Here is a 571,539-nt window from a genome sequence, read left to right on the forward strand (position 1 = left end):
TGCCTGTGGTCATAAATTTCTCAGAGTGATATGCTGTGTTTTTTATTATTATTGTAAAAGAATATCTGTTACTTTTTACTGCCTTTTTATAGCATGAAACAGAATAAATCGGCACATCCCAATCTTGCTTCACAGTTATTAATTCATTGCTTCACTTGTGGTCTGCAATCAATCATCTCTTCTTCTTTGCTTCCATCTTTTTCCAGCTAAATATTCCTCTAGTCTTTTCCTGTAACTTCAATGTATGTTTGCCTCTTGAGCGTTAATTTGACTCAGCTGTCTAATTTTTTGAGGTCCCTCAGTATTATTTTGTTATACATTTGTTAGCGAGTCAGATTTTTTGGCTGGCTGCTCCAAAAGTCTGCCTGGTCCTCCTGCTGCTCTCTCCTGAAGCACTGTGAATCCCAGCCCAGGTAGGGATATGATCCCAGCTCTTCAACATGTTCCTTGTAGCTGCTCCAGACTTTGCTGTAGTGAACCTGATCTTCCATTTCTCACAGTTTGTGCTTGTGTCAAACAGAAATTATCTTAAAGCTTGTTTGTGGGGCAGCAGGGAGCTCCATAGTGCAGCAGCAATCACAGTGTCACTGAGACTTCTTCATTATCCCCTGCAGTATGTTGGATCTGCAGCTCAGCATGCTCTGGCCAAAAAGTGATCCTATGAGAGCTGCTCTGCAGTCTCCTTTTAGGCTTCTTGAGAGGCATTCTCAGCAGGAAGTGTTTCTTAGTGAGTTGTTATCACCCATTCTGAGGATGCCTTACTGTCACTCACACCTGGTGTAACCTTGCCATCCACTTTGTCACTTGCAGTGTACAAGCAGAAGGTGCAGAGTTGACAAGGAATCTCCTGAGAATTTTTCTCATAATGATTACAATCAATTTTCCCCTGTTCTGTATAAAAACATCTAAACAACATGGGGCTTAAAGAAATATGAAATGTGAACCTTTTCCTTAGAGCAGGAAGCACTTTCTTGTTTCTTGTAGTCCTGATGTAGTCTCTTAGCATTTACCCTTCGTTTTGCCAGGAGTAGATCATGTTTCTCAGGGTCTAATTTCTCAATTAGGAGAACAAATTGAAAAATAACCCTATTTATTAAGTCTTGGTGCAAAAAAAACCCAAAAAAAAAACGTGTACAAACAAAGGTAAATAAGAGTGTGTGAGCACATGCCCAGGTGGAATGGAAGCAAGGAGTGAGTCTTATTGCCGTAAGATATGCTTGCAATTTCATCGCAACATGTAACTCATGTACAGAGGGAGCAGAGGAGCATTTCCTATACGTACACAGCTCGTGCATAGTGTATTTGTGCTAGCTTTTCTGAGTCACCTCATGGAGTGCACTGTTTCTTTTCCCATCTCCATCATTTCAGACTCTCAAATCACTGGAAGCATGCTATTGATTTTGAGATGTGTTCTCCGTTTGCTGTGTATTTCATGCAGCGACCTCATACTGCCAGGAAAAAAAAAACAAACAACTATTTCAGGACCTTCAATCTACCTTTAAAGAAAAGAAGGATGTCTGCAAACCATTGCAATTTATTTATAATCCTCTGGGAATGCTGGAGCTGAAAGAGATTCACCACTGCCATAGTGGGTATTGATCTCTGCAGAGCAGATCCTTGCCTTCTTGGGATAATTCAGCCACTTCACACTGAAATACAGACAGTAAAAGATATGTTCATCCATTTCTTAGTATATGCACAAGAGCACCAAATTATAACAGTTGTCTGTCTAGCATGTTATGATTTCATTTGTAGGCAATGCAGTCACTGAATTAGATCTGACAGATTCTGCACTGGCAACTGTACATCTGCCTGCCATGCCCCATTGCTCCAGCAATCCACAACAGAGCCCTCCTGTGTCATTCCACAGCTCTATTTCTTATTTCCATCTGTTTGTCATTCCGTAGTTTTTTGAATCACGAAGAGACTGCTATTGCTTCTGAGCTGTGTCATAAGCTTGTCGTGGCCGTTTTCTTTCCTTTAATAGCTCCCTTAGCCAGGCAGTGTAGTTGGAAGATACAGTAAGAAGAATTGACAACTTATTCCAGCTGTTGTGCTGAAGCAAATGCCAGTAGCTCTCCTGCGTGTCTCCCTGCTCTCGGTTCGCATTGATTTTCTGTTATTCTTGGCAGAAATACTGAGGCCTATTATTACAGCCACTTAAAATTAAGGGGGCCTCTTCTCTTGAAGTGTTAGAACAAGAGAGGTTTTACCATTATGGGAATGAGGAAAATAAGTGCTTGTACTTTAAAGGACTTTTGATATAAAAGCAAAGGCCAAAAACCTTATTCCCGTTCTGAGTTTTGTATGCTTCATCCTTTCTGTGCTTGTTGAGGTGAAATTCACTGCCATCGTTGTTAGCTATGAAGAATTATATTCACTGTGAAGTTAACTCATGTGGCTGGAGTTAAAGTCCCAGCTTAATGTACAGCCTCTCAGTGTCTGTCTCAAGCAGCAACGAAAGTTCTTATGCCCTAGGCCTGCAAATGTTTTGTGGGGCAGTCAGCTAGATACATAAACACAGTCTGTCTTGCACAGTCCTGTCAAGATGGAAAGGAGGGTTGTGTGCAAGCAGTTCTCTTCCCCGTTCCCTGCTACTCTCTCCCAGCAATTTTATGGCTCACAGCTTTTTTGAACCAAGAGTGGTGAGCATGACCTTAGTGAGATTTTTTTTTTTTCTTTTTTTTTTCCCTCCCCTCCCTGGTATGAGGGGCAATTATTTCCTCCTAGAGAAATGCAATCAATGCCATGTCCAGAGGCCAAGTCACAGTGTGTTCAACCCTTTGCCTTGGTCACCGACCTACATTTCATTCAAACACTTTGGTAAATAGTGGCACTTCTTGTGTTTTTGAGATATTTATATAACAGATGGGGGAAGATTAGTACTGGAGGTATCTCCTACTATTTTGGGGCCTGGGCTGCCTGCCAGTTTTACTTCTTGAGAAGCAAGTGTTTAGTTTGAGTATGAAGAGAGTGACTCATTCTCCTCCTTGACATGCTTTAGTATGTGTAATGAGTGGTGATTTACACAGGGATGCACTGAGGCTCTGCTTGAGCTGACTGCGCTTGGGACACTAATCTCACGTGCAAAGAGGAAATGAGTTAATCTGCAGTTAAATATAGAAGTGCTGAAAGAGGTGAGGGTGGGAGGGGGTGATTCTAATCTCACGTAGGTTGGGGTCAGGAAAGAGTAATGTCTGTATCTAAATGGTATTACCCTGCAGTAAGTCATATGTCGCCTCTGTGGACCTGACAACGTTAGTTAATGGAAAATGGAGACAAAATGAGAATGTGCCTTAAGCTCTGGCATCACTGCAGTGTTGTTCTTTGTTTCCCCTCTTCATGATGCTGACACTTCTTCCCTTTCAAAGGAGAACCACTGGATTATGGAAATAGGCAGTTGAGCATCGCTGAGGACTAAACTTGAATCAGTACTGATAGTGTCTTGGATGCAGGCACAGGAGTTTATTTTCTTAATTATTTTCTCAATGAAAACTTCCTTGAAAAGCAGTGTTAAGTCTGCTCCATTGATATCCCCTTCTCTTCTCCCTTTGTGTGCAGACGTATTCTTAAACTCTGCATTGGACTAGAAGCTGCCACTGACCATCTGCGACCTGTGTGCCTATGCTCTTGTTGGGAAGGCTGCATTATGGGATGCTGCCTCTGAGCAATTTCTATCTGTGAGGCTCACCTACTGGTTTACCCAACCAAAAAGACTGTCACACCTGAACAGGGAGGGTCCTTTTGTGCTGGGCTGACACTGCTGACTAGAAACTGTGCTGACCACACTGTTGGGGAAGAGCTGAAGGTAGATGTTGCTGGCTTCTTTAGGCAGGCAAAAGCAAGCTGTCAGACATTGGACTCAACAAACCTGGAAGAGGAATTACAGCAGCAGCCAAGAGGAGCTTCTTCTCAGAAGACTTGAGCTCATGTGTTATGTGCTATGTTTTTTCAATACAGTTGAATCCTGAGTAGCCCGTGTAAGGAATTTCTGTTTGGAGATCACATACCATATAGGTCATGTTTGTTGAGCAGTGGGTGAGCAAAGCCAGTGCTTTAAGTAAACTCACTGAGATAAAAGAGTCATCCGTTAGAGGAATTCAGTCTTATAATGGAGAAGAGCTAAGACAGCTTTTTAGAATGAGATCAAGTTGGGAATGCGTTTGTTCCTCTCTTGTTGAATTCAGTGGTATACTTTTACAGGGTTTGGACCTGCATGCAGGCTCTTAGTAGTATCACTGATCCCTCTTCTCACTGTCCCAAAGCAGTTTTTATGAGTTGTTCACTCCATAGACACAAACTGAACACTGGCCATCTGTCCATAAGCAGTCCATATACATCACATATGAATAGTTTGTTAAAATCTAGTAAACGATCAAAAAGTTAAGCCATCTGCAATGTTACTATTATCAGTAACAGACTGATTCACAATATTGTTATTAATTGTAATGAGCTAAAGGGTTTTCAGAATCTCGTCTTTGCTGCTCTGGCTGAGGATGGTGGTGTTGTGTGTGATACTGAAATAGAATGGTCAGGATGGAATGGTTCAGATAAGACATTTTTATAAGATTAATTGATAGCTTTTCTTATCTGAACAACTAGTCTTATGACTTCCAGGATTCAGGAATATTGCCATATCTCAGACCAAGGATAAGAAGCAGTTGCTGTTGTTCAAGACATTGCTCTCATGTTCCCTACCTGCTCATGCTTCTTGCTGGATTTGCTCACAGCTTTCCCATTTGCACAGTGTGCTGAAATACTCTGATAGCCTCCAGCTGATGGGATGGTGACTGACAGTTTGCAATGGCAACACCCTCAGTCCCTCTAGATTAATATGTCTGCTTCCAGACTTAGAAGAAGTACGGACTAGTGAAAAGAGCATTGTGCCAGGAGTGGAACCATGGTTTCTTCCTGGCCCTGATCCTGGTGTTATGTGATCCAGGGTCAAGTCACTCCTCATCTCTATGCGTTCCTCCTTCATTCATCTTTTCCGTTTAGATTCCTTGAAAAATGGACTCCCCGTTCTTATGTGGACTCTTATGTGAACAATAATATTGTTATCCTGCTAATCTTAACAATTTAAAGTGGCTCTTTTCTAAATGGCTGCAGAACTGACCTTCAGATCTGAGTATTGTTTAGAGTTTTTGTTTTTTGTTCCCAATCTTTTGCTTTTCCACACCAAAGCTGGCCCCACACTGATGTATTTGATTATGATTTCATTGTCATTGCAGTTGCTTTAATTTTGCAGCTCAGTGCACAAAGCACAGGGTCCTGTACACACAACATGATGAAGTCAGGTCAGGTCAAGCAGGTCAGCTCCTTTCTCTTTTTATCTCGAAAACAATGTGAAACTCCTGTGTTTCTTTTGCGTGGCACCTCCAATTCTAGAGCTGGAGGCTGTGTGGCTCTGCTGCTGTCCCACCACCTTCAGGTGGGAGCTCACTTACACAGTTTTCCACTGCTGCCAATGGGGGCACAGGAGCTGTGCTGTCTGCTGGATCATTGGGTGGAATTGCACTGTGAAGTGTCAAAAATCAATGCACAAACTGCAGTGTACTGAGCAGGTGTCTATGCCTGCATTAGGCGTTGCCTGTGCTCTCAGGTGTACACATAGACTTGTCTTGCTCGATCATGCTTGGCCACTGTCTGTGAGAAAAAGTTTTTTCCTGTTTTCTGCCTCTCCTTTTTGCTTTTGGCAGTGTTGCTTTCTCCACTGGGATGTGGTTTGAGTGAACATGGCCTGTGTCCAGTCTTTTAAAGAAGTGCCAGGTTACTGGTTGTTGATATGAGAAAGGGAAAAGGAGCTGGGTACCTTGTTGTAGTGTGCTACTGTGATGTTGTCAGGCATTGTATCAGCATTCAGAATAAAGAGAAACACCAGGAAACACTCAGTCTTAATAAACACCAGGAAAAATGTGGACCTTGTGATTTTTGTAATTCGCACCTTGTTCCTAATATTCCCTTCCCCTGGCACTCTAAAATGCTCCTTAATCAGATCTGGGTGCCTGAACAGACTGAGGTTGAGGCTTGATGCATCAAAGCAATGCAAACCACAGCTTGTCATGTGCAACAATGCCTTACTGGACAGAGAATCTGAATTTTGGGAAGCTCAAGGAATGTTTACACCTTACCATTGGTGTTGGAATTTTATTTATTTTTATTTTTTATTTATAGTTTTTCCTCAGTTTGCTCGATTTCAACACTCACTCTGAACAGATGCTGTTAAGAAATAAGTGCTGGAGCAGGAGCACAGGTTATCTGCTCCCATATGCTGCTAATTGTGGCCAGCTGAGCACAGGCCTGGCAAGCTGCCCAGTTGTGCAGGATATGCCCAGGTTCTTTCTGCACTACTTGGTGGAACGTCTTCCTGAAGAGCATCTTATAATCATAGAAGCATAAAGGTTGAAAAAGACTGCTAGAATCATTTAGTCCAATTGTCATCCTACTAACTCCTTCAAGTGGACTTTTCTGTTACAATGGAAATCAAGCTGTAACAGCAGATAAAACAAGAACACAGCTGAAGGCTAATAAAATAAGAATTTAAATGTTGAAAACCTTTTCAGCAATATTCTTCATCTCTGGCACTATCAGATTCCTTAGTTTTGCTGCCACTGGCAGGAAGGGAAGTTCTGTCACTAACAGTAGTGGGTGTAAAGTTTGTTAAAGCTGAATCCTTTTGTTACTCCTGCATTGCTTTTTACCAAAAGTAACTTCCTCTGGTTCTTCAGGGATGTATTTGTAAGAGGAAAGGCTGAATGATTAGCTGTCTCTTCTGGATAGGAATACAGCCAGCCATGGTCTGCATGTTTTCCCACATCCTTCTGTGCTCCCTGGCCAGGGGCCAGATGAGAACCTTCTCCAGAGCAAGGTCACCACCAGGGCTCCTTGCATCCATTTGTTCTATCCTTCCCCTTTCAGCCTAGCTGTTAGTCCTTGCGATGAGCAACATGTTCTCTTCTTTGAGGTGCTTTTGGTAGCTGTGGCTGTGGCCAGCTTCAGTCTTTTGCTTGAAGGTTGGGAGAGCAAACAAACCATGGATAATGCCAACATGTCAGCTTCTTGTCCAGCTGCAAAACCAGGGCTTGGCCTGCAACTGGAATCTTAACATCATCTTGACACATGCTGCAGACAACCTGCTATAAGATTTGTCTTCCCATAACTGGCAAATGATCCTTTCAAGTGTACTGTCTAACATACAAGGCTATTTGTGTGCTTCCATCTATTCATTTCTACCTGTTGGAGATGAGGAAACTACTAGACTATACTAGACAGAAAACTGATTTTTTTCATCTTGTGTCTTCCAAGGACTATTTCACTTCTATTAAAAATCCGTACTGGTTCATTTAAGCTCATTGTTCATGACATCAATGAGTCCTGAAAGAAAACTTGAGGCTTTAAAAAACAGAAAGGAACCTGCTATTACAGGTGGTCTGTGGGCATGTTCTGAGATGGCTCACAGGCAAGGTCTCTGATGTTGTCTGAGAGTTTTACCCCTGATCATCACCTTTCCGCCATGCCGTGTTTACAACCTGTACTTCCTCAGCACATCCAACCTCTGAGACACATTGGCTGCCCCACTGGTGTTGTACTGCGCCCTTGGAGGTTCTGGACTGACATTGCTTGTCAGAAGAGGTAACCTCATTCCTCTCAGAGCCCAAATAAAGCACAGTTGGGGTTTGTTAGTCATCCAGTGTAGGTGTGTACTACCTCTTGAACCGCTGATCTCCTCAGGGTCTTTCTGATGTTATTACATACAGGCAAATGCCAGGTGGGCAGATTGCCCTCCAGAGAATCCACTCTTCCACTCAGTGCAGAAGAAGCCTAGGAAAGCTATCTGACTAATTCAGCCCATCAAATGACATCTAGTTAAGCCTGATAAACGACATGATTAAATTTGAGTGGTATCAATACTTACCTTATTCTTTGACATGAAAAGATGGCTTGCTAAAGCCAGGATGCTGTGTTATTGAGTAAAACAGTAAAGCCGTCTATTGAATCAATGTCAAATATAACTATTTAGATTTAATGCTGGACTGGAGTTAAATAGTCACACTTAGTAACCATCAACACTCAGAGTTTGCACAGAATTTGCAACACTTTGCAAATTCAGCCTCTGTGGCTGTCTAGCTGCGTATTCTAACCAAAGAATTTGTCCAAAGAGAAACTGATATATATCTTAGGGGAACTCCTGGCAGTGGGGAGTTCCCATCATGTGATGGTTACTACTCTTAGCTCCCAGACCAGGCTTTGTGTCAGACAAGTCTATTCATGCATTAGCGATAGCTGAATAAGATGTGCGTTCACTTATTTCTCTGCATTTTGCAAACCAGTATTTTAAATTAAGCTGAAATCAGCAGCGATTTACATTAGCAAACAGGCTGTAGGTTGGGTGGAGGCGTGAGTATTTGTGCTATTCAGCTGTCCTTGCTGCTTGGGGGGATCTCTAGCAGAAAGGCATGAAAACGGATGTGCTTCAGCCTTCACTGGAGACAACCCTAAGGATTGGCTCTTACATAGGGGATGCTTTGATGTGGATCTGCACAGCCTGATGTTTGTACTAACTCTGTTTCCTGCATGGTAAGCAAAGGGAATTAGTTCTTCTATATGTAACAGTACTTTTGTGAACAGCTGATGGCTTTGGGACAGATCTCTCTGTAGATGTATTGGACAGCAGGACCAGTGGCACTAAAAGTGTTTTCTCCCCATTTGCCTTTTGTAGGTATGTGCTGTGACAGAACAGTTGTATGTGAAGAAAAGCTGGAGTGGAAGTCACTGGCAGAGGATCTTGCACTTTTCAGCTGCGCCTGAAGAGTTCAGCTGACTGCGGTGAGCAACCTGCAGGAGGGTAAGGATCATGTCACAGTCAAAATATCTAGTGCTTGGAAAAGCATCGAGCTCCAAGTGCTACTTTGTGGTAACTCATGGATGCATTTGATCCTTGCTGGGGCAAAAATATTTTTTTTTTTTAATCTTTGGATATCTTTCTCATTTCCTGTCTGCATTTGTGATGTCCTTTGCTGTTGGTTTTGATGTTGATACCAGTAAGTACTTTGTGCCTTAGTCTATGTCAGGAACACATGGTACAAGTTAAATTTTGGAACTGCATTGAGACTTAGGGCTTAGGGTAAGGTCCAGAGTTTAGTAATTGGCCTTGAATGGGTTATTAATCTAAATTTAGTAGCAGTGCATGTGTGCAAGCTTTAGACTTGGTCATGGCTACCATGCATTGAATTAGAGGATAGCTTTGGGTTATGGCAATATTGGGCTGGATTAATTGCTTCATCTGTAAGACACTGGGCTAGGCTTAAGAGAATATCAAGATTCATAACACGGCTTTGTGTTGATTTGGAGCAGACATAAGCTGTTGGGCTGGGATCAGGGATCAGGACAAATTATTGTGTTGGTGACATAAGATGAGGTCCCCCAGGGGCTACTGGGCTAGATTTGGGGTTATTACCGACAGGACAGCTACAAATACCGGTGAAGATGATCTTGCTTTTCTTAGAAGAGATAGTTTGATTACTGTTTTCTCTAAGATAATGTGCAGGATTGGTTGAGACTTGACAGTGCTGAGATACGGTTTTGAATTTTTTATTTGCTCAAGGCTAAAGCAACTCAGTCTTTGAAAGCTCTGTATTGAAGTAGAAGTTCCAGATGCAGTTAAGGCTGAGGCTCACATGTCAAGCATAAGACCATTGGTCTCATTCCACTTAGTTATTTCCCCTCAGTTATTCTGATATGGATCCTGTTTGTGGTCAGAAAGGCAAAGGTCAAAGCAGCAGTTTCAGAAGGCAGAATCTCTTGTATCCAAGAAGTGGCAAATACAATTATTTGAGGCTGTTTTCTTTTTCTTTTTTTTCTTTTCTAAAAAGACTAAGAGCATCGGAGGGCAGTCTCTTCTGTCTCTGTCCTTCTCTTTTTGTCTACATGGGTGCTGCAGGCATCTCAAATTTCAGCTCTGTATGACATCTCAATTCCTTCCCACATAACGCTGTACTGTCTCTTTCCTTCAGTGATACAGAGCCCCTCCAGTTACAGGGGAGGAAAGGAGTTTGCATAAGCCTCTACTGAACATGCAGAGGCTGTTGTCAGCCTGACTGTGCTATTTCTTTTAAGACCTAGTGCTCTCTGAGGGATGAAAGCCTGTGCTATTGAAAAGAAAGCTAGAGAACCTTTTAGAATGTATCAAACTGAGTTTTCTGTAATTTTCCTCCTACTGCCTCAAAGCAAAATTGCAGCACCCTGCTGTTGAACTGACACAATTACTTGCAACAAGAATATATGTTATTCTTGTAGAGCTGAGCCATTTTACACCAAATCTGAATTTGATCCTGTCCTTTGGCTGCCAAAGGGCTGTCTCCTCTTTATGTTTTTGCTTTAAGAGAAGGGAACTCCGTACTGAGTTTTCCTCCAGGTGGAAATATGCACTATGTTGTCAGGCATTTGTCTGGAAAAAAGCATCTCTAAGAAGCCTGGATTGTCACAGATATCCCGGGGAGCCACGGAGCTTCCCTCTATGCTCAGTCCTATGGCCATTAAGTGATATTTAAGGCATAGCACACCTGTGCTTCAATGAGCACCACAGCATTCAGTACTTATACTTGGTTAATCCACATAGAGATTTGGAGGAGGATGGTTTAATCTAACCTCAGTTCCTGGTTACATGGAGCTTTTAATAGCTTTTTTTCTTATCCTTTTATGTGAGAGAAAATACTTGCTTTTTTGTAGTCTGAGTCTTCCTTTTGCCAGAAGCTTACGGGAATGAAGAGAAGTACTTGTACACCATGCTATGTTGTGTTTGTTTTTTAGGATCTAATTAGGACACCATGTTATTTTTTAACTGCTATGTACTATGCACATCAACTGTTCAGTTGAGACCTTTAGCTTAGACATCTGGCTGAGACACAATTGCAGCCCTGACGAGTTGGACCAAAGGCAGAAAGAGGAAAAAGTACATATATAAATGATGTGAATAGTTTATGAGGGTGTTGGATGCTACTGGGTGAGAGATCTCTACCTCAGCACAGCTGTATGAAAATATTTATCTAGCCAGGCCATCAGGAAGCAAAGTAAGTCTAAGGGAACAGTGAGGAAATCCTGACTATATCTTTTGCTTTCTTAGTGGAGGACCTAGGTATGGAAAATGCTACTGAGTCCAAGGCTGTCTAGCTGATCCATTCGTTTCTCTCTAAAAGGAGAGAAATAACCCATACTGCATGCAGAGAAGTGCTGTAGAGATTGCTAAAGATTCCTGTGCTCGCTAGCGGCTGTGTTTCCCAGGGCTTGTGGGTCAGTAGTTGCTGTCCTCCCAGTTCTCTAATTCACTGCTTCAAGTGAAAGGTGAAGGTTACCCAGATGGGCTGCTGTAAGGTGCATCTAGTCCTTTCACTCCTTTGCCTGGAGACAGAGCAGGGTGACTCCTAGAGGAAGGTGTTGCACAAAACATTGTTTTGGCTCCAGCTGGTCACACCACCTGCCCATTGTGGACTATAAAATAGGTTGAAACAGTGTAGTACTGCACCATAAACCAGAACAGTGAGAATGAGTTTGTAGAAAGCAGGAAAACAGTTTTATTTTTTTTCTGTTGAACTTTTGGAAACAGATGGAGAGTTGATGAGGCAGAGATGCTGGAAGGGACAGTGTGTTTCAAATTTTTTCCTTAATTTCTTCCCAATCTGTTCGTAGATTCATAGCTCTTGCTTATTTGCTACAGGGGAGTTAGTGTTAGACACGAAAACTTCAGTTCCCCCAGGTCTCCAGAGGTAGGTGCTCACTAGAGGCTGTTGGGTTGTTGTTTTTCACCTAAGAGACTTCTGACATACAGGATTGTGGGAGCAGCTCATGGCCTGATGGGCAAGATCTTTTCTTACTTCGTTCCAAGTTATTACAGTGAAGGGTCTAAACTTCCTGGAGAATGATGACAACTCTAGAGTGTCTTGACAGAGTCCTGTACTGACACTAACAGGCCAGTCCTGCCTCTCTAAATAACCAATGGTTGTTGTTTTTTTGTTTTTTTGTTTTTGTTTTTTTAATTTATTCAGAAGCCAAGAGGAATCAGAGCCGGGCAGTGCACCTACCAGCAGTCATTATCATTCCTTAGTCATCCAGTTACTGTTTCTCTCTCTGACAAGAGATATTGGTGTGGTGGAGGGGATGTGAGGAAAGATTGGCTTTTCTTCTCGTCTCCTTGGAGATGTTTAAGTAAATTTCCTTGCATTGAACATATATTCGGGTGTTGCCCATAGAGGACATATGTAACTTCAGTGATGCCTTCAAATCATTGTGGAAGCCAGAGCTGGTGGGAGAGGAATGGGTGAGATGGGATTGTTAAACCTTTCTTCACTCCCAAATGCAATGACTTGCTGTGAGATCTGATTACCTTTTCATTAGCTTTCATAGTTACAAATGTATCTGGTTGATAATCCCAGACAGCTGGCTGAGTTAGTCAAATCCACATTTCTCCTCTGCCTGATGTTTCGAGTCTGGATATTTATTAATTGCATACACAGTAAGTGCTGCAAGCAGGACTGCTGGGACTTTATTTCTGTGAATGCACAAACTTCTCTGCTGGAAAACACGTTACCTCTTGGCTTATAGCTTGTTCCTGGAGGACAGAGGACCAGAGAGCAGTCTGATTTTATATTAGATCCTTTTAGTATTTAAAAGGGAGATACAGGAAAGAGGGAACAGACTCTTTAGGAGGATCTGTGGTGATAGAATAAGGGGAAATGGTTTCAGGCTTAAAGGGGGTAGATTTAGGTTGGATGTAAGGAAAAAGTCTTTTACAGTGAGAGTGGTGATACACTGGAACAGGTTGCCCAGAGATGTGGTGGAAGCTTCGTACCTGTAGTCATTGAAGACCAGGCTGGACCACACTGTGAGTAACCTGATCAAGCTGCAGGTGTCCCTCTTCACTGCAGGAGATTTGGGCTAGATGGCCATTAAAGGTCCCTTCTAACTCTAAGGATTCTGTGATTCTATATTGGCTTGTCTTTAGCAAGGGTGCAGAGAGGTGCATTGCAGGAAAATACTGAGATGAATAGACAGCACAGTCCGAATTTTCTTTGTGGCTGCTTCTCCTAATTCCCTTCTTTACTGCTCTCTTATCTCTTATCTCTTCTTAAGCCACTGTTATTGGAATAGCTAATAAGCTCAACTGCTTGCCCAGAGACTGACAAATATTTAGTATTTTGAGCGTTTAAAAAAGTGAATTTTACCAAAAACCAGCTTATTTGCATGATTTTCTCCTGATTGTACCTTAAGGTTAATTCAAGCCTCTACAGCACAAAAGTTGGTAACTGTTGATAATAGTTGGTAAAACGCTGGTAAACAGCTAATGCCATTACAAAGCTTTTAATATTGATTAGGTTGTATTCAGTTACTTTCACTGCCAGGAGTGCCTTTCACTGAATTACAGACTGATTGGATCACTAAGGATCAGATATTGGTAAGCTAAGCTTGTTTTAAGAATTGTCATCTGTTGTTTTCTGTATTAGTAGAGCAGATCGTGCAGTTGCTAAACAGTGTGCACCAGGAGATTGATGAACCTAATCCAGGAATCACACTGTGCAGGCTTTACTTCTGTTTTACCTGAGTATAAGTGGCAATGCTGGGTGCAAAGGGGTAGAGTTGCTGGTGTGCAGGTGAGGATGTATGTTTCCTTGACTGCATGGTGTAACTACCAGTAGTTTCGTTAGGACTTGGATAAGCATGACAGTCCTAAGTTTTTCCTCCTGCAGTATTATTTAGCAGGCCCTTAATTTTACAGAATTTCCTGGACCATAGACAGCAACTGTTCAAGGTAGGGCAAGGCTATACTTTTTGTTATGTGTGAGAGTGTAAATGGGCTAACAGCTCAAGTCTGAGAGTTTAGATGAGTTAGCAGCTCGGGAGAACTGCTGCTCAGGAGGCTGCTGAACAGCTGATCGCTCCCAGCCTCTGTCAGCATGAGGCACTGCTTCCCAGTTCCTGCTCACTTGTTAGTTCAATGGAAACCTCTGTCTCTGGCTGAAGTCTCTGAAGATGTTGACCTCAGATACTGATCAATTATAACCCTACCAGGTAGTAATTTTGGTTGTTTTAAATGATAGATCAACAGCCTACAGAGTATCTCTTATTTCCAGAAGGGACACTGGGAAAGTTCCTCAATTCAATAAGGAAGCCAAATCATGCATTTGCTTTTCTCAGCAGTTTAAGAACAATTTCTAGCTGTTTGTCTTGTAGCCTACACTTCTCTCTTTCTCTCTCCCCACTTAACAGGCTGTCTGCTTGTTACAAGGGTCTCTTGCTAGCCCTTAATTAGTCCTATGGATTTGCTCCTACTATGAGATTATGTGCTTATCCAGAGTTGTTAAAAGGCTTGTATGCATCTTTAAATTGAGTCTTCCTCAGTCTCTGGTGACAGTTTGAGCCCTTTCACACCACAGGGATCAGTGTGAGCACTTCTTGAGTCCTTGTGCAGTTGCACTGCACTGCCTGGCAAGCAGCAGGGGCTAGCTGCAGTGCTGCACCCTGCAGTGACACTGGTTCCTGTAGCTCTCAGCTGTGGAGAACTGTGCTGTGGGGTTTGTGCTGAAGTCTCAAACATCCCAGAGAATCAGGGAGTTGGAGGTTTGTGGCAAGCTAGGGCTCATCTCTGAGCAGAAGTGTGCTGTAGAAGTATCCCAACCAGAACTGGGGTGGCTGTTTTGTAACAAAGCAGACGCTCCAGCCCAGCAGGACCAGGATCCTGGGTGAGTGAGTTTTCTCAATCATGGTGTTGGGTGTAACTCTAGCAGCAGCATGTTATTTTGGCTGAGTTTTGTTTTGTGAGTCAAACCCCAGTACTCAGAGGAAACTGAGGTAAAAACACAAGCATGATGCAAGTACGCTTGCCACCTTCCTCATTCTGCAGAAACTTCATAGCTTTTACTTAGAATCTCCCAGATCTTCCAGAAGAACCTTATTTTTTTAGGCTGCATTTCACTGTCCTGTGGCATATTGGAGAGGCATAAAAGAACTTGTGTGGCAGTGTGATATTTATTAAAACAAACAAACACCCCTGTTGATTGTGCAGCATGATTTGTGGAGTAGCTTATAGTGAAAGTAGCCTGCTCCCTCCTGTGAGAGAGTCTGTGTATGGATTTGACAGCAAAACAGATATGATGAGGGTAGGTTTTCCAAGGGCTAGGGCAGTGGTCTGGAATGTCCTAGAGCTGGATCTGTCACAGTTATCCCAAATGCTTCCTTTGTTGTGCAAATTATTTTGGATCCTTCCCTACTTTGTCTCTGCATAGGTGCTATTCTCTCATTCATTAGCTGCTATTTTTGTAGTATGGTTTCTGCCCAAAAAACAGGCTCCAGAGCACACTTGAGAAGGAGATAAAGGAGGTTTTCTTTGGGTGGTGAGAGAGTTCTCCTGTTTTGTACTGTTGTCTAAACGAGTGTGTTTCAAGTAATTGAAGGTGATGATTGTACAGTTTACATTGGACAGTGTTGTGTGGGATTTTTTTTTGGTTTCTTTATTTTTCCTTATCTTTCCTGGTTTGCTGTTTTATTAGGAGTTTTGTACACCTGACTTTTCAGGGGCTAGAACCTGAATCCTAACCTGAATGTTGTGAGTACCTCTGATACTTACTGGGGTAGAAGAATCCAAAACTCCAAATCTGAGCCCTCTGCGGAATAGTCTTTAATTGTGGGCATGGGAACCCTTTGTTTAGTGTAATCAGATACTGCAAAGTACATGTTTAGGAATGGGGATTGGTCTTTTTGAAGCAGAATTTTCCAGCCACTTCTGGCCCCTTTAGTCAGTGTGCCAAGTCAGAATTGTGCCTTTATTGGCCAAGAGTTAAACACTTGATGAGAGATAAATATCGGGGTGCTGAATGTCTATTTGGCAGGAAATAAAATGGGGGCATGCTGTAAATCGGAATTTCACAGTGCATTGGTGTGTATTTACATGTGTAGCATTTGGAGTTGTTTGTTCTGTCCTTTGCTAATGTTTTATGGCGAGTAGGACGTTAGCATAAGTGTTGACCCACTTAGTAACCTTCGCTCTGTGCCCTCTGCAATCAGCAGCTCAGGACACCTGTGTTGCTTTCTGGGCCTCACTTGCTAGGAGATGCTTGCCTTGCAATAATTATCAGTACATTTTTTCAGTCCCCTGGTTTGACAGCAGATCAGTGCCCATATGTGCATATTTGAGGCATCACAATCCAGAATCAGGCTGCGGGCAAACAACACCCCTTGCCATCCTGAATGCACCACTTCCACCCCAGTGCAAGCCTGTGGAGTGGTGGAAGTGCTAAGGTGTGGGACACTGTAGTATGTCTTGTGACTTAAAACATCCCTTCACGCGAGCTATGAAACCCATGGCGTGCGCATCATATAACATCTAGTAATCATTAAAGTGGTTTGTTTCCCTGTGTGACACATGAGGATTTATGTGAGGAATCTCAGCTGCCAAGTGCAGAAACTTTAGCTGTGACCCTTCAGCTCCTACCCATTGAAATAGGATCTACCATGTCTACTGCTAATGAAAACATTCCTCCCTTGATAGGCAGATACTCTCCGGTTATGAAAAAGAAAGAGGAAAAAGCTCTTTTTCAAGTACTTCCTGTATGCTTTAATCAAGTATTTCTACAAGGCTTGCTTGTTGCTTCCCTTCTGTAGTGCGTCTCATCTCCCTGCTACCACAGAGTCATCTCCCAACTTTCCCTCTCTTCCCCAGCTCCAGAGCTGCAGGAAGAGCCAGCATCGGGCCTGATGACAGTGGCAGGCGAGTGACAAGCAGGCTGGGTGGGGGTGGCTGATGATGAGCAAGCCTAGTGACAGCATGGTGTGACTAAGAACCCGCTGGCTAATAAAAGCACAGGAGGAGGAGGAGCAAAGTATTTAAGGGTGCCAGGGAGAGAGAGAAAGGTTTCCACAATTTTTTTGGTACACTTCAGCAGCCAAGTGACTAGGCAACACAGTGAAAGGCTTCCTTAACTCTTATGTTCATATGGGATGAAATTAAGGGGCTAAGAAAATGGCACCATTAACTGAAAAGTCTGAATCAAGGTAAGAACACTGCTGTGTTTTTTTCCTAGTTAGTCAAAGCTAGCCTTCCTGGAGCTGTTATAAAGCCCTGGGAGATCAGTTCACATGGCACTGGCACCTGCTAATGTGCAATGAGTGGGTAGGTCTGCTGGGCTACGCTCACTGACTTTGAAATTGTTTGATTCACATGGGTGGGTATTTCCAGTTGCTGCTTGAAAAGAGAGGAGATATCTAGAATAGTCATTTTGTGAGCTTGTGTCCTGGATAAGGGAACTGAGCAGGTCCTAGCATCTGTACCCAAATTACTGCATCATTCTTCTGACTAACTTTATGTGAAGGAGTGGTTGAGACTTATTCCTGAGAGCTGAGTCCAAATCTATTGCTAAAATGAAAGTGAGGAGAGTGGATGTGGAGTTCTCAGCAATATGCCACTTGATTCTTGAGGAGTCAGAGGGAAGCGAAGATGAGATTTGATTTCTGAAATTTGGCATTCTGCAATTTCTGGAGATGTTTCAAATGTCAAACCATTATTAACCCAGAAGTTCAGTTTTCTCAGAATGTTTTCAGTACCAAGCAGAGGAGCAATTGCTGTGTTCTTCATTCCAGCATGTAAGTAGCTTTAGAGGCAGCAAGGTGAGCGGCCAGGACTTTAGCCTGAATTCCTGGCAGGTGTGGCTTTGCTGTCTGGCCTTGGACGTATTACGGGAGCCAGCCTTCTGGGTTTTGCAGGGGCCTTTTTGTGCCTATATTCAGGCAGATGAATTGGTTCCAGGGAGGTTTCTTTAGAGTAGTGCCAAAGGCTAAGGAGAACAACCCTGTCCAACTTCCCTGTACATCCTCAGCCTTGTCAGAGGTGTGTTGGAAGAAGGGGTATGGCTTACTTCCTTCATACACGGGCTAGATTTACCTTGTTCTGTGATCTCCTGGAGATCATTGCAGTTGTGTTTATAATGAGAACAACTTTCAAAATGGCTTAGATTATTCTGAAGGCATCATAAAACACTCAAAGCCTGACATACACGCCTTGTTTACCCTGTTCTGGCTTAGTTAATTTCAGACAATACATAGAGCAGAGGCTTGAATCTTCCATCTCTATGCCAAATGTTGCTTACTGAGTGTTTGTGAAGAGGTTGAAACGGCGCTAACAGAGGTCATGATTAACAGCTGTCTGATACAATTGCCAGAGTGATGATTCAATACCAGAGCAACTCCTCTGCCTTGCAAAGCTAGGAGTCTCAGGATGTGTCTGAGATGGTAGAAGGTGATCTGTAGTATTAAGGTATTTATTTATGGTGTTAGAGGTGCACAAGAATCTTTCCTCTACAAATATTTCACAAAAATTAGGTTATTTGGAATCTGAACTTTGTGACACTAGTCAATTGCTAATTGGTATTTCTACTTAATAAAACTTCCACTTATTTACTGCTTTGCTATTTGAGAGCGTATGACAGCAGTGAAGGCAGCCGTTATAGTCTGTGCTGTACAAAATCATGCAAGAGAAGCTGCTGGATGTTGTTTAGATGATCTAATTGATTGTATTTACAGAATGCCATTCACTGTATTAAATGCAGTGTAGTGTTTGTGCGTGTCCCTCTGTCCTGTCAGCTGAACGGATCCATTGTTATATGTAATTAGGGCTTCTGGAATTTGGGTCTGTTAATTTACAGCAATTCTTCTGCAGACACAAGTGTCAGAGGTGTATGCAGCTGAGTGCAACACACAGAGCACCCCAGCTGCGCGGATGGTACAGATAGTCCCAAAACAGCTTGAACTAAATGAATCTTCTGCTTGTTCCAGTTGAAGTATAAAACCAGCATGCTCTAGGCTAGGTGCGATTGCTACTGTTTGGCCCCAAAAAGGTAAATCTGCAAAAAGGTAAATTTGACAGTGTTGAATTCATTGCCCCTTATTCACTGTACGTAAATGGCAATTTCAGTAGTTGTGTGAGTCCTGCTTGAATTCTTATGTAAGTCTCAGTTAAGCATCCTGAATTGTCCCAGGTGGTGGTGGGCTGCTAAATTGTTTACTGCTTTCCTTTAGAGCTACAGTCTGAGAGCTGTGCTCTGGGAATTGCCTTGCATGGGCTGCACTGCCACTTGTCTGTAGAGTGCTTCTGTCTGTGAGGTGTTAGCATACGTATTGCAGATAAAGCTGAGAAGAAATTGTCACCTCCCCCCTCTAATGCTCTCAGGTGCTGCGACTGAATATAGGATTTTATTCAAAATACTCTAGAAGTTTCTGAACCTTTACAACGTGAGCTGCTTGGGTGTATAGGTGTCGCACAAAGGCAATTGTTTCTCTAGCAGACACATGATACATGGGGCACAGCCAATGTCACCATGATCTCAGCCATCAAATACAAAAACAGAAGGCAGTAACAACGGACTCAGGAGGAAGTCAAAGCCCAGTTACAGTGCATTTAAAATCTATCATCTATTTTTTGACTGGAAAGTTACTGATAACAGTAGTTAACTCATCCCATGGGAAGCAGGGAGCCACAACATGTGTAGTCACTTTCCTTCCTGCCCTGTGCCAAGCTGTTGCTTTCCCAGCCCTGAGCCTGCGGCAGAGCAGGGTGCTGATGGCTTGAGCAGGAGACACCTCCAGCACCACAACCCTACATGTCTGAGTCATCATCACGAGAGCTTAGTGGTTGATGACAGTATTCCAGTCTATTTCTTTGCATGGGAGATCCCTGTGGACATCAAATCATTTTCTGAAGTTCCACTGACCATGGAATTGTTTCTCAAAGACAGGCCAGTGTTAGAACAGGCCAGAGAAGCTGCTTTGCCTTTTGAACCTTGCTTTTCAGCTCTTGGGCATCTCACCTTCAGGCTTTGCTCTCTGGTTCTGTGATGCTGACCAGAGTTAAAGCTTTGTATGTCCAGCCTTAAAGATATGCTGTTTGCTTGCTGGATTTCAGAGATGGATGACAGCACGTAGACCAATGGCTTTGGAAACGTTTGTTTACAGGTTTGCAAACAGGTCCTTTCCACATTCAGAGTTGTAATTGCTTTCTGAAAATGAATGGTGCCTATGTAAACAGAAAAACGATGTTGGTACAAAACAGTTTGGTGCTAGCTGTTCACCAGTTAAATTTAGGTCAGAAACAATGCAAGTTGCAAGTCAGAAACAATGTTCTACTCATAAGAAGGAAGGAGTTAGCTTCAAGGAGGAGCTGTAGAGGCAAGAAACCTTACGGGTTTCAAGCTGGGACTTGAAGAGTTCCTGCCCAGGATTGTATGACACAGCTGCCTGCAATAGCATGGGAGTAAGCTTGATGACCCCACAGATCCTTCTTGGCAGTGTTCGAAAGTGGTGACCTTGAACTGAGTTAACTCAGGTTGCTGGTAAGAGTTGTTTGCTCTGAAGTTGGTGACTGAAGGATAACTTCATTCTGAAGGCATCTCTGAGCTCTTAAAGTCACATCTCCTGGTTTACATTTCTTGTTTGATGGGCTGGCATGTTACTGTTAAATTATACCCAGACTGGCACACATACCCCAGATAAGCTCATTAGAAAGGAAGCAAACATGCACCATATTTAAAAAATAAAAAAGACAACAGTACTGTATATGCAGTGTGCTATGTTTGTTTGTTCCAACAGCTGTAAGCTCAATTATTTAAAAGGACATGCTATTCCAGCTTGTGTGCAGCGCTGTCATTTGTCGAATTTAGCTGAGCCCTCATTGCTCAGTGCTGTCTGAACCTTTGCTGAAGTGTGTGCGGGGAGGAGGCTGCTTGGAGCTGGTAGGACTCCAGGCTGGATGTGGCTCTGGGCAGCCTGGTCTGGTGGTTGGCAACCCTGCCCATGGCAGGAGGTCTGAAACTAGATGATCATTATGGTCCTTTTCAATCCAGGCCATTCTATGATTTTTCACAGTCCTTTCCTGACATTTATTCCTAGGAGCATCATGTCTTCTGATGGAATAACAGGACGTTCTTTAACCCTTAAAATAAAACTGACAGGCAACATATTTCCGTCAGTATTTCAGGACAAGAGAGTAATGATACTTGGAGAAGAGAGCTGATTGACTGGATTAACCCAGAGCTGTGCCTCTTATATTCCCAAGTTACTTTCTCTTGCTCCCTTTTATGTGGTACAGCATGAGAAGTACAGCTGTGTTCTCCAGTGGCTTGCTTTAAGCAGAGGAACCTCTTAGTAGCAGACGCTGGCAGCAGTGCAGCCCTTTGCCCCCTGTCCAGCTCTGGGATCACTGGGATCACATGGTGGTGGCCCTGCTGGCTGAGTGGAGCATCTGGGGCAGGAACACTGGTGGCATTGAGAGAGGGGCTGAGCCAAGGGCTACACAAGTGGGTGCCAGAGTAATGTTCAAGGGCTGATCAAGTGAAAAATAGCATTTGTGAATGCTCATCATCTCTTAGATCTAAAAATCTCCAATTTTCTTCTAAAAGCCTTAATAGCTAGACTATTATATAAACAAGACTTTGATTTTTCATTTGCATGCTACAAAACACTCAACGTTCTTGTGTGTGAAGAAACACTTTTGCAAATGTGAAAGCTCAGAACTGAGGAGCTAAAGCGGGGAATCTGAGTAATGAATTTAAGGCCTGCCTGATGAGTTTTGAATGCTTATCATTAGCAACAGCTCTTAAATTCTAAGTAAGTCATCGGGGCTATCGGTAACAGCAAGAGAAGAAACCAGAGGAAATGACTTTTCCCCACACGTACATTAGACCACCAAAAATAACCACCACCCACGACTCCCGGCAGAGATACCGGTGACTGCAGAGCGTGCGTCCTTACTCGGGACAATTAATGAGCTGTTTGTTACCCTGACCGTTGCAGGGGGAGCACTTGAATGTTTAGAGCATGTGAGATAATCCAGAGACATGCTGCGCAGTAGTAGTCACTACTTATCTGCATTCCTCCTAAATAGGGCTCTAAATCCACTGTGCTCCGTTTCCACACCAAGTAGGGAAGGAGCTGCGGCCCTGGGAGAGATGTGCTGGGGGTGAGAGGGAGGAAGGAGTGCTGAACACCCGTCTAGAGGTACAGAGCTGGCAAGGAGCTGCTGGACGTTACATACAGGCGTTGGCATCTTCAGCATTACAACTGCTGGCTTATGCCCTTAGGAATTCATCACCTTTCATTGTGTTTTGAATGTCTGCAGCTTTGTTGCTATGTCTGTCATATTTCAGGAAAGGCATAAATTCAGACCTTGGAAGGAGACAGTGATCTGCTCCTTTCAGCAGGGACCTAGGAGACACTGTGGTGGTTTTGTGTGGGAGATCGGTTTTTGTTTTGCCTGATTTGGTGGTACTGTTTTTCAGTTTCTAAGACTGGCACAAGGGATCCAACCTTTGATTTCCTTCAAAAGATTCAGTCCTGAAGTATGACTGTGCGTTCTGCACATGTCTGTGGGGTCTGTGTGATCATTTCTACAGGAAGGAGGAACTGAGAGCAGCAGATGTTCCCAGATCCACCTGCCTCTGCAGCCCATGTGCAGCCTGTCCAACCAATCTGGCAGGGCTGCTCTGCCTGAGGATGCTCTCACAAACACAGTGTGCTGACTTATAGCACATATCTTCCCAAATGTTACAGAGGGCAATGCAGGGGGCACCAGGCCAGGTGTGCTGTTGGACTAAACAGAATCTGGCCCTGAGAACAGCCTTAGACTACACAAAATACAAGCGTAACAGGACTTCAGTGAATGGTTTAGGTGAAGCCTATGGGAAACAGGGTGCAAAAGGCACCGAGGCACATTCTCAACTTCAAACATGCTCTGTAATTTTCTCAATCTAAGCAGCAGATTGTTTTTGTACCAGGCTGCAGTGAGTCTGCACACAGACCCTCAAATGACCTAAATCAACTTTAAAATGGAACCTCCAGAGTTACAGTAGTTGAAGTGCTCTAGATTGCATACATTAACCCTCAGCACTCCAAACCCATTCTTTTTATGGGAACCTATATTAAGTGTATGTTCATGAGTGCTTGAATAATACTGGTTAGTTTCACGGTTAATGAACGCTGAATGGTTGTTGTTTTAATTGGATTCTGTAATTGCAACTAAGTGTGAGTATATGGGTGTAGTTGTTTTTCTAGATCTAGTTCTAATGAGTTTGTACACCACCTTCATTTAATTTAGGAAACTTATTCCTTTAATTACAACTGAGTTTCTGATCTCAAATCGCTTCTTGTGGAAAAGTAATTTGTTCTTTTAAGGCCAAATAATTGAGCTTTTTTTGTGTGTGAGTTCTTTGCTGAATGCCTTTCTTAGCACGGTGAAGCAAGTGCTTTATTCTGTAAGCAGTGTCATGACTCTCAAATACAAAAGAAACCATTGAAATCAGTTTCCTGGCAGTTGTGATGTCACGTTCTAAGTGGAGAAGAGACGCTTCAAAATGAGTAAGGCACGGGGTCAGAGAAGTACTTGCTCAGATACTGCTACTGAGAAATGTGCTCTACCACCATATTGCTGAGAACCTGGCCTTTGCCAGGTGTGTGAGCTTAGTGTATCCTGCCAGAAGGGTAGCATGCTGGAGTTTGTTGGGCCTTTTAAAAATCTTAAATAGCAGAGGAAGACATGCAACCTTTTGGGCATACTCAGTGTAGAGGAAACGTCCTATTGACCTGTACATATCCCAAGGAGAGGGCCAGTGTTGTGCTAGTACTTCTGGGTACTAGCAGCCTCCCTCAGTTTCACAATGTTTTTATTTCTAAAGCTGAATTGAGACTTAACTGCAGTGGTTTTCTCCCTGCTCTATGAAGGAACTTGTATTTTTCCAGTAAGTTTAACTGATAATAGTTTTCCATAGCTAGACGAATGTGATATTGCTTCTTCCTTTGCCTTGATAATCTGTAATTTTAGCTCATTTATTTATTCTTTACCTCAACTAAGGTAATTACTTTCTGTAGTTGAAGCTTACAGAGATCAGAAAGATCATTATTAATAAATACATTTGGCCAAATTCTCAGGCTGTCAACCATTACTATTTCAGGGCTCTTGCTTCTAATACGAAATGGTAGGAACAAAAAGCGGGTGCTGTGTTGGCAGGCCTTTTGGTTGTGTTTGGCTTTTGTTGAGTTGCTTTATTTTGTGCCTGCTGCTCCTTTTCTGGGATCAGTTTGGAGTTAGGCTGTGCCCTGCCGAGCCTTCTCCGGCCCATAATGAAGTACCTTTTTTGGGCATTTTAATGAATAAAATAACTAAGTGTTGGCAGCTGTTGCTGGTGTGACATGCCTGAAAGCTCAGATATCAGCTAGTTTTACAGGTGAATCCATTATTTTATTTGCCAGCTTAATTTTCTTTACTTTCCTTTTGACTGTCTATCAAATGTGCTCATTATATTCTGATTGGTATGGAATGAATGCTGCTTGAGAATGGGGATGCTTCAGGCAAGGAGGCAAACTGAACTCCCTGAAGACAATTTCCACCTCTTAGATGATCCCACTACTGCCTCTGCTTCTTCTAACAGGAAAACAAGAAAACAAAAAATGTCTCCTCTGCCACCTTGTTTCTCCAAGCAGCCTGGAAGTAAGGGAAGGGGTTGTATTCCTTCAGATTAGGGTGTTTGTTTATGCACAATTGCACAATTTGTGATACTTACTCCTATTTGTGCCCTGAAAAGCATTTAATTAGCTGGAATCACTCATGCTCTATTTAGTGCTAATTTTTGGGGGGGAAGTGGGAGGGAGAATGAGACGTGAAATTAAAGAGTTTTTATCAACCTAGACCTCAGGAGAGTTAAGAAGTCCTGGCAAACATAGACTGTTTTGTAGAAATGCTGCTCTTTTTCTTTTCAGACCAACATCTGCAGTGACATTGAAAACTGTTTGTAGTACCAAGTCTTGACCAGGAATAGGCACTGCAGTTGTCCTACATAGTTTCTCATGACTGAAAATTTATTTTTTTCATCTCTGTTCACAATCGGAGATTTTTTATCGCAGATTGGTAACTTCATTGCCTTTGATCCCAGGAGCATTAAAGCTTCTAATTTGAAGTTTCACCTGTTGCAGCCTGTTCCTGATGATACCAGGAACAGGACTGGAAATGGTTGGTGCAGAAGTTAATAAACATTTCTACAAATACTTATTCTTCATTCTAACATCTTCCACCAGGGAGGCTGGTGTTAGTAGGAGTAGCAGATAACCTTGAAATGTGGCAGTGATCTAAGCTTGAGAGTTTTAGCTTAAAAATGGATGGTCTCACTAAGATTTTTTCTTTTTTTTTAATCAAAGATGATGGGCTTTTCATATATTAGAAGCTTATCCAGATTTGTAGTGTGCTGTATAGAAACTCTCATGCTTTATTTGGTATGATCCTTAGGTTGGAAGTATGTATATTATGTGAAAATTTAATTTCTGATAATTACCAACAAAAATGGTAACTGCTGACATAAATATATCTTGATTTTGAAACTCAGTTTCTTGAGAAAATTCTTGCAGTTCTTACCTTGGTTTTTTTGATGATTGTTCAGCATTAGATACGCTGCTGTCTAAGCAGATTTTAAACAAAATAACCAGTCTACCTTTCACTTTAAACAGAGATAAACAAAATCCAGAAGTGAAAAAGGCAATTCCTTCTGCCACAATGAGCTCTGGTAAGTCTGTGTTATTTTCTGCTTGTCCTCATTAACCTACCTTTCTATTGCTGGACTTATTCCTAATAGTTTTTGATCCAATTACTTTTTTTTTTTTTTCTGACTCTTTTACATCCTGGTTCTCAGGCAAAGCCCTGGCATTGCAGAATGGTTTGGGTTGGAAGGGACCTAAAAATCCCTCGAATACCCCTGCCATTGGCAGGGATACCTCTCACTACACTAGGTTGCTCAAAGCCCTATCCAACCTGGCCTTGAACACCTCCAGAGACTGAACATCACAGTTTCTCTGGGCAACCTGGTCCAGTGCCTCACCACCCTCATAGGGAAGAATTTCTTTAATAATACCTAGTCTAAACCTACCCCCTTCCAGTTTAAAATCACTATTCCCTGTCCTATCGCTATACTTCCTGATAAGGTGTCCTTCCATAGATTTCCTCCTGGCTCCCCTTAAGTGTTATAAGATCTCCCTGGAGCCATCTCTTCTCCAGACTGAATGACCCCAACTCCCTTATCTCCTCTTCACAGTTGCTCCAGTCCTCTGAGGAAAGGCTCAGGGATGCTAACTTTTGGAGAAAGAGTGGAATGACTTTGTAGTAGTGTCCTGGCTAGACTTCTGTTCTTTCAAATTGGTCTATAAAGCTCTGACATCTTGAGCCAAAGTTGGTCACTTTAGCTTGTTGTAGTCTGGAATGAGTTCTGAAAGACTTAGATCTGTTGTAACGGAGGTGAGTGCAAAGTTTGACATCTGGATAGGAAAAATTAGCTCTTCAAAGAAAAGTGAGGGTAAAAGAAATGGAGATAGTTGGGGAAAGGACAAGTGTTGGGTTTGTCTGGGTAATAAGGCAAGACTGAAAAAATTAAAGTAGATACCATGCTAAAGTACCATATGTAGAACCCATGGAATAACATTCCCACTTGATTTTAGCACTTTATCATGTCTCAGCTGGAGTATTGTGTCCAGTTTTTAGCACCGCATTTTGAGAAAAAACAGAACCATTTGGAGATCGTACAGAGAAATACCAGAAGAATAACCAGAAGCATGAGCTGGGAATTTGACTTAAAAGTTGCAAAAACTTCGATGTTTTAAAGCACTGTAATAAACTACTCTAGGGTGATACTGTAAAAACCAGTTAGGCAAACATATGTCAGTAATTACAAAGATAGATACGTATGTCCCCGTTGTGGGTCAGGAACATGGCTTCAGATGACCATTGGAGATCCTTTCCAGTGCTGTCTTGTTTCTTTAAACTCACAAAACTCAATTTGATTCATGCCAACACAGCAGATAGCTGAAAAAATAGGGAGTGTGGGCCAGCTCTCTTATCTTTGAGTTTGTACTCACATCTGGCTAACATGGTAGCAAAGAGCATTTATTTTTCCCAAACTAGGGTATTCATGTCCCTCCAAAAATGAAAACAGCATTGAGCTGAGTGCCATCTATACGTATAGAGACAGTCCCTGCTTTTAAAGTGGCTGCAATCCACAAAGGACAAAGAGAGACCTAGGTGTCATCCAAGGGAGATTTATGTCTCCAAGCAACGTTTCTAGAGATGGTAGGAATACTTCCGATCTCCAGAATCAAGTAGCTCAGACCCATAGCACACCCTCATATTCAGATGTGAAATTCAGTTGCAAATACTTGTAAAGTAATCTGCTTCTTGGTTTTCTTGCAGAACGTGAAGAAGTTGATGTTGCAAAAACTGTTGTCAATGGGCTGAGCAGCAATGGACAAGAAAAAGGTGGGTTGAGAGCTTCAGAGCCACCTCTGCAGCTCCCCCTGTGTGTCAGCTGAGTAATGTGGTTGGTTTCCCTGGGCACCACAGCAGTGTTTCCAAATTTAGTTTGCCTGGCGACTGATACAAGAAAGGCCTTGTGCTGCGGCATGCCAGCAGCAGCATTTTTTAGCTGAACAAGCGCTCTTTGTCTTTTAAGCAACAAAAGGTGGCAGGCTGGATTTGCATTTTTGCATATTTTTTGTGCTGTTTTGAAGAAAGCAGTACACTACTTCTAGTACTTGTGAGCACCTGTGTATCAGTATCTTGATGTGTTTAAGCAGCATGGACTTTTGGATGCCTGTGTGTGAACCCTGTTAACTTCAGTGAGAGGTGAAGTTCTGAGCCAGAATTAAAGAGCTGGAACTGATTATGTAATAAAGAAATGTGTCATTAGCAACCAGGGTTTTAAGCCCCAATTTATCTGAACAAACCAGCCTTCATGTTAACATCAACAGATTTGAAGCATTAAATAGCATTCAGTATTATATAGTGATGGTGTGTATTTTGGCAGGGTGAAAGTATGTGCTTGTATGGGTTGGTTGTCTGCAGGGTTCATTTCCTTTCTTTTCTTTCAATGCCTTTTTACAGTGGTTAGTATTTTGACTGCATTGTGGGTGGCTGAATTCAGTCGGTTGCAAAGCAGAACAGCCTTAGAGTTGTTTCCTAAACCGAAGACTCTTTGGAGTTGAGAGATCTGTTGAATTCAGGATGCTCAGGGAGATGCGTGGAGAACAGAGTTTGATTTGGTTTGCTCTAAGGAAATGGCTTTCAATCCATTCAATCATATCCAAAAAATCAACAGCTATCTGTGGTTTGAAAAAATTTGTTGAGCTCTTCCTCTAGCCTCTTGCTTGAGAGCCCTTTGCCAGATGGAAGTCTTTGCTTCCCAGTTCTGCCAGGGGCCAGAAGGATCTGCCACCAGGTGATGTGCACGGTGCTCTGAGGTCAGTACCTCTCTCACTCTCACCCAGTGCTCAGAGGTGGTGTGAAAAGTGTTAGGGATGTGGTTCCTCTTACTCCTGATTTTTCAGGCCTGAAGGAGGTGGAGTGTAGAGGACACCTGCCACTTTCTGGCTAATATTTCCATGCAGAAATCTAATAGATTCTAAAGGAGAAAATCTTGGCTCTGCAGAAATCAACAGCACAACTCACTATGTTGTGTTATTACTGTGTCATTACTCTAGTGGAGCTTTGACTGCATGGTGTTAATCTTGGCAGATCCTATTGAGTATCACCTATATGTAGTTTCACCTTTTTTATTTTCATCTGTAATAGAGTTCCCCATTAGCAGCAATAAAGAAATGGAAAGGAAGTAGCAACAGTTTTGGAGAGTTTTGTAACCACTGGTAGAATTTTGCACTGTGCTACCTATGATTTTTCCCTATATTATTTTAATATGTAATTTTATTACGTTTATATGTATATGTATGTATATGTATATATATGTATATATATATATATAATTATATGAAACATTATATTTTATATGTATACTGTAAGTACTATGCTAAGTAATGGTGTGCAGGAGAAATCTTTAATTTACTGCTTTGATAGGTGTATTTTTCTGGACCAGATGTTTGATGCTACACTTCAGCATGGAACTGCTTTTCAGGAGTGTTTAATATTTCTGTACTGTTTTATTGCTGAACTTATGTGCCCTAAAATGCAGAATTCCTGTAGTATGGGTAGTTCTTGGTGTTTCTCTCTGAACCTCTGCCTGTTTTTTCACTTTAACTGAGCCACTGTAAAATTGACTTAACATTTTTATTTTTGCATGTAGTGTATCGCATCTGAATGGTCACACTAAAAAAAAATTATGGCTTGTAAAAACTAATGTTTCCAGGTTTGTTACCCCTGCAGCATAGTGGTGGTCAGCAGTTAGTTGACTCAGTAAGCAGTTCTGTGCGTGCTCTAAAGCAGACGTATCCTGGATTAGGACAAGCACAGGGATATTTTTAGTGGTTGCATCACTGCTCTCTGGACTGCTTTTGTGTTTGAAATTTCCTGCTATTGTGTCTCTGAGTACATTAGAAAATTTAGTGGCATGATTCCAAACTCTGTTCTTCCCTTTTGGATGTGCCATTTACACTTTTGTGTTTGCAGCTGTTGACGTCCCTTTATACACACGCTCTATTTCTGCCGTTACAATAATCCCTGTGAAGAAAGTGAAAAGTTCTCCTCACCTAGTGCTGCCTACAGGTATCTTTTTCTTACTCCCCCTGCTGTGCATTAGTTGCCATCATTCTCCCTCTTTCTCTCTTTCTTTCTCTCTGCTTCACCCACGTGCTTTGGCTGGCTTTCAGCTTCATCATTCTCACTGTTTCCAGAGCCGTAGATTTCATCAGTAAGTAATAAAGTTAGGTCCTGATGGCACAGTGCACTGTTCTCAATTATGCTGTTTCTCTGCAGACATAATTGTGTCTGCTTGAATCTGGAATCATTGCAAGCTCTTCTAGTGCTTGGTTATGAACGTTGCTGTTATTACAGCCTCATTTTGAACCAAACTCCTGATGAACCAGAGAATGCTTCCTGCGTATCTTTAGTCTTTATGAAAGTAAATAGACATCAGAGGTGCTATTTTACAGGTTCAAGCATAGTTCAGCATCCATGGGGTGGTTTTGTTATTCAGTGCATATGCTGACACTAGAGAAACTTTATGTAGATAAATAAGGATGTCAGGCTCTCTGTTACCCTCTCCCACTAACGTGTTTTCCTGCTAGACTTAAAAGATTATTTTTGTTCTTTGCTGGATTTGGGCAGTCGTACCAGGCTAGCTGATACTGCTCGTCTCTTCTAATCTGTCACACACGGGCACTAAGTAAGGAACTTATGACATTGTGTTTGGTACCAATCTGCTGGATTCCTCTAATGAGAAATTTGGATCTTTGTTTTCTCTCTTTTGACTAAATTTATGAGGGCATTTGTCATTGTCAGTTTTATTTTCAACCCTTTTCTAAGTGTTCTGATTTTATTGAGTTCAAAACATTTTTTCAGTGAGTTTTGATTTGGCTTATGTTTGGAATAAGTTGTATGAAAATAAACTGCTTTGGTAAGGAAAGTTCTCTGTTTCTTGGCGTACATCTCTGCAGAGGTGTCAGTCCCAAGACTTTCCTGTATCATTAAGGGTTCTGCCACCCAAACCTGTGCGTCTAAAATGGAGCACACGAGCAGTCAGGCACAGAGCACTTACAGTTTTTTTCCTCTTATTATTTCATGTATCCCTAATTCGGAAGTGAGTTATGTCAGTGTGCAATGCAAGGTGTCTGCTTTGCTGTATTGCAGCATTTAGAGCCATCTCTGTTAATTCTGGGCCTTATACTTCCAGGCTGCATGCTCTCACTCTATTCCAGGTGCACTGTTTATTTTTGCCAAAATGATTAGGAAAGACTTTTTCACTTGCTCATCTGCTTAATGACCAAGAATCAAAATGTTAACTGGAAGGAAGAGGAGGGAAAAGAATGAACAGAAGTGTTTAGTAAGGAGAACGTTAGCAGAAAGTGCTGAAGTTTTCTCCACTTGCCCACTTTGCCTGGGAGCAAGAAGAGGCTGTGGAGTAAAAAAGAACTAGCTGTATTGCAATCTCTAGAGCCTTCATTCACGAAGAGGCTGATATGCTTTTCCTAAGCTTCAAAAATGTTATTAAGATCCGGCCTCTGTGAAGGACTTTAATGTCTCTTGAACCTTAGCCTAAGACTTAGCATAAGATTTGTCTCGAAAAACTACTTTTAATCTGGATGTTGGACTCCAACAGTCCATGGAGAGCGATGAACAGTTCCAGGACCTTCCTCCTCTTGTATAATAGAAGCATTTCTGCTGGATGTTTTTGTGAGTGTAGAAGAATGGCAACCGTTCACTCGGTCCTGATAACTCCCAACAAGATGTCTATGCTTCATAGTTACAGTACTCTTGAAACTGGAGTCTCAAAATGTAAACTTTGTTGGTTTGCACATGAATCTGTAGAGTCCTGAGGCTGCGTGTTGTGTAGTGTGGATGTAAGTGGCAGCCAGTAATAGCCCTGGACAAGATAATCTAACCCTACTCTGCATCAAGTGCTTTAGGGCTTTCTCACAAAGAGTAGCTTCAGGTAGCAGATCCACCCTTAGTATTGGAGAAGAGGTGGAATACATAGGGAGTCAGATGTTTTTTTCCATCAATTCTGTCTTTACTTAATTTGCGGCATTGAAGCAACCTCTAGGAGGGGAAGGACCATCACACAGACATACCAAATGCTTCTCAGTCAGAGAAATCAGCTTCTATTTCAGGAGCCGCATGGGTGACTCTAAGGCATGATCTGCTGTGTGATGTGATTGTGAAGTTAGTATGTTTAAGTTTAAGCAGCATTTGATACGTGTGGATGTGCTACCTGAAACAATCTTTTTTGGGAATGTCTTAAAGTTTTGTAAGCCCAAGTAAAAGTGTGAACCATGGAGATTCAGCATTGAGGGTTTCCAGTATGAACCAAATGCTTGACATGCAGTGAGTCTTCCTGCTTACTGCCCTTATCCATCTGCCACTCTTGATGCTTCGTTATGTTGTGGCAGTGTTTTGCAACCTTGGCTGAGGCATTGTCGTGGTCTGTAGGCACTGTCTGGGTGTGGATGTAATGAATGGTGTCTTACTGGAATTAGGCAGTGGATGCTGATCTGCACAAACACAAGCTGTTATCTGGGCAGTGAGCAGCAGCTTCTACCCCTTGCTTTCTGCCTGGAGGCGTAACTGTCATTATGATAACAGGTCTCAAAGAGGAGCTCCATCCCTCTGGTACAGAGGGAACTTGATCCTTACCTGTAAATATAAAAAATAATCATGTTGTCACTTGTGCAACATGGCACATCCTCAGATCCCCTTCAGGCTCCCTGTGCATTGTCGTGGAAGGACTAGCACTTCTCCTGAGGTAGGTCAAAGTGAAAAGGCTGATGGCAGCTGCAGGGCAGTAATAGGTAGTGCGTAAGAAAGGGAGGTGATATGTTTTCCTGTGGAAGTAGGTTGGATAAGTAAGAGTCTCTTTAGGCATATTGTTTCTACGTGTATCTTAGAGGAAACAACTCTCCGGAAAGATTTTAAATAAGGGCAGGAAGATGGCCTTGAAGTTCTGTTTTGTAATTGCTGAATAAGGGAACAGGAGGAAAGAACCCAAATCCACAGACTGAAGTGCACAAGGGTAAACCTGGACAGAAGTTGTCCTGAATGAGCCTTAGCAAGGAAGCTGACGTGACCTGGTGTTTGGCTCGCAGAGTCATCTGTTAAATTTCTTTATACTTTATGGCATTTGGGTTCCTACATTGAAAAGATACAACACCATCATGGAATGGGGGAACCTGGCAAGGAGGCAGATCATATTCACAGTTACAAGGTTTCGTGCTCCAGTAAACATAAGACCTTTTTTTTGCCTGCACAAAAGGCATTTTTAAGCACACAAATCATGCTGCTGTATACCACTGGGATATCCAACAGAAGAGACACAGGTGTAATGCTGTCCTGCTGATACAATATTTACACGCAGAGCAGGCCAAATGAAGCAAATGGACCCATGAAATTTGGTTTAACCAATCATCCTTTTTTCCTGCTTTCTTAGCTCTATTACATTGGCACGGAACTTGTTTCTACATTCATCAGTTACTTGAATACAAAACTGCTTTGAATTCTCAATGCTTTAAATCCAGAGCTAATCTTCATCAACATAAACATTACTAGATCGATTCACTCAGAGACAGCCATGCTAAAGTTACTCCACAGAGCTCTGATGGTTCCTAATAGCTTTGTATCATCTCGTTCAATGTGTCTTTTCTGTGCATGTACATTTCCTGTAGAAACAGATCCCACTAAAGTCTGCAGTGGAAAAGGAGCTGTGACCCTCTGGGTATCTTCAACCTCTGAAGAGAATCAGAAAATCTCTTCGCCATGTCCTCAGGATGCTGAGAAACCTGAAAGTAAGTGAAGTGGCTGCAAAGTTATCTGGAAAATGTTGCCTTGTAGTAACATTGCGTGAGGTCAGTTCAGGGTCTTGGGCTGTGTTTTTTGTTGTTATTTGATTTTTAAACTAAAATTTAAAGCCTGAGGTCCTATAGCTGCTGGAAATCTCTTTTTAAAAGCCAGACCAGTTCTACATCTCCAAGGGGAGAAATGGACTCCTATTCTCTTCCAGTGCATGACAGCTCTCTCATCGACTTAAATTTGTTTACAGCTCCCTTTTGCTACCATCAGCACCAAGAATTCTCATCTAGTTGTTATTGTGGTGATTGGTTGGTTGTTTTGTTTTGTCTGTTCTGGCAGACTTTTATCCCAGCCAAGATGAACCAGAAAAAGGCCTGACAGTGCTGCTTGCTACCACAGCATTCACTTGGGTTGTCAAGGGAGCAGGAGTGGCATCCCAGACATACACTGTCGCCACAGAGCTTTGCCATCATTCAATAGCAGAAGTGTAATTACTTAATTGTAGGAGACAGGCAAAGCATAATAAACCTGGCCAGTGTAATGGGTCTGGCAGAGAGGATGAACTCCCACAGGCAAGATGCTGTTAAGGGGAATGAGGGGTCAAACTTGCTCCTGAAAGCAAAGTACACATCATTTCTGGATGTATTGTTATAAGAAGGGTGATTCCATTAATTCCAGCCCCAATGTGCCACTTTCTGCTCCATCTTCTCCTCCCTTTCTGCTTTACCCTTGACCTTCCCTCTTTTCATGTTCCTGCCCCCCATCATTGCCTCTCACTGCTGATGGCTTCATAAATTTCCAGCAGCCTGAATGGCAGTGAGCCCATTACTATGGAAATGAGGTTGTTAATACTTCCTTTGCTTATTCTCTCAATCACTTCATGAAATGTACTTTGGAGCTGGAAAAGCTTTTTGTATCTAAAAGCAACATGACTAGCAGGGGAGAGGTAGTGGGGAGGAGCCCAGTGGAAGGTGGGTAAAGAGATGATGAAACCAATGTATCTATATGCAGGGACTTGATTGTAAAGTGACATTGTTTTGTTTTTAAATTCCTTTCACGTGCATGAACTTAGTGTGCCAAACCTGATCTGTTTGTTGACAGTCCTCTGTCCCAGTTAATCATATGTAGTAGCAGTGACAAGGGTAGAAATGTCTTCATCAGCTTTATCAGAGCTGAATATGGAGTCCCTGTGTTCCCAATAGTGTATGGTGTTCGGACATGAAGCTGCAGCTTTAGAAAGTAGCTAGCTGGGCTGCCTTTTTGCCTCTGAAATAAGAATGTCAATGAACAATTGTTTCTTCATTGCTCTGAATGAATTGCCTTGTGTTTACAAAGGTCAGAAAGGAGGAGGGCATCGTGTTTGGGGCTGGTCTCTATGGTAATTAGGCAGCCCAGTCAGAGAGCATTTTATGTTTGAAGTGAAGTAACTCAACTCTTTACTCCAATAGGTACATGTTGTCTGTAAATGTAACCGTTTATTTTTATTTTTTCCCTTCCTTTTCCTTTATGCCTGCCCTCTACTCCCATCCCTTCTGTCCCTCTTTTCTGTGAAATGCTTAGGTCTGGAGCCAGAAAACACAGAAACAGGTACAAACATTGACTACTTACATTGTTACTTCTGCTGCTTTCTTGGAAGTATTTCTTTTTGTCTGGAGGAAGAAAAATCCCTTCCCTTCACTAATTCTGTAGCTGGAGGGAATCCTCTGTCATCTGAATTGCTTTTCTTCTTTCCCTTCTAGATGATTGGAGATCATCACCCAACACTGATGCCAACGGGGATGCCCAACCATCTTCTCTGGCTGCCAAGGGTTATAGGAGTGTGCGTCCGAACCTTTCCTCGGACAGCAAGCCACAGGTAAGCCTTTCTTCTGCTACTCTCAGGGTGATCTTCTGGGTTCAAGCACTGGATTCATGGGCAGAAGTCCCGGGTTGAACTCCAGATTTTGCTGCAGACTTGGGTAAGTTACTGTGCATCAGCTTTTCCTTCCTGTGAAATGGGAACAACACTGATGTCAGCAGAATGCTGTGGAGCTTTTGTGTTCAGAGGGACCACAGTGTTTCCTTGGTGGACGAAGAAGGACAACAATGCTATTTGCTTGCAACAAAAAGGTGAAGTAGCCATCCATTAGTTTGTCTTCTGTGTTGGTGTATTTTCTAGAGGTTGAGCAGGCTGAAATAAGTTGTTTAGGATGGGCCTGACTTTACTGGGGAAATGCCTTTTAGTTTTAATACTGTAACTGATACAAGCCTTTTAAGGCTGTCAAGGGAAAGATTATATTTGTACCTTGGGATAAATTGTGAAATGAATCAATTAAAAGAAGGTGTAACTTCATCGTTTTGAGTGACTGGTCTGCACAGAGGTGGTCTGAATGCTCATAAGTAAGCCCTTTGTTAGATAATGTGTTCTTATGTGAAATGGAGAGCCCCTGAAAACCCTGTCCCCTGTCGAGGTGACTGCTCCTATCATCAGCAACCTGTAGTAATGCCACAGAGCAGACACTGTTCCTAAAATTTTTAAGTGGAAGATGGCACAGCTCAGATGAAGACTTGGGAAGGAGCAGCATCCTAAAGGAGAGACCTATTTTCTGCCTGACATTTCCAGTTGGTCCTGTAGTCACTTGCTGATCTTATTGATGAACAGAGAGAAGACTTAGGCATGTAGTAGTCCTTACAGAAGTAGCCAGGGCTACTGTCCAAACTAAGGTGAAATGAACAAAATGAGAAAAGGCAATTGCGAGTAGATAGTTTGTATTTTCTCATAATTTTCTCATTTTTCACCGTATAGCAATACAGTGATAAAGTGAGCCTAATACAGGAAAGTTCTGTGGAGCTGACTTCTTTGCATTAAAACTACTTTCTATAAGGAACCAAAAGAGGATGATCCTGTTCCAAAACCAGAAGCCCTTCAGAAGAAGCACTTTCCAATGCACTTCTGCAATCTTCCCTCATTGGGGATGAAGGTGAAAGAGGAGCACTACAAGGACAGGAGTAGCTGTAATTTTATGAAAATAGTTTAGATATGTATCCATCTAACAAGACTAGGTGCTGACCCCAACCTGTCATGTGTGGATGTATTTTACAGGTGGTACTTTTTCATGTTTGATTGTTGTGAGCTGTTAGGGAATATTCTGATTTTGACTATTTCAGAAGTGATTTAGCCACTCTTTGCCCATAAAGATACAGCAGTGGTATATATGTATGAAACATACTGCTATAGTTTCCAGAGGGTTAATTAGCAAGAATGCAGGGAGCTGCTGTTCGGTAGGCTGGTGTTTTATTCTTTTCAGCAGCTTATCATTTTTGGCAACTGGCAACCAAGTAAAAAGCAAAATCTCTCCACTGCAGTTATTTTTCTTCAAAACAATCTGACTTTCAGCAGAAATTGACTGTGATTGGAATTGGAGCTGCAATTAGTTGCAAAGTACCAAAACCAGTAATGCTGTCTGCTGCTTATTTTTGTTTCCAGCTCTCCCACTCCTTTAAAATTCACTGGAAAGAGAACTTCTCTGTAGCGATCTTAATTTTGAAGGCAAAATCTTATTAACTCAATTCCTCAGGAAACTTCAATTATTCTGATTTTGTCAAAAGCATTTTTAGGACTGAAAAAATCATGAAAAAAATTCAAGGACCAGCTTTTCAGTAGCAATAAATGCTGACTTCTTACTTGGTCAACTGCAACCTATTGTATTCACATCTGTTTTCATTAGCACTGGCAAAACTTCTTCATGTTCATCTTTTGGCAGTGCACTTTATGTGCAGTGGAGGTGGCCCAGAGCTCTGAATTTGGCTTTGCAATTCAGATGAACCCTGTGCTGGGAAGTATTTGGTTACACTGACATATGCCTGGGTTTAGTTAGGCAGGATATTAAATCTTAATATGGAAATGTGTAGGCAGGGACTTAGAGCTGGGTAATGTTTGTGTGCTGCAGTGAGGAGTGCTGGGAGAGACTCTGTGAGATGATGTGAGTGAGTTCTATACTGGCCTTCCAGATACTGTATTTACTTTTTGTTCTTGCTGTATTAAAACCTGCTTAACCCTAATCTAATGACCAAATTCATTCTTCCAATTTATTTTTCCCTTCTTTTTCCTTTCATTTTGTAATGCTTCCTCTCTCCCTCTCTTGCTTCTTGACTCTGCCTGGGCAGGCCCTTCCTCCTCCCCGTCCTCCTCTCCCCAAGGAGGAAAGCTTTGCATGGCGTCCTCGCACTGACACTAAAGCAACCAACCTGCTGCCAGTGCCCATCATGGATTGTGTGTACCTGAATGCACCCAAGCCTTCTGCTCAGCGTGCATCACTAAATGCCAGCGCACGGTCTTACTTCTCATCACCCACCCCCTATGGGGCAGTCCCCAGCGGGAAGCAAGGCTTGCCAGCAGGGCATTTTCCTTCTTCAGGTCCCAGAGATATGGTGCATGTTGGGCAGCCACTCTTGGAAAGTAGCTCCTCATCAAATGCATCATCCTTACAACGCAACCCTGACAGGGCAGATCCCAGTAGTAAGGCTGGAATGAATTCCAGTCATGAGACGAAGGCGGATAAAAAGGTCAGCAAACTATATGTAGCTTGTTTATCTAACAACACTTGCTCAGCCACGTCTGAAAATTCCACTGGCACCACACATGACCCATCAGCCAGCACCAGTTTGGGAGCTGAGGTCACTCAGGCACCAGCCACCGATATTGTTTTCTCTGCAACGGGAAAAGCTCTTCCTGCTCCTCCTCCTCCTCCTATTCCTCCCAGGCCGTACTTTTACATTGTCCTCAATAAAGACGCAGTTAGTTCTGATGCGGGCCAGCCCTCTTGGACACAGTCATCACCTCCGCAAGCTTTGAGGGACAGAGTGCTAGAGCCCCAGAGCACAGCTGCCACAGAGGACAGAATGAGAAAAGAGCCTTATGTTACCCAGCAGCGGCAGCCGCCGTACAAGGCAGTGGGACGCAGCATGGTACATGTTTTCTACGTAACCTTGTTTTCTTTCAGCCATTTGAATGGTTCTTTAATTCATTATAATATTTCTTTAATGCTTTGTCTCCATCCTTCCTAATTTCTGAGCATCTGATACACCACCTGAGCCTTTGTGGTCTTCTACTCCATGATGTTTAACACCTCATGTCTCCCCAACGTTGATCTGTGTGTTTGTGTGTGCATGTTGTTTGTAGGGGGCTGGGTTGGACCGGCTAAGACCTTGCTATTTTAGGGAGGTATAAAAGAAGCAAACTCTGTTACGTGCTGGTTAGTGCTTCTCAAGTAATGGGTGAGTGCAGCACTGTTCTGTGGTTTGATTTAGCCTCTCTGCAAATGACAGGAGAGAGGGGTGGTGAGGGGATGGAAGATGCTATTTTATTCTTTTTTTTTTTTTTTTTTTTTTTTTTTTGGTAAAAAGTTGTGTGTGCTTACAGAGGCCATTGCTGAAAGACTGAAGAAAGATATTTCTCTAGCGAAGGAAAGTCTTTTGGGGCTTTGTACTATTTGGGGTGCATCCTTGCATGACACTATGTGGCTGCGTTAGACTAAAGTTCCGATCTTCCCCTTTGCATAACAACACCTTGTTTCCTACAGGATGTCACTGCCACCACAACTCAGCCTGGGGTTATAGTAGTCCCCCTTGTCCAGATTAATCCAGACAGACAACAAGAAGGCAGCTCCAGCACTCCTCCACCGCCTCTGGTTCCTTTTGGGCAAGGCTCCGTATTCCCTGAGACTCTTCCTCCTGGCACACCCTTGACTTTTCCGACTCTAGATGATTTCATTCCCCCACATCTCCAGAGGGGTTCCCACCATAACCAAGCACCCTCTGCGTCTGGCACATCACCCTCTGTTTACCCGAAACTTCCATTCTTCTCAACACCACCTTCACTTGTACCTCCGGTTACGGGGGCTTTGCACAGGGGCTTGAAGCCTGAAATCACTGGAGTCATCTCACGTACAGTAAGCTTGCCAAGTACCCTTCTCACTCTTGTCCTAAATTTGTATTCCCAGATTAAAATTACTTTCTTCTTGGCATACTAAACTTGAGAGGAGTGATGACTCACTCCCTGCTAGCAGCATGACAACTGAAACCTTGTTTACATCCTATGCTAGTGCATGCATATTGCTTGCCCTGTGCAGCTCTGGACTTTTTATTGACTTCTCTTGTGCAACATTTGACTGTCTACTTCTGTATCCATTCTGCTAGGTGCTACACATTTTAGGAGCCTTCACCAGGCTTTGCTAATAATTAATTCTGTGTAAACAGAATAGCTGCAACTAACTAATCTCCTCAGGCTCTTTTAATAACATCGTTAATTGTGTTTGAACAACACTGGAAGTATAATAGCAGACCAGTTAAAGCTTAGGGCTGGCTTTCTGTTCCACTTGGAGTAAGACTGTATGATATCTACAGAAATTCCTATTGAAGCCAATGTAAGATTGCTGCTGATATCCAATGACCTACAAGCAATACTATCAGTTACTGAGCTGAGACTTTTCCAACTTCGTAGGCACTACGGGATAGGTTAGGATCAGAGTGTCTCTTCAGTACCAAGTTGCCTGTCTTTGAATTGTTCAAATTTTTAAAAAAGTACTGCAATAATTGTAACTTGAACTTTACTGTGTTCGTCCTGGCTTAGATATTTTCTTTTTAAACTCATGACCTTCTATTAAAAAGTCCTTCCAAACAAGGAGGAGAAATAGACTTCAGTTGAAGTTTCAGAAAAAGCAAAAAGTACAAGGAGGGTCAGATACTGGAAGTCTTGAAACCACCAGCTTTTTTATATGCTTGCTCATGGGGGTAAGCAAGAAGCTCAGCAGAACCATCTCTTATGATGGCACTTCCTTTGTCCTTCAACTCTATAGAGGTCAAACAGGTGCCCCAAACAGGCATATGGGGCTTGGGGGGAAAGGAAAAAAACAACTGAGGATGATACTTCAAAAAGTTCTCGGCATTGGCCTTTCTGTTTCTATTGGAATTGGGATTTTACTGCTGAGAACAGTGTGTGAAAAGTGAAAGTATTTTTATGGAGCCTATCTACAGGCACTAGGAAAATTCAGCAGGCATCCAAATACTGAGGTAGTAGTAGAAATTTTGATCTACACAATTTTTATGAGATGAGAGTTTTGAAACTTTATTTTTGTGTATACTCTGTTCACGTGATTGCAGAGCAGTTTTCTTCAGTAATTTTAGTGCTCTTTGCTCACCCAGTTTGATGACTTATCTGGGACTCCTAAGCCTGACTTGACCTGACACCCTCCTTCTTTCAGGGGTTCTTCATACATTAGTTATCAAAATTAAGCTTAAATGCATCTCTCCTACTTCTTTCCAACTCCCTCCACCCTTCTCCCAAATTGCATTGCTTGGAATACTATCCCAAGCCAGCAAAATGAGGTTAGGTCTCTGTCTTAGAGACCTTTGGTCTGAAGAACCTTCTGTTCTGTCCTTATGAGTTGTCCATGGCCTGATCAGAATGATTCTTGGAGGAAGAACACCTTCATCCAGCAGAACTGGATTGTTTTGCCCTACCTCCCCTCCAGGTTAGATTAACTGTAGATGCTACTTCTGTTGATGGCCAGTTCTCACTATAACTTCTTTGAGCTCTGGCCCTTCCTCAGCCCCTTACCTTATCCTGTAAGGCCTTTCCATTGACACTGGTGGGTGTGAGGTGTAATAGTCTGTGTATTTATTTATTTTCAGTACTGACTTAAACTCTCTTGTTTGAATGCTCAGCTCTGTTTCACAGATCAGTGGCCTGCAGCATTCCAGTATGACAGTGGAGCAGCAAGAATGCAGAAATTCCACATTCACTTTGTTTAGATGCTTATTCCCCATTAACTTTAATTGTGCATCTAAATTCCATGAGAAGTTTTGAAAAATCTCAGCCTAAACTGCTGCACACATTCTTAGGCCATCACCCCTTTGTTTTTGTTGGCAGTAAGATAAAGAGAGAGCCTGATATCCTTAGACTGAGGATTTTCAAAGATGAACTAATTTTTAAGTTTCCCTGTGGGCCCAGCCTGTGTTTCTACAGAACAAGCACAGTTGTGGTGATACAAAAGGTGGGTTTGAAATTCATAAACAATGGAGCTTGCTACTTTAGGAAGGCAAGAGTAGCCTGCTATCTGTGGTCCAGCAACAAAGTTATGTTGAGTATCTTCCTTAGTAGAGTCCTACTGTTTGTCATTTCTCTGTTTTTCATGATTTTTTACCATGTAGACGTCACACGGTCTCCTGAGTGATGGTGCTAACCTTATTTCTTGGACCTTCCTTACCAAACCAGCTACAGTAATGTTTCATTCTAGAACTGCATGAGTTTTGCATGCCTGATTCTTGCTGTGAAAGGAATTGTTTTAAAACAACAACCCCCCCCCCCCTCCAAAAAAAAAAAATTGTGTGTGTATGTATCAGGGAAGGATGTCTGCCTCTTTTCTTACAACTAGAGCTGCTTGTTTCTGGCACCCTGTGTTTGCTCTAGAGAGCCTGCCGGGTTAATTTAGTGCCTCCTTTTGGGGTTGGAGTCATGAAACCCAACACCAAAGAATTATACAACTGCCTTAGCAAACTAATTGCATTAACAAGAAGCAGAGTACATACATGGAGCAAGGTCATGCTCATGCTTATGCCTTTTTACTAAAAATTGCTATGATTATGCTTCTCATTCAGTCTTAAATGGTGTTTTTTATTCCCAGATTTTCCCAGTGCTGCAGCTTTCCTTCATGCTGATGATAATGTATTGCTCTCCTTTTCAGGACCCAGGTCCTGCACTAAATGACGTGACCCAGCCTAGCAGTGGCACTGACTATCCAACTTCCTTCACATCAATCAACAAGTCATCTTCTGCCTATCCCTCTACCACAATCGTCAATCCCACTATTGTCCTCTTGCAGCACAATCGAGGTAAGGAGACTTCCAGATAGGTATTTAGGTTCGAACTGAGTAACCTGTTAAAATTGCAAGGAACTTAGAAATGTCTGTGCCATGGACAATGAAGTCCATACTACTAAGGGATAATAAAGATGTTTCCAGGAAGTGTTGGGACTGCAGCATACTCCAGGTGACAGGTTACAGGTTAGAAGTGTGGCACAATGCCTACTGAAGAGACAAACTGAACTAGGTCCTCCTGTACTGGAAAAAGGATGAGCTACTTCTCGGCTACTTCAGTGTGGAAGCAGCCATATCTACCCAGTAGTAAATCAACCGATTGCCAGTATGTTTGAATTTGGCAGTCTGTTCCTCCCTCCACAACTTACTAAACTCAGACCCTCATTGCAGTATACCCTAGGTTTGTGTATGAACAAAACAACTTAATAAACGCAAGACAGCTCATACAAATCTTTCTCTACCTCACCACAGCTTCTTCTGAATGGATAGTAATATCTCTTTATCTCTGTGTTAGAGGAAAACTTTTCCTTCTCCTTTTTAGTTCTTGTGATGATTGACATTACCTCAGCCTGACAGTTGGTTTTACATCACCAAAGACCAGTTTGTAAAGGTTCACACAGATGCAGTCCCAATTTGCTTTGGTTTCTAGTGAACTTGGGAAACTCCAAGACAGGAGAAGTTTCATCTGCATTGCTGAAACCTGTGTTTTGTGAAGAAAGAAAATCAGGAAATGGCAGCAAGACTTGCACTCATTTAAATCAGTCTTGCTTACCAGCATTTGTTGTTCTGTTCCCTTGCAGACAACATGTACATTCTTTTCTTCAGTGCCTCTGTTAAACTGACTACTGTCTTTAGCTCCAGAGTTAGTTATTCTGCTGTAGCCCAGCTGATGATATCTCTCATGAGAGCGGGTTGTATCTCTTCCTTTTTTCCAGCATCTGAAGAAACTTTTTGTCCTCCTGAATGAGGATGTCTGGATTCCCAAACATTTTATCTGAGACAACCTTTTTATCTCAAAGCTTTTTGTTGCCTTATTATAAATCTGGAGCATTTTAGAGTGTGTACCTCCCAAGGATATTTTCTCTATGTAGATTTTAAGAGCATGACAAATTTGTATAATACGATGGTCCGCACACTCTGGCTTTCAGACAAGGGATGTCAGATTGTTCACTTGATTAATCACCTTTGCAGACAACAATTCTATTCAGTCTTGAAGATCTCTTGCCTCTGCCTATCAGGCCTCATAATACTGTAGGCTGATGTATTAAAGAGCTTTATAATCACATCTTTGTTGACTGTGTTATAGATTGCAACTTGTTAAGCAGCATAATTGAGTCTGTACAATATCCCATTCAAACATGTTTTCCAGTCCTTAGAAACCAAACCTATAATTTGTAAGGATCATATTGAACTAGTTTGAGAACACATCATCATCATCATCATCAGTCTGTACCAACTGATGCTACTTGCTGCACTGCTTTTTATAATAAGATCTCATATCAGTCATTACAATATTTTTTCTGGGGTTACTGTCAACTTGATGGGCAGATGTTCCAGCCATCACATTTATGCTTTTCAAATGTTGTCACAGCATCTTTCTTCCTATCCTGTAGCGTTTCCTTCGTATTGCAGGGCATACTGAGGATGACTGTCAACAGACCAGCAAGCTGCTCTTCCTGAAACTTCTTTCTTTAGAGCAAAAAAAGCTGGTCTAAAATTCTTCAGTGCATTTCATATGAGCACAGTGATTATCAAGTCTCTGACTTCAGTTTCTGTCATTCAGCATGGTCCTTTGTTACTGTTGAAGTGGAAAGTATTTCTCCATCAGACAGTAGGACGTCAGGCTTTTTTATTTAACGAGGGGTGAAAAAAAAAAAAAAAGAATGGAAATAGTGATTAGATTTGTCATATTTTTTGCCCTCTTAATAATAGTTTCAATGTGCCTATTTGGTAAAATATGAAGTCCTCTGTTAGGTCTGTTTATTCTGAACCTCTCTTTGAATCTCTGGGACATTCTGTAAATTCTTTTTCTTCCATCATAGTTTTCTTCTACTTCCTGGCATATATTATCTGCTCGTAGGTATGTTTTCTTTCTTTTCTATCTGCTTTGTATGTTGGGGATTTCTTACAGTTCCTTATGTTTTTGCCCACATCTAGACTCCCAGCATAGTATTAGGGATTTTTGGTAGTGTTTTGTAATATTTCTGTAATGTAGCTGATATGGTATTTTTAAATGATTCTCACATCTTAGCAATATTCTGTGTTTCTGTCCTGGCTGATATGATTCATATTTGATTTCATCTTTCTGGACCGTATCCATTCAAAGCCGGTTTAGTCTCATGGCAGATAACATTGTTATTGGATTATGGCCCACCTTCCCTTAAAATAGTTAATTATATTTTGTTCTGAAATCAATTCCTTCATGTCAAGATGAGGTTTAATATAAATTCCTCTTGTGTGCTGTGAATATCCTTTGAGGAAGAAATTTCAAGGTCGTTTTAATGCTGGCAATCTGAAATCTCCTGTAGTTCAGTTAGTCTTCCAGATGGATAATGTGGCTTTTTTTCTCTTCAGTGGTTTATTGATTGCTCTTTAAGGAGCTAGTTATCTTACTCTCTGGAGTGACTGTTGTAGCAGACATCACCTACTGTCCTATTTTATACTTTACTTGCTGGTTCATTAATCTGCAAACATTTAAGATCTTTTGCTGTGTAGCTGCTAAACTTAGAAACAGGTCATGACATTTGAAATATAGTAAATACAATTGCTCAGTCATGAGGAGAGATTTTTTTTTTTTAAACCAGATTTCAGTATCACCAACTGAATAACATTTATGCCTATAAGCATAGATCATTTCAGATCCTCTAGTTCATTCCTAGTATTAGAGTAAGAACTAATTCCCTTCACATTTGTTGGTGTCCAGATTGATACGTTCTATTTTGGACATCTTAATTTTGCAGTAAACATACTGAAATATTTGTTTCCTCTTCCCCTTCTGTTATTGGTTTCAAGCCTTCATTTATTCTGTCGCTCCTCTGGGAATTCTGAAGGCATCTTTAATCATTCCTTCCCTTTTGCCAGCAGTTGTGTTCCCCTGCTCAGCCCTTTCTCTGAGACTCTGACAAGTCTTTGGCCTTTGCTTACAGTCCCAGAACGCAAGATCAAAGATCAAATCCTCATTTGCCTAGTGTGTGCCTGGGGCTGCAAGCTGATTCTGGTCAGGTGGGAGAGTGAGATAGCAGTTAGGTCCCCAGCTTCTGTCCATCAGCAGCTCTTTCCTAGTCTGAGACACAAGTAGAAAGAAAACATCGCCTTCATGTAAAAAACAAACCAAAACAACAACAACAAAAAGAAAAACAAACAGCACTTCTGCTCTGCTAGTGAGGGAGCTTTTTTTAGCAAAGAAAACTGGTCTCCCTTGCAGAGTTAGTACATTTAGTACAAACATCCATTGAAGACAGATTCTGCTAACAAACATGCAGATGGAGAATTTTTACCTACTGCAGTGTTGCTTGGCAAGTGTCCCATGCCACCACAAAGCACGGTTATTTCCCGGGCAGGCAGTGCATGGCATGATTTATTATGAATATTTAACAGGTGTAATTAATATATATAAAGTTTTGTAGTCTTTGCATTAACCACATGAGCTTTCAAGAGTGTCTGCGTTTTGTATGTCAGTAAAATGTTTATTCAAATTGCTTTCATGCATTAAATAACCAGATTAACTGCAAAGCAGTGGATAGAGCAAAGAACACAGCTAAGAATCCTTGGTTTATTCCCAGCCACAACTCAGGCACGTTGTTTGGACATCTCTTTAGAAAGCAGCTCTATCAACTTATAAGGACAGTGAAACATCCCAGAAGATACCACAGATGTCCCAGTCTGTGTAATGTAACTCAGTAATGAAAGGCTCTAAAACAAAATGTCTCTGAAACTCATTGCCTTACCCAACCTGTGCCTGTGGGCTGATCACTCAATCTGTGACTCAGTAGTATGTGCTGAGACTCAGCACGGCGTAAGCTCAACACTTTCTTATATTGCTATGAAATTATTGTATTATTGTTTTAAAACGCACTTTGTGGTAATGATAGCAGTTATTGAGCAAGTTGGTTGACTCTGAGTCCTTAGTGTTTTTAAAAGTGTCTGCTGTCCAGCTTTTTTCATTCTCTCTGGTATTTAAAAAATAAAAAATACTCCTTACAAATGTATTGAGCACTGCATCACGAGATGTGTGTAATCCACATGGGTGCTGTGTGGAGAAGGGGCTGTGGATTGTCACTTTAGCAGTGATCTGAAAACAGACTCTCTCCAGCAGCTGCTGCCATTCTGTCTGCAGCGTATTTCTTGCCTGTCAGAAATGCAGCACTAGAGCACTTGCTGTTTGTCTCACCCATTTGTTCTGTATTTCTCTTTATTTTGTTTCTTTCTTTACCACAGAACAGCAAAAAAGGCTTAGTAGCCTGGCAGGTATGATGTGAAAGGTCTGCTCCCTCGCGCCCACTGCCTCTGCTGGAACAAACTGCTGCTTTGTTAGCTGTGAAGTGCCTTGAGCAAACACACTTCCCAGGAACCACAAAAGAAAGACTTTAAATGTTTGTCCTGGCTTAGTCCAGGTCACCAAATGTTTGATTTCAGTCTCTCCTCCATGTGCTGCCGGTGTGGCTGTGTTAATATATCTGCCTAACTCCTAGAACTGGTAGTCTATTCCTCCTAAATTGTAACTTGTTGATCGGTTTGGTTGCCTTTAGAGCCGTTAGGTTTACTGACATGGGATGTATTCTCAAGTTTCCCTGCATAGCCGTTAGAGTCCATCTTGCATAGGATGGGGAGAGAGAAATCAGTGTTGACTTATAGAGCAGAAATATTGCCAATAATAGTGCAGAATATAGTGCCAATTCCTCAGAAGTATATGATAAAATTGTAGCAGACAAGTGTGCAGGTGTGCTGCCAGCCTTCTTTCCCCTTGCAGCTGTATCTGCCCCTGCAACAGGTCCGTGAGCATCTCCTTGACAGGGAAGAGAAGTTATTTTCCTGTTCCCACTCCCAGGGTCCAACTGCCTCCAGCCAGCTCCTCTGGTGCCACACCAGTTGCTGCTCTCTGTTGTGCCCTGCTCAGGTGGCAGGCTGCACGTTTCTCCCTGCTCTTTCCCTTGGTGGTGCCTCAGCGCACTCAGCTCAGCTGTGTCCTGCAGACAGAAGCTTCCTTCCTATTGGTTTTCCCTTCCACAAGGTGTTTCCCTTCACGATCAGGAACCCTTTTGTTTTCCAAACTAGAGACAGCACACAGTGTGGCTTGTTTGGACCCAAATGGCCCACGGCCTGCCAGTGAATCCCATTTTACACAGCTGGGCCTGCACCTGTTCTTATTGAGTCAGAACAACCACAGAGATGCAGGTGGCCACCTCATCCCTTGTCTCTTGCATCCTCTTCCTCACAACAGTGGAACTCTTGCTGTGCAGCTTTATGTTGCTGCTGACATCGAAGGTGCCATGGGGTATGCAGTGTGGTTATCAATGTGGCCAGGCACCGGCTTTGGCTGTTTGATGTTTTTGAGTACCTTGGCCTGGTTTGTACCTCCAGCAGTCTTTCTAAAGTCTTTAAAGTCTTTAAGACTTTAGAAATCTTTGGAGCTGTGTAGCAAATATTCCACTATGGAATTTGGGTGTTAATTCTCCCAGATGTAGGAGAATGAGCCAACCCTTTGCACCAGAAACACAAAAAAGACCGGAAGACAGTGTACATGCATTGCCATGGAGAGAAAACAAAGTGGGATAAGGTAGATGACAAATTAATTGATGCTTTGCTACATGATGACTGTTTTTATAAACATTTCATTATTTTTTTTTAGAGGAGAAACCACTCAAACACAAATTCTTCGTGTACTAATTTTTGCAGGCCAGACTGTGTTTGCTCAGGGTACCAGTGCTTTGTTGTGCATGAGCCCCTCCTCTGCTAACTGTCCCTCTCAGATTTCTTCACATTTAATGGCTTTGGGCAGCATGTTGATATGCATGTGAATAAACCTCTCTCTATCTTCAATGCATGCAGTGATATAAAGTGAACAGGCTTCAGCAGATCCTTGATGAGACAGACTGTAAAATCACTGATGTTTTCTCTCCAGAAAATCCATGTAGGAGTTCTTAGCAGAGCCTAAATGTTGTCATGTTGCAGCTCTCTACAACATAGTAGATCTTCAGAGCAGTTCAAGCTCCCAGGTTCCTTGCTCATTGGTGCTGCATATGGATGTCAGCCAGGCAGCATCAAGGAATGCCAGGTAGAATCAAGGCAGTCTGGAGCAAGTATTTGTTTTCCCTACTTAGAGAGGAATGATACATAATGCTAACAACTGTAGTGGGATTTGTTGTTTACAAATTCTAGTTAGGATGCAGAAATGATCCTGTTGATTATAACAAAGGAGATTAAGAATGAAATTGCAGAGTCACTGATTAGACCCCAAAAAATCTCCAAAACCAAAAATCTTGTCTTTTGTAACAGCTGAGCCTGTCACGAGATGTGTGAAGAAATACTAGCCTGCTTTTGCTGGTATCAAACATATTCTTGCTAGATTCCTTCAGCCTATGTGCTAGCCACAGCTGGCAGGGTCACAGTCTGTCTCATCAACTATTTGCCAGGGTTCTTGTCTTAAAAGAGTGGGATATGGTGAAGTGATGGAACACTGCGATGAAGTAAGAATGCCTTGTTTTTGTTTCCAGATTCTGTGCCAGACAGAATAATTTCAGATAAAGTAGATTTGGCACTCACACAAGTCAAGCCAGTCCAGGAGCCAGTGCTGAGTGAGAGGAGAGTTTTGGAGGAGAAGAGAATTGTCAAGAGCCCTCAGCATATGGTTGATACTTCTGTTGATGATATTGGCATTCCACTGAGGGTAAGGCAACAATGGAAACGTGACCATTTTGCAAAAACCTGGTTCTGCCTGTCTTGAAACTTGGGGAATTTGCTGAAGATACAGAGGCTGCAGAGATATAAGAGAAAATAGAATTTTAGTTCCAGTGCATTTTGTTATCAACTTTTCTATCAATTACCCAATTTCAGCATCAGGTGAAAAAAAAAAGTAAATATGAGTCTCTCTTTTCATCATATTGGAGAACATTGTTCATTCACTGCTAGCGGTGAAGGAGGATATTAATTTTGCATTATTTTAGCGATCTTAATGGCAGTTATCTCTTCTAAACATTGTGTTTAATTTCACTCAGCTATCAAGTGAAATTACAGTGAAAAGAATAACGCACCCATTACAACTAGTGTCTGGAGTGACTTGAACACTGCATGTGTCCATTGGACACAGAGCATGAATGACTAAATTACACACTGTGTCTACCTTTTGGTGAATATGATAAAAGAAAGAAAAACTTTGAAAGGCTGATAGAATTCATGTTTGTGATTATTTGTGTGCTGTTTCTTCCAATAGAACACAGACAGATCGAAGGACTGGTACAAGACAATGTTCAAACAGATACACAAGCTAAACAGAGGTACTGTACGATGGGTCATTTTACTAACTTTACGAGACCACCTTTACAACATTTTTAATACATATGAAAAATTGTACTATGGGTATTCAGTAGAACGGTTTTACATTAACTAGTTTTTACTCTGCACCACAGAATTCAACCAATGTATTTAAAATCTCTAAAAACAAAGGTAAGAAAGCAGTGAAGTCCAAAGCAAAGTCTGATTGTTCTGAGAGGTTTACCTCAGTGCCTTCATGAAATCAAATGTACTATTGAGTGTACAGAAGGCTGCCACTAAGTCTATACTTAAGAAACAGATCCCTGAACTCCAGTATTAGCAGCTGTCCCACACAACACTTTTGAATTATATTATCACTGAAACAACTTTGCTTTAGTACCTGCTTAATAGAACATGGTTTGAGGCTCACAGATATCATGGGAACGATTTCCACTGATTCTGAGCAGTTCAGAATCTGAATTCTGCTCTTCAAAACTTCAAATTTTTCTTCATTCATAATTCAAAACTGTAATAAGCTCTTGCAAATATGACATTTCATGTTGCTATTGAAGTTTCATCGTGGTGAGGGACTCTACTACTTTGAGGCACTTCAGTGCCTGGCTGCTGATACATCCGTGTTCTTTCTTCTGTGTGAGAAATGGCTGCAGCAGTGTTTGCAGTGTCTGAACAGGCTCATGTGCAGGCAAATGCAATCCAGAACTGCGCTTACATAACACTGCTCCAGTTTTGCATGCCACTGCAGGTGCTGTCATGATGAGCTTTATGCATATTTAGGCACCGTGTTGTATTGGATAGAGTGAGAAGGAGTTGAACCATTTCTTCACCCCAGTGCTCCTAACAGAGGTTCTTCAGCTCAGTCAGAGTCAGTACTTCTGAATATGAAGAATAAATTTAGTCCTTTCTGCTTCCAGGATCTCCCTTAGGGCCCAAGAAGGCATCTGGGTAGTGTCATGCTGTGTCATCAGCACGAGGAGCGGTTCTGCAGCCTGTGTGGATTCTTGTCTTGCCATTCTTCCCCTTTAAATCTTTACTCTCTATTCTTTTTTCAAATCATGTTCCTCTCCTTAGACACTCCTGAAGAAAATCCTTATTGCCCTACCTACATATTTCCTGAACTTCCTGAAATCCAGCAAAAACCTGAAGGTACCAGAAGCATAGTCAGAGTATGTGTTGTCTCGTGCTTTGAGTTAACTGTACTGTAGCACCATAGTAGTAACTAGATTCAGGTCTAGTCATGCCCAGTATACCTTCTTGTGTAATGTATAAAGTAATTAAAACTTTGCTAATCCATTTTTAAGTTTTTAAAGAGTGATGATGTTTACTCAAGTGTTATTAAAATAAGCAATAAAGCCAAATGGTGGTAGGAAGCTGGGGGATGAAGCAGAACCTCCACTTCACTGTGGATAGCCTCAAAATCCACTGCTTTTCTCTGCTGCAGAAGACAATCCTTATTCTCCTACATACCAGTTTCCTGCGTCTACTCCTAGCCCTATCTCTGAAGGTAATAATGAAGGACCATCTATATTTTTCTGCACAAATGCTGCCTTGTCCATTTATTTTCTTCCTGGAGTTTTTTCTAGTTGCTGAACATTATGCTGCCTCGTAATTATTTGCTGCACTGTAAGCATTGCCTTGACTGTATGATGCCTTTTTGGCTTTGCAGTGCTCCTCTGGCTTTCTAACTAGTAGTTGACTAATGCTACAGACCTGAGGTTTGCTTGGTTTTGTGCGCTTACCAATTATACTTAGCCATATGCGTGCAGTGATTACTTAACATGCCTAAAATGCTGATATACATGTAAAGATGTGATCTAACTGTGATTTCTCTTGCCTTTCTTTTGGATCAACACATTTATTTGTTTATTTCTTATTTTTAATATTAACGCAGTATTAGGACCAGACCAAAATGTCACTGAAGTCTATTGGTGAAATGGCTGCTCGCTTCAGTGGGTTTTGGATCAGTCCCTCAATGCGGTCCTTTAAAATAAATATAACCTGGTAACGTGGGTTCAGGGCTGGCCTTAGGTGCACTCGCTTATCTGGGCAAGGGCAGAATGTGATGGTCATCAGCACATGTTGTAACTTACATCACTGTCTTTATATTAGCCTCTTCGTGTGCTCAGGAGATTCCTTTAAATTTCAGGTATAAACTAGATTTGTCTGTCATGTTTCAGGGATGGCTAAATTGTATTTATAGCAGTAATAATCCTACAACCGTCTGCATATATATATGAAAACACTTACACATTAGAAACATTGGAATCCACTGCAGACATTGGGCATATGCAGATGTTTAGTAATCAGGGAGGCGGTGGTGGTGACAGCCTTGTTTGCTTCATGTTTTGGTACTGCTTAAGATCCTGCCATTTAGGAACTTGCCTACATAGCCTGTGCCTCAAGGCAGCCCTGATGAGATTATTAATTAACCATTTCATTCAGTGTTTTTATTAAGGATTTGGTGGGTATTTTATAAAAAGAAAAGTGTATGATCTGGGTTCCAGCTGAAACGATCAAAGAAGATGAGATGTGAAGTGCATTTCACTGTGAAAACGAATATGGATTAGTGTCAAACAGATATCTCAGATACTTAATTTTTGGTGAAACCCGCAGGTGAAAAGTCTTGTCTTGCATATTACAAGGTAGTATAAATTATTTTATGTTGGCAGGATGGTATATTGATACAAATGAGAGAGAAACAGAACCTCAGTAACTGGTCACTAAAGAAATTTTGCAATTAATTTTCTGGTTCGTAATGAAGTTTGAAAATCCATCTTACTCTTTATCTTAACAAAAACAGTTTGTAAAGCTAATGAACTTACTGCAGTAAGAGTCTGTTTTCCCATAAATTTCCCCTGTGCACTTCAGATGTGCAGATGAGAGTAATTTGCTGGTTTAGGTGGTTGATATTTGCTCATTATTTACAGTATATTGAGAAATGTTTCTCAAATACCTGCTTGGATTCTTTTATTGATGAGGAATCCAGAATATATGATGGTGTAGCTGTGTTAGAGTCCATGCTTCACATTCAGAATATATTTCAAAATGTTCTGTTCTCCTGCAAAGGGCTTATACAGAGATGGGTTGAAACCTCAAGCTTTAGATTGCATACGCTCTGAGTGTTAGTCTGTTTGCTCTGGGTTGTTGTGTAAGATCTCCTAAAAACATTAAGATTGGGTTCTTCTCTAAAATTCTTTTGAAGTGTAAGAATATTGAAATCTAGAGATTTTAGCCAGCCTTAAAAACAGATAACAGCAACAACAGAACACTCTGTAGATTCTCTAGGAGCTGCCAGGGGACTGCCACTTTTTGCAAAAAGAATCAGATTTTAAAGGGATGATTTGGCTGTGCCCAGCTCCACTAAGTGTTGCATAGATAGGATGTTGCTCAGGAGATCCTGTTCAAATTGCTCATCTCTGATTTAAACTTTATGGGGTCATTCCAGATTTCTGTGTTTTACTGTTCATTGCTATAAAATAGAAGAATGCCTGTGTTTTCTCCCTCAGAAATGTTCTCTTAGAACAGTATCATTTTCTTCCTCACTACTTTAGCTATTAAAATCTTCGCAATTGGAAACTTAGCATTTATCTGAAATTATTTTTTCCTGCCTGAACAACAATACTTAATGAGTATTGACAATTATTTTTGAGTGAGTAGATCAATTTTTTAATTGCTCACTAGCATTAAATAATACTGAGAGCTTGAATGGATGTGAAGATGGTATTAGATGTATCTGTTTGTATGTGCAGATGGTGATTTACCAAGTATTTTGGTATTTGTATGCACCCACTTTTTGTATAGCAATAGCGGTCAACTTTTTCAACAATTCCCTGTTATTAAATAGATCAACAGTTGTTCTCTGTCATTTTAGTCTGAAACATGAAAATTGGCCTGATTTTATTTTTATTTCTTATTTTTTTTTCCTGAAGGCTATAATAAGCATACCAGAAATCAGTAACTGTATTTAGAACTTAAACCTTCTAATTCGTTCACCAAGAGAAATTCAGCAGCAGGGCTAAGAGTTAAGACCTCTCTGAGCCTTTCTGAAAAGCTCAGTTAAGCGATGAGTGCAAGTTCAGGTCAGCTGTATTAGCCAAATTGTTTTTCCAGCAGATGAGGCTGGATATAGCAGCTACTCTTTGAGAGAGAGAAGCTACAAATTGTTTTAGTCTGTTGATTGACATCACTAAGTTAATGCGACAAAAGTACAGTATGTTCTTTACTTCATCTATTTCTGCTTTTCTCTATTTTTATCTGGCTATTTCAGTGGTTTATTCACAGAGCTGTTAGCAGTATCTTTACTCATGATTTTCTTTGCAGGCATTGCATTTTATCTTCTTGTGTTTTGCCTTGAAGTCTTACAGGTATCCCAAGTACACTTCCCTGATAGTTGGAACCCTCATTGGTAGAGAAAGATGATGGGTCTGTGGATCCAGTTTCCAGTTCTGATCCTAGTTCCTCATGCTATTAGATACAGTTCATTGAGGATTTATTCCAAAGCATGATGAATATGGTGAAAAAGATACCTGTAGGTTTTTGATAATCAAAGCTAGTCTCTGGACATCACCTGTAGAGTGTGGGCAGTAATGCTACCATCCTCCCCGCCTCTTTTAGGTGTGCACGTGCCCTGGGCACTACAGTCATGACTGTCATTGCTAGCTCTTGTAGAGCTGCTTGAACCCCCCTCTATTGCATTCTGTAGACATATCTTTTCTATTCGAAAGGTAAGCTCTTTAGAGCAAGGACAATCTCTTAGTGCAATTATACATGCATGTATTGTGCCAGGAATGTTATCAATGTTTAAAGATAATCTGAGTCAGTGAACATACTTCAATTTGGTGTGCTACTTAATACTAGCAAGATGGCCCAGTGATTACTGTGTGTGATTGAGAACAGGACTCCTCAGCTCTATTACTGTGTCTAGCACCTAATGAGTTATTTTAGGCATACGGTTCAGCATTTAGATTCTCGATTTATCTTTCAGCTTTTGATAAAGTGGATCTAATAACACTTGCTCTGGAGGCGTTTTGTGACAAAAAGTGATTGTTTTTTAAAGTGCTTTGAGAGGCTGGAGAAAGGTATAAGTACTACATTAATATTTATATCTAATCTAGGAAGCATTTTTAAAATGCAATTTAAATCTCATTGGCATTTTCTTTTTTAGGATCCTCTCTGTGGTAGGTATTGAGTGTATTACTCTCTAGTTATGGCCAATTAAGAGTGGAAATGAAAAGGATTTCTGATGCTTCATTTGGAGGGCTTTTTCAGCTCACTTGCAAAATGCTTTTGTCTTTCAGATGAAGATTCTGATTCATACTCTCCTCGTTATTCCTATTGTGAGGACAGTAAGTAATTCCCTTTTCTTGTATGATATTTCAAACATAAGGCGATATATAAAGTATGTATTTGTTGGCCTCTTATCCATTTCACCAACATCTCTGTATTTGATTTATTCCACAGCCAGAAGCCAGCCTTCAGTTCCTCGCTCCAAGAGTGAGATGGACCATATTGACTCAGAGAAGGTGTTTAAGAGGTCTGCCACTTTGCCCCTACCAAACCGTACTTCATTGCTGAAATCCAGCCCTGAAAGGTGACCCGAACTAAGATATGTTTGGATCAATAGTGGAAGAGTGTCTGAAAGTTGTGAATAGGAAGAGAACAAATATGGAAGTTTAGGTTCATGACTCCAGTTGTTTTTGGGGAGGTGGAGGTGTACTTTTAACTCTGACTTGTCTGCAGGACACTAATTAACTCCTTTGTTGCCGCGGCTTCCTCTGCCATTGCATCATTTACTGAGCAGGCATCACACTCACTGTTACATAGGTAGTTTTCTGCTGGGGTGAGCAGTGTTTCCTAGAGTATTGTCTATACACATAAGCACAGTGGAAGCTCTCTGTTCAGTGTGATGCTGTAAAGATGCCTCAGAATACAGTGAACAGCAGTAATTGCAGAGGGGCAAGAAGTGAATTTATGCTGAACCTTGGTAAAAGTTTTTTACACTGCCCTTCTCTGAGTCGTCTCACTCATAATGGACTTTACTGGAAGTAGAGTCGAGTTAGCTTTCATGATTACTAGTAAGCTTTCAAGATGATTTCCGTCCTGATCTTTTGCTTTGTTTGTTACCAAGCATTTAAAAACTCTTTATAAGAATAATGAATGCATTTACCAAATGAAGGGAAAGCAGAAAGGGCAATGAATATTGTATGTCCTGTGGAATTCTCCCAGCTTTTGAATTCCTCCTTCCTTCACTAATTTCCGCATGCTTTTAATGTTTTTCACTTAATGCCTCAAATATGTAATGCTGTGATTTGAGAGTGCTATTTCGGTAAACATCTCAGGCCATAGAACTGATGGAACATCTCTTCCTTACACAGAAGTTGAAGGCAGAGTACATTGGCCCTTTGCAAAAATTCTTGCAAATGAAAGAGTTATGATAAGTAGTGCTTCCTGTTATCTAGTAACGAAACAATGTTTCACCAGGGCAAAGTTTCTCTGGGACTGGAATCTTAAGCCATCAAGTTAATTCCAAGCAGTAATGATTAACACTGTGGAAGTTTGCACAGTGTTGATGGTCTAGTCATTTTGATTATCATCTTGCCTTACTTTAAAAGAGAACTTACTTGCCTGTGTCTTCCAAAATCAGTGAAGAGACAAGGGTATCTCAGTGGGTGGTTCCTACTGTCAACCGGATCAATAGGGTAAGTGGGAGCAAACCTGGAGCAGCAGTAGTTCTGGTTAGGCTGCTGCACTTCTGTGTGAAGAGGTGAGAACTCAGTGGCATGGCAAAAATGGAGTGGTTTAGCAGGAGAGAGTTAGTCTGAATTTTCCTCCATGTTTGGACACGCTGGTATTTGTGAGCTTAATTTGTACTCCATCATTACATTATTTTCAATCAGGAAAGACATGAAACTCTGAAATTTCATTGAAGTATGAAAAAGACACCCAACCCATCGTATTCCAGTGGTTTCAGCATCTGAGCTGTGTCAAATTCTTCTTGTTGTAGAAAAACAAATATACAATCATGAGTCCTATCTGACCTGCTTCTCTTGCAGGACATTTCTTTCCAGAATGAAGGAAGTACTCTAATGAAACCAGGATTAGCAGGAGAAGGTGCCTGTCAAAAGAAGTACTTGCTTCCATGGAAACCACAGTGATTTGCATTAACTGATCTTTCTTTCCCCAGGACGGACTGGGAGCCTCCAGACAAGAAGGTGGACACTAGAAAATACCGTGCAGAGCCCAGGAGCATTTATGACTATCAGCCAGGAAAGTCCTCAGTTCTGAACAGTGAAAAAATGGTAATGTTTATCTTTTCCTAGATTGTGCCTTAATCCTGTGAATGTGATATATACATGATATACATGATATACATGATACTGAGTTCTTGTCCAGTTCCATTCCGATAGGATTCCTTATGTTTACATTGCAGTGATCGTGTGATGTATTCTGTTGTATTTTGTTTTGAAAATCGTTTTGCATAATATTGTCTCTCTTTATAAAGCAAAATCCATGAGGACTGAGAGGCTGCTTTACTTTGGGATATGTTGTTTTCTGTGTTAAGTATGGATCACTAACCCTAGTTTTTAATCCGTGTTTGACACTGACCTCTGCAGCAGCTGTGTCGCCAGCTGTACTTTTTCTAGGGCACAGAAGTAGGGTTGAAAGCATTATGAAACAAAGCTGCCTGGTTCAGTTTCTGTGTTCTTTTGATGCCATTAGCTTTAAACACTGAACAACTTCTTAGAGTGCTAGTAATGTACTTCAGCGGATGCTTCTGAGATGCTTTAGGACACAGCCCCTTGGCTACTTTCTTCCTCCGCTGGATCTCACTCCTTCCATGGCAGAGGTGGCAGAACTGAATGTGAGCTGACCCCCCAGCTACACTAGTGTGTGGCCTGGAATATTAAGTGAACTGTTACCAATTTTAGTTCGAATTAGTAGCTGTGAGTTGTGACAAATAGGGCAAATACAAAAATCTCACTCTGCAGGCTTCGATGAGAAGACCTCATGGGAAGCAACAGGGAGGAAAGGTGATGTTAACCTCTGTCAGGCCTGCATAAATCAGCTCTACCTACTTAAGGTCCTTCAGTTTACAACTCTGCACAACTCTGAAAGCGCTAGGAAACACTGAGTGAGGTTATTAGTGAATAACCAGTTTGGTACATAAACATGTAATTGTTCTGTATAGGCATTAATCTGAAGGATTTGGTTGAAATTGCTAATTCCAGGTGAGATTCCAAATGTAAACTGCACTCCGTGCATTAACAGTTCAAAAGTTGATCCAAACAGTCCCTCACTGACTTCAGGACAGTCACCCCTGACCAGCGTATGATCTGGGGCCTTTTGGACTACTAGGCAATGGGTGGCTCTCAATTGTACTGGGAGTTGGCTCAACCCAATAGAGAAAGTGCCGGGGAGGAGTAGTTTGAGCTTGGTATGACAGTGCCATTTCTTCAGTCCATCGTGGATTAAGATTTCTGCTGAGCTCAGCGGCAATTTTGTCTCTTGATAAATAGCCAAGATTAAACCTTGTGGCAAAAGTCCTGCATCGTCTGTATACTTAAGCCTTAAGAAAGGTCTGACATAACCAGTGGTACTATTCATGCATTCAGACTTCTTGAGTCACTTAATGGAGCTGTTTAATCAGAATCTAAAAGCCAAAAGCAGGACCATCATTCAGTGCAATTGAGAAAAACTGTACTGAGATCACCAAAGACAAGAAGAATGCTATAGCTGTGTTACTTTTGATGATTTTTTTTTTTTTTGAGCTTTAATTTCAAACCACAGATCACAGGAAAAAGAACATCTTGAAATAGTAACTTCATAATCTACATCAGTCTCATTAAGTACAACAGTAACTAGTCACTGTTTAGTAACTAGGTCTATCTTTGTGTTTCTGAGGAAGCAGCAGATTTGTGAATATCTCCTGGTGATCACACCAGGAGCTGTGGCTATCAGAATCCCAATCCAAGACCATTGCAGGGCAATGAAGAGCCTTCCACTGATGTCAGTGGTTTTTTTATTATCTTCAGTAACTGCAGTTACATAATGAGATGAGTACTTGAGCTAGAGTGCAATAAAGGGAAAAAATGGAGGCATTGTCCAGGTGACAAGAGATCAGACACAACATAACCATTTATCTTTCAGATAGAAGTGTTGCCCCTCTTTCAGAATCAGTTGTATGCTCTTTCCATAGAGCCTTTTTTGTTGTTGTTGTTTTTGGTTTGTTTTTTTTTGTTGTGATGCCTGATGGCTGTGGCCATCTGAAACGTCCAGCAGTGCCAAGCAATGCTGGGAACTGCCCCCACCTCAGTAACCCCATCACACGAAGATTTGCATCAGGACACACTTCGTGTTGTATGAATAAAAAGAAATTTTCTTTTCAACTGTAGTATTTTCTGTCCTGTCTGATTTTCCTTCATTTTAGTTCAGCCTGATTCTCTTAACATTTATTTGTGAAGAAACAAGTAATACTGTCTCTCTGTATCCATCTTATCAGAGAATATTCAGAAATGTGCTTTCTCTGACCTGTGTCCGCTTTGTTTTAGAAAACCACCTTTCACCCTGTTTGCAATGTATAGAACAGGGTTTCTCACATTTTCATGTGCTGTTAAAGATGCAGTATTTTGCTATGTTTGATTCAAGTCTCACTGAATCTCACTTGTTTTGTTTGTTTTAACCAAATGATGGTTTAAAGAGATTCAACCAGTACCTGTGCTTTGGTCTCAGTGGAAATGCCTGACAATAGAACTGGGGGACTGAGTGACTCCCAGCCCTTCCAGTGAGCCTCCAGTGAATCTGGGCAAGCTGCATAATCTCTTTCTGTGTGAGTCTCCTGATCTGTAAAATGCAATTCATTCATATTCATGTATCTCACAATGATGCTTAACTGATGTTCGCAAAGCAGTTCATAGCTTTCATGAGAGATGCTATAGAAATTCCAAATTATGAGGCTAAATATCGACATTTTAGAATGGAAACTATGGAATCTGCATCTTTAACAGTCTTTTTCTGTGTATTCTTTGCATAATGTTATCCTTCTCTTTCTTCCATTCCCCTATCACCAATTCCTTTAGACTCGGGATATAAGCCCAGAAGAGATAGATTTAAAGAATGAACCTTGGTATAAATTCTTTTCGGAATTGGAGTTTGGGAAACCGGTAAGTTTGATAGTTGCAGTGACCAATAAAATCAACCTGCCTTTTTTTTTTCCCCCTTTTTTTTTTTTTTTTAAATTATTGTCACATCTCTTTGCTAGGCTCTAAACCTGGAGCAGCTGCCTTACTCATTTAAAAATGACTGTTCATAATACCACCCTGGTGTTGATGCAAAATAGTCCTTTTATGATTGCTTAGAGTATTTTGAGGCCATTTACAAACACTACCCACCTTCCAGCTGTATTTACCAACAAGACAATATTTTTGTTTTTGCATACCACAATTCAAACTGCATTATTACTCTTAATGGTAGAAGTAATGCCCTGTTCTCACTGAGAGTCCTCTTTCAATTTCCCATCTTCTAAAAAGATTTAGGATTGCTGATAGGTAGCTTTAAATCTAGGTAAATGAGTTACTTATTTCTGGCCTCACCTTGTAAACTATGGATCAGTAATTTGCAGTTATCCATGACTGATTATGACCCTGTTTCCTGATTCTTTCCTTATTCATGTACCTGCCTGTTGCCCAAATGATGTGCATCAGGCTGCATTGAATAGCCCTGGCCATTCCCTGAAAGCGAAGGAATCTGACAGAGTGCTTTCTTTTCAAGCGGAGCTGTGTTGTTTTCTGTATGGGGAAAAAAAAAGAAAGAAAGAGAAAGCCTTGATCTCTCACTCTGGAAGAGGATGAAGCAAAGCTTAATTATTAGATAGGACAAAGGACATTTTGATGGAAGAGCACATCAGTGATTAGGGCTGCCAGCAAAAAAAAAAAAAAACAAAAAAAAACCACACAAAAACAGGTTCTGTATAATTTTCTCACCAACTAAACTGATTCTTACTGATTAAACACAATGAACCTCATCATTAAATGCTGTTTAATAAGCTACTCTTACTGCACCAGAGGGTCAGCATCAACCTCTCACATTTATCCAAGTACAGTGGCTGTTTCCTCTTTTTCTTTGAAATTGTCGAATGCCCACACACGCCACTTTTGAACACTGCTGAGATTTCCATGCACATATAATAAAACAAATGTGTTTTAGAGTTCAGCACTGGTTTCAAAGCCTATTGCATATGGACGCCAGAGGGCAGGTTTTCTTTAAACCTAAGCATTGCTCACAGTTCTCAAGGATATGATTAAATCCCTCTGCAGTTTATAGATGTCTGAATTTGGGTGCGTGCCTATTCTGATTGCATATAGTAATAGTATAATTTCTGCTGGAAAACAGGCACGATCAGTGGCTGGGCTGTCCATTCTGTCACTGGCAACTGTGTTTTGTAGCAAAGAGCCTTCCGACATATGCTACGTAGGCCTCAGAAGTGTTTGAGATGTCCATGACTTTTGTTAAGGCCTGGTTTCTTACAGTTTGCTTTTAAGTGACTGCCCATGTCAACTTCCTCTGTCTCCAAAACCATATGTGTTCATCCTGGTACATTATACCAGACAGTGAATGTGGCGCTATGTGCATAGTGCTTCAGCATTACATTGGGCATTTTAACTGAGGATGCTATTTCAGACTTCTACTGATAGCTGCTCTTGAACAAGACAAATTCAACAAAGCTCTCACTGAGCCCTGCAACTACAGCCAAATAGTAGTCTTCATGTATCATTGCTCACTTTAGCCACGATAAGATCTGATTTTTGTGACTAGTTGTGGCTAAGCCCCATTTAGATTGGTCAGGCTTTCCCTGCCTAGTGCTGCAGATAATGTATACTTGTAAAAGCATATTTTCCCATTTTTATGGCTTTAATATGGCGGCTATGGGACATGGACAGTAAACACCCTTGGTAGAAGGAAGCACAGGATTCTTGCAAGGCTGTGGTGTCTCCAAACATACCAGAATGACCAGGATAGGGGTTTGCATTGAGGAAAGCCTATGCACTTCCTAAGGACAGCTGAAGCAGTGCTCTGCTGGTTGAATATCCCAGATATGTTTCTAGGGAGATACGTTGATGTGTGCCTGCAGAGCATCCAGGAAGATTGCTCTGTGCAGCATGGATGCTTTTCCAGGGTGTTGTGGAGACTGAATCCCCACATTCTCCTTCTTTCTTCCCAACCTCTGATCTTGCACTCCATGGTACACCTCCCCTCTCCCCCCACCAGCCAAATTTGATGGCCAGCCAGTCTAGAGCTTCACAGTCTTCTGTTGGGACTGTGGGGTCACACATGTGGACACTGGACACTTCTCCCAGCCCCTGAATCTGCTCTTTGCTATGAACAGAGGGCTGGAAAAAGGGTTCATGCATACCCTGCCTTCTTACCTGCTTTCCTCCGCTTCCTCTCTCCACGTTTCAAACCTGAATCTTTATAGCACCATCTTGTCTACTGGCTGCTGACCCCATGCCCTAGTGTCGCAGTCCAAGTTTAGAAGTGAGCCTGATTCAAACTATAGACCCAGACTGTCTGGAAACCTGATGGAATTTGGACCAAGACTCAAATGTTGTAGCTCAATCATGCTTTCATGATTCCCTGTCAGATACTTTGATAATATAGTTCTGTCAGTCAGTACAGACTCCTAGGATGATGCTAAGCTTGTCAACCAACAGAGATTACTTTGTTTGCAGAAGAGCAGAAGTATTTTGATTTTACAAAGAACGAAGTGTTTGAACATGTCAGTGAGGTGCACGTCTGGTAAGAGAAGGATATTGGTACGGCATTATTCGGGTAGGACAAAGGTCTTTCACTCTGAATAATCTTCCCTGATATTTACACATACATAAAATAGGAAAAATTGTATTTTGAAATAGCCTTTATTTGTAGGATCAATTATAAGTAAGTATTTCCCAAACTTGCCTGTGCCCCACTCTCTCCACCAAAAAAAAAACCACCACAAACCATCTCCCCAGAAGAGAATAATAGCAAATAACAACTCTGCATTCTCATTGCCCCACAATGCCAACACTGGAAATTCAGCCATTTGTTCACATGGTATGTATTCAGAGTCTGGTGTGGGTGGGAAAGATATCTCCCTTTTCTTTACCAAAGGCCCTTATTTTACCCTTTCCTTTTGAAAAGAAGAATGAGCAAAAAAATGCTTTTTATGACTGTGATTTTTTTTCCCCATTTTGTTTTGTGATTTTTTTTTTGTGTCTATATTAAGAATGCTTTAACCACAGCTGCAGGCTCCTCCTAGAGAGCCCTAAATCCCTTCGAGCGCCTCACAGTAATAAAGCTGTCCCCAAATACTACTGAAAGCAGCCCCTCCCAGACTGCATGTGTGCTTCCTTTTACCTCCTGTGATCTCTCGATGTTCGTGCTAGAACGGATTTATCCCTCTTTCTATCTCTCTTTCTCTGTTTTGTTGTTTGTTTTTAATTTCTTTTCAGTGTTGATGCAAATCCCCTATTGTATTCCCGCTCTGTTCTAATCCAGTTTCCATATTCTCTGTGATGTCTTCCTTATCTTCATTTCCTCATTTCCTTCCTCTGCTTTCCATCAGCCTCCAAAAAAGATTTGGGATTATACTCCTGGAGATTGCTCTATCCTTACTAGAGAGGATAGAAAGGTAATTGTGTCTCACGTACGTTGTACTACAGCATCTGCTGCGTGTGTGTGTGTGTATGTGGATTTCTTTTGTAACATTGCTTGGGTTTTGTGTGCCTGTGAGTGATTTTATTTTTTAAATGGGCTTGAGCTCATTTGCCTAACAAGTAGTTAGTAATTTGATTTAATAAGCAATTCTTAAACCATAATCAGCAGTAGTTTAGAATGGTGGTTTTGCTATCTTGACTTGCAGTGATAATTATACTAACAGCCTATTGTCACAGTATCTTTTTTTGTTTTTTTTTTTACAGGTGGGTTTTATAATTTTATTGTTGGTAGAATTAGATCCTAGCAGGCCTGCGTGTCTTTTAATTTTGAATGTTAAATGCCTAAATCAATTTCCTCTGTAACCATTGAAACGCAATTAATTACTAGTGGATTTCTGTTTATTGTCCATACCATCTTTGACTTTTTCAATTAAAAAGGCTCGCTTATTTATTTTTCAGAATTAACATTCCTTTGATATCCCCTAACCCTAAGCATCATTTTCCCATTCTTCTTCTCCTTCTTTAACCAGACTGATCTAGAAAAAGACCTCTACCTCTACCAGACTGAGTTAGAGGCAGATTTAGAAAAAATGGAGAAGCTTTATAAAGCGCCACATAAAAAGCCACAGAAGGTATTTCCTATTCTTTTCATGCTGCCAATCCCTGTTTCCAAACTCTCTGCTCTAATCTATTCGCTGCTGGATGATTATTAAATGAGGTTGGGATAAATAATGGTTCTGACCATTCTGACTGCATGGCTTGCTGTGTCGCTGTCAGAAATAATAGAATGTGATGCTGAGAATCCGGCTTGAAATCCATTTTCAGAAACAGCAATTTCCTCTCCCCCCATTCCTTTTCAGCTACCCGTCCCCCACCTCTGTCCCCCTTTAGGGTTTTGAGTTCGGTGTCTGCAAAAAAAAAAAAAAAAAAACAAACAACAAACCCTCTCTATTTTTCACATGAATAGGCAGCAGCAATCAGCTTAAAATTCTTGCTTAGCCTCACGTCATCATCTCGTGCCTTTCAAGCGTGTTGCCATCAACCCTCCCTTCGCACAAGCCTTGCTGCTCCCTGCTAGCAGCGTGTGCTGCCCAACATTTGGATATTCCCCAGAGATTTTACACCATTTTCCCTACCCTGCACCTTGCCGTGGCCTTCCAGGGCAGGTCAGCTGCTGCCACTCCGAGGCTCCGCAGGACCCGAACCATGAAATGATAGATTAAATTGGTAACATGCTATTTTTTTCTTTTGTTGGGCTTTTTTTTTTTTTTCTCTCTCTCTCTTTGAAACTGCGGCATTTCAACAGAACGTGAACAAGCTGCTTTTTCAAACCCAAGATTTGCTTTTTCTTCCATTGTACGAATCCTCAGGTAGATGAGGGGAGACCAAATGCAGCATTTCTTTTAAAATTGCCTTCCATTTTTTCAATAATGTGCCTAGGTAGCATTAGATGGATTTAAAGCAAGTGGATAAGATCTGGCTTTTGCTCTTGAACTTGTGCAGCTCGCATTGCTTCTCTTAAGTAAGGAAATGGAACTGAAATGTTGCTTTTCTTGTTAGCGCTTTGTTGTTTTTTTTGAATGCTTAAGAACGTATTGTGCTGCAGTAACGTAATGTACCTTTAAAGCAGCATCGGGCAGTGACTGGTTGGGGGGAAAGCTTGGGGAAATAATGATGAGCATGTGTCTCCTGGTCCTGGCCCAGCTGATTATCTCTTCTTGCTTTTGGCTTTATGCACAATGACTCATTGGCAGACAAAAGAATAGGCGCTGCAAAAAGGCATTGGCTGTGCTAAAAACCTGTCACTGCCCTAAAGGAACTCAGGAAAATCGTTGCTTTTCTGCAAAGATATCGGCAGCTTAAATTGCATTTTGCCTTAAACTTCCATGTCTCATAAATGCTAATATTTGGGCGATGGAAAATGACTTAAGCAAGCCTTTTTCTTACTCCTGGCATGTAAGTGTGTATCAATTACTCCTTTGTTTGGACTTTTGCAGAATACAGCAGGTGTTACTCCTCTGGAAACTTCCACAGACCATTCTTCCTTGTAAGTTTTCAAGTTGTTTTTTGATGTCTCTTTTATAGTCTGGCAGCATGTAGGACACGATATAGGGTACTGGAAATGGGCTGGCTCTGTTTTTTGGTGATGGATATAGGCAGATGCATGTCCCAGGAAAATTCTACATGTACTTTAGATGAGTTCAGATATGATGTCTGCTCCTTGGTCTTGAATGAATTTTGTAGTGATTACAGGAGCGGTGGCACTGCTTAGATATGAATTGCTATTGTGCTAGGTAAAAACTTTTTAAAAAACAAGCAGAATTGTAACTCCATCTTGACGCAACTTACACTAAGATATAACGTATTTGCCAACAATTTTGTTGCCTGGTAACAAAAAAGAAATTCATTTCCGTTATTCTTGTGAGATTGTCTCCCATTACATGTTCCCAGGTAGGCATGCCAGAGGAAAAGGATGATGTTTTTCAAAGGCAGTGATTTTTAGCTTCTAGGAAGGGAAAACAAGTAGTGGTAGCGATATTTCTCAGAGATTGAATGTGGCACTGGTTTTCTGGAAGAATACTTAATATTAACTCTGGCTAATTGACTGGTACATGGAGCTGGTTTGCTTCGAAAGAGAAAGAAAAAAAATCCCTGGGTGAAATGCTGAGCTGTGCTGAGTTCCTCCTCCTGTGGAGCTGCTGCTTCCTGTAACCAGACTGCTTCTTGGCATTTCCCAAAGGTCCAAGGATCTCCTCGGTGTGCGTGGGTTGTTGGGAAAGGCATGCTCTCCTTCAGGCATCCAACTGACATTATGTCGTTCGTTTTCCCATGACTTTTTAGTTTTCTTTTGGTAGAGAGAGAGAAGTAAAGCAAATGGAAATCTCCAAGATTAGCATGAATGAATAGCTTACTTTTGACAGATGCTGATAAGAATCTTGAGTTCCTGACTGTCCCAGAAATGTTACCAAAGCTGTGAAACCTCTGTTTTTGGTAGGCAGGACAAGTTTGCTCTCCTGCAATCATGTCATCTGCTGGAGCCTGTCTCAGTTCCCCCTGAAGTCTGGTAGCACAAGCTGCGCTGGTGGTTGTAGGAGTTGTTCTAGGCCTTGAAAACTTGAAAAGTAATTTATGGGAATGCATGTGACCTAGTTTTCCTTGTCCAGAAACAAAAAACTTCTTTTTGTTCTAGACATTGTGTAATTCCACTCTCACAGGCAGTCCTCTGATGCTTATGAAAGCTTTCTCTTTGCCCTGTAACTACAGCATCCATCCAAAATAACCAGATGTGTGTACAGATTTACCCACAAGCAGGCATAACTACAAGCATTTCCACACTTGCATACATTTGAATCACTCCTTGGATATCATGATGCAAACCAGCCATCAGAACATTTCTGTGAATTGGCAAAAGGCTATTATTATTATTATTATTTTAACTTTCTGGCAACCAAGCTTTGGGCTAGGAATAGCTTTATGTGTGAGACTGCATCTTATTCTTAAGAGCTTGGTTGAGAATGCAAAGACTGGTATCAGATGAACTCAGCTCAGCTTTTAGGAAAAAAATCTGCCTGATTGCTTAGCAGATGTTTTGCACCTGGAATGGCCCTTTATATCATGAAAAGTTTTTTGTTGTTTGGGTTTTTTTTGGCTTGTCTTCTTCAAAGAGAGAGCAGTGAAATCTAGATATCAGATGTGGGGGTGTACTGGCTGTCAGATTCATGATCAAGGAAAGGAATTTGTAATAAACTGTCAATACTTAAGGGCCTAAGAAATTACGATTGTGCTTGTTTTTTACATCTGTCTCAGAATTCAGCATTTTGTTTTTGTGTCAGTGAGAGTCTGGGACATGATGTTTCCTGTAGTGCAAGTCTGAGGGAAAGCTGAACAGAACTGTGCACATCTGGGAAATTTCTCTTCAAACAGTAGCGTCTGTAGCCCAAAGCTGTTCCTTCTCTGCATAGTCCCTCATTGAATGACTTGAAAAATCTGTGAATCTTGGCCTGTAATGCTGGCTGGGAGGCTGACGTAGTTCTGATGGATTCCTGAGCAGCTGTTCTTTGCAGCAGGGAAGAGAAAGTGCTAGTGTTTGAGGAGAGAGGACTGGAGCTGGAAGATAAACATGCCACTTCCAGCTAGCCACTGAATTTCTGTTCATCTGCAAGGGAACCATGCATCTCCTCTGTGAGCCTGTTGTCTCATCTGTAAAATAAAGGAGGAGTGCTTTCCTGCCACCTGCTTTCTGGGAGTCTGAGCTAGGAGAGCTCCCTCAGGCTGAGCATACTGTGGGAGCACAAAACTTGCAGTATTTTTGCAGTATATTCATAACCTCTTCATTCAGCGTCAGTTCTTTATGTACAGTCTATTCTGGGGTTTACAGGTATGGTTTGCTCTTTCACTGCATGAAGCTTTCAACAAATGCAAGTGACTCCCCCCTTTTTTTTTCCAAACTGTTTTTCAGCTCCACATATTCACCCAACTACCACGCAGCGAAGAGGGATTCAGAACCAGCACTGGGGGACCTTGCTGGCTTGGAGAATGAGAGACAGATTTACAAGAGTGTGCTGGAAGGTGGAGATATCCCGTTCCAGGGGCTGAGTGGTCTCAAGCGTCCTTCTAGCTCTGCTTCCACAAAAGGTGGGTTGTCAGGGTGTGGACCTGACCTCCATTCTGTACAATGTATCAAAAGTATGGTAATATGGAGCAAAGCACTGCAGGGTTTACAGTCCTGCTCAAGCCAATTGAGGGTTCCTCTGTCCTTCCTCTTTGCCATCTCTAGTTTTCTTTCTTTTCTCCCTCAGCCCACACCAACCAGTGTTTTTCATGATGCCTTTACCTGATCCAGGTTCCTCACCACAGCAGGGACCAGCTCCCTCTGTCCCACACCTTCACACTCCTCCAGGCTGCTTGATCTGGCCTTGCTGTCCATCTGCACCATGCATTGTCATGCTACAGCCCTTCCCTGCCTTTTCTGCTCTTTCTATTGGATCTCTCAGCAGGCCACAGCATGTCTGCTGGCCCAGATGCCCTGGGGTAGCTGGCACCATGTGCTCCACAGCCTCCTGCCTGAGGGGTGTGCAGAGAATGCACAGGACATTGAGACAGCAGTGCCCTGCAATCTGTGAGGCAGCAAGGCAGCAGAGACTGTTGTGTTCATCTCCCCATTGCTCCCCCCATTGTGGGCTCTCTAGAAGATTAAGTCAAGGAAGAGCTGGCTCCAGTCAGGGAGTTGTGTTAGGGAATGTATCTCTGAGCCAACTTCAACCTAAAAATGGCTTCAGATGAGGAGAGGACTGGGGAAAGAATGCATTGGGTTTCTGAACTGCTCTTCCTAAAAATAGTGCGTTCACACCAAAAAGGTCTCTGTCTCCATTTTCCAGCTATTTTTTTCAGCACTATGTCCAGCCTTTGGGGCAGGGAGTTAAACTGGAGCTGAACAGAAAAAATCTGTTCAATTTATTGTTCTCCAAACAGCAATTGAGCCTGAATGGCTATTTTGACATCTTAATATGTACTCAAATCAGAAACAGATCTAAGAAACTGCAGTCACAGCTGAACCCAGACTGGATCTGATGTTAGAAAATGTCCTCATTTGACTCCTTGATTTTTAAAGGAAACATGGCTCACACCATTCTGAAGCATACTCAGTTTGCTCCTAGCACGGGGAATCTCTAATCTGGCTCTTGGGTAAGGCCAGCTGATGCAGCCTGCTTGTGCTTGCACAGTCAGCCCTTGATTTTTCTTCTCCCTCAGTAGTTAACTTTTTGGAAAGCACTATGGTGAGAACATAGTAGGTGTGATTACAGGCTTAATATTAAGCCACTTTTGCAATGTTAGTGCCTGTGCATTCGTGCTGACACCTTAATCCCGCCCAGAGTTCAGCTGTCCTTTTCCGTGATGCCACCGCTTCCCTGGAAGCTGATGATGCTCAGAACTTTTTAGGATAATACCTTCAAAGTGCAGCAGGCACTTCTGGCTGAGCCTCTCATCTTAGAACTATTAGCAGCATTTCACCTACTTCTGTGAGCGCGGCTTGTTGTGCAGTGTCTTCCTGCTTTTCTTTATGTTTTGGAACATTGTTTCTTTAAAGTGCATTTTATGAAATCCAAGCATGTTTTCTCTCCTTTCTCAATAGCTTTCTAGCACTTAAGCTAACAGGTTGTATTTATTTTATTCTGCATGCTTACCAGTGGATCGTAAAGGTGGGAATGCTCATATGACTGCACCCTCTTCAGTTAATAGCCGAACCTTTAACGCTAGTCATACCGGTATGTTAGGTCACGCATGTAAACATAAGAAGCCCTTATCAGCTGCAAAAGCCTGCATTACTGAAATCCTCCCTTCTAAATTCAAACCCAAGCTAGCAGCTCCAGCTGCTCTTGGGCAGGACAAGAAGGGTATCTTGCTGTCTCATGAGAAAGCTCAAAGCTGTGAAAACCTTCGTAGCTCCGTTGCGTTGTTTGATAATAAAAAGTCTTTTATGGTAGACATAGGGGAAAGCATAGAAAACATGTTGATGAAGTCAAAGCAGGAATATGTCATCAAGTCTGGCAGTACCATGAGCCTACAGGAGTATGGCACCAACTCTAGAAAAGGCTGCCTATTCCCTGCCTCCAGGAAGAGCGGAATGGAGTTTACAATGCTGTATAAAGACATGCACCAGATCAACCGGTCCAGGATCCAGTTGGGCACAGTCTCTTCCTGCAGTGTGAGGGACATTGCATCTCAATTTGAGAACGAAGCAAAGGACAGGATGGAACACAGCCTTAGTCGAGAGGATTCAGAGCAGATCCCCAAAGACACTGTTTCCTCCCGTATCAGTGCCTTTGAACAGCTGATCCAGAGATCCCGATCGATGCCCGCACTTGACTTTTCCACTGGACAAAGCAAATTCACTACTTCTCTCCAGTCTCAAGCTTGTCTAGGTTCTGCCTACTCCGCAGAGATTCTTCTGGATTTGCCAAAAATAAACCAAGAAGAGAAGGATGCTGCCAGCTTGGCAGACAAATCCTCCCATTCCTGCAGCAATGTGGAGGACACAGCTTCAGATGTCAGTGATGCTATCCCTATGGACACACTTTCAGCTTGCACAGACGAGATAGATCTCCTCTCAAATGCATCCAATGACAGTGGCAGCAGCAACAGCAACATCAATGGGCCTCAGAAGCATAAAGTCAACAGATGCAAAGGCACATGCCCAGCTTCCTACACCAGGTTCACTACCATCCGAAGGCATGAGCAGCAGCAAGCCATCAGGAACACTGATTCCAAAGGAATCTATGGGGACAGACACACGCTCCCCAGAAATGTCTACCTAATGAGCCCACTTCCCTTCCGAGTGAAAAAGCCCTTCCAGCACAAGTCCAGCAGGACTCCACCCCCAGACTGCCCTGGAGCCCTGGCAGTGCCCAGCCCCCAGAACCGGGATGACCCCATACAGCTGCAGGGGAGTGTAGGAGACAAGAGTCATCACTTCCAGCATGAGCTGTGCTCCAGAAGCAGGCCTCTAGCCCCCAGGCGCCTGTCTTCCTTTGATGTTGTGGAGAGGCTTAGCTACTTCCCCAGCATGGGATCTAGCCGAGATAGCTCCATGGGCCGCTCTGACACTCCTGACTCCTTACACAATGGGAACCCAATTCCATATGCCCTCTATCACAGCTTGGACACAAACAACAACCCGCAAAGTGAACTTGGGACGTACCTAGGAGGTGGCTTTTTGTGTTCTTTACCACTGTCCCTTCATCTGTATTGCTTTCCCTCTCCTTCCTTTCACAACCCTTGCATTTTTACTCCCCACCCTTGCATCTCCTGACTCTCCCAATTTTTTTTTTTAATGGTGTGTCTTACGTCCTTTGCGTGTCTTGCTGAGCATTTTTGTTCAGGACATGTAAACAGCTGCACTTCTGAGAAACGGTTACCGCTGCCTTTCTAATCACACCGGGTTCAGCTGGTCTCTCAAGCAACTCCTGGGATACAAGAATCTCAACATGAGATATTTCTAGTCCTGTATCATTTGCACACATGGGAGTATAAAACAAACCCATATGATTTGCTTTAAGGAGCAGTTTCTCAAGGTCTGGTTGTGTGTGTGTGTGTGTGTGTGTGTGTGTGTATGTTAAACTTTCCTCTGCAGTTAAATGCCAAATCATATTTTGATGGCAGCAAATCTTTTCTTCACAAAGTCCTTCTATGTTTTTACTCTTTCCCGTGCCTTTATTTTCTCCCTGTTTTTAGATCTTTGTTAACAAGTACAGCCCAAAAGGGAAAAAAATGAAAATAGATAAATTATCGACATCTGATTGGCAATTTAGTTAGTGGCAATTGAGAATCTTTACTATTTTAATGGAAGCAAATTGTTTAAAAATATTTATTTTTTTCCTTTCTGGTTATGCTAGGTAAATCCATTTGTATTTTAACTTCCTTATGTTGTTTCGAAGTAGATTCAGAATCACCAAGGCATTTTGCACCAGTTGATTACATGGAAACTCCAGAAGAAATTGTCCGCAGACGTTATGATGATAAAGAGGTAATGCCTTCTTCTATGGCCTAATAACAGCTACTGCAGCTCCACACACAAGAAATACAGCTGTAACCCTTTTTAAAGGACAAATTATATGGTGACTGATATGTATATAAGTTAGAACAAGAAACGGGAGCTAGAAAGTTTTAGTTTTAATACTGCCTCTAGTGCTGATTTATTGTGTGATGCATAGTTCCCTTTACCTTTTGTTTAAAATGAACCTTACAGTTTGTGTCAGTTGCACAGAATGGTGTAGAGGGGTTATAAAGAATGTAAAAAGGTTGGATAAGTATGTGAGATGTAGTGCAGCACCTCAGGACTTGCAGATAAAGATGAAATGTTTATTCTACAAGTGACTTAATTTTTTACTGTTCTCCAAGCAAGCCACCTGAGTCAGTATTAATCAGACTGGTCAGAATGTTCATTTCCTGTGGGAGCCCTCAGGTTTTGAGTAGAAAATGTAAGACATTCCAAGCCATCAGTAAGTGGGAAGCTTTTCCCTGGTGCAAACTAGAATTCTTTGATGTGTCATATTGTCAACAGAATGTGTCAGTCCTTTTCAAAATGGTTAGATAATGTATGGGCAAACTGAATAATAAGAAAGCAATACAGAATTTTCAGCACAGGGAGTATTCAAACAGAGCTAAAGAAGTTAAAAAGTGTTTGATTTCCAGAAAGCTGTTTGCAAAAGTAATTAATAATTGTAAAATGAAATAAAACCAAGGAGTATTTTTAATGAAGAATTGTACTACCGTTCTGAGCTCAAGTGTTTGTGTATCTTTTGAAATATGGGTAAAAGGTTCTTAATTCCGATGTAAACAATATTTTTTTGCAGTCTTCTCCCATTAGTAATGCTCCCAGTGTCAAAATCCAGCAAGAAAACTCACCTAAGAGCAGGGCTCTGAGTTCCACCTGCTGATTTCAAATTATAGAGCAGTACAGAAATATATTAATTGACCCCAGAGGAAGAATGGGGGAATCTGGCACCTGGGTGTGGGTAGACACTCTCCCAAGCTCCTTTCAGAGCTCAGGGGAGTTTGGTGCCTCAGCTTATGTGTGCAGCTGATTCAGGTCTCTTGGATGTCAATGAGAGAAACTCCTTGTTAGCCATCTGCATTATCTGCAGCCTCCCCTTATCTAATAAGCTCTCAGAGCCAGGCCCAAGCTTAGACAAACTCCCATTGACTTCCATCAGCTTTGGATCAGATCCACTCTATGAGCTGGATTTCCATTATGCCATTACTGCGATGTACTTTTGTGCCTGCTAAATCTAATGGTATTGTGTTCATTGAATCAGTATTCTATGTTAAACTGTAAAGTCCCAGCTATTTTATTAAAGTCACATTTGTGGCAGCTTTCAAATGGCCTTAACTAGATGATTTACTGCCCATTTTATGCAATTTTATGGCAGAAACTTTTAGAGGACCAGAGACGGCTTAAACGTGAGCAAGAAGAAGCTGATATTGCAGCTAGAAGGCACACAGGGGTCATTCCAACGCACCATCAGTTTATCACTAATGAGCGATTTGGGGACCTCCTAAATGTAGACGATACAGCAAAGAGGAAATCTGGGTCAGAGGTCTGTTTTAGTTACCTCAGTCTGCTGCTTGACCCAAAGCAATATTTGCCTCTCACAACGTTGTGCTTTAGGCCGACATTAGCTCTTCAGAGAATGTTGTTTGTTTTTTTTACCCCTTCCCTTTTCCCATTCTGGCTTCATTTAGAACTGCTTTGACTCTCGTGCCTGGTAAATGAATAGGTATCTCTATACCAAGCTGCATATGTTAAAGCATGCCTGCTGAGAATTGCTGGTGCACACATGTGATGCATGCCTTTAAATATCAGCTACTTTTAGTGAATCAAAGGCATTCTACATCCTTTGCATCATATTGCTACATTGCCTTCTGTCTGTGCCTTATGCTTAGAAACTTCATGCCTTGTTGACCTTGGCCATGTGACTGTCTCATAGTTTTTGTTAGAAATAGATTGCCTCATCTCCTATCAAAAGTTGCTTCATGTCCTTGGGAAACAACTGGAAAAAAGGCTCAGCATGTTTCACTGAGTGCGACCTGATTGGTCTTTTGAAAGAGACAAAGGAGGAGATGGATGGTTTTTCTGTGAGGCTGAGCCACTTCTCCCTGGGGCTGGGTGCTGGGCCAGGTGTGCTGGCCAGGTGCTACGTCCTGCCTTAGGGGATGCTCCTGTGGCTCTTACAGCTGCTTTGTTTCCCCAGAGGTGCAGTGTGGCGGTGGGCGAGGAGATTACCATTTGGATAGGTTATATATTTCTGCCTTTTGCTTATGTCATTTCAAACACTCCATAAATGCAACTAGTACTTATTTTATGCTTCATTACCAGAATGACTTGAAAATTGTCCAAATGTTCTGTGGCAATTAGAAAATGAGCCAGATAAATGAAATTTTAAAGCCTGGGCCTGCTCTCAGCATGTCCTCTTTGGCTTTATAGCTACTGAAGATATTTTTAATGAACACATTTTATTTATTTATACTTCCTTCTCACCTTTGTCTCTTTCCTACCAATTCTACTTGGATCACATTGCAGGATTCAGCAGGGCCAGATAATAATCAGTAAGGAGCCACATCAAATAAAATCCTACCTTTTTCTTTTGCCAGCTGGTGAATTTTGCACACCGATCCTCTCCATGAGGGGAATTTAGTCCCAGAGCCTCTGTAACTGTAGTTACTGAAGCAGCTTTTATTCGCCAGCATTGGTCACGTTTTAAGATTTGCTGCTGTTAAGTCCTATTTAAGTGCTGTTATACCACAAGTTGGCACTTTTTGCCCTGGTAAGAGGCCCAGTGACCCATCCAACATATTTACAGTGTAGCACCAGTTGCACTAAGCTTGTAGCAGAACACCTGTGTTCATTTCCATCCCTAGACTAATGCTATCTGTAGAAGAGTTTGGCGTGTTGTTCCTCAGAAGAGGATGGAAAACCTGATTATTATCTTTATGTTGATTTTTTTTTTCCTGATCTCTAGATGAGACCTGCTAGAGCCAAGTTTGACTTCAAAGCACAGACTCTGAAGTGAGTATAACTTTTTCCTATTTCTCTTACTGTTCTTCTGTCTTTTCCTCAAGGATGCTGCATTTATGAAGTTTCATAGAATTAGAATTCACATTTCAGTACTCAGCCCAGGCAAGGTGTCTGCAGCAGGGCAGGGAAAAATAATATGAATCTTGCACAAGCCTTGAGAGGGTCTCATTTTAACATTGCTAGGAAAGGAAGAAAGAACAGAATTCAGTGAATGAGTGACTGATTTTCTGCTCAGGTGCTGCCCTGGGATGGTTTTGTTATATGTCTATAGGTGATGATTTATAATGATTTACAAAGCATTGGACCCCAGGACCTGCAGAAAAACTGAAGCAAATGCAAGGGCTAACTATTATGTCCCTTGAGGAGAACATGCGAGGTATCAGACAAAAGTGAAGCAGAGCTTGTGAAAATTGTGATAGGAAAGTCTGGGTTGCTTGTTTTTCCATCGGGAACCACACAGTGGGCTTATGAGCCTAGTACAAGCTGACTACAATATGAGTACCTTCTTCACAATTCTAGCACTGAAGACTCTGGATTCAAATCCCAACTGTTATCCCACATGAGGTCAGTGGTTGCACAGCCACTGGCTGACCCAAGTGTAATATTCACAGAATCAACTTCTGTGTGTTTGAGGGTTCATCTAATCACTAAACAACCTTCCATTAAAATCATGTGTCATTTTGGAAGCTCTTGTGTCATGACCAGTTTTGAAGCAGGAACTGAGCACAGCTTCCAGTCCTCCCACCATATCCAACATGGAGAGCAGCCAGTGGCACCTTTTGCTTGAGTTTGACCCCACTGCTGCTGGAAGGATGTGTAGTCAGTAGGGCCCTCATAAGTCTGGTTGTTTCTTTTTTTTTTTTTTTTTTTTAACAGAATACACAAAGAGCAAGAGAGTTCTTTGCACATGATGGTGTGAACAGGGTAATTCTCAACATATAGCCTTCACTTTGATTGGAGCATGATGTGTATCTATAGGGATGTTGCAGATCTTGTTACTTAGGAGTTGCTGAACAGAAAAAGAACCCATCTGATCTCCAGTGGAATTCTGATGGAGTACTTGTGTTGTTAACAGGGAACTTCCTCTGCAAAAAGGAGATATTGTTTACATTTACAAGCAGATTGACCAGAATTGGTATGAAGGTGAACACCATGGCAGAGTTGGCATCTTCCCACGATCCTATATAGAGGTAGCTGCTTAACCTGGAGGTGTTCTCTTTGCCCATTCCCTTTTTGCTAGTGATGATTTCATGAGCTTTTTTCATGCAACTCTCTTGATTTTGTTTGTTCATTCTAGCTTCTCCCACCAGCTGAGAAAGCTCAGCCCAAAAAGCCATTACCATTGCAAGTATTGGAATATGGAGATGCTATTGCTAAGTTCAACTTCAATGGTGATACTCAAGTAGAAATGTCTTTCAGAAAGGTAAGACCTAAGTTGCACTGATGAATTGAGTCCAGACAAAAGTTTTGTAATGCCAGTAACTTTCCAAATGGATGGAATACTGTCCAAATGACAGTAAGATCAACCTTTTTGTCAAGGATTCACCCTCATCACCCATGTTTTTACCCTATTGTTGTGTATTGTGATGAGAGTGTTGCAGATCAGCTGAATCAAGAAGTGCCAATTGCTTTCTTAGGTTTAGCTGAGAAGATACTTGGAGTGCAAATGCTGTAAGCTGGGCTGTGCAAAGAAAATTAAATATTTGATGACATGTCTGCAGTATGATCCTTTCCAGTGGAGATGCACATAGTCTTGTGAGAATGGTGATTCAATAAGAGGAAAGCCAGATTCCCCTTCCCTCGCACTACAAACCAAGTCATTAAACGAGGCAAGGCAGGCGACATTCTGTCATGCTGAAGTGACTTCCTAGATCTGATTGCAGTCAGAGAATAGGAATTAGTTCTGTAATGACTGTTCAGTGCAGTCAAACACATTTAAACAGCAGAATTTCTCTTTCTCAACCAGCATCCTGCTTTCATGATGCTCAAATTAGATCTTGTCAGCTGTCTTTTAATTATGTATGAAGGCGGGGCTTATAGTTCGTATTAAGGATCTGAAAGTCACTTCATTTGTCAGTAAAACAAGAGAGAGAGCATAGAGAGATCTGGTTTAAACTGCAGACCTGTGCATATTCCACATACCTCTCATACCCCTAAAGGATGTCACAGTCAGACTACAGCCTCTGTTTTCCATTTTTAAGCTAACTTTAGTATGTATAGTCTTGAAAATGTGAGATGAACATAACCTGTAGGCAGTCTAAAAAGTGCACCAAAGGGTCTATGTTTCTTTCTTCTCTGAACTGAAGAGTATCATTCCCACCCAGAGGTTAGGGTAAGGACTACATAACTGGGAAATAAGGAAGGCTGAGAGCCACAGATTGTTTTAAGTTGATTGCAGCAAGATTAAAAATGTAATCTGTTTTGACTTCATTGCCGCTCTTTCAACAGGGTGAAAGGATCACGTTGATTCGACGAGTGGATGAGAACTGGTATGAAGGAAGAATCTCTGGCACCAGTCGCCAAGGCATCTTCCCTGTAACTTATGTGGAAGTGCTCAAACGGCCAGTGGTCAAGAATGCCATTGAATATCCAGACCCACCTGTGTCACTCTCCCCTAACCGCAGCGTGACAGCTTCACCACAGGTATTTGGACTAGACACAGCCAGTAAATGCACCTTGCACAACAGGGGCATGTTGCCATTACTACGCTAGAAATAGTAGCTGGAAAAAGCTCTAGCTAACACTGGTATTCTCTGCAGTAAAGCCTAAGTGCTCCCTGAAAGAGAAGGTGATGTTTCATTTACCAGAAAGGTTAATTAATGGGTCAGTTAGAGATTTAGAGATTGAGCTTTTCCTCACTTATCCATAGTTTTAATTCAGGCCAGGGTGAAATGGCTATGATTTCACTGCCGGAAACGGAATGAGTATATAGGTGATCCAGCTTCTCCTCTGGGGTGTTTACAGACCTCCAGGGCATCATGGACTGTTATGGTCCAGTCACTATGGTTGATTGCAAACAGCTTGAATCAAGCTGGACCCTTACTCCAAAATGTTCCAGGTCAGGACCAAGGTTTTAGGAGACAGAGTCACAAGAGTGTTCTGTATTATTTGTGACTGGTACTAAGTGAACTCAAGTTCAGAGAGCAAGCTAACCTGGGATTTTTCATGACTACTGGATTAACTGCAAGCTCTGCTACAGTTCAAACCAGAAATCAAAATGGCAACAGATAAATGCATGGGGAATCTAAGAGTCCCAGAATGTTTGCCGTGGAATATGTATTGGGGAGGCAGTGAATCTCTAAATCTGTATGTTTTGCTCTCATTCTGCAAATACTCATGCTTAAATGTCAGCATATGTGTCTGGAGTGGGGCCATGAGGTTCTGATGTGTCACAGGACCATGGAAGGCCATTCTGAGGTCAAGACTGCAAGGAATTAAAGTGGAGAATTGAGATCAGGAGGAGAGGATATACAGTACAGGATGCCATGGCTTTTGCATGGTGTCTATCTGGATCTTCCCTTAAGGAGTGCTTTTGTTATTAGCCACTGTGTAAAGAGGAGAGGCTTGCTGCATGTTTGGGGTTTGCTGTTGAAGTGGTCTACAGCCATGTTTTTCTGTTTGAGCTTGGCTGTCACTGTGTAGCTGTGGCCTGTCTGCCACTAGCTCTCTGCAAGCTTCTCTCTTTGATGGAAGGGATTATATCCAACCTCTTTTGGTTTCCTTAACTATCCTTTTGATTCCCTCGGAATAGAGCAGTTCTCTTCCTTACTTTTTTTGTCTGACATGGCAGAGGACTGAGAAACAGTGATCAGTTCTGTACACGTAGCTGGTCTCACTGATGGCCAAGGGCAGACTTTGGACCTGTGTTCTGCCTTTATAAACACAGGACTTTAATCAGCCAAAGGCCAAATAGCTATAGCTGTTTTTTTTGTTTGGTTGTTTTGTTTGTTTGCTTTTAATTTGTTTCTCCTCCACAGCTTCAGCAATGCAAATTTCTTGAGGGGTAGGTGTTATTCAATGTAAAGTTGGATAAACTCAAAATTAATTGCAGCTATGAATTCTGACTGATTCCATGATGTGAGCTGCCAAAGTCCCCTGTGTTACTGCCAGGCCAGTCAGATGCTGCATGCTGCCATCATGGATGGTGATTTTAGCTACTCCCTAAGGTACTTAGGATTAACAGTAAGAAGTATAAGGTCTTCCACAAGACATCTGGAATCCTGGCAAAGGCTGGAGAAAGGTATTACCAATACAGATATGGACAGGACTCCATGGTTGGAGCAGCTGTGGACAGCAGATTCTCCAGCTGTCTCCAGGGTACACTTGTCCATGGAGAACTTAGGCATGTGCTTGGTTGTAGATCTGCTCCTCTCCATGCTTGCTCACTTTCTTTTGCTTTTTTTCAATAGTTTTTTTTATTTTCCTTTCTTATTTTTGTTCATTTCTTTCTTTTTCTCTTCTGCTTTTGTCTCCTTCAAGTCTCCCAGCTCTGAGCTGCTCCATACACCAACTCCTCCGCCTTTGCCTTTCTCACGCCATGCCTTGTCTCCAGAGGTGCAGGCAGTCACATCCGAGTGGATTGCTCTGACTGTGGGAGTGTCTCCTAGCACCACTCCTGCCTTAACTGCTCCATTGCCTTCTCTGCCTGAAGCCTCCCTCTCCCACGCTGACTCTCTCTCACCTCCTACTGTAGCCAGCCCTTCCCCCTCGTTCAGCCTCCCCCATTCTCATCTCTCTGGCTCCTCAACTCCGAGGTCCATTAAATCCCCCTTGCCCTTTTACTCATCTGGGCCTCAGCCCTCCGCTCGCAGTTACTACCAGGCTGCTCCGCAAAGCAAAGAGAAGGTTGGTGGCTCCTCTTCTCCCTGCCCTCGCTGGGCAGGCGGGAGCCCTGAGAGCATCCTCACAGAGCAGCACGGCACCCCTGGCAGCCAGGCCTGGCTCCAGAAGACTAGAGAGGGCAGCAGCAACCCTGAGCAGGGTTCCCATGCTGCTCCCAACATCTCTGTGGAGCGCTGTCTGAAACCATCCCAGCTAGACATGCGTGCAAGCCCAGAAAGGAGACCTGTGAGTTCCTCTGAGGACAACCAGTTGTGTCAGGAGCTAATGGCTATTGTGCAGGGAGGTAAAGCAGAGAAAAGAGGCACGAGGAGAGGTGATCTGGGAAAGTTTCAAGGCGGGGAAAAGAAGGTACTTCTCCTGCATGTGTGTGCACTACTCTGAATGCCTGACTTTACCAGTGTGTTGAGGTTTGTGCTACTCTGCCATTCAGGCAGAGCCAGTGGCTGCCACTTGTCCTTTTAATGATCCTAAGACCTTCTTCCAAGGTTCACCAGTGGCATTCCCTGGGCAGTAGATCAGAAACCTTCAGAAGAGTGCTCAGGAGTAGTGTAGCACAGAACTGACTCAATTGGCCATATCTAACAAGGTGACCATGCCAGACAACAGCTATTACTAGATAAAAGAGTCAGATAAAAGGGTCATACAGGCCTCTTGCTCATGTACTTCACCATCTAGAATACAAGCAATTATTTGCTATTTAAAGATTTTCCAGTGTGCAATGGACCATCTTTGGTGGTGGGATTTATTCCTTCCCCTTAAAGCCAAGCACTGAAATATCTTATAATAGTCAGCCTGGCTTCTGGAACCACAAAAGCTATGCCTTGTTGAGGAAATACAGAATGGATGGTCCTGGAGACTGTGGATTAGTGATTCCCAGTCTGGGATGTGCATGGCTAAGTCAGGGAGGCTTGTTTGCTATCTGTGCTTTGAGTGAAATTTATTAAATTTGCATTTTGAAAATTGCATGAAAAGGTTCCATGTGTAATACTCCCAAGAGTATTTAGGTATATGTAGGCATATGTTACAGGAAGGAAGATAAGGGAACCTTCTTGTAGCTTCTGCAACATTTTCTGTCCTCAGTCTTGGTTTATGGAGATCTGCCTTACTTTGAAGCTCTTGCTTGTCTTAGTGTCCATTATGGGCTACAGCCATCCAAACTACATTACAACACTTCCGTGCTAACTTGTACAGGAGTGGGAATTTGGGGAGCTCAAAATCGTAGTGTTACAAACAGCTTCTCAATGGAATATGATTGCCTCCATGACGTATCCCATCTAGCCAGTGTTAAATAGTGAGGGACTGTGATTTCTATGATGACACATTTCACACTGGGAAATCTTGTTTGATTTCAAACAACTTGTTTGATTTCTGCTTGAATCATAACCAGAAGCATATTGAAAGCTGTATTAAGACTATGCTGTTTACCGACTGCATATATTTTTAGCAGTGCTTTCTACGGGCATAACCTGCATGTTTTAAGCAGAATGAAGTGGTAAGGTCTAACGAACCAACTAGGAAACTGCATCTGCCCTTGCATGGAGTTATGTTTGCTGTGTGTGCATCAAATCTTACAGCATAGCAGGTGTTCTTATCACTACCAATGACTGTGATAAGAGTGTGTATGTCAAGCTGATGAACTTTTCTTTTCTTCAAAAGACTGCAGACTCAAAAGCTTTCTCTTCACCTGCTCCTCTCTCTTCCTCTGCCCTCTCTTCCTCTACTGTCACAACACAGCCACCTCCCAGACTTACACGTAGAGTCAATAAGCCACAGGTAATCATCTTTGCTGATTACTCTTCCATTGCTTACAGTTGTTTCCATGCCATGCCATTGTTTTATCATATGCTTGTCTATCCATTCAACGATTCTACACACTATATCTCTCCTGTCATTTAATTAAGCATTTTTATTTTAAAAAAATAGAAAAAGGCAAGCAATTTAAACAGTTTACAGGCTGTGCAGAAGGGCAGGTATGGACAAAATCCTCTGGTGCAAATCCACCTAACTGCAGGTCAGTGAGCTTCTGCCAGTTTGTACCAGCTGGAGATCTGATTTTCTGTTCCTCTGAAGGATTAGCTCAGAACTTTTAGTACTTCAGCTGCTGATTATTTCTGACGTTGTGTTTCTACAGCTTAATTTCATTCTAAGGCAATATCAGTGCCTTCCTTGTTAGCAGGAACAATATCACCTGTGGTACTTTCATTCAGGCATAGTTCAATTTCCTGAGATCGGGATTCAGGGCCAGAGTGTCTCAGAACTGCGATAGGACAACTCAGGTTGATGTCCACAATGTTGGGGACCTGTCTCAGCCTTCCCAGGTGGTTCAGTTTGGATATTTGGAAAAAGTTCTCAGAAAGAGTGGCACATTGGAACAGGCTGCCCAGGGAGGTGCTGGAATCAGTGTTCAAGCAAAGGGTGGATGCGGCACGAGGCACATGGTTAGTGGGCATGGTGGGGATGGGTTGTCGTTTGGACAAGGTGATTCTAGAGATCTTTTCCAACTGTAATGACTCTGTGATTCTGTGACACCTGCAGTCATCTTTAGAGAGCGACAGAGTTGTGTCTGTGCAGCATTGCCGGCTCAGGGGGGAGCAGCACTCGCTGCTGGAGGCTGTCAGTCCTTCCCCGCAGCCCCACACGATGGCAGTGTGTGAAGCAGAAAGTTCACAGTTAGCAAAAGCCAGGCAGAGTTCTAGTGATGGTTTTGGGGGTAGCAGTCTTGGCTTCATCAGTGAACCGTATTCATGCTGAGTGAGTGTGGGAAGTAGATGCCAGTGTTCTTACTTTCATGGACGTTTTGTGAGACTGAGATCTGGCTTTAACTCTGAAATTTTTGTTACCTTTACTCTCCTCATGTCCCATGCTGTCTCTCATGCGCTTCTATTTCGGGTGCTGCACCTGGTCGCAATGGGACACTGTAGCACTTCTTTGGAGTTAAAGTCAAGGCACATTTTATATGTTGTGTGCGTTGACAATCAGCCCATTGTCAGTGTCAAGTTAACGCTGAGTTTGACAGCTGCCGGCCTTGACCTCCTTTCCAGCTCTGGGCCTGCAGTTATTTGGGGAGCAGTAGTGGTGTGTGTATATACATATATACATATATAATGACTTCCCATTACCTGCATGACCCATACAGGGGCCAATTGCTTCAGCAGACCCAGGGGCATTTTCAAAATCTATCTTCTTTCCATTGAATTTAATTAAATGAGAAGAGCATTTAGTAGACGTGCAAGCGAGCCGTTGCATTTGGCTTCGTTTTCAATACTGTCTGTCCCTGAGGTTTGAGGTATTGTACTGTTTTAAATGTCATATTTTGCTCGTAAAAGATAATCTCTCAGGTTATGAAATTCAAACCCAGGTTTTTTGTCGTTTTAAGACCGCTTAGATGCAGAGCTGGGTTAAAGGCTGTGTTCTTGCCTGTTCCACTAAGCAGTAATGTAAAGAGCACGGGCTCTTCTAAATATTATAAAATTATTCCCTTTTCTTAGTTTCACAGTTCAAACTGATCAGAAAAAAAAGATAAAAGAGCAAGCCCATAGCATGTGAAAAGTATGGCAAGTGTAATTAACAGATGTTTTTTCAGTATTCCAGTGAAACTTGATATTAAATGTCAAATGAATTTTCAGTGGTGCTAGCACATGTGTGAGCCTTTAGCTCCCAATCCAGTGGCCAAGGAGTCTCTCCATGGTTTCTGCCAGCCTTTACAGCTGGCTGCAGTGCACAGCGAGCTTTTCAGTGCCCTTTGTGAGAGCTCTTGGGCCAGCTTTTCCCTCACTCCCACCAGAGCTGGGGTCTGATATATGCAGTGGTTTTCCTTCACTCTGGAGGACTGGCAGTCTTTCCTGCTCATGGCTCTCCATCCATGTGCAGGAGCAGCCCTACTGCATGCCCATCTCTGAAGGGATGCCTGTGTCTCTGCCTCTTTCTGTGTGTCATGTCAGTCTGTTCTGCTTAGCTTTCTCTTTGCTCATGTAGTCCTTTTGACTCGCACCAGAAATGTATTGGAAGAAGACCTACAAACAAGTGCTGCTGTGGTTGGACACGCTGATGACTCTGCTAGGAACAGGAGAAGTGCTGCTGAGTTGTCCCAGGATCTTTCTTCCTAAGAGTACAAAACCTATCTCAGGACCTTTCTAGGCTCTTTACATAGAACATCTTTCTGGTATTTCTACAAACCTGTGATGCTCTTTAGATCCATCCTCAAATTCTGTACAAGGTGGAAACAGTGGCCAGCTGTGCTTTGGAACTGGCTATACCATGTTTGTGTAGGATGGAGGCAGAAACACTTAAGTGTTAGCAAAGTACTTAGTGTGACCCAGAGGGTGGGAGCTGAGTGGTCCTGATGGATTGTTAATGCATTCTGAGGTAGTGCTAATTTCTTTAGCTCTCAAGTAAGTAATTTAATTCAGAATTGTTAATGCTTTTTAGAGAAAAGCTCATCTGAGAGGTCGCAAATAATCAGTGAGAAATGGACCGCATGGTCTTAAGCTCATGGAGCAATTGCAGCAGTCAATTTATTAGTGAGGAACAAAGAAGCACTTTCTTGAATTAAAAAGAAGTCGTTCTTACAGCTACCTTTCACCTCATGATGGAAATTGTTTTTTCCAGATACTTCACCGCCTGGGTTAACTCTGATCTTATCAGATTTGATGCACTATATCCTGTTGCTCTGTAAAATATTAATTTTAAACTTCTAATTATGCTATTAGCCCTTCAGAACTGATGATAGGCAGACAGGAATGACTTCTGTATGTTCTGCTGTGATTTCAGGCTTCACAGTAAATGCTTTGAAGGCAAGTTCCTCCCCATTTAGCCTATCCAAATTACATTTTATTTTCTCTCTTATTTTATTTTTCACACTATGCACATGGTTATAGAGCATTGTGTTTTAAGGCACCAAACCCAGATTCCAGCCCAAGACAGCAAGACTTATGAAGGAGAAGGAGTTGTGGGGTTGGATTGGCGTAGAGTGGATCACAGTCTTTGAGAAGAGAGTCAATTATCTTTAGTACAGTGATGAACACAGTCCTAGAGATCCAAGAGGTGGTTCATAGGAGCTTTGAGAATGGGAAATACCGCTCATCACCCTATGCTTCTCCAGACTCCTTGTGCATGCTTGGGCTGAAGGTGTCAGTCGTCTTTCTCCTCAGCTTCTGTGCTGCCTCAGGATGCTGTGAGCTCACAAGCCTTTTCCTAAGCCAGTGGTGCAGCCACGTCTTTGAGCAGAATGAATGGCACTGATGAAATAAATGAAGAGTATAAAAGCATAAAAATGGAGGCACGTGGAGTTTGGGATGAATATTGTATTGGATTATCAGAGAGGATGGTATTACTCTGTATCTTACCTGTTCTAATCAGTACTGCTTGAATTCCAGAACTGCACTCATTCAGGCATCTCATTTGCTAGAGCATGCACACAGCATTCTTCTTGTGTTTGAATATGCAGAAACATGCTAAAAAAAATCAAGTTCTGGATATCTGTGACCTGGGATATGGGAGTTCCTGTGAAGAGGATTGACTGGGGAGAAAAGGAGTCCAGAAGCTTCTTGGATGGTGTTTGGAGCTAGGCTTTCAGTCAGCCTCCTCTGACCTGAAACTCTGCTTTGTTTTGGGAATTAATGTTGCAGCTCAGATCCTTGTGGGGTACAAACTAGAGTGATTTTGATGGGGCTACACTGCGTCGTGCCTCCTGAGGACCTGAGCTGGTCTTTATTTAAGGAGCAAGCAAATTACTGTTCTTTCCTGTGTCAGAGTCACCGAGGACTTAGCTAAAAACAGCAGCAGATTCTTCTCAGTGGGTTATGTGCCCTCAAGTATGTATTTCTGTCCTTGTCCGCCCCACTCCCCCCACCCCCAACCACAGGAATGCAATGTGACACTATGTATCAGTTCTGGTTGTAGCCCTGTCCGTGATCTTCTAGCTCATCCTTTTGGCTCTGTGCTCTAAGCTTCTGTTTTGCTGTCCTTCTCTTTGCAATATTCTGTGCGCTGCAGTGTAATTGCATTACTGTAGCCCTAATGTCTTGTTTAAATGAAAGATCTTGTCCAAAAAGAGTGGTATTGGGATGGGGAGGGGAAGAGTTGTTCATTTTCTTTTGTTGTCTGCACACCATTTATTTTTTTAAATTCTGACCAGTATCACATCTGCTAAAATGTCTTCCTTATCATCTGCTTGGTGATCACACAGCCTTCCCTCCATTCATTGAGAGCTGGACCAGATCTCACAGAGTCTGAAAAGAGCTATGTGGTAAGGCTACTGTTTCAATTAGATGTGTAGTCCTAGCCTTTCTTCACCAAGACAGGGACATCTCAATAGATTATAAAATATCAGCACCATTTTTAGCTGTGAAATAGGTATTTATTTACCTATTAATACATTGTTTTGTTTGCAATAGAAGAAGGGAATGTAGCACTTAGAAAAACTGCCATAATCAATGAGAAGTTGGGCTAATTGTGCTGCCGGTCCCTGGGTATAAGCTAAATGAAGCCAAATGCATGAATGGAGCAGCCCACCTTGCATTCTTGAACTGACTTCATTGCATTTGTAATAGTACCACTGCAGATCTAATTGCAACCTCTTATGCTGCTGCTTTTTAAAATATATGTCTATGTATTTGTTACAAATCTTCAAACTAAATGCCAAATTCTTCTATATCTCACCTGTTTTTCCATGCTTACACCTGGATCCCTTCTGCACTCCACTACCTGGATGTTTACCTGGATCTACAACTCTTTTTTTTTTTTTACTGGACTTATGTACTGCATCTGGAATGTCCCATCTCTTCCTGTCTATATTTTCCCTTCCCTCCCCCCTTGTTGACTGTTCTTTGGGTGTTTTTGGATGTCAATGCTGCCTACCACGCAGGAAGCTGTTTGCAATGAGATCATAAACATTGCAGAAAAGTCTGTGCATTACTGCAGTACTATTTCTCAGCCTCTTGACTCTCGCAACAAGGTGACCTCTAATGACCATAAACCATCTCTCATCATTTCTCAGCAACCTCAAGCACAGCAGCAAGGAGCCAGCCCTGACAGAAGTCAAACACCACGAGACATGTAAGTCCTTTTGGATCCCCTCTCTTCCAGGGGCCTTGACTTATACTTACGGTGAGGATGGGGATGTGTGAAAGCTTCAGCATCTCAGGTGTTAAATTCAGATTATGGAAGAGCAACTGCTTAGTGCTTTTCTTTGCAGAGCAAAAATAGCCTCATAATAGCGAGAAGTCTATCTAAGTGGGACCTTTGTGTCTGTATAGCATGTGGAACACTGGCCTTATGCTCCAAGACTGGGTCTCCTTTGGGCATTTCAGTTATGCTGTTTACGAAGACTGTTTCAGTGTCTTAGTATCTGAAGCTGGAGGTGAATTAACATGCACTAATCTGGCTCATATGCCATGGGTCAGCATGTTCACCCCTGTTCTTAGCTTCTCATGGCATAGTGAGAAGTCCCAAGGTTGGTCATTTTGTGCCAGGTCCAGGAAAGAATTAGTGGCTGAATGATATGAGAGAGCCAGGCTAAGATCTTCAAAGCTCTGTGTTGAGTTTAAACCTGGAGCTGCCATTAACCTCGCTAGGGCATTTCACTGTTGGTTTTGAGAATAGGAGCCTGCACTGTACTGGGTTTCAGTGACAGTTGGCTCCTAAAAGGAGCCTTTGCTTTTCCCTATCTTTATGCAGAGTGGAAACTCTTGCATCCGCTCTGTTTTCACTCCCCACAGCCAGGGGATCTGGACTTGCCCAGAGATTTCTTCCACTTCATAAGATTCCTTTCAGATAATTACAGAGTGCTTCTGGAGCAATAATTACCTCAGAGCAGGATTCAATCTTAAACTTTCTGCCTCCTTAACCAGGATTTATCCAACCTTAGTGCAGTAAACAAGGCAGTATATTTTTCTCAAGACCCTCACTCTGCCATTTAGCAGTTCATGGCCCTGCCTGTGTGCCTGACAAGGGAACTAAAGTCTCATTTAGACAAGTAATGAGTGTATTCAGGTTTTGGCTTGTATTTGTAGGGTGTCTGGTCTCTAGGTGTAGCATGTTAGGAAGGCTGCAGCCATTATAGTCTATGGTCTACAAGGGAAACAAAAGTGCTCTGCGCATCCTATGCAGTGCAGGTGTGACACTGATTCCTGCTATAGCTTTGTGGTAACAGCCAATCTAATGTGAGTGGCTTTCACCTTTTAAATGGGGAATACAGGTCCAGATTGTATTGAACAAAATCCAGTGACTAACGTGTGGTATTTTTCTATTCTAGAGTTAGCTACCAAGCTCTGTACAGCTACACTCCTCAGAACGATGATGAGCTGGAACTGAGGGATGGTGATATTGTTGATGTTATGGAGAAATGTGATGATGGCTGGTTTGTGGGTAAGTGTGATGCTTGCCAGGCAGCAGGAGCCTTTGAGATGCAGATGAGTATTTTTGCAGAGCATCTAGAAGCTGCTTTCATTTGCAGGATTGAAACAGAATGGAAAAAAATCAACTTAACTTTTTTGATGATTTCTCATCTTCTCCTACTGAGAATGTTAAAATTAGGGTGCAGGGAAGTGGAACTTTGTTTTTCTTTCTATATGTCCAGGTTTTCAATTTTTTTTTTCTTTTAATTTCCATATTCCCTTCTTCCTCCTGATCCTCCTTGCTCACACAGTTTGCAGAGCAGCAGAGAGAATCAAGGAAAAGTGGGTTTCTGTGCCTTTTCAAAGGAGTCATGACAAGTTACAGAAGGTGGCAAGTAGGGGGCAGAAGGAGCACTTGTATTGGAGTTGCAGTCTCTAGAAATCCAGCCTCAACTAAACATGGTAGTCTAAACTAAATGAAGTCTTGCAGCTTCAAGTAACTAAGTCTGGACAGCGTTCTCCATCTCAACAGTGCAAATCTAGGCTTGTCCTCAGTTCTTAAGGAAGCTGAGATCATTTGAATAGATCAAAGTTTGGCTCCTTGCATACAGGCCCAGGAGCTATCACCACCACCTTCTTCATTGTTAGAACCAAAGACCAAAGATGGTTATTAGCAGACTAGTTCTGATCTCTTCTATACCAAAAGGCTCTCTGACCAGGACTCTTATATATTTTCATAAAACAATGAATGCAAGCAGCAGGGGCTGCCATCTTGACCTTTTAAACCCCTAAGCCTTCCTTGGATGGCTCCATCTCACTCTGGCTTCCTTGTCTTTTATTTTGCTATAGGTACATCCAGGAGAACAAGGCAATTCGGCACCTTCCCGGGCAACTATGTGAAGCTTCTGTACCTGTAAAGTAACAGTAATCCCACAGTGACAGAGATGGAGCTGTTTTTCAGATGGTGTTTTTAAACAATGAAGAAAGAGACAATTTATGAATGTAATAGACAAGAGATGAAAAGTGTTAGGAGGATGTGGTTATGTGATACAGTATTGAGTTGAATGTGTAGCCCTGCTTCTACTAATTCAGGGTATGATTTGTTTGCTGAAGGAGAGACAGTTTCTAGTTTACAGTGCTGCCTTTGTGTATTCCTCTCCCCTCCCCAACAAGAGTTCTGGTGATAACCTTAATTCGTATGGAGTACTTTACTTCTGAGAAGGCTTCAGGGAAGCAAAAGGTATAGGTTTTGTTTGTGTGTTAAGATATGACAGTACTTTCAGAAAGTACGTGACCTTGCAGCTTCTCCATTCACTGGTGAGGTCAGGGAGGCCAGGCTTCCTGCCTTGCTGAAGGCTTACTGTGCTCTGCCTTCCACTCCCATAGAACTCCCTTCCTTCATGCCATGCACCTTAAGACCCCGTATGGGCAGAGGACAGCCAGTGTGGTTAAACTGCAGAACTCTGTTGAGAAGGAGTTTGGGACTGGAAGTTTAATCCAGAGGTGTCAGCCAAAGTGTACTGCAGACACTCAAAAAGCCCAAACCCTTTCCTAACACATTACCCACTTCTGCAAGGTTTTTTTCTTTTGTGCAGGGTGTGTGTGTGTGTGTGAGTGTACTGTGTGCAGCAAAACGAACGGAGTAATGTTTTTTTAAAGAGAAAACAACCTGGCTTTGACATTTATCTGCACAAAGAATAAAACCAATAAACAGAACATCCATGAGAGCAAATCCTGTTTATGAGTCCTACGGCTGTTTGCTTTCTCTGCTCCCCCTTGTTGGCCCAAAAAGAGTTGAAGCATGCTCTTTGGGAAGAAGGCTTTGCTTCTCTAGCATTAAATGTCAGAGGTTCTGATAACTCTGAGAAACATGCCTTTGAAGGTGCCTTTTTCTGTTGTTCTTGCAGTGTAGATGGTAGATCCAATAAACACCTGCATTTCGACTGGCCCTTAGATCAACAAAAAAGTCTGCTCAGTTTGGAAAGCCGTGTTCACAGCGGTTGTTACCAGTCATAGAGATTTGTATTTCTTTGAGGAAAAAAACGTGGCTTGCCTGTAAATCCACTACGAATACTCTTTTGATAGACACTTTGTTATTAAGAAGTATAAACAAAACCGGTTCTATCAGACTTTGCTTCCTACAGTTACCATACAAATAGCAAAAGGTTAGATTGCTATTTTGTCATAAGCCGTATTTAATAATATAAAATGCCTATTTTTATGCTGATGCTTTTATACAGATTTATTAAGAGTAACTACAACTAACTGTTAGCACGACTTGCAATATGTTTTGATAAACTAGCCATGCTCCTGGGTTTGAAATCAAGTAGGCTTGTCTTCCGTCTCAGTCTGCGGAGGAGAAGACTCAGTGTCTCAGAAGTTTGACTGTAAATATGTATATTTAACTTTGTACAGACAATGTACTTACCTTGTATAGAAAAATAATTTAAACGCATTGAGCGAAGGGAGAAAAAGAAAGGCAGTTGTCAGAGGTTGGGATTTTATTCCACTTTTATTTAAATGATGGAATTCTGTGTGTGTTCATATAAAGAGTTTTAGCACAAAATATCCACTATGAAAGAGTTTCAGATATGACACTGACCACTGACAGCACCACTGTCTCTTTTCAATAGGAGATATCATTAATTCTGCATCTTATTTATGTATTTTTCTGCTTTGGTTTTTTCTTCCATTTATTCGTAGCAAGACATAGGCTGTTGCTAAGATTGGATAGCACCAAATTAATCTATCCAGCAAAGTAACACAATAATACTGACTGTATATAACCTACTCATTTAAAGGTTTATTTTCTGTTCTCGCTCTTGCCATTTTAAGTTACACACACACACACACACACACACATCACAACTTATTTTTGTGTTGATTTTTGTTCCTTATTGCAGTGGATTACTATTTGGCAATTAATAAATGGAAGTATTGAATTACTATTGTGTTTGTTGTACAAATTATTAAATAAAGCCTGTTCCCGCTATTCCTCTAGCAATGCACGTTTGTACCAGTGCTGTCTGTGGCTCTCAGTGGCTGTGGCCATTCTGAGCTGTAGACATCTGCCATCCCGTGCTTCCAGATCCTGCTCTCACCTTGGCTTTACCTCACCAGGGCTCTCTTATGAGCCAGGCAGGCTGTGGCTCATTCTTGAAGAAAACAAGGTGTAAAAGCAGAGGAAAAAAACATTTTACACCCGATCCCTCAGTAACATGTGCAGAGCTGGCAGCTCAGGAGCACACCTGATCCCAGTGTTTTGCAAAGGTGAAAAGATGCAGAAACTTCATAGTGTTCAGATCCTTCTCTGCCCTTGTGCCTATGGAAGTTATAGGTGCCTTTGCCAGTAGTTTTACCCCCTGGCCCTCTCTTAGGGTGGCAGGCGGCAGCTGCGTCCTCTACATTCAGTTATTGACCTCTGGTGCCCATTGCTGCTTTTGTGGTAGTTCTGTAGTTTGAAGAGGACTTGAAGCCCAAGAGTCAATAAGTGGCATCTTCAATGGGGTGATTGCTCTCCAGGATATTAACTCCCTGCTAATGCCTCTCCTCCAGCCTCATCCTACTGCCCTGGTTTTGTGTGCAGCCTAAACCTGATGTGTGCTGTACTTGGTCATTCTCAGGGAAGCAGGGCTGGGAGACTCAGGTCCACACAGACCCCACCAAGAGATGGTGTCGCATTGCAGCCCCTCAGGTTGCCAAATAGTTGCACTCTACCCAGGCAGCTCTTACCACAGCGCTGACTGAAGGCAAAGTCTGTGGGGTGCATGCCACAGCTCCCAGCCCTCTGGCAGAACAGCTGGCTGGGACTTCTGGATTGTGTCTCACAGAAACAACTCATCCCTGCAGAGCAGAGTGAAGGAAGGCTGTTCCAAGCAGGGCTGGGAACATTTTTCAGTTTTGCAGGCTACCATGCAGAAAAAGCAGAAGAGCAGCTGCCATCACTGTGCTACAGCACCCACTATCCCAACCCTTGCTTTGTTGTGCCTGGAGTGGGTGAGGAACCTGGCTGTAGCATCTTACCCTCCTCAGTGGACTTCCCTGAGGGCATGACTGGGGCTCTGTGTGGGGAAACCACTGCCCCAGAGTGAGAGAAAGGGCACCAAGTCGCCAGCTCCCGTTGTGACCTGTGCAAGGGGCTTATTCCTTAGAGCACCCCACCATGCTCTGTGGTATTAAGCAGGCCCCAGTGAGGAGAGAAGGCAGAAATCATCTGCTGAGAGGGATGTGGTACCCTGGTTTGTCTGCAGCAGCTGTCTTCAGCAAGAGCCAAAAGACATAGGGGGAAGTACATGTGTGTTCCTGTGCACAAGGAGACATCTACCTCCACTGAAGACTTCTGTTGTGTCCCTCTCCATACCAGTCTACTTACCCAGTACAAAAGAGACACAAAATCACTGGAAAGAGCTCAGCAGAGACTACAGAGGTGATTAGGGCCTGGTGCGCATCTTGTGAGGAGAGGCTGAGAGGGTGTAAGTGATTAACGTTGCTGAAGGGCGGATGTGTGCAGAAAGGGGGCAGATCCTTCTCACCTGTGCCCAGCAGCGAGATAAGCAGCACCTGTGTGATCTACCTCAGCTGCTGCTGGCTGGTAGGAAGAATGCTTTCTTTGCCTTTTGGTTGTGCCCCTAAGGGCACCAGGAAAAAAAAAGAGAAACAAAAAAAAAAAAAAAAAAAAAAAAAGGAAAATTTTGCCTACAGCGACAACGAATCAGAGATAAATGAAAGAGAAGGTGCTCTTCTCCCCAAGGTCCCCTTGGAGCCTCTTCTTAGTTCTACCGTTGGGTTCTGCGTTAACAGCCGCGCTGCCCGAAGTTGTACCCCGGCGGTGCCGCTCCCCGCATGGAACCGTCTGTGTTGCGCTCGGGCCGGCAGGCAGCGCTTCTACAGCCCGAGACTGCCTCGCGACGTGCTCAGCCTTGCAAACTGCGGTAAGAAGAATCTCACTTTAAATTGTGGCGGGACTGTTTTTTGTTTTTTGTTTTTTTTTTTTTTTTTTTTTTTCCCTTCCCCAAACTTTTACCGCCGGTGAAGCCCAGCCGGCGATGCTGCCCCGCCTCCAGGGCAGAGCAGGGCTCAGTCCTCCTCCTGGAGCCGCGCAGGCAGCCCCGTGGGGCGAGCAGCCAGGGGAGGGGCCGGAGGCGGGCCGTGCCGAGCGGAGAAGAGCCGTGCCGAGCGGAGCCGGTGCTGCCGGGCGTGCCGCGAGGTGTAGCCGTGCACATGGGAACCCACCGCATCGTGCTGACGGGCCCCGGGCCATGGGGCTTCCGCCTGGTGGGCGGCCGGGACTTCGAGCAGCCCCTCACCATCTCACGGGTAGGGCTGCGCGGGGCCGGGGCGGGCGGTGCTGGGCGCCGGGGCTGCCCGGGGGCCGTGCGCTCTGCCGGCAGGCACGGCTCGGCGCGGAGCGAAGCGGCGGGTGTGTCCGTGGGAGCTGAGCTGGGGTCGGCAGGTGGCTGCTGGCACAGGGCGGAGTTGTTTCCGCGGCCAGGTGTGTTCGCCTGGTGCCACGTTCTCCCCGAGGGGTCGGGGCGCCGCAGCCTACGTCGCGGGACCGAACGTGCTGCTGCGGGACGCGTGTCTGCTTCTACTTGCCATGTATAGATAGAAAATCCTTTGTTTACCGAAGCCATATTAACCTCTGTTAAGTGCCTCTCCCTGCTTCTGTTTTAAGCCCTTTACCCCCTACTTAAGGAAAAATGAGTTAGGAAATGACGGCTAAAGCCTCGCATCAAAGCGATTACGTTGGCGTAACTTAATTTGCCTATCTCTACTCGAGTGTTTGCCTGCTAAGCACCAGGGCTGGGCTGTGGCCTTGCTCTCTCTGTCCCGGTACCCACCTGCATACAGACGTCACCGTTCTCTGCCCCGCACTGCCCGTCAGGCACCTCCAAGAAGCAGGGGATGAGGAGCTCCTGGCTGCCTATCACTTGGTGAGAGGTGTGCTGCTCAGCATCTATCTGGGCTGCCCGCTGGTCTCCATCCAATGCTGTGTTCATCTCAAGTACATCTGATATCCCATGGCCCTTCCTCAGCTGGGGCCCATGAGATTTCGTAGAATCACAGAATGTTTTGGGTTGGAAGGTACCTCAAAGACCACCCACTTCCAAATGCCTGCCAGGGTGGGGTTGCCAACCTTTAGATCAAGCACTAGCTCAGTTTGCCCGGGGCCTGTCCAACCTTGAAGACAGTGGGACCAGGCTGCTGTGTTCTGTGAGTCCTTCCTGGAGAAACGAGGTGGCAAAGTGTATTATTTTTTTCTAAATGCCCCCCATCCTGGGCTCTTTGCTGTTGGTGGTCCCTGCATGCCACAAGGCTCTAGGGACAGCAGTGCTGTCAGATTCACAGGAGGGGGGCTGTTGTTAATTTTGTCTCTAATCTCTTTCAGTTGCAGTAATAATGCCACATTCTTGTAAAGCTTTTTTTTCTGGACATGAAAGTAGCTTTAGCGTAAGGGAAGTGATATTTACTGCATTGTTTTGGTAATTGTTGCTGTTTCCTTCCAGTGAGACTGTCAGGCAGAAGTATGCCTGCAGCCCTACCTCGCTGCTCCCACCTCTTCTCCTTGGCTGTCTTTGTCAGTGCTTGTGGTTGCATACCAAGGGATGTAGATCAGCGAAGTGGCCGAAATAACTGTCTTGTGAGAAACCAGTTGTGACCCTGGAGGCTGAAATGTAATAGAACAAGCCTCTCTGCTTTTGGCAATTGGCAGTTCCTCTGGTGCTTTTAATTCATCCTCCAGACTTTCAAGCTATCAATCTTTCTACTGGTCCTTCGGTCACAGACCTGGGTTGGGTGCCCTGCACCTCTCTTTGAAGCAAAATGTGTATGTTCAGACTGTGTTGCCTGTCAGGAGTTCAGATTTTGCCTTGGACAGTGTCATGCCCAGGGTGAGCTACTCCGCTTGTCTTGGTTTTTATGGCCCCCATCTCCATTATAGCTCAGTGCCTCCTGCTGTCTTGTCTTCCCCACCACTGGCTGCCATCAGCAGGACTTCTCTCAGTCCTGCTGGTGGGAGAGAGGTGGGACTGTTTGGGGTGTAAAAGCAAGCTCGATGACTCATTTCTAGGGCCAAGGAGGATGAGAAGCAGTGGTGTGGTGGGCACAGAGCCAACGGAGCAACCTACTCTCCCCCTCAGCTCCTGGCCAGCAGTGGCCATGTGGTACTGATGTCTGATTATGTATGATGACAGTAGCAGATGAAACACAACACTATTTCTGCAGCTGCTTTTTTCTTGTCTCCTGCTGCTCTAACTCCCCTTCAACTTGAGCCACATGTTCAGAACTGCTTCAGGCTCAGATGCATTGCAGCATCTTCTTGTGTGCACGCTCCTGATTCTGGGGTTGTGCTGGACCTGTGAGGGCAAGCATGAGAATTTCACAAGTATTCTGCATGAGACTTGCTCGTAGAGCTCCCATCCTTTCCAAAGAGATGCCTTACAGATGTCTCTCTTCCTTTTAAGCACTGTATGCTTTTGGTGGATATTTTGTTACTGTCTTTGTTCAGAAAAAACACAGTGTGCTTTTCTGACCCCTAGGACAGTGCTTGCTGTAATGCCCTTACAGGAGTAGGGAAGACCTCTGTCTATATGTGCCTTTTGATATCATGCAGTGAGTCAGTGGTGCAGAGCTTTTCCCAAATCCCATCTGAGCCATGGATGGACACACTGCAGAGTGATGGTAGAGCTGTACAGGGTGGTTCCCAGTTAAATTCCTGTGAGACCAGCAAGGCTGGTGGAGGAAGCAAGGAATGTGCTGTATGGGGAGACGTGCAATAAAGCAACATGGTTAACAGAGCCCATCCCCCTCTGTCCTTCAGGTAATACAAGCTTTTTCCTGTTTATTTGCATTTTATTTTGATAAACACAGTGGATTTCTGTTTCCAGTTGAATATATACATGGCACTGTCCCATAAATCCTGCTCTTGAGCTGAATTTATGTTTTGTACTAGTGTTGTGTAGATCTGAAATGCCTGACCCAAAATAAAGCTGAAGGGGAGTTGTGTTAGGATTTCCGTTAGGCCAGGAAGCCCCCAGCTCCATTATGGAGAGGTGTCTGTCATAACCTCTGAATACTGGCCAAAGCCAGGTCACTTCTATGTCTACGTTTTCATATGAAACCCATCATTTTCCCACTTAAAAGTGGTTTGAAGACAGTTTTACTTCTAAAGACAGTGCCAAAACTAGTCTGGGTGATCCAAACGGAGGGCTGAATGTCCTGCAGTGAGGAGCTGCCGGGTTAGTTTGATGCTGGCTAACATTCTTCCTCCAAGAGGACCTGGCCTGGCTGAGGTGTGATGGAGCAGCCCTGGGGGTGCCCACCTACTGAGCCACCTGTGGGGCAAGCTGGGGTGAGACAGGCATGGAGACAGTACATCTCAGCTGTCACACTCTGAGGGAGCAGTGCTGGCCCAAAACCTTGGTGAAGAGATGCAGGTAGGCCTAATTCATGATGCCAAGTGTTGGCCTGGGTGGTGCCTAGAGCACCTTGCTACAGCAGATGCGTGACTGACTGAGTAGCATTTTCAGGAATGCTAAGGGCTTTTGAAGCAAAACTACGGCAAAAGCTGGGCTGCTGTGGTACATGTGTGTGTGATCTGCCCAGCGCACACCTTGGTGTGTTCCCTGAGCTGCCTTTTGCACTGCTGCTGGGAGGCAGAGACAGTAATGGAAATGTTGCCTTCCCCTTTTTTGCTACTCAGGGCCCAACAGTCACCAGCCAGAAGTTGCGAGGACACAGAGCATCTGGCAGGAATGCCTAGAGCCTGATGCTATGCATTGCAGAAAGAGCTGTCTCCCTGTCTGTTCACCAATCTGCCCTGTGTCTGCTGGCCTGCCTGGGTGGAGGTGGCCCAGGTGACTTCAGGCACAGCTGCTGTGGATGCAGCTTTTACCCACCAGCCTGGGCTGGAGCAGCTATATCAAGCTTAGCCCTACAGAACTGCCTGCACACCTCTCAGTGCTGGGAGCTGCTTCTATTTTAATTCATATATAGCACAGAAACGGAGATCTGTTGGTTCCTGAACTGTTTTCCTGCCCTGTGGGACCAGGGCAGGGATGTCCCTCGGGCCATGTGGGTACCCTGGGCAGAGTTTGTAAAATGCTTTGGGTTTGAAGGGTGCTACGTCAAAAGCACTGTAGCAAATGGATTTATTTTTCTCCTAGTATAAACAGGGAAGGTTTTTTTTTTTTCTTGCGATATAAACAGGGAAATGAAGAGGGGCCTTAACTGCATAAACAATTGATGCTGTTCTGGACCGTGACACAGTATCTGAGATGGTTGCTGATTTCACCACATGTTGTTTTATTTAGAGGATGAAATAAACCATCAGGGGATGCTCAGCTGATGAGCAATTTATGTAATGTTTTTGAGGCCTTGTAAGAGAATTCTACTTCTGTGCATTTGTATTTTGATGTGAGGCAGGTTACAAAGTGAACTATGAGAATGCAGCCTCCAGCATTATTCCTATCCACTGTTGGGAGTCTGACCAGCATCTTGCATTGCCTTGCTGAGGTCAGCCCTCTCCACACAGTGTCCTGCTTTTCATCCTCTGGGTGAGCTCCAGGCTGGGCAGCATCTGACTGCAGCAGTGCATGCAGCAGTTGCAGCCTGGAGGGGGATTCTCCCAGATCTGCTTGTAAAGAACTTGCCTCCACTCCCCAGTGAGCAGCGGTGGGGAACGTGCCTGTTTGCATTTTCTCATAGCCTCTGATGTCTGCTGACCCAGCTACATGCTTTCGCTGGGAGAAGCCGTGGCTGCTTAGCATAGTACTCTGTGCTGAGTGCATTACTCATGGTAAGACAGCAGTGTGTGGGTGGGGAGGATTAAACCGATCATCAGGGATGTTTCGTTGTTGCTGGTGGCCTTATAAGTATGTTGCTGCATGTCTGTAAGGTCCGGCAGAGGCCCAGCAGGGTTTTCCTCTCTAGCTCAGATAGGTATAGGTGCTGTTTATCCAGATCTCTTCCCACACTGTTCTTCTTAATTTTCTTGTTTTCTTATCTCTTCATCGCTTCTCGAGATGTGTGTCTAGGTGTAGAATGCCAGGTGGTGCCAGAGGCTGTGGGGTCTGTGAGGAACTGCAGAGAGCTGAGGGAGCTCCTGAATGGATAGGGAGTGGGGCAGAGAGAGGGCCCTGCACCTTTACCTGCCTGTGTCTTGACTCATAAGGAGCTCTATTATGCTGCTCTTCATTTAAATGCTTCCCACCTTTTCCCTCCCTCGTTTGCTGTGGGTAGCAGCTTTCCTTATTGTTCCCATTGGTGCTTCTTGGATCCTCATCTGCAGAGGAGATGCCATATGTCCCTGCAGAGGAATAACAAAGCTTGCTTGAGAGCATGTGTGGAATTAATTGCAGCAGATGTAAAGTGTAGTTCTGTTTGGCTAGCACGGGGGCAGATAGAGGTTTTATAAAGAAGGCTTGGAGCTGGGTAAGCAGCCAGATACATCTCATTCTCTGCTAAATGAAAGCTTTTCCTAGTGTGTAAATGCACTTGCCCAAACACACAAGCTTGGAGCTTAACGTGTCACAAACAAGTCTGCTGTTGGGCTCCAGTGCAGGGGAATGACAGCAGGCAAACCACCTGTGGTGAGAAACCTGGAACTTGGCAAACTCCTGATTGTACTGGCAAGGCAGAGTCCAAAGTGTGTGTGCAGGGAAGGCAGAGCGGGGCCAGGTGGTGCACACAACCATTAATCTTTACCTTGTGGTATGACCAAATTATGTAGGTTTTTCTTCTAGCCACACCAACCCTGAGTCTGCAGGATCTTTGCCAAAAAAAAAGAGGTCCATGTGAACATCCATCACGTAACCTTAGATGTTGTCTACCACACTGAGCTTTGCATTAGTATAATTGTAGATTGTGGAGTTCATTTACTTCTTCCCTAAGCTGACAAATGTATCTGAGCTCATTCTTACTTTTATTGAGCTCGTGGCAGGGGCTTGGGTTGGTGCTCTGGCTGTGTCTAGATATCTGTGCCACCACAGACAACATGGGGCAGGCAGATCCTTTGCAATCTCCCACCTTTCCCACCTGTTCAGGTGGCTATGTGGAAGCTGCAGATGCCTCCTGGCCCAGCTGCTAAGGCTCTGCTCCTGCACACAGGGCACATCCATGAATCTGAGCTTGTGTTTCCTAGTGGCAGCTGCTCAACACAGACAGCTCTGCTGTCGGTGCAGATTAATACCATGCCTGCACTAGCCAGACAGAGCATCCTTGTTGACTCTGTGGGCAACACCTACAACAGCTCTGGGAGCTGTTTTGGATACAGTATCAAACAGTTCTGCTCAACATGCCTCAGCATTGTGTGTTCAGCAGTGAGATGACCTAATGGCAAAGTCTCACACAATTGCCTTGGAGCAAATGCCAGGAGGTAGGGCACGGCTTGTTTCCAGAGGGAGCCTAAGGGTGTGATGTTAGAGGATGTGCAGTGCTGTTTGTTCAGCTATAGTGTCCTGATGCCATGCAGTCCCTCTGCCAGAGGCTGCTTGATGCAGTGTGGGAAGCACAAGCTGTTTGGGAGCTGCCTTGAATGAAGCAGGAGGCTCTACCTTTGCACAAGATAAAACTTGTGCTTGCAGGTTGTGATCCTCACAGCCCCTTCCAGCTCTCTTCACCCTCCCATGAACCAGTGCAGCTGTATCCAGCTGTGTGCCAGCTGCTGCCTCCCAGCCCCTAGGTTCCCCAGGTGGTCTGCAATCTGTGGGCTGCTTGTGAACCTGTAGGCTATTCGTTTTTGGAGTCCTTCTCATTGGATCATGTAAGCTAGCCAGTATCTTCCAGTGCTCTGAGCACCCCTCCCTGCTGTCACAGAGTGGGGAGGGATGCCACACAAACAGAAGCAGAAAACAGGAATGCTTTCTGTTTTCCTGACTTAACTGGTAGGTGAATGTATCTCAAAAGCAACACTGATGGCACTGAGATGAGCCCAGACTGTACAGTGAGAGGGAAGACAGCATCATTAGTAGCATTAATCATCCTAAAGGGCTGGGGGATGGGTTCTGTGCAGTGCTGGGCTCTGTGCAAACATGTTTGCTATGAGTGATGCTGGCAGAGTGGCAGATGGATGTTGCAGGAGAATGCTTTCTGGAAGGTTACAATTCAGGGCAAGTTATGTCAAGAACTAAAGGAGCTGGCTTTTAAAGCAAGTTTTCTTATGGCAGATTTGCTTATCTTCTTCATTACTGTGCATCCTTTAGGCTTTCCCTTAGGGGAGAGGTCTGCACAGTACCTGCTGGGCATAATTGCCCTTGTGCTGCCGGTGGCTCTTATCTGGTCGAGAACAGCACTCATATTTCAAATTCCTCCAGAGTGGACACAGGAGGGGAATGTGACTCCACAAGCACAGTGGGCAAAGTGCTGAGATGTCCCTGCGGACACCACGCTCTCATGTCAGTGGCTTCTGGGGTTTCTCTGGGAGATTTTGTGCATCTTAGTGTCTGGCTGCTTGGGCTCAGCTGCTGCCTGTGGTACAGGATCATTTCTAGCAGCCTGCCAAAAGCTGCATAGGCTGTCAGCCTTTAAATGCAAACCATACAGCTGAACTCCGGCAGAGTTCCAGTGCTGGTGTTAGTCCACTGTAATTCTTGACCACTTGGCAATCCTGTCTGATCAAAAATGAATCGCTGATTGTGTTCTGCGCTCAGTGCTCCTCACAGGGCTGAGTAATGTGCCCTCATCCCATCTCTAGAGGAGATAAAAGGCATTGACAAACCCAGGCTTAGGGTTAAGGCCCAGCACCCAGGGTGGTACCCACAGTATGTCTCCTGTGCATTCCCTCAGGTGTAATGCTGTCCCCAGGGGTCTGTCTTATGGTTTGTCAAACAGCAGCTCCCAAATCCTGGGAGAACTGTAGAACTGTGAGCCCCTTCTGGTGCTCAAGATTTCTTCCTGTCTGCTGGCTATCCCTGTCACAAGTTTTACATGAAAATATTGTAGAGGCAATGGCTATGAAGGAGTGGCAGCAGGCTTGGCTGATCCTATGGGCCACTGATGAGCTGAGGGCTGCAGCTTGGCAGACAGTAATCTTCATGTTTAAAGCAGATTTTCTGTGTCCACCTGGTGCCTCGTCTGGTCTTTTCATCAGTGCTTTCCTGTTGGCTGAGCATTTTTAGCCCAGGGAAAGCAGTGATTGCAGCTAATGCGTGACACCTCTGGGAGGAGAATATTTCCCTAGGGGGAATGATTTGCCATCCAGTCCTGTGTTAGGAGCACTCTAAATCTTGTGAACAATGTTTGTTTATGTCTGACAGCTCTGTAGGGTTTGCTCAGCTGCTTTCCAGCATGCTGAAACCTAGCATGAATGTGTAGAATGAATACCAGTTGCAACAAACTCATAAATGAGGTGTGTCCCAGCTGCAAGGCATGTTTTAATCTGTACTCCTGCTTGAGAGCAGTCCACCCTTCTCATTTCCTCTGCCTGTTAAATAATTGAGGAAAGGTCATGATACAGCTCCCACAGAAGTCATTAAAGCTGCACAAAATCTTACATACTGATTGCAAAGCTGCAAGTAGATTTGCCACTCTTCCCCCTCTGTCCAGGCAATAGTTTTGGTCCAGAGAGGTTGTGTTGTTAAAAGGACATCTTTTTAGCAGAAGTAGGGGAAAAATGAGCAAGCTTTTCAGTTTGTTAGCTTGAAAATGCCAAGTTTTAGCTGGGAGCTCTTTTTTCACAAGGAGCACCATACCGGGGGCATTACTGCATAGTGTCTACTACCTGGGGGTCACAGTGAGATCACCCTGAGCTCCTTCTCATCCATCACTTCTCAAACAGCACTTCAGCAGTGCTAGAGCGTATCTGGGAAACAAAGCATCATGCATGAAGAGAAAAGGGAGATTTAATATATCAGGATATATCAATGTGAGGTCAGGATAGGAGGCCGGGGATGTTGCTAATGATTTTTTGGAAAGTATAGCCAAATTGCATTTTAAAAATGAGTTTTCTGATGCCTTTCTGCCTCTCTATCCACTTGTTAGAACAAGCACTTTAGGATTAATCATACTGAAATCAGTGAGGCTGTTGCACCTGTTCCTGGGTGCCAGCTTGTTAAAGGCACAATTCAAAATCTTGTGCCCAAATCTTTCTCACAAAGGAGGAAGCAAATGAGATCATGATGCAGACAAATGTGTTCATGATTTCAATTAACTCTGATTCTCTCTCCCTTTTCTGGTATATCTGTTCCAGAACTTCCTGTCTGTTCTCAGCACCTTCTGCCCTGGAGAGAACCTCTCTATCCAGTGAAGTGTGGAACTGTGTTCTCAGGGTTTTGCTCTCTACTACTGTATGGCAACTGCTGAGTCACAGCCTGAGCAACTGATTGAGCACCTGGGGAAAGGAATAGCTCAACAGCTCAGCCCTGGGAGCACAGGTGAAGGCAATTCATCTGTGTAACCGAAAGGGGTGGAGCCTGGCAGTACCTCCCTTAGACCCCATTTAAGGGCTGACTTAAAAAACTTCCTCCTAATATCTAATCTAAACCTTTCTGTCTTAGTTTAAAACTATTCCCCCTTGTCTTATTTTGTCACTTACTCATCTCCCCCCATAAAATCTTTTCCTGTGGGTGCCAGAACAGAATCCTGATCCTCATGTTCACAGAGGAGCTCTAAGAGATGTCTATCCAGATAGATTTCTGCTAACGGTTTGCTTTGATTAGTTTTTATTTCCTTGCTTTCAGGCACCAGCAAGAGAAGCCCGGTTTGCTCCAGCTGTCTTTCAAATGTTACTTGAAAAGCTGCTCCCTGGGAGGCACACTCACTTGTTTCGTTTTCTTGTAGGTGACTCCAGGTAGCAAAGCTGCAATAGCCAACCTGTGTACAGGAGACCAGATCATAGCCATTGATGGAGTGAACACAGATAACATGACGCACCTCGAGGCGCAGAACAAAATCAAGGGCTGTGCGGATGAACTCACCCTGACGGTTAGCAGGTATGTCACCAGTGGTGGGTGGGGAGACGGGGGGGGGACGTGGAGTGAGCAGTAGCTGTGTTTTGGTTTGGCAGCATTGGTTTGTTTAAGCTGACCTCTTACTGCTTTGTAAGGCCAGGCGCTGGGTTGCAAGAGGGTGTTGCCTTTCAGCCTTTAATCCTAACGCTGCTTGCGTTTGCTGCACTTTGACCTTATGAAAACAATATTCTCAGTGAGAAATTGGCTGATAAGTTGTCAAAGTCTGTCAGCCTATTCTGTTGCCTCTGACAGCAAGAAATCCAAGACAGGTCTCATGAAAACTTTACTCATAGCAGAGGAGGTATGACCAGAGATTACTTTTCTTCCTGTTGCAGTAATTTAGCAGTTAACACGTGTGGTTATGTGCTGTCCAAACTATTATCTAGTTTTTGCCACATGCAGACTCAAAGATTGTTCGTTTTGAAGTTTAAAAGTACTAGAGCCTGCTGGGGTGCTGGGGATTTACCCTTGTTTAAACTGCGGCTGTGGGTACCAACTTCACAGTGGATTCAGGAGAGGTGCAAAAGCATATCTCAAGTAACATAGTAGTTCAGTTGTTTGGGACCTTTCCATGATAATGGGAAGTCTTCTACTGTAACTTGCATAATGCTAGTAATTCAACATTATTTCCCAGGTCAGGAAAAAATGATGGGCCTTGGCCAAAAAAAGCCTGGTAATTCATTGAGGGGAATTCACAGAGAGAAGAGCAAAGAGCAAAGAGCAAAGCAAAGGTGGTGTGAATGGCATGGCAGACTGCTAGCCCTGACGTTTTTTGTGCTGACCCTTAACGTGGAAGCTTTCCTGCAGAGGAGTGCTCCTTGGCTGCCCCAAAATGTCTGACTTCTTGGTTTGCAAGCCAGTGCTGTGTGGTTGTGGCTGGGAGAGAGGAGAGGAGGCCAGGGTTCTTTTAGCTGCTGAGCAGGCTTAGTCTTACAGGTCATTGAGTCTGTAAAATGTGTTTGCTAATGTTAATTACAAAGCTGTTAACTTTATGGCTACCCCATGCCCTTATCAGCCTTGGGTGTGGAAGCTGAAGCTGCCTGGAGGCAGGTTTCTAGCTGTGTGTGCAGCTGAGTGGAATCATGGAGGGCTTTGAGCTGAAACTGCCCAACTCTTTCTCAAAGCCATCTTTAAATGAGACACCATGAAGTGTGTGACAGGCACTGCTGCTGCTGTACTGACTGACAAGTAAGTGGCCAAAGAGAGTGTCAATAGTGCAAGGAAGTGAAAAGCAATGATCTAACTACTCTTCCACCCCAGGGTTTAATAGTGTAGCCCATTGCTCTGTATAAAACCCATTTTAGATGTCTCTAAGGGCCTTCAAGTCTTTGGTCCTCTTTATTCTTTGGGATTAAGATTCTGCTTAGGGAAGAACTGCTTGCTTGTTTAGAGGTTTGGTAGCTGCTAGAGATGTTTGTATTTGGGGGTATGATACCACAGGATGATTTCTCAGAGAGAAAAAAGCACTGTTTTAATGCCAGAAGGCAGTCGTGCATCACACAACATCATTCCTGGCCATTCTTTCATCAGGATATTTTATCCCTAGCCCTCAGCTGTCTTCTCTTGGGCCTCTGTAACTACATCTTTTGTGAATGTGGCTCTCTAAGCAGCTGCCTGGATACAAAGAGGGAAGGATATCGCCTGTGCTTCACCACCACCAGCTCCTGGGTAGGCTGTCCGTGCTCCACAGTCATAGCTCATGAGCTGGATCCACATACAAAGCAGCTGTGCTGGCAAGGGCTGCTGGCAAAGGCTCCTGAGCTGACAGGGCAGCAGCTCTGTAACCGGAGCTGTTGCTGTGGGTCTTTAGTGTTTTTTAAGCTAATACCTGATTAATTTTAAATGATTGCTCATGGAGCTATGTGTGCAAAATGCTATCAGATCAGTGTTCAGAGTAGCATCAGGGTTATGCCAGGTGGGATTTTTACAGACATTTGTTAGAGCTCATGCCAAAGGTTTCAGTTCCATGAGGGGACACTGCTGTTGTGACAGTGGGGACATCATTTGTGATTTGTGACTATACTGTGAATGCTGTAAGTACACGAGTTCAAGAGGAGACTGGATGTATTTATGGAAGTAAAATCGGTAAAGGGCAGTATGGACCATCATAGTATCACTGCTGCAGGAAGCCCCTGGGCTGCAAAAAGCTGGATGCTGGTGTGTTCTAGGGGAAGCATGGTGCTATGCTCATCTTGTCCTTCTTCCTCACACCTAAACAAATATTATGTGTGTTCATCTGCATCTATGTAACCCTCTTCTCTTTTAGTGGTAGCTGAGTGGTTAAAATGTCCCTGTCTTTGGCTGCATTAGTGATTATTTAAGAGAAGTGTAAATATAGAGAACCAGAGAGACTTAAACACTTCTGGTAAAGGAAATGCTGTTTGTACTGTGTACTTGATTGTGAATATCAACAGCATTCCAATGTTTCCTGTTTCGATATTTTTCCTAAATGATGGTAATAGTCCAGAAATATTTCAGATCAGATTGTAGGCAGGAAATCTTGTCTAACACGTCGCTGTTTAAAAAAAGGATCAAGTGCTAACAGGAGAGACTGTGCCTCAACTGCTTCTTTCGCCTAAAGGGGCAGATTTTGCTTGAGTGTAAAGTCAGTCACAAACTGTTTTCTCTGAATGTGCTTTTCTAGTTGGCACTGTATGATGTGTGAGCAGAGCTGGAGAGGTCTGCCTTCAGCCTTGAAAGTGGTTCTTCTGCAGCGTTGGAACACACACCAAATTCCTGCTGGACTTAGCAAGCCTAGCAGGTCCCCCCTCTCTTCTCATTTGTTTTGCTTTTTTTTTTTTCCAGAGTAGAGAGTCTTCTTAGAAACATAGCTCCCAATAAATGAAGGAAAAGCTTCTGATGTTGTCTTCAGTGGTGTACCCTCAAGCTCTGCACCACGGTTTTCTTTGATATGCATAGAAAGACCAACTTACAGTGGAGTCTGCACTTCGGTCAACTCAAAGCCACCTGGTTGCCAAACTGAGAAATTTCACAGGTGGAGTTTTAAGCCTCTTGCATTCATCAGAGGAAGGAAGTTTGGGATCTTGATTCTTTGAGAAGAGTTTTGTTGTTGTTGTTGTTGTTGTTTTTTGCAGTGGATGTCTGTACCTCTTAGCACTGACTTTTGAGGGTCAAGCAAAGCCTTGTCCCTGGCTGCCCCTCTACTAAGTGCACCTCCAATTTGCCTTTTAATGGAGGTGAGCAGCTAGATGTGTCCAGTCTGGAGAGCACTGTCACCTTGCTCTGGAAAATTGGTGTGTTTTGGGAAAGAAACACACTTGGATGAGAAAGCGTTCAAAGATAGGAAGGCTCAAGAAACAAAAACTCACCCAATGGCCACGAAGTCCAGGGCATCACTGATGTCAGTGGTAATACTTGTAGTGAATTTGGTATGCAGCTTTGTGTAGTAGTAGCTACAGATGGGCAGAAGAGGGCAAATACTCATTCCAGTTGCAGTACAGGTGAAAGTTATCTCTGAAAGAAGTAGCTGTAGTCACCTAGTGGGTAGCAAAGCTGTGCTCATGTGCAGCCATGAGCAACTCCAAGGTAAACTATGGGTATTTATGTTTTTTTAACAAAAGAAGAAATATTCTTAAAGCCATTCCTTTGTGTTTGGAGACAGATTGGGGTGGTAATAGGAGAAGAAGATTTGTGGAAAAGAGTGCAAGCATATAATCTTGTTTTCTGCTCCTACTGTCCTTTTCTTCAAATTCCAATCTCCTACTCAGCAGCCCTGCTGCCAGTGTATGATATATTAATACATTTTTTTGTTTGCAAAACAGTCTGTTACTCTGCTAAAATGATGCCAAGGAATGAAGCTATGCATTTTTTTTGAAAACTGCTAAGATCAGGAAAGTCAGACTTGCTACCAGCAGATGTTAAATGCATCGTCAAAAAGGATCATGTGTAATGCTTATGGAGAAGGAGTGAGGAGAGACAGACAATGTCCTTTGTGCCATACTTGGTAGGTTCAGCTGCACCCTCTCTGTGGGAAGCTCCCCATCCTTGTTCCACGTGTTGCCAGTGTTCAGCTGTGGCTGCATAAAGCCACAATAGGCTTGGGTTTGTGTTCTAGGAAGTCTGCAGAGTTTGTTGACTCATTTAAGCTTGCTTTTTGCTTCCCTGCCAGCAAGAGTTTTCCAGGTCTGTCATTGTGCTAATAATGCCTGTGGCCTGGGAAGCCTGGAGCTGTGCACAGCTATATAAGGAGATGTAGAGCGGCCATCTCCAGCAGCTCAAGGCTCTCCTGGCTGCCTTCGTGCTCCCCAGCTCTCTCAGCACTTTTTACCAGTGATAAGTGCTTTCAAAGGCATTTTGGCAAGTCAAACCTGGTGTTTGCTATACTGTTACACCCTCTTTGGCAAGGCAGAAGCTGTGAACTCTGTAGGTGACTAGTTCAGAAAACAGTAGGTGTGCCTTATCCTTTGCCACTTATCTAAAACCCTGGGAGCTTCTGAGAGAGGACTTGTTTAGGTCTTTCCTCATTTTTCACCTCACGAACCTTCTACCTTAGAAGAAACTTTTCTGCTTTTAGGAGTTCAATTGCTACTCTGGTAAATTAGACTTGCCTCTCTCAGTGTTTGAAATAAGAATGTAAATGTGCCTTTTTTACTGAACTTATTTACGCAATTCTTGGCAACAGAATTAGATCCTCATTTTTCAGCACTGAATTTTCCCTTGAAGCTATGGCCTAGCACTGCACACAGAGCGTTGATAACAAAATCTAGCCTCTTGTGATTGCTTATATTATACTGTATTCAAGCCAAGCTTCATGAAGAATGGTGAATTTCACAAATACTTCTCCAGATTCTTGCCTTGACTTGCATGCAGTTTCCTTCTTATCCTTCCTACCAGTACCTCTGCATCCAAGCTAGTATCTGTTCTTATCTCAGGTTTTGGTTTCTGCCTGGATGGAAAAGCAAATGCACTGCTCATTCCCTGGCATAGTCTTAGTTGCCCTCTCTCCAGTGGTAAAGGGAACAGCATGGAAATGTAAACTACAAATGTGATGAAGTTTGTATATTTGCATGCCTGCTATTAGTTTTCCAGGCAGGTGTTCCTGTGTTTGTCTGACAGTCATGTTTCTGTCCTCTCTTTCTGTACTGTGTGTCACTCCCTTTGCTGGAGTATATAGGAGAAAATATATTCTAACTTAAATTTGAGTTTGAGCTAGCTGCCCATTCCCTGCTTCCCATAAGTGATATGAACATATGCAGATATGGTGAAGATGTGATCAGTCTAACCAATCCAGCTGACCTGTGCCTCGTATCCCTACTTCCCAGCTTTCCAAAAGATAAGTCCTGGGCCAGCAGTTGGACAAAGGTGAACATTTGGGTGCTATTTCTCTCTCTCTCACTTCAGAGCAAGTGCAGGCACTGGTGGCAGGAACCCTTTACTGAGAGCAGGTGTTGCTGCAGTCCTACTGATTACCCACAGATTGCAGCTTCTGTGGCAGTGGTGGGATGCAATGGGACGTGTGCTGTGCTGGGCCCACTAGCAATGCATCCCAAGCAAAGCTGTCTCATCTTCAGCTTTGCTGGGGCCATAAATGGGCCGTTGTGAGAGCAAGTGAAGGGCTCTGTGGCAGCTGTTGTGAAGACAAGGGAAGCTTTGTTCTCCTGGCCTTAGAGGGACAACTGTGCAGGCTGTTTAACCTTTCTGTTTGGATAGCATCTAAACTGGATTGGAAGTAAAGCCTGGAGTGACCTTGCTGCTTCCATTTATAAGCAGTGACAGATTGGAATGGCAGCAGGCTGGGCAACAAACTGGCATTTTTTGCGTTGCTATCAAAAAAGGGAGCAAAATCTGTACAGAAACATGTTGGCTACAGTAGCTGGCCATAGGTATCTCCCAGACACTGGAGACCAATGTGCTGTGCCACCTCATGTACCAAGCCAGGGGCAGTAGGATGGAGGTAACCCATTGGGGCCCTGGGAAGAGGTTTCTGCTTTGTGTACATACGTTGACTTGTTCCAAGCTTAAATCTGCAGATTGTGAAAGGCCTTCTGCTGATTCTGAAACTTGGCATTATTAAACTGCTGCAAAAGAAAATACTACTTGGAAAGTGCTTCAGTCAGGACCAGTGAGAATTGGCACCAGGGATGCCTCATGCTAGAAATCCACTGAAGTGTTTAATGCTTTCTGAACTGCTCTTTCATCTCCAGCCAGTGTCTACTTGCTTATAGCCTGGCTGGCAGGTGTTTGTTTCCATGAGCTCTGCTGTGCCCCCATGTTTTCCAGAGGTCACACGTGATCTTCCAAAGAGGAAGGCTTTGTGCTGGTCAGTGGGCTGTTCCCCTCTGTGCAAATATGATTTTCATGTGCAAAATGCAGCCACCCTAGAGGTGGCTGTGACTTTGTTATGCTCCATGGCTGTGATGTGGGTAAAAATCACTGGTTCCTCAGGCACTCCTAAAATGCTGGTGACCAGAAGTGAGGAGGAAATAATTGTTTTACACTCACCTGGGGTATGTTGCATATCCACAGTAACATCAGCTGTTGGGGCAAGATGATTATTAGATTGTTGTAGAGCTGATCCCATGCAGCTGTTATATTTGTGCTCCTCAGTCTGTGTGTGCCCTAGTGCATCATATGCCAGAGGTCAGATGGGCAGGCTGTTGGCTCTTGGCACTGCAGCTGCTGCCACAGAATGAAATAACCCCAAGCCAAAGATCTGCTGTACCTGACTCAAAGTGTGCAGAGGATGCTGTCTGTGACCCATGCCTGTATACTTTCTTGCAAAAGGATGTACTTCAGAAAGCAGGCTTCAGGCAGGATTTCTTTTGTGTGAAGTCCAGAGCACAGTAGATGAAGTAGCAGGTGAATGAATTCCCTATAGAAACTCTTCTCTTCCCAGAGTGAGTGGGTTGCCTGTCACTTCCTCCCACTGAGCTGCTATCTGGGTGTAAGTATTATTTATGCAGTAAGTGTCTGCGCAGCACAGGTAGGGTTTTTTCATTGTTTTTGTTTAAAAATGTACTGAAAATGGTGGGCCTTTGGAATAATAGGGTAGACCAGATTGAATTTTTATTGTGGGTAGCTCTATATCCTGTTTCTCTACCCTTGTCAGCTTTATAAGCCTTTTCTGTTTAAAGTCTCTTTCCAGCTATCCAGTTAATTCTCAGTGGAAACAATCTTGTTTTGCTAACTAAGAACTTAAACTGTAGCTGGCCCTGACCCCACAGATATCTGGGAAGAACATCTGCCTGCAATTGCAGAATTTAGAGAGTTTCAGGATCTCCTGTCAAAACAGGACATGGATTTCAAAACTCATCCAAAGAGTTTATCAGCTGTCTAGTTGTTGCGTTGTGTAATATTTAACACTGAATGATGGTTTTCATTCAGTGATACTGCCGCCACTTTATTCCCTACTATTACAAATTTTGGCAGAAGCAGCAGTGTTTGGTCCCTCCTTAAAGCTAACTGCTCTCTGTACACGTGAGAATCCTAGATGGCATGTGTTTCCCACAAAGAATCTCAAGCAAATCTAAGTTTAATTCCTGTTTCTCCCTCACTACTTTTTCTGTTGTTCTTTGGGGCACAACAAAACTCCAGAATGATTCTTGGTAGAAGCAGCTGGTTTTGGTCACAGATTTGTGTTTCAGGCTGCTGCAATTGGGTCAGACTAGCAAAGGTTATGCAGACTTTCTCTTGGACACACTGTCATCTCAGTTTTTAGTCCCATTGCTGACTTTGACCCATTTCTTTTTTTTTCTCCATGATTCCCAAAAGCCTCTGTTCTACATGGATTCTACTGTATGAATAAGAAAATTCTGGAGACCCAAAGCAAGAAATATTTCCAGCAGCCCAAGTTCAAGAACACAGTGTTCTATATATATTTAATACAGACACGACTCATTTCATTTCCATGCGACTCATAGGAGCTGGAAAACAGTAATTTGAATTGTCTCAGTTAAAGGGTATGCATCTCGGGGACGTTTCCATCTTCTGCTCTTGGTTGACCCCTAAATATATTGCCTGGGTTGGAGCCTATATCTCTTGTGTCATCAGTGGAGTCCCAAAGGATGAGTTGTGTGGATTCCTACTTTAACCATACTCAAACTATGCAGAAGTTTGGTGGAGATGAAGTTCATGAGCTGAAAACAAGTCCTCTAATAGCAACAGTGATGTGCAGCAATGAAAGTAGATTAACTGTTTGGAATTCATGTGTTGCAGAACGGAGTCAAAAGTCTGGTCACCGCTTGTAAATGAAGAGGGAAAGGCGCATCCTTACAAGATGAATCTAGCCTCCCAGCCCCAGGTAAGGAACAGACTATCTGCATGCTTGTGCCCACTTACTCCTGTCTGACTTTGGAGTGGTTTCTGGCCTGGTACCCGAAGATGCTGAGCATGTGTCACTCTGTCACACTGGGTAGTGTGTGTGCCCCATGTTTGCCTTCAGAGATGGTCATTCTTCCTCATGCTCAGATGCCTGCTGCCATGGAGAGCTGGTTGGAAAACTTGCTCAAACCTGTCATAAAGCACGCATGAAGGCACTGTGGAAGTGTGGCTTGATTAAACATCGCTACTCTTGCTAAGCCTGATGATTTTCATAGATAAGAAAGATCTTAAGGAAGGAAAATGATTTAGTGTCTTCTGTTTTTTTTTTTCTTTTTGTTATGCAGTTGTTTTTTCCCCTCTTCCCAACAGACTGTTATTAGCAGCTGTGGAGAAAGCAGAAGAGAAACATATCAGCCTTTTATATTTTTATCTGCGTGGCAGATCTTGCAAGTTTTGTCGAGGAGGTTGATCTTATAACTTGTTGGTAGCCTTCCCTTATCAGTCTGCTGCTTCTATCGAGTAAACGTAGCAATATCAGTGAGCTGTGCAAGGATGTTGGCTAGGCTAGGTTCAGAGGACTATTCTGCGCAAATCTACAGCTATGCTAAAATTAAAGGGGTTTTCTGGGTTTTCACCAGGATAGTGGATTTTTGTCCTAGTACATCTCCCGTATGAATCTGCCTAGCAAAATGAGAGGAGAGAAAAATAGCTTGACTTGGCAATTAAATAAGTGCTGATATGGCTTTTTGGGATGGAAAGGGCCTGAACCTGAAGCAGTGTGTGCAGCAATGCCCTGCCTAGACTCAATTTGGGATCAATCCATGCTCCCTTTTATGCCAAGTTGCCATGTGTTGCTTGGCTCAGAGCATGGTGCTGTGTTCTCCAAGTATTTCATAGCTTAGCCAAAGTATAATGTGAAGCCATTTGGTCTTAGGCTGGAGCCATGCAGTGACACTGCCTATGACACCACTGAGCTGGGATCTGCTCTGTGCCTTCTGCCCTGGAGGTGTTCTGCTGCAAACCTTGGGACTGGGGAAATGAGAAGTGCAGAATCAGCTCTGAGACTCCCCTGCAAGGCTTCAGGGGGCTGGTATCTAAAAAGCGTGTTTCTGGAAAGGTGGATAATGCATGGTCTTTGAAATAAACCTCATCTTATGCTCTCACAAAGGTAACTTTGTTCCTTCCTAGCACTGCATCTCAGAACAAAATAGACCTTGTGGTGCTTTGTAAAACCTAGTGGTGGCTGGTCAGTCTGTCTGTGCAGTTGTTTTACGGCATGATTTCACTGCTCAGTAATTCTCACTGAAACATTTTATTTTTAATAGTCAGTTGTGGGGTTTCTTCTGCAGTGAGTGTTGAAAGGTTGTGAACTCCAACATGCAGGTTAAATTTGTGCTTCTGAAGTGCAAGCTGGCAGCGCTGCATGGTAAAGAGAGAGCTGGTCCAGCCACAACATCTGTACCTAATGTGTGAGCTGAAGCATAAAATTCACTTTGTCCAGTTGAAACTGAAGTGAGAGACTTCACTGGCTTTAACTATATACATACCTGCAGCCCTGCTTCTCCTAGGTGATCCTTAGGTCAACGCTGGCAAAAGAAAATCAGGAAGTACCAGCTGTAGAAATCTTCTGGTATCTGTGTCTGGACAGAGATATGAGTTGTGGCTCAAAAACTAAACCTTATGTAACCAATCTGATAAGCTTTCCATTAATTTCAGTGTGCCAGCAGAAATGAGTGAGGAAAAAGCATCTTCTGCAGTCCTGCACGGGTCCCTACTGCAGTGCGGAACTAGAAGGGACATGAGTAATGGGTGAGGCAATGGAAGTCTCTGCTTTCCTTCCTGAAATTCAGATAAAGGGCATCACAGAGACCAGGTGGGATTCATCAGGGCTGTGGAGTGCACCTAATAGCCTAGTCTTAGCCCTGTTTCTGATTCTAGCTCTGGCCCTTCTGCAAGTACTCTGATGCTGCCATCTCAAAGTTTGAGATTTATGATACCAATCCTTAACTGACTTCAGCAGGAGAATTTGTCAAAAAAAAAAAAAAAAAAAAAACAAAACCAAGCAAACAAAAAAATGACTACAGCAAGATTCCTGGTTTCCCTATTTCTGGTCAGTGACTCTTGTTTTAATTTAGCACTAGAAGCCAACACTGGAGCCAATGCTCCCGTGACTGGCTCCAAAAGAGTTTTTTCCTGGTGTAAGGAGTGACATTCAAGCTCCCACAGAAGTCTTGCCTTTCTTCTTTCCGTTTTTAAAATGGAGCCAATTAAATCGTTTTCAGTGGCTTAGCAATTGATGGTGCTTGCTGGTGTTCTGAGCACAGGGCTTTTCTTCACATGGGTTAGTCCAGCCATGGGCTGGAGCAGGGAAATTTAGCAGTGTGAGATGTGTGGCTCGTGTCTCCAAACCACACGCTCCTATTTACCCTTTCTGTTTCACAGTGCCAAAGGCTAGTGTCATGAACACCATCAGCTTTTGAGCTGTGTTCTTTTCTTTATATTTTAATCCTTTTTAAATACCCATTGCCTTTTTCAGTAGCTGACTGCAGCTAGTAGAGATCTGTGGTGAGGGCTGTCTGCTTGCAGTATGATGTCAGTGTAGCATGTTGACTTCTGCCAGATCTGCGGTGAGAACTCAGCAAGTTTATCTGGGGCTGTGTATTTACAGTATCACCAGAGCCAGCAGCAGCATGCAGAAGATGCTGTGCGTGTACCAGTGTGGCAAACTGGTAGGAATTTTCTTGCAAAGATGCTGAGCTCGTTTTCAGACAGCACTGGTAGAAGCCATAAGCAGAGCTGACTCTTTGAAGGCAGTGCTGTCTGAATTGTTTAGGTTTATCTAACTGCCTTACCAGTGAAAGCAGTACACGTGCTGCCCTTGGCTGCAGGCTTACGCAGAGCACTTAAGTCCCTTACCAAAGAAAATAAGGCATGCTGAGTCCAAGTAGTTCATTAGGGCCAGATCCACTGTTTTCTGAAGATGTTTCTCACTGTATTTGATCACAGCCTTTTGAATGCAGCAATACCATAATATATGTGAATAGAGTTAATTCAGACTCAAAAGAAATGCTTTAAAGCCTTTGCAGTAGAGATTGGAGAGCAATTATTCAAATAATTTCTCCCTTTCTTAAAATGAGGTACTATTTGACATTGATCCCCAACTTCACTATCTGCATTGAAACTTCTCAGCATCTGGCCACCTTCTTTGCCTGTTCCCATTTCACTTCTACAGTTAAATCTTTGAGAGTGATCTTGCAAAATACTTTTTGGTTTATGTCATAAGTGGCTAATTAGACACTAAGATCACTGCTTGTACTCTTTTTACCATTTGCAATAAGCTTTTTGTTTATGTCTGTAGTCTTTTTGGAGGCTGACACTTGGTGAAATGCTGCATCTGTCTGTGTGAGTATTTTCCCTTACTTGGAATGCAAGCTCAAGATGCTTTTGAGTGCCTTTGGAGGGGAGAGAAAAAAAAAAAAAAAAAAAAAAAGGCATTCCACAACCTCCCATGCATTCCCCAAAGTCCTAAATACCAAGACTGACTTCATTGTCTGTGCTAGTCTTTTCAAACGAGAAAGCCATGGCCTTATTATTTCATTATTCCTATCTTTATCCTCTTAAATTCATTCAAGCCAAGGCAAGAGTGATGACAAAATCGCATTTTATCAAAAGGTGTAGCAGCCTATTGGTGGTGATGGCTCTGCTGCTGTGCTGGCTTTGTTTTGGGTGTGACCATGGCAACGTGATGGGAAGGAAATGACGGAGACTTCTTCGTATATTTACTCAATTATTTCACTTGCACTTCTCACCCGGATCATGAGGGCATTCACTCAATGTCATTTTCCCATCAAGAGCTTTTCCGCACTGCAGTGGGAAAGATTAAAATAACACGTCCGCCTGTCCCTTCTGCTTAACTTTTTTAGTAAAAGGGATCGCAAGCAAGAGAACAACTTATTTTGGTAACTGAGCTAATATTGATGCTTGTGGTATGACCGGAGGACAGGATGATTACAAGCTACCATGCTCTCTGGTAGCCTGGGCCAGGCAGTAAGCTTCAGAGCCATGTGTGCTGTGCTGTTGTGTTGCTTGTCAGTAAAATGAACTGAAAATCTTGTTATCTCTGTGTCTGTGCCTTGCCTTGCTAAACCCGGGCTTTCTGGGAGAAGGTTTGGCTTTTTCCTGTGTTTGTGTGACAGTGAGGTCAGTGGGCCAAGGTCTCTGTGCTTAGTGAGATCATGTTCATGTAGGAAGTGACCGGGAGAGACTGGCTTTGAGGGTGGTCAGTGCCAGGACTGTCTCCAAGAAAAGCTGAAAGCCCTCACTTTGACATCACATCTTTCTCAACCATAGAAGATAAGGGCTTTCAAACTCAAGAATGCTCTTTACAAGAGGAAAAAGAAAAAAAAAAAAAATATATATATATATAGAAAAAGAAACAAGGTCCAGACTTGCAGATGAGGGAGCGAGGGAGTTCTGGAGGTGAATCATGGTACTTGTGGGATGGCAAGAGCAGACAGCTGCTTCTGTCCTCCCAGGCTCCTTGTGAGAGTGCTTGCCCTATCCCCATCCCCGTCCTCGCTGGGTGATGTCATTGTTTCCATCTTGTGTACTTTATCTCCTTGGATACCAGGAAGGCCAGGGCTATAGAAACTGGGTGTGTGGTAGGCCTGGTCTTTGATAAGGCCAAGCGTGCGTGGGCAATGCATGAAGCAATAGGTACATAAAATAACAATATATGGTGACCTGCTGGTTTTGGTTAAAAGGCGTTACTGCATGGATGTGGAATGCTTTAAGGACTTGGAGGGAGAGGATGTGGGAAGCCAGCCGTGTTGTTTTACCCCCCTACAATAACAAAGCCCCAAACCCTTTCTAATTTCTAATCAGATTTCAAAGCATTGCAAAAGATTTTTCCATAGCTGAAAAACCCCAAACAATAACAGAGGGAGAGGTGAAAGCGGAGGCACCGCTCCTTGTGCCTGCAGCTGGTGAAGCATTCCCTCAGCTGGAGCTGGCTGTGAGGACAGGCTCTGCAGAGGTACTGGTGCTCCTAGGCACGAGCATGGCCTTCACTTCGCATGTGGCCTCACGGGGATGGGGCCAGGCATGCTGGCTGTGGGTTTGTGCTTTCCTCTGCATGCACGGCACTCTCCTTTGCTGAGGTTTGGTCAGGGGCCCATTTTCTTCGAGCTGAGTAAACATTTGTGCCGAGAAAATTTTAATCGTGTTTCCTCTTGGCATGGCTCTTGAGGTGTGTGCTCCAGCATCCAAGCCTCCATCTCTGCAGGCTGGTAGGGTGCGGTTTGGCTGGGTTGTGAGGCTGGCTCTGGGGCCTGCGGGGGTGCTGGAGAACATCTCCCTGCAGCTGCAGTGCCTGGGTGCTGATAGTTTAAATTTGCAGCATCAAGTAGGAGATCCTTGAGCTCCCTGGACTCCATAACGTGGAGCCTCGAGCTGTACCTGAGGTGGACTTTGCTTGCAATTCAGCTGTGGGGTAGGCAGCCAGCCATGCTGCATGCTGCAGGGGATGGCACAGCCATGGCGATTTCACAGACCTGGCATCCCCAAGCATGGCCTGATGTGAGCAGGAAGAAGGGGCCATTGTTCTCCCAGAGAATTCCCCGTCATGCTGGTGTGGTCGGAAATGCTGAGCCACTTCCTGCTCTGGTGTGGGGATGTTTTCCCTGTACCACAGCTAGTGCTGTGGCTGCTCCCTGCCTGGAAGAGGCTGCAGCACTGTGATACGTTTTTTGCTTGATGGTGACCAGGTGTGGGACCGCTTCATTTCTGATATTTTTCCAGTGCTAAATCACAGACTCTGACATAAACATACAATTCCTGGAGCTGGGGCTTTCACAAAGCAAATGCCCAACCCAGAGCCTGGTGGGCAGGTCTGGCAAATCCCTAGGTAAATGCATTTAACAGGGAAAACAGGTTATCTTTTGATCTTGGTTTTGCTACGTGAAAGTACTTGTTCTTCACAAATTCCTTCCACTGCTTGAGCAGAAAAAGCAGCATGGTGTGACAAAGTGATGGAGAATTCGGGTTATCCAAATGCTCTTTATAATTTTATTGCTTTTGCTATATTGTCTGACTTTTAGGTTACTGATCTTCTGTGTTCTTCTTGAGATGGGATTTTTCTGACCTAATCTTCAGACATCCTCTTCAGGATTCTCTATGCTCTATTTGGTCTGTTATAAACTCCCTTACAGTCTCTCATGGATTTTAGCTTTGTGAGCACTGCTACAGATGTCCTGGTGCTTCTGGAAGCTTAGACTTGAACATTATTAAACAGCAGAAAACTTACCTGGTGGCAAGTAGTCAAAAACTTCCAACGTGGCTTCAGTGCCTGAGCACAATTTGCAGTTGAGTCCAGGCACTAATGTGATTTCCATCTTTTTCCTCCATCCAGCTCCCTGTTTTCTCAATGTTTGTGGATGCTTAATGGTCCTTCAGGCTTCTGTCATGCTGTCAGACTGATTGGAGCTTGGTTGACAGATTCGAAGGCCTTGGTCGGGATGTGAACGTGTCCACGTGCATGTAGAGCATGTAATTGAGATGTCTTAAGAAACTGCTTGACTTTCCTAAGGAAACCTTCCTTAGGAAGCTAGAAATTAAAAACAAACAAAAAACTAAATTACTTCCTTTTCTCTAATTCTTGGTTAATACTAAAGTGTTTGCACCATACAGATTGTGACATGATTTAATCTTTGAGCCTATGTGACCTAAGAGTATAATTCCTTTAGCCTAAAACTTCTGCCTCTGTCTTTCATTAAACTGACTACTTATATGTATGTCTGCATATACTCTCTCCCACTTGCTGCCTCAGAATGGTGTTCTAACATATGCATTTAATGCTGATAAAAAGAGCACTGATACTTTTCCCCATGGTGTGATTTACAGGCTGAAGTAATTATTATTTTTTGCTAATATCCACAGTTTCTGCCATGGGAAAGACTATTTTTATGAGCACTTTGAATGAGATTGTAACAAAGGAGATTAGCTAATTACTCCAGGGTCTGTCTTCCTTTGGTGTGTGGGAAAGTTTCATGGCTGATTTCCATTTGTGTTGGCCAGAAAGCTGTGGGAGCGCAATCCCATCATCCCACACCTGAACTTCTTGAGCTACCCCACTGATTACATATGACTCGTATCTCATGAGTGTGTTTGGACCTGTACTCCTCTTCTATAAGGGTTCCTGTGTGTGTCTTGTGTGTGCCATTGAACAAGGTGACTCCCATTTGTCAGTTCAGGGACATTAGCCAGCTGCGTAAGGAAATCTTGGGGCATAAAAGCAATTTTAAGAAAGCTCTATAGGGGAATTTAGTCATGCTTGTTTCTAATGAGTGTTTATTCTGTAACTATAGCTCTATCGAACGAGAGCCATGAGACACTGAAAGGACAGTGAAAGCTCACTTCCTTGCTATAGAAGTCAGCATGTGTATGGAGTGGGAAGCAAACTGGTGGTGCCAATTATGACAACGAAATGTGGGCCCAGCATGTTTGAGAAGGGCCCTGTTTGATCCTGTGCCAGTGGGTGCAAGCCCTGTAACGAAGCCGTTCCCTGCCTCTGGCCCAGACTTCTCAAAATGCATATTTAATGCCATCTTTCAGCACTGAATATTTCAGTCACCTCTGTGGACTTTCTTCTGCCTTCTCTGTTGAGGCCTCATTGTGTTCACTCCTTGCTTTTGCTAAGCACTTTCTCCAGGAGGAACAAGCCTTGGGTGCTGTTAGCTTTGCCCTAGGGCTGTGGTTCCCAGCCTGCTGAGCTGAAGATGGGGCTACCAATTTCCCCATTTTTGTTAGAGCTGCATGTGATTCAGAATTTTTTTTTTTTTTTTTTAAACATCATATTTGTCTGGGATTTTCTCCTAAGTTATCCACTAATGCCTCTGGAAGCTCCAATTTGCAGCAAGCCCAGAATGTCTGGGCGATTCTTCTGATGTTAAGGAGGTCTCTGATCTTGTCGAGGCATTTAGCCACCACTGCCTGTGGGCAGTCCTTTGTGTTAACAACGGTCATCTTCCCACCTCTTCTGGGGCAGTGTTTTTTGTTCAGATAGTTCTAAGATGTTCATGAAAGAATGCTGTGAGACCAATCTTTGCTGAAGGAGCAGATGTAGTTTAGTACATTTATAGTTATGTCAGATTCCTTCTTTTTGGTGTGCCCTTGTCTTGGGAAAATCAGCCTTTCAGCTGCTGTTGAAGAGTGCTCTTCTGTCTGCCCATCAATCTTCACTTTCCGTTGAAATTAACCCTACTTTCAGGATTTGCAGGGAATACTTAAAATCTGTAGTCTTACGTGAAAAGGTGGGCCCTGTGCCTCACCATAGCTTTGCAGAGCTTCCAGGTGTGCAGCAGCTGATCTCGTACTGTCACTGTGTTTTGGAGATCTTGCATTCCTGGCGCATCACCTGCATGACCTCCTGAGTGCCAGCCTGAAGAGGCCATGTTGGCCATCCAGGATGGAGACGGGCTCTGCCAACATGTTGAGGACACTCATCTTCTTTGGGGCAGTGAGCTCCCAGGTGCCACCACATTTCAGCGTGACCCTTGCAGCAGCTGCATGCTCTGGGCTGCCTGCCACATCCCCCTGCACGCCTGAGCACCTCTGACTTGTGCCTTTGCTCCTTTGCATGCAGGAAATAAAGCACATAGGAAGCGCACACAACCGGAGCGCGGTCCCCTTCACTGCTGCCACGGCTTCTGCCCCCAAGGTGATCACTGCTCAGTACAACAGCCCGGCGGGCCTCTACTCCTCAGAAAATCTCCAGACCTTCAACAATGCTGTGGAGTCAAAGACATCGCCTGGGCCCCCTGAGCCCAGCAAGCTGTAAGTATCGTCCATGCCTCTGAGCTCTGCCCAGCTGGGGAAATGTAACAGCTCTCTTTCAGGACAGGGGACGGAGCAGACGGGCAAGAGTGGATGCAGCACCCAGGGACAGATCTCCTGGGAGTGGGGAACGTCTTACACGATGCAGAGATAAAATTAACGCTCTTGTGTTTCTTTGTTTAGCAGAGACCGACGCAGTTTCCATGTGCATTCAGCATGACGTGCAAGCCTGCTGGTCTGAACAGGTGCCTGACAGCTCACTGTGAGCTCTTTGTACAGCGGGTATCTCATTGTGACTGTGCTGAGCAGGAAGGGTGCAGCTAGAGCAGGAAGAACATCCATCCTGGCTCCCAACTGGCCTGGTGCTCACAGACAGGCTTTGACCTTCCTATTTTTATTATCAGACTCAGTTTTTCTCACGAGCTTTAATATCTAGATGAAACTTTTCGTAGTGGTGTGAATAGTTTTAGGAATGAGACTTAAAATGATCTCAATCTTGAAAGCTTTGTGGTTCTACTTGAGTAACAACCATAACTTCACCATGGGAACTTTTTGTTCCTGAATGTCCAAGGGTTTTTTTTTGTTGTGTTTTTTTTTTGTTTTTTTTTTTTTTTAGTTGGAAGCCATAAAACAGGAGCTTTCTGAAAGCTGCATATGTTGCAGCTGGTGGGCAAGGTGCTGGGTGTTTGCTTCTCACCCCACATTCAGTGACTGAGTTAGGGATGGCAGGGAGAAATCTGGCTTTATGTTAACATGTTGGGACCATTTGGCAGTCAAATTCCATCTGGTGTAGTCTGAAGTCCCCTCCAGGAGAGAGCGCTCCCTGGAAGCCTGGGCTGTTTGATGCAATTTGTAAATGAGGCAAATAAATAGTATTGCAGAGTTTGGTCTTGCAAAGGAGGCAAGAAGAACAGGGAGAAGCCATGCCACTGAACATGGCTCTTTTGGAATTGGAGGTGCAGTGGCTGCTCAGCAGGGTGCCCAGACCAAATTGGGAGGGGCAGCAGTGAGGGTGGACAGCAAGGCTGTGGCTGAATGCTCAGTCCTGCTGCCATGTCTTCATTGCTGTTGTGAGTGGAGTGGCTGTGGTTTGCTTAGTGTGTGGACACACCTGGAGCAAGGAGGCTGGAGCTAAAGCATCAGCTGAAAGCCTTTAATGTAAAGTGATGTATGCAGTGGTGTGTCCCTCCGGCAGAAGCAACAGACAGTATTCTGTTTATTTCACTTGGAGTATTGGTTTAGCTCTCCATTAACTTCTGAATTCTTTCCTTTCTTCCTCCTCTGCATCTTTCCTTCAATTCCACCACATAAAATACAAACGCATCCCAAACAAACACAACCCGTGCTGCTCATTGCACATGGGTGTGTGCCTACAGCCGCCGCTCGCCGATGGGTGCACAGCAGGCTCCCTTTGCCTCTGTCTATAACCCGCTGCAGTCACCCAGTGTGGAGGCACGGGGCAGGCACAGCCCTGGTGCCCTGTCCAGCCAGGTTCGTGTGGGGCCGGAGCAGCTGAAGCACGCGGCCCAGGCCTGCCCTAAAAGCCCTGTGGAGGTGGAGGTGCCAGGACTGAAGGTGCTGCATGTGCAGTTCAATTCTCCCCTGCAGCTCTATTCGCAGAGCAACATCATGGATTCCCTGCAGGGGCAGATCTCTTCCATCAGCCCTGATTTCCCCAGGTAACCTGCCTGCCACTTCCATAGCCAGCACAGAACATCCACTCATCTGCGTCTCAGTGTCCACAAGTGCCTTGTCTCTGTCTGTGGCTCCCAGTGCTGGTTGGTCATGAGGGAGCACTTACATTTCACCTTCCCAAGGGCAGTGCATGACTTCACAGGAGCTTTCTCTGCATTGTGTTTGTGTCAAGCACCAAAACATCGTTTCAGCCTGCCCGTGTGTCTGGTACTGCATACAGCAAGGAGTTAAGGGATATTCCTGGAGGATCCACTTGCAATGGATGGATTTTCTGTGGGAGGGTTTTTATCCCAACAGCTGCTTTTTTTTTTTTTCTCCCAAACCAAAATGACTGTTGTTTGCAGCTGGGTGCTGCTACATGTGTCTGTATGTGGTCATCTGTGGTTTAGTTTGCCTGGCTGGGCCATGGCTGTGTGTGAGGAGCTTAATTTCCAGGTGAAACAGGTCCTGCGTGTTTCCCTCTTTGTCTGGCAAAGCTTATGGGTTTGGAGTAGCCCGGGTGGGTGGCACGTGTGCAGAGAACACCTCCAACTGAGGTAGAGCTCTTCAGAGGTGCTTAGGAGCTGGCCCCATGGATCTCATGGTTCCTTAGCCCTTATGTTCCCCTCCTTGGCTGAGCACCACATGCTTAGAAACAAGCAGGTTGGTGTCCTGGTCCACAGGCTCCCATGGGCAGGCTTTGCTGTGTGACAGCTGCCAAGTGATGGCAGGATGCAATGGATTCACAGCTGTATTATTGCTCAGAGCAGTTACTTGCTATGAGTCACCAGTTGGGCTGTAGGTGATCCTGTGTTCCCCAGGAGCAGGCACATTGGCTGGGCAGCTTTGCTGGGTGGCTGATGCTGCTAACAAAGGAGACAACAAAAGCGAGTACAAGATCTCCCTGTAGCCCAGCTTTAAGACTTTTATAAGCTTGACAAAATGTGTTCACGTGTAATAATGGAATCACATTAGTAATGAAAAGACTGTGCTTTTCTGAAGATGCTGTGCGAGACAGCCTTTATGTTGTCTTAATATAATCATCTTGCTAGTTTTAAAGCTCTGTTTTAAAGCAGTGTTATTCCATCAGTATTGCGAGTTTCCTGCACTAGAAGCATTGAAATCTAGTCATAATTGTTGGGGTTGGAGGTGCCAGTAGAGAGGGGTGCTGGAGCTGTGTGTTACAAAGCTGTTTTGGGCAAGGGCACCATTTAGTGGTGTTTGCAGCAGATGAAGTGCCTTTGTGACAGCAGATAGCATAAATCTGCTGGTGTGGAGACCTGTTACTGCAGGCATTACAGCGCTGTGTCCTTGGCCCTTCAAAAGATGCGTGTGCTGTTTGTTGGGTTCTGTTTTGTTCTTGTGTGAGTACTGTAGTTTTTCCCTGCTCTGACAATTGGAGGTATCTCACTCTTCAGAATATAAATTTGAGCAATTGGGTTTTTTTTTTTTAATATTTTTTCTGAAATTTTGTATATGTAAGCGTATCTATGTGGTACATCTCTGGAAGAGCTGATCTGTATGTTTTGCATACCATCAAAATGCATGGTTGAAATGCAGTGGCTTTGTTTGACTCTCCTGCTCGTTCAGATGATAGAGCCTTTGCTTTTGAATGCATGTTTGTGAGACATTGTTAGTGTGCACACTCCAAGGACTGCCTTCCTCTCCAATGATTTTGGAGGTGGACAGTGAAGGGAGTACATCAGTTTATATAAGGTGAATGTAATGTGGAGCATGGATTCATTTGGGATAATCTAGAACATTGTCTATGTAATTGAAGGGATCTTGTTTTATTCAGGGTGAAAATCTTCAGTAAGTGGGATTTAGTCTTCCAGGATTCAGATGCTTGCAAGTCTAGTGTGCTTCCTGCTCCAGTGAGAATTAGCAAAGTCCTCGGGTTGGGAGTGGACATAATGCCCACTTGAAACACTATTTCCAACTATTTCCAAACAGAGGATCCTTTATCTGGATCCTGCAGCTGTTACTGAGTGAAGGTGGCTTTCACTACCACTTCATAACGTGCTTGCAAAGATGCATATTTTTCTAAGAAATAAACTTTATTGAATTTGAGAGTCACGGCAGTGTAAGGTAGCAGTCTCAGGTGGTTTAGGTGTGTGGGGACTGCACAGTGGTGGCAAAGCTACTATGTGGGACTCCTGTCCCAGCATGTGTTATTTCCTGGTTCCTGGACAGTAAGACAGTTTCTGGAGTAAGCAGCATTTGGGAAGCAGAGGGAATGCGCTGGGGCTGGCCAGGGGTGGTGAGTGAGAACCTGATGACAGCAGAGTGCATGGGTGGCCCAGCACCTCAGTCCTGGGGGCTGCAGCTGTCTTCTGTGAGCACATCCAGCACCTCTGTGTCTCATGGCATCCTGTTCTGCCTTTGTTTGCACGTTCGTCTCTCAGTCACATGATGCATTGCGATGGTTTTGCTAGAGGGACTGGCTGTAGTGTTTAGCCATTGAACAAGTGTGTTTTCTCTTCCTTCCTCAGTTTAGATCAGCACAGCCATCCCCCAGGCAGCATTGCCATAGACAGAGACTCTGAGGTTTACAAGATGCTCCAGGAGAACCAAGAATCGCATGAGCCACCCAGGCAGTCTGCTTCCTTCCTAGTGCTGCAGGAGATTTTGGAGTCAGAGGAGAAAGGTAAGCCCTCCTGAGCACCCAGCCTGGGTGCACCCTTCCTTTCAGCCATTTCTTGGGCTGTGTATGGTGGCTCAGAGTAATGTCTCAAACTTTCTTCTCCTTCCTTAGCTGTTGTTTCTTCAAAGTAGTATGTACAGGTGATTTCCACAAAAACTGTGGTCCCTTTCACTGACGTTACTCTTAAATTTCTTCTCTGCAGCTAGTTTCAATGTCTATGGGCACATATTGTTACTCATTCATTGACTGAATGCTCAAGAAATAAAACCCTACTGCATTTAGTTCTTAAGGAATTCTAGAAGTTGCAAAAGCCTTCCAGACTGTCCCAAGTTTTGCCCCTATTGGAAAATATTCACCAATTTAAGGACCATCTTAGATTTATGACAACAGATAATACAAGATAGTATTCTTTAGTGAATCTTAATGTTTCTGGGTGCCATCCTTTGACAGGAGAAAAAAGGATCTTCTGCAACTGAATATAAAAAAATTGGAAGCAAGGTTACAGCAATCAGTTTGCAGTTTTAGACCTGTGAAAATCTTGTGCTGCTTGGCACTCTTAATCTGACATCTGGACAGCATGTAGTTCAAGGCTATAGGCTTCTAGATAAAAACTCTGATTAACTTAGGTGGGAGCCAAATCATACTCCCTTCTCCCTTTAAATAGAGTAAAATAAACAAATAATTAGGGAAAGAATTCCAGGAATGAGGGTTTTTTTTTCCCCTCTTAAACCAGTTGAGACTTCATCTGTTGTGTTATTGGCTTGCAGTAGAGTATTCAATTTCATCCAACAAAAGCGTGGTGCTGAGATATCAGAAAGGAAAACAGCTCAGCCAGATGCTGTTAGACCTAAGTGATCTGTAAGGGAACAGTAAAATGAAGGAAGTAAGGAAACAATAGGAAAAGAGAAAATAGGATTTTTGAGTCTTTACTGTTAAAATTTCTATCTGAAAGGATCTTAATAATGAGTGTTTGCAGCTTACCTCCCAGGGTTCAACTCCTGCGTGGAAGGGACTGGAGGAGCCAGGACTTCTCACACATCCAAGGTCCCCCTCTGTGCTTAGTAGTGCTGAAGAAGATAAGCAAAAGCCTCTCTAGTTTATCAGTCTTTGAAGATTTGCAGCATTACTGGGATTCTCTGGCATGAGGTTTGCCTGCTTGATCACAGGCCAGGATAGGCTTGGGTATTGCTCTGCTGTGAGCTGTAATCACCCATGCAGAGCAAGGTTATGCAGCCCCAGAGGAGATGGTGCCCTGGCTCACACACTACTGTTCCTGGCTGAGATAGCATCCTTGGCAATAAGTGACACCTTTTGTGGGATGCTTTGTGCATTGGCTTGTGAGCAGCAGCAGGGAGCTGTCATCTCCCAGCCAGGACCAGTCCCTGGGGTGTTGCCAGAGGCATGGACTATGCTGCTCCACGCCAGCTGAAAGGATGGGGTCTGTGTGTGGCTGCTGGTGTGGGGAAGCATCATGGCTGCTCTCTGTTTAGACTTGAGCCTGCATGCTGAGGCTTAGGGTGTTTCAGAGTGGAACAAGTTATGTTTCCTCAGGCATTTTGTTAAGCCGATTCCTTTAGAGATTGAAAAATGTGCCATCAGTGTTACTAATGTGGACAAAGTGCTGTTCAAAGCAGAAGGAGCAAGCAGGGGGGATAGGGTAGAACCTGAAAATGTGGTTGCTTCTTCCTTCTCAGCAAGGATCACTGCCAGCGATGGGGGTAGCAGCCAGGTGCCTCCTGGTGTGATTGAAGGGTCCACGGGCTTCTGTCCCCATTAGGGCACCTCACACTCAGCACTGAGCTAGTGCAAGCCCCTGAGCCAAATGCTGCTGTGTAGGAGAAACAGCTGTAAGCGCAACCTGGGGTGCACTGTTTGTGGCTGTTAAGGCAGTGCGGTGGCACTTAGGCTGGGTGACAGTGAGGTGGGGTGGGCAGTGCCCCAGCTTTTTCCCTTGATTCTCTGCCAGTGGTGCTGCCCTGGGTTGTGAAATGTCTCAGACCTTGCTGTTCACTGGGGTGAGCCTCTCCAGGATTCTTCTTCCACTCCAAAAGGATCGGTGGGTGTACTTTGGCTTGGCAATAGTCAGAAGGGTTTTGCGCCACTTCACTGGGGGAGGCTGACATGTCTGCTCAACAGCCTCCTCTGTCCTTTTGTGACATCATGGGAATCTGCATCCCTTCTTCCGTTCTTGCCTGGTACAGGTGAAAGTCACGTAGATAATGCTGGTTGTATCAATGGTATCGTTTTGTTAGAGGCTTCCTTTTGACTGCAGATATTTAAAGGCTTGCCTCCTATCCAGCATCTAGGATCCGCTACTTTTGTAGGCATCCAGATGTCTCCTTTGAAAGTCCTGCAATTGGGAGGTACTTTCACCCCTGGAGTGTGCCATGTGCTCCATATCCCTGCAACAAGGAGTTAACCAAGGAGCTGTGAGGGGAGCACAACACTCTACACCAGACAGCGGAGAGGAAAAGGCTTTGAAGGCCTTATTGACTGCTGGGACACCCACTTCCTCTTTCTGAACCCAAATCTAGCCATCGGCTTGAGTGTGTGCTCAGAACACGGCAAGCAGGCTCTGATGCTTCTGAGGCTGAGACTTTGCTTTTGCTTTGAATCTCTGTGCATGCGAGATGTGTTAGCCAATATCTGATGGGCTTTTAAGATGAGAAAGGGCAGTATCTCATCTTAGGGCCCACTGTCTCAGGCCCTGGGTTTCCAGAGCCAGGATCAGCTGTGTCCCTTCTCACACTCCTCCCTGCACACCCTAAGTCCCTTCCTCCTTCCCATGCATGAATTTTTGCCTCAAAGCTGATGTTGAAGGACATCACCCCTCCCTAGCAGAGCATCTGCTTGGGAGAAGCCTGGAGTCACGCATCTCACATGCTCTGAAGCACTCTCCTTCCACCCCCAGGAGATCCCAGCAAACCATCTGGATTTAGGAGCGTCAAGGCTCCCACCACAAAGGTGGCCTCATCGATTGGGAATGCCCAGAAGCTGCCCATGTGTGACAAGTGTGGATCTGGCATTGTGTAAGTAAGCCTGTCCCCAGGGCAAGCAACCTGTGCCTGTGCACCCAAGGTCCAGCCCAGCATGTGTGTTCTCACCAGCTTTGGTAGTGCTCACCCTTGTAAATTCAGCAGCGAGGCAGGAATTGGGTTTCCCTCTACTGTTCCATGTCAAAGCAAATCCCTTTGAGACAGCCTCAGTGGTGTTGTTTTGCTTCCTACTAGGAATCTGTTAATAGCACTTAGAGGTAAAGTGAACTTTCCATTTGAGGCCAATGTGTTTAATGATTTTCATGTCCTATTGCTCCCAGCCATGGAGCGGTGTCCTGCCCTGGCAGCTGGGTGCAGTGAGCTCGGAGAGCTGCCTTCTGCTCCTGTGCCAACGCAGTACCACACATCTCCCAGTGGATCTATGCAGTTAATTTTTGTTGGTTTTGTGGGGTATGTCTGACTTCTAGCACAGCAAGAGCTAGATACAGAGCTGCTGTGACAGCACAACCAACCTCTATCTCTGATATACTCTCTAGGTTTTCAGCCACATTTTCCTCTGCTCTCATTTCCTACTTAGCCTTCACTTACTGCAACCTACTTAGCTCCAGGGGGTGAATGCTGGATGCCCACCTGCATTGTTATGGAGGAGTTCAGCTTTGTCAGGTGCAGTGTTGTGCTACTGTGAGACGGAGCACACTGCAGTTGCATGGGCCTGGCATGCCTCCATCTCCAAGGACTATCAGAGTTGTTGCAGAAGCAATCCATAGGCTATAAATGTGAATCAGAGACAAATCATACAATTACTGTGCCAGCCATGTACAGCTGGAGTGAAAGCACAGGACTATGACTAGCTTTAAAAAGTAAAGAATGATGAAAAACATAAATGATGGAACAAATGCTGCTGGCAACTTGTGCTGCTGTTGCTGGTAGTTTGCAAGTTGCTGTGTAGTTCTTCTTAGATTTGTTGGATCAGTCTGGGAAGCCAGAGCTTGTCCGTGCTGTCAGTGAGTCTGAGACCAGTCAGGATATGGTTGGCTTGTGCCCCTGCTCTGAGCAGGCAGCCCTTAGCAGAGGGCAGTGGCTGGCTGTGCCTCACTGGTGGTGGTGGCAGTCACTTCCACATGTGGTCTAAAACCTGGTTGTTTGGGACGTACCTGGAGCTTGCACCCCACCTGATGGTCAAGCTGATCCTGTTTTTTCTCCCTGGGTGTTTGAAGGCTGTTACCTGCCTTCTGCTTTTGCCTATTGCTGCTATTGCAGTGCTTCTTGCCAGCACAAGCACTGGGACCTGTCCCTCTGGAATTGAGGTCCTTGCTAGAACATGCTTTCCAGAGGAGGCTTCCCATTGCTCTTCTGTGCTGTCAGCACCTGGGCACAGGTGAGACCTACGTTGAGGGGAAATGGTCCACCAGGGGGAGACTGAGGTGGAGGGGGGATGGTGAGATGGCAGACAGCTGGTGCTGAGTGCTGGTTCCTTCCCCAGAGGGGTGTTTGTGAAGATTCGGGACAAGCAGCGTCACCCTGAGTGCTACGTGTGCAGTGACTGCGGCACCAACCTCAAGCAGAAAGGACATTTCTTCGTGGAAGATCAAATCTACTGTGAGAAGCACGCACGGGAGCGAGTGGTGCCCCCAGAGGGCTATGAGGTGGTCACTGTCTTCCCTAAGTAGCCTGTGCTGCAGTGGGGTCAGCGTGGATCGTTCCTCTTCTGCTGCTCTTCTGGGAAAGTGTTGCCCTGCCCCTTGCTGACTCTCCTTTGCAATAAGGAATGCTAGACACGGCTTTGAATTTCCTTGCCACGTGAAAGTTCCGTCTGTACACACAAGGTGTCACTAATCATTCAACATTCTTTTGTCTTTCACTGTTGTTTCTCTCTCTTTTTTTTTTTTTTAATACACAGATTATTATTTTTTCCCTTCCTTGTGCTGCCAAGTGCACAGGCATGGCAGAGGCCAAAGTCAGATCACAGCTCACCTGTATCCCAGTTGTTTGCTTTCTGTTCACATTCAATAAATAGGGTGACTCCAACAGGCAAGTGTCCACTTTCTCCTTGACTGGGGCTTCTGGGTCCCCTGTGTGTGGTGGTGCTGCCCTGGAGAGCAGCAGGACGGAATCACCAAGTAGCACACAATGGTCTCAGGCAACAAGCAGTGATTGCAGGCTGGGATGGGGCAAAGGCCATATCCCATGGGACCCCACAGCTATATTGCTTCCCTCTGCAGGCATCGTGGCTGCTGCCTTTCCAGAAATGAATAAACAATCCCTTAAAACATCCCAAATCTCACTGGGAGTAAGGCTGAGCTAATGCTTAAGTCTGTCTCCCACTGTACAGCTTTTAGGTGGGCTGGAATAAGAACAGGAATAATGCACAAACCTAACTGTATTTAGCCCCTCTTCTCAGCTCCTTCTATGAACAAGAGAGTGCTATTACAGTAGCTCAGCTGGCATTCTTGTCTAGCTCTTCCCTACGGAAAGCCAAGCTTGCTAAGGCCACTCACATGCACACATACATACACCTTCCAGCTCCTGCTGCAGGTAGTTTTATTTTTAAAGTGAGAGTGTAGTTTTTGGTTTTTTTTTTTTCCTGGCCTGCTTGTATGATACCCCCCTTCTCACTGATGCTACTACCCTCCCCTCAACATGTTTTCCCAGGGTGATAAACTCCCTGCTGCAGCACTATCCAGCACCTGCAGGCTGGGCTGGAGCCTGGTCAGTCATAGCATCGCCCTCCTAGATGCTGTTGGCAGGTAAGAGCAGGGCATCACCCTCATGTTCACTAAGAATATGCTGGTCACGGGTTTGGTAAGAACACAGGAGTTTGGCTCAGGTCCCACGGAAGGCTTTGGGCAACAGGTTTCAGTGGGTCAGGAAGGGTTTGTCATACAGACGGTTGTTTTGGGGTTATAAAAAAAAGGCAATCACAAACCTTTCATCTCTCTGTGAAATACATGTTACTTTTCAAGGCCATTTGAGTGTTCAATTAACTTCTGCCAGTGCAGGGAGGAGCCTCTGATCCACTAACCCTGCAGTACCTGGCAGCAATTCCCCATCCCTGTAGTAACTGGGGCTGTCCAGCTGCAGTTGCCCCAGACACTGCACACTCCCTACTTTCTCAGTGGGCTCCTGGCCCCTCACCACCTGTGGTTGTAGAGCAGGGAGGAAATGCTGGCCCCAATGCTCTGCGTTGCAGTGACACCAAGAACTGGGGCCTGGTGCAATCACGAAAACTTTCCACATTGTAGAACTCCCACCAACAAAATGTAGCCAACTTCAGCTCTTGCAGCAATGGGCCAGGACAGAAGAGCCTGAGCCACGCTTGGTATTTCCCCAGCCCCAACTCCTCGCTGTAAACAGACAAGTTTCACTTTGTCTCGGCCCCTTTATCACCCACTCAAGCTCCTGCAGTGGGGGCTGGCAGTACTGCTGGGAAAACACTGATTGTGGGGGGCTTGACGCAGTAGCCGGGAACTACAAAAGGTTTGTGGCCCAGTGCTGGAAGTGGAGGCTTCCAATGCAGATACCAGTGTTGATCCAATTTATTACTATGGGAACAGGCGCGCCAAGGCAATTTGCATTCATTGCTCAGGGAGGACTTTGCTCTGGCTGTTGCAGCTTACTGAAAAAAAAGGAACACATTAGCTTTTCACAAAGCAAAAAGTATTTGGCAACTGCAGTTTTGACTGTAATTGACAAATTCCCCTTGAGTTTAGCAATTGGCATCTGAGGCTTGTTAACAATGAGAAACGAGGAAAAGTGGGGTCAAGTCCACAACAATGCTCAACTGCCTACTCAGGAAAGATAAAAAAACTAAGTTTGAAATAAGAAACTTTCCCTCAGCCAGTTGAAGAGAGTGAGGGCAGTTTCAGCAAGCATCCTCCCAAAGAGGGCCTGGCTCACATGGGTGTGCAGCTTGGCTCAAAGCAGACTCACTTTTAACACAGACTTACTTGGGATTTTGGTTATGTCCTCTCCCTGCCACTGCAACGTCTGCCCTTTCTCCTGGTGCAGCAGGTGGTGCTTGTGCCCTGCTGCTCCTCATGGACACGGCCTAAATTCTGCATATGGACACACCATACTAAGAAGTGTACTGAGGTCCCAGCCCTCTGCCCCTGCATTTGGTCTTAACAACTCCAGCATTCCCCCACCACTTCAGTGGAGGAACAATAGCTGAGTGTGTTTAGGCACAGCATGTGACAAGGAGCACAGCTTCCAAGTCTGTGTTTCAAGCATTTGTCCATCAAGCTGAAGCAGTTTTCCTACTGGTGGTCAATAAAGGGGTCATTACTTCCTCCAAAACAATTTAAAACTGTTAGCCTTAATCAGCCCCCACCCTTGCCTAAGAATCCTTACATTCCCGGTCCCAAATTTACTTCTGCACCTGTGAAAAATGAGGCCACTTTCCAAAACACCAGAAAAGGCCTCCAACTTTGCTTTTAGACATTAAGTGCACAAACTCTGGCCTTCTCTGAAGTTCATGGAGGACTGTCCTTTCATAGTTCAGAGGGATAACAAGAAAACTATCCTTCACTGGAGGATTAAGAAATGCAAGGTCATGACAAGAAGATACTGTTTGCTTTAACCAACAAGCATTACATTCAACTATAGCAGTAAGTGCAAAACTTGCACTGTTTTCACCTTCTGAAAGTGGGCTGATTTTTTTGAACCATAGCTCTACAAAGCAAATCTCTCTCACTAACACATTACTGAACAGCAACTCTCATTCACTTACGCTACCCTCAGCATTAATGCTAGTCTATGCATTTTTAGGAAGAATTAGAAGCAAGACAAGGCTTTCAATAGGCAAAGGTCAAAGTCAGTCTACTCATTAACAGAGTTTTGTTTACCCATACTTCCATAAGGATCTGCCACTAATATAAAATGACTTTCTCCAACTCAAGGTAACAGACTGCTCTAAGGACAGCAAGAATTTCATACCTGCAAGAATGTAACACTCCTTTGACACTGAACCTGTTTTTATATAGAAGACTTCTTCTACAAATGTTCACAAAGTGACTAAATTAAATACTTTGCCTGCTTTGTTATCTACTTCCACTCCTGTCACCTGTGGAATAAAACCAAGCTTCCAAGTGATTTGGATTTTGCATAATGTATCTATTTACCTGCACTCACTGAAGTTTCAAACTCTCCCCAGAAAGTACTCCCTAGACAGAAATCTCCATTTTCCCTTTCCAGTCCCCATAGCTCCCCCTATGTGCTTCTGAAGGAGCATGCTGGCTGTGCAAGCTGACAAGCCAGACACTAGAGAACTGACCTCTACACCAGAAAAGGCTGCAGCTTGGGATTTCTTTTATAGGCGTGAAGTTGGGTTACACGAGTGCAGAAAGAATAATGGACATCATGCGAGCTGTGCTTATTTATAAACCTCAGCCAGGAAACCCTTAAGACAATCCAAACATTTATTTATCAAAATAATTTGCAGAAATTACAAAAAACGACAAGAACCAAGAGCTAACAGTTCTTTGCAACATGTTCTTTCCCTTCCCAATAAAATCATATTCAACACCATATAAAAAAGTGTTTTAGGACTTCCACAGGAAGATTTTACACAACTTGGCCAGTTTTTACCACTGAACACAAAAGCTAACTGAAAACGTGAAATGCTCATCTTTCCAATTCTTTATCATAGGCTAACAAAACTACAAACATGAACCTATCAAATGTTACACCTTAGAACGCAGGAATTTCACTGAAAGAACAGAGGGGTTTGAAAAATGGCCATAAAGAATTAGCGTGAAGGATCAGTCCATGTAATGACTGAAACTGGTCTCTTAGAGATGTCACATGTTTGTCCTATAAGACTACAGGCCACCTGCACTTTTAAAAGACACATTCTGCATTGGAACCTGGTGATTCTTCTAGGACCTTGAAGACACCCATTTTTTCCTTTGTATTTGTTTCAGAAGTTTTCATTTGATCTAGAATAAAAAAAAACCCACAACAGTGATAGGTGAATTGTTTGCAACCTTTCTTTACAGTACAGTAATGCAGAGTAAAAAGTTCAATGCACTCTTTCATCTGGATTTCTTTCATCTGCATTTGGAAAACAAGTCTATCATCAGGAACATCATTCTGCTATTTCCTAAACAGTCAGCAACTGAAGTTTGTGCTTGAAAATATTTTCCATTTGTGTGCTTTAAGAAAAAACTCCACTGTATGTCTAAAAACAGTGGGAAATGAGCAGTTTTAGAATCTTTCTCTGAAGTCCTATCTTCTGTAGAAGAAAACAGAATTCAAGAAACTATATAGCTTCTCTCAGTAGCTTCACTGAATTCTTTTCTAAAATGCAATGGTCTAGGCTTTCCTAATGTTTGCATTCACAGGTATCCACTGGAAGTGCAACATAATTTTAAAAAGCACTGTCAGACTATATTTTCAGTTATGATTTCCCAGTTGATTTGCTGAAATCCTTTTCTGAGGATGATTTACGTTTTGACCGATTTCAGCAACTTGCAGGAAAAGTTGCTTTGCAGAGCATCTGGTTTTCCTTCACACTATGCTCAGGGAATACTACGCATGAATTAATTTCTCTGGAATACTTCTGCTTAAATCATCTTCAGCAGATCCTACTGGCAATGTCAGCAAAGGACTAAAAGCATGTCTTCACATATACAACACAATCATAGGGAAGTGAAGCTGCAACAGTTTTCTAGATATAAAGTTCATTAAAAAAAAACAACACAAAACCAGGAATTCATTGTCTAACATAGATGAGAATTCTGACTTACCAATAAGATCGCTTCTATCCAAGAGTAACTCAAGATCTTTATCACTGATTACTTTTTCTTTAGATCCCTTAACCTCTCTGTTGAGGAAGAAATACAAAAAAAAGAAAGCATGTAAGTGTGGCACAGAACTCAGTGCTCAACACAGCAGAACCCCTACAACATTCTTTTCACTCTTTAGATCAACATAACGCTTTGTAAGACAAGAGAACTACTGACAGCTGCTCACAAGCTGTAACTTATAGAATTATGGTTAACAAAAAAAATTTAAATCTGCATACCTCTCATAATCTCTGGATTTCAGCAATTCTATTAATTCCTGAGGGTCCAGGCAGCTCTTTGATTGTGCTAAACCAGATTTGCCACCTTTAAACTGATCTGTAGAAAGGAAAAATTTTAAGTAGAGACTTTAAGAGACAGAAACAATAAATCCTTTGAGTTGTTACACCAATGCTGGATGCACAGATGGAATAAATCTCTTGCAAAGTTAACGGTATATTCAGTTGTTTCAGCCCTCAGGTAAAGCACACCATAAGCTGATAGGCTAACCAGTCAAAAGAAATTAATGGTGCGTGCGAAGTTTACATGCAGGTCTTCCACTTTCTACCTACACTATGCAGAAAGACTGATTGAAACACCAATTCAACATGCACACACGCACACACAGAGCAGAAAAGCCATTAGTTCTACTTACAGTAAAGAGATTGCAAATAAAGTTAGATGGTGGATGCTGAAGTTTGTTCCCTTTGTAATGTAAGCTAGTTGAAACAAAGTAAGCAGCATTAACCACTATAAGACAGGAAATATATGAAAGATAAGTGGCTTCATTGTAGAAAAATCCTTCAGTTATAGGGATAGACAACAAAATAATACACCAGACAAGAGCTGAATTCTTGAAGAGATTAAGATTACACCAAATGAGTGGATGTCAGCAAAAACATCCTGAAATTATACAAGATTGTTACCTAACTAAGTCCAAGCATGGATGAAGCCAAATTCAGTCTGTACACTGCAAGAAAACGTACAGCCCCTACCATTCTGTGCTAAGCCTCCTCAGTTTTTATTAATGCGTGTACCCATTTAATTAGCAAGTCCTCATCATACCCTTTCATCACCCACACTGATGTTCTTTCCTGTGTCTCAGTTTCAGAACTCCTCCCTACACATTTCCACATCCCTCTCTCTCCCCATTCTCCTGTCTGTTTCTCTCTGAAGTGCAAATCAGATTGCAAGCGCCAGTAAGGTCTGGGCTGTAGGATTCTCTTCCCCATCAACACCCCCTCTGATTCAAAAGACCCAGGTCAGGTCATGCATCATTAGCAATACATCCTCTCCCTTTTAATCATTTGGAGTTTTCAGAGTTTCACAAACTACGTGGCTTTGAATTTGCACTGTAGAGTCCTTGGGCTGTAATAGTAAGAGAAAAACAAGGCACTCTTGTTTACATCACGTGTTTGATAAGAGTTTATGCACACCATATTAGTCTGACATCAAATAATTTAAAGTTGTGCTGTTTCTTGTACAATTTCCAACAAAAAGCAGAAAGAAAAGACTGCAATGTGGTGCTAAGCTCAACAAAAAGCACGGCTTTGCAAGATACTACACTTCTTAAGGTTCTGCATTTGTATTGTACACATTCTTTAACAGACACTACCTAAGGGCCTGACTTCAGCATGTCTGCTTTATGATATCCCTTCCTTACCCACTCACCAACTTTTCTGCTACTTTAATATATCACCTTTATAATTACAGAAAACACCCACGGCTCCTGCTAGGGATACCCCAACTTAAGCTGCAGGATTTAGATAAGCTTCACTTACTTATAATCAACAAGATAAATATTCAGCTTACTGCAAAACTGAAGACATGCCTTTGCCAGTCAGCTTCTTTCCTGTACACTGCCTAGTCCTAGTTCCCACTGCTAATTCAATACATGGCAGTCATCTAAATGTGTTTTGTGGGCTGGCCTTGCCACTTCAGACTCATCTTCAGGCTAGATAACAATCAAATAATTATAAAACATTTTTCTCTTATCTAAAAGAGCTCCTCTGGAAAATGTCAGATGGCAGCTCTGGTAATAACCCCAAACCCGCAGCAACTAAAGGACTAAAGCTAGGGCTATGGAACTATCAAATGAAGATTAGCCAATGTCATCCAAACCCAAAGGCAATCCACAGCTTAGGCGTGACAAGCAGTGTGCTGTGCAGTGTGCAGTTACAGATGTGCTTTTTCAGGGCCTTTACATCTTCTCAGAAGTGCATTCATTCTGTTCTTTTGTTTTGTCCTTAGTATACTATGAGAAGTTCTTAAATTCAACAGTTCAATATATGGCCAATTATTGTCAGAAGTTGCAAGAATTATATTTTTTTCAAATGAGCTTAGCATTTGGAAAATGCTACACTGAGTTAGCATCCAAATACGGCACACAGAAAAAGCTACTGAAAGATTCCTATAGCACCTAAGAAATAGGAATTTATTGCAAAAGAGAAAATTCATCTCAATCATTTTCTAAAAATATTAGAGCACAAACAGCTAGATGAGGACATCACAAAAATCACCACTGTGATTACACACAATAAATAAAAAATTTAAAAAGAAATCAAGGACTGCTGTTCCATTCAGCACTGGCTAATTTCTCCAAAAAGAGGACTTATTCTATTGTCATAATGACAGATTATTCTTAAATTAAGGACGACAGATGCAGACAGCAGCCACCATCATTTCACAGCTTTAAGATTTGCAATTTCTACAAAGTTCAGCAGGAATTTCCACATTTCTATAGACTCTGCTCATTTTACCAGATTTAACTGAAGGCTTGCTATTCAAGCAAGTTCGCCAGCATAGCTGGAAAACCTACTGATAAGCTCCATACAATGAAAGGTAGGTTCAAATGAAGAACACTATCATAAGCTAAACTGCAAGCAATACGATAATTTTGTCTACTTTTCCATGTATAATCTGGATCATTTGATTTAATACAACAGTCAATACATACTTGTCATTTACCACCAGCCTAAACGTTTTCTATCTTGACAGTCCAAAACATTTGGGTTGAACAAACGACCATCTTGCCAATAAGCTCCAAATTAGCCCCATACTTGTACTCCCTTATCTGCTTTTACTTCCAGTTATTCCAGGTAGGCTCACTGTCCCATCTCCCCTATTTTTTCCTTACCTATCAGTTGTAAGACAGTAACGTCAGAAACAGCAGAAGCAAAAGTGCTTTCCCTTCACTTGTTATCTACAATGCATCTAAGAACATTCTAAAGAATGATATTATATGGCCACTTATTGGAAGGATAAAACTATTCACACAAGAAAAAATACTGTTGAGTATCAAAACACAGCAGAGATCTGTTGAGGTTTAAGAAACGTGATCACACGAAGGCAGAAGAGACAGATACTAACTTTTGTGGATAATCAGCTTCTCTAGCTTCCTTTTGGCAGCAGCTCTCTCCACAATCTTCTGGTCAATTGTATTTGCTGTCACCAGGCGATAAACAACCACTGGTTTTGTCTGGCCAATTCTGTGACACCTGTCTTGGGCCTGCAAGTCTGACTGGGGATTCTGAGTAGACAAGTAAGTAATATTAGATGCATTAACTTTCTTTTTTAATGTGCATTTAAAAGCAGCATTTCTAACCAGTGAGCTCAGTCATATTAGAAGCAAACAGTGCAGGGCAGTTATGATATAATGGAACTCCACATCTACTTGTTCTTAAACTTGTCCATGTCAAGTCCTGCTGTTGTAGCTGCACAGCCAGAGTAACTCAATTAGCTTGACTGCCTGTGATCTACATCATGCCCTTTCAGACGGACATTCCGTATCCAAAGTTTAGTTGAGATTGTTGCTACATTCCAGCAATCAATAAATTGAAAGACCAGTGCATCTACAAGTAAAAAAGAAAAAAAAAAAATCCTACTTTTGGTATAACCCAGGGACAAACATGCTGGTTTTGCAAACCTGCTCTAACATTTGTGCTCAGAAAGCTAAGACATTTTCAAATTAGGTAGTATATTTAATATATAACATATTTACATAGACAGATGATGCTGTCATCATGTAAAAACACTTTACTAAAACAACAGAAGTGGTCTACACCATAACAGCATACTAAACGTTTACCAAAAGCTGCAGTAAAGAAAGCATTTTATGACGTTGTGAAGTAAACAGTCCATCCACGTACCCAGTCGCTATCGTATATGATAACTGTATCTGCTGCAGTTAAGTTAATGCCCAGGCCTCCAGCTCTCGTACTCACTAAGAACAGGAATACTTCAGGGTCGTTATTAAATTGATGCATCTGGAAGAGAATTCAGCTACTGAAAACAGCAGGGGGATCAAACACAACATAGCCAATATTTTACTTTAAGATCAACCTATGTCTGGAATTTAAAAAGATGAACGAAGAGAGATGTAACATGTAGTGTCAGAGTCCAAAATAAAGCTTATCTAAAAACTGCATCCAGGGCAGGATGAGACCAAGAAGTAAAGCAATTATTTTCTTACCTGCCGATTCTATCAAGCGAGCTATCCAACACAGAACAGATATGACTGTAGTGTCACAGTCCCAATCATCATCCCAATCCCAATTTATCTTTGCATATTCTACCATTCAGAGATACTTTATTCCCCAAGGCAAGCATAGTCAAAAGCTGGTAGAGCTTAAAAATATTTCCACTTCCTGACAAAAGCAGCAATCTGAAATTCTGATGCCTCCTTGACTGTTACTTCCAGCTCCTATGTTTACCTCCTCCTCTTTCAAAACTAAGAATAACTTTCTCACCTCCTACTTGGCATCTAGACTGCTTTCAAGTAAAGATGATCCTAAGTGTCAGCACAGCTCCTGTCAGGTCTTATAAGAGCAGTTAAACTTGTTCTCTCGTTTTGCACCCACAACACACTGTGGTAGGCACTGAGACCAGGAATGGCGAGGAAGAGAAGCAAACTGGACACCCTTGAAAGTTTGATGCATTTATCCTTTGCTTCCACAGTTCTCTTGAGTCATATGCACAAAATCATAGAAATTGGAAGAGACCTCTATCACCTATTTCAGGCCCCCCTCCCCCCATCCCCCGAAAAGCAGGTTCCCTAGCATAGGTTTGCAGGAAAACATCACAGTGGATCTTGAGTATCTTCAGGGACAGCCCCCCTGGGCAGCCTGTCCAGTGCCATGCCACCTTCAGTCATTGCTGTTCATGCAGCTTAAATGCTTTGGGAAGCTAATCAAGCCAAGATGTTTGCCTGTTCTACTGAAGAATCAACCTACAGTCAAGTTTCCTTCTACACGGAGATTCCTCTTAGCTTTCCAATCACTTTGAATAACGCAGAAGCTGACTTCCGAGTGCCTCCAAAGAGAGCATTGCTTTCTTCCTTTAAAGGCATCCTTTCTGGATACATGTTACTAAATGCAGCAACATGCTAACTCACCTCCTTATTCCCAGAGGTTATTCATTCTTAGCTGAGCTATACATAACATACTGGCAGTTTTGACTAGAGAGAAATAAGCTTCAACTTGCTTAAGCAGCAGCAAGAATGTTAGATGTCATTTGCCCATTAGAGACTAAATTCTGGTTCAAGTTTTATCCCAATGTCACATTAACAGGCAGAATACAGTATTAAATTAAGGGACATGTCCAGGTACTTACATTTTCTTCTCTGTCTGCATAGGACATGGATCCATCCAATCGGCTAAACTTAAAGCCCCTCAAATAGCAGTAATCCATCAAAATGTCAAGCATCAGAGTCATTTGTGAGAACATCAAGACCTGCATAACGAGGAAGACTCCTTAGTAACATTTTTGGTCACGAGGAGACAACTACATTAAAAAAAAAAAAAAAAAAAAAAAAAGAATAGGTTTTACCTTATGTCCTCTCTTTTTCAATTCTGGAAGCATTCGGTCCAAGAGAAGAAACTTGCCTGAGTTTTTCACTAGATCTTCATCAACCTTAAAAAAAAAAAAAAAAAAGCAGAAGAGGGGGTTGCATATTAGAAGAAAGGAGATCAAGATTTTTATCACACAGAAACACCAACAGAAGCTAACTGGAAGTTTTTAACTGAAAATCTTGAGCATCTTTTTAAGTAAAAACTGTAAAACTGGAAGCAACACTAATTTTTGCAAAGTTGAATAATTTAAATCATGATCAAATTAAATCAAACCCCAGCATTTCATACGTCCAAATATTTTTGGGAAAAAATGAATTTGCTTCCATCCCATTTCCAGAAGGAGAAACCTTCATCGTTCCTGTACTTCTCACATGGAAAAGCACTGCTGTTTCTTTCCCAGCTTCTATCATTGGTAATCAGTGCACAAGGCTTCCACATGCTGGAAGCACCAGCTGAACAAGTTGCAGGTGCTAAGGTCCCACAAGCAAGCATAAAGCCACCTGCATTTTTTATTTTATTTAATTCCTACAGGTTAGCATTAGGTTGTTTGCTTTTATGCACTGCCTTTGCACTGATAGACTTCAGCAGGTTTTTTTCAGATGGTGCAGCCAAATCTGTTATCACACATGGGCACAAACCTACACTGAGAGCATGCAAGCAACTTCTGGCTGATCAAGATTCTTTCAACCCAAATTACTTAACGCTTTCCTGTATTATCAATTGCTTTGTCTAGATTATGAATTAGATTAGAATTGCTTTGTCTAGATACCAAATGGCCTCTATTTACCTTTTAATTTTCTCCCTTTTGAGAGGCAGACAGGATGTCGTATTCTAAGCAGACAATCCAGTTGAAATTGCCAGTTCTATAGCACCTCACACTTATAAACTACCACCACACCTTTTGTAACATGTACAGTTTACATTATGAATAAACAGTTCATCAGCACGAGCATGTTTAGTTCTGAAAATAAGCCTTTTCAAGGAGATCCTAAAACAGCTCAACTTAACAGAAGGCAGTATCATTTCAATTCTGTCTTCTGGGAGCCAGGTTACTAATGCCTCCATAATGTAAATTAAACACTACAGAAGACTAAAAGGGGACAGAGTTGCTTTGCAATTACAGCTGCATGAAGCAGCAAATGATTATTCTCTCACACTGCTGAAATTCAGTGGGGAGGCACACATAAATACATTGAAAAGGTTGTTCTGCACTGCTGGCTGTACAGAATCCATCACTTCTGGATGCCTACAATATTTTCCTTCTTAATCTTTTTAAAATACATACCTTGAATTGTTGTGTAGCAGGGTCCAATGGGTATTCTATAAGATAGGGGTGATTACAGCATTTCCTCAATAACATCATAATATTCTGTAGTTTAAGGTTCACTTCTGAATCCATGGGCATGCTCACTTCTATCACCGGCCTTGAAAAGATGTCATCTTATTAGTACAGAAAATGTCACTGTGTCTTATAGATGTTGCAAAAAAAAAAAAAAAAAAAAAAAAAAAAAAAAAAAAAAGAATATCAAGCAATAGGCTCACATGTTGCTTCAAACTTCCTCTAAATCTCTGAGTTAGATCTCTCACAGTTAATAAAAGTATTATCAGACAAAGCCTCTTTTAGCACCACATTTGGCACTGAAGGCATAAGTTTTGTCATTACTGGCTTAAAATATTAAAGGGTGATAAGCAGGAATCAGAAATGAGAAAACAACAGCTTGTGCAAGTTATCCAGCAGAAAAGGAAATAGAAACAAGCCCCTTTTGGGAACATGCAGTTAGATTTCCTGCATAACAAAAGAAACTTCCAGATATCATCTCCCAGCCTATCCCATATCAGCCCCCATCTACACATTGCAGGATTCTACCACAAATGCAGCTATTTAGCTCTTCCACATCTATGAGCTATATCCAACGTAAGGGATCCAAGTGTGACAAAACTAACAAAAGCATACATTTAAATCAGTTACATCAGCGTACATTGGACTAAAATCTAGCAAAATAAATATGATTCACTGCCCAAATTTAAGCTCAATCCTAGCTTTCCTTGTACTCAAAAGGACTTCAACTAATTTCAAGCTATTAACAGCTGACAAGTCCTGAGTTTGACAAGGTCTATCTCAAATCCCAGCCCTTGACTCTCATCATAATCACCAGTAAGCTTTCATGACAATATATATCACCATAAGAGTAAGAACCACGCTAGTCATTTGAGTTTCAGATCTCAGCTTAAGCCTATTTATTTTTGAAAAATCAAACAAGGAAACCACTTCCCTCTTTACTCCAGTCTAAGTCTGAACTTTGCTCTAAGTATTCCTGAGAAACTCTGCAAAAAACACAGGAGTTAATTGTGATTAGCACACAAAGACTATTGCACGTCCTCTGCCTTTGAGCCAATGAAAGCTACAAACATAACTGAACATTGTGGTCAAAAGGTTCACTGTAACACTGCAAAGCTTGTAAAACCTAGAAAAAAAAAATGTATAAGCAAAGCTCTGGAGGCAAATTGAGAGAGAGATATTCAGTGTAACAAAAATATATTGTTTTATAGCAGGCACCTCTCTTTTACTACTTCCTCTTGCATTCTGTTGATCAACTTCTCCAAGTCATCAGGTGAACCATTGTGTTCCTCACAATAATCCACCAGTTTTCGACTACGGCGCTTTGGTCGGCCTGTTGGACTCAATTCAACTACTTCTTCCTGTAGGAAATAACATCATCATCAACAGCAGCAGACAGGCCTCTGAATTTTAAACCATGCTCATCCAAGAATTCTCAATCCTGAACAGAGTTCTCACCAATATGCCCCATCAAAACACACTTAGAATTCAGGGCTGTAAATTTTACTCAGTAGAAAGAGAAGCCCAAATTTAAGTTGTAGGTTTCAAGAGCTTGTGCTGGGGTTTTTAAAAACTGCATTTATACTTCGCTGACTTGACAGCAGAACCTATCAGTTCAAGGAAAACTTTTTTTGTTGCTGCTAAGCTACAAGTAACCAAGAACATACCAACATTCATATTAGCAGTTCTGAGGCTAACAGCAACAAAAGAATCAGACCCAAAAAGGCAAAAAAAGGTTTTTAGTTATGCTAGTAATGAAGCAATGTCAATGTGGTTTTGCTCACCAACTATAAACAGGTAAGCACGTTCCCAAATCAACAGATACCTCATTATTTCCAAGCAGATTCCGAATGGTGCGATTTACAATGGCAGTATAGAACGTTTCTTGCTTCTTTGCTAGGGGTGCATACACCACAACTTCTCGTTTAGGAGGAACCTCAAGAGCAACATCAGATTTCAGTCTTCTCAATAGAAAAGGTGTCAGAATCTGAAATGTTGAAAGGTTGTGCTATTACTAGAGCTCTTAACAGGGCTGGTTAAAAAAAAACAAAAACAAAACGAACACATCTAGCAATAAAACATTATTTTCACAATTTAAACTAAGGGACTTAATACGTAGAGATTTATATTTCATTTTTTCATAGTGACAGCTACTGGTCCTCCCACCATCAGCTTACAAGGGGAAAATAACAGTTCTGTAAAGCACTTAGTTTTCTTCCTCTTAAAAAGAGAGTTTGAGTGTTACTTTAGTTTTGCCTTTGAAGACAGGCAAATCATAAAACTAATTTGTCAAAAGGTTTTCTGTTCAGTACCTTGGAGTTGCATAAATTGCCTCAAGGTTACCTTTCCACGAGATCAATAAACCAACCAAATCTTTAGGCAAACCAAAGCAAGCAACTGCAATTAATTTTAACTAAATTCAGTTCGGTTCCAAAAGCTAAAACTAAGCATTACCAACAGTATGTTGTTCCTTTCAGCAGTTATAAATGCTGTAAATATAGGAGGGGAAAAAAAAAAGTCAACGAAAGACCAGAGGTGCCACAATAAGAATCTTACACCCATAAGTTGCCTTCACTAACAAGATTTTGGCCAACATCTGAAATAAATCATGAAAAAACAATATAAAGAATAAAAGTGAAAACCTGATGCAGCATATGCAAGATGTTTTGCTCCTTTTCTTTAGCAATAATATCTTCAGCAGTTTCTGTAATACTGGTGATATCAAACCACGATTCAAAGCTACAAAAACAAAGCAAAAGAAAAAAAAAGGAATAGTTTTCTTCATAGCTATTACTCTTCTTCATTGTGTACTTTGAAGTTTTCCAAACTTTGATGACTTAAGAAAAACAAGGCACTAGTACCCATCACACACACAGGATGAACAGGTAATAATGTTTCTGATACATACCTGTCAGTTTGGATGCTAAAGTTTTTAAAACTGACAAGTAAAAAAGTTGTCTAAGCTAGAATTTCACTATGTTGTTATTCTCACTATAGTCTATAGTATTTTCCAAGTTCAGTCAGATTCAAGACTGTTTTGGCATTGTTCCTGACCTCCCCACGCTGCTCCAGAAAAGCATCAGTCTCCCGTGGGTTTCATGTCTGCCTGTCTCACACAGCCATCTCCAACAGCTCACACAATCTCAAGCAGTACCAAAACCTTATGATTAGAAGCCATCTCTCTGTTTCCCCCAAAGCTCAGGATTTAGTTCAGAATTGAGTTTCTACTATCAATGGGAATTGACGATTACTTCTTTCCTTTCCAAAACTACAACCATGAAAGCAATACACATTTCAAAGCCTCTACCATCAGATAATTATATCAAATTACAACCACAGCACCAAAGAGCTCTTTAAATGCTGATACAAGGTTAATAATTAAAGAGTCAGATTAATGCCCAAACAGAACAAAAGGAAGAAGTTTTTACTACCAAATTGCAACCTACCTTTTCAAATCATCAAAAACATCCGGCAACAAGAAGTTAAGCAATGACCAAAGCTCTGCCAAGTTGTTCTGTAAGGGGGTACCAGTCAACAGCAGTTTGTTGTCTGCATTAAACCGTTTCAGTTCTCTGATAAGACGACAGTTCATATTTTTAATCCTATGACCTTCATCTACTATCAGATACTTCCAGAAGCAGCTCTACACAAGAAGAAAGGACATTTCAGTAAATCTTAGCTTACTCCATCAAAATGTGCCAATGATCAGCATTTGGTGTTGTTTCAATTTTGCCAGACTTAGAACAGCAGAATCCAAACAATTAATGCTTCACAGTGGACACATACAGGAAGCTTTGGTGATTACATTGAAATTACAAGCTCTCATCACCAAACTAATCATTCCAATATTAAAATCATAACATTTCTACATCCAAGTCTCTACTCTCCGTCATCTACACAGAGGTAATAAAAGGAAGTTGCAATACATAAACTGCAGCTGTAAATGCTGTAATTATCAGCTTACTTCATGTTTTGGATAGCATTCTATTTGAAGTACTTCTTAAGTATAAAAAAAATCCAGTCAGCAATGAAACAGATGATGGCAGAACTGAATGCCAACATAGCTGCTATAGTATTACACAGTACAGGCAGCACACAGGAGGTTTTTTTGTTCTGTTAGATGTATATTCAAAAGCACTGCCATTATTGATGAGACATTCCACCTGTCATCAGATTTCTGTGAGAAAAGAAGTACCTGCAAGGCATTTCTGTCCCGCATTGCAATTTCAAAAGAAGTAATGACCACAGGATGGATTTTCAGCGATCCTTGTCGCCCGTGAATTTTACGAACCAGTTTACGACGTTCCTGCTGAGCTCCATGATACAGCATGAGTGGAATCTGAAGAAATAAAGACTTAGAAATCAGGTGAATTAAGCTCATTTAAAGCTGTAAGCCCAAACAGAGATAGTAACGATAATTAATTTGCTTATAAGGTGGCTGTAAATACATAGCAAGCCACAGCATAGTACACAGTTACATAGCAGTAACCATGTAAACAACCACAATTCAACTGATGTTCTGTATGAAGTTTCATGGCTAAGAATCACAGTAAGGATTCAGAAGTTTGCTCTTTCAAATCCAAATTTAAAAAAAAAAATAATAAAAAAATGGAAGAGAAACCTTCATTTCTTTTACCTCTGGAGTAAATCTCTTGAATTCAGACATCCAATTTGGAAGCGTGGACAAAGGACCACATACTAAGAAGGGACCAGGGACTCCTCTCTCCACCATGAGAGCTATTGTTGCAATGCACTGGATTGTCTTTCCCAACCCCATCTCATCAGCTAAAATACCATTGATACCATTTTCCCAAAGCATCTGCACACACAAAGAAAGACATATAAGCACAGAATAACCATCAAGTCTTAGGAACAACAGACATTTGTAGGCATTTGGAAATTCTTAGTGGAAATTCTCTACTAAGCACATCAGATGAGTAAAATTTCTCCGTGGTAAGAATAGCATCCTGTAAACCTATATATTAAAGTCTGGCATTTATGTGCTTTGCGTCTATTAAATGTCTGACTAGGAGGCAAAAGAAAACAAAAAAACAAAAAAACAAAAAACAAAACAATCCCACAACAAAACAGTTTTATCTTTTAAAGTAGCTTCTACAGGAAGACTTTCAGCATAGTAGAGTACCTGACCAATGCAGCTTTTGCAGAAGTTTCATGCAAACACTGTCTATCTTAAAAACTGAAAGAGAACCTCTCACAACAGAATAGAAAGGAAGACACAGAAGTGCCTTTTAACTGTTCTATCTACTATTCATGAAGAAAGTTATAAGTGAGGGTCCAACAATGGAAGCTGTTTATTCCTCCAGACAAGTTAGTCTAGAGGCAATCACTTGAGAGATGAGTCAAAGCCTACTAGAACAGGATACACGTTTGTTGGAAGAATTGAAGAAAACCCAGGAGAAAACTGAGATCAGCAGCAGAAAGTTCTATTTTGATCTGATAATGAGAAAGCAAAGTTATCCTCATTTGGCTTGCAACGAAAACCTGGGAGAAAATAAATACAGGGGCATTTTTTGCTTATAGCACGTTTCTCCCACTTTTGATTTCAAATGTTAAAGACAAAACATTTTTAAAACACTATGTTAATGCTACTAGTAAAGTGTTCAGAATGCAGAGAGAATTGAAAACTGTCACCTGTGTCAGGCCTGCAAGGCAGTTGAGTCTAAAGACCTGGGCTACTCATGTCCTTGAGAGAGGAAAACCAGCAAGATTGCCCCTCAAGTTAAGTATGAATATACTGTCATAAAGCACTTTGAAGGGGAGGCCGAAAAAGCAGTTGAACAACAACATAGATGGAGAACACCAAAAAATAAAGCCTAATGAAATCTTAACAAATCCACATATCATCCCCACCCTTTAAATTCATATCAACAGTATGAACAACTTAATAACACCAGATTCTTGTATCATCAAAAAAAAAAAACCAAAACCAAAAAACAAGGAATTCTCCTTATCTTCCCCGTATTGACTATAATCAGACTTGTTTCTCCTTCCCTCTGTTTCAGTCCCCAGTCAGCAAGAGATGCACTTTTGTAAACAGTTGCTCCATACCCTTAGCCACTCCATGCCTTCCACTTGATACCACCTCATTACACCTCCAGTAAAAATCTTTGGCTGCTGAAAAGGCACTGGTTGTCCATTAAATTTCCGCACTGGATCAAGGAATTGCTTGGCACTGTGTCGTACAGCTTGACACAACCTATCCTTAATGACACTATTTGAGTCCCCATTTTTCTGCAGGTCTTCTGGACACAGGTTGCCAGCAGAGCTTTCATCCTATAAAGGAATGTTCAAGGAACATGTGACAAATGGAATGTGCTAATAAAGCCCAGCTAAGACATATTTCTATCGAAACTCTGGTAAATGTACACCAGTCTGTTACAGCGTACTGAAGCAAAACAGCGCCTGACACAGATTTATTTTGAGTAACTGTCAACTGAAGAGTAGAATTTATTTTGAGGATTAATGCCATAAAAACAGATGTATTCATGCAAAATTTCAATACCTTATAGGCAGTATTTTTTACTGCTTTGGAGCAGTGATAGCTCAGGTCTTCAACAGTTAGCAGATTTATTTACAGGAAAAATTTAGAAAGCCCTCCCTCTTTCCTTTTGGGCTCTAAATGTTTAAACTGTTCTAACATCTGCCAACGTACCTGATTTTCCACTTTACTTTTTTTTGCCACTGATAAGATTTCCTGGAAAAGAAGAAAAAAACCTTATACTTTTGTAGCCTTTCAGATTCAAAAGCACATAAATTTGTATTCCCGAAGATCTTTTGAGAATCTGGACATACTTGAAACAAATTTTCATACATCGTAATTGACTCTAAAGAAGGCCATGCATCAGCAAACATATTTCAATTACAAGAGGTAACTGGAAATTCAATAGGAAGATGTATTCCCTTCTCATCTCACCTCTCCAAAGGTGTTAAGAAAAGTATTTTGATTCTATAGGTTTGCTTGTTAAGTAGATCTTTGCTAAAATAAAGAAATATCTTACAGACTACTGTTGTCTGTTAGTCAGTCTGATGACAATGCATAAGGATGCACTGCAACAAAATACTGATGTCATACAGTGATTGTGACATTACTTAAAATTTGTGCTACAAGAGTTCAAACAAGTCCATTTACAGATGTGGCCTACCTCTTTGGACATGATTTCTGAAATGTTGTATGTTCCGTCATCTCTCCCTCTCTTCTTTTTTGTAGCTATAACATAAGATTTGAGTTTATACAGAGTAAATGTTGAAGGAACTAAAAACACTGGTACTGACAAAAAACAAAGTGTAATACATTACCTGATTTCTCTTCTTTTCCATCAGCTGGACTTTGAGTCTAGAAAACAAACACAGGAAGAGTTTCATGATCTATCTCAACACAAATGAAGAATATGTCATCAGACTCAAACCATTATTTTTGAAAGCTTTTTGAAGCACGTTTACTATAAAAAAAAGTAGCAAAGGCACTTAAGCACCAGTCTTTTTCATCCTTGCTTTCGTGTGCCAGCACTTAGGCTCTCGGTTGACTAAGAAAAGTAATCATTGAATCACTGCTTAAAAAAATACCAGCTTTCAAGGCAAATCCATACCATTGCCTTTAATAAAAATTAGTCAAAATGTCTCCTTAGTAAGACAGTCTATACTATGTGATTTTTTTAAGCATGGTTTAGAACAGTTTTACCCCCAAAAAAAAAAAAAAGCTAAAAACCATGGTATAATAGAATCATGGAATCACCAGGTTTGGTAAAGTCCTCTAAGGTCACGTACTCCAACTGTCCACCCGTCATCAATATTTTCCACTAAACCATGTCCCTCAGTACAACATCTAAATGTTTCTTGAACACTTCCAGGAATGGCAATTCCATCCCTGGGCAGCCCATTCCAGTGCCTTACTACTTGTGGAGAATTATTTCCCTATGTCCTACCTGAATCTCCCCTGGCACAACTTGAGGCCATTCCTTCTTGTCCTATCGTAAGTGATGCAGGAGAAGAGGCTGACCCATGGGCCTTAGCCCAGCCATCCAGCCTGTCCAGGTCCCCCTGTAGGGCCTTCCATCCCCCAAGCAGATGGACACTTTCTGCCACTTTGGTGTCATCTGCAAACTTACTGAGGGTACATTCAATGCCTTCATCCAGGTCATCAATAAAGACAATGAACAGGACAGGGCCCAGCAAAATCATTCATTAAATGTTTTCTCTTCAAAAGTTTCTATAAATAGACATATCTTCAAGTTAAATACTGGGCAAGTCTAACTTCTTTACCTTGACTAGAAGATCAGAATTGATATTGCAGTTTGACAGACTTCAAATACAGGACAGTTACATAAAATAGCTAGTCTTACCTTGGCAGATTTTAACATCATCTCCCTCTTTTTTTCTAACTTCTCTTTCCTTTTTTGTTCCTGAAAAAGACAGAGATACATCTTAAATAACACCTACAAGAGACCTATCCATTGTAGAAATAACAGATGCAAATTCCATTGGTAATCCAGATTTCTGTGTACCGTACAGACTTGTCTTTGCAGTCTCACTACAAGCTTCTATTCTGACAGTGACATTGTTTAAAAAAAAAAAAAAGTCATGAAATAAAACTTAGGTGAGAAAGTGCAACTGCTCTGAGTGGTCTGTTAGTCACTACTCTAAACAATTTCAAATACAGTAATTTAACAAGACTCCAAAGATATTCCCAATTACAAACTCCTTCAAGAGATTCCATTTCCTACATTAAGTATTCAATATACACAGCTCCACTTCAACTTTTACATGTTACTACTCGTGCTCATTGTGGAACAGAAAGCAACCTAAGTATCCTAAAATGCCTTTAAAGAATAATTGCATTCATATCTTGATGAATCTAAGATTTTTTTTACATCATCTACTATTTTTACTTGCTGAAAGCAAAAGGACCCTGGGAAAAAAAAAAAAATAATAGAACCTTGGTAATTATAAAACGAAGTAACAAAAGATTAATATTGAAAAAGGCACTCTATCAATGCTGTAAACATGAATCCAAACTGACAGGAAAAGTTAGAGAATTATTTTAGAAAGGAGCTTTCAGCAGCTTGCCAGTGCCACTTCTCTGAGCAGTCATTAACCTGCATCCTCTCCTGAGATTTCTCCTTTCTCTAAAGCTCAAACTCCCACAAGTTTGTACATACAGGGTCAGTTAATAGAGTCAAGACAAGGCCAAGTATGAACTTAGCAGCCCATAGATTAAAAAAAAAACAAAAGCATCAAATAATTTTATGGAAGTTTGATTGGTAACAGCTTGGTCTCAGATCACTGTAATTTATACATTTGTCTCACATTAGCATCCTGAAAACAGGCCTCATCCTCAGCCATCAGTAAACAACACAAATAGGCCACACAATTCCTATTGGTTGAGTCTTTGTTGTTGTTGTTTTGTTTGTTTGTTTTTAAATCCTCCTTCCAGGTTTTCTAGCTTCCTTAAAACTTTGTTTCTTATTTGAAATACTGACTTCCTCTTCCTAACAGAAGGATTTTAAAGACATCAGTGCTACCCTTTACACTGTGTCTGACCACTTTTCAGCCCGATTTATTTCTACATTTTAAGGACAAACTCAGAATACAGTGTAAAGCACCACCTCATCCTTGAGCGATACCTTCTGTAGATTTATACATTATTTTCACCTTAGTTCAAAATGCTAGATGGCAGGAAAACCAAACAGATGGCAGCTCATCTTAGGAATCCCATTTGTAGACAAGAATACACCTACCTCCAGTTGCTGCTGTTCCATTTTAGTTAGCAAGAACTTGGAATAAATGTTGCTTTTTTCAAGCAGGTGTTGAAGCCTCTTGTAGCGCATTTCACTTGACTCCCTGTCCCAAGTACTGCGAGCCTGGCCAACACAGAGACATCATCACCTATTTATACATGCTTCAGATGCAATGCTTTTAAGATAATGAAGGACTCTCTTACAGGTTAATTGCATTTGTCTCATAAACACACAAGCATTCTCTTTCAGTCATAACACATCCACAATTTGTGGGTGTGCCAATCCACATTTCTCTCTCTCTACAAAGTGCTCACAGATTAATGTAATTGAGGGTTGGATTTGCTCCCATATGTAAACAGAGCTCTGAGTCTATCTGCTTTCAGAGCAGCAGGACAAAGCATTCAAGGCCTCAAAGGTGTCTAATTTCCAGTTTACAGATTTAGAGCAAGAAGGTCATTTAAGTTTATTCACAGCTCACAAAACCTGGCAGAAAAAAATAACTTCGCAAAATTCAGCAAACTGTTTCCCAAGCCATAGGCACAAAAGTACATCAGCAAGCTATTTAAACAGCTTAATTATTAATGCCTAAACCATTAATGCTTAATTTAGAGTGGCCAAGTGAATCTGCAGTATGAAAGCAGTAACTTATTTTGCTTTGCTTTTAAAATACATGCGCTTGAACTGCCACTCTCTTTTGAAAGTGACACTTGTTGAATTTATTCCATACTGCAATTAGAAGCCTGTAAGACATCTTTAAAACCGAGGTCAAGACCTCCTCCAAAAAGTAAAAAAAGCATTCACCCTAAACTGCTTGTTACATTGAGATGTCAAACACACGAAAATGTCTCAATTAGCATCTCCAAGAGAAACCAAAGGGAAGGCAAGTAGCAGAGCTTCGGGAGATCCTTATCTATGCCACAGCCTTCAAAAGGAACACGGGGGGGGGGGGGGGGGGGGGGGAAGGGCACACTAGGACACCAAAACAAGGGAATTTTCTGGAACTAAATGGACTAACAAGCAGTCTATTTACAGATATTAGCTGACTGATAGGGCAAACTGCAAGACAAAAAAGCTCTGGTAGAAATGTTGCCTTTAATTTTCCAAAAAAAACGATACTCCAAATCACAAAGCAGCTATCACTCTGCTCTTTAACGAGAGGAAGATCCATTTCCACGTGTCATTTGGAGGTTAGATGGCTTTCCTGTGATTCTCCATAAAGTTTTTATTTGCATCTGCTCTCCTTCAAATGGAAGTACCTGAGCGCAGGAGGACCGACCCTTGATGGCTAGGCCAAGAGATAACGCAAGTAAAATTAAGCTATTTCGTTCAGTGAATTGCTAATACTTTTTTTTTCTTTTTTTTTTTTTTCAGGAGTTGAATTGTTTATTCCCACTAATTGCTTCTTTTGACGAACGTTTCCCTTGACCAACTTCAAGGGAAAAACAGAAAATCCAAAGACGACAAACAATAACAAACGCTTATGATTTCTCCAGAACAGGCATCGCTTTGTCCTTTGACTCCATCCAAACCAACAACAAAGCTGGGCTTTATACCCGTTATACTGACTAGGCCAAATGCACGATGCTCGCTTTTCATCACGCTACATTCTCACATACTTACATAGCAGTATTTTACCATCAGCCCATAGAAAGAACAAGTGCCTCCTTTGCTGCGCAACTCACCTGGCAAGGGGTCCACAGAAGTGACAAAGAAACCTCCAAAAACCCAGAAACCGAAGAACATCAGCTGCCCCCCAAGACGCGCGCATGCCAGGGATTAACAATGCGAGCCATCTCCTCTGCTCCAACATGCCCCGAGCAGCCCTAATATCAGCACTTGAAAACATACATAGCAAGGGGGAAACGAAGCACAGGAACGGCTATGCCTCGAGAGGTGGGGATGCAAAGCTCTTTAGGACGCGTCTCCCGAAGGCAAGAGCCAAGCGGAGCACTCAGACCAGTGCCACGACCAATACCGGTGCCAGCAGCACGAACCCCCCGTGCCCGGCAGCCGCCCAGCCCCCCCTCACCTTCTCCAGCATCTGCCGCTCCTTCTCCAGCCCCGCCGCCTCCAGTTGCTCCTCTTCGGCCACCATGGCCGGCGTGATCACCACCTCCTGTTCCCCCATCTCGGCTCCCGGCGGCTCTGCAACGACCGCGCGCGCGCGGTTACCCCCGGGCTCGGCCCTCCGATCGCTCCCGTCCGCGGCCCGACGCTCACCGCTGCCGCTCGCCACGTTCTGGGCCGGCATGGCGCCGAGCAGCACCGCGGTACGCAGCGCAGCCGCCACACGCCTACCACCTTCCCGCGCGCAGCCAACACCGAGCTCCCGCGCGGGCCGCCCGCCGCCACACGCCACCCGCCTCGCGAGACCAAAAACCGCGCGCTGCCTGAGTCTCGCGAGAAAAGGCGTCTGTCTCGCGAGACGGCTCAGCCCACCTCTGGCGGGCCCGAATGGAAGTCCTGTTGGGACCTGTCAGGTGATGCCCGTTTCCCCGCCCCGTTCCGGGGACCTCGCGGTCTGCGGTCAGCGGGCTTCGTCTTCTTGTTTCCGTCTGTCTCGAGAGGTGCGGCCCTGGCACCCGGTGTTGTGGATCTGCACCTGCATAGTGAGGGCACCGCCATCAGTATAAGAGCCTTGAGTGCTTCTGTGCCACCAGAGGGCAGAGGAACGCTTAAAAGATGAAACAGGGCTGGAATCACTCGAGTGAAGGAAAACTGCCTTTCCCAAAACATTGCCTGTGTTAAAGTAAATATTTCTGGAGCTGAGAACACAAACACTTCAGCGTGACCCCAATAGCACCAGCTGTCAAAATAACCCTGGGCTTACACCATCCTCTCAGGTCCATACAAACAGCCACACTAGTAATTGCTCCCGTCTGCCTGTCCAGTAGGTCACTGCTTTGAACTCCACATCATAGGGACACGGAATCCTGGCTTTAAAAAGAGTTGGGGCAAGGGAGAGATGGGGGAGTAGCAGAAGGACAACCAAGTCTGGTAACAGCCGGGGTGGATGGCATTCCTCTCATTCCCAAAGCCTTAGAGGCTGGTTCTGGATGTTGTAATGTGGTTTATGGAAAAGCAATTCTGTTTTGCAACACTCAGTTTGGAGGCTGGCACAGAGTGGTTCTGCATTCACTTGAGGGAACATTAGCAGGGAAGAATGTTACTGACCCCTAGTAAAGTTATTTTATTGACACTGTGGTAACAGAATGCAGCCTTGAGGAGCTTCTTAACACCAATGTAGCATTAAGAGGCAGGCACTCCTTCACTGCACTGCCAGATGCACTGGGGGCAGCTCTACCTATAGAATTGCAGAATCATAGAATCACTGAGGTTGGAAAAGATCTTAAATATCATCAGGTCCAACCACAACCTAACCATACTACCCTCACTCCAACCACAACCTAACCATACTACCCTAACTCTAACAACCCTCTGCTAAATCACATCCCTGAGCACCACATCCAAATGGTTTTTAAACACATCTAGGGATGGTGACTCAACCACCTCCCTGGGGAGCCTATTCCAGTGCTCTTGCTATAAAGAAGTGTTTCCTGAGATCCAACCTGAACTTACCCTGGTACAACTTGCAGCCATTTCCCCTCGTCCTCTCCCCTGTCACCAGTGAGAAGAGACCAACCCCACTCGCTGTAAGCACCTTTCACATATTGGAAGAGAGCAATAAGGTCTCCTCTCAGCCTCCTTTTCTGCAGACTGAACAGCCCCAGTTCCTTCAGTCTCTCCTCGTAGGGCATATTCTCCAAGCCCTTCACATGCCTTGCTATCAGATTGTAGCTATATATACATGCTTAAGCTGTACATATGCATCATACTTCTGAAAACAATCATATTGTTTCCGACAAGTTCTTTGCATACTTCTCCACCCCTCTGTGCACGTGTATTGGGTGTTCTGAGTCTCTCTTGGTGGTCCCAAGGACTCCTTTCAATAGTCCTCCTCAGCTGCCCTTTGGTAACCTCTTCCCTCAGGCACATGCATTGCAGAGTTGGCAGAGATTACTTGTTTTTGTCTTACTTCTGCCTCATAGCTCTTGACCACAACGTTCTTGTATCTTAATGACATGTCTGTATCTACATCCTGGATGTCCTACCTGCAGCTGAGGCAGCACTATCAAAGGCTGCCTTATAAAGTTCACTGGTTTTGGCTTTGCGGTTACAATTCTTTTTCACTTTCAATCAGTCTCAAGACATCAAAATAAATAATCAGAAAAAACTTTTATTTTTTAAGGCACCTTTAACTGTATGAGACTCTAAGCAGTTTCCAAAGTACTTAGTGCTGACCTAGATGCCAGCATCAGTTCCAGGTGGGAAGCAAAGGTGAAGGTGTCACTAAGCTTCAGAAGCACTTGAGAAAATGAAACTGCACAAATTTTTGTTGGGATATATATGTTAATAACTCTGCTTCTTTAAATAATAATAATAATAATAACAACAACAACAACAATAATAATAAAGATCTGTTCTGTCAGCACATCTTGAATCAGACAGTGTTGTTTCAAGCATTTTCTGCTCTGCTCAGCACCATGCCTGCAAGCTGTTTGGGGCAGGTGAATATGCTGCTGCGTAGTGGTGCCATGGCCATTCCTTTTTGCAGGGAGAGATTGCATTGTCCTGTCAAATCGTCATCCTCCCTCCCACCATTGCCGTGTCTGCATCCGTCCCTAGCCCAAGAATCCTGCCTGTGGAATGTAGCAGGAGAATGCTCTTTTAGCTTCTAGAATAGTATTTTCCTTTGTATGTGAGATGTTTGTATGTTCAACTAGTCATCACGTAGGGCTGGAATACTGTTTTCCCTGTTGGTCAGCAGGAATAAATGACAAAATGGTAGTTAATCAGACTTCTCTTGGGTGACATTCCAATATCCTATAATCACAAAACTTTATGCAATAAAGGAGTCTTTGTAAAGTATATCTTTCAAAAACCTATCCCAGGCAAATGGTACAAGATCAGACAATTGGGCCTGGAGCATGCTGGACACACACCGTGGCCTGCTTTTAGCATCCCAGAGACAGACACTTACCAGGGAGTATGCAGAAGATTCATGTCCAGCCTTGCAGATGCAGGTACTTATTTTGGTTTAGCACACATGAGTGGGATGATGCCAACAAACACATGCAGCTATCATCATGGAATGAGTTAGTGCTGCTGATCACTGCTCCTCTTCAACCACTTTTGAGACTGAGACTTTAATATTTGATTTTAATGGTCTGACCTCACAAGGTGAATAAGGGAATGCTTATGTAAAATACTCATGGGGCAGATTCTTAGGGGTGGGAATAGGGCCACTTCAGTCAGCAAATAATGTTAAATGGGCAGACTTGGTAGCATCTTCCCTAAGTGCAGCAGGATCCAGAAGATGGTGCAACTTCATGGCATATATTTAGTTTCACTGTTCAGCCAGAGCAAACAGCTTATAACACATAACTTCTATCTAGAAGAAATGTCTTTTGTCTCACTAGGCAGTGACTTGTTACTGCAGTGCAGACAGTCCCTGGTCCATCACCTTTTGTTTTGGAAGATGAAAGTCCCTTGTAACACCTGGACATTTGTACAGTGTAATGCAAGGTGCAGAGAAAGCTGAACCTAGAGGCACAGAAGGGGGCTCGGGGAAATTACAGTGCAAGAGAGTAGATAAGAGTTAGAAAAAATGCAGATTGTAAACAAAGACAGTTCTGTTTTCAGGTCAGCCAAGTGATTGCTGTGAAGTCACAGGAACTCTGGACTGTCACCTTTGAAATTTACTTGTCACTCTGGTATGCAACACAAGAATGTGTGTTGTTTCATCATGCTCTGTGCCTACACAGTTTTCCTAATGAGTTTATTCCAAGCAGTAAGAGCAGTGCCTTGTACTAATTGCCCTGACTGCTGAAGTTGGAATCTGGGACTTTAAATAAGCTGATTTTCTCTAGGGGAGAGAAGTGAGAAATACAGTCAGGATATTTGTCTCACTCATTTACAATATACGTACAAGGCTTCCTACTCCTGAACACATGTGAAAGTCTTCAATTCAAAGCACTGTGGAGCTCACATAGAGGCAGATAACAGCAGCTTCCCTGAAGTTCGCTCAATAATCTTCAATATTTTTTTTTCTTCTCTTGAGAACTAGTGCTGCTAAAATGCAGCAGCAGCCAAAACATCTTGCTTTTGCTCTTCCTGACAGAAGCAACCTGCACAATCTGTCTAAAAGAAATACTGTAGCAGAAGTCTCTCTTCCATCCATATGCACAGCTTTTAGGCGGCCAAAAATTTCAGAGGTCATCAGGATTAGTGGATTAGGAAGTTTAACTAAATCTCCTTTAACTTAGAGTTAAACATTCAGCTGGGAGACGTGCAGGAAGAAAGCTCTACAGTGAGCCAGGGCTCAGATGTTAACCGGTGTACTATACATACAATAACACTAGATGGCTGCATAGACTCTGAAAAGCTACTCTTTCCTTCAGGCTCAATTCTGTAGCTTATGGGCCTGAAGCATACGAGGCAAAATGTGTTGATCAGTGAAGCAGGAGCATGTTTGTGTGCCAGTCCCTCTGTATAAGCAAGCAGTCAAATCCTCCTGAGCTGGCAGCCAGGGCTGCAAGGTATGGCATGCAGCTGATGGTTGAACTGAAACGTCCCACCAAATACCATGTTGGCATGAAGTGTCCTTCCTCCAGATTTGCTCCATTTCCATCAGGAGGAGCTGAACTACATGTGAAACAGCTCCTGAGCCCATTTCCAGTGTAGCTTTTCAAGTAACCTGAAATTGAAATCCCTGTAACTGATGATAAAAGAGTGGGGTGTGCAGACGGAGGCAGAAACCTATTTGGGCAGCCAGCTTTAATCACCTGCATTTGTTGGTATACAAAGACACCTAAAAACACTACCCACCATTCTGTACAGCAACATCCCAAGTTTTCTAGCTCCTGCTGCAGCACACAGCTCAGACAAGAGAGAGCAGGATTGAGGTTGTTAGGGTTAAGGACTGATAGTGTAATACAGCAGGTAAGCAGCTTTCTTGGAGGCCAGGAAATGTATTCAATAAGTTTCTGCAAAACTGGCCAAAAAATCACTACATTCGTCTAATCATCACAGTCAGCAATTAACCTGGCATTTGGATATAGACCTATTCATACATTGCTTAAAAGATTGCTTGTGTTCACTGTGGTTAGTTTTGGGTATTACAGCACTTTCATTTGTAACTGAGAATATGACATCAGCTAAGAAATGGTGTTTTTATCCAGTCCATCACCTGGTCCAAATCTTTTAAGTGTAAGCTCTGCCAGCAATGCATTTCCTGACTTATCTTCAGGTAACTAACAAATTCCTCTCTGGTTTCCCTGACCATAGCTGCTTGCCTCTGCAATGATTTGTGGGTGTACATCCAGACAGGCACCAACTTCATTCACAATGGTATGAGAAGCAGACCTCATCCTGATAACCTACTGCTCCAAAACTCCAGGCTGCTCTGACTTGATGTGAACATAAATGGAGGTCAGAACTTATGGCTGGCTCCAAATCCTGGAATGCATCCAACTCAGTTGGTCCCTAAACCACTTCATTGCTTTTAACTATCAGAAATGAAAACATTACAGATGAGGGAGAGCAAAGAAGAGCTGCTGTGCTGCAGCGTGCTGCTAGTGAAGCCTTGGGGTCACTGCATGGCTGACTGCAGCCTGTGATCCACAGGGATTTTACTGTTTCTAAGGGATTAGGATAAGAGATCAAAGGGTACAACTTTGCCCTTGCACACAGAAACCTACAAAGAGCGTCCTCACCTACATTCATACATGCCAGTCTTCTGCTTCTCTTTTCAGTCCAAGTCAACTCCGATCAGGAATGATTACATTTTTGAGCTGTCATATGAGACAATGACCTCTAATTCTCAGTAAAGTACACCTCTTGTGAAATGTTTGCTGTCAAAGGAGGAACACAAACATCTGTAAGCAAAATGTATCAAACGTGCAGGTCAAGAACTTACTACAGATTGAGAGCACAGAAAGGAGGCACACATGTACAGGCAAAAACCAGCACATAAAGCATATGAGAATGTGTTCCAAGCATCATCCATCCGTGGGAAGTAATCAGTTCCTCCTTTCGTGGCTTTTGATCACTGTAATTCAGCCCCAGTGCAAGACAGCTGGTTTGCGTGAGATGATCAGTCTTATTCTTTTGCAATTCCTTCAGAAGTGGGCTAGCTTACAAGATTTATCATCAGGAACATGTTCTCTACCCATTTAATTGTCATTAGAAATACCAGGAAATGCTGCATTAGCAAGACCATGGTTTAACACTGCAGTAAGGAGGGTCAGATTCCTTTTCACATCACCCCTTGAACGCCACAACTACGGTGGAAAGGGATCTTTCCACTATTGAGATCCTCTTCCTAAGGCATAGAAAACACCTTATTTACCAGTGTTACACTGTCGTTGGGGGAATCTCCACTATAGATGATTTGCCTGCAATTGTACTTATAATGTAATTAAGTACCATAAACAAGACCCAAAATTCTGTTGGCTCACAGAATGCAGATGGTAAAGGAAAGCTGCTACTCAATTGAAATCCCATTCCATCTGATTCCTCTCTGCTCAGTTTTTCAGTGAGTCAGAAGGGACTTGTACCCTGCAAGAGCATACTGATCTCCTAGAGAAAGCAGAGAAACATGCAGACCCAGAGCCTCCAGCCTGCTTAGTTCACCAGGTGCCAGAGCTGTGGGATCAGAGAGCCACAAATGGCTCCCTGCAACCTGGGTGGGGTGCAGAGCCCTACCTATAATGTATACTTTTAGCATATCTTTAGAGAAGTGAAACTCCCTTCCCTCACACTCACCAGAGCACAAAGGAATTTTGAATCCTACAGAAGGCATGCCAAAAATCAAATTTCTTGCCAGCAATGAAGAAAATGAGGAATGTGATGTAGCTGGTCTGTTGGGCTCAAAGGGGGAGATGACTAATTACCACTGAGGGAGGATGACTGTAGAGGACAAGTCAGCATCTCTGGGTATTTATTTTGACCTCCCTTCATCTATTTCTCATTTTAAAATGAATTTTAAGGGATTGTTTACAGTAGAGTACCCTCTGCATGCTTTGGCATCTCGTCTGAAGTCGGTAAGTTCCATCCTCTCTGCCAGCATTCAGAAACCAGTCTAGAAGACAGAATCTTCCTCAAAGACAAGCCAAGGCATGAGGCGGTACAGGAGTAGCTGTAGGTGAGGACTCAGTAAATGATTTACCCTCAGTAAATTCGCAGATGACATCAAATTGGCTGGAAGTGTGGATCTGCCTGGGGGTAGCGAGGCCATACAGAGGGATCTGGACAGGCTGGAGAGCTGGGCTGAAGCCAATGGGATGAGTTTCAACAAGGCCAAATGCCGGGTCCTGCACTTCGGCTACAACAACCCCAGGCGACACTACAGGCTTGGGGCGGTGTGGCTGGAGGACGGCATAGAGGAAATGGACCTGGGGGTATTGATTGATGCTTGGCTGAACATGAGCCGACAGTGTGCCAAGAAGGCCAATGGCATCCTGGCTTGCATCAGGAACAGTGTTGCAAGCAGGAGCAGAGAGGTGATTGTTCCCCTGTACTCAGCACTAGTGAGGCCGCACCTCGAGTACTGTGTCCAGTTTTGGGCCCCTCACTGCCAGAAAGATATTGAGGCCCTGGAACGTGTTCAAAGGAGGGCAACAAAGCTGGTGAGGGGTCTGGAACACAGGCCATATGAGGAGAGGCTGAAGGAGCTGGGAATGTTCAGCCTGGAGAAGAGGAGGCTCAGGGGAGACCTCATTGCTCTCTATAACTTCCTGAAGGGAGGTTGTAGTGAGCTGGGGGTCGGCCTCTTCTCTCGTGTCATTAGTGATAGGACCAGAGGGAATGGCTTCAAGCTACGGCAGGGGAGATTCAGGCTGGACATGAGGAAGTATTACTTTTCAGAAAGGGTGGTCAGGCACTGGAATGGACTGCCCAGGGAGGTGGTGGAATCACCGACCCTGGGGGTGTTCAAGGAAAGACTGGATGTTGTGTTGAGGGACATGGTTTAGTAGGAGCTATTGGGAATAGGTGAACGGTTGGACTGGATGATCTTTTAGGTCTTTTCCAACCTTGGTGATTCTATGATTCTATGATTCATACTGGGGCTCACATGGCCACCAAAACATGGTGGTCCCAAACTTCTGGCAAAATTCTCAGGATTACACCCTGGAGATTTTCTGTACCTCTAGAGTCCACTCTTTGTGCAAGCTTCTGCTTTGATCCAGTTGGACTGCACAGCCCAAGAATGCTTGACTCAACATAAGAGGATGAGCAAAGGACGAGCCATGATAAGCAGCAGCCCAATGAGACCCCTCTTTTGTAACACCCACATCTCAGAGTGCACTGCAGCACAGCGCAGCCCATACATGCGAACAACACAGGATAAGCTACAGGCCCTACAATGATGGAGATAACGCCCTTTGGTTTGAATGGAAATCTGGAGTTTTCAGGCAATTACAATAATAAGGATCATATAGTATTCACTGAATAATGTTAATGTTTGCATCCAGATCAAATTCCACCTCCGACCACCTCCTGCCCTATATTTCCAGCTGGATACATTGCTCTTCATTTTGTCTCAAACTCCTGACTCAGAGTAAGGCATTTTCTTTAATGATGATAAGACAAGAAATACATAATCTACAAAGCATTCCATATAGGAAATGGGAAGCACTATACAGATGTGAAAGTGAATGTTTTCACACTTTCTTATAGGAAAGAGAAGAGACAGAACCCACTGAGCTTCTCTCTATGGGATTTATGCTATGGTCTTGATCCCAAGAAGATGGAAAAATAGTGGTTTTCCTCTGAGGGAAGTTTTTTAGGTGGTTTTGATAAATTTATCTACAGCTGTCTCTCTTTTATAAATCGAACGCTCTCTTTAACCTCTGTGCTGGCTACATAAGCAGAGTACCCACAAGGACTTATAGATGCATCTAGAAGAAGAGCATGATGCTTGTTAGGTAAGAGATGGTCCACTATAGATGAACTTACTCTTCTGTGGCATCCTAAGGTGCTGTGCCGTGTAATATGGGTACTCAGGGCTAGCACTGACCCATAGCTCTTTTTCTCAAGCAAAAATATTAAACCTAGGGCCTAAGAAGGAATCAACAGGAGCTGAAAACAATGGAGATGCTACCTTGCAAGTCATATAGGTACGGATCAGCTTTTTTTCAGTGCTTTGCACATGTAGAAACAACCTAGAATCAGTAAATCTGGTTTGCAGCAAAAAGCCAAAGAAATTTGGGAATTGTGGACCAAAATATTTAGGTGCCAGACAGGAGAGCTCAGGACATATTGTACAGACTATTTGTAAAGACACGTTCTCAGTGTTCTGAGTCCATAAATAATGTTTGCTAAAAGGTATTAGGTGCCTTCCCAAGGGCTGTCAGAAAAAAAGAAAGAACCAGACCAGAAGGAGCTTAGGCACATTCCAGTTTGGGGAGGAGAAAGAGGTTGCAGAGACATCTCTAGCAGACTTATCATAGTACCTGGATGATATGTTTGCCTTTTCTTACCCAGAGGGCAGGCGCTGGGGAAATATGATTCCTTGCTCTGACAACAGTGGGGTTTGAATGCTGTATGGATACAAACAGCGCTCTCTTCTGTTTGAGCCACTCCTGACAAGGTGTCTTGAGCTGGACTGATGGCAGCCAGAGGCGTTTCTGGCAGCTGCTCATATCCCAAGGATGTGACAAGTATGTGAACTCGTCACATCAAACTCTGGAGAAAAGCAGAAAGAACAAGTAAAGTCTGTGGATCTGTGCAAACAAATCTTGTTCCATCCTTATTTACGAAGTTGATCCAGGCCAAAGCATCACCTCTCCAACCCAAACAAAAAAAATCACTACACAGAGAGCACAGAGAGTCTGCCAGTGTCCCTGTTGTGTTCCTGTATGGGTCTTGAAGCACTCAGAAACAAATGGATCGTTATAATAAAGGAGAGTCATTTTTGCCTTATCATCGTATGCTCAGTAACTCCCATGAAAACTTAAGAAACTCCCCCTGCTGCTTCCCCAAATGCCTATGCCTCAGCCCCAGGCTCAGTTACCCCTTTAATCCTGCGCAGAAGATCCAAGATCAAAGTTGGTGAGACATGGTTTCATTGCAGCTGTTCTCAGCACCATTCCTGGAATTTGGACAGTTTTCATTCCTCAGCCGTGGGATAGCCAGTTCTGACACTTCAGTGTCAGCTCTTGGGTTTGGCACAGAATAGGAACTGGAGGCTGTCTCCTGAAAACTCCTGTGCTCTGTGGAAGCACCCTGGGGGGCTACATGGTTAAATGGTTCTTGCCCCATGGGTAGCAATATTTCAGTGCCAAAGGGAGCAATTCTTATGCAAGTGTGGGTCCTCTGAGATGGAAGGTGATTTGTAAATATCTGCTATATTTTCCCTACAAAATGGGGAAGAGAACTGAAAACATCTAACATTTACTGGAAAAAAACAAAAAACAAAACAAAACAAAAAAAACCAACAAAAAAAAAACAAAAACAAGACCAGCCCTGTATTTAATCAAAACATTTTGTTTTGTTCCATTTGTAATCATTTCCATCCAATGAACAAATATTTTAGCAATGAAAACGACAGTTCCCTTCCATGGACAAAAACATAAGAATTCACGTCAACTGCCCTACAATGCCACAGTGAAGGTGACATATTTTTAATGATGTGTTGAAATTTTCTTTACTTCGATTCCAGTATTTCTTTACTAAAGGCATCAATTTAGGATTAACAATCCATTGTACTCAGTGCTGGAGGGTTTTGTTAGGGTGGTGCTGGGAAAACTAACCACTTGTGGGAAAGAAAGCTGAAGTAACACTTCATCTTACCCTGAAGTCCATGAGAACATGACTGAAAATGCCCACAGCATTTGATTGGAGCAGAACGCCAACCTGAATGTCTGCGGGAGTTATTTATGTTGCCAGCTATGCTGATACCATGCAGTTTTATTGGAAACACTACTTTTCAACTACTGAAAAGAAGGAACCAGGAAAAAAATCCCCATTCCTGTACGGGACTTGCTCACACTTGAAAAACAATCACAACGTTGGGGCAGTAAAGCATAGCTATCTCTGTTTTAGTTTACAGTAGTTCTTCATAGCAGCCAGAGGCTCTATGCACATTTTCTGTTACTATCACATGTCCCTAAATTGTTAGGAACAGTTAATTGAGACTCCTACAGCATCTGACTCTGCCCTATAACTGTCCCTCTGCCTTCAATACCTGAGTTCTGTATTTTCACAGAAAAAAAAGAAAAAAGAAAAAAAAAAAAGAAATAACCACAGAGATATCCTCTGCAAAACTACTGGTGAAACAAGGCTTGGCATTTTCATACACTGGGATATCCTCTTCAGCCCCCAGCTCTAAAGCCAGCCATTTTCTCTCTCATATCAGCCAATTTCCAAGTGAAAAAGGAGATGCAACAAATGGGCATCACCTCATGCTTTTGTTGATTCTTTACCCAAGACCATCACATGGGTTCCTGCACCATCTCAGTGTAAATACATCTTCCCAGTGCTCTCTGCAACTCACCCAACCACCCAAAGAGGCACATTTTTGTGCCCTCCAGCAACAGGTATCCAGCGGAGGAGTCCGCCTCTGCCAACTGTGGCTAATACTAATGTATGCAGACTCCTTGCCATGTTCTCCTCCAGCTCACAAGATCAGCACTCCAATCACACACCTCTCTTTCATTGGCACATCATATTACCTAAGATCAAAATAGCTCAGTGAAATCCAGCTGCACTACAGAGTTCATTGCCTTTTGTGGAGTGATGTGGCAGCGTCGGCACTCCTGGAAGAGCAGGAGTTTCTGCTGAAGCTGTGGGACAGACCCAGGTGCCTAACCAGCAATTCAGCAATTTGTACTGCCTCTCAGAAAAGTGCGGCATCTGGGGACCCCGCATTACATTGACTTACACCCTTATTAGTACATTCTGTAGCATCGCTGGTGTGTGTGGTGGTGGGAAAACACAACTGATCTGAAGAAAGGGAGGAGGATTTTGAAGAACTATAGGCTCTTTGAAGAGCCAGAGGCTTTCCAAACCACCTGGAACACCACCTAGGAAGAAATACTGCAAAGATCAGGAGGTCTGTTTGCTGGTTGGGTGGAGTAAAAACAGCTCTGTAATGCTCTGCTTTGCAGTTGGCAGCACCCCAAGGGAGGAGAAGTTACTCCCTTTTGTGAGGAGAAACTAAGGTGGCCACAGCACACTTAGTAGGGCAGATCTTCATCCAAATATCAGGATGAAATCACAACTTTTTTTCTGAGATATCCAGACCTGCTGGTACCAAAGTTCTCATTACTCATCAAGCTCCACCTCGTTCTCCCTTTGGGTACTGCTGACATTGTGAAATCTTTCCTCACCACAATTCTTTCCACTCAGTATTTTCTGTGCCAGCAGTGAAGACTGGTCAGGGAGGCCAGGAAATTTATAGACCATAATCCTTCTAGTTCTTACAGCTACATGTGTGATTGGCTTGCATGAAAGTGAAAGTTAAAACCAAATAGTTGATCCAAAATATTTAGGATGTACACCAAAGCATCCCCTAAGAACTCAGGAGAATCACAACCAGGTCCTAACTACAACTACCTAGCCTGTCATACATCCCTCTGTTTTGCTCCCCACGGCTTTAAGGATCACTCTTTTCTCCTAGAGCTTTCTCAAAGTGTTTCTGAGCTTCAAAATCCTAATTTGATTTAAATCACTGTAAAATTCCAGTTGTTCAGATAGAGAGCTTTGGTTATGTTCATGTCTCAGAACCATCTGATTGTTAGCTTGCATGCATGGGGGATAATAATTGAGTTACAGACTCACTTGTACAATTGAATCATGATAGATTTCCTCTAATTATCTTTTTTTTCTGAATTTTGAAGGTTGTGAACTATTGCAGGCAGGAATTTATACAGCCATAAAGGTTAAGGCCAGGATATATTAGCATATATATATAATTAACATAAAATCTATATTATATTACAATAATATTAAATTAAAATTATAATTAGTATATATAATTAATATAAAATCTATATTATATTAAAATAATATTAAATTAAAATTATATTAATATAATTAGTATAGATATATAATCTGTACATTAGTCTGTAGAGTATACTGACCACCAAGAGAGGCCAGGGAGGCGCAGAGTTAAGGAATATTTCTATTACAAGTGAACAAACAAGTAATTCTACCTGTAAGTCTTACTGATAAGAATGTGCAGACGCTCGGGCTAATGCTGGTGCCAGAAATGTTACACCAGCTCTGACAGGGCCTTGGCCTCCGGCAGCACTGTAATGCTCAGCACAGTTCAGCCTGTTTCCCTGCTGCTGCAGTGTAACCACGTGCCATGCCCTGAGCTTTCCTGTGCCATGGCATCACGCTGCTCCACCTGTATGACTCAAGTAACATCACTGAAAGAGGTACCAAACCTCTCCTTAAAATACCCATTGCCCAAAGCAGCACAATGACAGCAACTCTAGCTTGAGTTACTGCAGATGTGAGAACAACACAGGAAAAGTAAACAGCCTTGAAGACCTCTCCAAAAACAAGCACTCTCTCTTCACAAAAAAGTGCCTGAGGCACAGTCCCACAGACCTGTACTGCCTGCACAGGAACTTCCACAGCACCTTGTGTATGTCTACCAGCTTTCATTATTTGGGCCACAACACCTGCAAACACAGAGACAATGGCAACACCGCTTATTATTTCTGAGGCTGCTGGTGCCAGGGTAAATGGCTTCTAGCAGCACACTGTCCTCTGCCTGCCGCTGGGGCCTTGCAGCATCCGTGAAAGGAACTGGGACATTCTCAGTAGAGCAGCTCCTTGTTGACTCAGCTGTGAGCTGCCTGTAGGACAGGGGCACTGAGAGGTAGTAGAAAGGGGCACTCCTGGCCTCCTGCACTCTATTCTTTTCCCACATTGCTCCTTTCCCCTCCTTCACCCAGCCCTTCCTCATCCTTGCCACATCCCCGTTCCTCACACTGCACTCCTCTCAGCCTACCCCAAAGCATGCAGCCCACACTGGCCCTGTCCCAGAGCTTCCAGGCCCCTTGCTCACACCTCTCACACAGGGAACAGGGTGTGGAAGCTCTACCCTCCCTCTCATCTCCCACAGCTCTGAAGACTGCCTACACTCTCTATCCATCTTTGCTATGCAAAGCACTACAAAACCCTCCCTGCTTCTTGATGCTATCTATTTACCATAATTTTGTTTCCATAAACTCTCCTTCATTTATCCCTCACCGAAGCACCCTTATCTTATCTTGCAAACCTGACTTGACACCAGACAGTTTGGTGTTTATACGAAAAAGGATTCAGCTTTCACAACAGTTCAACGTCCACAAGCAGAGCTAGATCTTCAGAACTGCCTCAGCCTGCACTTTGGGGCAGTAAAATGAGCAGCCAACTCCTTCTAGAGGGCTCTTTGTGTGCTTGAAAACACAACTTTAAATATCCCCAAAACACTTAGATGTGGAGCCTTTGTTGAAAAATTGGGCAGGTGCCTGCTGCAGCCAAGTGTACCTGAGGTCTGCTCTGCAGCCCTTTGCAGCACGCCCTTGTTTCCTGCTGCCTTCTGAGCCTGTACAAATATGGGATATCAGGACAAATGCAAGTCTGTCCCCTCACTTACTTCTGATTTTGGCAGACCAGAATGTGACTGATGCAGTTTGCAATACCATATTGCATCTTTGCCAGTTTCTTTATACTAAGACTAACTCTGGAGGAAGAAAACTGTGCTCTGGGACTGCAACTCACTGACATTCAAAGCTAGGTCACCTGGAGGTCAGTATTCACTCTCTTTTTTTTTTCTCTTCTGTTAAGAGAACTGCCAACAACTCTTTGGAAGGCACTAAAGAAAGCAAGCTGTCCTTATGCAAATACAAAAATACATATGCCAATTATTTGTACCTGGCATGGAAGCGTACAAGTCTTATTAACTCCTCAGTTCGGTTGTATTGACTTTAAATGAAGGATTGTTGCGCAGTGACTGTTCTGTTGTACAACAATGTGGTGACATCAGTCCTCCATCCTTTGAGTTGTGGAGCACTGCAAGGTCATGAAGTGATGCATCACAAGTCTCCTGTTATTTCAGGATATGGAAATATCTCTCAAGAGCTGCATATAGACTAGGGATTCATCATGAGCCAACTTGGAAATTTCAGTCTGAACAGCAATCTTAAATTAGTAGCACAAGGAGGTCTGCAGTGGAATATCTGGCTGTCTCCGTTCATCCCACACTAAACAGGAATACAAAGAGAAGCAGAGTTTTATAAACAGAAGCACAGGTAGTACCGTTAAGATAAAAATCACAAAAGCCATGGTCCCAGATTCCTGAAAGTCCTTGATTACGTTTCATTTCTTTCACAGGGTTTAGTTCAGATCTGAACAGAAAAGATAGCTCCAGCATTCCCCATTTGGAGAAGAGCCCTGCTTTGGGGTTTGCTTGAAAAAAAAATGAAAAAACAAACTTTCTGTTGTAGCTCTCGACAGCAGTGGTCACTCAGCAGATGAAAGGGTAGATGAAAAGCAGAGCAATGGACTGCCATGCTCAGGAGGCAAAGCACCTCAGCACTGGTACCAAACTTGAGTTCCTCTGCTCTTTCCACAGCATGAAAGAGATGCCAGATGTGGGGCCACATAACAGCACACACCTGCTGCTTGCACACAGTCATGTACGCAGACCATGGCGTAAGGTCCACAGTCACGTTACTGACTTGATTTCACAAACAGTGGAGCCAGAGATATCCTCCGGGATGTCCAGAGGAAATACACACCCAAGAACTGGATATCAGGGCTGTACACAAACGAAAGAGCACTGATTTGGCTTCAGCAATAGATTTTTTAAATAGCAGGTTTGCAGAAGCAGATGCTATTTGCAAAATATGTCCTGGGGTTATCCAGACAGGTCCTTGGCTACCAAACACCATCCTCCCCTCAAGGACAGTTGTTTTCAATCTTTCTCCATCTGGGAAGCCCTGTAAAATTTTCCAGTGGAGATCATAGAATCATAGAATCCTAAGAGTTGGAAGGGACCTTTAAAGGTCATCTAGTCCAACTCCCCTTCAATGAATGGGGACAAGCACAGTTCGACCAGAAGAGATGAAGGCTTGCGTAGCATATTCAAACCCACTCAAGGTTGGCCTGCTCTCGTCATTTACGTCTGAATAGCCAGAGTAGCCAGGTCTGCAGAAGTAGCACTCACTGCTCCAGAGTCTTCTTCTCATACCTTTTTCAGTGGAAGAGTCTGTGGGGCAACTCCATGCTCATGGGTCAGGAGCTCCATCACTTCCCTGAGCAGAGCCAAAGGCCTCATTCCAGGTTCACACACTGCAGATCAGCAGTGTCTGGCTCCCAGTTTTCTTTTGGACAACAATGTATACCCCCTCCAAGTGGGAAACAGTCCATTCCGTAATCAGGCTGTGAAAGTGTAATTATGAGCACAATTAAGGTGAAATATAGCTCTATTGAAGTTGGTGGGAGTTTTATTATTAACCAAAGTTTCACCCTTGTGTTTTGGTTAGTTATCCAGCTCAAGGGAAAAAAGTCATTATTTAATCAAAATGGCATTTATACTGCAATGCCTCTGTCATATTCAAGCCTTCAGGACATGTTTACTTTAATCAGTTCTAATTAAATTGCTACATGAGAAAAATATTTAGTTCTACTGAGGTGTGTACATGTATCCAAGGGAATGCAATGCAAATTGCCCAGGATCTCATGGATTTTACTGCTGTGTTTAGCAAGTCACACCTAACTCTTCTCTTGCACTCCACTGAAACAGATTGCTCTAAATGAGAAGAAACACTTCCAAATGAAAACATTTTAAACAATGCAGCATTTACAACAAGGCCATGGCTTTGCTCCTGAGTTCTGCAGCAGTGGATGGATCTAGACTGAGCAAGTGGCTGGAGCAAGGCCCAGGCTGGCAGGGGTTAACATGTCACTGTCGAGGGAGCTGAGGGCCAATCTGGCCCAGCAGGCTATTTTTTGCACCATAAGGGCATTGCAGTAAAAAAAACTTCCTCTCTTCTGACCCCTTCACCTGGGCAGGCTGTACATGTGCAGGCCATTGCCAAGTTAGCAGGGACCCGTTTCACAGGAAGCTGGGGTCCTCAGGAAACTCCTGCCTGCAGGAACACAAGTGTCATGCGTTTCCACCTCAAACACCTCTTCTTTTTTTTTTTTTTTTGATCATTCACGGTGCCCTCAACCCAGCCCTTGTGTGAAGGGCTGCTGTCCGAGGCAGCAGAGGCTGCAACAAGCTGCGCATGGCAAAGGCAACTGAAATCTAAGGCCAAGAGCAGCCCCTGATGGTTTCCATGTGGGACAGGTCCCAGCAAATCCCAACAGCCGCGGGCAGGTCACCCCCTCCTCGCCCTTCCTCTGCTGATAGGGAACCCCTCTTCAGTGTCTCCTCCTTCTCCTCAGCTTGTCACAAGGATCCAGCGTCCTGCTGCCAGCTACATCCAAACTTGTTGCACCAAAAGGAAAGGCAATGCATTCCATTGAGGAGCTTATGGCATTCCAAATTGTCCCTTCGTATCACACCACAGTGCACAAACCCAAGCAGCACACAATTGAGCAACCTGTCCACATCCAGCTTTTAACTAACAGGGTCAGGAAACGGAGGAAAATGAGCTGTGAGATACACGTATGCTGAAAGCGCGACAGTTATCACATTGTGTCCTTCAGTGTGAAAACCGCTGCAACCCTGTTACTGGAATGTGTTTGTCTTCACAGTAAACAACTCAGGCCAGGTGGAGAGGTCCTTCATACACCCGAGAAATCCTTTTATTTGGGGGCTGCACACCTTTCAGAAGACGAGTCCTGAAACTACCTACAAAAATCCTGTTCTGCGAGACAAGCTGCAGCAGCAGGAGATGAAGTTATTTGCACAAGGGACTCGCCTAAAGCAAAACAGCAGAACAACACCTGTCCCAGTCAGGAGGGCTCTCCCCTGCAAAGCTGCACATGCTCGGGGCTCTGTCCTGATACTGCTTAATTTGGCTCTCGGGGAGTATTTCAAAGCAGGGATCACACCTGACAGGCATCCTCCTTTGTGTCTACAGAGCCTCTCAAAGGACGCTAGTGTTTGCTTATAGTGGCAGAACTGGGGCTGATTTCCATCCCGTAGTACACTGCTTCTCTGCAGAAGAGAAGTGCTCTATGCTCTCTGCTCTCGAAGTGCTTCCTACCAGACTGAAGTCTCACAAAGCTGACCAGGGAGATAGGATGCAGCTGTATGCCCAGGGGAACCAGAGACACAGCAGCTTTCCACACATGGGGACTTGCCTGGGTGGAGAGTTTTCTTAAGGCTGAGGAAACTGATGCATCAATCAGAAATGAAGCTGATGCTGACTAAGAGGTTTTTCCTCTTCCCGTTACATCCCCTACAGCTCGAGAGGGAATTTCCTGCCTGGATGCAATCCGGAGAACCCATCCCACAACACGGATGAGTGGGAAGGAGTGAGCCCTGGCACAAGGCCTGCACCCATGCTGGCAGCATGCTTCCTCACCTGGCAGCACAGCCTCACATCTCAGAGCCAGCTGTCCCAGCAGCTGCTTCCATCTTAATTCAAACAGAGCCAATGACCTGTATTTTTTCAACACATAAAATACATAGCTTAAATATATATATATATGAGAAAAAAAAAAAAAAGGTAAAAAGAAAAAAAGATGCCAATAATCAAAAAACCATGTGTAGTTATGCTACTAAAACTTTCCAATGCAGACAAAAATAACCATGCACAACAGCCAACAACAGCTCGTCAGGGCCCTCCAGACAGTGAACACTGTCACATGTTGTGTCAACACAGGGCACTTCCAGTATTCATTATCAGTTGCACACATGCAAACACACCCTCTTGTAAGAACACCTAGAGCATTAAAATCTTGTGCTCATTTCCAGTAATTTTCATCCAAGATTTACCCTAGCCTAGGGCTGCAATACTTGGCTGGTGTGCACTCCAGGGGTTGTTCTATTCCTGTTCAAAAGCTCACAGTCACTGGATTCATTTATTTATTATATTTTGGTAACAGAGTCACTTCTGTTGGCCCCAAGCACTTGCTGAACACAAAGGGGTAAACCGAGCTTTGAAACAGACAGCTTAAAACTCTCTCCTTAGTAACGTGGTTTTCTGAGAACCTTTTGCTCACTGCCAACGAGCGACAATTATCTGGTGAATAAAATACATAACTGCAGCTTCAAAATCACGAGACATTTCTGAAAATATTGGATATAATCTTCAATGTCTCTTGGGTTTGGTCTAAACTGACAGTGACTTAAAGCGATGTCTCCTGAAGAAGGCCTGGGCAGGAGAAGACTCACTGAGATGAAAAAGTAGTCTATATGCCTATGAAAAAGGGAAAGTCCTATGCAATAATTATTCTCGGCATTTAATCCTGCCACAATACTTTGAGTTGTGACTGCTTAGACAGCAGAACAGTAGTTTTTGGGGGTTTTTTTTGTTTGTTTTCTGTCTCCAAACTAGTTTACAAAAAACAACAAAAAAAGCCCCTAGGTAGAACAGAAGTATGCTCAGCAGCATATAAGGGAATGAAGCCCTTTGGCAAGCAGAAAGATTGTGCAAACTGGACCAGGGAAGGTCTACTGTACATGGGCAGTGAGGAGGACAAGGTAATGCTTTGCCTTCCAAATCCTTCTGGCTGCTAAGAGCGCTACTGCATATGTCCTAAGGCACCTGGGAGTTACCCTACCACTGCTGTAATAATTCAGCACACTGACACCATCTCTTCATCCTGGAAAACATATTATGTGAGTGGGTGCTGAACACCTACAATCATTTGAAACCTGGCACCATTTGCAACAGGAGGCCAAAGAGTGGGAAACTTGCTTTAAATACCATAAAGGAAAAGGCACATTACCAGCTAGCGTAGCTATCAAGGCTATCTTTAGCCAAAGTTTAAATTCATTCACATCTCCTCAGTAGCAATACTCTGCCTTCACTCGTTTCTGTAAAACAGTCTCTGACCTAGGAACACCCCATGGCAGGATGGAGGGGAGGCCATCACAAACAGTCTCTCCAGAAAGCCACTGGGGCTGAGGCCTTCCAGTCAATTTCACCCAAACATTCCACACCCACCCATAGCAGAGGGGCTCAGAGAGCAAAAACCCTACAGTGTCCAGGCTATAAAGGGGTCTTACAGCTTTTCCTTCTTGCCAGCCCTAAGCATAACCCTCTTTGGCACTGTCACAGAACCAGAAGCAGGCACTGAATGCTCACTGAGTGCCCAGAGTGCCATAAAGGCACTTAGGAGGAGGGATGCTCTTTGCCAGATGACAAGATCTTCAGAGCTATAAAATAATAACTAAATACAAGAGCCGTGTGGTGGGGGAAAAGGGCCAGTTAACACTCTGCCTTTAAATTGCAGCTGGCACAAATCAGCAAACTTCAGTGACTGCTACAGCAAAGAGTCAGTTCTCTTCTTCCCAGTTGTGTTTGTTTCAGAAGCACAGTGGGAGGACTGCTGGGAGAGAAGAGCAAGGGGCAGCTGGATTGGATCTCCCCTGACAGCTCCTCTCCTGCTGCCTTCCTTACAGCAGGCACTTGTAGCAAGGCTGGTTTGATCTAGGGCCTGCGCGTAGCTGACCCAGCCCTAGATAGCACCACTGGCTCTCTGTGGGCTCCTTGAGGCCGCTGATCCCTTCCACAGCATCAGGCTGGTTTAACCGGTGGAGCAGCACATCTCCTCCTGACAGTGCTGGAGTCAGCAGAAGCCTGGATGGGAGCGTAATGCAGGGATGGGCACTCTCAAAGCAGACAGAGACTCTGTAAAGGTTGTGCAGCTGTTGGCTGTGCGGAGATTGCACTGTCCAAATTTCGCCCAGAGGTAACTTCTTATGTGTGCACACAGACTACAGGAACAGCATCTGGTGCGTGCAGCCATGCTCAGGGTGTGCAACAGCACTGCGTGCTCAGCCTGAGCACTCGAAGTGCACTGCTGCAGTGGGGTGGCATCACCAACCTGTCTGTGGGAAAAGGAGCTGGGAACAGCCCTGCCACATCCCCTCAGCCCACACTGTAGCCAAGGCAGAGGTATTCACTGTGAATACAAAACCTGGGATTTAAGTGGGGGAAAGGGAAAAGGAAGAAAAGAGAAAAGGAGGGAGGAAAAGGAGAAGAAAGAAAAAGAGAGAAAAAGGTAAAAGGAAAAAATAAATAAAAAGGAAAAGAAATTAAAAAAAAAATGAAAGGTTTAAAAACGGAAGATAAAAAGACGGAAAAAGAAAAGAACAGAAAATGAAAAAGAAAGGAAAAATGAAAAGAAAAAGACCCACTCTGCTCTCTTCCCCACCCAAAGCATTCCAGCCTTTCCTTTCCTGCCACTTGAGAGGGGGGTTGTTTATTGACATTATGCAAGTGCTGAAATATTTTTCTTTTTCTGCTCTCCCGTCTTTTCTTTTGTAAAAAAAGTTCTTCCCCCTCCCTCCTCTGGGGGTTGCGAAGGTAGTTCAAACCCCTCCAGCCATCTCGGCTTATCAGTCGAGGGAGATGCATTCCTCAGGGCTGCTCCCTTTATAAGCCGCCGCCGGCCGCCCGCGCGCCGCTCCGCAGCCCGCGCAGTTCCGCGCCCTGCCATGCCCTAACCCGGCCCAAAGGACGCGCGGCAGCGCTGGGAGAGCCCGGCGGCGATGCCCCCCCGGCGCTGAGTCGCGCTGCCGCCGGGATGTTCGCCTGGCACCGGAGCTTTCCCCTGGGAGCGCCCTGGAAGAGAGGTGAGCCCGGCCGCCCCGCGGCACACCCCCGGCCCCGCTCCTCCTTCCCTAAGGGTACTTAGGGCTGCCCGGCCCGGCCCGCCCCGCTCCCGGCCCGATGCTGCGCTCGCTGTTCTCCGGCTGCCTCTGTCCCCACGCAGGTAAGGCGGCAGCGAGCGGCCCGGGCTGCGGAACCCGCTTCGCTGCCCCTCTGAAAGAGGCTCGGCTCGTAAGCGCGGATGGGCTCGGGAGGGAGCGGGAGAGACGGGAGAGCCCTGACTCGAGCGGGCTGCGGGGCCAAGGGGGCACGGTGAAAGAGGGGATTAGCATCTGTAGAGGCTGTGCGCGCTTTTATCTTCGCGGGCATTGTTGTGGCTTTGCACGGACGTGAGGCAGAGCAGGTCTGCGTGCCTGCCGCCGTGCCGGCGATGGGCACCTCCTCGCTGTCGGGGCTGGCGCATCCCAGCTGGCGCAACGCGGATTATCGCGGCTCTGAGAGGTTTTGCTCGTTCCCTTCTGCTCAGTATAGACGAGGTGAGGCTGGCAGAGAGGCTGTAAGCTGGTATGCTCTTAGTCTGCTTGTTTCAGGCACGCGTGGTTGGGTACGTTATATCCCTGCAGCAATTCAGCAGGCTTTGAGACTGCGAGCCCAGGCATTGGTATCCCCTTTGCACCTCAGGGTGCCCCTCAGCTGGAAGCACGGTCTGTGACTTTCATCTACTCTAACATCACTGCACGGGTTCCATTTGCTTGGCACAGAGGTGGCTGCAAACACTCTTCCAGAATTTAAGCATATTGTGCTGCACAACAGCAGGATGGTAAAGGCGTGTGAGATGATGTACTGGAGTGATTCTGCTTCCAGGGGTCTTCACCTCCTACCTGCACACTAAGCTGTGGGGCCAGTAGGCATCACCTCGATGCAAAGGGCTGGCTTTAGCAGCAAGCTAATCAGTGCTGCTGCTGGAGCACACCAGCATCACCACAAGATGAGGAGAATGCTTGAAAACGTACATTTTTACAGAATAGTGGAAACTGCTTTTTTTCCTCCTCTGTGCATTATTTGGCCACAAACTTGTTTCCTCAAAGCAGTATAGAGCAACTCTACAGGTGAAGGTCCTGGTGGTGGCAACAGACTTACCACACAGGGCACAGAAGAATTAAAAGAGGCTCAGCTAGGAACAGTGAGGGCACTCGCTAGTCACATCATCTGGAAAGAAGCATCAAGTATGACTTGCATCCTGGTTTGGGCCCCAGCTCCATGCAGAAAGAGCCAAGAATTTGCTGTTCCTTGCAAGCTCTGTAGCAGGGACTATAAAGTTGCATTCCAAATGCAGCTCCCAAGGCAGAATACAAACTAAACAATGATTTTAGAGATGCTGCTCAGTAGCAGAGGTATAGGCTGGATCTGACTCCCTTTTTTGAAAAACTGTTGTAACAGGTGGAAGAACCTCATATCAGCAAGTTCAGTCTAATGCAGTTGCAGAAGTCTTCACATCTCCTCATCATCATTTCAGGGGAGGTTCAGGATGGAGATTAGGAAAGATTTCTTCTCAGAAGTAGCAGTGTACTGGCACAGGCTGCCCAGAGAGGTGGTGGAGGGTCACAGTCCATGGAGGTGTTCAAGAAACGTGGAGGTGTTGCACTGAGGGACATGGTTAGTGGGCATGGTCAAGGTGGGTTGATGATTGGACTAGATGAACTTAGTGGTCTTTCCCAACTTTAATGAGTCTATGATCTCTAGCCCCAAGGAGAGCAATAAAATAAGGAGTCCTCGCCATCCACATTGTCCCTATGTAAGATTTCTGATGTACTCTTCAGTACATTTATGCTTGTCTGCTGCTTCGTTGTTTGAGCTGAAGCAGCTCTCCAAGGTTTTGTCTGGGGACAGAAATGACTGCCCAGGAAGAACAGGTTAATAGCCCCAGCAACCTTTCTGACATAATTCATGAGTTCTTTTGACTTTAGCAGAAGCATTGGGGTCTTAATGGCTTCAGTCCATAGAGCTATTGAACAACTGTTTATCCAAGCTTATTATAGGCAATAAAACCTGAATTACTGCATACCTGTCATCCCTGGGGGGCAAGTTCCATCCCTGCAAAGGGCCTCCTGTCTCCCTGCACATTTCTGGCTGAATATATCTTATGACATGAGGTAGCCTGCAAATCAGATGAGCAAGGGAAGTAGCTTCTAGATTAAGCAGTTTTGCCCAGGTGTTTTCATTTTCTGCTTAGACACATTAGCATGCTGCATGTTAGATAACCAGTTTGATTGCTGTTATACTCAGCTGTTCACGAAATATGAAGTTAAAAAAATAATTACACAAAATGTTGCTGTAAAGGATTCTGGCCTGCGCTCCCTCCATTGCACTCCTACATGAAGGGACACAGGACGTATTGGTGGTTGTCACAGCTCTAAGGATGCAAAAGTCAGTGATGAGGGGGTGATGCTCTTTAGCTGGTGCTATGAGTAAGGTCAGGTGCCAGCCCCTACAAGCACTCAGTGAACCAGGTGGTCTATGGGGACCTGCCATGCCGCAGGACTTTCTGCCAAAGGTCACTCAGTTATCAGACCTGTCGCTCTGTTTCAAAAGAAACTTCACTGGTCACTCAGAATGAATAGAAGCAAGCAATAGAAGTGTCAAGTGGCCTCTCTACTTGGGTAAACTAAAGAGGAAATGGTTTTCCATCTATATCCATCAGTAAACAATCCATCTCCCTCTCATTGCACCTCAAATGCCTGAAAACAACTATAATTATGTCCTTTTCTACTAAAACATACATATTGAAGTGCTGATGCCTCCTCAGAGTCCTTGAACTGTTATCTTTCTCTCAGCATTTATTCTATATGGAATTATCATCACCTGCTGCAGCTCTGGGGTTATCCATAACCTTTTAGGTCATACAAGATTACCAAACCACCATCCAGAGGAATTATCACATTGTATTAGCAAACTACAATCCAGAGGGACTTCAGACACAAATGACAGCGAGACTGGGGAGCACCGCGGATCAATCCAAGAACTTTCTGTTCAAAGACTGTCCAAGATCTCAGCTTTGTTATGCTTTTTCCTTTGCATCCAGCATTTCAAATGAATCAGCTGTATATATACATACATGCATTTAAGTTCTCTAATGAATATAAATGCAAACTCTAAGAAATAGGTCTATCACGCAAACATCCAGTTACCACATGGGAACGCATTCCTCTGCAAATATGAGTTTTCCTCTCACAATCCCTCCCTTCCCCACTCCCTCTCTACTCCTTCCACAAAAAAAGCTGCCCTTGCAGGTGGAGGCTGTAACTGGTACACTGAGACCCGAAGACCTCCATAAGCTTCCCCAGAATTTCTCATGCTCAGAATTGTCTTAACTGCATAGGAAACCACAGGGGGCTCATCTGTGCGACAGCCCTCTGTACCCATGAGACTGTGCAAGGTACAGGACAACCACTGCCCAGCTACAAAAGTAATAGCCCCTGTGCACCCTGCAGCAGGGCCAGCACTGAGAAGTAGGTGACAACCCAACCTAACCCCTAGAACACATGGTGGAAGAGTCAGCAGCAAAAAATGCCTATTGTTTCAGAAAGGAAGTGACCCTTCTCTCTTAAATGCTGGGAAATTGAGACCTCATCATCGGCAAGGAAAAAAATCTCTTTGCAGTGAAAGGGAAATGCCACCTGAGCTGTGCAGCCAGCAGTGTTAGGGAACACAGAGGCAACAGAACTAGAGGGAGGTTTTTTTTTTTTTTTAAAGGAAGGAAGGAAAATGAGGGAATGCAAGGGCTGAGTGGGAGAGGCAGCCTTTTGCTTCTAGGTCATGAGAGTGACTCCAGCTCACTAGTCACTGCTGCCTTGTGACTCTTTACAAGTCTGTATAGGGTGATCACTTTTTACTGTACTTGGAGACCCAACTCCATCACAGAACTGAACCTTTGGCACAATTGGAGACAGAGATGGGTCACCAAGCAAGCTGCACAGTTCCAAAAAACCTTTCTATGGGGTTTCACAGGCACATCTTTGTCCTGTGCTCAGGGCACAGTGGTGCGATTTGACTTCAGCCTCCCTTGGAAGGGTGGCTGTGCAAAATTCTTGATGTTCCAATAACCCAAGCCACTGATGATGCTATTTCCTATGCTCTGTTCCTGTGGCACACTACAGCTGGGGACTACCAGCCTTCTGGGCACAAGTCCAGAAAGTGCCAAGGGTCACGTAGTAAGAACAGGCACCTGAGCATCTCAGGACTGCTCACCTCATGCTTCTGCCTGGGATTGCCACCCCAATAACCCTGCCAGCACCACATGGAGCAGACAGGTTCACTGTGTACGTGAATCTTGCAGCACTTCTGGGGCCAAACAGAGGGCTCTGGTGGCTCTCACGCTGCTATCACTTGCAACACAATGGCCAATTGAGATAAAGAAAGCTTGGCTCCGGCTAGATCAGTCACTGTGAACATTTAAAACCGATTCTCCCCTTGCCAAGCAATCCACAAATCAGAACGAACGTTTTGAGAAGATGGATGGGCACAGACCATAAGGGAGGAGAGCAGCACAGGGCAACACCATATCAAGTAGTTCATTTGCATGACACCAGCTCCTCAGGAAGCTCCGTGCTGCCATCGGCAGCACTCTAATGTCTCTTCCACCTCCAGTCCTTTTATTAACCAGATAACGCTGTGATGCAATACTCGAGTCAGTACATCAGAGACCAATACACAGATCATAAGAGAAAAGACGTGACCTGGACTTCAAATGCTTTGGAGTATGGGGATTTAAATAAAGCCTGTTTAGTAGAAGGGTGGGGGCTTTTGCAGGAGTTCAGTCTGGGCAGGGCTGAGATTGCCCTTGTTTTGGATTATTGTGCAAGTGTTTCTCTTGCACAAAACTTACTTGGGTTAAAGAAAATGCTCGAAAGCACTTTCATGCTTACACACTCATCCTCCTTCCTTAGGTCAGAATTGTCTGTATTAATGTACTAGGCTGTGCCCTGGCAGCTGCTGGTTATTATGAAACAGGAAAAATGCACTTGGACTTAAACTTCCAAGGAAAGGAAAACCTCAGAACAGCAGCAGATGTGAGGATTTAAACTTCTCTGCCAGGCTTTGCTATCTGCCAGAGGAGTATCCTAGAAAGCAGTTTGGAAATATAGAAAAATAACATTCAAGGGATTCAGCTGAGATACACCGGTTCCTTTCTCTCCCTACCAATTACCTGCAAATATCAGGTAGTGCACTGTTACCACCTCCTCATTAGGTGGGAAGCAGCCTTATCCTCCAGCTCTTCCATTGCAGGAAACCCAGCAACTTGCCCAAGGTTATACTTCATCAGTCACTGTCAGCTACTGGCTTACATTACAACCCAGGGAATCCTGTTTATCTCTGGTGCAATTACAGAGCCATATAACCCCTCGAGAGGGCTACTAAGAAAACAGCACAAGTTCACCCAAGACAACATTTGACCTGGGTGCTGCTTTGGCAATGTTGCCAAAGGTGCTGCAGGAAGCCATATCATTTCTAAGCACACACGCAGCTCTATTCCCCATAGCGTTACCACACCAGTACCTCAGCCACGTGTCTGAAAGCAGCATCTTCTGGTACCTTACACACACCACTTCTGGGGTGTGGAAAACCAACCCAGGGCAAGGGAAACAAAACAAAAAGAAGCCTTGGCTGTTTTCCCAGAGAGCAGTCAGCATCAAACCTGGCCAGCCTCCAGCACAAGTAAATTTCATCTTACCAGCCTTAATGCTGCCCTTCTGTTCTCTGAAGTGCTTCACACCTTCTTTCAAAGCGCTGCACAGCTCTGTAACTCTAGCCCTGCAGCACGCTCCACCAGCACCCAACAGGAGGCCAGCTTCCCAGCTTTGTATTGCTTGTTGATTGCTATTGTATAAATACTTACACTTACAATCTAGACCCCCTCAGCTCAAAGCACCTGACACAACCTTACTAAGGCCCTTGCTAATGGGTTAATTTATAGCATCTGAAGGCTTGGGTTTTTTTTTTCAGTTGCACAGGTGAACATTAATTACACCCTTCTGGTGTTTATTGGCAAAGCGTTTGAAAGAGCTGAATATTTCTGTATGCTTCTTTCAGGATCTGTAGCAGAAACAATCTACACTTTGGGAGGCCCGTGGTGTAGACTCTATGACCCATTTACATAAAGGAAACTATTCCTTAAGAGAGGTGAAGCAAGAACTTGAGTTTCAGGTTGCTGCCTTAATCATGGATGATGTCTTTGCTGTTGCACAGCTGACCTCACTGACCACAGGAAAGTATCACTGAATGAATGAGGATTGGCTGCTTAGATGTCTTGCAGAATCCAGCCATCCTTTACATCCATTCTGAGCACATGGTGCAAGATAACATTTTGCATCATTATCATAAGGGGCTGGGAGCATAACTCAGCAATGTTCTAACACTGTGGTTACTGAGACCTGTCAGTGCCAGGACCGACAGTTTGCAACCTACACCAGATAAACAAGAAACCATGGTGAAACTGGTTTGTATTATACGGGCTACAGGATGGGAAAAGCAAGGCACCGTGTTGTCCGCAGAACTTTCTCAGCTTTGGAGCTGGTGGTACTGAGGGGACCTTCTCATTGAGTGTCAGGAGTTTAATTTCTTTTTAGTTTCTTTATGCTCTCATCAAACTTGGTGGTACCGCATGGTAGTCATAGATGATACCGATTATAGCATCTAACATCTTCTGTAAGCAGCAAGACCTCATGTTAATGTGCTGCTTCCTGATATCAGACAAAGAAATATTTGTGCAGGCCACAGTGAACCGGTTAAGCAAGGAAAAAAAGGCAGATTGAAAGACAGTGAGAGGATCTCCAATCAAATGAAAGCATGGCATGATTAGTAAGTGAAGGCAGTCAGCATCTCTGGGAATGGTCTGTTACTGCATACAGTGATTCCTGGCAGGAATGACAGCTGCATTATTTCTTCTTAAAAAGAAAACACTGCACAGCAAATGCTTTACTCCTGACTCTTAGTGAATGTTGTGCCACAAGGGGCAATGATGGCATCCGAAGGGCCTGCAAGCCTTTTATTTTTCGAGCAAATTCTGCACCCTGCCTCTGGCTGCAGAGAGGTGCTGGCAGCTGAGCAAGCGGTTGCTTTTCACTCTGAAGCAGTAACGGCTCAACTCCAGCACCTCCCTCCAGGACCTGGCACCAAGGTCCTCCTTACTGCTGTTGTTTTTGCTCACTCCTTGTCCTCAGCTCAGGGTCCACTATGCTCATCCCAAAAGGAGGTGTCCTGTTACCCAGCCCAGTGCAGCAGCTCCTGATGAGCTTTCTGTGGCTTTTCCATGGGCAATGTCTTTTTCTGGCTGCCCATCACAGCAGTGTGCTGGTGTAGTGTAGCTGGCAGGCTGGTGCTGTCTCAGATGCAGCTCTCTGCAGTGGAGAGATGCGTGAGAATGCTTCCAAGGGAGGCGAGTACAAGTCTGTATTGGATAAACAAGGTCTTTTGTATGGGCTTAAAAGCACTACACACCCATAGAAAGTCCCAAAGAAACCCCATCAGATATGATCCTTCATCACTCTCAGCCCTTTTGAAAATCCAGTGTAAAATATTAAATGTATGGCTGCATATGAGCAGTGAAGGGCATGTTTCAATTGTGTCCTGAGAAATTCTTAAGATCAAATAAAAGGAGTATTTAAATAAAGTAGAAATTGACTCACGTAATTGCTAGCCTGGCATTAATGAGTAAAATTCTCCCTTGTCTGCAGAAAGCAAGCTGGAGGAGGGAAGGCTGGAAAACGGGTTATTTTGGAAACAGGGATTTTTCTGGGTTACAATGAAGGAAGGCTGCACAGCAGAGCTCTCTTCACTGCCTCCAGCTGGGGGTCCTCACCTCTTCTACCTGCTTACAGACTGCCATGCTGCCAGGCATGAGTTTCTGAAGCAGCTGTGGGCTTGGTGAAAAGGAAGGAAAGCAACAGAGGCGAATTACAGGAAATGAAGGAGGAAGTAAGACATCCTCATGAGTGTGTGCATGGTAGCCCTCCGAGGTGCCCTGGGTCACAAAATAATAAATGAGAAACTACCAAAGAAACTGAAGTTTTGTGCTTCAGCGTTCGTGCTACCTCTTGTAGCAGACACCAGAGTGAAGCAAAACTGCACTCTGAAATGTGAGATCCAGAAAAGCAGTAAGAAAACCTGGGGAAAATCTCCAGCTTGTGCAGATCAGCCTTTCACCCAGAGACTGTTCTACACTTCATCCGCATCACTGCGTGAGATAATCACAACGTGAAAATAAGTCCTCTTTGTTCACGTGCAAAAACTAATGAACAAAGCTACTCCCACATCCTTTCTCTTTATAAGGAAGGAAAGAGTTCATTTAGAAATGACTTCAGAGCTAACACCACACAGAGAGTGAGAAAGTCCTATAGTGCCTCATTTACTTTTCCTATCACTACTTGCTTATCATCATCTGTACGAGTGCAGAGCACTGCTAATCAGTTTGCAAATTACTTGTTGCAACCAGGAATTCACTCAAATCTGCAGAAATAGATTTGGTTTTGTCCTTTTTTTTTTTCTTTTTTCTTACTGCTGCTTCAGAATACATTTAATCAGGAAATTGTCTATCTTGTGTTCCCCTGCGTCTGTTTGCAATTAATGACCAAAAAAAAAAAAAAAAAATCATCTGACTACATGCATTGTTTTCTACCTACCTACTAACTCAGAACTCTGTGTGCATTTATGACCCCCATGAAGGACTTCAGGTCTATGAAACACAATACTTTTGTTGTAGCAAAGTCTACAAGAAAGCTGTATATAGCTCAAGAAAAACAAACCAGACCAGGGCTGCCCCCTTCTACAATATTACTGCAGACAGCTTTCCATTCACATTCCTCAGGCGATGGGCTGTAGATTAGATTGAGTTTGCAGTCTCTTGTGACCTTCTGCTTGTTTTCCTTTACACAGGTAAGAAGAGTCCACCTGCTGAGGACAAAGTAGTGCTAACACATATGAAGATATTGAGCAATGAAGGAATTCAGAACCCAGGGCTAGTACCAGAGGCTCCTGCTGATGCAGCCTGTACTGAGGAACCCCATCTTCCCAGCACAAATTTCCCACAGGACTGCCAGGGATGTCCAAATGCCACAGCCATAACAGCAGACACAGACTATGCAGAAGCCCCAGCAGGCACAGATTATGTAGCCACACTGCCTGACCTCAGCAGCTTTGAGTCCAAGTGCCGCCTTCACAGATTCTCCAAATTTGAATCTGAGGACTCGGGAGTTGAGCTGCCAAGCGGAGCTAACTCTCCATCAACGCCAACGGGCTCAGAGAAGAGCTTTGTTCTTCACAGCAGAGACTCATTTTGTGACTCAGGTGTGCTTAGCACCTCATCTTCTCCAGAAATTGACCACCTGATAATGAGAGCATGTAAAGAGCGTGCCAGGAAGGTTGGCCAGCAAGGTGTGGAGAGTGAAAAGAAAGATGAGCTCTATAGCCAGGAGTCAGACGTGGTGGAGGTTCCCACACCTTCCCTTGAAGACTTCGGTGTTCCTCAGGAAGGAGAAAATCCTGATGAGCATTTTGACCAGAGTGAAAGGCAATCTCTGGAAAAAGAACCATCCCCAGAGACGAACTCCCCCACAGAGAGCACTCTTCCCACCCCGATTCCCATAGAGGAGCCAAAAACAATTGCTGACAATTACACAGAGACCTTTGGCAGTACACAAGACCTTCAGCTCCATGGACATCAGCTGAAGAAGTACCCCACAAGTGACAGCCTGGACGAATACATGAATGAATGCTGTAGACTGAGTGAGGTAAGAAAGGCACCTAAACTGTATCTTATAGCTAGGCTTATCTAAATATCACAGAATCACAGAATTGTAGGGGTTGGAAGGGATCTCCAGAGATCATCGAGTCCAACCCCCCTGCCAAAGCAGGTTCCCTACACCAGGTCGCACAGGTAGGCATCCAGGCAGGTCTTGAACATCTCCAGAGAAGGAGACTCCACAACCTCCCTGGGCAGCCTGTTCCAGTGCTCCGTCACCCTCACTGTAAAGAAGTTCTTGCGCACATTTGTGCAGAACTTCCTATGCTGCAGTTTCCAGCCGTTTCCCCTTGTCCTGTCTCCACTCACCACTGAAAACAGTCCGGCCTCGCCATTCTGCCCCCCACACCTTAGATATTTATAGACCTGGATCAGGTCCCCTCTCAGTCTTCTTTTCTCAAGGCTGAACAGACCCAGTTCACTCAGCCTTTCTTCATAGGAGAGATGTTCCAGGCCCCTCACCATTTTTGTGGCCCTCAGTTCTGCTGTCCATAACAAATTATGAGACATTTGAACTAACAGTAAATTCCATTTCATAAAGCTTTAGATTAGAGGATGTGCTTATGTCTGTTCTTAAAATGAAAACTGTGAAGTAATCCTGCAGAGCCACACCGCTCTGTTAGCTGGGGGGGGAGCAGAACACGGTTTCAAAGTCAGGTTATTCCTGTTTCTGGGAACAACTGGCTGGCTGTTGAGGCTCCAAAGTTTGGAGAAAACTTGTCTGAGGGGCAGTTCATTCTGCCCAGGCCTGGATCTGGCTCAAGAGTCAGTTCTCAAGTAGTGAGTGAACAGCAAATTAATGCACAAATCCAAATCTTTGCTGGGAGTTTCCATTTTACTTTACTGGAACAGCTGTGATGGAAATTCTTGTGTTCAGAGACCGACTTAATTACAAAGAAGTAATTTTTTCAGTAACTTGTGCTACTTCAAACTCACTCCTTTCCCATTGCTGGGTACACTGTGCAATGAATAGGAGAATAAAAAGCCGCCTGAGTACCTGCTCCACACTAAATGCTGGCAAGTGCTCAGGCCAGATCTTTGCCTGGAGTGCACACAGACATGCTGACAGATTGTGAACCTGCCTGCCATTGTGGCTTCCAGGGGCTAGTGACAAAAAGTTAACTCTCACTGCAAGTTAATACCTGAGTGAGAGCCAGAACAGAGAGCTCAGTAGGCAGAAGGAAAGGAGAGGGCAGGCTAAGTACCAGCGGTCACCAAACAGTGCATAGTGGGGGCTTTTCAGAACGTACAAGGTGCTTGGACCCCTCTAAAAAGTAATTCCCAAGAGCAGTACCTGTTGGAGGCTCCAGAGAGTCAGTCATCCCATGTCACACACCAGGCCTGGGGATGCTGCCTATATCATCAGAATGTGGGGCTGTGTTACCATGGTGAGTCCACGCGTGGCTTCCCATCTGGGTAACAGGATGAATTGGAAAAGGGAGGCAGGAGGGAGCCAAGAGACATGTGCTGTGCATGTAACAAGCATATTTCATCATGACCTCCCTGGCCAGGCACAGACTCATCAGTCGGCCAGACCTCCCAAAGCAGTGAGGAAGGTCAGAGATGGCCCCATAGCTCAGGACCACTGCCCTTAATATTCACATCTGGGCAGCACAAGCAGATCAGATTCAAATGGAGTGTCCTTTTTCTCACCAGAGCCACCTTGCACATTCTTGTGAAGTGAGTGACTTTGATGGTTCCCAGACAGTGGCCTGGCCTTTTGGCTGGGAGCTCAGAGAGGATTGGAGCAGCAGACTTCGAATACAAGGAAACTTTTTATAAAGTTACCTAAATTCTCTGTCGCTCTGGAGGGTTTGCAGCTAGCTTGATCTTGTCTGACAGCTTTGGCTGCCCATGAAATTCCTTTAAATCCTTTGTGAAGCCAAGCCTCAGTTTCCCAAAGCAGACCATTTAAATAAACAAGAGAATAAATTAGAAAGAGGCTGAAGAGGAAATGAAGCTCTTCGTGGCTTATCTCCTCTCCTTTTTAATATCCTCACTGGCTGAGTGCTAAAGCTCTGTGCCCCAGAGCACTTCTCTGTGTTTGTTTTTGGAGCAGTACAAATACAGCTGTGACCTGGACACTGGGGAAGCGTGCCCCCCCGTCACAGAGCACCTCCGGGCTGCTCTATCTCAGGAGCAGCACTCTGCTAACTGCTGGGATGTCAGCAGTGCCCAGGCTATCTGGGGCAACAACAGACCAGGGCTGCTGCTGTATTTGAGCCTCAGAGCATGAGGACAGCAACGACAGAGCTTTGTGCCCTCGCTAAACCTGCACAATGTTGTCCCGTCCTCACTGTCATGCAGTGCAGGCAGGACACTGTGTGATCCAGAGTGATCTATCTGTACAACTGATGGATGCATCTTGGTTTGCCCCAGCTGAGGCCCTGCTCTGTGCTCACTGGAGTTTTCACATGCTCCTGTCACCTGTCTGAAATGTGACTTAGAAGCCAACTCTTGTCTGTGTCCCTAAGACCACTCCAGGCTTGACATCTCTGGAAACACAGTCAGTGTCATCTGAAAGACAACAGGCCAGTACATGGAATTCCCACTCTGCTTGGCAAAAAAACATGCCCCTTCCAATTAATTCCTAATGCATTAATTCACTTGGAGTTTCCCCAGCCCAGTTGGCTGTGGTATTGCCAGTGGCTCTGAGCTTACCATCAAGCAAGGATGCAGCCCTGGATGAGGACTTGATATCCTCCAACCTTGCTGCTGAGGCTGCTTCACAGAAACATGAGGGAAAGTGCTGGAAAAGAGGGACTGGAAAAGACAAATGTTTTGATGCTTTGGATTCATTTGGTGAATGGTTTTGGTTGAAAATATACATCACATCATTTCAGTCTGGCATTTCTTAAACAAAGTGTTCTGATCTTCTGTTTTGAACTGGCGTTATTTTGAAATTTGCCTACATTTAAAAAGATGAAAGAGTGTGGAAGCTGTTAAACAACAAGAGAACTTTGAAGGCCAAATAAAAGCATTTCCTTTTAAGCCAAATTAAATGTTTTGGGTCAGTTTGAAGATACTTAGCTTTTGATGCTTTTGCTTTGCAAACACTTCCTCACACTCCATAAAGTTTACATTTAAAGTCAGCCCAGGCCCCTACAAGAAGAGAGAGGGAGGGAACGTTGTCGTCATTAAATGAAAAAAAAAGCCCATTAATCACACAGCACTAATTATCCTTGTCCAAAGAAGTCAAACTACTTGTCAGTGGAGAGGAGAAGGGTTGAGGGGAAGGATAGGGCAAGCTGTGATGCTCTGCCCATAGCCTGTGCGTGCCGCGCGCAGGAAACCAGAAGCTATCAGCAGTGCAACCACTCGTGGACATCAGGGTGGAGTGATCAGAAATATACAGCATGATCCCTCACTTTCCTGTTATTCACAAGCCTCAGGGTGCTGTCAGCTCCCACTGACAAATGCTTCCCGCTCTGCCTATGGCGTCACCAATCAGTCGCTCCAAGCCCATGATGTGCAGCATGTGATTACATTCCTTTGCCTTTGTACAGGCCCCATGCTCCATCCTTGCTCGCCATGCTGATGGGGTGGAGGAAAGTGGATGGGGATTTCTGGAAGGACAGAGCAACTGTTCTACTCAAAATTGTTCATGGGAGAAAGCAAAGAGTCTGGTAAACAACCGTCTGTCTTGCAGCTCCCACTGGCCTTCATACCTCAGTAGTGCAATAAGATAGAGCAACTCCAGTGACTTTGGAGGAAAAGCATGATTTTACACCAGCCAAAATATTGACCAGAAAGCTCCAGATAAGAGCTGCAGCTCCCAGTACAGGCACTGATCCTGTATTTTTAGGCTTCCCAAGGAATTTGTGAGCTAGCAGAACTGTGAGGATTTATTGCTGAGGAGGGCTACACCTGCTGAAAACCCATCCCCAAAACCTAGTCAGGTGAGCACTCCCAAGGGCAGAGATCTCACTCGTTTCCCTTCAATCCACATGGTCAAATTGTTAGTGAGAGCAACTCAGCACAGTGGGGCTGAGACCTTGCCATCCTTTTCTTCTTTCTGAGAGTGTCTTTCAGTTTGACGTGCCTGAAAGAAAAAGCTGGCACAACTTATACATTATATACTTACTTCCCTATTCTAACTTTAACCTTCTGATTTGTAAGCTCTACCTGATCCTCTGCATCTTTATATTAAGAAACACAGGTTTTATGCACCCAAAAATAGGTACATGGCTTTTGTTCGAGTACTATTTAGCAATCCCCAGTGGGGAATGGGAAACATTTCAGCCCCGTGAGATGAATGTTTTGGGAAGCTTCATCTGAGAGGACAGACAGAAAGGGACTCCTCCTGGAAAATGTTTGCAGTTTTCCTGTGGTTGCTCCCCCACAACTTCAAGCATAAAACTCTGATAGGTGCTGAGAGGAAAATATTTATACCAATACGTGACAGAGCAGGTTCTGTACGCAGCACAGCCAGAAGATAGTGAGGGATGTGTAGGCGTTTCCAGTCCATGGAAAAAAAGTCCTGGAAGGGGCCCTGGAGAGGCCGTCTCTGGGCAAACATTTTTGGGGGCAACCTGCCAAGTTACACAAACTTTCTGTATTGAATGCCCACCACATCTGAGCAATCCTACCGCAAATGGGCCTCGTGGGAGGGCACAAAAACTGAAGCTCTCCCTTCAAAGCTCTTACTCTTGTGTGTTACCTACTGAGATGGTTGGCCCTGCAGGGGTGGGCAAGCACTGCAGGCTCTGCCTGGTTGGTTGCCTTCTCACTCCTTTGCACCTGCTGGAATCATGGCAACAAAACACAAATTAATTTGCTGTTCAATAGCCTGAAGTTCCTGATCTGGGTACTCTGAGGGATGGCTGTAGAATGGGATCCTCCAGTATATTATACACAATGTGGTTTAGTTCCTCCACAAGGGTGAATCCCCCTTGCTACAAGCCTGGAACAAGTACTCTACCCCTTTTCCCTCTTTTCTTTTGGGATGGGTGACCTCTGTCCTGCCACTTCTCCTCCGGGTGCTGCTGAGAGGGACACAGAGCTCAGGAAGGCAAATGGCCAATGGAGACTTGGAGTCACAGTGGATTTTCATACCATTTCATGTGACCTCTGTCCCAGCTTCAGACACAAAAACATCTGGACATAATAACGCCTATTTATAAACAACATTGTATCATCATTTGTTTAAAAAGAAGTAAATCCTAATGCTGATTATTTTTGAACACACCATGAGCTTTCTGACATAATGAAAAGACAGGAAGAGTCCTAAGGCTGGCATTTCCCCAAAAACGTAGATTGTTGTGGGAAAGGAGACAGAGTAGGCTTCCTGCTTTTGTAGAGGGAACTTTTTTTTTTTTTTTTGAAGGTAAACTTACAGCACCGCTTTTGTAAAGATTGAGGCTTATTTTACTTACTGACATCAGATGCACAGCAGCAGGCAGCGCCAAGGTGGAAGAGAGCCTCTGCGTGCATTTGTGAGCGCTGCATCCAGCGGCGCCCTGCCCGCGTGTGGGGAAGCCCTGGGGCAGAGGCTACAGGCTGGGCATGGGGACATGCTGCAGGTCCTGGGTGGGCAGAGAGCAGCAGTACAGCCTACTCGTGGCTCATGCTTTTCTGCTGACGCACCAACACTGCGAAAATCTGCTCACGGACAGCAACACAGGCAATCCTTTTCATCAAAAATCACACCACCTCCTAGCGCCCAGTCCCAGGCAGCTGCTGTGCCTTGAGCTCAGCTCCAAAGAGACCAAGCTGAAAGCACACATTTCCAAATGGGCGACTCGTCATTCTGAAAGAACTACAGCACAGTAAAACTCACAGCATTGCAATGTTTCTCTCCAGTACTGATCATTTTTGCCCGTGCTCTGATAAAAGCATTTTAAGACCAGTTGATGCCACACTTACAGAACATCCTGACAAAGCTGTATTGCAAACTTGGGCCAGCAGACTTCCTTAATATCTGAGAAAATGGCATCTGGGTTCTACTAAACTGGGAAGATGTTGTTCACAAGATGCAGATCAATTCAGGTACATGTGTCTGCAAAGAGCAGGCTGGGCTCCCAGATGCCAGTAAGGGTTGCTCTGCCATCTGTGGCTCAGGCTGTTTTGTCATTGCAGGTGAACCAAGGGAACAGCAAAGCCCTGGGATCTGGCCTGGGATACCTGGAACACATTTGCCAACTGATTGAGAAGATTGGGCAGCTGCAGGAACACAACCTGCGGCTCCAAAAGCAAGTCTGCAGCTTACAGAAAGAGCAGAAGATGAGCCAGATAAAAGAGGTAAGCAGACAGCGTAGAATCTTTCATTAAATGATATACTCAAGGCCCATATGGGAAGTCTCCAGCCCATCTGAGGGATGATGCTGATTTTACTTGACCACCTGGGCTGGGTGCTCTGCTCTTTAGGTCTTTCTCTTGTCCTCCACGGTGAGCTCAGTTTCTCTTGGGGTGGTCTTAGATTTCTCTTCTCCTCCAGTTTTGTTTCTCAGATGCCCTAACTGCCATTTACTTGCTTCTGTTGAGTTAAAAAAGGCCCCCTCACCTCATGCCATGGCCAACTCTGTTGGTAGCTTTCATTTCTCTGCAGTCAAAAATGCCCCAAGAATGCATCCCCCTCTGACAGTGTTACCAAAACAAAACACTTTCATGGACTTCGGTAGCAATCATATGTTTTGAATTGCAAGTTCTTTCTTTCCCTTCTATTTTCATGTGGTCGAAATGCCAGAATTTCCCACAAAATAGACACAGTGGAAGAGAGAATTGGTGGTACCACTGCTCAACATCCATGCTTGTTTTTTGTGTTTTCCCTTTCTGCTCTGCTGAGCTGCCAAAGGAAGAATCACAGAATCACAGAATGGCCAATGTTGGAAGGGACCTCAAGGATCATGAATCCCAACCTCCCTGCCACATGCAGGGCCACCAACCTCCCCATTTAATACTTGACTAAGCTGCCCAGGGCCCCATCCAGTCTGGCCTTCAACACCTCTAGGAACAGGGCATCTGCAGTCTTTCTGGGCAGCCTGTTCCAGCACTTCACCACTCTCTGTAAAGAACTCAGAATTTATGACTTGAAACATCTTAGTGCTCCCATCTGTCTTTTCTTTCATTAATTTTTTTTTTTTAAATCAGCCAGAGCTAGCTGTGGAATTTGATTTAAATTTTCAAGTCATTTCAGCTTCCTCCCACACAGCAAGTTCTCAGACCCTGAACACTTTGTTCAGCTCTGCGCCACCTCTTTTTCTCAGTTCCTTTTCTTTGGCCACCATACCAGCTTTCCACCTTTTCACCTCCCTTCCCTTTCTCCCCTTTCATTTATTATATCACCCCCAAAGGAACACAAGGGGTCTGTCACACTCAGCTATTTCTTCCCACCATGCTGTGATGAGTCTTTCATTCCTCCGACACCGTCATTCCTCCCCTGGTACTGCTCTCCCACCTGCTGGGACTGGATCTGCAGTAGGTGACCAGCTCCTTCTCAGAGCTGAAGCCAAGTTGTGAGTCAGGTTGCAGAGCAGGGAGGCTCGTCATTTCCATGTACTCATCTCTCACACTCAGAGGAATGCAACCTCCTGCATAGAGCCTGGGAATTGTTAGCACGTTTCCTGAAGCTCTCCAACTGAGTCATTGCCCAAAGCAACCCTTACAAGCTGCAAATTCAGGGTCAAATCATCATCTGGTGTATGTGCACCATCCTCTAGCTCCCATTAAAATGAAAGGCACCGTGCATTTATGTAAATATTCGAAACTGGTCTTCACAGTATTTTCCAAGGTCTCTCAACACAGCCTTCTTGCCTGCATATGTCCCGTGATATGCTGGGGGGAACTGCACTCCCAGTTGTAACACTCAGCACTTGCAACATGATCTACAAAACTGAATGCTCTCCTGGTATTACTGTGGTGCCTGCATCTTCTGCATCCAAGTAATTCTCCATTATTTTCCTCCTCAGTCCCACAAGCCCTCTATACATATATATATAGAAGAATATAGAAGAGAAACATTACTACCACTATTTGCCATAGGACATAACAGCTGATGTCCACATGACTTTTTCCTGGGAGGGGGGGCATCTTAAGGCTACTTGCCAAACCACAATAAAGAGGAGGTATCCTTCTCTGCCTTTACTGCGATCCCATTAGATCTCACCAGCTTAATGACCTCCATACTTACCAAAAGACCTCCCAGACACACCTGTGGCAGGGGCTGTGTACAGAGTTGATACTGAGGAGCACAGGGAACACAGTTACTTCATGTCCTTCGCTTTACAAATGATCCTCAATGCCCTGGGTAAAAAGCAACATATTTTATCAGCTTTTCAAAGAACCCCCCCAAAAGCCCAGATACTGCAAAGTGCTATGTGAAACATATCCAAATGAGATGTTACATTAAGATTGTCAATCACAAGGTTGAAAGGCTCCCTCTCTCACTGTACCAGCTACAGCAAAGCACCACATATGGTGAGTGTTTGGTAACACGTTAGCAAGTTATGGCCTCCCATCAATAAAAATACAAGATATTGTTGTCTGTGCATGGTCCAAAACAAATAATATTATCATAAAATGTGAGTCTGTTATAATGGATGTTTATTTACACAACTGCTTTGGCTGAGCAGCTCTGTGTTTAGAAACTGTCTTCAACTCCTTCTGGCAAACAACCCCAAAAGCTGCTGAACACCAAGCAGTTCAAGTCAAGCACTAATGAATCCATGAAAAAATCTGCATTGCTTACTCTAGATTGCTCAGCCTTACAGAGAGGTAAATCCCTTATCTGGGTCCTGTCAGGTCTCAGGACAAGGCTGAGCATCCCAGGGCTGGAATGCTTGCAATCTGTCTGTGCCTTCACACTGATCCGCTACCTTGAGCTGCTGCAGCCTCACAGTCTGCTTACCTTCTCTTGTCTGGTGTAGGAGTACCTCATGCAGCATTGCTCCTGTGGAGCTGCCAGCGTGTTCCTCAACTCGTACCAAGACATGAAGACATTTTTGGCAGGGAGAAGCAGACCTCATAGCCTCTTGGTTCAGACTGGAAACCCTTCTGATCTTTCAATCATCCCAGAAATAGGAGCAAACACCGACAAGCTCAGCGACTACTGTGGTGAGTTTGGCTGCCCCAAAACTGCCCTCCCATTTGTCACCACTTGGTGAGACAAGCTGACCGGCAACTCCCTTTTCCCTAGGACAGGCAGATAGGAAGGTGCCAGCTTCCCAACTAAGGTTTTGTCCCATTAAAAGATGCATTCTGAAATACCTTGAACACTTGCTCCTTCACATGTGCGAAGTCAGATTTCTTGCCCACTGTAACTGTGGCTACAGAGGTTGGGCCAAATATATTATCAAAATATCTTTCTCTTTTGGAAACCTGAACAAGTCTATTAGTATAGCTCCTCCATGTGGCTTTAAAATCCTCCCAGCCAAGATACAGTTTTATCTAAGGTGGGAAGCCTCATGCCTATTAGTCTCCTGCCCTCTCATGCAGGCACAGAACACATTCCTGGAGGATGACATACTCAGTAGACCAAGAGGAAATAAACCCCAGCAGCAAAGCTTGGTCCAGAGATCAACTTTTCCAGAAGGCTGAGAATGACTGGGCTCAGCCTACTCATGTAAAGCCAGCTGAAAAGCCTAGATAAAATGTTACATGTCAACTACCACAGTAAATGAGCCTGATTAGTTTATTTCAAACCTTCAAGTTCAGCCTGCTGTTATACCCTCTGAAACACAAAACTTCAACACAGCTTCTAGCAGAACTGGGTCACTGTGTAAACGGCCTTTGGGCCCTCTAGTGCCAAAACTCAGCAGCTCTCTTTATTGGCAATTTCAGTGCAGGGTTGAGAGGAAAATAAGACCATGAGGAAGCCAACAGAAAGTCTGCCCCGATCATGCACGAGCTTGGATCATTTACCTTCCTTGCACCAAATTGTGGCATGAAGACAAAAAGTTTTCTGTCAGTCATTAAGCCCTAAGAGGACTCATCCTGTTGCTGACAGCACTGTCCACCAGGACATTACTTAGAAATGTGAGTACAAATATAAGTCCTTGCATTTCATTGCAGGAAGTGAGAGATACCCAGAATCAGGAAACAGCCATCCAACAGCAGGGCTCAGGAAGTTGTCGAACAATAGGAACAAGGAAAATGAGTTCAGAGAAGGTGGTGGCATGGCCGAAAGACAGGCTTTTCCACCAAAGGATTCTGCAGCCAGAAAGGTGAGTGATAAACCTGGCGCCAGGCTCTGGGTGAGATCTGTGCGGGAAGTAGGGAGTTCTGCTCAGGCAAATGCAAAGTCAGGCACTGGGAGAACAAGCCCACACTGCCTGCTTTCCACCAGGGCTGGGGCATGCAGGAAAATGTGCTCTGTATGCTTCTGGTCCCAGCCTCAAACAAAGATCGTATGCCAACATGGCTAGAAGGGCACAGAGCAGGTACCCAGTGTGTACCAACCCCAAAGAGTTTGATGCATGAAGTCAGTTCTAAGCACCTTCACTAATACTGCCAGCGAGATTAAAGCAAGCACATGTTCATTACTGCAAATAACAATTTCAGTGGGTCAGCCTGTAGCTTATTGCCAGACTGGCAGCATATCAGTGTAATAATCAGACCTCAAAGCTTGTTTTAGGGAAGCCCTATCACTGAATTCCAAGGAAGCTGCAACGAATGGTTTTCCTCTCTCTCTCTCTCCCATTGTTTGTGGCTGCCTCAGCACTTTACTGTTCCAAGGGGGATCAGAAGTGCTGAAATACCAGTGCAGAGGCTCTAATCAGAGTATTCCCAGCCCCACAGGAAGGAGGAAGGAGTAAGTCTCTCACGGGAAAGACTTTCTCATGAAATTTCCACGTAAAGTTGCAAATTGGTTGCAAACATTTGCATGAACTCCACAAACACTGTCAAGAACATATCCTGAAAGATGCTCAGTGCTGCAGCTCGTGTCTAGCAAAGTTCTGGCTATGAACATTATTTAAGTGCATGGGAAGTCCTGATTACTTATTTCACAGCACAGCAGAACTGAGATCCACACTTCCTAAACTGAATCCTAGCGCAGTCTTCCTACACCGCATCTTAGTATAGTCACTCCTATATTTGGTACTGCGGACCTTTACCTTCTACAGCTGCAGGAGCTGTATGGGAATCCTGCCACACCATTCCAGATGCAAGAGGTATGTGAACTGGCAGTCTGAATAAAAAAGAGAGGCAAAAAGAAAAGGAAAGAAGGGATTACCATCCATATGTAAAAGGCAGAACCACAGAGAGATTAAGGGGTATGAGTGAAGTCAGGGCAGAGATGAGAAGACAGTCCAGCTTGTTCCCACCTCTCTGAGATGGTCTCACTGTCACAGTACTTACAAGTCTATTTTTCTTTGCTTTTAGGGTCTGGAGACCAGCAAGAACTGTTCGGTAAGTACTGCTTTGTGGAATATATTTTGCTTGTATCTGCCCTGCCATGGACCTAGCTCCCAAAGCACACAGCATTTTACATAGAAAAAGAGATTCGCTGACCCCCGAGGATTTTTGCCAAAGTAACAGACCACATATGCTATTTTTATGACTTACTGCATTTGTTCCATTGTTCTCCCACTCCCACAATAGGCAGTAGCTAGCTAGCTAGGAACAGGCAACTGCTCAGCCTTTGTGGCATTAACAGTGCTGGCTCTTCTGGGACACCTCGGGCACAGCCAGGGACTGCCTTCCCACAGTGCAGAGCTGCCGAGGCCTTCAGAAGTCTGCTGCAGCACACATTAATCCTAGTAAGAAACACAAAGGTTTGATATTTCCATGAGTAAACAGTTTCTTATGGGCAATTAATTCAATAGCACAGAAAACGCTGCAGTTTTCAGCTGAGCCCATGACCTCATCTGAAGTTTTGAAGTGGAAATTTAGCTGAGCTTCAAGAATTACTGCAATAGGTTCTGCTTTGGCAGCTGCCAGGTCATGCTGCCAAGATGGCCCGGGTTCACGGAGCTGTGCTGGAGCATGTGCTCCGCTGGTGGCACTGTGGGATGGCAGCTCAGGACAAGGCCCAAAACATGGCAGTGGTTCTGAGAATTTCACCAAAATAGGCATCAGCAACATTTCTACCCCTGGACATGATTTTTTGCCTCTGCTCCCAAGGTTTTCCAGCCTTTATTTTAGGAAATTTAAAACAACATAGGAAAAAAAAATATTGAACATTTTTTATACCTTTTTCTTCCAAGTTAGTAAGTCCATCCTAAGACAGCAAACATTAGGGAGGACCTCATGAGACTCCATGACCTGATAATCACCATTAGCATTTCAAATGAAAGCACTCAACAGCTGCAGCCTGTGAATGTGACAGAGAGACAAAGGCTTGGTGCCTTCTAATTCATGGGCCCCAAAAAATGACACCTTGAGAAGGGCTGATACCAATGCACCTGGCCTAATAAAAAGGCAAAGAGAGTCAAGCTGCTTTTTTGGGTAGTTTGCTGTGTAAAGTCCCCCTCTGCACCCCTGCAATGGGTGCAGGTAAGTCGTAGAAAAAACAAACCACTTCTCTTTTCCTTTAGTACAGTGTAACAATAGTGCAACGCGGCTTTAGGCAGCTGCTCAGCACTCACCAGGGAAGTGCTAGGTTTAACTAAAACCAAGGCTTTTCCTATGTGTCCAAAATAAAGCAGCACAAAACAGTTAGCACTGTATGCACTGGTGAACTGCGCAGCTGTGGCGGAGTCACAGACCTATATGAGTTCCTTACCCCTTCATCTTGGGATGTATTATGAGTGGGAAGCTCCCTTCTTCCCACCAACCTAGAGTACACCAAAGTATCATATGCTGGCCAGATGAGGTCTGCCAGCAATCAACCGCTGGTCCCAGTTACAGCTTCTTTTTCTCCCTAGGGTGAGAGCCATGCGTGGGGGAGAATGAGAGATCTTATGAGGAAGACAAGGCTGAGAAACCAAAGCAAGCTGGGGCTGTCCTCTGCTGCTCTGAAGAGGTCCTGCCCACAGTTGTACAGGTAGGGCAGAGCTGCGGGAGGGTTTCACTCAGTGCTGGTGCAGCTGGTGGTGACAAGAACATTTTTCTGAGTGAAGACCCTCCTTACCTTCTTTCTTGTATAAGAGCGTCCTGGCCAGCACAGCCCTTTGCCCAGGTGCTCTAAGATCCCCACTGGACAATGTTACCTATGTGAAAATAACAAAAATATTGGGGTCCCTAAGGAGGTGCCTACCACTTGCCATCACTAGCAAGGGTCACTCCAGTGACTAACTACTACATCTATTAAGAGATCTGTGCTGGTCCCTCAGGTCAGTTTGCTGTCTGAGCTGCAGCACTCTCTATGCAAGGTGATAACAGCATCCATTGCACAAATCCTCTCTGCATGCCTGTCAAGTACTCCCAGTTGGTCTGGTGGATTTGTGATGTTTGCATCTATAAGCAGGTAACAGGAAGAGCCTGAGTATCTTACCAAAGCAGGAGAATTACATGGAACTGGGCACCTCCCTGTGTTTTTTCAGCTGAGGTCTTGGTAACCTCGAGGGGAACAGCTTGGATGTGCTTAAGCCCTCCTTGGGTTTTCAGAGGGGCAAAGATAGGGAAACAGCAGTTGTTTAACCACTCAGGAACATCCCATTGTTCCCTCTGATAGCCTGCACCTACCTTACAAGATGCACAAGGGAACTGGAAATCTTGTAATTACAGCTGGAGAAAACCCTCTGTAGTTCATGGACTGATTTTTCCAGCTGGGAGAAGCTTAGCTGGGGCCCAAACACATGGTAACAGGCAAGCTTCCTCCTATTGTTTGTGAAACTGAAAGGACTACAAACAGAAAGAGATCAAACAGCTCCATCTAAAATAGATGGCGAACCAGCTGGGGAAAACATACAAACTCTTGTGAACCTGCCCTCTAAAACTGAAAAAAATGAGACCCCATGTGGGCTTCAGAAAAATGCTGTCTCTGCCACCCCCCACAGCCTTTTCTATGCGGCATTGAGGATGCTGCCAGCACTCCCTGGGTGAGAATTACAGCCTAAGTAAATTCATTTTCTTCTACTGAAAGGCCATCCCAACTGTTCCTAGAAGAGCTACTTTGGCATACATATAGGACAACTAAAACACATAGAAAGGCTGCAGAATGAGATGCCAAAGGGATGACTTTTACCTGACTGAAAATGGGCAGCTCCAGAAACCTGGCATGCTGATTTTCCCAGGATGCTTCCCGTAGCTGGTAAATAAACAGCTTTCTCTAACATATGGGCATAGACACTTCGCACATGTCCCATGCCCCTGAAGTCTCTCCATTCCCTCTTCTCCTGCTTTCCAACTTTGTTCACTTGCCCTATCCCTATTTGCTCTCACCCTCTCTAGCGCACATCCTGCAATAGCAATGCATTGACGTTTGTTTTTTGCTGAGGCTTAGAAAGCTGGGAACATTGCTCTTAGGGCATTTTAAGTACCTACTACCCTCAGGCTCATTTAAAATAAGGCACTGAGCCTCAGTAAATCAGCGACAGCTCTGCAAATGCTGCTGGACAGAAAGTCGGGCCCATCCTGCAGCAGTACCATGATAACAAAGCAAAGCAACGTAAGCACTGAAGCCCTGATAGTCTCAGCATTTAAAGCCACTGCCTTTGTCACGATTTATGAAACATGTTTGTCCTGGCACTTGATCCTGTTTGTGCGTGCAGGCACACAGAATTGGCTGTCTTTTGCTTACCCAGGCTTCCTTGGGCTCAGAGGCATCTCCCAAGGTCTTGAACTGGAACAGGCTGTAGCCTGGTATCCCACAGTTAACATACAGCTCTGAAGGAAGCACAGATTTGTTGCCTTTGACACTCAGGCCCACTTGAGTCATTCAGGCAATTAGGGAAAGCCTATTTGTTTTTGTTTTTGTAACTAGGTCAAAGCAAGTCGCCTTTCATGCTCCCACTGTTTATGATGAATGATCTGCTTCAGGGCGGTGGCTCTGTTTTTCTTTTGTCTGTTTTTTCTTTTTTTCTTTTTTCTTTTTTTTTTTTTAAAGTCCACAAAAGAATTCTCACAGTAGTGAGAGAACTTGGTTCTTCCAGCAGGAGAGACAGAGCCTGCCAAGGTAAACACACTGGCACAAGACTTGGTGGTTTGTCATATATTGTTCCAGCCAGGCTTAGGTTTTCGTTTCATTTTCTGTTTCCTAGTAGCACTTTCACTCCTGCAAAGTCTGTTTTTCTTAGAGGGCCAGAAGAAGCTGATAGACGACTTGGTCATGGCGTTGTGAATTTAACAGCATATGGACCTGAGCCTGACACATAGCAGAAAAGTAGATTTCTCCCTCAAATCCTTGCAGAAAGTACTCTCCACAAAGAGCAAGGAACTTCCTTCCAGCTCAAATGATCCCTAAGACAAGAACTCTGTCTTTGCACTGTGAACTGGTTTCAGTGACAGAAGACTGTTCTCAAGTGACAGTCTGGCATCAGAAGGTCAAATATTTGCCCTGAATAAATAATTGCAGACTGACACTGACTGGAGAGAATCCAGCTGGGCTGTAAGTTCCGCAGGAGCCCACCTTGAAAAATTTATTGCCACTCCATCTGACATTATAAAGTACATGTGGAACTGCCTCCAGCTAGATTGACATTCCTACCAGTCCCCAGAAACCCAGGAACAAGTAGGAGCACATAAGTGCCTCTGAGATATTTTTCCCTTATTTTCCCCAGCACCATTTTTGTACACGGGAGACTTGTAATCCCTTGCTTCTCGCCCTGACTGCAGCTGAGAAGTAGTCCCAGCCATTTCCACAAAAGCCATTCAGCTCAGGAGCTTTACTGATGCTATCTGAAATCCCTTCCTAGGGCAGGCTCTAATATGGGAAACTTCAGATAATCCCAGCCTGGTACTCCTGTTGAGACACATCCACCTATTTATCTACAGGCGTTGCAGCTCTAAGGTAGCTATGTGGGCTTGAGCTAACCTCAAGTTATGGTATCTTTTGTGGGCAAGGACATTAGTTTCGATCTGACAGCCGCTGAAAGCCTACATCTGTATGACAGCTACTTGGTGGTTAGGGTGAAGTAAGCTAGGAAGTACAGTACCACACCAATATGCCAAAGCCCCTGTCCAGAACAGCCTTGTGCAATGACTGAAATCCCATGACCCAGATCTTGCAGGCCTGGGTCTGAGTTGCACTCTTAGGGAAAGTTACTCCCATGGGAGCAGAGGCAGCCAAAAAAACTAAAGCAGCAAGGCTTAAATTCAGCCATTTCACTGCAGAATACTTAAGAATTAATGAAAAAGAAATCCTACAACATTTAGGAAGAAAAAAAATCAGTAGCTAGAAAATAGAAATCAGCGTCATATCAGTTGTGGTTTGATTTGAACAGTTCTTCAAACCAAATATAGCAATAAGCTATTTGCTAAACATTTGAATTGCTTCAAAATTTTGCATTTAATAAAAAAAAAAACACCAGAAAACACAACATACATCTTCACTTTCTCAAACAGCAACTATTTTTAGAAAGTGTTCCAAAAGATTTTTCTTTCCCAAGTCCTGGAGGCCTGTGCCATTACAACCAAACAGAATGCACGGCACTTACTGCATTGGGAAGCAATAAGGAACAACTGCAAAGCTGGAGACAGCCTAAGCAGTGAGCTTAGTCTTGTTCTTTCCAATTCTTCACCTCCTACTGAAGACCAGAAGCGTTTAAGCCTGTGACAGGGAGCCGCCAATCTCTCCCTCTTTGCAACATCACACCAAATTATGCATTTTGTAGTGTTTTGGGTTTCTCTTGGATGCTCCCACAAGTATTTAGCCAGCACGTGGATTGGAATTCTGGACTGGCAAGGGGAAGAGCATTGGGTGCTGTTTGGATGGTGGGTACATATGCACAGCACGTTAGTGCTAAAAAAACACCGTGTGTGCTGACTGCTGTCAACTTTAATTGTATTTTTCTTTTTATTTAGGCCTGACATTATGTCTTCAGAGCTGAGGAAAGCTGAGAGAACTGAGAGGAACTCCATGATTGTTTTGGGGCAAAATACAAAGAATGAAAACATATGGCCTTTCTGATAACTCAAGTTAAAGGGGACAAGGTAAAGTAAGTAAAACTTTTCCACTCAGCACAGAAATTATGCAATTCTGTTCCCTCGTCCAGACACGCTCCAACAGGCACAGAGCAGATTCTTGAAGTCCAAATTGTATGGATTTATGCCAGCTGAAGACCAGCCCATATGCCTTTGAATTAGTTGACACGTTCTGCCCCCTCCTCTTATAAGAAGAAAAAAAAAGAACAGTTAATTTTAGGCAATTATAGCCATTTAGCCTGCATTACACAGGCATTCTGCATTCAGTGCAGAAAGAAATGCAGCAGCAAGTTCAGTTATCTGCAGTCTTAGTCAAATACTCCCAAATAACAAAGCAAACATATATTGGGAAACAATCTGCTCATGATAAAAGCTAAAAGTGAAGCAGACTCAGCCCACTGGGTAAATGCAGAACAACCCTTTCTAGTCCCTCACATTCACCACATGTTTTTGTTTCAGGAAGAAGTGGGAACAATTGCGGACACAAAATGGAAGAGCCCAGGGGTGCTTTGTGTACCCAGCATCCTCCAGCTGTTGGCAAAGCAACTCTGATTTGAATGTTGGAAGGGAAAGAAGGAAAGGGGACGAGGATAATGGTCTGTGGACAGATGCATACTCAGCTACCTATGGCTTTGCTCCTGAACCTACCACATACTCACAAGCCAAAGAAGAAGAAACTTGCAGCTAACACCTTGGTACCATAACCAGGAGAGGCTTTTAAATGAGACTTGATAATTAATTCTTCCTCCTACCTGTGCTAGGAACAGTACTACCTGAATCACCAAAGCAATTATCACTGCTTCCTGGGGACCTCTTACAGCTGAAATGAACTTCAGCCTCACAGTGGCCAGAGGAGCACTATATGCAGAGATGGCCATTGCCTGCACTCCTCCCTCAGGCCAGGGGCTGCAGGCTGCTTGCCCTCAGCACACTCCTCCCTTCCCAGCAGCACCTCACCAGCTATGCAGTTTTAATCAAATGCAACAGGAACAAAAGTCCATAAAGCCAAACTCTCCCCCAAGGCCGTTCAGAAACCCACCACCAGCTGCACCTTTTGCAAACACTCCTTGATTTCAGTGCCATCCTAACACAGAAGTCAACATGGTGAATGGCACTGCAAGAATTGACCATTAGAGAGTTGGGAGGGTACATCCATGGCAGCATCTCAGCCATCCAGCAGCCCAGCTCTCTGTCAGGCTGTGCTGTCCAACTTCTGGAAGAGCAGGGCTGCAAGGATGAGTTACTCACACACATCCTCTATATTCTGTATCTAGGACTGTTCTTTTAGATCTCTTAGGTTTTGAGGTTTATTTTTTTTTAATGCTGGTGCCTTATTGCCACATCTCTACAGAGCTCAGAGAATTGACAGCATCTGCTTCTGAAGGTGCTGCAGCTGCCACAGTGATCTCTGCTCTTTTGCTGGTAGGAGCTGGTGCTTTTATACCTATGGAGTAAAAATTCAAGCAAGCCAACTTCGTCTCTTGTTACAGGAGCATGCTACTCCCCTGAATTACAATATAACTGTCAATCAGGCACTTGCTATTTAAAATCCTTTCTGGTCTACCCTTAGGAACTGAGATTTCAGAAGATGACAGTAACATGCCAACTTCAGCAGGTTTAGCCTTTCAGCAGCAGGTTTAGCCTTGCAGCAGCAGGTGCTTCCCTTTTGCTCATGAACAGCAGTTGGAGCCCTCCAAGGCAGAGCAGGATCTCTTCTTCTGAGATTCTCCGAGCCCAGTTCTAGCAGCAACACAAAGCAAAGAGTTGTTGCTCACTAGAACAACAGATCATGTTTACTCAGTGCAAGTATAATTTGCAGGTGAAGTTCAGTGTAGCTGCTGTTATTTAGCATCTAAAAAAAAAGTTTATGCTGACTCACAGTTAGTACCCTGAAGTAGGTGCTGTGTTTAATATTTCAGTTGTCATTAATTACAGCTGCTGTTGTAACACTTGGTTATTCACTGTATATTTTGCTAGCTTCATCCAAAGCTAGAGATATTTATGACTTGATTATTCTGTGAATAGTCTGTATATCTCCATAAATCCCAGGGGCTAAAAATCCTGCCTCAACTTACACCCTCCACCCATACAGACACTATGAGGAATATGAATCAGTGTAGAACTGGACTTGCAGTGTTTCAGGAAAGTCATGAACTGGTGTTTTCCCATCCCTTACTCTCCTCACATTATAGGTGTTATGGTTTTTAAAATTAAGATGAACTAGCACTCTTTTTATTACTGCATTATATGAAATATATTCATGTATTTTCAAAACTGTATTTATAACCTGTAACATACTGTATAGTTTGCCACTTTTAGATATGCTTGTACTACAGCTTAATAAGTTTAATAATAAAATCATCACTTATGAAATAACTGGTTTCAGATCTCTTACTAATGAAAACCAGGGGTGGAGTACAGTTACTGGTGGCACATTTTTCAGGTAAACACAGCTCATCAAGAAAGGAAGTGTTACCCTCTGGGCTTCCAATACCTGCAGCTCCTATAAAGGACCAACTGCTGCTTTGGAGAGTCTGTTGCTTTTTTCCTACAGGCACAGCTGGCAGAGGTTGGTTTGAGCAGCTCTATAGCAGAGAGCTGCACTGGGCTTCATGCCCACAGCTATAGGCAGGCACAGCAGAGCAGCACTCAGCACTGCCACGGGGAAGAGGAAAGACACCCAGGACAAGGAACACAGATGCTCAGGACCAGCGTTTCTGGAAATCCAGATTTAGCAGCAGTGCTGCTCAATTGCCCTGTCTCCTTGACTGACTGGAGTTTGGCGTTTTAGGGGTGTTGGTACCCCACAGAATACCCCCGAGCCCGGCACTGGCCCTGGAGCTGCTTGCAGACAGCCGGGCACCGGCAGAGCACGGCCATAGCACGCGTCAATGCCCCTCCAGCCCCTGGGCTTGCTTCCAAAGAGCTTCCAGTCTCGTACAGCCCCTAAGCACCTTCTCACCCAGAGCCCCCAGCCTCATCAAGCTGATTGTTGGCTTCAGTACGCACGCACCAACCCGCGGAGGGCAGCATCGAGCCCCTGGCCGGGCCCCGACGGCCGCACCCCCGCCCGCACGGGACGCTCCCGCAGCCTTCAGCTATCAGCCTGCACGCACGATTAAGAGCGGAGCTGGAGGACAGCTTCTGATCTACTGAGGTGTGGTTAGCACTAATCCTCTCGTTGCCCTATAATAACGCAGGCTGCTAAAGACAGGTCAGAAGGCAGACAAATTCATGCCCTGCATTCCCAGATAAGCTGCACGAATACCATTTAGCTGCAACAGGCACTCCCTTAAGGGAGGCGTTAGACTTACTCTCAGCTGATAATGGCTCCAGCCAGAGAAGTCTTTGCATGATAGGGCAGAGGGCATCACCTGCTCCTGTCCTGAACACGAGACGACTAAGTACTGCTTATCCTGTCCTGGAGGTAGCAGGAAAGAGCAGCACAGCCTCAACTGAGCTGGTGTCCTCGGGGGCAATGGGAGATTCCCAGCTCCTCTTTATAGCCACATGCTATCCTACATATCCCAAAGAGACAGCAGATGAAAAAAATACCTTAATTGGTTTTGCTGCTCTTGAGCTTAGTGTTTGAGAGAAGCCAAGATCAGGTTTTTTTTTTTTTTTTAAAAGATATCTGAAAGAAATGCAGACCCCACCCAGCATCACTCCTAGCTCAGCCTGCAGATTCCCAAGACAGGGCAGAGGCTCCTTCTTGACATCAGCATAGTTGCACCAATCCCATGGCAGAACAGACAGACAGCAAGATAAGTTTAGATAAATGGCATTTGGAGAACAGCCACCAGGATCATTTGTCTTGCAAAAAAACAAAAAAAAAAGCAAAAAACAAAACAGTGCCAAGGCTTACTCCTGTTCCACTCCTCCTGCTCTGGATTAGGGAGAAGGCATCCCAGAGACTTAATGTGTTTGGGAACCACTTTATTGCAAAACAGGTGCCGGTAATGAGATCACTTTCTCCACCACAGCACAGCAGCCACCAACACCATGCTCAGCACTGCCCCAGCAGCCACAGCAGCAAAACCCAGAGCCCAAGGGGCTGCAGCTGCTCCTGGAGAGGAGAGAAGCCCCAGTTAGAACCAGGCTGGGAAAGGACTGGTCCATACTCCTACTGAGTTGCACACTTACTGAAGTCATCCACATCAGCTACTTGTCTTAGCTCATCCTGCAGGAAAATAACAGGGCCTTTGCTGGAAACACGGGAGGCACTGTCCTTAAGGGTATACTCAGCACTTCTTTTACCTCCTGTGGAACAGCAAGAGAGTTGTAGGTTACAGAGATGCCTAGTCCTCAAGGTCAGGAGGCTTTGGCCACCTTCTCAACCCTCAGACGAGCCTGCCATGGATCAGAACAGAGAGAGGAGCCTACAGTGACCCTTGCATTTCTGTCAGGGAGGCAAGAGCCTTGCCTTAGAGGAAAGGAGCAGGAAATGCCTGCTAGTCTGTACTAAGGAACAGCATGTGCACCTGCCCACTGGCTGGGAGACCAGCCCTGCTGCCCCTTGAGATGCAGCAAGGCAAAGACACTTACTGGCTCTAGCAGGACAAGTGTTGGTGCAGGACTCCTGCACAGACCGGTGGCACACTGAGGCACTGCAGTGCAGGTACACCTAAAGAGAAGGCAACACAGAACTGAATTGCTCACTATCTACAGACAAATTATATCCTGCTGTGGTACATTGAACTTGTCCAACATAGCAGCTTTGATACTTTATCCACATGGACTTCGAACTACATCAGATCTGGCATTACAGCACATCTCCCAGACTCCTAGAATTAGGTCAGTTGAGTAAGCACTGCCAAAGTACACAGCTGGGACTAGTTTGGAGTATTGGTTGATTCAGGAGCACTGAACAGACAGCACGGGAAATAATAAAGTTCATCACTGAAGTGCTCAGTAATTCACAAGATTCATAGTCCAGAAAGCTACTTCCAAGTCATTTTAGCCATGAAGTTTACAAATTTGATCTATATAGTTGGACCACATGCACTAAACTATTTCAACACATCCTGGGCAGCAAGCTAGCACTTACGTAATCTGCCATTTCAGTAATCTCATTTTCCATCACGTTCCTCCACTGATACATCGCCTATACTCAAAATCATCTCAGGGAAGACATGAGACCACTTCATGTGTGAGCAATAAGAACCAATTCAAGAGGAACCCAGGGAACAAGAAAGACTGCTTACCAGCCCAGAAAGCAGCTCTTGGGATGCAGAGTCCACAAAGGTAAATGTGTAGAGGGTGAAGCGCTGATAATGTGATGGAAAGAGTAATCCTGAGGCAGTACTAAGAGGTACCAGCTGTGTCTGATAGTTGTCTCCTGAATAAGGGCACCTGAGAAAGAGGCCAGAAGTTAATGAGTGCAAGTCATTCCCCCACATCCAAAGTTGTTTACAAGCCACTTACCCATTCACCAGGACAGGCCACTGTGTCTGTTGATGAGGATTTATACTTGGTGTGGCCCAGCAGTGGTGCAGTAATAGAACCAGGTCAGGGTCTGTCCTCTGAAGGATCCTAACTTCTATGTAAATAGGGTCTCTTAGAGCCTTCACAATGGGATAGTCAGTGTCAGTGTAGTAGGAACTATATCGTTCATCTGGGTGAGAAAAAAGGGCTAGTTTAGAGCAGGAATAAACAGGTAGAGAAACTGAGAGCATCCTTCATAGCTGTGACATCAAGTCTTGAGAGTGGCAGAGAAGCAGTAATAGAATTCACTCCCTTATTACCCAGCAGAGCACAGAGCCCCACACCAAGAAGCCAGACCAAGTCCTGTAGACCTCCCACACCTGAGGCAATACGCAGCTCCAAGGACAGAGGACCAGGCTGGGAGACAGCAGGGAGCGGTGGCAGTGTGAAGACCTGAACACTCAAGGGGACAAAACTCCCAGTGATGGCATAACTACAGCGGACATGTAACCTGGTGGGACAAGAACACTGGGTCAGGCAGATAGGTACTCTGGCATTGCCTAGCTTTTCCCCAAGATCACAAACTGGTATTTGCCTTAATTATATCTCCAGAGTATCCTCCAGTGCTTCTTCATAATTAGTCAAAATTCTCTTCAGAGTTTAAATTAGAGTCCACAGGGTGGCATTGATCAGCACCAGTTTTATTCCCTTTAATTGGAGGCATGCCAGTCCCTAGCCTACTCAGGTGACTGCTGTACATTCCAAACTTGTGTGCATGTTCTCTGGACAAGTTCCTGCTTGTTACAGCAGTGCCTGCCCCAGGGTATTACCTGAAAGTGCTGTCCCTAGTGATAGAACCAAGGTTCCCCATATTCACATCCCTGGATGCCACCAACTCATTCTCATATATGGCATGGTCTCCAGTCACCTGCAATAACAGGACAGACATTTTTGCTGCACTGGAGTCAGGCTGGAGAACAATGGTTAGCTTCTGGAAATCCATAAGGTGCCCAATGCATAGTCAAAGCCACATCAGGTTGTTCCAGATCAGCATGCTTCAGTTAGTTCAGCTGCAACTCTCACCTGAAAAGTAGTGCCACAGGCAGAGAGTGGGAACTGGTACACAACAAAGGCATTGTTTTTCATTACAGGGATGCAGCCAGCACTGCGCCCACTGGCTAGATGCACAGAGTCCAGGATAACAGGTGGCAGGGTCACATCTCGAGAGACAGCAATGGAAAACTGACCATCTGGTGTGCAGTGTGCTGTCACTGGGGGAGAGAAAAAGAGTCAGTTGTAGGTCCAAGGAGAAACAGCCTCAAACACAGTACAGAGAAGAGCAGCAAGACCTTCTTGCAACTCCCACAGCATATGCTGAGTAAAGCAAGGTAGAAATGCTGGTACAAGTGCTACCAGCACTGGATACTCTCAGCAATACTGATTCTAGCCATAAACCCAAGCCTGTTGCAATACTTATTATTGGTTGAATACATTAATGAGTTTCCTTGACAACCAGAACCACAGCCCTAAGCCATCTGCATGACTGGTACACCAATCCTCTGCCAGGGAAAGCAGGTACTCCAGCCAGCTGTTGCATCAGAGGGGAGGATGGCCATTCACACTCACCTGTGTTACCATAGTAGCAAGTCTTGACTTTGTCTCTAGGGTTGTAACAACAGCCTCGCACTTCACAGTCTCCCTGGCTGATGGGTAAAGAGGCACAGGGCAGCCGGTCCTGGCTGTGGACAGCAGAACAGACACCACTGCTAGGAGCATCCAGTGCTGCAAGGAACAGGAGAATCTTGCAGCAAGAGCACAGTAGCAGAGGATCAAGGGCACAAGGAACACTAGTTTGATTTTGCATACAAGTCAAGGGAAGTTTTATGGACTCAGGTGAGGGTCAAACATGCCTCAGAGCACACATAGAAGCCTGCTGACAAGCAAGTACCCAGAAAACCAGGGCTCTCTGCACTGACATTCTCCAAGATGTCACCTGTGCAGATACAAGCTACCTCTCCAAACCTACAGGAGGTCTAGCAACAGGCACCTGCAAGAAAAGGTATTCATGGCAACAAGCAGCATACTTCTTCAGGAGCGGTCAGTCTTACCAGGAAGGTCTGCAGGGCACATAAACAGCTTCTCTTCATGAAGAACCTTTTGTCCAGCAGCATCTGTCCCTTCCAGCCCAACAATTATAAAGTAATTGCCATCCTGGGAGAGAACCATACATAATCAGTGCAGCCAGAGTAGCAGTCATTGCAGCCCCAGGAGAGTCCCCAAGTCACTCACCCATCCAAAGACATAGCAGCTGGTGTAGGAAACTGACACTACCATGGAGCCATCCGGAGATTCAGATACCCAGAGACCACAGCCAGAATCATTCTGCAGAGCATGTGCCCTCCCTTCAGTATCTAGGAGGAGATGAGACAGCAGCAGGGTATTCAGCAGCCCATGCTAAAGACATGAGTGTACTACAAATGTAAATTTGTACAATGTACAAAAATGTACAAATCGGTTTAAAAAAAAAAAAAAGGCATCTCAGCCCACAAAAGGGCCTGCACAGGCAGAGAGTTGTGAGGAAACCTAGCAGCCAAGGACATGTAGATCCTGGCACAGCACTCTACTCAAATCTATGAAGGCCGGGTCAGGTAAACAGCTCCCAGATTACACAAGCAGCACTAAAACTACTAGCATACCACATAAGAGCCAGCACCCTTCACATTTCAGCCATACCTCACTACTGCATAGAGATATCAGCAGCAGCCAGAACACCTCTTGACATCACCCTCACTTACCCCAAGCAGTCAGCACAAAAGAAGCATTCCCTTCCCAGCCTGGGGGAAACTTGAGCTGCAAGCTCCCTTGGCCACAAAACAACAAGTCGGGGTCAACAAAAGGCCTACTCCAAGTCCCCACAACCAAAGCAAGGGGACCAAGCAACCCCAAGAAAGACAAAGCTCCAAACACAGCCATGGCCTGCCCTACAACACCCATCCTGCTCTCCTGCCAAGCACCATGAAGCACCTGCCCTTAGCCTGGAGCTTTTAAGCTGTGGAGACAGCTGGGAAGAACGAGTCCTGACGCTTCCAGGTGGACCCAACCCAGCAGTTTAACATCTTCTACTGCTCCCAGCTGCCTCCAAAGCCATCACTGTGTGCTTTGCACCCATTCCAGCAAACAGCCACAGGCCACCAGCTCAGCTTCTGTCACGAGATGGCTCTGTATTCATAACACAGAGCTGAGAACAGCTCATTTGTGCACTCCACTCTGGAGCCCCAGAAGGGCCTTCCAGCTTTCCAGCTCTTCCTCTCACCCTGAGTTCTTCCCCTCACTGGCCAGTCCCGCAGTTCTGCCTTTTCTCCATGTTTTCCCCTCTTGATGCACTGATTGCTCATTCCATGGCATAAGTGCAAAAAGCTCAGTGACAATGCTCTCTGTTAAAGGTGTCACTGCTTCAAATCCTACACACAGGGTCTTAACATGGAAGCCTGGAAACAGTCTCCTGCTTGCAACTGATGGATAAGTAGGCAGCTGTGCACGCATGAAAAGAGGTGGTTTCCCTTATATACTCCTGGCTCTGGTCTGCTGCACTGTTTGCATGAAGTGTGACCACAACCATTGGTGTCAGGAAGACAGTAACAGTAACAAGCACAGATGGTTTCCCCTAATGAGCACTAGTAGAAACTGTGCTGAATAGTAGAAAACACAGCAACGATGCTATACAGAATATACAACAGAACAGTTCTGGGAGCACCTCAAGTGGAACACCACATTTATAGTATGAACTCTGTAACAATAAACTGGGAGTGAAATAAGTGGCCCTATGAGCAGACATGACATTTCATAAACCTGATGGCCTCTGCAGTTCTTTGACACGAGGTGTGTCTTTAATCAACAAAGCATATCCATATTGATGGATAAGTAGGGAGCTGTGCACGCATGAAAAGAGGTGATTTCCCTTATATACTTCTGGCTCTGGACTGCAGCACTGTTTACAGTGCAGGGTGTGTGGGGATAGCAGGGACAGGTTGCTGGGCAGCAGGACCATCTGTTCTGTGGGACCCACACCCCAGCAGCTGACCGGTTTTCTTGGGAAGCCATCGGTGGGCCTGAAGAATAGGTAACACTGATTCCTTCGTGATCCCAGAGAAAGTTTATCCTGTCAGTACCCTTTGCCTGACTGTAACTGCAAGATTTCTCCTCCTCTCACACAGACATCCCTGTCCTTGCCAAACATCATCCATACAGCTCTCAGATGCTAGTAGCATTTACTGTTGATAATTGGCTAAATAATAGTAAATAAATGAAGTACTTTGGAGCTACAGAAACAGCTCACTGTAATTTATCAGTAGTTTGTTCATGCTGACAGGAAAAAAATTAAAGAATAGCTCTATTTGAAACAAACAAACAAAGAAACAAACAAACCCAGACTAACAGTGGGAGTGCTGTAGTTCCACCACAGCAATACCTGTGCTGAGAGTGGTTTCACTTGTTGCTCTTTCTAATTTCTCTGTACATACACATGACTGCCATGTTGGTTGCTGTGGAGATGGGAGGTAAGTAAAATGCACCTGAGATCTGTGAAAGCAAACTACTTTGTTTGGGAGTTGTTATAAGCAGTGGAAAGCAATTTTGGTGAGAGGAAAAATGTAGATCTGTCTTGTTCCCAAAACTCTTCCTTAAGCATTTGCTTGTTTTCTCACACCTTGTAATATGAGTGTCCAACCTTTCGGCTTGAAGAGAATTGTCTTGGGCCACACCTATGTAGGACACTCCAAAAGTAATGCCTCCTATTTATTTCCTTGGAAACTACAACAGATGCAAAGAGCACAATAATACTATTTGAGCAAATTCTCAGCTACAAAACAATATTTTTCAAGACAGTCACCACAATTAGCTGTGCAATTTCACCAGCAATGAACGAGTCCTGCATGCCATACTCATAAACATCTGTACCAGTGGAGGTGATACACAATCACTTCTGCTGAAATGCACCACCGCTGCTTCACTATACTCACATCCACTGTCTGGTCTCCATAAATGCTCAGCAAGCATTGGTGAATATCAGTAGGTGCCATTTTTTCTGCACAGAAGAATTCAGTGACATGCCTTTGCTCCATATGCACTTCCATGTCAGATGCCATTTGGTCAGACTTCCCCTCTGCTGCTGTCTGTCACACAGCAACAAAATGTAATGGGATATTGGTAGGAAGGTTCAGCCTCTACTGCCATCCCACCAACATCCACACCTGATGTCATGAGCCAACATAATAATATAGGAGGCATTACTTTTGGAGCAGCCCTTGTGAAATACATTATGTAGTTAATGCATGTTAGTAACGAAACTTTTACATTAGTGGGATATGTGAAACTATCTTTTATGAAACTTGTTTTTGTGAAACTACCACCGTGTTAGTCTGGTTTGATGGGAGTAATTGGGATTCCTAGGGAGTTCTCAGGTGAGTCATCAGAGATTTTGGGTGAAATTTCACTCTTCCTGTGCCTCACCCTTGAAAACATTTGTTCACAAATGTATGCACTGCCAAAAATCAATTACACAAATAAGGTGTGATTGTGGAGCAAGGGATATTTTCTCAGGTAAGAGAGCATATGGAAGCCTGGTAGAGACGTGCTCAGATTTTTCTTTGAGTTTAGTGTCTGATTGCAATTCTACATTCCATATGAAAATTCACAGATAATGCATTTATGTTGACTGAAAACAGAGTCACAAATATACCAAAAGAACTGATGTTTTTTTAGGCTATTTCATTTATTGAAAGGAAATAAATCCAATTCCATTATTGAAAGGTAAAGCACAGCTGCTTGTTTATCGCAGTTCAAAGGATTGTATCTAGCCACTGTATAACAACACACAAAAATACATGCCATTAAAAGAAACAGAACTGCACTGCACCCTCTCTGTACCCTAGTTACAGCCCAGACAGTGTAAATATCACACCAATGTTCTCTTATGAGAAATGGGTGTGCACCCAGATCTGGGTCAGGGCCACACGGTGGGGCAGAGTCGCTGCCATGATGGCACTGGGCAGGGAGAGGCTGCAGGGCTGGCAGGGCTGGGCTGTGTGTTGGCTGTGCCAGCCTTAAAGAAATGTTGCGGGTATAACTATAACTTCAGCAGCTCAAGTGGAACACCGCTCCCACTGCATGAACTCTGTAACAATGACCTTTGAGGGAAATATGTAGTCTTACGAGTGCACTTCAAATTTTTTAAACATGTAGGTCTCTGCCATGTTTGACACGAGGTGAGTCTTTAATTAACACTTCATAACTGCAAATACCTGGTTTAAAACACAGGGCAAAATCAAATGACTGACGGTTAGAACAGATTAACTCAGCCATGTGATAAAAAACGTAGATTATGTAACAAAGCAGAACCCTTCAGTATATAAAGGGGCACAGGCAGCCACAACAGCACAATCAGAAGCTCCTGTCCACCTGGGAAATGTTGCTCCTGGGAGCAGCAAGCGTTGTCCTCCTGATCTGTGTGGCTTGCCTGCTCTCCATCGCACAATGGAGAAAAAGGTCTGGAAAGGGGAAGATGCCTGAGGGACCAGCTCCCCTTCCCATCGTAGGGAACATGCTTCAGGTGAAACCAAAGGATTTAGCCAAAACTCTTGAGAAGGTAAGGACTCCCTTCTTTCCTCTCAGTTTCTGCTGAGGGTGAGGAATGTGTGGGCTGTGTGCATGGGGACGATGTGTGGCTGTAGCTTGCTGAGTGGCAGTGGGCAAGGAGCAGAAAAGCCCTGGGGATCTCAGCTGCCCCCTCGCTGCTTCCGCCCTTGTTATGGGGCTGATGGCTCACTGATGTTTGTCTGGAGAGGACCAGGCCTCACTTAACACTGCAGGTCTGTGAGGCTGCCCAGCTTGCAGCAGGAGGCAGCAGCAGCCTGATCACTTTTCAACCCCTCCTCTCTACCTGCTCCACAGCCACGCTCTCTCTTGCATTTTGGCAGCTCTCTGAAAAATACGGGCCGGTCTTCTCAGTGCAACTGGGTTCAACTCCAGTAGTGGTGCTGTCTGGATATGAGGTGGTGAAAGAAGCCTTGATTGATCGTGCGGATGAGTTTGCCGCCAGGGGACACATGCCTATTGGAGACCGGGCTAACAAAGGATTAGGTATGTTCACTGACTGAGCTTCCCCTGAGGAAAAGGGAAGCGCTGAGGACAAGTATGGCAGATGAGGGCTGGAGCAAATGATGCATGTATGAGGGCAGTCAGAGAGAAGAGGGTGGGTGCCACTGCGACAAGGGAAGGCAGGGCAGCCCTCAATCTCTGGCTTCCACCACGTGAAGTGTGTAAGAGAGACATGGAGCCAGACTGGGCTCATGTGTGCACAGCAAAGAGCAAGAAGCAACGGAGCCACGTTGCAGTAGGGGAAGTTCTGTGTGGATGCAAGGGATCAGCTGTTCACAAGGAGGTTGGTTATGTCTTGGAGAAGGCCAAAAGCAGGCTGCTGGACTACAGCACCTCTGCAGGTTGCCTCCAAACCACAGTGCTACACAGTGCTGTGTCAGTGCTCCCCCAGAGACAGCACTCGCTCTCATTGCTAGCCTCCACTCGTCACAGGTCCAGCACACCCAAGGCAGGTCTTTCCCCTTTCTTCTTCCTCCACAGGCATTATTTTCAGCAACAACGAGGGATGGTTACAAGTTCGGCGGTTTGCTCTCACCACTCTGCGCAACTTTGGGATGGGGAAGAGGAGCATAGAAGAGAGGATCCAGGAGGAAGCTGAGCACTTGCTTGAAGAGATCACAAAAACAAATAGTACGATCCGCTTTTAATATCGCCTACGTTTGCAAAAAAAGGAATGTGCCAAGGGAGCCCATGTCCTTAGCAGAAGCTGTGGGGTCTCCATTCTTGGAGATGCTCAAAAGATGTTGGTATGTGCTCCTGCGGCAGCGGCTCTAAGTGGCCCTGCTTGAACAGTGGGCAAGGTGGCCTCTTAGAAGACTCTGAACCATTCTGTGAGTCTGCTAGGGCACCTTCCTGCACATTTGATTCCCAAGCTGTTAAGCTGTTAACAATGCCAGGATCACATATAGTTCCTTTTGGAGAACCACTCTGCTTCATTCAGAGACTGTGAAATTCCACTGTCCACTGCAGCTCATGTTACCCACAGTGGCCGTAGGTTTTATGTAATTATTTCATTACTTATTCATAGATTGTAACTTTTCTGAACTCACAGGAATGCCCTTCGACCCAACGTACAAGCTGAGCTGCGCTGTCTCCAATGTCATATGTTCCATCGTCTTTGGGAAACGATATGACTATAAAGACAAAAAGTTCCTGTCCCTGATGAACAACACGAACAAAATATTTGAATTGATGAATTCCCGCTGGGGACAGGTATGTTCAGCAGATATTTCATAGTGGGGACATTTTGCCAGGGGAGCAGGAGGCCTCCCTCACAGGGAAGTTGGTCTCAATGATCCTTGTGGGTCCCTTCCAACTCAGGAAGATATTTTGTGATTCTGTGATATTTCACAGTAGGACCTGTCAGCACTCTATTGCAGAAAAGTGAATACCTTCCAGACAGAGAAGGTTTAATGCTGTTACCACCCCACGGCATTGTCATTGGATCTAGATGACCTTGAATGCCCTTTCCAACCCAAACCATTTAAAATCTCTAAGAATTCATGCTGTGACCAAGCAGGTCTCCACTGCTGTATAGAACCGGCCAGCCAAACAGCCCATCTCCTTCGCTTAGCTGAGGGGGTTGAACCTGCCTGCTTTCGGCTAATCACAAAGACTAGGGCAATGGTCACTCTGGAGACCTTCCTGTTTCTTTCCTTCCAGTTTTACCAAATGTTCTCCTACATCCTGGATTATTTGCCCGGCCCACACAACAAGATATTCAAAGAAATTGATGCTTTAAAAGCCTTTGTGGCAGAGGAGATAAAGCTGCACCAAGTCTCCCTGGATCCCAGCGCCCCCCAGGATTTCATTGACTGTTTCCTCAGCAAAATGCAGGAGGTAAGGAGACACCAAAGCACAGCTCATCCCCAAATACACCTGTGCTGATAACTTCTCCCAGTTGGCTGCTGCACTTAGCAGAGAAACTCAATAGCTCAGGGTGGAAAAAAAAAATAAAATGGGGTGACACAAGAAAGGGGCACGGTTCTCCTTTCAACTGAAGAAACAGCACAGTTTTATTTCTCTAGGAAAAAGACAATCCCAAATCACACTTCCACATCACAAACCTGATAACCTCAACCTTTGACTTGTTCATTGCTGGAACAGAGACAACAAGCACCACTCTACGATACGGACTTCTGCTTCTCCTCAAATATCCAAAGATACAAGGTACTGGTCGACCGTATTTTTTCCTCTCTACTGTTGCCCAGGTTGTGACACATCTAACAGTTTTTCTGTTTCATGTTCTACATCTGTGGGCAATGTCCTTGCACCCTCATAAGGGTTGCTGCCTGTGCTGTGCAACCCCCTCCACGGGCAGGGATTTTGCTGTGTCCACAACTTTATCTCTCGGTACTCCAGTGTAACTCAGTTGTTATAAGGCATTCTTGGAATAGGCTGCAGAGAAGATGCATTCCAGACAACACCTAAATCAACATAAATGTTCCCAACATCACTAATTTGCTACTGAACCCACAGGATTTGAGGACTGCTTAGGACAACCTGCTTGGGTGGGGTTTGCCTTATTTGCTCATCTTATTGGCTGTGCTTCTCACAACAGAGAAAGTTCAAGAAGAGATTGATCGGGTAGTAGGACGATCACGAAGACCTTGCGTGGCTGACCGGACCCAGATGCCCTACACAGATGCAGTGGTCCATGAAATCCAGCGCTTCATCACCCTCATCCCTACGAGCCTCCCTCATGCTGTCACTAAAGACATCCACTTGAGAGACTACATCATTCCCAAGGTTAGCAGGCAAGCTCCCTCCGGTTTGGCAACAGAGCGGCAGCACCACTGCTGTCAGGCTGTCAGATAGAGGCCAGGAGCAAGAAATGCTGGGGCCAGACCTTGTCCACATTCAGGCCTTCATAAACGTTCTATCCTCACATCCCTGGGGTTTTGCTAGCTTCCGTGCACTGCCTTGTTGCTGCTCCCTGGGCCCAGACTGGAACACTAGCTCTGTCCAACTCCTCTACTCCCTTGCTCTGTACACTGGCCAGTAAGGGGAAACACGCAAAGCTCACAACAAAACATAGCTGTGTCACCTCGCACAGGCACAAAGCTCACCACAATCCACTAGAGCCTGGGCCACTGTGCTCACATTTCTTCATGTCTTCTGACACGATCGTACCACTAAGTCCAGCCGTAGCTTGGCAGGCAGCAGGATTAAGTGGCCCAACGCCGCTCCCCTTCATGGTCTGCTCTTCTCGTGTCACTGCAGGGTACCACCATCTATCCCCTCCTCAGTACCGCACTGTATGACAGCAAGGAGTTTCCAAACCCAACTGAGTTTAATCCTGGACATTTCTTGAACCAGAATGGCACCTTTAGGAAGAGCGAGTTCTTCATTCCCTTCTCAGCAGGTAAGGCACAGCCTTCCTCCCTCAGGAGCTGTGGTCCTCCTGCTCAGGTGACCACACATGCTCCCAGCCCAGTCCTGCCAGCGCTTCCTCAGGGATCACTGCTCTCTGTTTAGTTCCTCTCAGCTGATCTCTTCCCCAACCACATTGGACACCTTGGTTAGGGCCTGACAGCTTTTCAAAACCCCCGCTGGGCGATGCTGATGGAATGACACGCAGCGGACCCGTTCTCATTTTCTAAAGTAGCTGTCACCTTCATACGCAACCATCAAAGCCAGCCTGAACCAACCTGTCTTTCCACGGCAGCTCCACTTTTCCCACGCTCCTCTTAAGTAGGCCACGGGCAGACACCCGCTGTCCAAAAGCCCCAACCCTCCACTCTCAGCCACCCTCTGCATCACCTCACTCTCCCATCCCCTCCGTGCCTCCTCCTGTGTTCAACGCTTCTCCTGCTCCTGTTCTGCCATCACACACCCAGCCTAACTTCCACTCACCTCGCTGCTGCGGCTGCATCTAGTCAACGTGTGCTTTAGCTGCATACATAACACGTGGGCTTAGTACAAACACTGAGCCGCTCAACATCAGCTGCTCAGTGCTATTGGTTGTGTTTGCTTCCAGGGAAACGAATTTGCCCTGGAGAGGGCCTGGCACGCATGGAGATATTCTTAGTCTTGACCGCCATCCTGCAGAACTTCACCGTGAAGCCTGTTGTCAGCCCTGACGAACTCAGCATCACCCCAACACTGAGTGGGACAGGAAATGTTCCTCCCTACTACCAGCTCTGTGCTATCCCCCGCTGATGGGCACAAAACGTCACTGCTGTGCTCCTCAGCCAGTCTGCTCCTTTACACCTCCCCGACTCAAACCAGTGGCAGGAACTTTGCCCCACCACCTCAAAGCCACCACGAGGACAGCCCACAGACAAAGTCTGTGGTAGATCAAACACAATGCTTTGAACACGTCCCAGAACGGCTCCTCCTCACACAGCACAGAAGGTGATGTTGCACCCCACTGCAATGACACTATGTCACATCACAGGCTGCATGAGCACAGCAGACCCACTGAACAGCTGATTTGCTCACAGCTGTGACTCTGTGGCTATCCATCACCCACTTCTCTGGCCTTGTGTGTCCCAACAGCAGCAGCAGCAGACTTTGCAGAGGGACCGAGTTGCTATGCTGTATGTTTATGCTAATGACCCAATAAAGAACAATCTGTTCATGAGGACCTGAGCTGCTCCTTTCTTTGGGTTAGGACTGTGCCCGCAGACACTGCTCCACACAACACAGTAGGTCAGAGTGCACGTGGGCAGTGCTGTGCAGGCAAGACTGTCCTTCCCAGGGTGAGGCCCTGCCTGCTTCACCAGTGGGCTCACTGCTGCTGCTGCAGCCTGCAAGGACCCCTGCCAGTATGCTGCTCACAGGGCGTTGAGAGAAAGGTGCCTGCTGCTGGGGGTCCTTCAGAAGTACTGGGCACACTATGGCCCAGCCACTGCACAGGCTGGAAGGGCTGGCAGCACCTTCTCACTGTGGCAGGAAGACTTCTGTCTCCCTGAAGCATTACATGGGACAAAACTGACTGACAACGTGGCCCCTCAGCACCTCCCTTGAATAAAGATGGAGTGCAGTGATCATTTCCCGCATGGCGTCTCCTGCTGAAATCATAGGAGAATAAACACTTCCACTCCACATGTCAGCTGAAATACCTTTGCTGGGAGCACCAAGGAAGGAATAGAGAGTGAGAAATCACTCTGAGTAAGGAGTTACATCGCACAGAGGAAAAATGCCAGCCCAGGGCAAAGTATCATTCCTAGGATGACTGTCACATAGCACAGTCTTATGCTGGCAGCTGCAGGAGAGTACACCAAAGAAGGTTCTGAACAGCCACCGTCACATCAGAGCTGCTCCTTCTGTTCCAAAACCATCTTCCCAGGCTCCCAGGCTCACCCTGGCACCCAGACAGCTGTTGACCTTCATCCTGTGCAGGCTCTCCCTGATTTTATGGGTCTCATGAAAAAGGGCATGAAAGATGTGGTCACCTGCAGAAAAGTTCTATGGAGACCTCTGACAGGAAAAGAGGAATTAAATACCACCATCAATAACCGCTATGAACTGCAGACCAGATGGCCCCATGCACTCTGGGACTGCCTCCAGTGAGAATGCCCCATACCATGCAAGGGATAGGGCATGCTGTGCAAAACAACTGTGCACAGAGATGCAACACTTGACACACTGCCCAGCCCCAAGCCCAAATGGCATTTACACACAGCAGGGATACACTCTCCAAGCATCCCATGGAAGGGGGGTGCTGGCTGCCCTGAGGGCAGGAGTGGCACTTGCCACTGACACCTGCTGAACTGAGGTCCAAAAAGAGAAGGAATAGACAGCAAGCCTACTGGAGATTCTACACAGAGGTGACATTTCCTCCAAGCTTGAGTTTTACTTCAGAAGAAAAGAGACCAAGCTACAACACTGCTGGCCTGTTATTTGAAAATCCCAAACATATGCCTCAAGTGGTCTTCCTCCAATGGAACTGGGAAAGGTGGAAAGAGGGTCTTTGAGCCTTGCTTCCCTAGACTTTCACACGGATGGAGAGGAGCAACCAGGCTTGTCAGCTCGTGGCTTGTGCAAGCACAAGTGAATGCTCAGAAAAGCCATGGGTTGTGACATGAAAGGGCCTAGGGCTTCTGGCAGGAAAAGGACAGAGTGACTGCACTTGTGAGTTTTCCCCTCTGGTAAATAAATTCCTGTGTGCCCGCCAGGGTGGTGGGAATACTTGGAACACACTGAGATCGTCCTGGTAGAAGCGAGAAACCTTGGGAGTACTCCTAGTTCCAGGGTTTTTCTAGAATTAGGGCACAAAGAGTGAGGTAGTACTGAGAAGAGAACCCGACACCCCAGGAACAGGGGAAATTTACAGAAAAGCTGGCAGGGATTTGAACCCACGGCAGAGAGATTCCGTGTAGCAATGCAAACTCCCATGAACTCCTGTACAAAGCAAACATCCATGAACTCCACTTCCACCAACTAGAAGTTACTAGGCACACACGAGCTTCCATGAACTGCCCTGGCAATATCAGAACCAAAAGGGACGTAGAAAGTCCAGGGCCTTCCAGAGCAGGAGTTCCTCATTCTATAGCATCATAGAATGGTTGGGCTGGAAGGACCCTCAAAGACCATCCAGATCCAATACCGCTGCCCGGGGAAGGGACACCATCCAATAAACCTGGTTGTTCTAAGCCCCATCCAGACAGGCCTTAAACACCTCCAAGGAAAGGCCATCCACAGTTTCTGCAGACAGACTGTTGCTGCACTGAACCACTCTCAATGTGACTATCTTGTTCCTTACGACTAACCTAAACCTACCCCCTTTCAGTTTAAAACCATTACGCCTTCTCCTATCAATACACACCTTCCACTTCTTTCCTGCAAACCCCCTTCAAGTATCAGAAGGCTACTGCAAGAGCACCTTGGAGCCTTCCATTCTCCAGGCTGAACAAACACAGCTCTCAGCCTAACTTCCCAGGAGAGGTGCTCCAGCCATGGCCTTTCACGACCCTCCTCTGGACCTGCTACAAGTCCACCTCTCTCTTATCCTGGGAGCCGCTGAGCTCCCAGACACAGAACTGCAGGTTGGGTCTCAGAATCACAAAGTAGAGGAGGACAATTACCTCCCTTGACCTATGGGCCACATCTCCTTTAATGCAGTGAAGGATACAATTGGATTTTTAGGACACAGGGGGGCTTTTGGAGCAGACCACCTACTCTGATCTGGTGCTTGGAATCACCCCAGACAGGTACAGGACCTTCGAGGAAACTTCCTCCAGCATCCTGAGCCTCTGATGCATTCACATCTCGAGCCCATCAAGGTCCATCCGATCAACATCTTAGCCCCAGAGAGTATCAGCTGCACCACTCCGCTCAGAAGCACGCTCAAATTTGATGAGGGAGCACTCAGAACGCCTCTTGACATCACCCTCACTTACCCCAAGCAGTCAGCACAAAGGAAGCATTCCCTTCCCAGCCTGGGGGAAACGTGAGCTGCAAGCTCCCTTGGCCACAAAACAACAAGTCGGGGTCAACAAAAGGCCTACTCCAAGTCCCCACAACCAAAGCAAGGGGACCAAGCAACCCCAAGAAAGACAAAGCTCCAAACACAGCCATGGCCTGCCCTACAACACCCATCCTGCTCTCCTGCCAAGCACCATGAAGCACCTGCCCTTAGCCTGGAGCTTTTACACTGTGGAGACAGCTGGGAAGAACGAGTCCTGATGCTTCCAGGTGGACCCAACCAGTTCTGCCTTTTCTCCATGTTTTCCCCTCTTGATGCACTGATTGCTCATTCCATGGCGTAAGTGCAAAAAGCTCAGTGACAGTGCTCTCTGTTAAAGGTGTCACTGCTTCAAATCCTACACACGGGGTCTTAACATGGAAGCCTGGAAACAGTCTCCTGCTTGCAACTGATGGATAAGTAGGCAGCTGTGCACGCATGAAAAGAGGTGGTTTCCCTTATATACTCCTGGCTCTGGTCTGCTGCACTGTTTGCAATCCAGGGTTTGTAGGGACAGCTACAGGATTGTTCCTTGGGTTCTTTTTTGTTTTGTTTTGTTTTTGTTTTTGTAATCAAATCAGCATGAAGTGCTGAGAAAATTCCACCACTGTGCTCAGCACATGCTGCTCTACCAAAGTGGGCCTCTGGAAACTCTCGTACCAGATGAAGAAAAGGTACCCAGATATGCCCTATCCTTTCTGCACGAGATGCCACATAGATGATCTCCTCACCTTCACACTGAATGAGAGACTCTCCACCTACTACTGAAAAGACCAGAGCCAAGGTTGTTCTATGCAGCACTGGCAGCATCGTATAGTCCAGCCCAGAGAGTACCCTGCTGGGGCTCTACACAGTTGCTGGTTTGTCTCCAAGAGTTTTTCATGCCCTTGCCTCTGTTTTGTTGCAGTAAGATACAGTCTCGCTTTCACAAGTTCAGATCTTTCTCAGCTTGGAGAGCCATTTCCCAGAGACTGTCACAGTTTCTACTGTTCTCTCTTTACCTGCTTCCCTATCTCCTCCTGTCCTCTAAAAGTGCTTGAAGATATCAGAGTCCAAAGGCCAAGTTCACCTTTTTTATGTCCCGCTCATGTCATCCAGTAGGTCCTTTCTAGTATACTGCCATCTCTGCAGACATTTCTGATCATGTGAGATTGTTACTCTTTCCCCTCCAGTGAGGCCATACTTCACTTACAGAGAGAGACTTGGGTTGGTTGTTATGCACACAAGACCATACATGACCATGTTCTTCAGAATGTTGCATGCAGAGTGGCCGCAACCAGTGGTGTTAGGAAGATGTCAAGAACAAGTACAAATGGCTCCTCCCTGTGAGAGCAGATAAAGTATTGAATAGAATATCCACATGGCACTGAGCTACTGGGAACATGCTCTACATTTCAGGGAGCACCTCAAGTGGAACACCACACCCACAGCAGGTACTCCGTAACAATGAACTTTGAGGGAAATAAGAAGCCCTATGAGGACATATTAAGTTACTTAAACATTGTTGGCCTCTGCAGTTGTTTGACACGAGGTGAGTCTTTAATAAACAGTCCGATAAGCCCTAATTTCGCAATACAGAGCAGTCTCAGAAATTTGACTAGGAGTATTGGGTAACTCAGACAGGTGATTGAAAACATGTAGTTTACGTAACAAAGCAGAACCCTTCAGTATATAAAGGGGCACAGGCAGCCACAACAGCACAATCAGAAGCTCCTGTCCACCTGGGAAATGTGGCTCCTGGGAGCAGCAAGCGTTGTCCTCCTGATCTGTGTGGCTTGCCTGCTCTCCATCGCGCAATGGAGAAAAAGGTCTGGAAAGGGGAAGATGCCTGAGGGACCAGCTCCCCTTCCCATCGTAGGGAACATACTGCAGGTGAAACCAAAGGATTTAGCCAAAACTCTTGAGAAGGTAAGGACTCCCTTCTTTCCTCTCAGTTTCTGCTGAAGGTGAGGAATGTGTGGGCTGTGTGCATGGGGACGATGTGTGGCTGTAGCTTGCTGAGTGGCAGTGGGCAAGGAGCAGAAAAGCCCTGGGGATCTCAGCTGCCCCCTCGCTGCTTCCGCCCTTGTTATGGGGCTGATGGCTCACTGATGTTTGTCTGGAGAGGACCAGGCCTCACTTAACACTGCAGGTCTGTGAGGCTGCCCAGCTTGCAGCAGGAGGCAGCAGCAGCCTGATCACTTTTCAACCCCTCCTCTCTACCTGCTCCACAGCCACGCTCTCTCTTGCATTTTGGCAGCTCTCTGAAAAATACGGGCCGGTCTTCTCAGTGCAACTGGGTTCAACTCCAGTAGTGGTGCTGTCTGGATATGAGGTGGTGAAAGAAGCCTTGATTGATCGTGCGGATGAGTTTGCCGCCAGGGGACACATGCCTATTGGAGACCGGGCTAACAAAGGATTAGGTATGTTCACTGACTGAGCTTCCCCTGAGGAAAAGGGAAGCGCTGAGGACAAGTATGGCAGATGAGGGCTGGAGCAAATGATGCATGTATGAGGGTAGTCAGAGAGAAGAGGGTGGGTGCCACTGCGACAAGGGAAGGCAGGGCAGCCCTCAATCTCTGGCTTCCACCACGTGAAGTGTGTAAGAGAGACATGGAGCCAGACTGGGCTCATGTGTGCACAGCAAAGAGCAAGAAGCAACGGAGCCACGTTGCAGTAGGGGAAGTTCTGTGTGGATGCAAGGGATCAGCTGTTCACAAGGAGGTTGGTTATGTCTTGGAGAAGGCCAAAAGCAGGCTGCTGGACTACAGCACCTCTGCAGGTTGCCTCCAAACCACAGTGCTACACAGTGCTGTGTCAGTGCTCCCCCAGAGACAGCACTCGCTCTCATTGCTAGCCTCCACTCGTCACAGGTCCAGCACACCCAAGGCAGGTCTTTCCCCTTTCTTCTTCCTCCACAGGCATTATTTTCAGCAACAACGAGGGATGGTTACAAGTTCGGCGGTTTGCTCTCACCACTCTGCGCAACTTTGGGATGGGGAAGAGGAGCATAGAAGAGAGGATCCAGGAGGAAGCTGAGCACTTGCTTGAAGAGATCACAAAAACAAATAGTACGATCCGCTTTTAATATCGCCTACGTTTGCAAAAAAAGGAATGTGCCAAGGGAGCCCATGTCCTTAGCAGAAGCTGTGGGGTCTCCATTCTTGGAGATGCTCAAAAGATGTTGGTATGTGCTCCTGCGGCAGCGGCTCTAAGTGGCCCTGCTTGAACAGTGGGCAAGGTGGCCTCTTAGAAGACTCTGAACCATTCTGTGAGTCTGCTAGGGCACCTTCCTGCACATTTGATTCCCAAGCTGTTAAGCTGTTAACAATGCCAGGATCACATATAGTTCCTTTTGGAGAACCACTCTGCTTCATTCAGAGACTGTGAAATTCCACTGTCCACTGCAGCTCATGTTACCCACAGTGGCCGTAGGTTTTATGTAATTATTTCATTACTTATTCATAGATTGTAACTTTTCTGAACTCACAGGAATGCCCTTCGACCCAACGTACAAGCTGAGCTGCGCTGTCTCCAATGTCATATGTTCCATCGTCTTTGGGAAACGATATGACTATAAAGACAAAAAGTTCCTGTCCCTGATGAACAACACGAACAAAATATTTGAATTGATGAATTCCCGCTGGGGACAGGTATGTTCAGCAGATATTTCATAGTGGGGACATTTTGCCAGGGGAGCAGGAGGCCTCCCTCACAGGGAAGTTGGTCTCAATGATCCTTGTGGGTCCCTTCCAACTCAGGAAGATATTTTGTGATTCTGTGATATTTCACAGTAGGACCTGTCAGCACTCTATTGCAGAAAAGTGAATACCTTCCAGACAGAGAAGGTTTAATGCTGTTACCACCCCACGGCATTGTCATTGGATCTAGATGACCTTGAATGCCCTTTCCAACCCAAACCATTTAAAATCTCTAAGAATTCATGCTGTGACCAAGCAGGTCTCCACTGCTGTATAGAACCGGCCAGCCAAACAGCCCATCTCCTTCGCTTAGCTGAGGGGGTTGAACCTGCCTGCTTTCGGCTAATCACAAAGACTAGGGCAATGGTCACTCTGGAGACCTTCCTGTTTCTTTCCTTCCAGTTTTACCAAATGTTCTCCTACATCCTGGATTATTTGCCCGGCCCACACAACAAGATATTCAAAGAAATTGATGCTTTAAAAGCCTTTGCGGCAGAGGAGATAAAGCTGCACCAAGTCTCCCTGGATCCCAGCGCCCCCCAGGATTTCATTGACTGTTTCCTCAGCAAAATGCAGGAGGTAAGGAGACACCAAAGCACAGCTCATCCCCAAATACACCTGTGCTGATAACTTCTCCCAGTTGGCTGCTGCACTTAGCAGAGAAACTCAATAGCTCAGGGTGGAAAAAAAAAATAAAATGGGGTGACACAAGAAAGGGGCACGGTTCTCCTTTCAACTGAAGAAACAGCACAGTTTTATTTCTCTAGGAAAAAGACAATCCCAAATCACACTTCCACATCACAAACCTGATAACCTCAACCTTTGACTTGTTCATTGCTGGAACAGAGACAACAAGCACCACTCTACGATACGGACTTCTGCTTCTCCTCAAATATCCAAAGATACAAGGTACTGGTCGACCGTATTTTTTCCTCTCTACTGTTGCCCAGGTTGTGACACATCTAACAGTTTTTCTGTTTCATGTTCTACATCTGTGGGCAATGTCCTTGCACCCTCATAAGGGTTGCTGCCTGTGCTGTGCAACCCCCTCCACGGGCAGGGATTTTGCTGTGTCCACAACTTTATCTCTCGGTACTCCAGTGTAACTCAGTTGTTATAAGGCATTCTTGGAATAGGCTGCAGAGAAGATGCATTCCAGACAACACCTAAATCAACATAAATGTTCCCAACATCACTAATTTGCTACTGAACCCACAGGATTTGAGGACTGCTTAGGACAACCTGCTTGGGTGGGGTTTGCCTTATTTGCTCATCTTATTGGCTGTGCTTCTCACAACAGAGAAAGTTCAAGAAGAGATTGATCGGGTAGTAGGACGATCACGAAGACCTTGCGTGGCTGACCGGACCCAGATGCCCTACACAGATGCAGTGGTCCATGAAATCCAGCGCTTCATCACCCTCATCCCTACGAGCCTCCCTCATGCTGTCACTAAAGACATCCACTTGAGAGACTACATCATTCCCAAGGTTAGCAGGCAAGCTCCCTCCGGTTTGGCAACAGAGCGGCAGCACCACTGCTGTCAGGCTGTCAGATAGAGGCCAGGAGCAAGAAATGCTGGGGCCAGACCTTGTCCACATTCAGGCCTTCATAAACGTTCTATCCTCACATCCCTGGGGTTTTGCTAGCTTCCGTGCACTGCCTTGTTGCTGCTCCCTGGGCCCAGACTGGAACACTAGCTCTGTCCAACTCCTCTACTCCCTTGCTCTGTACACTGGCCAGTAAGGGGAAACACGCAAAGCTCACAACAAAACATAGCTGTGTCACCTCGCACAGGCACAAAGCTCACCACAATCCACTAGAGCCTGGGCCACTGTGCTCACATTTCTTCATGTCTTCTGACACAATCGTACCACTAAGTCCAGCCGTAGCTTGGCAGGCAGCAGGATTAAGTGGCCCAACGCCGCTCCCCTTCATGGTCTGCTCTTCTCGTGTCACTGCAGGGTACCACCATCTATCCCCTCCTCAGTACCGCACTGTATGACAGCAAGGAGTTTCCAAACCCAACTGAGTTTAATCCTGGACATTTCTTGAACCAGAATGGCACCTTTAGGAAGAGCGAGTTCTTCATTCCCTTCTCAGCAGGTAAGGCACAGCCTTCCTCCCTCAGGAGCTGTGGTCCTCCTGCTCAGGTGACCACACATGCTCCCAGCCCAGTCCTGCCAGCGCTTCCTCAGGGATCACTGCTCTCTGTTTAATTCCTCTCAGCTGATCTCTTCCCCAGCCACATTGGACACCTTGGTTAGGGCCTGACAGCTTTTCAAAACCCCCGCTGGGAGATGCTGATGGAATGACACGCAGCGGACCCGTTCTCATTTTCTAAAGTAGCTGTCACCTTCATACGCAACCATCAAAGCCAGCCTGAACCAACCTGTCTTTCCACGGCAGCTCCACTTTTCCCACGCTCCTCTTAAGTAGGCCACGGGCAGACACCCGCTGTCCAAAAGCCCCAACCCTCCACTCTCAGCCACCCTCTGCATCACCTCACTCTCCCATCCCCTCCGCGCCTCCTCCTGTGTTCAACACTTCTCCTGCTCCTGTTCTGCCATCACACACCCAGCCTAACTTCCACTCACCTCGCTGCTGCGGCTGCATCTAGTCAACGCGTGCTTTAGCTGCATACATAACACAAGGGCTTAGAACAAACACTGAGCCGCTCAACATCAGCTGCTCAGTGCTATTGGTTGTGTTTGCTTCCAGGGAAACGAATTTGCCCTGGAGAGGGCCTGGCACGCATGGAGATATTCTTAGTCTTGACCGCCATCCTGCAGAACTTCACCGTGAAGCCTGTTGTCAGCCCTGACGAACTCAGCATCACCCCAACACTGAGTGGGACAGGAAATGTTCCTCCCTACTACCAGCTCTGTGCTATCCCCCGCTGAGAGGCACAAAACCTCACTGCTGTGCTCCTCAGCCAGTCTGCTCCTTTACACCTCCCCGACTCAAACCAGTGGCAGGAACTTTGCCCCACCACCTCAAAGCCACCACGAGGACAGCCCACAGACAAAGTCTGTGGTACATCAAACAGAATGCTTTGAACACGTCCCAGAACGGCTCCTCCTCACACAGCACAGAAGGTGATGTTGCACCCCACTGCAATGACACTATGTCACATCACAGGCTGCATGCGCACAGCAGACCCACTGAACAGCTGATTTGCTCACAGCTGTGACTCTGTGGCTATCCATCACCCGCTTCTCTGGCCTTGTGTTTCCCAACAGCAGCAGACTTTGCAGAGGGACCGAGTTGCTATGCTGTATGTTTATGCTAATGACCCAATAAAGAACAATCTGTTCATGAGGACCTGAGCTGCTCCTTTCTTTGGGTTAGGACTGTGCCCGCAGACACTGCTCCACACAACACAGTAGGTCAGAGTGCACGTGGGCAGTGCTGTGCAGGCAAGACTGTCCTTCCCAGGGTGAGGCCCTGCCTGCTTCACCAGTGGACTCACTGCTGCTGCTGCAGCCTGCAAGGACCCCTGCCAGTATGCTGCTCACAGGGCGTTGAGAGAAAGGTGCCTGCTGCTGGGGGTCCTTCAGAAGTACTGGGCACACTATGGCCCAGCCACTGCACAGGCTGGAAGGGCTGGCAGCACCTTCTCACTGTGGCACCTCTGTCTCCCTGAAGCATTACATGGGACAAAACTGACTGACAACGTGGCCCCTCAGCACCTCCCTTGAATAAAGATGGAGTGCAGTGATCATTTCCCGCATGGCGTCTCCTGCTGAAATCATAGGAGAATAAACACTTCCACTCCACATGTCAGCTGAAATACCTTTGCTGGGAGCACCAAGGAAGGAATAGAGAGTGAGAAATCACTCTGAGTAAGGAGTTACATCGCACAGAGGAAAAATGCCAGCCCAGGGCAAAGTATCATTCCTAGGATGACTGTCACATAGCACAGTCTTATGCTGGCAGCTGCAGGAGAGTACACCAAAGAAGGTTCTGAACAGCCACCGTCACATCAGAGCTGCTCCTTCTGTTCCAAAACCATCTTCCCAGGCTCCCAGGCTCACCCTGGCACCCAGACAGCTGTTGACCTTCATCCTGTGCAGGCTCTCCCTGATTTTATGGGTCTCATGAAAAAGGGCATGAAAGATGTGGTCACCTGCAGAAAAGTTCTATGGAGACCTCTGACAGGAAAAGAGGAATTAAATACCACCATCAATAACCGCTATGAACTGCAGACCAGATGGCCCCATGCACTCTGGGACTGCCTCCAGTGAGAATGCCCCATACCATGCAAGGGATAGGGCATGCTGTGCAAAACAACTGTGCACAGAGATGCAACACTTGACACACTGCCCAGCCCCAAGCCCAAATGGCATTTACACACAGCAGGGATACACTCTCCAAGCATCCCATGGAAGGGGGGTGCTGGCTGCCCTGAGGGCAGGAGTGGCACTTGCCACTGACACCTGCTGAACTGAGGTCCAAAAAGAGAAGGAATAGACAGCAAGCCTACTGGAGATTCTACACAGAGGTGACATTTCCTCCAAGCTTGAGTTTTACTTCAGAAGAAAAGAGACCAAGCTACAACACTGCTGGCCTGTTATTTGAAAATCCCAAACATATGCCTCAAGTGGTCTTCCTCCAATGGAACTGGGAAAGGTGGAAAGAGGGTCTTTGAGCCTTGCTTCCCTAGACTTTCACACGGATGGAGAGGAACAACCAGGCTTGTCAGCTCGTGGCTTGTGCAAGCACAAGTGAATGCTCAGAAAAGGTTGTGACATGAAAGGACCTAGGGCTTCTAGCAGGAAAAGGACAGAGTGACTGCACTTGTGAGTTTTCCCCTCTGGTAAATAAATTCCTGTGTGCCCGCCAGGGTGGTGGGAATACTTGGAACACACTGAGATCGTCCTGGTAGAAGCGAGAAACCTTGGGAGTACTCCTAGTTCCAGGGCTTTTTCTAGAATTAGGGCACAAAGAGTGAGGTAGCACTGAGAAGAAAACCCGACTCCCCAGGAACAGGGGAAATTTAGGGTTGTGATCTACGGTTCTGCATCAAGGTGGAAGGTGGTCACAAGCAGTGTTCCTCAGGGGACAGTCTTGGGACTGGTGCTGCTCTTCAACAACTTCATCAACCACACAGATGATGGCATTGAGTGCACCCTCAGCAAATTTGCAGATGACACCAAGCTGAGCAGTGAGGTTAATACATTGGAAGGAAGCGAAGCCATCCAGAGGGATCTGGACGGGCTGGAGAAGTGGGCCCGTGAAAACCTAATGAGGTTCAATAAGGCCAAAAGCAGGGTGCTGCACTTAGGTCGGGGGCAATCCCAGGTGCTTATACAAACTGGGGGAAGATCTCCTTGAGAACAGCTCTGCAGAGAAGGACTTGGGGGTCCAGGTAGATGAGAAGCTGGACATGAGCCAGCAGTGTGCGCTTGCAGCCCAGAAGGCCAACTGGGTTCTGGGCTGCATTAAAAGAGAGGTGACCAGCAGGGAGAGGGAAGTGATTACATCCCCCTTTACCTGGCTCTTGTGAGGCCCCATCTGCAGTACTTCATCCAAGCCTGGGACCCCCAGTACAGGACGGACTTGTAGCTCTTGGAGAGGGTCCAGAGGAGGGCCACTAAGATGATCAGAGGGCAGGAGCACCTGTCCTGTGAGGAAAGCTGAGAGGAAAGGTTGAGGGAACTGGGATTATTTAGCATGGAGAAGAGAAGCTCTTGGGAGACTGCATTATGGCCTTCCAGTACCTGAAGGGAGCAAATAAACAAGAACGGGAACGGCTGTGATAGGACAATGGGGAAATGGTCTTAAACAGAGACAGGGGTGGTTCAGGTTAGGTATTAGGAGGAAGTTTTTCCACACAGAGGACACATTGCAACAGGTTGCCCAAGGAGGTTGTGGATGCCCCATCCCTGGAGGCATTCAAGGCCAGGCTGGATGTGGTCCTGGGCAGTCTGGTCTGGTGGTAGGCAACTGCACATAGCAGGGTGGTTGAAACTAGGTGATCTTTGAGGTCCTTTTTAACCCAGGCCATTCTATGGTTCCAGGTAATTTACAGAAAAACTGGTGGGGATTTGAATCGGTGGCAGAGAGACTCTGTAGCAATGCAAACTCCCATGAGTTAGTCCTCTACAAAGCAAACATCCATGAACTCCACTTTCACCAACTAGAAGTTACTAGGCATGCAAGAACTTTCATAAGCCGCTATGGTAATGTTGGCACTTATGCAGCAGTTAAGATAAGCACATCAAAACTTGCCTGAACATGCTGGCAACATAATTATTAAACAAAATAGATAGTACTGGGCCTTCCAGAGCAGGAGTTCCTCATTCTATAGCATCATAGAATGGTTGGGCTGGAAGGACCCTCAAAGACCATCCAGATCCAATACCGCTGCCCGGGGAAGGGACACCATCCAATAAACCTGGTTGTTCTAAGCCCCATCCAGACAGGCCTTAAACACCTCCAAGGAAAGGCCATCCACAGTTTCTGCAGACAGACTGTTGCTGCACTGAACCACTCTCAATGTGACTATCTTGTTCCTTACGACTAACCTAAACCTACCCCCTTTCAGTTTAAAACCATTACGCCTTCTCCTATCAATACACACCTTCCACTTCTTTCCTGCAAACCCCCTTCAAGTATCAGAAGGCTACTGCAAGAGCTCCTTGGAGCCTTCCATACTCCAGGCTGAACAAACACAGCTCTCAGCCTAACTTCCCAGGAGAGGTGCTCCAGCCATGGCCTTTCACGACCCTCCTCTGGACCTGCTACAAGTCCACCTCTCTCTTATCCTGGGAGCCGCTGAGCTCCCAGACACAGAACTGCAGGTTGGGTCTCAGAATCACAAAGTAGAGCAGGAGAATTACCTCCCTTGACCTATGGGCCACATCTCCTTTAATGCAGTGAAGGATACAATTGGATTTTTAGGACACAGGGGGGCTTTTGGAGCAGACCACCTAGTCTGATCTGGTGCTTGGGATCACCCCAGACAGGTACAGGACCTTCGAGGAAACTTCCTCCAGCATCCTGAGCCTCTGATGCATTCACATCTCGAGCCCATCAAGGTCCATCCGATCAACATCCTAGCCCCAGAGAGTATCAGCCGCACCACTCTGCTCAGAAGCACGCTCAAATTTGATGAGGGAGCACTCAGAACGCCTCTTGACATCACCCTCACTTACCCCAAGCAGTCAGCACAAAGGAAGCATTCCCTTCCCAGCCTGGGGGAAACGTGAGCTGCAAGCTCCCTTGGCCACAAAACAACAAGTCGGGGTCAACAAAAGGCCTACTCCAAGTCCCCACAACCAAAGCAAGGGGACCAAGCAACCCCAAGAAAGACAAAGCTCCAAACACAGCCATGGCCTGCCCTACAACACCCATCCTGCTCTCCTGCCAAGCACCATGAAGCACCTGCCCTTAGCCTGGAGCTTTTACACTGTGGAGACAGCTGGGAAGAACGAGTCCTGACGCTTCCAGCTGGACCCAACCCAGCAGTTTAACATCTTCTACTGCTCCCAGCTGCCTCCAAAGCCATCACTGTGTGCTTTGCACCCATTCCAGCAAACAGCCACAGGCCACCAGCTCAGCTTCTGTCACGAGATGACTCTGTGTTCATAACACAGAGCTGAGAGCAGCTCATTTGTGCACTCCACTCTGGAGCCCCAGAAGGGCCTTCCAGCTCTTCCTCTCACCCTGAGTTCTTCCCCTCACTGGCCAGTCCCGCAGTTCTGCCTTTTCTCCATGTTTTCCCCTCTTGATGCACTGATTGCTCATTCCATGGCATAAGTGCAAAAAGCTCAGTGACAATGCTCTCTGTTAAAGGTGTCACTGCTTCAAATCCTACACACGGGGTCTTAACATGGAAGCCTGGAAACAGTCTCCTGCTTGCAACTGATGGATAAGTAGGCAGCTGTGCACGCATGAAAAGAGGTGGTTTCCCTTATATACTCCTGGCTCTGGTCTGCTGCACTGTTTACAATACAGGGTTTGTAGGGACAGCTACAGGATTGTTCCTTGGGTTCTTTTTTGTTTTGTTTTGTTTTTGTTTTTGTTTTTGTAATCAAATCAGCATGAAGTGCTGAGAAAATTCCACCACTGTGCTCAGCACATGCTGCTCTACCAAAGTGGGCCTCTGGAAACTCTCGTACCAGATGAAGAGAAGGTACCCAGATATGCCCTATCCTTTCTGCACGAGATGACACATAGATGATCTCCTCACCTTCACACTGAATGAGAGACTCTCCACCTACTACTGAAAAGACCAGAGCCAAGGTTGTTCTATGCAGCACTGGCAGCATCGTATAGTCCAGCCCAGAGAGTACCCTGCTGGGGCTCTACACAGTTGCTGGTTTGTCTCCAAGAGTTTTTCATGCCCTTGCCTCTGTTTTGTTGCAGTAAGATACAGTCTCGCTTTCACAAGTTCAGATCTTTCTCAGCTTGGAGAGCCATTTCCCAGAGACTGTCACAGTTTCTACTGTTCTCTCTTTACCTGCTTCCCTATCTCCTCCTGTCCTCTAAAAGTGCTTGAAGATATCAGAGTCCAAAGGCCAAGTTCACCTTTTTTATGTCCCGCTCATGTCATCCAGTAGGTCCTTTCTAGTATACTGCCATCTCTGCAGACATTTCTGATCATGTGAGATTGTTACTCTTTCCCCTCCAGTGAGGCCATACTTCACTTACAGAGAGAGACTTGGGTTGGTTGTTATGCACACAAGACCATACATGACCATGTTCTTCAGAATGTTGCATGCAGAGTGGCTGCAACCAGTGGTGTTAGGAAGATGTCAAGAACAAGTACAAATGGCTCCTCCCTGTGAGAGCAGATAAAGTATTGAATAGAATATCCACATGGCACTGAGCTACTGGGAACATGCTCTACATTTCAGGGAGCACCTCAAGTGGAACACCACACCCACAGCAGGTACTCTGTAACAATGAACTTTGAGGGAAATAAGAAGCCCTGGGAGCAGACATGAAGTTACTTGAACTTTGTTGGCCTCTGCAGTTGTTTGACACGAGGTGCGTCTTTAATAAACAGTCCGATAAGCCCTAATTTCGCAATACAGAGCAGTCTCAGAAATTTGACTAGGAGTATTGGGTAACACAGCCAGGTGATTGAAAACCTGTAGTTTACGTAACAAAGCAGAACCCTTCAGTATATAAAGGGGCACAGGCAGCCACAACAGCACAATCAGAAGCTCCTGTCCACCTGGGAAATGTTGCTCCTGGGAGCAGCAAGCATTGTCCTCCTGATCTGTGTGGCTTGCCTGCTCTCCATCGCGCAATGGAGAAAAAGGTCTGGAAAGGGGAAGATGCCTGAGGGACCAGCTCCCCTTCCCATCGTAGGGAACATACTGCAGGTGAAACCAAAGGATTTAGCCAAAACTCTTGAGAAGGTAAGGACTCCCTTCTTTCCTCTCAGTTTCTGCTGAGGGTGAGGAATGTGTGGGCTGTGTGCATGGGGACGATGTGTGGCTGTAGCTTGCTGAGTGGCAGTGGGCAAGGAGCAGAAAAGCCCTGGGGATCTCAGCTGCCCCCTCGCTGCTTCCGCCCTTGTTATGGGGCTGATGGCTCACTGATGTTTGTCTGGAGAGGACCAGGCCTCACTTAACACTGCAGGTCTGTGAGGCTGCCCAGCTTGCAGCAGGAGGCAGCAGCAGCCTGATCACTTTTCAACCCCTCCTCTCTACCTGCTCCACAGCCACGCTCTCTCTTGCATTTTGGCAGCTCTCTGAAAAATACGGGCCGGTCTTCTCAGTGCAACTGGGTTCAACTCCAGTAGTGGTGCTGTCTGGATATGAGGTGGTGAAAGAAGCCTTGATTGATCGTGCGGATGAGTTTGCCGCCAGGGGACACATGCCTATTGGAGACCGGGCTAACAAAGGATTAGGTATGTTCACTGACTGAGCTTCCCCTGAGGAAAAGGGAAGCGCTGAGGACAAGTATGGCAGATGAGGGCTGGAGCAAATGATGCATGTATGAGGGCAGTCAGAGAGAAGAGGGTGGGTGCCACTGCGACAAGGGAAGGCAGGGCAGCCCTCAATCTCTGGCTTCCACCACGTGAAGTGTGTAAGAGAGACATGGAGCCAGACTGGGCTCATGTGTGCACAGCAAAGAGCAAGAAGCAACGGAGCCACGTTGCAGTAGGGGAAGTTCTGTGTGGATGCAAGGGATCAGCTGTTCACAAGGAGGTTGGTTATGTCTTGGAGAAGGCCAAAAGCAGGCTGCTGGACTACAGCACCTCTGCAGGTTGCCTCCAAACCACAGTGCTACACAGTGCTGTGTCAGTGCTCCCCCAGAGACAGCACTCGCTCTCATTGCTAGCCTCCACTCGTCACAGGTCCAGCACACCCAAGGCAGGTCTTTCCCCTTTCTTCTTCCTCCACAGGCATTATTTTCAGCAACAACGAGGGATGGTTACAAGTTCGGCGGTTTGCTCTCACCACTCTGCGCAACTTTGGGATGGGGAAGAGGAGCATAGAAGAGAGGATCCAGGAGGAAGCTGAGCACTTGCTTGAAGAGATCACAAAAACAAATAGTACGATCCGCTTTTAATATCGCCTACGTTTGCAAAAAAAGGAATGTGCCAAGGGAGCCCATGTCCTTAGCAGAAGCTGTGGGGTCTCCATTCTTGGAGATGCTCAAAAGATGTTGGTATGTGCTCCTGCGGCAGCGGCTCTAAGTGGCCCTGCTTGAACAGTGGGCAAGGTGGCCTCTTAGAAGACTCTGAACCATTCTGTGAGTCTGTTAGGGCACCTTCCTGCACATTTGATTCCCAAGCTGTTAAGCTGTTAACAATGCCAGGATCACATATAGTTCCTTTTGGAGAACCACTCTGCTTCATTCAGAGACTGTGAAATTCCACTGTCCACTGCAGCTCATGTTACCCACAGTGGCCGTAGGTTTTATGTAATTATTTCATTACTTATTCATAGATTGTAACTTTTCTGAACTCACAGGAATGCCCTTCGACCCAACGAACAAGCTGAGCTGCGCTGTCTCCAATGTCATATGTTCCATCGTCTTTGGGAAACGATATGACTATAAAGACAAAAAGTTCCTGTCCCTGATGAACAACACGAACAAAATATTTGAATTGATGAATTCCCGCTGGGGACAGGTATGTTCAGCAGATATTTCATAGTGGGGACATTTTGCCAGGGGAGCAGGAGGCCTCCCTCACAGGGAAGTTGGTCTCAATGATCCTTGTGGGTCCCTTCCAACTCAGGAAGATATTTTGTGATTCTGTGATATTTCACAGTAGGACCTGTCAGCACTCTATTGCAGAAAAGTGAATACCTTCCAGACAGAGAAGGTTTAATGCTGTTACCACCCCACGGCATTGTCATTGGATCTAGATGACCTTGAATGCCCTTTCCAACCCAAACCATTTAAAATCTCTAAGAATTCATGCTGTGACCAAGCAGGTCTCCACTGCTGTATAGAACCGGCCAGCCAAACAGCCCATCTCCTTCGCTTAGCTGAGGGGGTTGAACCTGCCTGCTTTCGGCTAATCACAAAGACTAGGGCAATGGTCACTCTGGAGACCTTCCTGTTTCTTTCCTTCCAGTTTTACCAAATGTTCTCCTACATCCTGGATTATTTGCCCGGCCCACACAACAAGATATTCAAAGAAATTGATGCTTTAAAAGCCTTTGCGGCAGAGGAGATAAAGCTGCACCAAGTCTCCCTGGATCCCAGCGCCCCCCAGGATTTCATTGACTGTTTCCTCAGCAAAATGCAGGAGGTAAGGAGACACCAAAGCACAGCTCATCCCCAAATACACCTGTGCTGATAACTTCTCCCAGTTGGCTGCTGCACTTAGCAGAGAAACTCAATAGCTCAGGGTGGAAAAAAAAAATAAAATGGGGTGACACAAGAAAGGGGCACGGTTCTCCTTTCAACTGAAGAAACAGCACAGTTTTATTTCTCTAGGAAAAAGACAATCCCAAATCACACTTCCACATCACAAACCTGATAACCTCAACCTTTGACTTGTTCCTTGCTGGAACAGAGACAACAAGCACCACTCTACGATACGGACTTCTGCTTCTCCTCAAATATCCAAAGATACAAGGTACCGGCCTACAGTCCTTTCCTTTCTTCTGTTGCCCAGGTTGTGACACATCTAACAGTTTTTCTGTTTCATGTTCTACATCTGTGGGCAATGTCCTTGCACCCTCATAAGGGTTGCTGCCTGTGCTGTGCAACCCCCTCCACGGGCAGGGATTTCGCTGTGTCCACATCTTTATCTCTCGGTACTCCAGTGTAACTCAGTTGTTATAAGGCATTCTTGGAATAGGCTGCAGAGAAGATGCATTCCAGACAACACCTAAATCAACATAAATGTTCCCAACATCACTAATTTGCTACTGAACCCACAGGATTTGAGGACTGCTTAGGACAACCTGCTTGGGTGGGGTTTGCCTTATTTGCTCATCTTATTGGCTGTGCTTCTCACAACAGAGAAAGTTCAAGAAGAGATTGATCGGGTAGTAGGACGATCACGAAGACCTGGCGTGGCTGACCGGACCCAGATGCCCTACACAGATGCAGTGGTCCATGAAATCCAGCGCTTCATCGCCCTCATCCCTACGAGCCTCCCTCATGCTGTCACTAAAGACATCCACTTGAGAGACTACATCATTCCCAAGGTTAGCAGGCAAGCTCCCTCCGGTTTGGCAACAGAGCGGCAGCACCACTGCTGTCAGGCTGTCAGATAGAGGCCAGGAGCAAGAAATGCTGGGGCCAGACCTTGTCCACATTCAGGCCTTCATAAACGTTCTATCCTCACATCCCTGGGGTTTTGCTAGCTTCCGTGCACTGCCTTGTTGCTGCTCCCTGGGCCCAGACTGGAACACTAGCTCTGTCCAACTCCTCTACTCCCTTGCACTGTACACTGGCCCGTTAGGGGAAACACGCAAAGCTCACAACAAAACATAGCTGTGTCACCTCGCACAGGCATCAAGCTCACCACAATCCACTAGAGCCTGGGCCACTGTGCTCACATTTCTTCATGTCTTCTGACACGATCGTACCACTAAGTCCAGCCGTAGCTTGGCAGGCAGCAGGATTAAGTGGCCCAACGCCGCTCCCCTTCATGGTCTGCTCTTCTCGTGTCACTGCAGGGTACCACCATCTATCCCCTCCTCAGTACCGCACTGTATGACAGCAAGGAGTTTCCAAACCCAACTGAGTTTAATCCTGGACATTTCTTGAACCAGAATGGCACCTTTAGGAAGAGCGAGTTCTTCATTCCCTTCTCAGCAGGTAAGGCACAGCCTTCCTCCCTCAGGAGCTGTGGTCCTCCTGCTCAGGTGACCACACATGCTCCCAGCCCAGTCCTGCCAGCGCTTCCTCAGGGATCACTGCTCTCTGTTTAGTTCCTCTCAGCTGATCTCTTCCCCAACCACATTGGACACCTTGGTTAGGGCCTGACAGCTTTTCAAAACCCCCGCTGGGAGATGCTGATGGAATGACACGCAGCGGACCCGTTCTCATTTTCTAAAGTAGCTGTCACCTTCATACGCAACCATCAAAGCCAGCCTGAACCAACCTGTCTTTCCACGGCAGCTCCACTTTTCCCACGCTCCTCTTAAGTAGGCCACGGGCAGACACCCGCTGTCCAAAAGCCCCAACCCTCCACTCTCAGCCACCCTCTGCATCACCTCACTCTCCCATCCCCTCCGCGCCTCCTCCTGTGTTCAACGCTTCTCCTGCTCCTGTTCTGCCATCACACACCCAGCCTAACTTCCACTCACCTCGCTGCTGCGGCTGCATCTAGTCAACGTGTGCTTTAGCTGCATACATAACACGTGGGCTTAGTACAAACACTGAGCTGCTCAACATCAGCTGCTCAGTGCTATTGGTTGTGTTTGCTTCCAGGGAAACGAATTTGCCCTGGAGAGGGCCTGGCACGCATGGAGATATTCTTAGTCTTGACCGCCATCCTGCAGAACTTCACCGTGAAGCCTGTTGTCAGCCCTGACGAACTCAGCATCACCCCAACACTGAGTGGGACAGGAAATGTTCCTCCCTACTACCAGCTCTGTGCTATCCCCCGCTGAGGGGCACAAAACCTCACTGCTGTGCTCCTCAGCCAGTCTGCTCCTTTACACCTCCCCGACTCAAACCAGTGGCAGGAACTTTGCCCCACCACCTCAAAGCCTCCACGAGGACAGCCCACAGACAAAGTCTGTGGTACATCAAACACAATGCTTTGAACACGTCCCAGAACGGCTCCTCCTCACACAGCACAGAAGGTGATGTTGCACCCCACTGCAATGACACTATGTCACATCACAGGCTGCATGAGCACAGCAGACCCACTGAACAGCTGATTTGCTCACAGCTGTGACTCTGTGGCTATCCATCACCCACTTCTCTGGCCTTGTGTGTCCCAACAGCAGCAGCAGCAGCAGACTTTGCAGAGGGACCGAGTTGCTACGCTGTATGTTTATGCTAATGACCCAATAAAGAACAATCTGTTCATGAGGACCTGAGCTGCTCCTTTCTTTGGGTTAGGACTGTGCCCGCAGACACTGCTCCACACAACACAGTAGGTCAGAGTGCACGTGGGCAGTGCTGTGCAGGCAAGACTGTCCTTCCCAGGGTGAGGCCCTGCCTGCTTCACCAGTGGACTCACTGCTGCTTCTGCAGCCTGCAAGGACCCCTGCCAGTATGCTGCTCACAGGGGGTTGAGAGAAAGGTGCCTGCTGCTGGGGGTCCTTCAGAAGTACTGGGCACACTATGGCCCAGCCACTGCACAGGCTGGAAGGGCTGGCAGCACCTTCTCACTGTGGCAGGAAGACTTCTGTCTCCCTGAAGCATTACATGGGACAAAACTGACTGACAACGTGGCCCCTCAGCACCTCCCTTGAATAAAGATGGAGTGCAGTGATCATTTCCCACATGGCGTCTCCTGCTGAAATCATAGGAGAATAAACACTTCCACTCCACATGTCAGCTGAAATACCTTTGCTGGGAGCACCAAGGAAGGAACAGAGAGTGAGAAATCACTCTGAGTAAGGAGTTACATCGCACAGAGGAAAAATGCCAGCCCAGGGCAAAGTATCATTCCTAGGATGACTGTCACATAGCACAGTCTTATGCTGGCAGCTGCAGGAGAGTACACCAAAGAAGGTTCTGAACAGCCACAGTCACATCAGAGCTGCTCCTTCTGTTCCAAAACCATCTTCCCAGGCTCCCAGGCTCACCCTGGCACCCAGACAGCTGTTGACCTTCATCCTGTGCAGGCTCTCCCTGATTTTATGGGTCTCATGAAAAAGGGCATGAAAGATGTGGTCACCTGCAGAAAAGTTCTATGGAGACCTCTGACAGGAAAAGAGGAATTAAATACCACCATCAATAACCGCTATGAACTGCAGACCAGATGGCCCCATGCACTCTGGGACTGCCTCCAGTGAGAATGCCCCATACCATGCAAGGGATAGGGCATGCTGTGCAAAACAACTGTGCACAGAGATGCAACACTTGACACACTGCCCAGCCCCAAGCCCAAATGGCATTTACACACAGCAGGGATACACTCTCCAAGCATCCCATGGAAGGGGGGTGCTGGCTGCCCTGAGGGCAGGAGTGGCACTTGCCACTGACACCTGCTGAACTGAGGTCCAAAAAGAGAAGGAATAGACAGCAAGCCTACTGGAGATTCTACACAGAGGTGACATTTCCTCCAAGCTTGAGTTTTACTTCAGAAGAAAAGAGACTAAGCTACAACACTGCTGGCCTGTTATTTGAAAATCCCAAACATATGCCTCAAGTGGTCTTCCTCCAATGGAACTGGGAAAGGTGGAAAGAGGGTCTTTGAGCCTTGCTTCCCTAGACTTTCACACAGATGGAGAGGAACAACCAGGCTTGTCAGCTCGTGGCTTGTGCAAGCACAAGTGAATGCTCAGAAAAGGTTGTGACATGAAAGGACCTAGGGCTTCTAGCAGGAAAAGGACAGAGTGACTGCACTTGTGAGTTTTCCCCTCTGGTAAATAAATTCCTGTGTGCCCGCCAGGGTGGTGGGAATACTTGGAACACACTGAGATCGTCCTGGTAGAAGCGAGAAACCTTGGGAGTACTCCTAGTTCCAGGGCTTTTTCTAGAATTAGGGCACAAAGAGTGAGGTAGTACTGAGAAGAGAACCCGACTCCCCAGAAACAGGGGAAATTTAGGGTTGTGATCTACGGTTCTGCATCAAGGTGGAAGGTGGTCACAAGCAGTGTTCCTCAGGGGACAGTCTTGGGACTGGTGCTGCTCTTCAACAACTTCATCAACCACACAGATGATGGCATTGAGTGCACCCTCAGCAAATTTGCAGATGACACCAAGCTGAGCAGTGAGGTTAATACATTGGAAGGAAGCGAAGCCATCCAGAGGGATCTGGACGGGCTGGAGAAGTGGGCCCATGAAAACCTAATGAGGTTCAATAAGGCCAAAAGCAGGGTGCTGCACTTAGGTCGGGGGCAATCCCAGGTGCTTATACAAACTGGGGGAAGATCTCCTTGAGAACAGCTCTGCAGAGAAGGACTTGGGGGTCCAGGTAGATGAGAAGCTGGACATGAGCCAGCAGTGTGCGCTTGCAGCCCAGAAGGCCAACTGGGTTCTGGGCTGCATTAAAAGAGAGGTGACCAGCAGGGAGAGGGAAGTGATTACATCCCCCTTTACCTGGCTCTTGTGAGGCCCCATCTGCAGTACTTCATCCAAGCCTGGGACCCCCAGTACAGGACGGACTTGTAGCTCTTGGAGAGGGTCCAGAGGAGGGCCACTAAGATGATCAGAGGGCAGGAGCACCTGTCCTGTGAGGAAAGCTGAGAGGAAAGGTTGAGGGAACTGGGATTATTTAGCATGGAGAAGAGAAGCTCTTGGGAGACTGCATTATGGCCTTCCAGTACCTGAAGGGAGCAAATAAACAAGAACGGGAACGGCTGTGATAGGACAATGGGGAAATGGTCTTAAACAGAGACAGGGGTGGTTCAGGTTAGGTATTAGGAGGAAGTTTTTCCACACAGAGGACACATTGCAACAGGTTGCCCAAGGAGGTTGTGGATGCCCCATCCCTGGAGGCATTCAAGGCCAGGCTGGATGTGGTCCTGGGCAGTCTGGTCTGGTGGTAGGCAACTGCACATAGCAGGGTGGTTGAAACTAGGTGATCTTTGAGGTCCTTTTTAACCCAGGCCATTCTATGGTTCCAGGAAATTTACAGAAAAACTGGTGGGGGATTTGAATCGGTGGCAGAGAGACTCTGTAGCAATGCAAACTCCCATGAGTTAGTCCTCTACAAAGCAAACATCCATGAACTCCACTTTCACCAACTAGAAGTTACTAGGCATGCAAGAACTTTCATAAGCCGCTATGGTAATGTTGGCACTTATGCAGCAGTTAAGATAAGCACATCAAAACTTGCCTGAACATGCTGGCAACATAATTATTAAACAAAATAGATAGTACTGGGCCTTCCAGAGCAGGAGTTCCTCATTCTATAGCATCATAGAATGGTTGGGCTGGAAGGACCCTCAAAGACCATCCAGATCCAATACCGCTGCCCGGGGAAGGGACACCATCCAATAAACCTGGTTGTTCTAAGCCCCATCCAGACAGGCCTTAAACACCTCCAAGGAAAGGCCATCCACAGTTTCTGCAGACAGACTGTTGCTGCACTGAACCACTCTCAATGTGACTATCTTGTTCCTTACGACTAACCTAAACCTACCCCCTTTCAGTTTAAAACCATTACGCCTTCTCCTATCAATACACACCTTCCACTTCTTTCCTGCAAACCCCCTTCAAGTATCAGAAGGCTACTGCAAGAGCTCCTTGGAGCCTTCCATACTCCAGGCTGAACAAACACAGCTCTCAGCCTAACTTCCCAGGAGAGGTGCTCCAGCCATGGCCTTTCACGACCCTCCTCTGGACCTGCTACAAGTCCACCTCTCTCTTATCCTGGGAGCCGCTGAGCTCCCAGACACAGAACTGCAGGTTGGGTCTCAGAATCACAAAGTAGAGCAGGAGAATTACCTCCCTTGACCTATGGGCCACATCTCCTTTAATGCAGTGAAGGATACAATTGGATTTTTAGGACACAGGGGGGCTTTTGGAGCAGACCACCTACTCTGATCTGGTGCTTGGAATCACCCCAGACAGGTACAGGACCTTCGAGGAAACTTCCTCCAGCATCCTGAGCCTCTGATGCATTCGCATCTCGAGCCCATCAAGGTCCATCCGATCAACATCCTAGCCCCAGAGAGTATCAGCCGCACCACTCTGCTCAGAAGCACGCTCAAATTTGATGAGGGAGCACTCAGAACGCCTCTTGACATCACCCTCACTTACCCCAAGCAGTCAGCACAAAGGAAGCATTCCCTTCCCAGCCTGGGGGAAACGTGAGCTGCAAGCTCCCTTGGCCACAAAACAACAAGTCGGGGTCAACAAAAGGCCTACTCCAAGTCCCCACAACCAAAGCAAGGGGACCAAGCAACCCCAAGAAAGACAAAGCTCCAAACACAGCCATGGCCTGCCCTACAACACCCATCCTGCTCTCCTGCCAAGCACCATGAAGCACCTGCCCTTAGCCTGGAGCTTTTACACTGTGGAGACAGCTGGGAAGAACGAGTCCTGACGCTTCCAGCTGGACCCAACCCAGCAGTTTAACATCTTCTACTGCTCCCAGCTGCCTCCAAAGCCATCACTGTGTGCTTTGCACCCATTCCAGCAAACAGCCACAGGCCACCAGCTCAGCTTCTGTCACGAGATGACTCTGTGTTCATAACACAGAGCTGAGAGCAGCTCATTTGTGCACTCCACTCTGGAGCCCCAGAAGGGCCTTCCAGCTCTTCCTCTCACCCTGAGTTCTTCCCCTCACTGGCCAGTCCCGCAGTTCTGCCTTTTCTCCATGTTTTCCCCTCTTGATGCACTGATTGCTCATTCCATGGCATAAGTGCAAAAAGCTCAGTGACAATGCTCTCTGTTAAAGGTGTCACTGCTTCAAATCCTACACACGGGGTCTTAACATGGAAGCCTGGAAACAGTCTCCTGCTTGCAACTGATGGATAAGTAGGCAGCTGTGCACGCATGAAAAGAGGTGGTTTCCCTTATATACTCCTGGCTCTGGTCTGCTGCACTGTTTACAATACAGGGTTTGTAGGGACAGCTACAGGATTGTTCCTTGGGTTCTTTTTTGTTTTGTTTTGTTTTTGTTTTTGTTTTTGTAATCAAATCAGCATGAAGTGCTGAGAAAATTCCACCACTGTGCTCAGCACATGCTGCTCTACCAAAGTGGGCCTCTGGAAACTCTCGTACCAGATGAAGAGAAGGTACCCAGATATGCCCTATCCTTTCTGCACGAGATGACACATAGATGATCTCCTCACCTTCACACTGAATGAGAGACTCTCCACCTACTACTGAAAAGACCAGAGCCAAGGTTGTTCTATGCAGCACTGGCAGCATCGTATAGTCCAGCCCAGAGAGTACTCTGCTGGGGCTCTACACAGTTGCTGGTTTGTCTCCAAGAGTTTTTCATGCCCTTGCCTCTGTTTTGTTGCAGTAAGATACAGTCTCGCTTTCACAAGTTCAGATCTTTCTCAGCTTGGAGAGCCATTTCCCAGAGACTGTCACAGTTTCTACTGTTCTCTCTTTACCTGCTTCCCTATCTCCTCCTGTCCTCTAAAAGTGCTTGAAGATATCAGAGTCCAAAGGCCAAGTTCACCTTTTTTATGTCCCGCTCATGTCATCCAGTAGGTCCTTTCTAGTATACTGCCATCTCTGCAGACATTTCTGATCATGTGAGATTGTTACTCTTTCCCCTCCAGTGAGGCCATACTTCACTTACAGAGAGAGACTTGGGTTGGTTGTTATGCACACAAGACCATACATGACCATGTTCTTCAGAATGTTGCATGCAGAGTGGCCGCAACCAGTGGTGTTAGGAAGATGTCAAGAACAAGTACAAATGGCTCCTCCCTGTGAGAGCAGATAAAGTATTGAATAGAATATCCACATGGCACTGAGCTACTGGGAACATGCTCTACATTTCAGGGAGCACCTCAAGTGGAACACCACACCCACAGCAGGTACTCTGTAACAATGAACTTTGAGGGAAATAAGTAGCCCTATGAGCTGACATGAAGTTACTTGAACTTTGTTGGCCTCTGCAGTTGTTTGACACGAGGTGAGTCTTTAATAAACAGTCCGATAAGCCCTAATTTCGCAATACAGAGCAGTCTCAGAAATTTGACTAGGAGTATTGGGTAACACAGCCATGTGATAAAACAACATGTAGTTTACGTAACAAAGCAGAACCCTTCAGTATATAAAGGGGCACAGGCAGCCACAACAGCACAATCAGAAGCTCCTGTCCACCTGGGAAATGTGGCTCCTGGGAGCAGCAAGCATTGTCCTCCTGATCTGTGTGGCTTGCCTGCTCTCCATCGCGCAATGGAGAAAAAGGTCTGGAAAGGGGAAGATGCCTGAGGGACCAGCTCCCCTTCCCATCGTAGGGAACATACTGCAGGTGAAACCAAAGGATTTAGCCAAAACTCTTGAGAAGGTAAGGACTCCCTTCTTTCCTCTCAGTTTCTGCTGAAGGTGAGGAATGTGTGGGCTGTGTGCATGGGGACGATGTGTGGCTGTAGCTTGCTGAGTGGCAGTGGGCAAGGAGCAGAAAAGCCCTGGGGATCTCAGCTGCCCCCTCGCTGCTTCCGCCCTTGTTATGGGGCTGATGGCTCACTGATGTTTGTCTGGAGAGGACCAGGCCTCACTTAACACTGCAGGTCTGTGAGGCTGCCCAGCTTGCAGCAGGAGGCAGCAGCAGCCTGATCACTTTTCAACCCCTCCTCTCTACCTGCTCCACAGCCACGCTCTCTCTTGCATTTTGGCAGCTCTCTGAAAAATACGGGCCGGTCTTCTCAGTGCAACTGGGTTCAACTCCAGTAGTGGTGCTGTCTGGATATGAGGTGGTGAAAGAAGCCTTGATTGATCGTGCGGATGAGTTTGCCGCCAGGGGACACATGCCTATTGGAGACCGGGCTAACAAAGGATTAGGTATGTTCACTGACTGAGCTTCCCCTGAGGAAAAGGGAAGCGCTGAGGACAAGTATGGCAGATGAGGGCTGGAGCAAATGATGCATGTATGAGGGCAGTCAGAGAGAAGAGGGTGGGTGACTCTGCAACAAGGGAAGGCAGGGCAGCCCTCAATCTCTGGCTTCCACCACGTGAAGTGTGTAAGAGAGACATGGAGCCAGACTGGGCTCATGTGTGCACAGCAAAGGGCAAGAAGCAACAGAGCCACGTTGCAGTAGGGGAAGTTCTGTGTGGATGCAAGGGATCAGCTGTTCACAAGGAGGTTGGTTATGTCTTGGAGAAGGCCAAAAGCAGGCTGCTGGACTACAGCACCTCTGCAGGTTGCCTCCAAACCACAGTGCTACACAGTGCTGTGTCAGTGCTCCCCCAGAGACAGCACTCGCTCTCATTGCTAGCCTCCACTCGTCACAGGTCCAGCACACCCAAGGCAGGTCTTTCCCCTTTCTTCTTCCTCCACAGGCATTATTTTCAGCAACAACGAGGGATGGTTACAAGTTCGGCGGTTTGCTCTCACCACTCTGCGCAACTTTGGGATGGGGAAGAGGAGCATAGAAGAGAGGATCCAGGAGGAAGCTGAGCACTTGCTTGAAGAGATCACAAAAACAAATAGTACGATCCGCTTTTAATATCGCCTACGTTTGCAAAAAAAGGAATGTGCCAAGGGAGCCCATGTCCTTAGCAGAAGCTGTGGGGTCTCCATTCTTGGAGATGCTCAAAAGATGTTGGTATGTGCTCCTGCGGCAGCGGCTCTAAGTGGCCCTGCTTGAACAGTGGGCAAGGTGGCCTCTTAGAAGACTGAACCATTCTGTGAGTCTGTTAGGGCATCTTCCTGCACATTTGATTCCCAAGCTGTTAAGCTGTTAACATTGCCAGGATCACATATAGTTCCTTTTGGAGAACCACTCTGCTTCATTCAGAGACTGTGAAATTCCACTGTCCACTGCAGCTCATGTTACCCACAGTGGCCGTAGGTTTTATGTAATTATTTCATTACTTATTCATAGATTGTAACTTTTCTGAACTCACAGGAATGCCCTTCGACCCAACGTACAAGCTGAGCTGCGCTGTCTCCAATGTCATATGTTCCATTGTCTTTGGGAAACGATATGACTATAAAGACAAAAAGTTCCTGTCCCTGATGAACAACACGAACAAAATATTTGAATTGATGAATTCCCGCTGGGGACAGGTATGTTCAGCAGATATTTCATAGTGGGGACATTTTGCCAGGGGAGCAGGAGGCCTCCCTCACAGGGAAGTTGGTCTCAATGATCCTTGTGGGTCCCTTCCAACTCAGGAAGATATTTTGTGATTCTGTGATATTTCACAGTAGGACCTGTCAGCACTCTATTGCAGAAAAGTGAATACCTTCCAGACAGAGAAGGTTTAATGCTGTTACCACCCCACGGCATTGTCATTGGATCTAGATGACCTTGAATGCCCTTTCCAACCCAAACCATTTAAAATCTCTAAGAATTCATGCTGTGACCAAGCAGGTCTCCACTGCTGTATAGAACCGGCCAGCCAAACAGCCCATCTCCTTCGCTTAGCTGAGGGGGTTGAACCTGCCTGCTTTCGGCTAATCACAAAGACTAGGGCAATGGTCACTCTGGAGACCTTCCTGTTTCTTTCCTTCCAGTTTTACCAAATGTTCTCCTACATCCTGGATTATTTGCCCGGCCCACACAACAAGATATTCAAAGAAATTGATGCTTTAAAAGCCTTTGCGGCAGAGGAGATAAAGCTGCACCAAGTCTCCCTGGATCCCAGCGCCCCCCAGGATTTCATTGACTGTTTCCTCAGCAAAATGCAGGAGGTAAGGAGACACCAAAGCACAGCTCATCCCCAAATACACCTGTGCTGATAACTTCTCCCAGTTGGCTGCTGCACTTAGCAGAGAAACTCAATAGCTCAGGGTGGAAAAAAAAAATAAAATGGGGTGACACAAGAAAGGGGCACGGTTCTCCTTTCAACTGAAGAAACAGCACAGTTTTATTTCTCTAGGAAAAAGACAATCCCAAATCACACTTCCACATCACAAACCTGATAACCTCAACCTTTGACTTGTTCCTTGCTGGAACAGAGACAACAAGCACCACTCTACGATACGGACTTCTGCTTCTCCTCAAATATCCAAAGATACAAGGTACTGGTCGACCGTATTTTTTCCTCTCTACTGTTGCCCAGGTTGTGACACATCTAACAGTTTTTCTGTTTCATGTTCTACATCTGTGGGCAATGTCCTTGCACCCTCATAAGGGTTGCTGCCTGTGCTGTGCAACCCCCTCCACGGGCAGGGATTTCGCTGTGTCCACAATTTTATCTCTCGGTACTCCAGTGTAACTCAGTTGTTATAAGGCATTCTTGGAATAGGCTGCAGAGAAGATGCATTCCAGACAACACCTAAATCAACATAAATGTTCCCAACATCACTAATTTGCTACTGAACCCACAGGATTTGAGGACTGCTTAGGACAACCTGCTTGGGTGGGGTTTGCCTTATTTGCTCATCTTATTGGCTGTGCTTCTCACAACAGAGAAAGTTCAAGAAGAGATTGATCGGGTAGTAGGACGATCACGAAGACCTTGCGTGGCTGACCGGACCCAGATGCCCTACACAGATGCAGTGGTCCATGAAATCCAGCGCTTCATCACCCTCATCCCTACAAGTGTCCCTCATGCTGTCACCAAGGATGTCCACTTGAGAGACTACATCATTCCCAAGGTTAGCAGGCAAGCTCCCTCCGGTTTGGCAACAGAGCGGCAGCACCACTGCTGTCAGGCTGTCAGAGAGAGGCCAGGAGCAAGAAACGCTGGGGCCAGACCTTGTCCACATTCAGGCCTTCATAAAGGTTCTATCCTCACATCCCAACGGTTTCACTAGCTTCTGTGCACTGCCTTGTTGCTGCTCCCTGGGCCCAGACTGGAACACTAGCTCTGTCCAACTCCTCTACTCCCTTGCTCTGTACACTGGCCAGTTAGGGGAAACACGCAAAGCTCACAACAAAACATAGCTGTGTCACCTCGCACAGGCACAAAGCTCACCACAATCCACTAGAGCCTGGGCCACTGTGCTCACATTTCTTCATGTCTTCTGACACAATCGTACCACTAAGTCCAGCCGTAGCTTGGCAGGCAGCAGGATTAAGTGGCCCAACGCCGCTCCCCTTCATGGTCTGCTCTTCTCGTGTCACTGCAGGGTACCACCATCTATCCCCTCCTCAGTACCGCACTGTATGACAGCAAGGAGTTTCCAAACCCAACTGAGTTTAATCCTGGACATTTCTTGAACCAGAATGGCACCTTTAGGAAGAGCGAGTTCTTCATTCCCTTCTCAGTAGGTAAGGCACAGCCTTCCTCCCTCAGGAGCTGTGGTCCTCCTGCTCAGGTGACCACACATGCTCCCAGCCCAGTCCTGCCAGCGCTTCCTCAGGGATCACTGCTCTCTGTTTAATTCCTCTCAGCTGATCTCTTCCCCAGCCACATTGGACACCTTGGTTAGGGCCTGACAGCTTTTCAAAACCCCCGCTGGGAGATGCTGATGGAATGACACGCAGCGGACCCGTTCTCATTTTCTAAAGTAGCTGTCACCTTCATACGCAACCATCAAAGCCAGCCTGAACCAACCTGTCTTTCCACAGCAGCTCCACTTTTCCGCTGTCCAAAAGCCCCAACCCTCCACTCTCAGCCACCCTCTGCATCACCTCACTCTCCCATCCCCTCCGCGCCTCCTCCTGTGTTCAACACTTCTCCTGCTCCTGTTCTGCCATCACACACCCAGCCTAACTTCCACTCACCTCGCTGCTGCGGCTGCATCTAGTCAACGCGTGCTTTAGCTGCATACATAACACAAGGGCTTAGAACAAACACTGAGCCACTCAACATCAGCTGCTCAGTGCTATTGGTTGTGTTTGCTTCCAGGGAAACGAATTTGCCCTGGAGAGGGCCTGGCACGCATGGAGATATTCTTAGTCTTGACCGCCATCCTGCAGAACTTCACCGTGAAGCCTGTTGTCAGCCCTGACGAACTCAGCATCACCCCAACACTGAGTGGGACAGGAAATGTTCCTCCCTACTACCAGCTCTGTGCTATCCCCCGCTGAGGGGCACAAAACCTCACTGCTGTGCTCCTCAGCCAGTCTGCTCCTTTACACCTCCCCGACTCAAACCAGTGGCAGGAACTTTGCCCCACCACCTCAAAGCCACCACGAGGACAGCCCACAGACAAAGTCTGTGGTACATCAAACACAATGCTTTGAACACATCCCAGAACGGCTCCTCCTCACACAGCACAGAAGGTGATGTTGCACCCCACTGCAATGACACTATGTCACATCACAGGCTGCATGAGCACAGCAGACCCACTGAACAGCTGATTTGCTCACAGCTGTGACTCTGTGGCTATCCATCACCCGCTTCTCTGGCCTTGTGTGTCCCAACAGCAGCAGCAGCAGACTTTGCAGAGGGACCGAGTTGCTATGCTGTATGCTTATGCTAATGACCCAATAAAGAACAATCTGTTCATGAGGACCTGAGCTGCTCCTTTCTTTGGGTTAGGACTGTGCCCGCAGACACTGCTCCACACAACACAGTAGGTCAGAGTGCACGTGGGCAGTGCTGTGCAGGCAAGACTGTCCTTCCCAGGGTGAGGCCCTGCCTGCTTCACCAGTGGGCTCACTGCTGCTGCTGCAGCCTGCAAGGACCCCTGCCAGTATGCTGCTCACAGGGCGTTGAGAGAAAGGTGCCTGCTGCTGGGGGTCCTTCAGAAGTACTGGGCACACTATGGCCCAGCCACTGCACAGGCTGGAAGGGCTGGCAGCACCTTCTCACTGTGGCACCTCTGTCTCCCTGAAGCATTACATGGGACAAAACTGACTGACAACGTGGCCCCTCAGCACCTCCCTTGAATAAAGATGGAGTGCAGTGATCATTTCCCGCATGGCGTCTCCTGCTGAAATCATAGGAGAATAAACACTTCCACTCCACATGTCAGCTGAAATACCTTTGCTGGGAGCACCAAGGAAGGAATAGAGAGTGAGAAATCACTCTGAGTAAGGAGTTACATCGCACAGAGGAAAAATGCCAGCCCAGGGCAAAGTATCATTCCTAGGATGACTGTCACATAGCACAGTCTTATGCTGGCAGCTGCAGGAGAGTACACCAAAGAAGGTTCTGAACAGCCACCGTCACATCAGAGCTGCTCCTTCTGTTCCAAAACCATCTTCCCAGGCTCCCAGGCTCACCCTGGCACCCAGAGAGCTGTTGACCTTCATCCTGTGCAGGCTCTCCCTGATTTTATGGGTCTCATGAAAAAGGGCATGAAAGATGTGGTCACCTGCAGAAAAGTTCTATGGAGACCTCTGACAGGAAAAGAGGAATTAAATACCACCATCAATAACCGCTATGAACTGCAGACCAGATGGCCCCATGCACTCTGGGACTGCCTCCAGTGAGAATGCCCCATACCATGCAAGGGATAGGGCATGCTGTGCAAAACAACTGTGCACAGAGATGCAACACTTGACACACTGCCCAGCCCCAAGCCCAAATGGCATTTACACACAGCAGGGATACACTCTCCAAGCATCCCATGGAAGGGGGGTGCTGGCTGCCCTGAGGGCAGGAGTGGCACTTGCCACTGACACCTGCTGAACTGAGGTCCAAAAAGAGAAGGAATAGACAGCAAGCCTACTGGAGATTCTACACAGAGGTGACATTTCCTCCAAGCTTGAGTTTTACTTCAGAAGAAAAGAGACCAAGCTACAACACTGCTGGCCTGTTATTTGAAAATCCCAAACATATGCCTCAAGTGGTCTTCCTCCAATGGAACTGGGAAAGGTGGAAAGAGGGTCTTTGAGCCTTGCTTCCCTAGACTTTCACACGGATGGAGAGGAACAACCAGGCTTGTCAGCTCGTGGCTTGTGCAAGCACAAGTGAATGCTCAGAAAAGCCATGGGTTGTGACATGAAAGGACCTAGGGCTTCTAGCAGGAAAAGGACAGAGTGACTGCACTTGTGAGTTTTCCCCTCTGGTAAATAAATTCCTGTGTGCCCGCCAGGGTGGTGGGAATACTTGGAACACACTGAGATCGTCCTGGTAGAAGCGAGAAACCTTGGGAGTACTCCTAGTTCCAGGGCTTTTTCTAGAATTAGGGCACAAAGAGTGAGGTAGCACTGAGAAGAAAACCCGACTCCCCAGGAACAGGGGAAATTTAGGGTTGTGATCTACGGTTCTGCATCAAGGTGGAAGGTGGTCACAAGCAGTGTTCCTCAGGGGACAGTCTTGGGACTGGTGCTGCTCTTCAACAACTTCATCAACCACACAGATGATGGCATTGAGTGCACCCTCAGCAAATTTGCAGATGACACCAAGCTGAGCAGTGAGGTTAATACATTGGAAGGAAGCGAAGCCATCCAGAGGGATCTGGACGGGCTGGAGAAGTGGGCCCGTGAAAACCTAATGAGGTTCAATAAGGCCAAAAGCAGGGTGCTGCACTTAGGTCGGGGGCAATCCCAGGTGCTTATACAAACTGGGGGAAGATCTCCTTGAGAACAGCTCTGCAGAGAAGGACTTGGGGGTCCAGGTAGATGAGAAGCTGGACATGAGCCAGCAGTGTGCGCTTGCAGCCCAGAAGGCCAACTGGGTTCTGGGCTGCATTAAAAGAGAGGTGACCAGCAGGGAGAGGGAAGTGATTACATCCCCCTTTACCTGGCTCTTGTGAGGCCCCATCTGCAGTACTTCATCCAAGCCTGGGACCCCCAGTACAGGACGGACTTGTAGCTCTTGGAGAGGGTCCAGAGGAGGGCCACTAAGATGATCAGAGGGCAGGAGCACCTGTCCTGTGAGGAAAGCTGAGAGGAAAGGTTGAGGGAACTGGGATTATTTAGCATGGAGAAGAGAAGCTCTTGGGAGACTGCATTATGGCCTTCCAGTACCTGAAGGGAGCAAATAAACAAGAACGGGAACGGCTGTGATAGGACAATGGGGAAATGGTCTTAAACAGAGACAGGGGTGGTTCAGGTTAGGTATTAGGAGGAAGTTTTTCCACACAGAGGACACATTGCAACAGGTTGCCCAAGGAGGTTGTGGATGCCCCATCCCTGGAGGCATTCAAGGCCAGGCTGGATGTGGTCCTGGGCAGTCTGGTCTGGTGGTAGGCAACTGCACATAGCAGGGTGGTTGAAACTAGGTGATCTTTGAGGTCCTTTTTAACCCAGGCCATTCTATGGTTCCAGGAAATTTACAGAAAAACTGGTGGGGGATTTGAATCGGTGGCAGAGAGACTCTGTAGCAATGCAAACTCCCATGAGTTAGTCCTCTACAAAGCAAACATCCATGAACTCCACTTTCACCAACTAGAAGTTACTAGGCATGCAAGAACTTTCATAAGCCGCTATGGTAATGTTGGCACTTATGCAGCAGTTAAGATAAGCACATCAAAACTTGCCTGAACATGCTGGCAACATAATTATTAAACAAAATAGATAGTACTGGGCCTTCCAGAGCAGGAGTTCCTCATTCTATAGCATCATAGAATGGTTGGGCTGGAAGGACCCTCAAAGACCATCCAGATCCAATACCGCTGCCCGGGGAAGGGACACCATCCAATAAACCTGGTTGTTCTAAGCCCCATCCAGACAGGCCTTAAACACCTCCAAGGAAAGGCCATCCACAGTTTCTGCAGACAGACTGTTGCTGCACTGAACCACTCTCAATGTGACTATCTTGTTCCTTACGACTAACCTAAACCTACCCCCTTTCAGTTTAAAACCATTACGCCTTCTCCTATCAATACACACCTTCCACTTCTTTCCTGCAAACCCCCTTCAAGTATCAGAAGGCTACTGCAAGAGCTCCTTGGAGCCTTCCATACTCCAGGCTGAACAAACACAGCTCTCAGCCTAACTTCCCAGGAGAGGTGCTCCAGCCATGGCCTTTCACGACCCTCCTCTGGACCTGCTACAAGTCCACCTCTCTCTTATCCTGGGAGCCGCTGAGCTCCCAGACACAGAACTGCAGGTTGGGTCTCAGAATCACAAAGTAGAGGAGGACAATTACCTCCCTTGACCTATGGGCCACATCTCCTTTAATGCAGTGAAGGATACAATTGGATTTTTAGGACACAGGGGGGCTTTTGGAGCAGACCACCTACTCTGATCTGGTGCTTGGAATCACCCCAGACAGGTACAGGACCTTCGAGGAAACTTCCTCCAGCATCCTGAGCCTCTGATGCATTCACATCTCGAGCCCATCAAGGTCCATCCGATCAACATCTTAGCCCCAGAGAGTATCAGCCGCACCACTCTGCTCAGAAGCACGCTCAAATTTGATGAGGGAGCACTCAGAACGCCTCTTGACATCACCCTCACTTACCCCAAGCAGTCAGCACAAAAGAAGCATTCCCTTCCCAGCCTGGGGGAAACGTGAGCTGCAAGCTCCCTTGGCCACAAAACAACAAGTCGGGGTCAACAAAAGGCCTACTCCAAGTCCCCACAACCAAAGCAAGGGGACCAAGCAACCCCAAGAAAGACAAAGCTCCAAACACAGCCATGGCCTGCCCTACAACACCCATCCTGCTCTCCTGCCAAGCACCATGAAGCACCTGCCCTTAGCCTGGAGCTTTTACACTGTGGAGACAGCTGGGAAGAACGAGTCCTGACGCTTCCAGCTGGACCCAACCCAGCAGTTTAACATCTTCTACTGCTCCCAGCTGCCTCCAAAGCCATCACTGTGTGCTTTGCACCCATTCCAGCAAACAGCCACAGGCCACCAGCTCAGCTTCTGTCACGAGATGACTCTGTGTTCATAACACAGAGCTGAGAGCAGCTCATTTGTGCACTCCACTCTGGAGCCCCAGAAGGGCCTTCCAGCTCTTCCTCTCACCCTGAGTTCTTCCTCTCACTGGCCAGTCCTGCAGTTCTGCCTTTTCTCCATGTTTTCCCCTCTTGATGCACTGATTGCTCATTCCATGGCATAAGTGCAAAAAGCTCAGTGACAATGCTCTCTGTTAAAGGTGTCACTGCTTCAAATCCTACACACAGGGTCTTAACATGGAAGCCTGGAAACAGTCTCCTGCTTGCAACTGATGGATAAGTAGGCAGCTGTGCACGCATGAAAAGAGGTGGTTTCCCTTATATACTCCTGGCTCTGGTCTGCTGCACTGTTTGCATGAAGTGTGACCACAACCATTGGTGTCAGGAAGACAGTAACAGTAACAAGCACAGATGGTTTCCCCTAATGAGCACTAGTAGAAACTGTGCTGAATAGTAGAAAACACAGCAACGATGCTATACAGAATATACAACAGAACAGTTCTGGGAGCACCTCAAGTGGAACACCACATTTATAGTATGAACTCTGTAACAATAAACTGGGAGTGAAATAAGTAGCCCTATGAGCAGACATGAAATTTCATAAACCTGATGGCCTCTGCAGTTCTTTGACACGAGGTGTGTCTTTAATCAACAAAGCATATCTGACACGTCCTGATTTCACAACACAGGGCAAAAATCAAATGATTGATAAGTAGTATTAAGTAAGTCAGCCATGTGATTGAAAACATGTTGTTTATGTAACAAAGCAGAACCCTTCAGTATATAAAGGGGCACAGGCAGCCACAACAGCACAATCAGAAGCTCCTGTCCACCTGGGAAATGTTGCTCCTGGGAGCAGCAAGCATTGTCCTCCTGATCTGTGTGGCTTGCCTGCTCTCCATCGCGCAATGGAGAAAAAGGTCTGGAAAGGGGAAGATGCCTGAGGGACCAGCTCCCCTTCCCATCATAGGGAACATGCTTCAGGTGAAACCAAAGGATTTAGCCAAAACTCTTGAGAAGGTAAGGACTCCCTTCTTCCTCTCAGTTTCTGCTGAGGGTGAGGAATGTGTGGGCTGTGTGCATGGGGACGATGTGTGGCTGTAGCTTGCTGAGTGGCAGTGGGCAAGGAGCAGAAAAGCCCTGGGGATCTCAGCTGCCCCCTCGCTGCTTCCGCCCTTGTTATGGGGCTGATGGCTCACTGATGTTTGTCTGGAGAGGACCAGGCCTCACTTAACACTGCAGGTCTGTGAGGCTGCCCAGCTTGCAGCAGGAGGCAGCAGCAGCCTGATCACTTTTCAACCCCTCCTCTCTACCTGCTCCACAGCCACGCTCTCTCTTGCATTTTGACAGCTCTCTGAAAAATACGGGCCGGTCTTCTCAGTGCAACTGGGTTCAACTCCAGTAGTGGTGCTGTCTGGATATGAGGTGGTGAAAGAAGCCTTGATTGATCGTGCGGATGAGTTTGCTGCCAGGGGACGCATGCCAATGGCAGACCGGGCTAACAAAGGATTAGGTATGTTCACTGACTGAGCTTCCCCTGAGGAAAAGGGAAGCGCTGAGGACAAGTATGGCAGATGAGGGCTGGAGCAAATGATGCATGTATGAGGGCAGTCAGAGAGAAGAGGGTGGGTGCCTCTGCAACAAGGGAAGGCAGGGCAGCCCTCAATCTCTGGCTTCCACCACGTGAAGTGTGTAAGAGAGACATGGAGCCAGACTGGGCTCGTGTGTGCACAGCAAAGGGCAAGAAGCAACGGAGCCACGTTGCAGTAGGGGAAGTTCTGTGTGGATGCAAGGGATCAGCTGTTCACAAGGAGGTTGGTTATGTCTTGGAGAAGGCCAAAAGCAGGCTGCTGGACTACAGCACCTCTGCAGGTTGCCTCCAAACCACAGTGCTACACAGTGCTGTGTCAGTGCTCCCCCAGAGACAGCACTCGCTCTCATTGCTAGCCTCCACTCGTCACAGGTCCAGCACACCCAAGGCAGGTCTTTCCCCTTTCTTCTTCCTCCACAGGCATTATTTTCAGCAACAACGAGGGATGGTTACAAGTTCGGCGGTTTGCTCTCACCACTCTGCGCAACTTTGGGATGGGGAAGAGGAGCATAGAAGAGAGGATCCAGGAGGAAGCTGAGCACTTGCTTGAAGAGATCACAAAAACAAATAGTACGATCTGCTTTTAATATCGCCTACGTTTGCAAAAAAAGGAATGTGCCAAGGGAGCCCATGTTCTTAGCAGAAGCTGTGGGGTCTCCATTCTTGGAGATGCTCAAATGATGTTGGTATGTGCTCCTGCGGCAGCGGCTCTAAGTGGCCCTGCTTGAACAGTGGGCAAGGTGGCCTCTCAGAAGACTCTGAACCATTCTGGTGGGTTAAGAACTGGCTTACTGGCAGAGAAAAGAGTCATCATTGGCGGTGCAGAATCTGGTTGGAGGCCTGTAACTGGCGGTGTTCCTCAGGGGTCGGTACTGGGTCCGCTCTTGTTCAACATCTTCATTGATGACCTTGATGAGTGGATAGTGGCCACCCTCAGCAAGTTTGCTGATGATACAAAGTTGGGAGTATTGGCTGACACACCTGAAGGCTGTGCTGCCATTCAGTGAGACCTGGAGAGCAGGGCAGTAAGAAACCAGATGAGGTTTAACAAACTAAGTGTAGAGTCTTGCATCTGGGGAGGAATAATTGCATGCACCGGTACAGGTTGGGGGATGACCTGCTGGAGAGGAGCTCTGCAGAGAGGGACCTGGGCGTCCTGGTGGACGACAGGTTGGCCATGAGCCAGCAGTGTGCCCTTGTGGCCAAAAACACCAATAGCATACTGGGGTGCATTAAAAAGAGGGTGGCCAGCAGGTCGAGGGAGGCAATCCTACCCCCCTGCTCTGCCCTGGTAAGGCCTCATCTGGAGTACCCTGTCCAGTTCTGGGCTCCCAGTACAGAAAAGACAGGGATCTCTTGGAAAGAGTCCAGCAGAGGGCCACAAAGATCATCAGTCATGGAGCATCGTGGAGCATCAACCCTATGAAGAAAGGCTAAGTGAACTGGGTCTGTTCAGCCTTGAGAAAAGAAGACTGAGAGGGGACCCGATCCAGGTCTATAAATATCTAAGGTGTGGGGGGCAGAGTGGCGAGGCCAGACTGTTGTCAGCAGTGTGTGGAGACAGGACAAGGGGGAATGGACTGAAAGTGAAGCATAGGAAGTTCTGCACAAATGTAAGCAAGAACTTCTTTATGGTGAGGGTGATGGAGCACTGGAACAGGCTGCCTAGGGAGAGTGTGGAGTCTCCTTCTCTGGAGATATTCAAGACCTGCCTGGATGCATACTTGTGCAACCTGGTATGAGGAATCTGCTTTGGCAGGGGGGTTGGACTCTATGATCTCTGGAGGTCCCTTCCAACCTCTACGATTCTGTGATTCTGTGAGTCTGTTAGGGCACCTTCCTGCACATTTGATTCCCAAGCTGTTAAGCTGTTAACAATGCCAGGATCACATATAGTTCCTTCTGGAGAACCACTCTGCTTCATTCAGAGACTGTGAAATTCCACTGTCCACTGCAGCTCATGTTACCCACAGTGGCCGTAGGTTTTATGTAATTATTTCATTACTTATTCATAGATTGTAACTTTTCTGAACTCACAGGAATGCCCTTCGACCCAACGTTCAAGCTGAGCTGCGCTGTCTCCAATGTCATATGTTCCATTGTCTTTGGGAAACGATATGACTATAAAGACAAAAAGTTCCTGTCCCTGATGAGCCACATGAACCACATATTTGAACTGAGCAACTCCCGCTGGGGACAGGTACATTCAGCAGATATTTCATAGTGGGGACATTTTGCCAGAGGAGCAGGAGGCCTTCCTCACAGGAAAGTCTCATCTCATCCTTCACAGTAGGACCCATCAACACTCTGCTGCAGAAAAGGGAATACCTTCAAAACAAGAAGCACCTTTTCCACCCCACCGCAGTGGGGTTGGAACTAGATGATCTTGAAGGCCCCTTGCATCCCAAACCATTCAATAACACTATGAATTCATACTGTGACCAAGCAGGTCACAGTTGCTCTGTTGAAACTGTGCACAGCTCCATAGCCCTTCTACTTGTCTCAGCTGAGGGAGTTGAGCCAGCCTGTTTTTGGCTAATCACAAAGACTAGGGCAATGGTCACACCAGGGACCTTCCTGTTTCTTTCCTTCCAGTTGTACCAGATGTTCTCCTACATCCTGGATTATTTGCCGGGCCCACACAATAAGATATTCATAGAAACTGATGCCATAAAAGCATTTGTTGCAGAGGAGGTGAAGCTGCATCAAGCCTCCCTGGATCCCAGTGCCCCTCAGGATTTCATCGACTGCTTCCTCAGCAAAATGCAGGAGGTAAGGAGAGAGCACGCAGCCTCAGCTCATTCTCAAACACACCTGTGCTGAATCACTTTCCTTCTCATAACCAACAGTGACATTGCACTTACCCTTCCCGATTCTCAACCACTGCAACAGGTCTGTGCAGTGGAAATAATCAGTTTTGACTGTGCTCATAGCTGGTGGCCTGTAAACTCACCAGCTACTACCCAGGGGCACTCACAATCAGATCTTCCAGCTCTTGTACTGGAAAGCAAGTGGCATAAGAAGGGCAAGTAGGCAGCTGTGTACCGTACAGCACTCAGCTGGAAAGATGCCTGCTATTGGGTCTGGCTTGCAGCTCTTTAATAGCACTGCAAGGTCCCAAATGGCTGCTGCACCTTAGTGGAAAAATGCAATGGCTCTGGAAGGGCCACACTGCTCAGGTTCAACCTGAGAAACAGCACAGTTTTTTCTCTAGGAAAAAGACAATCCCAAATCACACTTCCACATCACAAACCTGATAACCTCGACGTTCGACTTGTTCCTTGCTGGAACAGAGACAACAAGCACCACTATACGATATGGGCTTCTGCTTCTTCTCAAATATCCAAAGATACAAGGTACTGGTCTACAGTATTTTTTCCCTCTACTATTCCCCAGAGTCTGACAGATATCTCAGAGTATTTCCCTCTCCCAAACTTATTCTCTCATATTCTACATACACAGCCAAAGTCCTTGCATTGTCATACCCTAGGGTGGCTGGTAGAGATCTCCTGGCTTCACTAGCAAGAGCAGCAAATGCACCAGCAGGGCCTTGACTATGTCCACATCTTTATCTCTCGGTACTCCAGTGTAACTAAGTTGTTATAAGGCATTCTTGGAATAGGCTGCAGAGAAGATGCATTCCAGACAACACCTAAATCAACATAAATGTTCCCAACATCACTAATTTGCTACTGAACCCACAGGATTTGTGGACTGCTTAAGGCAAACCCCACCCAAGCAGGTTGTCCTATTTGCTCATCGTATTGGCTGTGCTTCTCACAACAGAGAAAGTTCAAGAAGAGATTGATCGGGTAGTAGGACGATCACGAAGACCTTGCGTGGCTGACCGGACCCAGATGCCCTACACAGATGCAGTGGTCCATGAAATCCAGCGCTTCATCACCCTCATCCCTATGAGCCTCCCTCATGCAGTCACTAAAGACATCCACTTCAGAGACTACATCATTCCTAAGGTTAGCAGGCAAGCTCCCTCCAGTTTGGCAACAGAGCGGCAGCACCACTGCTGTCAGGCTGTCAGATAGAGGCCAGGAGCAAGAAATGCTGGGGCCAGACCTTGTCCACATTCAGGCCTTCATAAACATTCTATCCTCACATCCCTGGGGTTTTGCTAGCTTCCGTGCACTGCCTTGTTGCTGCTCCCTGGGCCCAGACTGGAACACTAGCTCTGTCCAACTCCTCTACTCCCTTGCTCTGTACACTGGCCAGTTAGGGGAAACACGCAAAGCTCACAACAAAACATAGCTGTGTCACCTCGCACAGGCACAAAGCTCACCACAATCCACTAGAGCCTGGGCCACTGTGCTCGCATTTCTTCATGTCTTCTGACACGATCGTACCACTAAGTCCAGCCGTAGCTTGGCAGGCAGCAGGATTAAGTGGCCCAACGCTGCTCCCCTTCATGGTCTGCTCTTCTCGTGTCACTGCAGGGTACCACCGTCTTTCCCCTCCTCAGTACCGCACTGTATGACAGCAAGGAGTTTCCAAACCCAACTGAGTTTAATCCTGGACATTTCTTGAACCAGAATGGCACCTTTAGGAAGAGCGAGTTCTTCATTCCCTTCTCAGCAGGTAAGGCACAGCCTTCCTCCCTCAGGAGCTGTGGTCCTCCTGCTCAGGTGACCACACATGCTCCCAGCCCAGTCCTGCCAGCGCTTCCTCAGGGATCACTGCTCTCTGTTTAGTTCCTCTCAGCTGATCTCTTCCCCAACCACATTGGACACCTTGGTTAGGGCCTGACAGCTTTTCAAAACCCCCGCTGGGAGATGCTGATGGAATGACACGCAGCGGACCCGTTCTCATTTTCTAAAGTAGCTGTCACCTTCATACGCAACCATCAAAGCCAGCCTGAACCAACCTGTCTTTCCACGGCAGCTCCACTTTTCCCACGCTCCTCTTAAGTAGGCCACGGGCAGACACCCGCTGTCCAAAAGCCCCAACCCTCCACTCTCAACCATCCTCTGCATCACCTCACTCTCCCATCCCCTCCGCGCCTCCTCCTGTGTTCAACACTTCTCCTGCTCCTGTTCTGCCATCACACACCCAGCCTAACTTCCACTCACCTCGCTGCTGCGGCTGCATCTAGTCAACGTGTACTTTAGCTGCATACATAACACGTGGGCTTAGTACAAACACTGAGCCGCTCAACATCAGCTGCTCAGTGCTATTGGTTGTGTTTGCTTCCAGGGAAACGAATTTGCCCTGGAGAGGGCCTGGCACGCATGGAGATATTCTTAGTCTTGACTGCCATCCTGCAGAACTTCACCGTGAAGCCTGTTGTCAGCCCTGACGAACTCAGCATCACCCCAACACTGAGTGGGACAGGAAATGTTCCTCCCTACTACCAGCTCTGTGCTATCCCCCGCTGAGGGGCACAAAACCTCACTGCTGTGCTCCTCAGCCAGTCTGCTCCTTTACACCTCCCCGACTCAAACCAGTGGCAGGAACTTTGCCCCACCACCTCAAAGCCCCCACGAGGACAGTCCACAGACAAAGTCTGTGGTAGATCAAACACAATGCTTTGAACACGTCCCAGAACGGCTCCTCCTCACACAGCACAGAAGGTGATGTTGCACCCCACTGCAATGACACTATGTCACATCACAGGCTGCAAGAGCACAGCAGACCCACTGAACAGCTGATTTGCTCACAGCTGTGACTCTGTGGCTATCCATCACCCACTTCTCTGGCCTTGTGTGTCCCAACAGCAGCAGCAGCAGACTTTGCAGAGGGACCGAGTTGCTATGCTGTATGTTTATGCTAATGACCCAATAAAGAACAATCTGTTCATGAGGACCTGAGCTGCTCCTTTCTTTGGGTTAGGACTGTGCCCGCAGACACTGCTCCACACAACACAGTAGGTCAGAGTGCACGTGGGCAGTGCTGTGCAGGCAAGACTGTCCTTCCCAGGGTGAGGCCCTGCCTGCTTCACCAGTGGGCTCACTGCTGCTGCTGCAGCCTGCAAGGACCCCTGCCAGTATGCTGCTCACAGGGGGTTGACAGAAAGCTGCAACATCCCTATTGGCGGACAGCACTCCCCCAAGTTCAGAGGCTGAATGTAGCAAGAGCTTCAATGCTGTTTCCACCTTTGGTCAGACCTCTGCCTGCTGTTGAGGTCCTCTCTTATTCACCAAGCATGTTATGGCCCAGCTTTTCCCTAGCAGAGAACAGAGGGGAATTGCTATCCCTGTGGGTAAGGACAGCAGCAGCAGTTTCTTTCTGCCTCCAGATTTTTTTCTCACTTACAGTCTCATCTCCTCCTGTCAAATGAGAACCACGTTGCCTTATTGCCCTCCTAGGCACTACTGAGGGGCAAAAGCACCTGAGTCATGTGAGCTCCTGTAAACACTCCGGTTGTCCTTCTCTTCCAGCTGTATCACTAAGAGTACTTACATGTTTTTTATTAAAACAGAGTAAGTTAAACATAGGAGGACAGTAAAGCCACCTCTCCCAGAGAGTTTTCATACTCCCCAAATGAGGAGAGTATCTCTGAGCCACTCAGAGGCTGAACCTCAATCAGGTTCTTTCCCCTCACAATGTCTCTGTCCTACCCTCCAGAATTTCAAGTACATACAAATACTCTTGTTCTTGAAACACAGTTGTGGGACCCCTGGTGTCCTGAAAATGCTGTCTGTTATTTCTGGTCCCAGCCATCACTTGGCACTTTCTCTCAGCAAGAGGGAGGGTGATTTTCATAAATGGATTCTGTCATAGGTGGCTCTGTTCTCAGCTTCTTCACCCGTGGGGCCTTTGCTTGTGTTTGGAAGCCTGTTCCGAAGCGTTTTCCTTGATCTTCATTTACATAGACATTTGTTGTCTCCTCCAGCACATTCATGTATATATCCTAGAGGCAAAATATCATTTCTGTGATGGCTGTCACTGAGTATTCGGGCTGCAGAGAATGGAGAACACTAGAATTCCTGCCTGTCTTTGGAACTGTTTGTCAGTATTTTGATGAAAATGTCACATCGGGTCACATTTCTAGTTTTCCCCTCTCCCTCCCACATTTGCCCAAGCAGGATGCAGCTCCTTCACCCATGTACTCTAAAACAATGGCAATCCATTACATGGCCCATTTCAGGGATTCCATCAGACAGACACATAGAAATACTGGCAACATAAGAGCTCTGGGATAGCAAGCTTACGGTGAGGTCTCCATTCCTACTGCTAAATCCAGCCCTGTGTTTAGTAAGTCAGTAGCTATGTTAAGAGTCAGTCAAATGATGACTTACATTGGGAGGTCTGGGAGGGGATTTTTCATATTCATGTTCTTCTTGTACTTCACAACATTCACTTGTCTAAAGCAATGAACAAAATCAGTGACAAAGAACATCTATCTACAACTCACCCATAACTTTACAAAGAGCACAAAGCTGTGAGAAAATGTTATTAAACAATTTTTGAACTCAGAACACACTCTGTGTGTAAATAACCATAGAGGATAATTAACATTTTAAGGTGCCTGTCAAAATGATTTTTCATTTGGGACAACCACATAGACCTTTTGATGCCAGCCCATGAATCACCTTTCAGAAGGGATCACTTAATGCCCAACAGTTGCTTTCACTATAACATTCCGAATTCTTATGATCATTTCACACAGGAGAAAAACCCTCACTTGCACATTTACAATCAGAAAAGCAGAACAAAACACAAAAAGATGTTAATGAACAGCAACTACAGGGAGGCCACTTCCCTTAGTACTGTTACAGGTTTCTTTCTGGAGTGAGAGCAGAATGAGCCACGCAAGAACTATAGCTGGTTTAAAACTTCTATAAAGTAGCAGGGGAAGGAACAGACCATTTTAGGCAGAACTGTCAGTGTTTGGCTGCCACAGTGCTTCCTGACTTTTCTCCTCCTTGGGCATATGAATGCTTCTTCACCTCAGGGGAAAGAAGTATGGCGCTGCAGAAACTCTGACTCTATCCCATCACTGGGGACACAGGACATCGATACCCAACCCACAGTCTGGAACAGAAGAAAAGCTGACAGAACTAGTTATTATGAAACAACTTGCCAATGCTTTGGGAGCTAAGTAACATCATTTTGGAATCAGAGGATTCCTACTTGGGTGAGAAGAATCCACTGAAGAGCAGTGGCCATAGATTTTGTTTTCTGCTAGTTAACAGATCACCTGGAAGTGCTTCTTCTGAATTTTAACTTAAATTTCTCTTTGATCCTTATGATCCTTTAACTTCTAAGTAAACCAGTGATAGCTTGAGTGTCTAGGAGTGCAGTCCTGAACTTTCCAAGAGCTACAGAGAGGACTGAATCAGCTTTCTGACATAGAGGATTAGGCTGGGAAGTGGCAAGACATTCTGGTGAAGGAAGGTATTTACCCATTTCCATCTGAAGTTTGACCTCTGGAGAACACAGACCACTGCCAACATGACTGCAAGAACCAATGTCAGGAAGCTGGGTATCCCTGCAGCTACTCCAACCACCCAAAGTTTATACTAATTCACAAAGAAAGAGAGTCAGGTCAAACACATGCAGTGTGATCCTGTAATTCTGTGCTTAGTAGCTGAGTGCGTGCCTTAGCATGCACAAAGAATAGCCAACATGATGAACCTACAGTTCTGGGCCACAACAGTGCTATCTAGCCCAGCTATACTATACACTAGGATAGAAAGGAGATGCAGAAGTTTGATTTGCATCCAGATGTGGAGAAGAAATGTGGACTTGTTGGACCATGTCCAAAGGAGGGCCACAAAAATGATTCAAGGAATAGAACACCTCCCTGCGAGGACAGGCTGAGAGAACTGGGGCTGTTCAGCCTAGAGAAGAGGTGGCTCCGGAGAGACCCAGTAGTGGCTTTTCAGTATGTAAAGAGGGGCTGTATGAAGGAAGGAGACAGTCTCTTTAGCAGGGTGTGCTGTGATAAGACAAGGGGAAATGGTTTCAAACTAAAGGAGGGGAGATTTAGAATGGATATAAGGAAAAAAAATGCTTTTTTCTTTTTTTTTTTTTTAAACAACAAAAGTGGTGAAGCACTGGAACAGATTGTCCAGAGAGGTGGCAGATGTCCCTTCCCTGGAGGCATTCAAGATCAGACTTGACAGGGCTCTGGCCAACCTGATTGAGCTGTTCATTGTAGGGGTGTTGGACTAGATGATCTTTAAAGGTTCCTTCCAACTCAAAAGATTCTACGATTTTAGAGGGGAAATACTCCATAAGCAATCAGTCAAATTAAATAATGAAACAAACTCTTACCCCATAAGAACAATCTGTCTCAACAGGTGTGCTTGCTGTTGCAGTTGAAGAGATCTAGAAATAAGACAATTATAGAAATTTACAAAAAATTACTTTATATAGAGCAAGCACAGATAGAGACTAATCAGTTGCAAGACTTCAACAGCAGCATTTAGTAGATTACACTTGGAGAACCCAGCCAGACCCTGAGGTCTTGGCCCGCGCTTGCCAGTCCTAAGCAAGAACCCAGCCAATGGTGGCTCTGACTGAATGGAAAGAATGTATATTCTTCCTCAAAAAGGAGTTTGAGACTGGAAAAAATACATGCAAGAGATAAGCACTAATACATGCCATAGAAGGTTGGATTCAGAAGAGAAAGAAGCAAAAAGGGGAGCAAGAAGACCCCAGAAATGATGTGATTTTGCAAATCTGCTCTTCATTATCACTACAGCATCTACCTGCATGCCCCTACCTGGAGCATCCATCACTGGAAAGCACTGCACACCCTGTCTGGGCTTGCAGAAGCAAGGCGTGCAGAGAAGGACACTGAAACCTGTGCGTACCCCATATCAAAACTCTCAAGCTTTTTCTAGCCTTTGCAAAAACATCACACCTGGTTACAAGTGACAAGGCAGTTGAAGCTGGGAGATAGAAGGCCTATCACATAGTGATGATGGCAGATGCATTGCTTGTTATCCCTTCACCCAGGCTAACCCACTACCCACAGCTGACAGTTTATGCAATAAAATGCTGAGAAGAAGCAAAGCCAGGTAGGTTCTGTGCATCAGAATACAGACAGTACAAGCAGGAAGGTCAGTTTGTAAAGTCCAGATCTTTGCACATCCACAAGTTTTTGTGGGAAGAGAGACAAAATACTTGCCTTTTAAAAAAGATTTAGCACTGATGTGCATTTTCATTCAGTGGCAAGACAAATATCATGTTAGCAGCAATAGAACAGCATGTCAGATAAGATTCCAATCATCCACTATCTGTTAAGAGCACCTCCTCCTTTTCAGAATTATATTCCCTCTTTCCGAGGTATATCATGGTGCCAAGGAGGCAGTTGATCTTCATCCTACACAGTATACTTACTGAATTTACAGTTGTGTTGTAAAAGGGCATGAAAGATCTTGTCACATCCTGCAGAGAAATTAGAAAAGAAGAAGAATAAAAATATCACACTTTCTGCAATTTGTAGGTGCCCTATGCAGGTGTGGGAATGGAGAGGGATATTTCTGCAGTGTCTGGAGGTGATGGCATGGGAATATACCAACATGATTTGAACAGGAAACATGACAGTTATTCAAGAGGGAAAGAAAAAAAAAAAGAAGAAAAAGCATACAAGGCTATTTAAAAGTGCAGTACAAGAAGACATAAACTGGTTTGCTTGAATTACTTACACTATACAGAGCCTTATCATGCAATCGGTTTACTCTGCCAACTCCCCACTAAGAGGGCAAAACTTTTTTATTACCACTATGGCTGAGGGACAAACAAAGCCAAAGTACAGGGTAATTTGTAAGATAGCAAAGACTTGCACCTGCAGCCTTTGAGCTGCAAACTAATCACATGTTCCTGCTCTTGTTGATTCAAGGACAGCTGAAAAGATAGAAAGATATTAACCTTTTCCTGGCTAAATTGTTTCTACACACAGGAGGAAAGCCTGTCTGGGATGCAAATTAGCATTCTGGGAGGCTTAAAGAAAGTTAAGAACTACTTTTCTTTCTGGTGTAGCCATGCTGCTAGAACTAGTACTGAGTCCGTGACACAGCCAGCACCACAGCAACTGCAGATGACTGGAGGGATTTGTGCTAGTGGCAGCGTTGGGAAGGGAAGCTCAGTTTGGGGGGCAGAGATGAGGACAAGCAGCACAGGAGCCTCTCCTCTAATCCAGGAGCAAGTAGTACGTCCATGAGCAGCAGCTCTGCTGAACCCAGCCAGAGCCATAAAAACATTGGAATTAAATAAAAATTGAGTGAAAGAGCAAAGCTGCTGAGGTCTCTTGAACTGATGTGAAAGGTGACAGAAGGCTGAAAGGAAGTGTCACTGTGCATCCCCAGAAAGCTAGTATAATGAGCCAGCACAAAGCTGGCTTTTTCTGACTGCAGAAAGTTCTTCTGCCATGCCTTGAATAGGGCCTGGTTATTTCAGGTCAGGGAGGTTAATGCAGCAAAAGTATGCAGGAAGTCTGGATACTGCAGGTTATGGAGAAGGAAGGCTGAGAGCATAAGCAGGTTATGAGAGGATTCACACTTCAGTCTTAGCTCAGTCTACATCCTGTGGTCTGGGAGCAGGACACTTCGCTGGATACGATGGATCATACTACTTACTGAACAATCCAGAATTCATCCTCCCATTCCTAACTGCAGTCAGAGGCTTGTTTGGAACTGCGGCCTTTGTAGGCAAGCTGTGAACATTGAACTGGAAGTGTAACCTTTGAACAACCTGGCTTAGGGACTGCAAGTGTTGGGAAATAATTCTGAGCATGCATAGTTAACAATCAGTCACCAAGTGAGAAGGATCTCTTTCAGGCCCCTCAGAGACCCAGGCATGGCTACACCCATGTTGCCAGCTGGGAATGAAATTCTGTAGAGGCATTCTTACTCAACTTTTCTATTGTGCATTCTTCAAACTTCCTCACTGAAACACACCTTTCTGCACAGCTGACCTGTTAATGTTTGAGCTTAGATATTCACACCTATCTCTTCTCTGAAGCTGTACATTTATTTCCTTCCTGGTAATGATATATACTTAATGGACTTTATATGTATTTCAGGACTGTGCATGCAGGTTAAAGTCTGAGCAGAAGGGGCCATGTAAATAATGCATTTATATACTCTCACCTTTCTGTGCTCTAGGTATTTGCGAAACTGTACGTGCAATTGACTGCTGACAAATTTATATTCCCAGCAAGAAACAGGTATGTCTGTGACTTGCAATAAAACAATCACTACCAATCAGGTTAAGTAGAATTTTTTTTTCCTAGTTTATTTAATCATAGCTTTAGACTGGGAATACATACTTAGCTTCTACCAGAAAACACACAGCTCTTATTTAAAGTAATAACCTGGTTCTACATTTACATTTTTAACTGGTAACTTATACATTTTTGTTCTTCACTGAGCTTCTTTTATGTACAAAATGAAAGATTCAGGATATCTTACTGAGACTATCGTATTTGGAATCTGAATTCTCTAACCAAGCAAACACAGGAAACTGCAGCAAGACACTGAGAACAAGGCTGTTTCTCTTAATGAGTTTAAAGTTTAAAGTTAAAGTTAATGAGTTAAAGTTTAAAGCCACTGTCTCAAGTCACTTGCAAAAAATGGATAAATATGCAAATTGGTACAGTATCCATATCAGGAGAGACAAGGATGTCATTTACATGTAAATTACTATTGACATCCAATATATTTACTTCAGAATGGAAAGGACGCTTCCAGACCTCCTGACTGAAACTCCCTTCCAGCCCGCTCTGAAATTTTGATACCTAAAGTGAATGTAATTTGGCGTTGTGTTATCCCTATTTGCAGACACATCCCTGCTTTTGTTCATAGATTGTCCAGATTACTCAGTGTGATATTTACTGGGCTCTGAGCATCAGTGACCCTGACAGGAGTCAAGTACATTTCCCAGCATTAACTACAGCAGCTACTGTCTTTTTTAACAGATGCTTCCACCCTTTCAGCATCAATTCTCCAACATATGGAATGAATTCCCTCCCAGTTGTTCCCATACTAGCTCAAACCATGAATGCTTGCAGCCAGGGATTACGTCCTTTCCTGTGTTTATACAAGCATCAGCTCTAGTGTGATCATTTCAGCAGATCCTGCAGGAACCCACTCCAAAGGGCAGGAAATTTCCTCAAGAAAGGACCACTGATTGATTCCACTTTGCTCCAGCTGCCCCAGAACTGGATAATATCTCCTGGACAGAAAAGCTGTAATAGACACTAAAATCCAAGCAGGTACCTAAAACTGTTGGTTGCACTACAAGGAAAAGCAAAGATGACAAGAGTGCCAGCTGAGTTGATTGGAGCAAGGAACTGGAGGGCTAAAAACTCCCAAGGAACATTACATCAAACACTCAAATACTCCGACAGCCTCACCTCTCTGACCTCTCCCCCAGGTTCCATTGAAATATGACTCTACTGAGACAGGATGGCTCCACTCACCATTTTGCTCTCCTCCACCAGAAATCCCTCCACACATTAACAGCTGACTGTCCAACTCCAGGCTCAGCATTCTGTTTAGAATGAGATTCTCTTCCTGCTGAAAAAAATAACAAAACCAAAACACAAGAAATTGGAGACCTGTAAAGAGAAAGAAGACGAGGGCATTTCTGTCAGGGTGAGTCAGACAGTCTGACTGGATCCCAGCACACCTGATAAAGCAGCTCCTCTGTCAGAGGCAGAATGGCTGGCATGTGGCTTTAGGGCACTGAGGACTACAGCTCTTTTTTTTCTAATCCGCCTCATGGCTTAAAAAAAAACACAAAAAAACAACCCACCTAACAACAACAAAACTGTTTATGGCTGTGAGTGTGTAGCAGATTGAGGGGAATTCTGCTTTTGTTTTCTAAGGTTAACACCTTGTATGCTAGAGAAAAATTATGGGAAATGCCAGAACAAAGTGGAGGATTCCTGCTGGCTTGTTTCATGTCTGATACTGAGATCAATAGGCCTGTGTGCTCCTAAGCATCTTTCTTTGTCTTGATTGGTGTACCACTGAATACTCATGCTTATAAAGGACGAAGAATCTCCTAGCAGACAATAGATATCCCCTTCAGCATCTCACAGATGGTGACTGGATGGTCTTCGGGCACTTTCTAGAAAATTAAATCCTGATTCTAAAAATAAGAAACTGGCCACATCACATAGCACTGGTGGCTGGCAAATCTGAAAGAGAAATTAAGGGAAAGTTCTACTTGAAGAGAAAGAAATATATAAGCCTGTGAAAGATCAAGAAACACTTTCAGCATCCAGATAGATCATGAAAATGGTGATAGCATATATTGCTGCAGCTGCACACATCAGTGTTTCTCAGACAGCTGTCACATTAGTTTATATTCCACCTTCTATATCACCTCCTATTTCCCACTGGTTTCTACTTGGGTTGCATTGCTTTGGACCATATTCTCAGCATGACTGGATGCTCACTGGCCCTCATTTTGGAAATCATGTCCATCAGTGACCTGACTGACAGCACCCTGGCACATTCCAGAATCAAACTTTGCAGTCATAGCCTGGTGCAGGAGGCTGTGTGAAGACACTTATTCTTTGTCTCCATTGTTGCTCTGCCTTTAGGTGCAGCATAGAGGAAATTCAGACACCATGAAGCTTTGAGTGGCTGCATCACACACCACAGGAAATGTTCAGGGGACATAAATGACATAAATGAATAGTGGATGGATGGGGAAAAACACAGAAATGATCCTTAGCAAGCAGAATATGTATCAGGCAGAGGACAGAAAGAGGAAGAAAAACATTTTTAATGCTGCCTGTGTACTGAACGTTTTGCTGCTACAGTGGGAGTATAGATCACAAGGCTGCAGTGAAGATGTGTTAAGAAATTTCTTTCCCTTGAGGAACTGGTGGATGCATGTATACAATAGAATGTGCAACTGAATCCAGTCTTTAATAAAAGCAGAGACTCATTTTGGTCTCTAGACTCATTAGGTACATTTTGATTGCCCCCACACCCTCCTCTCCTCCCCACCTATAATATTAATTTTGTTAGTGAAATGTAAAACCACACAAAGACTGGAATACATGTACACACCTTGGAGGATCTCACATTTTTTTCTTTTTCACTTAAGAAACTTATAGACAGTTAGAATTATTGACTGTTACCACCCAGTCAGTACAGCAGAAATATTCTACACAAATCATCAGTTGAAATGTACAGTACAACAGTTGTGAGTACACTGTCACAAAAGACACCTGCTTGAATGCTAACAAATGCAGTAGATCCATCAAACCACATTGCAAGCATCTGCAACAAACCAGAACACCAAATACAAAGTCTGAGGAACATAAGAAATTATCAGAACATAGAGCACAGATGTGGAAGTACACAGGAAGCTTCTCTCCCATTAGAGAGCTAGGAAATCTGAACTGCTGCTTGCCACCTATTACTTTCCTTCTGCTTCACAGGGATCAGTGTCAAGCTTTTATTTCCAGACCCGAGCCACTGCAATTTTGCTTGAATGGGATCAAGAAAGAGAAGGAAAAAAGCTAACAGACCACAGCTAACAGACCTCACTTCCTCAGACCTGTATGGTCAAACAGCTTGAATTTAAAGGCCTTGCCTGTAAAAAGGCCTCAAAACTTAGAAAGAAAAAACAGAGCTAGAAAAACAAACAGAAATAACATGGTTTTATACAGCCTGCAATAAAGCTATAGTCCATGGCACAGTATTGTTCACATGACATTTAAGGCTTTGACTACTGTTTTTTTACATGCACATTTTATATACATATAATATTGTTTATAAATTATTTTATTTTTCTTGTTCTAAGCAAGAAAATATTTTCATGCATTTGCTTCTCCCAGTATTCACAATACTTGGACCATATTCTGTTTGAGGACTTTTGGAGAAGGCTGGGTCTATTTATTATCTGTCTGGAAATGGCCTCACCTCCAGAAAAGTCATTTGTGCCTGACAGTGTTGCTGACCCCACATTTCTCCACAGTCATGCACTCAACGGGCAGGTGTCACCCCGAGCCTGACAGTACACTGGTTATGTAAACACAGTAACCCTTGGATTACAAATACTTTATTAAAGCTAATATACCTCATCTTTTAGCTCATTACTGCCCATGAGTGCCATAATGAAATAGATCTAGTTCGGAATGATTTTTTTCTTCTTTTATTCCCCTCCCTTACCAGTAGCTCAATTACAGTACTTCTCCCACAAGGCGCAGTTTTCCCTACTTTCTCTCAAATAAGTGCCAAGCTATCTGTTAATTCTGCAATGGTTCAGTAGCTTCCATGTGCATAAATAACTGCAACGCAGAGCAGGTCTCAGCCTTGTAGCTCAAGGTGCTTAAGTCAACATCTCATATGCACAGCAGGGTTATAGAACTGCTATGAAGCTAATAGACTGCATCGTGGGCCAGCAAAGAATGAAGCAACGCAAACCAGCAGAGCTTTCCCATTCCTTGTCCTATGCTTGGGGCATGCATCTGTTTGACAGGTTCCCAGAGCTCACCAGAGCTGACCTGTAGCACAGCTTCTGTTCTTTGTCTCAGGAACAACCACAACAATATGCTAAGGTATTCTGACCATCTCTGACTCGATGTGTTCTTCTGTGAGATGCTCCAGCTAGCTGATGCTGTAAGAGCACCCCTTGGTAGCTGTGGGGAGTTCTGGGGAGAGCATCATAGACAGTTATGAAAATGAAAGGCTCACAAAGATGTGGTACTCAGGAGCAACGGAAACTTGGAAAGGAAGAAGCATAAAATGACTGAGAAAGCAAACATGGGTCGAGTTAAGAGAGACTTCTTGTTAAAGATGAAGCCTGGACTGCTGCTATAGCCCTCTGAGCTGCCTTGCCTGGCAGTGTAACTGGAGCAGACTGTAAGTTGTTCCACCTGCAAAGTTCTGCCACCATTACACATTCATGCTCTGCCTCCTATCAAAACACATCCCTGTCAGACACAAGCTTTCCCTTGGCCACTGTGTCAAAGTACTTCCACTCAGTGTGCAGTGGGACAATTACTGCAGACAGGCACTGACCACTGCTTGTTCACTGTGGTCAGCTAACCAAGGAGATCATCCCCATGCCCCCAACTACTTCTCAAATCACAAAAACTAAGACACTAAATAGGTGGGACAGAAGGAGTCATGGAATCTGGAGTCCCAACTGCGTAGTTGTTCTCATATTGCACTGAGTAACTTGGGCTGCAGAGGAGAATAGACAGTCCACAATGTCCTCTGAGAAAACCCTACTGGGTGGCTGCCCACATCATATGCTTTAGAAAATGTATTCAGACAGCTTGTACAGGATGCTTAGGAAATATAATCTAGAGACAGGGTATTCAATAGACTAAGACCTTCCTCAGTTTAAGCTCAGTTTTCATTCAGCCCTATGGGAAGCTATGCAAAACACAACATTTATGCCCTGACAGGTATGATTAGAAGACAATTTTTGGTCCTAGGTATGTTAACAAGAGAGAGTCACACTAATAATTTCAGAGGCAAACCCTTGTGACTGGATTTAGTTTTAGTTACAGAAAATACTGTACACTGCTTTTGGTCAGATGCACAGAGGCTTAAAAAAGTCAAAAATCACAGCTAAACATCTCGATCTTCAGGTAAGGAACGTCTGCAAGGAGCAGTCAGATTACTTTCTCATATGCAACGCATCCTGAAATTTGGTACTTATGTATTGGGCGTGAAACCCTTTCTTGTTAATGGTGTCGTCTGTGTGGAATCGAATCATGATGGAATCTCCTGCAGAGTAGATTTCTTCCAGAGGCTGCAGAAAAGGAAAGAACATAACACAGTGGTCAAGTCCGCATGCTAAGTAATCATCCACGCTGTGGTGCCAGAGTTTAAGCTCACAGTGAATAGGCTAGGAAACATGAATACTCAGTGCTCGGTACCACCTGCCCTGACTTTCTGAGCATATTCTTCTTGCTCTTTGCATGCTTGCCTTTCATATTTGAAGACTGATACCAGTCCACTCTACAATTCCAGTTCTTCCAGTTGTTTTTGATTGGTCACAGGACTCCCTGGATATTCTTGTTCCAGTCCTCTGGGTACGTTCTGATTTTGTGCTAATTTTTTTAGGAAATGACACAGCTCAAACTGAACCTTGTTCAGCAGTCGAGTCCCTCCCATGCATCATGCAAGCAAAGCTCTGGTTGCTTCCCTCACCGCTGTGACTTGCTACAACCTCTGTGTTTCCCCTGAAACTTTCCCTACCATTCTCCATTTGTCAGCATGCAGATAGGTGATTACTATCCCACTATTCTTAGCTTCTTCACACCAATCTGCTATACCTTGGTCAGTTTTCCAGACCATTTCCCCAGTTTGCATAGACTGTCCTGACACATGCTACCTGGCTGTTTCTCTTTAAATCCAATAAGCACTTTCTCTATTTCATTGTTCAAGTACCACTACTGCTCATACTAACAGAGTCACATCTGCTAATCAGGACTTAGATAACAATTTAGGAAACAAGACACCATCCTGGAGTCAACTAACGGCTTCATCCTTCATCCTCTCCTGACCATGACTGGAAATGTGACTTGGCTTCAGGAAGGAAGTAACTAAGGCTTAAACCAGATTTTGGAAGCAGTTTCTCATATTCACACAATGATTTTGCATCTGGGCTAGGGCACAGCATTGCAGCAGTCCCATGTTGACGCATAAAGCCCAGGGCTGAAAACAGAAAGTCAGCTATGAAAGTCAGTTGTTTTTTAGACCAAATTCGCATAGTAGATAAAATGACTGATCTGTAGGAAGAGGGGAAGCAGCAAGACTCAGATGCACAAGACATTCTCATCACCAATTTGTGACAGATATTCCTCTCCAAAAACATGAAATGAGAGCACCCTTCTTTCCCACCTCCGATAACCCTGTGAAATCCTTGCCACCATGGCTTACCCCAGAGCCACAGAAGCGTCCAAGGCGGGGTGCGGTGCTGTCATAACCATCGTAGATCTCCATGTAGTCATATCCACAGTCAGCCTCCTCCTCGATCTCAAATGTCTGGAATATCAGCTCCACCCCATAACCATCTTCTGCTACAATCACCCAGTCACAGTTGGCTTGCCCTGGGTAGTTGTTGTCCCCAAACTGAGCATGGGAATACAGCTCCTTAGTTTGTACTTCAGCCTTTAAGAGCCCACCACACACTGAAGGAAGAAAAGGGCACAAAACACAGTCTCCTCAAAGGCCCTACCTCACAAAAGATTTGCCATCCCACTTTTGGGCTGTCTGTGGGAAAAGACGACCTTCAGTTTGAAGTACATATAACAGCAGCGAAGGTTACTAACCACTGCATCTAACTAGCATAAGAGTGAATTCTTCAGTCATCCATGAATCCAGTGACCCACATAGTGTAGAAAAGCCTGGTTCTTTTGGTGCAAAACATGGAGAGAAAGAAGTGACCAGTTAATGTTGGCCAGAAGAAAAGATATTTTATAGAACAGCAACGTAATGTCTTTTGTTAATGTGTTCTTTGAACTTGTCCTGTAGCTGAAATTGTGACCCCAAATATCTTGCCAACAGTAAGCTGAAGCATATTAAAAACCTGGACTCCAAAATAATCTGCCCACACGTTGCACCTAAGATAGTTCAGTGCAAGTACTTTGGTGGTTTTTCTGCAGCTAACGAGGAATAAGTAGTGCTGCTCAAGGTCTGCTTCATCTACAGTGACAAAGATTTCAGAAAAGAATGTTGGTACAACACATCCACCGCTGCGTTGCTACAAATATAATCCTGCTGTGTATGCTCACAACACATCTTTGCTTCCACCATAACCAATCTAGTATGAGCTCATTGTGGTGGGCCATTATATCTGAAAGGCATCCCTTGCTAGGCTAAGTTGTATCCACTCTTTTTCTGAGAACTGATGGGGAACAGAAGAGGTTGTCACTTGACCAAGCATCTCCTATTTAAACAGCAGAAGGTGAGTAGGAACATCTGACATCAGTAAGCTTCTCAGCTAGCATATACGGTATGTTGTCAACAATGGGAGATGGTTAGCACAGTTTCCAAACAGAAAAATCTCAGGGTAAAGTCACCTGCAGAGAAGTGTATCTAAAATCTTGACTGGTAAACAATGCAGTGAGATTTGATGGCATCTCATCATACTGGTATATTTGCAGGGAATCAGCTTACCTGTGCTATGTTTTGCCTGAAAACCTTTTCTTTGCACGGAAGCGTCAGAGTAAAACCTAAGGAACATCTTGTTGGTAGAAGCTACCACAGGGTCTGGTTTCTTGCTGCCACAGAAGCAGCCAAGTATGGGTGACTTGCTGTTGGGCCCATCATACATTTCCAAGTGATCATAGGCACATTCTTGGTGCTGTTCAATCTCAAACTCATTAAAAGTCTACAGTAAAAATAAAAATAAGGAAAATTAAGAAGGACGCTTATAAATCTGAGAATGCTTCTCCCCTGGCACTCCCATTTGCTGGTTACTCACTACTTTCACTCGGTGGCCAGGTGTTGCAGAGATATTCCAGGTGCACTCTTTCCGGCTAGGGTACTTGTCAGGCCAGTTTGGACTGCTCATCATTCCCTCTGCACTGCTCAGTTTATGCTCACAACCAGCTTGAGAGAGACCGTACGACAGAGGCATCAAGGAGAGTCTCATACACTAATTTGCATCACTGAAATAGCCTACAAACCTCTCTCCCCCCATTGAGACCCTAGCTATGGCAAAAACATGGTAGGCTTCAGTCACGAATAAGGTCTTTTAGGATTACTACTTAGTTCTGGTGGGTTTGTCCCTAAAAAGGCCTATACTTTTGGCATTCCTAGATGCAGCCAGACTAGCTGGCTGAATTAACTGATCAGCTGGTGACAGACTATCTTATCTTCCTGGACCTCATTAACCTCAGTCTCCTCACTGTCAGATGTACTCTCCTGCTCCTCCAGCTCATCTGCCCTGCTCTCAGTGGCATGTGTTCCAACCCCACCACCATGTTGACTTCAGTGCTATCTCAGCCTTGAGCTATTTTGTTTTGCTGACTGGAAAAAGTGAATCACAGAACGATCAGGCAAGTAACAGAGGCTGTTCAGTGGAAGGCCTCAGCAGTGTCAACTAAGGGGTGGGCATGCACCAAAAAAAAGTATATTTGGCATCAGCAAAGTGTTGTACCAGGTCAGCCTCTCTCTTCTGACCCAATCCAAGCCTTAAATGAAGTGACTAGTCTGGTGGTAACATCCCATAACTGCTTCTTTCATTTCTTGCCTCTAACCTGTCCGTCCCCATGGACATATAAAGGGCCAGACTGGGAAATCGATCCAGCCAAAACCGAGTTCTTGAGACCTCTTATTGCTTTTACTAGATAGTTCTTCAGCTACCTGGGACATTTTCAATGTCCCAGACTGATAAGTACAAACTTTTCCAATATAGGGCAGGAAGCACTCTGGCTCAGATAGTGTCTGTGGGAGCTCATCTTTCCTGAATGCACGGAACAGAGGGCTTACCTTCTTTACAGTCATGGTTATTTTCATGCAGCTTGAAGCCATTTCTGCACTGGCATACGTAGCTCCCAAAGGTGTTGATACATTCATGCTGGCAGCCACCATTGTCTTTGGAACATTCATCCTTGTCTGGGCAAGAGCAACAAACACTGAGTTGTCAGTGAGAAACAAACTACTGCAGTCGCAAGCAGCGAGTCCTATATCCAAACTGGCAGATACCACCACACACCTCCAGCTTCTGTTGCTGGATTAGTCCAATCCCTTTTTAGTCCGGATACCATTTTCTGCAGTTGTCTTTCAATCCATAAGATGCACCACAAAAGTGCTTTATTATATAATGCAAGTTTTGAACAGCTGAAGACTCCTTGTCAAAAAGAAATCTATAGCAACACCTTATTTTAAAATATGGTCCAGGAAAAGAATCACACAAATTCACTAGACTAAGCAAAAATCTACTTGACGATCTTATATTTTCAAATTCATATATGCTCTGATAAGCCTCTGTCTGTAAACTGCTTTGACCAAGAAAGGCATCTGAGGTAGGAGCTGTACTCTGAAGCTGAAATATGCCCTAAATATTTACTCCTGTGTATTCAGTACCGTGCTAAGGCCACAGACAGCCTGCCTCTTTCACCCTTACTGCACAAGTGACCCATACAGGGTTCAGAGAAAAGGGAAAATAAAAGACACCTCTGTCCCACCTTTCTCATAAGAAAATCCATGAGATTCACCTCAGATTCACCACCCAGAAAACCTCACGGTCACAGTACAAGCAATGAAAGGATCCAGCAGGAAAAGTGGAAGGCTTTTTTTTTTAGTGTCCTCTCACTACATAGAGTCCATGTGACAAACTGCTCCAACTGAAGAAAAAAAAACACACAACCACGGAATTTTACCTGCCTCTACTGCTCTTCACAGACATTCCTAAATCTCAATGTTCTGAATTCTGCTCCCAGTTTCCAGTCCAACTTAATTTATAAGCAGCTTATTTCCAATTTTTCTTCTGACCACCCTGGACCTCATTATGCTCACCTGTTTCCTCACTCCCTAACACAGTTCTAGCTAAAACATACGCCACTTTGCCTTTCCTTCCTTGTTGAATTCAATAAACCACTCCTCAGCCCTGATTCCACTCTGCAGTGGTCTAACACAAGGTCATTTTGCTTGATCGTTCTCTTTGAAAATATTAATACTCTTCGGCCTCCATTGAAAACAGAGCATGGATCTAAATGCCCACTTTCATACAATGCACAGTTATTCTCCAAAGCTAACAAGGTTCAGAAACCAAGAGATACAAAGAATTCAGAACTTCCACTGGTATGTACAGTGCTGATGGGAAGGATCACTGTATAGAAAATTTTTAGAAATGTTCTAACTCTTCTAGTTTCAGAGAAAAAAAAGCTATTCTTGACTCCAGGGACAGAAAGAAGTTCCAGGACCAAGTTCCCCATTGCTTTCCATTGTGCAGGGACTGGAGGCGCTGATGAAATCTATGCACTTCGCTGATATCAAATTGTGAAACTGGACCATACATTGCACTGAGAAAAGATGAAAGATGACAACACAGAGCAACCATTCTTTTTAGATGCATCTATGTCAAACTCTGCCTAATTTAGAGGAGATTAAAGACAATTCACCAAAAATGAGAGGTTAAATCAGAGAACCAGCTACATACCAGAGAAGAAGTGGATTTTGAATCCTTTCTTAGATACTGTGTTATCTGATTTGAATTCCAGTCTCATGTTGTTGCCATATGATGTGATTACTTCGGGTTTCTCTGAGCCACAGAATTTGCCATGCAGCTTGGAGTCAGTAGCCAGCCCACTACGAACCTCAACAAAGTCATATTTACAGACCTGCCAAGAGAGGAGGCAGTGGATTTAGAGAAGACCATTCCAGAGGGGGGACAGAGACTTGACTGATAGGGAAAGGAAATGCCAGTATGCTCCCAGTTTCTTCAGATTCTCTCTTGTGAATGTACTCATCCCCTTCCCTTGCTATTCTAAACTTACAGCATCTGTGCTTTTATCAGAATAGCAGCATTTCCATTTACTTTATCCAAAATAATGACTCCCACCTTATCAGGTGCATGACAGCACTGAAGGATCTTCAGCAGCCAGCTGAATTAAGGAAGAGCCACTTACAGTGAAAGAAGTGAAATGCTTCATTTAAAATCCATCCTGTCTTTGGTAGGGCAGAGAACAGACTCTTATCCTGTCTATTTTCTTTACCCTTGATGAACTCTAATTGTATGTCATTTCCAATTATCTTCCTACAAAGGCAGCCCTGGGGAAGCATAGGATGGGACACCTATTAGGGATGGAGAACATCTACAGTTTTGTAAAGCCAGTAGAGGAAAGATGCCCATTTATAACAGAACAGCTTGAATCCTTCACTCCATAGAGAAGATAAACAGTCATTGCCATTAGCTTATTATATCAAGGGTGAGGAAACAACCAGAAGCACCACCAGCAAGATAGTCTCCTCATCCTTGTACCCAAAGGATTTTGGTACAGAATTCCAAATTAGCCAATAATCACACAGATGCAGGGACTGGTTACATACATCATTGCCTTCTAGATCAAACACTTCAAACTGCAGAGAGATCCGGTACTGGGCTGGAGCTACCACCTGCCAGACGCAGTTTTTGTTAGTAGGATATTCCTTTGGCCATCCAGGGCTAGTAATGGTCCCATTGAGCTTGGTGATGAAGCCCCCACAGGCAGCTGGAGAGGCAATAAATGAACACAAGTTTTACTGGGTTCTCTTCAGATACAGAAATTTGTCACCCTGTTATCTGGGAAATGAATCAGACCCTGGTTGATGGCACACTTCAAATTCCAGCCTCTAGGGCTGGTTTAAAATGCTGGGAATTGCAGAGAAGACAGAACTTCACCTGCTGTAAATCACCAGTGAAATGCAGCCAGGCTACAAACCCCAGAAGCTGCTTAAACTGCCAAAGATTGATCTCAATTCTACTCTACAGCCTTAGAGTTACTACGGTCCTGTTGACTTAATATGCACAATACAATTGTAAACGTCAGCTTGGTAAATTCACCCACACTCAGTTTATTAACCTTATAATTTCAAATTTAACATGTAGACTGCACTTTCACTATGGAAAATGCAAGGCAAAGCCAGGGACTTAGCTTTACTTCCTCGTTTCCTTTAAAAATTCAGGACATCTCAGCTCCACTCTTTTGAAAGAGGACATGGTTTTGCCTTAGAGAAATCAAGCTTGGTTTGCTCTTCTGGTGCAAGATTCTACTTGCAACAAAACATTTTTTTCTTGTTATTTCTTTGAAATAATGAGACCCTGCCAGAACATCAAAATCCACAGGGGACAGCTTCAATGCAAAAAAAAGTGCAACAGGTGTGTTTATTAACTTAAGTGTCTTATAGACTTGTTACAGTAGAGTTATACAAAACCAAGCATTTTGTTGAACCTAATAAAACAAACAAGAAGTGCACAAAGCATTTGGATTTTCACCCAAACTTCCCAAACCATTTGCTTATTACATTTAGCACTTCACTAGTTTTAGGGGAGACAGAACTTCATCTGAGGGACAACACAGCATTGCATTCCACTCCAGAGTGAGCACGGCTGTCTGGGGTGGGGCAGGCTATTTGCCCACACAGAATACTGACAGAAACAGTTTCTGTTGAAGAAGTGCTTTTTCCCCCCATAACTGGAAATTAGAATTGACTCCTCAGTACAGACAAAGCCTGTTTTGCATGCAAAACATTGATGTCAGTCTACAGTAGAAATATCTTATTAAAAAAAAATAAGCCTTGGATTGAAATTCTTCTGGGCCGCTATCAGGTTCCAACATTCCTCCCGCCACCAGTGCAAAATCTGGTCTGAACAAGGATCCTTGGCCACAACAGTAGAGAATAAGGATGCCTTCTGTCTTTCACCCCAAACTTTTCAATTGAACATGTTGACAATTTACAGGGATGTGACGGGGGAACAGATAAAAAGAAATGGAGAGGAAAGGAGTATTGTCTCCAAGCCTGTTCATTTCCACTGTTAGTTGCAGTACCAACCTGATAGGTAGATGCCTCAATCTGCACATTACCCACCTTCACAGCTCTTTTTATCAGCTGCCAACTCATAACCAGGCTCACAGGTGCATTTGTAGCTGCCCAGCGTGTTCTCACAGTGTTGCTCACATCCACCATTGTCTGGCTGAGAACATTCATCCATTTCTATCAAGAAGAAACCAGAACAAGTCACACTTTCCCAACCAGCCAAATCCCCTTTACAAGGTCCCTTGTAAAGACTTCAATATATTCTCATTTGCCAATTGGTTTTGGGTTTGTTTGCTTTGTTTCGATTCCTCATGCTCGAGTGACGTGAGCTACCAGAAACCAGCCCATTATGGTGCCCACATGCATGGAGCTGTGGGAGGCCATACCATGCTGAACGGGGAGCAGCAACATAGTTGGGAGTGCATGAAATAGTTGTTCGTTTTCAGGAACACATTAGTTTCTATCCCAGATTTTGTAGTCAGGTTCTCAACCTTAACAACCTGAGCTGACAATTTAATATACAGATGGCCAGATTTACTCTTCTCACTCCTGATTCCACGTACAGCCCTTACTGGAACATTTTACTAATATTCTTATGGTAGTGCTAGTCACTGGAAGACATTCCTGGCACAATCAGCCTGAACTCCTGAAAGAAGCCAATGTGAGGAAGAACCAGCTACATTTTGTATCCATGTGGAACTGTGAATTTTGTAACAGGCAATCTAGGTACTGTGAGAATTGTCCAGGAAACGGGATGAAAAAATTCACAGTATTTGCCAGCAATCTGGTAATCAGTTTTGATGCAGGGCACAAGTAGAAATAAAGGACTAATCCAAATATTGGAGCTGTATCTATTGGGTTCAATGACAGTTGTAAAGAAGTAGAAGAAACTTTGACTACCTCAAAGCAACTCAGTAATGTATTTTCCCAAGAGGTTAGATGTTTGGCTCCTGCCTCTATCAAGCCAGGATGCTGGTGAAGAACCATGGCTTGGGTCCAGCTCTTAAAAAAAAATGCCTTCATATCTTCCTGAAGAAGATTTCAGTATATGAACACATTTGTCTCCAAAAGCATTCTGGAATTTTCTCTGAAATTCTACTTAGATTGCAAATCACTTCCTCTCCAAAAGTTTTCTTTTGGGGGATAGAACTTAAACAGAGAGGTTTTTGGTTGTGTGTTTATTTGTTTGTTTTTTTTTATACCACTCTTTGTACAGTAGTATACCTTCTTTGCAAATATCAGTATCCCTGGTGCAGATAAATGCAGTTCAAAATCCATCTCACTGTGATACAAAATGTGTTAGGGTCTGCACTAGTAATGGCATGTAAAATCTAATATTTTTTTGATGTAGATTCTGTCTTAACCAGTGCTGTTCATGACTCAGCAACAAACTCTTCTGCAGTTTTAAAGTAAAACATGTATAGACTTAATATTGGCAGACAAGTCTAACCGCTTTTAACTAGAAGTAGATGCAATGGTAACTTCACTTTGTCAGTAAGTTATTGGATAAGCATTTCCTAAGTTTGACCTTGAGAGGTACCAGATCACATACCTTTGAAGAAATTTGCTGCAAAGCCTGCTTTACTGATGGTTGCATCAGATGCAAACTTCATCCATATCTTATTGGAACTGGATTTAATATCTTCTGGTTTCTCATAGCCACAGAACTGACCAATCAGTGGGCTGTTTTCAGTGAGGCCATCTCGGATCTCCAGGTAGTCATAAGAACATGTATCATGCCACTCAATCTGCAAATGGGAAAGGGTGGGCCTGTAAATTGTCGGCATGAGCACTCTGAACCAGGCTAGCTACCTAGTTATGCTTTGGCCAGCAGTCAGCTTCAAAAAGAGCATCCTAAGAAACTGGTCACAACTAAGTTCTTGCTTCATAGCTGCTGTCGCTCCTGCAGCGGGAATCACATTCAAACATGCTCAGATTTCAGTTTATTTCTATTTCATGGCTACTTTCCAATGAAACTTAGTCTCTGATCTTTCCATGATAAATTGCTCTTCTATGAGAAGCTGTAAGCATAGGCTCAAGAAATAGCCTTGGGTTTGCTGTCAGGAAAGTAATGGTACCTGCCCTTTCCTGGACAAGTGCAGCAAGTGTGCATAAGCCAGAAGAATTAATTAGCTAGATAGGATTTATGTAAAAACTGAGGTCCTATCAGCAGTCTGTGACTTATACAATATATCACTGGGCACCTACCTAAGAGTGAATGCCATCCTATAACCAATAGTAAACTTTCTGAACTTTTCATGATCTACCATCTGAAAATGTGATATCTATTTTGACAGCCACAAACATGCTGAAATCTGCAGAAGTACCAGCAGCACCAGCACGGAGCTGTTTGCTTGGCTTGTGACCATCAATTTTATTTGACTGGAGTGAAATCTTAAGGACTCATGAGTCCCTTACTTAACATTCACAGTTTTTTGTGCATTCTAGTTCTTCCTAATTTTTAAATTCATTGAAAATTTAAAAGTTGGCTTTGAAATCTCTGAGCAAACTTCTGGTGAGGAGAGATGAAAAGTTTGTTTGTTTTGAATATAATTATTTACACCTTTTTCATTTTAAAGGATCTACAGAGCTGAAACAATACCTGTTCAAGTGCTTGCAAAGACATTTCTCACCTCAAATGCTTGGAATGAGATCCCTATGTGATAGCCCTCAGAAACTGTGATCTTCCAGATGCATTCTTTGGAAGGTCTGTAGTCATCTGGATAATTAGGAGACTGGATCTGGCCAGCATCTTTGCGAATTTCTCCACCACAAATAGCTTCATAAAGAAACATGCAACAAAACCATGTGATTGTAAGCTTTTTCTTAGGTAAAAAAAAAAAAAAAAAAACAACAAAAAACTCCATACATAGCCTTCTTCCCCATTCAAATCTGCATCAATAGTACTTGTTCCACAAAAGCAACACACGTCATGGAAGGTTTTCCAAAATCCAATGTTTCATCTTTGAAAGTGTCTCCCATCTTGCTGTAAAACCTCTTTACAGAGTGAACTCACTGGGGCATAGAAATGCTGTGGATTTGTGTGTTTCACACTCCAGGTCACCTCCATAACTGCTTAACCCTTGCAGACAGCAATAAGGACCAAGAAAAGAAGGGAAGAAAAAAATCCAAACAAAAAGCTGCAGATGTAATCCAGCCACGAGATGGCGATATTAACAAGCATAAGCTGAACTGTTCATCGAGCAACACTCAAGAGGCCATTCTGGTGCACGCATGAAGAAGCAAAAGCTCTGGGGAGACCATGCTACCGCCTTCCAGTACTTGAGGGGAGCTTGTAGGCAGGAGGGGGGATTGACTTCTTACATGGTTCAGTAGCAACAGGACAAGGTGGAATGGCTTTAAATAAGGTGAGGGGAGATTTGGATTAGATGAAGAAATTCTTTAGTCAGAGGGTGTTCAAGGCTAGGTTGATGGCACCCAGGGCAGCCTGATCTGGTGTGTGGCAGCCCTGACAAAGGTGGGGGTTGGAACTAGATGATATTTAACATTCTTTCCAAACTATACCATTCTGTGATTCTATGACCTTCCAGGGAACCTCCCTATCAAACAAAAAGAGGATTAAAAGAGCAGAGAATTGACAAGTCTTATTATTTTTTAATAGCCATAAAACAGACAGCAAACAATATTCTCTCTACCCATTGCAATAGCTCCCATTAAATTTCAGTTGAGTGTTTAACTACATAGGAAGAGTTTTACTGCTAAATGGATGAGACTGTTGACATAGCCTGAGCAATGTACAGAAATGATAAATTCTGGGCTGCTAGCAGTGTTTTAAAGCAAAGCCACCAGCATCTTCTTCATCTTGAATCTCTTGAAAGGAATAATGTAGACACTTTCACTACATTATGTGATTTACCAAAAAATAATTCTGTTATGTGGCTACATGCTTCTACATCTTTCCTCCCATCTATTTAAAACTTTAAAGTCAAGAACTGGAGGAAACCAACCCAAAAGTCAGTCCTCACCCATACAGCTCCCAGTGAAGTTTGAATGCACAAAAGTTTACCTGTGCTCTCAGCAAAGCAGTCTGAAGACCCACTTTTGCTTTTCAAAATGTGAGGGAGAAGATTTCAAAAGAAGAAAGAGGAACTAAGAGAAACACAGAACTTCTGGACAAAAATTAACAGAAAGTTAGAGAATTCAGGGCAGCCTCCCTTGGAAATAAAAATTACACGTACTGTCTAAACACAGAAGTCACAAATCATCTGAGTAAACTACATTACAATGGAGGAAATAAATGAGATACTACATGCAGTTGAATCAGTGGGAAATTCTTATTAAGGATGATTTTTTAACTCTCTCCAATTTCAGCAAATAAAGTATTTGGAGAGATGCTAACAATCTTATTACCCATCCTTTTAACAAGACAAGAATGAGCTAAGAAAAGAATTAAGAAATGGGCCATCAGTGATACAAACTGGCTTCCACCACTCATACTCTGTACTTGCTTTCAGGCTTAGCAACAGATTTCCTACCTTTTCAAAGGGAAATTGCTTACATGAAAAAATTACGTAAAAACTGGCGCCTTGAAAAGTGCTTATGCTAACAGCAAGAGGGTAAATATGACTAATCAGAGGAACGCAAAGTACAACTAGATGCACACTGCACTTTTGCTTGCTCTCCTCAGATTTCACATGAAGTAAGCATTGCTCCTCTTTACTGGACCAACCTGTAGGGGTCATTTATTCATTAACAAGAAACAGGAAAAATTATCCAGAGAAACAACCCTTTTTTTTTTCGACCCTTGGGATGTAGTTAATATTAAAAAAATCTTTCAGTGTAATTTTTCAATATAAAACAAGATATCATATTAATACATTATGATGAAGAACAGAGATGTAGTTTCCTAAGAACAGTCCTACCCTTGCTTTTTGTCCTTTAAAAAATTAGAACAGATATGGTGGGCTATTCTCCACTGGTAAGAACTGACTAGTCCACAAAAGCAATAGGTCAAAATAAAACAGTCTATTAGGAACTCACTATTCTGGTTAGTGCAAATTCCCACAAACTACCACAAAAGGGGTGTTACAAACCACATGGTGCTGCAACAGCTGCTTCTCAGGAGAAATGTTAAAAAAATCTGGCAAGCTACTTTCATCTCTGGGATAGCAGATCCTGCAGAAATCAGATATTTCTCCTGTGCAAAAGCTCCACACGATTGTGAAATCCTCATACGCTTTACTTGCACTTCCCCAACAGTCCTGCATTTTCTTTGCCTCCTTCTGTTAGTATCATTATTCACGAGTATACTGGACACTCAGCACTGGATTTTCAAAGCCATGCTTGTTCCTGTGGCTACTGAAACATGATGCATCATCAGGACAGTTATATTTAAACTCATGGCTGATTCTTCCAAGAAAATGCCTGTTGTCCAGAGAACAATGAAGGCCTTTACATATTTTAAAATCTTTACTGTCAAAAATAAGTGTATGTGGAAAAGGAATGTTACTGATTTTGAGGCTCAAAACAGCAACAGGGAGGAGAGCCCTGTGGAAGTATTGGTGCAGCCACTTACAGAAGATGACAGATTTGGTGGCTGTTTGGGAAATAGCTTTAAGCGATCGTATTCATAAGATTGAATTTGAACATGGGTCCACTTCAAGAAAATGTATCGTCTATGTTGATAGAAAGGAAGAGATGCAAAAAGATTGGATGTTTAAATTAGTAGGTAAAAAAACATTTACTGTTAGAGCATTTCAAAACAAAAGCTACTGTTAGTATTGATGCGGTCAGTGGCTTTGCACATGAATATACTTTGGAGATCAATGTAAAAATGCCCCAAGAAATATATGGAGAACAGGTCAGAACCTACGAGTATTTGAGTAATGAGTGTGGGTGTTACAGACTACAGAGCTGTTCTGGAAAAGAACACTACAGATGTGCAGTGTAATGGTGAAAAAAATAATAGTGAGAACAGCAGGTGAACTTGTAGCAAATAGGAGTGAAACTCACTTCAGTGGTTGGTAACCACAGCTATTGCATTAATGCTGTGTCAGTAATAGGAAACGAAAGGAAATAATTATTCATAGTCGAATTGTGGACAACAGAGACATCCCAGAGGCTTTAGATTAGCCTGCACTGTTATAGGACTAAGATCAGGAATTTTCAGTTACTGCAGTAACTATTTTTAAAGAGAGGCATTTGTAGAACATCCTCAACAAAACAGTTCAACCTTCAGCTAGCTCTGAAGTGGTCAGGCAGTTGGACTTGCTTATTTCTATAGGTGCCTCCTAAGTGAACTACTTGATGAGATTCACTAATGATTTTGGTAGCATTCTCCTCTAAAACTGTCTCAGCATCCCACTGTCACAGAAGTTTCCAAAGTACCTGGATCTGCAGAAAATCTGCCATGCTAATTTCTAATATTCTGTAAGTAAAACACACAAGAAACCAAAGAGCAGCCTCTGCATTTAAGAAAGAAGAAACACCTGCATTAAGCAATATAAAAGATCTGAAACAGAACTTTGTTAAATTACTAGAAGCAACACCTGCTATACAGAACACTGCTGCTTGCAGGGGTGGGTCAGTGCAAACAGAACCCTGGCCTATGACTGGAAGCCATTGCTCTGTGCTGCCATTCTATTCCTCAAAAGGAATTATGATAATCCAGTTAGAAGAGCCATATCTTACCTGCTGCAACAACCCACAAATTCTGCTGATCCCCATGAAAGCGTGAGCGGGTGCTGTGTCTAACTAAATGGTGAAGCAGAAGTCCTACTGATCCCGTAAATCCTTGTGCCCTGTTTTGACTGCTCCGTGCAATGCAATACACTACTAACTAAAGGCTGTACCTTCATAGACCACAAAGAAGCCTTTGCCCAGGATGTTACTGCTGCTCCGGAACTCGATCCACAGCCTGCTGTCCGTGGAGATTACTGGTTCAGGGATCTTGTCACCACAAAATCTACCTAGAAGGCAGGAAAAAGATGATCAAGATCTCCAGGCAGTACAGCCACTGGTAGCGGGCACCTGTGGTTCCAGGAAGCAAAGACAGTCTGTGGTTAAAGGAGCAGTGCTTGTATAAGACACCCTTTCACTTCCACCACTCATGTTTCTGAATTTCTCTCTCCCCCCACATTAATATGTATTCTCTTCAATTATTAAATTGAAGAATTCTGCAGGGAGCAGAATTCAGTTATTATGGACACAACCTCTGCTGCCTCAGTAAATTCAGAGGGGTTCCTGTTTTGACTCACATGACTGGACAAAGGAGCTGATAGAGGAGAACTATCCACCATCCTTTTGGAGATGGGACATAAAGGATCTGTCCTTCCTACCTACTAAGCCTCAGAAATTCCTATACAAGTCAAATGGAAGGTGGGATGTAACCATACTGAAAAGAGGATTTTGCAGATCTCCCACAGCACCAACACAGCTCATCCTGTTGCTAGTACTAAAAATCCCTTATCCTCTGATCTTATTCCTAGCAAACCTCCTTCTGGTTAAACCTTTGCAACCATCCAGTCTCTTTCACTCTGTAGATTTGTGACCAAGTGCCCTTTTTGCTCTCTGGTGTTCATCAGCATTGGTAAATACCTGAATCTTGCCAGCAATGGAGAATCCTGGAACAGAGCAGCTGCAGAAGGCATCTGCCAGAGCAGCCTGAACAACCTCAACAACCCTAAAATTGTTCTAGTGTTTCTCTACCTGTCCCAGACAGAGGCTCCTCAGGGTAACAGAGCAAAAACTGGCGTCTCGTCCAACTGAATCCCTAAGTCGAATTTAACAGAAGCAGAGAGCAGTTATTCAGAAGTTCAGTCACAGCAGTGGTGACAGGGAACCTGATCCTGGCCTTATGAAACTAGAGAATGGCTTCTTTGAACATCCTTGTCTAAGTGAAAACCTGGGTAATTGCTAACTGACAGAACAGTAACTTAGTTCCCATTAGCAGGCTGCATTAAGTGCTCTCTGCACTGAAGAAGGAAACAGATCATTTGAGTCCTGTTTACTGGTGGACAGAGAAGGCTGCTGCTTTCCTACATACAAAGGGCAGAGTGGTTGACATGAATTCTATGCATTAAAAGCCAAGATGTCCCCTGTGTAGTCATCTGCCTACAATCAGATGGTTGTCACTTTTGGCTCTGCCTACCCTATCTTCACTACTTGGCAGCCTCAGAATGCCCATGGCCTTCAAGGATGTGAGTGTTCTGCCCCTGTGATAGGCAGTAAAGGGAAATAAGAATGCATGGAAAGTGAGTCATGGCAGTTTCATCACCAACTTCAGTGGCAGTTTCATCACCAATTTTTTTTCCCCTTGTAGAGTACTTCATTCAATTATTAGTCCAGACACAAGCTGTATTTGGCAATTCTATCCTTAGCCTGTGTACCAAAGCTACCCAGCACTGTTTGGGCAGTGTGACACAGGCATACGGCATAACATACATACAGCATAATTGTATCTCCCATCTGTGCTACCAAAAAGAATACTAACAAACAGCATCAGTGCTGCAAAACTCTTTCCTCTAGGGTCACTGAGCAACTGCCTCCTGGATTTAGACTTGCAGTTTGACAAGGGTGTCAAGGAGAGGAAACAGATGAGGAACTAGAATGAGCAAACTCCTCAGAGTGTGATAAAGGGCCCATTCATAAAATGTTATACATTTAAAGGCAAGGTTTTCACCCTGGGAAAATATGCAGTGCACATGTATTATTTTTTTTTCCCCTCTGCAAGAAGTCCACGCTTTCACAATTCACATTAATCCCTCTCCCCACCCCCTGCTGAATTGCCGTCTGTTTGCCTCTGCTGAGCTAATTTCATGGGCTCAGCCCCTTGCAGGAGCCTCTTCAACCAGTGTCTCATTCCAGATGGAAACACTCACAAGTCTACCTGCATGAAAGTGAAAGGAAGGTGGCTCGGCTTCTGAAATACCTTCAAATTACTTGCCAGAAAAAAAATAAGTAACAAGGGCTGAAATTACAGCTACTGGAGCAATGTTACCTGAAGCATGTGTAACAGAAAACAATAATTGCTGCCAACCCCAAAACAGGCAGGAAGTAATAAAAACAGCCGCCAACTCCACACTGAAACACAGGCCCACAGAGACCTGTAGAGAGCAGTACAGTTCCAACCTAAGAGCTTCATCCTGTGTTACAGCTGGAATGTCCCTTGGGCTAAGGTGAACTTGGCACCTAAACTTCCATTGCCTCACTGACCTCACATTAGCCTGGATACATGCTGCAGCCTGGGCACCTCAACTCTAGTGAAACTGGTGGTGGTAGAAGCTGATTGACTTTTAACTTTCAGATGGAAGTAGTCTTTACAATTTTCAGATGTAAAGACACGTGGTCAGAAGACAGGATCTGAGCCAGCAGCAAAGCTGGTAAAAGCAGGTGAGAATTCTGGCTGCCCACTTAGGTGGCAGACAACTTGCAGTTATGACAGCAAGATACAGAGAAATGAATACAGAGAGTACAAAGGGAGAGCTGCACTTTGAGATCTTCGGGAGAAATAGAGCCTTTGCAGAGTTTGATATTCTAGGCATTATCAGTAATCCTTGGGCCCAGAGATAAATTCCCCACTAGAATTACAGAGACTTAAAGTACAGAGTGCTGGGTCCAGAACGGACTACACAGAGAAGCTGTGGGTGCTCCGTCCCTGGAAGTGTTCAAGGCTAGGTTAGATGGGACTATGTGCAACTTGATCCTGTAGAAGATGTACTTACCCATGGCAGAGGGTTGGAGCTAGATGATCTTTAAGGTGCCCTCCAACTCAAACTGTTCTATTACTCTCTGATTTGTATTCTTAAGAAGAAATAAGGTCAGGAGCTTTGGACAGGAACTGCATGTCTTCTTCATTCTTACCGTCTGATAGTTCCATTTAAATCTTATGAAAAACACATCATAAAGCTCCAGAGACCACACACTTCTAATCTCAGCCATGCCTTTCATTCATTTCCCTCTCTGCCTCAGTTCACAAGCTAGGAAATGAAAGGAATAAAGTCTTTGCTACTAGAGGACTGGAGCATTGATCATTTGGTGCACATATAATGTGCTGACATACCTAACATTAATGACCAGTGCTCTGCCTGGACACAGGTTCCTTGCAGGTAAAGAAAGTTTTGTTTTGTTTTGTTTTTTAATGGTGTTGGGATACTTTTTGTTCCTCCCACTCCTTCCCCCCCAAAATAAGCTTTAAAAGCACAAAAAAAAAAAAAATAAAAATAAAAATAAAAAGCAGTTAAAGATGAAGCAGCTTCTCACCTAGTAAGGGAGCCTTCCTCCAGTAGCCATCACGCACCTCCACATAATCATACCAACAAAGCCGGCTTTTAAATAGATCCATTGATGTGAAATTCAACATGATCTGAAAGGACAGACTACACACTTATCCTTGGAATGGGAGCTACTTCAAAATCAAGTCTATTTAATCTCTGCTACAGTGTTGCATAAATGAGTACACATAAAAAAAAAATAGGTGGAGAACAAGTTAGATTTTCAAATTAATTTTTCTCAAAAAAAAAGAAAGGCTTCTCAAGGAATTGTAATTATTCCATACAGTACATGACAGAAGATGGCATTTTACTATACATTTTGTTATTCACACAGTCACTGCTTCACAGTTACTAAAATGCAACTAAAAGCCTCCTTTTAAAAAAAAAGTTAAAAATGGAACACTTAGTTTTAATTAATGTGAATATTATAGAGACACATATTTCCCAAAAATGGAGATGCTTGGGATTTATTCCATTATACAAACATCTCCAGTAAGACATAGCTACTTCTGCTGACAAGTTTCCACATTCTGACACTGCCACTCATACATTGTGTTCAAAGGCTTTCCAGGGCAGATTTCAGCAAGAAAGCGTTATCCCACTGGCATCCTTCCCCTGTAACAAGGATTACATGCTTCGTTCTGGAAGTCACTGGATGGATATTCTCATGGCTTTTTTTTGTCCTTGCAAGATTTAAGCCATGTAATAACTTATATATATTGTTTGCCACAGAATTTTTTCCAAAACCTGGACTGTTCTTGGGACCTTGCAAAGCTCTCCCTGAAGCCAACATCAAGAGCTCAGTACAGTATAGGACCAGGCCTAAAGATGACAGAACTGAGTCCAGAAGCAAGACAACTGCACTTTCCTTTGTTCTTCCAAGTCTCAGTCCTAAGTGTGTCTTCAGGGCGGTCCTCAGCAAAGCTGTTCTGTCAAGAAGCACCCAAGTCAGGCCATGCATTATTGCAGTCCAGTAAGACATGAAAGGCCTGAAGGGCTGGCATAATGGATTAATGACAGATTTTGTTTCCACAGGAAGATCAATAAAACAAAAGGAGCTGAAAAGTGGACAGAGCAGCTGATTGATGCACAGCAGGCCCCAGTGTTTCAAGGCTGGGAGCAGGGTTCTCCTGACAGAGGCATTATGCCCACATGACAGGGACAGGCTACTGATGTCACTCAACTCCTCAGCTCCCTTCTGTCTTGTCGGTATATTTTATCCAACTCATCCGACCAGCACTTGGTTTGAAAGAACACTTCGTCAGCTATCAGCTCGATCTGAGTTAGCAGGTGGCAAGCTGAATAACTGAGGAAACTGTCCAGGCAGGGTGTATCTGTGAAACGAGAAGAGGGATCGGGGATCAACTGACAGCCCAAACCTACAAGAGGATTCTATTCCAGTGTTACCTCTTGTCAGAGCCACTAATTCCTGACCCCCATCTCTGGCAGGACAGACCCCATTCCTGCAGTCCAGGCACGCAGAAGTCAACAGTTGGCAACAGTTAATATTTAGCATCTCAAGCAAAACTCACATAAGGGGAGTGAATAGTACACTTACAGCTAGTCCACGTCTCACCTACCTTCTCTCCTGGGGTCACTGAGATTCTCCAGACACAGTGGGAATATGAGGGATAGCCACTTGGAAAGCCAGGAGCTGAGAAATTCCCTGTGCTGTCCTGCAGAGTTTCTCCACAAGCTGAGAGAGAAGAGGACGTCAGAAAAATCAGCCACAAGAAGTGACTCTCTAAAGGATATTGAGCTCTAACAAAATGTGTGCACATAGCTGCTCCAAGAAGGCTGGTAACTCATACTCTAAGGATGTTCATTCATGGTACTGCCATAAGGTCAGCTGCTGCTGAAGGTGTGATGTGAAATGTTTTAGGATTCCTGGGACAGATTATCAGCACGAGGACACAGAGGAAACAGCTTTTAAAAAGGCACACATCTTCCTTCACCTTCTTTCCACGTGTCAGAACTTTCAAAGTTTCAGTCCTACTGAGGAATATCTTATCCATTAATAAAACAAAAAAACGTTAGTCCACCCCAATTTGCAATCCCACGACTGCTTCCACCAAATCTGTTCACCCTTCTCAGTACTTCTAGTTGACATTCTCTGTAGTTACTCTTTAGTGTCTTGGGTTAGAACTTTGCAAAAAAAGCAGGGCAAGTTCTACTTGCACCACATCTTTGGCTGTCTAGCATCTACGTTGATGTTACACTATGCAAGATAAAATATAAACGCTGCAGCTCATTCTGCTCTACACTTTCATGTTTGTCTCCTGCTGCCATTGATGAAATGTAGATTCCAGTGTTACCTTTAGGAAGTAAACAATTTGCAAACACTCCTTCAGGAAACTACCAAAATGTGGGAAAGCAGCAGCTACTGTAGTTCCTGTTCTGAGCCAGGAGGATCTTGTTGGAACAAGGAATGACCACACATATGTCCAGAGAAGCTGACCAGCTATGTTGCAGAACCACACAAATCAAAAACTTCTATTCTCATCCATCAGAATACTCACTAGACATGTGCAAATACCACTCCCAAAGAGAGGGGACCTTGGCTTGCCTGCTCTCAGGTTGTTTTTCTAATGTCATAACTCACTGACATTATAAAGCTCCCCTCGACCTGCAAATTGGTTTCCTCAGTGATGGTAAGGCAGCTTCCAAAAATCCCTTGTTAAGCAGCAGTGCTTTGAAGGATCTGACAAAACTGAATATCTGGCTCCCTTTCTTATGGGAGTGCCAGGGGATTCTCTGCCTTATACTATCGCATACTCATTAATTTTTTCAGCCATGATCATATTTGATAGGCAGGTTGGAAGTTGGAGGTGAAAAGAGAGCAGTCTCATTCAAAAAGTTTGGTATCTTTAGAAAAGGGAAAGGAGTCATGTAGACCAGAACTTCTTGATTTCCCTGCAGTAATTTGACCCGCAGTTTGGCAGGTCAGACTTGATGAACAATAGGCAGGGGCACAAAAAGGGATTTTTTGCTCAACCAACCAGTTCCTACAGGTGCTCTGGAAGGTAGATCACTACTAGGAATAAGTTGAGGCAGCATTATCTCTGGCAAATTGATTCCTGTCAGGAAAGACAAATGTACTTAAAAGTACTAGAAAGAAGCACCATTGGAAAAAAAAACAAAAACAAAAACCAAACAGGAAAATACATGCATCTGCCCTGAAGGGATGAAGCAAAAAAATGAGAGTTCAAAAACCTCCAAACTGTTCAAACAGTTTTGAGCCCTGAGAAATCCCCTTACCATTATCCAGCCACAAAGAAGCATTGCATGGTAAGTTTTAGTTTCAAAGTATTTTGCAGTAATAACTTATGCCTCCTCCAGACTCTCCCAGCAAGCTTAGCAGGTGAGCAGAGCTGCTGGTGGTAAAAAATGGTGACTTGCATGCACAGGAGAAGAAAAATGGACATTTCCAGGATGCACACACACTTCTCCCTTTTCACATCTTGCAGAGATTTATTGCCTTGTTGTCCATGGCACAGTCTGCTGGGATCTAATTCTTTCTCCCAGGATGCTCCCAGAACTCTCAACCAGGAAAAACATGATATCTCAAAAAAAGCTGAATCCCACAGAATCACAGAAATACCAAGGTTAGAAAAGATCTATAAGATCAACCAGTCCAACCATCCACTTATCACCAGTAGTTCTCCCTAAACCATATTCTTCATCACAAAATCCAAACATTCCTTGAACACCTCCAGGGTCAGCGACTCCAGCACCTCCCTGGGCAGCCCTTCCCACTTTCAGAGAAGTAGTATTTCCTAAAGTGCAGACTAAATCTCTTCCGGCACATCTCGAAGCCATCCCCTCTAGTCCTATCACCAGTTGCACAAGAGAAGAAACGAGACCAACCCTCAGAGCTCACTACAACCTTCTTTCAGGTAGCTATAGAGAGCAATAATATCTCCCCTGAGCCTCCTCTTCTCCAGACTGAACAATCCCAGCTCCTTCAGCCACTCCTCATAAGACCTGTGCTCCAGACCTCTCACCAGCTTTGTCGCCCTTCTTTGAACCCACTCCAGGGCCTCAATGTCTTTCTTGCAGTGAGGGGCCCAAAACTGAACACAGTACTCGAGGTGTGGCCTCACCAGTGCTGAGTACAGGAGGACAATCACTTCCCTGTTCCTGCTGGCAACACCATTTCTGACACGAGTCAGGATGCCATTGGCCTTCTTGGCCACCCGGGCACACTGCTGGCAGCCAAGCATCAATCAGTACCCCCAGGTCCATTTCCTCTACACTGTCTTCCAGCCACTCTGTAGGCATATCAATCATATAATCCCAGGCACATAGGCATATCAATCATATAATCCCTGCATGTAGCAAGCCACTCTTCACCTGATCCTCTGGTATTGCCACTGGGTCAGTACTGACTGGAGTGGCCACCAGCCTAGGATTGTTCTAGGAATGCCGACATCTGGCAAGATATGCCAATCCAAAACTCACAAGGTATACACATGCTTTTTCTCCACTAAAAAAAAAAAAAAAAAACAAAGTTGCCCCTCACAAGATTATAAGGAAACTGCAAAATACACTATATTACCACAATAGCAAATGATAAAGAAGATACCCAGTCAACTGAACCACAGTGAAGGTTTCCCAGCCCAAACTTAGTTCTCTTAAATGTAATAGCACAGTAACTGGCAAAAACACGTAATAGTGTAACTATGGAGAAGCTACTAACATACTTACTACCAAATAATACTCGCTAAAGCATCATGAAATGAGACCTTGCTAATTATCTGAACTTCGCAGAGCCTCAGAGAGGCTCCATGCGTGCTGGGAGAGGCTGGCCTTTCAAAGCAGAGGAGGGCAATTGCCTATGTGTGTAGGAGGGAGCAGAATAGTAAGGAACAATGTACGTGTAAGCACAGAATATAGTCTCTTGTAGTGGGCATCAATAAGTAATATAGATTTACTCCTCTTAGTATCAAATAAACCGATAGGTCCAATAAGACTATAGTTCAGTGCTTCTGGGATCCAAAAAGCTGATGTAGTTTTCACATATGATGAAGAGTCTGTTGCACATCTAAGCTACTAAAAAGGAACAGACATGAAGTGAAAGAGGCAAATACGTCAAAACTCCTTTGCAAATGAAATAGAAAGACAGGCACTTTCTCTGCTCATAAGCTTACTGGCAAATCTTTTTGATACTGCACAGAGCATTGGATGGGATGACATAATGCATGACCATGCTCAATGAAATGCTTAACCATCCCCGTGCAGTTAGAAGAGCTATACAGTCCTGTTTTCTTTAGCACCAAAACAGGATATTTTAAAGTTTTCTGGAGTGAATACATTCATCCAATCCTCAACTGTGGTGCCATACCAAAACTAGCATTTACTGCTATTTCCTTTCAGAAATACCTTCAGTAATTTCCTCTGGTTTCACCTGGCTTGGCACAACCCAGCAGGTGTAAGCTTTGGGAAATTAAGAGCAATTTAAAGCAGCAGGGTTCTAGAATGGGAAAGTTAAGACAGCCCTAAACATAGGGGCCACAAACCTAATGAGTTGGAGAGCCACATCTCTTTTAATAAATAACAGTCCTTCTGGTTCATACAAGTACACTGTTAGCTCTTCTTATATCATTTCTAGTTCTTGTGGGGGTTCTCAAACACTCCTACTACATGGGAAACCTTCTGCCATTCAACTTCTGGATTAAGTGATCATGTTTCACCTTAAATTCCTCAGCTTGGCTATTGAACAAAGTTTCCTTACCCAAAAATCTCAGTCAGATCCTGCAAAGACATACAACTGAAGTCCTTTGGGTTTTAACTCCTGTGCTTTGAAGAACTTTTTTTCCAAGCCATAGATTCAAACTGCAGTTGCAGTGATGCAGTTGCATCAAAAATGCTGTACCATTTATCTTCAAAAGCAACTTGTTTATAAATTTTGGTCCAAATAAAGCAATAGATATTTGAAGAAAATTGGTTTCAAGAGCTTAAAGCTCTTAGCATTATTCTGTCAAGTATTTTCTGAACTGCAATAACCTTTGCTAAGTTTTGGGGGGGGGGGGGGGGGGCGGGGGTGAAAGAGTATAAGTGTTTTACTCTGCAAGCAGAAAACTTGAAGCTCAGAAGGGTCCTCACTAAAAAAAAAAAAGTTGCTTTGTAGCTTTTAGTTTGGCTTTAACCTCAGGCCAAAAGTAGCTTTTCAGTTTGCCTCAAGAAATCTGAGCTGGAAGAACTGACTACAGATTAAGTGAGAAGCCTGATTTTATTAAATCTGACTCAGAGAAAAACAGTGCAAGACATCTCTAATTATTTTTTTTTCAAATATTCAGACAGTTCAATCCTTAAAGTAAAAGGAGATAATTTTCTTAGAAATACATCTCTGAGAAGTAGAAGATAGTTTCCTTAGAACTACATCTCCAACTACATGTTTGAGAAAAGAGTTATGTAAAGAAAGAATTGCTAGTTAGGACTAGTACACCTAGAAAAGTTATACCTGATTCCCTAACATCCCAGTCTCTGAAGTATTGCTGTGCCTCAGAATTTATTGTAGGCCCTAATGAACTCATACTTTCTGACCTGTACCTGGATAAAAGAGAAGAGGAGGACATGCACATCAATTATAGACCACTTTCCATAGCTTTGTAAATAATTCACACACCAGTGCTAGCCAGCTGCTCACTTAAGCATTGCTCATGGCAACACTACAGACTTGGGACAGAGTGGCAGGAAGACTGTGTAGGAAATGGACCTGTGGGTGTTGGTTAATGCTCAGCTAAACGTGAGGCAGTAGAATGCTTAAGTTGCCAAGAAGGGCCAGTGGCATCCTGGTGTGTATCAGAAACAGTGCAGCCAGCAGGAGCAAGGCAGTGAGCATCCCCACGTACCCAGCACTGCTGAGGCTGCACCTCAAATACCATGTCTGATTTTGGGCTCGCCACTGCAAGAAAGACATTCAGCCTCTGCAGTGTGTCCAGAGAAGGGCAGAGTTGGTGAGAGGTTTGGAGCACAAGTCTTATGAGTAGAAAGAAATGGGATCGTTTAGCCTGAAGAAGAGGAAGCTCAGGGGAGACCTTACTGCTCTCTACAGCTCCCTGAAAAGCAGTTGTGATGAGGTGAAGGTTGGCCTTTTCTCCAACAGTGATAGGATTACAAGAACAAGAAATGGCTTTAAGTTGTGCCAGGGGAGGTTCAGGTTGGATATTAGGAAAAATTTCTTCTCTGAAAGAGTAGTCAGGAATCGGAATGGGCTGCCCAGTGAGGTGGCTGAGTCACCATCTATGTAAGTGTTCAAGAAGAGTTTTGATGTGGTACTAAGGGACATGGTTTAGTGAGGAAATATGGGTTGTAGATGGACATGATCTTGGAGGTCTTTCCCAAACTTGATGTTTCTATGATCTTAAGATATGCCTCTGTATATTGGTAAAACCTTGTTCTCCTACCCATCACCTTCTCCCCTCTCTCCAATATATGTTTTCTCCACATAGATTAATTTTTTGTTTTACTTAGCATACACTGATTTAGAAAATGTTTGTGATCAAGTGAGGCCACATCAATATGATGGCCAAACTCCTGGGCAACTTTTGCAAAAGTCTTTTTTCCTTACCTACATTATTACAAATGTTAGAGTCATACTGCAAAACTAGGGCAACTCTATTATCAAGTATCTTCTCATGGATGTTCCGCCACCAGCAGAAACTCAGTGCTTTCTACATTTACTCCCTCCTAGCATCACACCTTCCATAATTTCCCCATTCTCAGTTGCTGCAATCCTTGACACAGGTGCTAGACAGGTGTGATCATTCTTCAAATCCTCTATTTATATCTTCATACTCTGCACATCCTTAAGTCTGGCTGACTTCTCTGAAATCTAGTTTTCTTTTTTTAATCTATTCATCCATAACTGTTGCATAAATGTCTGTTGTCTATCATCTCCATTTTAAAAGGATCCTTCTATTCTCATAGATAACTCTTTTTGCTAATCTTTGCAGACTCTGGATAAAGCAAGACTCATACTACCAGTCTTCAGTAGTCAGATATAACTAGATGGGTTGTCTACAAAAGCTCTCCTCAGTCTACAACCTCTTTTGCAGCAGAAAGAGGAATACAATCCTTCCTTGAGCAGCCCAAAGCAACCACTTGCAGCAACTAGTCCTGCATCTTTGAGCTTCCATGTCATACCCAAAGCTTTAGTGCAACACACCATAATCACTTGAAGTTTCAATAAAGCTCTCCTTGGGAGAGCACGTGTATAGAAAGATAAAATTTTGAGGGTTGGTATGCAGAGACCCAAGTTTATCAGAAAATCCTTTGCCATTTTGCTAATTTCTGCTTACCAGCCGTCTATGGTCTTACATATCAATTTCATTTTCTACAAACAGAGCCTTAATTCTAGAAAGGATATTTATATGAAAACACTAACAAAATGCTAACACTGCAGCTACTCTACACTTCTCTTACAAAGTCTCAGTAGAGAACACTGGAGAAAACTAAAACCCTAACCAAACAAGAATACAAGCAAAATACTAACAAGAGACATGTTAAGCAAGTGCAGTTCTTCCACACCTTCAGCTTAAAGCATTCGATGGCCTACAATTCCTGAGTTCTTTCACCAAAGGTGCTCTTGATTTTCATTGCTTTCCAGACAAACTGTGTCTACACTAAAGCTGTAGCCCTTCCCACAAGCCATATTTACCTGGGCACTTGTACAACTTCCTTGCCTGAGCAATGTCTCCCTGACTCAGGCGAACACGCTGACCAATAGTTGGCCGGACTCCATTATCATCACGACGGGGAAGGATGGTGTCGAGGAAAACCCCTCTAAAGGGAAGAGCAGAGAGACAAAGAGCAGTGAAGCAGGGAAAGTGACATGATGAACACAAAGCCATCCTTGCAGGTCGTCTTTGAGCACATATCCCATGCTAATAAGTAAGAGTAAGGCAGATTATGATAAACATGTCTTGAGGTGGTCATCAGTGTACAGCAGATAGCTTCCAAACGTACAGGCAAATCTTGCAAGACTTGCAAAGCAAATCTCTGATATATCAGGATAGCCACTAATTGCTGTTTCAGAATGGACACATTTATTGCCATGAATGAGTAAAGGCAAATATTCTTGCAGAAGGTTCATGACACATCTGACTAAGCAGAAGTGCACACTGGACACTTACGAGCAGAGGGAAAGGAAGTTTGTTTGGTAGCAGGTGAGGCTGAACTGTGGCAATGGCTGTGGTTGCCACAGACAAGAAATAGATCAAGTGCTCTACCTTTGTTCTGCATGAATTGCCAGACTAATAACTCCATTTGTCTCTGCCTTTTTCTCCTTGCTTCATACTCAAGAGCTGTCTACTGCACTTCTGATCTCAGTTTGATAAAGGATTTAAGTTCAGGCCTCACTTCCATCAAAACGCAGAGTCAGTGCACACAAACAAGAGCTTGCACGCAAGAGACATCGTTAAAACTGCACAGCTAATGTGAGAGGGAATAATCAGAAAATGGAATGCCAGGTTGGTAAAAATCTAAGCTCTAGTAATCAGGCTGTCCAGTCCATTGGAACCATTTCACTGCACTCCTGAATACCTAACAACCCTGACAGTGTCAGTGCTGACAGAGGTTTTGAAGCTTTGGTATTGGCTCCTTGAGGCAGACTTCTTTCTGATGGAAAAGATACTGTTGTCCATAGAGCCCAGTGGGACAGTAAGGGCAGTAATTTTAGTGCTGCAAGTCCTGATACAAGGATCTTCAAAAGTGTGAGCTGAGGTCTAAGCAGACAACAATTTGGTTCATTGGGCTGCTCAGCTGAGTGAGAGCCTCAGGAAAATAAAGTTTGTGAGAATTTTGCTTTAATTTTAAATAAATACTGCAAGTGGAATTTTTGAAAAATGTCAAGAAACACTTTATGGATAAATATATTTTGTAAATATGAAAGCTGACAGAAGAAATAGAAGGGAAATAATTTAATCTACTTTAAAAAAAAAAAAAAAAAAAAGAGTCATGGAAGGAGCTTTTTTCCAGTAGTAAAAAAATTCCTGATCTACACTATAAAGCAATACTTGCAAGATCTGAAATACATCAAGTTTTGATTGACAAATTCAGTGTTGCATTCTAAATGCCAGCTGTATGCTTCAGTCTGAATGTTTGTATAAAAAAAAAAAATCCTCCAACCCCAGGAGCAACACAGAGACAGGTTGTTTTGCTCACGTTACATTTTCAAGCCTCCTCAGGAGTTCAGAGAAGAACTTAATGTTTGGCAGGGATGTACTTATGAGGCAAGTGAAATGCTTCCTGCTGACTTCCAGACTCAACCAGGAAAAGCTGACAAACTGTAAGAGTAACCACCACTTGTGAAGGTAAACCTTTGATTCTTTTGACTATTACAGTCCTCACAACTGCATATTCACAACCTCCAGCCTCCCAGTCACTGTGTACATCTAGGGAATTGCTCACACAACAGAAACAACTCAATTTCAAATTACCTTGTGATTGATTGTTATCTGCCAAGCATTGTTTTCTGGATGGCTGTAACATGGGCTGGGGCAGCAAGATTTTAGGTTTTATAGTTTCCACCAACTGAATCGCCTACTCCCTAAACAAGCATTGTTGCCAAACACGACTCCAAATTAGGAGGCACTAAATATAGTTCTTGTCATTTCACAAACAAAGGAACTGATAACAAGAGAGCATTTTTCTGGCCTAGACCACATAGGTCACAGCAGTACCATGCTGTCCAAATAAGCCCCCTTGGGGTTAGCAACACTGCTAATAAGAAGTCGCACATTTGATGAGTGTCAGGCCTACTGGACTAAAGCAAACCACTGTTTGCTTTGGTGTCTGTAGAGGTTTAAACTCCCGTAGTGTTAAACTGCCATTTGTAGGTCTGGACAGTGATAATAGAAATTTTAAGATAGTAAAATTAAACAATTTGCTTCCATATTTGTAAAGAATGCACCAGAAAATATAAGCCTGTAGCCACACTTCGTAAAACAGGCAGCTTTCTAACACAGAGAGAAGTTATCATGGCAAAAACTTCTTGCTGTCATTACAGCCTTTAAGACTATACTCCTCACCCATCACAGATGCAAGTGATAAACGTCACTTTGAATGGAAAACTGTAAGTTACTCCTGCAGCAGTTCCCAGTAGTGCTACTTCCACTGGCAGGGATCATCGTGTCCCAGAAAAACAGTATCTAAACTTCATGTCCACGACAGAAAGTGTAAATACATCCTAGGATTTGGGGCAGTATTTAACAATGTCAAATACCATATGATTTGTTATCAGTGTTCACCAGAACTTATAAGCAACAAGCCTGTGCTGACTGCAGTGTAAGAGCTGCTTCAGTGAGTCACAGATTCAGCCTTAGAGCTTCTCATGCCATATGATTCATAACTCCATCACCTGGTCCTCATCCATACGCTGTTCTCCACCAGCAGAGAATTATACCATCTTTTTTCCCATGTGAACTTTCTGTACCTGCTGAACTATTCACACACCTGCTACAGTCCTTTCCTTAGAAGTGCCATAGAGAGACTGTCTCCCATATCTAGCCATTAGCCATAACGAACTTTGCTGGAACTTAGTATCTTCGTGGGTCCTACGTCTTTGTTAGCAGCAATTGGCCAGGACCTGCAAAACTCAGTAAGGTGAAGAGACATGCACAAGTTCACAAATCTGTATCCACGCTCATTGGTCAAAGTAAGCATAATTCGCCTGGGGCAGCAGATCTCAAAACAGGTTTTGGTTAAGTAAAAGCCTGTTCCCAGCACTGCCTATTTACTCTGAAAGCACAATCAGCCCACAGATGCACTTAGTGCTCAGTTCAATTACTGCACAAAGATTGCTGCTGGGGTGAGGGTGGGTCACAGAGACAAAAGACTTAAAGAAAACAGACTTAAAAATCCTATTAAGCATCAATTTAGATTTGGAAGGACTCTTGCCATTTGTATCCCTTTTTGGCCAGCAGTGTTCTGAAGGACCCTGGTTTTCAAGAGAGACAGACTCAAAGGCATCCACAATATAAATGGCAGTAATAACTTAATCCTGCTTTTGTGCAAGACAATTCCATCTATTTAGAGTCCAGCAAATGCTGGGGCAGTCCAGCAGATGCCTCAAGGGAAATAAAATCATTTGCTTTGGGTATCTGATCCAAAGAAATCCCTGAAGGCAGCAATACATCTTTGCCCAACCACCATCTCTCCCTGCCATAACAAGCAGTACTTCAGCAGGTTTGATATTTTCTCATGGTTGATGCAAAGTTTCAGAAACAAAAGCACAAAACATTAGGCTTAGCACTGCCATACAACTGGCAAATAAGAAGATTTTAAAAGCCCCAAAGATGCATTTAATATTAGCAAAAAAAATTCATTCAGAATAAAATTTTGAGCTCTGCTTCTCATCTCCTTTACTTGAGGTATGTAGGGAAGAAAGCTTCTATTCTGTTTATTGAAAAACCTTCAAATAATGTAGCAAAATAGAGCTGGTCATCCAGTAGTTCTCATTCCAAATTCAGGACATAAATTTATGTTCATTTCCCCCTTTCCATACACACCTTCCTGAGCCCTCTACTCAGAAAGCAAGCTCCATCTGGATAAAAGAAATGAGAGTCAAGGGCAAATAGCCCACACAGAAATTAGTCAAGAAGCTGAGACAGGAACAGAACTGAAAAATTCTCCATGAGAAACCTAACAACACAGAATCACAAGCCTGAAAAGTCCATGATCTAGAGTGCATAAATAGTTAAAAAATAAAAAACACAAATGTGTAATTAAAAATAATGGCCTGACACCAATTCCTTGGCAAAGTTGCTGAGGACTCAGAAGGCAATATTGTAACTCCAAACTACGAGCTGTACTACTACCAAAATTCAAAGCTGATTTTAGCTTTACCCCCCTGCAGGAGGGCAGATTTACACACGTGTTGACTGTGGAGGTTCTAAGACATACTGCTACAGCTTTAAATAGTCTCTGAGGCCATCAATAGAAGATGAATATAGTAGGCAGGGGAATACAGTAGCCCACCATACCTCTCTTCAAGCACTTTGCTTTTTCAAATGTTTTCAAAGCTTACTGCAACTACCACATATCTCTGTAATAGATCACAGGTCTCATCCTAGGCTCTACACATCCTGCACAGCTTATGACAGCTGCTAAGAGTTACCTGTCTAAAGACAGATAATCTACAATTCTCACCTGGAGAATGTGTTTCTAGCATAGTGCATGATGCTGTCGAAGTCATAGGTCTCTCCAAGTGAGTTCACTTCCCCGGCTTCCATCTTTAAAAAGTTGTATTCCTGACCTGTGATGTTAAACAAAGGGAAAAAACAAATCCCTTAGTTCTTCCAATTCTGGGAGTCTGGAATTAAAGGAATATCCTCCTACAACCCAACAATTCTGCCTGGATGCCCCAAATCTATATTCATTCAACTATTTTGACCCTTATTCTAGGCAAAGACTAGAAATATTTCCCCTCCATCCCATCTCACAGCAGAGTTTTGCACAAGCCCAGTAAGGAAGATTGCCATCCATCCAAAAGCCAGGTGGAATAACCTGAAGTGCCATTTTACCTTGCTGTATGTTCTCTCTGATGATTGTGACATGCTGGTCTCTGTCTGGCCGTGTGTGCTCATGCCAGAAACCCACCACATGACCTAGCTCATGAGCCACAATACCAAACTTATCACAGTTCTTTCCAATGGATATGGCCTGAGGGCCCCCTCCTCGGCGACCCACGTATGAACAGCATCTGGAACAGAAAAGCCGTAAACCCATTCAGTTCATCAGTGAATTAGGAAAGACTGAGATAGGTACAAGCTACCTGCTTCATACACTATATGTATTTATATTTGTAAGTATATGAGTGTGCATATGTTTCTACATACATCTACACACATGTAGCTGCATATGTAAGTAGGTATGTAAGTATATATTTGTATATATACACACACATGCATACACATAGGTGTATATGTAGAAAAATATATAAATAACCGCGTCTGTAAAAATGCATGCTTACATTTAAGTGTTATCTCAGGAAAAGGATCTGAAACAGAAAGATACCCCCAAGTGGCTGTTGTTATACTCTGGCCAGAGCTAGACTTACAAAGCCGTTTGTAATGAAAGAGATGCCTGCAACTTTGATAGCTGCAGACACTGTACGTATCACTTACCCACACGTTCTGTATGTGAACACAATGAAACTCTCTTCATCAGTTCTTTCCACAAACGTCACACAAGTGTGCTTCTCCCAGTGTCTCATAGCTTGCTTAAATATAGCTCTTTGGGTTCCTGAAAAAGAAATCCAAGAACAGCAAACAGTGAAAGCCTGGCTTTCAAGAGCATGACTGCATAAGGACAGTCAGTCTTTCCAATAGTCAATTCTATACCCGTAGATACCTATAACAATCTGGGACAATCTTCCTACTATAGAGCTAACTTACTGTATCATATTTTTATCCTCCTGTATTTGATGAATTAACAGCTCTAAATAAAACAGGTAGCAAATATGGTTAAGTACAGCAATGCTTCTGCATACAAGAAATGTGACCTCATTGGTTAAATGTTTCTCTAGCACTGCAGTTTGGTGCTCTAATCTGTGCACTAGCTATTCAGTGGCACGCCAGATTTGCTCACATGTTGCAGCACAGTGACCACACAGATTTCAAAGCCCAAGAATCTCACATAAATGCTCCACAAAACTAAAGTAGAACTACTGTCAGATGCTTTATCTTTAAAATTAGTAGCAAAAAGAATATAGGAGCTAGAGGCAGAACAGTCTTATGGATACAAATAGAGGTACAGATATACACTGCTGGTTTATCCTTGAATTCAGGAACAGCTCAGGACTTTATCAGAGAGACACTTGGGAAGTAAGGTATTACACCTTGCTCATACTACCAAGAAGGTAGGTGACAGCATTTTATCTACCCCAGGACATGGGATACCTGCAGTGGTCACTCAGCTGCATCAAGAACAGTCATACAGTCAGCTAGAAAGTTGTGCTCCAGAACAAAACATGCAGCTTTTGTGTACACAAGGCTACAGAGTAAGCTGCCACTCTCAAGAAGGACTAAAGAAGGGCAAAAGGTCAGAAGTACATCAAAAAGGCACATGGAATAGACAAGTTCCAGGAGGATATTAAACTAAGGCAAAGCACCAAGCTGAATATAAAACAGAGCTATTACGAGAGCTGCTTCTCACAGTCACCCAAAGAGAAGGATGGCATTACATACTCTGTGTGGTTATAGCAGTGTGACACACAACGTAGAGAAGACTCCCTCAGACTCTGAAGGATGTGGGAGCTGTTCTCTGACAAATGCATGAGACACCTGCGACTAGCAGGCTCTGCAATAGCCTACTAGGGTGCATGAACCCCTCCTTTAGTATGAGGAGAAGGAGAACAGACCCTTCCACTAAGGCTCCAGACACTCCTGGCAGCAGTTTAGTACAAGTATGGGAAAGGGTCTTGTTTAACTTACTAAACAGATCATGAGGATTGCCCTAAGCTGGCAGGAGGAGGAGGACTAGGGAAGCAAAACCACACTGTACAGAAGTGGTTATCAAACTGCCCTGCTCTTCCAACTGCAGAGAAGGTCCCTTTTTGGAAACACAAGATGTGACTGCAGTTTACAGATGTTAGTCCCTGAAGCAATCAAGAAAGCAGCCAAGTCACTCAGTTATTTCTTGAATTCCGAACAAAGAATTATTTCTCCATACACTTTAGTCTCAGGCTTTTATGGTACACAATTGCTTGCACAACCCCATTGCCCACCACCATGTGTCTGGAAAAAGGCTCTCAAAAACACAAGTTGTTTGTGAGAAAACTGCTCCAGAGATCTCCCACATATTTTGAGACACCCCTGAGCAAACAGAGCAATATTTTCACTACTGACCAGTAAAATTTCCTCCAATCACATAGGGGATGACTCCCCCTGGCCAGATCCTCTCAGCCCTGGATGTGGTTGCCCTGCGCACTCTGGGAGAGGAGCGTGCATCCATCCCAGACTCATCTTTATATTCCTTCTTCTTCAGGCTCCTCACAAGTGTTGCGTTCTGCTTGCCGTCTGCAAGACAGAGTGGCAACACTGTTTAAATCCTCTTTAGTTCCAGGTACAGACCTCAGGTATATACCCTAGACCTTCAGAAAACAGAAAAACAGAAAAGGCAAGATGTTAATCCAAGCCAGAAGCCATAGCCAGATTTGCCAGTGATTTGTTTGGAAGTTGGAAACAGTCTCTGAAAACCTAGCCCCTCTTTTTGTACAGAATCAGTGCACATTACAAGAATATACTCTCGGAAACGTGTGAAGGATCACCCCTGCTGTACCCATCACCTCGCTTTACCGAATAGCGACTTCAGAGACAGGGACACAGCACTTCTTTTAAGAGTAGCATGAGGATGGAGGTCAAACAAATCCAAATGTTCCTGCATTTTCTCAATGTGCTACACTCATTCAGATCTGCAGTGAAAGGCTTATCTTGGCAGGGCTGGCTTTACAATAGTAAGAATAACACATCAAGGAGGCCTTTGAAAAAGGAGATGGGCCACTTTCACTGAAACCTACACTTAAGGATGAAAGGTATTACACGTAATTTTTTGTTTTCACATGCCAGATGTCAAATGATATGGAAAAACATATGGATCACACAGTGCTGGAGAAGGGATGCTTGGGCAATCTCAGTGCAAATCTCTGTGCTGAACATTTTAATGAAAGGACGTAAAAATGCAAGAGGAAAAACAGAACAGATTTCTCATTAGATCTGCTGTGTGGTGCTCAGTACTGGCCAAAAAACCAGAGATTGAATGAAGATTCAATCATGCTCCCAGGCAGTCCCTGTACCTTGCCTTGTATCTGTGCTGCTGCCGCGTGCTTGGGTAGCAGTCGCCTACAAGATTTGCACTTTTAATACGGTGTGGGACCGACACAGGAGAAAACTCCTTTCACTCCTGGCTGTTCACCTCATGTTTGCTGTGCTACGGGAGAGCCTGAACTTCAAAACAGCCTTATTCTACCTTTTTTCCTTTTAAACTACCATCTTTAAGGATTTGATAAGTTGTGGTTCTTAGATATTCTTCACCAGTATAACACCAAGCTGTCCCATCAAATACACTTGGGCAAGGAAATAAGAGTACAGGCGTTGCTACAGTGGCAGAGAGCACTGGCCTAAAAAGTCACATCACCAGGAACTCCTTTCTCACCTGAAAATGCAGCACTGCTGGCAGTGGCTCCTTTGTGCTGGCAGGCCTTTCTGAAGCTCCAGGAGGAATGATCTAAGCTGCAGTTGTGGTATTTCGTATGGAAATCAACAAGACCAGCTACAAGTTTGATTCTCAAGTAAGGGCCATGGGTTGCTGGGTTATGAAAAACAAGCCCCACTGAACTCTTTTTCCCAAATTTAGATGTGCTACTGAGAACCTCTTCTCCCATTCATCCCTTCAGCAGAAACATGGGTGAGTAAACCATTACTGTTTTGATCCCCTCAACCTTAACAATAGGAAGGAAATTAAGGTAGTACAGAGAGAAGAAAGTAATGAACTTCAAACCCTTCCTCCTGCCTTATACAGCTCTGCCCATCCCACTGGAGGTCATACCCTCAGCTGCAGGATAAAGCAATAACTTGTCTTTTGTTCCATTTATCTCCAGACCAACTTTTCCAGCATGCTAGCTGCACTCTTTCAGAAATTGTTCCATGCCCAAACCAGCTGCTAGATCCTTCAATGTTGAGGGAGGGTTACCATAACGGAATAAGAATTGTCCTCCCCTTCTTTACATTCACCTATCCCACAAAGGACTGCTGGGTCGTTTAAAAGGCCACAGCTGGAAGAAGGGAAAGGGTCTTCAGAGAGAAATGGTCTAGCAGATCTTTGTCTCCCAGTCAGAAACTGCTCCACAAGCTGCCACAGATCCCTGTGAATTTGCACACTGACAGCTCCTACCAGCAAACACAAATGAAGAATCATCTCCCCAGTGCTTTCCTGCATGTTGTGTGATAGAAGTTCTGCAAGATCTGCCTTTCTATAGCACAATGTTTCCATTCCTCACCAATAATACAACCTCTCAGATGAATTCTTAGCAGCAGTCCTAATTCTTGACACCTTACCTCCTAAAATATTCTTCTTTTTATTGCTTATATTTGCTGGGCCCTTAAAGAAGCCTGACTGAAAGGAAGATGGCAGCAGGTGTAATATCACCAGGAGATAGAAGAAACCTAGACAGAATGCTTTAAGAAGATTTCAATCACTGCCATGTTGCACACATGAAGGTTTCCTGGTTTCCTCGATGGAAGATAAAGCCAGGCAGATTTTCCAATACTTAGTCTACATGGGCATAAACTCTTTAACAGACTAGGATTGTTGCTAAGCCTAACACAATTGAGATTCTTTCCAAAATCCATTCCCTCCTCCCTCCATGATGAACATCACCAACCTCAGAGGTTTCCACAAACCACCTACGGATCTGAGACTCTATACAGTGAATACAACCCAGGTAGCACTCTGAACCTGCAGCATATCACAGAACACTCCCTGTTGTTCTCTGAAATTCACTCAGGGGTCTCAGCCTCATCTTTCTGGGAAACAGTCAGACAAGCACTGACATAAGTATCTTTCTTGAGAGTTCTTGCCAACTGTGCCATCACTTAAGGCCTGACGGAGGTTTGGGAGATAAGAGCAGCTGTGACACGGGAATGCAGCACTGGGCTATGAACATAGCACTCATTAATGCAGACACACACACCCCTGCTGCAGACTGAAGTGCTGTTTGGTCTCTGACTTGATGACCTACAAGGGGGGAAACAGTAGCCCGTGCTGCACACAGTGGGTTGTAAACATCAACAGGGCAACACTGCGCAAATACCTGTGATATCACAAGTTGAGACTGTTTCTGTAATCAATACCTTCCCTACAAGAGTAAGAGAAACCAATTGCAAGACTTTGCACAGGTGATATCACAGCTTCAGGTGAACAGAAGTACAAAACAGTTTAGACGAAATATTCCAGCAGCAAGAAGCAGACAGGTAGTACTACAAACTCTGCTCTGGAGTAAAATGGTTTTAACAGACCCAGCCACACTCATGGCCACCTACGTGTACTGGTCTGGGTGGGATGGAGTTAAGTTCTTTCATAGATAGCAGCCCCACATGATGCTGTTTGGAATTTGCAGCTAAAATAGTGCTAACAACATGCATGTCCTAGCTATTGCTGACATGCTTCCACAACATCAAGGCTTTTTTTTTTTTTTTTTTTAAATCACTCTTCTGAGTCATCTTTACTTCTTTAAGCAAGCAAGAAACGGGATAGGATGCAGCTATAACAACAGACCCAGATGGGCCAAAAGGATATTCCATTCCATTTGACATCACACTCAGCAATAAGAACTGCAGGATTGTCTTCTAAGGTAGCCATTGAGCCATTGCTCGTAAGCTAGCTGGACATCGTTCTGTTTCTGGGAGAGGGTGAGTGTGTGCTTTTACATCACTTTGTTTGGGGACTTTCGGACATTTTGCCCCCTATTTCCTTTACTAATTAAAGTGTCATTAATATTGTCTTGCTTTTTCTCTTTCTGTTCTTTACCCCATCCCACTGGTGGAGGTGGAAAGCCAGTGAGCTCAAGCACGGATGTTTGGCTGCTGGCTGAGGTCAACCCTCCACATCACAAAAGGCAAATCCACCCTTGCAGAGAGTTCATAAACAGTAAATGAAGATGCCTGGGAACAGCTAGTCTCCCAGGCATGCAGGCACACACCCATGCACAGGACAATGGTTTGTTTTACAGGGAATAAAAAAAGTAAATAAAAGATACCCAAAGGTCTGGGTGGGGTACCACATTACCCGTTTTAACTGCTTTTTTACTATCGGTTGAGGTGGTGTTCTCACTTGGCTCAAAAGACTGTTCTCCCAGGCCTCCTGCAAAAGAAAAACAACAGATTTCATGTTGTATGTTGGCATAGCTCTGACATAGGAAGGACAACAGATGGCAGCGAGGCCATCTGTGGGTCTGCTGGCCTCAGAAACTGGCTGCTATGCGTCCTACAGGAGCAGTAACTAGCAACCTGATAAAACAGGGCTCTTTCCCTGGATTTCTTCCCAGCCTACAGGGATATCTTTCAGTTTGTCACCATCCTGTGCTTTACTTTTCCTCATGTAGTGAAAAGGCAAAGCATTTCTTCTAGGGAAGCTTTTCCATTCTGCAAAGATCAACTTGGGAATACCAAAGCTGAAGAACTGTAGGCAGTATAGAAGCTTTGTAAGCAAGCCACTGAACACAGAACCAACACAGAAAACCAGCCCAGCATATCTTTGGCAGGAAAGCTCTCCACAATTACCATTTTTCTTCCAGTTACCAATTTCTTCCAGTAGGAAGAAAAACTCAAAAAATCATGCCTAGGGTGAGAGAGCATAACATACAAGGCAGCAAGATGGATAACAAATTAAATGGGCTTTGAGACTACATCCACAGACTTAAGAAGGTGGCTCTGGCACCATCACTGTTGTCACCCTCCCTCCATCCCATTTTTGCTATTGAGGATACCTATGTGAGAAGGGAAGCTGAATGGGCCGATTTCTGAAAGAGTACCAGCAATTTTCAGTCTTGGTGGCAAGGTAAAGCAGGAAGAACACGATCAACTACCAAATACAGAACAGAGTACTGTTATGCGTACAGCACTTCTGGATGCTCTGTAGAAGCTCCAAGAGAGGTGTCCCACTTTCAAGAGAGATGGAATCCTTCCAGCCTTGCAAGACTCGCTTTGCCAGCTGGAAAACATTCCTCTTGCTCTGGAACTGGCTTCTTGCAAATCCGTCTCCAGTCCCTCCAAGTGGGCAAGGACAGGGATGTCACATCCTGCTCTTAAGGGGAGGGAAGGGGTGACTAGGTTTCACTGGCCCTTTACACAGGTCAACATCTATGATACCTGGGAAAAGGGCTGAGAAGAACTCTAATTCCGTCTCTTCAAAATATATTATTAGATACACCCCTTCCAATTCTACCTCTCCAACTTATGTTACTAGAACTAATTAAAAGATCAGGAAACAGATGATGGAAGACAGCAATAAAATGAAACAGGAAAATAAAATATCCAGACTCTCAGCTGACTATAGGTTAAATCATCGTGGTCCAAGAGACTCACTAAATCAGGGGATTGTCTCTCAAAGGAAGTGCATAATGTAGCAGAACTTGACTGGACAAAAGCCACTAGATGTGTGAACAGGAACCAGCCTGATTCAACAAGATAGATTGCTCTGAACTCTATCACTCTTTTCCAGCTTCAATGTCCCATCCTAACATATCCCTTTGTTTTCTTTCATGCCCAGTCCTCCTCACTTCCTTAAGCCCAAGCTCAACAAAAGTTGCTTCTCAGTTAAATTTTAGGTCCCCAGGACTTTTCACCCTCCCAAAGTTTGCTATTCTTCACACAACATGCCACTCCATTTAAAGGAAACCCTAACCAGTCATTCGCCACCAGAATTAAGGGATGCAGTCTTTGCTGAAGCAAAGGATAATTTTGTACTTCTAAACAAATGCAGCTTGCAGTCACAAACAGATTGCTTCTTAATTGAAATCGGGAGGTGAATTATATGGTGAATTAGGAAAAAAGAACAACTCCGTATTTAGTGAATTGTTCTCCTAAAAGGGGACTGTATGGGATTGAATTGCAAATAATGTCACCAAAATCTACAGCTGGGCCCCCTCTCCTGCACCAAAGCTGCTGACCTCTGCAGAGCAGCAGTGCCATTTGCGCAGACTGTTTTTCCAAGCTGTGAGCGCATTCTTTCCCAGAGATCAGTGCAAGCCTTGGTTTCTTATGCAAAAGGGATGTTTGAATAAACTAGTGTGACTAATGAAATCTAAAACATCTTTGCATATTTTGTCTCACTGTAGCCCATGAAAAGGGAAAGCTCTACACAAAGGCCAGATATTGGTGGGCAGATACGCCGCATAGTTTCAAATGTTAGTAATCTCACTAGGAAAGACGGGGAGTAACTACACTCCTCTCCCACAAGGAATCACATGAGATGAAGATCCTGTTCTGATTCATACTGGCTTTTAGGTATTTCCTATCCTTATGATATCTGAACACATCCCGAAGATTAAAGCAACTTGACACTTAATCCTCTCTCCTGATTCATCCCAAGAGAAGGATTGGCAAGACAAAGATAAGTAACTCACATGCTTTTATCAGTAATATAAGGAAGCCAGGGAATGAACCTTGTATCTGAAACCAGCTGCACCACAGGCATTGTGCGGGACCTGTTGCTTCTCAGTAGGTCCCTTAAACTACACCTTTCAGTTAGACTGTTCTTTACATCAAAGAGTGTAGTGGACTCCAGCCATTACTGCTCCAGAGCCTGGAATGCCCATGCATTCAGGCCTATTATGACTAGAAACATTAAAAATGAGAATGCAAATTTTCAGTTTGACACAATGGTCTGTGAAAATTCCATATTGCAATAAGAAGGTAGGCCTTAAAGTAGCTTTATAACACAAGCAAAACAGGACTGACTCTTGTTCTTTTTTTTTTTTTTTTAAATGTATGTCCATCAGTTAACAAATCTTTCAAAATCACTTTCATCCTCAATACTTCCTGCTGTTGCGTCAGATAAGTTATGGCTTCCCTTCATCCTGACTTTAAGATTTGTCTGCTTCTCCCATAACGAGGAATGATTTGAATCTTGTTAGATCATGCCTCTACACAGGGAGCAGGACTGGATACCCTAAGCTCTTTTAACTCCCACACTTCTATGATTGCATCTTCCCTAACAATTTGTTGGAATTAACAGCTACAACCCCAGCTGGGCATTGCTGGACTTCCTTACTAGATAACTCAGTTTCCATGCACAATTTGACAAAGACAAAAGATTCTCTACCAGGGCTGAAATATTTCACCTTCTACCTCGAGCACACTCACAATTAGTTTTTCTGTTCCCCACGGATCAGCATTGTCAAGGGAGCTTGGCTGACTTAAAGGAACTTCCAGAAGCTTAAATGCACCATAAATCTGAGTTAAATCCATAATGCTCACAGTCCTGGCTAAAGAACAGGTGTCCAATTTGTTTGCAAAAACTAAAGAGGCAGCTTGAGGTGATAAGTAAGGGTCCAGTGAAGCAGAAAGCAGCCGGCTGCGGCATTGCTGGGAAGAAAACATTTTCTACACCTCTTCCAGAAAAGAAAAATGAAAATCCAATTTTGCTTAAAGGAGTCCAAGTTGCTCAGCTGGGACCAAAATAAAAGACAGCAGATTAAGAGAGCAAGAGAGGGTACAAAGTGTGCCAGGAGTCAAATCAAAACTATACAATTTGCAGTTCCCTTCTGCCACTAGCACAGACAAAAAGACAATCTGAAGAAACAGCAGAAAGCAGAGTCCATATGGTACTCATCCAGCCTATGAGAGAGGGTGGGACAAGAACACCTTAGTAATTTATTGGACTTTTTTGTAAATTCGTCTTATACAAAATGCAGATTAAGGTTGAGAATATTTATTGCTCTGTGCATTCCGCTTTCCTTGGTTCTAAAACCCAAACACTCTGATCTGCTGAAGAGGGGGCAATCAGGTCCCCTACTAAATAAAGCTTCTGTGCTTCTTCCATATGATCAAAAATCACATGGGTCGTCTTGTTCACCAGAGGAGAGAAAAGCCAGGCAAAGCTGTCAAGCAACTATTGAATTGGGGTGTAAGTAGTAGACCTGGAAATACACATCACCTTCCTTCTCCCATGCACACTGTGAGACATCCCACAGTGCCACAAATCCACTTCAGAGGTAGCTAACTTTTAAAACACTGCAGCAGCATCTGCCTTGAAGCTTTTACCTGAAAGCACAACTCAGGAGCCGCGTGTTATCCACTTGGAAACACAGGAGAAACAATCCTTCCTGGGATAGCGGAATACCTATCTAGAATTTAAAATCATATGACTGTCAAGAGGAACTGTAGGTGCCTGAAAACTGAGGAAGTATTCCAAGAAGGAAATTGAATGGGATGAAGCTTCCAACATCTTCCCTTTTTTCCAAGATGGTAGACCAGTTACCATTAAAATCAAATCTTCTTACCACGCAGTTCCAGGACAGGGTAATGTTTTCTCTCCAAGACAGTGAAGGCACTCTTCACCACATTCATGCAAACTCCTTTTCCTGCTTACTTCTCACATACAAGGGCACCATAGCTGAACATGGGCAGCAGCTACAGCCTTGTCGCCTTCATTGAGGTGAAAGGACACATCAGCCAAACCTGAGCACTTTCTTAGGTTATCCTGCTTTTCTAATTCAGCAGAGAACAACTTGACTGTACACATAGGACTCACATGGACTAAGTCTCATCAAGATTTCGAGTATGTATTATGAAGAAGGAAAAGCCATTTTGGGGCTTGAATACAACCAAGGAAAAACGTGTCATAAATTAAAAAAAAATAAATAAAAATTAACAGTTTGATTTCACCTCGTATCTCAGAGTACTTTGCTTTAGTAGACTCATTCAGTATACATGCTAGTCAAATTCCACAGCTCAAACTTTGGATTTGAAACAGCAACTACAACAAAGCATCAACAAGAAAGCAAGTAGTACAGGTAACATTGAACACATCTCAGAGCTTCAGTTCTGGTTAACTGTCATATTATGATCATCAGAGAAGTTTCTGGAAGGACAGGCTTAGACAAATGATGCTACACTCTGCTTTTTAATTTCCTCATTAACCAGGGGTCAACAAGTTTTTAAGGTAGTCAAAACCCTTTATTGCACTGGGTTTTTTAACTGCAGAGAAAGTGATGATTTTATTAAAACAAACTCTGTTGGGAAAATGCATTCAGAATGCAGAACAGATGTCTCCCAGAGTTGGTAGAGAGTCTGTAGCAAGAACTTTCCATAACCCCCAGGGCCCTAGAGATCTGAACAAATTATTTGAGGTAGTCCTCTAGCATTTCCTGACAGCAAAATAGCCAGAAGTCCCTAAATTTAAAGAAAAATAAATTAAGGAGAAAAATTCTGAACTACAAATCCCTTGCAGGAATCTGTTTTTTACATTCAGAGTAAGCTGACTAGCTGCAATAACTCAGGAGAGTCCCAGGGTTCATAAGCTTGGACAAGCAGATGTGTCATCTCTGCATTAGCTCTGCTTGTGTGGAACTAAGACACCAGCCTGCTAGGAAAGCTCGCAAGAGAAAGGTGAACGTAGTTAAGCAAATGCAGAGCTGGCAAAAAAGCATGAGCTGTAAAGCACTTACTGCACCTTGCCCTCTGGCTGGCCATCTCCTGTATCATGTTAGTACCAACACTGCAGGAGATCATTGGCAGCATTATTTCCCAGCACCCTATGTTTTTCCTCTGCGCTCCTTGGTTTTCTGGAGGTGACTGTATCATTTTTATACTGCAATGCATCTTTAAAAATGTGTACAACAAAGTTTGTACACATGGAGTGTAACTTCTCCCCTCCCAGCACATTGAAGTAGCAATGTGCAGCACCAACTACTGGTGTGTTGCATTGGCCTTCCTGTGAATACAGTAGATCAAGCTCTAACAGGCACTTCTCCACGACACCTCTCTTGATTCACAATAATCATTCTCTTGCCTACGTCTCCTCTGAAAAAAGAAGAAAAACAAATGAACTTCTGGAGGGTTAAGGAAAAGGTAAGAGCTGGCTTGGTTTCACCCACTGCTGTGCAAACAGTACAAACCCTCCTGCCCCCCCTCTGCTAACAACCCCTTACCTCTGACCTGTGCAGTCTAATTGCTTCAGCCATACTGCTCTCTGGACCTCCTCAGGCACAGCCATGCACAGCTTTCTGTGCTCCTTGCAGCACCCCCCTACCCCATTCCAGCTGTGGGTTCCCATGCACAGCCAGCCAGCTCTGCTCCCACTGAGCCTTCCTAATCCTTTTGTTTTCCCCTTACCTTGTTTATAGTGGATAAAAATTAACTCAAAATGAAAACACTACACTGGAAACTAAATTATGTTCGAATACAATTAAACTCTGTTCAAAGAGAATGTGCAGTGCAAGCATAAATAGCTTTCTTCCTTGATGGATATTCAAACTCTCCCAAGTCCTGGAGCACTTTTGGTCCTTCTTACCCTCTAGAGGACTGTGACATATGTAACAGACCCAAGGACCTTGAGTAGATCCAGCAGACACCTCATCTGCTTAGTTACGTGCCAGCTCTGCTACAGCTTATTTAAAGGACATTTCAATTGGCTGCCAGCAGCAAGGAAACTGAGTCATGAGCCAGCACAGAGGTGATAGCACAAGAAGGGCCAGGTGTGGGGCTCAAAAGGCTTTGAGAAGAGCACAAACACTGAGACTACCAGGCAGCCTCAAGTCAACTCTGGTTCCAGGACCCAGCAGGCCCCTGCATACACCCCAGATGTGAACAGAAGCAGCAGGACTTACTCAGTCTCATTAGCCTCCCACCATGTACCCAGGGAGACTCTGCAGGCTGAGGGAAATGAGACCATGACAGGCAGCAAGTAGAGCTCGATCAACAGTGGAGCCAGCAACACCATATCTCTTCTCAGCATGCTGAAGGGATCCAGAACACCGGGGTCAAGCTTCAGCTACTGCCATTCAGACTTTCCCTCCAGGCTCCCAAAGGGCTGGCAGCAGCCTTGTAAATGCATATGAGTGTAGTCATACAACTTATGACTACGACTTCCCAGAGGGCTATGGCTTGGGTAGGGTAGGCATGATCCTTTGTCCTTCAAGGTAAGGCAGCATGCAAGACCTCACATAGCATATCTCCACCATCCTCCTGCCATCAGCTTTCTCCCAGGTTCCCCCCTGCAAATTATCCCTGTCCAGAAAGCATGCAGATAAAGAAGCCCCAAAAAAGCCCCGAGCCTGAGCATATGGCCAGCTGCTGCTGCTGCTGCTGCATGGATTTCTGTTGCCACAGCCATGAAGCTGGGAGTTGGGATCTCAGCAGGTCACAGCTCAGCCAGCCAGGACATAACAGTGCTGGGGAAAGCAGCAGTGCCTCTGAGGCACAGACCTTCATTTTCATAGTGGACCTATGCATGATGTCACCCCATTCCTCATGCTGCCTTTCAGCTCCATGGTGAAACATGCCAGAATCATTTGCAGTCATTAAAAAAAACAAAACTAAACAAAACAAAACACAGAGGAGTTGGAGTGTAAGTGGAAAAAGCTTTCTTTACCACAGCAAACTTCCAAACCAAGAGCTTCTGGCAGAGAAACTACCCAATTCAGCCCAGAGACAACTGCATTTCAATGGAAGAGACAAACTGGTGGAAAAGCAACTCAAATCTCATCTCTGCCACAAACCCACTCTAGGACTCAGCAGCTCCATCAGTTTCAAGATGTGTGGTGAATCCCCTACAGACACCGCTTTCTAAATCTCACACTTCTCTTTAGGAAAGCTCTAGGAAGTGAAACAGCAGGATAATCTGAATATTTCCTTTTGCCTCTGATCTTTGTCCTGGAGAAACTCGTTACCCATTCCTAAAGGTTGTTCAAGTTGCCATCTGACCTTAGAACTACAGCAGCAAGCACAGTACAGCATTTCAGCCTAAAACTAATTTGCTTTCTTTCCCCACTTGACAGCTGAATAAATACTTTGTCCTTGCCACTTGAAAAGGGGAGCTACAGTGAAGTTCCTTTTTGTCCACTGTAGTTATAAAAGCCTGCCTTCTTTCCAAATTAGACCTGAGCAAGCACTCGAAGTAAACACATTTATTCCACAAACGTAATCTTTTTCTGTTCGCAATCAACCATGAGCATTTTACAGCTTTTTCTAATTTACTTGTTATTTGTAATTATTTATCAAAACATTTTGGTTTCTGATTATTTATTGTACCTGGCCCACTATTCCACTGAATAGAGTAAGTAACTTTTATTTCATGGGCACAGGAACATCCTTGCTTTAAAGAGCCTGAAAATCAAAGCATCCAAGCTGGCCTTGCAGAGCCACCAGCCTGCAATGACTTCTCTCATAGCTTCTTAGATCTTAGTCTTTCACCAACCACTTCCTACCTCCAAATTCATTTACTAAAACACTCACAGAATTGACAAAGCTGCCTACACAGCTGAGGCAAATTCAATTTTTCATTCAAGCAAGTATTCAAGGAAATTAAGCACTTGCCATCTCTGAAACAAATGCATGATTTAGGCAATTCCATTGTTATTGGCTCAGCAATGTCAAATTTTACAATTAGGGTAATGGATTTAACTTCCAGGACAATTTCCATACGGATAAACTGATCTCCTCAAATGCATTTGTCCATGTGTTCCCTGAATCACAGTTAATTCATATACAGCTATTTAATAACCTCCACTTAAACACAAAAGACTATTCAGACTCTTCTGACACCAGTAAAAGGAATGGTTTCCAAGCGTGTTAAACAAGTTGTAGACAAGACCTAAAGAACATTTAATTAAGAGCGATCAAGAGCAAGACAGTCGCAAACATAAATCAGATGTTATTAATGCTGTACTTCCTAAATGGTTAATAATGCCCTCTTGTACCAACTTCCAGGTGCCTAAGACCTGTCCAAAAAGAGAACTTAGAGGACTGGCAAATCTGTGGGGCTGGGAGCCAAAGACAGAGGCAAAGCCATGCAAGGAACAGCAGGGATTCAGCACTGCCTATGCAGAGACTGTGTGCTGCAACTACTGCTATCTAGAGATATGCCAAAATCAGATCAGACTGGCTTCCTAATGTATTTCTGAAACATAAGGATTAAAGATGTGTTTATCATAAGACAAACACCAAAGTTTCTGCTAAAAATAGATAGGTGGCCAGAGTTAGAAATATTTGGGAGTTTTTGTTAGAATGCTGAAAACATTTTAATATGAGCAAAATCGTATTGTTCAGAATCACTAAAAAAACAATCAACTATATAAAGGTGAATAAAATCACTTATTTTGATAGGTAGGAGTCTACCATTTAAAAACCTTGATTTCAGGGAACAGTGCATTTCCCAAAAACCCTTTGTGCGCATGCAACCAGTTGCCAAGAGGAACCTAGCCAAGAGGGAAAAACAAACATCTAATTCCAAGGGGAACACAGAGCAAGTAGAAGGGTTGCACTATTCAGGCTGTGCTCCTGCAAGGGCCAAACAGTAGTTCACCTATTGCTTGTCCTTTAATCTGCCCTAAACGACAAACACTAGCAAGCTTAACAACTTGTATCAACAAGAGGTATGTACACAGATGGACTGAGCCCTCAGATAGGTCCTTTGGAAAAAAGATATTTTTCTACCCACATAAGAGGAAGCAGCCTTCATTAAAGATTTCTCAGAGGATGAACAGATGCTGTGGGGAGTTAATAGCTGTGGGTATATAACACAAACATTATTTACTAGCTATTTACATTGGTCCTGGACGGTTATGATCAACGCAGCTTAGATTAAGTCAGCACAAACAATATGCTCCAAGCTGAGCAGCAATGTTGAAATCACTCTGCACTAAATTAAACCACACTAGAAGCACAGCAGTTGCATCAGAGGACTTGAAAGAAATGCGCCAAAACGTGCTTGAAAGCATTACTGCTGGCCACAGATCCTAAACTACACAATCTCACCCAAAGTGGGACAGCAGAAGTCCTACTTCTAACTGCTTTGAGCACCAAGTTTGCCACTTGAGAAGAACTCTTTTTCCTCGGCTTACAGATGAATAATATATCTTCTAGTAGAAGAGATGCACTCCAGCAAAACAGCCTGTAAACAATCCCAGTTCATGTGATAATTAAAGTCAAAGATTCCTGGTTTGTCACGGAGAGAAAAAAAAAGCATAAGAACAAATCCTGAAAATAGGAAAAGCCTTGTAGAACAAAGTGAGCAAAAGCATCCGAAAAGGCAAAACAGAAAAGCAGCCTGTAGCAGAGATGAGCTTCTTGCAGACCTGGTGAAACAGCAGAGGAACCACCTGCAGTTTTACATCATGATCAGAATAAAGGGGGTGCCCAAGAAACCAGCATGTGCCAACAAACCAATACCACACTTTTATTAATAGAAGGTACAATTCAGAACTTCTCTTTGCTTGATTCACCAAAGAGGAATTTTCTTGCACCAGACTTACGAATTTGATGCCACAGCCTCTGGCCGTTCACGGCAGCCTCCATCCCAACATCAGTTATGAAATACTTAGGGCATTCTGGGGTGCATAAAAAAGAGTGTGGCCAGCAGGTTGAGGGAGGTGATCCTCCCCATCTGTAAATATCTAAGGTGCGGGGGGCAGAGTGGCAAGGCCAGACTGTTTTTAGTAGTGTGTGGAGACAGGGGAAATGGCCAGAAGCTGCAGCATAGGAAGTTCCGCACAAATGTGCACAAGAACTTCTTTACAGTGAGGTGACGGAGCACTGGAACAGGCTGCCCAGGGAGGTGGTGGAGTCTCCTTCTCTGGAGATGTTCAAGACCTGCCTGGATGCCTACCTGTGCGACCTGCTGTAGGGAACCTGCTTTGGCAGGGGGGTTGGACTCGATGATCTCTGGAGGTCCCTTCCAACCCCTATGATTCTGTGATTTAAAGTCAATTCCCACTCTGATTTCAATAAAATCTCTGGGATCAAACACATCCAACTGCACTGTTATCTGAATCACTTATTTTAGCTCATAGAGATGCTCTGTAAATCCTTCCTGATCTGTGTGACTGTGAAGGCTTTATCAAGGCCTTCATGCCATGAGCATAAAAATCTCTCAGTATTAGAGGCACAGAAAACCTATTTTGAGCATTCTTGAAAAGCATTCTTGGCGGCAGCGTGATGCAGAGTCACTGCCTCAGCAGCAAGCCCAGCACAGCATGGTAGCAGTGAAGGCAGCCAGACTCCCATGTCTTCTCATCTGCCCAAGCCAAAGCAACAAAACAGTAGAGATGAACTTGCCCTTCTCATTCTCAGAGGTTCCTTTCAGGACTTCAAACTGCCTCAGTGATACAGAAATCAGGAAAAGACATATTGTATCAGTAAATTCCTCTTAATCCCTAAATTGCCTCAAAAGACTTAAAATAAGCCCATTAAGATTAAATAGCCACAAAATTCCCACAGTCGTGGCAAGAAAAGAAAAGCTCTTCTTCCTCTATGGCTAATGCTTTGGAAAATAAAGCAATAAAGCAAAGACAATCACTTTGCACTAGAGGACTCAGAACCTGAGTGCCACTATGCAGTTTCACAGCTTGCCAGTGGATTTTTTTTGTTTCTTCCCCATTTCAAAGCTACCAACAGGCTTTCAGCAGCAAAAGAATCCTTAAAGTTCAGATCCAAATTTCTTCTAAACTGAAATAGACATTGTAAAAGCAAATACATGTAATAAGCTTCAAAGAAATCTATAGGAAACTTAAAAACTGTAAGGTCTTTTTCAAAATGATTAGGAGTTGGTGAAGCAAGGACTTGCAGAGGATAGCACTCGCTGGATGATCTTCAGGCACTTAGAACAAGGGGAAATGTCTTCATGTTCAAAGAAGGGAGCTATAGGTTGGAAAAAGGAAGAAGTCTTCTATAGTGAGGGTGGTGAGGGTTGCTCAGAGTTGTGGTGGGTGCCCCAGGCTCTGGGCAACCAGATCTAACTGTGCAGGTCCTTGTTCATTGCAGGGCAGTTGGACTAGATGACCTTCAGATGTCCCTTCCAACTCTAAGGATTCTATCATTACCCTCTCTGCTGAGCCAAATCCCAGGGGAAATCATCTTCAACAGTGTCGTATGAGACAACTGATTTTCATAGCAAACATGCCACGTAAACTTGAACCCAAAAAAGAGACAGGGAGGCAGCTAACAAACATTTTAAATGCAAAGTAATATTTAAACATCCTTCTCTGTTTCTTTACATAAATAAATAAATTAAATTAATGAGGAGGGAGAATTTTCCTATTTGGAGCTTTTTTTTTTTTTTAATGTGTCATTATATACAGTAATAATAGGATGAATAAATGGTACAGAGCACATGTTCGGCCTGCAGCACCTCTACTTGTCTAATAAGCAGCAAACAAAAACAACACAAGCAATTCTTAGTTTAGAACTTAAGTTCAGTGGAGAGCAGCTAATAGAGGGGAGGAAAATACACACTTTACTTCTGCTTTAGAATATCACAAAAATTGTATTTCAATTCAAAAAAAGATCAAGTGTACAACTTTAGACAGCTGTTTTTACAAGATCATTGATCAGAATAAAACTAACCTTCAGGAAAAGCACAGCTGAGGTTGAGATGTATGGTAAAGAGAACATCACACTACTGGAATTATTTAAGTAGGAAAAAAACACTTTGGAACATATCTGCAGGGAAATCCTGGAAGGGTTTGAATGAGAACTGAACTAGTTGGCTGTTCTGAGCTCCCTTGTAAGTGTGTGCCTCTCAGCATTCACAGTGTTCATCTGTACTGTTTGCAAGGTTTTTGTTGTTGTTTTTACTTAATACTGCTCAGAGTTTTAACTTAGTGGACAGAGACCAGCATAAGAAACTCAAATAATCTGCTTGGATTAAATAGGCTGCATTTAGTTGTAGACTGCCTTGATGTCTCTGCCTTTCCCTCAACAGCACTACAAAAGCATCAGAGAATGCAAGATGCTATTCATAATGCCTCCTGCATTTCTCAGCTGCCCAACCTGCGTTCTCCCCACTGACTACTTGGAAAGGAAGCTGTTTTGGAGCAAAGGAGACTGTTCACGTGAGTAAGGACTATCAGGTCATATCTGCATTCCAAAAGGATTTCAGTGCATAAAATAAGAGGTGCAGTTCTTGTGTAATGCCTCCTTCTAAAGGGCCTAGAGAAGGGCAATAGCTACCTCTCTAGAAAAGAGACTGGACTGGAAAAAGTTAAAGAAGGAGAGTTGAAATGAGAAAGCTTTCCACATCTGACAGCCTCAGCTCTCATCAGCCAAGGCTTTTACTGAAATCATCCCTAGTTGTATCTATGTTCACTGGAGATCCATCACCCATACAAATGTGGAAACTTCATTCTTCCTCGGGAGCTTAACAACTGCAGATGTTCTACACAAGCTAGTAAGGTTTACATTTATGAACAGCCCTAGAGTGTCAAATAGCACTACTTTCACCCCTCCTCCCACTCCTCTCAGCCAAACAGCATTTTCTGGGGACACAGAAAAGAATGCCTGGCCTAATAGCTTGTTCAGAACTGCAACTCCCAGATATGAAGAGCCTGTGTGTATGTACATATTAAGTACTTCCCCCACTATGCAACTAATCCGATTAACAGCTTTAGGAAGCTCTGAAACGTTATAATTCAAGGGGACCAACTCATAAAAAGTCTTAGACCATTTCTGTACAGAGGTTGCATTCTTCCCACTGGAAATAAAAAAAATAAAATAAAAAAAAAAACCAAACAACCAGAAAGCAGGACTTTCTCCCAGGGAAGAATGGATCCCAATCCCCACCATGCCAAAGTAGACCACCCTCTTACAATTCACAAGTGTCAAGCAAGCCCCATAGGAGAAGAATCAGCTCTTCCTGCTCCTATGAAGAGCCCCCTTGCAGAGCAGGTGAATGCAGAGAACCCTCTATGCATGCTCTGCAGAAAGCTAAGCTTGCTATGACAGGCCCAGGGGCTGGCCAGTTGTCAGCTTGCACTTCCAGGGGTTGAAAATCAGGGAGAGGAACAAAGTCTGCCAGTGATGAGGAGAGCACCATATGAGCACAGCATCACAATTGCCCTAATGACCATCACATGGAGCACCACTGGGCTTTAATACATAAAGACCAATTACACAAGTCATGGTTGTGTGAGACCACCATCTGCCTTACTTAGTATAGATGTAGGTTACAAAGTTCATGCCTGGCATGAGTACTGAGCACAAAAAAATGTTTCAGATTCAACAACTATAAAAATCAGCACTAAATTGATACGGTTGGCATTTGGCTTTGCTTCCACAGAAATATCTTCTAACTTCTGTAGCTGAGAAAGAGACATAGAAGAGATGAACAGTGCCTGTCCCGCCTACTTGGTCCTCATTCTCTGACTTACCTTCTGCTCTAAAGGCAACTGATTCCTAATAGTCTAACACTTGAGAATGAACTACACTCAAAACAACATTAACAGGGTAAGTGACACAATAAGACATTTACAGGAAGCAATGTGTAAGAAAGAAAGAAATGTGCAGACCCCCTCTGCACAGAGGTTTAGAGTCAATATGAGTTTAGATTAGATATGGTGATGTTAAAGTATACATCCATGTTGGGAGATGAATGTGCCGTCTTTCTTTCTGACATACTCTTAACAGGAAGCTGTAGCACCAAACCCCAGAATAGGACTTACACTTACTCTGAAACAAAAGGCAGGCAGTCACAAAGATTCAGAACCAGCTAGCAGTCCTTGTGAATGAAACAAAATGAGCGGAGATGCACAGACATCAGATCTGCCCCACCAATCCGAGTGTCTGCTCAACTGTACACCCTACTTGCTAAATTAAAAGCACAGCAGCAGAGAGAAAATAAGGTTGTCCCAACCTGCTTTGTCTCCAGTTCCACAAATGTCCCTCAAAGCTCAGATTCCAACTAGTTCTCCTGCCATCATAAAATAGATACCTCAGTGAGTATCTTCACACTCTCCAAACCAGCTGCAGAGTGTTTCAGATACTCTTAGAGATGGAGACAAAGCAGAGCTGCTGACTCAAGAAACAACTCCAGTCTGACTCAAAACTGAGCATACATAATAGCTAAGTAGGGGGAGAAAGTAACATCAGCATATATTACCAACCTCTTGGCTTTACAAAAAAAATCAGGACTGTTAATCTGTAACAATTACATAACCTTTTCAAGGGTAGCGGATGTGCAAGACATCAATGGGTTTTACCTAGGTTAATGCATTTTTTTCCAGTTTTTAACCTGTCAAGATTGTAAGAAAAGAGAACAGTAATACTTAAATTTAATGCCAAGTTGAATTGTCCCTATTTCAATCAAATTTCCTTCCAAATTTGCAGAAGCAATTCTTCAAAGGAAGAAACCAACACTGTAAATTCAAAACTCCTTCAGGCCAAACAGAAAGGCTCCATGACTGCCCTCAATGCAAATCTTGACTGTTTTTATCAAAGTTCAGAGTTGGTTCCATTTCCAATTACATAACTAGCTTCTCTCTGCGTGCATTTCCCTGCCTGCAAGAATAGGCCACGCGAATGACAAGGAACTCTTTGCCATCTGACAATCAAACCAAGTGAAAGAAGGCAGTGTCACCTTTGGGCTGCCCTTACCTGAAGTGTGTCTTGCGTTGCCAGCTGAGTGCTTTGTTAAGTCAACAGTTCTGTCTATTTGAAACAGCTTCAAATCATCTTCATCTAAAGCGATATCACCCCAAAAGGCAGCTGGAGAGAAACAAACTGCAATTAGTTTTATTTTGGAAGGAAAGTATAATTCCTATGCAGACTATCACAACTCCATGGACCAGAAAAAGGTAATACACAGCAGTATTTTATAAGCACAGAGAGAGTGGACACTGGTGGAGGCTAGGTGACAGTATTTAAATTGAACCACTGTGCAGGTGCACAGAAAGGAGCTTATTAGCTGAAATGCCTTGTGTTAAATTTTATTGCAGGTCTGACTCTCAGCTGAGCTTTATGGAGGTGGTGTTCACTGTCCATTAGAGCCTACAAGGGGCAGTTATGAGTACTTCCCTAGCTAGTGTGAAGGAGAGAACTAAGATGCAGCTCAGATTTTGACAGATGTTGCGTCCACGGCATCTCAGGTTAATAGTTTGCATAAAATAGGACAACCATGAACTGTCAGCTGTGGAACTTAATGTTCAACCTACACCATGCTAAACTGGCCTAAATCCAACCACAGATCCAGCCTACCATTTCCACTTAGCTGGAGAAATGTCATTTATTTGTCCTCTTGCGGATTAGTTACCCTGACTGAAGTTCTCAGAGTTTTTAGTTCTGTAAAAATCCTTGAATTTCAGCCAGAAGCCATTAATAAATAAATAAATAAATAAATAAACTGATACCTCAACACTCAAAGCTCAAAGAAATAAGACTGAGAACCCTTTAAAAAAATAAAAGGTAACCCTGTAAGAGTTCAGTTGACTCTGCAGTGTACAGTGTACAGTTCATATTGAAAAGATGCAACTAAGTAATTGCAGATGATGAAGCAGCTGACCAAACAGAACAGATCTTTCAGAGATAACAAACAGGTTATGAAATGAGCTGTTAAAATTCATAGTCTTTGTAGGTTGATGAAAAAGAAAACAAAACACACCAAATAAACAATAGAGAAATTAATTCCTTGTACAGCTCAAGAGAACTCAGTAAGTTAGGCAAGGACCAATGTAGAGTTAGTTGCTCTCTGCAGCAGTGACCAGATGCAATGGAAACACAAACAATATTTACATTCCTGGAGGGAAAAATTGTCCCATTGCTATGCAAGCAGCATCACTGATCAGAGTAAGTTAGGCCTAAGTAACCACAAGGTTTTACTCATCAGTTTGCTTTTACTGACAAGACCAAATGAAACATGTCAGGATATTCGCCTCTATATCAGAAACCTGCAACTGCATCTGTGGTAACTGAATTATAAAGAGTTAACTCCTACAGAGCTATGCCTGCTACAGGGCACATCCCAGCTGCCACACATCACCCCACCAAAGAGCTGCCATGAGCAGCTGAGCTGGTATGAGCGCAGGAATTCAGCTGTTTCCATTTCCCTCTGTCTGTCTGGGCTTATGTGGCCATAGTAGAGGAATAGGAGGCAGGACTCAGCCTTGCAGGAGACTGACTGTAGCTTTTTGGCTGTGTCTCTTTAACAGCACTACCAAAATCCAGAGTACAGAAATACAGCAACAGTTCCAGAAGACTCCATAGTGCAGACTAATCTATGCACTGACATCAATTAAAACGAGGACAGAACCTATACAAAGGCATAACTCAGGCTCTCCCTGATATCTTGGCAACCAAATGCCTCATACAGAACAAAGGAGAACATAAAATACTATCAGCTCACCACCAACTAACAAGTCTACCAGCTTGGCCAAGAGGCATGCTGATCGGGAATGGACAGAGAAAAAACAGGGTGATATTCTCCTCTGACTGCAATTTGAAGACTTTTTATCCATATAGATATCCATGACTTGCTCAGAACAATGTGGCAAACAACATCCCATGCCATGTGATTCTTTCTCCAGCCACATTCAGTAGGTTACTATTGAATTGGCCAAATGGACATCCATTCTCGACCCTAACACAAATCAATAGTACCATTTCAATCCCAGAGTAATTTCCACCACCATAGGCTCTCAGGGGCTCTTTTCCATTAGCACTGCATAGTTTGTTTTTCAGGACAAGGTAGTAAGCACATGCTGAAGCTGTGGTATGGATTTAAAGAAACAGAATTGTTGTATTTTCATTCCCAATGGAAAAGAGTTTTCTCCCAACCCTAGCACAGGAATCTCTTTCTGTTACAAAGCCATGCATCATCCTGAAAGATGGCCCACTACAAAAGCCAAATTTCCCTAGCATTTATTGCCAGCTCTCTATAGTCCCAGCATGCTCAAGGGGAATCACAATTTATCACAGTCCTGAGCCAGCTAAGCAACTTTCCTCACTGGAAATCCTGGCTGAGAATGTTGCGCTGCAACTTCTCCTGTGCTGTCAAAGGCTCTTTCCTAAAGGCATGCAAGCCTAAAAGATGCTTGCTTCCACCCCAACGGAGTTGTCCCACAGGAAAGAACAAGTATTTTATTTTAAAGGGTCACAAGTTCAGAGACTTCTGGCAAATTAAACCTCTGAAAGCATCCCTTCTGATTTCCTTTACCAACGTCTCCTTTTTAATTTAACATGGGAGGATTTCCAAAAAGAGAAAACAAAAACAAAAATTAAAATCTCCTAACAGCAGGCTAGCTAACTTGGAAACCAGTATTGCTCTTGGCAGAAATCACTGCAGCGTACAGCCAGGTGCAAACTCTTAACACTCAGCGCAATAGTGTGCCAGCTTTTGTTTAAGATGATGCATTAATCGCTCCGGATAGTTAGAACAGAGCAGCCCTTATTGAGGTTGATGCAGTTAATATGAGAGAGTTTGCTTCCACGCTGGACTAGCAGTCTGCATCAGCTACTCAGAATGTTTAACCCCACCACTCCCCAGCGTGTGCAATGGGAAACCATTTATTTGTTGAGGCAAAGGAGGAATAAACAAACAAACCCACCATTAAAAAAAAAAAAAAAAGCAGTCTTGCAAGCTGTCTTCATTTTCAGAAGATTTCTTCCCCAGGAGAACAGGAGAACAGTCCACATGCTGGTGTTTGCACTGCACAGTAACCTGCCTGGGGGGCTCCGGCATTCTATAACTCCAAAGCAATGTGGCTGCCCAGAGCATCTTCTTCCTAAAATCATTTCTCTGCAAAACACCCCCTGGTCTTTTCCTTCCCACAGTGCTCTCAAGTAACTTCTTTTCCCCTCTTCTACTTCTTCCTACTTGTATCTTCTTTCCCTAGCTTTAAGTCAGAATTGGAATTCAGAGGAAAAAAAACTGCTGTCTCTCATGCTGAGTCAATACAAAAGTGTTTGCAACAATTTAAAATCACATCCTATAAAGCACGTTTACTCCAGTCCATTTAATGAAGTGTCTTTCTACATTTTTTTTTTCTCTCCTCAAAGTCAACAAAGTAGAAAAAAAATAACATTACTCCTGAGAATAAGAACCCAAACAAAATGCAACATCATTGTATTTGTTACAAGCAGACTTATCTCTTCAAGTCAAAATGCACAGGGACAACTGTCTTTCACCCTCACCATCATCAGCCCCAAGTTTACACAAGCCTTATTAACAGAAGGATGCAACTGAAAAATATCACCCAAAGTCTGTGTTTGAATGGATCTCCAGCCTCCAAACCAAGGCTAGGAGCCTTTCAGCCATTTGCCTGTCATGATTTCTTGCAAGAAAGCTCCATTCCAGCACCAAAAGATCAGTATAGTCCATAGATTTACCCTGCTGACAGGAAGCTACAAAGCAGTTGGCCTCTGGACACCATGGGAGACTGCAGGAATTTTGAAGCACCCATCAGAAACAGCTGCAATAGATTCTTAGAAAAAGCAACCTTGGAAACAGGCACGCTCTGCCTGCCTGGAAAACTCCATCCCACTCCTCCTCAGAGAGGATCTCACCAGGTGAAGCTTTGATTAAGTAATGAGAGGTTTTAGGTGCTGAATAGGATGTGAACCTAGATTGAGGACTATACTCCACAAGCTGATTCAAAGGAACCCTCTTTCTGTGGGGACAGAAGCACGCTAAGTCTATGCCATCAGCTCAAGAATCTTTTTTGAGCTTGCAGCCAGTTGGCACAGCTCACACTGACAGACTTTTATTTCAGTTCCTCTATGCAGTTTTAACACATTTTTGCTGGAAGGTCTTTACTCCTGCCTGGCAGATTTCCTGCAGCACAGTATAGCAACGAGCACGGAAAACAAATAGCAATGTGAATCCAAACAGATGCCTCACATTTGTTTCAGCAGCATTCATGACTCAAACTCAGTTTCCAGTGGCGTTCACAACCTCTCTGCGTAGATAATAGCTGTGCTCCCAAGAAGGAATGCCTCATGATTGACTACCTGAGCATGTGAGAGTCAGTACAAAACATCAGAGGAAGAAGCATTTGCACAAGTAACCTGGGCACCTCCAATTTTGTGGCCAGATGGATGCAACGGTCAGGTAACCCAAGGCGCAGACTCAATTGTCACCCAAGTGATGAGCCACGTCAGCTGTTTGTGACTAAAAGTGCAATCAACGGATGTGGTCTGGACACATCCCTGAGATAATCATACATGTACGTGTGTAAGGGACAGTGTTTTTCCCCATCCAGATCTTTTCTCCATAATCTGGGTTATGGAAAGATCCTAGGGCACCAACTCCTGTTGCTCCAGAAGTGACTGTACCACGCCAGAATAGTGCAAGGGAAAGCCAGCATCTCACCTTGTCAACAAGAGCAATAGGCAAGGAGTGCTGGCTGTACATACAGTTGGGTTATTCTATGATTATTCATGCACTAGCAAAAGCCTGCAAGTTACTTCTCAGCATTTGCTGATGCTTCCCAGTCTGACAGGTCTGAGTGCTAGAAATTTAGTTTTCAGGGCTGGCCACACTTTCATTAGGGCTTCTGCACTCCAGCAATAAATAAATCAACAGATCAAAGTGAATTTCCAGCACATTCATTTTTCTTTCTGCTCATGCACTGACATGCAAGTCTGTTGTTGCCGAATCACCTGCAGATACAGGAAGCAGTGAGAAAGTACTTTGAAATGTGCTGGAAAATATTCATACCTTAAAGAAGAAAATCGTATTCCCTTGTGCAAAGTAACAACTGTGTCACAAAAGAGAAAAGCCTTAAAAATAAGGCAGTAATCAGTGAAAAAGGAGATAAAAATCCTAAAGGCTTGCGTTGGAAATAAGGCCAGATCATGAGGAAAAGTAGAATGGGATACTAGCAACAACAGCAATAATTAAGAGAAAAGCATCAAGACTACCATATTAAGCCATGGTGCTTCAATCTGGATCAGTCTGTTTCTCTTCAGTAGGAAAAAATCAGAAGTTCCCCATTGGCCAGCCTTGACGATAAATTGGCTTGAAGGCTCTACTGCAAACAAGACCATACAGCAAAGGTTCCTACAGCCAGCCTGCTGTCTGGCACAAGCATGGTTCTCCAGCAAGAGAGACTCAACAATTCACTTCTCAGTAAGCAGAAGTTTCCCTGCCCGATGACGACATTTCATTGCAGAGTATCAGTTTGTGGAATAACATCTAACATGGCCCACTTCTAAACAACAACAAACATTTCAAGAACATCAAAATATCGTGGGAATCTGAGTTTGACGCCCTATTCAGACTTCTGCAGAAATCTGAGCTAAGTTATCACATGTAGCATTCCCACAGCACCCTCTCTTGGGAAGTTATCTGCAAGAGACAGCATTTACGTTCAATGAATGCCTTTCCCTGGAAGGTGACAGAGCAGTAACAAACACACACTTTGGGCTTGTATTTGTCCAAAGCTGCAAGCACATGCATGAGCTTATATAACATTTGGCTTTAAGGAATAACTCATACTCTCTCCTGGCTGCATGCTGCCTTATTTTAATGGGGAGCTGAGGGGAAAAAAATAAAAATAAAAATAAAAATAAATAAAAATCAGTGGCATGAGCAATACGGCCTGTCATAATTAGGTTAGGAGAAAGATTTTTCTTTATAATATTCATAACTCTCCTACTACTGTTGGCTGCTTCTTCACTCAAGGTCTCCACCTTTTGCATACCTCCATGGTAGTCACTTCTGCCCGGTGATCTATGAATCCACTCCCAGTACAGGTGATGCAGAATGGCATTTGTGAACTCAGAGCACAAAATCCATGACACAGGCAGCAAATCAGCTCCATCTATGGGCTTTTGAAGGGTTAAACATCCATCCATTCATAGAAGTACTACAAGAGGATGTCTGCTGTAATACTTTGGAGCAACTTACAGGGCTAAGGATGCTACTTCTCTGTAATGCAATGTGTAAAATTCAAGGGGCCAGCTTAACCCTTCTCATAAAGGAAGTTGGGCTATGCGATCAAACTAACATTCTGGCACACTACCTCCTTTAGATGACTATGCATACCCCATCGCAGTTCTGTCACAAGACAGCTTTGCCCATTCATGTCTAAATGGACCTCCATGCAAGCTGTACACAGCTTGCAGTGCGCTTCTTGGTCACATTTCACGTGTAGGTAGACAACAGATGACCAGAAGGCACCATGGACACACAAACGTATTTTGATCTGGTTTGTTCACAAGTGCTAACTAGCTACCTACACCTGAGATAGCTGAGCATCTGACACTTTCCTAGTCTGTACAAGACAGTGCAGGGAAACTGCTTTTAAATAGGGCTATCATTCATGGATCTGTTCAATCCCCAAGTTACACAGTTTAGAGGCATATAGGGGAAAAACAAATGGTCACTCAAAAAAAGACCTTATATCATTTTTTTCCTGTCAGCTCACACCTGGTAAGATGCCCTTGCCAAAACAAATAAGCACAAAGTTAAAAAAGTAGAATTATAGAATACCCTGACTTGGTAAGATCCCACAAGAAGCATCAAGCCCAACTCCTGGCTCCACACAACCACCCAAAATTCAAATCTTATGTCTGAGAGCATGGTTCAAATGCTGCCTGAACTTCAACAGGCTTGAGGCTGTGACCTCTGCCCTGAGGAGCCTGTTCCAGGGTCTGACCATCCTCTCCTGAAGAACAGTTTCCTAACCCAACCTGAACCTCCCACAACACAGCTTCGTGTTGCAGCAGACAGACAAGAAGTCTAAGGTCCAGCTATCACCATTCCCTGCTAAAATCTACATTTCATGGTGCATACAGCTCTCAACCATTGTAGGAATGGAAACCAGGAACCAAAACCATCAACAGAAAAATGTGTTTTGTTTTCTGATCCTAAATGATAGTCTTCAAAGAGAGCATAGTGGCACTTGACAAAGGTGCTTCTTGACAAGAGGCAGCACCTTTCCCCTCCCTCCCTGCTTCACCTTCCCCAAGTGCATATGAAATGCTCTCACTGGAAATACAGCATCATTTCTGCTGTCCTTTAAGAGAAGGAGACGGCAAGGTTCTGGATAATGAAATCCAAGTGTGCTTTTGTCAATTAATTACAGAGAAAGCCATACCACACAAGCCCCATTGCACACCCTCCATCATTTTTGCTGCTCGATATAACTTTAATTAATCTTTCCTTTGGCAATTTGAAGGAAGGGTGAGCACGCTGCAAACACCCACAGAGTATTAAATTGATTTCCTGTTTTACAGTCCCCTTTCCCTTCCTATTGGCCCAGTTATGATTTGTGGCCCTTCACTTGGAGGCATTTTATCCTCACTAATATAATCCAAAGCCTCGTGCAACAACTACATCCAGAAAAGTAACACTTTGTACAGTCAATTGCTTCAGCCCAGGCCCTGTCAGTACAAAGCAGATTCACTCTTCCCCTTCCCTCCCCATACCACAAGAATTCAAATCAACTTCTTTATGTCCATATCTTCAGCATTTTAACTTATACCATTGACAACATTTTTGTTCTAATTAACTCAGACATTATGCTCCCCATACTTTTCTGTCTGTCATTTGTAGGAGCACACCTTAACTACCCAAGTGCTAAGGCAAAACACATTTCACTAGAAAACATGACCCCCTGCCTGATGTACCAGTCTGATCTTTTAACCTCAGATAACTAGATCGACAATCAGAACACAGAAACACCAAGTTCATCCTGGTGAATTTCGCAACAGACACATCTACCTTCTAAGAGACACACCACCCCACCTTGGACTTGTAGGGCTGAAAACAGGATCCTTGGCAGGAAGTACACACTAGTCCACAAGGCAAGTCTGGGTTAGGAAAAGGACAGGCAAGTGTAGTTCTATAGCTCCACAGTGAAACAAGTTCTTTTCAAAATCCCTTCTTTCCACTTTGTAAGAGATATAGGCTCTGGTTTTCAGAGACATCTCAGCAAACACCTTCCACCACTTGTCAGTAATTCCACAGGCATTTGGTCAGAATTGATACTGTCTCGCAAGGAGCACGCATCTCTTCTTCTCTGGACTCATATACAAGTCCATCAGCTTTTTGCTGAATACGTACACCCAGAGCAGGAGGAAGATCCCAGCACATGCAGACAAGTGCTCAAAGCTGCAGGGTGAGAAGCTCTGCCCAAAGTCTGCCCTTCTCATCTGGATCAGGAGCAAGTGGAAAGGTCTGACTGCTGTGTGATTTCACAAAGGGTGCCTTCAAGCTCGCTGGAGAAGACAGGAATGAGGCAGAGAGTTAAGTCTTGTGGATTTGTTTCCAATGTGTCCTCAAGGGCAGGCATGGGGACTGCATGACAGCAGTTTCTGACTCAGGTATGACAGTGACAGTTGCAGGATAGAGGCCAGGAACATAGTCCCCATTTCAAAGACGAATTGCTGTCTTGAGGTTCAGGTTCTTGTTCAACGACACTTTCTCAGTACCATGGGTACCGAGACCTTGACCTAAAGCACTGCGCACCCCTCACCAACTGTCCACAAAACAAAAACTTTCTGAATCTTTCATCCATCAGCTTCAGTCTTCTGGTAGGAATCAATCTCGGCCAGCTCTTCCCCTCAGATAACTCTCACACCTTGGGACTTGCCCTGGATTCATTCTTTCAAATGAAGCTGAGGAACAACCTTAGAGACGCAGGTGAAAAATTAAGACTGCTGCAATCCTAAACTTCACTTAGAGTAGTTCAACAGCTAAGCATTTTCTCCCCTTAAATTCATTTTACCAGCCATGACTACAGTGTCAAGTGAACCATCACAACTCATTTAAACTGCATCATTTGGAAATAGAATTTATTCTTCAGGTGTCAGATTTTGTTGCAAAAACTGCCCTCTTTCCTTGATGCATTAGGTGTTGTCACCTGACTGGAGCCCCAAGCAATGCAGCTAGAGAACAGGTGATCTTAAGCAAGCATGCAGAAAATACACATGCACACACACACAGGCTCATCACAAAAATGAGCAGGAACAGAACCATTAGCTAAGCTATATCCTCAAAAAAAAAGGAAGGTAGAATTCCAGCCCATTTGGAGCAAACTTAAAGACAGGCTAACAATTTCTAACCACAGTGCTGGATGAAAGGGGGCAGTTCATGATAGATCACATCTATTCATGGGCTAGACAAGGAAAGCAAACACTGGCTCATTTTACTCATTGTTCTTCATCCACCAGCACCAGGAGAGAAGTGTTGCAGCACTGCAGGAAAAAAAAGCAAAGAAGCAGACAGAAGGTACGAAAGAAATGGGAACTATTTACGGAGGATGGCTAATTTGAGCTGTTTACAGACTTCCCCTCTGAGTTTGGGGATGGAAGGGAGCTGGTTTCAGCCATTAAAAGTACAACGTGAGAATCCATTAATTTTCCATAGAAACAATGTCATCATAGAAGCGAGACAAATCTGATCAGTCATGCAAATGTGCTGATGTTGAATTCTCAGGCCTGGGAGGAGAATTTTGGTTGCCAAAAACACAACAATGAAGAGATCAGAATGAGATTAACAGACAGAGAATGGCATTGTGGGAGCATGGGATATATACCCCCAAATCACCTCCTGACTGTACTAGAATTTATTTCCCAAGCCATGCAAAGGTGCCTGAGCAGAACAGAGGGGGGGGGGGGGGGGGGGAGGAAGAAAGAAAAAAGCTGTTCTTGTATGAGATCTCAGGAAATGGGCAAAAGCCACATTCCAAATGCCAACCAGGAAGGACCTTCACAGAGCGCTGAGCTCACTCCAGGGAGCGGAAGGTTTGGCACCCCCACAGGACTGGGATTCTTGCAAGCTATGAAATCACAGTGTCAAGAAAAAGCAAGCAGTAATAGCAGACAAAACAAGTGACTGTGTATTGTAGCTTAATCCAGTAGAACACTTAACACCACAAGTTTAGAAGAGAAATCAAGCAAGCAAGTTGGCTGCATAAGACACTAGCACTATCCCAGGCATGTGCCGAGCTAAGATCCAATATGAAACATGGCATTTATGCTGCACTGATAAAGGGCAAGCCACAAGAAAAATACTTCTTTCCTTCCCAACAACAACAATCCATAAGAGGGGACCAACAGATTTTATCTCCTTCCCTCCCTTTTCCCTTTAAAATGAAACTGTACAAACACCCATCAGAAGGAGGTACCACACACAGAAAATCATAGTAGCACCTCAAACAGGTAGAGTAGAAACTGCTCACCTTGACAGCAGACTACAGCCCTTCCTCATGAAGAATCGAGCCACTATCCTGGACTGGCCTCACCACAAGTATTTAGGGGTTAAAAATATGCAAAACGAAGCGCTCCACCCCCTGCAACACGCAAAACATTACTAGAGCAATGCATGTGACAAAGATGCTTCCTGATAAGTCTCACCACTAGCAAAAACAGTCCAAAGAAGTGCATGAACAAAACAAGAAGGAGAGCTCAAAGCACAAGAGATGTTTCACCTATGCTTGTCCGCAACCCAAAACATCAACATTTGCCAGAGAAGACATCAAACAACTATTGGGTTCACTTCTTAAATTTAAGAAGTGCAACGCTGTAATGCGACGGAAAGCACAGCAACAATAACAAAGTAGCAAGGTGCTAGGCTGCAGCAAGCCAGGACTGTTCAAATGCAACAGCGGTGAGCACAGACACGAAGGAAAGAAGTTGCTTACCTTCAAAAGACCTCAGGTACAGAATCTCTAAAGAAACACCCTCATTTCTTTGCCAACCTTTACATGAGGTCTGTAAGGGACAGATCCTGGCTCCATCCCTTCTGGTCATTCAGGTACATTGCATGCACCTGAACTCCCCTGGGCCTCCACCAGGTGCTCAATCACTGCTTCAGGTGGCAACTCAATACTTCCGCTTCAAGAACACATTGTTTCTACATTTGGACATATTTACCACCTGTGCTGCAGTGAATTCTAGGTTCCTGCTTGCAGATCCTTTCTTTCAGCCCCAACCTGAGCTAGAGGAAGAGAGGGGAACCTAGGAAAGTTTTCTCTGTGCTGCCAACACCCATTCAGAAAAGTCTGACTGCTCAGTGCAACCCCAGATCTTGCTGCGCACCCCTAACACACCTCAGTCATACTCCAGGACTCACAGAACAGCAGTGGCAGCAAATGGCAAACATTTGCAAGATTACGGCCCAGGGAGTTCTGCACAGCTTACATTTTGGATGAGGGGCAGGAAAGAATAAACTCCAGTGATCACAATTAAAAAAAAAAAAAAAGAAAGAAAAAAGAATAAAACCACCAGCAGCAAAGCTATGAAGGAACACAGTTCTCTTGCAACTGTCTGGTGACACTCTAACCACCAAAGCCTTATGCCTTTGAAAACTGAGACATCTGTAGGTAATTCTACATCTGCCTAGGCTGCCCACTGCCCTGTGCAGCCTGTTCCATGCCCACCGCCCTCTGGTGCAGACCTTTTCTGTAACCCCCAGCTGCCCTCCCCTGACGCAGCTCCATGCCGTTCCCTCAGCCCTGTCGCTGTCACACACAGCAGAGCTCAGCGCTGCCCTCTGCTCCCAGAGGAGCTGCAGCCGCCATGAGGGCTGCCCTCAGCTCCTCTGCTCTGACCTAAGCCAACACAGGGACCTCAGCCGCTCCTCACACACCTCACTCTCCAGATGCTTCGCCATCTTCGTAGCCATGCTTTGGGTGCTCTCTAACAGCTTTCTGTCCTTCAAATGTTGTGGCACTCAGATCCGCACCCAGTGCTGGAGGTGAGCATAACTGTCAGTAACATACCCATAAATGAATGCTTTGCTGTACAAACATTCTCGTGTGGCACATCAAATCAGTGTTGCTGCTGTAGCAGTGATTCATACCCTGTTATGGCCTGCCTTTGGGTGATTCCTTCTGATGCTCCAAAATCTGTTTCATTGTCAGCCTTAAAAGCACTCATCCCAGAGTTCTTCTTTTACTGCATGTATGAACCCAGTGCCATAAACTCTCCCATTCTTGTCTTCCAGTGTTACTGCCTCACAGCTGAACTCAGCCACCCAAACAACCACAACAAACATCACCACAGTTTCAGCAGCTATCACCTTGGTCTATTCTGTAACAGCTGGCACATATAAAGTCGATGCTCTTTATATTCAAAGCCATTTGTCCTGTTTCAGCCACATGCACCACAGTGAGCACATAGGGCTGTGTAGCAACACAGTCCTCCCAGAGTATAGAGCTCCACAAGTTCAGAGGTCATCACAGCTCCAGTTAGAGGTATCACTTTTGGGTGCACTTTTTTCCCATATGAAATTCCTATCAGGATTCAAAAGCCACAGCAGTTCTGCTTTCTTCATCAAGGTTTCATGTCCCTCTAATTACTAATCACTGCACCAGCAGTGAACAGTCAGGAAAGCAATGAAGGATCAAGTGCTATTATATCTATTCATCTTATTTATGCAGTAGGTGCTGCTGAGAAGTTGGTCTTAATCAGTATATGTCCTGTAATATTTGGTTCTGTTTCACTTCAAGCACTCAACTATTTGTGGGTGAGGACGTGCTTGCCACTCACCAAGCAAGCCAGATGCACCCTTCACTTGCTCAAATGTAAATTACAAAAGCCTACTCACGAATATGCATCTGTTTCACGTATGGCTCATACAGCTAATTTAAACAGTTTCCATATGTTGCCCAAAAACTGTGACCAAATGCCACTTATACATAAATGGGGAGATTGTCTGGATTCCACAGAGAAAGGTTTCATCATGCAGCTCCAAGCAACAGCTCCTTTGTTCCTAGGTCTGCCTGGGCTTCCCCAGTGCCCTCTCCTTGGAATGCTGCTGACTGGTCTAAATGCTGCCTCCTGCCAGGGTCCCATCCCTGCAGCATTGTGCTTGCAGGCTCACAAATAGAAGACCTGTAATGAACACCTCAGCATGTGAAGAAGGTCTGCCAAGTCACAGAGTGCAAGCATCCCTGTTCCTGGTTCCACAGAAGTGAGTTACTCCTAGGACAGGAGTGACTTTTGCCCACTTGTCATCCAGATGTTACCACATATATGAGGCTGTATCTGTTAGAACTCCCCAAAGCACAAATGATGCTCTTGTACCCTATGTACCTTTGAAATGTATGCTTCAATATTTTGCTGTACATCTGAAACTGCCTTCTCACTTTTATTGCATCCACTGTGGCTTCCCACTCTGTTCCATTCTGGCAACAGCATATTCAATCTAGACCACATGCAAACTAACAGTCCGTAGTCAGGTGGATCAGGAGCCTGAGCAGATAGGTGAGGACTTCACTCACAGTTACTGCTCTTCTAAAATTAAATCCAGTCAGGGAAGCAGACAATAAACATCTCCATTTGGAAACGCAGGGGAGCTTATCAGAAGAATTCAAAAAAACTGAAAGGGAAAAGAACATAGATGACAATATTTTGCTTGTTAATAAAGGCATGTTATACATGCACTCTAAGAAAAGTGCAGTGCAGAATTTGCATCCACTGGAATAAGGCGCTGCACTGTAAAGTGTGTCACATTTCTCTAGACAAAGTTTGGTGAATCAGGCATCAAATACACATCCCAAAGAGTCATCCAAATATACTTTTCTTAGGATGTCCTGAATACACAACACATTTTTTTACCACAGAACTCAAAGAAGAGCTGGATGTCCCAGCTCTTCAGCCCAGTGCTCCATACCCAAGACACAGTATCTGCTCTTGGGGAGCATTTAGGTATTACAGTTACCTTCCCTCTCAAGTCTGAAGGGTGTCAAGGCTTGGTCACTTCAAAAGGAAGTCATGCTACAGAAGAACAAGCAATCTCAGTTTGTTTGCACACTGCGCTGTTTCCCGCTGGCCAAGGCAAGGAGATTCACCAAAACTATCCTACTCCTACACCTAGTGGCCATCCTGAAACATCTCCTCTCATTAAGGGGGAAACTGTCAGGGACGAGACACAGTTAACTGAAAGTCCTCTTCAAATCTCACATAGGTTGAAGCAATTGAAATATTTCCCATGCAATTGATTCACATGGTTTCTGTAATTCATACATTCCTTTGCATAAAGGGGAGTCATCAGATTTGCACTTAACCGATCCAGACAGCTGCAGATCTCCATAGGCACTAAGTGCCTGGAGGCAGAAACCACTCCTCATGTAATCCTGTTAAGCAGCTGAAATGAATGAAAAAGCTGTGTGATTCAGCATGCTATAGGCTATACTCTCTCCATCAGTAACAGGGTCCTCTTCAGTTCAGCCTCTTGCCTTGGGCCCAAGTTATGAGAGATATTTCTTATCCTGATCTCTGCAGAAAGTATGGAGCACATGAAGTTGCAATGGCCGCCCCTCAGAAAGTGCTAGGAACAAACTCAGGCTATGCATTACAGTCTGTCTCACCCAGTAAACTTTTGAGAATATTACTGAAGAACACTCCAGGAATGGAAATCAGTGCACTGGAGATTCTGCATAGAGGTAAATCAATTCATGGCCATTTTAAAAGAATTAATAAATATATAATTATTCACAAACCAACATCCAGACTAGAATAAAAAGCTCTGAAGATAGAAGAATCTCAGGAGGAAACTGTTAATCATTTGAAGGCCCTTCACGGTAAACCACATAGCATCACATCACAAGAGTTGTCAAGAACCAGCATAAAACCACAGCATTAAGGAATTTGAAGGAGCTACTGTTATTCCTCCATATCCTTGGAAATGGAAGAAAGAGAAGCCACCCTAACACAGCTTCACTTCCTCATGCACTGAAACTTTTTAAAGCCATCCAGCACAAAATGACATTACTGATGATCCTTGAGGTCCATTCCAACCTGAGTAATTCTATGATTCTATGATTCTGTGATTCTATGCATATGCAAATATGGTCTACCTTCCACACCTCCAATAAACTGGTAACACGCTCTTGTTAGTGCTTTCTAGTCCTGTTTGATCACTAACAAATAAAATCTATAATTTCATGAAAATTGGAGGATTAGTTAGCTACAGCCATGACAGTCCAGGCAGGTGATCACAACAGGACAAGCAAAACAAAAATATTATTTCACTCTGAATGCAGCCTGCAGAGCTGTTGGTTACCCCCTAAGGCAGCTGTTTTTCTCTTCTCTCTCTTTCCTCTTTAGCAGCCACTTGGTTCTGTGACCACTCGAGCTACCACAAGTACTCACAAAACTGGGAAGCAACACCAGTCAAAGAAATCAGTCTGTGTGGAAACCAACTTGATAAAAAACTTCTCAACCAGATCAGACTCTGATTACATTCTCTCCCTGAAGCTCAGTTACACAAGGAAAAGGAAGGAGAAAGGTGGGAGGAAAGACAGCAGCCAGGACTTAAACTGAATAAAGTGGCCACAACTACAGCATAACTGGACACAGCTGACTTACAGAGCAGCTGCTGAGCCCTCCCTAGCCAGAGGATGGCCTCCTACTGCAGCACGCCCATCCGTCCCTTTCCAGTCTTGTCCTGAAAACAAAGAATCACCCCGAAGTCACTCACCCCAGGCCTTCACAAACATTCACAGCGTTATATGAAATACACAACCACAAGCAGGCACTGCTTCTGCTGGCCATCCCTCTCTGAAAGACCCCAGCTGAGCCTTGTACATTAGCACAGTGCATTCTGTGTCAGAGCTTAGATTCCTCCTTTGTGGTAGCAAGCACTTGGCACTTTTGCAAGTTATCTATATGCTCCCATGTCAGAAACCTAGAAAACCACAAAGGTATTAAGAATCTTTGAAAAGACTGGTGCTACAGCTCACTTAAAAGCATGCAGAGCGTCAGTATGCACTCTGCCATGGTGCCACTCATCTGTCTGAAAAACAGAAGCTTTTTCATCCTTGCTCACTGTGCACCTCCCTGGCTCTGCAAGAGAAGAGAAAGGATTCCTGTCATCATCAGTCTGCTTCACCCCAGAGCTGGATTTATTCCAGCAGCAGCGTAATGCAATCGTATAATTAGTGACTATCACTACACATAAGCAGGGCTGGATTGAATGTGCAAAAGCAACTTCAATTTTGACATTTCCCAGCCTTAATGAATTGTCTCTACAATGTAAACAACTTCTTCCCCTGACAAGATGTTTGTGCCCTCTGGATAGCAAATAGTCTTGTGTCAGGAGTGTGCCTGTCTTTGAAGTGGGAGGTTGCAGTTTGACAAAAGCAGAGGGCAAAGGGGAGAGGAGGCAGAGCTGCTATGAGACAGTTGCCAGAATTTAACTCTGCCAATAAGGTCTCTCTGCATTAGCCTTGTTTGGAGGCAGAAAAGCCATTTTTTGGCTCAGAATTTAAAAAAAAAATTCCAAGCCCCAGGCAGACCAGTGTCAGGAAGAACTCCAGTCCCAAAAAATGCAAACTGGTTCCAGTTTCCTACAGCTGTGAGACTTTGTCAGAGAAATTCCTGGGTACATACAGAAGACAGGGTCACCAGTCCCACTGGAAAAAAATAATAATAAAAGGTCACAAAAGGGATGAGATTCATTTCTTGCGGAAGGACATTTTTATTGTGCTTGATCAGAAAAGACACAGCGCCCAGGAATTTGCTCCAGCAGCTGCTGGTCTGCATCAAATCAAAGAATCGTTAAAGTTGGAAGGGACCTTTAGAAGTCGTCTGGTTCAACACCCCTGCAATGAACAGAAACACCTACAGCACGGCAAGGTTGCTGAGAGTCCCACCCAACCTAGCCTTGAATGTCTCCAGCAATAGGGTATCTACCCAGGCAGAGCCAGTTCATGGGATGGGAATGCAGAACAAAAATCAATGGCTACAACACCACTGTCATCACCAGCTTCTGAGCAGGGGAGATCATCCCAAGGAAGATATTGTTTCTCTTTGCAGTAGGCTGCAAAGCAGAGCCTTCCTTCTTCTTTATGTTTCTGCATCCTGCCTACCTTCTTTTTCCTTCTGGTCACAGGTCATCAACTGCCACCAGTAGTGAGTTTTTATAGAGCAACTTTAAAAAAAAGATAGGATGTAATCATCTATCTTAGAACAACCAACAGTTGTGCACTGAATGGCAGAGGAAGGTTTGTAAGCAAAGAAGGAATAATGCAGTTACAAGCTGGGAAACTACTGAACATAAAGAACCACAGATCATTCTTCATGGCAGAAAAGCTTCCCCAATCCCCCCCATCACTAGTAGTAAGAAGCTGGCTTTATTCTGACCCAGCTCAGAGAATAACAATAACAGGCTGAATTGGTCTCGCCAAACTCCATAGCAGCACAAATGGTTTCAGAAACGAAGGAGGTGTTCAGAAGAGTTAGCTCTGCAAGGCCCAACTTCCAGGCACTGACAGGGCAAGAGAGAAAATGCAAGACTGAAATCACCCCCGGACACATTCAGCTTGTTCAAAGCTTCCAGCAGGGGGATTTATCCAAAGCTTAAAGCAGTTCTCTGCGACTCTTTGTTGCAGAAGTGTAGGTACAAACAAACAGGAGCTGGGACAAAGGGAGTCAACACATATTTTATTAGTAAAAAGTTAATCGGCTTAAAGTGTGCAACTAAATAAGCAAAGCTTACATTAAAGTGACCCAGCAAGAAAAAGATGCCATGGAAATAAAGTTATAGGAAATACAATATAGTCTCTATGTTCTTTTGTAATCCAGTGTAATAAATATTCATGACTCCGGGTTAATGGGGTACCCAGCTCGCAGCCATCACAATAGTTTTTTGTTTATTCTCAAGACCATGAACTTTGGAACCATGAACCTGAATTTCAGGACTTTGCATTCATGTACGTTAGCAAGACTTGGGGTAAAGCAGGGGACTGGAGACAAAGCCAGAACCTTGGCTTGTGACAGTGTAAAGGAGGCTGCTGGCAGGTTTTTGATAATGAGTAACAAGAAGCCCACAGCACACTGGCTGGTTTATCTGTCACTCTCTTCATCGTCAGTAACGGAAGAATGCGAGAAGTGGCACCACCTGCAGCACAGCCCCATCATTCTCCTCCAGTCTTTCCAAGACAGGGCTGATTCCTGAGTTTCTGCCTCCAGAGGAAGAACTATCCTCAGGTAAGTCCTCAAGGAAGCAGTGGTTGCCTGTGCCACACAGCAGCATCACACGGCAGGGAGTTCCACTCCTAATGCACAAAGAACAGGTACCCCTAAACACAATCCCTTTAGCCTTCATATTGGCTGAAAAAACATTCTAGCACCCTGTAGGGACTGGTGACCAAGCTCCAGCCAAGCATTTACACTGGAGAGCAAATATCCTTTCAAAGCCTCCCTAGCCATTAGTTGCAATTTTGATGATACCTTCTGCTGATAATAACACAGCCAGCTTCACCAGTTTTGCAACAATGGCTTCCAACTCCACTTTCTCCTCCAAAGACAGTCCTTTCCCATAGGCACACATAGACTTTCTATCACTTAATTCAGCTGCAATCTTCCTATTCCACATGCAGACAAAATACCCAAGGGGCTACGAATTACTCTGGGCAAGGAGAAAGCCTGCAAGTCTCTAGTGCATTCTGGACAAGTTCTACCCAAGGCATGGATTCTGGGTCAGCAGCATGTATTTCAGAATGGATGGAAGAAAACACACAGAAGATAGAACTTCTCTTTCATGGCCTGCTTGCACCTTGTCAGATTCTCACATAAAATACCAGTCACACAGCAATCTGGGGACTTACATTCAAAAGAGTAATATTAATAAATTAATAGTAACTGCACTTCATGCATCTTCTTTTAGGCCAACCTGGTCAAGTCTTGCCACAGTGAGTGCTATTTCTCCCTTCGGAGGTCCTCATTCTGATCAACTGAATCTGAACAGCAGTAGGGGTAGGCAACATAAAAGCCAAACATTTCTTCAGAATATGGCTTCTTGTAACTGCGAAAACTAAAAAATTAGTAGGAGAAGTGCAAGCATACTTTTGGAAGGGAAACTATTTCTCTAACTAGTTACTGCAAAGATTCAGCTCAGGAGTCAGGGATGTAGGTGTGATGTATGCAGGCATAGCAAAAGCATCCAGGACCCAGCAGTCAAAAGTGCCTATGACAAAAAGAGCAGGCATGCTTGATGGTTTGAGGGTCTCTATTTCACACGCAGTTACAAACTCCATGGTGAACATTTTGTACCTTTTCCAGGAGATTAATAATTGTTCAATGTAAAAAGAGTGCAAAAGGATAGAAAATGCTCTTTAGTGTCAAGAAAAAATGAGGACAGCCAAGAGGTCTTAGTCCTGATGTCAGTATCTCATCACTAAACAACAGTTTACCTTAACAACAAAGCTTTCCAAGAAAAGGCAGAGCCTTGGCAACTTCAGCAATGGCCTTAGGAGATCCCAGCCTAGGAAACAGAAAAAGAAGAAAAAAAAAAAAAAAAAACAACACCAAAACACCAGCATATCACATATCACCTTGTTACTGAAGCATGACAAAGAAGAGAATATATTGCAGAAGAGGCCAAAGAGGGGAAAAACAGAAATCAATAGGATCTAACAGAGCGTGACAGAAAATCACTTCCCCCATAAAAAGAGGTTACTTGCCAGGTTAATGAATCTTTTCTGTTCTGTACTTAGACACCCAGGAAATGGAAAGGGTCATAGGAGCAGTGTGGGTGGGAATGCAATCCCTAGAACATGCTTTCAAGAACAATCAAAGGTTAGAGATTAAATCCAGGCAGTGTTCAACTGCACAACACATCAGCAGCTTAATACAAGGGCCAGCTGCAGTTCCGAGTGTCATTGAGCAGAACACACTTCCAATATCAACATCACTACAAACAACAGGCTTCTCTTCTGCTGCAAAAGCAACCCCAGAAGGTAAGCACCAAGAACTGGAGTGCCTCTGCCTTCCCAGGTCAGTAGCATCAGCAGGTAAAAACCAAACTGAACTGTAGGTCTCTAATCAGAGTAACTGCAACAGCACTATGAAAAACAGCCCATGCTCAAACTCACACTGTACAAATAAGTCAGAAAGTTCTTGGCCCAGCCAAAATTTTTTAAAACTCACTTTTAGTGAAAGAGATCTGCCTTTCTCTTGTCAAGAATGCAGTGGCAGCAGATAAACAGACACAGAAGTATGTGGACAACGGTGGAGGCAAGACTTAGTGGCCACAGAAATCTAAATTAGGCCTCTAAAGTATCAAATATCTTGATTCTGCAAAGCAAGGTGCATCCAACTTAGAGCTGCAATTTCTACTGCCAGGAGCCCTACTAACAAGCTCCATGAATCAGCTGAAAAACTTTGCTGTTTTATCACCGCTCTGTCCTCATCTAGTTTGTGGTAACTATAATAGCCACCCAAGGAATAGTCCTACTTAGCCTCAAGGTACTCAGTAAGGGAAATGGAGGTCCATGATTTCCAGCCATCTCAAGATTCCGTGACTCATAGATCACTATATTAAGCTCCCCAGTGCCTACTTTCTTCTTAGCTTGGCAGAATCATTTACCAACTGCTGCTTCTCAGTCCAGGGTTTCTTGAGTCCAGCAAAGCTCAGATTTATTTGTTCTGCAGCTACCCAGGCCTTTTCTGGAGCCTCATTTTCTATGCTCTACCCAACATCTATAACAAACATGGGCAATGCACCCAAAAGTTTCCTTTGTTACCTATATTTGGTGCAGCCTCAGGTGCAGAGTTCCTGAGCTGAACATAATTCAAGTCCCCCTTTCATGTTCAAGGAGCTCCATTACAAGCCGCAGAGAAGACTTGATTCTGTCATTTCTGCAGGAGGGAGCTCTGACTTGGCAAAACTAGTGTATCTATTTTATACCTGGGGAAATGTAAAGCAAAAACAATCAACACACGCCTTCATCACACAGCCCCCTGCCCACACACACACTGCTGCAGGCAGTTCTCTCCTTCCACAGCAGACACGTGTCACTAGAGCAAGGATCATCTCCTCCATTATGTCTAGCCAGTGCTAGTGGAAGGCAGGGTACATCTTTCTTCTCCAAATTCTGTTTTCTGAAAGCAACAAACCCTCAGCAGGTCTGACCTGAAATCCTGAAATTCAGAATGCAAAACAGTAACCAAAACAGCAAACTTTGGCAAAGTTCAAAGCAAATGAAAACACTGTTGATTAGGAAATGCTGCTTATGCAGGCAACGCTATTTAAATTCAAAGTTGTGTAAACGAGACATGGGAGACTGGGAACACCCAGAGCTATGACATGAGAAGTAGAGAAAGGTAATTCTCAGTATTGTCCAGGACTGCATCAATCTGTTTTATAAGCAGGCAAAGGCACTCAGCATTACCCCACATCTAATTCTGAACAAATTGAGGCAAAATACAAAGTTTGCTTGGACTTCTAACACTGGGATGGTTTGCTCTCAAAGTTGTTTGGGATTTGTGGACTGGGAGGTGAAACAGATGCTTTTTTGCTTGAATGCTGGTATTTGCATGAATACAAAATGCCTTGAGAGGTTATGAATTTTTGTTTCAATCTAAAGCTGAACTATTTCAAGAACCAATAGCAGCTGCCCCTCTCTGACAATTTGTATTGATCAAACCAGAGGGTGATTTACCATTGGGTTTAGAGTGGACTTCCTTCTCAACACACAGTTAACAGTTTCTTTTCATTCCAAGCTGGGCTGACACAAACTGGCTGAGAAGGAGCAATCAGACATTGACAGTTGTTTAATCAAATGCTTCTTTGCACATTTCAGCAGTTTCTATTGACTGGGACCTTCCTGCTCAGGAAGTGCTAGCGAGGATCTGAACATCAAAGTATACATGCCCATTGAGATCAGCATTTTTGGGGAGCTCAGCTATAACAAAGGGGATAAAAAGCAGAAGCCCTAAGTATCTGAATCAGAACAATAACAGTTTCTAATCAATCATCCACCCTTTCTGAGCAGTGTAAGCACATTTCAGCACTAGGTGAAAGCAGTTTTGTTGCAGGTTCATAACTGCAATATTCATGGTCCAGGACAAGAAGGCCATTCACTGTCAGAAGTGCCTCCTTTCTTCCAAGGTTGCTTGTCTCTGAAAAGAGCAAAGAAACAAGCTCCTCATCAGGTCAATGTTCTCACCAGTTCCATCACCATTATTTGGTACAGACAGGTCTGGATTTGGATTCACAGGAGCCAGGCCTATCATTTCCCTCTGGTCTCCTGGGGGAAAGGAGATTGGCAAAGCAACCACCTACTACAGCAAACAGCTTTTTCCACAGAATCAGTTCATTAAGGCAACACAGCAGGCAAATGCACAACATAGCACAGGGCTGTGCAGCAGCACAGATTAATGAGAATGTAACAACCCACAGACATCTGGGAGAATAGCAGGAGTTAATGCTGGGACAGGACAGAAGAGAAAGAGCACCTTACACAGACTGAGGAAGAGAGCATCTCAGAACACCTGAGACAGCAGAGTAAGACTTGAGCAAATCCTTCTGGCAGGAACTTAAGAGAGCTTCAGGAGAACAGAGATGGGGGAGCACCAGAAATGAAGCTGTAGGAAACAGAGTGAAGCAGACAGAGAGCATGTGGGTCTCTGCAGCTGAGGTAACACAGAGAGGGGAGAAAAAAGAAAATGGATGTATTAGAGAAAATGCTCCAGAAAATCTAACACATAGGCACACTGTGGCTGCAATTTCCCAAGCAGGAATGCATGAGTCTGATCTGACTACAGTGGGAATTTGTAGTTATATGATTCGCCTCATTCAGACCGGGGCAGCAGCTGCTCACCTGGGAAACACCCATGGGCACAGTTTTAGCAGAGAGAAAGAAGTGGCTGATTGAAAAGATGCAGCTAGCTCCAGGGTGAGCCTTCCAGCAAGGCATAAACATTACACAGGAGGTGGGACAAGAGGAGAATGAAAACTCCAAGCAGGACTGTGAATGTAAAATACAGTTATACAAGTGGGAAGTACCCTAAGCCCGAACTCCCTGCTCTGCGGGCTTTTGAAGCCTGAAGGATATGCAGCATAGTTTTCTAAATTCCTTTGGCTGGGGCTCTTTGACTTAGTAATCTCATGCTACAGAACACCTGAGGAATGAGCTATCCTCACTGATCAAGCCTGCACAGGTTATGGTCAAGGGCATGCACCTGTGAACTGCACTAAGACTATAAAGCTCAATAAAAGCTCTAAAAGTTCTTTACAAAGAAGTGTCCATGACAACCAAAACACTTCTTCCCTACTCTACCAGCTTTCTTTCTGGAAATACAACTCCTACTTACAAAGTTTGCCCATCCCTTGTCCTGCCCATTGCTAAATACTGAGTTGTATAGCACTGAGAGTTAAATCTCACTCAGGACAAGTAGACTCAACATATCCCAAGTAGTGTCAAAGATCAAGCGTGGTTTTTTGGATACCAAGGAAACAGCTAAATGTTGGAAGGACTCCAAACACAGATTTTTATATGTTCCTGTGCCCAACAATCATAAGATTTTGTCTCAAGTTCACCACACCAATATATTCAGTGACTGGGAATTTCAATAAAGAAAATGATTGGTGGTTAATTTTGCTTCAAGCTGTTACCATCAGTTTGTGTTTGGCTAGGATTATAACAAAGGTCACCTTTTACCTTTCCTTTAAGGCAGAAGTTTCTACCGCAACTCTACTCCACTGCAAAATACAGCCTCCCCAGCTGCAAACAGCAACAACACTGAATGTATATAAAGACAGAATGTCCGCAGTAGCCTTCACCCACCTGTTTCCCCTTTAATTGCTGTCACCTCCCCAAAGCAGGTAAATTAATAGTTTGTTCTCTCATTCTTTCCCAGACCACCCAAAAAGACTCAGTCAACATCCTCCTTGAAGATTTAACCCTTGCTATGACCTACTGGAGAAAAAAATATAAGGGGAACAATTGCTTGAGAGAGCTTATCGCTTTGTCCGTAAACATCCTACCAGTGCTGAGGAACCCACAGGTTGGGTTATATCCCAGACTCTTACCTCAAAGCACATTTTTAAGTACAAGTGAAGTATGTACATACAAGGAAGTAAGGAGTCAAAAAAAGGAGGAAGGGAAATTTATTTAGTTCATACAGCTGCACATAGCTTCAGGAGGTCAGTATTCAGCTGCCAGTACTGATGCCATCATATTGTCTGCCCCTGGGTAAGTCAGCATCTCCCACCGCCATCTTCTATGAGTCAGAGCTGGAAACACCAATAGCTGCACTACAGCTCCATGGTAGCTCACTTAGACCTTCCACACCAGCTCAGAGGCTTCAAGGCTTTATAGAAAAATCTTTAAGACACAAATGAGATTCCTCCACAGGAATCTGCAGTCGATAAGCAAAGGGCAGGTTAGAAAATACTCTGCCATTGCTCAAACCATTGCCCCCCAAAAAAAGGCATCTTGCAAGAATGCAGAAAAGCCCCAGTCAAGAGTCAGGCAGGCCCTCGCAGGGTGTGTGGGCTGGATTCACTAGGTCATCTGCAAAGAGCTTTCAAGCTTCCCTTCTTATGCGATGGATCTGTGCTTCAATGGAGAAAGCTCAAAACCCAAGTAATATTCATGAAAACTAAACTTCACAGATTCCCCCCTCCTCCTTCCAATTCGATTAGCCCCCCCCCCCCCCACGGCTTTCAGTTCCTAACAGTAACCTCCTCAGCTTCCCAAAGAAATGTCTGCATGTGACTTCTAAGTTTTATACCACAACTCAAGTGAAATTCACTACTGCCTCCAGGACAAAAGGCACTGCCTTTACAGAGGGAGAGCTAGGAGGAACAGAACAAAAGCAAAGCACAATTTGCATCTCCCTGTGGGAAGATCACTCTGAACAGCACTCAGTCAAGGCTTAAGAACTCTGTTGTGGGATGTTTAGAATCTAATGGATCAAACCAGCAGGAAGAGATATACACAGGGCTAGCCTATGACCGGGCAAACAGCATCCATCCTTGAAAGGGCAATGGTTTGGCAGGAATAGTTGCGTTATCACTGCTAGATTTCTTTTCTAACAGCTTTTCAAGTGATAAACAAACAGAAGATAAGGCTACTGTTATACTCTCCCATAGTCCCTGCACACCTATAGCCTCTGTTCTTCCCCTTCCGAGCTCACATCCCCAGTTTGCAAAATCCTCAGGGATGGACTCAATTTTCTGGTGCTATCTTCCTGTTTTGCAGCCACCTGGTGCCAGGCTTGGTTTGCTCAGCCGCCAGGAGATTGCGAAGTGCCCTCCTGGCGGCTGCAGCTCCTCACAGGGAGCGGAGGGCAGCGCTGAGCTCTGCTGTGTGTGACAGCAACAGGGCCCAGGGAACGGCATGGAGCTGCGTCAGGGGAGGGCAGCTGGGAGTTACAGAAAAGGTCTGCACCAGAGGGCACCAACAGGCTGCACAGGGCAGTGGGTACAGCTTGAGTGCTGGAATTCAAGGAGCCTTTGGACACTGCTCTCAGACATCAGTTTGAATTTTAGGTGATCCTGTGTGGAGCCAGGGGTTGGACTCCGTGATCCCCATGGGTCCCGTTCAACTCATAGCACAGCAGATGTTCTATGAACCTGCATCTTTAGCTGTACTCTGTGAGCAGCAAATCTATCCTAAGCATAGGTCAGGCTTATGACATTTGCCTACCTATTACAGAGACTATCTGAGAAGGAACCTTTGTACCATTCCGTTTGGAAAGCTCCAGGGACATAACACAACACTGAGCAAAAACCACCTAGCAAGAGTCAGCACTGTGATCTCCCCTGGCAACTCAAACCAGCTGTGCAGCCTGCCTCAGTTCTCCCTTACCATTCATCCAGACATTTCCTGCCCTACCAAAAGGCAAGAAAGCAGCCATGGATTATGAAAAGGAAATAGAGGATGGCTGGATTTAGAGACTAAGTGGCAGTGGAGCTATCATCAGCTGAGTCTTGGTGACTGGACACATTTATACTTGTACCCAGTCATTGCAGTAGCTTAACAGGTTATTTCACTGTGCTGCTGTGTGTCTCACCTTGCTGTTAGATATAATCATACCCTTAGCTCGTGCAACAGAGGGAAACTTGTGCCAGGTTTTTCACTGAGGGCCTAGGAGATGAATCATCAACAGCCTGCACTCACCCTCAGGGCATGAGCTGCAGGGTAAGGAATTGACAGGCTTTCACCTGCCAGATCTGAACACATCACATCCTTTGGGTCACAGCCATTAGCCTGCAGAAGTGAAGTACATCACTATACTTTTAACAGCTTCAGAAAACATTTAATTAGGAGCTGCCTCTGTCTTTGCAATGGGCTAGAGTCTGCATGTAATCTGCAGCCACAGTAGCATACACAGGAGACTGTGTAACTGCGGTGACAGCAAGAATACCACCACAGGTCTCACAGTGTCAGCTTCAAAGACAACCAAAAACTTGCCCTCATAAAGCATATAACATTTGAGCTGTTCAGAGTAGGGTCTGCAATCACTGCCCTCTTGGTAGTCAAAATTCTAGGCAAACCTTGATGGTGTCTCACTTGTGGAGAAACTCAGGCTCAAGGAAATTAAATAGACTTGTCGATGTTACAGCACATTGGAAACAGAGCTTGACAGATTTCCTACATAATTATTAGACAATTGCCCCTACATAGCCCAACTTAGAGGGCCAACTCTGTTAGAAGCGTCTTCACCACATTCTCGTGTACAGTCTCATTTACAGAGGTGCAGTTCAGTAACTTGGTCTGAACTTCAATACTTTGGGATGACGTTCACAGAGCAGAAGCCCTGCTTAGGTCTGTTACAGGTCTATTATTAGAAGAGGAAGAAGCATGTGAATGAATGGCATAGAGAGGAGGAGGGCTGATGTCTAACAACTCCAAATGGTAAAAGTCCTGCCTGCCTTGGTTTTGGGTAGACTTCAAAAACTGGATCTGCTCAGTGCATAGAGACAAGCACATTAAATGTCTTGCAGCCTAAGGTCTCCGCACTTAGACTGAAACGGCTCATATGGAGAAAAGATGGCTTAGAGAGCCAGAAAGCACAATGTATCAGGACTGACTGGAAGGGTCATACTGCCTACAGAAAAGCAGACTGGAACACAAGAAACACACTAACAAGCCCAGCCCATGAGTGTAAAAGGCTACAACAAAGTAGAAGTACCGTCCGCTGCACCATAAGGTCTGGGTGGAAAAGGCAGACCCGAAGTGCAGTACTTGGAGCCCCAGGTTAGACAACAGGGAAGCCAAAACAGTGGTGGTCTGGGTTGGTTAAGAGCATCCACCAAAGACAGATGTTTGCCAGCACTGTCACGAGCACCAGCCTGGTCTTGAACTGGTCAAGAAGAGTGTGTGTGATCTCCAGGGGTCTTGTCCACTCATTCTCTTCTGTTGGAAAAACACTAGAAAATTATTAGAGACAAATACTGAGAAATGAGAATTGATCCTGACTGAAGAGGATTGACAGGAATAATACACACCAGGTTTATATGCTGATCACAAGAGGAGGTAAGGATGTATGATGAAGGGAGGCTTCAGTGCAGGCTCCTTGTACAAGCAGAAGTGAGAGGTGGAGAGCCTGGAAATGAGGGAGCTGCAGGAAAAGGAGAGGACCTGCAGCAGAGGCAGGTAATTAACAGGTAGATTTTTATTTTTTTTTTTCCCTCTTTTTCTGCCACAGGTTCCCTGAATGATGCTGGTAAGTTAATTAAACTTGATGTCTCCAGGTCTGAATCACAGCCATATCAGTAAAACCTAGCTTTTCTGGAAAGAGAGAGAGGTGAATTCATTTCCAAGTAAGAGGCAGACGCAAAGCCAATAAAAGCATGTATGGGTGGGCTAGGTTTCATAATGAATGAATATATACACATATCACATGTACACATACATATACAAATGGCTTATTGATCAAGGGAACATTTTCTGCAATCAACAGTCTGCAGATAAAAGGGGACTCCAATTAATTTTGGAATAAAACACTCCACTTATAACACAAACTACACACAAGACCAGCTAAACAATTTGCAATACAGAATAGAGAGAGGAGCTCTGACAGATGTATGGATGGAATTCATCTGTGTGAGCAGACAGAGCTGCAAACACCTTGAAAGCAGTCAGAATACAACTGGCAAAAAGGGAAGCTGTCATTAAGTGAAAGCCTAGGGACCAGGAACACCGCACGTGAAGAAAGTCCCCCTTATAGCACCAAGAAAACAAGACTTTGCACAAAGTTATCTGTAAATGGAGTACGGTTAACAAGATATTGATTACGGATTTCCTAGCAGACAAGCCATTCACAAGATCAAACATCAGCTGATTGCCAGAACCAAAAGGAATAACGATCACATTAAGAGCATGACCCAGTTTTCCAAAGAGAAAATCTGAGTTGATATTCCCTGCAAACTGAGATACAAGTGATGACAGAAGCTCTTGAAGAAATCAAAACAGTTAAGATGAGTTAGCATACGCTCAGAAACAACCCGACACAATCCAATGCAGGAATGAAAAAACTCTGAGAGAGCAACGAAGGCAGCAAGAGAAGACTTGCTAGAGAGTAGACAGTAACTTTGACACAGGCAGATAGGCGGGGAGGTTTGGCTGACGGCTGAAGCCGGAGCTGGCGCTGCTTTCACCGGCTCCCTCCCCGTGAGCGGGGAGCGCCAGGAGAGCCCGAGAGGCGGCAGGCGGAGCTGGGGATGGAGGCAGAGCTGCGGGATGGAGGCAGAGCTGCGGGATGGGAGCAGCCCGCGAAGCTCTGGTGCGGTCCCGCCTCTTCGGGGCACGCACCAGAACTCGGGGAAGAGAGCTGTACGCAGGACAAGTTGAAACAGCCGCCGACACGCTGCAAAAATGCACAGAAAACGATTGTACATGAGAAAAAAATTGCAAAGCCCTGTTGGGCATTTTCCTAGCGTTTTAGGAAAGCTCTCGTTTGGGAGCAGCAGGTTGACAGCTGGGTGAGGGAGATGAGAAGAACGCGTCGTCGTTTTCTGACAAACGTACGCGCGCCCCACGCGCGAGGCTGCAGCTCGCGGACAGCGGAGCGGCGGCCCGGGGCTGCCCGGGAATGGGAGCGGCGGGGCACGGCCGGTAGCAGCCGCGACAGCAAGCGCCGTTCCCCCCGATCAGCGCCCGGCTTCGCAGTGCAGCGGGGACGGGAGCCCCGGGCGGCGGGCGGCCAGGTGAGCCCGGCGCGCGGCCGGCAGACCACCTGTCCCGCCGCGCGCACCCACCGCCGGCGGCTGCCAAACTTCTCGCGGAGTTGCGGCCCTCCCTCCCGCCCGCCCCCCTACCGGCTTTGCAGGGGTCGCGGTACTCCATCCGCTCCTCCGCCGTCTCTGGCTCCCCGGCCGCCAGCCCCGGGCCGGGCAGAAGTAGAAGCGACAGCAGCAGACGGCGGAGCGGGGCGGCCCCGCGGCCCATGGCGGCGGCGGAGCGGGGCGGCACGGCGCGGCTGCCCGGGATGCGGGCACTGCGCGGCGCCAGCAGCCCCGCGCCCGCCCCTGCCGGCCGGCCCGCCGCCGCCGCGGGCCGCTCCCGCCGCGGGGGGTACCGCCCGCCCGCCCCCGCCCCGGCTGGTCCGCTCCGCCGCCACTCCGGGAGTCGCCAGCCAATCCCGACCGCGCCCGCGCCGCCGTCCCGCCCCGCGGGCTGAGGTGCCGCGAGCGGGAGCCGCCGCCGCCGCCCCCCGCAGCAAAGAGCCGCTCCGGGCCGCTACGTTGGGCGCCGCCGCTCCGGTGCGCCGGCAAGCGCCCGGTACCTTCCTTCCCTCGAACGGGGGTACCCGAAGAGAAATGCCTTGCTCCATGGTCCGTGTACCAGCAGCACGGACAGCGGCACAAATTCTCATATCACGGTCTTAAAGTCTCTTAGGAAGCGGTAATTGGATGCACAGAACCTCGGGTGGAAGACTGTACCGAGTGGCACGAGAAGCATCTGTCCCTCTCACCTTCCTTTTAATTACCTCAGCTTTCACGGGACACTTCACCTCCCTCTGCCCAATACAAACACGGAGCTGTAACATCAAACACACGCCTGGAGTTAGGCCCACATGGGTACACATTCTCATCTAACTCAGAAGGATGTGAAACGTGCTCTTTGTTCAGAGAGCTCCCACTTCCCACAAGGTAGGAGCTGGAAGTGTTCCCTTCTCTCCTCTGCACAGAAGGTGGGGCTGAAACAGTTATGGCTGTACCACCAAACCCCAAGACACTCCCAAGGGAAAGGCGACAGTTTCTCTGCTCAGCATCATGGAGCAGCAGAGCAGGCAGGGTGCGCGGCAGCACCGCAGAGATGTGGGCTGTCACCCACCTAAAGAACAAAGTCTTTTCAGCACATGGAAATCGCCAACTTCTCTCTTGCTAGCAGTGTATATTTGGGAGGCCAAGTTCTACACATGGAAGCTTTGTTAGAGACATAGATAGGACACAAGTAGACATCCTAAAGCACTGAAGGAGGGAACAAAATAAATGGTGGTTCTTTAACCACGTAGTTAGAATGAGCTCTTGAGAGAGTTAAAAAAGCAGCTTAATATTGTCATCCAACAAAGAAAATTCCTCCACTCCAGGAGACACTTTCTAGAAAGCCATTCCCTAACACAAGCACTGCTCAGCCTTTCCAGAAGCGGCTCTCATTTTGCAGCTGGCAATCAAAGCAGTGCATACAAGGCAGTGACTGCTTCTAAGCGTTCAGAGACCCGTTGGTGACATCTCCCATTGGCAGGTGCCTCATCAGCACAACTAAGAAACAACAAATCCCTGTGAAAGGTTTTGTTTGCTTGTTTCCTAACCGGAGCTGCTCACACGGTAAAGTTTCAAATGGGCACAGCTCATGACAGCAACAGTTAAATAGCTGGAAACAAAGCAATCTATATCTATCGCTGTCAAAGGCACTCTTTTGCTTTGCTCTCAGAATCCCCCCTGCCCAATGCATGCAAACAAAATCCGCTGTGTTTTCAAGCCTCGCTGAGCAAGAATGCACACAGCTTGTTTTGAACAGCATCCATGAGCAAAGCTATGTGGGAGCCACTTAGTGTTGATGGAATATCTCTGCACACAATATGTCCCGAGGCTAAAACACACACACACGTTTGTTAGTTTTCCACAAGACCTGCTTCTTGCTGCCTGCCTACACTCGGCTCCATCACACTGAACCAAGTGGTTGAGGCACTCTGCTGCCCGTCCCACTGTTCATTCCCCAGTTCTCTCCAGGCTTACGAGAGATTTCCTCTCCTGCCCTTTGCTCCCTGAACACGTAAAGATTTTTCTTCTTCCATTTATACGATCGCTATAGGGGCAGATGGAGCAGGTCTCTGTAATCATAGCATCCCTGTTTCTCTTTCATCTGCATTTCCAGAACACCCTTCCAGCTTACTTAATTGGCTCCTTTTTAGCAGGGAACGATCACTGCAGTGGCTTTAACTCACGTGCCACACATCACTTCCTGCAGGCACTGAGCACTGCAGAGGCATCGCTTTCCCCCCCGCTTTGTGACACTGTTACCAGGGCTCATTTAGTCTGTTAATACCTCCACAGCTTCCCATCCCACAACGCCTATCCATCTTCTCCCTGTTTCCTCCTGCTCATTTCCTCCACCAGGTTTTTATCCCCCCGCCTATTGCTCTGGACCCCCCATCCTAGAGCTGACTCCTCCTAGGACACCTTGTCTTCCCTGTTTGGCCCACGACATTGACAAATCCAAACAGATAACAATGAAAGTACCATGAAGGTCACTGCTGATCCTCACTCTTCCTTCCTTCCAGAGCCCACTTCAGTCACTCCTGCAATAGGTTGGAGGTGAGCTGCTCTTTTTCCAAGTTCATCGCATTGCTGCCCAGTGAACAGCTCACTTGTGCTTACGTGATTCACTGCCCAGAAGTAATCTATAAAGGCGCTGACATGTCTGCTTACACACAGCCCAGGGGCTCTGAGATCTGCCCTGAAAGCTGCTCGCTGCAGTCACAGCCCTCCTCATGTGTATTAGCAGTTAAGCATCAATGTAACAGTGTTGCCCAAAGCAGACACAAGCAGTAACGTTTTTCCAAGAAGCTACTGGTGGTTGGAAAATTCCTTTTTATTTACTCTGAGACAAAAGATGGGACAGCTGCATTTACCCGCTCACACCCGTGCATCCTTTACAGATCTTGACAGCACAGGGTGAGTTTAGAATGGTGGAATTTGTCAAAATTCAAAGAAAAAACTTAAACTGCTTCAGGGAGAAATGCCTTAGAGAAGGTTCCCAGTCAGTTTCTGCAGGTGGATTTATCTGTAGTAGCATCTTCGCCCAAATCACACACCTAGCTATGGTACAGACCACGCAGATACTCCACCTCATTAGGCAACAGGTACTTCAGGTTCACCTTACACACTGCCTTTTACACTGCTAACACCAGGATACTGTTTCCTTTTCCATTATTTATTTAGCTATGCATATAATGAAAGAGATGAGTTACAATTCAGATTCAAACAACGGTGGGTGTTAGATTTCAATCACTTTCTGGTAGTGACATAAACGGGGGGCAAAAAATCTCAAAATCAAAGATAGCTAAGCAATAAAACTAATACAAGTCATCTTGCAGGGTCAAAATGTGCATTTTAAGAAAACTAACTGCACCTCTTCAGCATCTGATAGTAAAAATCACTTGAGAGAGCATTGTCTGGGGTTCTTGCAGGTAAATGGGTGTCCATAAAACTCTCAGATCTCTAATACAAACTCCTTAATAATAATGGTAACACTCGATGGTTCACCCAGCGACTTCAGGCCAGACATCAGAAGAGAGCAAGGAGATTTCCTTCTTATTCTTGTAGCTAAACCTCCTTAGGAAAGAAAGAAAAGGCTCAGGCTAAACTAATAGCAGTAAAACGATACGGATAAAGCAAGGCTCCAGCAATTCAGGATCCAGTAACTGCGTAACATAAACTCCCAGGGAGCATCACATAACTAGCAGCCCAGAAAACAACCATGCCTTGTCTGACACTTCAGTGTAACACACAGTTCCAAAACATCTGACTCAAGCCTTTGGGAAATGAACATCACCAGCCACAAACAGAAGCCTCCCAGAGTCCAGCACTGCATGATGTTCTCAGCCATGTTCAGAAGCTGCTCAGAAACAGCCCCCGTAACTCTGAGAACTTTTCATAAGCCACCAGAAGCTTGCCGCACAGTCTTCAGACAGAATGAAAAATCACAATGCATTATTTACTGCATTTTGTTTTTTTCTAGTTTGCTCAGCTTCTTAGATAGACTACCTAAACCTTTTGGCTCAGATTCAGCCACAGCATTTCAAGTTCACAGTGTCTATGATTTGGTGAACTGGATTCTATCTTGGCAGCTAATGTATCTAGGGGTTAAGCATGCCTCACAAGACTACAGAAGTGAATTTACAAGGCCATTTCATAGCAACAAAAGTAATGTAAAATTTGGTGCTTTGTTTATTGCACATCGACTTCCAACTCTAAAAATGCCTTTATTTTCTGGAGTCCTGTGGGCTTGCAAAGTCAGCTAGGGATAGACATGGGTTGGAACGCTTGATATGCTCTAGAATGCTCCAAGCTCAAGTTCCTGAAGGAAAGCTTCAGTCAAGGATGTTCAGAAAGTTCCCCTAGGTTTGCTTTCCGTACGGAATGAAGCCTCAGCACAGCAGAACCTGCAGAGATATGACAGACTGATCTCTGTTGCGTTACTAGGAAATTAACCTTGCCACAAGCCACAACTCTTTGCAACACCCCTCCACTCCTCCCCCATTCATCTGCCTATGACATGTCAGAAGAATCCATGTCATGTATTGGAAAAACCCTGCACCACGATGAATGCACTGATGACAATGAAATGGACATAGGTCAGGGGTGAAAAAGATACAACTACAATTTTTTCTCTAGAGGCCTGTCCACCAAATACAGTATTTTTTATTTTATCATTACCCTGTTCCCAGTTTGGCTTCCGTCCTTTGAAGTGAATCTATCAAAAAATTGCCTAAATTTATCAAAACTACAAAACGCCACTCAGTATTCATGGGGTTCTGCAGCTTTTTATTCTCTCTCCCACGTCAAAGTGCCCCCCTCCACCCCTCTGTCCAACCTATACCTTAGGTTTATACCTTGTAACTGATTCTTAAATGAACTCAAAGCCATAGTTAAAAATTAATCGAAGGGGACCTCTCCAGTAACTCTAGATCCAGACTGGATAGGAAGCTTGCTTTTTTTTTCTCCCCTGATCTTACCCTTTTCTGACACGTTCCAGCAGTAACTGCTGATGCAGTCACAGTTATGAAAGTCTACTGCTTTCAGTGAAGCTGCCTACATACCTTAGGTTGGCAGATTGAGCTGTATGTTGTTACTGTTGTAACCAGAGCAAGATGTTACTCTCCCATTTGTCTTTCCTCTGCATTAATTAAAAAAAAAAAAAAAAAAAAAAAAAAAAAAAAAATCACAAAAGATAACGGGTGCCATTTTATACAAATATCTTAAAGTGTGCTATCAATTTTATCCAGTTTTATAGCACCAAAAGTGTAATATTCAACAGTATTGTTTTTCTAACAGCTGAAAGTTGTGAGAAGTTCACCCAGATTATCATACAGAAAATCATTTGTGCACCATTTATGCATTTTGGAATGTAAAACTGGGGACATTAATGGGAATTAATGGACAACTGTTATACTACTGTTTCAAAACATTTAGACATCAAAAAAGAGCATAACTGAGACTGTAACCAAACATCACACCATTTTCAATCTAGTATTTGTTCACTTCTCATAAAGAAAGTACCAGAAGTAACACTTAACACTGCACTACTGCTTGCTGAATTCTCCAGCCCCAGTGCAAAGAGGAGAAGTGCTGATAGCCAACTGAGGAGTCATCAAAAAGCTTCAAGAACCAGAAACTCCTGAGAAACAACCATGAAAAGAGGAATGTTGGCTGTAAGATCTTTATTTCTTCCATAAAAGAGGAAGGACTACATCATCTAAGCAGAGAGCTTCCAAATTCTACTAAACGGAATGGTTCACATCAGAGCCACTTCCTTTTTTCTTTTTCTTTTTGGAGGGTGGGACAAATAAATGGCCTTACTCCCAAACAGCAACCACAGAGACAGGCTGTTCAGAACTATTTTGCACCCTTTCAGAAACCAAAGTAAAGGGGAAAACAAAGCAAATCCCCAATTTATTCATATGCTAAGGTGAAAGTATAAAAATGTCAATTATTTAAACACAGTACTTCTCCAAAGGAACGTGCTTGCAGAAACAAAAGCAATGCCTGAGCAGTAAGTATCTTTTCAATGCCACTTTAAAAGCTATACAATCTTATCTAGATATGCGAAAGCTAATAATGTCAAAGGATAGAGAAAGCAAGTAGGCAGCCCACCATTCTGTGGCATTAAAAAGTGATTAAATGAAATTCACAAATGGTTTGGTGACATTTCTGATAGACTAATCACATAGCAGTGCTCTAAATAGAAAAACAGACCATTATCAAAAATATTCCTTGCATCTCAGAGGAGTACTTTACGTATTTATTGTGTACAGATAATGGCTTCTCACTTGAGATTTAGAACATGGATGAAAAAAGGGCTTCTCACGCTAGCAAGAACTAGCACAAAACCCATTCTCTGCTTTAAGACTCCATGTTTTTGAACCAAGGGAAACTAATTGTTGACCCAGTTTATGAGTCCATCTCAAAATCAGCCAGCACCTTAAAAAAACCAACTGTCTGTTAAATGCCAGTGCTCTACTGCAGACACCACCCGCTCACTTGAAGCAAAACCTAATTATTTTCTGACAGATTGGTTAAAATTGGACAACGGTGTCTGAGCTGAGAGCTCAAATATGTTACAGAAGCTATACACAGCCAGATGCATTGCTTCTTATTAATACCTTTACGTTCAGTTTCCCCAGCCCAGCCCCACAGAAACATTGTGGCTACTGCATTATCTGCACTTTTTACGTAGAGACAATAAAGTACTGATCAATACAAATACTTGGCTCATTCTTTAAATTAAAGTCACATTCTCCACGGTAGCTGCTCTGCTTCAGACAGTCACACCGATAAAAACATCCCTGTGTGGCAGATGCTCCCCTGCCCCCTCAGAAAAACAAAAACCAAAAGGCATCATGCTAAACATTTCTTAAGTCTGTCACAAACACACTCAGGACCTTTCTAGCTAAATACAGTGCATAATTAACAGTCATCTTAGAAAGACGCAACCTTTATTTGCCCATTCATTTTAGTCTGTGCTTACCCCATTTTTTCTCAGTATACCAGCTCCATCACAGAACAGATTTCTCCACAAACAGTTCAGTCAAAAAGAATTCTAAGATGCTCATCAGCCACAATGGAGCTGCGTCGTACAACACAGTTCTAAGGAAATCCTGAATTCGATGCGTGGAGTTTTGATACTTGAAAAACATACTGATGTCGTATACAGAAACAGGCATTCACTGCCTTTTCAAACATTTTCAGCTGTAAACTCATCTATTTTCACAATCAGAACATTTTTGTCTGAAAAGTTTATTTTAGTTTTCTGAACACTGTAAAGCAACTGTGCTTTTGATGTTACACGAGTGTCCAGATAGGATTAACAAAAATTAAAATGTTCTAAATTACAAATTTAATTCCTGTAAGAGCTTGAGAAAGGAAAGAACAGAAAAGCATGACATACACACATTGTGAAGAAAACCCAACTTTTCATGCAATGGCAGGCAAGATGTAAAAAGCCACCCAAATTCACACATTTTTACACCGAATCATCAGAAAAGTACTCTGTAGTAAATCTGTACATCCAAATACATTTGGGATCTACACCTAAGTTACATTATTTAATGTTATATACACTTATTACCCCTTGTATAATGTCTAAAGGAAAATCTTCATTCAAACCCCCCCAAAAAAGCAAGAATAACTTGGGAAAAAAAAAAAAGAAAAAAAAAAGGAGAATCACTTTAGACATTCAGTTAAAATGTTGGTTTTGTTTTAATCTAGACCTCAGAGTGTTTATTAAAAAACAAACAATCCTCTTCATTTAACATTTTGCTTTCTAACTGTACAGTAAATTGCATTGCAGAGAACACATCTGTCTTCAAACTCTATTTTCTTTGGATGGATTTAAGATATAGCTGGATATTACCTTAAAGATAAATAAAGGGAAGTTGGTCCAACTAGAATGAGAGCTGATATATTACATGCATGTGGGTTTTTTTTATATATTTTTAAATTATTTTTAAACGAATGTAGGGTAGAGTCGATAACGCAAATAAACCAAAAAGCACCTGGATTCAAAATATAAAACATACCTCCTATCCTGGCAATGGCAGTAAAAATCAGAAAAGTAATCTTTCTGGAACAGCATTTTTCCATAAGTTAGAAATGTTAAGTACCAGGAAGACTACTGATCAAGTAGTTTTAGCAGCCAAGCTTCCCCCTTTAATTGAATGGAACAAATGCTTTAAATAAACCGTTTGTCCTCTTCACTGAAGAGAGCTAGTCTATTCATCTTAAATGCGCTGGGGTCTTTTTTGTTTGTTTGTTTTTTGGGAAGATTAGCCACGTACTGTAGTAATGCCTACTGCATATAATCCAAGCATTTGCTGTGAACAGTTGGAGAAAGCAGTCATTAAGAACCTAGGATCAATGAAATAGATGTTACTTTAAGCCATCCACAAAATGGAGACCCATACAGTGCCCAGTGTTAAAACCCAAATCTCTTCTCGCGCTTTTTGTTGTGCAAGTTCATCCCCCTGAAAACAGGAACTGATCCATAGTTCAATTTCCTTATTTCCTTAATCAATTTTCACATTAGTGTAGATTTTTCGAACAAAGGCACTTGTTCCCATGTAACCAATAGCTCCTGCAAAGTAAACAGAAAACGTTGAACGTTAGAGAGCTGATCAAAATAAACCAGAATAAACAGTCGCTTAAAATCACTCCCTGCACACAAAATTATTTATCTGCAATAGTTGTTCTCAAACATTCTCCCCAATTATCCACGCTCCCAGCAATCATCTGGCAAGAACTCCCCTAGCCTAGCAAACTAAATCCATTAAGCCATCTTACCAAGAGGCCACGCTCACTTGGCCTCGATAAATATAGTAGCCCCCCTACTGCTGCCAATAACCGGGTCCCTTTTTCTGAACAGAGGGTAAAAAACATACAATCACCCACTCTGCAGGGAAGGTAGATGGGGGGGCAGGTTTTTATTATAAGTTGCATGCCTTCTGGATGAATGTTTTATTGGCAGATGGCTTTTTTCTTCCCACAAGGCACAAATAATAATAGATCCCCATCCCAGGAGTCTTAAACTCCAAGGAGGTCTGTGCAAAGAGATTAAACTAGTAGCAGTTAGTAGTTAAAGGAAATTGCAACCTGTGGTTTTCAAATTAGTAAGAGTCATGAGCAGATTACGCATTGTCACAGCAGTAGTAAAAGAACAGGTCACTGAATCTTTTTTGTTTGGTGGGTTTGTGTTTGTGTTTGTTTTTTTTAAAAAAAAAAAAACAACAGGGCAACAGTTTGTGCCATACCCAAAATACTGAAAGACTAAGCACACTTAGAAACACGAAGAAATACAGATGAGACCCAGACCTTCTCTCAGAAAGAGATTCAGCAACCTACTGGTAAAACTCAGAACCAAGTTTGCCAGACTGAGTAAACACAGATGCCTTACAATATCGGCAGACCACAGATTCATTCAGAACCACGACAGTTCTTTAAATTTTGGGGACTTCTCAGATAATTCATGAGTCCAGCCACTAAATTTGCTTGAAACTCTGTTTTTCAAATTCTAAAAGCCCAACATTCATGTAAAATCAAGAAACCTGAATAAAGCAAACCTGATGCATCATTTCTATAACAACTGGAATAATGAGGAGCCTGCTGAGGCAGCCTGTGCTGTTGCGTGATATTTCAAGCAGGGTAAATACAGCAGTCACTCCCTGGTCAGCAAGTGAAGTACTTGTATTACAAGCCTGGACAAAGTAGAGTATCATTAAAATGAATACAGTACACACAAGATCAGGCTGCTGCTCATAAGCATTAAATGCACTGAGAATGCAGCAGAGGGGAGGCCAGGCAGTGATTTGCAGGCATGACATAAGCTTGGAGTTAAACAGAAGCACAAGTGGACTTCTGAAGCCTGTCAATGATACTAATCTGTCTCAGACAGCAAATGGACAAAATAAAGGTACTGAACTCCTGTTCTAAGATTCATCATATTTTGCCCGTTAAAGCAGGCACTGCCAGCAGATCCAATGCCCAGTTCAGTTCCTGAACTCAGACACATTCCAGAACTCGTTCTTTGAGGGCCTCTCTAGTGATGCGATGCCAGATACCACAAGGTATTTGGGAGAACGAACAACTCATTCTGCTTCCTTTGGGAAGATGTGGATGCAATAGAAGTGAGGAGTAGTAGCAAACAGCAGTCACATGAGACTACAGCTCTCAACTCCATAAGCAAGTCACAACTCACTGTGAACCACAGCAGCTGTATGAGTGAAGTCCCACTAATGACCACGCCTAAGTTCAAGGGTTCAATCTAAAAGCCACTTCACTGGCAGTGAATAAAAGTCAGGGGAGTTGATAAGGAACACTAGACAATTAAGACAAACAATTAAAGAATGTCTTCCTGAGAATAATGCAGGACAGTTAGTTTATGTAAATTAAATAAGAAAAAACAAAACAAAACAGTTTCCTTCTTTATTTACCTTCTTATCACCTGATAAGGTGCCCAACTTGCCTACATAGATCTGGCAGGAATAAACTGTAAGCATATTTCAGCAGAACAGCAGGCTTTAAATAAACAGAATTTAAAAGAATCCAAATAGCCAGGAAAAGCAATCAAACATTAATTCCCATCTATTACTTCAAGTCAATTGAGACTTACTACAGTCTGAGCCTTTTTAAGCATCTAAGTTTTTTAGAAAGTCATACAATTACACTTACAGTATTTTTGTGGATGCCAAAGTGTAGCACTGCAAAAGGCTTTTCTATACTGCCTTTTTTTTATTTTTATTTTTTTTTAGATCAAACTATTTACTAAGATAGAGAAAAAGAAAAATGAAAGAGAAAGGGAGGCTGACGGACTGCTGGAAAGTCTCCCTCAATTCTCCCTCCCATCTTCTCTGTAGCCTGGTTCCTCAAAGAGGCAAAGCGAAGAATGGAGTTACTAAAATATCAACAGTGTGGTTCCCAAAGCTCAGAGATGACTGCAGATTGCACACAAAACATAAGTTTCTCAGCTGCCTATTTTATTATAAGACAAGGCTACACACCACAGCAAAATAAAAACCTTAATCTAACAAACACCACAGCAGGGAAAACAAACAGTAAGCAAGATGCTATTCAGTACAGCTCCATGAGAAGACTCCCATGAGGAGAACTCCCAGCTCCGTTCAAAACTCCCACATGATGTTGTATGGTATGGAATATCCCTTCAGCTACTCTAAGTCAGCTATCTTAATTTTGTTCCCTCCCAGCTCCTTGGGCCCTTAGCTGCAATGTCATCAGCTCGGTACAACACTGCTTAGCAGCAACTATAAACATTGATGTGCTGTCAACATCCCTTTTCTCCTAGAAGCAAAACATAGCATCATACAGACACTCTGGAAAAAACAATTCCAACCCAGCTGAAACAAAGACGGCCATACACTGAGTTGGGGAATCAGTTTTATTCTCTGGCAGTAAGAGGGAAGCACAAGAAGCTCCACAGATTTGGAAGTTCTCATGGGCTCCCTACAGTCCAGCTCCAGAACTTGCAGATGTTCTGCAGAGGACAGAAGACTTATTGGATCAAAGTATCCCACAACTAAGCATCAGCAGCAGCACTTAAAAAAAGAGTTGGATGATACTGGCCTACACACTTAACACTGTGGCTGCCTAGGTTTGAACTAGTTCATCTTATAGCCAACTGTGACACTGAACATGGCCATTTGCACAAGCATCCAAATCACAGCTCTACAAACATCACACAAGAGTTGTACACTACATAGAGAACTGTGCTAGCTTCCTGGACAAATGCTTTTTGACAGGGGACTTCCCCTCCCCCCATGCTGAAAATATGAGTTCTCAGTAAAAAGGAATCTCACAGATTCTCTTACAGCACAGTTGAAAAAGACAAAAAAAAAATCTCAATAGAGGTATGGAAATTAAATGTAACAGAAGTATTTTCTGATTCTGAAAAAATTTAGATTTTGTCCTAATATTTCACCAAGTACAGTATTACCATGACAGGAAAACATCTGACAAACTGACTCTTCCATGTTTTAAAAAACATTTTAATTACAGGAACTGGTGGGCAAGCTCAGCTTCTGCATCACAGACATTTTAATCAATACCAGCCTGAGCACTTTATAAGAAAAGATTAGAGCTGAAAAGTATTAAGCCTATTAAAGAAAAAAAAATGGTTGTGAGACTACCAGAACAGCAGGGAAGTCTTGTAATGTGCCAAGAACCCAATGAGGCAAGATTAGATTTCATGAGAGGAAAGAGGTTAAGAGATGATTCTCCTCTTTTTAAAAAGCATTGTGAAATTATCCTCTTGAGATATCAGGAAATGTATACTTTACAGAAAGTAAAACTCAACTCCAGTAAGACACCATGGGTCCCAAATATCTAACTCAGAGAAAGCCTTCCACTAGAGTCTAGAGGTCTACTCATTGCTGTGAAGGAAAGTATTAAATAAGGATCATACATAATGCATAAAAGAACTAAGAAGCACTTTCTTTCTGGGGAAAAAAAAAAAAAAAAAGGATAAAAATAAAACTAACAAATAAACACACATGGCTTCATTGGATGACTTCCATGACAAGTTCTATTTTTCACTAAACACCTGTTAAAACAGGTATCTTAAAAAGCAGTGACATCCTGCCGAACATGGGAGCACTCTGCATTCTCCTTCATCTCTGAATTTGCCAATACTTATTTTATAAATGCTGCCCTGATGTCCCAGTCCTTTCTGAACTGTCACCCACACTTAAACACGTCACAGGATACGGAAGGTTCTCATCAGTACTGCAACACCAATACCTAGCTGCTTGGCAAAGGGCAACACTAAGAGCTCCAAGGCAAAATATTAACATGGACTCAATCAAACATGGAATTTGCTTGGAAGAAGTCAGTCTGCTCTAAAAACAACCTATTCCCTTTTGTTTGTATTCTTGCCTAATACTGAGTCTTTCAGCTTTGTAGAGGAGCTGAAATTCGCTCCACAATACATAAATACTCTTCTTCAAAAGTCGTACGTATTCCTGCACCAAAAATACAGAGCTAAAGTGAGAGAACATAACAATCTGAAAAATTCTGACTGAAAAATTTCAATATATTTGAAACTTACCACACATTATTCCCAAAGCTGTGCTAAATACTGCCATATAACCAAAGTAAAATGATGTTTGAAACAAGCCATACATCCTGAAAAAGAAAAAATACAAATTTATGGTAGGTATTTTTCCCCGTCTATTGCAAAAAACTTCTTTGGCAATCTGATATTCAAGAAAACTGTCACTTACTTTGTCTTGAAAAAGTAGTAGTAAAAGGAGTACATGTAAACATATATCGCAGTTGATGCGGCAGAAAGAAAGCTTGTCCACTGCCTGAAAGAAAACACACACACACACACTTATCACACTTCTACTGAAAATGCTTCCCAAGAAGATGCACAGTGCACTAAAAATAAAGCATCCTGGTTCTACAGACTTATTTATCAAAATCTACATTTGCTACACATGACAAAAGTTGCTATTGCGAGACCAAGATCAACTGCTGATATCAAATGATCCTTCTTTTCATTTGTACCTCAATGTATTTTTTAATGCATATACACATACGTGCCCAGATGCATGCTCACCAAGAAAGTTCCTCTGTAGAAAGGATCCAAGAACTCACTTTTACTCCCCACAGACAAAATCTGGACATGGGATACTTTGAAAAGACCTGTCAAGACTCTTGATTCTATAAAACTCTCAGCCTGGTCATCTATGCAAACACCACAATACTTACCACCTGTAATCCTCCGCGTTTAGCAGGAAATATGTACAAACGATAGTCACACAAACTGTCACAATGCAGAGGATAACCAGAACCAACATCATAAAGCCATAAACATAGTAGATCTTGTAAGCCCAGAATGAAGTAAAAATGAAATACCTGCAGAGAGTAAACAAAATATGCAGATAATATTGCAATTCGACTTAACTTACTGTTTTTAATCAAATGGGCAAATAGCTGTCAAACTCACATTTCAATAAAAATTGACCCAAAAGGGAGGATTCCACCAAGGCAAACAATAACAGCTGGTTCCATGAACCTGAAAGATATTAAGACCAGTTTAGGGACAATAATAATATTTCTAAAAATATAATGTAACATATAACTAGGTACTTTATAAAGCCCAGAAAATTATATAAAGGCATGCTAACAAGAATTATGCCTCATACCAGTATATTAGAAAGAAGGCACCCCCAGGGATGTTGCATATGGGTAGAATGAGGAGTCATTCTTGGGGAAACATGAAGCAAATGTAAGACTCACACCTATCTACAAGCATAGAGGCATGCATCTAAGCAGCCTTAACAGCTACAGAAAGAATTTCTCTTGACAGGAAGGGCCTAAGCAATCAAACCCCAGAACATTCACCAGCCTTGAATGAAGTAATTAAAACTCAGTGTTGTTGTTGACAACAGATACTGCAAACACCAGAATGAAAATTCCACGGGGTCATCCTTGTATGACTAAGAACCAGTGTTCATTTTAATGCCATATAGTCACCAGCATATGGCCAAAAATTAATACTTACCCACCTACTAAAGTGATCTGTCTAGTACTTGCAGTGATTCCAAACATAGTTGGCAACCAGTGATTTAATTTAATTTAGAGCTTCTTTTATTATTTATAGGGAGAGCTGTCTAAACTGACACCATGCAATTACATTATCTTTATGGAAAGCACCTTTTTTTTTTTTTGGTCGTGTCATCCTATCCTGCAAAATCTATCAGATTCCCAAGATACAGGCCACAGTATAAATCAAATCCTAGCATTTGAGCTGCTCAATCCACCACTAACAAGAGATTAAGAATGCTGCACTTGCTGGATATTGTAAGTGTACACGTTTCAGTGCCCCCTTCACACTGTGTTCCTCTGAACAGGAAAAGCAAGAAAAATCTATTAAGAAAATCCTCTGAGAATGTTTTCATTTCCATAGCTTGCTGCCTCAATCTCTACGTTAAATTAATAGGAAAAAGTGGCTGCACTCAAGCTTTGCAAAGAAATCCCCATAAGTCTACTCTTTGAGACCAGGCACTCCTTTACAAATCTTGCAAAAATAATTAAGGCTTATTTGTAATTCAAGCAATTTACTTTGGAATATTTTAGGCTCTGTACCATCAACAAAAATACAGAAAAGCACTACAAGCTTTTCCCCACCTTTACCCTGCAGATGTCTCAACTTGAAAGTGGAGACCATTAAACAGAACAGTTCTGCCTCCAAGGCACACTGCATCCTAAACCTGCAAGAGGCATTAACTAAGGAAAACAGGTTTAGTTTCAAGACACCCATATCAGAAATAGGCTGGAACCATCCTTTTTACGTAAGAGACGGGAGAGCATTTCAGGCCAAACATAAACCAGTGATCCAGGACTGTAAAATCTGCTTTATCTATTACCCATTAACTGTGCTTGGTGGTTGCATTCAAAAGAAAGAAGCCATAAAATTTTAGTAAAGGTACTCTTCCATACATAACTCTAATCAGAAAAGTTACTTTAGAAAGTTATAGTGATCATGCCTGATAAGTCACTTTAAACGTACTGAAGCAAATGCATTTAGTTAACATGTATGGGTTTTTTTTACCATTTTTTTTCTGGTATTGGACGAGGCACTGCATTGACACGACATGGAAAATTGGGCTGTCCTGACAGATTGCGGCCAAGAATTGTACCCACAAGGTTCAGTGGAAGAATGACAAAGAAACAAATGCAGCACACTGCCACCTGAAAATGAAAAATAATTAAAAAATAAACATCAAAAAAGATGAAAGAAGATAATCAGCCTATTCTGTCTATATTAGTCACTGCTGCAGAACCATACTCTTGGTTATGAAGCATTAGTTAATATACAACTATTTTATCAAATGAAGTATTTATTCCCTGAGAAACTGCATAATAGATATTATTAAAAAGTGTTAGAGATATTTTCTTACATCAACTATAGAATTATTGCAGATTCTTTAGTTCATTGTTTTCCTCTAAACATTGTATTAATCACTATGGAATTAAACTAAACCTCAATTGTGCTTCATCACTGGGAGCTTCGCCAGCTTCTTTTCACTTTTTGCAGCTATCCCTGGGAGTCAGCCTAGCAAGTTAGGTAGTTGCATACAAATCTACAACAAATACTGTTGGGTACAAGAATTTAAATCCAATCCCCACAAGAACCCTAAACAAGAATTGCAAAACCACATCAGAAAGCTACCAATCAAAATATTAGGTCTAATTTTCTCTGCTATCCATCATGCAGGTAATTAAGAACACAGATGGCCAAAGACACAAATGACCACTGATATGTACAAATACTTAGTTTAAAAGCACAATGGCCCTACTTACATACAAAAATTAGGTTTACACACAATACAAAGTCAAGCTAATGTTCCACATCTTTCCAACGAGGTATCCTCCCTAAAAGCTTACCAGGACAATTTTTCCAATATACATATGTATCTCTACTACTATTCCTGGAAGGTAGTGTATTTTCACCCTCCAATACAGAAAAAATGTTTAGCAACAAGTTAAATACTCACAAACCTTTAGCACAAAATGAACTAGCATTAAACATTTTGTTAACTTCTGGGGATGAGGAGTCATATTACTTTAATTCAATACAACAAGTATTAAGTCAGCAACATGAGTTTAAAGTAACATCTGACAAGAGGGAGTGAGTGGGTTATCCCTGTGTTACTGACTTGCACAATACCACTAGCCCGGGCCAGATGCAAACAGGAAACACTGCCTATGGTTGCATGGATCAAGATCTTAAAATTCAGAGAAGTGGTACACCAACCAGGCACACTCTCCATACTGTTTTATACCTCTTTGAGGAGATGTTATTAAAGCATTGCATTATTAGCCACTAAAATGAGAAGCTTCATCAGTAAATAAGGGGAAACTAAGTAGTATTTACACTTGGCAATAATAAAGCAGACATACATTTAGTATCTCCCATTTCCTTTCCATTACTGGAAAAACACAGGTAAGCAAGCACAGTGTCTTAGGTGAGACACTGAGGTCAACTAAGAATGAATTATGGAAGTACATAATTCACTTAATGGATGCAGGCTCTGCACTTGAAATCTGCTCAAAAGAATAAGCAGATGAAAATTTTGAGAGAGAAATGCCAAAAACCAGCTGAGACAAAGAACATCTTGAGTGCTACATTTAATAAAATACTTCAAAAATCCTTTAAACTTAACAGGACAAGAGCACCACTACCACAAAATTAAATAACAGCTAATGGATACAGACCAAAAAGACCCAGCTCGTTTGAGCTGTAGGGTGTAAAAAGATATTCCAGAATTAAGGCCTGAAGAGGCTCTAAGGAATTTGAGCTGACCATACCAAAATCATCTCCACTGAAAGATGCTTTGCACTCTGCCTGCTCAGGGACACGGGGTGCAGAAGGCTGCCTTTGTCTGTGGTTCTCCCCACATTTGCCTATAAGGTGGGCTTCTGCTTGGCACTGGTAGGAGGCTCAGCCAGGGGCACCACAGCAGAGCATCTGTACTACTCATCCAACTACAACTGGCTTTTGCAGGGCAGAGTTATCAAGAGTCTGTAGCTTCATTTCAGTTCTTGATCTCATAAATAAATTCTGAAATGTGGATATCAGTAGAAAGCAAATCCATCTCAGTACTTTACTACAGAAAAACTGTCCAGCAACGGCCTTGAATTTCAGTCTCACTGAAAGAAAACTTACAGGCTTGTGATTTTCCATCTTACAAAACATCTACCATAGAAAATCTGCATGGAAGGAATACAGCCCCAGAGAAGGAAACCAAGGTCTAGCCACTGAGCTCAAGAGATGAGGAAAGGCATCCAGCATCATCACACTCTAGTGATACAACCACAGAGCTGAATGGCTTCAAATCAGGTGAGCAAGGCACAGGCCCAACTTGCTCCTGCTGAGCATGGCTGTTGCGTTTTTGGGGAGACAGACCCACCAACAATTCTGAAATCTAGAAATGATATCTGCATAGAACGAGCTAAGACAGACCAATGTTCCTTGAATAATGGCTTCCTGCCAACCTGCCATCAGTACATCTGTAGTTGGCATCCATCCGAAAACCCGAGTGCTTGTGGTTTTGTTATCATATCACCCAAAACATGACTGACAGTGTTGTAATGTATTTTATTTGGTTAAAAAACAAATGAATTTCGGACTGAACAGCCAGAACCTTTGCTGAAATCTACTGAGCAGTACAATGCACCACTTGTCTTAATGCTTTACTGTGTTCTGAGAACACCTGGATTTACAGTGCATTTTTTTTTTTTTTTTTTCCTGGAGCCACTAAGAAGTCTAAAAATTAACTGAGATAATTTTGCAGTGCAAGGGTGGGCAAACAAAATGAGAGAGGAGAGATGACAGCACAGGCTTAGCAGTGTCTCCCACTTCCACCTGCCTCTGACAAGCTGCACTAGATGATAAAGACGTGAATATTAAGTCCAAACAACAGTGCTCCAGTGACAGCAACCTGCTGTTCTTAGAAAGCTGATCAGCAAAACCAGTGTTGTTTACAATCAACACACACCACTCATCTCAGTAGCATCTTCTCTCTCTCACTTTCACCTCACTGCCTGACCTCAAGGTAGCCTACCTGTGTAGACCGATGCTAGCTGGAAATTACTTTCTTCATTCTTGACATTCTTTGGACATGACAAATGACCAGAAATAACTAGCTTTTTTTTAGCTTCTGACACCCTATTTATTTCACATCCGAGGTGAAAACACTGCCTCCTCCCAAGACGAACACGTTCTGCCTATTGCCGCAAATTACCATGGCAGTTACAATGCAGGCTAGGCAATTCCTAAACCCAGAGAGTTTAAAGCCAAATCTGAAACAAATAGAGTTTGTGTGGGGGTAAAACCAGCTCTTCAGTGAAAAAAGAAAAGACAGGCAAAGTTAAGAGGAAAAAGAAAGATTTCTGCCTTGAAGGTTTCAAAGAAAGGAATTACAATGCACTACAATAGTAAAAGCAGCTCAGGCCCTTACTGGCCTCTGTTTTATCGTCACAGTGAGAAGGAATGAAGGCAGGATCAATGGAGGTTGCTCTGCTTTCCCACAGAAGCACCTCTCCAGAGGAACCAGTAATTTTATTCCTTTTTTTAAATTTTAGTAAGAAGCAATAATAGCAGTTGTGCAACAGGCAGAGATGCAAGAATTACATCGCAATGAGTCCTTTAAGAGATTCATTCAGCAGTGTTCACCATCACTTCAGAAAACAAATTACATAAACAGCAGATCTACTACAACTGAAAAAACTGTAGTTCATTAAAAAAAAAGCACACACTCTCCATAATTCACTTAAACACAAGCAAATTACATGAGTTTCTCTATCAAGACACTGCATAACATACTTATTTCAGCTATTGCATTTTTGTTGCATACCTTCTTCACACCTGAGTATGTGATTTAGTGCACAGACTGTAGTTGTCACAGGAGAAACCATCAACCTCACCACCCTTGTGTTGTTTCACCACACCTTTTCTTTGTTTGTTTTAAGAGGGAAAGAATATTTACTGCCCTTGACTGAAGGCACAGAATTCGCTTCTCCTTATTTGAAAGGCAACATTGTTGAGGGGGAAATAATTTACGTTTGAGTACCATGTGTTTCATATTTTCTGACAACTGTAGATTAAACTTCATTCGAAGGTGATAATTAAAATTTTTATGGGCATATCTAATATTAAACAGCAACTGGCAGGCTGTGGTGCCTTGACTGCTTAATGCACAAGGGAGAAAAGCAATAAAAATTAACTGTCAAGGCAGCAGCTTGATCTTTCCTGTCACCTACCGAAACTGCACCCTTAGACAGCATGAAACCTTCCCCCAATAGAGGTAATGAATCCGTACAGTGAAAGTTTTCTACATGGAATTGGACAAAATGTCACACACAGCAAGAAAAGAAGGCTTCAAAATAAATTGTTTTTAATTTTCTAACAATTGAATTGTTAATCTAGGGTGTTACTTTGGGTAATAAATAGAACTGTTAAAAAATTTAGCCAAAAGCATTAAGCTGAGTCAATTTCAACATAAAAGCTGTTTTTGACCAAGGACTCCACAGTTAACTTTGAAGCAAATGTGAGGGAGTAATCTGCTGAACACATAATAACTGAATTTTTTTCCCTTTTTTTAGGCAAGGTCTGATTCAGCCAGTTCATTTCCTGATCTGGCTCAATGGATGAAAATCTGTGGTGCTAACACGTTCACCTCTTTCAGTGGCAACCAACACTTACTTCACCTTATAGCAGTCAGGGATGGCTGTAGCCTGGGTTAAGCTATCTGTCATAGGAAGTACTTCTTTCCAATTTCAACAAAGAATAAAGACTGCAAACAGTAGTTTCCTGATCGCAAGGTAAGTACTTTATGAATAACCTAGTATAATTAGATCATTAAAAATGCACACTAGAAATGATAGCCACACGGGAATCTACTGTCCAAACAAAACAAAAATGGTACAACCTAAATAGTTCAAGCTGCTTGGATTCTGCAGTCAGAATATTACATTAGTCATACCAGTCTTAATGGCAACCTTTAAATTACGTATTACATGCACAACAGGGTAAGCAGTCACAGCTTAAGAAATGTCAGAATTAAGGAGGTTCTACCATGGCATACTCTAGAAATTCAGCATTAATTGGTATTTTTGCAAAGAACTATTATAATACTCCTTCAAAAACTAGAGTTCATTTCATTTGCTATTACTAAAATTATTTCTAGTTGCTCTATTTTCCATTTATAATTCAAACACGACAAAATAGAACGATTAATACACTGGAAAGACTCAAAAATCAATGTTAAGTTCAGCTAAGGCGTACAACAGCTTCAGAAGAAATCCACATTCAATAGTAACGAGATTCTACAAATAAACACAAACTGAAAACAACTTTGGGCTCCAAAAGAACAAAGAGTAGAACATCACCCAAAGATGAAGAGATGAAAGAAAAAACAGACTTTTACATCTACTTGAAATGCTCAGGGTACTGAAAGCATTAAGCCATCAAGTTTTAAAAAGCTCTCTTATCTGAGTAACATCTGCCACATTCTTAGCTGCATTTTGAAGGGAAGGGCAACTGAAGGATGTCCCAGTGAAGAAGTTAAGCCTTTGCTGAGGCTCAAGTACTGCACAAAACTTGCCCTAGTATAGCTGCCATGAACATCCAAAAGGGCTAAAGGCAGAGTTCCAACACTGATGAAACACTGCAGAAAATAACTGTGGTCTTCCTAGTCCTTGCCACATCTTTGAGGCAATCTCAGACATCAAGAAAAAGATATTCAAGGTGCACAAAGCTTTGATGTTTAAAACAGTTCTGAAACAACAGTCAGGTGTACGATGGTCCTGGAGGGATCGATTATTCTGAGTACTTAAACACAAAATGCAGAGAAGCAGATAGCAGGTAGATCAAAGATGCAGAAACTGCGTGTCAACTTGCTTATCTGGTTTTGAAAGCATCAGCTGCCCTTGCCTAGAGTTAACAGAAAAAATCTGTCTGGAAGAAGGAATTAAGGTGCAGAGAAGTGAACCTTGCAGTTCATTTGCAAATAGCAATGCGAAACAGGGCAAATCACAGGATGTCATATTAAAGCACAGTCTTTTAGCAACCTTTTAGCCCAGAAATTCTTTCCAGAAATTCAGTTTTGGCTTTTTCCACTTTTACAGCACTGAAGGATAAATGGTTAATTCTTGCCAGAAACTTTACATCAAAGAGGGCAGCCTCAACATATCCCAGGGTAGGTACGTCATTTCCGAGTTTTGAGTGTATTCAGCTGACAGATTTTAATTCCACAAAACAGAAGCAGCAACAAGTTTACATTAGAGAATTATGGAAGATTCTCTACATTAAAAACAAAGGTGACAAGATGCAAAGGTATCTTATCCACATATCTAGAGAGCTTCCCAGGGACCTCAGACCCCAGCATAATACAGTAATTTCAAACAGTTTTCACAGCCTTTCACAACCAGCTCCATTAGTTAATTTGAATTCATTAGAGCGTTGATGATTCTGATGAAGTTTCCAATTCATAACCCGCTCCTACTAAAAGTCCCCTAACTCCACTGAAGTTTTATTACCAGTCATAACGATTCAAACACGCTCATAAAACCTTGAGACTGTTAAAATCACTATGTATAAAGAGCCCTAACATCCCTGATTAGGTGACCCCTAAAGATTTATATTCCCATCTGCTTTTGCACGTCCATGTTTCCATGATCTTAAAATACACGTCAGCTGAACAGATTTACAAGGCAAACTTCAGCGCAGGTGGAATTCCCTTTCCTCAGCATTTCTGAGTTCCAACTGGGAATACAGAGTGAGAAATCTGATATCATAAATGCTTGCTCAGCAGTAAAACACATCCCCTTTGCACATGTCAAAGATCAACGTTATAAAACTTTCTGACAATACTGTACATGACTGTAAGCTTAGGAAAGAAAAAACACTACAATATCCCTTTGGGGCACACACTGATTAATACAAACATAATCAAAGAAAATTTTAGTCCATCTTCTTCAAGAAGAAAATCAGAAAAATTAAATGAACCGTTTATAAACACGTTTAACTTGATTTTCTACTTAGTTTTGTAACAATTAATCAATGCAAAAAGTTGGTAATTTGGTGGACACTGTAAATACCTCTTATAAAGAACTATAATCAGCACAAACATAAGAAGTAATTACTATTCTATTGGAAAAAGTTATTAAAAGCCTTTGCCTGGAACTGAGAATTGTCTCTCTCATTTTAATTACCATTTATGATTTCTACCACATTCATTATTTAACAATGTGTTCTTCAGAAATATTTCCAGTCACATATTGAGTTTGATTATAACTCTAATATTACAATTTATACGATAAAAATTGTGTTAATAAGCTACATTTTGCAATAGACAAACAGAAGAAATCCACAGCTACTCAAATCTCTCTGATCAAACAATTCACTAAATCTGGTGCAAAAAGAAGGGAGCTATGACAAATGTTACATATTATGATTTGCTACAGATCCTACAAAGATAACAAGTCTTCCCTTCAGTATTTCTAGAAGAACTGCTGCATAAAATTTTATAAAGCTATTTTGTAGCACTTTAAAAAGTTCTCCTCTGAAATAACACCCCTTGTAAGATCAAAAAGAAATTCTGCTGAAGTGCCAAGTTATTATTTCCTATTTTGTACTCACAGGGTTATTTCAGGTTACTTAAAGGGCCAACAATAGCACAAAAAAAAAAAAAACCCTCACAAAAGCCGTGAGAAACAAGAAAAGTTACACTGATTAAATACTGAAGTAATCCAGCAAGCATTGTTCTCCAAGTGACATGGTTAACACACAGTCACAAGACCATAACTGGATACTAAATACCTATTCAGAAAGTAAAAACAGTGATTCTTTTTTCCAAACCCAGATCTGCTCAGGACTTCTTGTCTCAAATTTTAAAGCTTTTTTTTTTTTTTTTTTTTTTTTTCTCCTGCTTGACTACAGTAATTTGGAGTGGTTTTCACTTGGATTCCTTTTGGATTATGTTTAAGTTTATAAACAGTTGGCATTTGTCATCCAGTTGAACATTCAAGTCGCTGGCTTCATGTGTTGTACAGGATTATTACAGAATGAAGATCAAGCACAAAGCAGCAGGGACATTTTAAGAAGAGAGAGGCCTGCTGCTGGAAATCAGCATCTGTTATGATTAAAGGAAATTATAATTGAAGCACATTAATACTTCCCAGTTTAAATTTGTAACTAAAAAGCTGAAACCATGACTCACAACCGTATTTTGATTACAAGGTAGCTCTCCCATGTCTACAGTGGTTTTTAAACTCTCCACTAAAATGACTCACCATGGTTCCAAATGGTATAGCTCTTGAAGCATGGTAGTAGATGGCAATGAAGTTAATGAAGAAGGCAGTTCCACACACCATTGCTGGAATAAGGAAAGCTCCAATGAACATCTGTTTTATCCATCGCCTTCCTGTAAGAAAGAACATTCCAATGGAATCTGTTTAGAAAGTTCCTTAAGAAACACCAGTAAGCTCTCCAGAATTTAGATATTTGATTTCTTCTCCCAAAAAAAGATGAAAGAAATAAGTAACGACAAACCGCAAGGATACAAGAGCCAAGAGCCAACTACCCTTTTTATTTGGCTTCTGGAAACTTCTATGAGACAGTACATTAATCAATTTACTAGGCCACGTGAAAAGAAAAACAGACGTGGTGTGAGCACATTCTGGCTGAAAAACAGCATGCACTGACAGAGATGGCCAAAGAAACTGGGGTGTAAAACATCAGCACATACCTAGGCTACGGACGGGCAGTGCCAGAGATTGTAGAGCTGGCTCCACTGCAAAGCCTGCTCACATCCTGGGGTTATGGCTACACCGCATGAGAACTCTGCTCTGGGGCCAGCTCAGCAGTACAGCTATGTTCAGGCAGCACCTGCTCCGCGTTGTCTCAACCCAACTAAGCTGAATTCATGCATTCAGGATGCATTAAACAACTAGCTAACCCAGGTGTAAAGCAAAATATACAGCAAAACAGAATTCAGATCTCTTCAGTAGCAGAAAAGTTAGAAGGAAAAGGATTCCTAAACACCGCACGTAAGGGGAAAAACAACATTTGCTACCAGGTATTACTGCATACATCTCCCTTGGGAGCTTCAAAACAAAGCTTCTCTTGGACAATACCTTAATTTTCACTGTATATATTCACTTTCTAAAGCTCTTAAATAACATATATATTTTAAGTATACACAACATACATGGTTCTGTAGTGTGCACTAAATGTAAAACAGTCAGAAGAACAGCATACATTTTTCAAGACCATCATATGCATTTTCACCATGAGCCAATATGATAGCATTTCAGTCTACTGCACTGGATCTGGAAACAAAATGCAAACCTGGCTGAACTACAGAGCTTGGAACACTATTTTGGATCAGTAAATGATTTACGTAGATCTGCTTTCCTAGAAATCACTAGCTTAATATGTAGGCCACACACATACAGATGTCTAACCTCCAAACTCATGATGGATTTCAATGCAGTTAAGACTGAACACTTTCAATCACACCAGAATTATTTTCCCTATATTTTTCCTAAAATAAGGGCTTTCCTAAAACCCTGTATAAGATAACAGACACTGATCACTTTCGTATTGCAGAGTAAGGAAAGGATTAAGCTACAAGAACTGCAAGGATGTACTTATTATCTTTAAATTAACCACAGTTTCGCTACTTTTACACAGAAAACAGAGCCAATATGGAATAAAGAAATAACACAAAACTTAAATATATTCAAAATAATTACTATCTCAATGGATTCCAACTGAAAGATGTTACTCCATGAGAATACTTCTAAGTCACTGAAAATAAAAATAACACTCTTCATAAAACACTGTAATGAACATGTTGAAACACAAAAGCAACTTACCTCCTTGTCTAGCATAAAGACTTCCTCCAAAATATCCGTTCACTGGAGATGTTGCAGCATAAACAAATATAGCTGTACTAAGCATTGATCCTCTCCTACAAGATATGGTTTTGTAAACGAAATAGAAAAGCAAACAGTATTAGAGAAAAGATTATAGAGAAAATGTGCAAATGTAGGTAAAGTCTACATAAAAATGAGAACTATTTGTATTCAAACCTTCTGGTCAACTATAACTCCATCTGGGAAACATGGGTCCAGCACACAAAATTCTTTCATATTATGCACTTATTTTCAGTAGAATCAAGTACAAAATCTCATGTCTGCATACTCTGGCATTTGGATTTGTATCAGCGAATGCAATATTTAACTGTCATATATTAAACGTAAGATTCAACTGCTGCAGATAAAAGTTACCCTTTGATTAACATAAAAGTCAGCGTTAAAAAAAATTGACTATGATTCTGAAAAATGTTTCTGCCATCCCTCAGACTCTCAACTTTTAAGACCAAAAGTGTTCACCTTGGAGAAAATTAGAAAACTGGAGTTAGAAACTATAAATACTGGAACCACAATCAACACAGAGTAGTCAAATCAGAAGAGTTTGGTCATTTCTAAATTATCACCTCATTAAATGTTGAAGTATTTATCTTGGCATACTTTCTGAAACTTTACATGCAAACCTAATAATTTTAAATAATAAAAACCATCCCAGCACACATTTTTTAAATGATACTTAAGAATAGCAAGATGCAAATTATCTGTGAAGAGAACTGTTTCTCCATATCCCTCTGCCACCTTGGCTACAAGAAGCAGCAGAAAGAGTTCAGCCAGTTTGCTGCTCTGAGAGATTCTAGGCTACTGGTAATTTGCCTTCTGATTAACAATTGCTGGAATGAAGTCATCTTTAATACAACCAGCTTCCATGACCAGAACAAGCGAACAAAGCAAATGTAACTGCTGGTCTCACACACACATTAAAGGAGAAGTACACTAACATATGCCTGTTAATAAAGGCTGCCCAGAGAGTTTGTGGATGCCCCATCCCTGGAAGTGTTTAAGGCCAGATTGTATGGGGCCCCAGGCATCCTGGCCTACTATTAAATGGGGAGGCTGGTGGCCCTGCATGTGGCAGAGGGGCTGGAGATTCATGATCCTTGAGGTTCCTTCCAACCCCGGCCATTCTGTGATTCTGTAATAAATAAATAATATTTCTATTTTAGAAAGCTAGTATTTTCTATTTAGAAAGCTAGACAGAAACCAGTTTTAACACTTGTTCTAATTTAAGCCAACTTGGAAAACTGTGCAAAACCCCAGGTGACCACGAAGTTTGATGTGATGCATGTAAATCTAAGCTATCTGTAAAGCAATCAGCAGAGGCTCATCTAAAAGTAGAATCTCAAGATTTCTTATTCTCAAGCTTACTCACTTATGTTTCAAATACTCTAACAGCAAAATTGCTCAAAACACAAATCACTGTTAATAAATGAATAGCTGGCATGATCCAATTTCACAGAAAGGCTTTTAGATGGCATCAGGTGCATGACTTTAACAGTTTTAACAGACCTGAAGAACACTAATGGGCAATTCCCACACTGGCATTTATGGCATTTTTGAAATTGCACTGCTATTTCCCTCAACATATGAATGTTCTGGTCCAGGTTTGGTCAAGCCCTCAGTTACACACCCAGAATTCACTTAACATAATACAAAGATCTGTTGCAATAAAAGCCTAAGTGCACACATACTTTAAATTACTGTTCTGTTGCATTTTACAATTGCTGTTACCAAATTATAGCTTCACTACAGTGCACAAGCATTCTGAAATTGCTTCAATCCCTCTCTTAAAGTGCCAACATGTTGTGTAATTACAAATGTGTACAAGCGTATGCAGAAATACAGACAAGGAGGCACAAAGGGGAATGGCATCATATGAAAAATTAAAATATGCCAAGGTACTGACCACGTAGTAGGCTTTTAAACATGCCATTTAAAAGCAGTGAACTTCAGTAACAAGAGTTCTCTCTAGTGGTGTATCAGGAGTACTACAGCTTTTTAAAAGCAATGGTGACAGGTAAGGGAAAATAGAACACAAAGAAATACAGTTTTCTTCATTATTGAAAACAGTCACTACAGAAAACCGAAGAACACAATCCAGAACAGCAAAAGAAATCAAGCACATTGAAAAGCAAGGAAGAGAACTGGGTGAACCAAAATTGGTATCTTAAATTGGAACTGGAGTATTGCTTAAGAAAGTTCTCCCCAGTCAGGACCAAATACCACCTACTACTGTAGGTTCTGCGTGCAACACCTGCTGAGTGGCATCTGTCATCTGTTTGAAAAAAATGTAAGAGATTCAATTCCCAAACCTGAGACTTGTGCATTAGATTGACTTAATGCACTGTCAGCAGAAAACAAGATTATTCACAACACAGTAAACTCATAATTAATCTTCACAGGACAGAGGGCAACAAAAAGTGTAATACAGTAATACGCTGTCACTGCAGATAAAAGCAGGAGTGAGACACGCATCTTCAAACACTTCTTTCCCAAACAATCTATCAGCAATACCACAGAAGAACAAACCAGTTTCAAAATATACCAATATATCATGTAAAAAAGCAAGAATTCACAAAGTTAAAGATGATCAAATCACACAGTCAGATTACTTAAAAACTTTCACTAGAATTCAAGACTCCCCCAAAATACTACTACTGATTATTTCCTATAGACTCTGGAACACTTTTTTTTTTTTTCCAAGCTAGTCAGAACTATCACTTTTTTGATTATTTTGCTCACTTAAGCATTTATATGTGAAAGACATGGAACAATTACACTTACTCTGTGTATAAATCTTCTATCATTGCAACAACGATGACTATAAGAGACACAGCAAAAATCTGACACCCAGAGCCAATAAGTGATGAGAATATGAGAGGGTGACTGGATGGTCTAAAAACATCTCCATGGACCTGCTTCCATCCATACTCATCACCTAGATCTCTGTCCTAGGAATGACAACAAAAAAAACAATTAGATCTGTTCATCGTAATGAAACATTACCAAATTAGACAAACACACAAGCTAGGCACAAATTAAAGATTTAATTTAGTAAAACAATTGCAAGCGTATTACTTTTCCACTAGATCTGATGCATTGAAGAGAGAAATGAAAAAAAATACAACTTGAATGTAGGATGCAGTAAGATCTGTTAGATTTTCTTCCTGCCTCTAAAATCCTCTCAAGTGAAGCACATGCATGTATGTACTCAAAGTACATCTCATTTAATCTAAATGGGGATACAAACACTAACACAACTACAACAACACAGAATTCTGGGTTGCAACCTAGAAGCATGTTGTAAAGAAAACCAGTAACACTTTCAAAACACCCACGGGGAGTTTTCTGACAACTGAAGAAAGCCATCCAATTGCAGCTAACTCAATGAATGCACAAAGAAATTGTTAAGCCTGAAATAAAATTGATTGCTAATGCAGATCTTACCATATCGTCCATTTCTTCCTCCTTGCTGTATCTGGCATAATCTTTTCGCAAAGTTCTCATTAGTATCATAGACACTAGGCCAACCAGAAAGATCACCATCATGAAGGAATTGAAAATTGAAAACCAGTGAATCTACAAAAAGAAAACATACCCTGAAGATTTAGAATCATAGATGTATTTGAAATCTGTTTCAATACAGGTATTGATTGGTAAGACAGCGCTAGCTAAGCAACAATAAGCCCACAATGTATGCAACACTAGATTTGTAGAAAGTCCCACTAAACCTGACCTCTGAAACACTACACAAAGCTTTTCAACAGCTGACTGCTGTAACCAAGGTATCACAAATTACTTAAGCACCAGCAAAGTCTGAACAACTCTATGCATGCTCCCCTGGGCAGAGTAAAGGCACAATGTACTCCTGCCTTACTAAGGAGGTTTACACTGGTGAAAGATACGTCCACAGGTCACAAAAAAAAAAAATCAGTGGAATAAACAATTACACTGCACAGGACTAAAACATGCTGCAACATTATTCTGCCTATAACAAGCACACTTTGTTTTCTTACTAAGCTCAAACAGAATGCAAATCTTCTGACTTCAGAAAGAAGCATTGCTCAGTATACTACCCTAAAGGAAACTGCAATGGCAGCTTAAACGATCACAACTGGCATCACCCTTTTGCTTTCCATTTACTTCAGTCAAGTGTATACGTAAACAGCTGCAGTTATCCGACTGACAAGCAGTGGAGTTGCATGGTGGTTTTGTCTCTAGGCTGAGACTGCTTCTGAACATGTGAATGTATTTACCTGAACCACCCTGGTATTTGCAGCTCACTTCAAACTGTCACACAGACGTTTGCTGAAGCACTTAAGAAGACTGGAGCCATCCTATTTAAGTAACAGAACTGTCACTTAAAACCTGCAGTCCTAGAGCTGCCTGATTGCCCCCAGACATCTTACAATTCATACTGCAGTACCAGTAGGCTTCAGCCTGCGTTGTTATAGCAGACTAACAAGAACTAAATTTCACAAGACCTAGTAGAGAGAAATGTTTCTTTAACAACTTCTGATTGAGAAGAAAACCTCACAGACCTAGATCTATAGGCCACATCAAAGACACAAGGAACAACAAACACTGGAAATAACTTGACAACTTTTTAGTTTTGTTTTTTTTTAAATAGTCTTCCACTGGCTAGTAGCTTCATGCCACATCATCTGGATTCTACGCAGAAAGCTTCTATACTGCTTACTCTACTGCAATTTAAATGCCAGAAAGTTATTTTTCAATTAAGTTAATTTTCTAATCAGCAAAAAGTTTACCACACAAAAATACTGAATTTAAGAAATCCAACACAATTAAGCTCTTTGCTGGCTATCAGATGGCCAACATTTCAAAGGGTTATATTCAAACTACTTGCAGAAAATTACATTTAGAGACAGTCCCAACATCCACTTAATGAATGGATTTGACTGAGCTCTTGTTTGTTTCTTAAAAAAAAAAAAAAACCAACAAAACAGTAAGTACAGTTTCTAACATTTGCGTGCTGCCTTTTGGTCTGACATTCAGAACAGCACGGTGATGGGCAATATCAGGAAGCTGAACAATACAACACGTGATGGCACCCCTGCTTCAATGGAAAGGACAACTTACAAACCTAAAATTAGAATTCAATTTTAAAAAAGTAATACAGGTAAGACACTGGGGGAACAGATGCAACAAATAGAGGTAAGTTTAATACTGGTTGCTTCAAAACGGCTCCCCGCTACATTTTCCCTATAGAAGAACAGTAATGGGGGCAGCCATAAGAATTTCCATTACATCTTGTGAACTAACACACACATTTCAGAGGAATACTTCGTAAGGTTGTCTTAGTACAGTACATACTCTGTGCTGAAAGAAAGATGGATCAAGGTACTTGTCAAATCGGTCTTCAAATTTTACATCTGACTTCTTCCACTTCACCTAAAGAGAAAAGTTTACAACTGAGAAGCTTATTATAATGCATTCAGCTATAACCACAAAGAAACCAAGCCACATTTTTTAAATTACATACTTCCTTCAATACAGGTTTGTGTAAAAGCAAAACCAGAGTTCTTAAAGCTGCACTCTACTGTCCAGGCACAGAACAAACATCAGCCACCTGGCCTTACAGACATAACCTTCCCTGGGCATGTTTAGGAACATGAAAGAATCAGCCTTCAAGACAGAAGTTACATTTTTTATAACTGCAAGCTAAAAAGCTGCCACTTTTTAGAATTTTGCAAAACAACATGGTCTTAATATAAACATTTCATCCACCAATGATCAACTCTAACCAGATGGAAAAGTATACGTTTATCACCATACACTCACAGGATAATAGCAAATATTTCTGGTACTAATTAGTAGTAATTACTCTATAAGCTCCACAGAGGACTGCTTTGGATCTAGAAGTTTCAGCTGCACTGATGAATTTGTTAACGTTGTAGAACAAGATTATTTTCATCAGAATTTTTGAATGTAATTCTTGAAATTAAATACAAATTTACACTAAGAATTTTTCAAAAGCAGGCTGAGATTAGGAAACTTCAGGAATTTTAGTGATGGTGAAACAAACGTAACCTGCTTTTGTATTTAAAGATACATGACGAGGACCTTCCCTTTCCAGAAGATCTGTCCTGCTATTACAGAAAGGAACTTATTAACACAGATTGAATAACCCATCACTCACCACAGCCATACTCAAACTGCAAGACCTCAGTATCACCCTCACTCTCAGGTACAATACTAAGTGCTGTTTTGTTCAAAATACAGAGTGGATCAAGATTAATAGCTCAAAATATTAATGTTAACACTGCTTTAAACAAGTGCATTTCTCATCAGAGAGGCTGCCACCAAGAAGCATCGCTTAGAACAAGTTAGATTAAATCCACCCCATATAATTTGTGAACTAAACACTGCACAGATGCCTGACCAAAAATTGCCCAGTGGTGCCAAAAGAGATGTAAAGTTAAGTCTTAAGCTCTGTACACCAGAAGTATTTAAAAGGAACATGTAATTTCACTCTAATTACTTACAGCTACTCAGTGCCGTCCACTTCAAAATTAACAGAACATATGAATCTCACAATGCTGGTTATATTTGAAACTATAAATTTTGCAGTAGAAACAATTTGAGAAAGCACAGATAAATACAATTACCTGCACTTCAAACTCTATAACTTGTTCAACATAAGACAAACATAACAGTGGCAAGAATGTACCATGACAAAAGATCTTATGCTGACACCTACTGCTAACACACAGTAGAAAACTAATGCATTAAGAATTGGTTTCTGCATATGAATTTAGAAAACACGAGATAATTGACTTAAATGTCTAATGGACCAAATCAACAAGGAATGAAAATCCAATAATCTCATTCAATGGGAAAGATCAGAAAATATTCTTTATTTGTTACCTTTTATCATAGCAATTCAAGAGAAAAGCAGAAAGCTTCAGAGAAAACCTTGTGAGGCTATATAAACATGAAATTTCTACTGTAACTGGAAAAATAAAAAAGCATTAATAGTAATTGCCTACAAAATACAAACATTCAAAGAGGGTTTTGATCTTAGTTCAGAATCCAGCTCAAATCTGTGACATGCAAGTCACTGCTCCAAGCACTAAGGAAATACATAGCTGCCTGGGGATCCTCAATGTTCTAGCCTCCATGTCTTTGGGGACAACACCTTCCTTTCCTAACAAAACATTTTTCTGCAGATTACACAAGCTCTGGTATGTTTAAAGTATTTCAAAAATCATTATTTTCATTCTCCATTTACTGCCATTAAACCTATCAAGGTTTTTCAGAAGTGAATAAAAATAATGGAATTAGATATCTTCCTCTAATATAGTTTTACACTGATACATAAGCATACAAGTAACTACCTTTGAGCTCTTTTATCATGTAAACTTTATTCTTACACATGCACCATCAGAGTACTTACAGAATACGACATCTGGATTTTTGTATTTGGTACCAGTTTCACCTTTCCTTCACTGGTTAGATTGACATCCACAATTCTATTTGCATTGTAACCAATTTCAAGTTTTTTATAAGTCCAAAGGTAATAATCTTCCCCATTTTCATCTGCTTCTCCAACAATGCCTGCACAGGAAACAAGTACAAGCATCTATCACAGTTTGTTTTCCAAATATTATACAATTATGTTCAAAAATATAGATTTCCAAAGGTTTGGCAGATAAAAAGCAATATTGCTAAAGCAAAGAGAACACAGCAGACCCTATGTTTTGCTTTTCAAATGCAGTACCTGGACTATACTTTCAATCACAGTTATCTACAAGAACTGTTTGGCAACGGCTTTTTAACACCACAGCACACAGCTACAAATCCTGCGTGAGAAACGTGAAGTAACAATTCCTCTAATGTTATGTGTACTTCTTGCCAGATAAAGAACTACCTGAATATGGATTTAGAATGTATAAACACAACTTAGCCTTGGACCTCTGTATCTTCCCATCACCTTGTTCAGTCTTCCCCTCCACTCATTTCTTTCTTTACAAAACTCTGCTTTCACTGTGCTCTCGTTAGCTGAACCTTCAGCACACACTTTTTGCTCTCAAGATCTTTCTCTCAAGGATCTATAAAGGTGAGGACAGCGAGAGAGTAAGCAGGTGAAGGATATGAAAAACAGTCTCACAAAGAAGCAGGTGTGTGAAGGAACGGCACTTACATGCTTTAAGTTTTAAGGAGTATTTTTCCTGCCGTAATTTTAATTAGGCTCATCAGTTAGAATTGCCTCTCATATGCCACGCACGCAAAACAAGCCCCAGTTCATGCCTATGCCATACAGCCTAACACCTGGGTACCACCTGTTCCCATGGTATTAGCAAAATAACAGAACGCCAACCTCCACTCCACGTAAAAGACATTGTGATCAACCAGTATCTGAAGGAGTGAACTCATACACAGCTCCATACTTTGGGAGATGGTAGAAAACAGCCATTTCTAGCCACTCCACTGGAAGACAGCAACACAGGCAGAAACAAAAAACTGAATCATTGTATCTGAATGCACTTAGGAAGAGCTGGTTGCTCCTTTCAGGTCAGAAAATAAAGTGCAAGTCATCAAAAGCCCTCAAACAGCTGTTTGAAGTCATTATATTTAGTTACAAACAGTTAATGAAAGGTATTTTTTACCTGGACTTCAGTAAAGTAGAATATGGATATTCTGAGGATTTCCCAATTTTTTTCCCAAATTTAATGATCATGCATATGTCACACTGACTTTCACATTAGTAAGCCCCACCAGGGTGGAAAACCATGAAAAACCTAAACCACTACTTTTACTTTGGTTGACTGCCATCACTGTAAAATGCCAGGAGAAACATGCAGAGTACTTCTTTCTTTACTAGGAATGTGACTGAGATACAAGGGAGGGAGAAAATTGGAGAGTTTAGAAGACACAGACATCATCTCCAACCCAAATACCATTTACTTTAATATCTGAAAGATGAATTTAATCCCAGCAACTTAGTAATATCAAAGAGATGCCTGAGAAACAAAGCTGTTTTTCACTGTTCATGTAATTCATTAGCATTGGTCCTCCAACTGTTCTTCCAAAGCAGTAATCCTTTTACTTACTTGTATTAGTTAGTTACATAAATTCTACAAGCTTGTGAAATTCTTCTAGGAAGGTTAGCCATTGATGACTCCAGGAAAGCCACTAGCACAGTGGGCTGCAATCCTGTAGTTGTAACCTTGTTGTTAATGCAGTGCATTACTCACCCCATATTGGCAAGTCATCAATATACATCTGGTACCAATAGTGATTTTTGATAGCATACACAAAGGCTTCTCTTCTTCCTTTGTCCAAGTCAATCTCACAGTAAGTAGTCTGCATTACATCGTCTGCAAAAAAAAATTAAAGCACTATTAATGATTTATTAAAGAACTGGCTCAAAACGAACACGGCCAAGCAGACGGAGGAATGGGCACTGCTGGAGTCTTTGGCTACAATGAAACAGGTAACAGAGAAGGACATTTAAAACAGAACTGTTAAAGCAATTACACAACTGTGCATGTAATTCCACTCTTCCAAATAAAGAAGCTTCCCACTGACTGAACAAGGAATGGTTTCAAAGAATCCTTATGCTATTTTATTAGCACAAGATCAAAATCCTTTTGTTGACAGTAGCATTATTTGGACAGATACTGAGAACGCTTTTACTTTAACATGAGATATTAAATTATTAGCAAATAAACAAAACTGCATATGTTATTAACTCTTCTCTTTAGTATTTTCAGGCTCATTGACTGTCCCTGTTGGCACCAGGAACAATCATCATTACAATGTATTGTAAAGTTCTGAGCAATTTCCAAGAAGAAACAGAAGCAAAGAAAAAAAGGCAGAAAACAGAAGTAGGAACAATGCAAAGAATGCACGAGAGTCTGCGTTTGGAAATAAAATAAATACATTCTTTGAAGCCAGAAAATTATTTTTCAGCATCTACAATTCACAAGCAATGCTGTTAACAACTATGCGTTCACGCCTCCATTTCCATTTCAAGTGAAAGGCAGTAAAAGGGCTCACATGTAGAAGAACTCATGCAGCAATGGATTTAGAGACAAAAAAAAACAAAGATAGCTGCTTCTGTGAGAATGTTTTCACTCTCCAGAAGTAGAAAATAAACAGAATGTAAACAGATTCCTGCTTCCCCTTTTGTTATCACTGAGAAGAGCAACCCATTCCTAGTAGATACTCAAAGTAAAGCTCTACTGTGTATTGAAATTCAGCCTGGTTGAACTTTTCCACATGCTACTGAAATACAAAGCTTAAAAAGAAAATTGAATTACCTGTACAGAAAGAGCAGTGACAAGCACAGTATTTCCAATACAAAACACAGTTCTTCTGATGACAAGAATTTGTGAAAACAGAAGTACAGGCAGTATCTCTCATCAAGCAAAATTGATGTAGAGCCCAGAGAAGCAGGGCAGCAACAAACCAACCAACAGCAGTCCTGCATAGTTGGAGTAATTTCCTATAGCCCAGGACAAAACAGTGTCCCTGGCTATTTATCCTGTATGCTATTCTGGATGCTACTTCTCTTCCTATTTCTTACGGAAACATTACTTTTTCCATTTTTGTTCCTTGATCCAATAACTGCATTCCAAGCCTCATAAGCACAATGACAAAAATTACTTTCCAGATTGACATATTAGGCAACAAATATTTCGCTGCTATGAAGTCACTTAGCCAGGAACAAAGAGAAGAATAATACCATTCTGGTCAGCATTCTGATTGTCCTGACTAAGCATTCATGAGCTACATCCCCAAGATCGATACTGGTACATTTTGGAGAGGTAAGTGATTAAAACTGGCACCACAATTTAAACAGACTTACAAATCCAGGTTTCAGCTTCCATTTATGCCTCTGCTGAGCTGGATCCTATACTTTCTGGACAACAACAACAACAAAAAAATCCTCTTTTGGCATTTTTTTTCCACTTTAACTGATTATTTGAGTCCAATTGACATCAATTAAATTAAAAAAAAAAAAGCAGCAAATGCCTACCTTCTGTACTTGTTGCTAAGTAGGGGATTCATTCCTTCCAAAATGCTGGGTACTTTATTATCACTCTTGGGCAGTCCCACACTATACACCAGTAATAACCCCTTTCTGATGTTACATTTAATCACGTGGGATTCTTCAACACACAGAGATGAAAATACCCTATGAACTAACATAAGGGTGAAAGTACTTAAAAAAGATAAACCAGTGGAGTCTGTTAGATGAAGCACTGCGGAGCACCAGAGCACAGAAACCTGCTCTGGGGGAAGTGCTAAGGGGCCAATTCTTTTTAAGCAGGTCTCTCTTGCCTGCATGGTTGATCATATGGCTACACAAATGGCACTGGTACCAGCACCACTGAAGAACAACACAAGGACAGGGGGTGAGTGTTACTATTAAACTAAAACATAAGCTACACATAAATTCTTTGTTTATAGATCTTCCCCATTTTAGCCTGAATATGACAGCCTTTGTTTGTGGCTATTAATTAAAATTAATGTAGTATTGGACTATAATCTAATGTCAAGTTCCTTCACGGGCTATCAGACCCCAGGAATTGGCTTTTTGTGCTAACTCAAGTGTGTCACTCTGCATTTAATCCTCTGGGAGATAAATACTTTCTTCTGCTGCTGAAAAAAGACTTTGAAGTATCACATGAAGGGAAGGGACTGCACTGATGCTGACAGCAGCATACTACCAAAAAGTTGTCCTCCATTTTTGGAGATTTTCCTTCCAGTATGCAGAATACCAAGAAGACCTCGCAATGGCATAACCATCAGCTACGGATCAACCATGTCACAAATTAATCCAGTGCACTTACACAAAGCCAGTACAATTATTAGAAAGAGCCTTAGCTTATTCTTACAACATATAGATGTGTGATTTTAATAGCATACTTTCACTTTCAACCATACTATGGTGTACAGTTCCTCCTGCCCCCTGCCAAAACAATTCTTCAGGAAGAAAAGGCAAGGGGAACCAAGATAAGTGCTCAAGTCATTAAAAAAAAAACAGTCCTGCTTAAAAAGAGAATACTGAAGATATAACTTAGTTACAGAACAGGATTAGATTGCTAAGCTTAAGTCTGCTGTATGAAATGATTAAATGAAAGTAGCTTGGATCAGCATTCAGCAGCTGGGGCAGCTGAAGACTACATCAGCTTTACCAGATCTGAAGCTTTGCCCTCCTAAGATACTTTTTATCCCAGTCATGGTTACAAGAGGAATGTAAACTTAGTGATAGCTACTATGTAGTCACAGATATCACTGTCTATAAAACAACACCTGCTAAAATATTCCTGCTATACAAAACAGCTTTACTAACATCAGTAACACAGTAACGAAGCTTTAAAGATAAGCAAGACCCAGGAGGGGCCCTTATGTCACATTTCAGATTTTCTATAACATCTGATCAATTAGGTTTCATTCAGACGTGTAAATAGTACAAAATCTGGTATCTGACCATCTCCCAGTACAACACTGAACATCACCCTGAACAGCCAGCATAGAGATGATACAGAAGAGCAGTTCTGGGCAAGGAGTTCTCATTCAGAAGTGCACTTATTCAACACCAATTCTAAATAAGAGCAAAATTTAAATATGTTTTTTTAAAAAAATCCTTTCTTCTTTACACTCACCTTTGCTAATTGCTATTGTGTTAATGACAACACCAAAAATTAATTTTCTAATTAAAGTTGCTATGATGGCAACGTTCAGTATGTTTAGTAATTCACTAGGTCTCTGATGTAATGTATAGAGGATGACAATTCAACTGCTTAAGTCCTAATAACTACAATGAATTTATGCTTGTTACTATGAAAGCTGAAAAAAAAATAAAGAAACACAAATTACAGAGAATAAAACAGAGTTGACTCCCATTCAGGTTTCTTTAATGAATCTGACACTAAAAGCATTACACCACCTCCTAATGAAGAAGCTGCTGGATGCTGAGGACACAAACTGCAGAAGTGCACAGGCACAGCTCCCCTGCTTGTGCTCACATGCGTAGGCATCAAACAGCCATCACATACCATCTACCTTATAGACAACATCTGACCTGTAGCCACTTTGTTTAGGAGTTAAATTCACTACAAGTCCCATACAGATTAACAATGAACAAAGAGCAGAAATGGGTTGCTAAATAAATGCAAAAAAAAAAGTAATAATTAATATAGGACATAGAATTCTCTATGTGTGCCACTACCGTATCAATCACACTTAAAAAAGACTAAAACATCCACTTAATTCTAAAAATAAAAAATAAAAAAAGAACAACCAACCAATCTAAACAACTATGACTCTCTACTCTACTATGCTCATTCACTTCCTGTTCTGAATGACATGGGCAGTCTTCACAAAAACATGCCCCAACGGAGCATCCAGATACTAGTATGGGCCAGCAATACAATTAGAGATGTAAAAGGCACATGAAGAAATATTCTGGGCAGAAGATAAGCACCATAAGCCCTGGAGAAATTGCCCTCAATTTTTCACCCTAAAGAATATTTGAAAAATATCTAGAGCTTTTTGTGTAAAAACATCAGCTCAAGGAGTTTTGGATCAGAATTGTCAAAGGAAAATAAAACCTAAGGAAAATCTGTTAAGATCCACGAAAGGAAACAGACATACAAAACTGGCAGGGACATCATCAAAATCAAACCAATCACAAGGTACAAAAACCAATGCACTTTCCCTCTTCTGAATTCTTGTTAGTCTGCAATAAACCCATCTTCATTGCAAAAGACCTCTCCTAAGCAAAGAGGAATGGTACCAATTTCTGCATTGAGGAGGTGGAAGTTCAGAGTCACTTAAGCTCTACTTACCTTTGTATAAGAAAACAGGCATTCTGTATCTTTTTTCTAAGAGTTGTATGAGTACCACTGAAACAAACACATTAATTTCTCCATTATCAAAGCATTTTATAGAAGCATTTGAGACTGTATTCACAGTAGAAAGGCAGAAAAACACCCTGGAAGGATGAACATGAAACTACAGGCCATAAAGAGCAGCAGAAGATGAATCAAAACTTCACTCTACTTCATCTGTTCTCCCAAGTAGAACCAGCTTCACAAACTTAAGCCAGACTAGGGCACATACTTCTGGGACAGCAGAGGCTCTAGGCTTTTTCCACCTCTGCAGAAGAAACTTTTCCAAGCATTTCAACCAGCTGCTGAAGTTAAGCCAGTTCATCTCCTTTCCTTGACATCACATCAGCACTTCCTCTATAAAAGTAGACTAAGTTACTACCTCCAGGTCCACAAGGAAAAGACAGGTCTGAGAAGTGCTGAGCAGTGAGGATCAGCACAACCTGCTGCAGTACTCCTAGACTGCAATAGCAAGAAGTTGATAATGACAGGGAAATAAATTAACCATGGCTAATTTTCAGAAAACAAGCTGGGGGAGGGGGGAATAAAATCACGAAATAAACCTTATTTTGTTTTACAAAAAGGATGGAGAAAGAGTCCCATTGGTAACAGTATTTATGCCTTTTCAATCTGGTGCATCATCTAGAGCATATGCTTGTCCTTGGAATAACACAATCTCTTTGCAGAGATGCAACAAAGAGAGTAAAAATTAAACATAACAGGCTGTAAAAATAAATACTTATTGTATTCAGACAACAGAAGCTTGGCTTAATCTTCACAATCACGTTGAATTGCTGCCAGTTGCCCTCTGTGTTTTTAGCAGTTTGTTTCTGAACCTCTTCTACACAGTTTGGCAGGAAAGCTATTTCCCTCACACTGATCAAAATTTTCAGCAGGCTGTAAGTTCTGCAAAGAAACAATAGGGCTGTTTTCTGGTGTTTATACAGGCACACCTCATTTTTTCAAGGAAAGATTCAACTCCAAACTCCTTTAATGCTGAGATGCAACCACTTATGTGATATACAACTTTCTGAAGAATGTATGGTTTTAACAAAATCATAATTATTTATTCAATTTACCAATTTATAAGAGATAATCAATTTATAAGAGAAGTATAATAATGAGGTTTTCAATTTTGGATAAAACTTTGTAGACTACAGTCCCCTCTGAAGGCAAATGGTCAGACAAAAGATACTATACTTAAGTTCTTTACCCAGTAAGAACCAGCGATGCAATAACAACACTACATATATGTAACAATACAAACATTAATTTCCAAGTTGGATTAAACACAAATGTTAAATTTGATACAAACAAAAGAAATCTGTTATATGAAGCTCTGCAACTACTAATTATACAGCACATGGAAGGTCATTGGGTACCAAAGAACACAGTTCAAAGAAATTCAGTGGTAGAAGACTCAGTCCCTAACACCAATAAATGTATCTGCAAAAAGAAGCTAGAGCCACCGTATTTCAATAGAAGTAAATTCATCAAAGGTATTTTAAAGGTAGACAGCAAACAGACAGATACAGTAACTAATCTAGTGCTAGATCAGAACTCAGGAGATGCTGAGCACCTGCTTCTCCTTTTCAATCACAAAGATATGCAAGTATTCAACACCACAGAAAAAAAACTCAGAATTGATAACTCCAGAATAATCACAGTAACTATATTCTTAATCATTCATATGCAGAAACCTCATTTTTATTCTATAAAACATACTCATTTCTCTCAGAAAATTTATCTTCTGTGAGCACCTTCTTTAAGGGTCATACAGATGGAAACTTTGTAAACTGAACACTCAGCAGTAGCAGGCAACCTTGCAGGGCTTCTGAAACAAGGTGAAAGACACCCAGCTGCTGGCAGCAGCTAACTTTCAACTCTTTTAACTTCAAAATCTAATTCTATGGGTTTGTGTGTTTTTGATTGCTTGTTTTAAGCGACTGTGTGCTTTCACGTGCTTACCTTTGAATTTGATGTCAAGACCACTAAATTCCAATTCTACTCCTTGAAGTGCTTCTCCTAGGGTTTCGTGGTAATGGCTGATGCTTTTTTTTGATCCCACGCAGAAAGGAAGAGAGAAATATTTGTATGTTTCTTGGCGATTGTGATAAGGTCCTACTGTATTCATCCATAAAACAACTTCCTCTTTATCTTGGTACTGGAAGACAAAGTTTATTGAGTTAGATGAGAATCCCAGCAGAATAAAAACATTCTAGAAGCTTTCCCATTCATACAGCTAGTAAAGCAGGGTAGTTCAATCACAATAAACAGTTACTTTTAAAGACAATCTGCTGTTATCTTTTGGATGAGAGTAGATACAGAACAGGATTTTTTAGCCTGCTTTCCATTGAAATAAAGGATTTAGCCGAGAGCCTACCATTAAGTATCAAAAGAGGGGGATGCGTCACACAAATTTGAAAGAGAAACAGAAGATGTAAAGAGAAGAACTGAGGAAAAGCAGAAACTGCAAACTAACTTTGTACAGGTTTTGGGGAAACATGCACCAGTTGAAAGCAAAACTCCATGCACCTCCACTCAGAGAAAGAAAGTATCAAAATTTGTTAAACAGAATCTTAGCAAGCAAATTAGACAACAACCCATGGCGACAGACACATGGTGCTTCCCTAAAACACATCTCTTCATTGTTGTGACGGTATAAATTACGTACAGAATCGCGAGGAGCACGCAGTGCCTTACAGGAAGCACTACAGCTCAACTGAGGCACACCTACAGGAGCCAAAAGACAGAACCGTCAGACAGAAGAACTGTTACTTTGATACATCTCCAACATTCTCTCTGAAAAGCCAGACAGGCAATGAGTCTGGTGGCTGTCATGAAATTCTTTGTGGAAAGAACCGCCTTCAACTTTCCACAGCTACTGTCAGCCAGCAAAAATCACTCCTTGGCTAGCAGCCACTGGGCTTTTTTGGTCGCTGTTTAAGAAAAGTTCTTATCACTATTCATCTATCAGTATTCCAACTCTGCCTAAATTCAAGAGAATTAAGTGATTTGAAATCACTACTTGTGCTGCATCCAAATATACCTGGATTAGATACCAGATTTGCAGGTAACTACAAAGCCTCACACATCCAAAACAATTCCTTCTTTACTGTAGACTGGGAGGCAATGATCTAACTTCTCAGGCAGAAAGAAACTGGCTGCAACCATGCACACCTGCAAACACGTTCATCGTACAGATCCTGGTTTGGTACACTACATAAGAATAAAGTACTATTTTAAGGCCAATTTGCAAATACCAAACACTCCAGAGATGAAACAAAAGTCAACTGTTAATAAGCCTCTTTCATAGAGTAGAGCTGAGATATTTAATATAACTCTCCACCCCCCCTTTTTAACAAATGAAGAAGTGTTCTTCAACTGCACTTAATTTGAATAACCACTGTCATACCAACATGTTAACTCAGACATAATCAGCTATACTTGGAATGCAATAAATTCTACAGATATGATGCTTAAAAGCTGAAGTCAACAATTTAAACAGGCATATTTTGGGAAATATACTCCTTTATGCAGATACATCACCTCAACCACACGCCTTATCTTTTTGTTTCCAAAAATACATGCTGTGTGAGCTCCCACAAGAAATGCTAAGTATCTCACTAATTTCACTCTGAACAGCAACAGAGGCCAAAGAGTCAGCAGTGCCACATAACTGGCCACAAAAGGCACACAGACAGTGAAAGAGCTCAGAAGGATAAAGAACATCAGCAATGGAGAAAAGAAAAAGTAAACAGCACAGCAAGAGAAAGTAGACATTCCTCCTCTCTGCCAGCAACCAGAAAGGTTATACCAGTGCAGTACAGTTGCCCAATTTCCAGTAGATGCTGGGAGAGAAGGAAGAAAGAAAAATTATTTTCAGTCCCCTCAGCAGCAGAAAGCGGAATGCACACGAGCATGCTGCCTTCAGCTCTTGCCAATATAGTCAGGGACCAGTTGGTCAGTACCTCTTTCTGTTGTTATGCCTAGATCACTTCTGTTTCTTCTCTAGCAGCTGTAAGACACATTTACAGCCCTTTCTCAGAACAGTCATAACTTGTCGAGGCATCAATTTAGCCCTTGTAATGCAACCGCTTGCATGTAAATCAAGTTATGTCTCTTTACAGCCTTTACTAATGGAATAAGACAACATTCTCAGGTCTGTAAATTCATTTTTAATGGTGCCTGGAAAAAAAAGAAGGCACTGATCACTGTTATACTTAGTTATTTTCTTCTGCCTTGCTTCATACTGAGTTGGGAATCCTGCAAGTGACACAATCCAACTTCAACACATACAGCAGCTGAAGTTCCTAGCTGTGGGCAGCAAACTTCCCTCAGCACAAAAATGCAGACATTATCATAGATGTATAGAAGAAAAGATCTCTTTCAAGGAAGTCTGTAATACAGGCAGTCACAATATCTCAGCTTAAAATTAAGCCTAGTTTTCTGCTGCAGCTCAAGGAGTTCAGCACAATCTGACACGAGCTACGCTGCTTTTCCACCAGAAATCTGTCCATTTGTTTTTCTCCAAAATGCATACAGCCAGCCTTTCCCCTGGATTACGGCATTCTTTTGTACAAAATAGATCTTCCCTTTGCTGCTGAGGCCTCAACAACCAAGCAACAGTCAGTCACAAAGTCACTGGGGCTCCCCAGTGAAGCCCAGTAAGACTTTCTCAGTCTTTAGATGTCAGAAGATGCAAGAAGATGCTCCCAAGGCTGGTTCTACAAGCCTTTTTTTTAAGTGGTAAGGCAATTAGGCATTAAGAAACCAGAGATACCAAGAAACATGACTGCCTTCACAATGTCCAAGCACCTACAAGTAGCAGTGGTGAAGCACTTACCAAAAGCACTAGCAGAAGATAAGCCCTATTTGGACAAGACAAAGAAATTGAGCCTCTTCTCAGACTGTTCTGTCACCTCTGTAAGATGATTGCCAGTAAAAATGTCATTCCAGGAAAGAGATCATGTAAGATAAGTTGCTTAATAAAAAAGACCTGGTTTAATTGGAACAAAAGCACTCAAGTATGCTCAATCAGTACAGATTAGATTTTAGTCAGCCCATTCACAGAGTCTTGCAGAGGTTTCAACTATTGCCAGCTCCTTTATAAATTCTTTCAGGATATCTGAAGCCTCTTAAGATCTGTGGGGAGCTGGAGGCCATGGAAAATAGGGAGAAAATTCCACCTCCACCTTCCATTCTTGGTAGAAACAACACACTGAAGAAACTATTCTTATATCAGTTATCAGCCACAGATAAAACCAGACAAAATAACCAAACAGAACCTTGAACTTCTATTTTTTCTATTCTGATACTGCCTGATGAACAACTGTTCAACTATATTTTTTGAGTTTTGAATGCACCAGAGCAAAACAAAACCCTACAGCTGTTTGTTAACTTTAAGAGGCAAGACAGCAATAGCATATAGTCAATACCAACATGGAATAAGACAGGAGGCAGTTTAATGACCTCATTTTAACAACTGTCATTTAGCAATATGAAAATGGTGTAACCAGCAGTGACATATTTTCCTTCTCTTCCTCCTCACTGCGTTCACATCCTCTATTTGGTCTCCATCAACATTCTGCAAGCATTGACGAATGTCAATAGGTGCCATTTTTTCTTCATGGAGGAATTCAATGACACACCTCTGCTTGATACTCAATTCCATGTCAGATGCCATTCTGTCAGACAGCCCTTCTGCTGCCATCTGTCACACAGCAACAAAACATAACAGAACATTGGTGGGCAATTTCAGTCTCTACTGCCATACCCCCAACATCTGCCTCTCACGTTCTGGATCAGCACAATAGAACAGGAGGCATTATTTTCAGCACAGCCCTTGCTGTACCAAGAGCTCTATCAGTAGAGACACAGAACAAACGAAAGAGGCCAATTGCAACGCACAAGAATATCCATGTCAAGAGACGAAGTTAAATTCTGTCTTCTTACAAGATCTAAATGGAAATGTCATGCTCCCATGACACGTGCAATAAGATTTTTGAGTCACTGCTTGACTCATCATCGTCTCTTTTCTAAAAATCCTGTAGCAAAGATTTCTGTTACAGCTGTATCTAAACCACTGAGGCTTACAAATAATGAAATAACTGTCAAATGGTAAAATAATTTGAAGCACAGTTTACCATCTGTGAAGTCGATTCCAGATAACTGGAATGATTAGAATTTAATATCTACAGTTACATTTACGTATCAGTGCAACATTATTCTTTGTGAAAACAAACTACAACATATTCCTAATGTGAAAGACTTATTTTGATGTATTAAAGTGTTTTAGAATTTCAGCTCTTTCAAAACCTCCTTTTTGATCTCCGTTCTCTTTTCTGAATTGTCCACACAGCACTGAACAGCAGAAAGGCTGCTTGTCGTGAACTGGGAGAGCCAGCGCCCTGCTAAGCACACAGATACTGACAAGGCAATTGAGCAGATGTCACCACGTCAAAAAAGGTCAACAAATAAGATGCTGCAACCTCCACTCTGCTGTACATCAGCAAGCTCTGCTGGTACAACTACGAAGGAGTTTTAGATATGTTTTGTTTCCTGTAACTTATGAAAAAGATAGCATTCGTTCTGTAAGCGTAGCCTTTTCTGCACTAAGCTTAATATTAGTTCAGTAATTTCAGTAACCAAATTCAGCATAAAATGATCTATTCTGACTGTGTAAGAGCACAGTGGCAGACAAAAACAAGTCACAGCATCAACACAAGCTGCCCATCTCCCGACTGTACACCGGTACAATTTGACTTATGGGAGGTCCATCTTCAGAAACCTCCCCTACAACTGACACCACAGTGCTGGAGGACCAACCAAAGCACAACTGAGCAGCAGCTGTAACACCTATCACAGCTGTGGACATCCATCCCAGAGCCCCACAAGATGGCTGTGAGACAGAACAACCCTAAACCTACCCACATCCCAACAAGGCAGCACACTGACGGTCAAGTGCACAGCAGAACATGGAAGGGGCAGGAAGCCAGCACAAGTTTGCACCACCCAAGTGTTGACTTCTGACAATGCAAGTGCTGAAAACTCACACCTGTGTGCCAACTTAAAGCTTAAAACGAAGACAATTTCCATATGTATGCATGTTTTTAAAACAATTCAAGCATGGAGATACTGAGTTCATCTTTGGCACAGGGCATAAAACTTTCATTGCCATTACTCAAAAAGGCACCTGCAACATGGGATGTAATTCAACATTCCCTTTGTACAACTGTAGACATTAGTATGGCAACCCTACAAATAAGCACTTTGCCCCATAGAACAAGAAAGGCTAGATTAAGCCAGTAAATGAAAAGCTGCAGAAAAGGACACGACATCGGTAGGTTACTGATATTTTTCAACCATTAAAAACACCTTGCAAAAAATGATGGACATACACAGGATTACAATTACCAGACTTTATGTGATGATTCAGCAAGATGATTTCAAAACAAGACTTTCCTTCAGACACCCTGCAATTTTACTCCTCTCCTCAAGCTGAAGCCTGGAGCGAGGCTTTCCAAAAAGCACCACTTAAGCACCAGCACTTGTTTCAGGGGAAAAAGGAACAATATTATCAGCGATTGGCACAGCAAAACTGCAGAAGCAGGACAGGAAATAACACAGGCAGCAACCCAGACTCAATTATCAAGTAATATCCCAGGCTTCAAGTCCCCCATATCTTACAGATATTCTATCAGCCTCTGTGATAATGCGCAACGGCAGCTCATATCTGCAGTCAATTAAACCAGGGATTTCTGCCTTATGCTCTCCTTCTGACAGAGCAAGTGATTTCCAGCAATGTCTTTACATTTCTCTGATTGTCAGGGCTCACCAAAACGCCACACATTCTGAGCCACGGTTCAAGCAGGCCCCCAACAGCCTCAGCTCCTGCTGCACAAGGCTGCCCAGCACACCACGTCCTGCTTCCCTGACAGCTACTTCACCTCTTCAAAATGGAACCATGACAACTTCAAAAAGGACCGGGGCTGCTTGTCTGCACACAGCTTTGTAAGCAAAGATATATTTAGGCACATGGAAACGTATTCTACAGTGTTTCTCTAGCTGACAGTTCATAGCTACTACACAATTTTCACAATTTTATGCATTATTTTAAACAAGTTTTACAATCCCAGAACTTGAATGTATCAGGTTGTAAGCACAGCAAAAACACTCCTCTCAATCATTACAAATGAAGAACTTTGCTGCTAGGTACAGCCTATCTTGCATCTGCTTTTCAATATCTGTCATTTATTTCCATGCTTACGAAGTACTGATAACTGAACTGAAGCAACATTACAATTCAATGCTACCTACTCCCTGGACCATTACCTGTGACAAAAGTCTCAGGGCATCTCACAAGTTTTTTGTGGTTTATTTTAACATCAGCTCCATCAAGTCAAGTCACAGAGGACGCAGTAGCCAAGTGGCAATGGCAGCCCGGCAGCCCCACAGCAACCGCCTCGCCTCTGCAGGGTCGCGTGGCAAGGTCACATCACACAGTGGTCAATACACGGCACAAAGCTCAGAACGAAGGCAAACCACAGGTACATCACATGCTCTGAAGCACGAAAATCAGTCGAAGAATCAGCGGGCAAGTTATCAGTCTCTGATAAATTCTTCTGTTGTGCTCTGAAGTTACACTGATGCCATTTGAAACACCAAGGCAGTCAAATCCCAATTTCCTCTCTACTCTCTATTAATTTTAAGCAGCCAAGTCCTTATTGTGTAACTGCTTTATGTTATCCTTTCCCTAATTTTTAAAACCCTATACACACGCTTAAGACACAGCACACCTTCTGTAAATGTTATTGATTCAGCAAAGCTACCCACACCCAGTATCTCCATAAACACTACTACTCTTGTGGTAATTGCTTCCTCACTTCTAAGGTTATAATATAAACAACATAGATAAAGCATAGCAGCAAATTGAACACCATGCACTAAAACACGCAGCACAGTACACACTTCATTTTACCGTGTTTACATTCTGTATTACAGCAGCAATAAAGGAACAGAAGATTAACCTGCTAACGTGGAAGGCAGTACTTCCAAGCACTGTGCATGTCTGACACAGAGCAGCCAGGGGCTGGGGAACAAGGATAGCACGGGGCTATCTATTTCGCTGAAGTCAACGAAAAGCCACCAAGTTCTGAATCAGTACACCACTATTTCTCCACCACTTCCCAAAAGGAAGCAGAGCCTCTGGAACATAACGTAGCACTGGGATTGCAGGGAAAGCCATCTTCCAACTGCAATCATTTTCAACACTGAAAATTCACTAAAACGCAGCCTTTAAGGAATGCCTCCTACAGGCTCTTAATCTCAAAAATCACCATGCTAATCAAAATCCTCTTTATGCTTCACTTGTGCTATTAGTGCTTCCACCCCCACATCTCATGCGATATTAAAGGTTCAGAACATCCGAGCGGGGCAACAGCCTTCCAAAAAAAGATAACTGTCCTCTTACATCAACTATTCTTAACCTGCCACGTGATGTGCCTGCACTGGACATCACGCAAACCAGAATACCAACCCAGGGGACAGAGATACAATTTCGGAGACTTCTGTAATTTAGATTTTAAAAAGTCAACTGAACTTAAAAATGACTTTGTAATTTCCATTAATAATTGCTTAAGCGATTGTTCAGGAGACCTAAAGCCATCAAGTGAATTCACTTCTGAAGAGAGAGCTCTTAAAAAATAACAATTAAAAAAAAAAGTGATAAAAATGAATGCCAGCTTTATGAAGTGCTCCTCTCCCCATAGAGCTGCCAACTCTACAAGGAGGAAATCCCAAAAGCAAACAGCCTTTAAGACAGACTCATCTGCTCCCCGGAAGCACTTGGCTTTGCTTTCCTGTCATTAGCAGCAGCACCAATAAACCCCATTCACTTTCTAAAAACAAAGGCTATTCTAAACAACGTTCAAGTTTCACGAAGGCACTGAATTATGCACACACACACTACTGTCTGCGTGCACACTATCGGTGCCATTCTGCCGTCTCACTGAAATACTTATCGAGCTCCCCATGCAGCACCAAGGACGAACGCCGGTAGCGGCCAGGCTGCAGGCAGGGGCGGCACCCAGCCCAGCCCGGGGCAGCACAGCCCTTCCGTGACAGAACGCGCAGCTTCAGCACGGCGCCGTCCCATGCCACGCTCACAGCCCAAAAAGCGCAGCTTCCGCCCAGGCGCAGAGGAGGCCGCGGGGGATACCACGGCACCGGCGGAGCGGAAGGCGATGACGCGACCTATTTACTTTCCGCGGTATGCTGGAGGGCTTTAGAGAACCCTTTGGCGGCGGTGCCCGCGCAAACCCTCCGCGGCCGCCCGTCCCGAAGCTGAGCTCGGCGCCCTGCTGGGAGGAGGGGCCCGGCGCTGAGCAAACACGGCGGCACGCCTGCCGTGAGCGCGGCTCCGGGACAGGGCGGCAGCACTCGCGGCCGCCACGCTGCCGGTGGCACCGGGAAGACCCGCAGAAGAAGCCCCCGTGCCCGCTCTCCCGGGGCGGCCCGAGCGTGCGGCCCGCACCCTTACAGCGCGGCTCCCGGTACCGCTCCCGCTTCCGCACAGCAACGACGGCAGCCCGAGCGGCGCGGCCGGCGCGGCCCTCCGCCCTCTCCCCGCAGGCCACGACCCGCCGCCTCCCGCCAGCCCCGGGTACCGACGCCCCTCGGAGGCACGGACAGGCCGCGCCTCGGCCCGGGCCCGCCTCACCGTGTGCACGTGCTCGTCGGCGCGGACGCGCGGCGGCAGGCAGAGGAGCAGCAGCGCGGCGGCCGCGCGGAGCAGCAACTGCCCGGGCGCCGCCATCTCGGGCCTCCGCGTCCCCGCGCACGCAGCAGGCCCCGCCGCGGAGCCGGCCCGCGCCCCGCCACCAACGCCGACCTGCGACGCCACTTCCGGTCCGCCCGGCCACGTCATCCGGCCGCACGCCGGAAGCGGGCTGCCTACGGCGGCCGACAGGGGCCGTGGAGCGCCGCGCGGGGCAGCCCTCAGCGCTTCCTCCCGGCGGGGCGGGGCGCAGGGAGCGGCCGAGGGGCGCTGACCCAAGCACGGCCCAGGTCTGAGACACGCGGCAGCGTTATGGGGAGCTCGGTGGAGAAGAGCCGTATTTTAACCGACGGAACTATGTTGTAATCGATGAACTGTTAGGACAGCGATCCATCGTTTGGAATGAACGGAGAACCGCGGTGCCACACAACTCGGCCGCAGAGCAGCGTGCAGATTCGCTCGCGCTCGGTCTGGTCTGCCGCGATGCCCGTGCAGGCACCACAAACTCACAGCGCCATTCCAGAGTGCAAAAGTCTGCGTCCTTATACAGAGCACGGGCTGACAGGGCAGGCCGAACTGCCCCCGTGTGACAAACAGCCCAGCTTTCCGTGGACAAAGGCAGCAAACTAAGTGCTTCCACGTACCTCTACTAACAAGTCCAGAAAATGAACATATGAAGCTGAGGAGCTGCCAGCATTAGGTGTTTGCTGACCAGACAATTGCTAACCCAAATACAACCAAGTTTTAGAGGCTAGTTATATTTCAAAAATGAAACCGTGCCATCTCCAGTATGGCACGAGCCAACAAATAGATAGTAAGAGATGAACTGAACACAAGGGCTCAGTGCTGTTGCTTGCCACCCCCTGCTTTGTAGACACAGTTCCAAACCCAGAGCTCCGTGGTTGCCACTGCTCTCCATCGCTATCGTCAGAGCTTCTCCCTCTGTGGTCTTCTACATTCATGACACCATATTCCCAATCTCCTGCCTATCACAGTAACAGCAAGTTCCTTTTAGAAAGAAATATTTGCCCTAACGCATTCAAAACCCTTGCTTATAGTTTCTTTAAAAAAAAAACAAACTTGGACAACCTTGCTAGCACCGTATGCTTCTTCTCAGTCATTGCACCTCGGTCCAAAGTAGAGCTGAATACCTCTGGGAGACAGAGAGTGCCTCAATGTCTCTGGTTTATTCAGTGCTCACGTCTCTCAGGCAGAGCCATCTGCTGCAGAGAACAGCGTGAGGCACATTACAAAGAGCAAACATTCTGCCAAGCCAGCCAGCTGCCACCCGAGTTTGGGTGGCAGCTCAGTGCCCCTGCCTATGGAAGAGCCGTTGACTTTTTACCAGCAATTTTATTATCTTCTCAGTCCTTTTACATGGAAACATGCTTTCTTCTCACACTCCTGTCCAAGCATATGTGTGCTTAATCAACAATTTGTTCATATGCAAATGCTTCTCTAATCTCTTTCAAGCTTTAATTTCAGTGTGTTTTTCAGGTGGTGGCAATACACACCATGGCTCACCCAGCACAACTCAAGTCTACAGATAAGGACTCCATACACTGAGCTGCAAGAAGCTTAAAGCAATTTAATCGAACCAACCCTGGAAACCAATCAAGAAGGGCACAGGAAAGCAGCTCCCAACTCACAGAGAAACCCTGAACAACAAATACATTAACTCTTCACACTTCATCTACTGACCTGCAGTACACAGTCTGCAGCCCTTTCGTAGCAAGAGTAAGGGCTGTACGAACAGCACTTGGCATCATACTCTACAGGTTTTAACACGCAGATGACATTTAGCTTATGCCTATGCCCACAAGACCTGCAGAAGCTTGCAGCTCCCTATACTATCCTCATCATGCTGCAAGAGAACAGGGTACAATCCTAACACTGCTCTGCTATAGAGCAAGGGAAGCTTACATACCCTAATGGTAGCATCACATATCCTATATCTCACTCATGGCTGGAAGAGGGGGAGTGATTTGAAAACCAAGCAGGCAGCACTCCTTAATGTTCTGCCCTGACTGCTGTCCTGTAGAATTCCCATCTGTGTCACTCATGGACAACCAGAACCCCGTACTCATTGTTCCCCAAGAGCCAGGATATGCACACAGAAGATTACAAGGCCTGGAAAAAAAAAAAAAAAAAAAAAAAAAAAACTAAAAACCAACAACAACCAAAAACTCCACCTTATTTGAATCACCCCAGCCCCCCTGAGATGAAGAATCAAAATAAACTTCTGCTTTATGTGCTTCCTACATTTGGCAGACACAGCCCAACCGTGAAGCTGTCCTTACATTGGCACGCCCTCAGGCAGAAAAGAGAACTGGACACAGCTGTTGGTGATTCACATTGCTAGAAAGCCAGAGCAGAGCAAACACAGGCAAGCCCCAGGCAGGATGCCACTGCAGCAGCCAACTGTGCAGCTGGTAGTTGTGAGGTGTGTGCCTCCCGAATTTCAGAGTTGCTGTATTATTCCAGAGCATGAAGTGGAAGGTTTTCATGCTGCTACGGTGAACATGCATAAAGAACAAAGCAGTGCTACCGTTTTCTTCCCCTGATTTAAGAGGTCAGCTGTGTGATTTCAAGTGACAAGTCCCACAATGGCTTATGTACAGCTGTCTTGACACAGCAAATCCCTAGGCAGCTGCCTTGGGAGCTTTCATGGCAAACACAGCACACCCACATCTCATTAATGTCTATCCTCTCCAGGGAGGGAAGGGAAAAGGCATTTTCAAAATTATAAGCAAAACACATTTGTAAAAAGTTAACTTTTCGTCCTCCTGTGGTTTAATAATTACTGGAGAGATTCCATACTTTCTGGACTTTCAGTACCTGCACAGAAAATGTTACACTGAACAGAACTACACGGCACCTCCTGCTGTAATGAGAATTCTTCAAACAAAGTATTTAATTTGGGGGTTTTGCTTTTTTTCTAAGTAAGTTTTCCAGTGAAGCCCTTGTACATTGTACTGAAAGTTTGGTTGACAGTGCTTATCAGGATTTAATTTCTAAGAGGATGTGTTCTTTCTTCATCAAAGGGAAACTCCATGTTGGTGTAGGGCTGCCAAGACATATCAGCACTCTCCTCTTCAACCATGATTTTTCCCTCGAAGTCTTAAAGCATCAGCATTCTTCCAAACAAACAAAAAAAAAACTACAGCAGACCAAAAAATCTCAGTGAAAACCATAGGCAGAGCTACCAGAGCTTTAGGGAGGAAGAAAGATACAAAAACATTTGGCTCCCACTTATAAATAATTTAAGACAACCCAAAAATATCTGTACAAACACACACACATACATATATATATATAAAAATCTCATATTCCACCGATGTTGAGAGATTCAGCGACCTCTTGGGGGCACAGGTGGAGGATAAAAGCCTTCACAGTTTACAGGCCTATTAAAAAACAGAACATAAATGCATTAAAAATAACAAAATAGGGTGTTGCAACAAATTACATGTAAAAACACTGTACCTAATTACACAGTACAGGCAGTAGTCACACAAAAGGAAAAACAGGCTTTCAGTGATCCAGCAACAGAGCTGATGTCAAGGACCTAGAGCCACATTCCTGTGCCTTTTTCTTTCCTGCTGCTTTTCCAGCTGCAGTGATTCTACCATTACTGGGAGGAGATGGTGCAATACTTGTTTGGAATAAAGTTGGATAATATAGTAGCTTCTTTTCTGAAGATTAGTTGAAGAGAATTAGGAAAAGAGCAAAGGCATCAAATTTTAATTTTTTGTTTTAAATTAGTTACAGATGAATTCCAACTTTATTCTTGCCTGAAGCAGGACAAAACACAAACCTTACTATTTCCACACATCAGTAATAGTTATTTTAGCAGTTGAAGCATTTTATTATTAACATCTACTCATATAATTCTCTGGTTTCTGACTTCATAGACTTGTAGTGATTGGATGAAAGGAGCATCTGCAAGTTACTTAAGTTTCTGGTGGTCCAGTCCAATCAATGCAGCATTCCCATCCCTTTCCCAACACCTTATCTCAAATGAGTTCAGTTCTTACTTTGAGGCAAATCATACATGTAAATATCATGGCCTGGAGAGGTCATAGAATCCTCAGAGCTGGAAGGAAACTTTAAAAAGTCAGCTGGTCTAACTCCCCTACAATGAATAGGGACATCCATGGCTCAATCAGATTGCTCACAGCCTGGGCAGCCTGGTCTTGAAAGTCTCCGGGGATGGGGCACCTGCCATATCTCTGAGTAACCTGTCCCACTGCCTCACCACCCTCACTGTAAAAGACTTTTCCTCACACCCAACCTAAATCTACCCTCTTTGAATTTGAAATCATTTCCCCTTGTCCTACCAGAACACACCGTGATAAAGAGTCTGCCCTCCTCTTTCTTGTAGCTTCCTTTTAGATACTGAAAGGCCATTCTCTGGTCTCCCCAAAGCCTTCTCTTCTCCAGCTCTGAACAGCCCCAGCTCTCTCAGCCTGTCTTTATAAGAGAGGTATTCTATTCCTTCGATCATTGTTGTGGCCCTCCTTTAGACATGCTCCAACAGGTCCACATCTCCCCTACACTGAGGGCTCCACATCTGGACACAGTACAAGACACGAGGCCTCACCAGCGCAGAGCAAAGAGGCAGGATCACCTCCCTTGCCCTGCTGGCCACACTTCTTTTGATGCAGCCCAGGATACAGTTGGCTTTCTGGGCTGCAAGGGCACACTGCTGCCTCACATCCAGCTTACTATCCACCAGCACACTCAGATCCTTTTCAGCAGGGCTGTGCTCAGTCATTTAATCCCTCAGCTTGTGTTGGTAGTGGATGTTGCCATGATTCATGTGCAAGACCTCATGCTTGGATTTATAGAACCTCATGAGGTTCTACTTGGGCCCACGACTAAAGTCTGTCCAGGTCCCTCTGGATGGTATCCCATCTGCCTGGTGTGCCCACTGCACCCTACAGCTTGCTGTCATTGGCAAACTTGCTGAGGGTGCACTCAACCCCACTGTCAGTGTCACTAATGAATATATTAAAGAGTATCAGTCCCAACACTGACCTGTGAGTGACACCACTCATCACAGATATCCATTCAGATGTGGAGCCATTGACTCTTTGGATTTGATCCTGCACCCAGTTCTCACCCATTGAGCGATCCACCCATCAAATCTGTATCTTTCCTATTTGTAGAGAGGGATGTTATGGGGTACTGCATGAACAGCCTTACTGAAGTCCAGATCTGAATTTATAAAGAGAAAATAACTTGCAAAGGAATGCTAGAAGGGAACTCCTCCTGCTTTGCATTTAGTTTGTTCTGAGAGGATTTACTCAGGAGGATCAAATATTCCAGCTCTCTGCCAGGCACAGGATGCTAGTTGAGTTAGATCTGCCTCACTGTGGCAAACTCTGCATGCATCTGTAGCACTGTTCACCTTTGGTTGTGTGAGAACTGCAGTGACAGCACTGCAATAGGCAGGTTACCAACAGGAAACTCATTCCATCAAGTATTGCAAACAAGAAGGAAGAATCGATCTTACAGTTACTTAGTAGTCCTTGTTTACACATAACAGTTTGGCAGACCTATTGAAAAGACATGCATTTCTTCTGTACTGATTCACTGAAAAGCTCAGGTTTGAGCTCCCCGTTAGCTCTACTTACCTGCTTGCACCTCGAGGGGGCACTCTGGGAGGCCTTTCAGGCAGGGGGAGAGGCAGCCTCTCTGCTTGGCTGTGGATAGGGCTGCGGCTTCTGCTTGCTTCTGAGACTTCATTGTCCTATCAAAAAGAAACCGACAACAAAATCTCAAGATACAGGTGCTTCTGAAACAATTTACCTCTAAAGCACACGTTTTCCTCAGTGTCCAAGTTGGCACACAGCTTCAGGACTAGACCAGTTAGTGTATGCAGATATAGGATCAACACAGCTGAAAACAAAGACACATGTACTATCAGTAATGTGTCTATGTACTGAATTCTGTGAAATAAGATCACAAACTAGACCCAGATACAGATTTTCAGTCACTTTTGGTAGCAAAACATCAAAATGGTTGATACCAATGGCATGAAGTGTGGTTCAGAAGCATCTAATCAAGACAGAAGCAGCAGAGAGGGAGTTGCACAACAGGCTGCAGACCAGCAGAATTTGGTTTTTATTAGCTTCCCGAGAGAAGCAGCTACATTTTGATATTTATGAAAATACCCTGCTATCCCTAAAAACTTTATTTTTCCCATATAAAAACAAAGTCATTGAAAGACCAGTGAGTGCATGTAGCCGAGAGCTTACCTCACTGTCCCCTTCCATCCCACTGCTGACACTCAATATGCTCCGAGTGCTGGAGCGGTTGCTTGCACTACCTAGGGTTAGTAAGCAAGACAAAAACGGTTCATTAGATCCTTGTGATTTTACTGCAAACCACTGACTCACTATTCCTCATAACCTCATCTGTACCTCTTGCATATATGATTTAATACTTGCTTAGATAAAGTCGTTTCCACTGTTATTTTTCACACGTTCAAGATTGAAATGATTGCATTTCCTACAACACTGATCACTGGGCCAAACCCTTCAGATCTAACTTTCTGGCAGATTTCTCCACTGCCAAGGTCCAGGCTTCTGGTTAAATACTTGGCCATAATCTAACTGAAAGGATCCAGTGCCAGTGTCAGACAGCAAGTCAGATAAATATTTTCACAACTGTTACACACTCAACTTCTATGTGTATTTAAATTACCAGTCCCCGTGTCCAAACTGCATACAGGTACATAGCTAAGGGTATCACCACATTAATTTCTGGAATAACTGAATGAGCTCTCTGTGCTCAGTTTGCAGAGTCTGTGAAAATGCAGGAATTTCATTTGTGTGGTTAAATTTCATAAAACAACAATATAATAAATATGTCCAGAGCGTCCAAATCATTCAGAAGTTTGGGTCCCAGAGAAATCAATGAGAAATGCTGCCCTTTATCTATAACATCTGAGGAAATTACAAGTAGAGATCTGTTCCCAGCCTGCAATATGGTTACGTCCCTCAGAACAGAACAGCACATTTCTTGCTGAGAGTAACAGCAAGGGACCATAATTTTATTTTTTATTTTTTTTCCTATGAAAGCAGCTGTCATCTACTTTTGAGGACTGATTTTGGAGACTACTCCTTTCTTCAGAAGGCTCAAGGGAAACATTTTGCCCAGCTTTCAGGTTTTCCTCCTGTAGATATTCATGAACAACATGTGTACCCAAATCCCCTGATGAACCTGGAGTTGCTTTTACTGCTTTGAAATCAATTGGTATGCATACTTCAGGGTGCCAGTGTCGGCACTAGGATTCAGCAACAGAAGTCCTGATTCATGAGCTGGCTTCCAGACTCATGCTAGGGAAATATTTTCTGCCCAGACTTCCTGCAGAGAGGGGGTGACACTCAGGGTTTGCTTACTTGTTGTACTGGATGTGCTTTCTGTTTTCCAGTCTCCTCGCTTTAGCTCCTTTTTTGGTGGGAATACGTTTTTCCTTGGAGTATACTCATATATGCCACATTCTGGTTTCCCCAAAGTATTATGAGAACGTCGAATGGGTACTGTAATTTCCAGATCTGGAGGGCAAAATGAGAACGAAGAGCTCAGAATGATCTACTGAGTCTAAACTCCGAGATAGCTTCACATCCCAAAACAAAGTTAAACAGTCACATAAAGACGATCATAATTGTACATGTACAAATCAGGATTCACTCCACAGGTGTGGACATCATTTTCTCGGCATGGGAAACTGAGGAGTAAAGCAGCTTTGTCTTTTTTAGCCAACAGGCACACAGTTGTATCAATATATCACATAATTACAATATGGCAACATTTCTGCCTCAAGAATCCGTTAGTACTTTTAGTTGCTTCACTACCAGAGAATTGCAGAATCAGAGACTGTTACCTGCACTTTTCCCTGATTTTTGCTTCTCCATTTGCCTCCTGGTTATGCTGTCTCGTAGCCGTTTCAGATTTTCCTAAAAGATCACGAAATATTCTTTTCAGGGTTTTGGACAAAGGAGGAGGAAGAGTTTTCTGACAGTGAAGGAACATATTTAAGCTAACTTTACAACCAATCCATAACAAAGCTTGCTAAACCTGGATGAAGTCCAAACCATGTCAACAAGTTTTAATCTATTCTCTTCAGAAATCCCTGTGTGCCTTTTAGAAGCCAAGTTCTTTTTTTCAGATGTTAGATACTTTCAGGTCAGGTTCACAGATCAGATATAGTTGCAGATAAAAGCACACTGGGTTTAGAACATCCCTGTATTTTCTGTCTCCACTGTTACACCAGCACAGAAACAGGACACAGGTTCAAGTAACTGCACAGTCCTTTCTGTACTAAGAAAAGATAATTCTGACTGTGGGGACAGATTTCCATACATCGGAGAATGATGGACAATTGAGAGAACTGGGATGTCCTCCAATAAAGCAAGAGGGCTCACCTGCAAATATAACTGGGAATAAAGTTTATTTACATACCACTTATTACCTCCCCACTCCTTTCCTACTATAAGACAGCTTTTACAGCAGAGAAATAAATACATATGTGAAAGTGAGAAAATCCCTGAACAGGCAGAGAAGCAGAAGGAACACAAGATACCACAAGGCTCCAAAAGAAGCAGGGAATGCTTTCAAATAGGGAACTCCACACTAACAAGATAACAGAAACCTGAAAACGTGACTGCTAGTTCCATCGGTCATTGCATTGCTGCTGCCAACAGCTGAATGATTTCCTCATTCAACTCAACCACGGCACTTTCACTAGACTTTGCCCAGCTACAAAGAACAGGCAATTCTGGATGCTGCAGGAATGAAAGCCATCAGACAAAATTTTTCAAATGACCTGAGGAAGCATCAGTCCATCTATAGGACAGGAGTTTAATGGCAATACACCATCTGGGACAGAGTCTTCATTGATCTGAAATGGATGGCAACTGACAACCTGAACATTCATTCGCTGAAGTCCCTGCCAGCAAGTAGGGGCTAGGTGGAAAGAAAGGTAATTTAGTTACCTGGATTGTGCCTGATCCCTAGCATCCTCCATCTTTGAAAGACTAAAACTATTACTGCAAGACAACAAACAGAACTATAAAACAGTTATCTGCTTGCTGCTTCATGGAAACAGCCCCTCAAAGTCAGAAGAAAAATCTGCTAGTGAGGGGACTGTGAAGAGTCTTCCTGCTCCAACCTGGAAAGGAGTGTACCTACACTGAAACGTTTAGGATATATGCTTAGAGAGATCACTGTATTTCTTAAACAGCGGAATAAACCAGTACCTGCTGGAAACGGAATGATTCTGATCTCTTCTTCTGGTTTAGTTGCCACTCCTTAAAGTGAAGTACAGCTTCATCAACGTTGAGTATGCCCATTTTCACTTGTTCTTGTAATGTGATCAGCTGCCGTTGACCTGGGGTTTTCATTCCAGCAAATGGATCATATATACTTGATTGAGACAGGTCTCTAACAGGCCTGACCATCGTTTCTGAAGAGACAATAAAATATCACTGAGCTCGTGTTATCTGCCCTCCTTGCTGAATACAAAGCAATTCAAACAGCCTTGATGCCCTATTACTGAATAGGCTGAATGTTTCACTAACCAGAAGAGTATTTAGTCTTTATCTGTTTTGACACCATTTATCAAGGCTAAAAGCTTGGGAGGTAGTACTGTGCATACTGTCCTAGTGATAATCTCTATGCTTAAAATAAAATAAACTTAAGTGAACAGCACAAAAGGCCCTCCTTTAAGCACTTTGTTTCCTCATCTCAAAAGTACCTCTCTCCCCTGAGTAACCCATAAAACAGTGTTTCACTTTGCAATCACAAAGCTGGACTTCCTAATCTGTGCAATGTAACTCCAGCAGCTGAAAGCTCATCCTACTGATGCTGGCTATTTTTACCTCATTTACAACATTAAAAAAGGAGTACCTAACACAGGAGATAAGAGATAATAATAATAAGAGATAAGAGATGGTTGCTAGCACTTTGACAATGAATTGGATTAGAAGTTAAAGAGCAAGGTCATAATTTTGGAGCATAGAGATCAATGGGAGGCAGTGCACTACAGGTTAAATCCCAGGAAGTAACAATCAGCAGGCAGTGACTACATCCAGAAGACCAGGAGTGGAGTATCAGCTCCATGAAGCAATATGGGTCAAAACAGAAAAGGACTTCAAACATCATTAAAATCCCATCTTAAGATAAACACTGAGACAGGAGATATGTACTGTATGAGATAAAAGAGCACTCCTCACACTGCGGATGTAAAAGTTTGCAGTGTAATGTAAGGTCAAGTCATTCATTTAGGACTGTTATCCCCAGTCTTATAAGACAGCCTGTTCTGTCACATACACATCTCACTTGAACAACACTACCTCAGCAGATTTGCTTTTGGATTACTTGAAAGATATTCAGGATGAACTTCTGACTTACCTTTCCTCACCTTTCCTCTAGGGACATAGAGATTCTCAGGTCTTTGAGTTTTCTGTGCAAAAACTGAAAAACCAACAATGTTTAGACACTTATCACAAGTCAGGAAGACAAGTATCAGGATGAATAGGGTAAGCATTCTCAATTCTGCATTGCATTACAGCTTCTGTTAAGCTCCTACTGAACCCTAATAAGACCACTAAAGAAAACAGAATAATGAGCTGTACAGTAAAACTCCCCTTCTGTCATCTTCAAAGAATTTAGCCCAGTCACCTCTAAGAGAACTCTGGAAATACCTTCCTACAGTAGTGTAATGGTGAGAAATTGAAATTACTGAAATTACTTTCCCACACTCAACTAGAGTTCTTGTTAGTGTGTTTGTGGAATATGACAATTTTCACAAGGGGCTTAGGTAACTAAGAAGAAGTTTTCCTTAGTTTCAATTTGGAATCACTTCAGAATGAGGTACTGTCCTATGTAAATGCCACTGAACCAATGATACCATTACAGAGCAGCAAGTTCTCAATTTATTAGCTTGATCATACCCTCACAATACCAAAATCTTTCATGTTTACATGGATTTGTTTATACTGGCTAGGGGCAATCTGTCATCCTCATGTTTTCATTAAGAGAAATCTCAGGCCAAGACCTCAGGATACAACTCCACATTTTCAGAGTAGGCAGAAAATGAAAAACAGAAATAAAATCCCAAAGGTAATCCAGTTCCTATGGTTGAGAGACAAATAATCAAAGGGTCACAGAAACACTGAGTAGCTTTTCTTAGTACGTATTTGGTAACTGGAGCCTTTGTCAATGCCATTCTAAAGATGACTGGTAAAGATCGCGGTACCCAACTCACCTTTGGAGATGTACAGCTCATTGTCTGGCTGTGGAGAGCTGGATTCTGGTCTTGGAACAGGAACTGGAGGTCTGCTAGCCATTTCCTGGGGAAAAGTATCTTTTTCCACTGAGTAATAGACATCTTCACCATACTGCTGGGAATCTCCTTCCCCAGAATCTGGTGCATCCATGCTACCACCTACAACATAGAAAGGCTCGTAAGAAAAATAACCTGTCTACTTCACTGAAAATTGGATCCCTCCAGATGTGGAATGTATCACATTTTTACCAACCTGGTCATTTCTCAGGTAAAAATACACAGTTTTGCAGTGAATTACAGTGCCAAAGACCTTCAAGACAGGATTCCGTAAAGTCATTAATACCTAGTAGCATGTAAGCATTTGCTACTAAGCTTGTACTGTGTGCTTTGGTAAAGAAACCACAGGGGAAAGTCTAAAAATTGGTCTAAGAATTATTACTGACACTAGTAACCAGGAACATCTTAAGTTCCAGTTCATTAACAGACAGTAGTTAACAAATCAAATAGGGCACTGATTTCCAAAAGTTACTTGTGGCTGTCAGAACATTAGAGGGAATTTTTCTTTTTTCTGAAACAATCACAACCAGCTGACAATTTATTTGACTTGAGAAAAACAGAACTCAGAGGGAACTGGCTGCTTGCATCCGCACTTAAAAGACCCAGCTCGTACTACACCACCTTTGTCACCCCCATTCTGTTCTCACTAACCTCCCTGCAAAATCAAATGCTGTCATATCTAATTTAAAAGTTAGTTTCACGCATTTGTATGTTGGGAAACGATCGGCTCAAGATTAAGACAATTAAGAGCCCTTGGACTAACTGCCTGCACTGTTACCAAGTCATAAATGAATAACCTAGTCATTGGACTTATTTGCCTTCAGTGCTGCTGTACGCCTAGCTAAATTAATGCAATGAAAGCCAGAGTATCAGTGCTGGCAGAGGAAATAGAACAATATGTTAAAAGACACAGTTTTAATGTTGCTCTGAATGCAGCTGGGTAACCCGTGAAAAGTGAGTCTGGATCCCATGGAACCTGATGAGTTGGGAAAGTGCTCAGATGACCATGTCATGCAAAGGGGGATAGCCCACAGCATGTTTGGGAACCAGAATTTCTCTCCATTTTCCAGTCTGCTATTTTCAAATAGACTGACTTGTGAATAAAACATCCGCATTAAAATTCATCACTAGCTAATGCTGCTCCTCTTTATACTCAGGCCCTGCGCATGAGGTGAACCTGCGTGAGCATCAAGACATCAGAGTTAATTCCCATTACAAAGATGAGGACAAAGACTGCCGTTTCTGAACAGATAACAGCTGTGTGCTTGTACTCACTGATAAGCACAGATCGAACAAGAAGTCAGCCATCTTTCATGGTAAGATACAAACCACACTAGTCAAGTCACCTCATGAGCTCTACAGGATGCTCTTACTATTACATTTTATCTGTACCCACTAAAGCAAGGCTGTCTGTGTCAAATAGTGAGGACTAGCTCCTGTCTCAACAGATCAAGAACAAATCTCAAGTTCCATTTAATTGTTCCGTATGTGCTGCTCCCCTCCTCTCCAAACAGGTCTCACCTTCTAAAAACTTGCGGAGCATCGAGTCTTTCACAGTTAGAGAGATTTCATCTCCAGAAATTGGAGTGTCTGCCTTGGACTGAAGCATTTCTACATCTGAAAAAGAAAAATCAGACCAATGAGCCCGTTGATTATGTCCTTAAGCACATTGAACAACATCAGACAAAATGACATGACAATTCTGATTGGATTTTCATTTTATAGTGAACATCAAAAATTACAGCAGACAACTGACCAGACTCTTGCCTCTAAAGGCTCAATAAATTGCCTGTAATATAAATTGCAAATAATTGAAGTCCACTTCATGCAAACCTTTGCCAGCAGTCTGCCACTTATACTTGAAGAAAATAGAGGTGACTAATATTGCTTGGTGAGAACTGCTGACAAGGCTCCAAGCAGACACTAAGGATTTCTTTGTGCATGTAATGCTGCTCTGAAGTGGGAAGAGTGAGCTGGAGGTTCTGGATGTCAGTCTTCAGAATTTAATAACCAAAATACTTTTCTTCAAAGAGACTTTTACTTCCCCTTTGCAGGGCTTAAGATTTCAGAAGGGAGCTCAAGTAACTTGCAAACAGAGAAATGTATAGAAGATGCATTATGACCCATTGACCCCTTGCTAGAGCTAAAATACATATGCATGCACACCGTGTAACAAAAGGTTATATCCTTCTCCCTTTAAACTTTTTTAAACAATAGGAGTTAAGTATTTCTGCACATGAAGAAAGCTGCCTCTTTACACAGACCTATCCTTTATGTAAGACAAAGGTTTCAATGTGTTGGTATAAATTACACCCCTGAACTTTACAAGTAGTTAATATTTTGCTGCACAGTTCCCTCAGTTTGCTCAAGGAAAACAATGAGGCTGCTGTTCCTTGTATCAACTAAAGAACAAAAAAAATAAAAACCAATAAGGACAGCGTCAAAAACTCAGTCTTAAGAGAATAGAAGTAGTGGGAGAGGGAAAGGATACATAGGATGTAGAACAAGGGCATCATAAGTACCTAATTTTTAGGCGTTGGAGCTCTACAAATTACAGGACAATGTATTTTATTTGGTTGAAACTCTCAAGGATAAAGGACGAAACTCAAACTCTTTTGGTTTGAATGTCCACAGAGTTCATAGATAGGGAAACAATGTCATGAGTCAGGACTTGTTCCCACCAGGATTTGCCACTGTTAGCAACTGGCCTTGCATAGACAAAATGCAATCTAAATGTTTCCTCAAGTAAAATGGCACAACAACAAGCTTCAGCCTTACCTACTAAGCTGACTTATCAAACATAAGTCAGCAAAGAGAAATGCAAGAGAAGATTATAAGTGCTATCATTCTGTACTCTCTGCAGGAATCTTCTTGCTCAAGGTACTTCATACACTGAATACACACACAAAAACCTGTCAGTTCACTCTTCACATGAATCACCAAGGTTTTCAGCATTTTCTAGATTCCTTGCACTTAGATTCTCCTTCCCTATGCTGATTCTAGACTACTCACAAATACTATTTTGTAACATTCAGGAGATGCTGGTGAGGGGGAAGCAGAAAAAGTAAAGCATTTTATCTGATGCTGTAGTTTGTACTACAAAATTGGTATGATAGAGATCACTTTCCCTTCTTGCTATTCAGCTGTTGTTTGTTACAGTCTGTGAATGACTCAGCTAAATGATATTTACCTGTGATCTGCACCAGCTTAGAGCAAATTCCAATCATATTCAAGAAAGTTGTTTGACATTGTGAGTATTCGAAAAGGGTAATAAAAGGGAAGTGCTCTTCTGAGGTAGGAATGATAACAGTTTATAAGGAATTTAATGAGGCAATTCAATCTCATTTTTTTAAAAAAACAGCAAACAAGGTAACAGCAGGAACTGCTAAGTTCCCGAGTTAGGAGTACTTTCTGATTTGTACTGCTCAGGCTACTAAGACCCACACAAAACTTACAGGGACCACCAGCAACCTTCAACAGCAGCATTTGACTTTCTGCAGCATCAGTTTAAAATTGGCCCTTTTGTAGGTTCTGCACTTTCTCTGCAAATGTTTCCCCAAGACCAAGTGCAGATAGAAAAATCAAAACCAAAAACACATTAAAAGAAATGAAGTGGGATGAAAAATGTAAGAACTGGTAGAACATTCTGGTATCAAAGTATTTGTTGCTACTTTTCTCATTACAATGGCTCTTTCTTTTCAAATCAGCTTCTGCTGGGCAAGCTGAGTGTTACCAACCTTTCTTTGATCAGTCTCCAAGAAACTCATGGAAGCACATTCTGATTACAACAAATGGGCATGCTGCCACAGTATGCCTACATTTAAAACAGCCCAGGTATTGTCCTCTGTGCCACAGCTATAAGTACTTACATAAGGGCTACTCTGACCTGCAGAAAGTACTTCAGCAGCAGATGTTTATAATTTCCTAGGGAATTATTCCATCCCCCCAAAATTAGGCCAGTACAAAAGCTTGAAGTTTTAATTTGTGATCCTAACCAAATGAGTCCTAAGCCAGCCAGCACTCCTACCAATTTCAGTGGGCTTTTTCTTCTTCGCTGGTGTTCTAAAAAACGGTGAAACTCTCCCACTTTGAGAGAACCAGTATTGGAGCACTGTGCCAATTTAAACTTACCTGTTATGATACAGGTAAATTATAAGCATTGTTCGGATAAGTTGTAAATATTAATCAGGCAAAGATTAATAGGCTACATAAGAAATAACAGATATTTTCTGTAAAATACTCCTGACTGGAAGGTGGCAAAGATATGTCCACAGTAGCAATACACTGGGAGAACCCCAGAAAAAGCAGGGTACTCTTCTTTCTCTTACTGAGCCACATAGAACACTTGCCCAATATTTTGAAACAGACTCATTTAGCCATGCTTTCCAGCACAGAAACCATAAATATCTATTTCTGGGGCAAGTTTGGGTTTTTACCTTTCCAGTCCCACTAGTCCTGCAGAGCCTATATCATGTGCATACACCAGGAGAACTTTCTGTTGCTGACCCTGGAAACCTCCATCATCCTGCTGATTCGCCTGTGCTTGCAGAAGGCTCCTCTAAGAGCAGCAGTCTGCTGGACTTTCCTGCTGAGGAGACCCACGGAAAGCTGCCTGACTGAGGCTTTGACTACACAACTCTTCCCATCCATAGGCAGCCATGTGTTAGCTCTCCATCTCCATGCCCATCAGCCAAGCATGCTGCGTATGGTGCATTCCATCCAAAGTGCCAGCCACATTCCTTTCTAAGATCTGATTAAGTGAGGGCAGGAAAACCTCTCTACCTGAGCTGTTAAACTTAGTGTAGTTTGTTTGACAGAATGTCGTATTGTAATTTACCAGTTTTGAACTAGACTTTCAGAGAGCATGCGATTTACATCCATGATAGAAAGGAATACCATTTCACAGTTTCTGGGATTTCTGTACGTCCAAGAAATGGAAGACAATGAGTTGGTCTTAGTGGTATTAAGTATGCTTTTCTCTTCTTCAGAATTAGTCTGTGAATCCCATTCAGAGATGGGGAAACAGTTCTTGATCTTGTAATCTTGCTCTGAAGCCTTTGAGCAATTTTATAAGCCAGTGTAGCGTGATGGAAAGTGCAGCAATAACAGCAGAGCAGCAGGATCCCAGGCTGCAGCAAGTGCAGATTTGCTCAAATGCAACAGCTGTGGGCACAGGAATAAAGGACAGAAGCTACTTACCTTCAGAAAGCCACAGGTATACAAGGATCTCCAAAGAGATACCCTAGGCCTCCACTGCCAACCTTTACATGAGATCGGTAAAGGGTGGATCCTGGCTCCACCCCTTCTGGTCACTCAAGAGCATTGCATGCACCTAAGCTCCCCTGGGTTGGCCCTGCCTTCTTCCACCAGGAGCTCAATTACTGCTACAAGCTGTGACTCAGCATTTCCACTACAACCAGCCAACATCAAAAGTGGACTTTGATTTCCTTACAGTGGAAAAACTATAACCAGCCTTTACTCTTGAAACTCAACCAGGACGTATTAAATACGAGAGAGAGCAACTGAGGTTTTTAAGCCCAAAATATCGTAGTGATTATACATACAAAGATCTTCTGGGGCACCAGGGACAAATCCAGCCATAGATTCATAAAGCTCTTCGTCAGAACCTGGGTTTAAGGAACATTTCATTAACAGGTCAGTAGAAAGATGAGCCATGGATTCATAAACAGACTCATCCTCTTCGCCTTGCATCAGCTCTTCCTTAATGTGACTCTTCAGCATATCTGCAGTTTCCTGTAAAGAAAAGAGTCCAAGGAGGAAAAAAAACCAACAAAATTAAATAAAGAATCTGGAGAATAAGCACAAAGCAAAACACATCACTCTCCCACCATTAGTGGAAAAAGCCTTCCAAGAGCACTCCACTCCCAAACACTAAGGCTTCTCATATGAGCTAAATCCACACTACAGTCCTTTTGGGCCAGCCTCCATGATCTAAGTTGTAATGGCAGATAATTAAGGTGAAACAAGGAGATGCTGACCCATTCTGAATAACCACTAGTGCCTTTCTGCCCCTCAGTTTCATTTTCTACTTGACATCTATAATGTCCTAGAACACAAGTTCATTCTAAAATTACAAAGGCTTATAAATGGCTATTTTGGAGTAAGCGTAGCTTACCATAAAGGGAGTTTTGCCACATGCAGAGCACTTCCAAGAAAACAAATTTTAACTCTGCTAACTAGATTCAGTTTCAGCTTTTTGGCAATAGCAGTAGCATGTAACACCTAGTGGGAGTATACAGACCACCCTTTTCTCTGAAACTAACAGGAAACCTCATAGAAGTCAGCTGCTCAAGTAATACCAACAACTTTCGATTCACAGGACAGCAGAACTCTTTCTCATAAATTTCTCACATGGAGGGAGAGGAAGGGGCTGCAGTTTTGCCAAGATCAGGAGGTTAGAAATGTACATGAGGAACCATGTGTCTGCAGAAACATCACTGGATGGATGAATGACAAGGAAACCCAACATCGCAGGCTCTGATTCCATCTCTTTTTGTTCTTTCCCCTATGAATTATCCTGGCTCCAGAGATGAAACCAACCCTCAAGCACAGAAGCTTTCTTGGTGGCTGTACATCTGCCTCCTACACCCTACCACATCACCCTGCACCCTTTACTACCTCAGCATTCCTCACACACAACACTTTCAGTGCAAAGCTTGATATCCACACTTGCTGTAGGACAATGTAGAAGAATGCTGCTCCTTCTTACCACATATTCATCAATGAATTGTCGGAGGTCCTTAAAGCCATGCTTTTCCGCTATCGTGTTTGGATAGTGACCATATTTATTGGCTACACTGTAGGCCTGCAGTGCTCCAGGGCATGTCAGCAGCAAAGCAGTAAGGTTTTTCAGCCCATATCTTGCAGAAAAGTGAAGCAGTGTTGGCAACTCCTCATCCCTCTGATCTGTGAGAACAGAAGCCTGTTAGAATCTAAGTTATTCTCCAGCAGCAACAAAGACAGTAAATGAGAAACTAACATCCTAGCAAACACACTGACTGAAGTAGGCCTGAAACCCTGAGAAGTACACATACTGTTTTAAAACAGAGCTAACTTCACACAAGTGAAGTCGCTGAGGTATCCAGCACATCTCCAGGTCTGAATCCTATCATCTTTAGCAAGGAATCTGGCACTGTATTAGCTGAATGTAGATAGGATCAGAGGTTTGGAAGGATCTCTTAGATCATAATTCCACTAATTTCCAGCTGCTGTAAGGCAACCACATCACAGTAATACACTGATCCAACTGCCGACTATGCACCTTGGAACAGATTCACAAGGTTAGAAAAGGACTGGACTGGGAGAAATGCCACATGGGACCAGGAGAACAAGCGAGACATTCTGGGGAGCATTACCTTTTGACTTCAGTTGTGGCTGAAGCTGTCTACATAGCCGTATCTGTCAGACTATAAGAAACTGATGCAATATGTAACAAAGAAGGGTCACACAACCATATGGAATCCTCCCTCTATAGGCATCTTAAATTTAGCTACCTGGCTAAGATTTAAGACTTTTTCAGATAGCCTATCCAGGAACGATGAGCTACAGGTGCTCCAAAGTAAAAACAGTCTATAGACATGAATTTTAAAAATAAAGCAAAAATCTTTCAACTTACTTGTTGTCATATCATCTTCTTCCAGCTGGTTGATTCCAAACAAGTGTAAGCCACTGGCAGGAATGTTCTTCTTCAGTGACTCAGTCAACAGTTTGTCCAGTGCTTCTATGCTGTATGGAACGATTTTAAAGGCCTAGAGATAGATGGAAAGTTATTTTGGTTGTGGAATTACAGAGATTTATTGAAGATGAGATTCACGTGGTTATGTATTAAGTTTTACTTATGTAGTATATATACAGAAAAAAAACTAAGCATAAACACTTAAGGTGGAACTGTTTAGAATAAGCAAGGAACACAAAGAATTTCTTTGTCCAGAAACAGAAGATCATTAATCTGAACAGATGAGAACCATGCACTCCACAAGAAGAGTACAAGAAGAAAGTCATTCGCACAACTGGAAGCACAGAAGACTTACTTCCATCTACCTTGATGGATATAATCTCACCATTCCAATGAAGTATTGCTACTGCTTTAAGTACAAATGAATCAGTTCTGAATTGCCCTGGTGTATATTCTGGGTTTTGACTGGTCCTTAGCCAAAGACTGTGGAGCATGCCTATTCCCCAGGTAGGAGCACAGCCCAGTAAAAACTGCTTATTAAGTTGGATTTAAAAGGAAGTGAGAGACAACTTCGTTAGTGCTGGTGATCAACACTACTCTACAGGCTTCTGTCACACAGCTAATAGGGACATGCAGACAGAGTAAAGACAACAGACCTGGAGAACACATTTGCACAAGTTTTACTCTATAATAGGGCTCAGCTACTCTAACTGCAAAATGTCATATGAGAATTAAGGGTTGGCTTAAAATAAATAAGAGCTAAGAATAAACAAATACTTTTATTTTATCCTGCTTAACTCACAAAGTTTAAATCTGTTATCATCACATCTTTTCCAAAAACCCTTTGGTTCAAATATCCAGACATCTGTAGTAATTTGACTTGTATCAAGTTTGTCATTCCAATCTTCTCAAAGCAAGGTCTAAACAGGGACAAGCAGGGCTATGAGAAAGTCCCTAAAAAACTGTTTTTCTTCATTTCAGAAGAGCTACCTTGTGGCAAGCACTTTTGCTTATATTCCCATATCTACTTTCTGAGAAAAGCCATGTTCCGGCTGTTTGCTAGAGCTTTTACCTGGCACATGAACTGTACTGGGTTGGCTGCATTAGCCAAGAGACTGCTGATTTCCTCCATGTCAGTATGATAGGTGACACTCGTTTCTCCCACCATCAAGTCCCCTGAATATATATGCAGAGGCACTGTCCCAGAAGTCAAATCTTTGAAAGGGAAGAGAAGAAATCATCATTAAGAACAGACAAGGAAAACACTCCACTCCAACAGCTCTGCATCCCTCCTGTGCTGGGAGCCATGTAAGCTAGTTTCCAGGTGTTTAAATCCAAAGTCTTGATTTAGAGCAGATTAATTTAAACATTTTCATGTGACTTTGGTTACCTTCTTTAAAGCCATGCACTTGCCAGTCTTTACAGGAGTCTTTGCCATAACTATTATTAGTCTCTCTATTCCTAGACATAGTATATTTGCTCTTCAACAGGACAGACCAAAGCAGATTAAATAAAATCATCCTGGGAAACTGTTATCAGTCTGTAGGGCCCAAAAACCTTGCCCTTAAAGTTTAGTGAACCTAAAGCTTAGACAATCTAAGCTTCTGTAAATATAAATATCCAGAGTGACAGAACATAACTGAATAAAAAGGCAAGTCAGGTTAAACAGTTTCAGCTCACACAGAGATCATTAAACATTAAAAAAGTACCATAAGCAATTATTTACCTGCACTTATCTTCTCATGGTGTCTGTGAATACTAACATGATTATAACACTAACATAGTTAAGTTCAAAGCACTTTATGTGATGTCACCTGCTTGCAGAATTTCCAGTAAGGTGTTTCCACACTGCAATCCTGATACTGCTGCTGGGAAGACAGATGTCAAGCAGCTGTCTCCTCAGTTCCACACCACAGAAGTATCACAGACAAGAACACAAGTCCAAGATTTCCTGGTCCCACTGTTCCCCACATTGCAGTCTCTACCCTTACCCCTCTGATATTATTCAGGACAGGCAGGCTGGGAGAGAAGAGGTGCAATGAGGGGTGGGGAAGTGGGAAAGCAAATCTCAGCCCATCTTACTTGGAGCCTCCACAGATATTGTGTATTCATTCTCCAACTCAGCCAGCACACGCACAGATGATGAGTTCTCTGGAGAGAATTCAACTTCAGTTTTCACTTTGTCATCTAGTCTACATTTCATGATAATATAAACAGTGGTCTGTACCTAAGAGAAAAGACATTAGAAAACACAGGTTTACAATATAAGAACACTTTAAAGCCCATTTTCCAGAGATTTTGTTGTTATCATGACTAATGTGTAAATTAATCTGTAATTTCCACAATCCCAAGTGGTTTTCAGTAATACCTTCCAGTTATGGAATAACTGGTCAGGTGGCTTCTGTTACATTTCGCAGTAGCACAAATACAGACATTAAGCTGATAAAAACTCGGTGATGCTATTTAAAAACTGACTTAGTTTCAAGCACAGCAGCCTCATCCTTCAAGCAGCACAGCCCTGTTCTTATGAGAAACAAAGAAAGAAGCTTAAAATGAATATATTCTGGAGATTAAAGGACTTGTAGAAGCTTTATCCAATTTCTCTTATTTTTTTCTACCCTGCAGCATGTGTCTTCAGCCTGAACTTTAAAAGACTAAAACTTCAGCTTTGTAAAATTCTCCCCGGCTCTGCTTTTAAGAAGTTAGTTATGACATTAAATAACTCCAATATTTTATTACATTTCAAATCTTTAATTGTAGCTCAAGACACATCTAACATCTACTTATGTGAATTATGAAAGTGAATTTCTGGAACAGGTTCTCAGTTCTGGAAACCAGGAGATCTCCTGGGTCACACCCTGCAGCTTTTAACACCATCAATGTAATATTGCTCAGTTCTCATTCAGGCAGGATTTTATAGATCAAAGACGTGACTTGTAGCCATTTACACAGCTTACTCCACTGGATATTATAATAACTAATCTGAAAAAAACCTGAAAAGACTTTCTTGCCCCAAAGTTATGCTAAAAATAATAAACCTTGCCTAGGCCAATGCAAGCAGCCCACAGCAACATACAGCAAGTGATCCAATGATCCAAGACAGAGGTGAATCTTCTTTCACAACTCTATCTTACAATGAGTTCTAGAGTTCATTCCTACCCACTTCTTGCCAGTTAAGGAATTTATCCTTAAAACACTGAGAAGCTGTGCTATAGGAGTTGTATCTTTCTTAATATCCTTGTAAAGGTTCTTCATTAACATCACAGAGTGATAGAATAGTTTGGATTGGAAGGGACCTTAAAGACCACCCATCTTCAACCCCCTTGCCATGGACAGAGACAGCTCCCACTAGATTAGGTTACCTAAAGTCCCATCCAGCTTGGCCCCAAACACATCCACAGACAGGGCATATCTGTCACTACTACTGCCACCAGCCACCTAGTGCTGGTAGACTCAGGCACCAGCACTGGAGAAGTTCATCTAATAAGGAAAGATAGCAGGATATTCAGCCAAGCTTTGGACACATATAAAGTGAATGGGCTAACAGATGCCCAAAGGGAAACAGCACCATTCCCATGAACAAGCAAATAGAGTTAATGCAATAAATAAATAAGTAAATAATCCACATAGCTACAGTTTTCTCTGTGTTAAGTCATCAATTCTGTAAAAGCTTAAATCAGTCCAGCGGCTTAGCAGTTTGATGACTTCCCAAAACATCCTGTTATCAAGCTGCACACACCAAAGAGGGAACACAAAACATTTAGGCAAGGACACTTCCTAAAACGTCTGATCCTTTATGTCAGTTCTCCCTCTGCCCTGACAGAATGCTATTTTCCCCAGGCTAAGAGTAGATTATGTCTATAATCTAAGGCACATTCACAACTATCAAAATAACCCAGCACTAAACATCTGTGACTCATTGTTAGAGGCTCAGATATGCTACAAATCCAGCATGCTGCAAGGTACACACGCACACTGCACAATAAATCCATTCACCTGTCTATAGGAATTACAGTTTTGTTCTTATAGTGCTCAGCCCCTGCCAAGGGAGAAGGGAAGCTCTATTTGTCAACTGAAAGCCTGTTATTCCTCCTTCCCCATCATATGATGGCATACAGTTTACTTCTGGTCTTATCTCAGGGTATAGCATTCAAAATTTTTTACTAAGACATGACACAGGCTGTTGCTACCAAATTTGAGATGTCATTCCTTTAGAAGTTTCCCTGAAAGCATGAAGGTCAGATTCTAAGTAAAAGCAGAGGGTCCCTAAATTCATGCTTTAATTGGTGCTTTAAGAAAAAACACTAAGATTCAGATGTTTTGCCAACTCACAGGACAAGGGAAAAACATTGAGTTTAGTTTCAGTGCACTGAAGCATGAGTCTGCCCCTGGTAGGGGAATAGAGGAGGAAGCAATGTAAAGCAGCAGTAACACTGCTGTGAAGCTTTGCTAAATTGTTAGCTGAAGTTTCCTCTGACAATCAGTCCCTCCTACACTCTTGCCCCACATCACAAAGCCATGCAATGGAAGCCCAGCCACAGTGACTGAAAAGTACACCACAGAGGAGGTGAAGCCATTCGTGCCTTACCCCACTCTCCGGGTCCATGGTATTAGTGTTTTCCATCTGAAAAGACCTCAGAGTAAGAAAAGCTGTTTTTCAAATAGGAAGCTAAGCTCCAAGCTCTTTGGAGTCATTTGCAGGACAAGCACCAGAACTTCCATGATAGATTGCATCCAGGTGCTGGAGTTAATTGGCTCACCACCTTACTCCACTTGTCTGCACTAAATCTCACCAGAATGGAAGATGAAGAGTTAAGAGTGTGAACTTGCTTCATAAGACAGAGGACATGTAGCCAGTCAGTGAGACTATCCATCAGTAAGTGACACTGCACATTACCACGCTATTCCTGGCCTAGGAAACCAAGCTTAGAAAGCAGAGACACTGAGGGAGCCTGAGAAGACAGGGAACAAAAAATGAATTAGGGACTACATCCCAGGTTGTAAAACTCTCTACTGTGGAGAACATAACATGTTGCACTAGCATGCAAGAACATAGTCCAGGAAATGGCCATACGGTACCCCACAGCGTATGTGATCAGGCTGCACCACCAGATGCTCCCCAGTGTTCTTGGATGATTCTTGCTCTTCATTCATGGCAAGTTGGCAGGAGTAAGCTGAGTTTTTCTCGTCTTCTGTTTCTGTATCAGTTACAGAGTCGCAGCCTGAGTCTAAAATAAAGCATACAGAGTCCCATTAAATTATTTCAATTTTCTGAAAATTCATGGATATACACACATCAGCCCTGAGAAGCAAGCACAGAAGTGGGGGAGAACTTGATACACTTTTCAAAGCAAAGTTTAGAAAAGGGGATCTAGTTTAAGAAAGAGAAACTACAGCTTCCTCATTTGTTGCCCTAAGGGGACAGCTGGGGAAAATTCAAAAAGACAAAAAAGTGCTGAAGTAGCACTGCAAAGGCTTATGAAGAAAAAAAAAAAAAAGAAAAAAAGAAAACCAACAACAAAAAAATACTCCCTCATGAGATGGACAGTTTCTTTCTCAGGTTAGATAGGAAAATCAGTATGTCAATATGTCATATAAGAAAGATTAGCAAATGGACTCATCTGACTCCCGCCACTCTCTGAGTGCACTGTAGAATGGGCAACAGTCTTTGAAGTCCTACTGTCCCAAAGTCAATGAAGGAAACCTACTTTTATTTCATATCAGCAGTATCCTTAGTTATCTGGATCCTACTTGCTCCAACTCCAGAACACACTACTGTGTCTATAAGCAAAACATAAGGCAGTAGTCTGAAAGGATCCTGATCCTCAAGCAAGAGGGTGAATACAAGAGTGAATCTGAAACACCAAAAACATCCTTTTTGCATAAGAATCACAGTACTCTGCCCAAACTGAGCCAAGAGAAGTAAATATCTGTAACCCTACAATCTGCACATACAAAGCAATGTTCTCACTCCGGCCTCCCAGAAACAGCACATATTTATACTGATGGATGGGCAAACATATTGATAACACAAGAAAGAAAAAGAAAAGTAGCAAGAGAAGCAGGAATTAAAATAGCTGAGAATTCTCACATCCCTGCCAGGAAATACTTTTCCCAGCTACAGAAGTGAAATACAAAGTCTGTATCTACTTATTAGAAAGATTTTTAAAATCTAATTTTTAATCTCTTGATTGACACTTTCTGTAATTTCTACATTTGAATAGGACTCTATGAATTCATGCAGATGCAATTGTGCTTTCAGGAGACCAGCTTTAAGCCATGCAAGTGTAGCAAATTATTCAGCTGAAGGTTTTGTCACAAAGAACAGTACACAACTTCATGCTTGTGAGTGCTTCACATGGCAAGTACTCACGTGAGTACAACCACACTATTGCTTTAATGTTTTCTGTAAAAAGAGAAGAGGTGAAACTCTACAGCTCTAAAGTTCAAGTAAGGTATCACTACAAATATCAGTATTTCTTAAACCTAGAACAGTATGTGTAGATAAGGCAGACATTTTAAAACTGCATCAAAACAGATTTTTAGATTTGGCCACAAAGAAACTGCTGGGACAAGGCTAGACACTAAAGGTCTTTTGGATTTTTCAGACTGCAGTACTAAGCATTGCAGAAAATTACAGACTGAGGTTATAAATCCCTTAACTCAATATTATAATGGATACTGTCTGAAGTCATCAGCCAGACCCCACTTTTGGGAATCTTTGTTCTGGGGAAAGGTGGACTGCTCCAATCAGAGAGTGCTGGGCAGCCCAGTGACATAGAAGGAAATCAAAGAAGTAGTCCCACATCCTTCCTTTACATGATAGCTATCACATCAGATGTTTGGCACATGCAGAGCAAGACAGCACGCCCTTTTGGAGTAGAGGCAACTGTTACTAGAACTAGGTCTCTAATCTCTTGGTTTTTTCCAATATGACTAAATCAAAAAGACTAAGTTTATCACAGATAACAGAACCAACAATAACCAAATCATAGCTAAACATTAATATTCGTCAACCAAAAGTGCAAGCTGACACTTGCTGGGATCCTGACCCTACGCATAATTCCCCACACCTTAACATGGAGCCAATAGAATGGTAACCTGTACCTCACTTGCCCAACGTACGGTCAATTTCAGAAGAAATAAAACCTACAGCTGTGGATCTCAGCTGTATCTACAGTAAGCAGGGATAAGGGAGGAGCAAGGAGAGAACAAGTCTCCAGGCCTCTTTGCTGTAATGACATTATTTAATACTGGTGAGAAATTAGCAGAGAAAGGACAACTGCAGGAGTCTGCGCTTGAGCTTTTAAGAAGTTCTGGCATTGCTGGATTTCACCTCACACTTCCGCATTTCTGTAACAGAATTGAGTGCCTGGAGGTCATATGTAAGAACAGGGCTGTTAGGTAATATGGGAAGAAACACTGTTAATCAGTAACTGCATTAACAGCTGATGGAGCAAGCACTGCAGTTTCTGGTATTAATTATTCATCTGTTTCTTCATTTAGAAAATTCTGAAATTGTGAATTATACTTTCCCTACAAGTATCAGAGTGATGCTATTGTTGTCTTGCACATTGCACATTCACACAATTCTGTGAACATGCAAGCATCAGGATATCATCCTATTACACTCACAAGTATCCACGCTCTAAAGCGATGCATTGTTAATCAGACCTTCCACTTAATAGGATACTTGACTGATGGTAATCAACAGGCTGATTGAAGACCAAGATTGAGGATACTCCAATCAGCGGATTGATTCAGCAGTGATATCTTTGTCACAGTAGCAAGGCTCGACAGGCCATCACTGAGGAGATCAGAGGCATTAGAAAGTTATAAGATTACCTGAATCGAGCTCCTCCATGAACAGCTGCCATAGGTCAATAGCTCATGGTTACTGACGGTTCTGCCTTCACTGGAAGCCCTTTCTATTCCCCTTTAAATGAAAGCTACTTCAGGCCACGCCTGACAGTCGCTGAAACACTCATGAGAACAGCAGGGGAGGAGATGCGGTCCAAGAAACCCAACCACATTTCCCTTCGAAGAGCGTGCCCCCCGGCAGGAAGCGGCAGCACAGCACTGCACACCCCACACAGGCCCCTCTGTCCTGCATCGCTCTGCACGCAGACTGCTGCCCTGCTGGGCCGCCAACACTCCAACACTCTCACCCAGGAAAACCCTGGGAAATGCGGGCATGGCCACATGCTTCATCTCAGGCCATTTAGCAGCTCTTAGAGACCAACACGAATCAGCCAGTTATTTTGATATTTGCTGAAGGCAGCACGCAGCTCGCTCTGTCATCCATTTCCTCCTGGCGAAGCTGTGAGTGTCTGCATGGAGCTGACATCTGTGGTTTCTCAGAAGTCAGCTGTGACACTGCAGGACACATGAACACTTGGCTGGAGTCAGCAATCTGCTCCCTGTGAGCACCCTGTCATCCAGATACATCACAAGCTGAGCAACAACTTGTCCCTACAGCTTCTGTGTGAGCAGACTGCCCCTCGTCAGCATCTGCAAATACTTCCCATCTCATCCATCCACCAGCTCACTGGCAGAGCCGAGGAGTTTTCATGAGATCTTAGGCTTTCACCTCCCAACACTCAGAGCAAAACAAAAGCTCCTGCTATCAGCCAAGACTTGCAGCTGGCCAAACTCCTCTTCCAAATAGGAACAAGCACATTAGGGCTACCCAAGCAATTCCAGCAGCATTTGCAAGAAGCTTGCTGCTTAAATCTACATGTAGAACACCTAAAGCCAGATTCTCCGTTCTACAAAGAAAGCAGTCACATTTTATTCATAATCATAATTCTGAATCTCCGTTAAGAAAACAAGCTGTGTTTTATCAGGCCAAGATTTGCTTGAGCAAGTGTGTGCATATCACTTGGGGAAGTTGTTTTCTTACTAAGGACACAACATCTCAGCAGGTCAGGACTGGTGCTTCAGCAAACTGTGAGAAGCCAGAAGGTATGGCTGTGTTTACCTTTGTGACTTACTGAGACAACACACATCCTTAATACTCAAAAAAGACACATTACTCCATAATTTCTCTATAAAGCATACTTCATCCTGTCTTGAAGAATGAGTTTTCTTTTATATTATTATAGATCTATGAATATGCAGCTGAACAGAGAAAAATGTCTGAGTGCAAGAGGCTTTTGTGATCTTCATTAATTTATAAACCAAGTGAATCAATCTATTCACTTTTCCTGTCTCAATATTCCTAAATGTTGCTCGCAGGTTATTTTTTAATTTAATCTTTGAAATGAAAAATTGAAAAATGAAAAACTAAAAGTTGTTCACAATGTCAAGGACAACTCCACATCACTCATGCAAATGCCAGAAAGTAAGAACAAGAAAATGGCCAGCAAATACCATACCCCACACCTGGGTTGCAGGAACAGGAAATCTGGCATGAAGACCTGGAAACAGTGAGGTTAAGAAAGTAAAGCCTCAAAAGCCAGAAAAGTGGAGAGGACACAGAAAAGAAAATAAGAAGAATAATGACAGTCTAGAAAAAAGTAATAAAATGAAAACCCCAAGCAGGCAGAGAATCAGTACAGAACAGAAAGACAACTTGTGGTATAAAAGGAACCTTTCTCCAGTTTAGGGGAAAATGTCAGCAGTAACTTCCAGTCAGCTGTTTCTGCTAAGCTCTGCTTTTAATTGTTCACCAGCATATAGCACCAATTAGAAAATTGTGGGTTTACATTATGGCCCCAACCTTGATTCTATTGTACTGTAGACATAATGTTGATTACTTCTCTTTCCAAATGCTAGAATCAAATCCCAAGTCCAGATGGAGAAAGTCAGAAGGTCTCCTGGCACTTAGTGATATCTCTGACAGCTGAGACTGACAAAGCACTGTCAGCAGCAAAGCAATTGTGACCAGACTGATGCACACAACCAATCACATCTCATCAGGGGCATTCCCTGATATGTAAAAACACAGCTAAGAGCCCATTATAGGAATTCTTTTCCATCAGCAAAAGATGGAATTAGGAACTGCATCAACATGCTGCTGGAATTCTTCTCTTGGATCCAGTGCCTCAGAAAGAACAGCTGGGAAACTGCCTACCACTTCATTTGCCCTAGCAACACTTCTCAGCCTTCTCTGCCTTGACTGCAGATGACAACAGCAAGTAGCTCAGGATTGGTTTGCAGCCTCCTCTTCCTCAGTTGCTCAGGAAAGTACTTATCTGTAACTGCAGGTTGTACCAAGAACACGTTCACAAAGATCTAAGCACAGGGGAGATTCACAGAAACTTAGCAGTTTCCCCAGGATGACAAGATAGCACTCAGTAATCCTATCATATCATAAATAGCAGATTGCAATTCAGGATTGTGTGCAAAACACTGTTTTAGTTTTACAAACTTAGAGTGCTGTTCATTCATTAGCAGCCTTGAGCTGAAAGTGGGACCTTGAAAGTGAAGGACTGTATGGATCTGAGATCACAGTAATTCCTAGAGATGCAATGTGCAAGGAATGCATACAGCCTGAAACCAGCAAGTTTCCCAGTGACAGAAAGACACTTTCCCAGCAGAGACCCCTCAATTTTTATTTTTTTTTTAATTTACTTTTTTTCTTTTTTTTTTCTTTTTTTTTTTTTTTTGAGTCAGTGTGTGAAGTTCTGCTATTAGAAATCCTCAGGTGACCTTTTACAGCTGTGGAAAAGAAGTGTCATCTTCTATTGCCTAATAAAGCATGAGTAAAAAACTTCCCTTACAGCAGTGTCATTTGTCCAGAAAACATTGCTTTGGCTCAAATGTATGTCTTGCTTCAGACAGTAATCATGGCTTAGCAAGTATGTTAAGATGAAAAAATAACTTCTGCACTTGTCTGGAGGACAGATGTTCACAAAAGTAAAAGCTACAGTAGTTTTAAAATACAGTTGCACTCATTACGCCCTCCTCCCAACTCTTGCTTCCCTTTCTTGTCTTTATTTCCACCAGAAATTGCAGCCCACACAACAAAGCCAGCAGAAAAGAACGTGTTTGGCTGTGTCAGCAAGATGCAAGCCAAGGATCTTTGCCTGAGCATTTGAGAAGTGGGAGTTCAGACTGAGCAGCCAGCCCCTGACCTTCAGGATGTGAAAGAACTTCTAGACATCTCGCTCCTGCATACTGCAAAGACAGTAACTGTCAGCTCTGCCACCAATGGAACCTCTCCCTGAGATGCTGAAGACCCACTGGTATCCTTCAGTCATTTTTTAAATATACTTCCAAAGTTTTCTGTGGTGATGATGGATCCACCAGAACCTTGCAAAATGCAAACCTAGAAGCTATACAACTCTCCACATGCACAACAGAGGTCTTTGAGACAACCTGAAGTCTGCCCCACACATCACTTCAAACCCGATCGGTTCAGTATCTCTTTCTGACCACAAACATTTGCAAAGTTTTTGCAGAAATTACTTCAGCTGTCTCAACTTGGAAGAAACCATCAGATATAGGGCTGGGCTTTTATTTTAAGCATGTTTTAAAGCCTTGCAGTTCACACTGAGGATATTTAAAATTAACCTTAGCCATCACCTTAAGGCAACCCACAGGGAGATTAAAAATACAGAGAAACATGGTTAGTATTTGCAATGTGCATGGAGTCAATTATAGTCTGATGCTTCCTAACCACACCAGTTTCTGTACTTGAAAAGTTCTGCACTATCATTTCATTGCTTCAGTCCAGAAAGCTGATATGCACCTATGTAAATCAGCCCTGTTTGAATCTCCTACTATTGTAGAAGACAAGCTGAGAAGCACTGCTGTTAATGTGTATAAGCCAGGAGTTTATGAAGCACCTTTGATACAAACAACACTCCCATCTTGTAATTGGGAAGGCTGTTTCAACTACTTGGCCCCCTTTGCCACAGATGGGTAAGAACATCGATGCATTTCTCTCAACATCTCTTGAGGGCTTATTTAAAATTTCTAGTTGCTTTAAACCACTCTCTGAAATACGCGTTTCCAACATCAGTCATTTATTGCTACACCAACAGCTGCAAGGAAGGGCATGTGAATTTATGTTCTCTCAACCTTAACTCCTGTGCATCGATATCACAGTTTCCTTTCCTTGGCAGGCTGAGAACCAGTTGGGCAGCCCAGCTCCCATAAGAGTGAAGCAGACCCTCACTGCACTCAGAGGACTGACTAATGCAGCACCTGTTCCTCTTCAAAGAGCAGGGTCAAGGAAGCATATCCTCTATTTCAAAACAATTCAGCAGAGAAAAACACAGCTTTAAAAATTCACTCAATATTTCCCCTTCAAAGAGGGGGAAAAAAAAGGATCAAGGAATGGAGGAAAGACTGCAATAAAACAGGTAATATTGTTACCTTTGGTATGCAAGGCCACTCCAGTAGGCCAGCAGAAATAAATGTTAAAGGTAATCCCCTGTGAGAAAACAGCTCTTTCTGGCAGCTTTGTATCTAGGATTAGTCCTTTAAGAGGGTGGCAAAACTTCCCCATGAACTATTTGGTGATGTCAAGTCTCTTCCTACCAGAATCACCTTTCACATCCAGCTTTCCTAGGAACAAGGCTCAATGGCCAAGCCTTATGAAATAAGTCAAGCAGCACTGGGAACAGCTGTTACAGCTGCTGGGTTTAGCTCTGCCCCCACATGCAACAGCAAGCTCAGTGAACACTGGAAATCTCAGTACGCCGTTTCTTGTAGGCATCTGTCCCCATACAGAGCAGAATGAACCTGTAGAGAGGAAGGGAGATTGCAATTCCCAGTTTATAGCACCCTTTGCCCACTGTCTTACCTGCAAGTCTCCGTGTGAGGCTGACAGAGGGGTCCTGAGAGAAGTACTGACAGCCAGAAGCAGACATAGCTTAAAAGCTGCTACTGTCAGGAGGTATCAGCTCCACAGTACAACAGAGAGCACCTTCTATTCAGTAATTGCTGTATGAGGCATCTCAGGATCACCACTGTCCTTGTGCTAGTGTGCAGCTGTTAGTGGCAGTGGCTTTTGTGGTTTCTAATGAAAAGTTGCCTTTAAAAGCATTCAACGTGAATTAATATTTTTAAAGGGGGAAGAGGTAGAAAGAAAGGGAAAGTGTACAAATTTATCCTCAAAAGCTACGGATGTTGTGATATTCGCTTTGTCATTCCTGCAGATAGTTAAAGCAAGAGGGTAACAAATCAGATAACTCTGGATTTCATTGTGCTTGCTGTGAAATAGATACAGGCTATAAGAGATGTACTCTCCAGCCTGTAGAAGAGAAGACTCAGGAGGTATCTTATCAGTGTGCACCTGATGAAAGGGAATGAAAGAAGAATAAGACTCTTCCCAGTACTGTCCAGAGAAGATTCAAAGTCTTCTTCCGCAGAGATATTCAAAACCTGACTGCACATGGTCCTGGGCAACATGATTTATCTGGCTATATTTGAACAGATAGGTTGGCCTGTACAGTCTCAAAAGGTCCCTTCCAACATCAATATCCCGTGATATGTTCCCAACTTTCATTCATGCTTTTTCACCAGAGCAAGAAGAAAACCAGGAAGTTAATTCAATTCCTTGTCATGTACAGGAGAGAGAATGATAATAGCTTGTGTGGTTTCTGTTACACCATTTCCCTCCCAACAGATAAATTAAGCCATTTATAGTGTTTCTTCTTTCCACAAGTCCTTTGGCAGGCAAATAGTTTCTGTGAGTTAGGTTTTTCACAGTCATGACAAAAGAACAAAACCATCACAGCCAAAAAGGCTTCTGTTACACAACCACAAGTTGAAAATATCACAGGCATCTCTACCCCATGATTCTGACTGACACAGATGAAATTCCAACCCTGAGACTGGTTTGTTTTTTTTTTTGCACCTCCTTCCAGGTATGTCACACAGTTCCTAACAGTCACTTCTGATCCTTTTGTTTTGCAAGAAGTTTGCTAGCACTGATATTTCTTTCTCATCCACCTCATTGCATGAGTACTATGTTCAGTCAAGGCTGCACTTGTCTGTCAACAGCCTGACTTCTAACTGCTGTTTTGTCTGGTCATCACCTTAACAATTTCAGGCAGCTGTTGGCTTCCCTGGCGTTTTACCTGCAAGAGTTTGCTCTCATACAAAAGTTCAAGGCCACTGACTAATTAGCAAACATTTTGGAAACAGACTTGTAAAGCCAGGCATTTGGGGAAAAAAAGAAAAAAAAAAAAAGGTAGGGGCTGGAATGAACTGGATAAATCTTAACACCACAAAACAGATGTAAGTTGTGTTATGCCACCATGGGAGGAAAAGAAGATCAATGGCTCCAACAGCAAGCTTCCAGCTGGCCAAGATGGCTTAAGCCTTAAGTAGTAGGCTGGTCATCACACCCAGTTTGGGATTACATCCCATCAGAACCAAGCTGACTTGTACAGCGCCATCCAAAGCATTTTCACGTCCTCAGCACAGTTTGTGCACAGCCTGAGAAACACAAACAGAACCGCCTGCAAACAGAAACGTTCTTGGCCTCTGTAGTTTGCCTCAATTGAGAAATTAGAGTAAAAACTGCCCTTCCTACCAAGCAGCAAACATCAGTGTCAACACACTGTTTGTTCTCAACAAGGCCAGAAGAACACTTCCTCATTTCTGACGTTCTACTCAACTAATAAAAATTAAAATAGCTTTCAGTGTGTGATGTCTGCAGGTGTCATGTTCCCATGATGCCCTAAACAAACCACAGTATAACAGCTGCACTGCAGGCAACAAAATAACCTAAAAAGGGACAATATACAGATTGTAGAGAGGTATTTGTTCCCACTGAGTCCTGTGCTCCCCATTCAGGATAGAGCTGCTAAGAAACTGAACTCAGCCTGTGGAAATAAATATTTCCAGAGGTAGACACCCAGATAAATTGTTTCAAACACGGTCATAAACTCTCCTTGCTAAGTGCTGTAGGAGTAGAGAGATACTTTTCTTGGGAAAAATACACAGTCTGCTGCAGAAAATGGACTGAACTGAGGCATCCTGACTTCCAAGCCTTTGTCCACAAACTTAAAAGTGAAATAGTGGAAGCAGAGCACATGTTGCGTTTCTCTATGGGAGAGAGAGCTGTTACACTCTTACTTCAAGCCTCTCATCTCTGCATTAGCTACAGACAAACTAGAAGGAAGACACTGATTTATTTTTAGTACCAAGAAGAAAGTTCTTGCAGTTTCACCCCAAAAGGCAACACCTGGTGTTGTCTTCTCTCCAGAGGATATATTTGCATTTGAGGCTATTCACAAAAGCTTTGTTTGTAGAATCACGGGGTGTGAGACCTCATCCCTGTGGCAGAATGAAATATGTTCACCCAAGTGCTTCAGCCACAAATCCAGCCCATCTGAAGTAGATTCTTCCTTTATAGGAGTCAGTGACAGGAGGCTGTTTGTCTTGGTAACCACTCTAATGTGCATAATCAAACTGTTGGACATCACCCAACTGGTATGCAGTAGGCAGCTTGCTTCAGGTAGGGCTTCTGTACCAGCAAGTCCAGAAATTCTGACTTTTCACGTACCAAACTACTTGGAAAATGCTGCAGAAGACTCCATAGCAAATATCATCTCATCTTCTTCATAGTCAAATATTTTCCAGATATACTAAAGCTAGTATAAGGTCTATGTATGCTCCTTCCTTTTTTTCATACAGAGAAAATAACCTGCATTATTTTTGTTACATAGGAACAACTACAGAAATCCAAAGCATAATCTCTCTCTAAAAACACAATTTACATGTAACTAAAGCACATGCTAACTTTCAACAGAGATCACACCTCTGGAGAAGAAGTCTTCCAGCTAAAGGAATGGAAGAGGCTGGTGAGAACTGGCTCTGGGAAGAGATTTCAGTCAGTATCCCTTTACATTTTCACTCCAACAGTTCTCTGTTAACAGCTAGTCCGTAGTAATTACAAGTTAACTAACATACATAATCCAGAGAGATATTGCTTATATTTACCTAAGTGTGAAAGGCATATATGAAAAGTAAATTAAAACATACAGACCAGACACTAAATGTATTAAGAGTATAAAAATTCAGCCACAGTTTTCTGTCTTTGTTCAGGCCAAAGAAAGGAGCCTGCCTACATTAGGTCTAGGTTATCTATCAGAAAACCAGCACAGTTCAGGGCTATTTGAAAGAGGGATACAGACCGGTACTAGGAAACATCTGTTGTGACCTATTCGCCTGAGAACGTCATCTTCACACAACCTCTAAGCCAAGTTTTTTCAGGGGACTCGTTCTGGCAAAGACCATGACTGTCAACATTTATTTTTACTGCAACAAGTTTGTCATCATAACTATTCCTCTTGTTATTTTAGCATAATGCCTCTTTTCGGAATATCCAAACAGCCTCTGAAGATCAAGCAGAAATCATAATCGTGGCACAGACATCTCCCATCCAATCTGCAGCTTCTGAAACCTCGCAAGTGCCAAAATGAGATCAGATGACCACAGTAAGAGATCTGCTGGAGGTGAAAATATAATAGCAGGCAAAGAAAATACAGAAAGGCAAAGAGACAGCAGCAACATCTTGAAGGATCACTACAGTTAGAGCTGCAGGAATTAGAGTCTGCTCACACTTTGGAGCCTCAGGGGTACAGCATTAGCTCTCCAGCAATACAACTGGTCCCAGGGCACCTAATTCTGTAAGGTGAAAGATCAAGGAGACACACAGCAGCAGATGTATCAGAAGACATCATTTTTTTGATTCATGCCACTAAATACAGATAAATCTTAATCCAAGATGCAGTCATGGAATTCCAATCCTGTTAAGGATGACAGGAACACTCATTGTGGCAGTGTCATAAAAACATCCTAACCAATACTGGACTCCCTGGAGCTCTCTACTTTCATTTCTACAGATACTGTGAGAAGGGAATACCAAAAAGTGCTCCAGAGTTCAGGAAAGTTCAGATTTGACTAGAACTCCATCCCTAGTCTCCATCTGTAAACATTTCTCTGCTACCAATGCTTCTCTATGTATTATGAGGTGATCATTTTCAGAGTATTTGGAGAACACTCTGATATTTGAATTGCACTGATAGCTTTAAAAACCACCCAACTACTTTGTGACATTCCATAATGGGTAACAACAAACTCATCTTCTGCCAGAATGGTTTGCCCTCTGACTTCAACCTGATTGCTAGAGAATTCACATTAAGTAACATTGTTTTGACTCTGGTGTAACAGAAGGTCTGAAGAAAAAGATAATTTTCTCTCGATTGAGATCAATAAACTCCAGGGTACAATATTTACAGGCAGAAATTTAAAGATGCTAAGTTTGTAATTTTCCATTTGCATTCAAAATTAAAAACACAATCCACAAGCTCAGACATTCTCTGTGAATCACAGGTGATCTTTCCTGAATTAGGAACCAACTGACCAGGCACAGGAAGAGCAGCTTGCAGAACTGTCTAGTTTACAATGGTTGTCCAATTTACTTTAGTTTTTGGTTTCAGAAAAACATGTTACAAGCATTAAAATAAGGATGAACAATACCACAAATATCCTGCCTCCAGTTGCTGACCACAAAGCCCACCTCCACAATCATGACCTTACCTTCTGAAATGGCCTTCCTGACAGCTTCTAGGTAAGCATCGGGCTCATCATCATATGAGAGTTCTTGCCACTGATACCAGTCCTTGAAAAAGGTCAAATAGTCATCACAATCTGTAACACCACAGAACAGCTTGACTACTTTCTGTGGGGGCCATAAAGCTTCCTGAAGGCTTTGCAGGACAGGAGGGAAATAAAAGCTCTGCACCAGCTCAGCAGATAGCAAAATAACGATGCTCCGACTTCTGCTGAAAATGTCCAGCTCTTGGTTAGAGATGGCAGACTCTCCTTCCAGCTGGTAGCTCTGAATCTGATGCTTTCGGATGTGCCGAGTAGAGAGGAAGAGGTTCTGGAGGTACTGACACCACTCAGCAGCGTCACTCGCATACAGAATCAGCACATCATATCCCCCATGGGTTCCTGTAGAAGTGCAAGATCATAGCGGGGAAGAGGATTAAACACACAGCAAGAATGGACCCACAGTTTTACAGCAAAACGATCAACAGAACTGTCACCCTGCGATTCATCTGAGTATCTCTAAAGCACTTTAAATGCATGATAGTGATATCCAAAGTAAGCAGTGCTAAGGGTGCTTGAATTCCTTCGGAACTGACTCCACTGTAATTTAAGTCATTTTTTTCGTTTTCAAAAACCTTCTCTGGCGAAGGGAATTTCTCCTGTAGTTTGAAGTGAAACAAGGCACATGAGGAAATTTTCAGACTTAAAGCACGCCAATAGGGAAAAGAAAAGAAAAAAGTAATAGCATGAAAATGAGATATCACCTGAGGGTGAGAATCAGAATCATTTCAGGCAAACAGGAGGTTTTGCGACACAACCGTAGATCATCACATACTCAAATGGAGCATACTCTCAGCACAGCACACCAAAGATAAGACAGGCCTTCATTTAAACGAGATCTCAGTGCTCACAGGAAGTCATGACAGCTTCCATGGTTTTAGACACTTTTGCTGTCATTGCAGCAGAAAGCAAACGGTCTGCAAAGTATGTGTGCAACCAAAGGGTACAGCAGCCCCAGGGCATGCAGCACAGTCTTACCATCCAGGTTTCAGAGGCTTTGTAAGCTTGCATTGGGGCCCCAAAACTGTCATGAAAAGGTTTCCTGATCTGTTTGGCATGAAAAAAACCCACCTCCTCAGAAGGAAGGAACTAGTACAATAAGTGGTGGCTATAACACAGCCTAAAATAAGCTCACAGTTGACTTATTCAGCATCTCTCTAGAGACATCTCCCAACGACTCCTTCTCGCATTTCTGTATTCTGGACTAAAGGCACTTCTCAATCTGCTTCCAGTTTGCTATGAAGGTCACATGCAGACTAAAGGAACATGACATGAGGCAGTGCTTTATCTATAAATCCCCCAAAATGCTGATGTCAAAGTTTAATTCTTCCATTCTTCTATGAAGAAATATACTCAAATTTGCATATTATGGCTTTGACCCCATTGCAAATTTCAATGCTGAATATTTCAAATGTTACGATCAAACTATCTTCTAATTGCAGTTTAACTTAAAATCACCAGCATTTCTAAGCTACCTCCATTCAGAAGCAAGCAAACAAAGGCAGATTTTGCTAATTAAAGTAGAAGGCAATGTTTAAAATTCAGCATGCCAAGAAGAGCATCTGCAAAGAGTGAGCTTACTAAAATTGAAGACTGCACTTTTGCTGTTATCTTATTAAAATTAAATCAAAATTGAACATCCTCCAAAGTGGATCCAGTAAAATAATAATTAAAAAGACAAGAAAAAAGCTTTCACGCCAGCAAGAACCCAGCACTTGGGGGTGGGTGCAGTTGGGAAGCCATTAATTGTAAACACTGATCACTGGGGCACAGTGAGAAGCCTTCCTTCCCCAAAAGAAACAGCAAATATGCCAACTTGACAGACTCTCTGCAAGCTCCCAAGATGGCATTTATATCCCAGGAAATCACCACCCAGAGCAAAGTGCAACATAGGAACAAACTTCACCAAGGAAGTTTAGGAAAAGCATGGATCCTCTAGCTGGCACGCTGCTCCCCTCAACAGAGCTGTGCCAGCTCTTCCCAAGCTCTTTTGCCTCCATCCTGTACCCTTTTTGCACATGCTTCAGATAAACTACCAATGGCCTTTAAAAGGAGAAGAGTAAAATGAAATTACTGACTCCATGCTAAGAGCTAAGGCAATTTTCCAGTTCATAAGCAAAAACAGTGGAAGTGAGTTCCAAAGAGCTAGCTCACTAAGCTTAAGTCAGCAGATGGGAAAACCTAGATGTGTTTTCAATTACAACACCCCTTTCTTTCTAAGTAAGTAAATAACAGATGATAAGACTCACTTTCCCAGATTATGGTATTTTTATCTGATTAAATACCTTCCTTCGCAGCACCAACTACTGCTAGTCCTCGGGGGAAAGTGCAATGCAGGAAATACAGAACGTATTTATAGAGGAGGTTCTTCATACATCATTTACAAAAAGAACCTGCAGAGCACACTTCAAAGCACAATGTAAATCCTTCCTATTGTACATACAAGGAAACCCTAGGTGAACACCAAGCATGTCTTTCAATCCTGACCTCATATGCTTTGGTAGTTCTTTCAACAGCCTGATTTTGCAAAAATAAACATAAGGAAGCCTTCAGTTCAAGTAAGAAAGTTATGAACAGGACGGGCATTAGCAAGACAAGGAAAGATTTGTGTCAGTCAACTGTTCCAGAAATCTTTCACGCAAAGTGCAATCTTGTTTGAATATCAGCAATATCTTGTTCATGCATTCCTAAGTTTAGAGTAGGAAAATGATTTTTGCTTAGCAAATGTCACCTATATTAACAATACTGCAGGGCATGCTTGATTATTTATTTCATAGAAAATCATCCAAGTATAATTCTGCTGCAGTTTGCAATGACAAAATATAACCTCTGCACTCCTTTCCAGCTGTAACTCCCTCTTCGATGCTTAGCTGTATATTTCATTACAACAGTAATGATATAAAGCTGATGAGGTTATGATCTATCACTCTAGAATTACCTAAGATCTCTAAGTGAGGCTGAAGTCCCACGAACTGAGTGGCACAGACAAAGAACAAGATAAAAAGCCTTCCCTGCTTCTTGAACCACACATGAAATAAAAAGGGATAAATTCTATCAGTCAGAATCTAAGACAGCCAGTGGCAAGAGAATAAAAGCGTCCTAAAGGATAGACTGTATCATGGCTTTTCACAGCCTCTCTTTGAGAATGAATCCTCTTCGGATCATGGTCAGGAGTAGGGAGGTGACAATCTCTTAAGTTTGGAACAAACATGAAATAGCAGTTCATGGCAGCACTGGAAGATTCTGATTAGCACTGAAATGGCTAAAGCTTACTGCAGGAAGTCAGCGGATCAGAGCTGGGTAAGATCACATCTGCCCACTTAACACTTCACACTTCTGAATCTGATAGGTTCAATCAACCACTGCTTCACTTCACAAGCCAAAATGTTTAACCATTTTGATTCACAGACCGTAAATAGTTTTCCATTGCACTTGTCTGCCTCCTAAAGCAAATTCAAGATCTCTAACAGTACACAGCTTTTTTGTACCCCCCTTCTACATAGTCCATGCCTTCTCAGGGTCCATAGACCAACCACAGACTATAAAAAACTTAGACAAATCTTTTCCACTGTCTTAAAAGACAGCATGTTGTGTCAAGTAAGTTGATTTTCATCTGCTAAATCAAGCCTGCCTCAAATTCTGACAAAATGAAGAAGCATTACGTAGTCTCTTATCTACATTATCATCAATTTGCTTTGGCATATATGTGTATAGAAGATAAAAGAAAACAGCAGCAGCCAATTCCTTGATACAGGAGGATGCATTTCCTATGAAAAAAATCCCTATGATATCAATTAAACTCCACCTGAGATGCCTTAAAAATCAAATTCTTAAATGAGAGATCTTCCAAGGGATGTTAGAAGCTGCTGGTGTGCCACAGAAAGAAGTAACTTTCATATCTGGTGTCTACAATGTGCGTATTTAAGTCATGTATGAGGAAATGCATTCTTCGCCTAGCCGGAATGCATGACAAAGCAACAGTGATCAGTGAACAGTAATTATTAACAGGCTATCGACACCTCTCACTTTGACCAGAATAGAAATCTTCCACTTCAGTGTGCTGCAAACAAGCAAGTGGAAACAGAACCGAACTAGATACATTTTTTTCCTTCACATGAGATTTGCATTATGATAGGTGAATTTACAGTCGTTCTACTTTTAGGAGTCTTTGTGAAACCACCTCTCTTTAAGGAGAAAGGTAGTTTTGCCCACAAGTCTCCAGAGGTTCCCGTGTAGCTGATTTTACATCACAAGGAGATACGCGTCAGTGAAACGCTGCCGTTACTTCACTCTCTGAGAACGGCACATTTTCCCTTTTTTAGAGAGGACGCACACACTTCCCCGCAAAGGGGGAACTTGCAGAGTGGGCACTAGTGAACTTACACAATTCGGGTTAACCTCATCTACCTCTGGAGTTTGCCGGTGTACTTTAATCAGTTTTGTCCGCACATGTCAGCGAAGACGGACGGCAACCCAGCGCACCTTGTGACCGGTGCCACTGTGGCAGAAGGCAGCAAAATCGTACCCCGAAGAGGGAGCGTGCAAATGGTGGGGAATAAGGCGATATTTAGGAAGAGCTGCCTTGCTACAGAACATCGCGGCGGACCACCGAGGCGACCGGTGCGCGACAGGGCAAGGTTACTCGGCCGAACACTCTCCCCCAGTAGCACAGCTCTGCCAGCGACAAGACAAGCAGAGCAAGACGGGGTAGCAATCGCGGTGACCATCGCCTTTTGTTAGCTGCCTCCGAGCGAGCGCGGCGCTCCGGGAGGCACTCTCCTTTCCTCTTTCCCTCCCGCCGGCCGGCTGCACCGCCCTACCTGCGGGGCGGGCTGCGGCCGGGACAGCTCCGCGCTCCGCTACCGCCCCGTTCAGCGGCGGCCGGCGCTTCCCGCACCGTCCCCGACCGACCCCCGGCGCTTCCTCCCGGTCCCCACGGAGCGGCCGCGGCACTTACTGTAGGCCGTCATGGTCCGGGGCTGGCGGCGGCGCACCGCGGCGTCCGTCCCGCGGTCACTTCCTCGGCCCGTCCGGAGACCCGCTCCTCAGCCCGCCCCCCGCCCGCCCCGCCGCCGGCCAGCACCGCCCCTGGGGCCGCTCCGAGCGCAGCTCCGGCCCCGACGGCGGCGCCCTCGGGCTTACCGCGACGGCAGGTCCTCGCTCGTACTAACAGCGCACAGGCTGAGCCCCGGCCGTTCCTTCCTGCTCTAGCACTGCTCGTTTTCGCTTTCCAGCGCTTTTAAAACCCACGTGCAGCGGAGCTACCTAAAAGCGAGCGTTTAGGATGACCACTTATATCTTCTCTGGGATTCTCTCGAACTGTCTATGTTCCTCCTTCCAGCTAAAGCTGCTCCGACTCCGCAGGGCTTAGCACTGGCTGGAGGGATGGGAACAGAAGAGTCCGATACAGTGGAAAGAGAGCAGGTGAACATGAAACGGTAATAACAAGGAGTACAGTGGTTAAAATCACAGCTGTCAGCCAGGAAAGGTGGAAAACACAAGAATCAGAGAGGACACGCCTTGGTGCCCTTAGATTCACCAGCGTCCAGATGACTGTGCTCATACTGAGAGCAGCAGAAAGGTTCCAAAGGTTCTGCTGGAGCTCAGAAAATAGGGCTCAATTTAGTTTGTCACTTAGGACAAACCAATAGATTCTGCTTAAATAATTATTTCAGATTATTCCCTTGCAAACTTGGATAAAAAAAAAAAATACATACAACACATTGTGTATATATACGTATATATTTATGTATTCAGAAATACATTTCTTTACTGAGAACCAGTGAAGTCTTCATCATTGCACTTTGGTAAAGCAAACACCGACTGCCCTACAGCCTGGTTTCCCAGTGAAGAAAAAGTCACTCACGTGGAGCACACTGTGCATGCAGCTCACTGCCATGAGCACTGACAGCAGAGCACAGCAGTTAGCTAATCACACACAGCAAGAACCGAGTCTGTTTCCTGCTTATCCATTCAATCTCCAAACCTTTCTTTGCCTAAAACTTACTCTAAGCTTGCAAAATAACTACATACTACGGCTTGCCTTCCAAAAACTGGCAGTTTTCTCCTACAATAATTATTAGGACAAACAAAAAAATCCTGAGGGTACAGCCTAAGGAGAAAGTGAAGGCATGCAGAGAAGAAGTCAGCACTTCCCCAATTGAATTCGAAGTATGTAAAATAGAATAAAGACCTGGGTGCTGGAAAAATTTGCAGCTACAGAATCTACATTTATAAGGGACAAAAATCTGCCAGTTGGAAGCTATTTTCTTCTAATTTTTTGATATAATGGAATAATACTCATATATTCAGAAACAGATATAAGAAAGAATAGATGGATTAGTATATATATGACTTAATAATTATTATTCCACAGTTACTGCTATTTCTCTTGTAAATCTGTTTAATCTCAGAATAAAAAGTGAAAAAAAACTCAAAATCATCTCTGGTGTCAGATTAGGATTTAAACGTGCTCTTTGAAACAAGTTTTAAATTATTTCTCCCTTTAGAGCTCTGCAGCATCATATAAGCAGCTAGCAATATCATCTTCTTGCTTAATGAGAATCCATGGGATTTCTCTGCCTGCATCAGTGTCACCTGGGATGCTATTTGATTTATTCAGTGTAAAACACAGGAAATCCTTTTAGCCTCTGAAATAAAATTAATGTGCCTCCCCAAAGTAACTGTCAGTGCTCTGTTGCAGCAAACTTCACAACAACCTCCTCCTGAAAAATTACAACAGAATGCTTTACACACACTTGGAACCAAAACGTGTCAGTCTCACTTCAATGCATGGAAAAAGAAGTTGTAGGTTGGGAAAAAGTAAAAGAAATGCCTTACTGTCCTACTGAGGAAGAGCCAGGTTGTCTCTCTGCAAGTCAGGCTCTCGGTCCTCATTTAAGACTGCAGCTCCAGCACAGCAGCTCATGCAAAGAAAAACAAATTTCACCACTTCAATTCAAGGAAAACCTGAGCCTTGCTGAGTCAGTTCTTCATTAGAAATCAGCATGATCTGCACCTTTCTCACAGGAATAGCACTACTTAACCCACCCTGCAGTGTAAGAACCATTTTCCCGTGGACTTCAAGAGCATTCATCACATGTTTTCTGTTTCTACCTCCAGTTCCCCTATGGGTAATAACCCAATGACCTTCTGCTTCCAGTTCTACAATTCCTTTTTTAGCTACCAGCACATTTCCGACACTGACTAAAGCAGCACTTGACACGAAGATATGTCACTTGCTTTTCCTTGCTCCAAAATCTGTCCCACAAAATTCACCACAGAGGTCAGATCATGTAGCAGGTTTAATTGCTAAAGCTGTTGCTCAAAACCAGTTTGCTGATGTTAAGGGCAATTTGATTTGTCTGATAGGGAGACAGGACAGGCTTCGATCCTCAAAGCAGACAAATATACGTAACTCCCTACATCTGTAACATGGGAAAGATTTTCTCTTGCCTCCCTTTTATATGGTAAAATCTCAGAATCTTTAGAGATCTTACTGCATAAGATGCTTTGAAATTCTTTAAAGCCAAAAGAAGAAAATTTAGCCACACCTTACCTATCCAAATTTTTAGCTTTTTTAGCTTTTTGGCTTCACGTTGCTTAACACAGCCATTAATTTCCCTGGCTTATCACAGCAGAATTACTTAAGATAGCAGAACCTCAAATAAAAAGGATTTATCAGCAATAGATGCACCTCTTCCTTACTGATGTAAAAGGAGGCACATAACCTGTGCTGAGCTTTGCAGATGGGCCTTGCAGCTGCATTTGACAGTCTCAAATAAATGAAAATCAGGAGAAATAACGGTTCCTGGAAATAGCTTCCTTTCTGCACCTCACATTTGATCAATCCCACGTATAAGGGCAGATAAGAATCTGAAAACAAAATGCAATTATTTAACAGTAAAATAGAATTGCCTTTGTCTCTAACTGCACAACAGTACCTTAGTACTAAGTGCTTAGATTAGAGAAATTTACAGTAGTATCTGCCACTACACACTTTCTTTCCCCCCCAGCACAAGCATGAGACCTTCCAGAAAATGAAAGCAACAAGTGAGACCTTCCTGCATACAACGAACACCACCTAAGCACATGAGACGGACAGGACTCCCATACAGTTAAGCACAGTAGTACCTAAGCAGCCTCACAAAGAACAGGCTAAGAGAACCATCAAGAGCATTAATGTTACTCCCTTACTCCTACTTGTTCAATACTAGCAGCCCTAACTCAGGACTCTCAGTAAAGAGCTCTCTCCCACTTATGCTCAGTAGACTTTGTATCAACAGAACAACAAAAAAAGTCCCTAGAGCAAAGCAAAAGGAATAAAACAGAACATTCCATTTATTAGCAAATACTTCGAGGCTTACAGACAAGAAAGCTTTTATTGAAAAAGAGAAATAGCTAATTTAAAGCCACAGCACTATACAGCAGCTGAATTAAATGTTTTACCAGAGGTCCAACCCCATACAGTAACAGGCCACAGCTGTTCTGATCAGCCTCACCTGTGACTTCCACCCCACACCCTTTACTCTCAAAGTCCCAGAGCTCACTTTAAGCTCTAGTCTCAGCATTCGATATGTGCATTAGAGGCTCATTTGTTTGTTTTGTTATTACGTGTATCTTTTTCAAACCTTATCTTTCACCTTACCTCCTACATACCCCTCAAACCCCTACATACCTACTGTAGGTAACCTCATTTCTATTTCTAGGCCCTTCTCTAGTTCCCCTTTATAAGTAGTTCCCTTGGGCCTAGTGGTACGTTTATTTTAGCCCCATCTCCTTTTGTTCTGCACGTTTCCCAGGAAGACGCTGGATCTGCTTCACGTGCGACATTTCCCGGCGCTGCGGGCGCCCCTACCGCCAGCACGCGGCCCTACACCTGACGGGCAGGACGTTCCCTCATAGAGCAGCCTGCACTTCCTGCTCCTTACCATTCGCCTCTCCCTTTTTAACGGATTACGACTAGAGGGGACTGATCGGGGGGAGAAAAGGGACAAAGCGAATTTAACCGCACCGAAATCGTCAATCTGCCAGCGCTACGCGCGCACTTCCGCCCGCCTCCAACATGGCGCCGTACCCTCGCCTCAGACCGCAGCGGAGGCGCCGCGCGGGCTTCTGGCCGCACGCACGTACGATGTTACGTCATCGCGTCGGTGCGCGTGCGCGCAGGCGGCACGTGGCGGCGCAGCATGGCGGAGCGGCGAGCGGTGCCCAGCGACCTCTTCCCCTTCGTGCTCGCCTTCCTGCGCGAGAACCGCTTCGAGGGCGCCGCGCGCGCCTTCGCCAAGGAGGCGGCGGCGGTGAGCGGGGCCGGGGTGGGTGAAGGGAGGGTGAGGGGATGGAGCGGAGCGTGATGTGTAGTGTGTCCCTGCACTTGCGGCTAACGCGTGTCCGCGTGTCTCCGCAGAAGGAGCAGGACCCCAACGCCGCCTCGCTGCTGGACATCTTCAGCTACTGGGTGAAGTGAGTGCTGCCCGGGGGCGGGGGGCTTTTGCTAGGGGCTGTTCCCCGGAGCTCCTTCCATCCGTCTGTTTCCCTGCAGGTCTCCTGCCGCCAGGAAAAGGAAGCTCGTGTCCAACGGGCCTCAGGCAAAGCGGACGGCTGCCTCGAGCAGCAGTGAGAGCTCCAGTGAGGAGGAGGAGGAGGCGGCGGCCCCGCCTGCCAAGAAGCCGGGTGAGGGGGAAAGGGGCCGCGTTGGGTTGGGAACCTGACCCTGCTCTGGGTACGGCATGGTGGCTGTGGCTCAGTTGAAGCGATTCTGCTACTGTCAGGGAGCAGGGTCACGATCTGGTCTTAGAGCTGTGGAATCGTAAAGGCTGGGAAAGACCACTGAAATCATGTACTCCATCAACCCACCCCCACTATGCCCACTAACCATGTCCCTCAGTGCACAGCTCTGTGTTTTTGAACGCACCCTGGGCAGTCTGTGCCGGTGCATTGCCACTTTTTCAGAGAAGAAGTTTTTCTTAATATCCAACCTCAACTCCTTTGGTACAATTTGAGGCCATTTTCTCTCATTCTATCATCACTTTTACCTGAGAGATCTCCCTAGTCCTGATGACTGCACTGTTTCTGATATGAGTTAGGATGCCATTGATGGTTCAGCCAAGTGTCAGCCAACACCCCCAGATCTTTTTCCTCCATGCCACTTGCCAGCCACTCTGCCCCAAACCTGTAGCGATGTATGGGGTTCTTGCAGTCAGTGCTCAGGACCTGTTGCTTGGTTGTCTTGAAGCTCATAGAGCTGGCCTCAACACATTGATGCTATTTATCATCAGATCCTTCTGTAGGGCCTTCCTACCCTCAGGCAGATTAACACTTCCTCCCAGCTTGGTGTCATCTGCAAACTTACTGAGGATGCACTCAATCCCTCAATCTTCTTTCTGGCAGCTCTACTGCCTGCGCTTCCCATTTCTGTTTGTGGTACGTTTTCATTCCCAGTGAGCATGAGCTCGTTATGTAGATACAAGTTAAAATCTGTAGCACAGTACTGCAGTGGTTCCTTTTGGAAGTCTGCAGCGGTTTATTGTTGATGCTGGAGGGTATTCAGCATTGACGGCAATTTCAATATTCTCTCAGTTTGTGGGAGTGCTTCTTATGTGGGGTGTTGTTGCTGATAAGTCTGCTCTTAAAAATGTGAGTAATAAGGGATGGATGAATCTAGAACTATTTTGGATTCTTCTACTGCTCTGTGTATTGCAAACAGAACCCTGGGTCAATCTTACAATCTTCAGGCATAGTTTACTGAATTTAATAGATCATTTTAACGTGATATAATACTAATACAGGATATATGTGTGTGGGAAGTGTGGATTAGCTGATCAATATATTTTTTTCCTTTACTTGCAGCTAAAGCAACAGCTGTAACAAAGACAAAAGCAGTTCCTCCAGCCAAGAAAGCAAAGAGCAGCAGCGAGGACTCTAGTGATGATTCGGACTCGGAGGAGGAGGAGGAGAAGAAGCCAGCAAAGGTCAGCCTTCCTTTCTAGCCTCTTTACTACATGCTAGATAACGGTGAATGATAGCAAATTTGACCACCAAAATTGTTACTGACAGTGAGCTTGCTTTCATAAACTGCAAAGAACCTGGACTTCTGGAGATACAATGTAATGAGATGTTTCTGCAATTGACAGTGTACTGCTTGGATGGATCCTCTGAAAAATTAATTTCATGTCTAACAGCTATTTGTTTCACATCCATGTTTGCTCATGGCTCTTTTCCCAAGACTATCAGTGCTTGCTTTTCTTTTCTTTTCTTTTCTTTTTTTTTTTTTTTTTAAGAGAGAGATTATTTACAGCTTATACGCATGTATAAATAGAGAATTTTCTCTTTTCCTTTTTCACTGCTGCCATGGTCTTGAGAAGGAGAGGCAGGAAAAATAGTATTACACTTGAAGGGGCAAACCAAGGTTGCCTCATCAATGTTTTCGGTCTTTGAACTTGTCTGATCCCCAGAGAGAAGAGAACCCAGTGTTAGTGTCAGATTGTCCTTCTTTGGAAGGGGAAGAACTGGAGACTGAAGAGTAAAGAACATATCCTGTGTGCTTCTGTGAGGCTTCCCAGAGCAAAACTGGAAACAAAAACATTATTCAGAGATTTTCAAACACCAGCTGTTAGGCTGTGAGGTTTCCATCTGTTTAAACTTCCTGTACGTGTACCATTTATTAGCCTCTTTTATTTGCTATAAGGGCTACTTAGTTTTCTTCCTTTCGTTTAGAAAGGCACAAAACCCGCAGTAAAACCAGCTGTAACCAAAATCCAGCCTCAGAAGAAAGCAGAGAGCTCCAGCTCTGACTCAAGCAGCTCAGATGAAGAAGCACCAAAGAAACAGCCACCAAAACCAGCGACACCTAAAGCAGGTATCTCCCTTATTGCATATTGTGAGTCTGTGTGCGCAAAAAGCTAGAGGAGTGAGGCATACTTGTTAACATAGTTTTCAAATCTGCTGTCTCTGCCATTTTTATTCTCAAGCAGTCTACTTCCGACATGGAGCATGCGTAGAACTGATTGTAAATGAAACATCAAGTCAGAAATGATACATCAGGTCATAAAGGCTGTATTATTTGCATAAGTAGCTGCAATCAGCAACCTTAGTTGCTTATGTTATGCTTTTATCAGTGTATTCCCCTAACGTGCAGAGCTGGAAGAAGTTAACAATACTTAGTCTTTGGTCATGGAAGTATTAACAAGTTAGAGTGGACATCTTACAGAAAATCATCCCTAAACTTGAAGAAGAGTAAGAATAAAAAGTTTACAGTACTTACCATAATGGTTCCTTATTATCTTTTCCCGTGTTTTTCTCTTTATGATACTTTATGCTGAATGTAATGACTCCTCATTTCTCAGAGCATATGTTCTAGTATTGCTTTTCACTTGTCCCAAAAGGAAATAAAGCTGCTCAAGCAACCACCAAAGTGGTCAATGGGAAAGCACCAAGCAGCAGCAGCAGTAGCAGCAGTAGTGAAGATTCTGATGAGAAAAAGGCTGCGCCGAAAAAGGTAAATTGGACTTTGAAAGAGTTTTAAAGTGCTATAGTAACGTAGTAAGACTGGATGTATCTCTGTCTTTTAGAGTATGCGCACATACTGCATGGAAGCTGAGTAAAGTATTCATGGCTATTAAACAGTTGTGGGGTTTTTGTTTTATTGTTTTTTTTTTTTTTTTTTATGGTGGGATTATGCCATAGAATTATAGAATGGCCCAGGTTTGAAGGGACCCTAACGATCATTGAGCTCCAAGCCTCATACCGTGGGCCATTTGCCACCCACCAGATCAGACTGCCCAGGATCCCATCCAACCTGGCCTTCAGGGATGGGGTATCCACAGCTTCTCTGCTGCCAGGTCCTCACCACCCTCTGTGTAACATTCCTAGCAGAACATGACCTAACATGTCCTGTCCATGCCCTGACTTTCCACTGCCACTTCTACAGGAAAATGTCTTCTTATGTTTTAACCATATAGTCTCCCTTGTACATTCATTTTGCATCAATTCTCTGTGCTTAGCTACCTGTGCTCTTCAGCCAGATTAGCTCTCAGTTAAGAATTCATGTAGCAGAAAATAACAGCAGAGTGGCCGTGATGTGATACTCATGTGTTTCCTGGAATTTGCATGTGAGAATCTTCATTAATTTTCTTCCTTTATGTTCAAAATTTGCTGCCTCTTAAGTGAGACATATAGTTAGAGATGTGCATCCAACTGTCCACCCAAGTTTTCCATAGCATGTGCTTGGTTTTTTTTTTGATCTGTATTTCTTTCCTTCTTGTGTTAAGGCTGTTCCCAAGAAATCTGTGCCCAAACCTGTAGCCACACAGTCATGTCCAGGGAAAACCAAACCTGCCAAGGAAAGTTCAAGTAGTGAAGACTCTTCTGACAGTTCAGATGATGAAAAGCCACCTGCAAAAAAAAAGCCAAAGTCTGGTAAATGCTAGATACCATTGTTCTATCTGGGAGAGTACTTCTTTTAGGATGGCAGGACTTAACAGCTGACAGCCAAAGGCAAATTTTGCTGCACGCAAACTTCTAAGTGCTGCTGGTTTTGTGAACCAGAAACATAGCAGCTTGTTTCATGTGTGCTTTTGGGACCAAGCTTAAAATTCGGACCTTCTCTCAGCAGAGGATGGAAAGCGGTGGAGATTCTGAGATTCGGTTTACTTGTCTGCATATCCACTGTTCAGATGGCCTTTTAAGGCCCTTAAAGGTTTCCTGTCTGTCAGGATTTGGGAATTCATTTGCCTGTGATTTGGCTATCCTGTAACTGCAGTTTTTAAGTTGTTTTAATTTTTCTCTGAAGTATCCAGGGCTGTTAAGTTGTGGTCTTATGGATGGTCTGATGGACTGAATGAGTCTCTGTTCAATACAGTACAGTGCTCCTAGTGTTCCCTAAGAGGGTAGCTAAACTTACAGTAGAAGCAGTGGGTAGCAGTGAAGTAAGTGTAACATTTGAAATTACATGCTGATATCTTTGTACATAAAAGAGAGGTGTAAATGGAACCAAGAAGCAGAAGTGATTTATTCTAACTATAGCGTCTTAGATATGCTGCTTGTGTTACCGTATGGGCATCTGAATGCTGTTTCTCTGCAGGTCAGTACAGTGCTGTACCACCACCTCAAGCTGTGCAGACAAAGAAAGTTCTTGCCAAGGCTCCAGTGAAAAAGGCTGACAGCAGTGACTCTTCAGAAAGTAGTGATGAGGAAGAACAGATGCCTCCAAAGGGAGGAACGGGTATGTTGTGAGCAGGAGGCTTCAGAAGAATTGTTACACAGTGTAATCAGTGTTATGGCCATCTTTTGGGTTCCATGAAAAAGGCATATGACAAGTCTGTGTTACTATTGGCTTCTCTGAAAATTTCTGAGTAATTGGAAGCTATCTCATATAGAACACAGTGTATGTGACTGTGCAGATTGGGTTATTTACACATGTTGGTTTGAAAAGTCATAGGGATCTTGTTTCATGAGGATGAGTCAGGCCCACTGCTGAAACTGGCCAGGTTCTTGCTTGGCTTCTAGGGTGCTGACTGAATTACTAGTATACTGAACAGGGAACTTTCTGGGAAGATTTGAACCTCAGGACAAAGGTTTTGTGTAAATATGACCTGTATTAATTTTAGACTTGCTCTTGCAGGCAAAGCAGCAGTAGCTAAAACAATCGTTACCCCAAAAAGCAAAGCTGTGACTGCAAAGAAGGCTGAATCCAGTTCAGACAGTGACTCAGGTAATTCAAGAAATCATTTTGTTTTCTGTTGATGTTTTTGTTGGCTAAGGTGGTTTGCCATGGTGTATCTGTGGAAAAACCTTTAGTATATGAGCTTAAAAGTTTTGCAGTCTCCACAAGTTGTGAAATTGAGAAAGAGCCTGCTGTGCAGGGCACATCCTGATCATGAGGCACAGCAGAGAGACTGTGTTGCCAGGTGGGAAGGGTGGAGGCATTGTGTTTCTCCAGGAAGGTTCATGGTTAATCTTGTGTCCATATCTTAAGCTTTTCACTTTCTGTTATCCTGTTATGGGCTTTGAGAGAAGCTTTGAAAATAAGATAGAAAAACCTACTACCACCATACCAAGCTTAATTCTATCCATAAATAAATGGATAAAGTTGCTTTCTAATGCGGCCCAGCATACCATGTTTTTTTCCTCCTGTTTAAAGGTCTCCTGATTTGTTTATCTCAACATTTCTAATGCTGCAGTAGGGTTGTGAGTGTTAGCAGCCTGTCTGTCTGCAGACAGCTAGCACTAGACTGTGTGATCCTTTAACAAGTGTCAGGAGATCTGTGTTTTCTGTTTGTTATTGTCTAGTTTTTCAGAAATGAACAGTGATTTCTTTACTGTTGTGAAAAAGGTGTTCAGAGGTGTTGGAATAGATCAAGCGTAGTGTTCCAGGTTACTGTCAGACAGGTGTAATTGTGCACAGAAATCCCCAGTCTCAGTAGTGGAATGTTGCTAAGCACCTTTGACATAGCAAGTAGAATACTGAGCTCCTGTCCTATTGCCTCTTCACAGTTCCTGCATCCTTAATTTCTTGCTTGTTATTTGATCTTTATTGATTATTTTCTTAATGTTTCTTCTTCTTGAGTTTGTTTTTGGTGATATTTGCAATTTCTTTTCCAGTCCCTTACTATTACTATAAATTATACGTAATAAGATATATTTAACATATGAATCCTATTTAGCAAATATTTATCTGCTTTTTTGTGCATGCTTTAATAAATAGCTTAAATTTCTATTTGTGTTCACTTCTCCCAAGAAGGAAGATAGGTGCAAAGTTGAGTGCTGTCCCCTGCCCGCTTGGGAAGCGTTCATCAGATGCTTCTTATTGCAAGTTATCTGTGGTTCCACACATAGCCACCACCGGTGTCACTGTTTATTTTCTCATGAGTTACATACATGTCATTACTAAAGTAACTTGTACCCCAAGGTTATTAGCTGAAAGAATGTACTACTTCTGTCCAGATTCTAGCTCTGAAGATGAGAAGAAGGTAGGGAGTAAGCTCTCAGCTAAACAACCTGTGATAAAGAATGCTTCCAAACCAGCAAAAGCAGCTGCCAAGCCTGGACAAGCAAAGAAGGACTCCAGCTCCTCCTCAGACAGCTCAGGTATTGGGATAAAAGAAAAAAGAATTATTGTGTGTGTATTGTACTTGCGAAATCTGTGTTTCCAGCCAGGGTGTGAGGTTGCATTTGGATAGGGATTGCCCACTGCTGTGTTGCTTCAATCAATTAAAGAAGTGTACTGTGACAGCACTGAGTTTGTTAACTTCATGTTGAAGGAGTAGGGCTGAGTCTTGAATTCTCGTTTCCATTCTAGATTCTGATAGCTCTCACAAGAAGGTGCCTGTGAAACCTGCAGGTAAAACAGCAACCCCTGCAGGTAAAACAGCAACCCCTGCAGCAAAGAAGCCACAAGCTACTGCAAAGAAAGCACAAAGTAGCTCTGATTCAGATAGCAGTTCCAGCAGCTCTGAGGAGGAGAAGAAGAAGAAAGCCCCTCCAGCTAAATTAGCTAGCAAAACAAGTAAGCCAATGTCCAAACCAATCCCAGTGCCCAAAGCAAGCAGTTCTGACTCCGAGAGCTCAAGCAGTGAGGAAGAAAAGAAACCAGCAGTGAAACCAGTCAACAAATCTACGGGTGCAGCAAAAGCAACTGCAGGGAAGAAAGCAGCTGCATCTAGCAGTAGTAGCTCTTCTGATAGTTCCAGCGAAGAGGATGAGAAGCCCAAAAAATCTGGGAAAGGGGCACAAAACACTTCTCAGACTGCTGCCTCCACAGAGAAAGCAAAAGCATCCACACCAGCAGCCAAGAACCAGAAGTCTAAGCCAGCTGGTGACAGCAGTAGCAGCAGTGAAAGCAGTTCTGAAGAGGAGAAAGGAAAAGCAAACGGAGGTATTGCCTATGGTCTGGGAAGTGGGATCATCAGTCAATATGTTACAGAGCTGAACATGAGTGGGAGCCTTTTTTAAATGGTGTTCAATCTACTTTCTGTGTTATGTTATGCTATCTGCTGCAGTACAGAGAGGGAAGAACCACTTCTTAATTTACTGTTCCTTTTTGTCTATGTTATGTATCTCCTGGCAGAGGAATTTATGATGACATGAAACCCACTTTGTACAGTTGTTATTAGTTGCTGTCTGTGCATTTATTAGTTATTAGTAACACTATGCAGACTGCTGGGGGACCTCAATCTGTATTGTGAATGGATCACCACAGGTGTAGCCCCAGTGCACAATCTCAGTTTTGTATAGACAGGACAGAAAATGCTCACAATGAACTGGAGATGTGCTTGTGTATTTACTGTGCAACTCCAAGAATTGGCAGATTTTAACTGACAGAACTTTCTCAAATTCACTAAATCATTAATGTAGAGGTACTCAGTTACATAAAATTTATGTTCGCCCATTTAGATAGATAGGATGGCAAAATCCTTGCTGCTCAGGGTAGCTATTGGTGTCTGGTTTTTGGTTGTTGGTTTTTTGTTGATTGTTTTTTGGGTTTTTTTTGGTGGGATAATGTAGAGATTGATGTGTCTCAAGACTACATTTTGGGGGAGAGATGCCATTGTCTTTTTCCACATTGCAATTACTTGAAGTTTTACTACTCTACTTCTAACAGGCATAGTCGAGAAGAAACAGAAGAGAGAAGTTGTTCAGGAGTCAGAGACACCAGACAATAAAAAGGCAAAGAACAAACCTAAAACACCACATACAGTTCCGAAAGTGAAACGGGTGAGTGAGAGCAAGCTGCTGATTGGCAGGAGAGGCATCTTTGCATGCTAAAACAATAGGGTTCTTTTGTGGGATTTCTTTTTTCTTTGGTCTCAAGCCATAGGAATTATTTATGTTTTTGCTCCTTCCTCAAGCACTTGAATCTTGTCTGGAGAACCCTACTTAATATACATAATGTTATTGTGGCAAAGGCTGATTGGATGTGCTTGCAGAGGAGCAGCCCTGTGCTACCTGATCTGAAGAATGGAAAATATAATGAATCTGAGAAATTGTTAAGGCTTTAGGTGACCCATACAGGGACAGGGAGGGAGGGAGGGAGGTTGTCCCTAAGGGAAGATATGTGTTAATATGTGCTTAGTGTGCCTTTTTTTTTTAACAGGCAGCTTCTCCTTTCCGACGTGTAAGAGAAGAAGAAATTGAGGTGGATGCCCGTGTTGCTGATAACTCCTTTGATGCAAAGGTATGGTTAGGTGGTGCTCAGAGGGGGAACCCTTGACCTGTGTAAATATAGGTCTCCAGAGCAGATTTTTGAGCAGTCATGTGATGGGAACTTTTTCCACCAGGAGGTGCTGTTAGGAGGTGCACGAGCACTGGCTGGAGGAGTGCACAGGAGTATTGTCAGCTCCAGTATTTCTGTACTGGCACTTACTGGGCACGATGAAGGGCACAATGTTGCTTCAACTCTCTCGAATATTGATATGAGTTTCTTCTTCCTCTCCCTGTTCATCCCTTACAGAAAGGAGCAGCTGGTGACTGGGGCGAGAAGGCTAACAATATCCTGAAATTCACTAAGGGCAAATCTTTTCGCCATGAGAAGACTAAGAAAAAACGAGGCAGCTACTGTGGGGGCACTATATCAACCCAAGTAAATTCAGTCAAGTTTGAAAGCGAATGAGAATGTTTCCTTGAAAATTTGTGAACCGTCTGCTCACCAGAATCACTTGGATGGGCACGTGGATTTTATGGACATGAAACCGTCCTGGAACGCAAACTTCCACAGCCCCCTGTGGGCAGGCAGCTTCAGTATGGGGGTGTGGGGGAATGGTTGGACGATTTCCTCCTTCATTTCTATCTAATATTGATTTAGGCCCCTCGTATGAAACCATCCTTGAGCTGGTGTTAAACACCACTAGGGTGACCTCCAAGACTTAAATTTTCTAGTCTTATTTTAAAAGACTTACAGTAATTTTTGTTTGTTTTGTTGTTTTGTTCTAGTTTCCTGTCATCTGGTAAAAGGGAGAATTTGTTTCCCTCTAACTTAACCCACTGTTTCTTTTTCGGCTACTTTAACTTGGATACCTGTGAAGCTGCAAGTACTGTGACTTGTCTTTGGCTGGTTACCCTGAGAGCAGCAACCCATTTGAATCCTGTGGCTGTAATCTCCACTCATATTGGACATTTCAAATTCACAGTTGCAGCGTGTCCAGGTTTTTTTTTCTGATTGCTTTGTATTGCAATAAACTCTTACCTTCCTCTTCCCTCATTTCCTATTGAGGGTACTGGCAAGAGTAGTTAAGGAGAGTAAATTCATCTCAGTAGCTGAGGAATCGCATGGCTTGGAGTTACAAGTTCACCAAGGTCTTTACTGTATTACTGTGGCACTTTTGGTAAGGCTTACATTGGGAATCTAGCCAGGGAGTGGAGATAGCCTCAATACAGTCAACAGTTCCTGCTGTCATGTTGGAAGAAGTGTCTTTGGCTCAGTGGGAATGCTTAAGGAAGAGGAGAAAGTGAGGGGTTTTGTTTATTTTTAGCTTTTTAAACCCAGCTCTGCTTTTTGCTGTGGTTTCAGTTGGGTTTTTTTCCCAAAGAAGCTTCGACTGCAGCATGGCACCACTCTGTTCTCTCTGAGCATATAATGTGCCAGTTTGTGCTTACTCAGTACTGTGCCACACCAATTGATCATAGATGAGATGAATGTAACATTAATGCCTTAAATTGCTTTGGTTAAATCACTTGCTCTCTTTCAGCGTTTTTCTACTTGTGAAGTCCCTCTGAATAAGCAAAATGCCAGTTTCCCATCACCTTATTGCATATAGTTTGGTGTTGTGTTGCACCACAAGTTGCGTAGTGTGAGTGAAGTCTCAAGTTCAGTAATTGCAGCAGGAAGTGAGATTTTATAAGCAATGAGATGATCTGAAGGCTTGCTGCTTTTGAGAGATCTTCATTTCCCTCTTAGGTGGATTAAGTTAATTTTAGCCTATGGAGCAGTATGCTGAGCACATAGCCAATATGGGTTGAACAGTGTAGAACATCTGTGGGAAAAGAGGCAGTGGGCAGTGAGATTGCCTTGCCCCCATGCTGTGACACCGCTGCCCCTCAGAGGCTGTTTCTGTGCCCTCCCAGGGGATTGCCAGTGAGGAGAGCCCTGTTGCTGCAGGAAGCCACACTTGTGTGCAAAGCAATATCTCATAATTCAGCATTGCTTGCAACTGATGACCCAACCCCATGTGCAGATGCTGCAACTTGTTTCCATGAGCATTTTCAGGACTTCCCCTGGGGTTTGCACAACTGGGCTGGTTGCTGGATCCTTGGCAACTGTGCAGAGGGCTGGGGAGGAGAAGGGGAGGGCAGGGGCCACAGATATCACACAGCATTCAACATTGGAGGCCAAAGGAAGGTGGGAAGAATTTTTACCTGTGCTAGGGATGTGAACAAAACCTTGCTTATAGTTTATCATTTTAGTTTGTCATTTATTTTGCCCTCTTCTGTTTGAACTCTCTAACTGCTGAAAGACACTTTTTAAAAACTGTTGTGCTTGGGGTATTTTATGTGTGGGTACTCAAGTGTCTCCAAAAATAAAGATTGCTGCCTTTGTAATCTGTGTATTTGGTGTGGGGGGGCTGGTGGGATGTGGGAAGGGTTGGGTGCTGTAAAAGCTGCAGCACTAAGGCTGACTGCATCAGTTTGCACCCAATTCTTGGGGCTGGAGTTGGGTGTTCAGCTGGATGTAATGGGCCTGCAGAGGGAACTGGTGCCTGTGCAGCTGGCTAGTGGGTGCTGCTGCTGCTGCTGCAGCAAACTTGGAGAGGATGGAAGATAGAAGGTTATTTACTGATGTCAAGACAAGCTGAGACTTCTTGAGATCCCTTGCACCAACTCTCCTGCAGTGCTGCTGCCAGATTGACCTTATGGTGTTTAGCAATGTAAGTTAGGTAGCTCCAACCTGTGGGAGTAAGAATTGGCACAACTCGAAAACGTGGAAACCTATTAAAGGTGTAATTTGTGTTCCCTTTGATGCCTTCCTGCTCTGTAACAGCCTGCTCAGGGTAAGGGAACGCCCTGAAGAGCACGGCCTGCTGAAGGTCTTGTGCTGCAGCGCTGGTGTTGCACCTCGTGCTGCACCTCCAGGGAAGGCCGGGAGAGAAGTACCGCGCTGGTTGGCATGCTGTGATTAATGCCATCCATCAGTCAGTCCGTAACCACTGCCCTCCATCTCGAACGCGCTGTAGGAGGAGGCGGTGTAACGCCGCCCGCAGTCGCAGCAGCACACGTAGAATGTCACAGGCCCCGCTGGAACCGACTGAGCAGTGCTTTGTGGCACTCCTAAGGAGAGATTGCTTCTGGAGCTGCAGGGCAAGCTCGGCCTGCATCGCAGCTCTGCCGCCGTCCCCGAGTTAGCCCGCTTCCCACGTGGCGTTTCGGCTTCAGTGGAGCCGCGATTAACGTCGAACAGGACAGACAGGACGGTCTCCCATGGGACGTACGGTGCCGGTAAGGGAGCCCTACCGCACAGCCACCATCCTGCCCCCGTCCCAGCCCGGAGAGGGCTCCCGGCCCCGCCTGCCCGTGCGGCTGCAGAAGCCCCGCGCCGCCCCCTCCCCGCACTCCGGTTCTGCCCACCCGCCGCCGCGGGGACGGCCCTCCCGGAGCTCCTCCCGCCCAACCTGGCGGGGCCGGGGCGTGGCGGAGCGGAGCAGCCTCGGGGCCGGGGCCGCCCCGCCCGCACCCTCCGCCGGCCGGCATGAAAGGGGAAGGCGGGCGGGCGCCGGCCGCTCCCTTACCTTCGCCGTGCCGTTCGGGCCGCGGCTCTGTGCAGGTGGGTGCCGGTCCGGGGAGGGCTGCGGTAAGAGAGCCTCGGGGGCGGCGCCGCGCCGTGGGTGTCCGAGCGCTCCGCTGGCGGTGGGAGGGATGAGGCGCTGCACGAGCCCCCCCGCCTTCACGGGGCTGCTGGAGGGCGCGAGTTGGGTGCCCGCCTCACTGTGCGAATCGGAGCCCGGATACACTGACGCTTGAGCCTCAGTGCCTCTTACAGCATCTTCGTCTCGTTGACCGCATCTCAGGGGCACCTTCCCTACCCTCCTTCCTCCTTCTCCAGTCCAGCCCTAGTTGATGGTAGCTCGGCTAGGTTCCATTCCACTCCTGCTGTATCCTTAGAGCCAAGTAGGCTTTTTGTGTGTGTGTGTGTTTTGTTTTTGTTTTGTTTATTTTATTTTATTTTAACTTTATTTTATTTTATTTTTAATGTGGAGGCGTCAATGATTTTACAGAAGATGAGTCTTATCTTCAGCTTCTCTGCCTCTGTAATTCTGCTAAACGTGGCCCAACTTGTCTGGCATGGCTTTATCAATCCCAGGTGCTTCCTACACAGGTTGCACAACCTCCTGGGATGCTTAATGACTTCTTCCTTTTAATGTGGTGCTCCTCCAGAGCAAGGAGCCGAAATGACAGAGCAGTGCTGGGTAGGCTTTCACTCCTCCCATCCCTCTGACCTCTCCTCTGAAGCTCTCTGCTCTCCTCGCCCTCTGCTTCCCTCTGCAACCTTGGGAACCTGTTCAACCTGTGCATCCTACAACCCTCTTTTAGCCCAAAGCGTGCACCGAGCTGTTATGTGTGCTTATAAGATGTGGCTCACGTGAATATTTGGGAACTGCTCTGGCTGGCTGTCCCTGATGCTCTCAAAGAGCCTCATCTCAGCTGCTTCTGATCTTGCAACCATGTTGCAAACAAGAGGAGAGCCTTCCTACAAGCCTGCTGGTGAAGCAGGCAGTGCTACAGAGCGGCTCCAACCCCGACAGGAGGCACCTGGGAAGTCTGTGCATATGGAGTGGGAAAACCTATCCCATCACATGGGCAGGTTTAGTGTATGGTCAGAGGGAAAGCAAAGGTGTGCTGCTGGGCACCACTGGGCAGTTTGAGTTCTTGGAGCAGTGTGTTTCCAGATGCCCTGATAAACTGACACACAGACTTTAATTTGTCCTCCTGGTTGTTAAGGATCATCTGTTCTCTTTGGTGCCAATGTTCCCTGCTGTGAGCTACAGGCTGCCAACCTGCTGCTGGCTCACAGATTCCCACCATGCCTGCACAGCTTCCTTTGTACCACCTCAATGACCCAGGAATGCTGTTGTAAATGGCCCCAGGTCCTAAAAGTTCTAACCTGATTCAGGACTGCATCATTCCACCCAAAATAGAAGAGGAGGGGCTTCTGATGAGCTTCTGATGCTGTTGTGTGGAAGTGGTGCAAGGCATTGGTTGCTTTGTTAGCTTGGTTGCTGGTATGATTTTCCCTCTGATCTTTAGGAGATGTGGGCTTTGCTCACTCTTGGAACTTCTTGTGGCTGCTGTGAAAATGTCAAATGGGAAACGCCAGGAAGGTTCATTGCTCTGAGCAGACCTGTTGCATGCTGCTCATTCTGCAGGTGAACAGCATTATAAAAACAACAACAACAGCAGAACAAGACAAGGCTTTGTTCAGCACTGTATCTTCTAGGTTTTCACCAGAGATTCCCCAGGGCAGCTCCCACTGGTAACACAGTGCTGTCCTGCAGCAGCTGTGCTGCTCTGAGCTGCCTGCCTGCATGGGACTTGTGTTTCCATCCATTAGTCACAACTGAGTGGCTGCCATCAGCCTGGTGGTGGCAAATACTGCTGTTTTCTCTGATTACACCCAGCAGATCAGGCAAACTTTGGTTTCCTGTTCTAGGAGTTTAGAGCACTCAGGTGAAGATTCCTGTTGGTGCTTTGTTAATTCCTGAGAAGTTTACAGGGAAAAATACTTCTTCATACTGTGGGCAAGACTGAGGTGGAGACTACAAAGCAGAGGAAGAAATTATGGAGCCCTGTGCATTTGGGTTTCCCACTCCTAGGCAGGAACCAGGCAATAGAAAATACTAGAGGGGTAAGGAGAGGTGTACAGCACAGCTTTCTTGCTACAGGATATTTGCTCATCACCCTTTCTTTGTGGGCATCTACCTGGACTGATTGCTGCTGAAGGTTTTAGTGCTTCAGCCTGATACAAAGCACCCAAAAAGAATCATCTGTCTTCAGAGCTGTGGCTGTTGGTTGCTTCAGTTACACTGATAATATATTCCATTAATGCTGAAGTCCTTCCCTGTCAAACATAGTGCACAGAGCTGATCTCAGCCCGAATGGAAGCATCCTGGGCTCTTAGTGATAACTGTGCAGTTTGTGTGATTTTGCTGAACATTTGTCATGCAAAGGGAAGAGTGTATTTTGCCTCCTCACAAACCTTTCCCTTTCCTTTCATTGTTATTTCTCACATTTTTCAGCCCCTAACTCAACACTTCCACACCACAGAAGCAGAGAAAACACCCCCAGCAGGACTGCACTCCAGAAACCCACAGTTTGGTGGTTTCTTGCTGAAGACCATTTGATCTGAGTCCAGCGGTGGCTCTGGGAATTGTGCTCATGCAACCGGAGGGCTGGGCTGCACCAATGCCTACAGGTGCCTCTCTGGGCACAGGCAGTGCAGAGAGGTGCCCCAGGGCTGGCCAGCCTGCTCCTGCTAGCAGAGGGATGGGATGCTTTTCTTACGGTGCTTCTCTTGGTTCCCATTTTGCTTCACCACATCCCCGTAGCCCCTTAGGGGCTTAGTGTGTGAGGCTGTCCTACATCCACTTACAGTTGTTCCCACTGTAACTCCTTCCCCACCCCCTTCCCAGCAAGTCTGAACTGGGTCCTCAGGACACGGCTCTGCTTCTGACTGTTCCCAAATAATTATCATGTAATTCTTCTCCCAAAATAATATGAGGTGTGGGTGAGGCGCATTTGCTTCCAGTGATGTAGCAACACCCCTTACACAAGAGAAATGCTGTGTGTTTCACTAAACTGGGAATGGGGTGACAGCTGTAGGAGTGTGACTAAGGGGCGTCAGTGTGCCCTGGGTGTTGCGCATTGTCTCCAGGACTGCTTTCAGGGGTTGCTCTTTCCCACTGCATGGATATTCCAGCACCTGTTTCACCTTTCCAGCCTTTTCCACTGATTTCCCACAGCTGATCCATCACTGGGGAGGGGGCAGCTCTCCACCCAGACCCCTTCTGTACTTTCTGAGGTTGAGGTTTTTGCCTTAGTCCTGCTGGGCTCTCTCCTGCCCTTTCTGCACCAAGCATGGTGGTTTGCAATGATAAAGGCAGAGCATGCTGTCTGGCTGGGCTGTGCAGGCCTCCTGGGGAGCTTGCACGTCCACTAAGGTCTCGGAGGCATGCAGAAATAGAAATGAAATTCAGCTGTGCTGATCCTGTAGTGATGAACAGGGATGGAGCTGCAGGTGCCCTAGCTGGTGCTGTGACTCCACAGGGCCCCTCTGATTGCTCCTCTCTGTAGTCAGCCCACCTGTTCTTGGGCACAGAAAAGAGGCTCTGAATTTCTGGAAAACACATGTTGTTGTACACCCTAGTATCTGACATTTTTGTTGGTTTTATTTGTGCCTTCTTTCCTTTCTCCTCCCTTTAGTGAAATCCCCGCTGCTCCCCTCTCCCACCTTAGGAGCTTCTGGATTGCAGCTGTAGTCTCAGTTGTTAGCTGTCCAAGCGTGTGGCCAAGCCTTTCGTACCATATAAATGGCACGTGTCTTTCCTTGCAGTGAAGAAGATGAAGGCATTACCGTGCCCCGCTGCTTTTCTCTTCCTATTGGCTGCATTCAGCCTGGAGCCATGCCGCTGTGCCAAGCTGCTGATCATGCCCACCATCGTCTTTGACAGCCACTTACGAGTCTTCATGCGTGTGGCAGAGGCACTGACTGAGCGGGGCCATGACCCCGTGCTGCTGCTCCATGAGGCTCGGGATATAGAAGCCCACCTGCTTGCCTTCCGCGTGCAGAGATACTGGGGCATCTTCAGCACACAGAGCGCAGACGCGTGGGTGCAGGAGAAGATAAAGCGTGTCTTCCAAGGGAAGATGACCTCTCTGGAGATGTTCTCCTTTTTGGAGAAGTACCTGGAAAACTGTGACCTTGTGCTGGGAAACTCTACCCTCCTGCAGAAACTGCGGCATGAGCACTTTGACCTGCTGCTGGTGGATCCCAATGAGATGTGTGGCTTTATCCTGGCTCATATCCTCGGTGTCAAATATGCTGTGATCTCCACTGGCTTCTGGTTTCCAGCAGAGATTGGTGCCACTTCCCCCGTTGCCTATGTCCCTGAGTTCAACTCCCTGATGACTGACAGGATGAGCTTCTTTGGTAGGACTTGGAATCTCCTGGTCTACATGATCACTCGTGTGGCTACAAAGCTGGTCATCCTCCCCAAGTTTGAACATCTCATGGAGAAGCATGGGGTGGAGCCCAAGATATCCATGCTAGATCTTGTCCATGGATCAAGCCTCTTCTTCCTCTGTAATGATGTGGTGCTGGACTTTCCCCGGCCAACACTCCCCCATGTCATTTTCACAGGAGGCATCCTTGCTGAGCCTGCAAAGCTTCTTCCAGTGGTAAGTGCAGGAAAGCTTTGAGCCATGGTTGCCTATTAAGCTGGGGAGATACTTGGTGCAAATCTTCTGTAGAGCTATGTAAGTGCTGTGAGGCTGTTTTGGTGCCAGCGTGCAGTAAGGAGACTGGGAGCACTGAGGACTGTGGGTCTGCAGGAAGGGTACTGAGTTAAGTTGTCTGTCCTGAAGAAGGAGTCAGCTGTGTTATCAGTGTAAAACGATGTGTCCTGTAATGGCAGTATTTTCTTTGGAAGTAGATCACAAGTAAATTGTTCCTAGGTTTTAAGAGGAAGTAGGAAGAACAATCAGTCTTTGTTGCTTCATCACTGCCTTAAATGAATCCAGAATTTCTTCCTTAATCCAGTTTCTCACAAGATATTTCTGCCTACAAGCAGGTAGCCCTAAGAAATAGCAGAGAGCTGTGTTTATTTTCTTATCAAATTCACTGTGGAGTCCCAAAGTATACAAAACCAAGACGTATTGTTCTCTCTTTTCTAAGTGCCAGCCCTGAAGAAAACTCCCCAGGCATCCCAGAGGCTTTCCCTGATCTGTACCTCTCTATCCCCAGTAATAAATTAAGGAGGACAAACCCATAAAGCCTCCAAATGAAGGACAGCATTGGAATGGAGAAGGACCTGTCTCCCATTCCTCTCATTGCTTTACCACTTTTACAAACAGTGTGGGGAAATAGGCTTGGATAATAGCACTGAGGCAGTTGGGTTGTCCTGCTGTCCCAACTGATAGACTGAAATAGAGATAAGATTCAAGTTTCACCTGATTAAATGCCTGTGAAGGTCTCTGATGGCAGCTTTAGTTGTGACTGTGGATTCCCTTTTTGAAGTTAAAAGGAGGAAATGAGATTAGGTGCTTTGAATCAGAAGTCTTTGAGATAAGTATGGCTGCACGTTACCCTTTCCAGTGTGACACAGCGTGCAGATAATGCAATTCATGTAGGATGCTCCAAAATCTGTGTCAGAGAGTGACTGCCCTGCAGATCTTGCAAAACATTAGCTTGGTCCAATCTGGACGCATACACGCCTGCCTTATAAAGAAGGGAGTTGTTTGCTGTGGCATTACTCATGTGCTTCATGGCTTCCAGAGCCCAGGGCACCCAAGGGAAGAGTGATGGAGATAGGTCCAGAGCCAGGTGGTAGGTGGCAGCAGGCAGGTGGGCAGGTTGATACCCAGGTTATGGGATGGCAACAGGAGAGAGGCCCTTGGTTGATCTAGGTGTAGCTTAAGATATTTCCCATCTCTGCAGGAGCTGGGTTATGTAATTAAAGGATTTATTTCCTCATCTGAAACATCATGGCAGAGAGTTCCTTTAATTAGGGCACAGTGGAATATAGATATGTATTTGAGAGTTAAGCATCTTTCGTGGTCAATCATACTTCCCTTAGCAACTTTAATACTATTTCTGAAAGCCAGATGTGAGGGCCTAACTATAATGGACAGTTTAATCCTCTGCCTCGTGAGTCACTGAAGTGCTATCCAGCAAAGCCAAGCTAGTACTTCCTCTTCCTTAACAGTTCTAGTAGTTGTATTACTCAAAAGGAAACATGGGATTCAAGAGAAGTGAGAAACCAAAGCCCCTCTTTGAAATCATCGTGATTCTTGGCTGCTGGTGGGGTTTAGGGCTCTTCTGCAAAGAAAGGCTCAAGTCCCAAAGTACCTGAGAAAGGGCAAACATCCCCAGAGAGTAACACTAAAATCTGCTTTGTAACTCCTATATACCTATGATACTCAACATTGTAGGTACTACTAGTAAAAAATTCTGGTTTAATTGTTTTCTTAAAAACAGGGTGAGTTTTTGTGTTCTTTTTACCCTTCATGTTCTTAGACAATGTGTTGTTTGTTTGTTTCAAGAAAGTATCATATTCAAAGACAATTTGAGAAACTTCCCTAAAATGCCTCTGATGGTGAGCTGGTACACGGGGAACTTGAAAGCAGACAGAATCCATAGCAAGAGGTGCCCAGTAGAGCATATAGGAGAATGTTTCATCTGCTTCACAGCAGTTGTACTGGCTGATGTCTCCTAGTTTCCTTGCTTCCCCAGTTAAAAAGAGATGGATTTGGCTTCATCTTTTCCATAGGCTGTTCTCTGCTGGCAGAGGCAGCAGGGGGGAGGGCCTTTGTCCAGTAAGATTTCAAGGCATCTGTGTGTGTTTTACCCACAGGATCTGCGTCTCTGGGTGGAAGCAGCAGATGCAGGTGTTGTTGTCGTCTCCTTTGGCATTGGGATCCGAGCTCTACCCACTGACCTGGTGGAGAAGATGGCTGGCGCGTTTGCCCGCCTCCCTCAGCGGGTGGTGTGGAGGTGAGGAGGGCAAGGGCTTCCTTCTAACTTCAGTTGGATGAAAATCACAGTTTCCTTTCCCTCTCTTGATCTGATTGAATTTGTAATTGCATGTGTGTCTTTTCCCATCTTGTTCTTGACTTCACCCTACAGATATTTCGGACAGAAGCCAAGAAACCTGGGTGAGAACACACTGATGATGGACTGGCTGCCCCAAAATGACCTGCTAGGTAAGGCAAGGTGTGTGTGTGTGTGTATGTGTGTGTGTATGTGTGTGTACTTGTACGCCACTAGCAACATGTCCAAACTACAGCAAAGACGTACAAGGAAAACAGCATCTGTATGGGTCAAAATCTCTCACTTGTTGCATGTACCATCTGTAAATAACGTGATCTTCGTCTAATACCTGTTTTGAAGCTGTACCTCGGCTGCTATCTCCCACCTCCTCTTGGCTGTGTCCAGCAAGTTTTGGGCTGCAGAGATTAATGTTCAATCTCTCTGCTCAGCATGCTTGGCTTTCACTAAGCGCACACAAACTGTGTGCCTTGAAGAAGCCACTGATAGCCCTGTTTTGGTGCAGAAAGCACTGACCTGCTGCTGTTTCTCTGCCTGCAGGCCATTCCAATGTGAAAGCGTTCGTCAGTCACTGTGGGATGAACGGAATATTTGAGGCCATTTATCACGGTGTGCCAGTGGTGGGGTTCCCATTCTATGGAGATCAGTTTGACATCATGACCAGAGTGCAGGCGAAGGGCATGGGTATCCTCATGGACTGGAACAGCGTGACAGAAGAGGAGCTTTACCAGGCTGTTGTCACGGTTATCACTGACCCCAGGTAAGGTGTTCAGGTGCATTGAGCTCATCCTTGGTGGTGATTGTATGCAGGGGCTGGTGCCTTTCTGAGATTTGCTGTGGCACTGTGACACAGTGCACTCACCGCCTAATATGACAGAAGCAAATAGTGGTTAAAGTGACATCCAAGAGCTTTATTATTATAATTTTTAAATCAGCTGTTAGGAGCCCCTACTACTGACCTCAGAGTAAGTAGCTAGGGTGTTAGCAGTTGGCAGGCTGAAGGATTTGGCTCGGTCACCAGATGTGACTGGTGCTGGACAAGGTATACTGGCACAGGCTGACCTTAGACACCTATGATCTGCCTGCAGTCACTCAGCAGCCCCCCTACTGAGGAACTTGAACTGAAGGAGCCTTGCTAACGTGTAACATGCTCTCTGCCATCAGAGTGGCGTTCACAGCAGATACAAAGGAAATCATGGAGAAATGCGCCTCTGGCCCAAGGAAACACCTGCTCACCGAAAGCACAGCTGGATGGATCAGGCCACTTCTCAGCTCTGAAGCCCCTGTCAGAACAATGATTTCTTGTCTTCTTCCCTTGCAGCTACAGAAAAGCAGCTAAACTCATCTCTGCTCTGCACCTGGACACACCGATGCACGCTCTCAACAGGACAGTGTACTGGCTGGAGTACATCCTCCGTCATGACGGGGCACCGTACCTCCGCCCTGCTGTCTACGACCTCTCCTTGTATGAGTACTTCTGCCTGGACATCTTGGCTCTCCTCCTACTGTGCCTGGCCAGCATGGGATTTGTCCTCTACAAGTCTGTGGTGTGGTGCAGGAGGAAGGCGGCCAGCCCTGTCTATCAGAATGGCAATTGTGTGAGAGGCCACTTCACAGAACAGAAGAAATTGCAATAGTGGCTCAGTGTGTTCTAGGGCACATCCCTTCAGTGTGATACGAGCTGCTGCCATGCCAAGAAATGTACGGCACGCAGGCACAGCGAGAGGCGAGAGATGAGCAGGTCTGGATGAGAAGAGCCGGGGGGAGGGAGGACTGTTGCGAAGGCCGATGTGCACACCTCTGTGTACTGCACTGGTGGGCGGGGATGTGAATTCAGGCATGGGTGGAAGTACTTGGCCAGGATGCTGGGAGTGGGGCATGGGTAGGGAGACTTCTAGGGAGGAACGTGAGCTGTTCCCTTCTTATTGCGTGTTGGTTTAGATGCTGGTGTTGCTCTTCTCTCTTTCTGCACCTCTGTGGTAACTCTGGAGGTAGGAATAGCGTTTGGTTTTAGGCTGGTTCTGTTTCTCCTCTGGCTTGTTACTAGGAGCCCCGAGAGCCAGGATTCCTTCATTCAGGTGAGGACCTGAGCAGAGCTGTGGGCAGGGAGGGGCACTGGAAGTATTGTTCAAAAGAGAATGAAATCGGTCTGTTCAAAGTTCTGGGGGTAAATATTGTTCTTCCTGCTTCTTTCAACCCTTGGCAATCTTCTTTGTATTTGAGCTAAATTATTATTATTATTTTTTTTAAATAAAGTTATGTTCTTTCCTCCATGTAGCAGTGCTCCAGTCTTGGTTTAATGCGAGTCCCTGAGCCTTGTTTTTTCCCTTTTTGTCACCACTGCCACTCCTCCCTGTACTTCTGGGCCCCTACTGACAGCTGTCAGCAGCTTATCTTGGCCTTCCCACAGCTCTCATACTGCCTACTCTGCTCCACCTGTAACACATCCTTGACTGTGGAACCTCTAACCCTGTAGGAAAAGAAGAATTTGGAGCAGACGTGTGTGCCTGCGCCACAGGAAGATCAGCCAGTAGCTTGTGGGGCTGCATGCAGGCAGTGGGCCATGCACAGGCTGTTCACAGAAGCAATGACCTCTGCTCATTCTGAAGAAAATGTCCCTCTCATTTCAACGTGAGCAGACACGCTCTTGTTCCCATCAGGGATGTGGTGTGGAGTGATACCCACGTGTTTTTACTCACTCAGGGCTCTGAGGCAAACCCACACCTGGGTGCAGTTGCACAACCTTCCCACAGCACTGGCTCACAGCCCTGCTGGTGATGCCCTATGCTGAGGGCTCTGCAGAGCTGCCGCAAGCTGGAGAGTAACCTCACTACCACGTCTGCTTTTGCTGGCATTTCCAGGCTCTGCTCCTGATTGCCTCTGTGTGTGTTTCTCATTCCAGCTGAGGTGCAGCACAGTGCGTAACCTAGCGAGCAGCGGTTTGGCTGGGCTCCTGGGATGCCCAGGGTTGGGGCAGTGCCCAGCTCTGACTCGGTGCTTCTCTGACACTTGGCAGTGCTGCCTTCCCTCCCCAGCTCTCAGAATGCAGCAGGGCTGCAGTAGAAGTTTCAGACACTGTTCCTGCCTAGGGTGAGTGAGAACAGGCTGTGACCCTACGCTGCTGCTGTTCTTCCCGAAATTTCTGACAGCTCCTGGGGTACCCAAGGCTGACAGCAGGCAGTCATGGGCTTGGCGACCTGCTGGGCTGTACAAAGAACAGCCTATATGGCTTTGAGATTAGGAAATGGAATGCAATTGTTCCCAGTGGAGCATAAGAGAGCAAGATGAGTAAGCAGAGTGTGCATGGGTGGTGGAACCACTGGCTACATGGCACCTTTCTGCCTCCAAGTTTAAATTTCAAGGTTGGTGTTTTCTGGGGGGAAATATATTGGTGCCATTTCTGCAGTGTGGCTGCAGGCTGCCCTGTGGTGGCTTTGTTGTCATCAACAGGGGCACGAGGGCCTGGTTGGGGGCTGGAGAATTGCACCTTGTTTTGCTTGCAAGTGAAAGAGTAGGGAGAATTTTATGGACCAAGGACTGTGCAGTTTTACAAAAGCCTGAAGATCGTTTTCCAGCTTTCTAGCAACGCTGCCTTCTTGCTGATTGCAGATTCAGAAGGAGATTCAAGGCAGGAAAATAAAAGTATGGCACCACCAGTGTGTTGTCTGCTATAGTGATGTCCTTAAGCTTTTCATGACTACTCTCACTTCCAAACATACAGCAGAGACAGGAAGCGTGTTCATCCAGGGAGTTAAAATATGCATATGAAAAGACATTTCAACAATTCAGTGAGAAAGCTACTTTTAATGAAGTAAAGCACAAACCCCTGCACAAGGACCTCATGAGCAGGCAGTGGCCATACAGAACTTACCCCAGAGAGTCGTCCCCAAGGAGAGCAGTGTATGAATTTGGAAATGGCCAGGAGTTGTTCTATGAGTAATGGGGTGGTTCTCTGCAGGTATTTGGATTTATCTATCAAAGATGAGGACTCTCTAGCTTTCCAGCTTTATTCCTAAGTTCCTTAACTATTCTGTGTTCCTGCTAAAGGCACAGCTTTCTCTGTTTGGATTTCTCCACATTAATCTTTCAGTGTTGAATACAGAGGGAAAGTACAACACTGCTTTCAGCTGGTTATTAAGTTCAATTACCAATAATGAGCAGCCTGTCACACATACAGGCAGGGCCAAAACCTGTGCTGGGGAATGAATGGGGTGAGCTCTGCCCATCAGACAGCCCTGGTTCCTCCTCTCTGGATATGGTGCTTCTTGGCTGCTGTGTGCCCTACTCTGCCATACACAAGAACACCAAACAGGCAACAAATCCTCCCCTGTTTTTTCCCCCTTGAGGAGAAGTAGGACATGACTCAATACTTTCCCAAAGCCGAGTCCTTTTCTGCCTTCACCCACCGCTGCTGGTTCACAGGGAGCCCAGCTGGAGTGCTGGCAGTCTCACCTTTGCCCGCAAACTCCTGCCAGGGCTCTGTGCGCAGGGAGGCACAGGGAAAACACTTTTGAAGCTTTTTGAGTTCATCCAGCCATATGGGGATCCTGCTCTGCACTGGGATAGGTGGCCCTGTGAGTCCACCAGGCCTCACTTGCAGGCACCTTGGAACTGCAAATGAATGTGTTTTCCAGGGTCAGACTGGGCTGGGGATAGGCAGGTGTGAAGGAGCACAGCAGGATTTGCAAGCAGCTCATAAGGTAGTGCTGATCAGTCCTGGTGCTTTGTATGCAGGAGGGTCCTGGTGTGCCTTCCATGTCAGCATCCCAACAGGAGAGCCTATCCTCAGCCCACAGCTACCACATCAGCTCCTCGGCTGGTTTTTCCAGTCTGGGAAGGTGATGGCACCAAATTGTGTCAACAAAATTTGGCTAATAAGGAGGAACCGTCTCCCTCTGCAGGCAAGTGTGAAATCACAGCGACTGTGGGAGGAAAGCGTCCAGGATGGCTCCTTGAAGGCTCCAAGATTTTGACTCATCCCATCATTAAATGGCAGTGAGCAATGAGCAAGAGATGAGGGAGTTTCCTTGTACCTGTGTGCCAGCAAACCTTCCCTTTGGCTGGTGCATGAGCCTGGTCCAGCCCAGCCACAGCCACTTGCTCACCAAGGGCAGGATCTGCCTGTAGGCCCCCCCCTGGTTGTCCCTATGCCCTTTGTTGATCCTCTTGAGGATATGGCAATGCTTCCCTTTTCTTCCTCATTACAGTTATTTACGGCTATCTTATCCACCACAATAAGTTCTCCTCCAGGATCACCGACTCCCACAGCACAGAGGGCAGAGTTCTCCTCCTTTCAATCAATTTGTGGCTCTTTCTGTGCCCGTCTGGCCAGGCCTAGGGAGCATCTGTGCAAGCAGCAGGTGTGGGTGTGTGGAGGAGAATGGCCCAGGGAGAGTGGGACACTGAGAAGCACCGAGCTGTGTTCCCCAGCCTGGAGTGATGCACTGAGCCCATGCTCTGTGGGTGTCTGCTCCTAGCAGTGCCGGTCTGAGGATCAAGACCATAGGGGGTGCTGCACGGCAGGGCTTGCTCACCTTCAGCAGCACTCCTGGTGCCTGTAGGCAGCCCGTGAGAGTTTCTCACATCAGCACTAAGTTCCCAAACGTAATTCATTTGAGGAGGGAAGTTTCTGTGGAGGTTCCAGCTGGATTTCAGTGGTGGGACTAATTGGCTGTGCCATAGGGACTGGGTGCTTTAGGCCAAGGCAGTATAGCTCATCTCAGCTATGTCCCCATGGTATCAGCTCCAAAATGAAGTGCTGCGCTCCCCAGCAGCGCCATCCCTCACTGTGCACAGAGGACAGGCCAGGGTGGTGAGGGAGGCACGGAGCCAACACCAGCCCTGACAGAATGGAACGCAGAGGTAAGCTGCCTGCAACAGGCATGGAGGCACGGGGTTTCTCCTCAGCAGACACGCAGCAACAGCATACTGGGGGTTTCCAAGCCTGAAGCCAAGCGATGGTGTTACACAGAAACATCATGTTCCCTTCTGAATGGAGGAAGGAACTGCGCTCTAATAGCTACAAAGGTTTTGCTCCTTGTTCTTTCTAACTTTGTCCTTCCTTCCATTCCCCCTCCTTCTCCTCTCAGTGGCCTCTTCAAACCAGCTGCCAGGTTTGTCTGAGCTGAAGCAAATTCCTGGGAAGCCCCTTTGTACGGCTGCTGAGTAATAGGCACAACCATTACTTAGGTTGTGGATTTAGCTGTTTAGCTATCTGAGTATTTAGTTTCAGAATAATAAAGAAAAGCCATTAGAGTCTTTGTTGTCCCTAAAACATCAGAATCAGGCTGCTCTCATGCTTCCCACCATCCAGCTGAATCTGCTTACCAATCACACTACTCCACTGCTGCTTTTAGAGATTTCAGGTGGGGTGCAGCTGGGTTGCTCCCTTCTTGGCTTCTTGCAAGTAGCCTTAGCAATAGTAGTTACAACTGCGTGGTGATCCTCTGGAGGAGAAATTTGGAATTATTATTTAATAGAAGGCCTTTGCATCAGAATTGGAATAGTGCTGCTGCTGTCTAATCCCTGTCTCCTTCTGTAAGGTAGGCTGTTACAAGACTGAAGTATGTTCTGATGTGAAGATCACTAACACTCAATAGATTTGCAGTGTACAGATTGCTTCTGTTACTGGAAGTCCTGGAAAACCGGAGTGACACTTCTCAGCTGTGTAGAGGTAACTGTGCCCAAGGTGGTGTGTGGAATCAATTAACAGTAGTTTAAAGAAAACAAGGTGGCTTTTTTGTATGTATCAAATCAGAGAACAAGAAGCTTGAAGGAGTGGGGAAGAGCAAAGCCTTAGTGGATATGTAATCTTAATGGGTATGTATCTAATGTCCATTGTTTGAAAAGTGAATGAAGAATTGAAAAAAGATTGGTGAACTTTTCTTGAAAGCACTACAGGTTAAACTGTGCCTCTCATGAAAACATGAGTTGGGTGAAGTCTTCAGCTGGAGTTCTGCTTCAGAGACCTTTGTGCCATGCTCTAGGAGGCATAGTCTCAGTTCAAGCAGGAGCAGTGCAAGATCTGGGGTTCTAGCCAAGGAAATGCCTAGATGGAGAAGTAGAGAGGGGCTGGCAGGGCTGTGGGCTAGATCTGGCTGTGTAAGTGACACAGAGGAATACTCTGAGCTCTGCCAAAGAGAAGGTTTTGTGTTTAGTCTTTGAGAATGCAAGGCATACACTGTAAACAATATAGGCAGCATGTGACAAGGAGGTTTGGTTAATTAACCTGTCATTGTGATGTAGTTCATTTTACTCTTTTCATCCAGAACACGTTCAGTGCTTTAAACAAAAACTGAACGTCAAGTCTTTCTAATGAGCAGTTCAGAAAACACAACTGATGCACTCCTGAATTCCTTCCACTCAGCCTCTGTTCTGAGAGTTCTGCAATAAAGGTGCAGCTGATCAGGTTGCTTAAAGCATGCTAACAGTCTTGATCAAGAGTCCTTCAACAGGAATTTTGGCTCACAAGCTTGCCCCGTTTTTAAGGCAGTCAGACCTGCCTGATGTCCTCCCTCCTTTGAATTTCCAGCTGTGAAAACTTGACAGTGATGAATTAAACTGACCAACTTTCTGGGAATCTGAAGTTCTGTGGATTCTGAATACGCATTCAGCTACTGTTTCCAGAATTAAGTTTAAAAGCACAGCAACTCCAGGCAAAATCTCACTGGCTCACTCACTTCACTTTTTTTACTCTATTTACAAGTGCCACCAGACTACTAGCAGGTTTAAAGAGAAAGTAACATAGATGGTAACCGCTGCCGTGCCACCAGGAGGAGCACTCCGTTGAGATGATTTTCAGAGTCAGTGTTTCATGAGGGATTTGCAACCCATAACCTTTAATTCGGAGCAGAGAAGCTGCTCTGATGGCATTTGTGCAGAGAGGGACTGCAGATAATGGCATCTTTAGGTTAAGCGACATCACCATTACTTTTGTGTTTAACCCTTGGGAGATTAGCTATCCTTGACATTAATTTTGGAGTGCTCTGCAGTGGTAGGAGTAACTTGGTCAGGGAATAAGAAATAACTTGGAGCACTTGTAAGGGCTCCAAAGGGTGCCTTCTGCTGAACCTTCTCCTCCCATTCTGTGGATCTGCATTGTTCTGTCCTGCCAGGGAAGCACTCTTGCATGGCAGGAGGAGGAAGTCCAGCCTAGCATGTTTCCCACCACAGTTTTTTGGAGAACACCTGTATCAAGGAGGCAACACTTGGCTAGTTCTCTGCAAAACTGTTCTCAGACCTCCAACCTTTGTTGTTATTGTGCACATCCTTCAGAAAGGCCATGCTAAAACGCAGTGAGGGTCACATACAGATCTACTTGATACAGTGGCATGTTGCCATGAGAAGGAGACCTTTAGGCTGAACTGCGGCTCATCGTGTCTGCTGGTCAGCACTGTGCAGGGAGCTGCAAGGGAGGACTACTTCCTCTGTTACTGTGCAGAAGCTGTATGAGCCTCCCACTGCATCAGTGTGCATCCCAAGTGCCCATTTGGGTGACTTGTGAGGAAATGCCACTAGAGAGTGGAGAAGCAGGACAGAGAGGGTCTGCTTGTGGGGAGCGGGGACCCTCTTTTCTCCCTGGGCCTGAGGTCCCTGCTGCTCCCAGGGCAGAAGAGCTCAGGAAGGACCAGCCTTCTACCTGCTCTTGCTTGCCGTGCCTCCCTGTGCATTTCTGGTCTTTTGCTCCCCTCTAACGGCCAAAGAGGACCTTGCTGCAGACAATGCTCTCATGGGCTCTGGTGCTGGAATACCTGCGTGCTAGATCGGAGCTGCAGGTGGACTCATTTCACATCAGCATTGTAGGATTATGTGGGCATCAGTGAATGTTAGCCTTGCTCTCAGGGTGATTCCTCCAGCATCTTCTGTCACTGTGGCCTGTGGAACGACAGCAGGACCAAACTGATGATGGAGAAGAAATTAGATTAGAGGGAGTTTCAGGAATCAATTCTCAGTGTTTTCTGTCAGTGACAGCATGCAGAGCATGCTGTGATTTGACGTGCTTTGCATTCACTTTGCCTTCCTGGAACATTTACAAGGGAGCTAGATGCTGGTTTACTCCAAAATGTGGCATCTTTGGAGATCCGTATGATATATATAATTTTTGTTCACCTTGGATTTTGTTCACCTTGTTCAACATGGATTTAATCTATAAAGATGAAATAATAATTTAAGTCCAGAACCTGAGAATTCTTCACAACCAAGTGCAAAGCTATAACATATAGTTACTTCTAATGTTACAACCAAGTGCAAAGTTACAACCAAGTGCAAAGCTATAACATATAGTTACTTACAATGATCCTCACCGCATGTTTCTTCCCTGTGAACTTGGAATAAATCTGTATTTACTGAAAATCCTACAGAATTGTTCTACTGAATATTTTATCAGGACCATACATGAGTCTGAAGTTTTTATTTGCTGGCTTTGGTGAAGGGTGTTTGGAAGACATGACTGTGTCAGCCTCCTCCATTGTTTCTTGACTTTCTGAGCAGTTTTGTCCCAATGGAATCATGCTCCTTAACAGGGCACACAGTATGCAGCTCAAGCTGCTTTTCTAGCAGATGGGAGGACCTAGACAAGGAAGACTGGCTGCAGGAGTAGTACTGAAAACCTGGGAAGCTGTGGCACCAACATGCTGCTTTCTAGGAGCTGGGACTATGGCACAAGGCAATTAAATCTGTTGGGTTGAGACTATTTCCAGCAGTAAGTACTAATATCCAGTCCTGCCACTCTTATGCAAGTAATTTTATTGCTGGTTTTAATCCTCGGCAGAAAGCAGAAGCGTTGGTTATTTGGAGATCTCTGGCTCTTAGCTGAATTTTATGGTACTATTTTATGGTATGTTCTATAAAAACCTCAAGTGTTTGCACCTTGAATGTAATCTCACAATATGTGTGGGACTACCTAGACTTCAGCAAAGACTTTGACTCTGTTTCCTACAGTATTCCTGGAGAAGTGGGTGTTCCCATGGTTTGGTCAGGTAAAAAACTGACTGGAAAGCCAGACTCAGATTGTGGTATTGAATGGAGTTAAATCCAGCTGGCAACCGGTCACAAGTGGTGGTCCCCAGGTGTCAGTACTGGCACCAGCGCTGTTTAATGTTTTTATTGATGATCTGGACAAGGGGATTGAGTGTACCTTCAGTAAGTTTGCAGATGACACCAAGTTGGGGGGCTGTGTCCCTCTGCCTGGGAGTAGGAAGGCCCTATGGAGGGATCTGGATAGGCTGGATCAATGGGCTGAGGCCAGACGTATGAGCAAGACCAAGTGCTGTGCACTGCACTTCGCTCACAGCAACCTTATGTGATGGTACAGGGGAGGGGCAGAGTGGCTGTCAAGCTGCTCAGAGGAAAAGAGTGCTACTTGGAAGTGCTAACTGACAGCTGGCTGAACATGAGCCAACAGTGTGCCTAGGTGGCCATCTTGGCACCCTGTCTTGTATTAGAAAGAGTGTAGGTGATCATACCCTGTATTCAGCTCTGGTGAGGCCACACCTCAGGAACTCACTAAAAAGAAAGACACTGAGGCCCTGGAGCAGGTTTAGAGAAGGGTATTGCAGAGGGAACTGCGATTGTTCAATCTGCATAAGAGGAGGCTCAGGGGAGACATTATCATACTCTATAGCTCCCTGAAAAGAGGTTGTGGTGAGGTGGGAGTCGGTCTCTGCTCCCAGGTAACAGTGATAGGATGAGGAGCAATGGCCTCAAGTTGTGCCAGGGGATGTTCTGGTTGGATATTAAGAAAAAACTTCAGAAAGAGTAGTAATGTGCAGGAACAGGCTGCCCAGGGAAGTGGTGGAGTCACCATCCCCAGGGGCATTGAAGAAACTTGGAGATGTGGCACTGAGGGACGTGGTTAGTGGGCACTAGATGGACTTAGATGATCTTCTCCAACCTTAATGATTTTATGGTTACTGAAACATAGAAGAGGTCTGGACCTGGTAATGTTCCCTCTTCAGCTCAAAGGCAGGCTGCTTTAGAAACCACTGCATCACCCACACTCCACTAAAGATGGCTGAGATCACTGCTGCCAGAGGGAAAGGATGGCAACACCCAACACAGGCAGCTTCTTGGAGTGACCCAAGTGGAGCAGGAAATGTAAGGGCTGGGGGGTCTCTGGCACGGGCCCTGATTGCAGTGTGTTGATGCATGGTGTTCTCTGCTGTGTCCTTTCAGGTCAGGCAAGATGTTTCTTTTCTGTAACGTTGCTTTCTTCAACAAATAAATAAAAATTAGTAGAATTTGACTAGAGCTGCTAAAGATTGGAGTGCAGAACAGCTGAGCAGAGAATTGCAGCTTGGTTCTGCCAAGGGCACAAAGAGGAGAAGGAAGGGAAGAGAGCGGGGGGTGTGGGGGATGAAACTCTGCAATGGTTGTTTTCCTTCACAGTATGGCAAAACCACTGCTGATCAGAAACCTGTAAGCTGACTTTCCTGAAATAACCTACAAGTCCTTTGGAAAGAGGGGAATAAGTCAGGATGATGCAAAATGAAACGGGATTTTCATTCCTGTGCCAGACTCTTTCTGCCCGATAGAACAGAGAGCACATCTCTCATCCAGACAAATGTTTCCTTCCTGTGAGAAGAAGCAGCTGTGCTGAGTTTTTTTGTTTTTTTTTTTTTTTCCTGCCAAAACCTTATTTTGAACCTTTCTGTAAAAAGACTGGCTTTTCTGCCCAGCTGTTCTCTGCAAGTGTTACAGGCACCTCCCTGTTGAAGTAGGCATGAAGCCCCTTAACAAAAGCCATTGTGGTTTGTGCCTTCTAAAGAAAGGCAGAATCTTTCCTACTACTTTATTTATGGAGCCTTGGTTGGAGGTGAAATTATTATCTTACCTTGGAGTTTCCAGCTCAGGGAAGAAGGCATTTGAACCAGGAAGGTGGTGCTTGGCTCTGGTCTACTGAGTCTTGATAAGTGGGCAGGTGGCACCTGGTTGGGACTCAGTGACCAGTGAGAAGCAAACCCTTCAACAGACCCACTTGTTGGCCTCCCTGATGCACAGGTTTTATACTTCTATCTCCATGAGTTAGAAGAAGACCTGAGCCTCTATTTAACTGAGCAAGTTTTCACAGATGCTTTGTTACCCGAAGTCCACTTCCAGGCATGGTAATGATGATCTCTTAATTGGGAAGAGACAAAAGGCAAGCAATTGTCACTCGGGCAGGAAAGAAGAGGAAGAGGTGGGGATAACAACAAAGAGGAGAAGAGTGCCTGTGTGTTAGAGCACAAGGTTGTCCAGAATGCTGGTTATCCAAGCACTCACCAAGTGTTGCTCTTTCCTGTTACTAGCTTTCCCCCACGACATGAGGTCATGAGCAGAAGCTGATGACAACAGCAGGGCAGAGAGCACTACGTCCAATGCCCTGACCTTGCAGCACAGCAGCTAACTGCAGATTTAAAAACAGCAGCTCTTGAAAGCAAGAGAGAACTGATCATAAGGACTGATTTTGGCTGTGTTTCTGCACAGATAAATCCTGGATTGTTAGTTCTGTGGGTGCAACAGATTGAAGTTTAGCAAGCCCTCCGTTGCACAGATGTAACCAGCCTTTACACCTGCTGAGCAAATGCTGAATCTTGGCAACCTAGCTTTTTAAATGATGTTTCAGTTTTCAGGCAACGCCCTGAGAAACTGTGAAGACTTTGAGCGTCCAGCAGAGAGAAGAGGGCTCAGGTGCCCTGGAGCTCCGTGTCTGTACGGTGTTCGACTGCAAGTGCCACCAGCGGGGTGTGCGCATGGCACAGAGCTGAGCGCCTGGTGGCCACCCCAGTGACGGGCGTCCAGGTGGAAGTCTCGGGTGAAACACAGGAGCCTGAAGGAGCGGCGTCTGGAGGCACAGCTAGGCGTGCTGCGTTCAGCGCATTATGCCTACTAACCCCGAAACTTACCTGCATAGCGCAGGCCGGGGGCTGCCAGCAGCATGTGCCCCGCTCCGCGCCGCCGAGCAGCCCAAGGCGACGACGGGCGGGCGGGGGCGGTCCCGGGGCGGCGCCTGGGTTCGGCTCGGTGCGGACAGCTGCGGGACCGTGCGGCGCGGTGCTGGGCTTTAACCCGTCGTCGCTGGAGGACATGGAGCAGAGCTTTAACGAGCGGGAGGCGATCAGGTGGATCGGGGAGAACTGGTGAGCGCTGGGCGCGATGCCGTAGGAACAGGGGCTGGGGCGCGTCTCGGTGGCCGTGCGGGGATGAGGCAGAGCAGCTGGGGCTGGCGGGGGAGGGCTGGAAGGAGAAAGTGGAAATTATGGCCCGAAACTATTGGGAAAAGGGGCTGCGGGTCCTGATCTGCGTTGGAAGATGTCCCTATCTGACCGAGCTGCGGTGTGAGAATGAAAAACATCTGCTAGCGCAAGCTCCTGTGTTTGCAGTGAGGCTGAATCCCTAACCTGCAGCAAAATGCTGCTGTCGAATAATTTGGTGCCTGCGCTTTCAGCCTGAATAGCCAAGCTTGTTCCTCAAGAATATCCCCAGTGGCTTGATGTCGTAAACATTATTCGATGGGCAATTGCTCTGCTGGATTCAAAGAAGATGTTGAAGAGTAGCCTCCTCTTCTTATATGGAGCTCTTGCTTAAACTAATTCTTCCTGTTTGGAGAATTCGCTTTACCCATTTATGCGTTCACTCAGAAGTCAGCTGAACAATAAAGAAATACATCGAGCTCAGTTACATCTTGTTCTGAAATTTTTCTACCTTTTGAAGAGCAAGGGGCAGATCTCACTTGCTTTTCTCACTGCTGCCCACAGTTTTCTTGTCCTCATAATACCTTTAATAAATGCACCTCCTCAGTGTTTCCTGTTCACTGCAGGGGAAACCCCTACAAGTCGCCTTCTTTCTTCCAATGTGTAACTGGTTTGCTGTACTTTCCTCAGAACCTGTCCACATTTCACTCTGGCTTCCTACTGCTTTTCACTTTCTGGAGCAAAGGGATGGCTCTTACCTAAACGAATTTGCAGCAAGAAGGTGGCTTTGCATTTACTCGAGGTGTTCTCAGCTTAACTCTCTGTGACTACAAACAGTAATTGCTACCTTCTTTGTAGCAATGTTTGGCTCTTGTGCAATTTTGTATTTCGGAGAGGACAGCCTGTTTGGTTCCCGAGCTCCAGGAGAAAAGGGAGTTGTTCTCAGCCAGAAGAAGCCTTTCTGACTTCTTTTTTCGCTTTTACACGCGGTGACTCCTAGCCACGAGGAGCCCGGTGCAGCTGCGGCTCGAGGGGAGACCTGGCGGGGCTGGGAGCCAGTCTTTCCTCCATATGTTGTTACGGCGGCAGTTGTCCCTGGGGGACGGCACACCGAGTGTCTGAGGGGACAGGCTGGCGTGTAGCGAGCAGGGGAAGCCGGGAGGGGACAGTCCCGGACCTGTAGTGAGGAGGGCTGGGCACCTCAGCAAGTCGCCGGCTGCATCTGCGGCGCTGCTGCGTGGAGGATGGCTCGCCAGCGGCTCTGCTGGCTGGGGCTGGGCTCCTGAGCCCGCGGGCAGGAGTTTGTTAGCACTGAGACCACCGGAGCACGGGCTGGAAGGGCAGGGCGGCAGCCCGGGCCCCTTCACCGGAGCCCCCCGGTGCTGACACACTGCTGGGATTGAAGTCAGGTCACCGCAGCTTGCTTAAACAGCCGTTTATGCTCCAGTAGCGCCTGAGGTCAAACCAGGTGGTGCTTTGCTCTTCATCCTTGCCCCAGTGTAACGATTGCAGGATTAGCTCCTGCAGATGTGCCCCAGCTCTTTGCTAAGGACTAGCTTTTAAAGACGCTTGATTATGTAATGGCTCCTGGAATAGTTGCAAATCTCTTTTGCCCTCCTGCACTTTCTTGGCAAGCAGCTGGGAGGTGGAACAGAGCTCTCTGCAGTGCTTGGGGTCGCCTGCTCCGCTGTGGCGAGCTCAGCAAAGTGGCGGAAGGAACACTCATCCCAGAGCACCGGGCTGCCGAATCTGCTCCTGCAGAGCAGTCGAGGGCTTGGTTTTGTACTGGGCCATCGGAATCTGCTGCTCACCCTGCGTGTGAGAGCTGTGCTGTTAGGGCCGTGTTTCAGCTCCAGGTCCTCTGCTCTGTTTGGTTCTCTTCCCACTGCTTTCTCATCCCACTGCACGGTGGAGCCCGTAGGGGGACAGCCCTGCTCAGCCTCCGCACTGCAACTGGTTCCTTTGCACAATGCACAGGTGTACAAAGCAACAAAACACATCAACCTGTCTGCTCGGGATCCTGCTTGCAGGTTGTCATGTCCTTGTCCCACAGGGGCCTGCTTGCTGGAGCAGCTCCTGCTCTCACCTGTGATCCCAGGATTCCTGCTCACTCACTGCCAGGAGAAGCTTCCTGTGACCAAACCCAACACTTACACAAGAATGGGCAATGTTTTATTCTTTTATTTTTTGTTGAGAACTCTGCTGGGGCCACAGAACTCCACTGCAAAGAGGAACTCAGCCTGGCTCTTTCCCTAACTGCTCTTTCTCTTCTTGCAGGTATAACACCTTCCTTTTTTCTGTAGCTTATGTGATTCTGATCTTTGGAGTCCAATATTTAATGAAGGACAGGAGAGGCTACAATCTGCGCATGCCACTGGCCCTCTGGTCCCTGGGGCTGGCCTTATTCAGGTAAGAACTCTCAGTCTGGCACTACCTGACAAGTTCTAGCTCTGGTTTGTTTATTTATTTTATTTTGCCATGCAAGATGTAATGATCAGTCTAGAATACTTGGTTTTAAACAGTCTAGTCTTTTGGTACTGGTTTCCTACAGACACCACGAGAAAGCCACAGTCTGTGCTCTGTGATTAAGTAGACTTCACATTGCCAACGTTGCCCTCATCTCCGCATGTCTTCAGCCTGGTGAGGGAGCACTGAGCAAGCCTCCTGCCTTGCTAGGCCCTGGCTGTAGAGGAGCACCTTTGCCTTCGAGCACAAATTGGCTTGGAATGACTGATCACGGTCTGTTTGGAGATGTCATGAAATGTACAAACTGATAGCAAAGAAGCCTTCTGAGGGTGAACTGGACACAGCTTTCAGATCTCCTTTGGTTTTCTTGCAGCGCCATTGGGGCCCATCGCACCTGGAAGCACATGGTCTTCATGCTGACTACTATGGGATTTAAACAGTCAGTGTGCAATCAACTCTTTTATGTTGACCCCATCTGCAAGCTATGGGTCTATTTATTTATACTGAGCAAAGTCCTGGAACTGGGTGAGTCTGAAATCTCTCCTTTTGCAACATATTCAGAACTCCTTTGCTTTTATGAGCAGGCTTTTCTTCACAGGACTCTGTCAGAGAACAGGACTGTTTTGCCTTGCACGTCACTCACTCTTCTTGCTTCCTGTTTCTCAATCTAGATGATGTGTAGTCTTTCTGCAGGGGTACAGCCTGATGTTCTTACACTGGTTTCACCTTCTCAAGCCAATAGGCTGTTCTGCAGTGGGAAAACAGCAGCAGATAGGGGAGTGCTGGGACACGTGCAGCCCCATGGGGTTTTTTTGCATCAAACCTGCAAGAGCTTTCTTTCCTAGAGCAGGAGCCTGTTGGAGTGTTTGTGGCAACGCTTCCATTGGCAAGTGTCAAGTCTGTTAGGAGCAGAAGTGCTTGCAGAAACACAAAGAGGTGTTGAAACTGTCAGTAGGAAGTTTATCCCCTGTAAACAACAGGTGCCTATATGGGCAAATTTGACATGAAGCTAGTCTTGGTGGGCTCAAGCCAGGTAATAACTTTAGCATTACAGCTCTCTCATTCTGTTTCACCTGGAGGCTTGCATAACTTCTGTGATTTGCCTGACTGATGATGCACCTCTCCTCCAACCAAGGTGACACCGTGTTCATTGTTCTCCGGAAACAGAAGCTCATATTCCTCCACTGGTACCACCACATTCTCACGCTCATCTATTCCTGGTACTGCTACAAGGAGATGTTGTCAGGTGGCAGCTGGTTCATCACCCTAAACCTCACTATCCATACTGTCATGTACTCCTACTACACCGTGCGAGCAGCAGGCTTCCGGTTACCCCGCTGGATTGCCATGGCAATCACCTTTTCACAGATTCTGCAGATGGCAATAGGTGTAATATTGTCCATCTTGCTCATCTTCTGGAAGGAGGATGAGGTCTGCCTTTGCAGTTGGCCTAGCATTTCCTTTTCATTGCTAATGTACCTTAGTTATTTGGTGCTCTTCTGTAACTACTTCTCCAAGTCTTACCTAATGAGCACTCAGAAATTGAAGGGAGAATAAAACTGGGGAGGGAGGAGGTGGAGGCTGGGAGGCAGGTGAGGGAAAGGGGAACTATTCATTTCTGGGTTGAGCTCAGGTACCCAATGGGATGGGGGGTGGTGAAGGTCCCTGTGGATGAAAGCCTTCAGGTTAACTCGTGCATTGGCCTTTGGCATGTTGCCCTCCCAATGGGGACTTGCCAAAGTGAGGCATAGGTTGCCATGTGCAATGCAAGGAAGAGGGAGGCAGAACTGGAGACTCCTTTGGTCCAGCTCCTGGCCCATATGATGCTGCCTAGTTTTGGGCTCACTCTGTCAAAGTAGAGAGGGAAGGAACCATGCTCTAGCTCATCTGCTGTTCTTGGTTCTGCTGGCGATGAAGACCCCTCTCTGCTAATACAAGGAAAGCAATGAGTGGCTGCAAGTCTTCTCTCCACAACTGTTTGCAGAGCACAGAATGTACAGCTGAGAAGTAACACAGACCTCTGAGCTGAGCCCAGGCATTTAGCCTTACCCAATCTGCCATAAATGCTTGGCATGCTGACACAGGTTCAAACATCACCTCCCATAAGGCTACACCTAGAGTCACACAATGAATCACTTGGATGTTAGTGGTTATTACCATGAGAGTGCTGAGCAGGCTGACTGGGACAGCTGCTGCCTGGGCTCTGAGTAAGACCAGGTGTTGCTGCGGGCCCTGCCAAGGGACAGACCCATGGGTGGGAGGCAGAAGGGTCTGAGAACTCCTCTCTGGGTGCATTGGAAATGGCAATGGTGATGCCTGAAAATGACTAAAATAAATGCTGTTGTGTGTGGGTTTGTTTATTTGATGCCTTTGTTCTGAGTGGTGTGGGAAGCACTAATTTCACCCTGCGTCCTGCTTGCTCAGCCACAGCACAGCACCACAGGCTCTGTCTCTCCGTGGGGCGTTTCTACCACTGCCTGCAGCTCCCCAGATCCCTCCCCACCTTGAGGCCCTCTGTCCCTGCACACAGCTGCCCTCGCCACAGAAGGGCTCTAGCAGAGGCGAGCCTTGGCTGGCTTGTGGCAGCAGCACGCCTCACACCTGGCTCAGCAGGCACAAAGACACCCAGAGTGTTTCATTTGCACTGCAAAAAGAGCGAAGAGGAGATGAGTAGCACAAGCGTACAGAGCCCAGACAAAGTAATCTGCTTTGCTCCAATGGCAGGTAAGGATGTGGGGAAGGAGAGCCCTGGCTGCCACTGAAGTGGATTTTTTAAGGCTTCTGATGCTGTGTCACATTCTACACTCTCGAGAGAGCTTTAAAACATGGTGTAGGTGGGATGTTGGGTGGGGGTAAAGCCCATTGGGTATCTTTACTCAGAGAGTTATCTGTGGTTCACTGCTGAAAGGAAGAGTTATGATGAGTGAATTTCAGGGACATCTGTCCTGAGGCTGGTTTTGTTCAACTCTTCCATCAACAATTTGGATGGAGGAGAACACGTGCACGCTGTATCTGCAGACTGGGAAGTGTCCAGTGACAGCCTGTAGAATAAGCAGGAGCCTGCTAGAATGTGCCTGCTTGGGCAGCAGCACCAGAGACACAGCTAGGGAAGTGCTGAGGGGCTGAGCACCAGATCTCAGCTGTACCAGGAAGGCAAGTGGCATCCGGAAGGCACAAGATCCCTCCTAGGGATTGGCTCACTGCTGCCAATTTGATCACTTTGTTATTTGTTTTTGACCATTCTGTTGTCTGCAAATTTTATGTTTTTGTGTTTTTTTTTCCCCCAGGATGCATTTGTTATTTGGTGCCATTGTACAAAGCTCTCTCAGCTCAGAGTTGGCGTATGGCTGCTGCTGGGTCTGGGCAATGTGTGGTGCTTCACTCTGACTGCACCAGAGGTGATTCTGGCTGTGCTGTATTCCCACCTGCACTCAAGTCAGTGTGGTGGTGAGGGGGGGGGTGCTGAAAGTACAGGAAGGGGCAGCTGTGGGAAGGACCCTGTGCCTTGATGAGGCATTGGAGAGAGCTGTGGTAGCACCTAGCTGTGGCTATCAGTGGGGATTAGGTACAGCTGGGGTCAGAGTCAGCTGAGGAGAGGGAATGAGAGGGGCTGGACTTATGCTCCTTCTTCTGGGAGGAGAGCCAGGGTAGGCAAAGGAGTCAGTGTGGAAGCACAGTATGTGTGCATGGTGGGGAGGCTTCAGGGTGGAGGCACAGAAGCAACCTCAGCATCACTGGCATCTAGCAGCAAGGTAAGAGTTCAGATTTGTTTTGGATGTGCTGTGTGCTTTAGATGTCGATGCTCAATCTTTGCATGCACGTTGCAGTTGGAGTTGTTCTTCCAGCAGTAGCTGCTTTGGTAGAGGGATTCCTCAGTTTGGGTTAGCTCAGAGCAAAGCATAATTTAGCTATAGCGTTGTTGGACTGAGATCGGTGATGGCTTTCAGCATCTGCTCACCAATACCTTCAGCAGCAGCTGCTCTCTGTGCAGCAGGCTATGGTAAAGATGGAGTGGTTTATATGCTGCACAAAAAGGGCTATGCTCTTTGTCTCTTAGCAAGGATCCCTTTTAACAGAGTTTGCTTCCTCTGTTTGTGCTGGCAACATTGCAGAAACCTGGTTTGTCCCAGTTTTGCCTGTCTCATTCATGTGGAGTGGTTTGTCCTGCTGATGTATCAGGGTTGTGCTTGCCTCTGAAGTACGTGCCCCATGTGGAAAGAGACTGCACTGAGTGGGGACGTCCCACTATCCGCTGCTTACATAGCTTTCTTGAGTTCTTGGGGAACCCCACTGTGTCCCACTGCATTGGCAGAAGCTACAGGTCCTGCTGTGCACGCACCTCCCAGGAGAGCAGCTCTGTTTTACAGCCTTCCTGAAAGAAACAGTGCAGGGCCAGGGGGGTGGGCAGGTATCTGCAGCCCCTACTGGAGGTGTTTTTTGGAGCCAGTAGTGCTGCAGGGACTCAGAGGCGCTGGCCCACCCAGCGTGATGGGGAAATCTCAACACGGAGTGCTCAGCCTGTGTCTACCCCAGGCTTGGACTCAATGTTGGTGCTTGCTTTTTGAATCTTCAGACACTCTCAAAAACCAGGCAGGCTGGAGCCTTAGAGAGACTGTGCCAACTTTTATTTTATTTCCTTTTTTTGAAATGGGATTTGAGGAAGGGATGGAGATGTGCAAGGGGGGAGCTGATTGTTGCAGAAGGGGATGCTTTGGATGTATACTGGTGAAGGTATTCCTGTCTGACTGGACATGAGTGGAGCAGTGAAGCATGGCAGGCAGCACACCATCTTGGTAGACATGCTTGCTTTATGGGGTTTTTGTTTTTAAGGTCTACATCACAGGTTACTTCCTGTACAAAATGGTGTATTTTAACATATAGGTCTATATATGTGTATGTATATATATATATAGGTATATATGCATGCACATATCTTATATCCTTATGACTCTCAGTTCCTCAAGGCTTCAAATCTGAAAGGCCATGCCTACAGATGTGCTCTCATAGGATGCCAATCAGCCAAGACAATGACTGGCTGCCTAATAAGCAGATGGGTGAGATATTCTGCACCAACCTTTGTGTTTGTGGGGGGAGAAGGATGGGGTTGGCCAAGCACTGGAGAGCAGCCTCATGTCACCCCGTCCCTGCAGCTCACTGTGGTGGCACCCAGCTGTGCTGGGGAAGGGGGTTTAGATGGGCCAGGCCAAAATATGCTGAGCTCAGCTTCCCACAAGCTAGGCATGCTGCCTGCTGGGGCTCCTGCTTCCCCATGGGGCTTCCAGCAGACTGTTTTGGTTTCCTTACCAACAGGGAGGGTAAGTATTTGGTGGCCAGGAAGGGAGGGAGACTGGGAGGGGAAAGACAGTCAAAATTCACCATACGATAGTTAGACAAATCTTCGTAGAGGTCCATCTGCCTGCTGCTGTGAGCTCTCGCTCTCTCATGCTCTTTTACTCTCTCTCACTTCCACTCTCACTCTGCAGGATGTACGCTGTTGTAGGGCTAAAGGTCTCCTTGTGTCAGGCTAAGGTCAAGTCCCCAGTCAGCAGAGAGCAGCACTTCATACAGGCCTGTCCACGGCATATTGGCAAGGGCTCAGGTTGGAAGCTGCCGTCTGCACCGCCGGGTAAGTGAAGTTGGCGTGCTGCTTGGCCTTCAGCCTCAGACTTGCCAGGCTGGAGTTGCACGTGTCCCTGTACATGTAGGGGCTGGCTGTGGAGGCGTAAGGACAGGTGCTGGATGAGACGGCGGAGTTGAGGCTTGGGCTGTTCAGGTTGTTGATGTTTCCCAGGTTGTTGAGGCTGGAGGCCGGGACGCCAGTCACTGCAGAAGGGACCATGGACGAAGGCATGGTCATCGAGGCGATGGAGCTGGGTGGGGAGAACATGGGCTGGGAGGAGAGGGGGCTGACGTTCATGGAGTTGAAGAATGGGAAGCTCTTGGCTGAGAGTGGGCTGGTGGTGAGCCCTTTGGTGGCCCAGTTGTTGTAGGAATAGCTAGAATACATGTCATCATAGGGCTGCATCAGTCCGTTGAACTGGGCTCCAAAGCTGTTCTTGCAGAGCTCGGCCTGCTGGTTCCTCTCCCGTTTCCTCCACTTAGCCCTGCGGTTTTTGAACCAGACCTGTAGGAGAGGAGAGAGGTGGAGAGTCACTCTGGGCTGTCCCTTGGCATCTTTACCCAGCACGAGTGGGTGAAGTGCTGGGTCTGTACCTAGGGATGCTGGGCAAGGCATCCCTTGTTGCAGTGAGGTGTCTGGGCTTCAGGATCATCTCCTGGGGAGTCACTACCTTGATCAAAATCCAAGCAAGATGTGAAGAGTGCACAGAATAGCACTAGGTGTTTCAGGCCATCTAAAGATGGTGCCCACACTGTTGTGTGGATGCTGATGCTAGACAGTAGTGCTGGTCCTGTACAAGCAGCATGTTCAGGAACTACCTCAGGAAGCCTCTTTTGTCTCTGCTGTAGCTTTGACTTGTGGACCCTGGGCACTGCAGCTGCACTGTGTTCGATTGGCGTTAACTGGTGGAGGAGATCAAGGAGTGACCAAGAGCCTGGCCCAGCTTTGGTTCCAGCTTGTTCCAAAGGGCAGAAACCTGTGTCTGTGCCCTGATAGAGGCTAACAGACAGCTTCTGTTGCTGCCTGCCTTCTCTGTGTTGCCTGACCTACTGTGTTTAAATGCCCTTCTTGGGAGGGAAAGCTGAGACTGTATTTCCAACTGTGCACAGCTCAGGAGCAGGGGTTGGGAGCAAAATGTTCAGGGATGCAGCTGGAGCCTGCTTAGTTGAGGAGACAACCTTTTTTGCTTTGATATCAGCTCAGGGAATGCTAGAATTCTGTCTTCTAACAGGAAAATCTGTTAGTGTTGGAGGGACTCAAACAATATAACTTCCCAGAGCATGGAAGCTGCTGGAAGGCTATTCATGGTGCTGCTAACTCATAATTCTAGCAGCAGAGAGAAGCTCTCATTCCAGCTGGAGCCCTGCCATGCTGTGCCTGTGACAGCACAGCAGTTGGGGAGCCCCAGAGGGTGCCCTCTTGTAAGGCTGGGGATGATGGCACCACCAGGAAGGGATCTGGTGGGCCAGGACAGCTGGCTGGGGAGGCTCAGTGAGGCAGAGCCTGGGCTCTGGATACCCCTGTATCCCAATCTTGTGCTTGGGGAGGAAGGTGCAGCCAGTGAGTGAATGTGGCTATATCAGACCTCGGTTGGAGTTATTTGTGAGGTTCTTTCAAGGTGGGGAAATGTTCCAGTGCCCCTTATTTGGGGACAACTTGGTGGCTTGCATGACAGCTGGTTTCCTGCCCCGTAGGGGTGTGCATACCCGCACTCGTGCCTCCGTCAGGTTGGTCCAGACCGCAATCTCCTCCCTGGTGCTCATGTCAGGATAGCGGTTCCTCTGGAACGTGGCTTCCAGCTCCTGGAGCTGCTGGCTGGTGAAGTGAGTCCTCTGCCTCCGCTGCTTCTTCTTGAGTGAGCCGTCCTCAGGGTTGGAGTCGTCTGTCTGGTTCTGCTGGGACTTCTCGGTATCTGTGTGCAAAACAAAGACGGGAGAGGTCCCCTGAGTTAATGTGGGGGCTTGGCTGTGTTTGGGGAGCCCCTCACAGCCTGCCCTCGTATGACTGTTGCCTGGATGGGCACAGCCACCCAGGCAGCCCTTGGGTTTCCTCTGTCACCTTGATGATGGGTGGTGGTGGCAGAATTTTCCCACGCCAGCTATTTCCTACTGTGCTGAGATCTTTCTGCCTAAGGGTCCCTTTAGAAAAAATTCGAAAAGAAATTGTCATTCATAATGCAACTAAAGATCAAATAGCGCTTTTGGGGAGAAGTACTTGGGGAAAGGCACACTTCCAGTGATGGCAAGTTGAAGCTCTTAAATTAACTAAACCCAAGGGAAACAGACTTTTTTTTTCCCCTTTCCCCCTGTCCATTCTGATATTTTCTTACCTAGGAACACTTAATTTTAAAAAGTAGGAAAAGGCCTCCCTTAAATCATTCCAGCATCTGCTGTCTTCTCACCCCTGCTCTTCCCACTTGGAGTTCCCCATCCAAGCGACTGAGTCTTTCTTTTGCTGCCCCTCTGGTGAATGTCCTGAAACTATTGGTGTTTGTGTGGATGTGTAACCTCAAATGCAGCTCAGCCTCCGCCATTGCCAAGTGTGGAACTCAGTGTGCCTGCCTGTGCTGAGCTGGGATGGAGGTGAGCAACTCGGCCACACCAAATGCCTCCCTGTGCCACAGCCCACACCCTGCAAGCAAATGTTCTCTGTGTTCAGATGTCACAGCTGAGCCTCTCGGCAGTGAATGGAGGACAGTGAGTGGAGGAAAACAGCAGCTGATGTCTTAGAAAAAGTTCTACCAGGAGCCAAGAGAAGTTGCCATAGAAGAGAATTCTTCCAGGGAAAATGAATCGCTACTAATGTTTGCCACTACTTTATTCTGAACAAGAAGCAGGGTGAGATGCTTCCAACTGAGAACTTGGTTTTCAGCAGGGAGGGGAGGTGCTCTTTTTCCAGTTGGAAATATCAGCAAAATCAAATTGAGATTATTGTGAACAATGGCAGAACTATTGTGTTTGGGAGAAGAATCTTTTTAAAAATCCTGGCACTGCTCTGCTTGTTTTAGATGAAAAGGACTTTTTGTTTGGTTGTGGTTTTCTAAGTGGAAGCTGGCTTAAAAGGCTTTAAAGTCCAGAAAAAAAATCCTAACATGGAAGTTATGCTGTACAACCTCTGAAAATGCAGAAGGGCAAGGAAACAGGAGCCTGGAATACACCCAGGTGAGAAGAAAGGGATCATCAGCTACAATGCATGTGCCTTTCCAAAATAAGTTCCATAGAAACCAAATGGAAGAGGGGAGCCCTAAGAGGGAGTCTGAAAAGCAGCTGATCACTCAGTCTGTTAGCTCAGAAACCTCTCCTGTGGCTTCTGCGAAAGCCCTGCTTCCCTGTGCCTGCCTTCCTCTGAGGGAGCTGCAGGGCTCCCACGGTGCATGTGCCAGTGAGGCACCACCCCTTGTGGGGTAAAGCACATGTTGGACACACGTTGCAAACACTGAAGCAATGCGGAGTTCTTGTATGCTCCCCATTCTTTGCCTGCAGGTCTGTAGCAGGCTTAACGCTTGTGTTGGATACACAGGAACTCCAGGTACATTGTAATGCAAGCTGGCTGGGAAGGCATGATCTCCTGTTCCTATTGCCAGTGTGCAGCAGGCTTTCCAGCTAGGCTGGATCAGAATGAGGAATTTCAAAGCACGCTCTTGAAGTAGAAGAAGGCATAGAACTGAAAAGTGGATCTGTAGGGGCTGGCTATAGTGTCATGGTGCTCTACTCACTACCATGAGCATCCTCATATGGGAGTACCTTCCAGCAGGACTGCTGGAAGCTCTTGGTATTTTAGTTTTATTTTGAATAGGAATTATTGCCAAAGGGATAGGTCTGATTTCTCTAGCTCAACGCTCTAAGCCAGAGTTGGAAGAGGAAAACTCCTTCATTGCTCATCTCCAAAACACATAAGGCAGTGATGGCACCCATGTTTTAGTTATTGGGAATAGCTCGGTACAGATGAAGGGACAACATTTGGTTTGTTTGCTCATCCGCTAAGTCTGGGTTAATTAAAAGCCTGATGCATGCATGGGGTGTGTTCCCCCAAGGAGCCCTTATCCGTGAGTTTCCAAAGAGGCTGCTGCCAAATAGGAGCTGTGCCCAAAACAGGAGTTCCTGCAGTTCCTCTTCCTGCAAGGAGAAATTATACCCAAAGTGAACAACAACAGTAAAACCACTGGCTAATGAGCTGTGTCTTGGTGGAAGAGCTAAGCAAGCACCTTATATTCATCTCCTCCTTGCCCCCTAGGTCTGGGCTTTCTCTAAATCTTGTCAAGGAAGCCCAGGCAGCTGTAGTAAAACTGCCTCTGAGTCTGGAAAAACCTCTGAAACTATGCCTCCCTCTTGGTATCCCTTCTGGTTCTGCATTTGCTGCCTTCGGCTCTTCCTCAACATTGATCATTGTTGTCTTTGTTTCTGCTGCTTCTCCAGGTAGGGGAAAGTGTACTGTAAAGAGAGCAGAGCGTGGGTGTGCTGTGGTGGGGACCCTGTGAGAAGGAAGGTCCCTGTGGGCTGCCCTGGGTCCCTACTGAGGAGCTGGCTGTGGAATACATCTCTCCTTGCTCTCCTGCCTGATGAGATCCAATAGGAGGGGCTGTTGCAAACACTCAGCACCATCAGAGGATGAGGAGGACTTTGGAGAGCTAAGACAGACCGGGTTTCTACCCCATTCCTCAGCACCCCTTGCTCTGCAGATGAAAGAAGCGGAGCCCAGGGTAAGTAAGGCTGCCTGGTGAGAGTGCAGGAGGCAGCAGCTCCTGTGTATAGGTAATGCCAGCATGTAGCTGCCTCCCTCAGATGCTTTATTTCCAGCCTGTTTAATACAGTGAGGAGTGACGTAGTCAGGCACCTGGCATTTATTGTTGACCTAAAATAGGCTATGAAATACATCCCGTGCACATTCACCCACTCAATGAAACTCCTGCAGTCATAGCTGAAATTAGCAGTTCACGCCTAATGGAAAAAAAGTCTGCTCCCTAGTTGGCAGTTTTGTGTGGGGAGCAGGGCTCGACTGGGAAGCCACTTGGATGGAGATGCGCTGTGTGTCCCAGCAGCTGATGAGGAGCCGCCAAGCTTGGGGATGTGCCCAACTAAGGTACGTGTGCAGCAGGGAATTCAGTGGCTGGGTTCTCTGACCAATAGTTATTCTGGTGCAGCACCCTTCGTGGTGCTCGCTCCAGGGAATTTTAATCTGCATCATTACACTGATTAGCTTCTGCAAGCGGGTGAGCCCAGAGGCTTTACACAGGGAGCAGCAGGCTGTCCCCAGCCCTCGGCTCCCCTTGCACAGGGAGCTTTGCATTGTCTCCCTTTGGCTGCACCTGAGAAGTTCAGCCTGGAGCTAACCCAAAGCATGGAAAGTTTCCATCTGAGCAGGTGGGCAGCTCCTGCTGCACAGCAATGCTTGTTCCACATCTCCCCCTGCTCTCTTTCTGCCCTGCACCTTGGATGCTGCCCACCGGGAGCGTGGGACCTTGCACTCACCACTGTGGTCCTGCCCCTTGCAGCTGTGCTCGTGCTGGGGGGTGCCAGAATCTGAGAGGGACAGGGCTGGGCTGCGAGCCTCTGCATCTGCCAGCAGGTTGAAATCCATGGGGCAGGAATAGGAGGTGGCAAAGGAGGAACCTGAAAAAGAGGCACAGGGTGGTTAGGGAGTTGGATCTGTGCTCATGACCTCTTCTCGTCCACGTGAAAAGGGACTGGCCAGCCTCTAAGGAGAGGCCTAGGGAAAGCGAGGATCCCCGTGTGATCTTGGACTCCTTCAGGGTTTCCTGGCTGGAAAACGGAGATGCCAGGTTTTCTGCTGAGCTCCCCTATAAATCAAAGATGATCTAGTAACACTTCTATTTGCAGCCTTCAGAGAAAGAGCCTCCAATTTATAGGTGACATTCAGACCAAAATAGCAACGCCGGAGCATGCTGTGTAACGGAGATCTGAGGAAGTGGTCCTGGACCAGCCAAGGGCTGTTAGCACCTACCCCAGACATCCCGCTCTCCCAGCCTCCCTCTGCAGCTTCCTCAGGCCTTCCTTCACCTCCCAGCAAGTTGCTCAGACACAGGCAGTGCCCAGGGCCCTGAGGCTCTCCTGATACCCTGGGCACAAATGGTCAGACGTGCACATGCAGTAAACTGTGTGGCACCAGGAGGAAGGCATGCCAAACTGCGCAGAGGCTGCCATGAGCTCTGTCACTGCAAGTGGAATACTTTTGGGTAAATGAGGACCTCTGGAGCCTGAGTTAACACGGGAGTCGCATTACATGCCCTTGGGTGCCTGGGGACAAGCACTGGCACCTCTCAGCCAAAGGCTCCCCAGTGCTATCTGTGCCCACGAGCTGACCTGACAGCATCCCAGTTGGGAGTTGCCCCCAGCTCCCACTGCTGTGGCTTCTTGACTGCCCTTTTTCATCATTCTTTGTCCCCGGGTCAGTTATCCTATCCTGTGCTGCTCTCTGTGGTACAGCACTGGAGGCTCACAGAGGCAGGTGGGAAGTGTTAGGTGCTAGCAGTCCAGCCCTGCCACGTGGGCAAGTGAGCTGGCCCTGTAGGCCCTGAAGTCCAGCTCATGATGCTGCTGCGTGTGGCACTATGGTCTGGTTAATGTGCTGGTTTGATGGCTCCTGAAGGCCTGGAGAAGAGCAGCTGGGTGCAGTGCCTGCATTTTCCAACACCCCTCCAGTCCCTGTCCCTGCAGCAGCTCCTGCTGACGTGTCGCAGCTGTTGACACAGCATGGCTGCAGGTGCGTGCTGCTGGGACTGGGCACTTGGGATTCTCAAACAAGGACATGGGCAGTGGTGGAGACCAAATGGCTGGTGGAGGGCTGCACGGCCCCTTGAGTCCACGCGTGCCAGGACCAAACTGAGCGAAGGTCGCATTTCAGCTGGGCTGTGCGAGCGCTTAAACATGTAAACAAGAGATTAATAACAGAGCTGTCGCACCTCCTTTGGAGCTGGATGACAGTGACTAAGAATGTATTTTCAGAGCTGTCTAAAGCCTCCTGTCATTCTGAGCAGGGCTGCTGCTGGGACCTCGGCAAGGCCAGATCGTACCTGTGAAGTTCTCCCAGGCTGCGATGAGGCTGGAAGCTGGTGCTTCACCCTGCTGGTGTCTGCTGCAAGTGAGAGCCACGGTGCTTTCCCCCCTGCTCCCTGGAGCTCTCCCATCCCACCACTCCCAAACCTCAGTGCTGGCTCTGACACACCCTGAGAGCAGCATCTCTCTGGGTTCCAGTGCCAGTTTTTCCAGAGCTCTGCCTCCTGCAAGCATTTTGGCCTGGGTTGTGGAGCAGCAGCTCTGTGCTCACCACTTTCCCCAGCCTTTGGTGACCTTTGCTGGTTGCAGACCATGTACCCACAGCCCTGTTGCTTTCTGCCCTACGCACACAGCATGATGTGATGTGATGGGGCTGTGTTTTCTTTAATACCTTTGCAGAGAGTAGGGGGAGTCCATCTGCTGCTGATATTGCCATGGCTTTTAGCATTGCTCTTGGAATTATGCAGAAACGCACAGTGAATTAATTCCCTGGATTAAGTCTTGATTAAGATGTGTGTCACTTTGCTGTCTCAGAATTTATTAAGAGCCCTTCTTGAGGCGGCGGCAGATGGAATTTCTGCCCAATGTTTGTAGATGATAATTTCCCCTCTTCTACAGCCATTTGCATATGATTGCATCTGTCAAGCACAATTTCCTCTTTTTGAGGGCTTGACTCCGCACTGGACCAGATTTAAGGAGGAATTCAGCCTTTTGCCTCGCTTCATGTGCAGGACAGAATCCTCCGTGCAGTGTCCTGTGTGCCTGAAGTGTTGTGCTTGTCTTGCACAGGTTTCATCTGTGCAAACTGGAGCTATGAAGCCAGGAGAGGAGCATCTCACAGCTGGTTGTATGGAAGTGTAAATGACAACATGAGACACCAGGCTTGGGGTAAGCCAGCCCCAGTATTTAGGACTAGGCACAATGTGGCCTGCTGCAGGGATGTGCTGTGGAATCAGGCTAACACTGGCTATAAAGATGGCCTACGCTCAGGTTGAAACTAGTGCTTCTGACTTAAGAGCAAGTTTGCTCTTTGAACTGATCTTAAAACTAGGAGAGCTTCAGAGAGGGAATGTGTGTGATTGCATACCCGCTGCATGCACTCTATGTGGTAGCACCAAGCAGGGCGCTCTCATCTTGATATGGGTACAGCAAACGAAAGGGACAAGGATCTGCTCAGTGTGGCCATGGAGGGTTGCTGTGGGCAGAGCCCCACACCCATGCTCACTAGGGCCAGCACCTCTGCCAGCATAAAGGCTATAGGTATTACCCCAGAGTATACAGCTCTGTTGGATTTAATTAAAGGAGCTTTCTTTCCATACTGGATAGATCCCTCTATAGGCAGAGACATTAAGAAAGTCGATCCTAAACCTTTCTGGCACTTCTACCAAATTGTATGTCTGCTCTCAGGGAGCTGCTGGAATCGGCATCTCAGAAGTGTTTTCCGATAGCATTGGATTTATTGACTCCATCTGTGCCTTCATCTTTCTCACTTTATGAACCATTCTGTTAGGGGTGCCTTTTGCACGTCTTCCATGGAGCCAGACTTGCTCAGAGATTTCAGTTTTGTAAAATAACCCATGACTCCAGCCTGCACTGTGGCTCCTTCCATTTCTGCACTTCCTTGCTCCTGCGATACAGGTTCCCACTTCACACCGAACTGGCATTTCCTTTGAGCTGCCAGCCTGTGCATCCTCTCTGCTGGCAGGAAGCAGCAGCAGCGGGCACAAGGGGCAGTAATGCTGGCATATTCACTTAGCCTGAAGGATCAAATGGGGTCTTTGTCACCTCCTCTCCTGGATCTCAGTAACAAGTGGCTCCATCGTCCAGGAGCAGAGACTCCTTCACCTGTGTTTTTTTGTTTGTGGGGTGGTTTTGTTTTTTTTTTGCTTTTTTTTGTTTTTTTTGAGGAGGAGGAGGAGTGGAAAGGAACCATCTAGGCTGACTGCAAGCTAAGTGAGGCTAATTACAGTGGTGCCTTGGGTGCTGCCCACCCAAGAGGGAGGCCCGGGGTCTGGCAGGAGTGCTTCACCCACGTCCCCACATGTGCTTGCAGAGCCAAGGCCCCAGTAGGTCTGCCTGCAGGAGAGGCTGTTTGTGTGGGTGCAGTGCTTCAGCAAGAGCCTAGTGCCTGGGCTGTCAGCATCCCCCTCTGCCTCTTGGTTATTTACACACGTTGTCAGGAAATTGAACTGCCTGTCTGTACTTGGGTCCAGGAAGGCTGAACTGCAGTGGGGCAGCCCCTGCCTCTGTTCCATACCAGAGGGAAAGATGCTGGGGCTGCCCTGTCCTTTCCCAACCCACGTGCTCATGCAGGGACAGTGCTATGCTAGTGCTGCAGGTCAGGGTCTCTGGTGCCAGAGAGCACCTGGCACAGGAATCATGCACTGAACTGAGAGCTGATGTGCTGCCTTCGAGGGCTCCTTCCTGCAGCCAGAGAGCAAGGATGGAATGTGAGACAAGAGTAAATCTTCTCTTTCTTGAGACCACAGGGAGACCGGGGTCATCTGCTGCTAAACCTCACAGTGTAACTTTACATCTCTAATCTTAATGGAATTGCAGCAGGAACCAGGCAAGACCGTTTATCACTGGAAGATAAACAGCAGAAGCAAAACGGTTGCCCAGTGTGCAGCCCCATTATGGACAGGGGAGCAGCATGCCTGCCTCCTGGGCTGCCTGAGGAGTGCTTCCAGGTGCACAGAGCTCACTGATGGATCACTGACTGCTGGTGAGTGCTGAGTCACTGCTTATAATTTCTCTATTTGTTCCTTGCAGTGTGGTGCCAGTCCCTGAGCTTTGGTGTGGGGCATTTTCATAGCAGCGTGTATTTCTTTGAAGCCTGAAATACTTTTTCTCTCTATTTCATCAGCAGGATTTGCCAGGTGCCCCCGAGGTTCTCAGTGCCTCATTGCTTGGAGCTTGTTATTTGAGCTGCAATAGCATTGTGAGCAGTGCGTGCTATGCTGTCATGTGCCCCATGTGGGCTGGCTGTGAGGGCTGCTGCTTCGTACCCATTCTCTCTCTTCATTACTGGAGAAGTTTCTGATAACTCAGACCAGACAGGGAGAAGATGGGGAGATGCACAACTCGGTGTGTGATATAGGTAACATTGTTTGGCTGCTCTGGGATGCTGTTCCTCATTGCAGAAATGATGTTAAAAAGCCTGTTTGAACTGGGAGAGGCAACGAAGTGAAATTCCTTTAAGTGCTTCCAGATCATCAGATAAGAGGTGCTAGGGAAACGTACAGCCTTGCTGGACACTGCCTGACGTGCCCTGTGGGGCTGGGGTCAGCCCATAAGGTGAGCGTGAGCCTCTAGCTGCAGCAGAGGAGAACTGTCTAATGGTTGTTCTGGGTGGAAGAGGGTTAATAATGCATTGGTCTCATGCAGGACTGTCACAGTAGGAGCATCCCAAGGATTGACAGCTCTGTACCCACATCTGCAGGAAAAGAAAGAAAGAGAAAAAAAAATGCCCATGAAGGATATGTCCTGCTTGGCTGCACCATGGATTAACAGTGAGCCATGTGGTGGAATAGTTCTCCCTCGTGCTCCCACTCCATCAGGTCTGTGTGTGGCATGGCAGCACTGGGGGTTGTCCTGGGAACCAGGCAGTGCCTTTGCTCAGCTCGTGCCAAAGCAGTATGGCCAGGCACCCTAGCAGAGCTGCCTTAGTCTATCTCTGTGGCTCTGAAATGGCACCCAAGGGCAGGAGATACCAGTCACAGTGTGGGGGGAAACTGCCTGCCTGCTTTCCTACAAAGTTGGTTTTTCTGCACTCCTCGCACTCTTGCAGGAGCTGCAGCACAGGGCTGTGTCCAGCTGCCTTCCTGGGTGCAGCACCTTGACTCCATCAGTCAGGGCTGTGCTTGTCCCTTTGACAGGCTCTGTAGTTACATTAATAAAGCTGCATTTTTGTTACAGCTCCATTTGTTTGTTAGGCATCTGGAACAAAACAAATCAACGGAGGCTCCATTTTGCCATAACAAATCGCAGTTGCACAAAGTTGCTGGCAACGTCAAGTTTTGGAGCACAGGAGTGCTGGGAGCTGCGCACACTCAAAGGGTGCAGAGAAATGAATTGCTCCAGTCAGGGCAGAAAGAGGCTGATTTAGGGGAGAAATTTGGCAGTGAGCATCTTGCAGCCGACACAGAGCAGGGAGGGGGCTCTGCTCACAGGTCCCTGTGCACATGGCACTTTTGCCCACGTGTGCAGGAGCAGAGCAGCTGTGGCGACCAAGCCTGGCAGCAGCGTGCCTACATGCTTGCTGCTCAGTGTGTGTGCAGGTGTGATTGCTGCGGCAATTAAAGGGAGGTGGTCCGGTGCCTTTTGGTATCTGTGCGGCTGTAAAGTTGGCCCATCAGGGGAGGGTGGGCCAGGAGACAGCCAGAGCGATGCGGTTCCGGCTGCCTCAGAGCTTTGTATGCAGATGGAGGGCAACAGATGACTCAGCCGCTACTGAGGATGGCAGTAGCTCTCACAATTAGTAAACAAGCTGAAGAAAGCCCCTAATCAGGCGGACTGAAGGTCGGGAGGCCCGGCCATGCCGCCAGCACGTCGCACCCTGCATGCGGCTCCGACCTTGGTGCTCTGTGAAGCCGTCAGTCAGTGCTTCTGCCATAAATCCTGCCTGCAGAAGTTTGACTCGGCCATAAACAGAACTTGCCTAAAACAGCAGCTAGAGAGAATCTTTCTTGGGTGCCACAGCTGGACTGCTGCTGTAGGACAGCTGTGCGGAGCTGGGGCTGGCGGTGGAGTGATGGCAGAGCCTGAATGGCTGCAAGGGATGCACGTCCCATTGCCCGGCTCCACTGTTGTCTGAATGCAGCAAGGGGGGAGCTCAGGGTGCAGCATCCTGAGGAAGCACAGAAAGGATGTGCGGAGCTGCTAGCCCTGTTAGGGAAGGCACTTGGCAGCTGCTGGAGCTCCCACTGCCACCTCCCCCCAATCCCCCCCTCCACACACACACCTTTATGGCCCTTGCACCATGCCCTGAAGGTCAGCTGTTTACCCAGACATCGAGGGGATAATCAGCTCTCCCCACTGCAAACACGGCCGGCCCCAGCCCCGCAGCCTTGTGCAAGCAGGATCGGGCTTAGGGCTCCACAGCAAACTGCTATGTGTCCGTGAATCTGTGGGCACAAAGACGAGGGAAGCAGCGAAACTCGGCTCTGAATGTCAGGGTCCTGAGATGCACTGCGCTGCCTGGGGACCGTGTGCAAAGACTGTGTTTTTTGTTCGTTAGCTTTTTTCTTAATCCTTAGTTTTTTCCATCTGTTCCATGCCGCATCCCACACAGAGCCCTGGGAGGTAGGCATTTGGGTGGGTAAGGAAGAAAGCTGCAGATCCGTCATTACTCATTCAGCCCAGCCCGCGGGCAATCCCATCAAAGCAGTGTAGAGCAAAGGGCCGAGGCAGGGGGAGGCGGGCGCTCTGCGAGCGGCTAGGGTCGCAGCCCCCCGCTGCAGGGACACCTCGGCACCTCGAGATCCGCCGGCAGCCCGCACCGGGTAACGCGCTGAGCACCGCACAGCCACGGCCCCGCCACAGCTGAGCTCCGGCGCCCGCTGCCAGAACGATGCTGTGAAACGCTTCCAACGGGACGCACGGTCGTGCACTACTCCGTACTTCGCCTGTGGGATTGCTCCCCGGTTAGCTATGGAGCTGCACCAGCACGGCGCTTACAGCTCAACGAATATCACTCACATCCACGAGTATTCTTTAAACACCCTGGTACACCTCGTCCTCAAGACTGCCTGCCTTTCATTTTACGGGAAAAAAAAAATAACAATAATGCATTTGCTTTAAAAAAAAAAAAACCTTGCAATAAATGCGCATCCACCAAAAATAATAATAATAAAATAAAAAAAAAAATCCTGCAGAACTGGAAGTTTTGGATATTGTGGCACCAAAAATAAAACTGATGGAACAAAAAGGGAATTTCATGTGGTTTTCATTGTCAAGTCTAAGCTCAGAAACAAACAGGAAATAAAAAATGGCTAAAACAAAAGGGATTTCTTTTAAAGCGTGTTCAAATCCAAGTGGGGAGCTGGTTTATTTGGGAGGCATTTTCTGTTTATTTGTTTTTCAGAAAGGCAAGTAAATAAAAACGTCCACACACAGACAGGTCAGCATGATTTATGGCTGAACTCTCATGCATCTCTTTGTATGGTTATTGTCGGCATCTCCCAAAAATTGGCCTCACAGAATTGGTACCGGGAGAAGAGGCTGAGGGTTCCCAGCCCTGATGGTGGTGCTTTTGGTTCCTCTTTGTGCTGTCTGCAGGCAGTGCCGCTGGAGCTGAGCCCTCCAGCCCAACCCTCTCCGAGGTTCTGCTAGCAGCAAATTATGGCATTTAAATAAAGGGGGCTGCGGGAGGAGGGCTGTGAGAAACAGCCGAGTACATGCTCCGTCCAGGGGACACTAACAAGTCTGAGGCTGTTGGCTTCTGGGATGGTGGAAGTTGTTGGATGGGGTTTGCAAACAGGTGGCTCATTCACAGAAGCTCAGATGGTAATTTCTGAAGGGTTAATTGGACAAATGCAGTTCTGCTCCAGCTGAAGTCACAAGTAGCTGTAGCACCTCAACGTCTTTCTGAATACCTTGAAAGGTTGAAGAATCAGTACAAAATCAATAGCAGCTCCTGCCCTTTAACTCTGGTTCCCCTGCTCTTGTGCATGGATAAAAAGGGTGTAAGTGCCTATTTTCTGGTGGAGTCGTGCTTTGGGAGATAGTGCAGAGCATCGTAGTGAGGTGGTGTTGCTGGCTTAGGGCTGCAGGGTGCTCAGCACTGCCAGAGCTCGGTTTCTCCTCTGTGACACCGGGCCACGTCCCTTTTTTCTAGCACACTTGGGACTGTCCACAAAGACCACAGGAGTTGGTGGCACTGCCAGTCTCAATCGGTGCAGAGCCAGCCCCTGCTGCAGCACAACCTGACCCACTGCACCTCCATCAGCAGCCTCAGGGCTGCCTTAAATGTCCCATGCAAGTCAGGAGCTAATAACCAGCTTCATTCAATTCCCAGTCACATTATTATCCAATCTGCCAGAGGCATTAATATTCAGAGGTGAGCCAGGCGGAGGGCAGGGGTGCCGGCACACAAAGGGAGGACAGCAGGCACAGTGCAGCCACACAAATCCTCTCTCTCCTGCTGCCTGCATCCCAGCTCTGCGCTGCCGGAGGATTTTCCCCAGCCCCAGCTGTGGTGCCAGGCAGCGCAGATGGAAGGCAAGCCATGGGTAGCCCAGCACTGTGCCCCAGCCCAAAGCCAGGTTCCAGAGCTGGCACAGTTCAATGCCTTTGCACCCCAGCACCGCACAGCAAGTGGGGGGACCTTCTCCCAATGGCCAGGCCCTAAGCAAACCACAGCCTCCTGCGTTCAGGCAGCCAGCAGCGCCACAGCTCCTGCTCCCGGTTCCGTGGTCTTGCCCCATTGTAGGACACATGGCGCAAGGCCACCAGCCATCCCTACAGGGACTTAATTCCCAGCCCAGGACCTCCCCTGTCCCCAGAGCTGGGGCACATGTGCCAGGTCACGAGACAGAGCTCATGTCCCCAGCACATCTCATCTTCCTTTTGGTGCGCCCTCCCTGATCAGGTTTCTGTTTTTTTTTTTTTTTTTTTTTTTTTTTTTTTTTTTTCTTCTTCTTCTTCTTCTTCTTCTTCTTCTTCTTTTTTATTTTTTTTCTTTTTGGCAGTCTCCAAAGTTAGCCTTACCTCTTAATCTCATGGTTTTGGTAGCATCTGACAGACAGAAAAGATACTGCTTTTTTGCTGACCTTCCTATAAGGTGCACAAGCGAATTTGTTGCATAGTTTTCACATCTATTATTTGCCAGAATTAAGCCCTTTCAGAAAGGCAACAGATATTAAGTGAGGCTTGCAGACATTTCTCTGCCAACGCAGAGCTGCGAGTTGTCAAAGCAGTGCCCGGGACAGTACACATTTCAGTTACCAGGATATAGCTGTGTTTCACGAAGACTGACCCTCGTGCAATGCTGGCAGCAGACCGAAAACACTGCCCCTGCCCTGAGCCCTCACACAACGCCTGATACCCGGCACAGTGCGACCATCTGGTAACGAAAACCGCCTCCTGCCCCGTTTCTGCAACTATCAGTGAGGTCCGGCAGCAGCTCCATGCCCCGCCAGTCCCTCCGGAGTCAGCAGCAGCTCTTTGTCCCCGCAGGAAGGCAGCTTACACAAACGTCCGTCCCTCCGAGGGAGCAGGGGGCTCGTGAAAGACCTCGCTGCCATCGCCAATGGTGCGGCAGGACACGATCAAGGGTGACGCTCTTGAAAGATACCTTCCCGAGCTGCTGCTTTTAGCACCTCCCTAAGCCGCAGCGAGGACGAAGCCATTTCACACCGCATCCCGCAGGCCGGGTGCCGAGAGCGGCAGGGGAGCTCTAGGTTGCCCTCTTTGCTTCCCGCACCACCAGCTCATACCAGTTCCCCCCGCAGCCCGCCGGGCGGCAGTGAGCCGGGGCCGCGGCACCGAGCCCAGCAGCGCTGCCGGGGGGGCCGCCCGTCCCGCCCCGCTCAGCTGTCCCGCGGCGGGGGCGCGGGGCCGACAGGTGTGCCCCGCTCGGCAGCACCGGGCCGGGCCCCGCCACCCCCCCGAGCCCGCTCCGGCAGCTGCAGCGCGGGGCCGCTCCCAGAGCCGCCGCCAGCCGGGGCCGAGCCGCCTCGTAGCCCGCTGCGAGCAAAGAGACGGAGCCCCCACCCCGGGCTCGCTCTCGTTGAGAGCAGAGCAGCCGCGCTCCGTCGGGCGCCGCTCCGCTCTCTGCCGCCGGCGGTAACGGCTTCCCCGGGCCGCGCTCATCGCCGGAGCCCGTGCCAGAACCCGGACCCCGACAGCAGCTCTGCTCCGAGCCTCCCAGCGCTGCCCAGTTCCGTTCCTTCCCTCGCAGCTGCCGACGGAGCCGCCGCCGAGGGTCGGCGCTTCCCTCGCTCCTTCCCCCTCAACCCGGCCGGCTCCGCTACTCTCGGCGGGTACCCGCAGTCACGGGCCGGCTCGCCCTCACCCTGGAGCTGCAGGGAGGTCGGCTCTGCTGTAAACAGGCGCCAGCCCGTTACATAAATATCATTTATCCAACTGTCCGAACGCCGTCGTGCTGCTGCGCTTTTCCCAGGCGCTGTCTCCCCGCGTCCTGCTGCCCCGGACCCTGCAGACAGCTGAACCGCAGCCCGCAGCGCCGTTATTTACAGCGAGCCCCGGCTAATTTAAACAGCTCCGGCCCCGCTCGCCCCAGTGGAAAATGCCTAAGTTTAGCAACTGCCAGGGGCTCCGGGAGCGCTTGCCGGGAGGGGCCCGAGCAGCCCAACGGGACGGCAGGACCTGCAGCACCACGGCCCCGAGTACGGCAGGGGTCGGGCCCCGCTCCTCCCGCTGTCCCCCGTCTCCCGCCCCAGGCACGGCGCTGCGGTCCCGAGCGGAACGCCCCGAGGATGCTCCCGCCCCGCGCCAGCTCTGGACGCAGCCGGGCGGGCACCGAGGGCGCCCCGGGAAGAGCGGCGGACCACCCCGTTCCCGGGAGGTGTCTGACGGAGTGGCACTTACAGCAGCTCCAGATGCGGGCTCGGCTCGGCGGCCTTAATCCTGCGAACGGGGTGACGCCGCTGCCCCTGTCCCGCTACCCGGGCCGCTCCGCAGCTGTCAGAAAGTAAATCCCCGCGACTCCCTGGCACGCTGCGCCACGCTACCAGCCTGCGGCTCACGGGGAGGGCGGAGGGCGCCGGCCGACTGCCGCCCATTCACCCGGCCCATTCACTTTATGGCGGCGGCCGGCGCCCCCCGCCAGCTGCACCGGGCGCCCCGCTCCCGCCCGCCCCATTCCAGCTGCGCGCCCGCCGCCGCCCGCCCCGTCCAGCACCGCCCGCCCCGAGCCCGCCCCGCTTCCACACCGACCAATCTCCGCGCGGATCGTCTGCATCCCGCCGCTCGCCGGCTCCCCTATTCGCGAAGGTGGGCGCTAGATCACGCCTTCTCCGCGATGGCCGCGCCCCCGCCCCGCCGCACGGCTTTCGCCGCCGTGACCGCACCGCGGAAGGGGAGCGGGGGGTCCGGGCGCGGCGCTGTCGGCGGGCACGGCTCTGCGGCCCGGAGGGGCTGTCCGCCGCGTCCGGACCCACAGCCGACTGCTGGGCGCGCAGCCCCGTACGGCGCGGCGGCAGCTGTCGGGAATGCTGATTGCGCGTTAGTTACCGCCCGCCCCGTCCCAGCTCTCGTTGCACCGGGAGCTCTTCGGCTTCCCCTTGGAGGCCCCGCCGCGGGGTGCCGTGCCTCCGCCGCCGGGCATGGAGGGAGAGATGCGCGGTTCTGCGGCCGGGTTTCCTCCCTCGGGTCGCTTCGGTGCTGACCCGTGTGCCGGCTAACGGTGCCAAAGGTCAGCCTGGAGCTCTTCCACAGACGTGTTTTAGAGATTAGGAAATAATGTGACAATAGGAGTGGATTTTAACCCGGTGATTTAGGAGATGTACGGAGGGAGCCTGCTAAACGCATCGTGTGGCACATAGATACGAAGGGGAAGAGAAATGCACACGGAGAACTGCAGGACGTGAAGAGGGGTTAAGAAGACACAGCACTATGGATTGTTGTTCAGAAACACACTAACATGGCAGTGCAGGGGGTGTGGGAAAGCCTGAGAGAAGCTGTCAGTGTTGAGATACTCATGAGAAATTACCACATTTATTAATAGTAGTAACCTGAGGTTCCCATTTGCCTCACTGCTTTATGCAGTAAGTGACTGCAAACCAGACCACGTCTTTTCCCACCTCTGATTTTAACCTCCCCGAGGAGCAGGCACAGCACAGCAGCACTGGCACTCCCCAGGACAGTCCGTCTCTCTCACTACATGCCTAAGGGAAGCAGAAAACCCAGCTCATGGTCTGCAGCAATAAAGGGAATTATGTGAATCGCCTCTCAAACCTCCAAGCCTTCCACCGTGAGTAGTCTGCAACAAACACAGACAGTACTTATGCTCTAAAGTAATGATGAAACAAAAGTATTTTTAGCTATTTCCTTTGGGCAACTGGAAATAAGAACCAGCATTCCATCTCAGCCTTGTTCCCTGCAGAGTGTAGCACGAAGACAATATGGGAACAGGAAGGCTTTCTCTGGGACAGCCTCCTGCAGCCATCCTCTTGCAGGAACCATCTCTCTGGGAGGGAGGGCTCTCCATTTGCAATGAAATGTAGCAGCAGCTCTTGTAGTTGGTTCTGAGCATTCTGAGGCTGCAGTTCATATTGTCTCACCAGCTGGAGGATTCACTGCTGGAGAAGAGACCAAGGACTTCACCTGAGCTCAGGAAACAGATGTTACTATTTCATATTAATTAGAAAGTAAGGGGAAAAAAAAAAGAAGTAAACGCAAACTAAACTGAGACTGAACTGTCAGAAAGATGGGACATGCAGAAGAAGGGAATCACAAAGCAGGTTAGGCATACTTCTCTTTTTACCATCTGGGAGGAGTGTGTTCTCAGAGGAAACCCTGTCTCTGTTACAGGCAGATCCAGTCCTGCAGCTGCCTGGTTTCACTGCTCTCAGAGTGTGCTGCAATTGGCTTTGCTGGTCATGGTTTCCACCTTCCTGTCTTAACTAACCTTTTAGCCATGTTGGGTTCATGTCATCAAACTCCTTGGAGATCAGTAGTGACGCTGTGGTTTGGCCTCCTGGGCCAAGAGGCAGAGGGTGGGTTTGATGCCTTTGTGGTAGTCAGGGCTCCCACTGCAGTGTGCTTGTCCAGCTGGCATTTGCCAAGTGCTGTGGGCTTCATGCCCAGGTGTATCACGTAGCTGTAGCCTCGCCAAGAGGTGACAAAGATATGACTAACTGAGGTTAGGTTGCTCCTGCCAAAAGGCATGGCTGCTTGTGGCCAAGCAGAGAACATGGAAAACGCTGGGAGTTTCACGTCACTGGGAAGTGCTGCTAAGACATGGGCTATGTAGAACAGCCGGGAGGATGTTTCAGCTCAAGGAGGCTGCTCTGCAGCTTCAGTGCTGTGTTCTGTATGATTGCCAGAGAAGGGTTTGATTGTTCTTGAGTGTCTCAGTTCAGCTCTGCTGCTCCAGCTGTAGGTCCTGGCCCGAGAGCAGATTGTACCAGATGCAGAACATCAGTTTCCATTTGGAGAGCCTTCAGCTGGCTGTGGGCTGGTCCCTACCTGAGCTTGCTCTGGAAAGGGGCAGCTGGTGGGAATGACTGTGATATTTGTTTTGGATTCTCATCTCTGAGGACAGCATCTGCAAGCAGTTCCTAGCCATAGTGACTGCTTCTGCCTTCTGAGTCAAACCCCTTCCTGCCCAGACTGCAGGAATCTGAGGGATTTGCACGTTTTGCTGTTCTGATCTTGAGTTCGACTGTCCTGTGCTGTGTGTAAGAACCAGTGTCTTGGGAATAAAGCAGTGTGGACCTTTCCCATCTCTTGATCCTTTGCCTGCACTCCCTCAGTGCAGGGGTGGTGCTGCACTACTCAAGGGCTGGATGACACAGTGCTTGGTGTGTGCGAGTGAACTTGCTGCTCCCATACAGCGTGGGGTTGTGCTGTATTGTTTTCTCTCCAGACAATGCAGTACTGGATCGTGAGTAAAAATGCAAAGCACACTGCAATGTTTGCTCTTTATTAATGCACTAAGATGCATTTGGGTGAAGCAGAAGGCTCCTGGCTGGCTTGGTTTCAAGCTCCGTGACAAGCTTCCATAAACACTTTGCAGCTCTCTGGGCAGGGGCAGAAGGTACAGAGAGGCTGCAGCCCCTTCACTGGCAGGGGAGGTAGGCTTAGCTGGGAGGGGGTCTGGCCTGTGCCACAGACAGCCCCTTTGTTGAGAGGGGAGCTGGTGAGCAAGTGATTGGATCCTGGGAACTTCCCAATGGCTGGTGGGCACTACAGGGTGCTTCAGCTGCTGCTGCTGCAGGGCAGGAGGAAAGGAGAGTGCATACGGGCGTACCTGCTTTGGTAAATTTAAAAGGAGAACTGGCTTCAACAGATGAAGAGAAAGCCGAGGTGCTGAATGAGTTCTTCACCTCGGTCTTCACTGGTGGCCAGGATTCTAGTCTTTTTCACGTCCCTGAACCCTGCATCCCCAAACCTCTATGTGGGGACCGAGGAGATAAATCCCTCCCCACTGTAAGGGCAGAGCAAGTCCGAGAGTGCCTCCTTAGACTGAATGAATACAAGTCTATGGGGCCGGATGGCGTGCATCCCAGGGTCCTGAAGGAGCTGGCCGAGGTGGTTGCCGAGCCGCTCTCCATCATATTTGAGAAGTCGTGGCTGTCAGGTGAGGTCCCGGACGACTGGAGGAAGGGTCACGTCACTCCCATATACAAGAAGGGGAGCAGGGAGGACCCGGGGAACTACAGGCCGGTGAGTCTCACCTCCGTGCCTGGGAAGATCATGGAACAGATCCTCCTGGACAACATGCTCGGTCACATAAAGAATGAGCATGTGATCCGAGACAGCCAGCACGGCTTCACCAAAGGAAGGTCATGCCTAACTAATCTTGTGGCCTTCTATGATGGAGTGACGGCATTGGTGGACGAAGGGAAGGCGACTGATGTCATTTACCTGGACCTGAGCAAGGCCTTTGACATGGTCCCCCACCACATCCTCATCTCCAAATTGGAGGGAGGTGGATTTGATGGGTGGACGACCCGATGGATAAGCAATTGGTTGAAAGGCCGCAGACAGAGGGTGGTGGTCAATGGCTCTATGTCCAGGTGGAGGCCGGTAACAAGTGGTGTCCCCCAAGGGTCTGTCTTGGGACCGGTGCTCTTTAACATCTTTATTAATGACATCGATGAGGGAATTGAGTGCACCCTCAGCAAGTTTGCTGACGACACCAAGCTGAGTGGTGCGGTTGATACGGTGGAAGGAAGGGATGCCATTCAGAGGGACCTCGACAGGCTGGAGGGCTGGGCTCGGGTGAACCTGATGAGGTTCAACACGGCAAAGTGCAAGGTTTTGCATTTGGGCCGGAAGAACCCCAGGCACCTGTACAGGCTGGGAGGAGTGGTCCTTGAGAGCAGCTCGGCAGAGAAGGACCTGGGGGTCCTGATGGACGAGAGACTGAATATGAGCCAGCAGTGCGCTCTGGCAGCTCGAAAGGCAAATGGGATCCTGGGCTCCATCAGGAGAGGGGTGGCCAGCAGGGACAGGGAGGTGATTGTCCCTCTCTACACGGCTCTTGTGAGGCCCCATCTGGAGTACTGTGTCCAGGTGTGGAGCCCTCAGTACAAGAAAGACATTGAGATTTTGGAAAGGGTCCAGAGGAGGGCGACTAAGATGATCAAGGGGCTGGAGCACCTCCCCTATGAGGACAGGCTGAGGGAGTTGGGCTTGTTCAGCCTGGAGAAGAGAAGGCTGCGGGGTGACCTCATTGCAGCCTATCAATACCTGAAGGGAACCTACACCCAGGAGGGGAGTAAACTCTTCAAAAGGGCTGACAACAGCAGGACTAGGGGAAATGGATCCAAGTTGAAGGAGGGAAGATTTAGGTTGGATGTTAGGGGGAAGTTCTTTACTAGGAGAGTGGTTAGGCCCTGGAACGGGCTGCCCAGGGAGGTTGTGGATGCCCCGTCCTTGGACGTGTTTAAGGCCAGGTTGGACGGGGTCCTGGGCAACCTGATCTGAATATGTATGTTGGTGGCCCTGCTAGGCAGGGGGGTTGGAACTACATGATCCTTGGGGTCCCTTCCAACCCGGGTGATTCTGTGATTCTGTGATTCTGTGATTTGCAGAGAGTAGGATGCCTCTTTGCTTGCTGCCCTGGTAGCTTTTGCAGTCTCTCTGCAGTGGGTATCTGACCACCTGTTTTTTGGCTGAGGATCTTGAGCTAAAAGCTGCCAGCTATGAGACACTACCTCTGTTGCCAGAATCACGCAGCTTCTTGTTCCACTTTTGAGGAACGTATGTGGCCACTTACTGCAATTACAGCTTAACCTTCCAGCTCTGAACTCTGCCTATCATCAGGTAAATAACAGCTGGAGCAAATATCTCAACCCTCGACTGACAGAGTTGGGAGATAAGTGCAGTCAGCCTCAGATGCTCTGATTCTTGACCATACAGTACTTGGGTAGCTTTTTCTGCAGGCCAAGAAGATGGGGTGGTCATCCCCAGAGCATCCCTGCCAACACGGGGCCATGCTCTCAGGAGGGAGGTGATGGTGTTAGGCTATGTGTGAGGGTGGAGATAGGGCCAACCTCATGGCTGGGTTAGGCTGGCCAGGGATGGTTCTTGTTGCACGTTTAGGCCTGAAGCACTTTGCTCCTTTAGCCAAAGTGCAGCAGATGAAGCTGTAGCTCTGACAGCCAATGAATACGGCTTGGCCCTTCTCCTCTCTTCCACCTTCAGTTTGTGCTTTCCTACACGTACAGCGTTAAGGTTTGGGGGAAGGCTTGTGGGTGCCCTGACCAGTCCAATATCTGATACACCAGCCTCCACGCTGACCTGCCAGCGCTTTAAAACTGTAAGCTACCTGCAGGGGACCACAGGGAGCGGAGGGCGGGGCGGGAGGCGGAGGCCCGCACTGCCCCGGGCGCGACGCGAAAACAGGCCCGGCCCACAATGCCCTGCGCGGGTAGCCCCGCCTCCCGGCTTCCCGTCAACCGCCCTTGCTGCTCCTAATAGGTTTGGCCACGCCCCTCGGCGGCACGGCTCCCTCGCGATTGGTCAGTGGCCCTGCTAGTTTTACCTTCTCTGCCGCCATTGGTTCTCTTTGGCTTGTCACTGGATATCCCGCCTTCTCCAGCATCAACCCGTGATTCTATTGGGTAGCCCAACCATCTGGCCGCTAAGCTGCGTGGGGGTTGGCTCCGCGGGCTGCCCGTCGGCGCAGTAACCAGGCAGCGGGTTGGGGTGCGCCTGTTTCCACGTCAGTGCGAGCGGAGCCGAGCCGGTTCCGTTTCCCTACGGCCGCGAGGACCCCGTGCGCGGTCGCCTCGCTCGTCGCCGCCGGGAGGAAGGGGCGGGCGGACGGTGGCAGGGCCGGGCCGAGCCCCCGCTCGCCCGACCGATGTGTGAAGCGGCCGCCGCCGCGGGGAGCAGGCGCCGCCATTTTGGATGCGGGGGTCAGTGTCGGGCGGCGAGCGCCTGTCGCGATAGCGTTGCGACGCGGGGGCCGGGCCGGGAGGGAGGCCGCGGCGGGGGGCGCTGGCGGAGCCGGGAACCCCCGAGGCGGGCGAGCAGGCCTCACCGCCCGCGTCTGCGGGAGCGGCCCGGGGGGACCCGCGGCCCAGACTCGGGCGCCCCGCTGCAGCGCAGCCCCGCTCCCTGCTCTCGGTCACGCGGCGGAGCCGCGGCCGCACCTCGCGGCGGCCGTGCGGGAGGGAGGGCTGCAACGGCGTGGGGTGCGAGGCCCGAGCTCACCGGCACCGCGCTTCGTCGCTTCGGGCGCAGGAAGCGGCCCAAGGGAGAGCCTCTACTTCGCGCTTCCAGGTCGGCTCCCCAGGTTTGGCAGCCGGGCGGAAGGTTTCTCTTCCTGGCGCTCGCAGCTAAAGACACAGGCCTGCAGAAGCCGGCGCCGCCTTTGTCAGTTGTCGCCGCTGCCCTGCCGTTGCTGGCCGTGTTTCAGACCGCGCGTCTAACTGCCCAGACCTGCCTTTGCAGGAATACCTCCGGCTCTCCGACTTTCTCAGCCTGTGATGTTCGTTGCACAGCAGCTGTTGTGAAAAACAAACAAACAAAAACACATCGGGTTTAACTTCCTGGTGAGAGATTCATGTAACTGGCACGGGCACTTTGAAGGGAGGAAAAGGCTTTGCTGTCACCTGGCTCCTGGTAACTGAGCGAGCTTGCAGCTGGGTGAGAAGCACTTGTGATTTGTTGTTTGGGAAGTGCTGTGTATCCTGTTGTAGCAGAATGTTGTGTCAGGGCACAATGCAGAGGCTAGGTTGGAGGCTGTACTCCTGCATTATGATAAACAGTGCAGATTTTGCTCAGCAGAAGCTTGTTACTAAGTATTACCTTTCTGTATGCATAGTATTGTCACTTCTCGTTACTGCTACATACTGTAGTGATTTCACTAGATTTGAGTCAGTTAGCATAGTTGAAGGCTAAAGTTTGTGACAGGGAGAAGTGATGTGATGGAGATCTGCCAGACTGTGTCATTTTTAATGCTGACTTGCTTGATTTTCAGGAGACTTGCAGACATTTCTCTGCAGGGGAAGAAGAGTTTCTTGGAAGTGTACCTGTGACTTCTTCTGGCAATAGGAAAAACTGGGGCAGTATGTTTCAGGGCTGAGCAGTGGAGCATGCAGTGCACATGTGAGATAACATCAGCAGATGTAAATCTTGTCGCTGTTTTTATGTGGAAGTTTAACACCTGATCTCATTTCAAGAGTCTCAGAATATTGGCCATCACTGTCCATAAAGGGTTGCTGAAGTGACACACATGTGAAGGTTAGACTTTGGTGTTCAATGAAATTTCTAGATGTCTGCCTTGTCCCAGTCTTTGAGTTCGTAACCATCTTAGAGGGGGACTGTGAGTGATGACAGCTTCCTTGTTTCTCTGAGTGGGCTGGTCAGCTGTGTTGGTTTTGAGCTGCCTGGTGAAGTACTGAGCGGGAGCAAAATCAGAGGACGGGTCTGTAGGTTTCAGCAGACGTATGAATCCATTGGGAGAGGGAAATAGGTTTTTGTGTTAATTCAATTCAAGCATTAATTTCAATCTTAAAACTTCTTTTAGTATAGAGCATCTATTCTAGGCTCTGTGAGTGGTTATTGCTTGAATCCTGAAAGATGTCAGACAGTTTAAAAAGGATATGCTTCAGGAAGAACAGAGTCTACAGAAACAATTTCCATTCCTTGAATTAAACTTCTAAGCCTGTGCTGAGTGGTTGATGTGTTCAGAAGTTTGAACTTACAAGATGCATCTCTCTGAAAATAGTGCTCTTTTTTTTTTTTTTTTTTTTTTTTTTTTCTCTGCAACTGTTTTCTTGTTCATTCTCCAGCATGCAGCTGCAAAGATCCTTGCCATGGATGAGGATAGTTTGCCTGTGGTTTGCTTTGGAACGTGTTTGTATGTTGTTTGGTTAATGGAGAGCTTAAATACGAAGCAGAAGCTTCTCCCACCTTTACCCAGTGTTTGTGGTGCAGTGTGCTGTATTTTTTTGATAACCACAGCTTCAAGTGTGAATTTGGGTTTTCCACCGTGACTGGTGGTTTCAGTTGTGTTGGACCAGTAAGTGTGCATTTGTGTGTGCAGGTTTTGAGTCAAGTTACATTTAACGGAATCTGTGGTGAGGGGGGAAAAAAAAAATAAGAGTGCATTCTGATCAAGTCTTCTCAAATAGTTAGCAATGGAAGAATAGCTTTGGAGGAAAAAGAAAGTATTGCAGGATTGTAGTATGTTGGGAAGGCCATATCAAGCAACATGGCTTGTTTGAATATGTTGTATACCCTTGTTTGAAAGGATTAGCATGTTTCATTTCACTGTAAGTGTAAAGGAAAAGGTGTGTGCTGGAAACTTGTCTGTCCTCTTCATGTTTTGCTGACTGGAGGTAGCACCAGGTTTGTGGAAAGCTGAGTGTTACAAACTTTGTTCGTTTTGGGAGCACTGAGTTTAGCCAGCTTGTTGTTCTTTATCCTTTGGGGTTAAAGGTAGAAGAAGAGAAATAAGTACTACAGGCTAATTCCCTAGAATGCAGCATAGCATTTAAGCTTTGGCATTGATTTAAATGTGCAGAACTGCTGAGCATCTGTGTGTGTGCAAGGCATACGATAAGTGTTTGGTATATCTTTACATGCTTTTCCAAATGAGGTGAGGGGAGCCTTTGCTTCTAGGAGTCACTGCTGAATGCCTGAGTTGGCACGTCAGGCTTTATGTGCTCAGTGTTATCTTGTAACGGTGAAGACACAACTTGGCTTCTGGCAGATTTGTGTGTACGTTATGTTTCCTCAAAAGTACTTTCATGGACTAGAATATTGATCTCTGAAATATTCTATATAGTTGTATCGGAAAAGATGTCGTCGAGTCAGGAATTCACTGGGGGAGACAAAATCTCCCATTTTGATGGGAGATGATAAGCTGAAGTAGAAAAAAAATATTGCATAAAAGATGCATGAAGGAAGGCAGCTGTCAAGGATGGGAACATCTCAAGCATTGAAGAACTCACAGGAAAATATCTGTGGTTGTGTTAGATGCAGGTGTGGAAGGAGGTTATAAACCACTGTTCTTCTGGGCACAGGCAAACTGTGGCACACACGCTTGCTTTTCTGAATAATCTGGTAGCACTGATCCGGACTGTGAGGGCAGCTCCTGTGCTATAAAGTATTTTTGTCTTTGCCCCTAACTTACAGTGTAACACTTAGGAGTGCTGTTATTTTAAATATTGAAACAAAGACAGACATGGTGTTGCTGTAGGATTATTCATCCTGTTGGAAAGGTAAAATAATGGAAACAACAAATCTGATGCTCTCCCTTGATAAGGCATCTTTTTTACAGTATTTTTCTTTCTTGTTTACAGAGTCCTCTAGCAAATTATTCTGTTTCGCTCTGAGAAAATTTGTGTGTTTGAAGAGTTGTTGATAACTCAAACACGTTAATTAATGGGAATTCATATCCAGTACACGCGCTCTGAAATTTTTGCTGTGGTGCTCCTGAAGCTTGGAGTAATTACAGAAATTCTGTCCTTTCCTGCTTTGCTTTTTCTATGTGGGCAAAAATCTTTGTTGTCCTTTGTTTCCCCCACCCCAGTGGAGTCCTTTAAGTGTGCCTGTCGGATCTGGAAGTGCACCTGTCTAGTTTGAAGTGTTGTGATTAATGTTTCAGCTGCTTTCCTACGGACATCCTATTGGGATTTCAAACTGGATTCCTCATTTTCTTATCTTCTGAAGAAGTCTCATGATTAGATACAGTTCCACTAAATACTTCTTGTATTCTTGTACTTTAGACACGGTCTCATCTGACTCTGGTCTCTTTATCAGTCCTGTTTATTCTTTGTAAACAGTCATGTCTGTTCATTCCTCTTCATTTTTAATTGTTTATGCTTCTCTTTGTCTGGGCTTTAGAATAGAGAGAACAACCCTGGTGTAAACTGCACTTTCTTTTTCTCAGGTCCTTAAAAGCGTTTCTCTTTTGCTTGTATGCTTTTGCTTTTCTGGCTTTCTTTCCACATACACCAGATGTAAGACTTTTTCTGTAATTCCTCAGTCTGTACGAGTGTGAATGTCTGCCTTTCCTTTTCTCACTTTTTCTCCCCATGTCCTATCCAGTTTTTTTCTCACTTCCTCATAGGGTTTTACCCTTGCTTTTTGTCCTTGTTCTCTTTCTTGAAACCTTTCTAATGAAGCAGGCGTGAAAATCAGTGCATTTTATACATGATGTTATTTTGTCAAAGTCCTGAAGAGTTTCCCTCGAGCTGCCTTATTTATGCCACTGATGCTTACGTAGCAGTACAAGATTGGTGTTGTGTTCTATGTAGGTCTGCAGGACTTTGCATAAGTGCAGGAGTGAGTGTGGTGTTGCACTGTCGTGGAAGTGCGTCTCAGTACCTTTACACTGCCTTCCTCTGCACCCAAGTGTACCAGGGAAAAATGAGGGGTGGGCCTTGATGAAGTTATGCTGCTATTCTAACTAATGATTTGCTCTGATGTTCTTGAAAATGCATTCCATGGAAAAGTGCTCTTCTTTTGTCGTTGCATTGACAAAAACTGTGCATGTCTTCATTAAGAAAACCAAGTTGTAGAAGTGTTCTGCATCTCTGGAGGCCTCCTGCTTGGCTAGATCCATCTCGATGTTTTGTCTGAGGAGGAGAATGATTCAGAGAACTGGAGATTGATTTGAATTATCTTTATTTTCAGGATTGTCAAGATGGTGGATAAAAACATTTACATTGTACAAGGTGAAATCAATGCGGTGGTGGGAGCCATCAAGCGTAATGCCCGATGGAGCACTCACACACACCTGGTAAGTTGCCTTGGGTTGTTGCTACCCATTTGTGCTGTGGCAGAAACTGCTTGGTTTAGAGAAGTTTTTTTTTTTGTCTATTTTCTTTTTTTTTTTAATAGTTGCTTGTAGTTTCATGGCTAGTTTTTGGCTTCTGCAGTGAAGACGTGTGCCTGTGTTGTACTGCATCTGTGGTGCACTTCAGAATGCCAACTGATTAGCAGATGGCTGTCATCCAGCAAAGTGATTTCAGTTAGTCAGAGGGCAGGGCCACTGTTCCTTCTAACGCATTTCTTCACTAGTGCTCACTGCCACCCAGTAGCAGGTGTGGCTGCAGATGTACACGGCTCGGAGAAACTTACTTTAATAACATAAAGATAAAATAAAGCTAAAGGATGCAGTTATTCATACTTTCTTCAGGTTTATTCATTCTTCTTTCAGGTTATTTTAATGGCACCAAATGTCATTGTATTTCTGTTCCCATTACTATCTGCATAGATTAACATTATAGCAAATCCAGATGAGCCATTTAAATATGGTATGAGATAGATCTGCTCTGAAATTTATTGAACAGTGGAGGACTAATCAGAAATACTTCAAAGGACAATAAACCCACAGTGGATTTCACTGTTTTGAGCCTATTCTTTGACATTTGAGCTGTATAACATAAGGTAGTGCTAGAAGGAAAACAAAAATACTTCTCCCATCTTGATGGAGTAAATAGTCTGACAGTGATAAGCTCAACCCATAATACTCCCCTGAGTACGAAGATGAGGTCTTTACATACCCGTTACTAAGATGCATCTTCAGAAGTATGTTTGCTTCATTAATGTCTTTCTTCGTATGTATAACCTATAGGATGAAGAAAGGGATCCCTTGCTGCATAGCTTTAGTGTCTTAAAAGAAGTGCTGAATAATATAACAGGTAAGCTTATGCAGAAATCAGCAGGTATGTATACTTGCTTTGGTACATGCAAATAAATTTTTTCTTTCAGTCTGTGTGCAGGTGTACTATTTTGTCTTATTTGCTATCCAGATATATCAAATAATGAGAAAAGGGCAAATACCTGTATGTTTTTCTAGAGAAATAGTACCACTTGCTACTATCTGGACATATGCATATAAATGTGTTTGTGTGTATTGTTTGTGTTTATCTGTATATTTGTGTGTCTAAGTGTATGTTTTTTTCTTTATACTGAAGTTTATAGTAATATAATAATATTATAATAGGAAATATAATAATAATAGGAAATCTGGCATATTATTATGTATAATCCTGTGTTTTGTTTATGCTTCCCAATCTTTGCGCGACAAGAAAATCTGTTTGGCAAGGTACCTCCAATTACCTGGTTTTTCTTTACGATCTTTGATTTGTTGGGTTTCATCGTTCATTACCAGTAGCAAGCGAAGAATAGAGATCACTTTCCACTTGGATCTCTTGAATGTCAAAGTGAGTGGCTTACTTTGTGACCAGTTGCACCAAAAAGTCCTGGGACTCTGTACTGATTGCAGTAGTGGAGTATGTGGCTGTGATGTTGGTTCTGACCGGGTTTTCACTTCCAGTTCATTTTTCCATTTCCACCTAGATTTCCTCTGTTAATAGTTTCAGGAGCATTTGTTTAACCTTGTGTATATTGAGAGCTGGGAGGTGACCTAATGCTGTGCTGCTGGTTCTTTCCAAAGTTTCTTATTTGCAATATTTGAAAGTAAGCTTTATTTCTGATCCCATTATCAGAATGGGTGTTTAGAACTACATTCAGCCTAAGTTTGAGGTGGGCTTTTTTGTCATTTCTGATTGTAGAGTGTGCCAGTTCCTATGTCAGTGCTAAGCCTGGAATCCCTTAAGAAGAATATTTACTAGAACAGGAGTGCTGAGGACCCGCGCCAGCATTTAAGTCTTTATTCCTTCCTCTTCTGTGGCTGCCTACAAGTGTAGCTTTTTTTTTTATTTTTTTTTTTCTCCTCTTTTGCCTGAAGCATTTCTGTTGGCTATAGGCAAGACTCAGGTCATGACATCATAGACAGCTCTTGCACAGTGTGTATTTCTGGATAGTATCTTTGTTGTTCTGGGTGCTCCACCTTTCCACAGGCTAAATGACATGCTGGATTTATGTGTCTTTGTAGGCTCAGTCATATTCTGTAGGGTATGCATACAATCTCTGAAGTTGTCTTGGGAGGATGTTTTCCTGGCACTAATCTTTTCCTTCTATGAGATGAAGTTCTCTTGAAGATGAAACTCTTGAAATTCCTTGCCCCACAAATACGATTTTGCATTAAGAAGATGAGGTTGCTTGATTAAATGCAATATGAATAAATATCATGGATTGGCTATTTAACTGTAGAACCTGGATGCAGTACGTTGTTGACTTGATGGGAGAGAATGCAAGCCAAATATCTGCTTGTGTTAGAGAAAGCGAAGTTTAATGTACTGAGAGACTTAGAGACTCTGAGTTCAGTCATCTCATAAGTGAGGTTTACACTGAGCTAGTAGTTGCTTATATATGATAATGATCATAGCATGGTGGTTTGATTACATGGGATTCTCTTAAACAGGTAATTTCAGCTTCACTGACTGCTATTTTCAGACCAGTGGCTTGAGACAGGACATCATTGGTGTGCTTTTTTTTCTTCACTTTTACACATGTGCTGTTTTTCAAGCAATACTTGGATATGCCTCATATCCAATACTTGGATCCTGCCTCATCTTTCAGGCAGTGGAAAGTCCAAACTTAGTTTTTTCTTTTTTTTTTTTTTTTCCTAGACCTTCCTTTCATGTCTCTTTCATTAGCTCATGAAAACGCATTGCTTTTATATTTAAATTTATTCAAGCTGTAATCTTTGACATTTGAGTTAGCTTTTAGTACAATTTTGCATTTATAGTAATATATATTATGTATTTTCTCAATCCCTCAAGAACCCATTTTAATCTGTTCCGGATGCAAATTTCAGGCTGCCTTGTCCCATCTCCCCTCTTTGCTCTCGCCCCCCCTTCCCCTCCCCCATGGAGCATGTTTGATCAGGTGTGGCAGGAATATCCACTGTCAAGCTGCGCCCTTTATATTAGTCAATATTATCCTTCCTTCCCTCCCACTCCCTTCATTCTCCTCTGGGCTTTACCAGTTGATTTATAATTTTGGAATTCTCATCGGAGTCTGTAATACAGTTTGTTCATTATTTAACCAAAACCTGTTTAATGAGCAAAGAGAGGCAATGTAAATGTTAGGCATGTTGCAGTGGAGTACCTTTTGTTCTCCTCTGAGCTGGTGGGTATTAACTCTGTCATGACTGTGGTGCTGAAATACCCCGCTCGAGGGTATATGGATGCACTGTATACCTCCTGCAATAAAAAAAAGATTCCCATTTCAAAGTGTTGTTCCACAAGAATAACTAAATTACAAATGTTTTATTTGATCAACTAAAACCACTTAGTCCTTGCCTGCAAGCACCTAGTGGTATCCCATCCCACTGTAATATCTAAATGGGCACTTGAAGGAAGCATCTAGAGGTGCTCTTGATCAGCACAAACAATCCCATGGTTATGGTAAGAATAACTTCACTTCTGCCATTCAGTGTACCTAGTGCAAGGCCTTGGATTTATGGGGAATAATGCTGCTTTTTAAAATTCTTACAGAGAAAGTTAATTTCTGTTGCAACTTGGTGTAGATTTGTAAAAGAAAATGAACATGTCTGTTCTGATCCGCTCTCATTTTTTTAATATTATTTTTATATCTACATGCTGTGTGTATATCTCAGTTATTACTTATAGCAGCTGCATGGAAAACAGAAAAATAGATGTACTCTCATCTTGAATGTTGTATGCATGACTTCAAAATAAATTTAATAGTTGCATGGTTGTACTAGGATGAGCACTGCATAGCCCTGTCTGTAATGGTATCTTATATTTCCAGAGCTTACTTAAACTATGGATCAGTGTCCTCAGTTCTGACTGTGTGCAAGCAGTGAGCGTCAAGCTTTGTTCATGCTTGCAAAATTCGAATAAAACTAGGTTTAAAAATTATTTTAAATTTAATGTAGGCCATAGAATTGATACAAGTTTGGATCTAGGGTTTTTGCCACCGCAACTTTAATTTCACTACTTTTTTAAAGTATATTCAGTAATCTAGAAGATATGTCTGGATCTTGAAGTCTTCTTGTGCTGTCAGTTTTATTATGGTTTCAGGTCAACAAAAGGAAGCTGCTTCTTGACATCCAGTGGTAATAAAGCATCTTCTCTTTCCTGAGTGTTTCAATGTTAGAATGTGAGCTCAGCAGAGAGAGGTTTTATAACCAATGATGCCTGGAAGTACAAATTCATCATAAGCCTCTTTTTTTAATGATCTGTTAAGGATTGAGTTTGCTTAAATCTTGCTGTGGCTGTTGAAATGTTCAGACCATTCCAATATGATGCACAGGTGAAAGCAGGTACATCTGTAGCGGTTTGCCCTGATTGGAAGGATGAGTCAGTAAGCAGGATTATCATGACTGAATTACTGCTTGCTGGTGTGTAGGATGGCTTTGGAACAGCAGATGACTGAATGCAACAGCCTTGTCCAAGTCAGCAGTGGGAGAAGCAGGTGTTTGTGGAAAGTGTGTGCATCAAGAGTCTATTTAAATAAGGTTTAAACTAGGTAAACACACCTGTGAAGAGGTACTTGTGTATATTTTAGGGCCATGAGCGCCAGGCTGGAAGGTTTGAGTCCTTTTATCCTCTGGTGGTTCAGAGTTAGTGCATTTAAACAGAAGCTGTGAAGTAAGCTGTTAGAAGCACTCTGATTTCATGCACATTCATGACATTTTAAATGAATGCTTGTGTAGTGGGTTCAGAAGAATCTTTTCATGGCTTATTTCAGACAAGAAGCTGCTGCAAATCTCCATCTTTAGAGGGCTGGCTGGGGCATTAAGAGCTGGCTAAAGGTCAAATGACTGTAACCATAGGAGAACCTTTGCCCAGTGTACTGATTTAATATACTTGTTACTGTTGCCATCAGTTTTCTGGAATGTAGATTTGATTGCAAGCTCATTTTCTCCTTCTGATCACCGGAAATGGTTTTTAGAGAAAATCTGACATTCAGATGGAAAAAATACAGAAATTTTATCCTGATTTGGGATTAATGTCTGAACTTTAAGATCTCATCTTAAGAAGTAGTATTCTCAGTGCAGTTAAATAGACTGTGAGACGTGTATTGCAGTCTATTTAAGTGAAGAAATTTGGAAAAATTGATGTTTTTTAAAGAAGAATAGGAAATAAATGATATCATCATAGGGCTGTAATGCTTGTTGCTGTAATGCTTTGCAGTTGGTAGTTAAGGGCACTACCATATTTTTGCAAAAAGCGACTGGACATACTAGCATATAGCAAATACTGATTGACTGTACCTGGGAAACTTCTCCACTTGTTTGCATTGAAGGATTGCAATGTTATCTGGAGCAAAAATTAAAAAAAAAAAAAAAAAAAGCTTTAATGACATCTTCATAAGAAAAGATCTAGAAGACGATCGACACTCCTAGATTATTTCTGTTCCTATGACTACTTTTTAAAAAGAAAAATTATCTTCATTAGTTTAATATCAGCTATTTGTACATGTGAACTTTGTACTTTGGAAGACCAAGCAACTCTGGCTAACGTTTTGCTTTTGTTGCATTGTTCACAATTTTTTTAAGAATCACAATGTCCTGATTTGGAAGAGGCTCACAAGGATCATTGAGTCCAATGGAAAGTGTGCAAGAATGGTTTAAAAAAAAAAAATTGATGAAGTAAGGTTTTTTGCATAATTTCATTTCAGTTGTACTTATTAATGGATGGCAGTGCAATTTTAATCTATGTCACGTAATCTAACATGGTGTACAGAAGTGGTAATGTAGTTCTTTGGATATTTTCTCTCATCTTCTTTCTATAAAAAATAGGAAGATGATAGTGACACTCTTAATCTGATGCTTTGTTTGCAGACTGAATCCAGACTACTTGATTCTTGTGTTCTGTATTTACAGTAAACAATTGTTTACTAGTAGTTTGCAGTTATATAATTGTTGTTTGCAGTAAAAATTGTCATTCTAAAAGCAAGTTCCTAATCTTTGTGAAAGCAGCCATCCTTCCAAGTGCAGAGAGAATGTAAACCAATGTAGTATTTTTGCTTTGAAGCTGCAGGTAGTTCCAGGTACCCTCTCTGAGAGAGGTGCATCTTGCTTCTAGTCTCCTTGCAGCATCAGATGCATCAAAGGTCTTTGACTTTCCCACAGATACTTCTATTGATATTTTTGGCATAGATTTTCCTAGTTACTAGTGTAGTCATAAACCAGTCTCTTTCCGAGTGATTGCTAATTCTGTTCTTTACCTTCTAAGATGGTTTTCCAAGAGTGATGCTCATGTGCCCTAGGAATGGGCAGCTGCACTAGAGGACCTGTGAGATGGAAACTTGTCAAACCCAGAACTAACACCAACATTGTCTTTTCACTTAAAATTTAGTTTATTTTTGGTATAAAGGAAGAAAGAAGAGCAATATGCTTGATGAAAAATAACTATTTAATTAGTATTCTTGAAGCTTATACATGCACTAGAGTAAGCATAGTAACCTTTTCCAAGGTTTTTGTGTTGTTTTTGTGGGGCAGCATTTGTGCAGAGTGTGATTGGAGGCGTACTTCTTGTGTCATTGAGTTGTTCACTGAAGCCTTCATCATCAGGACTCCTGGGAAGGGGAAGCTTTTAACAGAGTAGATAATTAAGACTGAATAGGGCAGAAAGGGCTTGATAGTTTGTGTGGCAGCCTTAGTTTGAGAACTTTGTAGCCTTTTATTTTGTGCTTTGGAGTCCTAAGAAACTTGCAGAGAAAAAAAAAATCCAAACAAATGGAGCGACTCTGGGAATATCTCTGGGGGGGACGGGAGGAATGGGACAAACCCACAACTAAAATGGTATGATGGTGTTCAGATAAGGTATTTCTGCATTTCTCTTCAAGCCGGGACATCCGGGCTGTCCCTTCTACTGTCCTGTACCACCATCTTGCAATACCAGTTTAGCCTCCTTTTAGTACAGTTCTTTGTGTGTGATTTAATATGAGAGGTTGGACCTTGTCTACTGTCTGTGCCCGGCTAATGAATGGCAGGTACAGGCAGGAGGTGGTGCTGTTGGAAGGCATTGTTTCCTGACCCCTAATCCTTAAGGACCCCAGGATTGAGATGGACAAGCGCTCCTGGCTGTTGCTTGGCAGAGTTCCCGCAGTGTGCTTGTTCTGTAACACCAGCCTTCTGTTACCTCTGAAGAGCTGCCACATGTGCACGGTGTGCAACTGACTCTCTCTTGTTCCACGCTTGTTGAGCAATTATTTTCCCACTTGTTGGGCACTCCATTATTTCCTTCAGTTACTGCTTCTGTGTGAAGTGGAGCCATAAAGGAAATGGCCTAATGTACATACATTAGTGGGCAATAAATTGCAGTTTGATTTGGTAGAAAGGCAATGCCAGATGCTCTGTTGAAGTTAAGGTTCCTCTTAAGTCATTCATGGACATTTTGTTCTGGGTGTTTTTGATGTGCTGTTTTTGTGGATTGTACTAGCTTTGTGGTCACTTGAGACCAGTTAAAAGTGGTTGTGGCCAATTAAGAGACAGTAACGCTACTTGCATGGTAGTAAAAGCCCTCTGGAAGCAGAAATATATGTGAAATTGTTGAATTCTAGTAGGACTTTATTAAATATATAGCTCTTCTCCTGATCTGGAAGCTTTCCTTCTGTTTTCTTTCCCCTTTCTTCCCTAAACTGCCATCATCTGACCTGTTAAGAGTGGCTTGCAGGTTATTAGCTTCAGGGAACTGAAACTTGCATCAGAAAGTGTGGGTGCATATTTATGTAGTTAGGTAATCTGTGATTGGACTTCCAAGTCTTGATCATACACACGCAGTGTACATACTAAAACATTCCTCACCTCAGAAAGTTTGTGGCTTTAGAAGGTGGAAGCAGAGAGAAGTCATTAAGTATACAAAGGTTTTAAGCACTCAAAGGTTTTTCTTAGAGACTACCTCAATTTCTCCTTCAAACAAACCATTGTTGGCTGACCCCTAGTAAGGCATGTAGCAAGATGTGAATTTGAAGAGGTTTGAGATTTGAAAGAATAAGACATCAGGCAAAGTGTTCTGTTCTTGGGGATAGTGCAGGGATACGTGATACGGTGCTTTTCTCAGTAACTGTTGTGTAAGACGAAAGGCAGCAAAAGGGCCTGAATTGGAGGGATTCAGAGGTAAGTGTGAAAACCAAGTATAAAAGGATAAAATCGGTCATAAAATACTAAATGGATTAGGGGATGTTAATAGTAAAGCAGTGCAGTTTGAGGCTTACCTGTTTGTTGGTAAACTTGCTGATTTTCTTTCTAAGGTAAACATACCTTGTTTGTCTGCTCTCTGAGTGTTGTGCAGTAGATTCTCACAGAAGGGTTTTTACATTCATGAAAAAGTGTTTTCTCATTTAGACCTCCTCATTCTAAGTTGTAGAAATAACTATTAACATCTCCAGCTGCATCCAGTCCTTCAATAACTCCTAGAATCTTTTAGGTAACATAAATGACTTGCCTTACAGCACCTCTAAATGTTGCAAAGAACGGGAAGTTTGTCATATATTGTCTATGAAGTAGTAGCTTAAAGGTAGGGTCTTAGGTATTGTTACATGATGGATTCTGAGGTGAAGAGATTGCATGTCATGGATGAGTTTGAAATGTATTCATTCCAGTGTTCGTAGAATCATAGAGTGTCTTGAGTTGGAAAGGACCTCAGAGACCATCTAGCTCCAGCTTTGGGCTGGGTTGCCAACCACTCGGTCAGCTGTTGGTGTTGCCAGCACGTGTTTTCTGGGGGAAATGCTTGGGAGTGAATTTGTTAATGCATTGGAGAGAGATATACTGTGACTGATTTCCTATGTGTAAATAAATTGTCACAAAATTTTAGAATATAAATGCTCATGTGACTTGGAAATGCCATTCTAAGTATTAGAGCAACCTGCTCTTTCTTTAAACTCCTAATTAGACGTGTGCATTTCTTGGTTAGCTTAAGGGCATGGATGGACAGACTGCATCAGTTGAACTTCCTGAAAAGAATGTGCCTGAGCTTCTTGCATGAAGTTCTTCGTTTCTAACTACTTCTATATGCAACATGTTGTGGAAAGGGAGAGATGTATAGCTCTATGAAAGCTGATGAACAGTACAACACTGATTAAAAAACAAAAACAAAAACAACAATTGGAATTGTGCAGAATTGCAAAAGGAGAGCATATTAGATGAGCATTTGGACGTAAGCACAGTGGAACTGAAGTTGATAGTGATGTTGGCTTTAGCTGTTAAAATCTGTATTTTAGTAAGTTTCATTTAGATAAACTACTTCCATGATAGCTTATGCTAGTATGTTTTGTACTGTACTCACAATTACACAGCTGTAATGCTCAAGGGATGCGCTTGATTAACGCCAGTTAGCAGAACAGGATAAATTGTTCAGTGTTGGTGGTACTTTGGTGTGATCGTCTGTCTGTATCCTATTATGAGCACTGCAGAAGTTCTAATTTCCAGTCCTGTCCTTGGCCTACTACCGTACTGTTTCAGTATGGCTAGCAGTAAGTTATAAACAGAGCAGGCTTCTTCTGAATGTGCATGCCTTCTTTTCTTAGTGCAGGAGCTTGATTTCTTGCATGACTGTAAGTAGTTCTTGATGTGTGTGTTGTGATATTGTTATTTAAATGACATGAGAGACATCAGAGCAATGGTGCTAACTTTTAATTGGATTTAACTTAATTTGGGGGAAGTTTGTTGTTAAACTCCTGTTGCTTTTCAGTAAATTATCATTTTTCTTGAAGAAATCTGCCAAGTGTCTGTTGTATTAACTTCCATTTACCTCTTTATTAACTGCTTAAGTAATTATGTGGCAAACTGTAAATATAAGAGGCATTGATGATGTAAATCAAGATGTGGTTGTCATCTTGATCATGGTGTACTGAAAGAGTCTGTGAGCTCTGAGGATAGAGTTTGGCACTGGTAGAATATGATTGCTTATGTAAGCATCTTTACTAACTGCACTTAGGAACTTGGATGTTCTTCAAAGCAAGATTAGTTTATAGTGGCCTGTAATGGCTCTGTAATAACTAAGATGGCTGTCACAGAAGCTTGGGAGGAGACATCCTCAACTGGCTTTCACTTTAGTCTGAGGTTTCCCCATTGCTTAGAAATACTTTGTTTTGCTTTTTGTATATATGACTCTGTTGAAACATTCGGATTTTTACAGACTGAAATGTGAATGTATTTAGTCAGCCTTAAGATCTAACAAGCACTATACTTTTTACATCTGTGGTTTTCCTCTCTTAGATGCGTCATGCCTCAGTCTGACACTGATACGTGCAGGTGGGGGAATGAGCTGGGAATATTCACCACGATGGTCTTTGTGATGAACACAAAGGTGGAGGAAGTATGTTTGCCCAAATATTTACTGGGCTGTTGTGGTCAACAGGAAAAGGCTTTTTCAGTTGGAACAAGAGTGGTGTGATATTGTGGGGAAATTAGCTTTTGGTTTGGTGAAGAGATACAGCAGTGCAGGTGAAATAATGAAGGTGAAATAATATTAAGCCAGGGGCTGTTTTTCCACAGTTGAATATGTTCCAATTGACTTCATCAATGTGAATGGAAGAAACTTATGCTACTAACCTTAGTCAGCACTGTTAGCATTCAGTTCTGAACAATAGGAGAACTTCTCTGCTTGATGCAGGAGTGCGAATGCTTGCATCATGAAGGCTTCTGCCTCGTTGAGAGCGTAAAAGAAGAAATATCTATTCAGTACAAAAAGAAGGTAATGTTTTCTTTGGGAAAGTATTTAATTAATTTTACTTTCTCAAAGTGTTGGAAACAGGAGAGGAAGAAATAAAAAGATCTGGACATTTTAGAAAGCAGCAAAGCAGCTCTAACAGAGTAGTTTAATAATTGAAAAAAAGAGCATTGTCTTCAAAGAAAAAGAAATTGCTCGAGAAATGTAGAATGAAGTGATGGGGGGAGTCCATCATAGCATCCTGGAATGCTTGCTTTCATGCTTGTTTGGTAATTTTGTTTGTGTTAGAGGCAGCATCAACCTACATTTTGCAAGCTGTTTATTCCCTTTCGCTGTTCCTGTCAATCCATTCAGAATCTCAAAGCGAAGTTCATTTTCTATCAGCTGCCTTTAAATTGTAGTTTCATTTTGGGTGGTGGTTCTTAATGCTATTGGGTTTCGCAGTCCATGCTGGTGCTTGTTCACGTGCAGCAGACCCATGTGCTGCAGAGGAAGGTCACACACTGGCTTTCACTCCGCAGGAGCAGCAGGTGATGGTACCAGCTGTTCACATCCCTGTATTAGATGCCTGAATTTGAGCAGCTGTATGAGGCTGCTAATAAACTCTAAAATGTAATGCAGTTCATATTTTGCCCACATTTCACTTGATCCTTCTCGGCACCAGCCAGTATTTCTTAACATCTTTCAATACCACCTCATTTTCTTTCTTGTCATGCTGGTCTCTGCTCCTCTTGTATGAGGTGCCAGTCAGACGTTTGAAAGTTATTCAAGCGTTGCAGATTTGGAAAGCAAAGGGAGCCACAGTACAGTAATGTATAGAATTTAAGGAAGCAGAAATAATGTCTCTAGAAAAAAAGAAAAAAACATTTAAAATTTTTCATAGTTTAATGCTCTAGCAAATAATTTAGACTGTTCTGAAGGATGTACTTATCTTTAAGCAATAGGAGTGTTAGATACAAACTGAGGTGTTTTTTCATGTGTTTGTTTTAGATGAATGTGTCAAAACTGCTATCTTTCTGAGGAACCTTTATGTGTATCTGGTTAGCTGAGGAGATCCTGTATGAATCTGCTGTTAAAAGCTGCAATGATTTTTAATTCTACTTTAGGTAATAAAATTGGCCTGGCCACAAGTTTTGATATATCCACTGTTTATTTCAACTTGTGCTTTTTATTTAAAAAGCTTATTTGTGACCTGTTAGGACCCTCTGTTAAGCCAGTTAAATAAACCCCGAAAAGGTTGAAACTGCCTGTCTGTGCTTTCCAGAAAAGGGGAGGAGGGAACCAAAGGAAAGATATTTACTGTTCTAAACCCTTTCAGCTCCTCAGTTCACCTTTCCTCCTGCATCACTGATGTAGCTCCCATGTTCTCAGGAAGAATCGTAGTGCCTAGAGCTGAGAAATACCATGTCCCCACTGGCTGACATCAACGTGATAACTGAGGTCTCCTTCTAGTCCTTAGAGGTGACTTGGTGGGTTGTTTTTGTTTGATTGTTTTCCCTTGCCGTAATCTCAGAAAATGTGCTTTGGAATTAAGGCCATATTGAAGGGGGCAGAAGCTGTGAGGGGCATCTTTTAAAAGCATAGATGTGAAGAAGAATTTGATAGTACCTTTGTTCAAAAGAATTTCAGGGAGCTTAATTACCTTGGCTCATGCTGAATTGCTGTAAGAAGTGTTCTGTGAAACTGGAAACATACGAACTTAGCTGTGCGATTAGAGCTCAGAAGTATATGGTAGAATATAGGAAGAATATAATGGTTAAAATAGCAAAGGGGCTTAGCTCAGAAAAAACAAAGCTAGCTTTTAATTAGAACCTCTTTTTATTTCTTCACACTCACCTTGCTTTAACTTATCAACATTTTTAAATTGAGCTGTCTGAACTAGAACTGATTTTCCTCGCTTGATCTGTGTTGCTTTCCTCCAACAAAGACAGCACCGTTTTTTTTCTCTGTGCATGAGGAGCTGATTCTCCCATAGCAGATTAGAGCTGTAAGCTCCTTGGTTAGTGTCCGGCCTTTTTTCAGACAGCCTTACAATGCTTTCTAGACAACCAGTATTAATTGGTTGAAACAACCAGTTATTTTTAACTGCATGCTTCAGATTTTTTTCTACTATTCAGGTGTCTCTATCAGCCATAAAGAAAGCAGTTGAAGTAAATAGCTGTATCAAATGAAGCACCTCTTGTCCTCACAACTGCTTCCAAAATAAACTGAGAATAATGCTTTACACATATTTTTTCTCCTTTAACTCAAAAGGCAAGCAACAGAGGAAGCGTGGATTAACATGTAGTGATTTCTAGGAGCTGTGCTCTGCCTGGATTCCTCTGTGCTTGGGCTGACTGACAGCGACATGTGGCTCAAGTGCATCTGGAAATATATCACCGGCAAAATTTGCTTGGGTAAATATAGCAGGAACGGGTTGTCAGGGCAGGAGACAGATTGTTCTGGGAAAGGAAGCGTTGTCTGCCTTTCGTCTGAATAACTATTTCCTATATTTCTGAGACTTACCTTTTTCTTTCAGTGTGGCTAACGTATGAGCAGGGTCTGAGATATTAGCTGTGCTCTGTTGTTGTGTGTCCATTGGGTGGGAATATTTCCGGACATGAAATTATCAATAGCAGTTATAGAGAACTGATGCAGTGGTGTTTAAGTAATGGTGGCACACAGGTTTGTTCTGCTGTAAAGTCTTATTGAAAGTAGGGCAGAGGAGAACTCCCTGCATGGACATCAAATGTGGAAGAAAAGCTTCAAAAATTGTGGTACATGTTAATACAAAAAAATCCCGACTTGCTTAGAAACGTGACTGTTTTTAGCGCACATGGTTCCGGGGGGGGGGGAAGGAAAAAAAGGCTGTAAGCCCATTCTGAAATTCTTTTCTTTTGTGGGCAGTTGCTATTTAGAAGATGGATAGGAGTAGAAAATGCCAATTACAAGGTTTTCTACAGTAAAAGCTGATTGGCAAAGGGATAAAGCTTCTCAAACTAGTGTGATAACGATGCAGCTCTCAAGGCAAATTGCAATGCTGACAAAAACAAAACAAAAACAAAACAAAAACAAAAAACAACCAACCAAACAAACAAAAAAACAGCCTGAGAGAAACAACAGCATTTAAAAAAAAAAAACACAACAAAAAACACCCACAAACACAAACTCCATCTCTACTGTTTGAAGCATATTTTTTGTAGTGTGTTCTGTTTTTGCTGTCTGCCTGCTGAAGAACCTAGGGAAGCTGGAACCCCTGCCAGGTCTGCACACTGTCGCTGCCTGTGGGCTGCTGCCCTGCAGCTCTGCTCTGCGGCCCTGAGATGTGGCTGGGGCTGGGTGGGGTCAGCAGCCAACAGGTGCACCACATACCACATGAATGTGGAGGCAGGGAATTTGTGTCCAAGGACACTGGGGGTAAATAACTGTGCTTAGAAAGAGTGTTACATCAATGCCGAAGTTTTCACAGCGCAGATAAGTCTGTTTAAAAGCCTTCTTTGACAAAATTCCAAACTCCAATAAGCTTCAGTTTTATCCTTAGAAAGCTGATCTGATGTTGGAATCGTTGAAACAATTGATTTGCTGGAGGGTGCAGCTGACTTGGTCTAGAGGCTGTCCAAAAACTATCTGTACTTCAAAGCAGTAGGGTAAAATACGCCATTCTATGCTTCAAAGTTCTGAATAAAACCCGTGTAACTGAACAAGTAACAGTTCTGTCCATGTATGCTGTTCTCCAAAAATACTTGCGAGCCATCAGCTTTATTTTATTATTTCTCCTGTAAACCTCAGGTGAAGGAATGGTGGATCTGAGCAGTGCTTAAAAAACAAACAAACAAAAAAACCCCACAAAACAAAACCAAAGCCAACTCAATGCTTACCTTACTATTGTCCTGATGACCTGTTCCTTATCCTTGCTCCTTACCCTACATGTTCCAGTGTTGAACACTTGAGATTTGGTCTGCCCCTGTGATGTCTCTGTTCCTCTTCATACTGACCAGGTGCTGACCTTCCAAGCCTTTTCAATATAGTGTTTGCTCGTGTGTTTTTTGCCTGGCTCACTCTGGAATGAAGCTGAGAGGCTTGAACTTCATGCGATTGCAGGTGAAATATCGTGTCAAATGATACCCGTGTCATCTGCTCATCTGGTACTGGGAAATAGTTGTTTGCTTTTCTGTGCATCAACTGTCAGTAGTATGTACTATGATTAACTACTTTCTAATCATGTATTTAGCACAACAAAAAACCAAGTCAAACATACATATGCAAAAGATTATCTTTGCTCACGTGTCCATTAGCATTTAATAAAAGAATGTTGTTCCTTACCCTGACATTTATATTTTCTTTTAAAATGACAGAGTTCTGCCGTGGACTAAGGCAAAAGGCTGTGATTGTCCACACCACATTAAATAAATCACATGGTGATATTAAAAAAAGATTTGCAGCTACTGAGGTTTGAGAGAAATCTAAAAGGACCAAAGGAAAAGGGGATGAATTGCTATCAGCTTTGAAATTATAAATTATCATACAATGAAATGGGGAGCAGTGCTGGGAGGTGTACAAGAATGTCAATTTGAAAATGAGCATGAGGGATGTTTCTGTACATATAGAGGTGTGAAGAGAAAACCAAAGCATTTGAAGTCTGTGGAAAGTAGTCCATTTTGTTTGCCTTGTTAGTCACCAAGCTGACTGAATGTCTTTGAAGCAGGGGAAAAGGTACAAGTGTCCTTTCACTTACTTTTAGTTCTTACTTATCTCTTGCATGGAACGCTCTGCGATGTTTAGTGAACAAGGTGTGAGTCAGAAATTGTGGATGGAAGAACAACAGTAGTTAATTTGTGGTAGATAAAATTGGAAGAAAAGGAGAGACGTATATTCAGTAATAAGAGAAAAACAGAAGAGTGCTCAGTCTATAGTTCTGGACAGACAGGAGGCTGTGGAGCTGCTGCAGTGAGGAAAGTAACTGGAACAGTTAAAATTCTTCTAGAGGAGCTTTTTTTCCTGCATGGATTTCTTCCACAATAAAAATTGCTTTGCTCTGAATATGTTCACACGATGATTTATTCGGTGTGACTATAGAATTGCTTGTAACTCTAATCTAGCTGTGTTGATGGGTGTTGTCACGTAAATAGGAAGCATTTAATCTCTGTAAGTATAACTTTTACATTCTACGACAGTCTGTTGCAACTGTCTAGATGATACTGAAAGCTTATATGGTACTTGCACCTTATTTTCTGGCAGTAAATGATCATATGTCAGTTGTTTAATTTGATGGAAAATACAGCAGTTTCATGCTGAATCTTTAGATATTACAAGAGTTCAGACAAGAAGGTGATGAATGGAACAAAGAGGGACGTATACATACATAAAAAGAATCTAATTGGGAACATACTTTCTTCTTAACCTTTTTCTTCCTCCTGAACCCCAAAAAGGTGGTATGGAGATGATCATTGCCTTTGTGAGATACCTTAGTGTCTGCTGTTTTCTGAGCTGAAATTCCACTTTATAAAAATCACCTGAGATATTAGCTTAGCTTAATCTTTGTGCTTGCAGACTTAGATTGCATGTAACTTTATTAGCTGCAAGAGTGGTGTAAAATATTTATGCTGCAGCTGCCTTATTGCTTTTGAGAAAATAATTACTTTTGTTTAGCCATAGAAAAAGCAGTGAAAGTAAGACAAAACTTGTGACAAGGTCAATGACTTCTGAAGCATAATTTGTACATGTGTAGCCAAGGTCCTATACTGCAAACCTGTCTGAATTTCTCCTGGTGTAGAAGCAGTACCTAGGGCTGAGTGCCACACAAGCTGCTCTGAAAAAAGAGTACGCTTTTCTAAATTGTTTTCATGTTCTTACCATTACTTTCTGTAATGTATTTTTGTTACCTGTACCCATGTAAGCCCATTAAGACCATAATCCTTCTGTGTCAAATTTTACAACTAATGTGACTCTTCAGTTGGAAACCCCTGTGTTTGTCAGACACAGTTCTTCTCACTTCCCATTCTTTATGTCCCTTTGCACAGTCAGCACTGATTTTTTTGTTGGGCTTAATATAAAGGGGCTTAGAAAGGCAGGTGCTTCTGGATTTGAATTTATGAGACTTCCAGACATGGAGTGTCATGTGTGCTTTTTTCCTCCTTCTTCTCTGTTCTCTTCTGTAATGCTCTGCAGTCTGTGATAGGTTGAGTTGTAACATTATTAAACCATTCCTCACATTCCCTGCTTTGAAAACTTATCAGGGCTGCTTTTGATTTAGTTATCTGGGAAAAAAAAAAAAAGAAAAAAAAAAAGCCGTTTATGAAAGTTGGAATGGAGCTTTGGAGCAATAATATATCAGAGATCAGATTCAGGTCCCAGTTGTATTATTCCTAGGGATTTATTTGCCTGTGTACACACAGGGGCAGAGTGGTGCGTATGGAAGTCTTGCAGGAATGCAAATTGGGCACATTTTGTTGGGACCTGTAGGGGATTTTTCACTGCTTCATAATTTTTCAAAGGTTTGTTATACATGAGGCAGCCACTGCCTCTTCTTTAAACCTTTTAATCCCCTCTCTTTTTCCTGTTCTAAAGGTCAGATTTTTTGACAACTGTGTGCAGGAACAAGATTTGTTAAATCCCTTCATTTTTATTCATACAAATATCGGCGTTTAGTGAGCAAGAGTCACCCCAGGATTCAGAGGCACATAAAGCTCAGTACAAACCTTTTGAACTACATTCAATTCAGCGATGCATCTCTTGAAAAGACTAAACCTGCCATCTGGATATTAACCCTTGGCTATACTGGGGGGGCATCCCTGCCCAGTGCTGCACATTGGATGCATGTTGCATCTTTCTGCATCACTGATCAGGCTGCCTGCAATGGTGCAACTGCAGAGCTGCCTTGAGCCTTGGCTGCTCCCTTGCTGTGGGGCTCAGGCTGAAGAGCTGTCATATCTGGGCATACTGCAGTTTCCCACGTGGCACTAGTCCTTTATGGTGAGACAGCAAAATACATCATTTTGAGCTCCTCCTGTTTTGATCCTGCCATTGAAGTGGTGGAATCCCCACTGTTAAATCCTTGAGAAGCTAATGTAGATTTTTTTTTTTTTTTTTTGGTATGGTTATATGCAGCTCAGCTTTGAAAAAGCAATGTGATGTGCTGCTATCTTTGGGAGGGGAATAGACACATGCCTGAGATAGGTATCCCCTCTCTTCAGGGAGGACTGGCAGTGATTAGCTCCCCTGACAACCAGGAGTTAGTCCCAGGCATCGTTCAGTACTGAGCTAGCTGCCAAGTCCCTGCCCTTTCAGTTTAGGTGAAGGGAAAATGTTTAGGAGAAGAAAGTTTTTTTCTTTGCTCAGGGTACCTTCTGTTGACTGAGGCAGTTGAGAGATGAGAACTGGCCAGTCACACTGTGGTCTTTATATAATACTGTAAACCATTCTGTTGAGCAAAGCATTGTGCTGGCAGGGTAAAGTTTTTGTTGTGTAACTATCCATAACAATAGTGTATGTCTACACAGGAGTAATGTTGTGCCTCCTTGTAATCTGCTGTGCTTCATGCTGGAGTGCCTTTGGAGTGGCTATGTTTCTTTTAAATCTGCTATAGGAGCTGATAATTTTGGAGAAAGTTGGAGCTGACAGCTGCAGGGGCTGGGCCAGGCTGGAATGGAGTGCTCCTTTCATCACAGCAGTTTCTCCAGAGATAGTCTTTTTGCTGCTCAAGCTTGCCTACACTGGTAATGTCTGTCAGCTCGCTTGTGCTAGTTGTGAATAAGAAGTCTGTTCCCTAGCCATTGTCACTGCATTTATATACGTTTCTGATATAGATTGCTAGATGGCTAGAAGTCATTCTCCTTATGTGGTGTATTTTGAGTAGAGTTCTATGTACAAAGCAGTTCTGTGAACTTCTGCCATGCTAGATTCTGCCTCTATATTCAGCATTCAGCACAGGTAATGCAGTACAGTCAGGACCTGGATTGTGCAGTTCCCTTCCATTGCGGCTGGCAGTACAGTGCAGATGTATGTTAGCTGAGGAGGTAGAGGCTAAGCTCCTTGCTCCCTGCAGAGCTCCTAGTCTCAGAGTGAGAGGAGCAGGCAGTTGTTAGGAGCCCTAGGGTCTGATGTCTGAGGCTCTGCTTGCTCGTTGCTGTTGAAAGGTCTTGATTCTTGCTGGCCTTAAGGCCAGAATACAATTAAATTCTTGAATATAGTATTCTTAAGCTGAAAGGTGACGGTCCAACGTTGAAGTTAGCTTCAGTATGCTGTCTGCTAGCCAAGTAAGGTCCTCTTAAAAGCTAGTGAAAAACTACTGTGGCAACCACTTGCATTAATGTGATATTTATCACTTCTGTGCAAGCAGCTTTTTGCTATTAAATTGAAAAAATATGGTGGGCAAAGATGAATCAAGCTTGACAGCAGCAAAAGGAAGCTTGCTTGTCACTGTGTTTAGTAACCATCCTGCTTTGTTCATACTCCTCATTCTTGGGGTGAGTAAAGTCCGCGTTGGGCTCCGTATTGTCCAGGATGAGGAGGGGTGGGTATGGGGGCTGAAGAAAAGGACATAGTCTGCTTTCTCAAAATAACAAGACAGCTAACACCACCTTGGAAAAAGACCTGCACTGTGGAGGAAGCGTGTTCAAACAGCATTGCTAGAATAGCTGAATGGACTGTAATGGAATCTGCTGAAGATTAACCTTGGAGCTTTATAGAGGAGCCAGGCCTTCAAAAGGGTTTGACCCGAGTAGCAAATTTAAACATAAGGTCGCAGTTAATCAGTCAGAATGAGAGGGAAAGGAAGCAAACTGCATAAAGCTAGTCCTTCTTGGTGATTGCACTAAGAGGCTTCAGTATCTCAGGCTTTTTTTTTCTTCTTTTCTTTCCAATGATGAATTTAAGTATGTTCCACCTAAACTTGTGGAGCCTCAGAAAACTGATGGGGAAGGGCATTCAGCAAGCACTGAGGTAACAGCTAACTGAAAAGGCATGAATAAAATTGAAACAAAATGAGAGGTAATTGCCTGTTGTATGGATAACCTGGCCTGCGGAGTCCTGATTGTGCTGATAATAAAGGCCAGATGTGACTTGAAATAAGCTGAGAGAAATGGTTGATGAGCTGTCTGGAAACGTAAAGGATTAATTTGTTAATTTGTTACCAAGTGGGATGTGATTTATTTTTATGAGATACATACATTTATCTCTTTCAAGTAACTTTTGTTCGTTGTCTTTCTTGGAAAATGCTTGGAATGACACCAGCAGCCATCACCCTTGGATGTGCGCAGGGGCTGTTTCCTTGGTATTTGAGTAGGAGGGGAGGCCAATGGCAGCTGCCTGAGCTGACAGCTCCAGCTTCGTCCCAGTCACTTTTCTTACCTGTTCAGCGATGACTTATCTATGAAAGGCACTTGAAGGACATCGTGTGATTTTCTCTTCCTTTTTGAAATTTCGATTAATTTGATACAGCTCTTCTATTGTTAATAATACATGTCTGTAAAGAAGAATGTATAGTGCAGTCACTGTGTAAATTGCCACTTAAAGGATGATGTTCCAGAATTCGCAGATTGGTAGATGACCAGATGGAGAAAGAATAGTTGTGAATTTTCTTTGAAGCCACCCACATAACTCTGAAGGTCACATTTTTAAAGTTGTGTGTTTGTGGTTTTTTTTTGTGTGTGTTTCAACATTGTTGAGGGTTGGGGTTTTTTTGGGTTGTTTTTTTTTTTTTTCAGTTTAGGTTTTCTAATATGTGAAAACTTTATTTCTGTAGATAAATCAGATGGTTAGATAACTCCTGCTGCTGCTCGTGTTACCAGAAGCAGGGACAGACAAATGTGTGATTCTGGTGCCTGCATGAGCTGGGAAACAAGTTGTGGCTGCAAGCAGAGAGGTGGTCTTTTGGGATGCAGTGTTGTTATCTGTGCAGCCCAGACTAGAAGGAGCAAGAGTCTGCAAGTTTCCAGAAGTCTTTACAATGAGCAGCCTTGGAGCAGCCAGTTAGAAGCTGTAAATCTGGCCAGTTAATGGTGCTTTAAACAGAGAGTGACAGGTTTGGCTTATACCTAGTGTGAAGGAGGGTGCAACTGTTGTCCTGCTTTAGCAGCTTTCGGCAATATGTTGGATGCATGGAGGGTCCCAAACAGATGTCATTCATCAGGCTGGGGGCTCAAGAGTGTTGACAGAAGTATTGTGTGAGGTACAAAACTGGCTTTTGCGCTGCAGCCATTGTGTCGCTGCGTTAACTTTGACCACTAGGGTTTGCAAGCAGTTGTTTGTCAGTTGGTCTGCTGTGTGGGTTTTTGGTGGTCTCATAGCTCAGTGTGGATGTAATCCTGATCCCTGTTGAAACAGTGTAGTGAAACAGGGTCTTTATTTTTCTCCTTCAACACCAAATAATTACAGCATTTCACCCTTATCTGAGCAAATACTAGCTCTGGCTCCCTACTTAAGAACAGATTTTAAACAGGACCTTAGGGTTTATCTAGTTTCTTGTGTGACAAGAAAATCAGTATGTCCTGTGTGAACATGTAAGATCTCAAATACAAAATGGATCTCTTGGAATATATCAATAAGCTTCTTTACACTGAAAATGGAGATGCAGGGGTTTTATCCCAAGCTGAGTGGGTTTTAATGGAAGATGAGTTTTTTTTGTTTTTTTTTTAACTTGGGGCTAGACAATCTAGGTAGCCCAGGCACAAATGGCAAAAGTAGGTTCTAATAAAGGAGTTGTCCTTTATAAGTGGCCAGAAACTTGAGGTGAGCACTGCTACAACACTGGAGGTAGCCATCTCTTCTCTTGTACAGCCAACTTCCATGGAGAAGTTTCAGGTTGCTCTTTGGGACCTTGGGTATGTCCAGCACCAGGGTAGTTAGATGAATTGACCTTGCTCTGCCTGCTAGTTCTTGTTTGTTTGTATTTCTACTCCAGAATACTTCTTCGTGCATCCTTGTCAGAAGTGAACACAGTAGAGTTGTTTTGTCCCTGTCCTCATTCGTCATCAGATCAGCTTAGTGCATGACTTTGTATTGTTATTATGTGATTGCTGTATGTGATGCAAAGAAGTGGCAGAGACATGCATTGCAGAATTGCACTGCTCCTTCAGTGGCAGCCTGCTGGTGAACTGGATTAGGTATAATGTCAAGTCATGTCCTCAGCATTCAGATAAAGGAAAAAATAAGAAATAGTTTCTTAGTCATTCTAGATTCTGTCTTTTTAAGCACTCAAAACAGTGATAACTTTGATCTTCCATGTGCTATTCATTAGTTCCATACCTTAATCATTATTATGTTTGTGCTTGTGAATTGAGGTTTAAAGAAGATTCTAAAAGAAAAAGCAATCATGTAACATTTTCCTGTGATGCTGAGGACGAAGTTACGGTTACAGAAATCTTTAAGATGCTTTTTTTTGTCCTTCTGCTTATGGTACTTTCTGTGGGGTACAGATTAGGCTTACTGCGTCTCTGCATATTGTTTGAGAAAGGAGTTGGAGCAGTACTATGAAATTCTGTTTTACTTAGTGAAAGGTTTCATTCAGGGTTTTGGTAGTCAAGGTTAAAATAAATGCTCATACTGGAGCAAACCCTGCTCTAACAGAAGACACATCGATTTTATTTTTAAAGTCAGCTTTTACACAGATGAACGATAAATGTTCATTTGTAGTGTATCTTAAATTTCATATATGGAAAAATTAGTCAAAAGACACCAGTGTTTGCAATGCATTGGGAGATACAGATCTGCAAAATACAATAATGTTGTGTAACTGGTTGGATCTCGTGCTTAGTTCTGAGATTTCCGTGAACAGTAAAAATTTCATAATATTGCAATATAGCAAATTGTTCTGCTCTCAGCTCTGCCTCTAATTAACCTTTTCGAACCCAGGAAGCTATAATAGTATAGAAAAGTAGATTAAACTAACCTTTGGGAACTTCCAGTAGCGCAGTCATGTGATGTGGTGAATGGAATGTGGCAAATAGCTGATGGGTCGCTGTGAGGGGCATTGGATGTGGGCCCCGTGCCTCCAAAAATTAGACAGCCCTATTAAAACAGTCATGCGTTAAATAACACATCACCAGGTCCCTTTGTGTTTCTTTATTCTCATCAGGTGTCGGAAACCATTAGGATCAAAGTTTTCCTTTTCAGTTAGATAATAGGCATTATGAAGTGGAGGAGAGGCTGAGGGCAGCAGTCCTTGTTCCTGATTAAGGGTGCCTTTCTAATTTCATTTTTTTGCTAGGCAGAGCTTGGTGATTTGCTGATGCACAGCCTGCAGGCATTAGTATGAAGTTTTTGTTCTAGTTTTGGAAATGTCAATAGGTTGCTTCTTAGCACTGAACGTGTATTGGTAGGCAGAATAAGTAAGTGAAAGGTAAAGTGTGAGATGAAAGACAATATGGAAAAGTTGAGTATGTACTTTTGTCCCCAGATTAGAATTCTACAGGTGTTGTTTTTTCTGTTCTTGAGTTGTTAAAGATTATTGGTAAATTAGATGTACGTATGCAAGTCATTCAAAGGGTACTACATAATGTGTTTATTTATGCATGGAAATACCCAGTTTTCTGTTATCTTTGCACTGTTGTTGTACTGCATGCAAGTAACCCCCCCAACCCAGGCCCCTTCTGTAAGCAATTGCTTTATTCACAGGTAAAAATTTATCTGTACTTTAAATGTTAATTTGTTTTAAAGGAGGAGGTGAATTTAAAGCACGGCAGCTTTTCTGTGTAGCACGAAGTATAGATTATCTTTCTCCTGTTTATCGTGGTCTGTTTTGAAAGTTAGTATTGAATAATAATGTGTAAACAAATGCCTAATGAATGTCTCATTCTTATTCATTAAGCTGTTTCCCTTTCTCTCCCTTAGATTGGAGACAATGGAGTAAGTTTTGGGGGTAATCAGATTTGTACGCTCATGCTTGCTTCTGACATCCATTTGGTGGTGAAGAGAACTCATTGCTTCCTTCCTGAGTGCGTGAAGAATTTAACTGGCATTGGGAAGTGGATAATCTTTCCCCTACATTGATGCAGTGTTGCTTCTGAATCCTCACCTCAGATCAGGTTGATTAGAACTAGTTATTGCTCACACGATGGCTCCTCTGCAGATTTTCCTCGTTTGATGGGAGCAGAGTAGTTGGAAAGCAGTGTAGTTGGGTCTGTTCTCAGACTGTTGTTTACAGTACACTGGGGGTCTGCAAAGCTACAGCTACTGGTTTGCTGTGTCTGCAGACCTATGTCCAACAGTGATTTCAATGAAAAGAATTTCCAGGAATCTGGTGACTAATTAAACTTAATTGATTAAGTTAAACTGATCTACTTGTGTAATGTTTTTATCTTAATAATACCCTTTATATTTCAGTAGTTCTCAGAGACTCCAACTATAGGTAGGCCAGTTGTTTTTAAGTCTTGGGCATGCATAAATGTTTCAGTTAAAAGTGAAAGAGAGAGGAAGTGCTGCTGCTCCTTACCGAATGAGGAGGCGCAGCTAAAACCTCCGGGTTCCTTAAGAATTCTGTTGTACAAACACGTAAGAAGGGTGTCTTGGTTTCTTGCGGGTCTAATTTGATGTTTGACTGCAACATCTGCTTTCTGTGTGTGGCACGTTGAAATAAATGGAAATGAGAAGGAATTTCTTCACTGGCAGTTTTGTCTTTTCAGTTCTATCATATGCTTTAACTTTGCAAAGAGAGCTAATAGGAGGTGAAAACAAAATTCAGATGGATGTGCTTCTGCACTGTTTTTTCACTGAGGTTATGATTTTTCTTGTTGAGAAGAAAGCTGAAAGGTGATTGTGGGCCGTGGATTTTAGTAACCTTTTTTTGGGGGGGGGGGAAGATGTATGTGGGGGATTATTGGCTGGAAAGCCTTTGATAATCTTGCTCTTAGTGGCATTGAGTCTTTATGGTGGTGAGGATTTGCAGGTAGTTATTTTTATCCAAAAATATTTCTGCCGGAAAAAAACAATTATTATTGAATGCTGTGATGGACTGCGCTGATTTTTTTCTCTTGGCTTTTTGGACTGTTGAGCATGGTTTGTTGGTGCAGCTCTGTGAATGTGCCGGGCTAGAGAAGCAAGTGCCAAAGGCACTGAGCTCCAAATCAGACGGATAGAGGAGTCAGGGTTTTTTACATAGACTTCCTCTGTCTTTGAAGTGGAGATGTGAATGGTGGAAAATTCTTGCTGTTAGCTGGTTTGGGGCATCATCCTTTTTTAGTGGTTAGTTTTGTGCATGTTGATCAAAAAGGAGATGAAGTAGTTGTCAGGGCTGGAAGATGCAGGCTGGACTCGGCAACAGCTGTGGCTTCTGGAGTCATTTCCTGCTGCCAGGCTCATGCTCTGTATTAGAAGATGACAGCAATGGGCAAACTTGACTCATGAGCTAAAAAAAATCTAAGGTCATCCTGGCATAGGCTTTTTGCACTTGTGGTGGGAAGAAAAGTTTTGTGGAGCTTTGACATTATTACTGATAAACTTAGTACTGGCTGGACCTGTTTTATTGAGGCCATGTTGCTTGTTTTGAAGTGATTGGTGTGAGCTAGAAATAGCATGGTGTCATACTTCCTAGCCTGCATTTGCTCAGTGCTGCCGTGGGACTAGGGACTTGCCAAGGAAACAGTGTCTTGACGAGATGTCTGTGTCCTCTTCGCTATAGATGAGCGTGCTAGACGTCTTGTATGGAGCTCTGTCTGACAGGGACACAAGACTGGCAGCATCTAGAATTCTAAGTGTAAATTTGAAGTGGCTGTTTTCATTAAATTCATCTGCAGGTCAGGAAAGAGGTAGCCTAAAAAATGTTGCACGTGGAAGGCTCTCAGCTACTGAGTAGCTTCTGTAAGGTGAATTAAAACATTTCTGTAGTATTTTTCAATTGATACATTGCACTTTGTGAAATTGAATTATGTTTGGAGAAAGACCAGTTTTACTCCTAAAATGACTCCTTTCTTTACCACCGTATTGAGACATTGTAGTGGGAATTCAAACTCAGGATGCTTGCTGTGTCTCCTTGGGCTTTTTATTTATTTATTTATTTTCCTCCATGATTATTGAGAGGACTTCTGATCCTTGGATTGGGTTTTAAACAGTTTCAACCTTAAATCACTTAAACACAGAAAAGGAGGAGGAAAGTGTTTTGTTACAGCTGTTGTTGTTCTTACGGCCTATTCTTATCATGCGTTTGCCAAAATGATAGCAGCTTTGTCAAAAACAGTTAAGCAGCCTTCTGCTAACGTCAGCATGCATTTTTTAGACATCAGAAACTGATGTATAGCTTGTACTCTAATCCAATCTGGTTGTCGAGAGAAGGCTCTATCTGATTTCTGCGCCTGATCAGTCACTGACTGATATGACAGTCCATGTGTCCAGAGCGCTGAGCAGCAGGTAAGTGCTGACACTTTGATTGGACAGGCCACAGTTTGGGGATTGACAGTAATGTCTGCAATGACGTTGGAAGAGCAGCCAAGAATTTACTTTCAGTGGACAAATGGAATGAGTTACTATGTTTAGCTGACATTAAGCTATAAATTATCTGAAAGGTGGAAAGAGATTCCGCTCTGAGTTCATGTAGAATTTCCATTTACTATTCTGGTTGCACTGGATCTAAATGTTTACATAGATCTTCCGTACCATGTTGTGTATATTTTGGTGGATGTTCTTAGCACTTAATTTGTTATGCCATTCAATGAACCCAGTTAGTAATGAGGCCTGGTCTTTCCAGGTATTGTGTAAAGCTACAAATTCAAGCCATGAAGAGCTTAAGTTATACCAAAGCTAAGTATTTTCTTAAAACTAGGCTAAAGACTTACATTGAAGGCAGTGGAATTTCCTAGGTGAGCTGTAGGAGAAGGACTTCAGTGTGCTGCTCTACAGGATAAGCTGGCTGGCTGTTTTCGTTGGAAAAGTTTTGTGGCTAAAGAAAAAAAACCTACAGTAGCCACAGCCTTAGAGGTGCCAGCTGTTTTTGCATATGTGGTGTTTCTGAGGCATGGGCTGGACTGCTAATTTTCTCATTTTTTGTTGCAACTTTATGTCACTTTTTCTGCTGTTTGTTAGACAGGTTTAATTTTGTATGTACACATGATTAATGATGCCCTTTGGTTTGAATGAAGATCCTTGAGGAGGCCTCGTGCAACTGACTAGCAGAGAAAGGAGAAGAGGCTGTTTGTGGTTACAGGTGGCACTTGGGCAACGCTGCGTGACAATAATTGTTTATGCAAATGCAGTCCTTTCATGCATGACTGTTGTAAAGGATTCTGACATTTAGACAATTGCAGATGTGAGGTATGTAGTTTCACTGAATCATCATTTCTTTGCTGACATTTTTCACTTAGTCTCGTGGATATCGGCTCAAGGAGGAGGCGTGACTTAAAATGTAAGTGGTAAGTTAATATTCCCTTTTGTTTCTGTCCTTAGGGATCACTTGATTTTCATTTATTTATTTATTTTAAAGTGAATGAAGGCTTACCGTGCACTTCCACTTTTACCCGCTACCTTGCACTGGCAGTAAATAGCCTGCAAAAAAATGTCATTTGCTGGGGTATTGTTTTTCTGTTTATTGGAGGTGACATGAGCAGTGGGGCAGTGGCAAAGAGGCCGTGTTGCCATTGCTAAATATACATCCCTGACAGTCTGATAATAGGTTCCAGGAAGTTCAGTGGAAAATTAAAACAAAGCAACATTTATAGCTGATTGAACTTGAAAAGCAGTTTTCATGTTGAATGGCAAATATGTGGACTTCAGCATTCCAGGAGACTGATGCAGCTCCACTGGATGGGCCTGACCTTGTGTGCAGAATGGACTGTGGACACAGCAGCAGGCAGAATGGTTTCATCTATAGAGGGCTTCATGGCGAGGAAAAATTTGCTATCGTGCACAGAAATAGTTCTCACATACGCCTATATTTATACAGTGTCCACAGGTCTGAATAGCATCTTTCGTGTGAGGGTTTTTGCAGCCTGTTAGCACTGCAAGAATGTCTGGTACTGGGACTGTCTTTGTCCTTGCCAAAGTGCTAAAAATACCCTGCCACCTACCCCTCTTATGAAGCTGTGAGCAGTTTGCTTTTATTGTTTTTGTAAAATAAGGTGAAAGTTATGGGTTGTTTTACTCAGCAGTGCTAAGGGGTTTGAGTTCAGATTCGCATGTTTTGCTTCCCTCATTTAAACAAACTGCTTCTCCCCAAGCCATGACACCCTAGAAAGCAAACAGCCTAGGAGGTGTTTAATGTATAAAAGTATTTTATCATTCTTGGTTCTGAAGACCAAAGGCCTCTAGAAATCGAACTTGTTATGTAGAAATCTTGCTCACACTGTTGTGTTAGTAAAGTCAGTGGAGTTAGAGCTCTTGCTGCTCAAAAGGCTACAAGCTGGATGGCTCTCTCGTGGAGACGTGTGTTAGAAGTACATTTGACAAAGCCCGGCACATTTAAGAGAACCCGGAATTTTTTAAGTGAGCTAATACAGTCTTGGGGTTTTTGTGTGTGTATTTCAAATAGGGTGAGAGCAAATGTGGAAAGAAAATTAATGACTTATGACTCCCATACAGTCTCAATAATATAGGGCGTACTAGTTTGTTTCTTTTGGCTGGCTCTGTGTGTGTGTACCACAGTGCATGCTGAAGACAGGTGAATGGCTCCAGCTTCTTGCAGCACTAGAAGTTTGGGATTTGTTTCTTTTGCTGTTGGACTAAACTTGATGATATTTAAGAATATGCACCTAGAACCTTCGAACATGGGTATTTCCTATCCTATTCCTCAGAGGTTGTGTTCTATAACCGTTTTGTATCATGAGATTTTTACTCAAAACCTCACAGAAGTTAAATTTCAAACTCAATAGTTGTCAGTTTTTAAGTTAGCTACTCTGGAGTTAAAAACTGTTAAACATTTGTAAGGATGCGTTGGCTATCTGGTTACCTGAGGTGAGAAATTCATTTGAGAGTCTACTGTTATCTCAATGTCCCTTTGGGATGTATGTTCCATTCATTCCAAAGTAGCACAGCCCACTAAACAAAATCCTTCCTCAGGCATATGAAATGGTGTCAGCTGCACAGCCTTTGCACACCTTTTAAAAGGTACACTGGGACTTGAGTTCTTTCATTCTTCAGGGCTAGTGGAGAGCATAAAATTTGTGTGCATTGCATCTTAATGGAATCTTGGAATCTTGATCCCCCCCCCCGTTGTGCTTTACTTAAAGAAAAAATAAAACAGGTGTAAGACTGAGGTATGTGCTTTCATGCTGCCAGAGATTTCTCATGTGAAAGTCAAAGGCAAATACTAGAAATGTCAGCTCTATCTGTGCTCCGTTCTGCCTTGGAACGGTCAGTGGTGCAGCGAATGGATCCCTTCCTACCTGCACATCTGCATGGGATGCAGCCCCACTTGGTTCATAAACTTGGATGCCCCAGTCCCTTATATCGCTTACGCAGTGGTGCAACAGGTTCCAGATATTTTTTGCCATGTACAGCTCGTGGCCTGTTCTTGTCCTCCTTGATGTGAGCACTGTGCTCAGCTCTGTGCTGTACCCAGGCGCAGCTTTGGAGGCTGCTGTTGTGCTGGCGGCCCTGCTGAGCTGTAAATAGCTTGTGACAGGCTTATGCTCCACTTTAACCTGATCTCTGCCTATTTTTTTAGGGTCTAGAGCTTTTCAATGAAGGCAGGGAATATTGCTGACTCAACTCCTCCTTTTGCCTCTTCATTTTTTTTCCCAACTGGTCTCCAGGATGCAGCTGTTTGACTTCTGTTGCTTCCATAGCATTTGAATTAACTGAGCTATAAAAGGTCTATCCTTTTTCATCACTTGGCTATGTCTAAATCTGCAGTAGACCAAGATTTACTTCTGGAATTTTTGTGCTAATGGTTATGGTTGATATTCTTTTGTGTCAATGAAAGTGAGGCCAAGACCCTTACTTTGTCTGGGAGCTTTGCTGGGGGTATGATGAAATGTAGCATGCTGTCACAGAAACAGCTTTAGCTGTAGAAATCCATTTTTATGTATGAATTTAATACTAGCCCCACATAATGGGCTTTCTCTCAGTTCTTAAGAACTCTTCTGGCTTGTAATGCTTGTTCTTGCCAGGAGTAAAGCAAGTCAAATCCACTGGTGGCTGACATCCTTTTTAACCTCAGTGCTGTGAGCTGCCCTCTTGGATTCCCCTGCCGCAGTGTGGAACTCAGGCAGCTCGCTTTAGCTGCTCGTTCTGCAAACTCATTTAAAAAGCGTAATTCATTATGAGTAATGAGGTGTGTGCTTTTATGTGAAAGAAAACAAATCAGCTGCTGTGCAAGCCTTTCAAATTCCTGAGTGTGCTCGGGGTGTGGGTTACAGGGGACGCAGATAGGGAGTGAAAACAAGTCTACGCTGGGCTCAGCTGCTCCAAGTATTTGTGGTGTTGTGTGTTTATTTATGAGCCTGTCTTTGCTGGGGATTCGCTGCCCCGGATCCTGGTATAGAAGACTCACAGGCAGAATGAGGAAGCCCTCATTAATCTCCGTGCTCTTGTTTAGAATTTCTTGCGCTGCCTGCTGCGGCTCCTGTTGGAGCAGGGACTGGCCTCTCGCGGCGAATTGAAATGGCTAAGATTAATATTAATCCCTTTAATACTGCAGCTCATGATATAGTCATTAGGTGACTTGGAACTAATCCTGCCCACCTAACTAGTGTGATTTATTAAATACACATGGAGGATTTAGTGTGAATACAGCCTGGTGGAATAGGCATCAAATAAATACCGCTGTGTATCTGTGTTAATGCTGGTAGATTGGGACACAATTGCAGGACAAGCTGGGAAGAAACAGGGAGTGCAAGGGATACTGGTCATACGGTTCAATGGACTTTACCTTTTTTGAATTACTAGTTACGGTTTTTCTAGCTGGATGCAGCGTGTGCTAAGAAGTATTCTCAACCTAAATGAGGCTTAAAAATAGAATTAAGGGATTGGGTGAAGCATGGATACATTTATGCACTGCACTTAATGGTGCTCAGGCTCCTTGCAGTTCTGCAAGGAGAAAGTAGGTCCTTTTAGTCATTTGTTCTGATCCTCCCAGTGTGGTGTGCTAGTTATTATCCCTTCTGCAAACATCCAAGCTTTAGAGGAGGAAGACTGTTAATTAGTACTAAGCTAATGAGCATTAATCTGCCATTCCAAATAACTGAGACTCCAGTTCTAATGCTGTGGAAAAATAGCTTTTCTCTCACGTGCGCATTATGGATGTCTCTTTGGTTTGTTATTTGCTGGCTTAGATTAAGAAATGATTAAAGGAACAGAGCAGAAAACAGTGGTCTGGGCAAATATCTGCGTTTGTAGCCCCAAAGAGATAACTTTCCCACCTCAGCACTGGTGATGTTGGTTTTGGCATGGTTAGAACAATGCATCAAAAGTAATACTCAGCAGCTGTCAGCTGGGGACCTGGGCAGTGATGGGAGGTGGGGTAATGACCTACCTGACCAGCACCTGTTAGAGGTGATGGGCTGCAAGTGCTGCTCTGTGAGCAGTGCGGGTTTCCACACTCATCCTAAAAGCTACCTTAGCACGAACTGAAGAGGCCGTGCAAAGCTGGCAAGTAAAGACTAAGGTTTAAATGTAGAGATTTTAAGCCCACGATGCCTACCATTTGCTTACTGTACTTTCAGTCTTTTTAGTTAAAAATGTAAAATATAAAACTTTCCTTCAGACTGAAAGAATCTTGAAAGAAGGTTATTAACCCACGTGTCAGAGAAAGGGTGGAAATACAGACCCAGCAAGGCTGAGGCACTAATGTGTAACAGGGTGGAAAGTGAACTGGGTTGTGGCCAGATTAATCCTTCCTGAGTGTGCTGCAAAGGGGCAAATTTGTTAAGCAGGGCTGTGGGCTGGAAAGGCAAAGCCTTGTGAGGAATAGTGTACTGAGCTGCATTTGTTGTAAATTCAGAAGCAATTTCTCACTACGATTTTTTTTTTCCATGTTTCCACAGGAGAAAAAAAAAATAAAAAAATGGAATCCTCTATCTAGAGAGTACCTGGATGAATAGGGATGATCTTTGTGGAAGTCAGACTCGCTGTTTGCCTTCCTGACTTTGTTAGTGTTCATACAAATGGCAAATTGCACTGCAAGTTGATATGCTCACCTGGGCAGAGTACTGGAAAATACCTGTTGGTATCATGCTAGTGTGTAAAGACAAGTGGGGAAAAATAAAACATAATTAAAAATTATTGACCACCTTCTAATGCTGTGCCAGTCTGTTACTAGCAGTATCGGCTTTTTTGATATCTTAACTGTAAGTTCTTCCAACAAGATGTTTTCCTTCCTTGTGCTCCCGAGTTTTCTAACTTGCTATTCTCTGCTATTCTGCTTCCACAACTCCTATCTCTTCTCCCTTTTTTTTTTTTTCTTTTTCAAATTTCTGGACCTGAGCTTTCTTTATAAATTCATAATCTTCTGGTTTTGTGGTGTATGAAACCTCAGGTGCTGTTGTTACCTCTTGTCACTTGGGATCATGGTACAAAATTGTGTGGCACTTTGGGTTTGTTGTGAACCATGTAACAGAAACCCAAAAATGCTTAATTGCGATGGCAGCAAATCATTTTTCTGTGTGAGTTAAAATGTCTGGCCTGGTTTAAGAGGGGATGGGACTCTGCTTGCCTGCTCAGTTGTCTTTATCAGTCAATGTGGGAATACAGCTGTGACTTCTCATAAAGGATGCAAGGTCATGCACTAGTTCTTCAGAGACCATATACAATTTCTGATAGAATAAATCTGGTTGTAGACGAGGAAATGCAAAATAAGCTAACCACGAAGATTGTTGAAGTGTATGTTTTGGTCTTATGTATTTGGTCTTTTTTTCCTGTATTTACATTGGTTCTGAAAGAGGATTGCACTATGCGCTATTGTAAGATTGTTAATTGCTGCCATGCACTATTGTAAGATTGTTAATTGCTGCCAATTTAATGATCTATCCAACTATTTTCATGTTGTTTTGATTTATCCAAATTTGAGATTTTAAAGATAGATTCCAGCACTTCTGTTTCTTCCACTGTGAGTTATCATCTCCCCAGCATCACCCAGTGCTGTCACAGTTCCTCACTGCCTACCAGTACATTGCCTGGTGTACATTACAGTACAAGAGCAGTTTGGAAGAGTCTTGCTCCAGTTTATATGGGAGGCTTCTCATATCCTCTGAAGTGTCCTGTGTCCTGGATTGTTGAATTGATCATTACTCTGAAAACATACTAGGAAGCCAAGGAATCACTAGGACATATTCCATCAAGAAAGTTGATTTTTTTCCTGCAGAACAGCAGAAGATGCTTAATTGTGACATGTAAGAAGAATATTCTGGAGGCAAGAAGGTCTGTTTGTTAGGTTACCAGTGGCTGTTCAGTCATTAGTCAAATCATTTCTGAGATTATTGCTTAACTCAGAAGAATTGATTTTAAATAGGCAGTAATCATTATTCATTAGTCTTCAAAACTTCTTTATTTTCTCCTAGTTGCTTGCCATCCAAATATTACACATTTGTATATACTGAGTTTTGTTCGAAGGTTGCAGGAATTATTTAGGATACAGCTCAGCAAAAACTTCTATTTATAGAACTCAGCATTAGCTATGCAGTGGGTAACAGCATAGCTTAGTGACTGATGTTCACCCATTAGTTCAGTTAGAGCTGATGGAACTCTTGGCTGAATTCTGTTTTTAATGCCATCATACATTAATTTGTGTAGTTCCAAGTAAAGGGAGGATTGGATATTTTTAAAATGCTCCCTTCCAAAACATTCCTGGTGTAAACAAAATACCTATGAATTCATGTTGGCAAACAATGGATAGCATTTTGAACAAACAGATACAGAATTATGGAAGGCCTATAACAATTTTTTAATTGATTTAATAAATTCTGAAGAGCATGGCTTTTTTCTAAGCAAGGCAGGTGCTTACAGTGTCAAGGAGAACTGGAAAACACAGGAGACTGCTTCCCACAAGATAATAGTTATCAAAAAAGTTAAGGTGGTACAAAAGTTAATTTCAAAGTTAAGATAACTTCCATATTTTCCTTTCTAAGAGTTACTTCTAGTGCCTGAAATCCCAGAAATTAAAAAGAACCACACCTCAAATCAAACATGCTTTTAGAGCTTTCCCAGCTGACATAGCTAATAACAAATATTGACGTCTTGAATTATAGGTTGGTTCTTAATCTCATATCTGTCTTGCCAGGCAGCCACACTTCTCTGATCATCATGTGTGCATGTAAGTGCAGGAATAAAGACTGCAGAGTCTGATATACTGTGGAGTAATTTGCCCCTCCTCTCCTTGCTCACCACAGTATGAGGTACCTAAAAAGAGCAGCTGAGTAAGTTCTCCAGCCCTCTTTCTGTTTCTGATGGCCTCAAACTCCATAAGCCACGAGTAAAACCTTCCAGTCTTATACTGGGCAGCCCAGAACCACACTGGCAGTAAGTGGAAGAGAAGGATCACCTCTCTCAAGCTGCCAGCAGCGCTGTGCTGAACGCAGCCCACCGTACTGTGAGCCTTTGTGGTGCCTGGGTTTGCACCTCCCTGGGTTCCAGACTCAGCACTTTCCCTCACTGAACTCAGTCTGTACCCTGTTGTTTGAGGCCTGCCTGGCACTTACCCGGATTTTTAAGCTGAGCCAGCATAACTTAGAACATCCAATGGAGAACGGTAATACTGCAGGCAGCCTTTCTCCCTGTTATAGAATGAGATTAGGTCTGTAGCTGGTCAGTACTGCAGTCTCTGAAATTCAGAGGTTAATCTGAGTACATATTGCTTGTGTGAGTACTGTGCTAGACAGCTGGGGCAGGAAGTACAAGTCACTGCCAGGATGTGTAAAAGGATATAAATGAGCGCCTGATTGCAGTTTAGCTAAGAAAATAAACTTTAGAAGTACATTTATTTTCACATGATGTGACTTAGGGATGAATCTTCTCTGTTTTGCTTGGAGCCTTGCTTAGCTTTATAGGAAGTGCAGAGTAGAAAAGGATGAAAGATTTTTTTTTTTTTTTATTAGAAGAAATGAGATGTGTGCCCATTAGTGAAAAGAATTTGGAGTCTGGATACTTAATTACAGCAGAAAAGTCTGTTATGTAACCTTGGTGAAAGCAAGAGATGTATTTCTTGCTTTGAGGGTTTTTTGCAAACTTTAAAGTGGGGAGATGGATGGATAGTGAAAACTGGAACAGTGATTGACTCTAATCAGACCACTCTGCAAATACCAGCTCCTGTCAAAGAGGTGTGACTAGAAAATGATCCGTATGTATCTGAACAGAATTGCATTCAGGAATAAGGGCAAAAAGAAACAATGGTGCAGTTCATTAAGCAACACTTCTTTTCTTTATGAAATGTGAGTGCATATGGAGACATCTCAGAGGGGCTAAAGAGACCCACAGTCATTATTTATTTAACAGAAATTTCAGTTGGGCTTAGGGTGATGTTCTTCCTACAGACACATTCACTTTGTGTGATTCCCCTTTATGTTCTTGCCTAAAATTGATGTGTTGTAAATCTCAGCCCAGGTGACTCTGTGTTGACTTACGTAGTCTTAGGTGGTGAAATCTGCCTGCACAGAGACCATAGCTGGGCTTTTCAGTACGTTAAAAAAAATACAGGAGCAAGGAAGGAAAGAATGACTTCCTTCAATTTAATAACTTTTTCCCCTCTTTGGCCTCATCTCTACTTGAAATGTGAAGTGCATCTGAAGGATTCTGCTGTTCCCCAGAGCATGTCATTATCAATTTGAAGGAACCTAGCAGGTGAAGCTAATATATAAGGAGCATTTCTTTTTCTCTGACTCTCTGAAATGTGCACAGTTGTGGATGTTTGTACTCAACAGAACCAGTGTGAAATTTAGTCACAGCCACAGCATGTGTTCCAATTTTCCAGGGAAACTTTCTCCCAGCTGTGGATTAACCCTTTCTCCACTGTGCTTTCTGGCACTCCAACATTTTGTGAAATTTCAGTAAGCTGTTTCTGTGGCCAAGGAAGCCTTGAGAGCTGGAAGAAGAATTAGGTCTCAATCGATGGTTGTATTGGTATAAGATTAAGTAAGGTTAGGGGTGAATGGGTCATGTGGAGGAGGTGTTCTAGTTTCTTTAAAACAGTTGCAGACTTGTTATGTATCCCCATAAGCCTTTCTGCGAGTGGAAAATATCAACTGAATTTAAACTGTTAACTGCTAAGTTAAAATCCTTACATTACTGAGGTCAATAACCCTAGTCTGTAACTATTACTATTACTCCAGTAATAAGGTGATTCCAAAGCACACAATGATGTGCGGTCATATCTTAAACCATTCTCGGAAAGGATGTCACAAAAGTGAAAATAATACATAATCAACATTGCCCATAGCCTTCAGCTTTAGGCAGAGGGTGAATGAGATCCTCGCTTGTAAGGGAGATGTGGTACTTTGCAGCACTGTTTCTTCAGCTTATTTTTTTTCCGTGTCCATATTAAATTAAGTAACAGCATCCTTTGTCTGTTGATGGTTTTTTCACTTATTTCTGTATTTGGATTCTTCTTGTACTGCAATTCAGTCCTTCACAGAGCAGGAGAATGCCACCTTCAGACTGCCTGACGCTGGACTGCAGCAGTTTCAGTTGGATACTTAAAAGCTGAAGCAGGTGGTGGAAACTCTATTCTCCTTTTAGTCTGATTCATTGAGTGCCTGCCTTCAGCTGAGGAATGGGGAGGGGAGGAGAGCTGGGCTTCATGTCTGCAATCATGGACTGATTGATATTTTCAGTGCTTCAAACAGTAGTGGAATGTCCCCATAAATTGACTCTGAACTTAATGGAAGCTGCAATGGTTGCAGTGTGACTAAGGGAAGTCTTCTAGTCTGAAGTTGTGATCTTGGATAGTTCTAGTTGGATAGTTCTAGAACAATCTCCTGTTTTGTATTTAATTAATGCCTGTACTAACCAGTAGAAGATCTGGGAAGGGAACCTTTTAGGTTGTTGGATGTTGCAGTGGCTGCATTTGTAATGCAAAATATCAGAAAGCTTTGTTTGTTTGTTTTTGCTTTCTTTCACAGTGAGCAGAAGTTGGAATTGGAATAATACAGGTAGGAAGAAACCTCTGAAGGACATCTGCTCCAGTCCTCTGCTCAAAGCAGGACCAGTCTGGAAGTCAGATTGTGTTCAGGGTTGCAGCCAGCTGAATTCTGGATATCCCTAGGGATGGAGCTCCCACAGCCTCTCTGGGCAAACTGCTGTGGTGTTCAACCACAAGTTTTTAGGAAATATCTTTCATATTTTCTAATTACCATTTCCCTTGCTACAACTTGTGTCCACCACATCTCATACTGAACTGTATTCTTCCATTGCTTTATTACTACTATAAAGAGCTCTTTTCCTAAACGTATAAGGTAATAGGAGGCTGAATAGACGTTCTGATGTGTCTGGAAACTTTTTCTTGTGCTAGTAATTTGAAAACATGAAGACTTCCATTGTGAGGTTTTTCAAGGGCTATTGTTGACTCCAGTGTATTTTTATTAAGCTATGGGATTTCTTGACTTGCAGCATATATCAACAACAGTTCCTGTCTAACAGCAAGCGCTGAATCTTGAGCAAGGCTATCAGTTGAATTTGAAGGTTTACTGCTAAACCTTGACCTAGAAATGGCAGTAGTCTTGAGTACAGGGCACTTCTCTGGTTTATCACTCATCATCGAGAGATGGAAGCACTCCTGGGAGGAGAGAAATCCACAGCTGATTAAGGGTTGTCTGGGAAATGATTTTGGTAATGCTGAATGGAGGTAAGAAGGCATGAGAAAGGAAAGTACTGTAATAGATTTCTCTTTAGATGGTGCTTAGTTAATAGCATTAACTTTGTGGAAACCTGATTGATACATCACAGACTCAAACTTCTTTTAGAGGCCTTTATATACTAATGTCTCTGTATTCTAATCTAGGATTTATATGTAGGTGTTTTCAGAGTAGCGTAAATATATCTGTGTGCATCGTTTGCACATGTTACTGAGAGCAATGAAAGAGTTAAAGTGAAGTATCACTTGGAATTTTCTCCCTTAGCCACCCTTAATAGGAATAACTTTTGCTTCTGCTCATCACCAATCCTTTGTCTGATGCTTTTTTTTTTTTGTTAAAAACATTCTTTTTAATTCAGTGTGATAAAACATCCGTTATTTGTAAGTTGATTGAGCATAAAGTATTTCATTATAAAATGGTCATCCATCACAGGAGGCTGAGGGCTGCAAAAAACATTAACTGTGCACTTTTGGCTGGAATGCAGCTTCTCCAGAATAATGCAGCTTCTGTGTAAAGTATGCAGCGTAAAAAAATTGACTGTTCAGGAAAACAGGTGCTTGCCTTGCTCTCCCAGAGCCTTGGGATTTCATCCCAAGTTTTTGGAAGAGCTCTCGAAGTCCTTCTGTTACCTAAAGTCAGTTTCTGTTTAAGCACGGGCCTCAAAGCTGAACAAGATACTGTTCTGTATCAAGTGGTTTCATTCGGATGAGGCCACGAGAATTCACTAGCTGTTTAATTGCTGCTGTGGAAAAAAATAAGTTGGTTTCCTCCTCTTTCATCAGCTCCCTTAAAATTTGAAGCTTTATGGTAGAGTTCTTACATACTATCTCATTAAAAACGAGTGTCCCAGCGCTGCCACATTGTTACCAGTCCTGACTCCGGTATGTGCCTCATAATTTCCTTGATGTGTTGTCACAAACTGAGCTCTGAAGCTACTGGTTCTCTGTATGGTGAATTTATTTCTGTCTTCACTGATGTATGGTGCTCGCCATATTTTCCTAACTTGTATTTGAACTTGAAACTAACTTCTTTCATCAAGGGTCTTAGTTAACTTTTAAGCTGGGAAAAAATTGGGGTGATAGGACAGGAAGCCTTTTATTGCATCACTCTTAGCGTGAGTTGCTTTGTTGAGATTATTCCCAGGTAGCCTGATGGCACAGCGCTTACAAAGGCCAAATATTTTCTCTTTCCCATGAGGAGCTCTAGCAGAAGTTGAGTTGCCCAAAAATGAGAAACTGATATGAGTAGCAGAGGCTGAGAGTAAAGCTGCTGTATCTACCTGTGACCGAGAAGCTTGCCACCAGTCTGATGCTCAGTGCATCTGTGACATGTATGTGCTTATATCCTGTTAGAGCAAATTCTATGGTGTTTTCAGAAATTTAAACAAAATTATTCTGTCTCTGACTTTTTACCAGGTCTTGGGAACAAACACTCTGGAACTATAATAATTCCATCCCAAAGGTCATGGCATTAGAAATTTTAGGGATAAGAGGTTAAAGCAGGGTAGTGTCCACTGACCATTGGGTATTTCACTTAGGAGAGCCAGGCAGCTTTGTGCCCTAAGGGAGGGAGAAAGGGAATGAGGAGGCCTGTGTAAGTGTATAAGTTGGATGTTGGCTTGAACAAGCAGTCATATTTACCTGTATGAATAAAAGTTTTGTGGTGTGCTATCATTTTTAGGTCATGTGCTAGACAACATGCAGTCAGTGAAAGCCTTTATTGAGGCCAGGACAGGATCACTCAGTTGACCTTCTTAAGCACTCTAATGCTTTCTTCTGGCACTGGCATATAGTATACAAAAATTATTGGTGATAGGCTGAAAGAGACTTATTGGGCAACTTTGTAGAGAGTAGAACCAGTGTTGTTTTTTTTTTTAAAGATGTAGTGCTAGCATATGCCAAAGTTACCCAGTCTAGCACGGAGTAGTGTGGATAAATTCTTTCCCCCATCCATCCTCAAGAACACAATATTCACTTGTTTTCATCACTGTAGGAATTAAGCTGTGCTTCAAAGGCAGCAATCTGTTTTTTCACTTTTGTTTGTATGTGTTCACTGCTTGCTTCAGCGCTATGGTAGGAAAAATGAAAAGTCACTTAATGTATTTGTTGTTCTGACGTCTTAAGGCAGTAATGGTATTGACTGCCAACAGGCCAGTCTTCTCTTCCTTTTGCTTCTATTTTCTGTCACTATAGGTTTGAAACTAATATTCCAAAGTCTTGAACCCTGTTCTCATGAGATTCCCATTTTGCATCAGTGGCAGCTTAGGGTATTGATACTTGAATTGTGGGCAATTGTGTTTAGCCATTAGTACTTAGAAATTTTACTTTCTGGTAATAGCAAGATGAAGCATAATATCTCCTAGATTGGTTCAGATTGGACGGAAGTACTTGTGTAAATCATAACAGAAGGGTAAGTTAAACCTTGGAGAGATTTTTTTCGTTAAAAGATTTTCTTCACTCTTGGGCCCTCAGACTTCTTTCATTTCACTCTTTGGATTTTGTCTGTCTCACTGATGCTTTTTAGATTCTCTGGCAACATGAGAAATTTATTGGCTTGCTTGGGATTTGTTGTTCTTCGGTTTCCTTTTAATTTTTCCCTTTGGCACTCATTGGCTTCCCTTGAGGAAGGGTTGAGCAGGGCGAGGTAATGTTCAGACAGCTAATTGGTGATAAAAATGTAATTCTTTTTTTTCCATCCTCTTAGAAATAGAGAAGCTTTCCCTTACACAATACAGTGAATTTGCAATGAGAAAGCTGTTCATAGCATGATAGGCACACAAGGCTGTGGAGAATTTCTGAGCTTTAGGAAGAAAGTTTTAATTTCTCTTGGGCTTTTAAATTGCCTACTTAGTTTGGACCTGGTACTGTGCAAGATGTGTATAAAATACCATGGCAAAGCAAGTACGGTGACTGAATGGAGTTCTGTAAAGTATCACAACCTAATTGCTCTTCCTTCGACATGTGCCAATTTCTCTTAGAGAGGAAAAAGAGTGCTTAAACATGACACACATCAAACTTCCGCTGTCAGTAAGATGGACGGATCAGTCCATCCTCAGGACTTGGCTGTGCAATGCAATTCCCCGTAGGTTTCATTTAGCCTAGTCGGCCTTGTTAGTGTGGCCATTCTCTCTTTCTTGTATTAGGAGAGAACCTTGGGAAACCTGCCTCTAATACACAACAGCAGCAAGATCAATAACTATCAGTGTTTGGTCAAGGGCAGATGAATTTGTCACGGGATGACTGCTTTTTGCTTTGGTTTAGTTTGATTTAGTAATTTCATTTAAGGTCGTATGTCTCCACATTTGAGGACTGCCCCTGGGTTTTGAAGCTCAGAAGTTGTGCAGGTTTATCGCGAGAGCTGGCGTGTGTCCTGTGTGTTGATTTTTCTGTAAGAAATCTGGAATAATTTCATCTGGCTCTCAACAGAGATAAAAGGTGAAGCCTACCAGCATTTCAGGGATGTGCTTTCATTAAGCTATAAAGGTTTTTCTTGCAGATTTTGTAAGTTAAATACTTTTTCCTTGCAATTCAGTAATGGGTGCTGCTTATTAGTGTGGTGAATACTGACTGTGTTCTTTGCAGTAAGGAGGAGGAAATTCTTTGTCTGAGATCTGTGTAAACAGCTAACAGGTATCTACTATGGACTAGGCTCAGTAACTTGGATTCTAGAAGCAGTAGTAAAGATGGTTGTTTCCTATACTGGAAGATGGTGTTTCTTATGCAGTGCATTGACCTCTGTCAGAATGCTTGACTTTGTCAGAATCCTTGACTTTTATTTAGCAATAGAATAATGATTTGTTTATTTTTGTGCTTAAAAAGGTAAACAGTGATGGAGTCTTAAACCTTAAATTTGGTTCTTCATGATGTATTTGATTCAAAAAATTCAGCTAGGTGCAAGTCCAGAAACATGGTTGCTTCCATGTCAGCAGTGTGTAAGGACACCGGATGTTGGCAACAAATTAAGTGAATTATAAGTAAATGGATGATGCTGCTTTATTGCATCTTTGCTGATCCTACTGAATTGTGAAATAACGCTTGCATCTCATCCACACGTGTACTGTCACGTTTCTTTTAACTGCAGTATAATCTGCTTGTAAAAATAGCTTTTCAAACCTCCTGCCAGGACAGTGAAGTACACAGGTCCATGAGTGAGGCTGGAGGAGTGTGTGTTGGCCATCTCCAGCTGTGGTTCTGTTCTTCCACATGGCTCAGGGATAGAAGACGCCGTGCAGCTGACACTTTCTTCAGTTACCAGCTGAAGAGCTTTGCTATTTACCAGCAGCTATTGCTATGCTGAGCCTATTAGAAGAAATGAGGATCTTTGTGTAGGGATTAGCATGTTTTCCAGATTCCAAAAACTGCTGTGAGCACTGTGGTGTTCCTTTACAGACATCTGGCAAGTTACTGGTGCTTCAGTACTGTCTTTTACCAAAAATGTTATACCGAAAACTCTTGCAGTGAGTGTAAGTCTTCTTAAAAACTATAGTTTATTATTTTTTTTCTTGGCCTTTCATTCTACTGCTGTGGCATATTTTTTCTATTAAAAAAAGTTGCACTTCCAGTTACCTGTGAAATAAACTGAGATGTAGTTTACTGAAGGACCTTTTGCTTATAGGCATATGTGAAGGATGACTTTTCTCATCTGGAAGTTGTTCAGAGCTTTGTCTTGAGTAACTTGTACCCATGGGAGAAGGCCCATCAGAAAGGCATAGGAACTCGAGTCAGTTTTTGTTGAATTTGCATGTGGCTTTCCAAACCGTGGATCTTGATCTAATCTTTCTCTGCAGTGTGCTCATGTAATCAGGTGTTGGCGTGGTGCCTATCTTCCAGTATGAGGTAAGAGGAAAAGTTTCTAGAAAACAAGCCTGGATTAGCATTGAAATTACTCTAAGAGGTAGGTGGGTGTTACTGTTGACAGTGGCTCTAAGCACCCTTGTGGAAGACCAGTATGGAAACAATAGGTTTTTACTGTGTAGGATAAGATAATTGATTTGTTACCTTTCATCAGAACAGTTGGGGTTCTTCTTGAGCTATTCAGGTCACAGGGTGAGAGAAAACATTCTGGGATTCATAGCAAGGCCTTCTACTAGTGACCTTCAACCTCTGTGCCAAATTACTGTGCAGTTCGTACATTGAATATGTGTCAACTGCAATTCAGGAAAAAAAAAATCAACAGTTTGGCCAATTTCAGCTGTCTCCAGAGTGCTAAGAAATGAGAGCAGAATTAAACAAATTCTTCCAATTTCAACTTTTGAAATAAACCTCTGCTTCAACAACTTCAATTCTGCATGCAGGAATATGTCTGTATGACTGGTATTACAAATTCCAAGAAAAATGAGTTGTTGTGGTAGGCTCAGAAATCATCCCAAATCTTTTTTGTTTCTAGACTTTATCTGGGTAGAAACCACAAATGTTTGCACACTGTGATTCCTGTGACTTCCTACTGATGACATTTGTTTTCACTGTGAAGTGAGCTTCTGCTTTTCACAATATCACAGAAGCGTATCTCCCTCTGGAGCAGAATACTATGGCTGGGTAAAAAGCACTTGAATTAACACTGGCAGCACAGTTGGAGTTTGCTGTGTAATTTTGGCTGAGGATACCAGAGCGAGTACCTGCTATGAAAAATTGTCCAGGAACTTGTAATGGGTGGTCAGAACAGCTGAATTTGGATTATGGCTTCAGTTAAAAACCCTGATAACTGATGGCTAACACTGCTGGGACTGTCAGTGCTCCTGCTTTGTTGGTAGAGGTAAGTAATTCCTATAGGAGACAGCGTTTCAGTTGAGTTTCTGCCACCCTGACCAGAGGATATCAAGACTGCCAAAAGCGCAGTGTGCATTGTCACCCTTCTGAAAAACAAAATCTCAATTCTGAGGGGCTCTTGAGATCTTGGCACTATGGAGTAATCATTTGTTAAAGTCATGTTTAATGAAAGGGAGATAAACACATGAAGCTGGAGTGTGACAAATGAAAGCATTTGTGCTATTGTAATGAAATTAGGCAAACAGAACAGACTTGGCAGCTCAGGGTTCCCCCTGTCAAACTGCATTTGTAATTCTAGCTTTGCATTCACGTGTGGCTGTGAATGGCACTGTTTCCTCTTGATGTGGTGGTCCTGGGTGACCACTTTAATTCACAGAGAATTAGATTTGAAGAGTGTATTTCACAGGCATACTAGAAAGAACAGTTAATTCTCTGTCTTTGGCTTGAATATCTTTTAATTTTGTATCTATTATTTTCTTCTATTATAAATAGAACTTGTGGTAACACTGCTGCGAAGTATTGCTTTCAGAGATATAAGCTGATACAAGTCCCTGTGGTGGGCTAGTATGTTGCAAGGTGCAATCCCCACTGTCTTTCAGAGCAGCCTGGAGTGCTTGGGTAGCTGGAGAATGAGGACCAAGCTCCTAGCTCCTCAGCTTCCTCTGAGCTGTCTGCCTGGGCAGGTGCAGAACCCAGTTCTCTCTGTGTATTAAGAGCTTAGATTGAGGCAGCGATGTTTTGGGGGTTTCTGTAGGATGTCAGATGACCTAATACATAAAACTGAATAGACTCTGCCATCGCTGTTTTCAGAAGTAGGACTATAAATTTCTTAAATCATATTAGCTGTTAGTTCTGGCTGTGTATGTAGTGATCCATTTTGTTTGCAATGAGAAATTCCATAGAAAAATATGTGCTTCATCCTAATTTAAACATTGTATTTAAATTGTGTAATAGGGCTGGTCTAGACCAAAACAACAAAAGCTCTGATTGGAAGGTGGAAATGTCTTTTCACTTGAAACCCTGTCTGTACCAAGACTGTGAGAATGGGAGCATATGGCCAGGAACAAATTAATGTGGATTAGTCTTTTTTTTTACTGCTATTTTTTACCGATATTAACTAAGGGCCAGTTTATGAAGGTTAACTGGTATAAGCTATTGGACAAAACTTCCTAGCTGGAAGAAATCAGAGCATGCCTTTCACTGCAGGTGCAGAATGGCATGTGTAACAAGTCAGTCTGCAGAATCTGTTTTCTGAGTGGTGAAACATGTGCATCCCCCATTCATCAGCAGCAGAGCTGATGAAGTTGTAGTTTTGCCAAGGGAACCAGAACCGATTTGCGTATGCTGTTCTGTGGCTGCTGCCTAACTTACTCTGTGTGCAGCAAATTCAAGACATGAAGATTTTTAGGGAGGAATGAGTTACAATATTTTGTTTGATAGAGTTGGTAATTTCTAAATGAACTAATGGATAGTCATAGGGCTCAGTCAAAGGAGTTGCTCCTTGCTCTGTGATCCTACACCTGTATCTGAGGGAGAATAAGCTGCTAGCTAGTCCAGCAGTCAGACCTTAGAAATGCTTTTGAAAGTCTGAGAAGCATGGCTACTGATTGCTTTCCCATGGTTTTAGAAGGCAAATACAACATTGTCCTTTGTACTTGAAACTGTACTTCCTCCTTTAGCCTGCTTAGAGAGAATGCGGTAATTTCTCACCTTGGCTAAAAAGACAAAAAGTGTTGGTGGTTAGTGGGTGAACCAAGAATAAGCTTCATAGAGTGTCAGACCAGAAGGGTCTGCAGAAAGTGCTTTTGATGGTGAGCCATGGCATTCTTGCTGGTGCCTCATTTTTCGGTGGCATAATTCAGTACGCTTCTAGACAGAAGTCCTGAATTGCTGGACTTCTCTTCTGCTAGTGTTATTTTTGTCTTTTTCTCATCTTGAGAAGGAAATAGAATGCCTGCTCATTGTGCAGCACAGTGCATAAGCAGTGCTTAAGCATCGTTCTTGTCTGAGCGCGTCTGCTTTGGAGGGGTGCGTGGGATAAAATTCAAACAGCCTTTCTGAAGGCTGGGCGTCAAAGGCCAACAGCTGCTGCCTAAGAGGAGTCTAGGTCATGCGGTTTGAGTTGCAGTTGCCTGTCCTGGGGACAAATGATGTTGAAATAACTTGTCATAAACAATTTTTTCTCGTTCACTTACTCTGATTCGGAACGCATAGCCGATCCTGATAAGAGTCATTCATGAGTGAAGAGTTTAACTGCCAGAGAAAGCAGCCTGTGTGAGCATTTTAGATCAGGAATGTGCCAACAGTGTGCTAACAATAAGAAACCTTTTCCGAGAGGGACCTGCTCCTGAGCTTCAGGAGCGAGCAGCGCCAGAGGTCTGCCGATGCTTGTTTGCTGAAGTGCCCGAATGGCTGGGTGGGATTGCTGGGATGGGAGCTAGGTGCTTAAACATGAATTAGTTGTTTAAATATCTTTATAGACATGTGTGCCTAAGTGCAAATAATCCATAGGTTGAGGGAGGGGAAGCTCTGTGATCTTTGAGGAATTCTGTCTTCATATTAAAATTGCCAGCCTGGAGTTGGCTTTCTGATAAGCTGCTCAAGGTATTCCTCCCCTGCTTTTTGATCTCTACACAGTACTTTGGGTTAGCGAGCATTTTGGGGCACTGTCTTGGTGCTCATCTCTGCTGGCTTCCCTGAAATTTCAGTGAAGGGGCGCAGGGATCATATATTAAAAGAATGGGATGGGCTTTCCTTCTGGTCCCTAAAACAGTCTGGGCTCTTCGTAAAAGACTAGATTTTGTTTTAATATTGTTTTCTCTAGCTGGGTGTGGATTGACAAAGAAGGCTGTCTGTAGGAGTCTCTAACGAAGCTTGGGTCTCCTGTGTATGCTAGTTCATTTTTACCTCTGGTAGTATCTTAGGCTGAGGTCAGGCTTGTAGGTTTTTTTTTTGTTTTGCAGTTGAATATAGTTGTCTAAGCAGAGTAGCATCCCATGTTTTCTAGTTCAAACACTACGAAATATCTCTTGCTGAAAAGTATATTTGGAGAAGCATCTCTATCAGCACTTCTCAAAGCTCTCAGTGGCTGTGGTTTTCTCACTTGCTCTGCCAGGTTCTGACATTGCAAGAATCAATGCGACGAGAAATCAGAGCTGCTTTTTTGGAAAATTTTTATGAAAGTTCAAGTACATAATTTCAAGCATTCAGTATTTGGGAAAGGAATTATAAAAATTACCATTATTTTACTGCCCTTCCTGAAAATCTCTGAATTTATTTGTTTGTGTATGTATTTACTCAGGAGAGCTCTGCATTGCTTTCAAAGTTAGATGGCTAAGAAAGCTGCAGACTTCATGTGATCTAGCAGGTTCTCTTTAGATGCCTGTAAGCTTCTCTTTCATGTAGTCTTAACTTATGAATAGAAGAATTTATTTTAATGAACACGTTCCTTCATTACCAAAGTATTATGAGAAGTGTTACTAAATAAAACTTTTGCAAAGTTTTAACGATGTGATCGGCATTTCACTGACATTTAGAGCTCTGAGAGAGTAGTTCTTTGGTGGGTAAATCTTGCACTACAAATACTCTCTTCGTGTGTATTATATTTTTGATATTTTTTTGATGACACAGCAGCAACTATCCAGTCTGAAACAGTTTTCCAGCGTACGCAATCTGTTTCAGAGAGCTTAATGTAAAATGCTGTGTTACCATAAAAGCTGATGTCTCTGAGTGTCAGGGAAGCTGGCCAGAGCTGCTGTGTAATCAACAGCATGTGTTAAAGTTATACCCTAATTATGGCAAACCATTTTGTGATCTTTATGGAAGAGTAGACTTCCTGTTTAACCACAGGGGAATCTGGTCTTCAGCCAGTTCACAAGATTTACCTCCATCTTGTCTTTCGTAGGACTCCAACTGAAAGAAAAAAATAGAATCCCTATGGAAAGGATCTGCTTTGGGGAAGGAAGGCAGAGTTCGAGTGTTGGTCCCTACTGTCTTGTTATATTTGATGTTCCAAATGCTTGTAACCACAGACAAGCACTCTGCAAAGCACACTTAAATACTGATGAAAGAATGTGTTATGATGCTCTGCATTTCTGTGAGCTATCGGGAGGTGACACAATTGTAATGCCACACCAGAACATTATCTGATGAGTTGGGGGAGTTGTCCTTAAGCCAAAAAGAGTGAATCATCACATTCCTCTTAACCTCTCAGAAGTTAATAGTGTAGGCCTGAGTTGAACTAGTAGCTGGAAGGTAAGGGGTTGAAGTTCCTTCTTTTAATTGCAGTTTTGTTTCAGTTAATTGCAAAACTGTTGCATTTTTAAGTCTGTGGAGAGCACACTTTAAAGCAGAAAAAAAAAAAGCAACAACAAAAACATCAACAAAACTTTTGTTCTTTCTCCTTTGCTTCCTCACAATATTTTTTTCCAAGGTCTTTGTTGAGATGCTTTCTGTTTGCTTTTTACCTTGATACTTAAAGAATAGGAAATGTGATAAAAGAGAACTTAAATCTTCCTGATTCTAAGATAATTATACATGCTTTTTTTTTTTTTTTCAGATAAAATTATTGGGTTGTGTTGGCAAGTATAAAACCAGTAACTTACTTAAAGATTCAGGAATTGCAGATTCTTTCTCTCGTACCGATTCAAGAATTGTAGGCCTTTTCTTCCCAGTACCAGAGAAGCTCTTATGACACCTAATTGAAATACCGTATCACTGAAAATGTAAAAGCCAATGTTTCTGATATTGTGACCATTAGACTTGATAACTGTTTTATTGGGAATAAAATGCAGATTTCAGCAAGTTGAGCCAAGTGTTTGTACTTAAATAGATCTGTACTGCATAAATTCTGGCCTCGAGATTACCTGTGTCACTTTCAATACTCTCTTCTTTGCCTCTGTAATGGCTGTATTGTGGTTGACTTCACCTCCTTCTGAATGCTTTTTTTTCCTAGGTCCTCCTCAGGACTCATCCTATATTTGTCCCTTGTGTTGTCATTTTTTCCACTTACTCTAGTTGTTGGTTGGTTGTTTGTCTTTTTTTTTTTTTTTGTCTTCACCAAGAAAACATCCTGTGTTACAGAAAAGCAATTTTTATTTGGGAAAATTGTTGCAAGAGATCCATCCTGATCTTATATTTTGCATGTGGTTAGTATGGGCTTGTATGTGTAGTAGAATGTTACAAAAGTGGCAGAAGGTGGACATAGGTTCTACATAATTCACATGATTGGAGCTACTAGAAAAATGCAACCATATCTGCCAATTAATTAAAATGTAAATTAGGTAGCACTGCCTCTGTGTTTGCAGAATGTTCTTATAGTTAGATTTGTTTTAGAAGGCTCCAAAAAACTGTTCAGAAGATCATTCAGTTTGTGAAAGAAATGGCAAGCTTCCCAAACCATTGCTTTTAGAAATATATAATATTAAAAAGACTGACCTTCCAGACTTCTGAAACAAAGCTCTTGCAAGCTTCTTTCCTCATGGATGAGGCTTGCTGTAGATCTGTAAAAAGAAACCAAAATGAAACCTAAGGAGTTAAGTGTAATGTCTTTTTTAATTATTATTTTTATTTTAATAGAGCTATCTGAAATTGAACCCAACGTCTTTCTTCGGCCTTTCCTGGAAGTGATCCGTTCTGAAGACACTACAGGTCCTATAACTGGATTGGCCCTCACCTCTGTGAATAAGTTCCTCTCATACGCACTGATAGGTATGTAACGTGGCTTCCTGGGGTTTACCAAAATGCCAGCCAGATGCATCTCCTTGCCATGTGCTTTTGGCCAGGATTTGTGTTTGCAGTCTTAATGAGGAAATGGGAGGAAGAGGAAAATTGGTGTTAATACTGGGGAAATATGCATCTGCAGTTTCCCATTATTATTCCTGCTGATCTTTCATGGCACTACAGTAATAAAGGCTGGAAACAAAGCCATGGCTTCTGGTCTGCCCTGACGCACACCTGCTTACAGCACACTGCTGAGCTTTGGTACTCACCAAGTGCAATTCAGACTTTCAGATGCAATCTGAGTAGAAGGGTCATGCTTGAGAAAACATCACCAGGGACTATAGTGTTACCATGCACATAAGCAGAGAAGAGTTTTAATTTTGTGGACTAACATTTCTGCTCTAGAGTGAAGATGTTTTTGCCCAGTCCAGGACCCTGTCCAATGGCATACCAGTACTCTTAAGTTGCTGTAAGCATTGTGGCAAAGAGAGTCTTGCCATTACCTCAGTCAGACTTGAGTGTATGAGTTAGTGGTTCTTATGTATACTCTTTGTCCCAGTATGAAGTAAAATACAGTCACTTTATTTTTCCATGGTCTTTGGGATGTGTGGATCTTTCTTGATGTTTCTGAAAAGCTAATAACATGCGTGTGTAGTCAGTTGCTGTGGCTCAGCTGGCTTGTAGCAACTCATTAACTTGCTTTCTCTTTGCCTTTAGTGTGTCATTCTGCTACGAGCCATGCTTGACTTTTCTCTGTAAATTCTGTTAGTACCTTCTGGTCGTACCTGTACCAAATTCTGTGCATTACAGAATTTGCAATCTATGATGGTTGTTGATGCATAGTCTCAAATCTCTTACCACTTCCTCCTGCCCCTCAAGTCCAGTTCTCTTGGTTCTTTTGTTCCCTTATGTTTTAAGAACACATTTGAATTTTTTTCCTCTCCTCTTTTAAGTATTTTGTTCTCTGTAATAAGCATGAGGAAAGGTGGATCTTGCAGGAATTTATTAACTACATTTAGTGGCATCAAGGCTTGAGTTAGTCGGCAGTGTTGGGTATAATTAAGTGGCAAGAAATGACCAAAATGATGAAATATTGATGTCACTTTGTAGAACAATAAAGG

The 571,539-nt window shown here is 44.1% G+C and overlaps 18 protein-coding genes and 1 pseudogene across 65 annotated transcripts in view; 13 read left to right on the forward strand and 6 right to left on the reverse strand.

Annotated features, from left to right (window-relative positions):
• The first annotated feature begins 16,870 nt into the window (after positions 1-16,870).
• SORBS1 (sorbin and SH3 domain containing 1) lies at positions 16,871-91,026 on the forward strand. Of its 19 annotated transcripts, XM_048946722.1 has the most exons (36): positions 16,871-17,040; positions 25,528-25,583; positions 27,257-27,322; positions 29,462-29,557; positions 33,169-33,288; positions 34,853-34,879; positions 35,032-35,147; positions 37,439-38,239; positions 38,854-39,222; positions 42,016-42,163; positions 46,586-46,615; positions 48,862-49,034; positions 49,578-49,641; positions 50,708-50,782; positions 51,078-51,140; positions 54,934-54,981; positions 55,097-55,226; positions 56,820-56,934; positions 59,713-59,796; positions 63,237-63,302; positions 63,858-63,959; positions 65,325-65,374; positions 67,787-67,962; positions 69,516-71,033; positions 71,766-71,851; positions 73,257-73,424; positions 74,847-74,893; positions 75,978-76,092; positions 76,200-76,325; positions 77,351-77,545; positions 79,382-80,092; positions 81,401-81,517; positions 85,932-85,991; positions 86,610-86,800; positions 87,999-88,111; positions 88,930-91,026. In XM_048946722.1, the coding sequence occupies exons 1-36, from the start codon at positions 17,009-17,011 to the stop codon at positions 88,995-88,997; spliced, it is 6,522 nt and encodes a 2,173-aa protein (XP_048802679.1). In that variant the 5' UTR covers positions 16,871-17,008; the 3' UTR covers positions 88,998-91,026. The 19 variants fall into 19 exon arrangements, with proteins under 19 accessions (XP_048802679.1, XP_048802680.1, XP_048802682.1 ...); XM_048946723.1 differs by lacking the exon at positions 37,439-38,239 and having other exon boundaries at positions 16,873-17,040; XM_048946729.1 differs by lacking the exon at positions 69,516-71,033 and having other exon boundaries at positions 16,876-17,040.
• A 1,774-nt stretch (positions 91,027-92,800) lies between these two features.
• On the forward strand, positions 92,801-129,481 carry PDLIM1 (PDZ and LIM domain 1). Of its 2 annotated transcripts, none has more exons than XM_048946789.1 (7): positions 92,801-93,011; positions 102,856-103,007; positions 111,201-111,285; positions 119,947-120,137; positions 124,304-124,458; positions 127,367-127,484; positions 128,935-129,481. In XM_048946789.1, the coding sequence occupies exons 1-7, from the start codon at positions 92,802-92,804 to the stop codon at positions 129,119-129,121; spliced, it is 1,098 nt and encodes a 365-aa protein (XP_048802746.1). In that variant the 5' UTR covers position 92,801; the 3' UTR covers positions 129,122-129,481. The 2 variants fall into 2 exon arrangements, with proteins under 2 accessions (XP_048802746.1, XP_048802747.1); XM_048946790.1 differs by lacking the exon at positions 92,801-93,011 and adding an exon at positions 93,163-93,396.
• A 3,369-nt stretch (positions 129,482-132,850) lies between these two features.
• Positions 132,851-153,788, reverse strand: HELLS (helicase, lymphoid specific). 5 transcript variants are annotated; one of them, XM_048946767.1, is made up of 22 exons: positions 153,616-153,788; positions 153,206-153,321; positions 151,177-151,299; positions 149,782-149,841; positions 148,739-148,775; positions 148,585-148,649; positions 148,095-148,136; positions 147,491-147,715; positions 146,058-146,240; positions 145,617-145,760; positions 144,868-145,064; positions 144,064-144,160; positions 143,247-143,408; positions 142,640-142,782; positions 141,368-141,506; positions 140,060-140,143; positions 139,844-139,963; positions 138,382-138,498; positions 137,603-137,762; positions 134,476-134,572; positions 134,198-134,274; positions 132,851-133,387 (listed from the first exon to the last, which is right to left on the reverse strand). In XM_048946767.1, exons 2-22 carry the CDS (start codon positions 153,302-153,304, stop codon positions 133,290-133,292), a joined length of 2,469 nt encoding a protein of 822 aa, XP_048802724.1. In that variant the 5' UTR covers positions 153,305-153,321; positions 153,616-153,788; the 3' UTR covers positions 132,851-133,289. The 5 variants fall into 5 exon arrangements, with proteins under 5 accessions (XP_048802724.1, XP_048802721.1, XP_048802722.1 ...); XM_048946764.1 differs by lacking the exon at positions 153,616-153,788 and adding an exon at positions 153,475-153,579; XM_048946765.1 differs by lacking the exon at positions 153,616-153,788 and adding an exon at positions 153,478-153,575.
• Positions 153,789-173,227: 19,439 nt separating this feature from the next.
• Positions 173,228-204,051, forward strand: LOC125694064 (uncharacterized). Of its 4 annotated transcripts, none has more exons than XM_048946769.1 (9): positions 173,228-174,940; positions 183,849-184,702; positions 190,792-190,953; positions 193,578-193,764; positions 194,722-194,873; positions 196,033-196,059; positions 197,517-197,635; positions 201,556-201,689; positions 202,135-204,051. In XM_048946769.1, exons 1-8 carry the CDS (start codon positions 174,892-174,894, stop codon positions 201,659-201,661), a joined length of 1,656 nt encoding a protein of 551 aa, XP_048802726.1. In that variant the 5' UTR covers positions 173,228-174,891; the 3' UTR covers positions 201,662-201,689; positions 202,135-204,051. The 4 variants fall into 4 exon arrangements, with proteins under 4 accessions (XP_048802726.1, XP_048802727.1, XP_048802725.1 ...); XM_048946770.1 differs by having other exon boundaries at positions 201,556-201,684; positions 202,139-204,051; XM_048946768.1 differs by having other exon boundaries at positions 173,229-174,940; positions 201,556-201,684.
• Positions 204,052-205,594: 1,543 nt separating this feature from the next.
• ZP4 (zona pellucida glycoprotein 4) lies at positions 205,595-255,486 on the reverse strand. 3 transcript variants are annotated; one of them, XM_048946778.1, is made up of 12 exons: positions 254,783-255,486; positions 209,389-209,510; positions 209,208-209,310; positions 208,726-208,881; positions 208,183-208,370; positions 207,930-208,027; positions 207,480-207,610; positions 207,100-207,289; positions 206,880-207,027; positions 206,221-206,299; positions 205,819-205,935; positions 205,595-205,741 (listed from the first exon to the last, which is right to left on the reverse strand). In XM_048946778.1, exons 1-12 carry the CDS (start codon positions 254,979-254,981, stop codon positions 205,641-205,643), a joined length of 1,632 nt encoding a protein of 543 aa, XP_048802735.1. In that variant the 5' UTR covers positions 254,982-255,486; the 3' UTR covers positions 205,595-205,640. The 3 variants fall into 3 exon arrangements, with proteins under 3 accessions (XP_048802735.1, XP_048802734.1, XP_048802736.1); XM_048946777.1 differs by lacking the exon at positions 254,783-255,486 and adding an exon at positions 209,895-210,137; XM_048946779.1 differs by lacking the exons at positions 205,595-205,741; positions 205,819-205,935; positions 254,783-255,486 and adding exons at positions 205,994-206,025; positions 209,895-210,137.
• Positions 209,466-357,057, reverse strand: TLL2 (tolloid like 2). Of its 13 annotated transcripts, XR_007377371.1 has the most exons (25): positions 356,892-357,057; positions 327,545-327,655; positions 312,243-312,317; positions 309,612-309,764; positions 308,306-308,476; positions 306,584-306,701; positions 305,981-306,159; positions 305,607-305,712; positions 301,117-301,241; positions 294,035-294,150; positions 292,444-292,546; positions 289,035-289,151; positions 284,856-285,001; positions 283,775-283,970; positions 282,274-282,399; positions 280,756-280,916; positions 279,866-280,046; positions 278,194-278,319; positions 277,184-277,311; positions 276,877-277,090; positions 270,198-270,294; positions 267,116-267,163; positions 266,045-266,098; positions 264,064-264,129; positions 262,724-263,675 (listed from the first exon to the last, which is right to left on the reverse strand). XR_007377371.1 is itself a non-coding variant. In XM_048946754.1 (22 exons), exons 1-22 carry the CDS (start codon positions 357,019-357,021, stop codon positions 274,370-274,372), a joined length of 3,168 nt encoding a protein of 1,055 aa, XP_048802711.1. In that variant the 5' UTR covers positions 357,022-357,057; the 3' UTR covers positions 270,315-274,369. The 13 variants fall into 13 exon arrangements, 7 of the variants coding, with proteins under 7 accessions (XP_048802711.1, XP_048802712.1, XP_048802713.1 ...); XR_007377375.1 differs by lacking the exons at positions 262,724-263,675; positions 264,064-264,129 and adding an exon at positions 209,466-209,510; XR_007377373.1 differs by lacking the exons at positions 262,724-263,675; positions 264,064-264,129 and adding an exon at positions 228,765-230,982.
• LOC125694068 (cytochrome P450 2C9-like) lies at positions 213,518-218,839 on the forward strand. Its single transcript, XM_048946781.1, has 9 exons — positions 213,518-213,742; positions 214,074-214,236; positions 214,735-214,884; positions 215,306-215,466; positions 215,917-216,093; positions 216,282-216,423; positions 216,815-217,002; positions 217,477-217,618; positions 218,234-218,839. The coding sequence occupies exons 1-9, from the start codon at positions 213,563-213,565 to the stop codon at positions 218,413-218,415; spliced, it is 1,485 nt and encodes a 494-aa protein (XP_048802738.1). The 5' UTR covers positions 213,518-213,562; the 3' UTR covers positions 218,416-218,839.
• Positions 223,378-228,664, forward strand: LOC125694067 (cytochrome P450 2C9-like). Its single transcript, XM_048946780.1, has 9 exons — positions 223,378-223,573; positions 223,905-224,067; positions 224,566-224,715; positions 225,137-225,297; positions 225,748-225,924; positions 226,113-226,254; positions 226,646-226,833; positions 227,308-227,449; positions 228,065-228,664. The coding sequence occupies exons 1-9, from the start codon at positions 223,394-223,396 to the stop codon at positions 228,244-228,246; spliced, it is 1,485 nt and encodes a 494-aa protein (XP_048802737.1). The 5' UTR covers positions 223,378-223,393; the 3' UTR covers positions 228,247-228,664.
• On the forward strand, positions 234,506-239,815 carry LOC125694070 (cytochrome P450 2C9-like). Its single transcript, XM_048946783.1, has 9 exons — positions 234,506-234,717; positions 235,049-235,211; positions 235,710-235,859; positions 236,281-236,441; positions 236,892-237,068; positions 237,257-237,398; positions 237,788-237,975; positions 238,450-238,591; positions 239,207-239,815. Exons 1-9 carry the CDS (start codon positions 234,538-234,540, stop codon positions 239,386-239,388), a joined length of 1,485 nt encoding a protein of 494 aa, XP_048802740.1. The 5' UTR covers positions 234,506-234,537; the 3' UTR covers positions 239,389-239,815.
• Positions 245,644-250,936, forward strand: LOC125694069 (cytochrome P450 2C9-like). Its single transcript, XM_048946782.1, has 9 exons — positions 245,644-245,876; positions 246,208-246,370; positions 246,869-247,018; positions 247,438-247,598; positions 248,049-248,225; positions 248,414-248,555; positions 248,947-249,134; positions 249,609-249,750; positions 250,331-250,936. The coding sequence occupies exons 1-9, from the start codon at positions 245,697-245,699 to the stop codon at positions 250,510-250,512; spliced, it is 1,485 nt and encodes a 494-aa protein (XP_048802739.1). The 5' UTR covers positions 245,644-245,696; the 3' UTR covers positions 250,513-250,936.
• On the forward strand, positions 256,025-262,627 carry LOC125694071 (cytochrome P450 2C9-like). The gene is made up of 9 exons (XM_048946785.1): positions 256,025-256,242; positions 256,573-256,735; positions 257,234-257,383; positions 258,853-259,013; positions 259,409-259,585; positions 260,028-260,169; positions 260,600-260,787; positions 261,262-261,403; positions 262,019-262,627. The coding sequence occupies exons 1-9, from the start codon at positions 256,063-256,065 to the stop codon at positions 262,198-262,200; spliced, it is 1,485 nt and encodes a 494-aa protein (XP_048802742.1). The 5' UTR covers positions 256,025-256,062; the 3' UTR covers positions 262,201-262,627.
• On the forward strand, positions 287,755-288,315 carry LOC125694075 (fas apoptotic inhibitory molecule 1-like; annotated as a pseudogene).
• A 6,720-nt stretch (positions 357,058-363,777) lies between the features above and the next one.
• On the reverse strand, positions 363,778-407,117 carry TM9SF3 (transmembrane 9 superfamily member 3). The gene is made up of 15 exons (XM_048947154.1): positions 406,896-407,117; positions 398,144-398,339; positions 391,529-391,651; positions 389,728-389,888; positions 387,645-387,722; positions 385,758-385,889; positions 385,095-385,261; positions 382,257-382,351; positions 380,670-380,800; positions 372,424-372,563; positions 370,816-370,884; positions 370,578-370,724; positions 370,088-370,171; positions 369,913-369,989; positions 363,778-365,433 (listed from the first exon to the last, which is right to left on the reverse strand). Exons 1-15 carry the CDS (start codon positions 407,100-407,102, stop codon positions 365,366-365,368), a joined length of 1,875 nt encoding a protein of 624 aa, XP_048803111.1. The 5' UTR covers positions 407,103-407,117; the 3' UTR covers positions 363,778-365,365.
• A 2,605-nt stretch (positions 407,118-409,722) lies between these two features.
• Positions 409,723-448,656, reverse strand: PIK3AP1 (phosphoinositide-3-kinase adaptor protein 1). 3 transcript variants are annotated; one of them, XM_048947150.1, is made up of 17 exons: positions 448,539-448,656; positions 443,507-443,923; positions 431,081-431,229; positions 428,084-428,228; positions 427,074-427,216; positions 425,942-426,074; positions 425,036-425,232; positions 423,870-424,059; positions 419,827-419,922; positions 418,228-418,407; positions 417,372-417,434; positions 416,219-416,424; positions 414,844-414,916; positions 414,359-414,514; positions 413,213-413,283; positions 412,589-412,704; positions 409,723-410,356 (listed from the first exon to the last, which is right to left on the reverse strand). In XM_048947150.1, exons 1-17 carry the CDS (start codon positions 448,549-448,551, stop codon positions 410,302-410,304), a joined length of 2,403 nt encoding a protein of 800 aa, XP_048803107.1. In that variant the 5' UTR covers positions 448,552-448,656; the 3' UTR covers positions 409,723-410,301. The 3 variants fall into 3 exon arrangements, with proteins under 3 accessions (XP_048803107.1, XP_048803109.1, XP_048803108.1); XM_048947152.1 differs by lacking the exons at positions 443,507-443,923; positions 448,539-448,656 and adding an exon at positions 433,847-433,977; XM_048947151.1 differs by lacking the exons at positions 409,723-410,356; positions 412,589-412,704 and adding an exon at positions 412,728-412,853.
• A 4,048-nt stretch (positions 448,657-452,704) lies between these two features.
• Positions 452,705-464,113, forward strand: NOLC1 (nucleolar and coiled-body phosphoprotein 1). Its single transcript, XM_048947155.1, has 14 exons — positions 452,705-452,880; positions 452,988-453,043; positions 453,123-453,253; positions 454,430-454,551; positions 455,297-455,438; positions 455,965-456,077; positions 456,850-456,997; positions 457,662-457,802; positions 458,202-458,291; positions 459,524-459,667; positions 459,879-460,454; positions 461,181-461,293; positions 461,673-461,753; positions 462,030-464,113. The coding sequence occupies exons 1-14, from the start codon at positions 452,770-452,772 to the stop codon at positions 462,186-462,188; spliced, it is 2,127 nt and encodes a 708-aa protein (XP_048803112.1). The 5' UTR covers positions 452,705-452,769; the 3' UTR covers positions 462,189-464,113.
• Positions 464,114-465,187: 1,074 nt separating this feature from the next.
• On the forward strand, positions 465,188-474,605 carry LOC125693947 (2-hydroxyacylsphingosine 1-beta-galactosyltransferase-like). 2 transcript variants are annotated; one of them, XM_048946485.1, is made up of 6 exons: positions 465,188-465,332; positions 469,116-469,960; positions 472,135-472,274; positions 472,407-472,483; positions 472,869-473,088; positions 473,650-474,605. In XM_048946485.1, the coding sequence occupies exons 2-6, from the start codon at positions 469,124-469,126 to the stop codon at positions 473,963-473,965; spliced, it is 1,590 nt and encodes a 529-aa protein (XP_048802442.1). In that variant the 5' UTR covers positions 465,188-465,332; positions 469,116-469,123; the 3' UTR covers positions 473,966-474,605. The 2 variants fall into 2 exon arrangements, with proteins under 2 accessions (XP_048802442.1, XP_048802443.1); XM_048946486.1 differs by having other exon boundaries at positions 469,121-469,960.
• A 4,120-nt stretch (positions 474,606-478,725) lies between these two features.
• ELOVL3 (ELOVL fatty acid elongase 3) lies at positions 478,726-490,285 on the forward strand. 2 transcript variants are annotated; one of them, XM_048946500.1, is made up of 4 exons: positions 478,726-478,870; positions 487,775-487,906; positions 488,337-488,488; positions 489,099-490,285. In XM_048946500.1, the coding sequence occupies exons 2-4, from the start codon at positions 487,836-487,838 to the stop codon at positions 489,518-489,520; spliced, it is 645 nt and encodes a 214-aa protein (XP_048802457.1). In that variant the 5' UTR covers positions 478,726-478,870; positions 487,775-487,835; the 3' UTR covers positions 489,521-490,285. The 2 variants fall into 2 exon arrangements, with proteins under 2 accessions (XP_048802457.1, XP_048802456.1); XM_048946499.1 differs by lacking the exon at positions 478,726-478,870 and adding an exon at positions 485,346-485,443.
• Positions 490,286-492,571: 2,286 nt separating this feature from the next.
• PITX3 (paired like homeodomain 3) lies at positions 492,572-510,410 on the reverse strand. Its single transcript, XM_048946490.1, has 4 exons — positions 510,149-510,410; positions 499,052-499,192; positions 495,290-495,495; positions 492,572-494,087 (listed from the first exon to the last, which is right to left on the reverse strand). The coding sequence occupies exons 2-4, from the start codon at positions 499,158-499,160 to the stop codon at positions 493,524-493,526; spliced, it is 879 nt and encodes a 292-aa protein (XP_048802447.1). The 5' UTR covers positions 499,161-499,192; positions 510,149-510,410; the 3' UTR covers positions 492,572-493,523.
• Positions 510,411-516,411: 6,001 nt separating this feature from the next.
• GBF1 (golgi brefeldin A resistant guanine nucleotide exchange factor 1) overlaps positions 516,412-571,539 on the forward strand; it is a 97,848-nt gene continuing 42,720 nt past the window's right edge. For all 4 annotated transcript variants that reach the window (XM_048946456.1, XM_048946453.1, XM_048946455.1 and 1 more), the window contains exons 1-4: positions 516,412-516,651; positions 521,384-521,489; positions 522,327-522,393; positions 570,275-570,406. In XM_048946456.1, coding sequence (XP_048802413.1) covers positions 516,644-516,651; positions 521,384-521,489; positions 522,327-522,393; positions 570,275-570,406 — 313 coding nt within the window. In that variant the 5' untranslated portion in view covers positions 516,412-516,643. The remainder of the gene's footprint in view (positions 516,652-521,383; positions 521,490-522,326; positions 522,394-570,274; positions 570,407-571,539) is intronic.

This window comes from Lagopus muta, chromosome 5, assembly GCF_023343835.1.
Source record: "Lagopus muta isolate bLagMut1 chromosome 5, bLagMut1 primary, whole genome shotgun sequence".
NCBI lineage: Eukaryota > Metazoa > Chordata > Aves > Galliformes > Phasianidae > Lagopus > Lagopus muta.

Bases quoted from the DNA above. Each gene is read 5' to 3' on its own strand.
- SORBS1 (XM_048946722.1), top strand. From the start codon at position 17,009: ATGGCACCATTAACTGAAAAGTCTGAATCAAG. The intron at 67,963-69,515 runs GTGGGTTGTCAG...CATGCTTACCAG, and splicing joins TAGCTCTGCTTCCACAAAAG to TGGATCGTAAAGGTGGGAAT. The intron at 71,034-71,765 runs GTGGCTTTTTGT...GTTTCGAAGTAG, and splicing joins ACTTGGGACGTACCTAGGAG to ATTCAGAATCACCAAGGCAT.
- PDLIM1 (XM_048946789.1), top strand. From the start codon at position 92,802: ATGAAAGAGAAGGTGCTCTTCTCCCCAAGGTCCCCTTGGAGCCTCTTC. The intron at 124,459-127,366 runs GTAAGCCCTCCT...TTCCACCCCCAG, and splicing joins TTTGGAGTCAGAGGAGAAAG to GAGATCCCAGCAAACCATCT. The intron at 127,485-128,934 runs GTAAGTAAGCCT...TTCCTTCCCCAG, and splicing joins AAGTGTGGATCTGGCATTGT to AGGGGTGTTTGTGAAGATTC.
- HELLS (XM_048946762.1), bottom strand. From the start codon at position 153,427: ATGCCGGCCCAGAACGTGGCGAGCGGCAGCGGTGAGCGTCGGGCCGCG. The intron at 139,964-140,059 runs GTAAAACCTATT...CTCGTTATGCAG, and splicing joins TGAAAAAGAGAGGACATAAG to GTCTTGATGTTCTCACAAAT. The intron at 137,763-138,381 runs GTACGTGGATGG...TTGTCTACTCAG, and splicing joins TCATATACGATAGCGACTGG to AATCCCCAGTCAGACTTGCA.
- LOC125694064 (XM_048946769.1), top strand. From the start codon at position 174,892: ATGTTCGCCTGGCACCGGAGCTTTCCCCTGGGAGCGCCCTGGAAGAGA. The intron at 174,941-183,848 runs GTGAGCCCGGCC...TCCTTTACACAG, and splicing joins GGGAGCGCCCTGGAAGAGAG to GTAAGAAGAGTCCACCTGCT. The intron at 197,636-201,555 runs GTAGGGCAGAGC...CTTTTTATTTAG, and splicing joins TCCTGCCCACAGTTGTACAG to GCCTGACATTATGTCTTCAG.
- LOC125694068 (XM_048946781.1), top strand. From the start codon at position 213,563: ATGTTGCTCCTGGGAGCAGCAAGCGTTGTCCTCCTGATCTGTGTGGCT. The intron at 214,237-214,734 runs GTATGTTCACTG...CTTCCTCCACAG, and splicing joins CCGGGCTAACAAAGGATTAG to GCATTATTTTCAGCAACAAC. The intron at 214,885-215,305 runs GTACGATCCGCT...CTGAACTCACAG, and splicing joins AGAGATCACAAAAACAAATA to GAATGCCCTTCGACCCAACG.
- LOC125694067 (XM_048946780.1), top strand. From the start codon at position 223,394: ATGTGGCTCCTGGGAGCAGCAAGCGTTGTCCTCCTGATCTGTGTGGCT. The intron at 224,068-224,565 runs GTATGTTCACTG...CTTCCTCCACAG, and splicing joins CCGGGCTAACAAAGGATTAG to GCATTATTTTCAGCAACAAC. The intron at 227,450-228,064 runs GTAAGGCACAGC...GTTTGCTTCCAG, and splicing joins CTTCATTCCCTTCTCAGCAG to GGAAACGAATTTGCCCTGGA.
- LOC125694070 (XM_048946783.1), top strand. From the start codon at position 234,538: ATGTTGCTCCTGGGAGCAGCAAGCATTGTCCTCCTGATCTGTGTGGCT. The intron at 234,718-235,048 runs GTAAGGACTCCC...GCATTTTGGCAG, and splicing joins TAGCCAAAACTCTTGAGAAG to CTCTCTGAAAAATACGGGCC. The intron at 237,069-237,256 runs GTAAGGAGACAC...TTATTTCTCTAG, and splicing joins TCCTCAGCAAAATGCAGGAG to GAAAAAGACAATCCCAAATC.
- LOC125694069 (XM_048946782.1), top strand. From the start codon at position 245,697: ATGTGGCTCCTGGGAGCAGCAAGCATTGTCCTCCTGATCTGTGTGGCT. The intron at 247,599-248,048 runs GTATGTTCAGCA...CTTTCCTTCCAG, and splicing joins TGAATTCCCGCTGGGGACAG to TTTTACCAAATGTTCTCCTA. The intron at 249,751-250,330 runs GTAAGGCACAGC...GTTTGCTTCCAG, and splicing joins CTTCATTCCCTTCTCAGTAG to GGAAACGAATTTGCCCTGGA.
- ZP4 (XM_048946778.1), bottom strand. From the start codon at position 254,981: ATGGGTGTTGTAGGGCAGGCCATGGCTGTGTTTGGAGCTTTGTCTTTC. The intron at 208,028-208,182 runs GTGAGAGTTGCA...CTGTTATTGCAG, and splicing joins CCTGTGGCACTACTTTTCAG to GTGACTGGAGACCATGCCAT. The intron at 207,028-207,099 runs GTAAGTGGCTTG...CCTCTTTCTCAG, and splicing joins TGGCCTGTCCTGGTGAATGG to GTGCCCTTATTCAGGAGACA.
- LOC125694071 (XM_048946785.1), top strand. From the start codon at position 256,063: ATGTTGCTCCTGGGAGCAGCAAGCATTGTCCTCCTGATCTGTGTGGCT. The intron at 256,243-256,572 runs GTAAGGACTCCC...GCATTTTGACAG, and splicing joins TAGCCAAAACTCTTGAGAAG to CTCTCTGAAAAATACGGGCC. The intron at 257,384-258,852 runs GTACGATCTGCT...CTGAACTCACAG, and splicing joins AGAGATCACAAAAACAAATA to GAATGCCCTTCGACCCAACG.
- TLL2 (XM_048946754.1), bottom strand. From the start codon at position 357,021: ATGGGCCGCGGGGCCGCCCCGCTCCGCCGTCTGCTGCTGTCGCTTCTA. The intron at 309,765-312,242 runs GTAATGTGGTAC...TTCATAACCCAG, and splicing joins TAAAAAAGCAGTTAAAACGG to CAACCCATGGCCCTTACTTG. The intron at 292,547-294,034 runs GTAGGTGAGACG...CTGTCCTTTCAG, and splicing joins CAGTGACCCCAGGAGAGAAG to ATCATGTTGAATTTCACATC.
- TM9SF3 (XM_048947154.1), bottom strand. From the start codon at position 407,102: ATGACGTGGCCGGGCGGACCGGAAGTGGCGTCGCAGGTCGGCGTTGGT. The intron at 387,723-389,727 runs GTAAGTACTCTG...TTTTCTCTTTAG, and splicing joins AAATCCAGATGTCGTATTCT to GTGAAGTGGAAGAAGTCAGA. The intron at 372,564-380,669 runs GTGAGTCATTTT...TTTCATTTTCAG, and splicing joins CTATACCATTTGGAACCATG to GTGGCAGTGTGCTGCATTTG.
- PIK3AP1 (XM_048947150.1), bottom strand. The intron at 418,408-419,826 runs GTGAGACCTGTT...TCTATGTTGTAG, and splicing joins GCTCCGCAAGTTTTTAGAAG to GTGGTAGCATGGATGCACCA. The intron at 414,917-416,218 runs GTACTGGTTTAT...GTGATCTTTTAG, and splicing joins AATCATTCCGTTTCCAGCAG to GAAAATCTGAAACGGCTACG.
- NOLC1 (XM_048947155.1), top strand. From the start codon at position 452,770: ATGGCGGAGCGGCGAGCGGTGCCCAGCGACCTCTTCCCCTTCGTGCTC. The intron at 453,254-454,429 runs GTGAGGGGGAAA...CTTTACTTGCAG, and splicing joins CCCGCCTGCCAAGAAGCCGG to CTAAAGCAACAGCTGTAACA. The intron at 454,552-455,296 runs GTCAGCCTTCCT...CCTTTCGTTTAG, and splicing joins AGGAGAAGAAGCCAGCAAAG to AAAGGCACAAAACCCGCAGT.
- LOC125693947 (XM_048946486.1), top strand. From the start codon at position 465,258: ATGAAAGGGGAAGGCGGGCGGGCGCCGGCCGCTCCCTTACCTTCGCCG. The intron at 465,333-469,120 runs GTGGGTGCCGGT...CTTGCAGTGAAG, and splicing joins CGGGCCGCGGCTCTGTGCAG to AAGATGAAGGCATTACCGTG. The intron at 472,484-472,868 runs GTAAGGCAAGGT...CTCTGCCTGCAG, and splicing joins GCCCCAAAATGACCTGCTAG to GCCATTCCAATGTGAAAGCG.
- ELOVL3 (XM_048946499.1), top strand. From the start codon at position 485,391: ATGGAGCAGAGCTTTAACGAGCGGGAGGCGATCAGGTGGATCGGGGAG. The intron at 485,444-487,774 runs GTGAGCGCTGGG...CTCTTCTTGCAG, and splicing joins AGGTGGATCGGGGAGAACTG to GTATAACACCTTCCTTTTTT. The intron at 487,907-488,336 runs GTAAGAACTCTC...GTTTTCTTGCAG, and splicing joins CTGGGGCTGGCCTTATTCAG to CGCCATTGGGGCCCATCGCA.
- PITX3 (XM_048946490.1), bottom strand. From the start codon at position 499,160: ATGGATTTCAACCTGCTGGCAGATGCAGAGGCTCGCAGCCCAGCCCTG. The intron at 495,496-499,051 runs GTGAGTGCAAGG...TTTTGCACACAG, and splicing joins CAAGGGGCAGGACCACAGTG to ATACCGAGAAGTCCCAGCAG. The intron at 494,088-495,289 runs GTATGCACACCC...CCTCTCCTACAG, and splicing joins TGACGGAGGCACGAGTGCGG to GTCTGGTTCAAAAACCGCAG.